Source organism: Lemur catta, chromosome 12 (assembly GCF_020740605.2).
Source record: "Lemur catta isolate mLemCat1 chromosome 12, mLemCat1.pri, whole genome shotgun sequence".
In the NCBI taxonomy this organism is placed as follows: domain Eukaryota; kingdom Metazoa; phylum Chordata; class Mammalia; order Primates; family Lemuridae; genus Lemur; species Lemur catta.
In genome coordinates, this window is record NC_059139.1 from 13,880,029 (window position 1) to 14,456,744 (window position 576,716).

The following is a 576,716-nucleotide window of genomic DNA, read 5'->3' on the forward strand; positions in this document are numbered from 1 at the left end:
ATCAAATGTATTACTTTAGGAATTCCTTACCCCATGGATATTTTGGTCCAGGGTAGAAAACTTAAATTATTGATTAGATTACCAGTAGGCTGCCATTGACAATAGTATCAACTACAGATAAACTACGGTGCTGCTGTGGGAGAGCTTCAAGTCTTATTTTTAATGCTATCAGAACAGAGTACGCCTAGGAACTTCACTACACTCAACCTCAAAGATTTATGAGCTTCCAACCCAAATACAGTATTGTACTTTGAGTATCATGGGGAATGAATCAGACGGTCAGCATCACTTATTTGGGCCGGCATTGGCATTATTCCACAGGTGAATAATTAGGAATCTCTAAGGTGAAGATTTAGTAAGGAACAATTTAAGTTTTAAAATATGAATATTAGTCTGACACCAGGGGGATAAAAGCAAGTTTTAAAAATTAAACAAACTTTCAATTTTTGCAATAAACAAATGTTTGTGGTCTGCTAATGCTTTTATAAAATCTATAAATCCATTCCATCCAAAGTGTAAATCTCCATTTTAAACTCATCACTTTGTTTTATTTGATCACATCTACATGAATATAATGAAGTTCTAATCACCTAAAGGCAAGTTGTCCACAATAAAAATACTGTTGAAGAAGCATAGTCAAGAGTAGGTTTCACACTCATATATCTTAGAATCTTATAATTATCTACTGAAGAAGAGATATAAATGAAGATACACATTCTGCTTGAAGTAGGTAAATTAAAAATAAAATTTTATTTCAGTACCTGATAAATTTCACATTTCATAGTTGCTGCAAAGATGTTTTTTATTCCCTGAGGTACTTGAAATGAGAAATAGAAACTAGAGTATAAAACAATTTGTTCCCTCTGACCTCTTTAATCCTGTAATTTAGTTTATAACTATTAAAATTTCTCAGTGGCCCTGAACACTGTTATTAGGGTAGTATAGTGCTATTCCCTTTCTGCCTTTTACTGTCAGAAAATCATTATAAATTGATAAAGTGATGATAGTTTCATGATTATATAGGAAAAAAAAGTAAGTGCTTAGCTCTTAGTGTCTATCTTGAGGGAAAAAAAACTCTAAGATAGCTTTAAAGCAGTAATTTTAGTCAATTATTGTATATCTTAGTAACTCTATCGAATTTTCTTTGAGGGGTGACAGATATTTTGGATTTGTTTTTGTTTTTAAATTCCAGACTTGGAAAAATCTCAAAAGATTTTTGGAATTCGTTCATGAATATATACAAATACAGTCATCTTATTCAGTCACATAGTGTGCATATTTATGATACATTTATAATGTCTTTATGATAGATACCATAAGTTAGAATATATGAAAAGCCCTAGCACTCTGGGAGGCTGAGGCGGGTGGATCATTTGAGCTCAGGAGTTCAAGCCCAGCCTGAGCCAAGAGCAAGACACCCTGTCTCTACTAAAAAATAGAAAGAAACTATCTCAAACTAAAAACATATAGAGAAAAAATTAGCCAGGTATGGTGGCACATGCCTGTAGTCCCAGCTACTCAGAGGCTGAGGCAGGAGGATTGCTTGAGCCCAGGAGTTTGAGGTTGTTGTGAGTGAGGCTGACGCCATGGCATTCTAACCTGGACAACAGAGTGAGACTCTATCTCAAAAAAAACATTAAAAAATTAATAAATGAAGTAAAATAAAAAATAAAAACAAAAATAGAATATATGAAAAGCTTTCAGAGTAGGGACTTATTTCAATATTAGAACAATGGAAAGATTTTTCTCACATATGTGTTAACACATCTAATATACTAATTAAGAAATAGAACAACAAATATATTTACTCTTTTGAATATTATACTTATTTTTTTGACAGTTGACGTCAGCATTGGAAATATCAGTTAACTTTTTATACATACTTTAAACATACTTCAAATCCACAAGTAGGTATAAATGGTGTCATTTTATTGCATTTACATTCCGTTGCTGTGTCAAACCTGCTTCTTGACAAGTGTGCCTCAATCTTCTGCAAACCATCCCTAACTGATTTCTGGGAATCTGCAGAGGATGTTTTGGATGCACTGAAAGACAATTTCTTTTGTGCTTGTTGCTCTGGTCTTGATCTTTGGCGTAGCTTCAGGTGTACTAGAAGTCAAGGGAGAACAGAGAAGCCTTGTCTCCCCAAAATAAATGGAAACAATGTTCAAATTTCCCATGCTAGATCATAGATTTCTACCTGGGAATCAAAGAGAACAGCTTGTCAAACTATGGAATGGGAGAGAGAATATTTTCAAACTATATATCTGATAAGGGGTTGATATCCAAAATACATAAGGAACCCACACAACACAATAGTAAAACCAAACCAAAACAAACCCAAACAAAGAACCCCAAATAACCCAAATTTAAAAAATGAACAAAGGACTAGAATAGACATTTTTTTCTAAAGGTACACAAATAGCCAATAAGTATATGTGAAGATAGCCAACATTATTAATCATAAGTGAAATGCAAATCAAAACCACAATGAAGTATTACCTCCTACCTGTTAGGATGCCTATTACCAAAGAAACAAAAGATAAAAACTATTAGGGTATAGACAAAAAAGGAAGCCTTGTACAATGTTGATGGGAATGTAAACTGGTACGGCCATTATAAAAAAGAATATGGAGGTTATGCAAAATATTAAAAATAGAATTACCATATAATCCAGCAATCCTACTTCTAGGTAGATATCCAAAGGAAATAAAATTAATGTCTCAAAGAGACATCTGTATCCCCATGTTCATTCATAGTACCATTCACAATAACCAAGAGATGGAAACAATCTTAATGTCCGTTGACAGATGAATGGATAAATATATATGTGTAAACATACACAGTGGAGTATTAGCCTCAAAATAAAGGAGATCCTGGCATTTGCAATAACATGGCTGAAACTGGAGGATACTAATGCTAAGTAAAATAAGCTAGTCACAGAAAGATAAATATTGCATAATTGTACATCTAGGTGAAATCTAGAATACTCAAACCCCTAGAAGCAGATAGTAGAACAGTGATTTCCAGGGGTTGGGGAATATAGGAAATAGAGATATTGGTCAAAAGGTACACACTTTCAGTTATAATATAAACAAATACTGAGGTTCTAATGTACAGCATGGGTTTTGATGAATGTGTTAATTAATTTGTGATAATCATTACATAATGTATATGTGTATCAAATCATCCAAGATCAAGGTGCTAGCTGGTTTGGTGTCTGGTGAGGGTCCTGATCTGTTTCTAAGATGGCACCTTGTTGCTGCATCCTCTGGAGGGGATGAACACTGTGTCCTCATGTGGCAGAAGACATGGAAGGGCAAAAAGGCCTACCTAGGTCCCTGCAACCCTTTTATTAGACAAAAATTCTACCCATGAGGGTGGAGCTCTCATGGCCTAATCACTTCCTAAAGTTTCCATCTTTTAACACTGTTGCATTGGGGATTTAAGTTTCAACATGAATTCTAGCAGAAAAAAAAAAATTCAAACCATAACATTCCTGCAACTGCTCCCTCTTCAAAGCACTGAGCTTATTCACAGACTCAAAAATATACTGGATACAACTTGAGTTGTTTCTACCTTTTGGTTATTATAAATAATGCTACTATTAACATTTTTATACAAGCTTTTATGTAGACATGTGTTTTCAATTCTCTTGGGTATATACCTAAGAGTGGAATTCCTGGAACATATAATTCTAGGCTCAACATCTTCATGGACTACCAAATGATTTCCAGAGCAGCTACACCATTTTACATTCCTACCAGGAATGTCTCAGGGTTTCTATTTATTCACATGCTCTTCAAAACTTTCTATTGTCTGTCTTTGTTAATACCTCCTTCTTAGTGTATGAGAAATGATACCTCAATGTGATTATTTACATTTTCTAATGAGTAATTATATCTATATATCTCCATATCTATATCTATATTTTTCCCTCAGTGGTTATCCTGGGAATTATCATTATCATCTTTATATATACCAGTCTAGTCTGGAGTGATGCTGATTTATTTTAAATAGTATACAGAAAATTTTCTCCATTCCCTCCTTCCATTTGATGCTGTTATTATCATACAAATTAATTCTTTATAGCTTATATATTTACCAACAGAAAGGTATAATTATTTATCTATGTAGATATATTTTAAATCATAGGGAAAAAAAGATTCATACAAAAATACATATATTCTGTCTTTTATATTTACCTATATACTTACTTCTTCCAGTGCTCCTTATTTCGTGTAGACTTGAGTTAATCTCTAATGTCCTTTCTATTCAGCGTAAAAGACTTCCTTTAATATTTTTATAGGGCAGGTCTGCTAGTGGTACATTCTTTCTGATTTGTTTATATTAGACTGTATTAAATGCTTCTTCATTTCTGGAGGTTAGTTTTGCTATACATAGAATTATTTGTTGATACTTTTATTTTTTGGCAATTCGAATGTCATACTGTCCCAGGGCTCCAGAGTTTTATATGAGAAATTACTTTTTAATCTTAGTGAGAATTTTGTGTAGGTAATGAATTGCTTCTCTCTGGCTGCTTTCAAGATGCTCTTTGTCTTTTAATAGTTTGATTATGAAGTTTCTATGTGTGGATTTCTTTGAGTTTATCCTGTTTAGAGTTCGTTGAGCTTCTTAAATGTATAGATTGTGTTTTAAAACATATCTTGCTCATGAATTGGTAGAATCAACATTTTTAAGATGTCCACACTACCCAAAGTGATTTTCAGATTCAAGGTAATCCCCATCAAAATACCAACATCATATTTCACAGATCTGGAAACAATAATTCTAGGCTTCGTTTGGAACCAGAAAAGAACCCAAATAGCCAAAGCAATTTTAAGCAAAAGGAACAAATCTGGAGGCCACATTACCAGACTTCAAACTATACTACAAGGCTATAGTAACAAAAACAGTATGATATTGGGACAAAAATAGAGACATAGACCAATGAAACAGAATAGAAAACTCATATATAAAACCATCCACACACAGCCAAACTGATCTTTGACAAAGCAGACTGGGGAAAAGAATTCCTATTCCATAAATGGTGCTGGGAAAATTGGATAGCCACATGTAGAAGAATGAAACATGATCCATATCTCTCCCCACACAAAAATTAATTAAAGATGGGAAACATTTTTATAAATTTATTGTAGCATAAGAAAGAAAAACATTTTTATAAATTTATTGTAGCCTAAGTATACAGTGTTTATAAAGTCCACAGCATACAGTCATGTACACTAGACCTTCACATTCACTCATCAACCACTGATTCACCCAGAGCAACTTCCAGCCCTGCAAACTACATTGATAAGTGCCCTACACAAATGTACCATTATTTATCTTTTATACTGTATTTAACTATAATTTTTATATGCTTAGATATATTTACACAAATATTTATCATTGTACTCTAATTACGTATAGTATTCAGTACAGTAACATGCTGTACATGTTTTTAGCTGATGAGCAATAGGCTATAACATATAACCTATGTGCATGGTAGGCCATACCATCTAGGTTTGTACAGGTACACTCAGTGATGTTCACACAACCACAAAACTGCCCTAAGGATGCATTTCTCAGAATGTATCTACTTCATTAAGCTACATCTTACTCGGTCGGGGAGACTTCATAGAATGTATTGACACAGACCTAGGTTACCTCAAGTCCAAACTTGAGAATATAATCTCAAACTCCTTGCTGTTTGTATTTTAATAAAATTCTTAGGATAACTAACATTCCTAAAATATTTTCTTAGAAACTATTTCTTAAAACCCCAATCAGTGTTTCTCAATGTATTGCCCTGGGTCATAAGCATTAAATTCATCTTCTTAGTTATTAAAAAGCCATATTTGTGGATTACACATCAAACTTACTAAGCAGAATTGTGGTTAGCGGTTATAGGAAAATAATCTGTACTTTAAAACTGTCAAAGTAACTCTAACTCACACTAAAACTTTAGAACTATTAGTAAAGATATTATAAATCTTATTGTTAAATCATGCTGACAACACAGCAGCACAAATAGCTACTTTCTCCATAGAACTGCTTCCTAGAAATACATTTTGTAGTTGTACAATTAAACTACTTGAAGAATGTGATAAATTATATATAGAAAACTTTATTGTGTATAGTATAAGAATGTTGAGTATGTCATATAAAATCACTAAGGATTTCTTTTATTAGGGAAGAATTCAAGATTCATTTTCTTAGGAGACGATAAAACAAAATTTTTACTTTTTTGAAAAGTATTAAGAACTGAGACATTTAATTTAGTTAAATGTACAAGAAAAATAAGTTATATATAAGAGGAATTAATCCCACATACACTGTCATCGAACAAAGGGAAAGGAAGATTTATAAATGAAAACAGAGTCAATAGAAAAGTAAAACGTGTAAGAACTTGTTTTGTTTTATTTTCCTCTTCCTTGGCAAACTGATTTGCTGAAAACTATCAAGAAGAGCAGTTTGCCCTGCAGCAAACTGACTCAGTTATAAGGAAAAGTAATTTCAGTTATTTATGGGCTTCCAGAGAAACCTTGTGAATTCAATACTGTCTTGTTTATCTCTGGGCAATGGTGTTGTTTTTCCTTCTGCTGGCATCTCCACCTTACCTAAGCCAGAATTGCACCATTTCCCTCTTTATGATTCCTCAGTGTATTGGTATATTAATTTTTTGAACGAGTTATGAATTTTGAAAAGTTCATAAAACTAACATACCAGTTATCAATTTTGAAAGTTGTAACTAAGCATAATTGTCTTTGTGCTTTGGCTGCCGGAAAGCTACAAGCTGATATTGCCATCCAAATTTAAAAACTGTACTGAATTTCACAGTATACATTTCTATGTTTAGGCTCTAACTGGTTTAATAGTATTCTGTTGTCTCTATCTTGATGATTCCTATGTTCCTATGGTATGTGTCTTTCTGTAATTTACCACAAATCCTTTTGGAAATATGGAAAATATTTAATTGGTTTGGTAACTCAATTTATCATTTTATTAATATTTCCCCTCTTGTGATTTTCCTTAACTATGGCCAATATCTCTTGGCCTTATGTGTTTGGAATTCTGAGTACCTGATAAACTATAGGTAAAGGTTTCCATAAATTCTTTTCTCCTTTTAAAAATTAAACCAATAAAAATATCACTGAAATAGAGAAGTACAGAAACTATTAAAATGTGTATCATTCCCATAGAGCAAACATTTTGAAATAAACAGAAAATAATATATCCACATAGTAACAATTTTGAAACTTTCATAATCTTTTTACTGCTATCCACTTAGTCCAATCCCAATCTCAAGCAAAAGCTTTGATTAAAATTCCTCTAACTTATTTTGAAATCCAATATGTAATCAAAATTCATCCCTGAGGCCCACAATTTGCTTTGGAGACTTAGAAGAGTATGCCAAAACATTTACATAATTCTTCTCATGCACTAGTTATGGATACTTCAATTCAAAGAATAGCACATCTATTCTTTCAGGATTTGGTACTGAAATATTTTCCTACATGTTTCAGCAATGATTTTGTTTGTTTTTCTCTTTCACAGTACACAAAGAAGAAAAAGTACATAGAAAGCATCCTTTTACTGACAGAATAAGATCATTTGTGATTTATATTTTTCTAGTCAAAAGACATGATTGTGTATTATGGTGGGAAAAAAATCATAGGAGTTAGTAGACTTCATTTTAAGGGCCACTTGGTTTTCTCATTAACAGAAGAAACTTAGGCAAGTAACTGTGTTCCTCAGTTTCCATACTGATAAAATTAACAATATCCTCTTTCAGTTTCCACATCTGCAAAATTTAATATCTACTCATGGGTCTAATCTCCACCTTAAAACTGTCTTCTAATATACAGACTTATATAGATATATGTTAAAATATATATTAATGTATTAAATGTAATATATATTTCTTATCCCATTATTTTCACCTTTCTTGGTGTTTAAAACTTTTTATTGATTTAAGCCATGCTATAGGGTTTTGTAAGAAAAGATTTCTTAAAAACCATGGCCAACTGGCCATATTTAACCAGAAACTCTACATATTCTTACTAAATACCCACAGCAAATCTGACCAGCAATCAATATTAATTTTTAAATTGGAGGATGTTCAATATTGCATGCAGAGAAAGAAAGATGAAAAGTAAATCCAAATCACCCTGAATAGCTTCTAAGAGAATAAAGACTTGGAGATACCAGTTGCAGAGGAAAAATCAGGATGACTATGTGCTTAGAAAATGGAAACGTGTCAAAGTCTGTGAACTGAACAGCTGTATTTTCATGAGAAAACTTTCACCCAAAGAAGCCACATGTTTATTCTTTGAATCCAGTGAAATTTTTTTTCAAATTGAGTATATGAGCTGTAGGAAAGGGAGGATGTCGGTCTGAGAGTTGAGAAGAAGAATATTAAGTAATATTTTGCAGGCTAAATGGTGGAAGCTTTGGCTTCCCCCAAATTACTGCAGTTTTCTGACAACCAAACCTAGGTCTTCCCATGTAGAAAATTGGTATAATTTTCTCTAGAAATCCTAAATACCCTTAGTAAAACAATTACTGATCTGGACATTTGGAGATTGCCTGAACTCTGAAGCACCATCTAGTTAGATTCAATCATTATAGAATGCAACCCAACAATTACTAAAATGCTTATTGAGACAAACACGTGTGCACACATGCAAATGCTTGTGAGCGTGCACACACATACACACACCAGCTTCCATTCAGCTTTTCAGTGCTTCAATCTTGAATATGATTTGGCAGCTTAAGCCTAACAGATATTTGAGGAAATTCTTCTACTTAGTTAAAAAAAAAAAAAAAAGAAATAAGATAGTTTAAAAAGCAGTAGCAAAATAACAGCATAAAAGAAACTTAAAATAATAAATACCTTGATGAAACAAAATATAATAAAAGAAATGTACAATACAAAAATACAATATCAGAGGACTGAAATGTCCTCCATGAAATTAGAATGTGATGGCTAAACAAAAACTTTAATAAAAGGTTAATGGAAAATCAGGAAAATCTCCCATAGAAAAGACAAAAAAGATGAAAATTGAGAAATACATAAACAATCTAGGAAGACTATCTTCCAACCAATGAGAATTCTGGGAATATCAGAAAATAGATATGAATACTACATATAATATGAGAAAATATCCCATAATTGAAGGATACAAGACCCTAGATTAAATGAGCCTATGAAGAGCCAGGAAAATGCGTACTACCACCACCGCCACCATGGCGTCATCCTCATCTCATCATAGGCCCACACCAAGGCACACAAGACAAACTATCGTCACATTTCAGTACAAAAAATAGAGAATTTTCTTAAAGCTCTGAAGAGGAAAATGTCACATAAAACAATAGAAATAAAATTGAAATTAGATTTTTCAATAGCGATACTTGATGTTACAAGACCACAGAACATTGCCATGTAAATTGAGAGTAGAAATTTATTTCAACTAGAATTGGATAAAGTTTATTGAATTAAAGGGATACATAAGACAATTCTAAAATAATTAAACCCAATATAAATATGACATGCACCTGTAAATAAGAAATCTCAGTGGAAGGGTAATTATTTAGTGGATGGAAAGAGGAAGAAAAAAGGAATACTTCACTTTTCCCCACACGTATAACTTGAACAATAATAATAGCATCAAACACTGCCGTTATTCTAGCCCAAATAAATACTGAATGTTTTTGAAGACCCCCAATAATCACCCATGTTATCATAAAGTTCAAAAAGGTCTCATGCAACTTCTTAGAATGTCCCTTTACCCTCCATTGAAACAGGTTGTGATTTCATATTAATAGAAGAGGTTTTTTTAGCCATTGGCCATGGGAAAAAAAAAAAGCTTCCGATTTCAAAACTCCTTTTTTGTATACTCTGTTAAGTAAATAGGACTACATTGACATTATTACCCTCCATTCTCTAGTCAGTCATGCCTTATAAATCCATAACTTCTTGGTTTATATTCAGCAATGTATATAGTCAACATATTTCACACTAAAAACATCTTATACATAAGGACTCCCAGTCTCTTTCTGATAGTAAATTACCATTAACATTTTTACAAGGATGTCTGGTTAGGATCATTCATTTGCTCATTCACTTCCTCTATCAAAATAGTAAATATTGAAAGAGTTACAGACCTGCTGTTAAAACTTTTCTTTCCACCAATGTTTCAGTTGTATTGAAGTCAATTCGTCAAATGTTTGTAGAGTCAGTTCAATGTGTTAGGAACCTTTGGCTTTCTCTCTCCCTATTCTAGAATGTCATGAAGTTGGAAAAGTATGTTAATGAAAATTAATGGTTCTAGCAGTTCATTTTATTAAACTTCAACTAGTCCCTTATTTCTATTGAGTGATGGATCCTATGCTGACACCTGATAATCATATCTAGAGGCCCAGTGACTTTCTAATCTACAAATAAAGTTTTTTTTCAGTTATTATTCTTTTCAACTTTGTCACTGAAAATATTGCTTCCCAGTTTACTGCATATTAATACACCCCATATGTATCCTAGGACTAATTCTGTCTCAGTGCCAAATTTCTACTTTTAGCATCTTCCCACTCTGTTTCCAGGAGGTCTACGTTTCTGTTCCCTATATGACCTCCCATCTCCATTCACCGTCGGCACACACTAGAAAAAAGAATTACAAGCTTTGGATCATGACAATATTCTTCCTTCTACATCATTATCATTGTTTTCCCTGCAGATACTTAAAACTCAAAAATATTTCTTCTCTTTCTTGACCTTATTTTCTAAAGCAGGTCCTTTCACTGACTTGGATATTTCAAATCACACAAAATTTGGTTCTTTTCAAATTCATTCTACAGTGACTTATAATGCAGTATAATAGAAGGAACACAGACTCTGAAGGTGAATTTTTCTCAGTTCATATTTTAGAGACCTTCCACTTACTCACTGAAAGACCTTGAACCCGCAGAAAATGAGGAACTCGTTAACTGTCATTTCCCATCCTTTCTGAAAACATTGCAGTTACTTGATCACTATCCTGTTCAATAGACCCCACTTTTTTCCCATTAAGCAATTCTGTATTCCTTAATCAGCCATTCATTACATGCCTGGAATATCTTTCTTCCCTCAAATTGCCTCCCTTCTTTATATATATCATAAACTTCAGTCACTTATTTTCATTCGCCATTACTGAAGCACTCCTCATTACAACCATTTAAGCTCTGCTTATGTTTGCTAATTTTCACAAAACAATTATATTAAGCTTTCCAAAAAATGATTTTGCTATTTCAGTTATTTCCACTAAGCAAACCACTTACAATGTAATAAATACAGCACTTTGACTATGCTAAATAAGGCAAATTTTTAATGAAGAAAAAATTTAGTAATAGATGCATTTAAGATAGGCAGAACAGATTGAAGTAAACATTTAAAACAAGGGTAATGACTTTAAGATTATTTTGTCTATCAACATTCACATTAACGTTTTTAGGAATGAAGACGATCCATTCCATCTTCCTCAAGTGTTTTCTAATACTTTCTAATAAGTCATTCTAATATCATAGGAATATACATTGAAAGATATACATATTGACCTTATATCATTCTACCTGAGTTTACTGCTTTTAAATAAATATTCAGGCTTTGTGAAAAGCAATCTAGGTTTTTTATGCTTACTCTGATTATTAAAGCTAAAACTTTAAGAATTTGGTGCTGTGAGTGGTAATAATAAAAATGTCATTCGGTTATCTATTTTCTCAATTTTTAGCTTTGAAACAATAGCTCATGAAATTAGAGAATTTCCTTCATTGTTCAATTCTGCTGACATTTGTAACTATTTCCCTAATTATAAAGTACAACAATTACGTTCTCTGATAGCAAAGAAAAAAATCAAAGCACATTAAGAGTTTGGACATGTTTGAAGCTCTGACTCGGGGTGGGGGGGCAAGGGCAATATACGTAACCTAAACTTTTGTACCCCCAAAATATGCTGAAATAAGAATTAAAAAAAAGTTTGTGAATAAACTTTTGAATTTTGAAAAGAAACTGAATGGCATTTACATTTGAAATGCATACCAAATGATGCTGGATACTTTTTGTGTCAGTAGTGTCAAATAGATTATGGTACATAAAAAAATTAGTGGGATTTATGTTGAGTTTTCTTATTGTTTATTTGGTATCTTTACCTATAACAAATTTTAAAAATGGTTTTAAATTGGCTTTACATAGAACTCTATATTTGTTGATTAAAAAAATGGAAGATTTGGAAACAAGTAAACATGATGTTCATGTTGAGGTTATTAACATACCAATACCTAAAAAATAAAAACCACCTAAAAAATAGTTAACTTCTAATTCAAATTCTGAGAAATGATGCCAAACAAATCTTAACATGAGCAATATACAAATTTATAGTAAGTCAGATAAAAGTATATATTGAGAATTATATAGGTAATTACATAGGTAATTTTATGAGATCTATATAGGTATATAGATCTCATAAAAATGTATTATATAAATTTGCCTGTGTATCATTTATATGGAGACTATATTATACATATATTTCATCATTTTTTAAAATTTACATAAATATATGAGCTTAAGTTAAATATTAGTCTGTTCCAAATATTATTTAGTTATTATTAATAATACATGTACTATCTTATTTATTTCTCATACTATAAGACAAACTAACTTTACCACCATTTTACAAAGGGTGAAATTGGGAGAAAAGTTAAATAACTGGAACAGTTTACCACAACAGCAACAACAACAAAAAAGTAAATCACCATTTTAAAGCTAGGCAATCTGGTTCCTAAACCTGTTATACACATAGGGAGATATAGATCATTCAATCCAAGATGAATAATATATAGAAAGATTGTGGGCAAAAAGTACTATAATCATATGTAATCTAGTCTTAACATTTCATTTTATAAATGAGATGCTGATTACATATTTTGGGCTGGATGATTAAATAAAAAAAATAAAAACAAGTAACTCAGCAGCTGGTTAATAGCAGTGATAGAATTAGAAACCACTTTTCCTTATTACTAGACCAGGGACAGACTTTTTAAAAGATGATTGCTACTTTACTATCACTTTTGGAGTAAACTTCAACTTAAGACAAGGAACTCTGTTTGCTCTATGGGAATGTTGAAAAGCTCTCTGGGTAATCCCAATATTCAGAGAAGATTAAGCACCCTTGCTTTGGGGTCTTCACTTTTATCCTTCACTTTTTGTCCTCCTCAAGTTTCTCCTTCTTTTTTATTAAGAAAAAAAAAAATCTCTCTACAACATTGGAAGATGAAGTAAATGGAAATCCAGAGACTTAAATTACACTAATGATTTTTTACCTCTTACCAGAGGTTGATTAAGGTCAGCATGCTTTCTTTAAAGATCAACAATTTCCACTTGGAATGTGGCTTCTCTGCATACACATTATACTACTGGAAGGTTTCTGTGACCTTAGTTTTGGCTTCCTTCATAGCCAGGCACTGTATCCAGAACCATGGTCCGAACCCTCTTTCTTTTACTCCACAAAGGCAAAATCTTTAATAACAGACTGAAAATGCTCAGAGGCAAAATGGGGATTCCCAAAGGCATCTTTTGTTTTCTTTTGTCATCATTTTATCTTATTTCAGAATATTATGGGAGTATAAACATTTTGGTTACATGAATTACTTTTGTACAGTTTGAGTCAAAGTTATAAGTATGTCCATCATCCAGATATAGTGTGTGTTGTACCGTTAGCTGTGAATTTATCCATCCTCTTGTCCCCTCCACCACCTGTTTGATTTCTGTTGAATTTTACTACCATATGTGCACATGAGTGTTGATCATTTAGTTCCAATTTAATAGCGAGTACATGTAGTGTTTGTTTTTTCATTCTTGTGATACTTCACTTAGGAGGATGGTCTCCAGTTCTATACACATTGTTACAAAAGGTATTAGTTCACCATTTTTTATGGCGAGTAGTGCTCCATGGTATACGTATACCACATTTTATCAATCCACTCATGTATTGACGGGCACTTGGGTTGTTTCCACATCTTTGTGATTGTGAACTGTGCTGCTATTTTGTTTTCTCTTCATCACCTCTAGTCCAATGGTCCCTCTGTACTGACTCTTCACTCCATCAGTCCGTCCCCTTCATTTCTACTCCCCTCCTCTTGATCCTAGTATTGATCTGTGCAGAATCATCAGTATCCTCAGCTTGTTCAACAGCCCTTAGCACATCCTGGGATACATTGCTGTATCCTCCCTGTCTTGCTTCTGCCTTATCTTTCACACGTGCCCTATTCTTCCGCTGCCATAATCTAATGCAGCCACTTCATTGCCATCAGCTACCACAACACTCGGTCCCAGTAACTCAGGACCTTCTCCAACAGGAGTTGAAGTGATACGTTGTGATGGCTGCTACAACAACAGCAGCTACAGTGATCGGGCCAAAGAAAGGCCAGCCAAGGAAGTGGCAGTCAAGGCTCTGGGCAGTGGTGGTGAAAATCAGTAAAAATATAAGAATCAATTAGGCTCGGATCTACATTACTATAACTATTTTAGATGTACATGAATATTTATGGAAAACTACAAAGTGTTCACTAGGTTATCAAGCTCTTTACAGCAAAGCTAGACTCTTACATAGACCTATGCATTCTCTTTGACTTTCTTGGACAATTTATCAAATAGGGAGAAAGAGTCAGTATGAATGGATTAGAGACAGATATGTTTTGAACCAATGTATCCCTGCAATGTGCTTGTTCTTGAATTAAAACCAACATTATTTAAAGAACAGTCCATTCTAAGGGCTCAAAAAACTTGCCAGGTAAATTATGATTTTGCTTCACCATGATTCTATGTATTTACATTATGAGTATACACCTCCACTTCAAAATTTACTGTATTTACTGGAATGTGGTGGTTGCATCATCCAGTGGAAAAATAAGAATTAAGAAGCACTTCATATATTAGTCTGATTCCAAGAATGACTTCATCTGTACAATAAGATATTAAAAACTGTTATGAATATTTTCATATAGTAGTTGTGAGGGATTAAAAGTTATCTAAAAGGGTTCTACAAATTTTAGTAATTATTTATAATAAACATTATCAGTATGCAGTTATCACACACAGTAGACTGGGCTGTGTTTAAAAAAAGGTTAATAAGTTTATAGCTATATGAAAGAGGAGAGAGAAGAACTAAATTTTGGTAAGCATAGTATTATTTTTCTATAGCTGTACTACAAATTACCACAAATTGAGTGGCTTGAAAGAATACCCATTTGCTATTTCACATTATTCAAAAGTCTGGGTGGGCCCCACTCGGTTCTATGTTAGAGTCACACAAACTGGAGGCTTTTGGGGAAGAATGCACTTGCAAGCTCATGCAGGTTGTTAGCTGAATTTTGTTCTTGTGGTTTTAGGATTAAGGTCCCCATTCCTTTTATGGCCACTGGCAGCTGAGAACCACTCTCTTCTTTTAGAAGCCACCTGACCTGCATTCCCAGTCCTGTGGCCCCACTGTCAAGGCTGTGAAGGTGCATCAAATTGCTCCTGTATTTTCAATCTCTGACTTTTTCTTTTGCTATCAGGTAGGGCAACTTTTATGTTCTTAAAGAAATTAGGTCAGACCCACCTGGATAATTTTCCTGTTTAAAAGTCCACTGACTTGGATCTTTAAATGCACCTGCAAAGTCCCTTTATAGCAGCACCTAGATTCATATTTGCTTCAGTAAAAAAAGGTCAAGAATCTTGGAGAGTGGGGTTCATCATTAGAACTCTAACTACCATAAACATTTACTATTTGGAAGCCTATCAAATTCATATTTCAACCCTTAAAAATAAGACAAAATCTTATTTTTAATAAAGAAATATTATTCCTTTTACTAGATGATAAAATTGAGAATTATTGAAGAATTTTTTCCCCTCAGATTATTCCATTTAACTGAATCTGAATTTAATCCCAGGTATGTCTGATTGTACAGTTCATAGCTTCCAGCCAAATCAAAGCACAGATATTGGCAAATAACTACATGAGTATTTAAGAGTAAGTAAAATGGAAAGATTTTTACTAATCTGCATGGAATATCTATGTTAAAAATGACAAATTCTAATATTTTTTTGTAGTAGAAAAGTACAGAAATTCGACAGCCTAAGGACATTTTTTTGCTTAGCTCTTACCATTGTCTGCCAGTTTTGTAACCTGATAGCTCTTGCTAAAATACTTAATCCTTGTTTCTAAATGTTTTACTTTCTCTCTTAATTGTGGTTCCTCTCCATGGGTTTTCTGTTATACAGGACTAGATTCAATTTGCTGGTTTGTGGCATTTTCAAATTTCAAGCACCCAGTCAGTTCTGAAAGATTAGAAATTTAAGCTTCTTAATGTGTTTCTTGAAAAAAGCTTTTCTTAGTGGAGGACTAGGAAACCTAATACAAACTGTGTTTTAAGTATATGACCTTTAGTTCCTTCTAGTGTATATCAGTGGATTTTTATTTCATTACCTAAAATTTTTAATACATGTACTTTAAAATGATTTTTAAATTTTTAAGTAAAGCAAAATGATCACTTTGATAGTTACTCTTCTACAGAAAGCTCAGTCTTAATATCCTATATCCAACGTAGAACTCAACTTCCAGTCTTGTTGGTACCATTATGGTGCTCGAAGAAGACAGTAACACAGAAGTCACCCTTGACTACTCTCAAATCTTGGTTATTCTGTCTTAGCAATACTTTTTTTAAGGTTAATCTGACTTCTTCATATCTGATGTCAGCACCACATTTTAAAAAACATATATAATAGGATAATCATTGGTAGAATTAATGGGTATTTCTCCCAGGATTGCACTCCCTTTCACCCTTTCACCTTGTAATCTACCCTCATTTGGGCTAACAGACATGAATCCCCATGTCTTAGAGCAAGGTTCTAAAAACTGGGACTCCTGTATCTAAATTATTGGCATCACTTAGAAATTTGTTAAAACCCTAGGCCTCACTCAAACTTGCAAAATCAGAAACTCTGGAATGGGGCCCAGAAACTCATGTTTGAATAGGCCCTCTAAGTGATTTTGTGGCTTGCTCCAGTTTGAGAATCACTGCTATATAAAAAACTTACCATGAAAAAACCACGAAAAAAATTCATTAAACTTCTGGATTTTAATATTTTAAATTCCAACTGCAAAAAATACCATTCCCTCAAAAGAGACTTCTCTTCCATTCTGGCTCTCTAGTTTAACTTCTCTTCCTCTTTCTCATCAGTAATATAGACTGTTGAGCATTTCAAGAGAAAAAGAACAATTTGAACGACCTCTTTCCCACACTACCTACTTCCTACTAGTTAGAATGTGAACATTCAGCTTTATAGCTCATCAGATTATGAAATATTTCTCTCAACTACAGTATCAAGTGTGATTTTTGTTTAACCTTTCAAGCCTAGTTATGTGTTGGGTACTTTTTTCCTAGAACATTGAACATAAATTTTCCAATCCGGAATCTCAGTGACTGCTTCCTGAATAGAATAGTCAGAAATGTGAAAACATGCAGAATCTTATTTACCCTGATCAGAGATTAAGAGTCCATGTGTAGGGGAAAAAATGACAAAAGAGGTAGTTTAATTAAATGTCCATTGAAAACTATGATTCTTAAAATTCATTTACAAATGTAAAAAAGAAAAAAGCAGAACATAATGTCATACAATGCTGCATCGTGTGAGTGACAATCAAAATAATCATGGTTTAAACAAGATGGAAGTTTCTCTGTCACATAGAGCAATCTGGAAGTAGATGAGCTAGGGAATTAGGGAGTGACATCTTGTTTTAAACCTTCAATTCTACGGAGAGCTTCCACTTGGAGTTCCAGGATAGTTTTTGAGCCTCAACCATTAAGTCCATGTTTCAGTTAAAAGGAAAAAATTAAGTTGTTCCTCTTCCTTTTGAGGACAGATTTTACTCACCACTTCTACTAAGATTTCCTTGGCCAGAACTTAACAACACGGTCATATATAAGTAGGTGAGAGTTTGGTAAATCTGGTCTCCCCCCTCCCAACATGCTGCCATTTTTCCAAAAAGTAATCGAGGATTCTATAATGAACAGTGAAGAAATGGATGTCAGAACATAAGTTTCTACAAGACCTGTGGTCTCTAAAATCTTTACTATTTTATATTTTCTCCTTTATTGCCATTTGATTTATTTTTTCACATAAGTTTACAATATGTAAAGACATCAAATCATTGAACATGCACTTTTATCTTTGCCTTATTTCTTTATTTAATTTTTAATTTAGGACAGCATTCTTATATTTCCTATTTTTAATATGTAATATAGATGTGGTTATTAAACTTCAACAAGAGTAAATTGGTTTCCACTTCAACCTATGTCACTAACTCGGTCAGATAAAATGTTTTAAAATACCAATTATGTCTTGAATGAAGTAGTTACTTCCCAGTGGTTCTAGTAAGTTATCTTCATAAAAATCAAGAAGGTTTGCATTCTTTGAATTAGAATTACTCCTTCAGCCTGTGTGCTCAAGAACTCCTAAGGCAATCATCTTCAAAGTCTTTTCTCTGCTGGGTGGTTGTCTGCACAGCATTTCGTAGAGCCTGTGCTCATTCATTCTACAGGGACCTAATGAAGTTTTTTCTGCAATTACCAGGCGGATAGCCTGAAGTCAGGCAGTGACTTTCTATTTTAAACCTACTAGAATTTAAATTTTCAACAACACATCACATAGCTGCAACTTAATTTGAAATCAACTATACTATAACCAAAAGAAGGAAAATAAATCACCTTCTAAAGTAATTAGAAGAACAAAGCTAATATTTCTAATACAATAGAAATAATCATAATATATCACTAAATGAAGCAATCATAGTAAAATTTAAACTTCTTTTGATTTTCTGGGCCTTTGTTGGAAGAATTTCTAATCTTTAACCGATTTCTTCTTAAAGCCATCTGCAGTGCTTCACTGTTAATAAAATGATTTTAATAAAATGCTATTTTAGGATGTTCTTAATACAAAACTATAAACGTAAAAAAATATATATTACATTTAAAATGAGTGATACAATTTTGATTCAATAAAGAATGTCCTTAACTTAAAAATACCTACCAAATTTAAAGTATACAAGTTCAATTTATTTATTAAAATGGCATGAATTCAAAGACTAGTCCTATGAACATCCTACGTAGTAAGTGATAAATGGTTGCTGAACAAAAAGCAAATTAATAAATAGCATATTAAAATTCATAATTTTTAAGACATTCTAAATTATGAATTTTAGTCTAAACACATCTTCATTGCCCTCTATAAATATAAATTAATTATAATCATTATAAATACTACTAACTTTGTTTAATTTCTATAATTTGTTTTGCACACACAGTACAGATTCATTAGGCATTCACAGATACTTTTTATTGTATTTTATTTTTGTTTTGGAGACATAGTCTCACTATGTTGCCTGGGTTCAAGTACAGTGGTGTCATCATAGCTCACTGCAACCTCAAACTCTGGGCATGAGCAATATCCCTGCCTTAGCCTCCAGAGTAGCTAGAACTACAGGCATGTGCCACCATGCCTGGCTAACTTTTTCTGGTTTTTTTTTTTTTTTTTTTTTTTTTTGAGATGGCCCAGACACTTTTGTTAATACATATGTTTCTAAATTATTTTCATATCACCTCAATTTTAGAAAATACAATTGAAGTGAAAAATGAATGTGACCGAAAAACATTTTGTCCTTCCAATCTTGCCTATTTGCCTTCTAGAACAGACAATATTAAATAATTAGATGGAGACTTGAGATATGGCCAATACAAATAAGACAAAGTTTTGCTTTTCATATGGGTTATTTTCTATGGAAAATCTGAAAGAAACAGAACTTCCTTCAGGGACCCACAGTATAGGAAGTTCTGATTTTCCCTATCCAGGATAGAGCTTGGGCATAGGGTTGTCAATGAGAAAGGCAGAACGGAAGGGTTTGGGGTGGAGAACAACAACCACAAAGGGAACCTAGAGGAACATGGGAGAAAAGAGTTGGAAAAAGAAAAAGAAAAAAAGAAAGAGGAGGCTGCCAGAAAGCCATCTGAGGTGAACTTTGTAGGACCTAATGGAAAAGAACAAATTTGCCTTCTTTTATGGACACTTCTTATGGTCAATCTCATATGAGGTCATTAAACATAAAATGCCCGATTTCGAATCGAAAGTGTAGTTTAATATATCTCAAACAGGAAGCAGAACAATTAATCAAAGTATGTGCCTAAACCATCAATACAACTTTGTCATCTTAACAGTAGCTTGTTTATGCCAGCAACAAAGAAGCTTGGAGAGCAAGTGGTGATGAAATCTCCAAAAGCGTTTTTCCACAGCTTGTTGAGAATTGAATATTTTTCCTTGCAAGAATTGCTCTAAAGCCTAGAAGAAATGGTAGTCAATTGGTGCAAAGTCTGGTGAACTTGGTGGGTTACAGTTTCCAAGTTCAGCCTCTGTAGATTGAGCAGTGTTGTTTGTGCAACATGTGGTCAAGCATTATCTCAAAAGAGAATTGCCCTGTCTCTGTTGACCAGTCTCAACTGCTGAATCACAAGTATCCTCATCATTTCATCCAATTGGTTGCAGTAGACACCCCCTATAATCGATTGACTAGGTTTCATGAAGCTATAGTGGATAATACCAGCACTAGACCACCAAACAGGCACCATTAGCTTTTTTTTTATGAATATTCAGTTTTAGACTGTGTTTCAGCACTTCATCTTTAATCCAACCTTTGTGGAAAACACTTTCAATTGTCAAAAAGAATCCATTTTTCATCACTCATAACAATATAGTGTACAAATGATTCCCCTTTATGTAGTGACAGCAAAGAAAGGCAAACTTCAAGACAATTTCTCTTCTGATGTTTAATTCATTTGGAACCCATCTATCCAGCTTCTTTATTTACCTTGCTGATATATTTCAAATGGTCCAATATTGTTGGAATAGTAATATCAAACCTTGCTGCTAATTCACACATAGGTTGAAATAGATTTGCTTCCACTATAGCTTTCAGCTCATCATTATCCACCTTGGTCTCAGGTTGCTCATGTGGCTCATGTTCAAGATTAAAATCACCAGAAAGAACTTCTCAAACCATTGATATACTATGCATTCATTAGCCATCATCCTTCCCAAACACTTTGTTGATATTTCAAGCTATCTGTGCTACATTGGTTCCACAATGGAAGTCTTGTTTGAAAATAACAAGAATTTTTGACTTATCCATGATTTTACAAACATTGCTCTAAAAAAATGTGAAAGATAATCACAAGCCAATATGTGTGTTTGAAAGACTGAGAATGTACCTTCACAATAAAAATAAAATTATAACTGTCAAAGTGAAATGTTAGAGATATCAACTGTCAAACTTAGCATGTAAGGAAATCAGATATTTCATACTTAACCTAATATAATGAGAGTTATAGCAATAACAATGCCTTAATATCCTCTTAAATATTATGACAGTATTAAAAACTTTTGGGAAAAGTATCTTGATATATGAGAATACTGAACTATAGCACTGTATCCAGTTGCATTAAAATTAAAGCCTTGGGGTTTCTCTAAGTCAGCTAACTCTGGAGAAAATGGTGCTAAGGATGTTAATTGGAGCCTTAGTATTTATGGTGCCAAGATTATTATTTTCTCAGAAGAAGGGTTTGTTGGAGACAGTTACAAACACTGCCCTGCAGCCAATAGAAGAAACATAAGTATCAGGAATCAATGATCCAACTAGAAAGTTGAAAATGGGCTTTTCTTTGTAATTTTATCATGCTGATCCCTACAAGAAACTTCTCATACAACATATTGTAGGAAGGAACCCATAGAGAGTAGTTTACATACCTGAATTGTCCAATACTGGATCAATGAATCAATCACGAAATTGTTTCTGGGAAGGAGCAGCCCCTAGCTTTGCCCAGGCTGCCCCAAGCACTGAGGATACCCAAAGTAGAGGGCCTGAATCCAGCAAATAGCTTTTATCTGTCTGTGTCTGGAGAGGTAGGTGACTTTTTTCCTCCTCATTGTCACTTTCAGACAATTGTCCCTACCTTCCCCCAACCCCATCTCCTTGATCTCCTTCTCCCCCTCTACCTCAGCCACTCACTTATATCATCTAGACTCAGTGGTTACCAGTAACAGCAATGGCAACACTATCTCAATTTAAAGTATCTCCTTCTTTTACACTCTCTTTCTGTAGAAAGTCTCCTAATGTGTATCTCTGTAGAAAGCATAGCAAATCTTGAAACAAAGCAAATCTTAACCTAAGAATGAAATCCAAAACGAGGACTTCTGGATCATGCGATATCCTTATCAATGATCTAGCTTCATATTTAGTGACAAGGTTCACATGGAAGTTTCTAATAAAATCAAATCATTAAAGATAAAATTCTATGCTAAAATATATCATCACCTATTGGTCTTATGTAATATAAGGATAGAATTTAACTTATCTAGTGACTAGAATGTGAAAATTTTTTCAGCAATTTTTTAAAAATTTGTTAGAATTTGTATTAACAGATAAAGTCCATGATGATTACACACTGGTAATCAGATGTTAAACAACGGTTTTATTATTATAGGTGCTGTTCATCCATTGTAAATATGCAGCATATTCTAAAGTAAAGCAATGAAGCACACTATTTCATCAGTTTTATTGAGATTTATTCTACACACTGTAAAATTTTTACTTGTTTTAAGTGCACTATTCAATAATTTATAGGCAATAGTATATTGTATTATGTATCATTAAACTTTTTGAGAATGTCTGGACATATATGATTATTAACATGAAGAGTGGATCAATAATTAAATGAAGATGTAAAATTTTCTTTCTCTTATCTGAAATAAACACTACAACCATTCTGATATATTTTATAACTTGGCACAATATGCTTATTACTTAAGAGAACTTAAGGAGAATTCCAAACTGTTTTCTCTATTAGTTAGTTGTGCAACAGTTTGATTTTACTCTCTGGTTGGGGGCCTGGTATGCTCTTGTGTATTCTGTGTTTAGTACAGAACTATCTATTTTAAACACCAGAAAAATAGATAGTATGGTTAAAGTTTTACCGTGAGAATATAAAAGCTAAAAAAGGACTCTTCTTGGATGGAAATTAACCTGCTGGAGAATGATGACAGAGCAGAGTTAGGGAATGTCCTTATTACATTACTCACTAAGAATTTATGTAAATAACAATTTCAAAATGAAATGTACGGTACATATTGTGAAGCAGGTTCACAGTTCATTGGTTTGAGTCTGGTGAGACAGAATATATTCATACACAAGTTACATGAAATGGATTTAATTTACAGATAAGGGAGCAAGGGACAACCAAAGCCTAGGATCTGTACTGTGATGGGCCCCTGTGTCTCAGAAAGCTGCCCAGGGCAGATGGAGTATCCATTGCATGTACTCCACTTGCTCCAAAGATGAGAAACCCTGAAAGACAGCCCACCTCGGATCATACACCTTAGGGTCACATGAGCAACTGGGCAAAAGCATTGATGGACATATTGTTTCTAGGGAGAAGTGGAACAGTCTTGGCTGTTTTGGCCAGCTCCCCCTTATATCAGGATATTACCTTCCTAGCACAGTCTGCAGTTATTCTTGAGAACTACAAGCAAGAACTAGATCAGTCCAAGGCCACCCAGGGAACTGTCCTCACATAGTGTAGTGAAATATCATACTAGCAAGGCTTATTTTATTGCCCTTTATTTTATTGTACTTTTCAGATATGGCTTTATTTTAAAATTGAAGATTTATTGCAACCCTGTGTTGAATAAGTCTAACAGCATCATTTTTCCAACAGCAGATACTCACTTCGTGTCTCTGTGTCACATTTTAGTAATTCTTGCAATATGTCACATTTTGTCATTATTATATCTCTTATGATGGCCTTTGCCCAGGAGTCTTTGATGTAAACATTGTAATTGTTTTGGGCCGCCATGAACTGTGCCCATATAAGATCGTGAACTTAATCGATAAATGCTGTGTGTGTTCTGACTGCTCCACCGATCAGCCATTTCCTCATCTTTCTCTCCCCTCCAGTCTCTCAATTCAATAAGACATATTAAAATAAGATCAATTAATAATTATGCAATGGCCTGTAAAGGTTAAAGTGAAAAGGAAGTGTCACATGTATCTCACTTTAAATCAAAAGCTAGAAATAATTGAGAGAAAGCCATGCTAAAAGACAAGATAGGCCAAAAGCTAGGGCTCTTGTGCCAGTTAGCCAAGTTGTGAATACAAAGGAAAAATTCTTGAAGGACATTAAAAGTGCTACTCCAGTGAACGCATGAATGATAAGAAAGTGAAACAACTGTATTGCAGCCAAGGGGAAAGTGTTAGTGGTCTGGACAGAAGATCAAACCAATCACAACATTCTCTCAGGACAAAGCCTAATCCAGAGCAGGGTCCTAACTGTCTTCAATTCTGTGAAGGCTAGGAGAGGTGAGAAAGCTGCAGAAGGAATCTTGCAAGCTAACAGAGGTTGATTCATGAGGTTAAAGAAAAGAAATCATCTCCGTAACATAAAAGGACAAAGTGAAGCAAATAGTGTTGATGTAGAAGCCGCAGCAAGTTATCCATAAGATCTAGCTAAGATCATTGATGAAGGTGGCTACACTAAACTATGTACTTTCAATGTAGATATAACAGCCTTATACTGGAAAAAAAGATGCTGTGTAGGATTTTTGTGGTAGAAAAAAGTCAATGCCTGGCTTCAGAGCTTTAAAGGACAGACTGACTCTATTATTAGGGGCTAATGAAGCTGGTGACTTGTAGTTGAAGCTAATGTTCATTTACCATTCCAAAAATCCTGAGACCCTTAAGAATTAGGCTAAATCTACGTTGCTTGTGCTCTATAAATGGAACAACAAAGCCTGAGTGACAGCACATCCGTTTATGGAATGGTTTATTGACTATTTTAAGCCCACTGTTGGTACATACTACTGAGACAAAAAAATTCCTTTCAAAATAGTACTGTTCATTGACTATGTAACTAGTCACTCAAGAGCTGTGATGTAGATTTGCAAAGTGATAAATGTTGTTTTCATGCCTGCTAACATAACATGCATTCTGCCTCTGATGGATCAAAGTGTAATTTTAACTTTCAAGTCCTGTTATTTAAGAAATACATTTCATAAGGCTATAGCTGCCATCAATAGTAATTCCTCTGATGGATCTGGGCAAAGTAAATTGAAAGACTGCTGGAAAAGATTCACCATTCTAGATGCTATTAAGAACATTGTGATTCATAAGAGCAGGTCAAATGTTTTGACCTCCTTCCATGAATATTAACAGAAGTTTGCAAGAATTAGCTACCAACCCTCATGGATGTGAGGGGTTCAAGATTCAGTGGAGGAAACAGCTGCAGATATGGTGAAAATAGCAAGAGAACTAGACTTACCAGTGCAGCCCGAAGATGTGATTGGATTGCTGCATTCTCATGATAAAATTTGAATGCATGAAATGTTTCTGCTTAAGGATGAGCAAGAAAAATGGTTTCTTGAGATGAAATATACTCCTAGTGAATATACAGTGAATATTGTCAAAATGACCAAAAAAAGTTTTGACTATTACATAAACTTAGTTGATAAAGAAACAATAGATTATTAGAGAATTGGCTTCAAGTTCTATTGTGGGTAAAGTGCTGTTAAGTAGCATCTCATGCTACAGAGAAATAGTTCATGAAATTAGAAGTCGGTCAATGTGGTGAATTTTATTGTCATCTTATTTTAAGTATTTGCTGTAGCCACCCCAACCTTTAGTAACCAACACCATGATGAGTCAGCAGCTGTAAACATTGAGGACAAATCCTCCACCAGCAAAAAGATTACAACTTGCTGAAGGCCCACATGCTCATTAGCATTTTTTAGCAATAAACTATTTTTAAATGATGGTATGTACTTTTCTTTAGATTTAATGCTATTGCAAATATAATAGACTCTAGTATGAAGATAATTTTATATACCATGGGAAACCAAAAAATTTGTGTGACTTACTTTGTTGTGATGTATGTTTTATTTTGTGCTTTGGAATTGAACCCACAGTATCTCTGAGGTATGGCTGTATTTACATTGGTTTGTGTGAGTGTGTTTGTGCGTGTATATCTCTCTTCTAAGAAAGGAAGAATAAATGAACTATTCCTCCATCGATGCTAAATGAGGATGTATAGTGGTAATATTTGGTTTATTCACTTTCTGTGAAATTTAAAAACAGATATATACATATATAATAGTATATATCAAAATTAATAGAAAGGCTAATATTTCTCTCTTTGGATCTCTGGAACTTATTCAAGTTCCAACTGCATCTAAGCTAAAGACAATTTTGCCTGGAATTTAGTATTGCACTTTTCCAAATCCCACAAAAGTGTGACTTAGTGAAAATAACACTGAGAAAAGAATCCAACAATCCATAATTATGTGTACCTTATAAATTTTCAAACTTTGCAGTATATAGCCATTTTTCTTAAGAATAATAGCACTGACATTCATAAGATTATGAAGCAATTTTTTTCAAATTAAATACTTTATAGGGTCATTTAGAATTTTTATACCCACAAATTATATGGATTATTATACTTCACTGTTTTGGTAATATAAGAAATTAATTTATTTTAGTTATTGTAGTGATATTATAACTTTTTATAAACACCTCCAAAACAAAGTAAATAATCTTGGGCTTTGATTTTAACTCTGAGGTTAGGTAGAAATACTTATATGTGTTCTCTTCTATATATTTGTTTCTCCAGAGTGATCCTGTCCATTGAAAATATTCTGTTCCATTTAACTGTAGTTTTTCATTAGGTTTTCAAATCCAATATTCTTTTTTTTAATGTTTAAGGCACTGCTGTCCAATGAAACATCTTTCAATAATTGTCTCTGCATTTTCCAATACTGCTAGGCATACATGGCTATTGAACACTTGAAATGTGACTAGTGTGATGAAAGAAAACTAAATTTTTAATTTTATTTATTTTTAAACATCAATTTCAATTCAAATAGCCTCATAAAGTTAGTAGCCACCATATGGACAGCACAGGTCTAAAGTAACAAGTATAGATATTCCCTTAACAGCCACTTTAATGTGGAATCTGTGGCAGATGCTAGCAGTGCCCAGCCATATGCCCTTGGCACTATATTGTTCCTGTGCTTTCTGAATGATCTTGGTCCACACAAAGGCCCTAAGTTCGGGGAAGTTAATTTCCCTGGGGAGCATCCCTCAATAAAGACAGAAGAGGACTGATGAAAAAAGACTCCATCATCCTCTCCTCTAGTGGGAAAATTCTGAGGCCAATTCTGCACCTGGTCCCTAAAGTCTGCAATGGGTTGAGCTCCAGCTGTGCACTATGACGATTTACTTATTAACACATCTTGTTGACTTTCTTCCTTTTCTTAACTACCCACTACTTTACCAATTGTTCCTGGTATCACTGCCCAAATAAATCCTTTTCTTTGGGCAGCTTCCTAACGTACCAAAGACTAGATTCCCTGATTCTCCTTGGTGTTTCTCTTTACCCATGATATTCCTTTCTTATCCCTCACTAATAGATTTGTGAACCATGTCAGTTTTTTTCTTTACCACTGCATCCTTACAGCTTGGTAGACTGCCTGACAAATCATATCAACCTATAAATATTTGATGAATGACTGGATGAGTAAATGAATAAATATATGCATGAATGATCAATAAAAAATAAGGCATAAAGTCAGTCCCAGAAAACACGATGATATTTATTCAAGTTCCCACTCCATCTAGGCTGAAGGCAATTTTGCCTAGTTCTTATGCTTATCTGTGAACTTGATTTTTATCTTATTTTCCTATCATTGGTCTTTATGTTTGTATTTTGTTTTCCAGTTTTTCACTCTCCCTCAAGGGCTTATGCACATATTTGCCTTGCTGGATTGTCCTACTTAGTTTTGCTAGGATATTTTCCTCCAATTTAACCTCAGAAACTACCCTCTGTATGTGGCCTTCTGATTGGTTCTTCACTGCAGACTTCCTAGTCGTCTGGGTACAGGGACGCTAAAGGCATCATGTATTAAATTACTTCACGCCACACCTCACACCTTTATCAGTGCAAGATTCTCAAAAAGTAGTTAAACTGGGAGTAGCATTTCTTTCACTGTGGATTCAGGACGTCAAGTAAAATAATACAATATTTTAATTGTGAAAACAAATCAGATACCCTTAATGTATCTAAGTCCCAGTAGGAGCAGGATAACACATTCTAATTTGAATAATATGTGAAAGATGTGTTTCCTGCTTATAAAATGTGTTGACTGCAGAAAAGCCTTAAGATTTCGTGCAGGAACCCAAACGTAGCACCAGTGGCTATCAATATCCCTAAGCATATAATATCAGGAGCAGGGAGAGATTAGAGAACCTGAAAAGACAGCTCTGTGGAGTCAGCTTCACTGACAGGAGCAGGGACCTGCCATTGAAGGAACCTGATTTTCCTGGAGGCACCTCAGAGAGTAAACCAGAGAAATAACTCTCTCTCTCTTCTTCTTTGGTTTCCTGCAGAGGCTCCTCACCTGCCAATCTCAGCAAGAGCCAAAGGACACAAGGCCTTATTAGTCTAGTCTCCATAGATCACTCTCCCAAGCAATGAGCAGGGCAAGCAGGAATGCAGGGAAAATCTGGAGTGGCAAATGGAAGACACCCCATAAATCCATAGACAGTAAAGAAGATCCACCACTGGTTCCTATTCAGGCAAAATCTGTACTTCCAGTTCCCCTGTAGCTAAGAAATGGAAGTGGTGTATTTTTATGTGACATCTGAATATTTGGAGAGTTAATATAATGTAAAAATATGGCACAAATACATTTCTATTGTAGTCTAATCACGTTTAAGGTATTACAGGGGAAACTCACAAAGGGAACCACTAATGTATTAATGGCATATTAATGATTTGAAAAAATACTGCCACTATGAATTTTTTTTTAAAGTTCAGAAGTAAAGCTGGATTAATAACTCTGGTAAACCCACTAATGAGAAAAGCATTTGTTAAATTATGAAGTATGCCAAAACTGAATTGTCTAGAAAACTTTAAAAACAATTGACATCATCACCACGTCAGAAAAAAAACAATTAAAATAAGGTATATAATCATAATCTTATTCTGAGCAATAACTAGCAGGTTGTACACAAAATGGTTCAACAAATGCTCAAATATAACTTCACATTTGCTTCACTGTTGTCATATAGAATGAAAATATTTTTCACATGATTCACTTAACTTTTAGAAACTCATGAATTTTTTTTCTATTGCAAACAGTAAAGAAAAAAAGAATGTTTGCGTATGTTTGAGTTATAATTAATGAGAACTAAAGAAACGGCCATTTGGATTCACTGGCAACACTCAGAATTACCTGTACCAGAAGACATGTATTGGGGCTCCAGTGGTGCAATCTGTTAGCGTGCGGTACTTATACAGAAAACATGTATTTCTTTTCTCAGACACAGCTGAGGATATAAAGCTTTGCCATAGTAAATCAGTAAATCACATAGCTTAATCTGCTGGTCATCTCTAATTCTGCTGTGATGCTGCAAGGCCAATTATAGTTGCTAGGTTCTTAGAAACATGCAACCTTTGGCAAATTTTACTAAAAATAAATCCTCTTGATAACTGTGCCAAAAATCTAACTGTTTGGCAAGAATCCCAGTAAGTTTCCTTTACAAGATCTGAAATCTCTGCTACCTGCTTCAAGAGGAAGTCATTAAATATGGGACATGGATTCATAACACACATTATCTTTTTTCCTGGAAATTCAGTCATCATAAAATTTGTTATGGGGAATCTGATAAATTAACTTTGCCACTGTTTCAAGTACACAAATTTTGCCTGCTGCTTCTACTATGAAGTTTCTGCAAATTAAATTTATTGAATAACATTTGCAGTTTCCCTATTGCCAGGATTCCATTCTCTATATTAGTTATGATAAAAATTTAGCTACTATTCAGGATATCAATGAATATTTGGATTTTTTCCTACCAACTGTGAATGCATTCATTTTTCCAGATACTGTGTTCTCAATTCTGGACAGAAAATTAGTCACAGTTTCCCTCCAGCTGAACTAAATATAAATAAAAATTGCATTGAAAACTGAAAAAGAGATAAATGTAAAAGGTTTGTAGCTGTTGAGGTGAAATTCAATTTCTTGCATTTAATTTAAATCTCTATCATTCTTCCTTCTTGTCATAATCCAAGGCATCATAGTCCTTCTCAAACTGACTGAAGGGTGTTATATTTGCCTTGGAAACTTTGCTCTGTCTTCCTTTTTAGCCCCTTCTCTTTGTAGTTTAGTACTTTCACCCAAAAAGCAAGTTAGAGTATGAGTGAATTAGCAATGTTGATAGTGATGGCAACAAAAAACATATATGTTTTCTCTCTTTGAGAAGAAAAAGTATAAATCAAAAATATGAGTATCCGTTTGAAGAAAGGATTAACTCATATACCTACATGATGAGTGCGTTGCGCACTGTCTGGGGAATGGACACTCTTGAATGTTCTGTCTCGGGGGGATGAGGGGTCGAGGGAGGGGATGGGGGTATAACTACATGATGAGTGCGATGCGCACTGTCTGGGGAATGGACATGCTTGAAGCTCTGACTCGGGGGGATGGGTGGGACATGGGCAATATATATAACCTGACCTTTTATACCCCCATAATAAGCTGAAATAAAATAAAAAAAGAAAAACTATTAATTAGTACTTTGTTAATTATGATTTAGTATTTATTAGTTTATTATAGAGTATATATTGATTAGATACTATGTTGTATGTATTGTATATTATACTATATATTATTATGTCAATTGTAGTAGATATTAATATAGTACATTGATAGAAATAGTACTGTGTTTCTTAGAATTTTATTATGGTCCTGTCTTATGTCTTTTCTATGTGCTGATAAGAAAACTAAAATATAAACACTTTTGACTAAACAAAGATTATGATTGGCCGTTTAATTAGACTGACATGAAACTTAGCCATCCTTTGCTATGTGTCATAACATATAATTTTGGTTAATTTTATTCTTTAATGTGAAGAGATATGAATGGCCTTGATATTAAATTGTCTCATTGTGAGATCTTGTCCCAACTGAAATTGGTTTCTATTTTAAATAAACATAAGTGTTGTAGAGCCGAATTACTCACAGTATTCTTAGGTGTGAGTGCGGAGCTCATTTATATCCTTCAGACCATCCAGGCTAAAATATACAAGTCCACATTTATTTGTCTACTTGGATCTGTAGAATTAGAACAAAGGTCACTTATCCATATTTTTGTGGGATTCTTGCTAAAACATCCTCAGAACCCATCTCACGGTACTAATGTAATATTTAACAGCAATAAGAGTAATGACATTTATCTCTATCTCTCCTGTAACTATATTTCAAATGATTAGGAGCTTTAATGAATAAAAATGTCATATTTATTTGCTTCCTCAAACACCACCATGAAAGTACTCTATGTTACACCATGAAAGCCCTGCTACGTTTCTTGTGATATACGCACACTGGCCTTTTCCAGCTGGATTCTAAGCTTTTTATGTGCCTTTCACATTGTCTTAGTCCCTTCGGGCTGCCATAACTAAGCACAATAAACTGGGTAGTCTATATAAGCAGAAATTCATTTCTCGTAGTCTGAGACTGGGAAGCCTTAGATCAAGTCCCTGGAAGGTTCAGTGTATGCTAAGGGCCCATTTTTTGTTTCACAGATTGTGACTTCTAGCTGTGTCCTCCCATGGGTAGAACACCTGTCCCTTTAGTCACTTATAAGGGCACTAATCCTTTCCATAAGGGCTTCATCCTCATGACTAAATCACCTCTGAAAGGACACACGTCTTCATACCATCACATTGGTGATTAGATTTCAACACACTAATGAGTTTTGAAGAGACACATTCAGACCACAGCATCCATTGTAGCTTCTCTAAATTCTTGAACAATGATCTATGAAAAGAAAACATTAGATCATCTATTCACATGCAGTTTTAATCTTAAGGCAAAAAAAGTGATTAAGTTCTAATATTTCATGATTAAATTAACTGCAATTCAAGTTTATAATTTACAAATTGTTGTCTACTATTTATTTTAAAAATGAACAAATAAAATTTTACTCTGTAACTTATAACTTTAAATCTTTGAAAGACACTGTTCTGGAATATAAGATACCTTGAGATTAAGTTATATTTATCTTTGAATCATGAATATCTAGGCAGGTGTATGACATAGTAGGTCCACAGTAAAAATCTATTGAATGAATTAAATTTATTGTGATGTCTTTCAAAAATATAAAGACATTTATTTTCAAATAAAATTATTTACTATCTTATTTTAATCACACAAGAAATATAGAGAATATTAAATAAAGTTTTAAAATAAGAAATAACTATAAAAACTAAGGAAAGCATTTGATTTCCATGTTTTCCCCTAGTTTCAGCATAAATACTTAAAACAGTTGTAAACAACTGTGCATATAAATTTGTGTTTGTGTAATCTTTATTTTCCATTTCGCAGCAGGTCTTTTTTGTTGCTATTATTTTCCTGCAGTTTACATCAATATAATATAATGCCACACTCTCTCCCCTGTGCATTTTTCTGCCTACTCCACTTATTGTCAAATACATCAAATTTTCTAAAATGTAAACAGCTTTGCATCAGTACCATTTATTCTATCCCATAATTAGCCCCCACAGCCACAATGTGTACTATTAAACACATAGTTTAGATGTTGAAGGTTGATCAAACCCTGGTACTTTGACTCTGGACATAATTCTACAACTCCATGGCTGACTCTTGCATTCATAAGGAACACTATCCATAGTTATCAATGTATAAATGTATATCTGAGGAGTCACAACTCCCAATGCCCTCAGGGTCTGAGCAGTAAAGTAGTAAAATATTCAGGCTAGAAAAGACTATACCCTATTCATAATCAGTATGTTAAAATAAATACATGAGTTTTGAGAACTGTAAGTCAGAATTCAGGCTTGAACTCAAGAAAGCATCTGCTATTTGGCTCCAGTTAATTTCTCACACATGGTCCTGGTGGCCCAGTGCAACCAGAGCTTCCGTATTTTTAATTTTTCAATGTTTTTCTTTAAGAGATGCAGAATTTTAAGTTCTTTGTTGCTTTTCCAAAGGTGACCAATGACTTATTAAAAGCCATCCATCCTAGACCAATTAAAATATGTCTAGTTTTTGAGAGCTCTGATATAGAGTAATAGTGTATTATTATAATAGAGCACATGTCTTTAATAACACGCTCATTTTAATACTAAAATTAGTAAAACATCAAAGTATATTATAGGTAATCTGGTCAGTTTTCCTTATTTTACATGTAAATATGGAAATCCAAAAACTTAGTTTATTTATCTCAAGGTCAAATCAACAGATACTGACAGCTGCCACTGAGAGGGAGCAGAGTCCCCAATTAGGGACCTGCTTGCCCGCCCCCCCCAACCCCCACACCCCCACACCCCCACACTCAAGCATGGAAATAAAGGAAAATTTTTGAGTCCCTTGAAGGGAAATTCTGGACATCTACATTTGAAAAGTAAACAGGCAACCTGAAGAGCCAGAAGATAGGAACAATAATCCTCCAAGCAAGCCAGAGTTACAGAGGGTTATATTTCCCTGTGGAAACTAAAAGATAACATCTTAATGTATATTCTTAAGTTATTTTCCAGAAATACCCACCAGATGGAAAATGCAGATAAAGGAAACTGAGGAATTGAACACTGATGACTGTTCTTTGTTCTAAATTTCTCCCTGAGGTCCCTGGAGAAAATCACACGCACTTAATATTCCTTTCAATTGTTAATGAAAGAATCTCTGAACATGCCTATGACCCATCAGCTGCTGCTTCAAGATATCCTACCTTTTTGGACCATACCAAAGTATAATGTCCATGTACTGATTTATTATTTTGCCTGCAACTTCTGCTTTCCTGAAATGTATCCCTACCTTTCAAAACCCTTGTTTGTAAGCCATTAGAGAGCTCAGAGTTAGCTGCCTGTTCTCCTTGCATGGCTCCATGCGATAAGTGCCTTTTTCTGCTGTTGCAACTCCCAGCTTCAGTGTTTGGCTTTGCTGCTCCAAGGGAGCAGACCCCAGTTTTATTCGGTAATATCATTAGAACCAAGAAAACTTCTCTCTCTTCCTCTCTCTCTGATTTGATTAAAATGTTAAAAATTATAAATAATCAAACACCCCATCCTTTCTGTAATAATTAGTGTTAGGCTTAAAGAATTCACCCTCCTCAAACTTGCATCCAAACCTCTTATAAAACCCACCGCTCTCCTCTTCCTAGGGGTGTATTAGGCACCTAGCCTTTGCCAGACCCTAGGGTAGATAAGGGAATGAAATGCAAAGGGGGAACTTCTTTTCCTTATCCCTCCTCATAAGGACTACTTATCCCTCCCATTGTTCCCTAGGGAGATAAAGGAATGGAATGCAGGAGGGGAACTTACGTTCCTTATCCTTCCTGGTTGTTCCAAAAGAACTTATTCACTCCTCCCAGAAAAACCCTTTATGAAACCCAAGGCTCTCCCCTTTTCTCTTGTGGATGCCTTTTTCAGCCTCCACCCATCTGCACCCAGATGCTCAAAATACACAGCATTTTGCTACACATGAGGCTTCCTGTGTCTCCCTCTTGGCTGGGGACCTATTAGTGACTGTAATATATTAAAATTAAATTCAGATTTTATGTAACCTTATTCCTAGTTAGATAGATTTTCAAACTAATCAATATTTTAGGAAAACAAGACAAAATAAAAAATACTGTAATGTTAGCTTTCAAAAAACAACTTTTTGATTGTAACAATAGTTTGCAATACAGCTGATAGAATTCTTTTCAATATTTACATATGTAACATCATATTTATATAATATATTAATGCAGCTATCACTAATAATTTGGAATCATGAACTGAAAGAGAGCTAAAGAAAAAGTTTGAACCTCTGTCTCTCATTGTTTGAAAGAGGACAAATCATTTAACATGGTTAATCCAAAATTTTCTCACCCACAGAAAAGATCTAAAAATACAATTCAAATACTTTTAAGCAAAGTGGTAAATTCTTAGGCTTTTAACAAACTAAGTAATTCAAAGATATGACATCAAGTCTCAGCCATGCTGTGTCAGCCTCTCTGCTTAGCTTTCCTCTTCCTTGGTTTTGTGTGTAGACAATATCTTGCTTCATTGTGACCATCTGGCTATCAGTTGCTTTTGAGTTTATACCACATAAACCAAAGAGTAAAATTTAAAAAAAATTAACAAGAGTCCTAGAATTTTTTTGGACATGGATTTAGTCTTGTTCTCACTCTTTAACCAATCTGCATGAAAATGTGACCTTACCAATTAGTCTGAGCTGGATGATATGGCCATTACTAGAATGCAATGTATGGTCAGCAACACATGCACTGGGGGCTAACAGTGTGCAAGTTATTATAGTTCACTATTTGCTGAAAAGAAGAAATGGGTTCTGGGCAGGAAACCCAACATATAATCCCTTCTAGCTTGGAAAATTTTTGTGAATAGTATATAAGTAATTTTTTGTGAGAATATGAAGAAAATAACCATTTTTCTTTAAACAGTAGGTGATTCTAGGTATGAGATTACCATGTAATCATCAACAGCAAGAGTAGATGTATGTATGTGTATTGTGGATATAGAAGCAAAAAAACAATATAAGGAAATAACAAAAAAGCATACAAGCAAATTAGTGGGCATTTGGTTAATATCAATTAAAAATAAAAATATTCTTGCCTTTTTTAAGCTAACACTTATGTTTAATCAATTTTGGTGGACAGAAAGAAGTCTGACAAGAAACAAATTTTTCTAACTCAATTTTATGTCAATTAAGTGAAAACAATGAAACTCTAATCATATATTTCCATCTTACATAATAAAGTGACATACTGAATAAAAATGTACACATACATTTCCTTTGTATTGTATATACTCATTTTAGTTCCATTTTAATTTAGATAATTATAATGGATGTTTAAATTGAGCTATTTTCTTATTTAAGAGCTGTGATATAACAAAAAATTACTTGGTCTCTGCCTTTAGTTCCTGGCACAGAGCTTCTGAAACCTTGTAATTTTTTGAGTGATATGGACAATAGGAGTTATCTTTTTGTTATAATATTTGATCTGAGTCCTTAGTTATCTATTCCTTACACAAGGACAACTAAGATCATTGGAATATTTGGAACGATGAGTGTCTTTTTGTACATTAGTAAAAGGACCAGTGGCTAAAATCCCTCAGATAACATCATGATAGAAGCTAGTTTTGAGAAGAACTAACCCTGTGATTAGAGGGTTGGAATTTCCAGTCTCTCCTCCCACCTCTGGGGTGAGGAAAGTGGCTGAAGGTTGAGTTCAATCACCAATGGCCAATGATTTAATCAATCATGTCTACACCATGAAACTTCCATAAAAATCCTAAACAATGTGGTACAGAGAGCTTCTGGGGTAGTGAATATGTCCACATGCTGGAAAGGTGGCCTACACCAACTGTACTATAGGGAAGAAGTTCCCACACTTGGGATCCTTTAGGCCTCACCCTATATACCTCTATATCTGGTTGTATCATTTGTATGCCTTATAGTAAACAGGTAAACATAAGTAAGTAAATATTCCCCTGAGTATTCTGAGCTGATATATTATCAAAATTCAAAAGAGGGTTGTAGGAAACCCTGATTTATATATACCCAGTTAGTTGCTGGAGAGTTGGACGATAGCTTGGTGTGGGGCAAAAAAAAAAAAAAAAAAGAAAAAGAAAAAACACACTTGCACTTTATGGCACAAGTCTCATGAGTATAGAGAAACAGAATTACCATTTATGAGCTTAAACAAAATTAAGAATTTTGATGAAAACTCAAAGTCCTTCATTATTACTTACAACTTCTATGCCATTTCTCCAAATCAGTAGAATATATTGGTCTTCAGCTAGACATTTTATTCTTGACTTGCCATTAAATAACTCTGTGGTAAATATCAAGAAAAATGAGTTATTTACAAATAACCAAAGTTAAAAGTGTGTGTTATATTAATGTAATTTATGATTTCTTTGTAAAGTGTTAAAATTTATATAATGCTATCAGCTAAATAATACATCAATACTTTAAAGAGATGAAAGTTGGTTAATCAGATTCTTTTGTGCAAAGACTACTTATAATTAGCACCAACTGCACTAATTAGCAATTGCATTATACAATATATATGTGCATATATATAGACACAAACATATATATATAAATACAAGTAATATATGTATTGGTGTCCAAACTCATACTTGTGTAAAAACATACTATTATAATTTTATGAAAATATAAATATATTTTATACAATGTGATTTTATAATTCTCAAGAATGATTTAATTGCAAATGTATGTTTGTAACATACAAAGTTATCTGTGAAATTTATCAATTCATGCATAAATTATGATTAAGTATAGTTTTTTCCTTAACTATCTTTATGTAGTAGTTGTACCCTTAACAATCATATCTATTTTATATATATGCACATCTAGCAATAATATTTCTTGAAAGAATAAGTGAATGAAAATGGAGACACCCAAGAGAATATAAACATTTTCATTGCTGAGAGTGACTAGAAGATCTTGATAACTTAATAATCAGCAAAAGAAAATAAAAAATAAATAAATCAGTTTGTAGAAAGAAAAAGCATTATAAAAATATAGTGAACTAAAATTATATTCTTTGGAACTTCATTCTTTAAAATCACTTCCAGATTTCAAATATTATACACTAGTGCAAGGTATTGGCACTCTTGAAAATTGTGCAAATACTCTCTCCGAGACAAGGGAAGAAGATTGAGAGAAAGGCAAAGAGAATTAATAGTTACTCTATGAAGTTGGAAGCTTGATTTTCTGAGAAGATATGAAGAAGGAGGAGTTGTATGTGGCAGTGATTGGAAATGAATCTAGCAGATAATTTTAAAACAACTTCTATACGGAATGGAAAATGAAATAGGGTAGAGATAAGTAAAAGATTATCCAGCTTAGGTATGTCAAGAGGAGACAGAAATGATATAGAAAGAGCTTAATCACTGAAGTCAGTCCAACAAATGTTCATATCAGGGTTCTGAAAATTATTAGCTTTGAGACCCAGGGAAATTATATAACTTCTCAGTGTCTCAATCTCACATTCGAAAAAAAAATTAAAGATTCAAATGTGATAACTAAGAAATTGATGAAAATGCATTTTTTCCTTTTGAGTGTACACCGTAAGGGTAAAACATGATGTGTGTTGCAATAAGGAAGAAGTTTACTTTTCTAATATGCTGATTTTCTTTAAGATTAGAATTCTTTTGACAGAATGGTTTACTTCAGAAGTCAGGCTTCTTTGAGACTGAAATGAACAGACATGAGAGCAGATAAATTTCTTTGCTTTCACGCAGAAACAGTTCTTTGTTGAGGTATCACATTGGGAGGTTTTGTGGCTATCATTGAATTTTGTTGCTACTATTTGTACTTGGTTTTACTTTTCTCTTCAGAACTGTCAGTTGACAGCGATGTGACAGTAGGTATGTTATTTACTCAGGCTGAGATTTTGGATTTGCATTATAAAATAAGGAGTAATAATTACATAGGGTTTTTATGTGAATGAAATGAAATATGAAAGCACATAGCTGTCTGTGACTGAAGCACATTATGTTATTGCTAAATGTTCATTCAAATTTTCTTTCAGTACTAAAACATTATATGCCTATATATTTCTTAAAGTAAGAATTGGTCTAACGTCTAAGTATATATATATTTTTTAATTTATGAATGGTGTTATTGTTTTTATGTAAGGTTTCCCTAAGTTTTATAAACTGATATTATTACTTGAATATTTTACAAGGTATGATTCTTAAGAGAGCAAATTCTCTCAGCCAAAATGTAACATCCTTGGGAGAACAAAAGGCATAAGCATAGCTATAATATGCCTTGTGAGTCTGACTTTATGTTATTTAGCCAGTTCAGCGTTGCCATGATAAACCTGGATTTTAAGGATAACTATTTCAGATTCCCCTCCATTTCTGTGTCTACTGCTTGGAAACATTCATATGCTGGGTACCTCATGTATTTTTATCATTTTATTTTGCATATGACCTTTTCAGTGTTTCAAGAATTTAAAGGATTTTATAATAAATGCTCATAATAAGCCATGATGAGGACAGGCTATGGTTTTCCTCTGCTCATTCTTTGTGTCCATCAGCTTAATGACTTGTTAAAAAAATGGCTTCTCTCACATTGCCTTCCCCAACAGCAACTTGATGCACTATATTGTTGTAATTGAACAAACATGTACATAACATTTATAAAACACTAAGTCCTACTGTCTTTTAATAATGTCTGTATTAAAGTGACAATAAGTCTATCATATTTACTATTTTGAGTGGCATTTATGTAAGTATACACACAAACACATAAGCAATCATATTTTAAAAATTATCTGAAAGGGGCCGGGCGCGGTGGCTCACGCCTATAATCCTAGCTCTGGGAGGCCGAGGCGGGTGGATCGCTCGAGGTCAGGAGTTCGAGACCAGCCTGAGCAAGAGTGAGACCCCGTCTCTACTAAAAATAGAAAGAAATTATCTGACCAACTAAAAATATATATACAAAAAAATTAGCCGGGCATGGTGGCTCATGCCTGTAGTCCCAGCTACTCGGGAGGCTGAGGCAGTAGGATCGCTTAAGCCCAGGAGTTTGAGGTTGCTGTGAGCTAGGCTGATGCCACGGCACTCACTCTAGCCCGGGTAACAAAGTGAGACTCTGTCTCAAAAAAAAAAAAAAAAAAAAAAAAAATTATCTGAAAGGAATGCTAAAATTGAATGTTTAGTAAATTTCTTTTTTTTCTTAGATTCTTCCATCATGTTTTTATTCTAGTAAATTTTAATGAAGTCAAAACTACATATTTTTGTAGAAGAAAACTATAGCAACAATATATGAGAGTATATATTAGCATCGAGTGGAATTTTTTTTATGCAACAAATTCAAAAAATAGTTTGAAGAACACTGAAGAGAGTTAGGGGCAGGATGACTTAACAAAGAAGAACTATACTACTGAATAAATACTTTTGAAGGTCATAGACTTTAGACAGTTTTAATAAAATGTTGAGATTTAATCAGAAGATTATAGAACTCTCCTCCTCTCCCACATCTTCCCAACACACAAAAGAGCTCTGTAGTATAATGTTCTAAATGTGCCAATTTAAAGTCAGAGATTATCATAATGCACTTTTTAAAAATACCATGATATTTTCTATATACATGAAAACTGCTTTAAATATAAAGACACTGATAGTTAAAAAGTAAAGGGATAGAGAAAGATATAGCATGTTAACAGTAATCAAAATAAAGCTATAGTAGCTGTATGAATTTTAAACAAAGCCAGCTTCAAAACAAAGATGATTATCAGGGATAAAGAGAAGCATTTATCAGACATGAAAGATCTAACTCTCCAGGAAGACCTACAATCTTAAATAAGTACCAAAGATAAAAATGATACAAATTAAAAGAGAAATAGAAAAATTCCACTACTTTTATAGGTGACTTTGACATCTCTTGGTCAGTAAATGATAGATCAAGCAGGCAGAATATCAGTAAAGATAAAGATGACCTGAACAGCACTATATCAATCTTACCTAATTGACATTTATAGAATATGACATCCAAAGACAGTAGAATGCACATTCTTTTCAAGATGACATTAAACAATCACCAAGATAAACCACATTCTGGGCTACAAAACACACCTTAGTAACTTTACAAAAATAAAAATCATTTTAAAAAGTTCTCAACTTGCAATGGAATTAAAATAGAAATCAGTAACAGAAAAATAGCTTGAAAATGTTTCAAATGTTTATAAATTAAACAACAGTTTTCTAAACAACACATGGTTTAAAAAGTTTCCTGAGAAATAGAAAATATATTTTGGACTAAATCAAAATGGAAATGAAACCTGCCAAAATTACAGGGATGTGGTGAAAATAATGCGTATAGGGAAGTGTATGGCAATAAACGCATATGTTAATAAAGAATAAAGATATAGAATAAATAACCTGTGGTTCCACCTTAAAGTACAATAGGAAATATAACCATTTAAACCTGAAGTCAGCAAGAAAAAAACAAAATTAGAACAGAAATCAACAACATTGAAAATAAGAAACACAGAAATCAATAAAAACAAAACTGGTTCATGGAAAATATATATAACATTGACAAAACTCTAACGAGCCTAACCAGAAAAAAAATGAAAAGACAAATTAACAATATCAAAAATATAAGTGGGAGGCTCATTACTATGGATCTAATAGACATTCAAGGGGTAGTAAATAAATACTGTGAAAAACTTTATGCCCACAATTTTGATAACTTGGATTCAATAGATTCAAATCCTTGAAAGACCCAAACTACAAAAAACTTACATAGGAGAAGTAAATAAATAACCTGGATAAGCCTGCACCTATTAAATTAACTTAATTCATAATTAATGAGCTTCTGACAAAAAACTAACAGGCCCAGATCATATCACTTGATAATTCTATCAAAATTTTAAGAAAGAAATACTAATAATTCTACACTCTTTTCCAGAATTCCCATGGAGAAGTAATACTAATTAATTCATTTTGTGAGGCTAACATTACTTTCAAGTCAAAACCAGAAATGACATTAAAATAAAGAAAAAGTACAGACCAATATCTCTCATGAATATAGATGCAAAATCCTCAACAAATGTTAGCATATTAAGTGCAATTTTCTTATACATAACATGAGCAAGTGAGATTCATTGCTGTTTCAATAAAGCAATAATTAATTGAGGTACGACCTGCCCTCCATATCTGCTGGTTCCACATCTGCAGATTCAACCAACTGCAGAACAAAAATATAAGGGAAAAAACAATAAAAAATAATATAACAATAAAAATACAGTATAACAATTATTTACATAGCATTTACATTGTAATGGCATTATAAGTAATCTAGAGATGATTTAATGTATATGAGAGGATGTGCATAGGTTATATGCAAATACTACAACATTTTATATAAGTTACTTGGACATCTGCTGATTTTGATATCCCCAGGGGGTCCTGGAACAAATTCCCCATGAATAATAAGGGGTGATTGTAAACTACCATATCAATAGGTTAACACAGAAGATAATTTAATCATACATTTAACAGAGGAAAAATGTTGACAAAATTCAATAGCCATTCATGATTTTAAAAATCTCAACAAACTAGAAGAAAAATGGATCATTCCCAATTTGATTTTAAAAAAAGTATAGCTAACGTTATACTTAATAAAAAGGGACTCTCCAACACCCCCAAGTTTAGGACTTGATAGCGATGACTACTATCATGACCGCTATTCAATATCAAAGTGAAATTATTAGTTCATACAATAAATGAAATAAAAGGAACATATGGATTACAAAGGAAGAAATAAAAATTTCTTTATATGAATATGACATCAATGTCTGTGTAAAATCCACATTCTCTACAAAAGCTCTCCTGAAATAATAAGCAAAGATAGCAGTATTTTAGAATGCAGGTCATTTAAAACAGAAGTCATTTGCTTTCACATATATCAGCAATAACAATAAGAATTTAAAATATTTAAAATTGAATTTTTAAAATGCACCAGAAAAGAAATATTTAAGTACAAATCTATTAAATTATGTGCAAAATCTTTATGTAGAAAACCATAAAAATTATGAAAGAAATCAAAGAAATTCTAAATAAATTCACATATGTGGATTAGAAGACTCAATATTGTTAAAATGTTCATTCTTCCCAACTTGATCTATAGATTCAATGCAATTCCTATCAAAATCCTAGCAAGCTACCTTATCGTTATGAAGAAATTGACTTTAAAGTTCATATGGAAAAGCAACAACCTAGAATAAGCAAAACATTGAAGAACAAAGTTGGAGTACTGACATTTTCTGATTTCAGGACTTATATAAAGTGACAATAATCAAGACAGTATTTTAAAAAAAAGAATAGACACAGAGATCAATGGAACTGAATAGTACCCAGAAATACACCCATACAAATATAGTAAAGTAATTTTTATAAAAGTGGAAAGAAAAATGAGGAATGGATAATTTGTTCAACAAAATGAGCTGGAATGATTAGATAGCCATATGCAGTAAACAGTGTACCTAGCACATAAAAAATAACTAAAAACAGATCTTAGACATGACATTAAAATGTACAAGAATAAAATTTATTGAAGAAAACATAGGAGGTTATTTAGGTGACCTTGGGCTTCTTGACGGCTTTGAGATAGCAAATATAAAAGCATAACCCATGGAAAAAAATTGATAAATTAGATTTGATGAAAATTAGAAGTATCTGCTCCGTGAAAGATAGTTTAAGAGAATTAAAGGATAAGCTACAGACTGGGAGAAGATATTTGCAAAATATATTTCTGATAAAGGATTTGTATCCAAAACACACAAAGAATTCTTAAAAGCCAACAATAAGAAAAGAAAAACATCCAATTAAAAAATATGAACAAAAGAGCCGAACAGGCACTTCAACAAAGAAGATATACAAATGACGTGGCATATAAGCATACAAAGACATACCAAATATCATTTGTCATTAGGAAATGAAAATGGAAAAACAATGAAATACCACTACATACCTATCAGAATGGCTGAAATCTAAAAAAACTAATGATATGGTGAGAATGAATAGCAAAGGAGCTTTCATTCATTATGGTGGAAATGAGAAATGGTAGAGCCACTTTGGAAGCCTGTGGCAGTTTCTTTCAAAGTTAAACATAGTCTTATTACATATAATCCAATAATTGGTCTTCTAGATATTTTCCTAAGTGATTTGAAATGTGCATTCACACAAAAACCCATTTATGAATATTTATAGAAACTTTATTCATAATCACCAAAAATTTGAAGTAACCAAGATGTCCTTCATTAGGTGAATGGATAAACTGTGGGAGATCCATACAATGGAACATAATTTCATCAAAATAAATGTGCTGTTACACCACATAAAGACATGGATGAATATTGAATTCATATTGCTAAACAAAAAAGCCGGCCTGAAAAGACTACCCACTATATTATTCCACTAATATGACAGTCTGGAAGTCAAAAACTATAAAGACAGTAAACAGATCAGTGGTTTCCAATAGTTCGGGGAGGGCACGATAGAGTATGTGAAGCACCAGGCATTGATTTTTTTAAAGCAGTGAAACTATTAGGTATAGGACTATAATGGTAGATAAGCAACACTATGTATTTTTCAGTTAGAGTTCTTTTACCTTCAGTCTTACAAAGTTACTATGGTCACAAACTTCACCTCATTCCCTTCAGGGAGGTGGTTTCATCCATTGCTAAACAATGAGATTTGTTGCAGTCTTCATTTTTATTAGGTTGATGCAAAAATAATTATGGTTTTAGCATTGTTGAAATTTGCCCTTTGATATTGGAATACATTCTTAAGTATGGCTATGTTATACATCATTTTAATGTGCATTTCTTGTTTTATTTTTTTGCTAATGACTTATTACTTGCTGTTTATTTCATGTCTATTTTATACTATGGAAATGATGTTAGACAAAAAGCAAATTTGAGTGATTTTCTTATTCAAGTTCAAAATGAGTCGTAAAGCAATGGAGACAACTCGTAACATCAACAACACATTTGGCCCAAGAACTGCTAAGAAATGGTACGAAAGGTGAAAAAGCTCCTTAAGTGGGTGCCTCACGACCTGATAAAAAATCAAAAAATCATTTTGAAGTGTTGTCTTCTCTTCTTATATGCAACAACAATGAACCATTTCTGGATCAGATTGTGACATGCTACAAAAAGTGGATTTTATATGACAACTGGAAATGACCAGCTCAGTGGTTGGACCAAGAAGAAGCTCCAAAGCCAACTTGAACCAAAAAAGGGTCATGGTCACTGGTGGTCTGCTGCCGGTCTGATCCACTATAGCTTTCTGAATCCTGGCAAAACCATTACATCTGAGAAGTATGCACGGCAAATCCATGAGATGCAGCAAAGCCTGCAGCTGGCATTGGTCAACAGAAAAGGGCCCACTTCTTTTCCACGACAATGCCGGACAGCATGTCACACAACCAACACTTCAAAAATTGAATGAATTGGGCTACCAATTTTGCCTCATCCACTGTATTCATCTGACCTCTTGTCAAATGACTACCACTTCTTCAAGCATCTTGACAACTTTTTGCAGGGAAAACACTTCCACAACCAGCAGGAGGCAGAAAATGTTTCCAAGAGTTCCTCAAATCCTAAATCCCAAAGCACAGATTTTTACACTACAGGAATAAATAAACTTATTTCTCCTTGGCAAATAGTGCCTATTTTGATTAATAAAGACGTGTTTGAGCCTAGTTGTAATGATTTAAAATGCAGAGTCTAAAACTGCAATTTTGCACCAACCTAAGTTTGCAGACATTAAGTTGTTTCACATGAGGGTATCAGTTAAAAGTTCTGAAATACTATACATATACAGTTGACTCTTAAACAACATAGTTTTGACCTGTGCAGATCCACTTATAATGTGGATTGTCTTCTGCCTCTGCCATCCCTGAGACAGCAAAACCAACTCCTCCTCTTCCTCCTCTTCCTCATCCTACTCAAAGTAAAAACAAGGATTAAGAACTTTATAATGATTCACTTCCACTTAATAAATAGTAAATATTTTCTCTTGTTTGCAATTTTCTTTTTTCTCTAGCTCATTTTATTGTGAGAATACAGTATATAATACATATACAAAATATGTGTTAATTATTCATGTTATTGGTCAGACTTCTGGTCAACAATTGGTTATTACTAGTGTGTTTTGGGGGAGTCAAAAGTTTTATGTGGATTTTTGATTGTGTGAAGTGTCAGTGTTCCTTACCCCTGTTGTTCAAGGGTCAACTATATGCTAGAATTGAACAATTAAGTAAATGAATGGCAGATGGGAGGTAGGTTTCTCAGTGTTAATGTGGGAAGGAATATAAGCAAGAGAGAAACTTATATTTACTAATCCATATGGTAACAGATTATAGTGGGATACATCAGTAGGAACTCATTTTTAGCTTAATGTAGACACAGATGGTTACACGTGGAACTATTTATAGATATAGATTATAAATGTATGGTTGGTAAGTACATAGATCTCCTTGTTCTATCATCTGAGAGGACCTAGAAACACAAATAGCTCAATAGCAAGAACCACACTTAGCTTCCAGATCTTGGCTTGTTATATAATTTTTCAACAAAAGGAAATAAGGCTTTTTTTGAGAAACGACTGATTTTAGGACTGGGATAGGAAATAAGCCTTGAGCTTGCAGTAGCAAATAGTGTAAGACAGTGCTCAATACTAACCGAACAAAACCAAAAACAAAGCAGTGATGTGAATATGTAAAGGGGTACAGGAACCAACTGAAATAGCTTTATAAAGTAGCTTTGGGTTAAAAACCAAAGTATCAGAGAAATATCTGTGAGTCTATGCTCATGTAATTAAATAGAGAATGGACGCATCTCCCATATAAGTGCAGTCCAAACATTTTGTGTACTCAGCCCTCAAGAGATGAGGCATAACTCTGTACTTCTTAAGTGTGGGCAACTTTCTTCCAAGGAGTAAAGTAAGGAGTTGGGGAAAAATGAATAATTTAAAATGAAGAATACTGACAAACTACTGGATGATTAAGGTTAACATCAATAGTGATAAGTCATTTGGACAGCATGTCCTTTTGATATGATGTGACAAGAGTGACACTTTGTCTGTGGTCTTCTTCCCAAAAATTTATGCCTTCAGTCATGAGAAGGAAACATTATATAAATGCCAATTGATAGACATTCTATCAAATACCGACCAGTAATCCTAAAGACTGTCAAGATCACTGAAAACAAGAAAAGTCTGCAAAATTGTTACGGCCATGAGAAACCTAAATGACTACATGCAATGCCATATTGTAGATGGGATCTTGGAAAACAAAGAAAGATAAACAAAAAAAAAGAGCACATTAGGTAAAAAAAATTTTTAAAAGACTGAGTAGTATGGACTGTAATTAAAAAGGTATCAATATTGGTTAATTAATCATGGTAAATGTACCATGACAATATAACATGTTATTGTAGGAAACTGGATGTGAGGTACTTAGGTATTTTCTGTACTATCTTAATTTTTAAAGTTTATTTTTTAAACTATTATTTTAATAGTAGAATAGCCTTGCAGTGAGAGAATTGACAACAGTTCTGGGAATGAAGATCATGAATATCCCAGCAGAAATAAAATTTGATATAACAAGAAAATGAAGAGGGGAAGAGAGAGGGTGAGGGGAGGATATGGGACTGGAGGGAAAGAGAGCAGAGAGGAAAGCAAGCTCAGGAGGATGGTTCAGACCCCAAGTAATAATAAAATACCAAACTCAGAAAAAGGAAGATGTATACTTGGATGTAAGGAATTTGAAACCAATGCATTAGATTGACCAGATGATGTTCAGAAGGTGTGCAAATAAAACGTCCCTCATCTTTTCTGAAAGGGAAAATACATAAATATAAATTTAAGGATTCTTTGAATATTATTTATGCAGAGATGAAAATTGCTATTATGACAAGAGATCTTCAAATATCAATGATACAAAAAAAAGACATAAGAATGGATGAGAGGACTCTGTGGCATCATTTATGTAGGCTGTGTAAGACGCATATGAAGCCTTAAAAGGGAAAGAAAAAAAAATGAACGAACAAAGAAGTGGAGGCAGAAGTTTGAAGACAAGAAATGAAGATGTGCTTAACTCTATGGAAATATCAGGAAAATGAAAGAAGGGATCTCTGAGGTTTTTCAGCCATGAAGTAGCTAGCAAACTTCAAAAGAGAGATTTCAGGTCGTTAAACAGTTACTTATAAGAGAAGTGACATGGAAGAGGGCAGTATACTGTTTCCCACGGGTAGAGGGCTGGAGTGTGCATGGGATAATTCTCGTAGTGTCCTGACTCTGCCACTTGCAAATTATGTCTGAATAGACATGTTACTTCACATGTCTAAGCCTAATTTCCTCATGAGCAAAATAAAAGTAATAATATGTCTGATCCAGTTACTGTAAGCATTAAATGCTTTATAGCATAATTTTTGGCATAGTATATGCTCAGTGATTAGTAGCTTTTTGTGTCATCACTTTCTTAAAAATGTTGAGAGAACAAAAGAGGAGAAAGGGAGAATTGCTGATTGTCTAATATAATTTTCAGTGACAAAATACTGGAATTTTCAATCATGGTAAACATCATATTCATTGAAGGGTGAATGGAGAGAGTAAATTGAATTCAGAAATTGGAGGTTTAAGGGATGATGAGAGTTAAAGTACAGCTGCATCAATGGGAAACCAAAAAGAAAGGAAATTGGATATAATTGGATTAAAAACTTCAAGAAAGTTCAGGCCAGAGTAGTATTTAGTTGATTAATGTAAATGTTTAAAAGAAGGTGAAAAGTAATATAGTTTCAACCACATTGATTCTTGGTAATATAAAGATGAATATTTTCAAATTGTATAATAATTTTACCTGTACCATGGAAAACTATTATGTCTTTCAATCTTGGTTTGTGAGCAAGATATTGACATCAGAACAAATCAGTTTATTTCTTCTTTATAAGGAAGTACAATAATATATTGTAGTATAGCCCAGAATTCCCAGAGGTTCTTGTTAATTTTGCTTGTTATTACAATGTAACAAATAACAATGTAGAAGTTGGAAAAAGTGAAAAGAGCCCCAGAATGAAAGTTGAGAATAAATTTAATTATTTATAATTAAAGGGATTTAGCCTCTGTAAGTTTATTTCTTGGTTTTGCACAAGTTATATGGGTACTCTTATTTTCAATTTTTTAATTTTAAAGGGGGACAATTAAAACAGTGTATGATTGAACTCCAAATAAATTTTAAGAAATTTTGGAAAAGTTAGTGAGTTAGACTTATTGTTGTGAAAATCCATACACTCAGAAATATAAATAATTTGAGTAAAGGATTAAGTGGCAGTCCACAATGCAAATTAGACTTATAAACATTTAAATATGTGTGTGTGTGTGTGTGTATACACAGACACTGGAATAAATCTCATTGTGTTATAGCAGTGGATATAAAACAAAATATCAGGTTTATTTTCCAGCATTTTTGTCATTATGACTGATTGCGTTTGTATCTGTATGTCCTTTCCATTCTGAGAAAAACTTAAACAATGTCAATGTAACTTAAAGATAAGGGAACATATATTTATAAAATCTTTCTATATTATATTCTATGTTATACTATCTATGATATTCTATATTATGCATTTGTACATTTATATATATTTGTATGTGTGTATATATATCCCCACAACAAAGAGAATGGCATAATGTTCATTAGCAGACAAATATTTTGGATAAATGATTGGAGGGATAATAGAACAGCGATGAATAAAGCTGGGCAGAAAATTTGGGACTAGAGAATCAGTGTTGCAGCTCTGTAGAGAACTTGTCTTCTCATCTCAATTCTGGAATCTGTCAGGATTTTGGACATATCACATATGGCAGAAAATGAAAATGGGAAATGAGGATGAAATAGAATAAATTAAAATGAAAGTCTATAGTTCCCTTTTCCCCATACTATGTTTGAAGCACATAATTCAGGGGAAAAAAAGCATTACAAAATTTTTTTAAAAACAGCTAAAATTAGCATCATTAGAGAGTCAGGAAGAGACTGATCTAAATATAAGAGCAGAATAACAGAAAAGAGACAGAGAACAGAACAACAAAATATTCCTGAAATTAAAAAAGAAAAAAACCTCTTATCCTGGATAGAGATTGATCTCATAGAAAACCCAAAAACCAGTTATTAAAAATCATTCAAAGAGAGAACAGAAAAACGCAGGGTAGGAAACCATGAAAGGATGACTATAAGGAAACCTCCCAGAACTGAAGGTTCTGAGGCTCCATATTGGAAAGAGATCCCAAATGTCTAGTCCTGAGAATGGCAAAAGACTCATCTTGACTCAGTAGTGTGAAATTTCTTAACACTGAGGATAAGAAAAAAATCTGAATATTATCATGCAAAAAAACATATATAAAGAAAAGAGTGACATGGTCATCTTTCTGTCTCATTACCTGAATTGGAAGTTAGATGCTCAAATATGATAGAAAAACCCTTTCAAAATATTGAGGAAAAAAATATTTCAAAATAGAATTGTGTAGCCAAACTACACCTTAGGGTGAGAAGGCAAAAACAAAAAATTCAAGAAAGGAGTGATTTACAAAATTATTCTTCACACGCAGATACACACACACACCTCATTTCTTAGGAAGCAAACTGAGGCTGTTTACTGACTTATCAATTTTGTTCATATTTAGTTTAGAGACCACTTCAAATAATGCCTGCATATTGACATATGCTTTTAGGAATTTCCATTGTTAATACAATAGGCACTGAAACTTTCCAAGGATTTCCATAGGGAATAGCACATCACTTTTAATCTTTTCTTCCTATCTTTTGTTTTTTCTCTTTGGCTCAAGACCTGGGCTCTAGTTATGTTGATGCTTTTTTCCTCTGTTTTCCTATGCACTCCCTTATCATTTGATCTTGCTGATGCATTTTGACATTGGTACTTAAGAAATAGTTACCTGGCTCTCTGGATGTGGTAGAAGTGGTGAGTTTTAATGTATGTTCAATCCAATCCATATTTCAAAGATTTCTATTATTTATATTATATTTTAAAGATCTCTATGAATCTCATAATTTTATGTAATCAATATACATAAATCATTTAATTAACTTCATGGGATTGTAATTAGAATATAAAAGTCAAGAAATTTCAAAGGAAATTTATCCAACACTAAGTGCAACAAATTAATTTTGCCAAAGCAGATAGAACACTGGGAGGCTAAGGAGCTTGCACTGTATTTCTAGCCAGAGATAGAATTTGGTACAAAGGCGATTTTATATTATTTCTAGTATATCACATTGGGTCACTCTTATGTTTTGATCTAATACTTCATTGAATACAATTAAGGTAGCATTTTTTAAAAATATATAACTAACACATATGTTATATATAATATGCACATATATACTTCTGTAAAGGTAAACATGCAAAGCAATAACGAAATTTTAGTTTAATTATTGTTAATAGCCAAAATTCCCCATGTAAATTCTGAACATTTTTAATATTGCTTGATGCTTGCATGAAGGCCAGTGACTGTGTTATTATAAATCAAAAAGTATCCCAAGATATTACAAGTATTGAAATATTATGCATAGTGCTTGTCATAGCATAAAATACATCCCATCATACTTTTAATTTATGAGCACCAAAAGATCTCTTTTCACTATATCACTCCCATTGTTTCCCATTGTACCTGAAATTATTTTTATTCAAGTTTTTATCTATGTATTTATTTGTCATAAATCAAACTATTTTTTGAAAAAAATGAATTCTGTTAACATTTTTGTGGCTATTATGGGCCAGATTGCATGTCCTCAAAATTCATATGTTGAAGTCCTAATACCCAATACCTTAGAATGTGACTATATTTGAAGATAGAGCCTTTAAAGAGGTAATTAAGTAAAAAGAGGCCATATGGATGGGCCCTAATTTGTTATGACTGGTGTCCTTATAAGAAAAGAAATTAGGACACAAACAAGCACAGAACTAATACGTGAAGACAGAGTGAACTTAGCCATCTACAGGCCAAGAAGAAAGGCCCTCATAGAAACCAACCCTGTGAGGACACCTTGATCTTGTATTTTTAGCCTCCAGAAAAGTAAAGAAATAAATTTCTGTTTAAGTCACTCAGTTATATTTTGTTATGGCAGCCCTAGAAAACTAATATAGTGGTGTTGCAAAAATAAAAGCTTGATGTACTGAAAAAGACTTTTTATTTTGGTGAAAATAAGGCCTACAATTTCATATTTTTCCTTAGCATCTTAATCATATAGATTGAAATGACCTGTCCCTCCCAAGTTTTCTTCATGCCACCATTGCTTCTGCTATATGACTGCATGCAGAGGCAGTCAGATTCCCTAGCAAAATGCAAAATGTAAACTGTAGTCATTCCTGACAAGAATCACTGTTTCAACCAGGAGTCTTGCGTATTAACCTTCTTCAGGCGCCATGCATCATTCCACAGCAAATCATGTTGCTAATGCAAACCCAAAAGTTGCTCTAATTTTTCTCTTCAGTCTGGTTCTGACACCATTAGTTTTTTTAAAGTAATAACATAAATATTTCCCGACATATTATACTGCAAACCGTTACACTACATGAATATTATAATGCAGTTCCTAGGAATGAGACAAAGGGAAAGACAGAATTGTGAATGGAGGAAAACTGGCACAGTAGCCATTCCTGGTAGAGAGAAAAAGGAGAGTATGCAACTGGAAGATACCAAAAAAAGGATGGGAAATTCAGATTCAAATGGTCCCATAGCCATAGCATAATTAGTAGTCAGATAATTTTAAAGTATGCATTTATAAATAGGTTTGAATGTAATTTTCCTATGTTATCCATAATTCTACCAGTTTTTCTCATGTGTGAATTTTTTGCTTCATAACCTTGCATATATTAAATAGATTCATTAATATTTTATAAAGATAGCTAGATATTGACCACATATCTTCAGGATGGACCTATAAACAACTTTGATTTTTTTTCTTATATGTAGTATCCATATTTAAGTAGTCACTTATATAGTTATACTATTGAGAAACTATATTACCTTATACTTCATTCACATCTGTTTTATGTGCATTTCTAGATAGCGTATGATCCATTGGAAAGTAATATATGTGAATATAGTTTGCTAACATGCTTATAAAATCTTATGTGAGTTAGAAATATGCATCAAATTAAAAAGTTCTTTACAGGGAAGTTGTAAGGGATCATGTATATTAGGATTACAGTAGGTCAGAGAGCAAACAGGTAACTCTGAGCTCCAATATAATAATGGTGTTCACAAAGTTGACATCCATGTTAGCAAACCAAATTAATCTGCTCCCTGAATTTGAATTTGTGTTCATTTTACAATTTAGTCACTGGTTTGAACTTTCTGAAATCCCTGATTTAATATTTTTAGATGTGTTATAAATCCATCCTGTATTATTTTGATATATATTTCATTTTCATTGCTAATTTAAGAATCACTAGATCATAAGAAACTGAGAATCTGTGTAATGAATTTCTTTTCCCATGTTTAAATGAATGAACTTTATTTTCCCCAGAAATTTTCATCAAAACACAATCTGAAATTTTATCTATGACTAAAAGCTTAAATGATCTGCTGACTTTTAAAACCAATTTTCCACACACCAGTACAATATTAAATAAAACCAATATTTATTTTAATATGGAATTTGAGCCCTGAGGCCTCTCTTTATAAAGAGGGAATTTTTTTTTCTATATTCTTTTTTTTAATTTTATTTTTTGGAAAAAAAGTAACATTTTAATGAACACCTTTAGTATGAACTAATGTTAAGATCAAACATTGCTTTTAGAATTTGGGACTTACATATTGAATTTGATATTGTCATTTTTATTTCAATTTTCTGAAAGGGTAGGAAGAACAAATATGTTTTGGCATACAGTATTAAAAAGAAAAAGAAAAACCTTTGAATTAGAAGAAGATGGAGTTCAGAAAGTATTCTTCTTTTTTTCTCAAAAGGAATGAGGAGAGTCAGCATGTTGCTATTGCTCCTTGACATAAAGACAGTGTCTTTGTTTTATGTCCTCTTTATCTGAATCCTGCAATGCCATCACAGCAGAGTGTACTGTACACCACTTTAAATGATAAGAGTTTCAATAGGCACTTTAGTGGAATTAAGAAAAATCTAACACTCTTCCACCGTGATGCCACATAGCTATCTTCGTTCTAGGTTGTCATGTCAGTAAATCGTATTTAATAGGCCTGAGCTTGTCTCAGTGTGATTCTGAAAACAAAACAAAACAAAGCAAGTACATATTATAGGATTTATCTTGTGTTGGCAGAATAAAACAAAACTGACAATATGATAAATATAGCAACTTGCCGGAAACCAGATAATCAAAGAAATCTTGTCCTATAAAGCCTGGGCCTGTGTGTGTGTGTGTGTGTGTGTGTGTGTGTGTGTGTGTGTGTGTGTGATTTGTATTTGTATTTCTTTTTCTTTTTTAAAAAATTTCTCCTCTTGGTTCTATTTGTGTTTCTTTTTCTTTTTTTAAAATTTCTTCTCTTGTGTTTTAGCCTTCACGGCTCCCCTAAGTGACTTTATCAGGGTTATAACTCTCTTCTTCGCCAAACATATCTGCCAAGACTTTAAAGCGGGGTCCCCAATCTGTCAGATAATCGTAGTCCTGGTCGCCTTCTGTGGTGACAGAGTCTATAGAGCTGAGGGACTCTGCCACGGATCCATTTCCTTCATAGGCATATGTGGCCAACGAATCATACGGTGGGGCGGTTGGGTCCACATCATTTTCCTGTAGCCTTTGATTAATGAAATCCCTTATGTCTGTGTTGTCTTCCACTGGGGGCCTCTCACGAGGTAAACAGAGAGAGTCTGGTTTTATATCCCTGCGAATTTTGTTCTCTTCAATCACTTTTGGGTTTCTCAGAGCCCCAATGTCGAAAGCCTGGGTGTCCTCCTCGCCACCTCCTTCATCATCATAATGGATGACGTTGTCTCTGATGTCTTCCTTAGAGGTCATCAGGGTGTCTTTCTTCTTCTGCCTTCGCAGGGCCACATACAGCACAACTATGGCTGAAACAGGACAGAAATTACAATTTCACAATAGAAAGCAGATATTTGGCTTTTATCTCTCAATAAAAAACAAAATGTGGTGCTTATTTTTCCATTCTTGGGATACTTCACTTAATAGAATGGGCTCCAGAATAGACAGATTTTTGAGCAGACCCTGTGGCAGGAGAAAGCACATCAATATCCACTGCTGTACACCAGCAAATTCACAAGGCCTAGCACGGTGCTGGTGCACTGTGGACACTCAGGAGTATCTGGATGAATGAGCGGCAGGTGGCAGTGATGATAATGAGGACCTGAGCAGACTACTTTCTACATTGTATGAGGCTAAAGAAGCCAAAGGGGAACACCCAGAACATGCGAAACCATGCTAGGTTGATATTGTCAACCTACATAAATAGAAAGAGTCTTTCTAAAAGAAAAGATATCTGTTTGGGAATAGAGCACTGCAATGGGAACATGAATGCCATAGTAAACTATGTGCGTATTCAGGGAGGTAAAGGAAGACAAAGGTTTTTAAGGGGGAAAAGATGAGGAGGATTGCATAATTGTTTTGAAATAATTATCCTTGGCTACAAAGATCAATAACAAGGGTGATGCTAGTCTGCGATTGGACAGGCGTTGCTGGGCAGATGTCTTTACAGATGTATTTTGTATAAGGTTGTTATAGCCTTTGCGCAAGACTGTGGTTTTGCAGTCTTTTTTTGTTATCAGGCACACAAGTGTAAGAACTCTTTTCATGGCCTTCCCTGGCTCTATTTTTCAAGGTTTTCCTGACATTCATGACATTCATGACTCCATTTTGTTCGTGACAACTTTTACAATGTAGAAATACCCTGAGATTCAGATATCTATAAGAGAATAGAGCACGTGAGAGAGAAACACTTGATTTGAAGGTAAACACCTGATTGATCATGCTAAATTTCAGATATGAAAAGGTTATTTTTGAATGTGCCCTTCTAAGGTCTATATTATTAGCACAAATAGATGCTAGGGATAATTTATTATAAATTGTAAGGGATAATTTATTATAAACTATAAGGATATTAAAAATACTTTATTCCATACACCAAAGTTACTCATATCGAATTAGTACCTATGCCATGCAAATTGGACTATAACTTCACTCTTCAAGCCAGCGTGTCACATTCAAGGAGTGTTCCCACTAAGTATTATGTAATGCCTTACTCCATGCTTTACATCCCAGTAATTTTTTAAAAATTTTGTCTTCTATCCTAGAGATAAAATCAGGTGTCCATATTTGTCATATTATCTTTGCTTAAATAATAAATACGTAAATATAAACTGATTCCACATAGCCCAATTGTATATATGTTGCAATTTGAACTTGAAAGAATGACTGGAAAAATAAAATCTCTCTCTACTTTGTGAATTAGTAAGTGGAATGGAGAAGCTGAACAGAGTTGATGGAAGAGGGAAACCCCTGAAGTAGGTTTATATTCACTCCCACAGAGACATTACAGAATACATTTACTACAATATTTTTCCTTTGCAGTGCTTCTAGATATTTCACTCTACTCTGTTCTGTTCTAGTGGGAATGGTTAGAATTTTGATGTGAGGAGATGCAAGAAAATAGAAGAAGAATTACTTCTGGCTGGCAGTTTAAACAGGAAAGAAATGTGAATTTGGGGATTCCCTTACATTCTAGTTCTTTCTGTCCTTTCTCTTTTTTTCCTTTCTTTACTAAACTGGAACTTGAGAGCTATTATTCATCTAGCATATTTTTTAAAGATTATATGATCTGTTATTAGACAGCAGAAATTGCTAAGTGATAAAATGAATCGAGAAGCCACTGTTATAAATGGATATGTAATATAGAGAATTTCATTGTCCCAAGAGTCACAAAATGTTATTACTTAAAAATCCCCTGAGACTTGAACATATTTTTTAGTTTTGGTGATATTGTTTATTTATTCCCAATAATATATTTCCATGAGGTATGAAGCATATAAATAACTTTAATAAATATTTAAGACAGATATATTATCTTCTATCCAGATGTGACATGTTAATGAGGAAAAACTGATTTACATGATAAATTGAATACCGATCTAGACCCGGGGGAGGAAAGAGAAAGAGAGAATGTGATTAATATTGAAACCAACCTAGGAGTATAATAATGCATAGTAGGATTGCAATCAACGCCCCAGTGCTAAGTCCTACAGGTAGAAAAATTGCTTCCACATTACACGACAGGATGGTGCCATCAGAGTCGCATCTACAAACTCGTATAGTCATTGTGTTTGTGCTGCTCTGCACAGGGTAACTGCTGTCTTCTATTACAACAGGGAGGAAATACAACTCTTGCTGCCTGCGGCTGTATCCATTTCTTCTGGTTTCAATTCCAGCTGTGTTGTCTACAAAACATGACATTTATGATAACATGGTTACTATGAGCTTCACTTCAAATCCCAAAGTTGGCATCTGTTAAATAGTAGACAGCTCTTCTTGTATCAGAAAAGTGCATCCTTATTTTAATTTTTTCTTTTATCATTATGAAAGCTGCCAAAATGTAATCAAACATAATCAGAGAAAGAAGAAACATTAATTTTTTCTGGTGTAAGAATTAAATTTTCTATTCAGAAAGATTATAGAATGATTTATAAGACAGTTAAGTGTGTTATATTGACTCATTTTTTTTCTGACATCAAAATCTCATTGCAAAAAAATACTTTTGTGGAAGTACTTGTACATAAAAGAAGAGCAAAGATTACAAAGTATGAATCTGTAAAATGCCTTACATAAGAACCTATTTAAAATACATTAAAAATCAATTGACTATTTCAGATTAAAACTTTTTTCTGTTGATATATTATATATATATATTTATATATGATATATAGATGTTTGTATGAATATAAATACTTTCACTTCTGCACATCAGCTAGTGTAAGACACATGGAAAGAAAAATAAATTGTATTAAAAACAAAGATTCATTAAAAATTTTAAAGACTGAATTATAACCATCACCAATTTAAAATAATTATAAATGTAATTCATTGTAATTCTGATTAAATCAACAATATTTACTTACAATAATCCAAGGCAATACAAATTTCTATTTTTATATAAATGCAATTAATATTTCTATTAAAAGTGAGGGTTGTTTGTTTAGACAGGATCTTGCTCTGTCACCCAGGCTGGAGTGAGTGGCATCATCACAGCTCCCTGCAATCTCAAACTCCTGCGTTCAAGCGATCCTCCCGCCTCAGCGTCCAGAGTAGCTGGGACTACAGGCACACACCACCACACCCCGCTAATTTTTGTACTTTTTGAGGAGATGTATTTCTATACAAAGAGCAGAAATTTTATTTTATTCACTATTTTGTTACAGTGAAATTTATAGTGCTATTTCTTTTTATGAGTGTCAATGAAAGTAACTCCTAGAAGCACTTTGCTATTTTTAGCAACATACTAATATGTAGTTTACGATAGCCATGTGTAATACACATCTGAGAATCAGGTAAAATAATTTTAGTATATTATTTATTATAATAAAGTCTGTCAGAAACATGTTACTCTTTCAATCATATTCCATTTTTCTATTTGTAGACTTCAAATTCAACAACTGAAGTTTAGGCAACTTCTCTATACACACGGCAACAGAAAACACCAAGATGAGAAAACTTTACGTGATATGATTAGGAATGGAAAAGAAGGACTAGTTGAAGCAATGTTGAAATTGTCAGTAATTGGTGGTTGAATACTTGAGGCTGGGGAAAAGAAATAAAGTTCATAACCTTGGTGAAAATAATTAATAGAAACAGAAAGTCTGGTGTGTCTGCACTTGGGGGTAGGTAGGTAGGTATTTGGTACTCTTGAACTCAATTTATGTCAAAAGGCATAATATATTAAGAACTGACCATATCAAATTTATTTTGCTACCCATAGTGGAAAGAAAAATACATATTAAATTTCATTTCCACTCTTAAAATTCTTTCTATCCACAAAAAAGAAAAAAGCTTATACTTGAAAATATAACTTAAAATGAAACAGGGAGCACTGGAAATGACATATGAAATTTTGCGGAAGGACGTATTTAGTCCGTGAGAACACACTCTGCTATGAGGCAAGATGAGCTGGTTCACATTATCATGATTAATGATCCTCCAGAAAAGATACCATGATGAAAATAGTCAATACTTACATTTAGTGAATGATGTGACCATCTACCTAGTGGCTCAAGCCTGTGATCTGGAAGTCTGATTTGTCTTTTTCTCCATTATATTCACTTATCAAATCTAAGTGATCTATCATTAAGCCCTATCAATTCTATCTCCATCCATTTGTCTCTATCCTCACAGCTATTACCTTAATCCAACACTCTCACCAGTTACTGCAAGCGCATCAGAACAAGTTTTATCTTCCTGTAATGCCTTTTCCATACTGCATCTAAGCTGATCTCCCCAAAATGCAAATCTGAGTATGTTCTATACTTGCTTAAACCTTTCAAAGACTACTAAAGTCATTGGATTTAAGTTATTGTCTCTTTAAATGGCTTACAGATAGGGTGACCACATGGACCAGTTCATCTTGGACTACTCTATTTGATGTGTGTTGCTTTAACTTAAAATTATTAATATTACCCACTTCCATCCTCAGAAGTGTTTCAGTTTTTATGATAAAATATGTGGTCCCCCTACTTATGAAGAACTTCAAGTTTGGATCACTATTTCATGTATGGTCATTTCTTAAATTATACCATTGTATTTGGCAAACCCTATTCAACTTCCTTCAGTGATAAAATGTGGGGACCCTGATTTTCTTCCCTTAATTATTTGCAGCTAAATTTTCTCAAAATATGCTTTGACTTCTATCAATCATCATTATTATAACTTCATCACAATTTATTCTATATGCATTAGATTTATTAAAAAGGTAACTTTTTAAACCTAATATTATTACACTTAAGTCTTACGATTTTTACTTTAAAGAATATGGAAACTTACAGGAGATAAAATACCCAAGGTCACAGAACTAATAAAGTCAGAGAAATTGGTACTCAATCTTAATATTTCTAATTCAGAATCCTTTATATTTTTGTAGTGGTTGTAATAACAGCAGATGTAATAGTATTAGTAGTAGTAGTAGTCATAGCAGTAACAATAGTAGTATTAATAGTAGTGTAAACATGATGGTGGAGGTGCTAGATAAAATTATCTTGACAGTAACTTGTTTTAGGCATTGTGTTAAAGCTTATGCATATATAATTATATTCAATGCAAATACTATGAGTTTGACATTATTTAGTATAATTTTATATAGTAAGAGTCTATCATTTCAGTAGTACGGAATGGGAATGCGAACTTATAATCATTCTAATTTACAATGCTTGCATTTTTAACCTGTGCTGTTTAGGAGGACAGTTACTAAATAGTTACCTATGTGTATATAATAATACAAGTAATGTGCATGGGGGGTGAAAATGATATATTTAAAACAGGGAAAGCATTCATTTTTCCATATAGTTTTTATTTCCTTGATTCATTGAGAGACTGTCCACATTTATAATGGAAGTAACCTGCCTTAGTAGACACTCTATTAATACACAGATTAAGTATTTAATTTTCTGCTAGCTGTAGAATTTTTCATTTGTCATATAAGGATATCCATGTTTTATGAAACTGAGTGCTTCTGTGAAAGGCATTGATTCCTCCCTTTGTGCGTGTTTACAAAGATTCATGATAAAAGGTAAATCTTTCTGTGGTTATACTTACTTCTGAAGTCACGAACTGTAAAATTTGGTTTGATGGCAGCCTCAGGTGATAATCTAAAGGAGAATTGCTGCCCAGCAGGTGAAAGATCTCGGTCTGCAGCGCTGACTATCTGAATTATCTGAAACAAAGTTGAGATTACAGTTGAAGTCAGTCATTAGTTTCAAAGGGAACTTTACACACCAGGCTAATAAGTTTATTTAATGAAGCATGCAAGTAAACAGAAATGACACTTTCTGAATCATTACCAGTGAACCAATTATTTACACATAATATTTATAAACAAATCTCTAACATTTACAGGCAATCATGACAGTTACAATTACAGGACAAGGGCTAATTCCAAATCAATATGTGTATAACCAAAAAGCTTACCAGCATTGAATATTCTCACTAATAAGCAAAATAAAATTAAAATGTGCTTGCTTGCATTTTAAATTAGATGAAATAAATGCTTTCTAGCCAAAATATGAGACTGCTTACTAGAAACAAAATCTCTGATTATCTAAAAGCCCTTGCAATAGCAAAATTTTAGTGCTATTATGTTTTGTAACAATGGGTTTATTTTCATAAATAAAATTATGAGAAAAGGAGATTAAAAAGATGTATATTTATTTTTGTTTTTATGTTTGCCTCATTGTGTAGGAATACAAATTGTGTTTTCAAAGAGTTTTTAAAAGATAAGCACTATTATCCCTGTTTCAAATTTTTTCTAACTTGCTCCCATAGGTTGTATATCTTGTAGTTAAAAGCCTGGTACTCTGATAAGATGTCCTTAAAATTTTGGAGAATAAAAATAACTTCTAAGAGTCCAACTGTGAAATTTTCAATTCACTACATAAAGGCATTTATTTATTAACATGTGCCACGACGGGCTTCACAGTATTTTAAGAAGTGTGTGGGGAAGAGGACAGGGCAGTGTGCTGGCCAGGTAGTCATGCTCTTAGAATAAATTTGAATTTGCCAGAAAAAGAATTTAGATTTCAAATACTGTATCCGGTCCCAGTGTGTAAAGCATGTATCCTGTGATCTTACGTTGATGCTATTAAAAATACGACTCAGTTAAAACCCCATTTTATGACTGTGATCTACTTTCCCACACACAAAGATGGATACATAGATACATGGATGGATAGATAGATAGATATCACTGGGACTTCAAGTATCCAGTGTAGTATTAGTAGTTTGTAATTTAATAAATCAATTGCTCCTCTAGTGTGAATTAATTGCACAGGATCTATTTACACTTTAAAATTGTCGTGGGTGGGACTTTCATTCTTCAACACCGAAGGCTAGATCATGGAAGGTGGCAATTTAGTCAAGAATCACCACTTAGACCCTATAAAACTTCAACTTTTCTTCACTTAGACCAATGTCCTCAGATCATTCTATTTCTTCCATAAAATTCCTGAATATTACTTAGGTACCAATACTTAGTTGTTGAATTTTGTTTTGTTTTGATTCTAACTATTATCAACTAGCACCATTTACTAAATTAAAGGTGTTTAACATCAAAACATATCAAGAAGATGACCTTAGAATAAAGTCCTTTAAAACAGGATACATATATGAAAATAACTTTGTTACAGACTAACACTTATCTTGACCTGTCACTTGGAAGTCACTGCTCCAAGGAAAACAACTCTCATATAAATCTTTACTGATTTACATATTATCATCTTTCTTCCTCTTCTCTTTTTTTCATATAGATGATAAATAGATACACAGATAGATATTCAAGCATAATCCAAAAGAGATAGTTCCTATGGATAGTTTTTATGTCAGGGCAAATGGCTGGGGTCAAAGGCAGAAAATGCTCATATACCATACTCTCTGAAAACTTAAGGGACATTTTAGGGTTATGTTTTGTGCATAAGTGTGACCCAATAGGACACAAAAGGCCCAACAGACATGTTTTAGAATAAGAACCTCCAAGGACCGAACAAATTTTTCACAGCTTTGTCCAGATACAAGAAAATCAGTTTGATCTTAAGTAACTGCCTATTTCCAACCTTTCAGATTCTTTAATTTGTTAGAAAGACATACAGCATTAAAGGGAGCTCTGTTCCCAAAGTTTTTAATTTGGAGCATTATAAGATTCTGATTGATCTGAAGCCATTAATGTCCCCAATAACATAAAAGATAAAGAATTGACTTTTGTGTGTGGCGGGGCGGGGCGGGGCGGGGGTGGGGGGCATCTGCAAAGTGAAAAATATCTAAGTTGTGAAATTTTGGCAAATCTTTTCTAGCTTCCCAGATAACCAAATCAGGTTATTTATCTTGGGCCCAGATATTTATGCAGCATACTATTTCCAAAACTGAAGTAAGCAGTGGGCTCATCACATGTAAATTGTGGATGCATTTAAGATGATACTGTTTAAGCGCATTTTTGTGCCTATTCAAAATTAAGGATGCAGATTTCTTACTTGAGAAAATATCACTAACTATGTGATGGTTTAAGAATATTAATTATTCCCCAAATTTTCAAATGAGAGATTAAAGCAGCACAATCCATTAGAAATTTCTATGCTAATGAAAATATTCTATATCTGCATTTAGCAAAATGATATCCATTCATCACCTGTGGTTACTGAGCACTTGAAATGCGGCTAGTATGAATGAGAATATTGGTTTCTAATTTTATTTAATGTTAGTTTTAATTTAATAGCTAAATAGCTAGTAGACATCACAGGTGTAGCAAGATGGGACAGTTTCTACTAAGCAGTGTAAATCATGCAAATTGAAAAAAATACTTCAGGTTAAAGAATGACCTTTGTAAACAAAAATATTGTTTCAAATATTAAGATTTATTACAAGTAAAAATTAAAACTTCTGCATTTTTCTTAAATTATCAGCTATACTGTTAAAGATGATCAAAATATACAACAAACCAAAGAATACCAATACATTTTCCCTGTGAAACATTAAGTGCACAGCATTAGATTAAGCATATTCTTGTTTCATGATGTAATCTTATCACATATATACTCATGCCTGATTCCCTTTATGTTATTCATTCATTCATTCATAATAGTGTAGGGGGAAAAAAATAAACTGGCTAATCGCTACCACCTTACATAAAACCTAGGACTTTGACAGTTATCTCTCATTAACTATGTGGTCTTTCCTCATAACTCTTTCCACCAGAACATCCCCCCAGAGGAATAGTGAATTAATAAGGAAAATATACTTCAGACATTTTGAATAACTCAGCTGTTTTCCTCAAAGTCATTAGAGAAAATTTTACATTTTCAAAAGCTTGCTGAAAGCTTTAACTTATGAAAGCATGTGAGCAAAGCAAGGAATACACTGGAAAAATGCATTCTAAAGTGATTTGCCTACAGAGTTTATAGTTACAAGTTCTTTAGAAATTGCACATTAAGAGAGTGAAAAAATAGCAGAATCCACAATTCTAGATCTTTAGTTATACAAATAACTTCCACTAGGCAAGCAACATTGTATCTTCTATGGTATTACTTCCACATTCATGCATCTACCATTAATTCACAAGAGTTAATATATCTATGGTTTCTTTTATGAAGCCATCTGATCCACAAAAATGAGTATATAAGTATATGTGTTTGTATTCATGTCTGGACTTATAACTTAAAAACACATGGATATAGTGCATCTTTCCATACTCTTAATGAACAATATTGCTATGATACCTGTCCTGGTTTGGCATTTTCACACACAGCTGTCTCATATGGCACAGATATTTCTGGAGGAAATTCATTGACATCTAGGACATTAATCAGTATGTTGACTTTGCTGGTTAATAAAGGGTTACCTGTTGAAAACAAAAAAAAGGCAAAAGATAATTACAAAATCTGGTACGTTGTTGTTTCTACAAGAAACAGTATTTGAACTTAAAAACAAATCAGCTTTCATATAGACTAAAAAGAACCTTTCCTCTTATGGGAAATTCTGAAGGTTCCAACTATAAGATAATAAAAGGATGAATAAATGAGATATTAATATTTAGCTGTCAGAGATCTAGCAGTGTACCCTGCCAGGGTTTAATCCCTGAAATTCATGACCAAAGTAAGGCCAACTATTTAGCTGATATTTTACTGTAAGCGTAGGGCCCTTCTATTAGAATGGCTTAGCCATCATACCAGGTTAATTCACAGAACCAGTTTTCACCAATAGTGATATTTTTTCACCATATATTTAATATAGTTTTCTATGTTGTGCCTCTATAATGAAAATTTTAGTGGTTGAACAATAATATGCATATAAATGACTCTCTCAAAATGATTCTTGCTCGAAGCTTTCCGCTGAAAAGGACAATAACAAGAATGAAGGAGAAAGGGCTTTTCACAAATGAATATTAGAAAAATAGATTTAAGGAAGCAGAAATACATAGATTTGTCTGCATGAATTGAAACTTTGACAACTAGTTCTTGACTTTATCTGAAGATTAAGATAATAACCAATGATATGTTAATTTTAAATATTTTTTGTCTGTAAATAGTGCTAATAAACATGTCATTCAAAAAAAAAAGAAGTAAGAGATGGATTATGGAAAATGAGGGTAAATCCTTACATTGCTTGCATTTGATAAGAAAGGAAAGAGACAACAAATGTTTGTTAAAAAATAACTTCTTTCTACAGTATCAAAAAGAATGTCAGTTTGACAAGATGTCTCTCTCTGCCAAAATCCCATCACAAGTTTTGTCCCCAGCCTACTCATTATTTATCCACAGCTTTGTCTTTTGTTGAAGATAACTAGAAATAATTAAGTAAATGAATAAAGCATAACATAATGCAAGTTTTAACTTATGCAATATAAAATTTTATCTTAAAAAGTGTTACAAGTAGATAAATTCTGAAATTGTTAAAACACCTTTCCCAGAGTCACAAAGCTCGAAGAATGGAGAGTTAAGATGTAAACCCAGGATTATAAAAATCCAAAGGTCATGTTTAATGCATCATACCTTCTCTGTTGATTGGTTTATGTGTTAAACTCTTCTGCAGTGTTATTGAATATTCATTTTTTTAGACCTCTATCTGGAATGCTTTGATGAATACACACAAAATCTTACCATATGACAATTCTAACAAGTCTACAATATCTTATTGACTTAAAGTTCATTAAAAATTAGATCAAAAGCATTCTAAAATGAAGCTTAAAAATTGTTCATATATTCACACATGAACATCCACACAGTAGAATTCATCATTGTGTACCAGTGCATATATTAACAGATAACATAAATTAATAATAAGTGAGTATATTTTGTAACAGTGGGTGTGTTTATGGAAGATATATTGTAATCTTGGGGAATGGTTCAGAAAATACATATTCTTCAAAAATTGCTGTTGGTCACAGGGCATTGTCTTATTTGATCGAAAAGATCTGGCTGAATTTTCACAAGTTATTTAACCTTTCTTCAATTCAGTTTCTTCATACAAAACACAGAGTATCAATAGGTCCTACTTCATAGGGTTCTATTAAATGATGTTTTACAAAATATTGAATAAATTTTGGTAAATTATCATTACTCATATTACCAACTATACTTTGTGGAGATTATCTATACTGCTTCTGTTACTGCTATTTGTTATTTATATAGCATAAAATATAAATAAAATTCAAAAAGTTGGTTAAACTACGTTCACTTTCCTGAAGAAACTGGAAATTATCAACAGTAGCAATAAAATTAATGCTTATGTTTACATTGTACTCATGTTCTAAAGCATCTTGCATACATTAACTCATTTAGGGTTCATAGCAACTATGACATAACTTTGAAGAAAAGAGAGGGATTCAACTTTTCCAAAAATCACACGCTGAACGTGGTGAGACTAAGTTTTGAATCCAGATGTTCTGGTTCCATAGCCCATTCTCTTAAACTCTATTTAAGAGTATTAGAAGAAGAAGAAAAACTTTGACAATTATGTAGCTCCTTAGAAAATAGACCATTAATTCACATTATAGGTTAGAATGTAGCAAATTAATGTGAATAACTTAACCTATTCAACATCTGGACAATTTAAAACTCAATCTCTATTTTCTATTTTACACAGTACATAAGGTAAAGTTCTGAGGCCACATAAATAGGAAAGTTTCTTTCTTATATTTTTTCAGGATTATAGTTATATTTTATTAAGCTAGTGTGAGGATGGATTGTTTTTCACAGTAAACAAGAGTTCTCCTTTAACTAAATTTATCATAGAGATTTGTTTGAGAATATCTAAAAAGTTTATTAAAATGAATTTAGACCTGATTTATCTATTAGAAATTCCTTTTTCCTAGTTTTAAATTATTTATCCTCCTGTAATATAGATTTTAGTCATTGTCCCAATGAGCAAATTACCACAAAATTATCATTACTATCGTTAGTTGTTATTATTAACAGTGTTTCTCAAAAGGGTGCTTTTAGCATTTTAGTTGAGACAAATCTTTATTGTGTGGGACTGTCCTGTGCACTGTAGGATATATAGATTTCCTGAAAATTAAATTTCACAAGGCATCACTGTGACAATTACAAAATAAATGTCCAAATAAAAATAGAGAAAAAACAAACAAAACAGAAACCTACTTATGTTGTTAAAAATGAGTAATGGGTTCATGGGTTTAATTATATTACTCTGACTTCTATTGTATATTTTTAAAACTTTTCATAAGTAAAGGTTAAAAAATTGTTACCTTATATTTTTCAGTGACAGGGAAGCTATAACATCTCAGTTTGAGAACTACTCAAATATGCATTGGAATTTTCACAAGCGAATATAATTTATAAGTATAATATAGCATTCTTTCATTTATTTTTATATTAATAATTTACTAAATTATGTTGAGAAAGTAATGACCTACTTTCTTTCTGACTCATCTGATGTATATTTGAGACAATGATGGTATTCACTTAACCTTGATTTAGCATCAGCATTATACAATTATTTGACAATAATACCATATCAAAACTAGTTACTATTGAATACTTATAAAACAAATTCATTTATGGACTTAGTAAATATTAAATAATCAAAATCCTGCACAATTAACTGTTAAGTTCCTAATAGTCAAACCACTTAAATTCCAATCATTATTGTTCCACATTGCTTATACTTAATAACAAGTTGCTTAATAATTTGAGGCTCATATACAATAATAAAGAAATAATTCTGTTTGAACCTCATGACCTCAAAAATGCTTTGTTAAATTTTCTCCTCAGTCAGCTCCCATAGTTTTCAGAGTCAATTTGAGTTAGAACTGTCTTATTATTAATATTTTAAAGTACATCTTAAACTAAGGGGAAAAAAGGAAAATGATAAATAATCAAAATCAAGAATGAAGGAGGAAACATTACTTCTTACTATAAATGAAATAAAAAATTATAAAAGAATATTTTAAACTTTTTATGCTAAAAAATAATCAACATAGATGAATTGGAAAAATTCCTACAAAGATACAAGTTACCAAAACTGACTGGAATATATAGAAAATTGTAACATAACATGGAAGATAATGACGTTTTAATGAAATATATTCCCACAAAGAAATCCTCATCCAGATGGTTTCACTGGAGAATTCTATCAAATATTTAAAGAACAAACATTATCTATTCTTTATAATCTTTTTCAGAAAATAAAGGAGGGAGCACTTACAACCTCATTCTATGTGCCTTGATACCACAACCAATTAAAAACATTACAGAAAAACAAAAGCATAGACAATTATCTGCATAAAACATAAGTGCAAAAATTCCTTAACAAAATAACAAATCAAATTCAGCAGCAAGTTATAAAGATAATTCATAATGACCAAATGGTGTTTTTCCTATAGATAGGAAAATGTTGGTTTAACATCTGAAAGCAATCACCATATTAACAGAAGGAAGAACAAAAAAGTCACATGTCTACCTCAATAGACTCAGAATTAGCATTTGACAAAATCCTATCTCAATTCACGATGAAAACTCTCAACAAACAATGAATAGAGACATCTTCAACCTGATAAAGTATATCTATCTATAGGAAACTGATAGCTAACTTCATAGTGAAAGACTGAATGTTTTCTCTGTAACATTGGACACAGCGCAAGAACATCTGCTCTTGACACTTACATTGTACTTGAGGGTTTAACCAGGATAATCAGACCCAGATAATTTTTCAAAGGCATCCAATTGGAAAGAAAGAAATAATACTATTTGCTTGGCAATGACATGACCTTGTAGATAGAAAATTCTAAAGACCCCACAAAGAAAGTAGCAGACATAATAAAGGAATATATAAAGGCATGGGATAAGAGATCCATATTTTGGCAATTGCATATGTAATATACTTGCAAGGAAACAATTTGCTAGTATATTAAGCTCCCTTCCAAAATAATGGAACGGAAGATAGACCTCATTTTTTGCCCAAAGAAATGTTAGCCTCATTGTCAGAAGAACATATGGTATGGGATAGATTGTTAGATCATTGGAATTTGGAATCAGAAATCTCTTTTAGAAATGGATTCACTAGTAACTACCAACTGTAATCTTTCATGAATCCTAGAAAATCTAAATTTTAAATCTAAAAGAGAAATTAGAATTTATATAAGCTTATAGTTCTCATGCTATTCTTTCTAGTGTTAATTGTTTTCACAGGGAGCAAAGAGAGGGCTTTAGCTTTATTCACAGTTCTCTTTATGTAGTATGATGGGATTCCATGTAAGATTTCATTTTGATCTATAAAATTTGAAAATTATAGATCTATCAATACTCATTTACAGATGAGAAAACTTTAGTACAATCTTTCCTTTGATTTCTCTTAAAGCAAAGACTGGAATCCAAATCCCCTTTCTATGCTTCTCACTGCCCTATGATAGCTTTTAACTAACTCAAAGAGGAAGAAGATGGGCTGCCTGAGCAATGGATATGCCCATGTAAGTGACAATAGCTTATCTTCAATGAGTTGCATTTATGATACACCTAGCCCAATATACTGTGATGGAGCCCAGTCTACATTTGGGGGTCAAAGTCGGGCTGTATAAAATTTTACACAATATATACTCAATAGGTACAGGCCAAATAATAGAATATGTCCAAGAACCAAATGAGAAGTGCAATTGAAAATGTTTTGAAGACTGTAAGTTACTAACAAACACAAGGTTCTTGTTATATTCAAATACACTGGAACTATTCCTTTTTCTTTATTTAAAAATGACATCTACTTTTGAATAATTGTAAGAAGTTAAAATTCAATTTTGTAACTGTGTACTAAATTACAACTACAATTACTTCAATAATGGAATCTTAGCCTTTTATGCCAAAAAACTGAATTATAATAGTGCTAACCATGTCAGATATAACAAATTAATAATATAGGTTAACAGAGGCTTTCTTTTCCTTTCTCTTTAAAAACCAGCTCACTTTTAAATTACAAGTTAATCCATGTTTAATAATAGCTCTGTTTTAGTGACAGTGTATGACCTAGATTGAGTAATTCATAAAATAATATAATTATTCAATACCTATGCTGAAGTTATATGTTATCTTCTGTGATGTTGGTGACAAAAATTGACCTCCAAAGAAAAGGAAAAAAATCTTTAAAAATACCTCTAATCAATATTTTTCCAGTGGAAATTGTAGGGAAAACATATCACTGATTTTAAATATTTATAATAACAAAGTTTGAGGCACTCTGAGTTCCTTGAGAACTAGAACTGTGTCACACTCATCTTTAAACCTCCAGAGTTTAAAGACATCTACACAATGTCTTATGCATGCTAGAAAATTGAATATATAACAATAGATATAATTTTAAAAATTGACTAAACTGAGAAGCTATGATGAGTTTAGATGCAGCTGATATAACATGAAACCTCTGTAGATCTTGAGCCAATGATACCATGATAGTCAACATATTTTCCTTGAATTCACTTATGGTCAGCAAGGCCTAACTCTAGTTGCCATTTCATTTTATGTTAAACTGTTTATAATTTTAAAATTTCTTCTCAAATGACCTTCTTTAACAAGTCATTTCTTTTATAAGCAACATAAAATAAGTATTTTGAAGGCATGTAAAACCCACTAATATCAATTTGATAAAGAGGTTATTTTATACTACAAGTAGTTAATAAGGGTCAGTCAGTAAACAATTAAATTTTTGAAATGCCTACCTATAAAAATAGAGTAAATTATTAATAGTTTATGATTCTACATTATTTTCTATTCATTATAATCAACTGACAGAAGCAATGAAAATATAATGTACAAAATACAAAGTTGTCTTTTGCCTTCTATCCTTTTCCTTACTTTCATCATAAAATTATTTAACCAAAATGTTGCTTATATTAATATCTGTTCACTTCTAACCGTCAGCATCTTGTTCTTCTTCTATCTGCTCGTCCTTTTGTCTGTCTCTTAAATAGCTGAGGTGCAGATCATTGACCCACTTCACTTCTCATCTTTCATACTCATACATGCATTATAATCTATAGGTTAGTGAATCCCAAATCTATTTATTAAAACTAAATCTCTTTGTGGACTTCATGACGAGGATACATGACTGATTGCATGACTATGAGCAGGAAGCATATCAAACTCAACTCGTTTGAAATTGAACTCATAACCCTTGCCCAATGCCACTGTTTCTATTTCTATGTTTTTTATCTCAGTTCATGGGACCAGCAGCCTCCTTGCTGCCTGTGGGGAAACCTGATCACTAATGTTGTTGCCTCATTCGCCTCATTCCCACATCCAATCAATGTCAATTCTCATCATTTTCACCGCTTGACTTTCTCTTAAATCTTTCCATGTTTTTGGTCCTCCCTGCCATTACTTTATAAGTCATCAAAGTTTCTTAGATTACTAAAAAATCTTTCTACTATTTTTATACCATTCTCTAGCCCTGCTTTCCTACGATCCTTTCATTATTCTGCAGCTAGCATAAATTTTCAAAAATACCAGTCAGATCATGTCTGTCTTTGATTATATCTCCTCAATGTTTACCTCTTTATTTTAGGATAAATTCAAAACATCTTAACAGGCTGAAAAGAAAAAGCCTTAATATATCTCATCCAGACTGACTTTATTATTACTGGGAGGTAGAAGTTATTGGGAGAGAGAGACAGAGCAGACAGAGAAATTTACCTTGAACTTACCCCCAATTTCTTTCTTTTTTTTATTTCCTCTACTGACTGAATTCCTTTATATTTTTCTAAGCATCTTATGCATTCTTCCACTTCTAGAGTTTGACATACGCCAGTTCTACCACCGAAAATACTTTTTAATTCTCTTTTCATTATTTTCCCCCTAATGTTTTAGTTTTCAGTTTAGGTATTGTATTATTGTGGATAGTTTCCCTGGTATTTTTTTGTTTGCCCTTATAACACCCTGCTTCTTTTCTTTTATTCGGTGTTAACATTTGAACGTGGTATTCGTATTGCCAGTTCACCACGTCTGCTGTTCATTAGACTGTAAGCCCAATGAGGAAGACATTTTTTTCATTATAAACCTTGCATCCTGAACAGTAAGGGACGGTGTTTTAAGATATACGAAGGAATAAATAAATGAATGAGCCATAAAATGTTGCTGTTATATTTATATTCATGATAAATATGTTCTTGAAATATTAATACATAAAAGTTATGATATAATGTTCACTTAAGACATAACATATAATGTTTCAAAAAGATATGAAGCTATTCACAATTTATTAATTATCTATGCATCTATATATTCCAAAAAGTATGATAGACTATAGATTTAAACATGTATAAGATAGTCTTTGATGCTAAGAAATTCATACTTAATTGAGAGGATCACTACACAAATAGATTAAATACAATATAGTACATGATGTCAATAAAATAACATTTCCACATAAAAATGTTTTCCATTTTTGAATTACATTTGGTATGAGATGTTAAATAAATTTTATGTACATGTCTAAATATATTTTCCTTCAAATTTTAACCTTAAGGTGAAAAGTTCATCATGTAGTTTTAATTTCCTGAGGAAATCAGATACTAATCAAGAAAAAATAAATCTGGCATTAATGTTGTATATGTGATTTTGATGGAGCAATTAGATTGATTTAAAGTACTCCTAAGCAGTTTGATTATAGTAGTGTACCCACAAGCAGTTGAAAGTTTAAGATGAACTATAATTTATCACAACATAAATTTGGATTCCATTATATTTACATAGCCTATAATAATGAGAAAAATGGTATTATTTCTAAATTAAGTTGATGATTATGGTGGTGTTAATGATTTTTATTTCCATGTATATGATACATTACAGTGCTTTATGAAATGGGATGAAAACTTTATAAGTGATTCTCTCTACAAAGTATTACTTTTACAAGTACTATTGAAATGTTGCAAATGCTAGTATAAATCAAAGCTATCTTTCTTTGAGACTACAGAATAGTTTTATATAATTACTTGGGAAAATGAAAGAAACTTAGAAAATGGTAGATAATCTACCCTAGACTCATCTATGTAAAGCAAGGCATCCATGAAAAGTAAGAGAAAGGCAATTATTTAAGCAATTAAAAGAAGAAAATAATAACATCAATGCAGAATTGAAACCAATGTTTAAATTAAGTCCTCAAAGATCAACTACACTCTTTAAGTAAGTACATCTATTCATGGTAACTGATTCCATTCTTTTATTTACTCAAATTTGTGTTCATCTTTAAAGCACTGAAGAATTTGGCAGAGTGGTTCCAAAATCAGTGTCCATTAGAATGACCTAGGAAGCTTGTTTAAAATGGAGATTTATTGGCAACACTCACAGAAATTCTGATTCAGCATGTCTGGAACTAGGTACAAGAATCTGCTCTTTGAAAAACACCCAAGGTGACTCTGATGCAGGTTACCATAATTGAGGCACTGAGGAAACTTCTAGAGAAGAAAAGTTCAACACCAGTATGCTTATTTTCATTAAAGTCAATAGGACTTTCATTAAAGTCCTCATTAAAGTCAATAGGACTATTCATATCTCTTTTGAGAAAGGAGGAGGGTGTTGTTGCTCAGACACTGCAGAGAATCTGCACTCCTCTTTGTCACTTGATCTTGGTGAGATCAACCACAGGTCACTCAGGTGAATACATTTTAAACCAGTCAGTGGGGCTAATAAGAATGTAGGTCCGACAACAGAACAACCTTCCAAACGCACCAGATGGGAAAAGTTGAAGAAGAGAAATGTTTCTTTGGACATACGTTAAGTTGGGGGCACACAGGAAGAGGAGATACAGGGGGAATGAGGATAGACTCATAATCCCACCTAAAAAAACTGCAAATTCTCAGTGAGGCTGTTAAGGCTCTGTTGGATGAGGACTCAGCTCACTTTCTGAATATATACAACCTTGACACCAAGGATACCACACTACTTGCAATGTATGAATTTGGCATGAACTTTGATACCTCTGCGACTTTGCTTAAGATGTTTCTTCAACCTAGAATCCCCTCCTTCCTTTGAGGACAATATCTTTCTTTTATTTTTTAAAGACTCAGCTCCAGTAATACTTTCTATGTGACACACTATGCCTCCAAAAAGAATTATTTTATTTTTTTTCTTTCCCAGAGTACTTTGTATTTTGATTATGCATTTAATGGATTTAGCCATATTGTTGCATCTCTCACAGTGTTTTCAGTTTCTAGAGGCCAGGCAATAAATTCTTCTTTTTTCAAGTAACTTGTCTAGTTGGCAAAAACCACATGTTACACAACCATCTAAACTGGCTCCCAGTAATCCCCACATCTTGATATTCACACCCTCATGCAACTCCCTTCCCTTCAGTGTGATCTGAATCTAGTGGCTTGCTTCTACTGAATAGGACGTGGCAAAAGTGAGATATCATTTCTGAGATTAGGTGATGAGTGACTGACGTTCATCTTGCTGGCTCTTTCTCTCTCTAGCTTACTCATTTTGATTATGCCAGCTGCTGTCGTGTGAACAGCCCTATGGAGAGGCTCATGTGGCAAGAATCTGAGGGGAGCTTCAGATAAATAGCTGGTGAGATTCTGAGACCCTGAATTTTGCCATCAACCATGAGTGAATTTAATTGCAGCCTTATGAGAGACGCCTTAGAGGACTGAACTTAACCATGAATGGATTACTAAACTTCAGGCACTGTGAGATCATAAACATTGTTTTAAACCACCAAATTTTGGTGCAATTTGTAATACAGCATAAATAGTACCTCATCCATAAGGAGTAGATCTCTCTTCTAAGTTCTTGCAGCCTTCCTCCCCAAGAACTGAAGTTCTGTTAATGAATAGCAGTGTTGTACCTATTTTTAAAATAATTGCTACTTCGTCTTCTGATTATGTGCTATTTCTCACCCAAACCATGATTAAGATTGCCTTAATCAAGGGCACCATGTTGAGGGTGCCATATGCTGCCTCTGTCATTGAATGTACTTGCCAGACAACTCTATTCCTTCCCCCACCCTACTCCTGATTTTGAAGGTCTACAGATAGGCATTGGTTCAAACATCTTGTGTGGCTATTCTCATCATTGACTCACCATAAGAAAGGACCTGTAATGACACCATGGACCAACAAGGTGAAAAACACAGAGAATGCATATTATAACTACAGAGTATATTTTTGTTCCTCAATTCCCAACTGAGGCAATGAGAAGTATTGATAATGATTATATTTTTTTAATATTTCAAAAAGTCTGACATGTTATATAGTTACATATCATTTAGCTATAAAGTTAATTAAAACATTATTTTTATAATTATATCAACTGAGTGTGATACTACATTGATCAAGTAGTTGTCACTCTGATTAATTAAAGATATTTAATAAATATTGCTTAATGAGAAGTGATGTCAGATAGACAAAAAATCTTTCAATATACAGGGAAATTATTAAAAATATCCTTCACAATGAAATTATTAGGAACTCTTACTATAGCTTGAGACTGATCCAGTAATTTGCACTTATTGATCATAGATAGAAATCTACCTAACTATTCCACTGTTGTACACATAATATTACATGTATATTTCGTTATTCTCATATTTTTAGTTCTTATCTTTTCATTTTAAAATACAAATTTACTATAGAATTCTCATAATTAAGAAGTATAATAAGCTTAAATATAAATAGATGATAGATATCAAGAATTTAACAATAATTTCAATTAAATTATATGTACATTGCAAGTGAAAATATTTATGCATTTTATACTTTATTATGCTTTACCCATGCAATAAAATTCACCTTGATAATTGTTACTGCTAAATTATTTTTAATTTCTTTTTAAATTTCCAGATAAAATGGTATGTTCTTACCATGTACAACATGTTGTTTTGAAGTATATATACATTGTAGAATGACTAGCTCTAGCCAGTTAACATATGCATTACTTCACATAGTTATCATTTTTATAGTGAGAACACTTTATATCCACTGTCTTAGCATTTTTCAAGAATACAATGCATTGTTAACTATAGTCACCATATTGTATAATAGATCTCTTGGATTTATTCTTCCTATTAACTGAAATTTTGTATTCTATAACCAACATCTCCCCAACTCCTCACTACTAACTTATTTAAAAGAAATGAATGAAGCATAGGCAAGTAACTATGTTTCCAGTAGAATTATTGGCACCCAAACCACAGGATGTGTTTTGAAGTGGGAGAACTCAGGGCTTCAATTTTAGCCTGGCCATCATTAGCTGTGTGACACTGAGCAACCAACAAACTATCTCTCCAAGTACATTTCCACCCTCCTGCAATGCGGAAAATAATACTAATTTTGTAGGATTATTGAAAGGATCAAATAAGTTAATGTAGTGAAAGCCATTAGAACAGGTTAGTAGTTAAATCTATTAGTTACATTATTCTAGAAAATTAGCTATTCATTTTTCATTTGGTCTCACAACATCATTTCATGGCTGACTATTTGGCATACAGGCAAAAAAAAAACTACTTCCAATAATTCTTCCACAAAATCTACTCTTTTTCTCTTTATATCTTTTATCATTTAATGACCACACCGTGATAAGTCTTAACATTTTGCAACCTCTCCCTGGAGTTTATATGACAGATCATTTAAATCTAAATTTTCTGAAATTCAGCATAATTTTCACAGTTATTACTTATTAAAATACACTAATCTGATAAATTTATAACTACCCCTAAATTGTAATATCCTTGAGAATAGACATCAGTCTTACTCAGTTTTCTAATAACCCACAACAAATAGTGCTTTACTCGTAAATAGATGGCGCTCTACACAGCTGATACAAACGAATACATGAATTTAAGCCTGAATTATAGATACCAATGTCAGAGTTTGATTTTCTTGTACATTTAAAGATAACACTCTATGTGAAATTTAAAAACTTATAGCTCTATATAGAGGATAATCTTAAAAATTAATTATCCAACAATTTAATCTAAAGTCATATACATTTGTATATAAAATTTTTTTCAAATATAGCATTTAGTAAGGCAATTCACTGACACATTATTTATTCCACAATAAATGGAACCAATTCATTGCCATTTGGATAATTAATATGACCAAGAATCTAGTATCATCTGTCTATTTTATAATTATATAAAATGTATTTTAGAAATCTAATGAAGTTATTTTTAATTATCTTTAACTAATGGCATTTGTTGTAGTAACACCAAAAAGTTGGGAACATTTGCCTGTTGAAACTTTCTGATAATTTTAATGAAGTAAAATTTGGAGCATCCGTCTCTTTAAAAATTCTCAAGGTTAATATCATAAAAACAGCAAAGCAGCAATGCATAAAAGCAGTATTAGGAGACTAATAAAATTATTTGGACCTCTAACTATAGCAACACTGACTAATGACTGCTTTTTAATTAATTGGAAGTTGTTCAATCATTATGCCATTTCATTTCACCTGAGATTTTTTATAAAAGGGTCATGGCCAAAACATATGCTAGTTCAATCTGCAATAAGGTATACTTACACAATTTTGTTCTTCTTGGCAGGGCAAGTGTGGGCTATTTATTTCTAATTCATTCACTATAATGATATCCCTGCTCAGTTGGCTAGTTTGATCAATGAAGACAGTCTTAGGCATTAGAATACGAATAAAGTTTACTTTCAAACTTACACATTCAAACAAAATAAAAACCCACAATTAGACAGTCTTATTACATAATCTTTAATTACCAAATTACATATGTTAAGCTTCTTTATTTTTCAAATAGATATAGTCTTTGTTCCACCAGACTTTCTTGATGGTTCTAAAATACATACAATGGTCTTTGAATATATGCTGGAATGGACTAAAGGTCCATTTTCAAAATATGTATTTGGCATCATCCTTAGATTGTGTGTGTGTGTGTATGTATATATATGGATTATGTGTTAAGTCTCAGTTCCACCTATGTCCCAGTGAAAGTTAACATAACTTCTTAGAATGCGTGCAGTAGGATTTCCTAATTTGCATTTAGGTAAAAACTATAGCCGACAGCCTGGAGTGGCAGAGCCAGCATGTGCACTAATCATGTTGATAACTCAATTAGGGTTCTATAACTTTAAGATATCTAAGCTTTCAAGAATCAATGACATTTGCTTCCACTGTGAGATTTCATACTTTCTTCTGTTCTCTAAATGGTTGAAACTCAAGGCTCTGAAAGGAGGCAGTGGACCTTGTTCTTATGAGTGAACTCATTCCATGATGATGATTTTGATAGCCCAGGGAGGCACTGGGGAGAAAAAGAACTTCCGTAGCTATAGTACACACAACCAATAAACTATCTGTATAATTCATCTGAAGTTAGGGTATGGGGGCCTACCACCCCTGTATCAACCAATGAAATACGCACGTGTTTTGTGTATGTGTTAATAGGAAGGTTTAGGTTAGATTAGATAGTTTTCTACTGAACAATCTTTTATTATGGACAATATGTCTATGATAAGAAGATACTGAAAGGACTCCTTCTGGGAAGTTGTCACTTATTATGTCCAGGCCATTGGAGTGAATGTAACATGGTTCGCAAAGATCTTACATTCCATAACTTAGATATTTTATTTTCACCATATTTATCAAACATCTTTGAAAATTAAAGTTTATTTTTAAATTATAATAGAGTTAAGCTGCCCCCAAAATCCTGTATGAATGAATGAAATGACAGCATGAAAGGAATGAGGAATAACCTACGTAACTGTAGCAGGATGCAGTATGGGAGCGGAGACGGACATCACATTGAAGGGAGACTTCAGGAAAACAACTTAAATAGCATGGGGGTGGCGAGTTCTCCAAGAGTGGGAGACTGGCATTCTCCCTATAATATGTCTGCTTAGGCAGCTAACTTGATCTTATCTCATCCCTGACCAAGGGGGGAAGATTTGAAAGGAGATGGCAAGGCAGAGAAAACACTCAACAGAGAAGCAGCCTGTTATGCACCGGTTTAACTTGGCAAGGATGTGTGAATTTCCTCAGGGTCAAGTGGCACAGCAGAAGGGAGCTGAAATTGAGATATCACACTATTAACTCACCCAAGAAGGCTGAGCAGGGGGTCCCTGGAACTAAGAAGCTGTGTGGCCTACCATTGGGTGCCCCTATCAGATTTTTATGGAGATGGGATGCCTGGAGCCCCCAACAACAAAGAATTCACAAAATCACACAAGAGACTTAATGTTTGGACAACTGCCTTTAGCACCAGTTCATTTTAACCCTGAAAGCAGTGGCAACCAATGGAATATTATACAGGCACTATGTGAAGAGAGATTTATGCATTTTTATTTCCCTCTCTTCTTTCTACTTCAATTGACTAGAGATTCTATCCCCCCATTCTGATGGAATTAAAGTTACAATTTATGCTGTCTTTGAGTTCTCCAGATATCTATTGCCAAGTAATGACAAACAGCTCCAAAATGTAGTTGCTTGAAATAATTATATGTTCATATTTCTTCACAATTTTGTGTGTAAGGATCTCAGCAGGGTTTAGCTAGGCTAAAATTCCATTTCACATAGCACTGATGGAGTTTACATGGTAGCATTTGGCTAGCAAGTGTACTGGACTAGAGGTTCCAAGATGGTATCACTCACACATCCATGGCAGGTATGTTTGGAAGCCAGAGCTGAGCAGGGTTTGTCACCACCACGTGACCTGTCCAGCTGGGCAGCCTCAGGGGACTGAGACTTCTTACGCAACAGGTCGGAACACTAAGAGTAAGAGTTCCAACAGACAGGGTAGAAGCTGCATGTCCTTCAATGTTAGACTTACTTTTAATAATTAGAATAGCCTAAGAGTAATAAGATTAGCTAAAGACATCACTGAGGAGTAGGAGAAGGTGTATGACTATCCATGTTTGGAAGCAGTTGTTAAAGATAAACAAAACTGTTTCATATTTACACCCCCACTGAGTTGAGACTGATCAAAAACCCTCAACAGAAATGTTCACAGCTCTTCCTTGCACTGAAAGGTGAAATTAGCTGCCAAAGTGTTATATATTTGCACCAGATGCACAAAATGAAATAAGAAGGAAACAAAATGAAAGAGACTCAAATGGGATTTTCCTGAACCTTTCAAGAGACCATAAGCAGAATGACTGGGAAGATGCACTTTTATTAAAAACAGCTATGTCAAGAGCCAAAGTCACCACTCCCACCCTAATCTATTACCTGAGAAAGTACTGATAATATCCCTGATTATTCAGTCAAACAAATAAAACCTATAATCGCTTTCAGTCTAGAGGAGTCTCTTCTGAACCAAGCAGAAACTAATACAAGGAACAATTCCTAATGATACTGTAGATTCTGAGCAACTCCTTGAAGAATTGCAATTAAAACTCCTATATTCCTATATTCCGCAGTGACATTCATTGAAATATAAATTCGAATGAAAGGAGAGAGAGGGAAGATGGATGATTTTTAAAATGCCCTCTTCAATTTCAGAAAATATTTCAGAACAGGCGATTTTTATATGATAATTATTTCCTCTTGCCTGGCTCTGTGAAACTCCCAACGATAAATACAAGAATCCTGTGTGGAAGAGAAGTTAAAACTCTGGTGGATTTCTGATGGTAAAGCGTAGAAAAGAATGAGGTCACACAGTGAAATGCACTACTAGATATTCCTGCAATCCTGCAAATAGGGCTCAGTGGCAGCTGTCACAATTGCTCTGGACTTATGCTATGAGGAAAAGGAGCAGGTTTCTGAGTTTCCCTGGGAGACCAGCTGTCAGTCCAAAAATGAAAAACACCTCAGCAGGGACTCATTTAAGAGTCTTAAATCCAAAGAACTGCAGTATAACATTGATTCTGTCCATGCCATACTTACTAACTTTACTCGCAATTATGGAGAAATTATACTGCGCAGTACTTTCTCTGTCTAGTAATTCATTAGTGGCGATGGTTCCTTCAGTTCCATCTATTGTAAAGTAGCTGTCCCCATCACTCTTCCAATCTATGAAGTACCTGTATATGAAAAGAGTAGATGCAAATGTGCAATGATTACACATTAATCATAATGGCAGTTAGGCTAACTTGACACAGTTCCTTATTTTTCTCCCTGTGGCTATTACCTACCTTGCAATAAAGAAGAGTGTAAATGACAGCTTCTTTATTACAAAGTCAGTATGCTCAAGGGGAAACTGGAAATAATGAAAGATTTAGTACTCCTGCTGTTCATATTATTTTAGGGTCTTGACACCTTGAAAGCTCAGCAGAGACTAAAATTCTAAAGCTGACCATGAGTTTCCTTAACCTGCTGAATATTAAAACTTTTTCAAGCAGTAAAAAAATTCTGTAATGATGGCTGTGGCTGTGGAAATGGTCAGGGTGGGGGAGGTATCTGAAAACAACTGCAAAGAACCCAGGTTAGAACAGAGGTAGGATCTTTGTGTTTCTGTGGACAGAAAAATAACACTATGGAAAATAAGTGGAAAATTTTTAACTGACAATTTAGTAATTGTGCAAAAATATTTCTCCTCAAACACATACATCTAAAAGGGTCATTGTTGTTTTGTTATAATATATAATCAGATCAACATTTTTTCAAAAAGCAGTGACCTTAAATAATGTTTCTTTGTCTTTTTTATTATCTGATGCATTTGATAATAATGAGTGTTGCCTTATGTAAAGCAACTGGACTAAAAAATCCAAGAAAATGTATAACAAAATAGAAATCGCATCTTTAAGTAATGGCAGACAGATGAAGGGATGTTATGTAAATTTGTTTTTCAAACATATTTAATTCACAATAACAATAGTTAACATTTTTAAATGTGACCATATTATAGACAGTCTCAATTATTACACATATTGATTTATTAAATCCCCATAAAATCTCTAAAAATTAGTATTATTAATCTCTCTATTTTACGTATGAGGAAACTGAAAACATAGAAAAATGAAGGAATTTGCCCACATTCACAGAGCTAGAAAGTTTTAGGATGATATTTGAACCAGATCATTAATGTTTCCCATATAATTATCATTATATAGTCTTACCAATTTTAAATAGAACATTTAATGGGAAGGGGCTTTTCTAATCCTAAAGAACAATACACAATATTTTTCTCAACATTATTCTGGCCTGGGAATAGGTCATTCCAAATACTGGCTGAAAGCAGATGGCATCATTATTAGTCCACTGAAATCCCCAAGCCAAAGAAAGTTATCTTGCTCATCATAAAAAGTAAGGTAATAATAGCAAGTTATTATTTTACATGCTGGTTATTTGAAACTGTAAATGTTTGCATGTCATTTCAGTACTAGGTCAAAACTAGCTTGCCTTCATGGATGAGATGTAGGAGTCTTAACTTGTCCATATTTTTAGTGCAAGTATGCATTATTTTATCATGCTTTCATTTATTGCACTTCACAGATATTGAGTTTTTTACAAACTGAGGATTGGTGGCAACCCTTTGTTGAGCAAATCTATATTGGAGCCATTTTTCCAACAGTATGTGCTTGCTTGCTTTGTATTAGTGTGTCAATTTCAGTAATTCTTGCAGTATGTAGTAAAACTTTTTTATTACCATTAATAGGTTGATCTATGAGCACTCATTTTTGGTGTTACTATTTTAATTGTTTTGGGGCACCACTAACTGCACCCACATAAAACAGTAAACTTAATCAATAAACGTAGTCTGTGTTCTGACTCTTCCACTGACTGACCATTTCCCTTCCTTCTCTTGCTCCTGAGGCCTCGCTATTCCTATTCCCTGAGACACAATGATATTGAAATTAGGCCAATTAATAATTCTCGAATGGCCTCTATGTGTTCAAGTGAAAGCAAGAGTCGTGCCTCTCACATTCAATTAAAAACTAGAAATGGTTATGTTTAGTGAGGAAGGTATAGCAAAAACCGAGATAGGCCTCTTGCACTGAACAGCTAGCTAAGTTGTGAATGCAAAGAAAAAGTTATTGAAGGAAATTAAGTATGGTACTCCAGTGAACACATGAATGATAAAAAAGCAAATCAGCCATATTGTTGATACAGAGAAAGTTTTAGTGGTCTGGATAAAAGATTAAACCAGCCATAACATTCCCTTAAGCCAAAGTCTAATACAGAGCAAGGCCCTGTCTTCAATGTCATGAAGGCAGAGAGGTGAGAAAGCTGCAGAAGAAAAGTTTGCAGTTAGCAGATGTTGGTTTATGAGGTTTAAGGAAAGAAGCCATCTCCATAACATAAAAGGGCAAAGTGAAGCAGCAAGTGTTAATGTGGAAGCTACAGCAAGTTATCCATAAGATCTAACTGGGAACACTGATCAAGGTGGCTACACTAAACAACAGATTTTTGATACAGATCAAACAGTCTTCTATTGGAAGAAGAGGCCATCAAGAACTTCATAGCAAGACAGAAGTCAATACCTGGTTTCAAAGCTTCAAAGGACAGGCTGACTCTGTCTAGGGACTAATGCAACTGGTGGCTTGAAGTCAAAACCATTGCTCATTTTTTCTTATTTCAGCAAATTACAGGTCAGCATATTACGAGGGTACAAATGTTTGGGTTACATATATTGCCTTTGCCCCACCTGAATCAGAGCTTCCAGCGTGTCCATCCTCCAGACAGTGTGCACCACACCCATTAGCTGTCAACCAATGCTCATTTACCATTTCAAAATCTTAGGGCCAGGGCCAGGTGTAGTGGCTCAAGCCTGTAATTCTAGAATTCTGGGAGGCCGAGGCAGGAGGATCACTTGAGCTCAGGAGTTTGAGACCAGCCTGAGCAAGAGTGAGACCCCGTCTCTACTAAAAATAGTAAAAATTAGCCAGGTGTGCTGGCATGTGTCTGTAGTCCCAGCTAATCAGGAGCAAGAGGATCTCTTGAGCCCCACAGTTTGAGGTTGCTGTGAGCTAGTCTGATGCCACAGTACTCTAGCCCAGGTGACAGAGTGAGACTTGATCTCAAAAAACAAAACAAAACAAAAAATCTTAGGTCCTTTATGAATTATGCTAAATCTTCTTTGCCTGTACTCTAGACATGGAATAACAAAGCCTTGATGACAGCACATCTGTTTATAGCATGGTTTTATTGAATATTTAGAGCCCACTCTTGAGATACATTCCTCAGAGAAAAGATTCCTTTCAAGATATTACTGTTCATTGACAATGCACTTAATTACCCAAGAGCTCTGATGGAGATATACAAGGTGATGAATGTTGTTTTCATGCCTGGTAACACAATATCTATTCTGCAGCCCATGGATCAAGAAGTGATTTTAACTTTCAATTCTTGTTATTTAAGAAATGCATTTTTGTAGGTCTATAGCTTCCGTAAATAGTGATTCCTCACATGGAGCTGGGTAAAGTAAATTGAAAGCTTTTGTGAAAGGATTCACCATTTGCAAAATATTAACACTAACAGGAGTTTGAAAGAAGTTGATTCCAACACCCATGGATGACTTCTGAGGGGTTTAAGATTCAATGGAGGAAGTCAGTGCAGATGTGGTAAAATAGCAAGAAAAGTAGAATTAGGAATGGAGCCTGAAGATGTAACTGAGTTGTCATAATCTCATGATCGAATTTGAACGGATGAGGAGTTGCTTCCTCTGGATGAGCAAAGAAAGTGGTTTTTGAGATGAAATCTACTCCCAGTGAAGATGCTGTGAACCTTGTTGAAATGACAACAAAGGATTTAGAATATTACATTAACTTAGTTCACAAAGTGGCAGCAGGTTTTGAGAGGATTAACTCCAATTTCAAAAGAAGTTCTACTTTGGGTAAAATGCTACCAAACAGTATTGCATGCTACACAGAAATCTTTCGTGAAAGGAAGTGTCAATCAATATGGCAAACTTTATTGTTGTCTTATTTTAGAAATTTCCAGAGCAACACCAACCTTTAGCAACCAGCCCCCTGATCAGGCATCAGCCATCAATAGCAATGCAATATTTTTAATTAAGGCATGTACTTTTTTAAGGGATAATGCTATTGCACACTTAATGTAAACATAACTTTTGTACGTACCAGGAAACCAGAAAATTTGCTTGACTTGCTTTATTGTGACAGTTACTTTATGTAGTGGTTTGGAATCAAACCCGCAATATATCTGAGTTATACCTGTAACTAATTTCTGAAATAGAAGATGCTAATTATTATCAAAAAGGGTATGATATGTTAATCTGATTTTGCTGTTTATTTGAGGGGTGAGAATGTACTGATGACTTCAGATTTCACTGTAGTTATCTTATATGAATGCTCTCAATTATAAATGAAGTTAAGGCACATTTCAAAGTTGGGGAACACAGGGATATAATAAGCCTAATTCTCTCTACTGCATATTCTTCTCTGAACAAGAAAGCATTTCTCACAACACTCCTTTTCAGCACCTCTATTTGACTTACTATATGCCTAATTTAAGAAGAACATTGCCACTGAAACTCCTCACAAATTACTATTTCTGAAAGAATTGTTGATGCAGACTAACTGTATTCAATTGTACAATTCATTAAATATTTTCTGAATGTCCACTCTACACTAGACACTGTATTAGAGGTGAGGAATATAAAATTAAGTAAAGCATGATGCCCACCATTGAAGAATCTAGTTGGTAAGACGTGTATAAACAATTTCAACACCTGGAAGAGGGATAGGGAAGACCGACCCTACAGGAGTGCCAAGAAAATGTGGCTAGTGTAAAAGCTAATGGTTCAGGCAAACCTTCCTGTACATGACCTCTAACTGACATTAGAAGGTTATGTAGAAATGATTCAGGAGAAGGCTGAGGCAGACAAAGTGAAGGGGGGAAAAGAAGGTATTTCTGGAAGCTACAACAGCAATAGCAAAACCATACAGGTAGTATGACAAACTGTAAGCTGTTAGGAATTATTATAGACAAATATCTGAGAGGCAAAACAACATGAAGAGAAATAAGTGATTTAGGTCAAAAGAGATCTTATACATTCATTATATTAAGGAGGTAGAATTTGATTCTGTGAATGATGAACACTATTAAAGGGGATCATTAGGGTATGAATTAAAAGACAATTGCTTTGAAAGTGTGTGGTGAAGGGATTTGGAGACAACAAGACTTTAAACATTTTTTGCACTGCAGAATCTTGCCAAGAGACAAAGAGAATAACCAGGGCTGTACAGAGATTTGATTCAATGAGATATGAGGAGTTGAAATCAAAGAAGAGAAGACACAAGAGCATGCTAGCTGCCTTTAACTTGGTAGTATTGCTCATGTGAAGAAGGTATTAGATTTGCTTATATTTCAGTGGAATAGAGATTGGATAGAGAATAGAATCTGTATAAATACAAATTTCAGATAGATATAACAAAAACTTTTGTGTCAGAGATGTAAAATGTTAGAATAGGTTTCCTCAGGAAACAGTAATCACCAGAGTTATTAAATACTGGCTGTCCAGCTACTTGGGGCAGATGTGGTAGAAGAAACGTAAGCACGGTTGGAGATTCTGAACATATCTTACAAAACTTAGATTCTATTACTATTTCCTGTATAGAGTGAAATTCATTTCTCTTACTCAGCTTTGAACACCATGCTTTCCAATCATTGTTTCCTACTATTGCTTTTGCTCTGACTGCAACAGAAATATGTAGGTATGTGCTATTATATATGATACATACATATGGTTACATGTATTGTTATATATATGACATCTATCTATGTAACAAGTCCATAAAACATTGCAATAATTATGACATTTTATAATTTTATGTAATCTGGGTATCTTTCCCCTCCTGGTAAAATCTTATTATATATCCCTTGATTGGTTGCCAAGGGGAGAGACCCTATCTCCTCAACCACACCTCCCAGATGAACATTTCTATCAAACTGAGCTGGGACATAGGAGTGGGAGGGAGGGAGAAGGTTCTGGGACAAGTAACATAGTCTTTTGCTATTCTTATCAAGTTTTAGTAGATTTTCTTGAATAAATGTTTCTTTATGTGGTTCATACCCTTATAAAATTTTCCAGAGACAAATAATTGGTTTTGATTTTTTAAAAAAACATAATTCTTGTCATTCATGCTTGTTTCACTGGGGAGCGTGTCTGCAGAACTCCTCATGCCTCCATTTGTTAAGTGGAAGCTCCATCAAATTTTGGGATTCTCTTCTTCTGTCATTCATTTCAGTTAATCTGCATGTTATTCTTGAGCTTTTCTTTATTTGCATCTTTGCAAATCTCTGCAATGAACAGATCCTTCTTTGATGCTACATAGTAGTGTCAATTATTATTATATAGTTGACAAACATAACACAGCTTGTATACATTTTGTGTATGTGATGAGATTGTTCTTCTAACCCAAAGCCTTTTAGATTGCTTGAGGCAGAGGCTCAAGTTCATCTATGTGTTGCCAAGGACCTAGAATGTTATTTTGCATATAGCATATATTACTTAAATATTGTATTGAATTCAATACACAGATCCTGTTCTTTATATCAACATAATAGTTACATATTTCTACTTCAAGGCAAAATATTTAGAGCTTTAAGAATAACTTATTTAGAACAATTAACTCTTTCTGGTGTGCTGAGGACTTTATACTGGTTATTATACTGAAAGTCTTGAGGCCCAGAAAATTCCTCAATGCCAGACAAAATGGGGAAAATTGATCACCTAACTTATAGTTAATACTTGTAGCATACATTATAATTTACCAAATTGATTCAAACAGAAGTACAGCTTTGTACAGTGAATCACTATGCACACAGGACATGTTTAATTATAATTTTAAGTTCTGAGAACATGTTTAAAATTCAAGAACTTATATAATATATATGTAAAATAATGTTGTGTCTATCTCTTTGTTTTGTTTCTATATATATATCAACCAGCACCCAATATCTATCAAGCTTGATAAGCAAATTTTATTTATTTAGTTCAGTCTAACACTGACATAGAATTTACAATACATAAGCTAACCACCACTGAGATGCAATGAAATATAGCAAGAAACCACTAATTTTTTCAGAGAACTAAGGTGACATACAATTTCTTTTACTTACCTTGTGCAATTAGGTTAGGAAACTTTCCCTCCAATATCTATTTTCCTTATAATTTATAAAATTTGAAAATAATACCTGCCTAAGAGTGTAACCATGAGTGTTGTTATAAAAATGAAATGAGATAAGGTATATGTTGCCTAGACATGGAATTATGCATATCTGTGTGTATATTCTTTTCCTTCTTTCTCTCTCTCTCTTTCTACGTTATTTTGTATTACTTTCCAGTTAAATATCCTTCCTTACAAACTTTCAAAAGTTCTGGTATCAAATCGTGGCAAACATAGCCTTCAACTTTAAAATATCTGAACTACAAGGCTCCCATACAAACCCCTAAAGCACGAACACTGAACACAGTTATTCAGGCACTATTTCAAAGAATGGTGCTTTTATCTGGCTCTCATTCTGTACTTTCTGGTATCCAGTTTTTAGCCCTGTCACTTTGTGAGATTTGGCAACCCCCTTTCTCTGGATGCTATCCTTGCAGAAAGCTTAATGCCTTCTGGAATACAAGTGAAACTTTTTTACTCAGCTAAACATCTTCAGCATCTTCCAATAGCTAATCAGTTCCAAAACTACAGGTCTAGTACCAGCCCCTGGCATCTTCCTGATGTGCTGCCTTTATGTGATTGAATGAACCCTGTGCCCGACTAAACCATAAATGTGAGACAACAAAGACCATTTTCTATGTGATATTTTACCAAATATAGCAATTGGGAGACATTTATAAGAAAAGACTATCGATGAAGTGACAATGAAATCACTTCTACATTTCCTGGACAATTAAAAAAAAAAAAAAAAAACATGACCCACATCTAAAATGTGCAGGTCATTTTTGGGAGATTCACCCTCCCCGAGTGAACCATCATAGGCTCTACTATGTGTTTGCAATAGTCCATTTCCAATCTAAGGGTAAAATAATATTTTAATTGCAACTAATCACAACAGGATAACATGAATTATCTAATTTGGCCTAACTCGCCAGTTTCAATGAGCAAAAGACTTAAGTGCCAAAAATGTTTGAGTCATCCCATGCTTATTTGGTGAGTAGATGAGATTTAAATGAAAAAATAGGTGTTTATGATCTATATGTAATGAAACAAATCCAGAGTTCATACAAGTATGCACAATGACTATTGCTAAAAAAATTTAAAAAAAAGTCTTAACAATTGAATAGAAATCAAAAATTAAAACATTAATCTGTGCAGGCCACTTGATATAGTACAATTTTATTACTTTTCCGTAAATGAGTTTTCAGAAATGCCTTAAAAAGTTTTATTCTCTTCATTAGGTAAGCATTCCCTCTAAAATTATTTCTTTTAATTTGCCTAATAACTTTCTCAGAGCTAATGGAAAAGCTAACTTTGACCCTGTCTCAATTCCCAAATACATTTTGTAAAAAGTATTTGATGGTACACAGTTACTCCAAAAGTGTTACATCTCATTCTGTAAGCAATAAAAATATAGGAATAATGATTCAGGTCAAGGTAGGAAATATTCTTTCATCCAAATAATAATAATAACAGATCAAAATCTTTTTACTCTTAACTCCTCTCAGTTGCTAATGTTTTGTCTTATTTTTTGTCTTATAGCAGACAGTTGAAAGTAAATTTAGTTGAATTTATTGTAACAAACATTTTAGGGAGCTCCAAAGCCACCTGCAACAACATTTAGCTTGTAATTGCCTCATCAACAATCACAATTAAACCTTTTTCTTAGGAATCCCAAATATGCCTCTCAAACTTTCTTAACTACTAGTTGCTGATTTCCTATTAGTTCCTTTTTTTGATGCTCAATGGGGGTAGCTTTGGCTGAGTTTGTGAGCAATGGCTACCCAAAGAGATTAAGGAGAGATTAAAGACATACAAATTATTAATAAGTCACTGATAAACTTTAAAATTCAGAACTAGTATGAAGAAATCTGAGGATGTAGTTTACCAAAACTCAACTTTTCTCAATGCTATTCTCTTCAACAAAAATAGTTTCTCATCTTCTGCTACATACACTTCATCCTAGACTTCTGCCCTCTTAGATATCAAAACAATATGTGTCTTTCATTGCTTATTCTAATTCATTTCTCTCCGTCTGTCTCCAAATATCGTCTTCATGTCTTTCCCATCCACTAAAACCACCATCCAGAATCCTGTCATGGCACTTACCATTTTTTTGTTTATTACATAAATATGTAAGTATTATACTTTTTAAACCACTACCCTCACAATGCACAAAATGAAAAGATACTTGAGAGTTAAGACTGTATTGAACAAGCTCTCATTTACCACACAAGAAATTAATTTATTTTAAAACATTTCTTGATGTAAAATATGTATCCCAATGTTTAATGAAATATATTAATGAAATGTAGTATGTATATGTGTAGGTGTGTATTTTTTTCAAATCTATCATAAGCTGATCTGTATCTAGATATATGAATATAATAAGGGTTTTTTAAGGGCTTGTACACTAGGGTGTTTATGATCTTTATGGGTCGTAAGCTCTATTTTCTTAGCAAATTTTAGTCAACTCAATTTTTATTTCCTTAGCAAAATAATTTTTCTTTACTTTTTTTTCTTTCTTTTTGACAAAATAATTTCTCAGTTCCTTAGCTTCTATAAATGGAGTTAATGGAAGCTAAATGCCATCAGCATATTTGCAAGTAGACTTCATGTAAAAACGGACTTTAAAAAAATAATTCTCTTGAGGGTCCTAAACACTAACTTTAGCAGAGTTGTGAAAAAGATGAATAGGAAAAATTCCCTGGAGATTAACACATTCAGCTACTACTGCAGTTTCTAAATTCCACATTCCCTTTTATCAGTTTGTGTTTCCCTGGGTTTCTTTGAGGTATTCTATATCTGCTTTTTCTTTTCATGTCTACCAATTTGTACACAATACTTCTATTTTTTCATTTATCATGTTTTGAATTGTTTCTGTATGTTTGTTTCCTGCCTAACTTCAAATAACATAAGAATTTATAATATCTTTTAGCAGTACTTTGTCATAGCTATTTTTTTTTTTTTTTTTTGAGACAGAGTCTCATTTTGTTGCCTGGGCTAGAGTGCTGTGGAGTCAGCCTAGTTCACAGCAACCTCAAACTTGTGGGCTCAAGCAATCCTCCTGCCTCAGCCTCACAAGCAGCTGGGACTACAGGCATGCACCACCATGCCCGGCTAATTTTTTCTATATATTTTTAGTTGTCCGGTTAATTTCTTTCTATTTTTTAGTAGAGATGTGGTCTCGAACTCCTGACCTTGAGTGATCCTCCTGCCTCGGCCTTCCAGAGTGCTAGGATTACAGATGTGAGCCACCATGCCCTGCCTGTCATAGCTATTGTTAAAAGCCAGTGGTTATCTCCATTTAGAATTAGTAAAGCAATCCATGAAGGATAGTTTCTGGTATAGAGACTAACACCACATTTTTTTTTTTCTTAATGTGAGCATTAAAACTGCTTCCTATTTCCTAGGCAGAGTACAAGTTCTGGGTTTGTACAATTTTATTCAGCTTTTCACCTTTTTCATTTTATTATTTAGCAGATAGAAAATTACTTTTATTTTTATGGCCTATTTTCTTAGAAAATGCTGAAGATTCATATAGCTATTGGAAAAAAATTGTATCCATAAGGCTATATAAAATATTCATTAAGATGATGAAATAGTTAATCCTTTTTGAGTACTGTTTATCTTATCTCTTTCCTTTAATATTCAAAATGTAAATTTTAATAAAATGTATATATTCTTAGGATCATCAAAGAGGCATGTAAGCAACAAATTCTGATTATGTGCAAAGCTACAGGGTCATAATCCAAACAAAAATAAATGTGTTTTTTATAGTATTTCCTATCAGTTAATTATTAGGGATAATCCTGAGGAAATATTTTGGAATCAGTCTAAGGGTTGAAACACTGAAGTTCTCACAGTTTCTAGGATCTTTTTCTAGATTTAGGAACAAAGTATGCAAATATGTTGACTTTTCTTCGTTTAGACAATAGTTACAAATGAATACTAGGCCGTTGTATTGTTTAGCTAAAATTAGTACTATACAGATCAAGTCATTCATTTAACAAATATTTACTGACTACTCTAACCTAAATCACTAATACTCAAAGCAAATACCATCTTTCAATGTAATTGAATAATCAACTGTTTTAAAATTTCATTTCTAAACTCAAGAGCCTGCTGTTATGAAAATCCCCCATCTCACTTATAGGGGTATGCTTATTCTACTCTCCTTTGACTGACTAGAAATCATTTCCATGAACTATATAATAACACAGTCTGCCTCTATACAACATTAGAGGCAGAAAATCAGTGCATCAAAAGGCAAACACTAAAAGAGTGAGGGAAAGAATAACTAGAAATTAAGGTAGGGCCAGGCAAAAGGGGAAGGAACCAGATATGGTATATTTGCCATACATTAAAACAAAGGGAACCTTTCTTCAAAGCTGACTCAGTTCTTGGTAACAGTATTTCTTTCTGGCTCTTTGTTGTGCTCAGTGACAATGATGATGATGATGATGATGATGATGATAAAATACCCAGTGGTAAGGAATGACAGTTCTAAATTAATACCTTACACAATAACCCTGTGAAAAGATAGTTAAGTGAAGGAAAAGAAAACAAACAGAGCGAACCTAAGCATGTCAAGTAATCTTACATTTTGTTGCTTAGTTTTCACAACATATTTTCACTGTCATTCTTAAGTGAGTAAACAGGTTTTCAGACCAGGGAATGATAACTCATGCCCCATGTTTCCTCAACTGACATAATTCACGTTAGTTATTTACTCCGAAGACATGGAGCAAAGACAAGTTTCATGTTGATTCAAAAACAGTGCTGTCTTTTGACAACCCCTCATGGGTATCAATTAGATCCATCTGTGTCTAGAAGTTTAGCACGGCAGACCACTATTCATTAGAAGTAAGACTAGAGAGACTATTTTATTGCACACAAAGTAGCACTTGTCAGATGCTAGCTCCTGTGACATAAAACATTAAAAAATTTAAACATTTATAGCAGAAGAATTTCTTTCATATATAACGTTCCTTTGTTCCACACACCAAAGTCTTCACTCCTAACAATTTTCTTGGGTTTGAAACTGTGTACCTTTACCTGATGATATTTTCTACTTAAGGACTTTTTGACTTTAGGGGGGGTTCCTTAATATTGTATTAAAATTATAGTTTTGTTAATATTTTGACCTCACCCTTCTTTGTCAGTCTTCAAAATAGAGTATACAGTAAATTCTTAAACAACTTAGTGTATTCTCCAGACATGGAGTTCTACTATGTACTTAAATTCTCATTTGTTGAGAGTTAGTTTCAATTAATATTTATTTATCTCTTTATTATTTTTGTTACAACCTTCAACATTTCTTCAATAACTGTTCATATTCTTGAAAACAACTGTATCTATTCTCCATGCATTTCCTACTTCCATAATTATCAACAGCACATGCAGGTGCTTCAGAAAAAAGACTGATGAATGATAACAGGTTAATATATAACAACCATCAATGGAGCAGATTCTTAAGAATGTCTCAGCAAATGCTGGAGATATATATATATAAATGTGTGTGTGTGTGTGTGTGTGTGTCAGAAGTGTGGAGCCCTCATGGGTGGAATTAGTGCCCTTATAAAAGGGACCCCTAGAGCTCTCTTTCTGCCATTTGTAAATACAAGATGACCTTCTTCTCAACAGGAAGCAGGCCCTCACCAGACATTGGATCTATTGGCACCTTGAGCATGGACTTCCCAGTGTCCAGAACTTAAAGACATAATGTTTTTTGCATAAGCCACCAAGTCTGGATGGTACTTTGTTACAGCAACCTGCACTGACCAAGAGAGAAATTGGTGCCCAGCAGTAGGGGTGCAGCTATAATTAATACCTAAAATTGAAAAAGAGGCTTTAGAACTGGGTAATGGTTAAAGGCTGAAAGAGTTTTGAGATGCTATAAATAATGAACATCCAGGGCTATAGTGATGAGGAATCAGAATCAAAAGAAGGGAACTATACAGAAAGATTCTGCTTTTTTAGAGAGTATCTATTCATAGATAATTACGAACAGATTGTTAGTGGAAATATGGATTGTAAAAGTCATTTTGAAGAAGTCTCAGAGAGAAATGAAGACTTGTTATGGGTAACTGGAGGAAAGGCAATTCTTGTTATAAATGCCAAAGAACTTGGGTGAATAATGTTCCTATTCTAGTATTTTGTGGAAGGTAGAACTTTTGAGGGATGAAATTGGATATTTAGCTGAGGAGATTTTTAAGTAAAGTGTTGTAGGAGTAGCTTGGTTTCTTCTGACTGTTTATAATAAAATGTGAGACAAGAGAAATTGAAGATGGAGTTTTTAAGAAAAAAGGAACCAGAACTCTAAGACTTGGAAATATCTCAGCCTGTCCACTGTATAGAAAATGAGAAAGTGTGTTTAGAAGAGAACACTAAGGGTTGGCCAACAGATTATTTGATGAGGAGATTAGTATGGGTATGAATTACAGACTTCATCCACTATGTCAACAACAGCCAGGAATATAGATGAGATCCTAACAGCAGAAACACTAAAGAAAACAGAAAAATTGCTGAAAATGAAGGGGACTGCCAGACTTCTTAAAAATTATAGCATCCGATGCTATAAATTTTGAGGGACTAGAAGTGGAATGTCATGGACTGAATTTCTGTGTTCCCCCAAGATTCATATCTTGAAATCTTAACCCGCAATGTAATGGTATTGAGAGGTGGAGCCTTTAGGAGGTAATTAAGTCAACAGGGTGGAGCCTTCATAACGGGATTAGTGCCCTTATAAAAGAGATGCTAGAGAGCTCTCTTTCTCTTTCTGCACTGTGTGGATACAAGGAGAAGATGACCATCTGCTAAACAGAAAGAAGGCCCTCACCACACTCCAGATCTGTTGGCACCTTGATCTTGGACTTTCTAGCCTCCAGAACTAGTACAGATAAACGTTTGTTGCTGAAATCACTCAGTATATGATCTGTTAATAGCAGCCAGGACTGACAGAGACGGTGTTCATGTAACTTTGAGTGAAGGAGTCAGATAAATCTTAATACAAACAGTCAGTTATACATGTTCTCAAGCTACTTCCTGAGATTTAACTATATGTGATCACTTGCATTAAGGTTACCACTGAATATTTGATCTATTTTATCACTACTTACCACATGGCATAAAATTTAGAAGATATTAGTTTGTTTCTCTCTATGTCAATAGAGTGTTTTTGCTTTAAAAACCTACTTAAGGTTTTCTTTAGTTCTTGCATACTAACCATTCAACCCTTTAGGGATGGAGTATTCACAGCAAATCTTATCTTTTTCTGTTCACTTTTTATTTTTTTGTTTCCCAACAGTTGTAGGCATGTGGCAGAAATTTAAGCACACAACAGATGAATGGGAATAAGCCTGAAAACAATATTGCAGGATTGATGTATAAGTGAGGAAAACAGAAATCCTGTTATGCCTTGATGGCGCTAGTGAAATTTATGCATTGAGAGAGAGAAAGAAAGAGAGAGAGGGCGATGAGCAAGAGGCAGCTCCTTGCAAAGTGTAGGCTTTGAGTAATAATTCATTTCACCCTAGGACTGACTCGAACTGTACTTCCACTCATTCCACCTCAAACCCAGCAGACACAATTGTCACAGTGAGAAAAATGACCTGTATATAGCAAATGACGAAATCAACTTTTTCAAACACTAATTTTGGGTTAGGGGAAAGAAATTTTGGAGTGATTGTAAAATTTATTAATGTCTATTATACTCTGCACATTGTGAAAGTATCTTAATATCATTAATCATGAGAATCCTTCCTTTGAAGTTATATATTGAAACGCTTTTATAGATAAGGCATTGTGATTTGTTGGCTTGCCTGCTGTGACCACCATCAGGCCACTAGGAAACACTGATGCAAGGATTGGTAGTGGACGCTTTTGTTGGATTCCTGTGGCATAGCATTTGTTCTTAGGTAAAGTCATTACCTTATCAAGCATCATATGCTATAATTAAGTCATCATGCAGGTTTTGTCAGAGAGTTGTGGTTTTTTTTAGTTTGTTTTTGTTTTGTTTCTGACACATAGAAAAGAAAATGTTTATTTTTCTCACCTAACGGCACTACTGCCCACGTCGAGGTCCTGGGCAGTGACAGCGCCAATGATGGTCCCGACTGGGGTGTCTTCGTACACCTCCATGGTGTAGAGCGGCTTGCTGAAAACCGGGGGCTCGTCCACGTCCAGCACGCTGACCTTCACCGTGGCTGTGTCTTTAAAAGGCCCCGCGGAGTGAAAGCGGTGGTCCAGGTGCAGGTTGGAGGCCTCTACTTTGAAAGTATATGCCTTCTTTGTTTCAAAATCTAACGGCTGTGGCGGGGACAAATAAAAAACGAAAGGGTGCATTTATATAAAATGTGGCAAAAATGGTGAACATTACTTCACAGCAACTTGCAAGTATTATATAACCAATTACACTGGTTTCAAATTTTCATTTGCCTTTATAATTGGTGGGTGAGGGAATTAAGTGCAAGGCAAACATTTTAAAAAAATAAGTTACCCACCTGTATAATTTTCTGAGTAACTTGTAAAGATAATCAGTTGCATACATTAAAATGAACCTAATAGACACGTGGATACGCGTGCTAGTTAGGGCTTATGCAGCTCATCTGAGCAAAGTTAAAACAAGAAAGCTGATGTGAAGCATTTGTCTGCCCTTATCCAATACTGACATCTAGTGGAGCTAAGTAATGATAAACAAAAAACGAAATTGGGTGATTGAACATATTCTTTAGATTCCAGCTGCAAATTTGATATAACAACACATGGGATTTTTATGGCACTACTTTTCTTATTTTAATATTGATGTCGTTTTCTATTAAATACTTTCGAATGTCTAGGTCTTTACATTAAAAACGGTCTGTATCAAGATTTAAATGCATACGCAGTGGTAGTTATGAAAAGGGTTTTGATTTTCTGTGTTCCCAGAACGGTATATACGTTTGTCGGCATTGAAATGCATCGCCGGTTTACATTACCAAGAATTATGGCTTTCAACGTATATGATCAAATCAAACAAGTCCAGGAAACATATAGGAAGTCATTTCCCACGAAGTCACTAATGCTCAATTTTAGCTTACCACTGCTTACATTCACCCTCGCTGTGAAATTAGTTTTATGTTCTCAATAACTGAAAATATTATATTACCAAAATATGGTGTTACTGTGGTGCTTGGTTTAAGTGTTAAGTTTAAGGTCAATGGCTCTGACTTCTAATTATGTAAGAAAGTCTAAGACAACATGAATTTAACATTAACATAATGATTTTCTGGTACCTTTAAAAGTTTGCTTTCTAAAGTAATTCCCTCCAATGTTACCCCAATTACTAGCTAATTGCTGTGTTAACACCTGTTCCTTTACTCAATACACCTGGGGGAAATAAAGGACGCATATTTTTCTCCTTTAAAGATAGGATTGCTGTTTTATGCATTTCCTCTGAAGAGAGGAAAAGAAAAGAAAAAAATTACTGTGAAATCTTCAAAACCTCTCACACCATGAAATTTATTATAGCAGAACAATAATACCACTTGGATAGGACATTCAGTCCCTTTCAGTATTTTCTTCATTCAGGAGAACCTATATTTATTTTACCTGTAATTATTCCCTTTATTTAATCTAAATCATCACATTTTTATTCATGTTTTTATCTGTTTTGTAGTCAATGCTGTCTTTAACTTTCTATATTTTTATTTACTCTCTTCATACCTGTTAACGTATAATACTGATTTCCTTTAATTTCTATCTCTTTCTTGTTATAGAAGTAATAAACCCATATGAGTAAAGAGTGTTATGCATGCTATGCCATGGTTACATGAATAGAAATGTACCGTTTAGAAAAAGAGAGGGGATAGTCCAATGATGCTCTTTTGATCAGCCTAACACTTGACTACTATGTTTTGTTAAAGGAATTAGACTTAAGAAAAGACAACCAATTGCCAGAATAGGATGGCAAAACATTATTCAAGCCAAAAATAAGAAAACACTAAAATTGAGAATGTCTAGCTTAGAATGAAGAAGACCAAGGCTAAATAAGAGATGTTTTCAATATCTGAATAGCCGTCATGTTGAATATTAGTTAGGCTCATCCTATAAGTCTCTCGGGAGTGAATCAACAATAAGTTATTAAAAAGAGTACCATTAGGTTAGAAAAAGAACATTGAATTTATTTTTTATACATTTTTGATACCTTATATGTTGGCAAAGCCTGGGAGACATCCTAGGAGTTTAGAAAGATGCAAAGACAAACACAGCTTTCTTTTTTGATCTATTCAGCAAATTAAAGAATAGTGGCATCTTGTTTAATAAATAAGTTTGGTGAAGTACCAAGTTCTCCATAACTGGATGTGTTTAACAGAAATCAAATATGTTAGGAGATGTCTGAGAGAGAATAATGTATAAGATAGAAAAGTGTACTAGCTAATTCAAATTAAAGAACACATAAAAATATGTTTTCTGCTTTTGTAAACTCTAAAGGCTCTATAAGTGTTAAACAATATAATTTTTCTATGACAATAATTCCTAACTTCTAGTATGAGACTATTCTTATTTTATCACCTTAGGGGTCCCTTTGTTTAGAAAGCAAATTAAGTTTCCCTGGCTCATACTAACTTTTTTTTAGCCCAGAATTAACTTCTATCTTAGAATGTAGGAGTTAGTACTCATTTCTCTCTATATTTTCTCCTAGATGTTGAAAAGGCCTCTGATTATCTATATGATAAGGCACGTTCTTTCCAGGGAAGATCTTTATTTTATTTCCCTACTTGATTATACACTGCAACTATCTGGATGAACTTGACTCCCTACTGGTAAGTCCATTTCAAGCCAGAGATGAAAGGAGAATTCTGAAATGTTTTCCTTTTTTTTTTTTTTTTTTAAGGAGATCAGATAGAGTTTATGTCTTCTTCTAAGAACTCCTGACCTATCAGAGCAGGCAAATATTTTGTGTCAGGGAGACAGTGAGATGAAAAAAGGTTTCTGTATGTACAGATTTTTTGCAACTGAAAACTTATATCCTGCTGTGATCAAAGAACTAGAGAAAATGCTACGATAATATCCTAGGTGGACTTACTTCTTCATGACCCTGACCCTGAGGCAATCCCACTTTACAAAGCAGGATGTAACTCAGAAAGAGCAAAGAAAATCAACGGTGATCTCTCTCTAGTTGACTTTACCCACCCATCTGACTGACTACCCTCCACTTTCTTGGGGAATAAACTTTTACTTTACAATCAATGAAAATTCTAGCATTTGAAATAGGTATAGAACAAACAGGATTTTTTTAAATCATTACAAAATGAATCATATTTTATAATTGAAATACATTATTATGAAGTTGAACAAATTTAGCTCTTACGTAATAAATAGAAAACTCTGTGGCATTGCTTGGGGCCCATTTAATTTCACAAACTTTTCCAGAAGGGTAAGAAGGTGTTTCTATAAAGGAAAATTAGTGAGACCAGAAATTTCATTTCTCTCACTGTAAAGAGTTGTGCAGTGAGGAACCACAACTATGAAGAAATGGAATAGGATATATTAATATTTAATTGTTCTCTGGAATATAAAGGGAAGAATTCAGGATATCACCTTTTTGCTCCATTATTTTTTTCTATTTTCTCTGTTCTTTACTGAAGTCCAGGTCATGAAAATCTACATAAAATGCTAAATGCCAAATGATTTTCTCATTTCAACGTGAGATACGCAATTTTTTAGTATAAAATAAAAAAGAATAACTCCTTTGGCTCTTCCAGGCCTCGTCATGCTTCTAGACAATGTTGGGTGGAAATAGGTAGCTACAGTTAAAGATATTTTGAGGACTCTGAAGCACAGCAGCTGTGACAGGCAGATGCCCCCACGACTCCTGCCCCCAGTGACCCCTGCCTTGTATGAAGGACTCTGCCCTGGAGTGTGTGAGGGGCCCGTGAACTGAATGGCGTATTACTCCCATGAACTTGTTAAGTTTTATGGAAAAATAAATGATGCAGTTATAATTGAGGTCCTTAATCACTTGACATTGAATCAATTAAGAGAGATTTTACTTCAGGGGTCTGCCCTAATCAGAAGAGGAAAGAGCTGATACAGATGATTTCCTCCTGGCCTTTAAAAAAGTAAACTTGTGAGCATAGAAGTATGTATGGCAAGTGCCTACGGGGTGCCTGTGGGGACTGAGGCCTGATCTTGGCCAAGGGGTAATAAAAAGAGGCGTAAAAAGCCACAAGAAACCAGCCACAAAGAACTGGTTCTGCCAGCATCCTTAAACTTGGGAAACGACTCTAAACCTCAGATTGTATTTCAGTCCCAATTTAGATTTCAGCCCCAAAGTTCTTGAGCAAAGGACTTAGTTATACCATATTCTGGCCCACTGAAGCTGTGGTTTCCATCCTCTTTACTTTTACTGTTCTATATTACTTCAATTTTCGTAATGACACATTACTTTCACTGACACAGTAAAGCCATCAATCTCAAAAAAAAAAAAATTCTTTAGTAGTAAGACACTGCTCTCTCAATCATCTTCATAGTCAATGGCAAGGAAAATTGTCAATGAACCCAGATGATCAAAGAATGCAGGTTTATCTGAAACAGACTAGATCCTTTTAAAGACAAGCAGTTAGAAAACAGATTTATACCAGGCTGAACCAGGATGAACGGACACTAGGAACAAGCTCTTATAAAGTAAGTTTATTACACCAGGCTGAACAATAAAGATAAGACATTCAGAACAAGCATCAGTTTAACAAAAAATCAAGTTTCCCCAAACTTAGTTTTGTGATGAATATAGTAGTAAATTCTTGTCTGGGCGGCTATGTGGGAGTTTGTGTACATCTCATCATCATTGAGGAAAGGATTCAACTCTATATGTTACTAAAAATATTCAGTTATTTGATGCATAAAAATTGTCACTATATGAGGAGAGAATGTTTCTATAACAAAGTGAAAAACAATGAGACATGGCCATTTTTAAAAAAATAGATTTTAGTGTGGACAAAATTTCAACAGTATTTGTTGTAAAATTTTTAGAAATATATAATAAGCTTAAAAGAAAAATGGAATTACCAGGCAAAAAGTATTTTTTCAAATAAAAACATTTAAATGAAGAAACAAATTTCATACATCTCTCAAAAAAATAGTAACAAAACTATTTATTAAAATAGAAATGAACTTAATTTTTCTGTGAACAAGTTACTACTATACTTGCTACAACATGAGAAAATTTTGCTTGTTTTAACAAATTAACTTAAGAATCATGGGCATTATTTTAAAGCCTGTATTTTAGTGACAACAATTTTTGGAACAAATTGAGTAACTAAGACAAAGAAATAAGCAAAAAAAAAGAAAACAGAACATAAACAGAATTGAAAGAAACTTTAGTTGTTTTAGTTACAGGTTTTCAGTGATATTTTCCCTAAAAAATAACAGAAGATTTCTTCAACTATTATAAATGCTCAAGTAAAATGTATGTCACATACACACATAGTATAAATCATGACCATCGGGGGAGGCCAATTATCTTTTCTAACACACATCATTCTTCACAATAGTTGAAAATATATGCTTTCCAAACATATAATTTACAGCAAGCTGTGTGATTTTGAAAAATATCCCTTTCTTCTCTGAGCTTGAGATTTCCTATTTGTAAAATGAGTAAAATATTTTTCTAAATACTTTGCAGTATATATCGAACTTTACATAGTATATGAGTAAAAAGAAAAATAATGCATCAGAAATGAAAACAGTAAACCAACATAAGATAGTTGTTCTTTAAGTGCCTGTAGGAGGTTAAAATATAGTAGGAGGAATTGGTTGTGTTTTAAACATAAGTGCCATATAATTATCATAGATGCTTTGACAGTAATGTGGACATTTTGATAAGAAAGTGAAGAATGATCAATTTTGCCTGAGGGACTCGAGGGAGCCTTTGGTGAGAGGCAAGGGAGACAAATGTTAAAGCACAAGAAAGAATTAATGAAGCTATTCATATGGGGCAGGGTCTTCTATAAAGCAGAAGGAGAAACCCACCTTTGGTAGACATTGCAATGAATTTGGTGTAGTTGGAATATAGCCTCTGCGTGCATGCGTGTGTGCATGTGTGTAGGTGTGTGTGCAGAGATGGGTATGCTGTTTGCGCTTTCTCATACTAGCAATGAGGGCCAGACAAGGATTTAAATAAGATGAACAGATTTAGGTTTCTACCATCTACTCATGGAGGAAAGGCTATGTTGGAGGAAGGTAAGGTGTGAGGCGGAAGAACAGCCATTGCAGTTGTGGAAAGGAGGAAGGAAGAGGGTTGTAAGACAATTCAGGAAGAGAAGGGGGAAATTTAAAGCAAGTTTGGGAGAAATCAGTGACCAGGCTTTGTGTCCTATTTAGCAAGGGGAGGTCAACGAGAATGGAAGTAACATAGGAAAAATCCTAGATTTCTGGTTCCTTAAGGAACTGGCAAGGAGAAAATATGAGCAGGTGTACTTTTGTTGGGAGCAGAGAAGGAATCCAGCTTTGGACACTTTGAGTTTGAAAAGACCATGGAATGTGTAGTTGGAAATGTCTACAAAGCAGTAGAAAAATCTGCACTAGTTAATTCAGAGCTGATGAGATTGTTTAGGGGAGTTAGGTGAGGTATGTGAAAAAGAAGGGGAAGACAAATAGAAAAACAGGAACATAGATGGTATTTATGGAAACAAATAAAGAACACTATGTATTTTTTCTTTGAAATTAGGTATGTCAGAGTGGCTGAAAACTTAATAAAATTAAAATGGTATCTTAAACTTAATAAATTGAGGCATATGTTTGGCTATACAAAATATTCCAAAGTTTATTTTCATTTTGTTCCTATGCATTATTTAAAAATTAGCCACATGATGGTGCTATGCTACTGAATCATATGATGTGGAATCCCTTCTTTGTTATTTAAGACTGAAAAAAGAGAATGAGTTTTACTGATTTACCTTGTAAATAGGAAACATAAATGCCCATGGAGTAAGTTGAGGAAGACCTTAACCTATTTGTTAAAGGGTCCTTGTGAAGAATAATATCATTTATCTCTCATGCTTTTAAGGAAAAAGAAAATTCTGCTATGGATTTAATGTGATAACAGTTATGTTAATTTGAAATGAACTAATATTGCCAAGTAACATAGAAATGGTGATTTTTTTTAATTTCAAAAACTTTTATAAAAATAGGAAATCATTTTATTATTCTTCATTTTAAGCAGTCCCTAATAGATATTTTTGTAGAAATTGTACAGAACTGTTTGAGAAACTATACAGGATAGTAAAATTGTGCTTTTGTATAACTTAAGTATTCACCCCACCATTTTAAGTACCAAAATTTCTTAAACAGTAACAAGAAAACCTACATGCTTCTATAAACATATTTGTATTTTCAGTCCTTGAAAGCTTTTAACTCATGTAATTTTATATATAGTAAGTGTATATTTTATTCTCATTTATCTAGTAGGAAAAAACTTTATCAACTGAAAACATTTTATTTAATTTTCACTAATAAAACTGTTTCATTTAAAGCATCTTATTCTCTCATTGCAATTGTAGCCTATCTAATTTTTAGAAGAGATTGGAATTTTAAGTTTTTTATTTTGATTTTGTTAGTACATTATTGCTATAATACTCAATAACATATAGGACAATTTGTTTTTAATACTTTGCTCAGTGAGGTAGGATGTGAGGATAGAGCAATAGTAGTTTTACTTTGCTTTATCTTGTATTATTTTTTACCAATATCTTGTGCCTTCGATAAATTTATAAAGTTTTGCGATGTTTCTCTGAATTCAGAGTGTCACAGTAAAATGGCATTCTGTCACAGTGCTCATAAAGTGGATCAAAGTTGAGGTTGAAAAAATGAATAAAAATGTCTTTCTTCATTCTTCTCAGTTTACGTAAACCTTACCATCATTTTTATCTACTTTCATCCTCCCTCCACACAGGAAGTAGAGAGAATGGAAAATAATAAAAGGGAAGCAAATAAAACATTTTGAAGATAAAAACAGTAATAATAATATTGTTTCAGAATATAAATGTATTTTTGCATTTAATATATTTTAAGTGACTTAAAAAAAGAAAAATTCTCTGAAAGCAAACAATATCATGCTTCATTTCTCTAATGCAGCTCGAAATCTGTTAGCCACAAAATTAAAATAATTTGTGTTCTTTAAAAGGTTACATATTCAAATGTAGAATACATATTTTTGAACTTTCTAAATACATTTATTATCCTCAAAAATGTAATTCCTTCATGAATTTGGTTTTACATCAAAAATTTTTGCATTGCAATTCTCTGCTGCAATACTGAAAGAGAACTTTCAAAAAATAACTTTAAGATCATTAGGGAACTGGAACACTACTGCTGATGTTTACATACGTATTATTGTGATGCTCCTAATTCTTCAAGAACTAATAAGTATAAGATAAAATTTTCTGAGAACTAAATAAATGTAAGTCCTAACATAGTCTTCACCCAAAAAGATTCTGTACTTAAAGAACTGCAGGCTTTTAAAAATATATTTTGAATTGTTATAGGCTTCATTCAAATGGATATTATCTTATTTTTATTTTTTATGGAATAATACTATCATGCTTAATCCAGTAATATATCTATGTGTTTGTGTATAGACACAAACACATTCACACAATGAAATATATATGATAGACAGTTTTTAAATTTTGTAACAAAAGTGTTGTCCTGAGATTTTGTTTTTAAAAGATTTAATAGATGTCATCTACAGGTTGCAATTTTCTTTTCCAATAGAACAATAGATTGGTAAGTAGGGATTGCCTCTGGTGGGTCCTTACTTAGAGATGAATGCAAATTACAACACTGAAAGCAAATCCATGTATTTTATTAAGTTCTCCAACTACTCAAGTGCTTGGTGTAATTTGCAAGATGATCAGAATATTTATAAAAATATGTTTTGGCTGTTCCTTTATGATTCAGCCAGAATCTCACCATTTCTCACAATCTCCTTTGCTATATCATCACGCTCCACATCTCCATCAGCGTTCTGGATTATTTCTATAAGCTTTTATTTATAACTGGGCTATTCTATCCATACTTCTCTTGATTCTCCTCAGAGCAGCTAGAGTAATTTGGCTTTAATAAAAGTGATTTAGATCTAAATTCACCATTGGCCGCTGTAATCTAAGTCAAAGGCCTGGCCTGGCCTGGCCTACAAGGTCGGCCCTTCTGCCACCTCTTTGGCCTCATCTCTGCCCCAGGCCCATTCATTCATCCATTGCACTTCAGCCCCACCAGCCTCCTTGTCAGTACACTCCCAATGCAGAGATTTCGCAACTGCTGCTCAATCTTTTCAGAACACACCCAGATACCACGTAGTTCATCTCTCGCTTCCTTCAGGTCTCAGTTTAAATTTTGCTTTAATAGAAAAGCTTTTTCTGATCAACTCACTAAAAGATACCCTCCACCCTTCGCATTCCTTTTATTCCTTTAACCCGTTTTATATCTTTCGAGCTTGAATTTATCACTGCTGAGAGTGATTTTTAGTTTATCATCTAACTTCCCCAATTGAATAGAAGTTATTTGAGTACCAGGAATGTATGTGCCTATTGAGTTCACTACTGAGTCTCCCAGTTCCAGAGTAGGGTCTGGGACACAGCGGCTGTGCCAAAAATGTCTGTTGAATGAAGGAGTAAAAGTTACTGACACTGAGCTGTATTTAGATAATAAGATTTATGCCAGCAAAATGGACAATAATTTATCTGCTATGGAAGGAAATTTTTTTTAAATTTGGAGATATACTGTACGTTCCAGATTATTTATATCATCTAAATCAATTTCAATAAAGGTTTCATAATTTTGCAAATCTCAATTAATAAATTAATCTAATCCAGTTAAGGAATACAAAAAAATTGTTACTTGTCATTTTCAAGTTTCATTTGTTTCCATTCTTTAATTATTATTAGGTAGTCAACAGTCCAAAAATTTGTCTGTGTACCTTTTTCAATTTGATGACTCCTTCTTGTGTATCCTCATCTGTGACAATGTCAAACAAGTTTCCCCCGTCTCCTGGAACAATATTGTATTCAATTTCTGCATTTTGTCCAAAATCAGGATCCACAGCTCTTATTCTTCCAATAGCTGAGCCAATAGGAGAAGATTCGGGAACTTTCAGATGGAAGATGCCTGATAAGACATATAATTTGCATTGACAGTGGAGTTAGTAATGCATATAGAAAGATTACCAGGCTTGAAAAATATAGTCTATGGAAAGTAAATCAAGTTTAAAACATTATAGTGCCAAATGGAAAGGCAATTTGCTGTCAAGTTAAGGATTATGATTAGGAATAATAACTTCACTTTTCACTTCAATATGTCCTGCTGTAGAATTTTAATTGGGCATTATAAACAGCAGAATGTGCTAAATTAAAATTACTGTGAAGAAATATTTTACATTCTAACAGCATCAAGGTGTACCAAATACCAAATGGGAGGGTGGGACTATTCATGAAATTAATTGGTATCAATACAACAGAATCCTTAATAAAAAACATAGATAAAAAGATATAGATGAATAGCTATTTAGACATTTATAAAAAATTAAGGTTATGTTTCCTAAAACTAATTACTTCCATGAGTATAAATTATTAATCTAAAAAATGACCTGTACAATGATAATCTGTAAAGTTAATCAAAATTCTAATCCATAAAGGAATTAAATATAGTATATTATAGATCAAAATCAGCTTATGTTTAGTAAATTTTAACTTGGAAACTTGCTAGATACTTTTACTCATGTTTAAAATCCAAACATAAAGCTCTATCTCCCAACTTTTTTTAAGCCTTAAAAAAGAGAAAAATGTAAAATGCTTATTTCTGCCACCAGGAGGAGCACTTATATTCCTATAAAGTTGACTCAGCAAAATCTAGAAAAATCCTTATCTATAAAAAACAACCTAGAATCATGAAAAATTGTAAAACCCCCAAAAATGAAAATGTAGACATAGTTTAGAAGTTTTGTAGAATTTTTTTAAAGTATGACATACAAGAAAAGATATAGTGTATATTATTTTACTGACATCTCATTAAAGGAGATGTTAATGAGTTAAACAACAGCGTATTCAAATTAAAATGAGGAAAGGAAGAGAATGGGAGGAACTAAAAATGCAGAAGCAAAACTCAACACAAAAATCTAAAGTTTCTATTTTGATATTGGAGTTTCAGTTTCAATTTCTATTAATGAATTTTGAATGACACTTTCCCAAGGGTAAAGCTACCATGGTGATTAATTTGTTTTGGAATTCTAGTTACATTTGTAGAAATCAACTTAAGAAGCTATTCAACATGTTTATTGCATGGTAAAGTTCATTCAACAAATCACCTTACGATATTAAAGTCATTTGTTTCAAGAAAGTATGAGAAAAAAAATAAATCACACCTTATGGAGGTTCTGGCAGATACTCTCTTTTTTATTCTGAATTATTTTTTGAATTCCTGCAGTTCTTTCACAATCAGTTTCAAAATTTAGTAACTTCATTAGCTCAATTAACAGATAAATCCTCCATCTGTACTGTACCCCCCAGAAAAAAGATATCTACCACTTGCTCTTATAAATTATGTGCAGATCACCTTTATTTGCATGTAATGGATGTTACCTCAATGGAACATATATTTGATTTGGTCTCAAAAGCACTAAATTTGCAACTAAAACTTGTTTATTTTATGTACAAGACAAAATGATGTTTTACAGTGGCCTAAAATACTTAGGTTTAAATAATTAGCTTAGTTAATTATCAATATATCTACCTTCAAAGGGGATATGAGGTATCTTTCTAAAATAATGCACCTAAAAATTTAAATAAATTAATAAGTAAACAAATAAATGAACATTACAGACCAAAAAAAAAAAAAATGCTCAAAAACTCCAAGTGGCAATGCTGGAGTGTTATATAGACATTATGAAGAAATCCTGGTTCAGGAAAGTCATATTAATTGATCAAACCAGCAACTTTTCATAGTCTAGGATTACTATGGTTCACTAGGTTTTATTCCCTAAACACTTAACACAGTGGCTATCATACAGAGATGCTTAATATTTACTGAACTTAGACCAGGGTCTGAACTTGAGGCAACCAGATCAAAGAGGAAAACCAAAATAGGTTACACTGTATTTCCATCGTTTACAGTAGGGTAAAGACAGCTATTCAAGGGGAATTGATTTCAAATAGAAATTACATAAACAGGACATAACGTGGCTTTTGTAACCTACTGTCAGTGTGTAAGTGGTTCATAATAGATAAACCGCTGATCCTAGTGAGGCACTCCTGAGAAAATAGCAAATAAGAGAATGCCTGAATTTCTGTTTAACGTGGCAAGAAAGCATGTGACACAGTTATTAAAGTTGTGTCAAACTTCTCAGGGACAAATTCCAAAGCAAAAGGACAAAGCACAGAACATGTGAGTGATTTTTCATTTCCTCTTTTTTTTTCTTTTTAAATGCCTGTTAAATGGAAATATGATCTATCAGAAACCACGTCTATATTCTTTGCCTCTTGTGTGATTGTAACACAGAACCTGAAGAAACACCAAAAGCCTTGAATCAATGGAATGAGTGGTCCTAGTCCATTCTCATGGTCCATCGATAAATGCTAGAAAAAGTTTCGAATTTTTCCTTATAAAACAAAGGAGTGGAGGTCTATGTTACATATTGTACTATAAATCCTCCTCTATCAGGATATGTGGTTAGAGAACCTACGACTAAAAATCATTAAGGAAATAGCTGGCAGGGATTTGAGAGACAGGGAGCTATAAAGTGTAGTGGATTTCAAACTTCAAATATGGCCAGCACATTTGATAGCAAGGGTGGACTAGTGGGGATGAGGGGAGGAGTTGCACGGGACCTTTAGGAAAACATGGAAATCTAACTTAAAGGGCTCTGGATAGTTCCGGTTTATGAGTTAACTTTCCATTGGTACAGTTAAAAGCAAAAATAAAAGTATTACACGTCAAGGGCAATAATATAGTCTGGAGTCATCTCTAAGGGATTATGATTAGTGAAGGTGAAGAGTTCAGCCAGGACTGAGATCCTCCACTGTGAGGGGAAAAAAAAATTTAGAACTCCCAGAGGTAATCCATAGGGAACCATTTAATGCAGACTATAGATGAAAGAGCCCCCTTTTCAAGACAATATGCTGAGATATGAATTTTATGTTTTATAAAAGAACATTTTATGGGGCCAATAACAATAAATGTGAAGACAGCTATTCTTTATAGTACTCTATCAATATAAGTTAAATAGCAGTTTAAAAAAATGTCAGCGTATAGTATACCTACAAATTCCGTTATCTACTAGCACTGGGAAACTTGTGATAAATTGAAATAGTAGTATTGTTCAAAAATGATTGACTTAGTAGCTTTCCTTCAACATGCACCTCTCAAAATTAATATGTAATAGAAGTAAAGCAATGATTCACTATTTGCAATTTTGTGCATGAAATTTTAGTGCACGTAAAACATGAATATACAGAGTAGTGGATTTTCTGTCCTATACATAGCAGACATACATTTTAGTAAGGTGGAAGACACTCACGTTCATTAAGACAAGTATTTCTCAATAAAATATTACAGCTGGTAATAAAGTCTACGGAATATGGAACAAGTCAGAGGAACTATGCATTAGTCATGTCAGATTGTTTAGGTTCTGTCGTTTTATTTCCAATGACTTGACATTTTATCATTTCCAGAATCTCAACAGCAATAAAACTGAGGTCATTCAGATTAATTCAAAACTGTGAAGTAATCTTCAGCTGTGCCAAAGTTGGATCTTTCGTGATGTGCTATGTAATTACACTGCCATCGTCTCCTAGGTACCCTACTTCTGACGCATATGAAACATCTTAATGGCACTACTTGTACAACACAGATTGAGAAATAAAACAGGTGACAAGAAATTGTCCACAGAGTCAATAAAATGTATGTTTACATATTCATCCAATATACACACTATGCTTAACAAAAATCTCCACGTTGCCATGGAAAAGGAGGAAATTGCACGCAGTGAGTTAATTTAGTGATCACACCGCATAACTTCTTAGATACAATGTTCCCTGCTAATTCCAAAAGTAAAAGAAAAAATAATATTTTGGATATAAGCTAAGTAGGCATCCTCTCAGAAACTATGTCATTTGAAAAATTACACTTATTATACTTTGATTTAATTAGGACTTACACTGTGTATGGGGAGGATGGAAACATCCATTGCTATCTAAGAGCAAAGAATATAAAATATATTTTTCTTCTTTTTTTTGTTGAGAAAATTTCCAAGTATTGACAAAAACCCCCAAAGAAATATATTTACTTAAAATACAAATTAATGTGTTTACTCAGAAGTAAACATTATAGGACTGAAGTGAATAAATGTATTAAGTGAATGAATGAATTATAAAATAGCATAACATTCAGCAATACAAATAACAAGTAAAAAAAACATGGGATAACCCATTACAGATTCACTTTTGAAATACATTTTATTTTATGTTTATAGTAATAAGTCTAAAGTTACTAAAAAAAAATTAAGAAGTCAATGTTCAACTTCCCATAAAACCTATCTATATACAAGTAGCTGATTAGTATTTAAAAATATTAAAAAACTAGAATGATTGGAAGACTGAAGAACAAATTATTTCAAATTGGTAAGAATATTAAACATGGTAAAGGACTCAAAAACATATATTTGAGACCAACTAAATAAATCACCATTTGAAGATTTACATTTAGTTTTAAACTTCAGAAAATAAATATATAAAGCCACAAACTGTTGATTCAGTGATTGAATTCAGACATTGAATTGTTCAAATAGTGATCCTGCATGTTTTTTTGTGTGTGATTTACCATCTACTGGCATAGAAATAAAATGCTGTTTTTTCAGTATTTTATTTTTTTAATTTCTTAAACAAATATAATTGTCACACAAATTTATTTCACCTTATCTAAAGAACATAAAAAAGAAATGAAAGCAAAGAACATATCCACTTGAATAAAAAAGAACTTTATAGAAATAATGTACCTGTAGATCGGTGACCTTGGGCAAAATATTTAATCTTTCTTTCCTGATCTGTAAAATAGTATAATAATATCTACCTTACAGATTTGTTTTTGAAAAGTCATTTATACAGTAGTACATGAAACTCTATAAGTATTATCTATTATACTACATAATTTTCAAATAATAATTTTGTAGATAATCTCTTTATACGTATTATAATTTTTCCCATCAGAATGGCAATAGGCAATAGGAAATTGCCTATAGCAGTGTGGAGATGAAAGAAAGAAGATGTTAAAAGAGTTCTGAAAAGTCATTTTAATTTTAACTGAAATATTTTTTCCCCATATCTTGAAAATTGAAGGATTCAGGAAGGAAAAATACTTTGGTGATTGAAGAACATTTTATGCCCTCTATTTCCTCAAAAGCCTAAAGCTATATTTTCAATAAGCCCAAATTGAAGTAATAGAAATATTGTCCACAAGGAAGAATGATCCTGCTAACAAAGTTGGATTGAAGCTGGATTTTAGTCAAGCATACTAAACATACCGTGAATGGAATCTCTTAGTAATGAAAAAGAAATCCACTCCTGCTCATTTTTAGGATGAGTCTAGGATGAACATATTTTTGGAAGTGTTAAATATTTGGCATCAAGTGTGCATAGAAAGAAGTAAAACTCAACGGAAATCAAGCAGGTGGGCAGGGGGGAAGACAAGATGAGCGAAAATCTACCTAATGGGTACAATGCACAGTATCTGAGATGGGCACACTTTTAACCCCGACTCAAGCATTATATAAGCCATTCATGTAACCAAAAACACTGTACCCCCATAATACTTTGAAATTTTAAAAAAGCTTTATTTTATTGGTTAAATTACTTTACCTTTAAAATATTATCATTACACATTCCAGATTTTAACTTACTACATACATAAATATGAATTGCCATGCATTCAATATCCAAGATATTAATGGTTTAAGTTTTATAAATTCTAAATAACAATAGCAATATTTTTTTTCTCCGAATAGTGAAAAGTGTATTCCTTTAAACTTTCTAGTTCTGAGCAGCTAAACACAACACAAAAATTTAGGGCTAGATATTGAATTGTTTTTTTTTAAATATCTTTGGATAGTAGATTAATTACTATGTATTCCGATATTTGATTCAACTACAATTTTCAGTAACCTCCTTCATGGAATGATAAGGAAAAATGAAAACATACAAACAAAAAGACTGTGTTTATCTTTTTTTTTTTTTAAGACTGTGTTTATCTTGACATTTATGGTCTAGTGGGAGAGGAAGATAGTAATTAAGCAGTCACATAAAGTAAAACAGCAAAGAAACATCAATGCTGTAAAGGAAAGTTATACAATTCTATTCTATGTTTATGACATTTAAGCTGAAAATCTGAGCTGAGCCAGCTTGATGTTGGGTCTATGAGGTACGCTAATAGAAAACATTCTAAACAGAAGTAACCGTATGACAAAAGCTGTTATAATCATAATTTCCTGCCTTACCAGTTTGTTTGTTCAATTACTTCCACTGTGACCTATCAACGCTAATAACAGAAGTAGCACTAGGATATTACTCTCTCCATATCCAGCAATCCATTATCTTGTCTCTGTCTCCGTTCCTCATCCAACCAAGACACATGGTTTATCATTTCAGTATCATATTAACCTATGCCCATATATCTTGCCCATGTCCTTTTGTTGCTGCAATCTCGGAAAACCTAACCATTAATAATGATGTTCATCTTCCTTCTCAAGGAGAAGGTGTGGTGGACTGAGGAAAACCAAAGAAAAGCAGATAGATATCACTGTAAATTATGATCACTAACCTCAAACGCACCTTCCACATTGCCTGCAAAGCATACAAATTTGCAAAGGTAACTGACTACCATTCTCTGTGACTTCAATATCAAATCGATATACTTTCCACAAATCTCTGCTTTAGTCACTTTACTACTTCCTTTCTCAGTTGGTGACCTTGTCTTGTAGTTCACAGAAAAAGTAAAATGATATCACATAGGAGATCACTCAGCTTCCCAGAGCTTCAAAGGATCCCACACTGGTGTGACTGTGTTTTTGAACAAGCACAACATGTAAGATATAATAAAAACATGATTTTTTTTCTGTCTCCCTTTGCTCCTCTAGACTTTCTTCTGTGAGTGTAAGCTTTGTCTTTGGATGAAAACCATGGTGAGCAAACATTTTTGTTTACCCTTGAGTAACACACAGTCTTATGTTCACTTCATTTCCCCAAATCTAGATTTGGAAATTAGAAATGTGCAGTATTTCATATTAATGAATGAATCAATCCTTATGAAAACTTAAGGCTTCTCCTCTTGACTCCTCCACCAGCAAGCCAACCAGGTCCAGCAACAGATGGGATAGTGATTTGGGATCTGAATGACCTGACAGCTTTTCCTCTAAGAGTTTTTTGTTGTTGTTGTTTGGTTGGTTGGTTTTTGTTTTTAAGTATCTCCTTGCCTAGGATGTTTTCACCTTACCATCAGATGCTGCAAATCTAGGAGATTGGGCAGTTCTTACTAGAAGGTGTGGTTTTTGCTTCTCTGGGGCTGTGCAGTGGCACTTTGGGGAATCTTTTGGAAGTTTCTCTTACTGCAGCCTCCATAGCAATGGCATGGCCTCTGCTTTAATGGAACATGCCCTGAGCCTCTAGATTTCCAGCGATCCAACCCACACACAGATTCTCACTCCAATGAAAATCTCTTTGGCAGGACTTCACATGACTCTGGGTTGATTTTCCCCTCTGCTTAAACATTTCTTAGCTTTTTTTGTTGTCATATAATTACTTCCCCAAACACAGCCTTGTTCTCCCTTTCTTTGCTTTTTTTTCAGGACACTAACTTTCTTAAGCATGAGGCAGGCATCAGTCCATGTATTTCCCCCATTTTCTTGGAAAATATATTGGATTTTATTATTGGTCCTTACTGAACACAAGGCTCCACTCACCAAACCTGAGAGGAGTGGGGGAACAACCCCATTAATTACTTTTACTAGGCAGGGACTGCACATCACTTTCTCCAAAGCAATCTCTGCAAGAAATTTCCCCTCCACTTCACAATCTATGAACAGCACTTAAAAGGACTACAAAAAAGCTTGCTCTGACTGAGGGCTCCAAGAGTCTTAAATGCATCCTGACACTTCCACTGTAAATTTTGAATTTTTATCTGGGACCATACTTTGCTATTAATATGTAGTATCCATTGTAAATTAGCTTCCTGGTACAAACATCAATATTAACCTCTTGTCATATCTGTAAGCTTTCTTTTCTCCTCCTCTCCTATTTCCATTGAGGTTTCCTTCATCTCCACTCCCTCTTATTAAACTCCACCAATTTATAAATATTGTGCTAATTTTTAAAGAGTCTGTTTTCTCTGTATTGAATACTTTCTTCTCAATTGAGATATTCCAGAGGAGAAACACAATGCTCATATTTGATCATCATACAAAATTTTTCCCTGTCCCAAATCTGATTCCAGCTACCTGCTTCATTTTATTTTTCCTTTCTGACATAACATTTCAAAGATAGGTGCTATTACCCATTCCTGCATAAAAACTACTCCACAAGCAGCCTTAACCTGCTTACCAAACCCACCACTCTAGTAAAGATTTCCCTGAGATTGCCAGTAACTTTCATGTCACTAGATCCAGAGACAGCTTCTCAGTAGCATTCAATACTCTTAGTCATTCCTTTTTTTCTGAAGTACATCTCTCCTTAGCATCTCTGACATTCTACAGTTGTGGTTTTTTCCCACCTCACAGCTTTCCCCTTCTCAGCTTTCTTTGTTGGAATTCTCAGAAAAGATCTAGATAAGTGATTCTCAAACTTGGCTGTATATTGGCCTCATAGGAAAAGTTAAAAAAAAAAAAATGCTGAAGCCCAGGGACCATCCAAAACTATTCAAATTTAATTGTTCTGAGTTAGACTTGAATGACAGGGTTTATTAAACTCACACCTGTTCTACTTTGCAATCACGATCAAGAACCATTGTCTCAGGCTACTTTTATCCAAGCTTTCCTCTTCCTAGGTAACGTAATTTCTCCCCTTGACTTCATTTACTGTCTTTATGCTAAATATTCTTTGTATTTTAACTCCAGCCTATATACAACCTTTGAGTTTCATACTACATGTGGTAAAACATTATGTTATGCCAGCACTTTATGTGAATATCTCCAAGGCATCTCAGTTTTGATATATTCAACACTGAGCTCACAGAATTGCGATGCCGCTAGAAGATCTCTCCTACTAGTCACTGTCTTAGCAAGTAGTATTACGATCTCTCCAGTTCCAAAATCCACCTCTCCATGGCAAACTCATTACTATTGATTTTTTACCTCCTAAAATCACGCAAATCTATTCACATATTACCATTTTCACAACTGCCATAGCCATCAGCATCATAGATGAAGTGACTCACACTTCTTGTCTGTGTTACTGCGGATGTCTGTTAAATGGCGTTCCCACTTTCCTCCTCCTGCACCCGAAACACAGTTTCCATCTGCACTGCAAAGGTAGAAGCAGTCATTTCTATCACTCCCAGGTAAAAAATCCGTTTGTTCTGTCATGATGCCAGGAAATGTATAAAACTTTTAGAAAATCCATGAGTGTCAATATGAAGGAAAGGAATAAATTTTTAAATAGAGATTAATCTTTATGTGAAACAGACAATAACAACCATCACTTGTATAGTGCTTTCTATACTCTGGGCACTTTTTAATTTTTTTTTATTTTTACTTATCATGGGTACATAATAGTTATATATATTTATAGGATACTCAAAAAAATTATAAATGCTTGAGGTGAGGTATACCCCAATGACCCTGATTTGATTAATACACATTGTATACCTGTATGAAAACATCACATGTACTCTATTTTCTGGGCACTTTTGTAAGCTCTTTCCCATTATTAACTAATTTTATTCTCACATTAAGACTATGGAATATCTACCCTAATTTCTAGCCATTTACATCCTAGTAAATGCTTAACAACCATATTGGGGAAGGGAGGGAGATTATGTATAAGCCCTGATTTTTAGTATTTGTGCATTCCTGTGGTATAAGAATGCCCAACATGGCTTATTTCAGCCTAATAATGTGACATCATTGAACACGGACTTGGGAAGAAATATGCACATTTGGTTCTGCTGATATGGTAGAGCCAGATACTAGTCTGCAAATGAGGAAATTAGGGGCTATAGACCATGAGAGGAATGAATCAAATAGCATCTCTAATATGTTTTTTTTATTTCAGCTTATTATGGGAGTACAAAAGTTCAGGTTATATATATTGCCCATGTCCCGCCCATCCCCCTGAGTCAGAACTTCAAGCATGTCCATTCCCCAGACAGTGCGCATTGCACTCATCATGTAGTTATACCCCCATCCCCACCCCCCACCCCGAGTCAGAACATTCAAGCGTGACCATTCCCCAGACAATGTGCAACGCACTCATCGTGGATACAGTTCCTCATTTGGTCTGCTGACTTCACTTCACTTGATTTTACTGTCTGAAAGCCAATCAAATAGACAATATTGGGTTGACAAACAAGCTCTTTTAAAATGCAAATAACTCAAAAGTCTTAACTTCAGCTACACTGACAGATGCAAATTCCAACTAAGTGTGGATTGAGTGGGTTGGGCACATTTGGGGTAAAATCTCTTTTCAGCACTTGGAGAGCAAAGTATGAAAACATCTAGAAGAGAGCATTAGCAGATGTGAGAGGGTTCTAGGGGATGGGAATCTAAAGATAAAATGATTCTATTTCTTGGTGTTTCTGCACCCAAGAAAGAAAGGAAAACTTATTGCATTTCATTCTTTTTAAAAATTTTATTTTAATTTCAAAATATTACGGGTGCACAAATGTTTTTGGTTACATGGATCGCTCTTGTAATGGTCGAGTCAGGGTCGAAAGTGTGTCCGTCACCCAGACAGTGTTCACTGTGCCCGTTAGGCAGGTCCTTGTCCATCTTCTCTTCTCTCCTCCCCCCTGCTTGATTTACATTGAGATTTACTTCCCTCTATGCACACGTGTGCTTATCAATTAGTTCCAATTTAATAGTGAGTACATGTGGTGTTTGTTTTTCCAGTTTTTCAGATACCTTACTTAGGGTAATGGTCTCCAGTTCCCTCCAGATTGTTGCAAAAGGCATTAAGTCATCCTTCTTCATGCCTGAGTAGTCTTCTCTGATATTTCTTTCTGTTCTTCCAATTCCCCTTTCCTAATTACCTAGCTCCCAGCACTGAAGTACAAATTATTATGTTTAGTACTATAGTCCCACTGATTTTTAGATTCAATAAAAACATACCTGTATTGCTCTGCAAAACTAATTATGCTTTACAGCATTATTTTTTCAAGAAATTGCATTGGAAATCCCAACCAACCCAATTCCAAATGAGCTATGGAATACAACCCACTTATATCACTTAATAATTGCCAGAATAAAAAATGAATATAATCAACAATAAATTAGGCCAGGAGTGGTGGCTCATGCCTGTAATCCTAGCACTCTGGGAGACCGAGGCGGGTGGATTGTTTGAGCTCAGGAGTTCGATACCAGCCTGAACAAGAGCAAGACCCCGTCTCTACTAAAAATAGAAAGAAATTATCAGGACAACTAAAAGTATATATAGAAAAAATTAGCCAGTCATGGTGGCACATGCCTGTAGTCCCTTCTACTGGGGAGGCTGAGGCAGAAGGATTGCTTGAGCCCAGGAGTTTGAGGTTGCTGTGAGCTAGGCTGATGCCACGGCACTCTAGCCTGGGCAACAGAGTGAGACTCTGTCTCAAAAAAAAAAAAAAATGTTGTTTTATTTACTGGTAAGAAATTTTCTTAGAACAAGTATTGATGTCCTATTTTCTACATTTAAATCTATTTACCATACAAACGGTTCTCTTATCTTGCATTATATTGAAATAGAAAATAAAAAAGAAGCAAGCACTCCCTTACATTTCCTATAAATGAAGACTTTCTTTTCATCCAATGTTGTATATGGAGTGTTTCATTTTCCTTAGTTTGTTTTCATCTTCATTACAAAATTATTACATACAAGAAAGAGTCCAGGTGGCAAAAGTATAAATATTTTTGCCAAATGTGAATTAACCAGCTCACTTAATTGATTTGATCTTACAGTATATAATTTAGATCAGCTTGTTAGGTGGTTTTGTCATTTAAAATTCACATGATGGAAACCATCAGCATTTTTCTGTAGCTTATTTTGACAGAGGGAGGTGCTCTACAGATATCTTTGACTGTTGTAGATAGAAGCTATATAACTCTACAGAAACATTTTGCAAGGAAAATCTTTTGTCTTTTTATACTATTTCAGTTAGATCTCTTTTAATATGCCATGTATTATTTCCATTTCTGAAGCAGTATTACTGCTTTTATTGGTGGACAGTTTTCTGGGTTATCTGTTGTGAACAGTTTTCCGGGTTATTTGTGATGACATAGGCACCAAAGGCAAATTATTGCTTAAGAGAAAGAGTGACAAAAATTTAGTGTTCTTGGACAAGTTACTTAATCTTTCTTAATAATATATACTTGCTCTTTTATTTCTAAAATTGAGAAAATAGTTACAAGAGTTACATGAGAATCCAAATAGTTGTAAGAGTTACATGAAAATCCAAATGCAAATCACCTTGCATAGTGTATGTCTGACACAAAGTAATTTATTAGTCAATGTCATGGTCACCATCATCATATTAAATTGGCAGGGAGTTCCAATATTTCCAGAACCATCTATTTTACAGCAACAATAAAATAACAAACTATTTATACGTGCATAATATAAATGCATATGCTACTCATTTTTTTCCATCTCAAATTTATAGAAGGGAATGGATGGAAATGAGTGCTAAGTAATGTCACACACACACAAAGCCAAATATTATGATTAGTAAACTCTAAGGAATCATTTTGTGTTGTTTGGCAATGAAAAAAAATCTCATAGAGTTCATCTGAAGAAAGTTTTTTTAGCAGAATTGCTTGATAGTCACAACAAATATTGCTAGTTTTGAGGAATTTTCTTTTAAGTTATTTACATAGAGAATATATGTTTTCTTGACTTCTGTATTCAAAGCGGTATTATCTCAGCTTGTAATTTTGTATCACATTTGCTATTTAATTTCTCTCTAAGGGATATATTCCTGAAAAAGAGCATTGGCTTCTAAAGAGATGGATTTTATGTTTATAAATGTGTTCTGTCTTTTCCTCTAAAGAATGTAATTCAAAATGACAGTATATTAAGAGGGTCTTGACACAAAGACTTAAAATTTTAGGGGGATTCATTTTTTATTGATTCAAAATGTGAAAACCTCTTCTTTCTTCTGATTCAAAAATATCTCCTACTATAGTCCAAATGTTCAAATAATAGAAGCAGAAAATAATTTGATGACAGTGATCTACTTAATGGATTTCTTCTGCTTTCTCATTTCTCTATTTATGGGTAGTGGCAATTCAACATAAACTGTGATTTTTTTTGCAGATATTCTCTAAGGTTTTAGAATGGCAGGTAAAAGAAAATATTAATAATACACTTTTATTTTAATATGCTATTAAATTAGACAGAATTTGAACTTCTGAGTTATAAAAAACTCTCAATTTTGTTGATCTTGGGCAACTTATTTATTCTCCATAAGCATCAGTTTTCTCAATGGTAAAATGTGGAAAATATTGATCTCAGAGAGTTGTTGTCAAAAGGAAATCAAGATAGTAATGATAAAGTTCCTGACACATGCGCAAATGCTTTAAAAGTTCCAATGCTCTTATCTGCTTCAAATGGATCTCATCTACTCTCCCGTAGACCTAGAGATTCAATCTTGAATAAATATGAAACAAGCCTACTACTTTATCCAGATTGTCTTTTCATTAGGTAAAATGTGCAAGTGATCTTCCTACCTGAGTGTGACCTAGGCACACCGTCTTGGTTTCCTATGCACACTCTTAACTTCTCCACCATGGAGCCGTTTTCACACCCCTGTCCCCCAGCCTGTTTGTTTGGGTCTCTGCCTCAACTTCCATTAATACAAATGAGATTTCACCCATACCCACCAGGATTATATTCTTCTTCTGGCTGTGGTTTTGTACCCCTGATCTGAAAAATCCTCACTATCATACATGTGAATGCAGATATTGACATTACCTAGGAATATATTTGCTATTTCCCATACTCTAGATTGAAAATATTTTGTATGCACAAAACCCAAAACAGAGCTTAAGTTCACAATGCCACTTTTTATATCTAAGCAAAGTAATCTCCCAATCTGTCCTTTTCAAGTAGCTATTACCACTTGTCATACTTATGTAGTTAAAAAAATAAAAGTTTAGTGCTTTTAAAGTTAGGAACATATTCTTTAATAATACAGTATGCTAGAAAAACAAATCCAATATTTGTTTCTTCTTTTAAATATTTATTTACATTCTTTCTGTTTTGCTTAATAGCAAAGAAAGGAAAAGTATTGCTCAATGACTCTCTAGATATTATACTATCATAGCATATTATATAGTAACCATTTATCACATGTATTCATATGCTAATATATGATGATTTATTTTCTCTTTAATTATTTTAATTTACAAACAGAAATCGTATATCTTTATCATGTACAACATGACATGTGAAATGTGTATACTTAGTGGAATGGCTCAATTGGGCTAGGTAACATAAGCATTAAGGTCTGATGGTCTCTATTAATAATTACCACCCTTAAAACATTGAGCCATTAAACTTTCAGATTACTAAGTAAAAAACAATTAGAAAGAAAATATAGGTTGATGACTTTAAGAAAAAATTGACAAAGTAGTAAAATATGGAAAAACATTTAAACAAAGGAATCAGATATTCATTTAGTTAAATATGCTCAATGTTATATATTTTAGTGGGTAAACTCATATGCTCCCTTTCTGATGTGCAAAGAAGAAAATTATTTTGTTTTTCTTTTTAAAACTATTCATGCAAATGAGTACCTAGTGATTTAATTAAGATCCTTATAAAACTGGTGATGGAAACATTCAGTTTCTGTATTGCAAGCTGTAGGGACACTAAAATAGTCCTTGAAAGTGCACCAGGAATCAAATAGGTACTGACTGGTGTTAAATGTAATACTGCAAAAGAAGACTAGATGTAACACAAAGTGAGAAGAATTCATTTTCAATAAGAAACACAGAGTTACAGAGAAGATACAGGTGTGAATCATTCTATTATCATAGAAACTATAGCAATTGTCACCTATTACAAAACTAAAATAACTGGTTGGAACCAAAGTGATGCAAATAGCATCAATATCTTCTGATACCTAGACAAAAATATTTGAAAATGGTTCAACACATTCAATTGCTAACGAAAAAGCACAGAATTCTAATACCAATTATATGATATGTAATTTGGTGGCATATATGTTATAAATTTGAGGTCTTAAATTACATCAGATTTTCCATGTTTATATTACTTTTTCAGTCAATAAGCTATTAGGGTAAGATATCAACCTATTGTGAATATTTTACTTCATTAAAAGTCAATACCATCAGACCAACTGTTCAACTATTGACTCATTATTTTCTATTAAAGTAACATTGGACATGATTCTCATCAAAAATTTAAATTCTGAAGACATGTAATTTTTAATCCATTAGCTTCTGCTTCCTAAAGACCAAAAGTTTTGGAAAAGTATTCCAATTCCTTTAGCATTGAATGATGCTGTAAAGAACAAAGAAAGCTATACTAATTTAGGCTTAACAGGAAAGATGACATACTTTTGGGGAATCTGGGTGGATTGTCATTGACATCGGTGAGGGTGATGTTGACTATTGTTGTTCCGGCTAATCCTCCCAGTTGTCCTCCCATATCCTTGGCTTGGATGAGTACTTGGTATTGTTCTTTGACTTCTCTGTCCATGTTTGGCAAAGCTGTTCTAATGACACCTTAAGGGGAAAAATAATAATATAAAATAAATATCACAAATACTGCAGTTTCCTAATTAAAATAGTCTGCAAAAACAACTACATGATTCTATCTAGATTCACTAGCAAAGACATGCTAGTTAAAATTATGTCTTTTAAAGGTGAAACACCCAAAATGTCCAAAGATTAGAATGTAATTTAGCATATTATCATAACAGCTACAAAATAAAATGCTATGCAGGCATGAGGAATATGGTTAAAAAACAATGTATCAGCTTTAAAAGATGGTCATCTTAATTAAGTCAGCCAAGATAGGATTTGTACATATGCTCCTATCTTTAAAAAAGGAAATTGTTAAACTTAGACATAAAAATATATATACTAAAAATTTTACATGATTAAACTGACTGTGCAATTCCCAATGATTACTATTTTCTACTTTCCTCTTATCTTTATATTTTTGGGTAACTATATTACTTTATATTCTAAAATACATAAAATACCTTCTTTACATACTATTTTATTTTGTCTTTCAAAATTCCCCTTAATTATTTGAGCAACCACGTTTCTCCGGTACCAAGGACATTGCCTGCTATTTAGAAGAAACTTAGTAAGGCTGTGTTCACCAATTAACTAAATGAATGACTGAAAGAATCATTGGAGGAATTTATAAATAATTAAACTTACAATCATGAATATTACAATGTATATGAATATTTACATATAATACTAATTTTCTTCCTTTTTGTCCAAGTGTAAAATGAATTTACATTTATATTTATTCATAGTGGAATAACTATATCCTTCTGGATTCTTTCAAGTAAAGTCATGAATAAATTTTATATCAAATTCCAATCTATAGCCAATGGTTTTAGGGAGAGATTGGAGAGCATTTGTCTTAATCCCATGTGGCTTTGATAGTGTTGTTTCTTAAATAAAGTAGAATATATGAATAACAAAGATAATATCAACCATCAATGAAAACATAAAGCATCCAAATCATAAACGCAATATATATCACCATTTTATCTGTATTTTCTACTATTTACTTACCACATATTTTTTATTGCTAATTCAGACTTAACTACAATCTAAGATTTCTTCTGATCCTTGGCAGGAAATTGTTGCCAAAAAGACAATCTTCATTTTTGCTACTGCTGCTTTATTGATGCATTGGTATTGACGCCTTTTTGATTCAGTCTGTTTGTCCTCTCTTCAACTTGGGCTCTTGATGCTCAGTTCTAGGTCTCTTAACTAAGGTTCTTCATCTTTACATCTCAGTGTTCTTGTCCTACATACCTTAAGCTGTGTGCTTTCCTGACTTATAATGCTTATATTTTTTAGCTAAATACCTGGGTTTGATTCATGTGCATGCTGTCTTACTCTGTTATTCACTAAGATCTATCTTAAATCAATTTCTTTCTAATATTAAAATTATACATAATTTTTATTTATGTAATTCATTTTCAGTATGAAACTATTCAATATGAAAATTATCTGTGTGTTTGTATTTGTGTGTGTATATATATATGTATATATATGGAGAGAGAAAGAGATATCTCTAACCTCTCTCTCTCATTCTCTCAGAAACAGAGAGATTCTTTCTGGGTATCTGCTAAACTATATAAAAAGCTATCTTCTGGGACCCAGTTAGATTAAAACATTAAGATGCAATTGAAAAAGAAAGGAAATAGATATCATCAGACTTATTTAAAAGTAGATATTTTTTGTCTGGTGATTTGTTAAAATTGTCAAGACACCACCCCCTCAAACACACTGCCTGCTCCCCTGCTGCATCCTGTGTCAGACTTGCCTACTACTTCCAGCCCTACTTTTTTTAGTGTAATGCTGCCTAACTGGAAAGTGGTATATTAGAATTTAGAGAGAGGACAGGGTTGTAAATGTTGTTTGAAAGGTAATCTCTAGTGATGACCACAACGTGCTTACCCTTCCCCAGCACCTCTTCCATTTAAGAACTACTGTTCCAGAGAAATAAAATGTAATATTTATACAATTTTTTTAGAGTTAAGATCTGGGTAACAAGCCAAACTAAAGATACTCCAATTACCATGATTTGATTTATTCACATTGTATGCTTGTATCAGAACATAACATGTACCCTATAAAGATATACAACTATTATGTACTCATATTAATTAGGAAATAAAAAATCTCAACAGGAGAAGAGAATCTTTAAACATTGTAATTTATTGAAAAAGCCTGGGAAGAAAGTCTCCTTTTCAAAAAGTTACTCTTTTTACAGCTACTGATTGTTTATTAACTGCCTAACAATTAACAACGAAAATGGATTCCAAGGTCTTAAGAAAGCAGGAACTTTCCAAAGGATGGGGCTAATGTACCTCCATATTAGAAGGTAACCAGCAGAACTAAATTGCCATGGTTTGAATGATCATGTCCCTCCAAAATTCATGTTGAAATGTAACCCGCATTATGGTGATATTAAAAGGTGGGGCCTTTAGGGGGAGTGAATAAGTCATGAATGGTCAACCCTTGTGAATTAATTAATGGCTTATAAAAGGAAGGGAGAGATATAGCCTGTCCTTTTTTGCCTTTCTGCCTTCTACCATGAGAAGATGCCACCTTGAGGAGATGCCTTGGATGGAATAGGCCCTCAACAGACTAAGATCAAGTGCCTTGATCTTAGACTTCTCAGCCCCCAGAAATACAAGAAGTAAATTTTCATGGTGTATAAATTAGCCAGTCTGCAGTATTTTGTTACATCAGCACAAACGGACTAAAGCAGAAATGCTACATTTTATTATTCCAGGTCTTAGGTTTAGGTTTATGTATCCATCTTTACTTATCTTTCAGTATTTGTATATAAAGATATAGTGACTGCCTTTTAGTATAATAGCAATGCCTAAAAAGAAAACAAACAAAAAAAAGAGCCCATGAATTTTATAGAACATCATAAACACTCTGCAATAGTGATACCACAAACTTTAATTGATTCCATGTAATTCTGAAATAAAACCTAATTATTGAAAAAAATTGAATCCTGGTATGATTTGGGTATCATGTATCTAATGAACTTTTCAGCATATATAATCAAGACAATTAGAGTAAAAGCAAGAATGAGAAAACTATTCAGCCAGGTATTTTTTCTGCCAGTGTGAATGAACATATATGGTTGAGAGACTTATAAATTTAAAATAAGGTATCAAAGGGTAGTAGTCCACCAGGGGATATAGTTTCCCTCTGCAATCACACTCGTGTTGTCGGCAAGCCCATCAATCTTGATGGGTGGCAACTTCTTTTGCAAAAGTAAGTTAAATACTCTGAAGACAACATTTTGAGATGAAAATCATGCAATGCTATATAGGAAACATCTTAAAATATTACATATGCTAATCCAAGATATGATTTTACATGAACTATTTCTTAAAATGAAGGATAAATTGCAATACTGAGAAAAGGGACAACAGACTCAGTCAGCACTTGTATCAAAATATACATTTTAGTCAGGCACTATTATTAGGATATAGTGCCTAATAATGTTCCCCTTCCGATTGACTTTATACACTTTTCTGGACTTTGCTGCCCATCCTCTGGTTGGCTTAGCCCAATTGGCAAAACACTGGTAGGTACAAAGGGATTGAGCTTAGGGTTTTTTCCCCATGGATCCCCCACATCCCACACTCTCTCCTGCCGGGACCCTCAGCAAACAGTGCCTGAGTCTCCAGCCCCCTCAGTCACTCAGTCCTAGTGTGGTAACGACATTCACTTGTTACTGCCTCTCCAAATACTGCCCTATCCCTTATGGTTTCCCTAGAGAAGGCTTGTACCTTAGTAAACAATCCTTTTATTAAACTAATCTCAAATTACCCCATGAGTTCCATCTGTTTCCATCTGGGATGATAACTGATACAGTCTCTATGCAAATTTCTTTCATGTAATGGGTGAGTCTTTATGGGAGTGGGCCATAGATCATAGAGAAGTACCCAAATAATTAAGCTAATTTCAGATGGTGAGGAATGTTAGGAGGAAAATGAAATCAAATGGCTCTGAAGTGTTATCAGAAAAATCCTCTCTGAGGAAAGGCTTTACAGCTGAACTCTCAGAGAAGTGGAGAAGGCAGACTTGGAAAGAACACAGGGCAGAGCCCTCGGGGACAGGAACCAGGAAAGGTGGTCAGCGGCCAATGTGTCTGCAGCCCAGCGGATGAGGGAAGGACGGTATGAAATGAGACCACCGAGGCGGAGAGCAGAGGTGAGGTAGTGGTTTTCAAAGATAAATAAGCCCTCTGCAGAAGCATCTCGAAAATTATGGGATCACTTTTGGCTACTAGAGAAATGAAGTCTTCTCTTGGCATGTATTTAGTGACAGGAAAGCAACTACCATCTGGAAACTGTCCTGTGTAATCCCAAACCCTTTTCAATATCCTGCTGGATCTTAATATAGGCTAATTATTATTATTATATTATCTGAGACTATTCAGAGAGAGAGAGAAAGTTTTGTTTTGTTTCATTTTTCAGGAATGTAGCTACTTCATGGATCCTGGGGAGACTTACTTACCTAAGGTGTGGATGACAGTGATAATGTTCAGGATTTATAAATTGACTGCTAGTCTAGAACCCATCATGCTGTTAAAAAAAAAAATCTATAGATCCATGGAGGAAGGAAATGAGAAGACTGTATTTTCAAGGGAGTCGTTTTTACATATATAATGAGCAAAGTTGAGGAAATCTATGAACATTCATGAGGATAGTCAGCCGCATGCACAGTACATAAACAGTAAACATTTATGTAACATTCCATATTCACTTTGGGGTGGGGTGTTAGCATTAAAATGAGGTGAAATTTGGCCCTTTAATTCAAAACATGAGCTATGGGGTACAAAGTTTGTGCACAGTCTTCATGAGCTGGCTGAAACTGGCTTAAGGTCTGTAGCTATTTATCAATAAAATATGTTTATAAGAGTGTCTTCTGTCTAATCTGAGTTCTAGCAGGACTGCAAGGTAGGGGAAAGGGAATGTCACTTGCCATCAGATGGTCTATCAGCAATGGTTGAGAAATTTTCCAGCTGTAGTTGTTTCAGCAATACATTTTAGGAGGTGGTCTCTGCTTAATTACAGGAAAGAAATCTTATACCAATTAATATTAATAACATCAGGATGTGTGGCTATTCCTTCATCCTGCTAACCATGAGATTCTGGTGATTTGTTTTTTTGTTATTGTCTGGTTTTGGGGGGGGAAAGGGTGGGGTTGGTGTTTCTCATTTTAGTTCTGGGAAATCCCATCTGTCTGTCTATTGGGGTGTATTTTAACAGTACCATTTCACATGGATAAATACATTTAAAGATGGTGTTGATTCAAAGAAAGGACAGGTTGGTACGGTATCATTTGCAATTCACAGAATTATATTACCTAGTTCCCACAAAGAGAATAAGAATTGAGAAACTCCAATAAGAAATGTCTTCACTGCAATCGTCCACCCCTCACAGTCACAGCTTTTGAGAAGGTGTCATTTGAAGTTCACATCTTACAGTGTTTAGCCTCCAGCTATTCCAGCCACTCCAGATTAACCAAACTCCTGTAATTTTCCAAACTTCTTATCCTTGCTCCTTGTTCCTCCATAAATACCTGTCCAATGCCCAGTTGGTGAACATCTTTCTAGTTTCCACTTTAGTCACTTTTTTTTTTGTCTGTGAAGCCATTTCTGACACACTGCACAGCTCCAGGAAGAGACGACTATAGTACCCTGCATAGGATTCAATCACAGCATGTAGAACATTTCATTGTATTTCTTTGCTTTTTTTGCCTGTCTACCTTCCTTCACCAGACTGAAAGGTACTAGAGGACAGAGAGAAGTTTTGTTTATTTATTTTTATTTTTTTTGTTCCTGGCATCTAGTCAATGTCTCGCCCAGGGTATGTCTGTGTTCCTGTTTTGTAACACAACTGCATGTTATTTTTTCACCTGCATGTACCAGAATTAAGGGGATATTTTGTTAATTTGGAGGGGCTTTATTTAGTTCATGTGATAGTCATTATCTCTTAACAACTCCTTCCTTCATTCACTGCAGTTTGTCTTCCCTCTGCTAGAAATGTTCTTCCAGAGGCTCATGAATAGCTCCTCCACTTCTTTCAAATCTTGTCTCAAAGTCATCTTCATAGGACTTTGTTAGTAGTTCCACCTAAAATTCCATGCTTAGTTTTATACTGTTTCTGTAACAATTACCACAAACCTAATGGCTTAAAACAACGCAAATTTATCATCTTACAATTCTGGAGGGCAGGAGTCCAGCATGGATCTTACAGGGCTACAATCAAGGTGTGAGCAGGGTTGTGCCTCTTTTCTAAGTGCTTTCCATCCTGCAGCAAGCAGTCCCCAAGCTTTTTGACACCAGGAACCAGTTTCATGGAAGACAATTTTCCAAGGATATGAGTTGGGGTAGGCAGAGCTCAGGTGGTGATGCCAGTGGTGGGGAGCAGCTGTAAGGCTGTAAATACAGATGAAGCTTCAAGCTCCCTTGCTGTTCACCTCCTGATGTGACCCCTCCCGCCCCCCTCAAGTTTCATGGAAGACAATTTTTCCATGGACTGGGGGAGGCAAAGGGGGGTGGATCTCTGCAGCCAGGCCCTCGACAAGCCATTGGATCCATACCAGTCCCCAGCCCTGGGGGTTGGGGACCGCAGCTCTAGAGGATGCCTGAACTCCCTGGGCCCTGATCTCCTCCCTCTTCTAAGGGAGCCGCAGTGTAGCATCTTCAAGTCTTTCTCTGTCTCTGACTCTTCTGCCTCCTTCTTCCACTTTATCAGGACTCTTGTAATTACACTAGGTCTACCTAGATAATACAGAATAATCTCCCCATCTCAACAACAGATAATTAACAATCATAAATCCATCTGCAACTTTAAGTCTCCTTTGCCATGTAGCATAACATAATCACAAGCCCTGAGGATTAGGACATGGACATTATTGGGGAGGTGGTCATTATTCTGTCTACCATGCCTACCCCTCCTCAACATTTCATATCCCTTTCTCTACTTTATCATTTTTTCCTTAGCCCCTATGCTATTAAAAACACTATGTATTTCCCTTATTTACTCTGTTTGTTCTTTGTTTCCCCAAATAGAAGGTTTGTTGCTCAAGGCAGGGGGTTTTGTCTTTATTTTTTCTTCTCTACAAAATACCTACATAAAGAAATGTCATACATAGAGCACTTGATAAATATTAGTAAAATTAATAAATTAACAAGAATAATAACTAAGGAAACACGTGGAAAATAAGCAAGTATCCTTCAAGAGAGACTATGACTTAACATATTTCTGGTAATCTTGGTCATTACTGATCAAAATACTCATATAATTTTGAATAAGATAGAGTTGTTGATATAGACCAACTGTATCCTAGCTATTGTATGATGAAAAAATTATTAAAGATTTATTTTTAGACCTGAAAATGATCTCTTTTAGTAGATCACTGTATCCATGTTTATCAAGGCATGATTAACCTTTTCACATAAGGATTTGAAGGAAGCATCAGAAAAGATATTGTAATGCACAAGTCTGTTAGGGATAGCTGATAGATTGCAGGGTGGAAACAATAATGATACTGAAAAACAGAACTTTAGCAGTGATTATATAATTTCCATTTTCAATTCCACACCTTGGTTATATTAAAGTTATAAGAGGCTTGATTTTGTAGCAACAAATACGAAAAGTTACTGAGTTTGATTTCATTTTCATTTTACATTAGCCTAAAATGTACAATGGATTTTTTAAAATGCTAGTACATTTTTAACCAATATCAATAAAAATGCTGTGTCCATCACTGCACAGATGAAGTATATGATTTTTTATTGTTTTTGTTTAAAATGTATGTGGAAGGCAAAAAGAGTTACATTCAGATTATCTTCAACATGAAAGGGAATTTAGATAGCACAGATCATACAGTCCAACTTCCCAACTATAACATGTCTTAACTGTTCTTTAGGACATAGGAGTCACTTCCCCCATAGAATTTTTTCCTCAGGAACTTTTCATCCCTCTAACAAGTTTATGTCTTGTGTCTCATGTTAGCATTATGTACCACAGAATTGTATCCTACAAAACTCTAATGCAATCTTCTGAGAATCTGATGAGCTCCCTCTAATAAATGGGAATCTACTTGAGGATCTACCTGATTCATCTCAGTATCCCAACAGCAAAGCACCTTGCAGCCATATGTTATAAATAAATGTGTGTCAAATGAATTAACAATCAAATACAGCACCATTAACTCATTTCTCATTATCTGCTTTAACATGTCCAGTAATGTGAAGCTCACAGTTGCCTGAGGCACTCCTTTATATAAGAACAAGTGTTACCATCTTTTTAATATGTATGTATATATATGAAGCTAAAATTCTTTCTTCCTGAAACTCATAGTATCCATTGTTATCCCTTTTCCTCTCAAATAGCACAGAATATAGATAGTTCCTCTTTTACATGACAGCTCTACAACCTCCTAAGGGTATGTATCACATCCCACTGGAGTATTTTCCTTTGAAAGCCAAACATTCTTAGTTCTTTTTGCTGATGTGTGCATCCCATGATTTTTAAAATAAGGCAACTGAAACTCACACAGAATCCTCTTGAAGTGTAAAAATGCAGAATAAAATGAAATCATTGTCTGTAGTGTATTTCTGGTCATATAATTTTACTACACATATGCACAGGATTGCAGAATATCTACCAACAAGTGTTGTTTTATCATAATAATTGTGTATTTCCTTGGCACGGTTTTCCTTCCTTATATTTATTAGCGTCTATTGATTTCCTTGCCTTTTCTATGTCCATAATCAATTCTTGCCTTAATGCTTCCTGGTAATTCATTCGTTGTGGCAAGAAAGTATTAAAGGAAAGTCTTCTTTGTATGGGAAAACTCTTTTATTTTGCTCTTGAGGAAGAAGATATTCTATATTTCTTTAACCAGCACCATCTGAGCCATCTGAGTTCTGTAAAATTTTATTCTGAATCAACATCAAAAGAATTTTCCATACCCATGTGACCCAGCAATTCCTCTTTGAATATATACCCAAAAGAAATGAAATTACCACCTCGTAAATATATCTGCACCCCCATATTTATTGCTATTTTGCAGAATTATTCACAATAGCCAAGATATGGAAACAACCTAGGTGTCTATCAATGGACAAATGGATTAAAAAAACTGCACAGAGTATGTGGGTGCATGTGTGTGTAAGAAAATACTATTCAGCCTTTAAAAAGGAGGAGATCCTGCCATTTGCCACAGCACGAATGCACCTAGGAGACATTGTTCTAAGTGAAATAAGCCAGACATAGGGAAAAAAAAGTATTACAGGATAAGCCAGACCCAGAAAAAAAATTGCATGATCTCCATTTATATGCAGAATCTGAAAAAAAAAGATAAAATATATAGAGATAAAGAGTAAAGTAGTGACTATCAGGGTTGGAGTAGGGGGAAGGAAATGGAGAGAAGTAGGTCAAAGGGTATAAAGTAACAAATATGTAGAATGGACAGTCAAAAGAGCTAATGAGAGGGGAGGTATGGGTAACTAAATGAGATGATGGACATGTTACCATTGTTCCACTATAGTAACCATTCTAATGTATCTATATATCCTATAGCATCATGTTGTATACCTTAAATATACACAATAAAATTTATTTTTAAAAAATTCAAGCCATAAAATATTATAAGTGTGTGTAACATTATAAAGTATTAGCTCAAAATATAAAATGTGGCCCTATAATCTATAAAGTTTATAGATTAACAAGAAAATATTGGGATAATATTATAATGTATTCTCAAGTACAGCTCACATCATTTAGAAGAGTATAACATTATTACCACATGATACACAATATAACAATATCTATTTACCTAAATAAGACTAGTTATTTAGAATCATTTAGGAAAAATTTAAATGCACTAAAAGAATTTTAACCATAAGTTAAGACATAGGAGTTAATCATTCATAATAATATTTGTTTTCTTAAGCAGAATAACTATTATTAAAGCTATGGAGATGTTTAGCATCCTGATTTTATGCACTGGATAAAAATTATAATATTCTTGCTCTTGTTTAATGTTTTATAAATTATGTGTCTTGCTGTTTTATAAACATTAACTATCATAATTTATATAATAAAATGATACAATATGTTAATATAATAAACATTTTAATGTTTCAAACAAGCATAATGAGCATTATTGTTTAATGTCTTATAGATATATCTATTAATACATTTTTGGGATTAAAATATTGCTTAATAATCATGAGGCATATATATGGATATATCTGGCTTTTAATTCAGAGTGAATTATTTCATAGTTAAGTCAAATAATTGTTAACTAAGGCAATTTTTAAGAGAACTATGATTTCTTGGTTTATTTCATAGAATACATCAATTTAAATTGTTTGGAAATAAACTTGCAATATCCACTTGGATGGAGATGCTAGAAATGTTTGTCACACAGCAATATCAATACAGAAATCTCTTTTTTAATTCTCTCATTTCAAATGAATAATAAATGGCTATATTTATCTCTTCATGAATATTTAGGTACCAGAAGTTTTGATGAGGCTCTTCCTTTAAGAATTGTTTTAAACTGTTTTCCACACTGAAATGTGGAACATTTCAGATAATATTAGTTTTTCATGCATTTTATTTAATAACAGCAAAAGGAATCATAAAGGGAAGCTATATGGCTGGAACAAATGGAGCCTATTTCTGAGAAATTGCAATTATCCTTGATTTTTGATTTACTCTTATGTACCACAAGGTGATAAATTTGACAAAAAGTCTTCTTAATGGCTTCTGTGCATGAAGAACTTGTTTTCATTCTATTAATGAAGTGCCTCATCATCCAGTCTTTTCCTGTCTAGTGGTCTGAGGCATTGTTAGTATCAAGACTCCTGTCTCCAGTGAAAATCAATGCTTCAAAAATCCATTGCATAGTTTATGCCAGAATTGTTTCATAGTTCTTAATAATCAACATTGTATAAAAATATAACTACAAAATTACAAAAGTCATATTATGTGTATACATCCTCTGTGGTAAAATAACACCCTTTAAAGCCATTAAAATCCATCTTAAGTTGATATTGACCAAGTAAAGTCAAGGGGAGATCATGTGTTTTGACTCACAAAGTTGTCATTGGTCTGGTATTAATTTGACTCTGCAATTATATTCTTAACCCATACTTTATGCTTAAATTCATCTTTGTTTGATTTTATCTTTTTTTTCAGTTAGCAACTGGTTTCATCTATAGTTATTTTATCAATATTAAATTCTTAATATTTCCTCTGTCACTCTTATTCTGAGTATATCAACTCACCTACTTTATAAAGTTCATCACTACAACCCAATAAGTGAACTCTAATACTGGCTGTCTTCCCCAATCTCTATAAACACTTTCTCTCTTTCTTCCATTCTTTAGGTCTCTGAGGAGTGTTCCTCAGAAGCTGCAGGGGTCTAAAAGACATGCATCGTCCATTCTTCCATTTCTGGTCAGATTGCCCATTATGGCAAATTTGGAAAAGACATGTAATTATATAAGAAAAATAACCCATAGTGATTCCATCTGATAAAAGAAAATATTTAAAATAATTTTCCTGTATTATTTTTTCTATATTTTCAGCCTATTATCCAAGCTTTCTTAATTCTTCTGGAGCTTTGTACCATCATAAACTTCACTGAACAACTTCTTCAATCTCTTTCCTCTCCATTTTTTTTCCTTTTTTCTACAAATATGTATGATTTTTCCCCACAGTTAAACAACCACCACAAAACTTTGTTAACAAAGATATTGCCAAACACCTTCTTATCTTCACTGCCATATTTCTTGAAAAATAACTCGTATCATAGATGTAATTTTCCCATGATGTATTCACTTTTAACATTTGGCAAACTGGCTTTTGGTGTCCAACATTCTGTCCAAACCAGAGGACCTTTCTGTCTTAACCATTCTGGATTCAATTCAGCACTGATACTCCCTTCTTAAAGAATTTCTTAAAGGACTGATGCTGTCCTTATTACACTAAATTCTATTTTTAGGTTTACATAAGGGAGCAATCCCCTGCCTTACTTTTTAATTTTTGATGACTCTGTCCCTCTATTGGCTTGATGAGGATGGTAAAAAGTGAAGAGAGAATGGCAAGTTGAGTTGGAAGAAAGTTTTGCAGATTCTGCACTTCCACTTTAGTTGAGAAATATCAGTAGACTATCTTTCTAGGCAACATTAATATATGATTAATTATTAATTAACCTCTATCTAATTGCTATATTAGATTTTAGCATATATCTCTTAGGAAGCATAAATTTTAAAATTTTTAGCCCATTGGAATACATAGTGTCTGAAATATATACTTTTCAAATTTATGTTGGTCTTTAAAGGTTAGTTTATAATTTTAAAAATTAACTAATTAATCCAGGATGTTAACAATTTCACATTACTTTCATCTCACATTATAAACAGTATTAATTCAATTTGCAATGTATCCTAGGAGTTGATGAAATAACCGTCATTTTGGAGTTTCTGCTTTAACTGTAACATGGAAGGCCTGCTTTGATCACTGCTATAAGTGGCTAAATCTTGGTAACAAAGTATTCAGCATTCCAAAACAGAGTGTCTAGAAACAGAGAGACCTCATTTTATTTCAAAGGGAAGACAAAATCATCCATGTGCATATCCCTCTGCCCTTTCTATGCTACTCATACTATATTGGGTCTTGAAAACTGCAATTTAACTTTTTTGTTTTCTATTTAGAAATGGGACTGATTTCAAAGATACAACAGAATCAATGATCTTGGCGTTTCCAGTTTATTGAGTCTCTACTTCCTTCCCTTAAGCATAAGTCTATGTTAATCTAAACCATCCATAATCATTATATAGATGCAAATAGAAGCTCCAAGATCTTACCATGTATTGATAAGGCCAAAAACTGAATATGATTGAACCCAACAAAGAAAACTGATATAAGAAGCTATGTTAGCCAGAAGAATTTAAAAAATGTATATGCTTCTGAAAATTTAAAATAAGACAAAGAAAGATTCGCTAACAAACAAATTTGGACTTTATAAATATATGTGAAAAGGTTTATATTTACAGGAAGTTCAGTTAAAGGAAAGTAGTTCTGCAGCAGCAAGGAAAGATCCTGTCTTCTCTGTGCAATGTGTGGGGCACTGAATCTTTACTGCTGTGTTAGAATATGCAACTCTCCATGCCAAGATTTAATTAAAGTTTAAATATTTGAAGGGGTGGTGATAACATTGTCTCTAATGAAAAATTTACCTGTCTTAGGATCAATAGAGAAATAAGGTTGTCCCTGAAGAATGCTGTAAACGACTCTGGCACTGTTTCCATAGGTTGGGTCATCTGCGTCCGTGGCCTTGACCTGGAGCACATAAGCACCTGGAAAATAAGACAATATGACTCTAGAATTTTTGTTTTATATAGTTCAAGGTCACGTCTGTTATCTGTTCAACTCCATTTTCCTTTGGAATTTGGCATGTCTCAGGAATGCTGTGAGTATATGAAGTCACTAAGGATAATTTAACCATTATAATGAGAATTTGGGGCAAGGGTATTCCTGTTAGTACAAATGACACATATTTTAAATGTCTATTCTAAAAGCTGTGTCCATTTCCAGTAGCTGCATTATTGAACTGAAAGTCATCATGATAGCTTATTGATTTGTACACCAAGGAAAACATGGATACCACCTACATTAGCTCATCTGCTTGCTATTGATGCTTCAATTTTATGATTACGATATCAATAGGGAAGCTAAAAGGTTTAGAGCTCACTGAACTTCTTCAGAGATTGTTAAGTAATTTACAATTGCAATTTAAAAATCAACAACTGCCGACTAACATTAGGAAGCCTTTAATTAGAAAAAGAATTTTTTGAGAAATTGAGGAACCACAAATAATTGCAAAAATAGCTACAGGTATATCTCTTTGCCTTGTGATTGAATTAACCTAAAGATTCAGTGACCTAAAGAAACAGTGTAGACAATCCAGATTATCTGTAAATTCTCTAATTTTTTTTGTCACAAGCATATTTTATGGGTTAAGAGAAGTTGAAGGGAGTTTTTTTCCTATATTTTTCCTATCTACTTTTAATCAGTTTCTAAGAACTTTTTAAGTGAGTATCCCTTCTTAATGTCCTGATCAAGGTTACTCTTTTGAGTTCAGAACAAATTAAAATCAGAAATACCAAAAATTGAACCAATTAGGATACATATATGGCTGATGGTTAGAAGGAAATCTCTACTGAGCATGACATGAGCAATGTATATCCAGCCGGAGTTATACAGTGAGCAGAACCCTCTTTATCTCTTGGAGGCATGCAGAGTAACTGCTCTATTTGGGGAAAGCATGATTGTCCCCTTCCATTCAAGTGTTCATTCCGCCTTTACTCTGAAGAGTACAAATTTGGAACAAATCAAGTCTTCACAGTTTACTATAAAAGCTAACAGAATGAATCATCCTTTTCCCTCTGCTTTTTTAAGTAAAATGTTATTGTTTTGGTAAGAGTAAGAAATGATAACTTCCTGTAGACATTCCATGCCAAATGTTTCAGTTTAAGATGGTTTAGTGACTTATAGCTATATTATTAATAACAGATGAAAAATATGTTACAACAGGCTTTCCCAGGAAAGGAAACTTCTAGAAGGAAAGTAGGCAACTATTACTAAGAAGCCAAGGTGAAGACTAATATGTTCTGTCATCATCATCATCATCAATACTTATCCTATCATTAATCATAATTGACAATTTTTTTTTCTCCAAAGTATTGTGTATCTGTTTTAAGAATTCATCAGAACTACCTTTCCCATAGAAATAAGCAGTTTATTAGGGGTAAATTCCCCTCTTCCCAGCAGTGATCTTTCTCCCAGAATCTTCATCTGGATCTTTGCTATCCGGTCACCAAACACATATTATACAGGCAAAGTCTACAAATATTAAATACTGTCCCCATTTTAGATATAAGTGATGCAGTTGAAAAGCTCTGAGTTGTTCTACACTCTGGATACATTTGAAGAAAAATTATTACATTTAGTAGCAAAGAGGAAATTAAAAATATTTAAGAATAATAAACTTGCTAAGCCTATGCCATACACAATGTACAGTGGGGAATACAAAGATGAATACAATTTGTCTCTCTTTTACATTTTTGTTTTTAATGTTAATACGAACCTCCATGAAGTATGCTGAACAAATATTTTCTTCCAAAAGTAGTATTAAATTATTTAAGTTAATCATTTTTAAAGCTCCAATATTTAAAGGAGTGAATTAGTGAATTGAGAAATACTTCATTCATGCATAGAAGTAGCAGATATTTGTCATACAATCCCACTTTGTGCAAAGCAAAAGGATAACTAGATAGCAAGAATAATTGCACTTGTAGCATATTTCTTCAATTCTATTCATAGTATTAAAATAATTATCCACCCAATTACAGTATATATTAATGCTTCTTTAGGGAAGAAAGATTCCAATGTAAGTTCTTCAAGAGTACTTAAAGCTTGCCTCTATAGATGTTTACAAGAATATAATTAAACACCATTATATCAGCTCCATGACTTTCACCAAACTAGTGCAAAAAGAGATTTCATACTCAGTTCCTAACACTATTAAACACTAAATGCCCAAGAGGTAGGAGCAGGAGGGTGAGGTTGGAGGCATGTTTAACATGCAACAAGGAAATAATATAATTATTTTATAGAATAACTATAGAAACCAAAGTAGTCTTGTATGCAGCAGTCAGCCTGAAATTTGTTCTCTTATCACTCAAATCCAGGAATGACAATATAAACACTCTAAATGGTGAAGTGCAGAGAGAATGTAGCTAACAGAGAAAACACTCCTTTATAAGTGGCTAGAGATAGAGTACACAATGTGCAAAGGAGAGTATTAAGTTATTTTAAGTTCCCATGTAACACTGATCTGATCAGTAACAAATTAATTAGTGTATTTTTTAGTATCAGTTAAAGCAAACACTAAAAGTTATTTTATAGTAACAGTTAAAAAAATAGTAAAAGTTATTTTATAGTAACAATTAAAGTAACAGTAATCTTAAACAGTCACTGAAAAGAGAATAAATATTTATAAAACTATGATAAAGCAAGGGACCGAGAAATCGATCATTGAGAATTATAGAACCGTGATGAAGAAAGAAGAGGCATCAGGAGAAGCCCATTTGATATAACCTGCAACTAAATAAGTGATCACTACAACAATCATTGACTATGAGTTAGAGTTCATGTGAAATCCAATTTGGATATTGTATTTGCTCAGGCTGGAATAACAAAATACCACAGATTGGGTGGCTTGAACAATAGAAATCTACATTCTCACAGTCCTGGAGGCAAGAAGTCCAATATCAAAGTGCAGAAAAATTTGGTTTCTTGTGAGATCTTTCTTCCTGCCTTCTCACTGTATCTTCACAAGGCCTTTCCTCTGTGCACATGTAGAGGGAGAGCTCTCTGGCGTTTCTTCTTCTTCTTATAAGGACACTAGTTCTATTCTATTAGGGCCCCATTCCTATGACTTTGTTTTATCTTAATTAGCTCCCTAAAAGTTCTATCTCCACATATAGTCACATTAGTGGTTCCACATATAGTCACATTAGTGGTTAGAGTTTCAACACATGAATTTGAGGGGGACACGGTTCAGTTTATAAAAGATATCATTTTTGTTATACAGATATGTATATGTGAAAATATATTAGAAGTTAACAATTTGTAAAACATTGTTTGTATCCGTGTTGCAAAATACAATCATAGTATGATGTGATCTCAATAATTTGCACCTTTACATTCATGTCATCATAAAATTCTGAAATAGACTTGTTAAAGAGGGATATGTTACCTAGATGAATTAACTTAGAGTCAATATCATTTTGTCCAATTTCTGTGTAAAGTATGAATAAAAAGAATGATATTTTGCTTTTTAATTCCAATTTTGAGAATTGACACATTCAGTATCTTATATGGAAAGGCAATACACAAAAACACACAAGGTGGTTTAATGGTTTCTAATGACTTCTCCCAAAGTAATGTTCATTTATTCATCCATTCAATCTGCTGCCAGACACCCCATGTCATGACTGTTCATACTCATTTACTGTTTATGATGAGGCTCTTTCATGCCTCTATACTCTTGCCCAGGTGATCCTGCTACCTGGAGGCCATTTTCTCCCCATTGGTATCCCAGCTCCATGTCATTTTAAGGAGCCCTTGCTTTTCTGCTCCTAAGCAGTGATAATTTGTTCACTCCTCTGTAGTCCCATCAGATTTATTATACTTTGATGTTTTTAAACTCAATACATCATGTTTCTTTCTTACTGTACCACAACATTTTTACATTAATAGCTAGATTATATTCATCTTTATACACCCAGCACCTAACAGAAGTCTGTCATGAATTAAGTCCTAAATAAATGATTATTGATTCTATATTTATAGTACTCACATGTACCTGTACATACAAAAGACAAACACAACATACACAGTCCTGTAAATGAGTGACATGGAAGATAGTTACAGTCTTCAGAGCCATTTTTAATCTAAATTGGGGGTTCAGCAGGTCTTGAATTTCTAATAAACCTCACTATTTTCAATTTAGAAAATAGAACCAAGAATAGGTGGCATTACATTTAAAAAATTACATAGGCAAGAAGATTTAGAAATAAGAGATAAGAATTTGTACATTTGTCAAACCTGCATGAAATAATCAGAGCCTTTAATATAGATGACATAAAAATCCCCCACAGTAGAAGTTATACTCCCTTGAACTGTACTTCTGGGATCAGAGCAGGCAATTTGTTTTTTCTCTGCCTGCCTCCCTGACCCTGATCAGCCTGGCCCCAGAGCAGCTCCAGCATACCTAACGCTATGACAGCAACTTATGATTTGGTATTCAGTCCAAGGAACCAAAGCACTCTAAGGTTATAAAACCTTCTTCCTAGATATGTCCTAAATATTTTAGACTATACATATTTACACCTTGTGATTCAAACTTACTTTGATGGATAAGTGAATCCATTTTTATGAGCACTTTATCTCTCAGTTGTGTGCCAAGAATTCTCTAGTACCACCGATATCAATACAAATGCTAATGCCTGTGCCCAGTAACACACACTGAACTTCAACTTATAGTGATGGCAACATCAACTTAAAGTGATGGTACAACGTTGCCTCCTTTATGCCTAATGTCATCTGGAAATTATTTTCACAGATGCTGTTGGGAAATTCCATAGAAATCATGATGAAATGCATGAGTTTGGAATATATTCACTCAGTGGCTCTCAGCTACAATTCAGTGAGCTTTGTATTTTTCTGTGTAGCATCATATTCTTAAAGGGTAAAGAAATCACTTTTGATTCAAATATACCTAGTTACAGAGTTATGAACCAGTTAATGAGACTAGAGTACATTTAATACCTGCCCTACATATATAACATTATTTTGATTTGATCAGAAGGTTCTGCCATGTTAAGGGTGAGACCTTTATTTCTATGAACTATGTATCTATCATCTATCTTCCTATTCATTTATCTATCTCTCTATACTATTTTAGTAAAAAGAGAAAAAATGTATCTATATGTATCATATATATGTATATATAGTGTGTATATATGTGTGTGTGTAAACCAGAAGTCAGAAGTACTAAATCCTAAAATATATGCTGCATTTAAATAGATATATGATCTTGTGCAAGTTATTTCAATTCTGTAATGATAATATAGTTTTAGTGGGCAGTATGGTAATCCCCCTCCAAATTAATCCTACCTAAATATTACAAACTGTCAAAATATATATTCACATATAACTATTTCCATCACACCTCCATGTGTGTTAGAAGTTGAATCCCCTGGAAGCAATTGGCTCAAGTCTAAACTATCAGACCCAAGCACCTGCCCCCTTCTTTTCTGGCTAATAATGCTTGTTTTAGAAGTACAAATGTAAAACATTTCCAGCTAATAAAAACAGAGGAGATGTGTTCTGGGAGTTTCTAGGAAATTCTCTCTTTCTTTCTCTCTGGACAGTGGTGTGCAGATATGTAGAATTGCTATAGAGATTTCAACACTTTGGGGGAAATTTGACTGGAGACTGTCACACAATAAAGGCCACAAACTGTAGAATCACAGGAAAAACAAATGAAGAATCTTGATTAAACTTCCCAAAACTCAATCTCCAAGCATTTTGATGATTTAAGACCACAAATACCCTTTTATATGCTGTTTTGTGCTTTGAGTTGGGTTAGGATTTTCTATTACTTTCAAATTAACAAGATTTTGGCAAGTCACTTAAACATTCTAAGCTTTTGTTACTGCAAATCCAAAATGGGAGTATAAATAGTCATAGTTGGGACCTCATGGAACTCATTTACACATTAATTTATGAGAAAATGCATGTAAATTGAATAGAATAAGAAATGAAATCCCTAATTCCATGGAGCTTTCCCTTCCAATATGGAAAATGCTCACATCTGGGGTCCACTGGGACCCTACTTTCTATTACTTATAGTCACAAGGAGTAGATGTTTGTGGATAAAGAAACATGAGGGTAAAAATGTAAAAAAAAATAAAGTAATGTATATAGAACAGCCCAGTGCTGCAATGACCCGCATTAAAAGACAAATCTCAGCTTAGTGCCCTAAAGTCACGGACTAGAAGGACGCCACAATTTCGGGCATGACTCCAGTGGAAGGAAACCAGCAGGTTCTACAGAAAAGACAACACCAATAGCAGTGATGTTGACTGAAGACTAAGATGGTTTGAAGGAAATATGACTTTGAGTCATAGGTACTCAGGAAGGTGGGATCCAGGGAATGGACCGAATTGCTATTCAAACTTCTGCCTGAATGTGGCTCCAGGTTCAGTGCTCTCAGACGTAAGAGAACTTGGATCTGAACCTCAGACTCAGCAAGCATTGAGGACTCTGGATTGCTAGGTGGACTTCTGGCCAGCTGCTAAATTAGTATGAGCAAGGACGTCAGAACCTTTCCTGAAATTGATCTTCTCACTGCTTCTTTGTAAAGACCAGTCACCCATAATTTATAATCGCACCAGGCAAAATTGCCCTTCACCAAGTTACCAGTCTACCTTTTAAATCAAATATGAATAGAATTCTTGACTTTAATATTCTGAATCCTCTTGTGCTCCCGGAGCATCATCTCTTGCTACTGGCCGCTTTTCATTGGATCTTTTTTTTTTCCTCTCTTTGTCTGAACTGTAAAATAAATTCATGGGTAACCCCATCTAGCTATAACTCACAATCCCTTAGACTTTTAATCTCTTTTTATCTTTTAATCTGCACTATATTTTATCATGACTCAGAATTCGAAAGCTTTAAAAAATACTATATATATAAAATTCCATATAATGATATAGTCACTAAAATATTGAAAATATTTTAATATAATGGGGGAAGATTCATGATAAATAATAGAATCATAAATTAAGTAAGAACCATAGCTTTCATTTAGAAATAGTGTCATAGTTAATTCTACTTTTCATCAAACACATACTTTAAAAGAGCATCAAAATGCATTTTAATGTCCTGAGTAACAAGAATGCCTCCCCGCTATCTGCATCTATTGTACCCTATTTGTCTTTACTGTATCATCAGTGCTTTCCACATACTCAATAAGATCGGTATTACTAAATCCTGTTTCTTAAGGGTTCTCCCATGGTCCTCCACTCACCTTGTTTCCTTCTATGCTTTACTGCCTGGGCACCTCGGTTCTCTCCTTGTCATGGGTAACTCTTTGTTGGGTTGGTTCTTTATTTTGAAGGAGGAGATCCTAAGATAACTTCAAACAGTATATTCCTGACATATACTGTATGCGTACTTCCTTGAATTTGTCCTTGGAGTATACTGATCATTTGATTGAAAATAAAATTCTTGATTAATAATCATCTTTCTTTTAACATAAAATTCATTGCTGCATTGACCCATTGACTTCAAGCAACTGTGCTTCCATATTGCTCTTGAGAAGTCTAATATCATTTTCAGTCTCCATTTAAAGTAACTTATTTTGTTTGTTTGTTAATCTTTTTTGTTCTGACTTTTTAAATGTTTTTCCCCCCTCTGAAATTTTTGAAAAGTCTTTTCATCTTTGGCATTCTCATAGCTAAAATGAAATATAGCTCTTTTTCTATTTGTTATTGTACATATTCACTGAGTGAAATTTTCAGTCTGTAGCTTATATGCTCAGATTTATGAGATTATGAACTTCATTCTTCTGACCACTTTTTCTGGGATTCTTATTCTCAGATTCTTTTAGTTCATGCTTTCTCTTATTATTTTTCTCACATTAAAATAAGCACTTTGATGTTTTGTTCTTTATTTTTTTTTTTGGAAAATGCCTCTTCTTTTTAAAAATGTGTCTTCAAATACATATAAGCACTTATTCTCTAATTATTTCATTTCTGTAATAGCTATTCTTTTATTATAGATGCAATTGTAACTTAAATTTCTATGGATGTTGCCGGAAGTGGTTGAAGTGTTATTGTTGATCAAATCTCATTCAAGATCATTATTTTATCTGTTTTATTTTGTCATTTTCCTCAACTATATGATGATTTTTGAGTTTTGGCTCTTCTTTCAAGATGGAACAATAAAGTCATTCCAAAGCCTCTTGTGTGTGGTCAGAGTTTGTTTATTTAGGGCACAGCCTTCTAACCAGTGTACTGCGGACCAATGGTGTGTTGTGAAGGTGTTTGGTAAGAGTTTGATTGTTTCTGCTCATGAAGGAATTGGTTATGCCTTGGGGACACCAGGGTCCTGGAGCCAGTAGTCTCCAGTGAGTTTCCTCCAGTGTGCTATGCAAATTTTCTTATTATCAACACGTTTTGATATGATAATATCAGTATTTTATTAACATCTGTAATTATGTGATAAAATGTGATGTAAAAAAAGGAAGAATTTATTTAGGATTTTCAGATGTGCACCGATATGAATTAATTAAATTTATTCTTTATTATTTCTGAGCTTGACAATATCTGAGAAGACTTTCCATTTGTGTTTCAGTTTTATCTTTATCTCTCCACTTTAGAATCTCTCTCTGGTGCTAATTCTTTGAAACTCCTTTATTTACCCATTCTTTCACTGAGACACAATTCTGACTTTTCTGACGCTATTTAGTATGGTCGATAAAAAATTTAAGCAAGATGTTTATGATTTACTTGGTAGATATGGAAAAAAATTTAAAATGCATAACCATATAGAAAAGTTTTAATAAATTTAATATTATAAGAAAGTGGCTGAAAGGAGAAATTAATTCTATCTCTGCATGAACATCGATAGTAACTTGAAACACTTCTGGTGGTTAGAAAAAAATCTTCCTCACATAGTTAAAATCTGGCCACCTGTGACTTTTTTTCACCCAGGTGTCCCCATTCTGCCCTCTGGGGACACAGGGGACCTACAGCTTACATGGTGACCTTCAAAAATTGGAAATCAGCTATTGTGTCACTCCTTAATCTTTTCCTCTTGCAATTGAACATACCCCACTTCTTCAACTTGTCCTCTTATAACATGATTTCTCACCATATTTCATTTCATTCATTTCTTGCCCACCTTCCCTTTGTCCTTTGTGTGCTACTAAATGTCCCTTTTGGCATCTAAATTCTTGAGTTCTAGAGGAATCACTACCAGGTTGTATGAGAATGCACTTTAGCATGAACTTAGAGCCTTTATTAACTCTTTTAGATAATTCATTATATTGTGGGGGCACAATAGCGAGGAATAAAAATACTTTCAAGCAGTGCAGGGAGTAGATGGCATAAGCAAGGACAGCCCCAGATCCTGTCTTTTTTTCTTTTTGCCCCAGGTCGTCTTTGAACTTCTTTCCATTAGCACTAATTAATGAGCCTGTTCATTGAGCACTTGATCTAAATAAAAAGTCTGAGAGTATAAGATAAAAAAAAAATAGATACATTAAGATGAGTCTGAAAAGAAGGCAGTGTTAGCCAGGTCTGGGGCAATATCTTGCAGGCAAAAGATTTTGTTGCAACATGCTGCAGCCAGAGGTTAAGTTCTACAGTAATGTTAACCGCCCTGTGTACAAAATCCAAGAACAAGAGAACATATGCTTTCTTCCCTTTTTTCCTCACAATTCTTAATATAAGTCCAGATTATTAAAAGATTAATTTCTTCATATGAAACTTAGAGATTTCTTAGTTTTCAGGCTTTAAGAAGACAATTAGTAGTTAATTGCAAACACCTCATCTGTTAGCTCATCGGTAGAGTACATCACTAACAACAGATAGACAGCACCTGCTTTTAATTTTCTTCAGTTTAGAAAACAATTTGCAATGTTTTCTCTAATTACAGAAGTAATATATCTTCATAGAAAGTTAAATTTACTCATAATCCCAACATCTAGTAACTATATGTGATTAAACTTTTTAAAGTTTTTATTGTCATTTCTACATAGATTTAAGTAAATTATGATCATGCTATTGACAATATACTGTAACATGTTTTGTAAAATTTAAAAATATATAGTGATAACAATAATAAATATTTTTATTGATGTACTTTTAATGAATACATGACCTTTCATGAAATAAATGATCACACTAGTTTTTAAAGTCAGTCAATTATTAATGGTCCTCTAGTTAATTTCAAGCTTCCACCATTATAAGTATGAGCACAATGTATATCCCTGTATGTACAAATAGATGTATATTAGAGAATTAATTCATTTGTAGACAAGTATCAAATATTTAAAGAGAATAGCATATCTGATTATATATTTATGATAGGAAAATTAATGTTTTAGGTGGTGCTCATATTTTAATTAGGAAAATATAAGATTAACATGCCTCACTGTACATAATGTATTTATCTTTTATCTCTTAAGCAGCTGTTCAATAAGGGAATGAGAAAAGTAATGCCAGCGTTTTCTAAAAAGTAGAATTTGAACATTGAAAGTATGCACTGTCTTAATTTCTAAACCAAAAAATGTGAGCCACTTTTCCTTTAAATATTATCATAATTTAGCAAAGCAAAGTGGGTAGAAGAGAGATGTGATTTCTGGCTCAAGGCAGGGGAACATTACAATTCAGATCAGGAGGCCCTCTAGTCTCCAAACACAATCCCTCACCTGTCACTGCCGGTTTTAGCAAAGCTGTAGTTTCCTGAGCCTGTAAGGAGAAAAGCAGACGTTGCCTTTCTGGGGCTTGCCTTTTGAAAGAAAAAATATTACCAATTAAATGTTCTAAAGCTAGACTCTTGAAGCTGCTGTTACAGAAATAATGTGAAACAAAATATTAATATTTTACCTAAAGAAGCCTCTTCCCAGTTTGTGTATGGACACGTGAGTGGCTTTGATAACACATGCTCCCTACACCATCAATATCTTGAATGCTGAACAAAATTGGTGTGGCATAGTCTCCAGCTCTTTTGCATGCTAGACATTCCAAAATTGTATGTTTTTTTCCCTTGTTCTCTTTTCCCTCTTCTGTAGGAAGTAATCATATCCATAAACACAGTACTGCTGTTTCTTAATATAGACGATGAAGAACAGATAGCTTTGCCTAAAACCATCTTTGTATTAGCATCAGAGACCAGAGCTGCTTTTCTTAATATATAAGTTATCCCACCTTGGCAATGTTTGACTTTTATGGCTCTCAGAATCAGGTAGCATCAGCTGTAGTCTAAGACGCTTCCTCTGAAACTATATTTGACCAACAAAATGTAATTATCAAAGCTTATTTTATGTTTCAGGAACTATGGGAAGAAAGTTAAAATGATTGACATTTAAATGAATCAACTCCAGAAAAAATATCATATTTTTCTCTTTGCAAAGTGTAGTAAACACTCACACTTGTGCATGTGTCTGTGTATGTATGTCCTACCTGTACTTCTTCCTTTTTCAAGATCTAAATGTCTACTTTACCTTAACTGTTAGGATTTATTTCCCTCACTCATCTCCCCATCCTTAGCACCTAGCACAGCATCTACTACAAACATTTAATCAATGGTTGCTTAAATGACTGAATATTTTATGAATGAAACTCTTGAATCTCTCATCTATGTTACACATGTGTAAAATTAATGATTTGGTATAACAGTGAATGAAAAATAGGAAGATTTAAAAAAATGCAGACTTAATTTCAGCTAATTATTCATTTAAGAAAGAATTTCAGTTGGTATATTTCTCATATGATTTCACTATTCTAATTTCTGCTGGGCTTCAAACTCAATGCAAGCGGATAAAATTAATTATGTGTTTTACAGCTGTTTTATTTGGATTTGTATATTAATAAATATGATCATGTCCCACACCCAATAAGGCAGAAATTTAGAGATAAAGTGACTCTACATATGTAGATTTTAGAGCAGAGATTTACATTAAGTACCAAAATGTTTGTAATTCCCTATATATCTGAAAAGTAGAATAACTCAATAAAGCTCATTTTATAAACCTGCACTAAAAATATGAGGGTATTGTCAAATTTAGATTATGCCAGTAAATGTAATTAGTACTTTTTAGAAAAAAGAAAAAATAAAAATGGAAAATTTAAAGAAACATTAAAATAAGAATGGAAGTTGAAAGGAAGAAAGATTGGATATTTTACGATTGGCATATCTATTGCTAATGTTATCCAAATTATATAAAAACTATTAGGTCTTCATAGAATACCAACTAGATTGCCAGAATTCTAATATGTGTTGATAACAAGTCCAAAAATCATAACTAGAACACCTTCTCAAATAATGTTCCACCAGTCCTATCCTGAACTGTTTACATATATTGTAATTGCAATTTATAATTTTATATTAAACATAAAATTCTATTTTATGTTTACAGTCAGCCTAACATTTGAGACAAAGAAGAATTAGAAAAAGATTAAGAGTGCAGGAAAAGGCATCCTTAGATTTGATATGACATTCCAGTCCCCTTTTTTACATGCAACAAAGTTAATTCATAAATGTAGAACCTTCAGATCTAGCCCTATTTTGGGAAAATTCAACAAAGAAGTATTAATATTGCATCCTTCATAGGCTCAGAATTTTTTAGCTAGAAGCTGCTTAGGATTAAATCTTTTTATGCTCCATTATAGAAATGAGGAATATAGCCAGAGAATGTTAAAAAAAATAAAATTAACATGGCTTATACTATCACAGTTGGGAGGAGAAATGAAATCCTTTTGTCCTCAATCCAATTACTCTTTTCCCTGACCAACATGAAAACTTCACTCCATCAACATTTCTTACATGGAGAAACCACGAGGGCTGTTAAAATGGATAATGAGGCCTACACAATAGTAATAATACAATTAATGGATTTTTGCTTCTTTTTCTGTGTTTTTTTAAATAATAAATAATACCCTACAGACTAAACAATGATCAGAGTCAATCTTTGGATTATTTGTTTTTGGATGTGGCCAAAGTAGCTGAATTTATGTGTATGTGAAACAATGTAAACTTTCTACAAGCAAATCAATATTCCATGGTTGTGGTTTTCAGTGGGTACTGTACTGCTATTGATAGTTTTTTTCTTATCTACTGACATATAGAAACAAAGAAACAAATATAACATTCAAAATTAATTATACCACCCTTCCCCACCCCTGGTTTTCAATCCCAGTAGAATTATAAAGCAATGAATTTGTAAGAGAAATATATCAACTGAAATGCTTCCTTAAGCAAATAGTTAGCTGCAAGAAAGATTTTTCCCTGTGTTTGTCATTAACTATAATCAAGGAATAAAGTTCTTTACAACCCTTTACATCATAACGTAGTGATTCATGAGTTTCTTACTTTAATTAATCGACTCAAGAAATCATTTTCCATATTTTTTGCTTGTAGTCGGTGCTATGTTAGGTGCTAGTCCATGCAAATGAGAGAAATAGATCCTAAGCAATTAAAGCATAATATGTGTTTAATAAGTGTAGAAACACACCTACATACATACCCCAATAAACATGCAGTTTAAAAGAAAAACACTCGATTTTTTACATTACTAAATTTATTTATGATTTCATTAAAGTCATATAAAGAGCATCACTCCTTTGTTGAATTTAGTTGCATTCAAGACCTCCAGAAGTTTTCTCTGACCTACATTTAAAACCAAGGCAGAGTTGACTCCGTTTTCATCTCTACACCCTTAGCAACATAAAAGAAACCCAACATTGTCATTTAGTTATTCCTAAATCTCTTTCTCTGGATAAACTGTGACAGTTCTTTGTTCCTCTAATATCTCCCATATTGATAGGAATGACCACACAGAGCACAAGTGGTTGGTAATATTTGCTCAAGTGAATTAAAATGTGAAAGAAAATGAATCTATATATTAATAGTAAATAAACTGAAAAGAAAACTGGTTTTCAAAGAACTAGTATTTTTAACCTGCTATTCTGTTCCTGATTAACTGACCCTTAAGGCTATTCAGCTGTACCTGCTATAAGCACAGAGCTGGAGAGAGGAGGTAAATACATGTGTGAGAAGCTTCCAAGTTGTTCTGAGACAAATGGAATGTATCTCCCCCCATCCGATCTACCCTCCCTCACCTTGTCCCTCACACACCCAAATCTTTAGAGATATTATTTGGGGTGAATATACGTGGTCCAAACCAAAAATGTAGCAAGGATGGGCATTTGAGATTCCACGTGGGCAAATAAAAACCAAAAGGAGTAGGCCAGCCCTGGCATTGAATAGAGAGAAGAAAGTGTGATTCTGTATCCATGTATCTTTTTAATGCAGGGAGGCTTCTTGACTAAGTGCATTACAAAGGGCTCCTGCCTCCCTCAAGAAACCTACTGTTCCAGCAACAGGCTTCAATCTATTAGAACAGCAGGGAATTTCTCCAGAGTTCCATACACAAAAATTTGGGAAACTGCATCACCTTGTTTGCCATGCTGCTTCCTTTTTTATTCCTCAGGGCCCAGCTCAGCTGCTGACATTAGACCACCTGTTGCCACAAGAAGTGTGTCAGAGCCCAGAGGGCCCTCTGCTCCCCATCCAGTGAGGCAATGCAGATAAATTCTACCATCCTAGAGAGGCTTTAGCCCTACCAAAGTGGTTAGGTGCAAACCTTCATCACTGAATGTAATGGTAGATAGTGAACAGGATTCCTTCAAATAATCGTGTGTGATGGTACAGATGGGAAGATCACCCTTGCCTGGGAGCAGAGCATGGGAGCCCACTCCAGCACTGGGCAAGACCCCTCAAACCTCACTTCTTTTCAGCAATGTGTGGCTTGTGGCTCTAGGCTGAACAATTCCTTCCCTTAGGAGCTAGCAGATGTGCAGAGGTGTCCTTTATAATATTAAATTGGATTGGAGCCCTGAGGGAAGGTGCATTGGCTTTTATACCTCTACTCAGCATAAGGTCTAAAAGCTGAACTCTGGACATAAATGAGACAAAATATCTGTTCTGCCAGCTGGAATGATAGCCAGCCCAATTCTACATAATTAATCTTCCCCAAATATTCAAGATTCGTCAATGGAGTGTGAGAAAAAGGATATATACATATACAATCTTGAAGATTTATAATACTTGAATCCTTCTTATAAACAGTTTTTTCCATAGATTATTATCTTCACAGCTTGGACAATTCAGAAGTGGCAAAAAAATAAAAAATTCCCTGCTCAAAAATCTAAGAGATGACATACTCTTTTCAGTAAACGTAGACCATTTCACAAGCTGTGGCTTGAATAAAATGCAAAATAGGTTATAACAATTCTTATCAGATTATGAGAACTCTACCTCTTTATCTTCTGTTTACCTATAAAATGCCAGGTTGTCATAACAGCCTTTAAAGGCTGAACTTTATAGAGACATTGGGTGTTATCCAATGCTAATTCAAAGAAATCTATAACTCAACTGATTTATAAACAAAGTTTAACTGTCATTTTGAAGTCAAAAAGTAGCAACTATTTAAGATGAAAACACCTGAAACAAAATAACTTTATCAAATGCTTGACAGATGGCTAAACTTGTTGACACTCTCTAATTCCCAGTTACTTCAGAAAAAATGACACTGTAGATTGATGAAGTATAAAACCAGTGGTAGTTTACCACTGTGGAGGTTTATTTGTTTATTTATTTTTTTCATATTTTTCTACAAGCACCAATAAAAAGTCTCAATGTTGTACGTTGCTACAGAAAAATCCAAAGTAGAACTTTTAGTTTTCTACTCTTTATTCAGAATTAGAAATACAAGACAACTCCCTAAAAATTAAACACTGCTTAAGACTAAATCTGAAAAATAAATTAGCTTGAAAAGATCAACATATAATTTGTGTTATTTCAGTAGAATTTACCAACAAATATAATCAACTGAAAGAAATGTTGTTCAATAAGGAGATAGAAAAAAAGTTTCTGAAATAGAACCAGAGCCAGCCATTGTCATATGCAATGACCCTGTAACTAACTCTAAGTTTGTTTTTCTTTCAAATATAGTTGAGGGAAATTTTCAGCATTAATCCAGGAACTGAGAATTTTTGGTCAAAACTATAGGCGGAATACGAATATGGACATCTAGAACCCTCTGGTATCCTCAGAGATGATGATTGTTGATCTTTTTTATATTTTGCTTACAAAAAAATCTCCGAAGTAATACCTTGATATTTTATGAAAAAAGATCTTACTGAAAAGAAATAAAGCACAGAATATCTGTTACATTGAATGAATGTAGTGACAAAGGTAATATAAAGTTTTTAGAGACAGTATCATTAGCCTGTTTCATATGCCTCAGAGTTTTCGAGTTACCCAAAAATGAAATGGACAGAGAGGATTGTGGAATACCATGGGAAATTTTGACTGTATTTAAGCCAGCTCTGAAAGAATCCTAGAAACATGAATATATTACATAGTTTGTATATATATGTTTATAATGCAACTTTTTATATTAAGTTTTCATAAATAGTCCTGGTATAATTTATAAAATGAAAACTCAGGATTACAAAACAACTTGTCAGAGCTATTTAAAAAATGACTGTAAAAAAGTTAAATGAAACATAAATTTCATCTTTTGCAATGTCTTGTAATGCTTCTTCATGTCTTCAGACACCAACCAAATATTTTCAGCAGATTGAAATTTTAAATGCCTATATACCGTAATTAAATGATAGAAAACAATGTCATTAAAATGTAAAGAAAGTTGAGTAGGTTATATGCCACTTAATAGTTCTGATATTTTTATTAAAGTCATCATAAAATTGACATGTTCCTTCTTAATGACAGGCATGACCTTATGTAGTAAAAGCACTTTTTTGAATATTCAACAACTGCTTAAATCATCAGCATAAATCAGCAAGTTGGCTTACTTTAGGAATAAATTATAGGATGAATCTGTACTTGGAGCCATTAAACATAAATTAAAATTTCTTAAAGAAACAATCTGAGAAGGAACAATTTCAATTTTATGAAAGAAAATTGAGATAGATGCACAAGAAAGTCAAGCTGAATGGAGAGAAGCAATCATGAAGAATGGAGAGGAAAATTGGTGACTATACAACTTGAATTTTATCATGAGAACTCAAAAGTGATTTGGTCTAAGAGATGAGGAGGAATTTATAGGGAAAAGGCAGTACCCCATGGTCTAAACCCTCTTTGCTTTCTCTCCCACAATGTGTCTTATCTTTCAGGAAAACGTAACTTCTCAGTTCTCTAATATGGTCTTTCTACATCTATGATTAAATTCATACTCTTCTACTACCTGGGGATTCTTCCCTCCTATCCTTTCTGTACTTGCTGTGAAATTTAAATTTAACTATCATAACCACCATGGATTTATCTGTGATCTTTCCAGCTGGAATTAATTTTCTTCTTTCGTATGCTTCCATACCACTTTCTTCTTATATTAAAGTATTTATTGCATGCTACCTGCATTACAAATCTTTATGTACCCAGTTTAATTCCTGGGTTGCAGATTTCTTGAAGGCAAGGAAAATCTCATTTACATAGCATATTGCCATTTTAGAAAGTAAATAGGTGATACAATTCAATGAAAACATGTCACAGACATGGTAAATCAAAACCCTAATTAAAGAGCTTGCTAGTGACTGGGTTAAAGTTACAAGCTTTCAAGTTTATTGTATTTGGAACAATCAAGGATATGTATGCCTTAGGAAAGAGGGAGCAATCTCAAAATGTAAACTCAAAAATTCAAAAGGTCTCCTATATTTGAGGTCTTCTAATGGCAAAGCATGCAGTTTTCAGAGACATTAGAGGCATGGCATTCCAATAGTCTAGGAAGACATATTTTTAAAGAAATGTATACAGGATGAATCTATAACAAATGAAAAAGTTATTTTAAAACTTAGTTAAAAAGAACAGCCTTGGCCGGGCGCGGTGGCTCACGCCTGTAATCCAAGCACTCTGGGAGGCCGAGGTGGGTAGATCGCTCGAGGTCAGGAGTTCTAGACCAGCCTGAGCAAAAGCGAGACCCCGTCTCTGCTAAAAATAGAAAGAAATTATCTGGCCAACTAAAAAAATATATATATATACATATATATATAAAAAATTAGCCGGGCATGGTGGCACATGCCTGTAGTCCCAGCTACTCGGGAGGCTGAGGCAGAAGGATCACTTCAGCCAAGGAGTTTGAGGTTGCTGTGAGCTAGGCTGACACCACGGCACTCATTCTAGCCTGGGCAACAGAGCGAGACTCTGTCTCAAAAAAAAAAAGAAAAAAAAAAGAACAGCCTTATTAACAATAATAATTATTATTAATACAATAATGATATTCTTCTAACATTTTTTAATATTAGCTATGAGATAGGAATCATTCTAAGTGGTATGTGTTTATTATATAATTTTTAATACTTATGATATTATCCATTTTTGTTTTCACAATAACCACTAGCATAATTTCCATTATAAATAGAGGAAATAAAGATTATAAAATTTTCCTGAAATTTTATAATACTCAAATCATTATTTAGTATTTTATTTGTGTAACTGTGTATTATATCTAGAAAGATAGATGGATAATTTTAGGTACTTAGAAATTATTTTTCCATACTTAACCAAAGTTAATTTGCAATGTTAATTGCATAATTTGGATCTCCAATATATGCTATTTATAATCGTCACTTTATTTGGTACCAGTTCTCTGAAATATATATTCATGAATCCCAGAGTATATATCCATGAATTTCAGTATCTATCCCAGATACATATGTGCTCCAATATCTATAGATATTGAAGAAAGGAGGGAGGTAATAAAGAAAGGAAGAAAGGAAGTAAAGACAAACAAACACTATTAAGTGGCTATTCAAGTAACCTTGATATGTTAGATATGATTTCTGATAGTAATTAACCAAAAAGTTATTAGTAAATAATAATACAATCTATATATGACAAGTTTCTTGTCTATTTAATAGCTATTCTAAATAATTAAAATAAGGGCTATTATCATATCATTTTATATCACATTATCTGTATCTATACAAATGTTATTACCCTTTATTACAGTAAAACCACATCAGTGCATTAAAAGCTGATAGTGACCTGGGAGCTATCACCAAATGTTGGACACTACACTGGAAATGTCATGGTATTTATGTTTCTTCACTGTGGGTGATCCATTTCTGATTTGGACTTTGAACAGAAAATAGATATTTCAAAAGCTGGTTTAAAATTACTCCCACCCGCATCCCCAAACAATGATCACCACAATTACAACATAAATCAAGAGAGTACGGAAGACCTTGCAGAGTTAGCACAGTGAGAAAAGCAAATTTCGTACTGAGCACTCAGAGAGGCAAAAGGCTGTAGAATCAAATAGTCACCTTTAAAGCCAATGCATACTTTTAGCTCTTTGAGGCATCCCCATATTACTTCCCGTAGAGATTTACTAATATGCAGTCCCACCAGCAGTGTATGAGTGTTCCTATCTCTCTGCATCCACGCCAACATTTGTTGTTTTGGGACTTTTCGACAAAAGCCACTCTCACTGGAGTTAAGTGAGTTAAGATATCTCTTTGTGGTTTTGATTTGCATTTCCTGAGTACTACTCAGCCACAAAAAACAACGGTGATCTAGCATCTCTTGTATTATCCTGGATAGAGCTGGAGCCCATTCTACTAAGTGAAGTATCACAAGAATGGAAAAACAAGGACCACATGTACCACCAACAAATTGATATTGACTGATCAACACTTATGTGCACATGCAGTAATAACATTCATCAGGTGTAGGGCAGGTGGGAGAGGGGAAGAGGAGGTGGGTATATTCACACGTAATGGGTGCGGTGCTCACCATCTGGGGGATGGACACGCTTTTAGCTCTGACTCAGGTGGGGCAAAGGCAATATATGTAACTTAAACATTTGTACCCCCGTAATATTCTGAAATTAAAAAAAAAGAAATGGAAAAACGATGCCTAAATGAAGATAAGAAATCCTTGAGAAAATAAGTGAGCATCATAGCCTGCATAACACATTTCATAGCAAACAAAAGTCCAGGCTCTTCTTTCTCACCATTGTTTCTGTCATAGGGTATCTCTGGCACAGAGCAGTTGCTCAGTAAATATTGTGGAGTAATATAAATAAATTTAAAAGCTTGTTTCAGACTCAGCCGGAGAAGACTTTGCTTATGTCTCAAGGTTTTCTGCAAACCCTTAGTGAGGTGGTATGCATTACAGTATATGTTGCACATTTTTCTTTGTATTAACAAAATGGAGGTTTGGTCATTTTCGAGAATTTTTGGGGGTTTTCTAAAGTCAATATATAAAGTCTAATATTGGGCCGGGTGCGGTGGCTCACGCCTGTAAGCCTAGCACTCTGGGAGGCCGAGGCGGGTGGATCGTTTGAGCTCAGGAGTTTGAGACCAGCCTGAGCAAGAGCGAGACCCTGTCTCTACTAAAAAAATAGAAAGAAATTAGCTGGACAACTAAAAATATATAGAAAAAATTAGCCAGGCATGGTGGCACATGCTTGTAGTCCCAGCTACCCACGAGGCTGAGGCAGGAGGATCGCTTCAGCCCAGGAGTCTGAGGTTGCTGTGAGCTAGGCTGATGCCACGGCACTCACTCTAGCCTGGGCAACAGAGCGAGACTCTGTCTCAAAAAAAAAAAGTCTAATATTGAAAAAAAAAAGTTTCTGGATAGTATGTAAGACACTTGGAACTAAAGAATAGTATTAATTATTAGACTTAAGATCCCAATTCTGAAAGTGGACAAAAGTGAGTAAAATGCTCCTTTATAGTTATGATCAGTTATGGCTTATTTCTAACGGATGTACATCCTTGTTACACATGATAAGAGCCTATATAAATCTTTAGCCATTCAAATCCAGATAAATAACTTTGGATTCATAATTCTCAAATATCCTTTATTTATTAGAAGTTGTTAGAACTGTTCTAATTCTATCACATAATTTCCCAACTGATTTTAAAAGTGATATTTCAATTCCGTTTGATTTATCCCTCTGAAACTACTGCTTCAATGCCTGCTGATTTCATACCTGCATGATAAAGTTCCTGCTTTTTTCTAAATCAAATTTTGGCAAACAGTGACCTCCACATCTCTCTGGATACTGGCTTTGTCAAGCCTCCAGCCTCATTTCAGCCAACCACTTCTTCATATGATTTTCCAGCGACTCTGAGTTTCCAAACAGCCAGGTGTTCTCTCTCATTCTGGAGTGTTTGCACTCAATCTAGTCTTAGCAAATAGCATCACAGTCCAGCAGTAGTTTATACCCATCATGAGGTTTTCCAAACGTCAGTCATTCAATTATTTCCTTAACGGTTTGTGCTCCGTCTGCATATCTCTTGCTCTGTTACCACTGTGACTGGGTGCAGTGCTTACAGTAATGCTTGCCATGTAGTGAGCACTCAAAAAACATGTTGAATAAGCAAGTGAACAGATGAAGCTGTGACTAGATAGACTCTCTCAAAGTTATGCATGTAAACAAAGAAATATTATTAAGTCCTCTCTCTATCCTGCTGCCTTCAGTTAGATCTGTCCTAGAGGTCTGCTACCTCTTGGTTATGAAGGAATATTTACAAGTAATGAACAAAGGCAAAAGCTTCCTAAACCAAATTAAGGTGCTCTCTCTCTCAGATCCTTGCTACTCTAAGCATTGTTCCAGCAGATCAAGCACCACGCAGGGAGTTTTTCAGAAGAGCAGAACATCAGGCTCTAGCTCAGGTTTATTAATGCAGAATCTATGGTTTAACAAGATGCCTAAGTGATTCATAGGCACATTTAACTCTGGGAGTTTCTGTTCTACATTTAGTCAGAAAAAGTTAAAGAGAATTGAAAAAAATATATATTCCTCACTATGTAACCCAAGATTACTTAATTCTAAATGATTGTTGACTGATAGAACTGTTTTGCAATGACAAAAAATGTTCTATATCTGCACTGACGAATACTCTAGTCATAAGCCAGGAGTGTCTATTTGTTGCCATAAAGGAGGATAGTATAAATACACTGATCTCTTCTGAATTTTCTTGTGGCCAAAAATAAATAAATAAACAAGTAAATAAATAAATAAACTGAATTTTAAATTTATTTTATTTGAGTTAGTTTAAATTCACTTTCAATTTGTCAGTGTAGCTAGTAGCTACTGTGTTGGAGAATATGAGCCTATTAAATCAGTGTAACATCATCTAAACTTTGGGGATAAAGCTAACATAATATGCTGATCTAAAGATGTTGCAGAAATAGTGAATTACATAGTAAGAATAAGAGTTACATCCATGAAAACCTTAGGGAAAAAAACCTGTGCATTCAAATTATTATACCATAAATTTTACAAATGAATCAATTAAGACACTAATGATAATATTTCAAAATAATAAAGGGTAAAGGTTGCCAGTTAGAATTAAGAAAATGAAAACAACCATTAGGTTTTGCTCTCTCCTTCAGATCCCATAAACTAATGATAAGAAGTAAATAAACTTCAATAAAGAAATAAAGATAAAAATGATACTTGAAAGAGGCCTAAACAAAAGCACTTGAAGAGTTAGAAAGTAGACAAATATGTGATAACTGACAGAGTGCACCCTGAATATTGAGTTCTGTGCAGTGACAGTGGGGACAGCCAAAAGTTCATGCAATTTGTGCTACAGATACCCTAAAAGAACCACGACTGGCAATGCCTAGCTCTCTTTGGAAATAGTGAAAAAGGAGAAGTTGCAACCAGGAAGTTTGAAAAATGTTCAAAAGAAGCGTGCAGACACTGACACTTCCTCCCCCATTCTACTAAGCTAAGGCACTGTTTCCAGCTCCCCTTCTGCTCCTGCCCATGACTGCCCATGGCCACGCCTTGGGAGAAGGCTGAAGGTTTATTCTTCGGAAAGTGGAAAAGAGAATCTTGGACACTAGCCACAGCTGAGGACAGGGGCCTATTTTGACAACAGAAGAATTAAGAGAAAATTTACTTCCTAAAATTTGGACCTACTCCAGTTCCCCCTACTCAGATCCTGGAACTCCAACAACTAGGTATACAGAGTAGAAGAGGCTTTTCTAAGTAGCTGAATCAGCCAAAATAAAACTACAAACACAATGTACAATAAAAGTCAAAATATATAGTTGATGAAATCCTTAAGACAGTGAAGTAGACAAATAGATGGAAAGTAGGAGACAAAAGATAAGAAAACTTGAAGAAAAGTATCTGAATAATAGGAGTGCCAGAAAGGAAACAGAAAATGGGACGTAGGAAAGCCACCAACAACGTGATTTCCAACTCATTTCCTAGAAGTAAAGATATAGATTTCCAAATTAAAATATCTCACTAAGAGTCATGCACGACAGATAAAAATAGACCCATGCCAAGACTCAAGATTGGGTATTTTCAGAACATCAGGAATCCACCTCTGTTGTCTCTTCAGGGAAGCCTTCCTTTAGTCAAACCTTAGTCCCCTTCTCTGTTGGACAATTGTAACTACTGCCACCTTTGGGGATTTCCTGCCCGAAACTCTACTAATAGATCTCATTTTACATTTTAGTGTAAAAATGTGTCTCTAGTGGTGTTTGTTTTCTTTTCTCTTGCATGACACAGGAACTCAAAAATTTTACCCACATGCATTCTGTTGCAGGAAGCCTTTAGGAGGATGTGCTCTACCAAATGGAAGAAGCAAACAAAAGCAGAAGATCACATTCTAGGAAAAAGGACAATGAATACAAGAAAGAAGTGGAAAGGATGAAAATTGGATGATTATGAAAACAAAGCCACTGGCTATTGGAATTCTAGAGTAATCAAACGAGATTGAAGTAGGTCAGAAAAGACTGAGGAAGACTTCAAACCTACAAAATTGAGAAAAATTGAGAAAATAGTTAACCCACTGAAATGTGATTTACCCCACTGAGGGTGAAATTGGGGATACATTAACAATAAGTAAATAGCAAACCCCCCCAAAATAACCATAAAGTTCATAAGTTTATTAAATTGAGGGAAACTGAGGAAATGTGCAGAAAAGGAAGTGTAATCTCATGGCTCAGCTCTAAAACTATTTGCATACCCATAATCATGTATACTTGGGATGTCGTTCACTACTGTCCTTTAGAAACAGAAAGTACATAGAAAAAAAATAATCAAAAATAGCTTTTAGTGGGTACCAGTGAGCACAGGAAAAGGGTGGGGTGAAGGAGAAAGACAGCAGACCTCTTTTGGGTAGGGATTGCTTTCTCTTATAGCCTTATAGAACTGCTGGACTCAAAGTATATGCCTTTAAAATTCAAACTACAAGCACATAGATGACAAAACAAGATAAAAACTAACTAAAAATTTAAAAATACAAAGAGATGGGAGAATAATTTCATATCAATTGCGAGGACACCCTAATTTTATTAGGGACTTTTGGTTGCAGGCATACTAGGCGGTCTCCAAGGCACTGGAAATACAGTAGCGAATAAAATAGACAAAAAATCTCCAACTTTGCAGAGTTCATCTTCTCTTCACAGATAGATTGGAAAATGTCGACTAAAGCTGCCCTATAATTTTCTAACTCTAGGTTTTGGAACTTTTTCAACAGGCTCTGGCCACCTCTCTCATCCCTTATCTTACACCCTCCCTTGGATTTCCTCCAACTCCAGTCGAAGATCTCTCCCTATAGTCTTTTCATTTTCTGTTTTCCTGAGCTAGAAGGTTCTTGCACAGATATCCAAACTGGCTCATTCATTCCAGTTGGGGGGCAAATGCCATCTCTTCAGAGAGACCTCCTAGATCACTGTGTCAAAGTTACCTTCCATTGCTCTTTCTCTCTCCCCTTTCACTGCTTATTTTTCCTGATGGCATTTATACCCACCTGATGCGACATCAGTTTATTTGTACATAAGTTTGTTTTCAGTGTTTCCCTCATAGAAGCTAAAACATATAAGATAACGAACTTTCTTCTGTTTGTTTCTAAATTCATATTGCCTATGAAGTAGTGCCTGGCGAGTAGTAGATGCTCGATACTTATATTTGGAAGAAGAGAAGGAAGAACATAAAGGAGAAAGTATAATAGATGGAAATAAAAGATTAAAATAAACTCAGAATATGTTACTATATGTACATATTTACATTTATAAAGTTATTTTACCTTCTACTCATTAATTAATGTTTACATTATTGTTAAAGACTGCTGTTTCAGATAGCTTTAAAGAGAATAATTAGTATTCAAAAATAGATAAGTAATTTCTTAAAGTAGAATATTTTCCAGATGTGAATATAATTACATGAAGCAGACAGGTCAGGGTTTTTCATGACTTCAGCCATTCCTTTTAGGGTTCTTGACATATTTATTTATTGACAGGCTTGTTTTTACATATTTGGTAAAAATTAAGTTTGCGATTCTCTATGTCCCACATAGTGCGGTTTTGACACATACTTTAAAATATAGCAACACCTTTTTAGCTACAGTATAACAAATCCATCCTGAAAGGAAAGACTAAGACAATTCTGAGATTCTTCTTGCCACGTTACTCTTAAGGGAAGGAAAAGGTGTTAAGAGGTGCTGAATAATAATCACAGATGAGTCACTTTCTGACACCGTTGTCTTACATGATTTACTAAGTATAACCTTTTAGGTGGTTTTTGCTTTTTTTTTAACTCCCAAAAGGAGATATTAATTTTTATTGTGGTTGTTGTCTTTTAAACATCAGAGTTCAGCCAACTTTATCAGAACCTTGGGGCCTGATACTATTTGTGAGTCTACAGGTACCTCCAGTGTTGTCCTTCCACACTGAGCTAGGGACAGCTCTCCTCTGACGCCCCACCCTCTCCAGCCGCCTTCTGCTTTTACTTGCAAATATGGAGTAAGAAATGATAGCTTTGTTCTGATAGAGCCCCACTCCTGGGGCAATCATCAGTGATTGTGATAAACTGGATATTACCAAAGGATAGCTTTAGTCTTAACAGAAATACAAGCTACTCTAATAGCATCATTTATTGGGGAGGTTGACCATATAAACTCCAGCAGCCTCCCAACGCGCACTAGAACACCCACAGTGCTGCAGATCTGCAGTGAAGCTGCCAGTTAGATGATGATAACAGGAAAAAGGAGTTACAGAAAATAGGCTTATATAGGGAAGAGTTAAACTGAAAGCCTTTCTTCCAAAGACCTCTTGTGTTTGTGTTGGGGGGTTGGGGTGGCCAGCACAAAGCCTGTGACCCAGTTAGGAAAGGAAAGGAGAATAGGGGATAATTTTCTCACTAATCTTAAAAGCACTGGGTGGGATTTAAGTGGGGACTATCTGTGAAACTGCAAAGCAAGCACAGAAAATATAATTTGCTCCTATGTTGGCGAAGGGAGGGGACTGCAGGTGGGCAGCGGGATAATCTGTATCATGCAATGTAAGCCTGATGGAAATAGTCGCAGACAAGCGTATGATTGCCGCAACCAATTTGAAGTTGAAAGTAAGACGTGATTACTCTGTATCTGGGAGTTCCTGCCCCAGCTCTATCCCAGGTGCTAATCAAAGAAAACCCACTTGCATACTTCCTTACGAAAATCCTACAACCACCCAAGGCCTCTAGGGCAGGATATTGGTACAAATAGGACTCAGGATAAAAGTTCTGCTGCTCTGCCTAACTTGGAATTTCATTTTCACATTTCAGTAGCAGTTTCCAGTGTCTCCTCCTTCCAGAAAAAGGAAGATTTATCTGCCCAGACGTATTCTACCCTGATACCTTGAATACCCAGAATGCTATTACCTCCTCACTAAACTTCAGTCTTCTCTGTTATAAAATGGTTATAATAATAGGGGTGTTCTGATTCAAGTAAGTTTATACATGTCTTAAGCTCAGAAGAGTGCCCAGTACACTGGAACTGATCCAGTTAAGTGAAAACTTATAACAGTTCCTTATTCCCTACCCTGACTTGTTGAGAAAGTGAACTATTTTATTGTGCTGCTCTGATAGTGGCCTTTGGAGTATTTGGGTTGAGGAAAGGAAGTGATACAAATCTGCAAAACTAAAAGAGTTTTCAGATATTTTACTTAACAAAGAAGCAGTTGTGTAACAGAGTGGAATCATATCATGATGCAATAGAGAAAGAAGGCAGATTAGTGCAAGTCCCAGAGCAACTGGGGATTTGGAGAGAGACAGAATTCAAAAGAAATTCTTTTTTTTTTTTTTTTTAATTTTTATTCTATTTTAGTTTTTGGTTTTTTTTTGTTTTTTTGTTTTGTTTTTGAGACAGAGTTTCACTCTGTTGCCCAGGCTAGAGTGAGTGCCGTGGTGTCAGCCTAGCTCACAGCAATCTCAAACTCCTGGGCTTAAGTGATCCTACTGCCTCAGCCTCCCGAGTAGCTGGGACTACAGGCATGCACCACCATGCCCAGCTAATTTTTTCTATATATATTTTTAGTTGTCCATATAATTTCTTTCTATTTTTAGTAGAGATGGGGGTCTTGCTCTTGCTAAGGCTGGTCTTGAACTCCTGAGCTCAAATGATCTTCCTGCCTTGGCCTCCCAGAGTGCTAGGATTACAGGTGTGAGCCACCACACCCGGCCAAAAGAAATTCTTAGGAAGTTCTGTGATAGCAATTGTGACTGCTATCGTCATGATGGTGCTGTGTAACAAATACCCCCAAACTCATTTGCAAACCACTATAAGCAATTTTTCTCCTGCCTGTGGCCCTGCAGACTTAAGCTGGATTGTTCTGAGAGGCTGTGTTTCACTCTGTGAGTCCAGCTGCGCTTGGCTGCCTCCTATGGATTGGGCTAACTTATCTATTTGTCTTCATTGTGAGGCTGAAGTTGACAATAAGTATCTTCATTATCTTGCAGAAGTTCCCTTAAAGGCATTTACAGAAGCATAGAAATAAAAACCCAACTGAACATACAAATTTCAAGCCTCTGTTTGTGTCATGTCTCTTAATATCTCTTGGCCAAAGGAAGTCAGTCACATCATTAAGCTCAAAATGAGGAAGCAGAGAAGCACCTTCTGTGTATAACAGGAGGACTGGCAAAATCATACAGCAAAGGGCATGAATCCAGGTAGGGGTACTAGTCTTCAATACAGTGATATTCTCTTTTCTTCCTCTATGATTGATAAACCCCCCAGAAAAGGCTTTTATTGTTCTTTATTGCGTTTTCAGTCAGATTTTGGTGTTGGCTGGTTGTTTGCCCACTTAATGTAACTGTTAGGAGATTTTCCCCAAGTTAGGAGCAGGATATACATGGGAGTGTCAGGAAAAAGGTTATTTATTTGGGTTTTTCCAGGATTTCTGTGATTTACTAGTTTTCTAGAGCTCAGTATTTCAGTGTCATCCTTCCTTTCTTGCTTGCATCTGTTATTTTCCTGTTCTCCTTTCATAATAAGCAGACCAAATAAGGACAGTAAAGAAAAGCTCCCCTTCCACTGTTTAATAATTTAGACTGCACCTGTCTGAACATCACCGCGGCCCAAGTTTCCAAAGAAGCCTTTATGCCATTACTCCAAGGTCCTCTATTCCTGTATCTGTCTACCGAATCTGAGATTTGTAGCATCTCAGTGGTAATTATTCACAATGTTGAAGCCCCCATTCATACCTCTGTGACTGTATCACACTTTTGTTGGTTTTTAACTCATTTATTTAATGCCACGTAGGATATGCACCATGCTAGGGGCTATGTCAAACCCCTGGCGGCAGCCAATGCTGAGAAGCATACAGGTAAACCTTAACTATCTTCAAAAAATAGAAAAGGAGAATTTTGTAGACTTTGTATTTAGCTCACAGTTTTGTATTGTTCAGTAGTGAGAAATACAGAGTTCTGAGATATTATGTAATACAATTAGAATTGCAAAGTGAACATTCAGGTACAATGAAACACTGGTTCTCACAACTATGAATTTCTCCAACATTTTCTTATTTTCATAACAATAATGATAACAAAAATACTAATAAAAAACAGTAATATGGTTGTCACTATTTTCTTTTCATGAATAAGGACATTTAACAAAACAAACACTATAAAAATTTACTACAATTATAGGTTTATCTCCTTAGAGAGACATGTGTGAAACCAAAAACTGGCAAGAGAAAATCTCAGAATAAAGGACAATTTAACTACTTGGAAAAAAATTATAGCTTTTTCCTGATAGTCTCACATTTTGTCACTAATCGATGATAATTTCATAATAGACTGGGACCTAGGAATCAATACCTTAAATATATTTATCTTTAACTCCTCCATATCAAGAGGTACTTGGTTGGTACCTCTAGAATTCCGAATGCTATGGAGGTCACAGGGAAATTTCCTTGGTCACAGAGGGAAAATAGCTGTTATTTGACACAGAACTAGATTGTTCCAATTGAGAAACACCTATGCTTCTCTGCTATTTTACCTTCTAAAGGAGTAGGCTTAGCAGTTATTCCCCATTTAACACCCAGGCTGCCACTTATCTAAATGAGTTGCCATGTGTAAAATGTGTATATATTTGCAGATAGAGCATCCTACATGTATTATTCAGAACACTTCCGGATATAAGTGATAGAAAATCAATTCAAATTATCTAAAAGGCAAAATGGACTTAATTATTGATTCACATAACTAAAAAGTTAAGAACAATCTGGCTTCAAGCACATCAAATCCAGAGGTTCCAGGAATGTCATCAGGACTCATGCTTTCTATCTCAGGGCTCTGTTTTTGTTTGTGGTGCCTCATTTCTTAGACAGTGACAACCCACCTGCTAGCAGGTGTGCATGTTTTCTCTCAGCCACTTTAGAAGTCAGAAAATGTCCTTTCTTGTGAAGATAGCTCCCACCTAAACCCAAGATTAGAAACTTATTGGCTAGGATTAGTTTAGCATGGATCACATGACATGTCTGATTTCACAGTGGATTGGCCAAATCTGCTTTACCTTAGGAGCTGATGCAAAGTGGGGAAAAATAAAAAATGAAGGATAGGTAGTTCCCAGGGGAAAGGCAGGATTGAATTTTTTTAAATCAAAAGAAGAGGATGCTGGGATGATGGGCAGACCAAAACACAGACCCCATTACTCCAAGAAACCTCATTACATAAACCCCTCAGGAAGGTTTATCCACAACAAAATCCATCCCCTCTTCTGTGCTAGGAAGACGTGATTGATAATCCTCACGTTTGTCCTTCCAGACTCCTCAGTAACTCACATCCCAAAGGGTAAGGGAGCTAGAAGACTCAACAATCCAAATCCAATTAGCAACTTCTGTCTCTGGAACCAAAATGCTCTCTGGGGATATTTTTTGAAGGCTTTAGCCTTGTTAAGTGAAACTGCCTAATGATAAGCCTTGTAGTGTTTCAAAGAAATTATTTTGCAAAGTTAATTTACAAGAAATAAAAATAACATATGTGCTGTCTTCCCCCTATGAAAGTACTAAATTTACTTTCTTAAAAAGGCCCCAGACAGAGATAGTGACTGTTTCTTTTCATTCATGGCCATTACATTATTTATCTTAGCTTACATAGTTCTTAGAGAAACCCTGAGCTTTTCATTAAATTCAGAACATAAATTGTAGTATGAAGACGAAGTAACAAATCCCAATACATCCTATAACAATAAAATCATTCTCAGCCTATAAATTAGAGGTCATACTCATTGGCTATTTTAAAGTACTTATTGGAATTCTTATCATTATCAATCACTAGTTGACTTTTACTTAAGGTTTAGTTATAATAGATTGCTAAAAGGTGAGAAACTACTATATGAAATGATAATACGATACTATAACTAACAGCTTTTATGTATTATGTTAAAGAAGCTCTTATACATAAAGTATATGTGAGAATACACAGAATTATTAAACATAGTTAAAGTCATCCAGAGCTTATACTCATGGAGAGTCTCCTTATGAAAATTAACAAAATGATTGACAAATATAAACTAGGGATGCACAACATTTTAACCTTGACATAATTTATCATGACTACATCAGAAGCATTCAGTTATGCTTGTGTTTCTTGGGGGGAAATGTGTATGTGCTTATCCTTTTGATTACAATCACTCCACAGCTTAAAAAATGAAAGTCAAATTATTTCATATAAAATGCTATATAATTTACCAAACATTAACCATCACATGTAGAACATTCATGTTTTATTTTCAAGCTTACTTCTACCTCAAAATTCCTTTTTTTTTTTTTTTTTTAGTTTTCACATGGAAAAGTTTGTAAGTTCTGTGATTGTATTAAATTGCTTGGAACAGGATGGTAACGTTATCTGAGTTGAAGTATTTTAACTACCCCAGTTGCAAAATCATGACAAACCATTGCCTAAGAAAACTCAGAGGCTTATAAGGAGGAATTAGTTTGGGGAGTTTTTGTGCAGTTCTCATCATAAAAGTCAGAGAAGAGCAAAGAAGAGACACTATTTCCAAAAAAATAGATAAACATTTGCTAGATATTCCAAAAGAAAATTAAGAATCAAATTGTGTGATTTTGAGATGGTCAGTTTTGACACTTTTCGATCCCGGTAAATAATAGGCGAGATGAATATGACATTTAAGACCAGGGATATGATGTGCTTTTTGAATGAAAACAAAATGAGACACAGAAAGGAAATGGACTGGAAAATTGTTAAGCAACCTCCTTGTGTTTTTCCAAGGCACTTACATAACTCTGAATCCTATCCATCAGCTCCATATCCACTCAGGTCACTTCACTAGGCCCTTACATCGAAGCATTTTAAATGGAACTACTTCTTTCTCAACGTTTAGACTGAAGTCCCGAGGCTGAAAATAAAAGGTGTCAAACTCCTCACACGTATAAAGATCTTCAACCACCCACAGGCAGCTTGCCCAGAGGGTGATCTAAAACCACTCTGCCACACAGGGCCCATCAGCCACCCCCAGGTTATCTAAAAATAAAGTATTCTTGGAGATGCTGGAGGAAGGGGTGACTTTAAAGCAGCAGATGCCAAACTTGACTATAGCCTAGAATTATTAATGATGCCCAGGCCATATCTGAAACATGACTTCCCAATCTCTGGGGGTGGAGCACAGGCATTGGCAATTTTTTAGGTTCCCAAGTGATTCCTGTGTGCAGCCAGATCAGAGACCACTGGTGCCACATGCTAGCTCTTCTCTTTCTCTTCCCCTGACTCTCATGACAAATGAAGGGCTTTGGAATTCTAGAGAAAGATGCCTGGTGTATCGGAGAGCTTGGAGTTCAGAGTGATCAGTATTTGAAGCACATCTGAAAAATTTTAAAGGAGGGAGGGCCAAAAAAGGGGGCCTAGTGTGAGAGGGAGAAGGGGGTAAGATCAGGAGGAGGCATCTCTATTTCCACTAATTTCAGGGTAAAGGCACTGACTGCATTCAGGTGTGGGTGTCCTTAAATGGAGCTATTCATCAGCTGTTTTGAAAGTGATTTCATTTCAAAAGTATGTCTACAGACCATCAAAAATCCACAGAGACAGACTGTGTGAGGGGAACCCATAAAAGCAAATGCTTAACAAAATAAAGCGTTGCCTGGGCCAGGGAATTGAGTCAATTCCTCCTGCAGAGTGTCTCCCAGCAGCCCACAGAAGTGCCCAAAGAAGAGAGGCATTTCTTGGACTCTGTGTTAGCTGCACCCAGAGAGAATCAAACAAGGTTACAATTATATGCTCTTGTAAAACTTTTCCTTTTTTCTTCAATCCACCCACCACCCAAAGCCCAGCTGAGTGCTGGGGGAGGCGGGGAGCGGAAACTACTGTCAGTTATCAGGGGAAGAGTAAGGGTGTTAGATGGGGTGAGGAAGAGGGAAGAAACTATATTCTTCCTACTTCCACAAAGCTGGCTTCCAATAAGCCCTAATCTTCAAGGAAGAGGAAGATTTGAATCAAATGAAAATAAGGTTTGGACAATGGGAATCTCTGGAATACCACAAACGGGATTCACTTGGTCTGTTGAAATTTTAATCCAAAGGCAAAAAGAATGTTTCAGTGAAGACAATGAGTAGAAACAGATAAAACTTTTCTATAATTTTGGCCTTCCTGAGTGCAACTAATTTAATAAATATGAAGCTGACCTTAAGTTCCTAATCACCAGACACTGTAATATTAACTGCTAAATTTATACAAGACAAAAGGTAATTTATATGGCTGTATGCCTTGTCTAGCAAGCAGCACTGTAGATTCCTTGTACGTAGAATACTTATATACTTATAAATACTGGGCCAGGGAATTATTGGCTTGTTGTTGTTGTAGTTATTTTTATCATTATTATTATTATTATTTGTTTTAAGGTCCAGTACCACTCATGCCTGGCACTCGGTAGATGTTCAAAAATATTTATTGAATAGATAGAAGAATAAGTAAATATGCAAGTATGAGTCAGATTCATTGGTGTTGTGGAGACAATCAATCACCTTTTTATTATCAAGTAGTAAAGCATACTCTGTAGTTTAAATTTATAAATTTTTGTGAATTGAAATTACTAAGTTCTTGGTTTCTACCCCCTTCTCCTGGGTCCTTTATTTTTGCTTTTTCTCTCCTAACCTATTTTGCCCACTTCTTTTAACACATAAACATACACACACATACACACACACACACACACACGTTACAAATAGAAGTAAAATTAAAATGTAAAAGAAAATTAAACAATTTATTGTGGAACACCATGGAATGACTCATACTGTGGTAAGACTGTCACATATCACAGGGGTGGGGGGTGGGTGAAATGTGTCTTTCTTCCTTTTGATGTTTCCTTTTGATGTTTTGAGCGTGACTTCCCACCATTCCTCTCTCCCTTACTCAGTCTCCCCACCCCAAGTAAGGAGTGTGAGTTTTCTGCTCCTCTACTGGTAAGCTTGGTGTCCTGGGGGAAGGAGGGATGACAGCAGAGGTTGTGACCAGCCCGTTACTTCTGATGGATAAATGTGGCTACACTTGGGATATCATATTCAGAATCCTCCCTATGGGCAGATATAATCAACACTCTCCAGTATCAAGTCTTATTAGAAGTGGATGTGGCATTTTGATCTCCAAATGCCTTGCTCTTGTGTGTAAACTGGCGCAAAAGACAGGTCATGAGAGGGGTTATTCATTGTGTTCCTTTAGAAAATCCCAATAATTATCTTTGCCTTCATTCATATTTAATGGGTCAGATCTTTGCAGTTTAATTCTTGCATTTTTTGGGTTTTTCCCCCTCCTACCACCTCCTTCTTCTCTCCATACTACTAATAATCATCAATTGTTATTCTGCCACAAATAATTTCTTGTGAAAATGTAAATATAACCTTTGGCCCCAATCCCTACTAATATCTAGTCTTTTGTTCAACCTATGCTATAAAATGATAAGATCAGATTAATCTTTCCAAAAGACAAATCTAATTATGCTACCTCTTGCTGAAAATCTCCCCTGGCTACTTGCTCTTAGGAAACACAATGACTTTTCAGGTCCTTCCCAGGCTGAATTAACCTGCCTTTTCAGTTTTATGTCCTTGTTCGTTCTCTCCACACTGGCCTAACCCATGCCAGTTCACTTTAAGTAAAGGAAATTTTCTTCAATAATGTGAGTGACCGCATCTAATCAATGAAGCTCATAAGAGCAAAAATGGAGGTTTCCTAAAGAGAAAGAAATTCTGCCTGAAAACTACAGAATCAACTCCTGTCTGAGTTTTCAGTTTCCTGATCTACCCTGTAGATTTCAGACTTGCCCAGCCCCATAATCACATAAGCCAGCTTCTTAAAATAATCTCTTCTCTCTCTCTCTCACTCTCTTTCTCTGGATATGTACACATCCATATATATAATGTAGGATATGTATGTCCTGCTACTGTGTTTCCGTGGAAACCTTGATAGATACAATGGTCTCTTCTCTGTGTTCCTGCAAATTGTTGCCTATTCGTCAATCCATCACCCATTATTCCTGCCTAAATTTGATTACTCTTGTGACTTTCAACCTTATGAGATATATAGACTATTTTGGTATCCTCTCACACTGCATTGTGTATCTAGAAGATAAACAATACATACTTCATTGAAAAGAGAAGCCAAAGGACTCAGGGATTCCCCCTCAGTTTTCTCATTTCAGAAGTCCACTTCCAGGTGGACTTTCTATAAAGGGGAATTGATGGTATCTATGTCATCTCAGAAGACTGAGAGTGAATAATGCCTTGGTGTGTGTTGAGGATTTTCCAATATCATGTATGACAAGTAATGTGTTGCTTTCTGACATGGAAGGACCCAACATAGCACTAAGAAACTATACTTTTGAAGTATGAAACAGTGTCACTTGACTTCTAATTAATACGTGTGAAATATTTTATGTATAAATGCAGTTTATGTTAAAAATACATGAATTGACTTCTAAAATAAGCCATTCTAACAAAAGCAGGACTTTGATTCTGAACAAAATTTATAAGAGTTGTTGAAGCAAAAATAGTGAATCAAGCCCCCAGACAGAATCTTGTTTGCTTTCACATACTATGTGATCTCCCTCCAATTTTTCTTGCCCAGAAAAGGCACATGTATCATTACTATGAAATTCCAAAGAGATAACAAGCAAAGAAAAGAAATTTGGTCAGTATTTATTTGTAAAAGGATAAAGATTTGATGATTAAAATGGTTTAAATGTATGCATTTCTTTTCATTTTTATAAAATCTTAGATGTTCTATAAATGTCACATTTTCATTTCTTCCTTAAGGCACAATTCTTTTCTTAGTCATCATGTAAGGATGAGAACCTATTCAAGTATGACACAGAGAGGATAATATCCTAAGCTTTCCCTTAATATCAAATTTCTGATTTTTCTGAGCTGGTCTTAGACTTTTGGAAAGAACCTTAAGGCTCATTATAATGTGGTTAGAAGCCACTAAAAGTAGTTTTTCTGAGTCACTATAAAATGAAAAATGAATTATTTAGATTTTTAATTCTTTCTTTTGTAAAAAGTAATTTATACATGCAAAACTCATTTGTTCCACTTGATGGAATTTTTCCCTTAAAGAAAGAGTTACATAATTTTTAGATAGTCTTAATATTGATATCATTAATAATAGAATTTCAAAAAGAAATTGGACTTGAAATAGTATTTAATAGAATAGTACTTAGTATTCCCTTATCATCACTTTCTAAACTTACCTCTAACATATTTTAAATATATGAATTTATTAGAATAAGAAAAAATGAAAGCAAATAAGTGAGTAAATATGAATATAGACCTGTGCCTTCAGGTCTATGTTTAAACTGAAGGCACAGGTCTATGTTTAGACATTTCTTGTGGAAATATAATGCTTGAAGGGCTTAAGAAAAAAGGTGATTGTGGTTTCAAAACGAAAGTAATGGTTTATATATAGTTTCTCATCCTACCCTTTTATTTTATTGCAGCTAAACATTCTCAGAGAAAACTCCTCATTCTTTCTCTATTATATCATACAGAATCTGCTTGATTAGCCATTCTAGTTAATTAGCCAAATCACCTGAGGTCAAGACAATTCATTCTGGAAAACTCTGAATTTATTCCTCCTCTCTTTTTTTTTTTTTTTGAGACACGGTCTTGCTCTGTTGCTCAAGCTGGAGTGCAGTGGTATTATCATAGCTCACTGTAACCTCAAACTCCTGGGCTCAAGTGATCCTCCTGCCTTAGCCCGCCTGCATATCTGGACTACAGGTGCATGCTATCATGTCTGGCTAATTTTTCTATTTTTTGTAGAGATGGGGTCTTGCTCTTGCTCAGGCTGGTCTTGAGCTCCTGGCCTCAAGTGGTGCTCCTGCCTCAGCCTCCCGAAGTGCCAGGATTACAGGTGTGAGGCACCACTTCCCGCTCCTCCTGTCTCTTCTTTGACAAAACACATAAGACCATTTAATATGTGGGCATAGCATTCAGCACCTATTCTAAATAGAAATATGCTATCAGGCTCAATGCTGCCTCCTCCCATGAGAAAAAACAAGCAGCCATTTATATTTGCCAAATAAGGTTATAGCAGCTCAGCTATTGTAACAAACTCTTGGCCTCATTTAGAGCATGCCAGAATCAAATACTAAATGAAAATTATATATCTTTTCATCTGAATTTTCTTTGAAAATTATTGGGGAATTTATTTGTGGAAGACCAGGATATGCTACCCTAACTAAAATATGAATAATTGTTTAGCTGATTAAAAATAGCTTTCTGTCCTGTCTCCATTTGGCTAAAAGCAAGACATGGATTTACAAAGACAAAATGTATTTTGCCCCATCTCTGCCAGGGAGAACAAATGTTAACACTGAAGACAATTTTAGACCCTTATTGGCCTGGCAAAGGCACCAGGGGAACGCAAATTAACAAACTTTACTAACTGGTCATCATCTGCCAGTTATTTGCCTTCCCCCAAGTCTCTGTCCAGAAAGACTCAAAGTCCTTTTCCTTTGTCTTGTCGCTTCTCTAAAAATTTACTATTTTTTGGTGAAGATGCTATATAAACTGGAATTCAGAGCTACCTCTTTGAGAACTATTCATTCTTTGCGTGTCTACCATGTATATACAAAATATACATGTTAATAAACCTCTGTATATTTTTCTCTTATTTATCTTTTGTAACAGGGATCCATTCCAACTAAGAACCTATGTGTGTTAGTATTTTTTTTCTACATATTCAATAAATATTTATTGAGTTCCTGCTATGCTCAATAGAAAGTTAAACTCTCTAGAAAGGAAACACATTTTTTTTTAATTTTTATTTTTTGGCATCTACTATTTAAAACCAGTATGTCAGTGTGTCAGTTAGCTTGAAAATATTATCTCATCTAATGAACTATTGTGAGGAAGTTATCTTATCCATATTTTACATATGAAGAAATTGAGTTGGGTGAGCTTACATAATTTTTTCAAGGTCATTGGACTAGCAAGAGCAAAAACAAGACTGAGATGCTGATTTGTGTAACTACAAAACCCACATGGACTTCCTTCCAACAATGCCAACCAAGCTGCCCTCAATGAGATTTCTCATGGGTTATGGAGAATATATAATACTGAGTGAAAAGTGGTGTTCTAAAAGAGACATAATGTAAGCATTATGGCAATTTAGGAGTGAGATTATTTCTAATTGAGAGGGCCAGATCCTAGCTTAGCTGTATTAGAGCACTTTATAGAACATACACATTCTCATCCTAAGAACTAAATTGTCTGTTCAGAGCATCTATCCCTTCCCAAAGTGGGAAAAATACAAACAAGCTAAGCATAATCTATAATCTGTGATAATTTACCAACAGGTTACATGCCAGAAGACTCAGTTCAGTTCTTGATTTGGCTCCAATATTTTAGAAATTCATTGACTGGAACAAATAAACCAAGAAAACAATGAATAAAACTTTCCAAAGCTATTATCAGTGTCAGCCTTCTCTTTCAACTGTAACGGAAAAAAGGAAAGGGCTTCTTGTTGTTCTACATAGTTTGTACCTGGAGATTAGTTTTAAAAGGAAAGGGGCAATTCTATTTCAAATGTTGGGATTTAATGAGAAAGAGATAGCTTATAAATATTTCTGTTTGATTTTTGATTTTACTATGCACTCTGCTGCAGGTGCTCATTGGTCAAAGCAGCATTTTTATTATTGTTATCAATGCAATAATCTTCACATTAGAAAAGTAGAGGACTGTTTTCTTTTTTCACTACCAAAGCAGGGAAATAAACAATAAACAATAAAAATCATTTGACTGAAGTTTTATTTGCAAGCTACCTGCAGCTCTGAAGTGGCCATTATGTAAAAATGACCACTTAAAATTATTTAATCTTTCTTTCACAATTTCAAGATGTTTCTGTTATATTATTAGATATTCATACTTTTTATGTGATAAAACTAAAAAGTATATTTTGTAAGAAAAAAATTATACTTTGGAATAGGCAAAATAGATTGCTAAATGGTCTTTCAGTGAAATGCTGGGGCCTTCCACACCCTATAAGGTATGAAATTATCTGGGCATGCTATTTTAAACTGTAGAAATAAAGGTTAATTTACAGAAAACTAATAATAATGCAAATATTTCTTGTCCATAGAAATGCAAATTTGTTACCGCTGGTGGAATGCAATTGATTATTTCCCTGTGGAAAGACCAGATTTTCAAATTCATTTTATTATAACTTTGCTGCATATAAATTTGCTTCTTTGCTTTCTCCTTTATACCAGTTGTAACATCTTACTGGTTACCTCTTCAAAAATGAGACAAATAAAATCTTTAGCACATGTTCCTTTTAGCTCTGTATGAAAATCATAATTTTACCTGTTTATTAGAAATGTTCCTTTAATATCTTTAAGATGCATTTTCATATATAGTTTGAGAATAAATATAATACTTATATACAATGTTATTTTTAAAAGATTTTCCAAATATTTCACTGTCCGTTAAAATATACTTATAAAATTACCATTTAAAAATGTTACTTAGATTTTAATCACCCATCATCACACACTGGAAAACTTGGCTTTATTTTAGTCTAGTTTCTTACATGCATTTAAGTGAATACTGGGATTAAAGTAATTTCAGTTTCTTAATAAGACAATTCCTATCTAGATATTACAGTTAGGTTATTCTATTTCAAAGCACGCTTGTGTCTAAAATCCGTTTTTTCCAACAAAGAATTGAAAATATTTTTGGTATAAATTATACCATAATATTGTCATTTATTGCAATTCAGATAAGAAGTACATAGTTATCCAAATTAAACATTTTTATAAGTTCAATTCTTATTTCCTCATTTATTATCAGTATATCTAACATATATTCTATATACTTCTCAGTTTTACAAAGTCATACAGACAGAAGTTCACCTAAATTAGATGTTTGAAAAATAAAATTTTCAGCTTATTGCCAACTAATAACGCAAATTTTACCTGATTTCTCCTTCTAAATTTCAAATCCCCCTAAAGTACCATAAAACTAGTATGTAACTGCTATAAATACAAATGGATTAATAACTGCAATTATATTAAAATCATATTTAATTGAAAAGTTATATTCCGTTGAAAAAAGAAGTCTCAAAGTATTTAAAACTAAAAAAAAAAAAATCAAGTTGCTTAGTCAAAGTTTATTTACTTTCAAATGTAGAGACGATTCTATGTTAAATGGTTTTCATTTACCAGATAACAATATTTCACACAGCAGCGCCATTTTCCTCATTCGCTTTGCTCTTGCTACTGCTTATACTAAAATATTTGATTACATTTACATAGGGGATTGATTGGCTTATAAAATACTATTTACCAAAACAAAGATTTGAATAGACAATATAGTTGTAAGCCTATTCTGTATTTTTTTTCCTTGCCTGCTTGACTATTTCAACTTTATTTTATTGCATATAAAAACAAACATGTTGTTAATGCTTCAGTTCTACTCAAGAAATGCCATTATTTCATAAACTGTTTACCCCCTGGTTTCATGCAAATTCTTCTTTGCTTCTCTTACCAAAATTGTCTGGTTTATACAATCTGCCCTCAAATTTTCATGGGTCCCCAATCTTTAGTCATTTGCAATATTTATTCTGACCACTAGATGTCACCACTCTCTTTGAAAGAGCAGCAAAATGGCTGATTCACAGAGAAACAGACTGATAAATACATAATTTATTAAATCTAAAAGTCAACACTATCTGTAGGCAATCATTTAGATGCAATAAAAATTTAATTAATATTGTATTTCTATTTCAAGATCATTAGAAGCTTGCCCCATGAGGACTAAGCATTGACAAACATTCTCATTGTCAGAGTTAGTCACAGTTTTAAAGTTAGGGCTTCTGAATGAATTCCTTCAAATATTTAAGGAAAGAAAAATTTCTATAGCTACCAGTGTGCTGATGCTCCAAGTGATGATATTAAGGTAAATATCCTCATAACTATTTGGTAAGAAGTAAATGTGAAAATACTGAACATAGTTCATTTTATTTTGTTTCTCATTTCCCTTTTAGTAATATTATGATATATTATTTTAAAACTATAATTATTGTTAGATATATTATACTTTGACTTCAAAAACTTTCAAATCATTGTGAAAGACATTCATTCATCCATCCATTTGCTCTTTCATTTATCTATTCCTATAAAAATTATTTTTTAAGACCAACAACATCCAGTACCGTTTTTACACAATTGAGACACATCTGTGAATAAAGCAGACAAGACTGATCATCAATCTAGGGGACATATAAAACATTTTATCAATTATAATAAATAGAAGGAGTCTGACAGAAAAAGAGTGGCTTGCTTTTAAGTCAGATATCTTGGCTCCATCAGAAGCTTTAGAGGAATTTGGGTTACCTTTAAAAGCTCTGAAATTTCCTATCAATAAGCCCCAAAGTCAATAAAGCCGTTTTGTGACTTGGTATAAGAAGCCATTCAGAGAAACCATGCGACATCTTAGATGCTGTTGTCACAAGTCTGAGCTTGTGCAGTGTATTCACTCCTACAATTTTACCTCATTTTTCTATTTTTATTTTATTTATTTATTTATTTATTTATTTATTTATTTATTTATTTATTTATTTATTTATTTATTTTGAGCCTTCAAAAATCCAAAAGCATTTAGGAAAGTAACTGGATAAAACAGGAATGAGGCAAAGAAAGAAGAATCACGAATGTTTAGATAGTCAAATTTGTTTCAGTAAAAGAAAACCTCCTCTGCAGCAGATGCTTGCAAACTAGGGATTTTTCCTAATTCTACATCTGCTGCTCACATTTTAGGAAGCAGTTACATACAGAAAAACCTTTTCCTCTAAAGCATTAAAATCGTCATCTCTTTTCTGTGTCTGTCCTTGAGAGCCATAAAGTTGATCAATGAGTTTGTTGAAGACTTTATTCTTAGGAAATGTGAGGAATAAAGAAAAGAAATGAAAAAGCCACAAGTCATGGTGCCCCACATTTCAGAAGAACAGAATTATATGTCTTTGAGTGACAGTATCCTAAATTTTTAAGCTTAAAATTATAAATTTTATATATATATATATATATGTATATATATATATATATGTGCTTAGCATTTGTCTATATATTTGACATAGTTTCAAGACATGTTTAGCAAGGATGGTCCTGCATCTCCTCCATCTGGTCCTGAAACTAATCTGTTTACTTTATCCCTGCATGGAAGTAAATTTGCTCTTTTTTTGAATTTAACTTAGTTCCTTCTTAAGGCAATTTTCCCTGTCTTCCATTATTTGCTACTCATGGGCTTTCTATTTTTACCAACCCAAACTGTATGAGGCCAGAATCCAGTGTCAGAGACCATTACCATCCCATCCGTGCGTGCAACTCCTTTCTGTATTAGTTAAAGCAGCCTCTGTGAGTCACAGCAAAGTTTAATGGGGTCAGTCCAATCACCAGATGAAAAAGAAAGACAGACCTTTCTGTTCTCTCATGCCATTTTCTCTTTTAGATATGATGGCAAATAATCTGCCACTATGAATTTTCCTCTGTGCAGTATGAGCTGAAGTTCTATTTGCACATTCTACTCTCTTTGAAATGAACAAAATCCATCTCTGAAAGCTGAGAACCATCAAGGAGAGACCTGGAAGGCCATTCAAAACTTTTAGCTGTGGAAAACTGCTAGCTTTTCCCTCCTTTGTCGTCTGCTAATTTTAATGATCCACTTCTCTGCCCTGCCTCAGACTACCTTACTCATCAGCAAAGTTTCAAATTATTTCTAAACAGAAAGGGAAATCCACAAATTGTTTCATGCCATAGGTACCTGCCTGCCTGGTTATACTAACAGTAACTTCTTGTACCCTGAGGGTACAATTGGTCAAACAGGACAGAAAAGTCTCTGTGATTTCCACTCCCTGAGTAACCACCGATTTGCTACATTCGATATCATTTGTCCATAGTTCTGAAATAGCTTACACAAGTCCTGGAGCAAATATTATCAGCAAACTAAAAACTCTTTAGAAGTGTTTATTTATATATTTCACCCTTTATTCACAAGAAAATATTCATAGAAGATTATCGTAGAATTTCAAAGTATAAGAGGCATCTAAGAATCAGTGAATCAGTTTATGCAACAGGATGACTTTCAGAAAAAATAAGAAATCTCATTTATAATAAGTTCAGGTGAACCTTGCTTCTAAAAGTCTAAAATTATTTCTCTTCTAGAAATGCTGAATTATGGGTCATCAAACCTACATCTGCTTGTCAAAAAGTATATTGAAGATGCAGATGAATAGGCTGGTCTCTAAACTCCATAATATATAATATGGAGTTAGGAGTTCCTGATAACACATGAAGTCAATTCTCTCTTGCAAGAAACTTGTCAGGTAAAAGTAGATGATAGGATGTTATTAGGCAACATAATTCTAATTGAATGATATCACCTACAAGGTTCATACAGACATGGAAATGTGAACAGAGATATTGGTTTGCCAGGAAAAAGTGTAAATGCTATGGCCATATTCTTTCTTCACATGCTGAAAAACTATCTGCACTCCACTCTCTCCCCTTGTCTTTCTTTTTTAAAATCCACTTATATGCTTCCAGAGACCATAAAGGAATGGAAAACGTTGCTTATATTCTTCTATCAAATTAATATCTTTTTCTCTACCAATACAAGTCTATTAATTAATTATCCCCTGCAATATCTTATCTATGTCAAATTTTTCCCTTTAACTTAAACAGGCTTATAATAAACAAAAGAATAAAAAGTATACATATAGAATATATATGTGTATATATAAAAATATATATATGAACACATACGTATACACACTACTCAAGAGGTCAGTTCAAACACATATTTAAGCAAAAATAATATTTTGTAATTTCAGCTTTGCCACTTTAAAATTTTTCTTATTGTTTTTAATGCAATATAGTTTTAACTTCTAATCCATACCATACAGATGTTAAAATCGAGGCCCAATTTTAAAACACCTAGAATAGAACCTTTATCACCTTGGAGTTCCAAAAACTTTACAATAGTGGTGAATAGTACAGATAAGTTATGAATAGCTATATACCTACCTATGAATTAGAAAATTTTGAGATCGGAAGGGACATTCCAAACAGTCTAAATCAAATTTCTACTCAATGTCAGAATTCATGAAGATTTTTGAGAAATAGTCTCTAACATTTGTATGAACACACAAACAAGTTAATCTCTTTCTTTTTCTCTCTCATTCATATATCTGTACACATATATGATCACAAATATATAATTAACTTTTATTGAAACCTTCTCAGTGTTAGATATTAATTACACTACATTGAGATCTTTCCCCAATACACAACCCCACCCCACTCACTCTCAGATAATAGCTTCCTCCAAGTTCTCCTAGTAGATCGTGCTTTGTCCCCACAAACAAAACTAAATAGTATAATCTTCCTTCCAACCCTTCAAATACCTTAAGACAGTTGTTATATTTCTGTGTGCTCCCTATGTCTTCTATTAGCAAGATTGTTTTGGGTTTCTGTTAATGATTCCATAGAGAAAATATAGCAGTCCTTCTAGCATATGCATGCCTATAAATCTTTTGTATGTTAACAATTCATAATTCTATTAATTTTTGATAAGCTTGGGGTGTGCTTTAGAGAGGGATATGCAAGGCATATAGATTTGGGTATATTTTTTAGCCATTACAATGCTTTTTGTTTTCTATGAAAGCATTTCTCACAGTCTTGGACTTTTTTTTAACCACCACGGAAGGGAGTCAATCAAAATTTCCCTTTTGCAATACTGAAGACTCATGGCTGATTATTGGAACATGCAGGTGTACTGCTAGCAATTATGACAAATTGGATGTATACTGTCTTCATAGTGGAGAAAGTTAAGAGCTGTGGATTGCCAGAGAAGAATTAGTGGACTGTCTCCTTCCTCTCTGTACTAATTTACTTTTCCCACTTAAAGCAATCAATGCTCAAACTGTAATAACTCTACTAATGTTACTGCTGATTCAAACATTGAAATAGGAAAATTAAAAGTTATAATTACAGCTACCATGTGCTTTCTTTTCATGAAATGTGGGAGAAACAGTAAGGTGGTGAGAATGAATGAAGTTGAAGATGATGCATTCAATTGCTCACTGTTCATTTACTACCTCCAACCCTAAATTCTAGTAAACTTCAAAATTTAAACTAGTAGGAACAGCTTTGTTCCCTTTGCCCCACTGTTGTTCTTAACCCTTATTCTATTTCTTATACGGTTATTTCAGAAACCTGGAAGACAGCTTCTTTTCTGTCATATTACTGTTGGACAATGTAAGGATTTAATAACTTTTTCTTATGTGGCTGAAGTTTGAGGTCAATGTGAAAATTATGCTTTGAACACTTATTATCCAGAATTATTCAAATGTAGCCACTTTTTATGTAGACTTTACTGAAGCTATCTACTCTCAGAGTTTTTCAGTGATACTAGAAATAACTATATCATTTGGAATTTAATATTAACCAAGTCATAGTTAAGTGAAAAAAAGCATTAAACTATGTTTTTTTCTGGCTGACATAACGTATTAGACCAATCACCTGTAATAGCATATGACAATGTATATCTTCCTGAGGAATACAGCATATTTAATTTGATAAAGAATTCTGTTATACTTTTCTCTACATGATAAAATGGAAAACAAAGCACAAATAACAAAAAAAGAGAGAAAATAAAAACAAACAGAAAAGAAAACAAAAACAGGTTACAGCATTATTACAGCAGCAAAGATTGGAAGATCAAATTCTGAATGCTCCTGAGGCCAGATCCACATTGCTTTAGTATATGTGGAGTCATCCTACAAATCACAATCCATTTTACAGCTTTCTCCCTTGTGAAAAAAAGACAATTTGAGAAAATCATGAATATATGCAACAGTGGCTCTAAAGGAAACTGCTTTTCAAGTCCTCTCTAAATCATTATATTTCTGAAACATTTGATTAAAAAGACCCACCATCACTTAAGTGAAAGAATAGAAAATGAGATAAGCCTCTAATTATGGTTGACAATAACATGCTGATGTACTGTGACTTGTGCCTATCCTATTGACTCAGTGACTCTTGTATCTAGGCTTTGAGCACTTTTTCATCAAGGCCCATGAAATTTTTTTGATAATGTGCTGCATAGGGTCAAAACTAAAAGATGTTTCATTTTAATTGAAGCTACTGCCCAGTCATGTAAAGTAACACTATCTGTTGTAAGAAATAATTCCACATATTTATTCATCGTAACTAATTTGGTTCTTTTTTACTTAGCCCTTTCTGTGAATAATTTTTACAGTCCCTCAACTAAGTTTAGGCATAAGAACTGTAATCATAAGTACTGTTACATATATGCATATACTGATACTTTTTATGTTACTGGATGTTGTTCCAAAATACTTAATATTTAATTAATAAGAGTGAGTATATGCACACAGTGTGCTTCACAACTGTGGCAAAAACAGGCCAGCAGGTGGGCACAGGTCACTTGAAAGCATACTGTTATATTCTACTTTCTATTTCATTTTCTTGGATATGAATTATGACTCCAATAATATTCTTTTGGTAAAAAAAAAAAAGATTTCTAGCATCTTGTGGGGGGAGGATCTGAAGAGGTTTTAAATTATATTTTGTCATGAAAATACACATCTTGTCATCTTTCTTTAGATGTTAGAATCTTTCATCTTACTTGAAAGTTCAGATTGATCTGTAACCTTTATTTGAAAAAAAAAATCATATGTCAGACACTTTGATGTGTTGTGCATATTTTTTCTGAGGAAGCTATAGGTTTTCTGGCAGACTATAACTGAGAAACGCAATTGAATTTCATGAGCTATCCACTGACCTTGGGACAGTGCTGGCGTGCCCTGGGAATCAGACTGTCCTACTTTGGGCTGCCCTGAGCAATTCAATGACATAATTAGTGACTTGGCTTAAATGCTATAGATGAGGTTTACACAAACAAGATGACCTTCTTCATCTTCTAGACATTGGTGGACATTTTCAGGAGTTACCTTGACTTGTTCACTAGAACCAAAGAATCTTAATTTGATTTCCAGAAAATGCCATTCTCTTCTCTTCTCTTTTTCTCTGTCTCTCCCTGTCTCTCTCTCTCCCTCCCTCTCCTTCCTTTCCTTAGATCATCTAGACAATACCTTTTCAACCACTAATTTCAATGGTACCTATGAATGTCCCAGACTTATGTCTTGGGAAATAGGTCAAATAAACTCTTGAGGAAAGGGCTATAAACAGAAAGCATTTTATCAATCCCTCAAATTAAGTAACCTCCTTATAGCAGTATTTGATATCCCTAGTTCCATAGGAGAGGGAAGAGGGAAGAAAGATCTTGTTTCAATGATGTCCTTGAACAAGTAAACATAAGTGGAAAATAATATGAGTCAAGGGTTTGGCTTGCACCTGCAGTAGCAGGAGTAAAGACAGTGTATGTCTACAGATGTGGGTACAGTGATAGAAGTGATGGGAAGATGTTCTCATCTGTTTGCTTTTATTTTCTCTATAAAAATGAAGTAGGACATCAGTTTATAGAAAGAGTAAGGGAGAAGCTGTTGGAGGTTTGAGGAAATAGTATAAGATACATAAAAGATACTCTAGGTTACTAACTGACTAAATGGATGAAGGAAATCTCAGGGGACAGATCAGCAGCATATGGAACACTTGCAGTTTGTGGTCATGGCAGACAAGTCAGCATGACTGTCTATTGCCTCCAGCTACATCGCACTGTCATGATGGTAGGTGTGGAGAAAGCTGAAAACTGGATTTAACCAGGGTTGGGGTATCATTTTGTGATTAAGGGGCAAAGAATTTAAAGTTGTATGAAAAGGAATGATAATAGCAATTGACTATAAAGTTTAAGATGTGTAAGAAAAGACATAAAGCAATGGATATGGAATATTGAAAGTGAAAAATGCCATAATAAATCAATAATAGTTCCTAGCATGTGTGTATGTGAGGGGGTAAATTATTAGGATAGGGTTACTGGAGGGAAAGAACTGAGAATATTTTGGATGCTTGAAATTGAGATTATGGAGTCCATCATTATTGGTAATAAGAATGATGATGAAAACTCTTGACTACAACTATGATCACGTATCAACTTTATGGATATTAAAAGAAGAAAGCATTATTATGGGCATTAATGGAGAGAGACTAAAAATGGGCTTCGGCATAGTGTTTCAAGTATTTTGAAGGGTTTTAGTGAGAAGAAAAATGATCCAGAATTGACAATAAAAACAATGAAACACATTTGTCCTCATCTCCAGGGTTTCTCATGCACAGACTGTGGGAGAATAATAAACCTTCACTTGACAAAAATTTGGAGGAAAGAAATGGTGTCAGGCAAGACTGCAATATTAGATAGAGCAAGAAGATGAAGAAAATAAAAGAAGAAATTGAAGAAATTCAGGATTTTGCTTATGATGGATTGCATGATCCAAAGAGCACTCTGAACAACGTCAGGAACTGAAGAATGGGAGATGCAAGCAGAAAATGCACAATGCTATATGAGGTTAAGAGCTTATTGGTCATTTGTAGCACTCTTCTTTAAAAATGTATGCTCATGTCTTTTTAAATTCTATCAAGAGGTTTTTTTTTTATTTCAGGACATTATGGGGGTACAAACATTTTGGTTACATGTTATGACTTTGCCACACCCCACCATGATTTGAGATATGCCCTCCCCCTCTACAATGCTCACCGCGACCATTAGTTGTGAGTTTACCCACCCCCAAACCCCCTACCCCCAAAGAATATTACTACTGCATCCAAATTATCAATTGAGCCTTACATATTTATACCTGGCATAGTTTATTTCCTTGCTAATCAACTTATTAATAATACTAGAATTGTATCTCTTCAATGTAATTTTACTAGTCTTTGTACTAATTGAGAAAATGGCAAACTCTATATTATTTTTTGCATTTTTGGGTGATGTGTGATATTTGTTATATAAATTATTTCCAATTTTAGCATTCTTTCTCTAAACGTAGAATACATATTCTTAGTTCTTTAATTATTCTTGGTTTTCATTCTTTGCTCATCCATAAATGATAGTATGGATGACACTGGATCAGCCATATTTCGTCCTCCCTGCAGTATTCAGGATGGAAGGGAGAAAAAGGAGATTTGTAGTAACGAGAGCATTCCTAGGGAATAAAGGGGAAATTGGAAGCCAGTGATGTATTCAAAATTGAGCTGTATGGAGGCATTCTATATTTTCACTTCCCAGTCAACATCAAACACATGAAATCAGGTAGGTGTCACTGTGGTCATGAAATGAAAGAAGGTTCTTTCAGTATGAAAAACTACAAAACAAAGTATAGTTTTAACTTGTAAAAATTGTTTCTCTTTCCTAGTTATAAGAGACTTTTCAGAGGCATGGAGATAAAATATTTTCCTTTCCAAGATGTAGTGATATAAGGTGTAGTGATATAGTAATTATATGCAAAATCTACGATTGGGAAGAATATGATACACTGCGATAAGTCTCTTTGCATTGCATGCATCCTATTCTCCAACTAGCCAAGGAACCACATGGAATGTTACTGAGAATTTTGAAGGGGGGAGGAGGCGGGGAGATTAGAGTTAACTAAGGACTCTAAACCATTACACCTTTTCTTTCTTTTACTCACTTTATCTCCTCTTATCTAGCTCCTAATTGATTCAGACTTAACTCTACTCTCTCCTTTCCTCCACTGCTCTTGCCCTGGGCTTATCTGGGGCAGCAAAGGATTTAGACTCATTATTTTTCTAGTGGTGGTAAGTAGGGAATATTGCAATACAAACATGTATTAGTCTTATAATCAGATTTTCACACTGATAAAGTGTATTTGAAAGACAAGAAAACTAAACAATTTCAGGTCATTAAGATTGGATACCTGGATATGTCTTTATGGGCAAAGATGACTGATAATACTGCCCTTACGTGGCCGTAAAATCCCACAGCCCCAAATGACTTCCTGAAATCCTACCCTGGATCATTCATTTTGAATACGGAATGGTTTTCTTAAGGGCAATATAATTCAATTCACTGATATTTTGGCGTTAGTTAATATGATCAGAAACTTCATTTTACCAGTTAGCTAGTAAATGTGGCCAATATTTATGATTTGGTAGAGACAGGGTCTCAAATCACTGATTTCGTAAGTGAAGGGTGGAGAAGGAGGACTGGCTTCAGCGAGCTGTGAAGGCGCTGAGTGCTTGTGCTGGGAGCAAGAAAATGGATCTTGAAAAAGATTAGTGCCGAGTGGAGAGGACGTTGCAACGTTTAAATGCTTGATTCACGCCAGATCAGCAGCACCACTGCTTGTTAGTCACTGTTTGCTGAGAAATGTTTCCTTAATTATTACCAAATCCAAATTTAAAATGTAGAGAGTGATTATATGTTTTTATACAAAATGGAATCATAGGGATGCAAAGACCAGGTTTGCCAGGGACAATCTTGGTTTACAACCATTCCCCATTATCCCTTCTAGTTAGTACTTGTCCTAGGTCAAAATATTCTGGCTTGCCTGATACACAATAGGGCTGCACTGAATATAACTTATTTACTGAGAATTTAGCATACTTTCTGACTCTTTGTAAATACTCAACAAATGTTGGTCTTTATTATTAAGATAATAACTTCCAGCTCTACTATGTTTCTTGTTGTCTGCTTCTGGGACATTGTATGACTTCTCCAAACCTTAGTTTCTTCATCTGTAGAATAAAAGTATAGCAAAGTGTAAAAATACGTATATAAAAAGGATACAAAATACAGTTGTTAGGATTAATGAAATAATGTGTAGATCGACAACTTTGTACACTACGAGGAACATGGGAAGTTCTTGACAATTATGGTTTCAATAGTTATTATTATCATTTTTTATAAAAATGTTTCAAATGAGCTATAGTTGGTAAGATAGGCCCAAATTAGTGGATTACTGAATCACATCCTATAACCATTGGCCTAAAAGGAGTTTTAGAAGGATTTGGGAAGATTGTGGAGAGCTAGAAAAAAATGGATATGTGCCAAAAGACCTTGAGCCTTAAGTGTATACAGTGGTCTTGGAGTTAATGTTAATACCTGAGCAGATTTTCTTATGAAATAGCTTTTGGCTGGGTCATTCAGAAGTCCAAATGGCCCATTACCTCCATAGACCCTGCATCTCTACTGCTGGAACAAGATATCTTATTAGTATTCCAGAGCATATGATCTAATGTTTTACAGTATTCAAAAGCCTGTGAAATTGTGAGAATATTGAAAGTTGTTATAGAGGAAAAAAAAGCTAAGAAAAGGGAAAAAAAAGTTGAACATTTCCTTCACACTTGTTCCCAGCTGGGATTACAGCTGCTTGATTCATACCATCTGGGGGTGTCTAATTAGAAACTACCTAGAATAGGCTTTTAAAGAAGCAATTTGAGAATAAACTTAACATCAGCCGCAGTTCAGATCCCAGAGGGCTGGAAGTTAAGGTTGCATGAACTAATGGATCAATGAACAAAAGAAATATTCACTAATCACAGTGCTTGAACAAAGTCATTCCTGAAAGAAGCAAAATGCCTCTTGTTTCTTCAATGCATAATAAATCTGCCAGAGACTGACTGACCTTTAAGTGAGCAAATAAAAATAAGAAAGAAAAAACGTATGCATATTAGATTGAGCACAGGCTCACTCCTATAATGTGGTTTAACTTGTTTTACAATTTCAATTCAATTTTTAAAATACAGTAATGTATTACTTATAAAACAACTGTGCTTTTGCCTACCAAACAATTTGGCCAATTATGAGATTTCTCACCCTCAACTGCTTCTTGGTTTTGTGTGCTAAGAATAGTCTTAAGAGAAAATAAAATGGTCTTTTTTCACCCTGTTCAACCTAATTAGTAAAGATTTTATTTACCAGTCAGATTTATTTAAATATAAAGATGTTATACGGAGATATTTTAAAATTAAAATCATGTTGTTGATAACATAAATGATTAAGACTTGAAATGTGGAACCTGGGGTTGATGACAAAAAAAAGGTGTTTTTTAACCTGTTAGTTTAGTAATCATTGAATTTTAACTACGTGTAATTGATGTTCATTTTGATTTTTACAAAATAACACTAGTGTAGTATACAAAAATGAAGCAAAAATAGTTTACTTTTAATCATAAGATAGTAATTTTAATTTAAAGAATTGAAATTAAGAACACCTTACATGGCCGGGCGCAGTGGCTCACGCCTGTAATCCTAGCACTCTGGGAGGCCGAGGCGGGTGGATCGCTCGAGGTCAGGATTTCAAGACCAGCCTGAGCGAGACCCCATCTCTACTAAAAATAGAAATAAAAATTATCTGGACAACTAAAAATATATATAGAAAAAAAATTAGCCAGGCATGGTGGCGCATGCCTGTAGTCCCAGCTACTGGGGAGGCTGAGGCAGGAGGATCACTTAAGCCCAGGAGTTTGAGGTTGCTGTGAGCTAGGCTGACGCCACGGCACTCACTCTAGCCTGGGCAACACAGCGAGACTCTGTCTCAAAAAAAAAAAAAAAAAAAAAACCTTACATCTTAAATATAACCTGTATCAGTAAAACTAAGCAAATAGGAACTCATTGTGTGGCATAATAAAAAAGACTAGGGTCTAATATTCATTTTTTTATTAATAGCCAAATTAGCCTGAAACCTCAATGTTTCACTGCCTCTATTTTCTTCTCTAAAAAGATAAAATAATAATTCCTCCTCTGGATAAAGAAACATCCTTAGGAGTGCAGGTAAGTATACAATTTTAAGATCATTGTGATTAAAATAAAAATTGTTCAATGAAATAATTAATTATTAAATTTTTGAATAAAAATATCCAGCTCTCTCTGTTAGAAGTACCCTGATGTAGTGAAGTTTATAACATCCAGAAGTTTGTTATGTCTAGTCACTTGTTTTCAGGGCCCTGTTTGTTATCAAAATATAATTCTATATTGTTCTAAAGAAATAATAAAAGGTAAAGACTATTAAATATTGCAATGCAGGACAAAGTCATACACAAGTTCTTATCAAACATGAACATTGTCTACCATCATTTCATTATTTCTGCTGTTTCTTTTCTGACTTCAGAGTAAAATACTCATGCAACAGAAATTTCAATTTCCTTATCATTATATCTAATGGAGATTACAGAGCTATTTCCAATTTTAGAAAAAAATATGAAACTGTCTATTCAACATTAGCAGACCATTATCAATATTCATTAGGTAGAGAAACTAATACATAAACAAGTGGAAAATGTTCTCTTAACACACATGAGAGTTTACTATTTAGATTACAATCATCAAAACAATTTAAAACTGAAGTAGATGAAGTTTTATGGTTTTTATCCCCAATTTATAATTACTTAATTTAATGCTATTTTATTTACACTCTTAGTAATTTCATCATTCTGAACATCAATTATCTCTATTTTTATATATTTGAATTAAATGTGAGGCTAACAGGCTGTATAAGCTAAGGAGACTCAAGTGTGACTAAAGTGAAGATTCCGTTGGGCCTCAAGGACAGTGTTCTAACAAGGAACGGGACAGAGAACCAGTAGAATTTTTTAGTATTCAAAATGCACATCAAGTAAATCAGGCTTATAACAAAACAGCACTTCTAAATAAGCAAAGATTAACTTAGGCATATTAGGAATCATTGCAAAGTGGGAGGAAGGTTTGTTTAAAAACAACTTTTGGTGGAATATGAGCCATATATTCTACAGCATATAATACTCCTCGGGGTGATCCTCTTTTGACTTAAGATTTATATTAACAAAACACAGGTAGAGGAGGAAATTTGTCAACTGAGAAATAGGAGGTTGTTCTAGACATAAATTAAACGGTAGAGAACACTGACATAAGAATAGGAGATGGTAATGGACCTGAACACAGACATGTAGGGGAGAAGTTTATATACGGCAACTGTTGAAAAGAGGAGGTGGAGGGGAAGCGGTAAGGCAGGGAGAATTCATTGCAATTTATTCATTGAACTCAAACATGGCAGTGTACTGCCATGTGAAACTTTTGTAATCAGATAGAAGATAAAACTAACAGAAAGCACGAAGCAGTCACTAAATCTTTTTACTATCTACAGACTCTAGGCACAACCATAAGATTTATTTGACAAAAGGATTGCTTGAAAACAGCAAATTGTGTCATTGGGTGTTTTTCTTTGGAAAACATATCACTTCAACGTTCTCAAGTTCAGTTTTTACAAACTTACAACTCCCTTAGAGTAACACATGCACACGCCTTTTACCAATATGGTATGCATTTCAAGTGGACAATATCATAAAAGTTACTTCATCCTATTAGCCACAAAATATTATTTTTTTCAGAAGTATTTTAATAATAAAAGCATACTCCTATCTGATGAAGATTACACATTTGGAGGAGAAAGAAATGGGACAAAAGTGATCTCCATAAATCAGCATTTATACTGGGGGAAAACATCTAACATACTTTTAGCAGTGACTAGTCAAATTAATAATAGATATATACATTATTATCTTAATATAGGAAACTACTGTAACAGAAATATAAAGTGATTAGCTGCCTGAGTGTAGATTTCTTCTTAAATTTTGTCTCATATTTAAGTACGATATTTGGGATGTGTTCTATATTAAGACAGAGTTTATGGGTTTGGTTGATCCATATGAAAATGTTTTTGTCAAATATCACCCAATATCAGTTTCTTTGACCAGCTAGTTGAGATACATCTAATCTACATGATTAAATTCATAAATTCCCAGGTAGGATAGCAAATAAAGAGTCTAGAGATACAAATTCTCCTCCTGTCTTTACCATTTAATCTCTTTTGGAACCTGAGGGCAATTGCTAAAATTTACTGAGTCTCAATGACCTCCTCTGTAAAATGGATGCAAACATTCAGTTATTCATTTGTTTGTTGAAAAACATTTCCAAGCATCTTTTCTGTGAAAGACTATACATGTCCCATTAATATATAACAACAGACTGATGTGAAAACCAAGTAAGATCATGTATAGGCCAGTTAATTTAAATTATAAAGTTCCAAGTAACTGTGATCTTCTTTTATTATAAACTGAAACTAACTTTAAATTTCTAATTTATTATGTAGAAGAACATAAGTGTTCATCAGCTGAATTACGGGATAGCCACCCAACGGACTATTCAGATTTCCAAAAAATAGAAAAAGTAGGTGCTAATATGGAAAGCTCTCTGAGATATCATTAATATTAATGCATAAAGAAGATATAAATTAAGCTTTCTGTTAAGAGAAAGTTCTTATAGATAACATAGTTGTGGGAAAAAAAAAGAATAAGACATGCATATATGTGTATGTACATATGCACATAAAAATACACAATGTGTCTATACATGTATGTATACATATGTATGATGTGCATTTGTGTGTGCCTTGTAAGATTATTCTAAGAAAGCACCAGAACCTCTGCAGTGGATTCTGTGGAAATGAGAGATACCGGAAGAGGAAAAGCAGCTTTCTTCTCCTCCCTCTCTTCCCCCTGCTCACCTTTCTCCTCCTTTTCCTCCACATTCTTCCTCTTCTCTTCCTCCTCCTCTTCTATCTACTCCAATCATGTCTGAATGGCCTTCTGTATATTGTGTTAAGTTTTAAAAATTACAAGAGTTTCTCAGTGATGATATCATGGGCTAATTTTGTATATTTGTTTTCATCTTCTGTAATTTTCTATATTAAAAATCTAATTTGTGTTATTAGAAATCCTTATTCATTTCAGTCATGGTCATGCAAACATTGACAAACTTTAGCATATGGAACCTTATAAATTTGAAAAGGTAGACCAGTGAAAAATGATTCTTGGCTAAACTAATGCATTTTTGGTAAAATTAAAATGTAACATTTCCCTCTTGACTTTTTTCCCCACACATTTCTGAATTAAATGAGGGAAAACGTTGAAACAATCATAAATTCCTCTAAAACTTAAGTCCTTTTATTCATTTGTTCTTTTTTTTCACCCTCATTTGTTCTTTTTTTAAATTGTTTACTTATTCATTTCATAGATCTGTATTAAGTATATACCTTATCTCAGACAATGTGAAATGTGACAGGCATACAAAGATGAACATAGCATAAAATTTATGTTTCTTAAGAAGCAGAGAGGATGAAGTCATTTAAACACTGATAAGCACTGTAACAGAGGTATGGATATTATAGAGAGATGGGATAGGAGAAAGTAAATATGTAAAATATGCTTCATGTTGTCAGGAAAATCTTAGCAAAAAGTACATATTAATACTTCAGTAGAATATTTAAGAAATTATAGTAATCAAATAGTATATGAATGTAAAGAATCATTTCAGCAAAGGAAATTAAAAGCATAACCATGTGACATTAACACAGCCTAGGGAGTTATGAGGACCATAAGGATGATGAAACAGGTGCATACCAGGACAATATGATAAAATAATACAAGAAGTCCTCAGGGTCAGATCATAAAGACCTTATATGATGTGAAAAGGAGATTTTACCCTAGGAATTGGGAAGTGTTTTAAGCAAGATAATAGTGTGATTATATTTGCTTTTTAGCTTGCAAAGAAATAGCCTGTAAATGAATGATAGCAAAGTCAAGGAGAAAGAACTTATGATAGTGTTACAATAGTCTGGGTTAAAGATGATTTGGATCCTGAGGGATGGAGAAAGCTGTAGGGTGAGAACGGAAAAGATGATAATAAAAGCAACTAAAATTTGATTGGATGAACTTTTCAGGGGGGAAAAAAACCAAAAAAAGATGTTTGAAACAATTCCTGAGCTTTTTCATTATGTTATTAGGGGTCATTAACCAAGAAAGAGAATACAGGCACATGCAGTGAGTAGAGTCCAGCTCCAAACTCAGCCCTATGTGTCATTTTTCAGGCCCACCCACAGACAATTACAAAGGCTTGACCTAGCAGGCCATAACGGGGATTGCTTCCCTCCCGCAAGGTGCACAGTCCTCTGAAAGGAGTTGCAGTTGGGGACTGCATGGCCATGTTCACACAGATCTGCATCCCTAACCATTTAGAGGGCTCTTTACTGGGGGCCTTCGGCAGAGCCTCCTCAGGCACGTTTGACTGAGACCTCCTTCAAGGGGAGGGAAGAGGAGGAATCTTAAAGACAATTTTTTTACTCTGATTCAGTACTCAGTGCTTTTCTGCTCCTAGTCCTTCCCTCCTTTCCATAAAATAGCAGGAACTTTTTGATCGGGCTCCTTTGGCAGTGAGACAACCGCACATCTGTACTGATCCACCTGCCCCTGGATAGAGCTGTTGATGCATGGAGGAAAATGGAACGGAGGGCAGTTGGAGCTTTTTCCAGTTTAGCCTCAAAGATTTGACTGTACTGTCATTTTAGCTTGACGTCTTTATCACTGCCTCCAACACCTGGCTCTCTCTCCAGCTTAAGCTCCTGATGGTTAAAGATAAATTTAATGAATACTGTTTTGTGGAAATTGAGGTAAATCTGATTAATGCACCTATAGGATGAATTTTGATCTCTATCAACCAGACCCCATCTGAAATATGGAGATCGTGAAGGTAAGGATGGTTTCTGCATTAAAGGAGGTTACTATCTGGTGAAAGTGATAGCTGGGTATGATCGCAATGAAACTATAGCTGTGCCTGTAATTTCTGTTATGGAGTTACACACAGTGCAATATGAAAAATATAGAAATGGCACCCAACCAATTCCAGGAGGTCAGGGCAAGCTTCCTGGGGGAAATTTCTATGCTTAAGCAAAGAAAGATAAAAATCTAGGCCTCCTCTGAAGCAGAGTGAAATATAACCCAGCCAGATAGATTAGCTTGCCCAAAGGGCCAGATGAGAAAGGATGTCCCATTTTAGAAAATGCTGAGGACCCTGTGGCCAACTTACGCAGTGTCTTTTCAAAACTCCTTTCTTCCTTGACTCACTGATCCTCCTCTGTCCTGGTTGTTCCCCCTCACAATTCCTATTTCTCACTCTATTTTGCACAGATTCTTGAAATGTTTGTATTTCCCCAAATTTGGTTTTTGTTTCTTGTAGTGGACATCTAGAGTCTATACTCATTTGTCTATCACTTTTTCTGGTAAGAGGATGTTTGTTTGTTTGTCTGTTTTTAAACAGTATCATTATTTTTCTTTTGTGCAACTTCCTCACTGCCAGTTCTCTTAACTCAAGAAAGGTTGACGTCATGAGCCCTGTGCCCCCAGGAGTGTATGTGACTTAAATTCATTAATAGACATTCAGTCCACAAGGCTTCCTTAGACTAAATCTCCAAAGAACAACCTACAAGGTGAAAAATGTATAGATTTAATTGCATTAAAATTGAGACTATTTCCCCATCAAAGAGCACTGAGGACAAATTTATTAGATAACAGTTTGTAAGAAGGAATTTATAATGACTAAAATTGACAGAGAGCACTAATATCTAGTAATATATATATATAATTCTTGAAATTCAGCAAGTAAATCAAGAGAAAATGACAAATGAAAGAAGCAGACCATACATAGACTAGATACTCAAATACATAAGGCACATGAAGAGATGCTCACACTGTCACTATTGAAAGAAATGCAAATTTGAACAAGAGAATGGTGTTACTTTGTACCCTATACCCTCCATGAGATAAGTATACAGGTTTTCTTTCAGTGGGAAGGACTGCAGTGATCTGGTGGAGCCTGAGTGTGTGAGTCCACCTAATTCTGGCAAGTATTATCAACATCGAGTACTTCAATCAGATTTTCCACTTCAACATTTTTCAGTAATATGTCTATTATTTTGAGGTCCATTGTGGATTCCCCTCCATCTCTTTTTGGACTTGGAGAGATGAGAGGAAGTGTTATTTCTTAGGGACTTTAAGGTTCGTATAGTCACCAACAAATGGAACAATAATCATGACTCCCCTAGGATCCGTTAAGGATTAGCTTGTACAGATAACAACAGAGCCTGGAACTTAGTGACAACTCAAATGTTCACTGCCACTACTTGTATTAACAATTGCCATCCAACAAGGAAATTTCTTTTTAAAAAACCTGTCAGACTGGCAAAGATTGATAATGTCCAATGTGTTTGAATTGCAGATGTAGAACAAACCTTTGTTTTGTTTTCATATTTTCAGTCATCCTTAATCGCCTTTGAATTAGAAGTATATGACTTGGGCATACAGTATTTCATAGTATTTCAATAGTGGCAAAGACAGTCTATCTCTTAACATGTCTAACTGCACATTCATCTATTATGTGAGGAAGGAAGTAACGGTTTAAAATTGGACATTGCTGTCACTGCAGTTACACGATTCCTCTAATTTAGTCACACATTTCCTTTTTCCATCTGACCCTTTTTCTATTTTTTCTCACAAGTCCCTTTTCAAGATTCCAGAAAGTAGCTCTTCTTTTCGTTCTTTTTTTTCCCTGTATTCTTCTTTTCTCTTTCTACCAGGTTTGAAAGGGGATCAGTCCCGTGGGTAAGAATCTTTTGGAAAATGCAGGGCTATTTTGAAATATCTACCCAGTTGAAAAAGTGTAGAAACTATATCTATAGTAAAGATCACAATATTTCAGGGCAAACTTCATTTGGACTTTGGACATCATCCTGGAAGGAGTGTGAGCACACTTTTGCTCAAAGTGTGTTAATTGTAGTTTCATTTATTTTTGAGCAAAAATAAAACCTTCACAATTTATATTCATTTGACATAAATGTGGCAATATAACTAATTTCCATGTGCAAAAAAATTCTTATAAAGTTTATTTCACCTAATTTGTGAAGTTCATAACTATTTCCAAAAATACTTGAGCTTCTTACAAACCTCACCATCATCCCACCACACACACACACACACACACACACACACACACGCTTGAGAACAATTAGGCTTTCAGAAACAAATTTATACCCAATTAAGTCTACTTTCCTTTGGAAAGTGATTTATGTAAATCTGATTATATACAGTTATTTCATGTAGTATAAAGTTAAACACATTACTAGAGAATCCAAATGTAATCATCACAGAAAATTTTATATGTGCATCTGGCCAATATCTCTCTCTCTCTTTTTCTCTCTCTCTACCTCTCTCTTTCTCTATCCTGCCTTTATACTTATTTTGAAAAATAATCATTCATCTGAGATTATAACATAATATCCAGAATTTGTCTGCAAATTATCTTTAAATTTATGATTTTGCTTGAAATCTATTATGCTTATAAGACAGTCATAGACTTCCAAGTTTTGAAAATTCTCTTCACTTCAAAAGGGACTAAAAATCTAAATGAACTTTAGTACACCTCTTTTAATATTCATTGGTGCCTGCAAGCTAGCTGCAGGTTATTTTAGTTACCAGAAGCAGCACTAATTTGCAATATCTTTCTATGACTATCTGTAGGTAAAAATTTGGAAGCAGCTGACTCCAGCCAAAGGCAAGCTTTAGGACAGCAATATAATCCCTAAAAGAAATGTGAGAAATAATCTAACTACACATAAAGAGGAAATACAACTTGCTTGACAATTTTTAGAACAATATAATGGTATAATGATTTCTAAGATTTTTCAATATTTATTAAAAGATAAAATTAAGATGAGTCATTTAATACCATACATACCTAAACCAATAAAATAATTTTTCATTTCTATGGAAATTTTCTTTTAACTTTTGAGCTCAGGTGTTTCAGATTATTAATAATTTGTCAATTTATGCATAAAATCACATTTGAAAAGTGTGACTGGTTAGTCCCATTAAGAAACTCAACTTAAAATCTATTCTACTGAATCAAGCTTAAATCAGTATTTGTGTACTTAGATGTAGTTGAACTCTTTGGACCAAAAATTTTAGACTACTTATACATTTGGCAACTGGATGGTGTTCTTTGACTTCAAAGTAAGAGAGACATATTAAGTGACAAATCATATGTGGAAAGAGAATTATATGGAAAGTCTCTCCATGTGGAATCAGAATGAAAGATATAACCATCCTTAAATTTCAATGGGGAGACTAGTGTGGCCAATTTCATTTCCTAATCTAGCTTTCTTGTTTGAAAAAGTATTTTATTAACAAATATGGAAACTGAAGAATGTCTATTCAAGGTCACTGTGTTAAACAGAATAATGGCTTACCAAAATGTCCACATCTTAATTTCTAGAACCTGTGAATATATCACCTAATATGGCAGAAAGGATGGAACATTCCAGAAGTAATCACTTAAGGATCTTGAGATGGAAAGATTAAGCTGAGTTAAATTGGTGGGCCCAATGTAATTGCAAGGAGCTTCTTGTAAGATTAAGAAGCAGCATTAGAATTAGACAAGAGATACGATATGGAAGTAGAGGCCAAAGTGATTAGATTTCAAGATGGAGAAAGGAGCCATAGAAAGGAATGCAGGTGGCCTCAAGCTGTTAGAAGCTCTTGATTTAACCCATACGTTCATTTTGGACTTTACTTGCGGAACTTGTAAGATAATAAATTTTTGTTGTTTTAATCCACTAAGTTTGTGGTAATGTGTTCCAGCCATTAAAAGAGACTAATTCATTTACATATGTATGTGTGTTTGTATATATATATGGTTATAACATATTTATATGGTTAGAAAAGTAGTAGATCTAATGACTCTTACGTAGGTTCTTACATTTTTAATGAAGTATACATATATATATATAGTGTTCTATTAGTTTTTTCCTATATTTTAATTTTTCTATTAAGAGAAATTTTGAGAAAACATATATCCATATATGTATATATTCATGCATGAATACATATATGCACATATATACAAACACACATTCAAAATTCTAAAACATTTTTGCACAGTAACATTAGCAATATAACTCTCATTTCTCTTTGTTTAATAATGTCTTTTCTTTGGAAATTTAAGTATGATACACTAGTGAATTGCTATACCAGCCTGGAAAAACACAAAAGTAGTGGCAACGTACAATCCCCACAAAATGATAAATCCCCAGATAACTCTCAGTGAGTTGTCATCAACTAGAGTGAGAAATATAGTGTGTGGTCTATACATTTCTATATTTAGTATACACTTTTTTCCTAGAGTTAACTTTAAAAAGTTTACAGTAAAAATTTAAGTATTAATAGTTGTTCATATAATATGCAATTTAAAATATTCTTAAAATTTTAGTGCAACCAATTACTGACATATGTTTTAAATCCAAAGTTGACTTTATTTTTTTCCACATTTGTTTATTTCTCCTGACTACTGGTTTAGTGCTCCTAAAGACCTGCCTGATTTATATCATTAGGAAATTAAACTTCCTACTTCTGCTCTAATTCACTGTTTGAAATAGTCTTTGAATAGAATGTTTCATACTGTGTTCAGCAGAATTAAGAATGCTGATGACATAAGAGAGATGAAGAATTATAAGGACTGAGTGAATTGGTGATTGTTACATAATTTTTTAAAAACTGTAAGTAGGGGAATTATGTAAGTTATTGTCTAAACTGTACTGGGACACTTTTAAGAATTAACAAGGGCACTGATAATTATGTTGAGACACCAGTGAGAACACTACTGTCTTGAGCACAACTGGATATATGTCACCCTCTTATAAGTGAAGCTAACAACTAAAGAAATTTAGCAATTTGCCTGGCACTGTTTTAAAAGTTTTACATGTATTAATTTCTTGATTTCTTACAACCTCACTGTGAGCTTTCAGCACTCTCAGTCTAAAGACAAGAATATTGAGACACGAACGGGTAGTTTTGGATCTACAGGTTTTGTGTATGAATATTTTAATATGAAACTGGGATTCAGACCCTGCCCCAGAGTCTACATATCTCTCATATTTTCCATAGTATAGGTTGGCATGAGTTATTTCAGCCATGAAAATAAATACTATAAAACTAAGAACTTGTAATAGGCTCTCTAATTATCAGCCCAGGATTTTTCACAGCTTCTCCCCATGTCCACCCCTTGGAAGCAGCAAAGCGGTGTGAGTCAGTTTCCACTTACCCACTCCCTGGTGTCAGGGGAGCACATTAGGAAACTGAGGCTACTCAGTTTGTTGCTGCTCATTTGGAGGCAACAAACATATGTGAGTCAGTGCCCCACTTTTACCATGAAGTTGTCAGTGAGTTGAGGGAGAAGCTGAACTTCCACCTCACCTATCTGCAATGAGGAAGTGTAAATCAGCACCCAACTTTTGATAAGGTAGTGTTAGTAAGTCCCAGCAAGAAGACAAACATGCACACCTACCCAGCCCTCATGCTACTCATCAATAAGGGAGCATCTGTTAACAACAACAAAAAAGACTAAGGAGAACACAGAGCCTCATAATGTAATATCAAAAATATCCAGGATACAATAAAAAATAAATGTACTTCTACTTATTAAAAAAATAAGGTGATATAAAACAATCTCAGATTTGTCCATCAGCAGGTATCCAGAAGGCATTGTTATCACAGGAGATGACAGATCCGTGTGTTATTGTCCCAGAAGACCTTCCAGTGGGACAAGATGTGGAGCTGGGAAACAGTAATATTGGTGATCTTGACCCTGTCTAGGTCTAGAGTAATGAGTGTATTTGTATCTTAGTTTTTAACAAAACCATTTAAAAAGTATAAATAAATAAATGAATAAATTTAAAAATAGAAAAAAGCTTATGGAATAAGCATTTAAAGAAATATTTGTACAGCTGTACAGTGTGTTTTAAGCTAAGTATTATTACAGAAGAGTCAAAAAGTTTATTAATATGAAAAATTACAGTAAGCTAAGATTAATTTATTATTAAAGAAAGAGTTTTTCTATATATAAATTTGTTGTAGCCTATATGTGCTGTATAGTATTCATAAAGCCTATAGTAGTCTCCGATAATATCCTAGGCCTTCACATTCGCTCACCACTCACTCACTCACTTATCCAAAACAACTTCTAGTCCTGCAAACTCCATTTATGGTTAGTGCCCTATTCAAGTGGTTGATTTTTTATAAATCTTTATTGTACCTTTTCTATGTTAAGACACACAAATACTTACCATTGTGTTTCAATTGCCTACATAATTGAGTATAACAACATGCCATACAGGTTTGCAGCCCCAGAGCAATAGGCTATTGTAACTTGCTCTATGAACCCCTATATGTTTTTTATAATCCTCTCCCTTAACTAACTACTTGACCCTTAGAGTTGCTTCCCAGAAATGATGGACTGAAACTCCTGGCCTCAAGTTACCCTCCCATCCAGGCTTCCCAAAGTCCTGGGATTATAGGCATGAGCCACCACACTGGCCCAAAAGGATGAATTTTCCACAAAACAAGTTGTTGAGATTCTGAAGGCCCCAGGTTAGACCTGGGATGCCAAGATTCACCATCCCCCACTACCTGCCCCCAATGCATGTAGCCCCTTTTCCCCTCTTTTAAAAACCTATGGTATCCCTTAGTTGGGGAGATGAATTTGAGGCAGCTTCTCCTGTTCTCCTGACAAGACATTTGTCTTATTAAAAATTTCTTTCTGTCTTCTTAATCCTGGTCGTTTCAATAATTGGATTTTTGTGAGATGAGCAACTGGATTTAGACAGAAAACCCCTTGTGGTTTCAACAACACTATACCACATATAGCCTTGGTATGCAGTAGGCTATACCACATAGGTTTGTGTGAGTACACTCTCTGATGTTTGCACAAGGATAAAATCACCTAAATAGGCATTTCTCACAATGTATTCCCATCATTGACATGTGACTGTACTTAAAACTGCTCTAAATAAATTGAAATGGAATGGAATCCTGATGTGTTCGTATAACCCTCAAGAAAGCAAAAGAAAGAGAAAGAGTGAGACAGGGAAACAGGAATGAATAATAAATTGGCAGGCTTAAACCATAAAATATCAGTAATTAAATGTAAAAGGCCTACAGAAACCAATTATAGAAAAAACAGAGGTTGGCAGAATAGTTTTAAAAAAATGGCCAAAAATATTCTGTCTACATAAAACTAACTTCAAATACAACATAGGTAAGATGAAAGTAAAAGCAGAGAGAAAGATACAACAGGCAAATACTAATTTAAAAATGCAGGCGAGGCTATATTAATATCATATTAGCAACACAAATAAAAAAAGTAAAAATGTCAAATTTTATTTCTAAATATTTTACATTGCATTGCCATTCACAAAAATAACATTGGTTCCAATATGATTAGAGAAGCATCGTTAGACATAGAAATACCCACAATTATTTCTTTTTAAAAAAGTTAATATTTATAAATTCTGTCTACTTTCTTTCTGAAATGATGTCATAATTTCCTTTTCTAATTCAACTCTGCCTGTTGAAACTGAATTAAATGCATTCATATGTAAAATAAAAATAAATAAAAACACATACTAGCCATTTCACTACGCTAAAAGAAAGTGCCTTTGGAGCAGATTTCTTTGATAATGAAAGAAAGCACTACACTTCACTGTCTTAGTTATGCAAATGAAAGTGCTTTTCAGCTCTTTCAAGGAGAGCAGGAAGAAATTATCTCTCACATCCAGGGAGTAGATAAATTTGCTTAAGGAACATAAAGACTTCAGTGAGGTAAAGTTCCTCAACACCAACCCCAAAGCCACCTTAATTAAAGTGTAAAAGACTTTTGGAGTGGATCCTTTTGTCCTCTTTGAGCTGAACTGGCAGGAAAAGACAAAGGAAAATCCACAGAAAAGAATGGCTAGACTGCAACACTCGGGCAGAATGTCTGGATTCCATTATCATTTCTCTGCTGCTCTGCATCTTCAGGCAGGTTATCTAAACCCACCGCCATTGAATTCTATCATGGGGAAGACGGGGATAATAGTTCAAGAGTATTTACATTAATGCCACTTTGATTAATTATCATCAAGTGTTTGTTCTGACAATTGTCCAAAGAATGATAAGATGTTGAGTGTCTTGTTTAGGCTTCACTCTGGGACCTCAAGTAAGGAAGACGAGAATTTTGAGTTGGAGTGTAAATTATCTAACCCTGAGGACCTGAATGTTGTTGGGCAGAAAGCTACTTTGGAATCTGTAAGTGGAACCAGCGTGGCAGGGTAAAGGGCAAGTGCACCAAGGTAGCCTAGTACTGAAGAACCAGTCTGCAGGAGTGATGATGAATGGAAGCCACTGAAGCAGGGATTTGCCACCTGGTCTTCTTTCACCCTGTGACTGATTGTTGAGGCCATGAATATGCACCTCACTTGACGTCTTTTAGAATGATGTTCCCAGAGTTCTTGGACCGTCAGAAAATACTAGGAGACCCGTTAGGTCTTAAGAATTCACTCTCCCCAGCTGGGCATGGTGGCTCACGCCTGTAATTCTAGTGCTCTGGGAGGTCGAGGAGGGAGGATCGCTTGAGCCCAAGAGTTTGAGGTTGCTGTGAGCTAGGCTGATGCCACGGCACTCTAGCCAGGGCAACAGAGCCAGACTCTGTCTCAAAAAAAAAAAAAAGAAAGAAAGAAAGAAAAAGAAAAAGGAATTCACCGTCCCCAAACTTACATCCAAACTTCCTATAGAACTCACCCCTCTCCCCTTCCTAGGGGTGTATTAGGCACATAATCTTTGCTAGACCCCTGGGAAGATACAGGAATGAAATGCAAAAGGGGAACTTACTTTCCTTATCCCTCCTGATAAGAACAAATGCTTATCCCTCCAGGTTGTTCCCTAAGGAGATAAAGGAATGGAATGCAAGAGGGGAACTTACTTTCCTTATCCATCATGGTTGTTTGAAAAGAATTTTTTGACATTAATGGAAAAGAATTCTAAGATATGAAGTAGGCTGTACTTCCATCCTGCTCTTAGCTGCATCATTTAATCAGACTCTATTGTTAATACTGCTGAGCACATAAATATTATTTTTATCAGTAAGTCATGATAATGATAACTATTTTCATTGCTGTAATTTTGGTTCAGGCATATTGATTGGCAACAAAATATCTATTTAACTACACAGGTTAGCTAATCCAAAATCTTTAGGATTTTTTTTTTTTTTTAGATTTTTGGGACGCCATCTCCTATCACTAAGATTAAAATTAGATGTTACATATTGCTTCTCTCTGTGTGTGAACAAGTTTGTTTTATTTCCCCATCTTCCAACCCCTCAGAGGTAGGATGTGTGTGTGTGTGTGTTTGTGTTTATGAGCGTCAAATATTTAAATGAATGTTGAATCATTATTCAGAAATAAAGACAACTAATCATGATCCCATCCTGCCTTATCACATTAGGGAGAAAAGTATGTGGCTTCCTCCAAGTTAGTGGAACTTTATTTATAATTTAAGTGATATTATTAAAAAATATACCCACAAGTTAAAATTCAAAAATGAGAATTCATTCTGAGACTCTGTGTGTGTGTTGCTTTTAGCTATCAGAACATCTGTCTGATTTTGTATTATAAAACAAGAGGGATTTTACTACTGGAGGAACAACTGATGTATCTCTGAAAGAGAGGGACCAGGTATTAATTGAATTCAGGGTTATAACATTTAATAACATTTATCCTCTAGGTACTATTTGATTATGATTGTGAGCAAAGAATTTATCTTCCACTAGATGTAAAACCAATAGGAGAATAGCAGAAATTTATAAGAGACAGAGGAAAATTGCATGAGTGACATGGTTTGATTTGGTTGGGAGAAGTACTTGCCCCAGAAGATGCACAACACAACTCACGTTATTGAGTTGAGCACTTACACAGTGTGTTCTCTTGTGAAGTTCATATCTAAGAACTTCAGTGGTACATAGGGAGGCTGAGAGAGCTAATTAGCGACTTCCTATTATTTTCAGGTACTGTGTTAGATCTTTATACATTAATTTCTTTAATCCACATATAGCACAGTTATATATTTCCATTTTACAAATGAAAAAATAGGCATTTGCAAATGTCAAATCACTTGCCTGTGGTCATTCAAGTAGAGATTTGTGGGTTAAAATGGTCTTATCAAATGTCAAGCTCTTTTCTTATAAAATGGAGGTTTAACAATGAGTTCTAAAATAAAATTAATTGGAAAAAGACAAATCACCCAATATATAAAATGTATTATATACATAATAGGCAAAGATTTAATTCTCCAGTAATTGTAGGATGGTGGGATAAGTTATTTAGACTATACTTCCCACTGAAAAAAACCTTAAAAATTGTAGCTATTATACATTTTAAAACTCCTTTTTAAAAGCATTGAGAGCTTATAAAATTGTATTGTGTGATCAAGCCAAATCTGAAGAGAAAAGAGGAACCCAGAGAGGTAAGGATATTACTTTACCCACTGAAAACTGCTTATATTAATATTAACTTTGACAGATGTTAATTACTTTGACTGTTTCAGGATGAAGGGAAAAGAAACCAAAACCCAAGATTAGCCTACGTTAAGCAGTCTTTTTAAAGAGCCCTCCCCCAAAAGACTGGGATCACTAAGTCCTATACCCTCAGAGTAAGACGAACCAGATATAAAGCAGTGCCAGCTTGGACTTGTGTTTGTGCGTCTGCAAGACCCAGGTAATCTCAAGACTTGACCTTTATTAAAGGTTGTCCTCATGTACTGTCCCAGGTGTTAGGGAGAAGTAAATTCAAATCCCTTATAAAGATATCTTGAATCTAAACCTTAAAATATTCTTAGAGAACTCAATAAAACAAGGCAAAGTAAGCTAAAATCAACAGAAGCAACATAAAACATAACTAAACGCACTATTTTCAAATAGTGGAAAATATCAGATGTAATAATTGCATCCAAAAACAGTGAAGATATTAGAGGATAGATGAAATAAATAGAACTTTAAAAATACAAATATGATTATTCAAATTTAAAAAATCAGAGATAATTTACTCAAAAGTTGGAGACAATTGAAGGGAGAATAAATATACTGAAATAAAAATTCAGGAGAAATTATTTACAATTCAGCATGGAGAGGTAAAAAGATAAGAAATAAAGGCAAGAAATAAGGCCAAAAAGAAATGAGTTATTTTGATCATAAATGCATTAAAATTAATAAACAGAAAATGTTGGCATCTTCAAAAGAATAAGCCTTGTCATCCAGGAAGATATATGTGTTAAGCAGTTGTTCTTATATTCAATAATTTAATTATGATTCTCCCTCAGGCAATTCAAATTCTGGGATAATCTTTTGATATCAGCTTTTTAAAAAAAAATATTATTAGCCTATTAACTACATTTTTATTCTTTCAATGGTGTTTTCAATTTCTGACATTCTGGAGTATTGCTTCTTAACTGGTAGTTTTCTTCAATTTTGTTTTATGGTTATGTTAGTGATTTATATTCCTCTGGGGACACTAATTAACACTGTGTTAATAAATACAGTAAAATAAAGGGTACATTATCTAAGAAAATGAAATAGACACCAAGGAAGAAGAATTAACGGAAGAAGCTAAATAAAATGTAAATAATCCTTAGTCTTAATGCCTGAGATATTCAGTAAAATCTGTCCCCTGTGGATAGTCAGTAACCTCAACATCTCCCTTTCCGGTGTTACTACAGGTATCTCATCCCCACAGAATCTGCTTTCAGCAGGGCTTGCAGAGCTTAAACCCGCTCATGCATAGAGTGGCTCTTGGTGAAATCCAGTGCTAAATCCTTAGTCTGACTTCTGCAGGGCTACCTTGTGCCTCTCCTTCCTTTCCCATGCAAATTCCAGCCACTTTAGCAGCTTTAAGTGTTAATTTCTACCTCTCAAATCACTATTCTTAGAGTCTACCTTCTGTGTCATGGGAGAAAAAGTGCTCCTAATAAGATAGTCTGGCTAAATGTGGTGCTTATTTCATGTCTTCCCATTTTCTAAAGAATGGGAAACATATGTATGACTTGTATACATAGAAACTGTTGCCTCATATATGTTTTTCAGTTTCATAATTGTTTATGGTGAAAAGGCAAGTCCAGTACCAGTAATTCCATTGTGGCCTGAAACAGGAGTCCCTCTGATATGATTTATGTCCTTCAGAAATTCCTTACTCTTTGGTCTGCCGGTAGAACTTTTCTCAACTTTTCACAGTTATTTTTACAAGTATAAAATTCTAATATTTCAATATTTTGGAACAAAGAAGAGATAAATATATTGGATTAGTTCATTTTCACAATTCAAACTGTAAGTCATTACTTTTCACATCCACCAGACATATTTCTGTACAGTAATTTCTCATTTATCTCTATAATATCCCTTTCCTATTTCCTAAATTTCAATTCAAATATTTTAGATAAGTAATACTCCTTAAAACATTGTGAATTCTTGGAAGGAGATGTTGCTAGAAATACCGTTGTTAGGTGATTTATTAGGAACAATTGTAAGAATGAAAATAGATAAGTAGTTGAAGATACTTCAAATCTAAAACCCCACAGGAGAAAAATGACTAGTAGTTATTTAAACTCTTCTAGGGTTTAGTTTTATTTTTTTTCCAAATGGCATCTCTTTCAATTATTGTAACAATACTTTTAGTGACAAATAGTACTTACTAGCTAAGCGTTACAAAAAGAAACAATTTACCAAACACTTCCCCATTCTTCATCAAAGTTTGAATCCAGATCTCTTGTATTCCAGGGATTATTTTGTTTTTCCTACAAATTTCTGCCTTTCTAGAATTAGCACAAATCATCCTCATCAGAAACAAATATGTGGGCCTATAAAATATTCTTTAGAAGTCCTCCTTCTCCTGCTATTAACCGAATAATAATTTTCTTACTGTAGAAAAGACATTCAAAACTATTTTACTCTAATAACTCTCCCACTAAGCTAAGCCCCCTTCTGTTATATTAGAAGTTAACATATGAAGACAAAGTTCTTGTGATTGGATATAGGGATCTGTTATGGTACATACCACAAGTAAACCATATTTTAAAAAATATAAAACAGAATTTCTATATATTATATTTAAGCAACCATGTATACAAAGCTGAAACCTATTAGAAGGTGAATTCTCCATAGCAACATTTATATTTCCAACATTTAGAATTATTTGTTAGCTTAGGTATATACCGGCTTATTTTTCTAAACAAACAAGAAAAAGAAATATAGGCAGTAAAATTTACATGACCTTGTAAAATTATAAAATATTTCTAACAGGCAGCAATGAGAACAGTAAATAAAAGAGACCTTGGTTTAAATACTAAGTGAATATATTTGATGGTAAAAATATAAACATACTCATATGAGTGAGTTTCTTCTAATTCTAGCCTTTAGCTAAATAGGCACTTAATGTTAGGAAAAATATTACTTATGTGAAGATGACAAGTTATTTTAGAAATTATTATTATACTTTCAAAGAGTTTGGTGAAAATGGAAGTGTGTTTTTTTAATCTTATAGTGAAGTTTCTACTAAATTCCTGTATCATCAATGTTTTCATTATGAATCATTTCACTGTCAAATAGCATATATACTTCTTGATTAAATACAGGCAAAAAGAGAAAGAAAAAAAGGTACGAAATAAAAACCTTTGGTTATTCAAGTAGCTACCAGTTGCTTTCTTATTTCATTTGAATTCTGCAGTAGCTAATCATATTTTGGCAACTTCAGGCCATCAAAGCATTTCATGAAATTATCGTATTACAATGTTTTTCTCAGAGGAAAAATTAACATGGTTGACAGTTTAATTGACATGTTTTCTTTTTCTTCTAGTGCCTATGTCAATTAAACAAATTGCACCGTATTTTTTGTTAATTATTTATACAATTGTAGCCTCTGATTTTTAATTTTCAAGTGTTCAGTTTCTTGGTCAGAAATGAAAACAGTGCCAACTTTGATACCTTCACTCTAATCTTATTTTCTGAGGAAGTTTTCTGTAATACTCATTTGGTAGTAAATATTAATATTTGGTGAGTTTTTAAATTGCTTTCAGCAATTTTCCATTTTTTTTCAACTTATATCTCAATGAGGCGACCAGTTATGAATCCTAAGAAAGGAAGATGGGAAAGGAACATTTCAATCCAATGTAGAGTTTATCCTCTTTCAACATTTTTACTTTTAGTTTTAATTTAAAAAGTAAAGTTACATAACTGTGAGAAGAATCATTTGTGCAGGGGAGTTGAAAAAAAATTAAAACAAAAAAATATTTTATCATGAATGCTTAATACTTAAAAATAGTGTTTAAGTGATTATAATAAAGCCAAATCAAAACTTTCAGCAGGGACTAAATGGGAACATCTGATTTTATGCTGCAACATATTAGTGTGGTACTTGCTTTCACTTTGTTTTATGTTTGGTCCTGCCATTTATTTTTTATTTTTATTTTTTCTTTTGGAGGAGGTATTAATATTTCCTAGGGGAGAAACATTCTTTTTCCTTATAGGTCTATATAAAATTTTGGCCTTAATCTCCCTCTCATACTCAATTCACTATATAATGAGTCAAATACATTTCTGTAAAGGACCAGATATTAAATATTTTAATTTTTGAGGGCCATATGGTCTCTGTTTCTAACTCTGCCATTCTGGTTTGAAAGCATCCATAGATAATACAGACATAAAAGAATGTAACTATTCCAATAAAAACGTGATATGTTGAATTTAGCCCACAGAATGTAGCCGGCTGGCCTACAGGAGACCTTTAGAATGAAAGCTTCATGAGAGCAGGAGTTTTTGTCTTTTTTGCTCACTGTTCTACACCAGTGCCTAAAATGTACCTATCACATAGTATCTGATTAGTATTAGAATCTGTTGAGCACCTAGAATAAAACATTTGGCAAGATACAATTACACAATTTGGAAAGCACTTGGATTCTGCTAGAAATCAAACTTACTGAGTAATTAATTATTAGGCTTGATGATGAATTACTGTGGGATGATAGAGTTGATTCATTTTGCAATTGACTCAGGTGATATATTTGGTTTCCGTCATGAACTTGGCTAAAATGAAGAGATTTCCTGGGTTAAGTCCTAGACAGACCTCTATATAGAGACATACTCTTCATTGTCTTTGAATTACATGTAGTTGCCACACTGGATGATTTCCAGACATAGAATTTCAAGTTCTTCATCAAGCTTGGGTTAAAGACCCCATTAATTTCCTAGTCCTGCCATTTTACTTTTCATGGAGTCTGTTTACTTCATGGAATATTTTTACCTAGATTGATCGGTAGAATCCATTAGCATCTGGTTACTTGAAGCTATTTTTTTTAATACTGATATTAGCCCATGCCCGTCTTTATACCTCAACACATTACACAATGAAAAACAAACAAAAATTATTTTGGAAGACAGAGCTGATGTCTATGTGGACTATCTAGTACCGGCAATGGAACCTCAGCAAGCTCCTGTGGCCAGCAGGGTTTATAGAGGTGCAACTGCTCTCCCATGATCGCTTGTCATAAAGCAAGAGACAATTGGGCCAAGGTAGCCTCTTGCCTGCTTTTGTGTACAAAATGTAAATAGAATAGAGCAAATAAGGAAAAATAGTCCCGCAGCTGGAAGGCAACTTTAAAGAAAAATGATGTTCATAGCTATCCTGCCAGTAGCTGGCAAAGCAGTTTTTATAAAACATATTTAATGTTTACAACCACTCGGTGGCTGGGGAAGGAGTAATACTTTGAAAATATGTTTAATGTTTTGAACCACTCCGTGGCCGAGAAGCAACTCCTGCTAAAATATATTTAGTGCTTAGAGTCATTTGGTGGTTTAGAAAAAAAAGGAACATCTTGTTAATTTTTAACATTTATGGCTGATCAGTGGCTGCTAAAGCAACTATCAATACAGCATGGTTTATGTTTAGGGACACTCTGTGCTGCCTCTAAAACAATTCATACTCTTCTCTCAAGGCCACACAAAAACTGTCAATAGCATTCCTTTGCAATTGCACCACTAATAAAAACACGGGAATCAAACAGATAAATGAAATGCTCCCTAAGCACACAGTCATAACAGCCTATGGCCCTGCAAATAGTTTTGCCATGCTGTCTGCTGCGGACACTTCACGACTGACACAGGAGGGATCCCCAGGCCTTGCTCAATTTCATCAAATGTGTGAAAGCGTCTCAGCAGATTGTGAAGCAAAGCGGAATCTGATAATTGGTGTTTCTTACAAATCAACAGCTTGTCTCCACACATTAAGGTAAAAGAGTCCTTGACACCAAAGAAAATGTAAGCTGGGATACAAGTCTATTAGGTTTTTTGAATAAACTTGGTTAGATTTGTAGAAAGGACAATGGAAAATATTGAGCTCCTGTGTCAAAGGGTGCGACTATATGAAAAAAGGAAAGAAGATAATGCTGGAACCTCCACCATTCAGGCTTTCTCTAGCTAGTGTCCCGAGAATGATTATCAAACTCTTACCAGGACCCTTTCCCCATTTATTGACTGCACTTCTCCAGGGATCGTGGCAAATGGCAAACATGCATTTTTTCCTTGCTACTTGCAATAACCCTGAGAATAAAGTATTATTATTCCTCACTTGCAGATAAGGAAATCAAAGCACAAGTAGGACAAATATCCTATATAAATACACACAGCTAGGAAATAGTATTTGGACTCTTTAACAAAGGGGTTTGAACTCTTAACAAGTTCCACACCCACATACTATTTTAAGTACAAGTGCTATTTCATGAAAAAGGAAGAATAGCTCAAAAAACCAAGGGCTTAGAGGGTGAAACTGAGAGTCACGGACAATTATTCACAGGCATTGAATCTAATCAAATGACTTTTAACATTTACCACCTGGATTGTAAAATTATGTTATATCAGTAACTCCTTTATGCTGAACTTTTCCCACTTTTCAACAGGAATGTCTGTACAAGTTATCTCATGTGAATCTCACCATTGTATTCTGAGTGTGAATGTGGTAAATAACAGGCCTCATTACTATCACAGTACCACAGGTCAAGGAGAACTAAATATAAGGCACCCCATCCCTATGTGAACTTGATTTATATGATGAGTTTCTGCACTTTGAGCTGATGCGATAGTGGGATGAGATTTAGGGATGCTAGGAAGGAGCTAAGAATATATTGCATCAGAGAGCAACATGATCACGGGGAACCAGAGAGTAAACTGTGGTAGGCAGATGGTACGAAGGCCCTCAATGATCCCAGCTTCCTTGTATTCATGCTTTTGTGTAATTTTATTCTGTGGATGTAGGCTGGACTTACTTCTAACAATTAGAATATGTCAGAAGTCATGAGACGTCACTTTTTAAATTAGGTTATAAATAGACTGTGGCTTTGATCAGAAGTGTTCTCCCTTTCCCTCTTCTCTAGATCTTTCTTGGATATCTCACCCTGGGGGAAACCAGTCACCATGTTATTTTGCAAGCCTGTAAAGTCCAGGTACAAGGGACTGAAGCTTATGGATAATCACTTATGGAAGTAGATTCTCCCTCCTATTAATTCAGCCTTTAGATAGGAACACAACCCCAAACAACATCTTGGCTGCAACCTCTTGAGAAACCTTGAGCCAGAGGTACCCATTAGAGGCACTCCTGATACTCATGCCCCCGCGAGAAAATAGACACTGCTGCTTTATACTGCTAAGGTTTTGCCCAATGTTTTATGCAGCTATGGAGAAGTCATACACAACTTTCATCAAGTAGTAAACATGAACATCAGTAATGAGACAAATCAAAACCATGGTCCACCAGACAGGATACAATGAGAGGAACACAGAATTGCTTCTGTTATATTCCTGACAAAAATGCATATCCTTAATTCATACATGAGGAGACGTCACACAAACTCAAAGTGAGAGGAACATTCTAAAAAAAATAACCTGCCAGAAATTTTCAGAAGTGTGAGGGAAGCCAAGAAAAGGGAAAGGAACTGTTCCAGATTGAAGAAAGCGAGAGACCTGACATTGTAATACAATGTGTGATTTTGAACTTGAACTTTTGTTGTATAAGACACTATTGAAGCAAGTGATGAAGCTAGAATGGGGTCTAGGGATAAGATTGTAATAATGCATTAATGCTAATTTCATGGTTTTGAAGATTGTATTTTGGTTATACAAACAATGTCTTTATGTGTAGAAACTAAATAGTCAGCATTCTGTCCCCAAGCTCCTGAAGAAAACTCTGCTTGTGAGTCATAGATTGAAACTGATGACAGTTCACCTATTTCTACCATACAATTTGATCTGCTCTCTGTTACCATGGCTGGCTCATGGGATAAGAGAATATATCTACTTTATTATTTCTTGGTTTGTCTGTGGAAACTCTGTGAAAATAAGGAAGTGTGGAGATTTGTATATGTTTCTAAATTACAATAATGATTTTAATAAATTAATATAAAGGATAGTCACAGTCTTGACTATTTCCTTCCTGGAGTTAGACTATCTAAATATGACCATGTAGAAAATATTCTCTTGTTAATAATTCTGTAAAAAACTCCACCAAAATTTCATCTTAGCATTTCTCTCCAAACTTCATGTAAAACAAAATAGAGTTCAGAGAAAAAAGACCACAGGGATACCTGTTAATTGTATTTATTAAGACTGTGGCTTAATTCCTTTTACGTCTTTCTTGTTTTATTTAAACTTCTACTAGACTTTTCTTCAAGATAGTGGATAGGACATACCTATTGCTCAGATTTTGTTTTAAGCAGGGACCTGCATCCTCAAATTATGTAATATAATATAATTAATATGATATAAGCATTCCAGATTCTTAACCAGGTCATCTGAGATTGAAAGCTAAACTTAAGTTTCCCAAAGTCTTAGCAGCCACCAGCACTAGTAAAGCAATATAAGTGATTGTGATCAACTTTGTTCTAAAGAGCCTGGGAGTCCATTCCTACTTTCTTATACATAGGAGTTAAGTTTTTGAATTAAAAAAAAAATCAAACAGTCAACAATAGTACTAAAGGTTATTGTAATGGTTAAATAAAATAGGGAATGCAAATCTCTAGTTAGATTGTCAGGCACCTGGCTATTGCTTAGGAAATGGTAAGTTCTTACTAGATAAATCATGATTTACAATTGGCATCTACTACAACGTAGTTATAAATAGTCCAACCAGCTGCCTCAAGATGCCTTAGCTCAGGCAAAGGACAGTAATACAAATGTGAATATGGATTTAAACACTCTAAACCTGTCAGCACTCTAGGAGAAGCAACTTAAACTGCATATTCTACTGATGCATAATTATCAGATATTAAGAAGGTACATTACTGTATTTCACTGTTACTCTAGTGATCTTAAAGAATTAAGACCACATTCATAAAGTCCAAATTTGTCTCCAAGGAGTAGCTTTGAGTTGGGGAATATCTGGATCATTAAGTAATTTCCATAGGTCAGAGGAAAAGTACTTTATCTCTGAATATTACTTTCATGGCATATTGGTTGTAGCAGAAGTTAGTAACAGAGTGACCTTTCTCTGAAACAATTTATAGAGTCACTAGAATTTTCTCCAACTTTAGGGAATCATATACGTATTCCATAGTGTTATAAGCTTGAAATCTTGACCCTCACCACAATTGACTCTTGGTACACTTATGTTCTCTGTAATTTTCACTTTAGTTAATTTTCATTGCAGGTTTATGTGTTCCTCATAGTTCCAGATGTATAATCTATTATTGTTAAAATGACATTTGCATAATACACTTTGTTTCAATTTTCCAATATGTCTTCATCTTCTGTTTTGTACTATAAATAACTTATTTCACTACATGTATTTTTAAATTGCTCGATTCTTCCCTTTTATTTAAAATGAAATAGTAATATTTTCACTTATTGGGAAAGAAATGTTATTTCCTAGAGAATACCTCAAATGTGGATGTCTACACCAACAGTGAGATTTGTTGCAACAATAGCTATGCTGTCAATACACCGTACAAAGTTCCTTCTGGTCTTGATTAAAGATTATTTTAATATTAAAAGGAAAATTATACAGAGGTAGGATTACCTAAACTGCACAGGAAAAAGGAAATACAGAAAATAATAAACTTTTAGATTATTAGAGGAGTGAACCATTTCCATCTGGTAAGAAGAGTGTACTTGAGAATGAAGTTCAAGTTCCCTAGGAACATAAATATAAGTTCTGGATGCACAGTAGTTGGTTAGGTTTAGGCTGGTCATGTAAAAGCAGAAAAAGTAGATACCACAAGACTAACTGGGTCTTTTGTATTTTAGGGGTTTATGTGCATAGATGGGATTGTGGGGAATGCTAAAAGTAATGCATGAAAGATACTTAATTATTAACATTTAATTTATAGTGTTTTATCTTCTTGTATCTATTTGAAAAGTGCATATTATGTAAATGTAGTCCAAGAATATCTGTGATATTCTGTAGTCCAACTATATCTGTGATACAGTTTTACATTCAAAAGAAATATTTTCCATTATTAAAAATAAAAAAAAAGAAGGTGGAGAGAAGGTGGTGCATTGAAAATCAATTTAAGTATTGACTGGAGGCTCTTAAATAACCAATGGGAAATTTCAGTGTTTTGCATATAGCAAAATATTTTAAAGAACCTATTTTTTTCACAGATCTTTCCAATATCTTATGGCAGCATAATAAATCATGTCCCACCGCAATACCTCAAAAACTGGAGCTACTTTGTTTTCCCACTTACCTATCTTCTGATTTCTCAGATATATTTCTTTCTTCAGATACTAGTTGCAAACCTCTATACAAGGACTTTGACGCTATAGCCCTACTCTTTCTTTTAACCAGCACAACAAAAGACCTAATTGTTTATCTAATAAAATAGAATTTTCTAATAATGTAGAAGGATATGTGTATTTGCTTTAAGAATGCTATTTTGGTAGTAAAGAGTCACTGAGGTCGCAAATTCATGTCAATACTCCCAATTTACATGAAGTAGGCACTAAGTTAAACTACTTATCTACTAAATAGCATGCCTTCTTAAAAGCCTTACTTTTTCTCAGAATGCTACCTTTTATTTCCCCCCCTAAAGTCAAGGTACAATTTTAAAATGGCCTCCACCATTTTCAGAGACGACTTTCTAACGAGACATGCTTCCTCCCAATTGTATTTCTAAATCTCTACCAATTATAACACTGTATAAAAGAGGCAAGTCAAGAATTGTAGCAAAAACTTAATAACAGATTTGCAGCCCTGGGTGTGCACATTAAAATTTGAAATCTAAGTGAACTACTTTGAGCTGATTTCTCAGTTCAAGGAGAGAATATGGTCTTTAAATGCCTGATAAGGTCACATACACAATTTCAAGTGCGTTTGTAGTAAATCCATGTGGCAGGTTCTACAGCCACTAACCTGCTTCTGCCCTCAGGGTAGCACGCACAGTGTTCATTGCATGTCCTGGATGCTTGTAGGGGCAGCGGAGGCCCTCGGAGACACGTCAGACTTACGAAATACTAGCAATGGCTCACACCAGAGAGTTTCAAGTCTTAACCCATACGTAATGAGTAGCTTTATCTTTCAAATGTGATAAAAACCAGAAATCACTTTGAAACAAATTGAGAGATTAGCAATGGTGACTGAGGAATAAAAATTATAATTTAAAATTATCATTAAAGCTGGAATCTTTAACTTACTGACCTTGTATAGTACATATTATAGGACTTTGGAAATTTAGGTTCATATTGAAATGTAAATTTATGTCAAATTTAACTTTTAAGAATGATGATGCTACTATATTCTAATTGCAAACTTATTTTAATAATAATTTCACAATATTATTTGCTCTTTGGCTTGTTGTCATGGCAACTATGGGTTAATTATACCCACAAAGGAAACAGTATCACCCTTGCAATGCACCCTTTTCTGGACCACTTCTAGGCCAGATGCAATGCAGGCTTTAGATATTAATAATTTGCTTTGAGCTAAAAATTACTATCTGGTATTAGTGATGTGTGGCAGTTATTTCCAGCACTGTGTAGGTATCTATAATTGTGATGACAGTTTCAATACAAAATGAATTTTGTACTTAAAGTGTAAATGGATTCTATGGGTTCAGGTAAATCCACAGGTTGGAAAATAGTAAAGAATGTTATATATTCTTGTGATTATCTTCATAATGCAACAGAAAGAAAAACAGAAAAAAAAAAGAATAAATGAAAATAATTGTTTCCTCTACTGTTGAAGAACCATCTTTTGGGTTACAAGTAAGATGTTTACATCAACCTGAAAAAAGTAAATGTTGAAGAGGTCTTGTAGCATCTGACAGAATTTTGTTTTGCCTACTCACCCACAGGAGACATTTCTGGGACACTGGCAACATAAGGTCCATCCAAAAACTTTGGCTCATTGTCATTAATATCCTGCACTTTGATGATGAATTCTGATTCAGGCTCCAGGGGCTTCCTGGTTTCTATGTCCACAGCCTGAGCACGAAGCGTGTAGAAAGGTTTTTCTTCTCTATCCAGGCTCCTTATTGCATGAATGTCCCCTGTGGTTTCATCAATAGTAAAAACGGTGCCAGCGCCGTCTCCTGAGAGGGTGTATTTAACAGTGCCCTCTCCCTTGTCTAAGTCGGAGTGGAGCTTTGGTGGGGCAGAGAGAGAAGAGAGAGAGAGAAAGAGAGAGAGAGAGAAAACTATTAAATGGGGTGTTGCTATATTAAAAAGTCATACTTTGCAATATAATTTATTTAGTCAGAAATGTTAAATGAGCGCTTATAGCTCTTCTTTCTTGTTTTTTATTCCTCCAACTTTCTGATTATAAAAATTTTAATTCCCAGAAAAGTTGAAAAAATGCGGTGAACACCGTATATACCTATATATCCCAGACATTCCACCATTTACCTTTTAATCTACTTGCCTTATCACATAGATAGATCACATATCCATTCTTTCACCCATCCCTCTCTCATTCCATCTTATTTTGATGCATTTTGGAGATCAGAACAAAAGCACTACCCAAATACATCAAAAGGTATAATTATAACTAATTTTGAACATTTGTATCTAGTTCTTTTGTATCCCTTTGGGAATAAAATTTTCATAAAGTGAAATGCACAAATCTTTTTTTTTTTTCTTTTTTTTTTGAGACAGAGTCTCCCTCTGTTGCCCGGGCTAGAGTGAGTGCCATGGCGTCAGCCTAGCTCACAGCAACCTCAAACTCCTGGGCTCAAGCAATCCTCCTGCCTCAGCCTCCCGAGTAGCTGGGACTACAGGCATGCGCCACCATGCCCAGCTAATTTTTTCTCTATATATTTTTAGCTGTCCAAATCATTTCTTTCTATTTTTTTTTTTTTTTTAGTAGAGACAGGGTCTCGCTCTTGCTCAGGCTGGTCTTGAACTCCTGAGCTCAAATGATCCGCCGGCCTCGGCCTCCCATAGTGCTGGGATTACAGGCATGAGCCACCATGCCCGGCCTGAAATGCACAAATCTTAAGTGTACTTCTTCCTTTATTTTAAATGATCATCATAAGAAAAATAAATTAGCTCATAAATACCAAAAAACAAAACAAAGCAAAACCCTCCAAATGTCCTGAAAATAGAAATCAGTGAGGTAATTCCAGCGGAAGATAAAGTAAACAAACTAAAAACAGTGCGCTTTTTTCGTTTGAAAAGGAAAGAGCGATCTGGTACACCAAGAAGTTTGCATTTACGTATGGTAGAGCATCTCATTTTAATAGACTGAGTTTGAATGAGCTAGCCAATATTAACTAGATGATTGATATAATCACTGATTATTCTTTCATATTCACAGACAAATTAATAGTTCTAATAATTCTACATATAGAATATTTTTACTATATAGAAAAACAAAATTCAGCTAATTTTTTTTTTAATTCAACATATGTATAGTTCACCATGTTATAGCAGGGAATACGATACATATCAGTAACCATAAGGGAGAGGGTCAGGAGAGGAAAATTATCATTGTGATACTCTAAGTTAGAGTTGCTGAAATTGGAGTCCAAGAATACATGGAAGATGAAAAGAGTCTTAGAGATCTATAAATTATTTTTGAATAAATAAATATGTACATAAAATGTTACATATAATTATCAAAGAATATACATTTTGATAAATATATATTATTCTAAGTAATATAAAGTATATTTATAAATATATACACAGTAATATGTATTCTTATAAATAATGTAATATACATTACTTTTTATTCAGATTCTTATCTAAATGTTTTAAACTATTCCTGCTCATTATGGTACAGTCATCAGATTTCAGCATCCAAGTTTTTTATTTAAAATCTCATTCCGGTCAACAGATCACCCAAAAGAAAAATGTTGAACACTTACAGTGCCTATAACTCTTTGGGTTGTGCCCTAAAATTTGAATACAAGCACTGCTGTCTTGCAAAAAAAAAAATGGGTAAGAATGAGTTCTGTTTTTCTTAGTGTTTCAGTACAAAAGAAGCTTTGAAAATATTTTAAATTATATAAATATCCTTTTGAAAATAAGATTTCTGTGTATTAGTATTAGTAATATAAAAGCACAAATATAGCCAGATTAAGTAGAAGCCCAACAGTGGTTACATCTTTCTTCTTAAACACAACATTCTGGTTTAGGTTCAGTAAAATAACATCATTGTTCAAATTAATGTTTTTAAAATAAATGTATTCATTTGTGAATTTGTATTTACTCTGAAAGTGTCCTTGTATAAGACTACAAGCATAAGGATTTATACCTGGTTAAGTGGCATAATGAAAAAAAATATGGCAACATTAAAAGGGTGCAACATTTTTATTTTCCTTTAGGAGTTTCTGTATATTTTACTTAAGTATAAGAAAAATTGCTATGAATGATAGGAAGAAGTATTTTTTTCTCCTAATTCTTTTACAAAGTGCTGTGAAGCTCAGAAAGTTTCAAGTGTAAAATCAAACTGTAGATAAATGTTCTTTGAACTTAGGAATTTCAAATTACAAATTTCAACTATACTATTAAAGATATTCAACACAGTGGGTATTGCTTTTGCTTTCTAATTTATCTAAATATATATGTCAGGAAAAAGCTCACTGCAAAAGAAATGACTTCATAAACTGGATCCATTTTGCCAACAGCTCAAAGGATATATGGTAATATTGTGGGAGCTGAGTGAAAATTCCAAGTAAATTTTCACTATGTGATCCAAGTAGATTACAAAATAAACAAACAGAAAACACAAGAAAACCCTCCATTTAGCTAAAATCAGAACTGTTTTCTTTGCAAATTGACATAAAAATTTAAATTCAGTTGTTGCTACTCCTCATTCTTCTACATTTTTCTCCTAATATAAAGATGAGTTTTGCAGAGATTAAAGCTTGAGAAGAAATATGTGAAAATGCGTTAAAATTTTGAACTGAAAATGAAGTTGATGAATGTAAAATACTTGAGAGGATTAGATATTTTAGGGGAATTTATCACATGATAATACCTTAAAGGAGATCACATTCAATATTCCGCATTCACAGGGCATGTATAAAATTAATTATTCAGTGCCAATTGATTCAGACAGATTCAAGTAAGAAGCATAAAGCATAGATGTTATTTCAATATCATTTTGACATTAAACAAATGATATTGGCATGATGTTGGATGTTATAATTTTTTATTTCAAATACAAAATAATTTCAATAGAAAATAAAGTAAAATGCGGGGGGAGGAAAAAAAAAGATAAAGTAAAAGGAAAATCCTCACCTTTTAACCTAGAGATAACTTCTTTTATTTTGTTTATGTATTTCAGTTATGTAGATATATAAATGTATATAACTGTAAGGGTAAATACATATATAAATATATATTTATTAGCATATATATTTATATAAAATTATCTGATTTTTATATACATCTATACACATACAATATATGAAACTGAGTTGCGAATGGGTATATTCACACTTGATGGGTGCGGTGGGCACCGTCTGGGGGATGGACACGCTTGAAGCTCTGACTTGGGTGGGGCAAAGGCAATATATGTAACCTAAACATTTGTACCCCTGTAATATGCTGAAATAAAAAATTGAAAAAAAATCAAATTAAAAAAAGAGTTAAAAAGAAACTGAGTTAACATTTTTCAATAACAAAATACCATAATCATTTTCAGTATCATTGGAAATGCTTCAAAATTAATTTTAAGAGTATCTGCATTATATTCATCCAATGAAGCTGAATGATCCAGTGGGCAATGCCGATCCTTTCATAAACAATGTGGTGAATGTGTGTGCGTGTGGGTGTGCATGCATATGTATGTTTTTGTGTGTTTTCCTCTATTTCCTTAAACTAAAAAGGCAACTATCGAGACAAATATTATGGTAATTTTTATGAATCTTGGACAACGTCAAATCTTGAATGATTCCAAAATTTTATCTCCATAGATGAAATTGCTTTCTCAAATCTTTCAGCTATGGAATTTAGGCTTAGCATACATTGGGAAACTAGTTCTTAGTTTTCTTTGCATAACGAAGTAAGGGAGGCTACAGAAGAATTCACATGCTTTGTCTCATTTTTGGGTTGTGTTAACCGTAAAAAAAATCACGTGATGCCATTTTACACAATCATTTTAAGCTACACACACAGCAAGCTACTTATTCTGCAAAATAAATTTATTTTTCTCTATAGAAATTTGAAAATAACAGCTAGAAATATTTCTTATTCTAATTATTAAAAATAACCTGTTTCTGAGTAGGTGCTGACTACATTTACTGATTGACACTGCTAACCCAAATAATATCATCTTTTGGTATCGACACTTAAAATAAAATTTCTCCCAGAAACAGAGTTCTATTATATAAATGATAAATGTAGAAGTAGATACTGTCCAGGTAGCTGTTTTGTGGAAATGGTGTTGTTATGTTCTGGTGTTTTCTAAGTTATCTCAGATGGTGCATGAAAATGAGATGCCAAGAGAGGCTTAAAGAGATACTGAGTACTAGCTTCAGAGCGTAAGCAAATCTTGAATTCCAGTGTTTAAAAGTTTTGAGAAAGCTAATTGAAAGTTAAATGTTTACTAGAATCTCTCTGATTATATTTCAGAAACTGCTGCACAAAAAAGGAATTTATTCTTATTTTCTCTGGGTTGAAAGTGCATGTAACATGGAAAATGCTTTTTATATCACTATAATTTTATTTTCATTTGCCATTTGCCAGGATAAGGGGTGTTTACCAGGAATGGATACAGCATGGGGTGCGTTGGGAGGATAAACTGCTGATTTTGAAAAGGTACTTTTTGTATGAAAACCAAAAATTATGTTCAACAAATACTATTACTAATCTCTATGTGGATATGTCTGTCTCCACATGAGTCCAAAATATACATACACTATATAGATGCCATCAACTTATCAGCTTGCTGCTAAATGTAACCATTTAACATAAAATATGCATCTTTATGTAGTCCCCTAATTCTTAGAATTAGGCATATTTCCTAGAGGGAAATGGAGAATAACCACCCTGGACAGTTACCACGTATGGTTTTTATGAGGCAATCAGGATGGCTGATATAAGAAGGTTAAAAAATAAAAAGTTATTACAAATCATTTCTCAAGAAATTTTGCAAAAAACGATTTTAATATATTTTTGCTTATGAAATATTTAAAACTATAGTTTCTCCTTTAAATGGATGCTGATTCATAAATTGCTCTTTGTGTTCCAAATTTTTTATATATTCCTGTCTTTACTTTCGTAACCATTCACTTTCCCTCTTTTCCTACTGACTTAGCCTGTGGGGTTGTAATGAATTTACTGTTTCTTTTTTGGTTTTGTCTTTTGTTCTCTGAGAATAAAGTATATGAGATGATAGAAAATCAGAAAACAGGAAAATTCAAAAGTCATCATAAATTCATTACCAATAAAATTTCTCATTTGGTGAATAGCTCTGCAAATTACTAAGTATTGTTTCATAGGTGCTATGGTACACTGCATGCGGTTTTGTAACCTGCTTTTTAGATAGATTATATTGTATATATTTTTCTGTATCAATAAATATGAATTTATTACATACTTAAATTGGTCACAAATATCTTAATCAAATTAATATGTGAAATTGCTAAATATCAAAGAGTATAGAAGAGTTTATAGTTCCCACTGTTTACAGTTCCCACCCTTGCCTTTCCCAGTCAGCTGGGGAAATCACATTTGGGTGTTTCTATTGCAGTTCTTATAAAAAATAGGCACATATGAACATTGTCTAAAAGATAACATGTTATACCAGTTCTTTAATTATCAATTTGAATGTTTTTGTTGACTTGCAAACTCCACACCACCTTTCTTATCCCAACAAAATTATAATACTATTTATTCTACATGTTGTCAATAAAACATTAGTCTAAGTAGTATGTATCTCTGGTTTTGAATTCAGTTCAGTCATAGAATATATTTCCAGTTCTCCATTTCCTAAGATCATAGTACTAATGCATCTCCTCCTGTTTCTCCCCCACAGATTCCATGGTCTATATTTTAAAGAATATGTCCTAAAGATTTGTGAAATCAGTCTCTTTTTATTTTTTATTATTTTTTAATTTATTTAAAAATATTTTTTTTCTTTCTTTCTTTCTTTTTTTGAGACTGCGTCTCGCTCTGTTGCCATGTTATCAGCCTAGCACCTCAAACTCCTGGGCTCAAGCAATCCTCCTGTCTCAGCCTCCTGAGTAGATGGGACTACAGAAGTACGCCACCACGCCCAGCTAATTTTTTTCTATTTTTAGTAGAGATGGGGGGTCTCACTCTTGCTCAGGCTGGTCTTGAACTCCTAAGCTCAAGCAATCCTCCTGCCTCAGTTTCCCAGAGTGCTAGGATTACAGGCGTGAGCCACTGTGCCTGGCCCAGTCTCTTTTTAAATGTAAGCCTGTTGTTTAATTTTATGTGTCAACTTGACTGGGCTATGAGTTACCCAGAGATTTGGCCAAGGATTATTCTGGATGTGTCTGTGACTGTGTTTCTGAATGAGATTAGTATTTGAAGCAGTAGACTGAGTAAAGTAGATAGCCCTCCCTAGTGCGGGTGGGCCACATCCAATCAGTTCAGGGCATGAAAAGAACAAAAAGGCTAACTGTTCTGTGAGCAAAGGCAAACACCTCCTGCCTGACTGCCTTCAAGCTTGGACATTTATTTAGATTTTTTTTTTTTCTTTTTTCTTTCTCTTGCCTTTGGACTTGAATTAAAACATTACCTCTTCCTGGGTCTTAAGCCTACCAGTCTTTGGACTGGAATGATATCATCAGTTCTCCTGGGGCCCCAGCTTGCCACGGGCATATCTTGGGACTAGTCAGCCTCGATAACTGTGTGAGCCAATTCCTCATAATAAATCTGTGTACATATCTATATCTATATTTATATCTATATCTATCAACATCCTATTGGCTGTTTTTCTCTGGAGAATTCTTACTAATACATAAGCCCTCCAAGCTTTGTCCATCAGTTGATGCTAAAACATAAAAAAAACAAAACAACTTATATTCTTTTTACAATAATTATAATAATGTAAATAGTTTGGTTCCATTGCCAAGTAATATAAAGTACCCATGTGATTACTATAGTTTTATTTTGCAGATGGAATTTTTTTGTAATATTTTTTTTGTCTGTGTTGTTTTTTTTCATATGCTTAAGATCATCCCACTTCTTACACTCAACATCTAATCTTTTTACTACTTACCTCTCTCTGGGAGGCCTCTGTCTTCCTAATCCAAACAAGAGCAGCTAAATAATTGTCTACATGGAATTTTTCTTTATTAATCTCTTTGTTTGGAAACACTGTTTCTTGGATCTTACATTTTCTTCTACTTTGGTTTGCTATTTTGTTTGCAGGTGCCAATATCATATAATTTCTTAAGAATGGGTCTGTGGCAGACATATTATTTGAGTCTTTGTACATCACACAATGCCTTTATTTTATCCTCACACATTATTAGTTATTGTCTAGTTTTATATCTTTCACCTACTTACCATGTTACAGAAATTTGCTATCTCTGGTGACCCCTATGTCATTCCTATCAGGATTATGGGTTGATAATTTTGTTCCTTTAATTACTGTTGGTTTCAGGAGAGAATTTAAAAGTATATGGGCAGTACACTATGTTCCTTTGCCAAAATTTCATTAAATAAAACTTCAAAGCAACAGAAAAATAGAAAGAATGATGCAATCACTATATAAATTAAATAATTATTAACATTTTGCCATATTTGCTTTAATTTTATATATGGAATATTTGAAAACAATTTGCAAACATAATAATAATTCCCTAATCAATATTTCAGCATCAATTTCTTGAAAATAACTTTTCCTACATAATCATAATGTCAATATTTCATTTAAGAACATTAATAAAATATGCCTTTTATCACTTAATAACCTGTCATATTCAATACTCCCCACTTGTCACTCCAAATAGCTCTTTTAGCTTTTTCTTTATTTTTTAATAAATTAACTAATTTACTTGTCATTATATTTTTCAGGGAAATAGGTCCCCATTCTGAATTTGTCTGATGGAACAAGAAACTTCCTGATATGTGTTCTATGTCTTTATTGCTATATCTGTTTTGTCTCCTCTTCCGTCTCAAAACATATATGGACAAAATTGGTCACACACAAGTCTGCCCTGCTTAATACGGAGATCCTTGTGACAGGAGTTACAGAATCTTCTGACAGCAAGCTCTATACACGCATTCAAATGTGAGAGAAATGTTCCTTTTACAGGACACTGTCAGTAAATTTTGATGTGATAATTACATTAAGTGGTAAAACTCATTGCCAGTTTTAAAATCTATGATAATAAAGAATGTAGAATGGTTTAGTAATACAGTTCAGCAGCTAGTGCTCCAGATTTGAAGTAATACTGTTAACTGTTTTATTTATTTACAGGATTCACTCAGATAAACTGGCCAAACTGAGTATAAGAAAATTTTACGTGAGTTTCTTTGGCTGAAATAATTTCATTATGTACAAAACAAACTACTTTTGCTAGATTCTTCTTGGTAAACTTATAAAATACTTAGCGTTTTCTTTTTTTGTAGTTGCTTAGTTTCATGTTTATACCTATTCAGCTGTTGGGAACATCATAGTGCCCATTATATTAAATACAAAGCCATTAAATTATGTTTAAGTTATTGTTTATAGATTAAAGGAGATCAGACCCAAAGATGACCCTGAGTAATGTTATAATGCAAATTTCTCTCTTTCCAAAGGCACTGAATGCCCAGGAATATTTGACATTCTATGCTACTCTACTCTCCTGAGGGGACTCATTTGTTCTTCCTAGCTTAATTGTTGCCATATGAGCAAGAGGAATACCACTTTACAAGGTTAGGAATTCCCTTGAACAGCCCAATGTGAGTTGAGAACTCCCCTGCCTGGCTAACAGACCCAAAGCTATTTATCATCTGGAAATATTTCACCTTCTATTTAAGAGAGTAGAAATCTATTTCAAAAAGGGCCACACCTCCCCACAGGGATGCCAAGGAAGAACAAAGAAGAACAAAGACTATTTGCAATGCTCGGGAGCAAAAAAGCTTATGTGCTAGATGTATTATACATCCTATTAAAGGAAAAAATAGACTATTCCCCCAATGTTCTCTTTCATCTTTTTTTTCTCCTTGAATATTGTATGCATGGTTACATGTGAGAGGCATCCTAACTATTAATATGTTCTCAGATTGTCATATTTTACAACATTAGCTCATCCAGATTATATCCTAACATTTGAGAGTGTTGTGTCACAATATATTAATAGGTACTTCTGTAACAGTTGGAGAGGTCACTGGCTTGGAATCAGAATTTAGAAGGAAAAATATGGGAGAAGAAGTTTAAAATAATTTCTTTCTTATATTTCTAAATCTGTAAAACATTATTCTCAAAGCTAGGTTTTGGATAACAAAACATTCCCAGACAATATGTTTATCCAATTGCCAGTAATGGAATCTTTATTTTGGATAAAAATGAATTTGATGTATCATTTCAGACAATGTAGTTATTTTTGAAAATACTAGATAAATGTATGTGATTTAGTGTAGGTTTAAAATACATGCCAATATTTAAAATACGTGCCAGTTATTAATAGTACCATATTATTATAGTTAGATATTTATTAATTTGTTATTACTACTCATTATTAATTTTATTATTTTTATTATTGGCCCTTGCTGAATATTATATACTATGATACACATCTTATGGGCTTTAATTTTCAAACCAACCAGTGATATGGTGGCATGATAAATATGATAATAAAATCATTTAAATTAAGTTCATATAGTTCAAAAAGCAAAATATAATTTTCAAAAGCTACATATCCTACAGTAATTTCTTTGCATTTGCATTTAATAAAGCTAAGAAAGCAGATGAACCCAAATCTTAACTCTAAAATTATGTCTAATCTAACTTTTTCTATTAGTCCTTATACTTACAGTCCTTTTTATTCATATTCGATTTCTTTCTCCATTGTATAAATTTTATTTTTCTATTTTAAATCTCTTTTTATTTGATAATATAAACTGTCTTGCTACATAAAATTTTTAAGAAATCATAAGGTAAATATAAGTTAGATTTAAAATAAAAAGCTAAATCTACATAAAAATCCAGCATACTTTTGGTACATCTAAAATACACATAATTTATTGATAAGTTAATGTAAATATCTAAGAGATGAAACTATTTTTAATATATTTGATATATTCATATTTCCTAACTGTGGTGTGGACCAACTGAAGTAGAAAATAAGCAATTTGGTCCATGATTTTTACTCTCTATTTGTTGCCAACTATCTCTTAGCGATATATCACAGAAACGCCTTCTTTCCCAAGGACAAATAAGAGAGATAATGAGGGTTCTAGAACCATTATCTAAAGAAGATAAAGGTATCAACAATTGGGACAATCTGGCTTTCCGTCCGTAACTGAGACTTTCAATAATCTTCCCTGCATCCCTAGGATTTTTTTTTAATCAGAACAGAAAACTAGAGTCTTAGTTTTCTTGCATTTTTTCTTAGTAATACTGATAAGGGAAGTGACTATCTGGTTGCTATGATTAAGCTCCTTGAGTTTTCTTAATGGGCCTATTTTATTTTATTTTATTTTATTTTATTTTTTTTTTTGAGACAGAGTCTCACTTTGTTGCCCAGGCTAGAGTGAGTGCCGTGGCGTCAGCCTAGCTCACAGCAACCTCACATTCCTGGGCTTAAGCGATCCTACTGCCTCAGCCTCCCGAGTAGCTGGGACTACAGGCATGCGCCACCATGCCCGGCTAATTTTTTTTGCTGTATATATTTTTAGTTGGCCAGATAATTTCTTTCTATTTTTAGTAGAGACGGGGTCTCACTCAGGCTGGTCTCGAACTCCTGACCTCGAGCGATCCACCCGCCTCAGCCTCCCAGAGTGCTAGGATTACAGGCGTGAGCCACCGCGCCCGGCCATTAATGGGCCTATTTTATATTGATCAGTGCAAAGTTATCTCAAATGTTTATACACTTAGGGAAAAGCATATGTAGTTTATGAACTCTTTTGGGTAATCAATATCCCTTTTGCATGTTGTTCATTCAAGGAGAGGGAATAGTAATACTTGAGAGATCAATATCCAATGCATTGGTTTTACCATCTCTTTTCCAAGTTGATCTAGTAATCAACAGAAAGTCAACAAAATTCCCTGCACAAAGCCCTTTGCAACAAACCTGTACAAACAACCATCTAAATAAAGACAGCTAGAGAAAAATATACCACAGAGCAGAACAAATCCAAAATTGATATATGCCTCACCCATTTCACCTATTATTTGTATCTGGAGAAGTAAATAAAACCCAGAAAATAGAATGCCTCAAAGAGAGAGCTATTTTTTCCCCTCATATAATACCACAACAGGATATTTTGGTTATCAGGACATGAACATAGCTATTCAATATCAGAAAATACCTAGAGTAGATTATGAATAAGGAAAAAAATGATGATTTCCTAATTTTCGGGATATAAGAAGAAATCTGAGATATCAATGAACATTCTGAGAAACATCAAACTTTTAAAAAAACAGAAAATCAGGAGTAGATGAAAGAAAGCCATGGGGAAAGCACTTGTAAGATACTTAGGCAAGCAATGACATGTCTGCTGGTATAAAGGTCGAACAACAAACTTTTAAGAAGAGGGAGACAACAATTACATTTTCAATGTTCTGAAAGACTGTATTTGATGAAATCTCCTCTCTAGAGGTGTGTTTCGTCAACACTTCACACACACAGCTTTTGGTTTTTTAATAAAAATATAAGGGTGGGGTTTCATATTTGTATTAATAGGAAGTGAATAGAAGAAAACAACTGCAGAAGTGACAGAGATATTCTATGAGTAGAAATTGGGAAAAATGTAAGAATCCCATAAATATCTGCATATTTGAAGAGGGTTTGGAGTTCACCATAGTTCACAGATTGTATGTGGTAGCCATTTTAATGTGCTTTTACTGTGACAGGGTGACTATAGAAGGCTTAAGAATTTTGATGAGGAAGGAAGTAAGGAGAGAAAGAAAGAGAAAATAGAATGGGGGATAGAGTGAAGGGGAAAAAGAGAGCAAAATTGAAAAAAGGAAAACAAGAAAAAACAAAAGTGTAACCCCAGTAAAAATTGTCAAAAATAAAGATTATTTAAGAATACGTAATATTTTTCTTCAAGATTTAAAACTAATTAGCACACATATTATGCCTAAATTAAGAAATAAAATAAATATGTAGTTTCTAATGGCATTTTTTTCAATTTATTGGTAAATACTTCTTATAAAGCAGTTTATCTAGTTATTGTGAAAGTGATTGAGATCTGTAGTGCCAAAAGATCTTTGTCTTTTAAACCAGTTAATAAGTTTCCATTAGGTAGATGCAATGATATCTTTTGACCAGACTTTTCTCTGTGCTTTCAGGTGTGATTCCTAATCAGGAGTAGAATAAATTTAACTCTTGACCGAAAATAGGTGGTATCTTTCCTGAACCATGAGTCCTCAAGTTATTATAGACACTGCCTTCTTTTATCACCCCCTTCCTCCATTGCCTCTTTTTGAGTTTAAAAAGGAAATGATTACCTTTCCTTTTTATATTTTATATCTCTCCCTTTAGTCAGAAGTAATAATTGTAACTATGTTAAAATTTAGAATATATTTATGACTTCCAAATTGCATTTTTTTTTTTTTTTTAGAACTTGCACCAAGATGCTATCTCCCTAAGGAACAGAGATGAAAATATACCTTTCTTTCCCCACTGAAATTTGTTCTGGATCCTACTAATCCTATGAGGGACTTTGCCTTCCCTTGAACGGGTGTTAACTTAGTCGAAAGATGTTTTCAGTTCAGAATATTTGATAATGGAGCAGTTATCTACTAATACTAAATCCCTTTGCTTAATCTGTATCTTTTTTTTTTTTCTATCTTCCCCCCCCCTCCACCCCTATGGCTTATCTCTGATGACCTTTGTTTAATCTTATTCTTCCTCTGGCTGACGCATGCTTCCTCCCCCATACCACTCAATTTTTTTTCTTTTTTTTTTTATATATTTGTTTCAGATTTATATCTGTGTTGGTCTAACTTTAGAGTTCAATGTTTTGTTTTCACAGGGATTAGGGATTAGACACAATTGGACTATAGTGATTTCTGTGTTTCCACCAGATCAAATACAGGGTGCGTTGTTCTTGCTCAGTAATGGTTTACTGGACCAATGAACTAATGAAGGAATGAATGCATGCATATACATATAGCAAGCAAATCTTTAAATTTTTTTTGTATTTTTTGTTTCTTTTCGCATATAGGGAGAACACCATATGAAATGAGCTGAACTCCATTCATGTGAGCACAAAATATTTGGGGGTTAGTATCTCAGCCCTATCACTTATTACTTATTATATGTGTTATTGTGTACATTACTAAATTTCTTTGGCCTCAGTCTTCATAAGTAAAATGTGGATTATAATATTTATATCATAAATTTGAGCGATAGTGAAGAGAAGTGGTCCCCAATCTTTTTGGCACAAAGGACTGGTTTCATGGAAGATAATTTTTCATGGACCAGGAGTCGGGGGATGGTTTCAGGATGATTCAAGCTCATTACATGTATTGTCCATTCAAACCTCTTGCTAATAATAATCTGTATTTGCAGCTGCTCCCCAGCGCTAGCATCACCGCCTCAGCTCCACCTCAGATCATCAGGCATCAGATTCTCATAAGGAGCGTGAAACCTAGATCCCTCACATGCACAGTTTCCAGTAGGGTTTCGTGCTCCTATGAGACTCTAATGCCACCTCTGATCTGACAGAGCAGAGCTTATATGGTGATGTGAGCAATGGGGAGTGGCTATAAATACAGATGAAGCTTCCTTTGCTCACCCGCCATTCACCTCCTGCTCTGTGGCCTGGTTCCTAACAGGCCGGGGACCAGTACTGGTACCGGTCCATGGCCCAGGGGTTGGGGACCACAGCTGTAGAGAATCTGGCTTTGTAATATTTGTTTCCCTTCATTTCTCTCCCTTTATATCCAGATAAGCCCAGTATAGCAATATTTGTTTTTGTATATATTAATTTATATAAATGTGTTTAAGAAAATGAGCTGGATTTAAAATAATGATACAAGACCATTGTCATTTTGTAGATACAGAAATCTAGGTACAAGTAGACTAACTTGGCTCAAGACATGCAAATAGAAAGATAAAGAGCTAAAATTCAAACCAGGTAGTTTAACCCCATGTGTCTTTGGGACCAGCAGTTAAGCCGAATCAGCTGGCTTTTAATTTGATAATACACTGCTTTTTTCTTTTTAACTTTTGAAACTGTCTTGAGAGAAAAAACAACAAACTAAATCTTTGGTCAGAGAACTGGATAAGCAACAGATGCTAACTACCTAAGATTTAGTTTGGTGACATCAGTTTATTTGAGCAAAAGTAGATTTATATTATTATTAAAGCATTAATAAAAATAATTTTATTCAAAAACACTTTGTGCATTAGTAATTGTACTGGGTACTAAAATAGGGAACAAAATATAGTATTTGCTCCCTAGGAGACAGGAATTCGATCTTTTCAATAAAAACATTTTTTCCTAAGGTTGTGCATGTTGTTTATGCTATAATTTGTTTTGAAAGATATAAAATCCATCACATTAAAAACATAATTGAGTAACTCCATTTATTCAGAGAAATAGTCATTAAAATGTCTAATTTTATTTCTCACAATGAGCTAATAACCACACAATTAGATATATGCATGTGTATGAAGATGTTTATATATGTTTTATGTGATAGGAAAAAAGAAGGGATGGGATACCATTTGTATTTTCTTGTGCTCACACAAGCACATTTTTGTAAAATGCATACAAAGCCAAGTAGATATACATAATATAAAACAATGCTCTTAAGAATGCAATCTGAAATTACAGAGTCTGCTTATTTTCAAGGGTGGTTTGAAGGTGACCTATTTTTTGTCCCATCCATTACTGTGAAGATTGCTTGGTGTGTTAAAGCACAAAGCCACCTCACTGGAGCCTTTTGTTTCCTTTCCTTATTCTATAGTAACCACTTAAGTGGATTTTGAAAGTGTAGTATCACAGATGCAGAAAAAATAAATGCAAGATCATAAACAGCTTGCTTTCTTAGGGTTGTGACTCAAGTTGTTTTTTGTTAAATTTACTGCTAAGAGTTCATATCTCTCAGTCTTATATCCTATAATAGTATCATAAATATTATGTTATTTCCATGACAATTTATATATTACATATTCATTTTCTTCCCAATAGTATGTAAATGAATGTGATCTGAATGCTAAATTTCAACGTGTTAATGATAAATAGTAACAGTAACTACTCTGTATAAGAAATGCAGTAAGTTACATCTTGTTTCTAAATACAGGTTAGCTAGAGATTTTTTTTTTTTTTTTTTAAGCTCTCATTATAAACACATTAAAGAAGGAATCATTCTCAGAGTTCACTTATTTCCCACCAGGGCTAATAGGATTCCCAAGAAACCTTCAAAGAGACAATAGTTCCACTTTGGCTTTAATTTAAAAGAAAAAAAGAATACAAGAGAACAAAAATGCAGGGGAAAAAAGCTGTCACAGATGCTAAACCTTAAAGTTTGACTGCTTTTAGCAAATATATACTATTAGATGCCTGACTAAAATAAATTGATTTCAGACTATTCCATTTTTAAAGGTCAGAGATTATTTTTCTTAAACCCGGTTTCTGGATTATGAAAGCAGATACTTAATTTGACATTGGTTGAGGCCTTAAATGATGAATAAATCTTTTAAAGTTTGGTTGCTTTTCAGAAGAGATTGAATTTCTTTCTTATTAATGTTCTCCTAAAAATTCATGGAATTCATGGAATTGTGTGTATATATGTGTTTTTAACACGTTTTCCTAAAACTGATGCATGAATGTTATTGATTGTAGAGTTCCATTGTTTCTAAGATTTAAACAAAATTTTGCTTACTGATCTTCCACTCTTTTGTACAATTTCTCTTTCTCCATGTATCATTGATTGCTGATTAGGATAAGTTATAGACAGAATTTCTGAGACTAACCGGAGTCCAATTATACTTCATTGTATTATTTTTAGACCATAAACTTGGGCAGACTCAATACAGAACTGAGTCTAAATCAAGCCTCAGTTCTCAACTATGATTGAACTACAACATATAGGGTGTCAGTATTCTACTATATCCCTAAGCTTTTTCTCTCTTTGATGTACATCCCTTGCAAAAATCCCAAGGAATATCAAGAGCATGGATTTTACTCTATGGTTACATTATGTTATATGGCACAGTTAACCTTAAATTAAGGTTATTATTTGGGTGGGCCTGACCTAATCACATGAGATGTTTCAAGCAGAAAGTTTTCTCTACGTCAGAGACACATGCTCCAGTCATTGATTTGGAAGAAAGCAAATCCCCGTGTTGTAAACTGCTAATGTAGAACTGCAACCTCTGGGAGTTAAGGACATACCCCAGCTCAAGGCTTGTAGTAAAAAGGGAGCCTGGATTCTAAAAGAGCAAAGAAATGTCTCTGTCAACAATACGAATGATCACAGAAGCTGGTTCTTCCTTAAGAGCCTCTAGAGAGAAACATAGCCCTGCTAACATCTTGGTTTTAATCTTGTGAGAGCCTAAGCAAAGAACTCAGTCTTGCTGTGCTAAACTTTTGCCTGCAGAACTGTGAGTTAATAAATGAGAGTTGGTTTAAGCTGCTAAGTTTGTGGGAATTTGCAATGCAGCAGGAGAATAGTAGTATATATGGGTAAATGCAGAAATTTGATATTAATATTATTTTATTTTCTAAAAAAATAAATCATGCCTTAGATTAAAAAGAAAATTTTGATTTCTTGGCTATATGCCACAATTTTCTGACACATTATTTAATTTGTTTGCTTGCTTAACTTTCTCTGCTAGCATCCTTCCTCCACTATTTTTAGTTAATAGCTCTGCCCTTCCATTTGTATCAGCACTCTGGTTCCAGTCCATCCTGTGAAGATAGTGATATTGCCAATTACTGTATTTTTTCCCTTTGGCCACAGGATGAGCAAGAGTCTTAAATCTGGCCAGTGATGGTACTCACATCATTTTGCACCCCAGAAAACATAATGGCGGTATCTCTGAAATCAGAAAAAATGGAGCTTATACACAAAGGGAAACTGAGATGAGAGAAATAAGGTAAAGAGAGAAGAAAGAAGTAGTCCGGATGACATCACGTCAATTCCAGAATACATCTTTGAATTTTCCACAAATTATGAACTCATAAATATCCTACTCAGGCCGGGTGTGGTGGCTCACGTCTGTAATCCTAGCACTCTGGGAGGCCCAGGTGGGCAGATTGTTTGAGCTCAGGAGTTCGAGACCAGCCTGAGTAAGAGCGAGACCACCATCTCTTCTAAAAATAGAAAGAAATTATATGGACAGCTAAAAAAAAAATATATATATATATAAAAATTAGCCGGTCATGGTGGCACATGCCTGTAGTCTCAGGTACTTGGGAGGCTGAGGCAGGAGGATCACTTGTGCCCAGGAGTTTGAGGTTGCTGTGAGCTAGGCTGATGCCACAGCACTCTAGCCCAGGCAACAGAGTGAGACTCCGTCTCAAAATAAATAAATAAATAAATATCCTACTCAGAATTTGGTTTTGTTAGTCTAAAGAACAAGATTCTATTAATTATCCATAAGCAAAAGAGAAAATCCTGCCTAAGTCACCCAAAAAACACGATTGCCCATTTTATTTTCCATGTAACCAGCATTTATGGAATACTCAGTGTATTCAAGTTACACAGATTTGGGGACAAGTCCACCAGCACATCCCCAAAGATCAACATATTGTTCTATATCAAAGTCAGTACAGCAGATTTTACTGTTTCTACTGCTTCATCCTTTATATAATTTGAAACAACTCTGTTTCTTCTATTTGGTCAAAATGAAATGTCTGCCAATCTTCACTTTTTAAAGAGGGAAACCTGGGCCATTGATCTTGTATGGAGTGTACTCAATATTGAGGGCAGAGCTTTCATCATCTAAATTGTTGTGCAAAGGCAAATGAAATGTGTTGTCTCCTATAGTGATACATGGGAGCATAGGTCTCTTTTTATGCCATTCAAATAATGACAGTTAATTAAACTTTAATCAAATGCATAGATTCATTAATTATATTGTGTGGCATACCAATATTCTCCAAGCCAGCCATTCTAAGTATTTTTTAAAAATGTGGAATTTCAGAAAATGAAAGCTTAGCAGCTACCTCATTATGCTGAATGTGCGTTGAATGATGCAGAGTCAGGGTTCCTAGTTTCTCCCCACTCCCTTTCCCCAATTCAGAATCATAGCCACACACTGGAAAGCTCAAAATCATTCACAGAACACTTTTAAATCTTCTGCTTGAGACTTTATGATAGCACAATTTAACTGCTGCCCAAGCCAAACTCTCCCACCATTTTTTAAAAAGGAAATACTTTATGCTAAAGATAATTTTTCTTTAATTACAAGTTTTGATTCTTCTCATATTAAAAACACAAATAATTTTGTATTTTAGTTTAAAACAGGCTTCATTCATTGCTTTATAAAATGTTGAGTACTTTTGCTTCTGTGATTTTTCTATGCTTTTAAGTACAACCAAGTTGCCATTCATTTTATATACTGAATCATTCTCGGAGTAGCTGGTATATCATTTATTGGCTCTGAGTACACACTGCCTGCTAATGAAGCTTGAAATTTATTGGCCTTATTCATAAAGAGACTAATAAGTTATTTGAGCAGTCAGCTCAGATACTTATCAGTTCACATATGAACTTTTTAAAAAAGTGCCTACTTGAGGTGTAGACTGTGTCTTTCTTGTACTAGACCTATTTCTTCAATGACTCTTGAGCTGGCCAGTCTAGACCATTGCGTCATTCCCTGACTGGAGAGACTGGCCATGCCAGCTGTCTCCCAATTGTATTGATCATAGGAAGCCATTAAAGCCATTAAAATTATACTTGGGATCAGATATTGCAAAAACATTGTCAGTGTAATTTCAATTGGCAAGACAGAGGTATAGACTTGGAAAGAAAAAAAATTGGTCTTCATGTATGGCTTCTGTCGTGGCATAAAATCAGGCCATTGGAACTAGAAATTTCCTCAGAGAACATTGTTTCAATTACTTCATTTCACAAATGAGGAAATTGAGAATCAGAAAGGCTAAGTGATTTCCCCAATATCATAGAGCTAGTTAATTACAGAAATCAGAATAGAAACTGGGTTATCCAACTCTCTGCCCAGAGTTCTTTCCATTACACCAAGTAAAATTACCTGCTGCTATTTAGGCTAGGTGGCTCACTGTTAACAGCAGCCTTTTAATGCTTCATAAATCAAAATATTATGTTCCTATAAAATTCAAAACATTTAAAACTAAAAGAAGTTTGGTTTTCTAATAGTCTCAGCCGAAATAAATTACATTAAATTGAATTCATAATGATTTCATATGTAAATGTGTTACAGCATTTATATGAGAAAAAAGTCAGTACCACTAAAGGCATCAGGGACTGAGAATAGATGGCTGTCAGGCTTAGAAGGGACAGCACCAGCTTCAAGCTCCATTACCAACACAAGAAAAATAACATGGGCTAAAATCAGTGGATACCAGCTTTATTACCAGACTTGGATATATGTGAAGAGAGAAATGTAAATCAAAAGAAATGGGATCATTTATTTATTAATACTTACATTAATATCTTCTATTTGATTAACTTATACAAATGTATGAATTATTTTACAAATATTATCTTCTTTGAATTTATTAATATTAAGAATCTTTTCCTCCTTAGTAATGAAGATGAGGAGGCTGAAGCTTGGGGTATTAAAATATTTGTCCAATATATTGCAGCATGCAAATTCAGAAGTCGGGAACAAAACTCAGGTGCCCTGACTTAGTCTAAATAACGCACTTCCTCTTTTATTTTATTTTAAATTTTACTGTAATCTAAAATATTAGAAGTTTTTCAGCAACAACAAAAAAGAGACCTTTTCTCCAACATTTATCCCGATTTAAAAGGCCCAAAACTTCTGGACATGAAGAGGCAGTAAATGGTGAATATTTTCTGCACTTCACATCTTTTATCACATGTTATATATTGTGAGGCATAAAATTTTATGAAATTATAGTTACATGCCTGAAATGGATTTTAAATCTCTTCATTTTCTATGTCACAAGTGAGAGTTGTAAACCTGAAAAATTAAAGCTGCAGTGTAATTTATCTTACCCATAAATAGTTTACTATACATTATACAGTTTGAAGTAAACAATAATAGACCAAGACTTTAAAAATGATATTTCTCCATGGAAAACTATGTGATAAATACTAGAGATGCCATAAATATAACCGAAATTATATCACTTGGATATAGAAAGAAGACTCTCCACTCCCTACTATCCCCATCTCTCTAATACTTAACGGATCTGAAAATGTCAAATAATATGTATATTTTTAGTAGTTGTTTCTGTTTGCACTGCAAATAGGTAGACCAAATAGATCTACAAATTAGCAAGATAATAGATGATCATATCTAAAGTAATTGACCTGGTTATTTAGGATTACTTATAAAATCTGCTGTGATTTTATACCTCACAATATTGCTTTTAATTTGGGTGTAGAAGCTTTAAAAGTTATTACATGATATGAAGTAATTTGAGGGAAGAAGTTATATTTCCTTAGCAGGAAAACTTGCTATAAAGAAGGAGTTTTCTAAAAAGACTGTTCTTGTTTTGAACTCTCTGAGTCAGGTGGATTGAGGTTACAACAAAAGTCCAAGACCTACATGTGAAGGAGACAGAAAGAAACATCAATGTTTGGGGTATAAATTGTCCTTTTTCCTTACTCACCTATATAACTGAATTTTCCCCCTTCCTGACCCTATCTATTTAATTATAAGTGTTACTTATAAGCGCAGCAAACAAAAAAAGTAATATTAACCACATTTAGCCATACATAGCAGAAACAACAGTCAATTAAAAAAAGGAGGGAACAAAACTAGAACATTCCTTCTTTATTAAATCTGAAGAAAGTCTAAGCTTTCAAAATTTTAAAAATATTTATACATACTTACACTCCAATGATAGCATAATTCTAGTCCCTCCTCCATAAATCATGTACAATTTTATCTGTTAGCACTAACATTAATTTTCTCTTGCAGCTCATATTCCAAGTTAATTTTATGTAGTACAGAGGACACAGTTTCCTGTTACAATGAGCCCTAATACTTTTGTGTCATTAATAGTTACAATATCAAGTAATACATTGAGGCCGGGCGCGGTGGCTCATGCTTGTAATCCTAGCACTCTGGGAGGCCAAAGCCAGAGGATCATTGGAGGTCAGGAGTTTGAGACCAGCCCGAGCAAGAGCGAGACCCCCATCTCTACTAAAAAAATAGAAAGAAATTAGCTGAACAACTAAAAATATATAGAAAAAATTAGCCGGGCATGGTGGTGCATGCCTGTAGTCCCAGCTACTGAGGAGGCTGAGGCAGAAGGATTGCTTGAGCCCAGGAGTTTGAGGTTGCTGTGAGCTAGGCTGACGCCACGGCACTCACTCTAGCCCAGGCAACAGAGTGAGACCGTCTCAAAAATAAATAAATTACAGAAAGATTAGAAGTGTTTGAGGTGAAAGCAGGCTGCAATTTAAAATGGTATTGACAAATGTACTTAATTTTGGTGCTATTTCACTCTGGAGGAGGTGAGAATTAGCCAAGTGGATATCTAGGAAACAGCACTCTAGGCAAGGGAACAGCCAGTGCAAGCTCCCTGAGGTGGCAGGGAGGTGTGCATGGAACAGAGTGAGTGAGCAAGTGGAGAATAATAGGAGATGAGGTTAACAAAACAGGGGGTGTGTAGAGACGGACTAGAAAGTGTAGAAACCTGAAGGGTATCGCAAATGTGCACCAGCCCCCTAATTTCTCCAGTACTATTCAGTTTGTGGATTATAAGCACTGAGGGTGGATTTCATAACTGGCTTTGACAATTGCTACAAAAAGACAGCGTTAGGGAAGAATTGTCTTTTGACAAGCATCTTATGAAAATGCAAGACCATATGTTTTCAGCTTGACAATGAACGGAGGGAAGAAAAGAACGGGTGGCTGTATTGAAAGAAAGGAGAGGTGAATGGACTGGAGATTTGATGAGGATGTTTTTATTTTCCTTCACTGATAAAAAGATAAATATATTGAGTCTGGATCTAAAATTTGAAGTTTTTTCAGCATCAGATTCTCCTGTTCTCTTTTGTCAAATCACTCCCATTCGTAAAACTAAATTACTGCTTGAAAGTGTTGCGACAGAGAGAAGACAAAAAAAATAATTTTGAACCAAAAATGTTTTAACACAGCATTATGTTTTAACTTCAAAAAGAAGCTTCTTAATATTATATTTCTGGAATTTGGCCTAAATCTAAATTTTCTTTTTGGTCCACTGGCCATTCATTCATTCATAAAACAAAACAAATAAAATAAGCATTTATTTACCAATTATGTAACTAAAATTAGGATGAGTTTTGGGGAAAGATTCCCTTTAAGAAGCCCACATTCCAGTGAATTTCTGCTCCACTTGCTCTCCATGATTAGTATTTTTCCTCATGTAAGCATATGTAAATTATCCACTTTGTGAGCAGCACTGGAACTATTCAGTGAAATTATTCTTTCCCATGGTATTCAGAAGGGTGACCCACTGTCAATGTAATTGAGGTCCTTTCAAAACTTAATTCCCATTAATAATGTTCATTCTGGCATTCTTTCCTTGGCTTTCCTCACATAATAGATGTATGATTGAATGAAATTGTTAGATTCTAGATTACCAGACCTATAAGTGTAATATTTACATTGTGTATTAATGAGTGTAATGGTTGGCTTTTAAGATAGTTTCAGTTGTTTTGATAATGAAACAGCAATGCAAGAAATTAACAGTGAGAGCTGACTGCATTAACTAATTCCTGTTAAATAAACCCATGATTCTCTGCCCAGCTCACATGTTTTTCACATAAATGCATGGAGAAAATGTGAAGATTACAGTTCTTTCTATACATATCTAATATGAATAAATCATATTGAAAATTTTATATATATTACCTAAGGCAAGGATTATTCATAAATTTATAGAAGCAAATTCTATTCCATGACTGGCAGTAAGATCCTGTAGCACTCATATAAATTTTCCACACAGGTATCATTAAAATGAAAAACATGTATTTTTAAGGCATATATGCACTAAATCAAAAGGCTATTTTTGTTTAAATATTTTTCTTCAGCTATATTATATCATTTTTGAAGTATAATTTATAATGTTCAAAATTGAATGTGTTCCAAAGTTTTTCTCAGAGTACTCAATAAGAACATACTCATATTTACATCCATAGTCTTCAGAGAATCATACTTTAATCAGGAAATCTGAGCTTATGAAAATGTTCATTATATTGATTTTTTTTTCCATATTGCTGTGCACAGTTGAGTCTTGTCTCAGCAGCCTAATGAAATACTTTATTTCATTATGTGTCTTCAAGCTAATGGAGATACCTGACATGTTATGGCCAAATTTTATCTGCTATTCCATATTAAAAGAATCACCCACATGTAGCTAAAAATTCCTTATATTTTTACTTTCATAAAAAATAAATTTTGCTCAAATACATTACCTACACATGCTCAAAGAGATAATTTAAAACCAGATAATTTAAGTGGTTTAATTGAATTATAATTACATTGTAGAAAAGCTATGGAGAAGAAATCCAATGAAGAAATGATTTTCATTTAAAAATATATCTCGTATTTTGTAAGAAAATATAATTAAACAATGAAAATGGTATTGAGACACAAGCTTTATTATAGTTTTACGCAAATTAGTATATAGTGGAATTATCTGATTTGTAGCAAAGATGGTAGTTCTGTGTTGTTGATACAGATCATTTCACTTTAAATGTTCTTATATTTTAAAGTGCTTTACAAAATGGTTGTTTCGTTATTTGAGAGTTCATAAATAAGTTTTCTTTGCATAAGGTCTTTATTTGATATTTAGACAAACATACAAAATAAAACGACTCAATCGAACATGTTTAGGATAATGTTTATGTTACATTTACCAATTGAGTATTTATAGAGCAAATTAAATTAGTTTAAGATTATTTTATGTATGATTTACATACATATGATTCTTATTATAAAGTCATAAATAATTTTTACACGTACAAATACTGCTGCATAAAGAAAAAATATCTACTAATTGCCTAAGTCAGAATTGGATTCAGCTGCATGGAACAGAAATGCAACTATAATCTCTTAAACAAAGAGGGATTTATTTTTCTCATGGAAAAGGAAGGCCAGATATAGGCATTCTGGGTCTGGAATAACAATTCCATGAAAAAGTCAAAAAAGGGACTTTTAATTTCCCAACCCATTATCTTAAGCATGTGACTTTCTTCTCTATGCTCATAAACCAGCTTTTATGTCTCTAGTCATTATTTCAGCGAGAAATCAAAAATTTGAAGGGGAAAAAATGGGAAAGTTGAACGAAAAGCAGGAAAATATACACATATGAATGAGTCTGTCCATTTAAAAAAGTTTTATTAAAAAGCACCCAAAAGTTTCTTCTATTTTTACCTCATTAGGCATAACGGAGTCACACGTTTACCCTGGGGTGGAAAGGTAAGATTTTAATTAGGAAAACTACTACCCAAAACACAGTCATTGATAATACATGCTATTAATATGGAAGGATGGATATTGGATAGGCCCCTGGCAGTGACTGTCATGCTCAGTATCAACTGTGCAATCAGATCCCTAAAGGCTAAGATATTGTTAAAGAGATTGCTTAAAACAGAGGTTTACTAGTTTCAGTGGAGTCAAAGATGGCATATCTCACTGTCTTTTATAATTTAATGTTCTGGAGTAATCATTTACTGAAAGTTGCAACAATTAAAAAATTTTAAATGTGGAGTCTGTTAAGTAGGATTGGGAAAGTTATTTAACATCTCTTGGCATTTCTTTTCTTATTTATACAAGGTGAGACATTTTAGGGTGAGAACATTACTTTGCATAAAACAGATACCCAATTATCTGATGACTCCCATTTTTCTCAAAATTAGTGTAAATCAATAATATTTGCAATAATTGAATAAAATATTCAGGAAAAGGAAAACTGAATATTGTTTAAATTTTCTTGATTATTTCTTTTTTCTGGTAAAGTAAATGAACAACAAATATAAGTCAAAAAATCTGTTGATTTTAAGAGTTATGGTAGGCTTTGCTGTAAGCTGAATAGGTATTTAATAAAGTGTAAATAACTTTTCATAGCTGGAGAATATTATAAAATGAATTGCTCATTGACTGTTTTCATGCATGGCAGGTAAAACATTTGTGTGTGATCCTGTCCATCATTTGAACATGGAATGTAATAGCCTTTGATTTTTCTACCTGGCAGAGATCTGAAGATTCTCCTGGTTGCTGCAACATTTTTAGCCAGGAACAACTCATACTTTATAACAGGAGACTGAATCTGTAATTATGTCATTTTACACCACAAAATGGTGTAAAACTGATTCTGGGTTGCTATAGCAAGAATTAAAAGGTTTAGTCTAGCCCCTTGCTTTTCCATTATGTTAATCGGGGACAAGTGTCCACCCGAATCCAGACCTCCTGCTCTCTCTGTGACTCACACCTATGGCTTGATCTGTTTGGTCTCCCAGATATCATTTGCTCTCAGGATGATGAGATCCAAGTCTCAGTGTTTCATGTGGCATTTATATAGCACACAAAGATGTTGGCTCAGCCTGTCAAATATGGGAAGGAAAGTACAGAAGAACATTAAGCATAATAAAAAGCAGACAGCAGGAGTCACACTCCACACTCCTTAATGGTGACTAAGCCTCAGTAATAACAGCAAATGAGCAGATTGGCTCCAACAGTAATGGAGAATAGAAACTAGACAAAAGTGATTGTAAGGAAATAAAAGGTAACGCTTAGTAATGCTTACTATTTGCACTGAAGTCTTAACTTTTATTATCCTATTTCATCTTTGCAACTGCCACAGTTATTCCCATTTTACCCATGAAAACATAACTATTTTGTCCAAGGTCACAGGGCCAAACCCAGGCAGTTTGCTTCTAAAATCTGTGCATTTAAATGATCTTCTACTATATATCTACCAAGAGATACCACAAGAGATATCAAATAAATTTTAATGAATAAACCTTAAACTACTGCTGAGTTTACTTCTTTGAGAAAAACCTTGATAGATTGACCCATCTACATTTACGGCTGGAAAATTCCATAGTGAGTGGGCACCTGTGGACTAGACTTGCAGTTCCAAAGAGATGCCTTAAACTGATATTGTTCACTAATACTAAGATTTATCACAGACATTATGGAAGACATTTAATGGCTACAGTACTCTTAGAGACATGTTCTGGGAATATATGTTTCAGGCTGCTGCAGTTCTTCTCAGATCAAATCATATTTCTTGTGATATAGTGTGGTGTTAACTGATGGAGCGTCAAAACTGGAAGGACAGTTCAATGGGTTTGTATTCTGAGTTGGAAAAAACCCGTCAATTTTTATTTGCTCTTAGACCCATGCTTTGAATCTGATAATAGTAGATGCAACGGAATGTTAGAAGAGATGGCCTCATGTTTGCCTTTTAAATTTTGATGCTTCATTTTTAAGGCCACGATAAAAGTACGTGACAAAAAAACATCCAGACATTACTGAACAATAATTTTCTCCTATAGAAATAATATGTCTACCTTTTGATACTTTAAGAAGAACTGATGAGTCTCAGCTAGGAAAGCACAGTAGATAAGTTAGTTTGTAAAAGGGAGAGAGAGAAAGGAAGGAAGGGAGGGAGGGAAAAGAAAAGAAAAGAGAAAAGAAAAGAAAGAGCCACAATTACTTTAATAAAGTCTATTTATTTATTTATTTATTTATTTATTTATAGACAGAGTCTCACTCTGTTGCCTGGGCTAGAGTGCCAAGGGGTCAGCCTAGCTCACAGCAACCTCAGACTCCTGGGTTCAAGGGATCCTATTGCCTCAGCCTCCAGAGTAGCTGGAACTACAGGTGCACCACGACGCCTGGCTAATTTTTCTATTTTTAGTAGAGACAGGGTCTCACTCTTGCTCAGGCTGGTCTCAAACTCCTGAGCTGAAGCAAGCCTCCCACGTTGGCCTCCCAGAGTGTTAGGATGACAGGCGTGAGCCACCGTGTCCGGCCTTTAATAAAGTTTAAATCTAAGCACTGTGAGTGGAACTGGAGGACTGTTAAGTCCACTCTTAAGATTAAATAACATACCTTTTTGTTAAGTATTTAATTTTCCATATGTGATATTTTAAAACAACTAAACATGCGTAAATTATAGTGAATATAAGATTATCCCTTCCTTGCCTTGTTTTGAAGGCAGAAATCTTTCAGTTTCCCATGACACGGAAAAGAACAAGGAAAGGCATAGCATATGGAATGTGCTAAACTGAAGGATGGAAGAGCTTCTTGGGTGGTCCATTCATTCAACTGATACAGAATAATAGATTGTCCCTCTATGTTTAAGTTTATTTTTTGTAAGAAAATATTTACCACTATTCCTTTTGAAACGCTAACCCTGGGAATATTTCATAAAGATCTAACATCAATAAAACTTTACCAAGCTAATTATAAGAAAGTAGGCTCGCCTCCCAGAGTGCTAGGATTACAGGCGTGAGCCACCGCACCCGGCCTGTAATTTATTCATTTTTAAAATAACACTGGTCACTTTCTAACTTATCCTGCAACTTTTTTTTTTAACCTGATGTTTATTGTTCCTTTGTCATTCTGCTAGATCATACTTTCCATGAGAACAGGGTATAGTGTCTGTTTTATACCCCAAATATATGCAAACCAGCTAGAACAGTGTCTTGCTTACTGGCATTATGCGAGAAATACTTTTCAAATTAATTAATAAATTTACTATCATTCCTTCAAATTTTTTTCCTAAATTACCTGAAATTGTAGATCTAGTGAGCTTATTCTCCTCTTACTCTCTGCAATGGGGATTTCAATTGCAAACTCATTCAACTTATTTAGGACTTCCAGTGCCATCCCTTTACATAGGCAGCTTAAAAGTCACCGAAGCGCTTAGTTTGACTGAATCCAATGGAAGAGTTTTCAGTCCTCTTTCTACCAGCCATTGATGCTGTCTACCACTTTCTTTCGGTAACACCCTTCTTTGGCTTCTGACATACTCCAAAGACCTGATTTTCCTTCTCCTCATCTGGCCGTCTTTATCAGTTTCCTTTGCAGGATTATATTCCTTTCCCCACTTATTGGGTAACTCTATGTCTGTATTTCAGGTCACCTCTCTTATTCAAAATACTTTCTTATTCATTTCACAGTTTTGATCCTTGGTAATACACCCAAATATCCCTCTCATCCAAATTTCTGCTTTTAAATTCCAGTTGGTTGTCTCATAATCTCTACGCAGATGCCTCATAAATCTTTACCTATAAATGTACAAATAAAAAGAATTTGATTTATTTGGAAGTTATATATTAGTGAATACTACTCATAATTTAAATGTGACGGCACCACAATTTTGAATTCTGTTGCTCGAGGTTTGTAGTAAGCTCACCTATAGATGTAATATTTACAAACTAATGAGTAAGAGCTTGTTTTCTATTTCATACTTGTTTATGGCCAATAAAATCTCAGACTCTAGGCTAAGTGGACAGGACGACCACGGAAGCGCACCACTGGGGTCTCACCAAGAGAACCTGATGCAAGGAGCTGAGTGGACTGATAGACTGTGCTCTTGCCCTCCGAATCCACCATCACCGAAACCACGCTCTTCCAAGCTGTTCCCAGCTAAAGCAGATTAAGCAAGACAGAAATGCCCTATAATATAATATGTAGGTCTTCCATTTACAAACACCAAACCTGCACCATACTCCATAGGCTTTCTCTGTCTCCTTTGGCACTTTCCCATTGATTCTTCACAGGCATTTCCCCCACAACATTGCTTGCACACGTAGTTACATCTTGGTGATTAGAACTGACAAGTAGCAAACATTGTTCCAGACAAGCATACTTCTCCAGAGCAACATTACTTCTCGATACTGTCCCCCAAGAATTTATCTTACATTAACATCAATTCAACAACTGTGCAGTTAAAAACCAAATAAATAATAAAAAAGATTTTATTTTTAACGCTAGGTGTTCTAGGAAGAAGGCTGGGGTTTCCCATCTTGCCAGAAATGAAAGTCAACACTCTTTTCCTTATCAATTTAAAACAATTGAGTAGGATCTTTGGCTAAAAACATAAAACATTTGTAAGAAATTTATATATAATAAATTCTGTTTTATCTTGAATATTTCTTTTGATATTTGTTAAACTATTACTTTGCCATAGTATGAGAGGATGTGTTAGTAATGGCCTAACATTTTTCAGAATTTTGATGATGCATGACTGTATCTTAAGCTAATGAAATTAAGTTTTCTTTTTCTTCCCCTTTTTCCATGCCAATTTTAAAATAAATATAAAGATCTTTTCCTCCTTTTTCTCTCATCATGAGAAAGCTGGCCTGGATATTCACGGTCATTAATCCTCCATTTAACCACCTATATTGCATGTGTCTCGGATTCAACCAAGGTCGACTTACTTAGAAAAGCTTTTATTCTGGGTGAGTTCCCTGCTTCACCCAAATCATGAATACTCTTTGCTTCATGGAACTCTATTGCTTTTGTTCCCAGAACCAATTATATCTTAGCTAATCTTTCCCCTTTAATTCTCCTTGATATTTTTCTGAATAAAATGTGCAATCAGTGAACGCATTATTACACCCACACTCTGGTTTATCCATTCATGGATAAGGATACAGAATTGTCTGTCTCCAGCTTATTATAAATTCATTCTTCTCAATTGTCCCCAATAACAAGATTTCCCTTGCCCTGGGTCAGCAATATTCTCAGTCATCTCTATTATTTAGCTGTAAATCTGTCTTCATGTACTTTCTAAAATTATTGGCATGCTTTTTTGTATATGTGCCCATACCGACCCCCTAGATGTATGTGTCCATCTCTCCATAGGCTTTAAATTTTGTGACTCTCTGCGTTAAAATTTTGGGTCCTCCTCCCCATTCATTCATGTCCTAACAGTCTTTGAAAGGATGTTTGCCCTAAAGTACTCCTTGAAGCTTCCTTCTGAGCGAAGGTGCAGAAGCTTTTGATTCATGCACATGTCCTTATCAGGCCCTGGTTTACCTGGCTTTCAAGTTTATGATTTGCAATTGACATGCAATAAAGACTTGTTGAACTTTAGTTCCTTTTCAAGAGAACTATAACCACAAACAGACTGCCACTCAGTACAGATGGAGAGGTTAGTGAAGACAAGCAGCATTTGTGAATGCATTCTGCAAGGACAATGGGCCAGTCATTTTCTCTGGATACTGGAAATTCTTCCTGAGATTAAGCCAGACCAGCATAGAGTATTAAATAATCCTCAACCACATAAAATTGACATCCTATAAAATTGCTTTTCCAAAATGCTTTTCAAAGACCTAGCACCTCTTATATTTTCCTGGATAGAGATGGAACCCATTCTAGCAAGTGAAGTATCCCAAGAATGGAAAAATAAGCACCACATGTACTCACCATCAAATTGGTTTCACTGAACAACGCCTAAGAGCACATTTAGGAATAACATTGATAGGGTGTCGGGCAGATGTGTGTTGGGGGAGGGGATGGGTGTAAACATACATAATGAGTGCGATGCGCACTGTCTAGGGGAAGGACACGTTTGAAGCTCTGACTTGGGGCTTGGGGATTTGGGGCAAGGGCAATATACATAACGTAAACTTTTGTACCTCCACAATATACTGAAATAAGAATAAAAGAAGAAGAAGAAGAAGAAGAAGCAGAAGAAGAAGAAGAAAAAAGACCTAAAGGAGGGATATTACAAAATTACACTCTAAAATTTCTCAGATTATTCACTGTAAGGATATTATTGATGGCCATTATATTCAGCACTGAGTGACTTCAAAAAGACTATTGGGGTTTTTTCATTACTATTGTCAGGCCAAAAGAAATAGTTTTACTTTTTGCTGAGAAATACAAATTGTGTGTATGTGTGCATTTTTTAAAATACTGTATGTCATTTATTGAAATAACATTCAATTATAATAATAGATGTTTTTACAAAGAAAGCATCCAAATCACAAAGCGAAGTGATTGCTTTTTTTGGTAAGTCAGATATAGTATGGAATTATTAGAATGCTTTTCTTAAATTTCAGATTATGGGGCTACACACATTTTGGTTACATAATTTGCTTTTCTACAGTTTGAGTCAAAGTTATAAGTGTGCCCTTCATCCAGATAGTGTGCATTGTATCCATTAGGTGTGAATTTACTCATCCCCTCCTCTCTTGTCCCACCTGCTTGATTTCCATCAAATTTTACTTCCATATGTGCACATAAGTGTTGATCGATTAGTTCCAATTTAGTATTGAATACATGCATTGTTTGTTTTTCCATTCTTGCAAAAATTCTAGAAGAAAATGTTGGAAAACTCTTACAGATATCAGCCTAGGCAACAAATTTATGAAGGAGACCCCAAAAGCAATCACAGCAACAAGGAAAATAAATAAATGGGACCTGCTCAAATTAAAAAGCTTCTGCACAGCGCAGGACACAATCAATAGAGCAAATAGACAACCTACAGAGTGGGAGAAAATATTTACATGCTATACATCCAATAAAGGGCTGATAACCAGAATCTACAAAGAACTCAAGCAAATCAGCGAGAAAAATCAAACAACCCTATTAAAAACTGTATGTGTGCATTTAACTTCTGGAAGATCTGAACATGTAAGTGTGTCTCTATTTTCTATTTGCAGATAGAAAGCTTAGAGCCACATGTGGAGCACCTTGCTACAAGCTAATTTTTTTTTGACAAGGACTTTGTGTACTAACTTAATCCCTGATTTCATAGAATTTTTCTTTGTTTTTCTCCCATTCTAATGTCCTCTCCCAAGTAATTTTATTTCATTCTGTTGAATTATATTTGTATATTATATTAAACAAGTTTTTTCAGAACCTGAAAAAGATATGCAATATACAAAAAGAACATGAAATAAGCATATATGCAAAAAGAGATTAATATTCCATGAACAGTTAATAACCCATTATTTCACATAACTACCTAAGTACACACTCTACCTGACATTTCATACATGCTTAGCATACATCTGTTTACCAAATGAAGAAAACTAGGATTTGGAAAATAAAGCTGTTTTTTTAATATGTTTTACTCATTTTAAAGTACTAATAAAGCTTGCAATCCTGGCTGACTTTTATCTCAATACAGTCAACTCTTTATTATTGAAGTACACATTAATGGTTTAATTATTAATTATATTTAAAATTTGGAGATATGTTTATATAGTTTTAATACATACTGTTTTTAAAAAGTTATTTTAATTATTAAAAACAAGTCTAAACATCCAGAGATATCAGAAAATGTCTATTTTTGGAATTTCTGATTAACCAGCAAATGTCATGCTAGGTCTACAATGTACAACAACATGCAAATTCCCTTTTTCATTGTTTGTATCATATTTTTAACTATCAAAAAAAGAAAGAAAGGTATTTAATATTTAACTGTAATATAAAGTTGTCAAATAATTGAAAAGTTGTTAGGCTTTTAAAAGTCTGCATTACAACAGTGAGAAGCAGAATAAGTTATTTGTGATATAAAAGAGAAAAATGATGAATTGCTTTATTTTTAATTCCAATTGGGTTCTTTATAAAATGAAAACATGCATCACTGCCTCTGCAATTTACAGATTATATCTCTTGTATTTTTAAAGGGGTCAAATTTTTGTGTCTTTCGGTTGGTAATGGGTTATAGGCAGAAAGCTTTTGCCCTGATGATTTACAGAACTGCTAAAATGTCCATGTGTTATTCCATAGAGAATTGTGATGGACTTCAGTAGTATACAAGTTTGAAAGATATTTCTTTACCTTTAATGTATGTACTTGGTTGGGTTAGGTAACATTCAAAAAGAGAGAATTTGGAGACTGAAAATGTTGATTTCAGTTAGGCTCCACAACTTACTGAATATGTCACCTCAGGCAAGTGATTTCATTTTACTCAAACTACATTTCCTCTTCTTAGACAAAAATAACAATATCTAACCTTCTTTTATATGACTTATTGTGAGATTAAAATGGACTAATATATGTGAATGTATAATTAGAATTTGGTTTTAAGTTATTTTAAAAGTATTTACTAAGTGAAACTTGCTCTTATATGAAAATTACAAATTCCATCCCTGAATACCAATGCAATGTGTTCATTATTTGATAAAGATAAATACACATGGAAATTCTACTATGATTTATACCAAGCTACCAGGGGCCAGGTGATTTGATCAAACTATGGATATGTCAAAGCACAGAGTGAAGGATCTAAATGCTTATTTTAAGAACACATATCAGATCCAGAGGATTATGCATACATCTTCATAGATGCAAAGAGTATAAATAAATAAACAAATAATGAGTGAGGTGTGAATTCTCCTGAATATCTGCGCAATGTTCACGATCCATGAGGTGCAGAAACAATAGCATTAAGAGTCTCTAATATTATGTTGGCTCATATTGGCTCACATTGACATAGAATTCACAAAAGGAAGGTATGTTAGGTTCCCATTGCCTAGCTATTCTCTTTTTTTTTTTTTTTTTTGAGACAGAGTCTAGCTCCATTGCCTGAGCTAGAGTTCAGTGGCATCATCATAACTCACTGCAATCTCAAATCCTAGACTCAAGTGATCCTCCTGTCTCAGCTTTTCTAGTAGCTGGGACTATAGGTGAACATCACCATGACCGGCTATTTTTTTTTTTTAATTTTTTTTTGTAGAGACAGGGTCTCACTATTGCCCAAGCCAGTCTCTTGTTACCTATTCTTAAGATAAAGCATTAAAAAAAAAAATCAAAAAACCTGGTTATAAGATCCTACTAGAAAAGCATTAAATGTATACACTTGATTTTGATTTTAATAAAATAACATTTTCTTTTCTTGTGGTCAAGGTACTTTTCATAAATCTCGTCTTCTTTAAGTGTCTTTTATTTTAATATACCTCTGTTTTTACCGTTGGCTTCTAGAAAGAATAATGAAGTAAGAAAAAAAAAAGAAGATATTCTATACCCTGAGAAAGGAACTACCTTACAAAAATGAGCAAATAAAATAAGGGAAGAGCTCTGGTCTCATAATTGCTTGGAATATTCCATAACAATACACTATTTATAATGAAAGTTCATTAAGTACATGTGCACTTACATATATGTATATTCCTGGATCTTCAGAAATATATATATTACCATATATATAAGTATATATGTGTATATATATAAATGTATACTCATACATATAGCTCAGATATATCCAAAGACTTTATGTATTATATCTAGAATGTATATTAGGTGAATATGTGTATTTATTCTATGTAATATGCAATGAAGATTGATAGACATAATCATCTCTTTATGGTATAGGTTAGGAATAATTGGATCATTTATGGTAGGGCAGATTATGTTTGTGCCAGATATGGACCAATGTATGTTAAATGACAGCGTGTAATAGAATCCTACTAATATGTAAACAGGAGCATAGATAGAAAAGAATTTATAATATGAAAAATGTTTAAATCACTAATAACATTATTCATCTGCTCCTCAAATTATCTGACCTATCTGCAACTACTTAATCTAAAAAATAACGGTGATTATGAGTGTTTTCACATTCACATTTTACAGCTCTAAAGGCATATACTTATTTGATAACTTTGAATTTCATCAGAAAAAAACAATATGTACAAAAGGCATGTACTTTAAAATATATTTATGTAGAATATTTCAAATTGTAAATATGGATATAAAAGATCCAGTTGATGTTACAAACATAAGTTCATTCAGGAATATCACAATAACCTTCCCTGTAAATCTAAGGAAGCAAAATAATGGGAAATTTTTCAAAGACTTAAAGCAGGAGATAAAACTGGAGGAGTGTTTGCTCAACCATAATTGTGAATCAATCTGTTTAATTTTCTCACTGTTGATTTTGTCTAATTAGGAGATGACATTCACTAACTTCACAGTTCTACTTCATTGCAAGGAGAGAAGAGGAAGTCTTTGACATGCTGTGTCTTTACCATTAAAGAAATATTTATTCAGTGATTGTTTAGTACATACTCAGTTCTATGTTTGTGTATTTTTTCCCTGAAAGCAATATTTTTAAATTTCAGAATACAATAGCTTATCACAAAATAGAGATATACATATTGTACCAATTCCTTTTAAAATTAGTGTTAACGTAGCATGAGGGAAATGTAATTCAACAGGAGAAATGAAAATTTAGGTTTTTATCTCTGAAACTGAACACTGATTCTCCAAAAGTCATTTTCATCAATAAAATCTGTCAAAATGTGTGCAATATATGCAGCATTTAGACAAATGTCGCCATTATTTCTTGCCCAGACATGGTATGAGGCCCATGTTCATCATGTCCTTTATTATATCATCCATGCATATTAAGACTGCAAATGACTTTCAACTATTTAAATACATAATCATGATATAATGTCCATGGCTTTATAGAGTCCCAGCATAATTTTGCATATATTCTTTTCAACTTACTTTGTTCTTTTACAGTGAAGTACTGTCACCAATAGTTATACCAGAGATTTCTGAAGCAAATAATCAGTATATATTCATCCAGCTTACAATATCATATTGAATGTTCATAGATAGTGAAAGAAAAAGGAAAGCAGATAAACCTAGTTAAAAAGTACACTTTATATCCTACCATAAGCATTGCCTGTCTATAATTAGCAATTATTTGTTAAAAGGCAAGTGGACTAAGAAATCTGCATAATATCTCCCTAGAAATCTATTATTATCTCATTATGTAGGAGAATGTCATAGCTATATAATATTTTCTTTAGAATTATATAAAGGTGATTTTCCTATTAAGAAGTGGGCATTAGTAGTAGATAGATGGAATTAGATTATTAATGTCATTGTTTTGAAACTGTTGTTCACTGCTTATTTGGGGATCACTGAATACATCAGAAAATGAGGACATCAAGATAGTTTCCTCACTGTAGCATGTGATCTTTCCAGGTGGTCAGTTCAATAAAAGGGTATAAGTTAATTAATAGAATCTTAAAAGTGTAAACAGAACATTTTTGTGATAATTGCTAATCTTAATTAGGGGCTGCAGTCAGATGTGTGTAAGCTTGTGAAAGCCATATATTTTGCAAGTTTTTCTGCTCCCATTTATAGAATCGTTTACATACGATTTTAAAAGTTCCCTATTTAAGACTTTACTCAGTATAAGAATATCTTACACAGCAACACTCGCATTTATCCAGTTCCACTTTAGTAAAATAACTCTGCCCCATCCAAAGGAAGACTCTAGCATCTCTGTCTCTTTCTACTCTATGACTCACCGCGACAAGTCGATTGGACCAAGGGTAGACTCCTTGAGCCAATGTTGGCCACAATATCAACTCAGACTCTAGAATACCTTGCTTTGATGTTTGCCTTATTGGTTTATTCTCTGTCTCCTCTCTCTTTCCCTGTCCTCTGCTCTTTGTTTCTACTCCTTTCTCCCTTGAACCTCAACTAAAAACAACCCTGAAATCTTACAAAAACAGCCCTAAAAAAATACTGTTCTGATAATTGTTGGCAAAGGATTGCAGCAATGATTCTGAGCATAAGACATCAAAAACTGGAAAAATTTAACTGTCTAAACCACAAGTTTAGTAGCAGTTTCAGATGAAGAGATCTGCAACCTGGGCTAGACTTAAGGCCTAAGGCCACATGCTCTTCTCTTCTCCTCATCCTGTGCAAACTCCAGTCCACCTGCTGAGGGCATTAACTTGTCTTCAGATGCTCCCTAATGTTAATCTACTGATTAAAGTCTTGAATCTCTATTTGAGTAGCACTTTTTCTTTAACACTCAAAATGATTCCATTTTATGTGAATTTTGGACAAAATCATAAAGAGACTAGTCTCAGGAAATTGCCCTTCTACTGCATGGAGAAGATGTAAACATGGGGGCAGAGAACACAGTGCACCTGGAGAAGCAGAGCAAGGGAGAGGGTTCAGGAGAGAGAAAGAATGAGAATGAATAGATGCAGAGACATCCAGGGGGCTGGTTCGATTTTTCTGGTAAGATCTCAGTTTGCCTTCACGCTTGCCATTATTTAGTCCAGGTTATCTGCTTTTCTTGGATGTTGAGAAACAATAGGATCATTCTGATAAATGTGTTTGCTTTCCTTGATTAAACTAGTTTTAAGTGCTTCAATTTTTAAAACCAAAAATAACAGAGTTTTAAAAAGACACTTTGTCTCCATCTTCCTTTTTGTGATAAAGGTTTATGAGTGCTTATCCTAAAAAAAGATTATGGGACCTTAAAAAAGAATACCATACACGTTTAGTAATTTATAATTTCACAATGCTTACTATTATTAAATTTTAACAAAGTCTGTAAGAAAGGTTATGTGATCTTTTTGGTATTGATGAGGATAACTGGGAAAACGTAATTCAAAAAACATGAGTTCCATGATGACAGTGACAGTCCCTATTGCATTCACTGTGCATTGGACACACAATACTGCTTGCTGAATAAATGAATGAATGAACAAATCCACAAGAACATACACAAATATTCTTGGGACTAGAAACTAGATCCTTTGAAGTGAGACTATGCTTCCAATTAGACCTTGGATAAAGGAGGCAGGGAATTTCATTTATGGTTGTTACATGAAAGCCAATGAAATATTGTTTTTAAATATCTTTCACAGTGAATATCATTGTTAGAATATCAATGAATCTGTGGCAACAATTATCAAAATGTGATCTACTAAAGACTAGGGCTATTGGTAGTTAACAGGTGTTCAGTGCAGAAATGTTTCATTGTTCTCCTTTAAATCATTTGGGATAATTATCTATCTATCTATCCATCTATCTATCTATCATCTACCTATCTCTCCATCCATCCATCTATCTATGGATTGCCCTGTCATGTGTCTTGTTCTGTATGTTTGAGAAAAAGCAACCAGTATAAATTTTTTGCCTTCATGTATCTTACATTTTGGTAGGAAATACAAAAATGAACAAATACATACTGTATACTCTACAGAATTTTTAAGCAGGATTTTTTTCTAAGAATATACTTTAGGAAATGCAAATCAGAAAACGAAGATCATAATATTGTCAGAAACATCATTTGGTCTGAATGTTTGTATCCTCCCAAAATGCATGTGTTGAAATCCTAACTCCTAATCTGACAGTATTAGGAGCTGGGAATTTGAAAGGTGATTAAATTTAGATGAAGTCATAAAGGCAGAGCCCCATGATGGGACAGTGTCCTTATATGAAGAGGAAGAGATTAGAGCTCTCTCTCTTTGTCATGTGATGACAAAGCAAGGAACGGGCATGCCAGATAGAGGGCCCTCACCAGGAACTGAATGCTGATGGCACCTGATCTTAGGACTTCCAGCCTCCATAACAGTGAGGAATAAATTTCTGTTGTTTAAGCCACCCAGTCTATGATATTTTGTTACAACACACAGGATGACCATGACAGACATCTTTCATAAAATAGGCTTGATGCTACGTTCTGTGGATGAAACCATTGATGATGAATGATGCCTTGAGGAGCTCACAGATGAGGGGAAATTTTGAAACTGATTGATAATACTTCAGTGTGTTCTGTGCCATAAAGACATATACAAGGGACTGAAGAAGAGTGGCAACAACTGTCAATATGTGAGAAATCAAGCAAATCTTCTTTTAAGAGGTGCTTGCATTGAGTTTCAAAGTGTGTGTCCTTAGTCAATAGCTTTGGTTCATTAGCACTGTACAACTTATGGAGCAGAGAAAAATGATGCATTTGTCTCTAGCATATGAGACAAAAAACTAAAAAGCATATACATAGGCACATAGGCTAGAAAGACTGAGAGACTCTTCTGCCGTGCCAAGTAGTTTGATTTGATTTGGTTTTCAGATACATTTCTAATGATGCTAATTATAATAACCCTGCAGAATAACCACTATATAACAGCATGTATTAGTGGGCTTGGGATGCCATAACAAAATACTGCAGACTAGATGGCTTAAACAACAGAAATTTATTTCTCATAGCTCTGGATGTTGAAAAGTCCAAGATCAAGGTTCAGGGCAGTTGGTTCCTGATGAAGGCTTTCTTTCCTGGCCCCTTATAACTTCACATAACACTATTTACCTCCTAAAGTCTTCATCTCCAAATACTGTTACATTGGGGTTTAGAGATTTATATCCAATAATATCCAAGTATATTAATATATTGTAGGACACAATTCAGTCTGTAGTACAAGGACTCTGGTAAGTTCCTTATATGAAATATTTCCTTTAAATAGTCTTAAAATTTCTAATTGGTGGGTGCTATTGTTATTCCTATTTAAAAGTGCTATTTTTTGTATTATACTGAACTAAGGAGATGATACAGATTATCTGAAATGCTTGGAACCAGAAATGTTTTGGACTTTGGAAATTTTCCAATTTGTAGATACATGCATATATATAATGAGATAATCTTGAGGATGGGACTCAAGTCTAAACACAAAATTTATTTATGTTTCATACACCGTTTATACACATAGCCTGAAGGTAATTTTCTACAAAGTTTTCAGTAATTTTGTGCATGAAACAAAGTTTGTTTTAAGTACTTATATGTGAAATTTTTCACATATGGAGTCAAATTAATGCTCAAGAAATTTCAAATTTTGAAGCATTTCAGATTTCAGACTTTCGTATTAGGGATGCCCAAACTTGTATTGTTCTTAGGGGAAAAAGAGAGAAAATGAAATCTGTCAGAGGAAGAAATATGAATAGAGCCGTCAAAAATGTGAACAAATCAGAATGACCTGGGAGAAGTACAGAGACATCAAGACAACTGCAAAGGCAGAAATGTACATATTGATATTATTAACACACAGTACAGATGGTTCCTGATTTAGGATGGTTTAAGTTATGATTTTTCAATTTCACTGTGCTCCAAAAGTGATATTATATTTTCAGTGGAAACCATACTTTGAGTACCCATATATCCATTCTGTTTTTCACTTTCAGTACAGTATTCAATAAATTTCATGTAATATTCAACATTTTATTATCAAATAAGCTTGTGTTAGATGATTTTATCAAACTACTGTACATGTTCTGAGCCCATTTAAGGTAGGCTAGGCTACATCATGATGTGAGGTAGGTTAGGTACATTAAATGCATTTTCAACTTAACAATATTTTCAACTCACGATGGGTTTGTCCAGATACAACCCTATCATAAGTCAAGGAGGATCGGTATATATTTTTTGAAAATGAATCTGTAACAAAGCTTTTTAAAAGAATTGTTTGCATAAATCTTTCCTTGATATATAGGTAGGAATAGAACCACCATGTATCAAGTACAGAGAAAGTGAGAGAAATTTGAAACATTATATATATATATATATATATATATATATATATATATATATATATATATATATATATAAGGATGTCCACTTTGTTCCCATTACCTTGTTAAAACTGCTGATACAGACCTCAGAAGCATGTTTGCCACACAAACCACTATGTAAAGCTGCTGAGCTAATGGCCCAGAGAACTGTGACTAAGGACTCCTCAGTGATCCTTCTCAAAACTTCATTTTATCAAGTGAGCAAATCACACCATGCCAAGGGAAAAATGTAAGTAAAAAGAGCAATGCACTGGAGGAAAAAAAACTAAAATGTCACTTGAATCAAATAGGGTGAGTTAATGGCCATAGGTGAGCAAAAAAAAAAAAAATATATATATATATGTATGTGTATATATATGTATGTATGTGTGTATATATAGAGAGAGATAGAAATATAGATATAGATATAGATTGTGTTGGCTTGCTCAATTCTAAATGCAGCTAGAAAATTTGATTCTGTCATTAGAGCAAGGAGTTAGAAAGAGCATTTGGCTATTTACTTTAGACATCATATTATGAATGCTGTATCAGCTTATTACATCATTAATGAAGCACAGTATTGGATTTGGTTATTTGACACTTTTAAATAATAATACCATAGGCCAAGTATCTAAATATTAAAACTAGATCTAAGTTATTTAAATATTAAAGCCTCTAGATCTGCTTTCATTCTGTGGTTTTCTTGGTCACCCTACATAATTTTGATTTAATGTAAAATCTCAATTCTAGAAGTCATTTTTTTTTTATTTTTCTCTTCTCCTGATACCCCAGATGATACCTATATATGCTGTTTGCTTTGCATCCAAATAATATATGGATTTTATCTGTTTGTTTTTAGTTCCATTCCCAGCATAAACAGACGCCATTGTCTCAGGTCTAAAGCACTGCAAGATAATCCCACTGGTCCCCTTCCTTCCATCCTAACCAATCTTCCAACAATTTCACAAAATAACTATAAAAACTTCAAAAAATAGTGATGAGATAATATTACCCCTCATTGTCTCTTTAATAACTCTCACCTATATTTACTACAGCATCCAAATTATTATGTCTGCAATGCCATACACTATCTACTCTTGACTTCTGTGATTCTGTCTCATTACACACTCTCCCAGGCTTACCGACCACAGTGAGCATTTATATCTTCTCACAATCAAGCTCGTCCATAACTCAGACCCTTGCCATTTGCTTTTCTTTGTATAACTTCTCCATCCCTCACACTAATGAACTTTCTAAAAGATGCATACCACCTGGATGTTATCCATTTCAATACACTGTTATTTCTTTTATTACTTGTACCAATCACAATTTGCTTAATAAATGGCACATTAGAAGTCCTCAAAAATCAGTTAAATAAATAAGCAAACATTTTGCTTGTTTTTGATACATATTCCAATGATTGGGACATGGTCTCTGACCTCATGAAACTTGCATTCTGTATGGTATATATAAAAAATTTCTGTAACAAGAGGTAGAATAAACTGAATACACTACACAAAAAAGTAGACTTCTATTGAGGTAGAGATAAAAAGTATTTTCAGGGGCATATTAAAATAGGCTTGGGTAACCTGTGCTAATAAATTAACCCATAAGTATCAGAGGTTTAATAAAACAAAACCTTAACTCACACTAAGTTGATTGGGTGAGGCTTTCTAGGAGAACATTTTTCCATGACAAGAACTCAAGATAGTGCCTAATTTGGCTCTACTCTCTCAACACATATCTTTTAGGTCACTGATACAGGGAAGGAAGCTGCAGAGGATCAAGTGACAGGTCTTAAATGTATCACTTCCACTCACAGCCAATTGGTAGTCACATGGTCCCTCCTAACTGCAAAGGGCCTGGGAATTGGGTAAGGACTCCTGGACCATCCATGATATGTAAATGTACCCCTACCCTAGGGAGGTGATGTGTGAAGATTGAGGATTTATTAACCAAATAGAGGGTAATTAATGATTGAGAATTTTGTGAATTGAAAATATGTCACTATATTTAAAACTACTCTATGCAGTAGCTATAAGTATGAAAGATAATTATATGTTTTCCTTGTGTAAAACAGTACAATGTTGTTTCCCATTTTCTTCCAGAATGCTTCACCTAATAGAGCACAATAATCCTATAGGGATGCAATATAAAACTGTATATGCCTCTTTGGGTCCACTCTAGATGAAAAATAGCAGACAATACTCTTCAATTTAAGAAATCATTTGCATTTTCTCACTTAAAGAGATACTGAATGTTTCTCAAAAAATCTAGTGAAATAAAACTACTAATTTTCAACAATATAAATAACTTGAAACATCATTATATATAAAAGCATATTCAAATTAGCACATAGAAAATCCAAATACATGGACTGCTTTTGGCCATAGTATAATTCAGATTTTTAAAAAAATCTTCATTTATATTTACATCAATTATTTTAGTTTTTCTTTATAAAAACATAGCTAAAAATGAAAAAGAACATGTGTATGATCAGTAAATACTTTTCAACAATTGTTCAGCTAACCACGTTGATTTCTGACCTGAAATCAAAAGAAACACTGACTTTGCTATAGAGACTGAGAATAAAACAAAAACAAAAACAAATTACCACCATTGGTTTAGAATTTAAAACTCTCTCAACATAGAATTAGATTCAGAATTAGAATCTGAATTAGAATTAGAATTCTCAGAATCTAGAATTTACAATATAACAGCATAAGGCTGGTCTTGGCTAAAACAAAATATGAATTTCTGAACCCAAGGAGTGTTCTTTCTTGACTCTTTATATTTATTAATCAATAAAATAAATAGAATGTTATATATATGTACAGAAACTGTGTGTGTGTGTGTGTGTGTGTGTGTGTACAGGCATACCTCATGGATATGGAAGTCGGGGTGGCTGTGGCAATTTCTTAAAATAACACAATGAAATTTGCTGCCTTGTTGGACTCTTCCATTCATGAAATATATCTATGTGACATGCAATGGTATTTGATAGCATTTTACCCACAGTAGAACTTTTTCAAATTTAAAGTCAATCTTCTCAAAATCTGCCACTGCTTTATCAACTAAGTTTATGTACTAAACACTTTGTTGTCATTTCATCAGTATTTACAGCTTCTTAACCAGGGGTAGTTTCCATCTCAAGAAACCACTTTCTTTACTTATTCATAAGAAGCAACTCTTCATCCATGCAAATTTTAACAAGAGGCTACAGCAATTCAGTCATACCTGCAGGCTCCACTTCTAATTCTATTAATAGCTCTCTTGCTATTTCCACCATATCTGTAGTTACTTCCTCCAGTGAAGTCTTGTACACCTCAAAGTTATCCTTGAGAGATGAGGGTTGGAATCAGCTTCCTCCAAATTCCTGTTAATATTGATAGTTTGGCATTTTCCCATTCATCAAAATGTTCTTAATGGTACCTAGAATGGTGAATCCTTTCTAGAAGGTTTTCCATTTATTTTGCCGAGATCCATCAGAGGAATCACTGTGGTACCTATAGCCTCACAAAATGTATTTCTTAAATAGTAAGACTTAAAAGTTGAAATTACTCCTTGATCCATGGGCTACAGAATAGATGATGTGTTACCAGGCATAAAAACAACATTGATCTCCATGTTCATCTCCATCAGAGCTCCTGGGTGACCATGTGCATTGTCAATGAACAGTAATATTCTGAAAGGAATCGTTTTGTCTGAGCAGTAGGTCTCAACAGGGGCCTTAAAATATTCAGTAAGCCATACTGTAAACAGATGTGCTGTCACCTAAGCTTAAGGGCCCTAGGATTGTTGGAATGGTAAATGAGCATAGGCTTGAACTTCAATGCACATTACAAGATACTTTATTCCCTAACAAGAGAGTCAGCCTGTCCTTTGATACTTTGAGGCCAGGCATTGACATCTCCTCTCTAGCTTTGAAAGCCTGAGATGCAATTTTCTTCCAACAGAAGGCTATTTTTTCTCCACTGAAATTCTGTTGCTTAGTGTAAGCACCTTCATAAATTATCTTCTGGATAACTTACTGCAGCTTCTATATCAGCACCTGTTTCACCTTGTCATTTTATCTCATGTAGACAGCTTCTTTCCGTAAATCTCATCAACCAACCTCTGATAGCTACAAACTTTGTTCTGCAGCATCGACACTTCTCTCTGCCTTCATAGAATTGAAGAGTTAGGGCCTCGTTCTGGATTAAGCTTTTGCTTAAGAGAGTGTTGTGGGTGGTGTGATTTTCTATCCAGACCACTAGAAGTTTCTCCCTATCAGCAATAACACTGTTTTGCTTTCTTATCACTCCTGTATTCACTGAAGTAACACTTTTCATTTCCTTTAAGAACTTTTCCTTTGGATTTACAATGTGGCTAACTGTTGGGCACGTGAGGCCTAGCTTTTAGCCTATCTCAGCTTTTGACATGTCTGCCTCACTAAGCTTCATCATTTCTAGCTTTTGATTTAAAGTGACCGATGTGAGACTCTTTCATTTGAAAACTTAGAGGCCATTGTAGGGTTATAAATTGGCCTAATTTCAATAGTACTGTGTCTTGAGGAATAGAGAATCCCAAGGAGAGGAAGTGAGATGGGGGGATGGCCAGTCAGTGGAACAGTCAGACCACACAAAACTTGTATTGATTAAGTTCACCATCCTGTATGGGTGCAGTTCATGGTGCCTCAAAACAATTACAGTGGTAACATCAAAGATCACTGAGCACGATCACCATAACAGATATAATAATAATAATGAAAAACTATGGAAATATTGTGAGAATTACCAAAATATGATGCAGAGACATAAGTGAGCACACGTTGTTGGAAAAATAGCACTTATAGATTTGCTTGGTGCAGGGTTGCCAAAGATCTTCTATTTTTAAAAATGTAATATCTACAAAACACAATAAATCAAAGTGTAATAAAATGAGATGTGTCTATATTACAGATAGAAAGATTATATAATATATATATTTCAACTATATATAAAAATTTTTATAAACATATTTATAAACATATATGTGAACTATATATAATATATATATCTATTTAAAAAGGAAACATTCTGAGAATTACTGATAATATGAAGCTTAGAAGAAATTTCTATAGCCTAAGGAAATAAAAGGATGGCATTATTACAACAAATACCTCTTGACTTTCTATTGTATGTTAAGTGTAGGGGATTTCTTTTTTCGAAAAGTTGGTCTGGTCTTGTTCCTTACTATCAAGAGCTTGCATTTTAAGGGGGCAATAACAATATATAAAGAGGAAGGACTCGCAATGCAGAATGCTGAGAGATGTCCAAGGTGCAGTGGGGCACACAGGAGGGGTGCCTAGTGTTGCCATGATGGGCCAGAGGAGAAAGGACATTAAGTAAGGAAAGTAAGGACATTTTCAAAGTTTTGTATTGCTAAAATATTCTTACCACAGCCAAGAAATTATATAAACATCTTGCTTCAAAAAAAAAATTAGGCCAGGCTTACTCTATTATTTTACATTTTTCTATAACAAAAGAGCTATAATTTTATAATGAGTATAAATGTGGAAATTTTAGAAGTGTGTTTTCTTGCCAAGTGTACTGAGATTCCTAAATTGTATGACTGAAAATGTAGCTGTAATTTATTCACTCCAGGAAATTTCTCATTTTCTTATATGGTCTCAGCATTGCAAGAACAAACCAAGCAAGGCTGGAAATCAAATCTATTGCCCAAGATTTGGTTTCTACACAATTCTTTAGACACATGTATAAATTTTTTCACAGCAATTACCTAGCCCAGGGTTTTCTATCATATCAATTTTGCCAAGATTAACAAGGACTTAAAATCTTCCAAAATGTTGCAGAACAGTGTTATTCATAGAGAAAAAGACATTGGTGTTTCAAATGAGTCAATTATATGAAATCTCATATTCCTGTGTCAGTTTTAGAGGACATCGTTTCTCTATATATACTAGCTTGAATCCACATTGGATGGAAATGTCTAATATGACTTTTGTGGTATTTGGAAAAGAGAAACTGCCTCGGCAAGAAATCTAATTAAATAATAATAATAATAATGAAAAATTATGGCTGTTCTTGTTTAGTCAAAAATAACAATGATGGATATTAAAGCCAGAGGATGAAGAAAGAAGGAAACCACTTGGAAAATGCTTGGATTCAGGCAACATAGTCTTTACATGTTGCTAATAAAGTGGCAAGAAACACTGTAAACTCACCCAGTATAACAGCCCAGTCATGCCCATGCTATGCTTTCTCATAGAGCCCTGGCCTTTCCCTTCATAGCACTTACCATTTTTGTTGTTATAAACATGTGTGATAGTTTTATTAACACCCTCCTCTCTAGCTAGAACATAAACTCCATAAGGAATGTGGATATTTTTTTCTCCCTGATTGGCACATTGTAAATCTTCAATACATATTTAAAGAAAGTTAATGAATGAAAGATTAGAAAATTATTTCATAAGTAATAGAATTTCGATTACTTCTCTAGAGTGTATCTGCCTTATATTTTGTTGTCTGTATTGTAAGGGAAAATCATGTGATTCATGGTGTACCTCCAGTGTCTGTGAAAAAAAAAAAAAATACCATCTTGGGAACTGTGGAGACACATGGCCTTACAGTGGAGACCCCACAACCAACTGAACATCCCTGCTCTTTCTGGTTTCATGCTACACTAAAGATGACAATTAATAAAGGATAATTTTCTTGTATCACCCTTTCACATAGAATAGGACATTATTCACAGACTGGCAAACACAAAGTAAATCTTATAAAAATATATCAAACATTCATAAGTTGAAAAACATTTGTGCTGTAATTTTTGAGGTTTCCAGGCCAAAAATAATTCAATTGTCAATTATTTAAATAATTAAGAAAAACATGTTATGAAGAATAAAAATAATTAAAGTTACACAAGGGTCTAGGATATACCTCTGATATAGGTAAATTCAATAAAATAAACTTTTCAGTGTTCTGAATATAGTAGGTCAGACACCATAAGTCCTCACTGTCATCAATAGGTTCTTGGAAACTACGACTTTAAGTAAAATGACACATGATGAAACCAACTTTTTTTCTCATCAAGGTTATAATGAAATTACATAAAAGGAAACAATGTTATTTGAGGACCTGGTGTACATTGTTTTGCTTGAAGTCAGTTTTCAAGAAGCTATCGGTGAACTTCAGAATGAACAAGGAAGTTCATGTAAACTTCCTGTATTTAGTCACGTGTACTTATTTGCTGATATTCCAGGCCTGGGTTAGACTGCATTCTGAGTGGTAAAAAAGTCAGGATTTATCCTCTGTGAGTTTTAGGTCTTTTGGAAAATTGGAATGACTTGGAGTTGCAGTGTGTTTCTCTTTGGCACACAAAGACCTAATAAAGTAGCAGGATAGAGTAGAAACCATATTATTAGTCATAAGTATACCAAGGGGAAAGTTTTAATTTGTATAAATTATTAGGTGCATTGACTTTGGGTAGGTAAGTTAATTTTTCTGGCCTTAATATATATGTTATAATATTAACTGTACTACCAACATCCAATGTTACAGAGAGCAGTAAAGAACACAAAGTATACAAACATGCTGTGAAAACTCTAAAGAGCTACATATATTTATTGTTTTATTATTAATACAATAAAAACTGCAAATGTACTAGGGCTAGAACATATCTGAAAACTCAATTACTGGCAGAAAATTTTTAAAAATTAGAGAATCAATCATCAGGTGTTCTAGAATTGACCTCAATTTAGAATTGAATATTAATGAAGAAAAAAGCTTTAATTTATAAAGGCGTTCACTTCTTTTTTTTAATCTCTAATGTGGGTGTGTGTGCGCGCTCACACACACACACACACACACACACACACACACACACACACACGCGCGCACACACACGCACACACACGCACACACACGCGCACACACACAACCCAAAAGACGTTTTCCAAAATATGGTCTTGATTTAACATTATGAGAAACTAATACCTTTCAAAAACCCTAAAAGGAAACTGGACCACTGTTTCAACTCTTCACTGTGTTTATGACATCCGTTAAGCTATACAAATGCCAGCTGCCAGAATTCATTAGGATTATATGAGTATTCCCTTTTGAACCCTCTGAAATTTATTGATTGATTCTGAGTATCTACCATTCCTATCAGTTAAGGTTAAACTAGAAGCAACTATTCACTGTTGGGTGGATGCAGCTGGCGTTGACATATAAGGGCCATTAACTGGCTTCTATTATGCATTTGTGAAAAAAAAGTACCTTAGATACTATGATTGGTACATTGAACTAATAATGAAAATGCTTTTTCCTCTGGCTTACTGTTTATCAACTGATGCATGTGCTCTTACAGGAGGAAAATATCAGTTATTTGAGCTTTGGCAGACTCCTCTGCACTGCATCTATTGCTTATGGTGATTGAATGCTAAGGACCATGTGAAATGCCAAAGAGGAAAATACCTTACTGGAGAATTACATGTTAGTAATTCTCATCCAGGGACTATAGGCAAAATTACTGAACAATAATAGAGCTAATTTACAATATGGTGTGATAATGACAACATGATGATCTAATCCAAGAAAGAACATTGTTAAAACTCGGAAATGGAGACCCTTTCAGAAAGACATAACAGGGAGAACAGTTTTTCTAATGGCTTTTCATGAAAGACAGAGAGATGGGGACCTATTACTGGGCTCAGTTTGGAGGGTTTTTTAAAATTTTCTTTTCTTTTGTTTTCTTTTTCTTTCTTTTTTGTTTTTTACTTTTTTTTTTTTTGCCAAGAGTTATTTTAGAATAATTACTGCATGCAGATTTTTAGAGCCACGACATTTTTAATGAGCCTTATGTATACAGGGCATCTTTCTTTGTCATCTGGAAATAAAAAATATTACTAGTCTTTAGGGGTATAAAATTTAATCAAGGTTTAATTGGTGTTTTTAAGACACTATAAAATTTTCATTAATCAAGATTCCATATGAAAATATTTTTAATAATAGATTTTCCTAAACTAGCATCTCCCAGCCAAAGACACCAAAGGACAGCTTTTAGATAATTCATTACCTTGATTTAATCCAGTTATTTTTCCTAATCTAAAATAATTTCATTTTTTGTTACTCAGGAAATGAATACTGATTTTAGGGAGTATGGAAGGAAAGTGAGCATTTATTTTTAACTTTTACCGGTAGTTTTTGTTAATCAACTCTAAAATTGAGAATGGAGAAAACTGTGAGTACAAAGAGAAAGAAATCAAAATAAAAACAGTTGGAAAAGCATAAATAAATCATTTATATTAACATAGACATAAAATAAGAAAATGCCTGGAAACCATAAGCTTCAAAAGCAAAACCTGGTATAGTTGGCAGAATAATGTCTCCTCCACCCTCCCACTTTAAATGCCCACATCCTACCCCTGGAATCTGTGAATATGTTAGTTTACATGACAATGGAGATTTTGCAGATGTGATTAAATTAAGGATTTTTGGATAAATGCGTTATCTTGGGTTATCAATGTGGGCCCAATATAATTACGAATCCCTTAAGAGAGTCAAAGAAGGAAATTAGATTATGAAAAGAGAGAACCAGAATGACATAGCCTGGGATAGACTCTGTAAGCCACGCATGGCTGGCTTTGAAGGTGGATGAACACCTCTGAAAACCAAGGAATTCTGCCAGCCCCGAAAAACTGGAAAAACCAGTAACCCACCCCCCTAGATATTCCAGATGTAGAGAGTGACATCAGCAAGATGGCTGACTAGAAGCACTTAGCACTCATTTCCCCCCAAAGATAGTCAAAACAACAAATAAACAAATAAGTGTTGATAAGCATAACTAAAGGAAAGCGCCAGAATATATTAAAGCAGTAACAGAAACCCTAGTGAGCACAGAAACCAAGGATAGACACCTAGAGAATGGGAAGAAACACCTGGCCTCCACCATCCCATTCCCTAGCCAAGATCCGCTCAGAATCAGGAGGAACTTTTCCTTGTAGGGAAAAAGTAAGCAAGAGGATTTTAGCATTTCCTATCAACACCTTGGACCCACAGTCCTTACAAGTAGGGATCCCTGCAGTCTTCACAGGCACTAAGCCCAGCTGAGGGAGCTTCCTAGAATCCACATAGCTGTGCTCCCCCCAGAGAAGGAGCCAAAACTCTGCCTCACCCCCCGAGGCACAGTGTGGCTACTGCACCACACCATCTTGGAAATGGAACTGCTGTTGGAATGTGTCCTGCTCTCAGGGCAAGTGGCCATGACACCCTTCCTTCCCTGAAGCACAGCCACAGCCAAACCACTCCTGCCTGGTGGCTCAACACCCCCTAGCTGAGCTGCAGTCAAGCTAATGTTACATCTTATAGGCCATGGGGGCACTCCACCTACCCCTCTCCGTTGCAGCAGGAGACTGAGCTGAAGTTGCTCACTGCCTCCTGGGGAAATGGTAGCTCGGTGGGGCTGCTACAATCACTTCTCCCAATTGCTGCTGCATCCTGCACCTCAGGGCCCAAGCTAATGCTTTGTAAACCCTCCCAAGGAAATGGTGCCTTGGTAGAGCCACACTATCTACCCTTCCTAGTCCCTGCTGTTCCCTGCCCCTAGGGCCTGTACTAAAGCTGTGCACTGCCTCCTGAGGAAATGGTTCTTTGGCAGAGTCATTCCATACACTTCTCTCCATCATTGCTGCACTTTGACCCCCATCCCAGAGCTGAATCAGTGCCCTGTGTCCTGGGTAAATGGTGCCTTGTTAACCTAGAGCAGTGAAGCCTCCTGCACCTGAGCTGAAGAGGAACACTGCCTCCTGGAAAAACAGCACCTTGACTTCCCAGAGTAGTCCTTGCCCTCTTCTCAGAATACCTAAATTGAAGTGGCATTCTGCCTCCCAGGAAACTTTGCCTTGGCCACCTAGAGCAGTTGTGCACCCCTATAGCAAAGCTGAAGCAGTGCCCTATATCCAGGGAAACGGTGCCAGGCCACTCAGAGCAGTCATGACCCCTGGGCCTGAGCTGAAGTGCCACATCACCTTCTGGAGACATAGTGCCTTGGCCAAGCTGAGCAGTCACACAACCCATGGATAAGCTAATATGATACCCCACATCCTGGGGAAACAGCAGTGGTTAAGCTGGGATGCCCTGACCTACAGGCCAAACAATGCTAGTACCCTGCTTCTCTGGAGCTGGAGCTGGACTAGCCTCCCAGAGTCTGAGATGCTGAGACATCTTCCTTCTCAGGGTGGGGAGTCATAGCTGTGTTGCTCCCTGCCCTACAGGGCCCAAGCAACAGATGTGCTTCACCATTCTGGTGACCTTCCTGCTGCTGCACCTGGGCTCACAGAGTCTGGGATGCTGCTAAATCCCACCACCCCAGGGTTCAGTCACCAACATATGATAGCTCATCCCCTGGGACCTGAGTTGACTCTTAGCTCTATGGGCTCTTGTTCCCAAATTGAAGCCATATGCTATTGCTTGGGTGTAAACTTCTTCATCCCTGGAGCTGGGCCAGTGCTGTGCCTGGACCCCTAGGGTCAGAGTCACAGCTACAACCTGTACCCCTGGGCCCAAGCTGCCAGGAGGTGTCTTGGAATCACAGATCCTGGCTCTGTGGGCAAGCTACTTCCAATTTTTCTGAAGAGAGTGAACTTGCATCCCAAAACCCAGATGCCATGATAGGTTTGCAAGACCCTGAATCCAAGACCCCAGCTCCACAGACACTCAGAGTACCTGTATCCTGGAACTCACTGCCACTGCAATTACTTGCAGGCTGTGTCAGACCCAACACTGAGAGTAATCCCCTTAACTAAATCTCCTCATTGTGGAGAAAATGTAGCTCATTTTCAAAAGAAATAATTATTAGTCCAGAATCATTCTTAATAAGTTTGTGCTTTTGGCACAATGAAATATTTTTGGATTTGTTCATTTATTTGGGATTTTGAGTTGTGTTCTGCACATTAGCCAGTAAAACGTGCCAGCAGTAGTGCACTGGGTGTGGTGGCTCACACCTGTAATCCCAGTGACCAGGGAGGCTGAGGTGGAAGGAAAGCTTATGGCCAGAAGTTTGAGACCATCCTGGGCAATGTAGCAAAACTTCATCTCTTAAAAAAATAAAAATAAAGAGACAGATATGATAGGGCATGCCTGTAGTACCAGCTACTCGGGAGGCTGAGACAGGAATATTGCTTGAGCCCAGGAGCTTGGGGCTGTGGTGAGCTGTGATCATGACACTGCACTCCAACCTGGGCAATAGAGCAAGATCTTGTCTCTTAAAAAAAAAAAAGCTACTAGTACATGTGAGTATTATAATGGTGCTCACAAACAGTAAATATGTTTTTTATTTTAAAAATCTAGTCATAATTGATTTTTTTTGTAAAGGATTGAGTTATTGTGACAGAGAAAAACACATTCAAAGGAAAACCTATTGCGTACCTAGGCAAAGGAGAAATAAAAGAATTGAGCAGAAGGAGGGAAGGAAGAGATAGAAGAAATATAAGAGTAGAATGAGATTGAGAAAGAAAAGAAGAGAACATACTATCACTGGTAAGATTTTGGTTATTATGGCAAACAGCTAGCTCAAATTATACAGAGCATAAATAAGAAACAAAAATTATTGATAAATATTTGCAGGCAGAATTAGTAATAACATTCTTCAAATAATGTTAATAATAAGGACCAGGAGAAAAGGAAATGACAGCCCAGTATAGAACTCTGTGGTACCAGTAGTATATGCAACAATGCAGATTTGCATATCTAGGAGAAAGGTGAATCCATTAATATTCTAAACATAAACTATATTTTTGTTATTATGAATTATACATTATAAAGTATATAATTTATAGTTTGTTGTTTATATTTATACTTATTATCTCTAGAGTTATTTGCATATAAGTTTCATTCCAGCATATGGAGTCAATCATTGTCAGCAGGTTCTTAGGTTGGCTTAGTGCAGTTATGAGTTAAAGATCCTTGGCTAGTGCTGACGCATACATATGCTGATGGTGATGTATACAGATGCTGGAAATAAGTGATCCATGTCTATCACTAACAAAATTCTGGTGCCCAGAATTTAGCAACTCTTACAAAATAATTTGTAAAAATTATATCTATTGATTGAGTTTTATGTTGGTTGTTGCACTACCATACACTAATTTATGTCAACCAATGATCCTGAGACTTCTCCCTTCTTCCTTGTCCAAGTTCAGCAGATTTTAATTAGAAAGTATGTCTCTAGTTTGTCCTTTTATCTCCATATTCACTGCTGCTGTTTTTGTTCAAGCCTTGATGTTTTTGCCAATGTCTTCATAGATTTCCCTCCTCAAGTTTATGCATATTCAATGTACTTCCATGTTGCCATCAAAGAGCTCTATCAAAGTGAAATTGTGATAATTCTCCTTTGCTTTAAACTCTCTAGAAAATGTACCCTATTTTCTACAGAACACAGACCAAGCCCCTTTCTATGCACAGAATTTTGCTCTTGAAGAGGCATATTTGAATCACTTTTACATCATTTCTTCCCTCTCCTGAATCATTTAATTGTGCTTCTTCAGGGGCTCTGAACATCTTAGAGTTTCCCCAAAGGTCCATATTGATTTGTGCACCCATTGAAGATGCAGCATCCTTTGTCATATGTCCACCGTTTTCTTTCCTTCAAAAGTTGATTTAAGTGCTGAGTTCTCATCATCAAAAGTTTATTGCCTGCTTCATAAAGACTCCCTGAGTTTTGTCCAGACTGTTCTTTCTCACCTACCTTCCTAACTCCCTAGACCTCTCAATGCTTTTGGATTTATATATTAATTTCTATAGTACATCTGTAACCTAGGTTTTCACAATAACATTCAACATGTTATATTGTGTTAATATAATTTCAGATATGTTTGATTATGAGCTCCTTATTATATTTCCAATATATAAAACACAACCTGACACACAGTAGGGGTTCACAAGATTTGCCTAATTTAATTAAACAAATTTATTAATCTACTGACTAACAGGATTGCAATATTCTAATAGAAAGAGACGCTTAGACTTGGTTATAATACATCTCAGCAGTTGAACATTTTAAAAAAACCATTGCATGCATTTTCTGGTTACTGTGTCAGTTCATCTGCTATCCAATTATCATTCTGTTAAGCTACACAAACCTGGAATTAATTTAGTCTTGGACTATTATGATAATTTCAAAGTCTTTTCTGAGATACATTACAAACAATTGAGGAAATTATAGTCTGTTCTCAATATTCGGTATTCCATGGAGAGTTTTCAAAAAAGCAGACAATTTGGAATCTAAGATCCTCTGGGGAGACTTCAACCACGAAATCAGCAAATATTATTTTAAAAAAAATCTATCTGCTTCATGTGCACCAATCTTAAAACTAACATGTATATTGCAATATTTCCACCAATCAGGGTTCTTGTTGAGCTGTGAGGCTATGTTTCTCAAAGTGTGATCATTGGAACATCTAAAGCTTATTCATGAGAGTTCCTGTTAAAAATTTGAATTCCCACAACCTACACAAGAGCTACTCATGCTCTGTCAGAAAGTAATCTGAAAGTCCATTTTACCTTTTTTTTAAAATAACAATTATTCCAGGTAATTGTGATGGATACCAACTCCTGCTTCAGGGAAAGTACAGTTATAATAGAATCTGAGCTGTCGTAGAGACACAGATGGCTGCTTCTGAAGTTGGAGCCACCTGGAGGTGGACCCCACTTCTGTCCCACTCGATATTGTTTAAACTTGCTAAGTCTGTGCCATTGGAGGCATTTACTAATTAAGAGCTATAGTTATTACTTTTTTTTATTATGGCAAAGTCAATTCTAGGAGAAACTCACCTAGATGTTTTTTTCTTAAGTCACCATTTTAAAGAAAATATGACATTTTATCATATAAATAATTTTTCAATGTCACTATATACAGTACAGTTGACTCTTGAACAATACAGGTTTAAGCTGTGTGAGTCTAATTACATGAAGATTTTCTCCTGCCTCTGCAACTCCTAAAACGGCAACAACAACTCTTCCTCTTCCTCCTCCTCCTCCTCAGTCTACCCAACGTGAAAACAATAAGGATAAGGTCATTATGATGATTCACTTCCACCTAATGAATAGTCAATATATTTTCTCTTCCTCATGATTTTCTCAATAACATTTGTTTTCTCTAGCTTACTTTATAGTGAGAATACTGTATAATACATACAATATACAAAATATTTGTTAATTGTTTATGCTAATGGTGAGGCTTCTGGTCAGCAGTGGGCTATTAGTAATTAAGTTTTGAGGGGAGTCAAAAGTTATATTCATATTTTGACTGCATAAGGTTCAGTGACCCTAAATCCCACATTGTTCAAGGGGCAACTGTATACTATTTGGTAAATATAGATGATTCTATGTAACCTGTTTTTTTTTTTCCTGGTTAGATAGAACAAATGGACACATGTCATTTCAAAGTTGCTGAGAGTTTAACACTGGCTACTCTACTCAAAGAGGAGTGACCTTGGCTACCCCATGTCATTTCTCTAAGTGTTGCATCTCTGAAATAATAATACACATGTGAGAAGATAAAAATTATCAAAGTGAAAGAGATTCTAGTCTTTTCTTTTTATTATCCTCTAAAACCAATTCTGGCTTAAATCACTATAATCATTTCTCCTCCCTTGATCTGTAAGTTTCACCTTAACTAGAAAGCCATTTCTTGGGCATTTGTGAAGACGAATTAGACTAAAAGGAGGTGGAAGAAAGCTGACAGACAAAAACAAGAACTGGAAAACACTTTTCAGATATAGGGAGGGGTGTAGTTTGGAAAGAGATGTTTTGGTAAGGCACATAGATTATAGGAGAGATAAAATAATAAGATTTTAAAGAACCATTACTTGGGCATTATGTGTTTCCTTCATCATTTCCAAGAACTGAAAGTAAACAATTTAACTACTTTGTAATTTCTCTTGTTACAGGGAATATTTTCTTTTAGCTGAATTGGTGCTCTGGGATTTGAACACGTGGGTCACAGTTTCATACATCTCACAACCCCTTGGTCAAAATCCGGTAAGGACCAAAGGAAGTGATGTGTGAAAAGCCTTCAGCACTTTGTCCTGCATGTACAAAGCACTAGTAAAAACCAACAATGCTATCTGTTAAATTTTATTTTTCTTGGATATTTTTCCTCTTTCATAATCTTGCCTGAAGTATATTTCTGCTACATTTTCCCCACATTTTCTCACAACAATAAAGAAATGGGAGTTTTGTTGCTGTGGTATTTTACAATTTATTGGTTTCACATGGATGAGCATAACTGGCAACCTAAAACTACCTGTGATTATCTTCTTCTTTCAGCCAGTGTTTGTGAATATTTTCTCGAGAACTGCTCACCTATGACATCTCACCCTGCCTCCCTCTAATCTCCCTTCTATTCATGATGCTGCTTAACCAGTTGTGTGGAGGCACAGACCTGAAATTTAATTTTTACTTTTATTTTTGGTGCACACACACTAAGGTGCTGTTTTTGCTAGTCTGTTTCACTCCTTTGCTTGCTAATAAGACAAGAAGTCAGCATATTTTACTCATTTGGTTTTGATTTGCAAGATTTGTCTTTGTTTTTGCTTAACAATTAATAAATTGCACTCAAAACTTCTTTTGACAAATGGTATATGCATTTGTTGTTTTCCACATAACTTTTCTTGTCAAGTGTTATGAAATCTTTTCTTTGGTAAAATAAAAATTTATTACATTTGTTAAATTTATCTTTAAGTTTGTTGGTGCACAGCAATTAGTTTTTAAACTCTTTATCATGAAAGTAAACAAAAAATAATAAAAAAAAAACTAACAGAACAGTTTCAACCAACAGACTTTTCAAAGCAGAGTTCAAAACCTCTTAGGAATATGCTATTGTATATTTTGACATCTAATATTTATGTGGCAAGAATGTTTTGGACATATAACATTTTAAAATAGATGCTAAAAGAAAGTTTTCTTCTCTCCAATACATTTGTTTATTGAATGATTATATCTTAAGGGTTTTTTTTTATTCCGTTTAAGAATACTGAGAATCTCTCTTGGTTTTCTTTTTCTTTTCCCTTCTTTAATCATCCCAGATAAGTGAAGAAGAATGTCTGAAGTGCCACTCTATGTTTCTGATTTGTTAAAAATATTTGGAGTGGTGCTTTATAAGTCTTGCTGTTTTGAAGCTCTTTATTTTCACCGAAACATAAACTCCCTCAGCTGTTCTTTATCCGGTAATTGAGTAATTGTGATGCCCTTCTTCGGGGACTGAATTAACATATGTCTCCAGTTATAACCCATTCAACATTATCGCTTTAGCTCCTTGAAAGTGACATCATGAGAATGAATAATGTGTGTGATGCTACGTGCCTTCCCGGAGCTTTCACCCACAGCCAGGTCTCATTTGGGAGCTTGCTTTACTTTCTGTTAACATGCTTTATGTGCCAGGAAGCATATTAGACACTGTCAAAATGTTATCATGGCTATGCAGGTACAGCTCTCTAGTATCACAGTGGCTGCTAACCTGGCTTTGTTGCCAGGAAGACTTGGTTTTGGACCCCAGCTCTCTGATTCCATGAGTGACCTGTGACAAATGACTGAACTTCCCTTATGCCTCCACTTTTTTTATCCTTAACATGCAAAAAACAATAGCACTACCCTCTTGGGGGTGCTGAGAGAATTAATAATACTTGAATACTCTCCACATAGAAATCACAAAATATTAAATGATAGGTGTGCTCTTTACTAATATCAGAGCTCACCTCTTACATTTACTCTCTCACACCACTTTTTACAGGTATTTTCAAATATATCCAATTCTTATTGTTCCTAAACTTTGTACCAAAGCCATAATTTTTATGCCTAAGTCTTTATTTCTTTAACACCAAAGAAACTGTTTTATAGTCCACAAGCATAATCTTCAATTGTTTTCAAAACTCGTCTTGTAGCATTTCTGAATGGCTGAAGTAGTTTCCAAGAGTATCAGGATAATCGAATAAGGCTAGAACTTAACAACCAGATTTATTTTTAAAACACTTGTCCTTTACTTGGGTGTGCTCACCCCTCCTATCATGATGTAGTTTTTGCTCTTCACTCTGGTCAAGGGCACTGTTCAGTGCTTTACCTCTGCACTATAATAGGTAAAGGCACTTTACCTTTAAGCTTGAGAAACACTGGAAATCCTACTCTTTTAAGAAATTTTTCTAGAAACACCACCTCCACTTCATCCTCTCCTCTTCCAGTTTTTTTATGTACTCGAATTTTATACAATTTGTAAATAATTTCTAGAGCTGGAAGAACCAGCAAGCTTATTGCTAAATTATTTCCCACCTTAATATTCATGGTTATCTGGTAGAGATTTGATTTTTATATTTTTGAAACTAGAAAAATTTTAACTGGAAAATTTCCATTTAGTTTCCACCTTCTAAGAAGAATAGGGTTTGTCATTGGACAAGATTTTTTCTTAGTTCTGGAAAAAACTAATAGAATGGCTTACTATAGTTACACAGATATATGGTAAAAAACCTTCCCACTCATTTGAGAGCAAAATTTTATAATTGGACATTTCGGCAAATATCTGCTCATGTTTTAGTTTATATTAAGTGTTGAAATTAGATTTCACGTTTCTTCTAAGTACTTGTTTCATCTAAACTCTATAGAAGAGCAGAATAACTTCTGACAGTAATGTGGAGGCTATCAATGTGATGATATATGCCCAAAGTATGTAGAGTCCCTGACTGAGGCCAAATGGTTAGAGGATAACAGGGACCCCTAAGAAAAAGGTCACCATAATGATAGGAAACAAATTCTGTGTTAAAACCAAGACTAGGCCATAGGAGACTGAGACTGTTTTAAGCCTAGAATGCAGTTAATTCCAGACCTCGACGGGCATGCCCTGGGAAAAACAGCTGCACGCATGTGTGTGATTTAATAGAGTTATAACAATATAGTCACAGCCTTTGGGGCCCAGGAAGTTTTCTAAATGATGTACACACTAAGGTGGCCATATAATTTATCATTTAATAGAACATTTTGAATGTAAAAATAGATGCTATTAATATATTCACCCTGATACCAGGTGTGTAACACTATACCCAACTGGATAATTACTGAGAAGAAAGCACCTCTTCCCTTGCTGCATGAAGAGCAACTCTAGCCTTGGGAAATAAGCAGAGACCTGCACAGCAAGGCCAGGTAGACCTTGGACAATGAAGAGTGGGTTGCTACAGTCAGCACTTCACTCCCTGTGGAGGCAGCTGCAAGGAAAACTTATTTATGACAGGTGCAAGCCACTTGGGAAAGCACTAGACATTCTGCTCAATTGGTATATAGGGACTGGAAAATAGCAAGTAGAAGTGACCTGATTTTGTAGATCTATACTACTGAAGCCTAGGACTTAAAGGGTGCATATTGAAACCTATATTTTCATTCCTGCTAACGTTCAATTCTTCCCTCCTATTTAAACTTATATTTTACTCTTATCTTAAAATTCTCAGTTTCTACTCTTTTCCATTTATCTAAATCTTATTTGTTATTCTGAACTCTCCCCCAGGAAGCTTAGCATATTCAGAGTACATAATATTTTTTGTAAGTAATTATTTTACTTAATTGAATTGGATTATTCCCCGACACAGTTATCTCATTATTAACTTAATGGTTGCTTTTTGTTTCTTTTTCTTCTTATTATTTTTCTTTATCTGCTAAACATCCTATAATGCACATAATGGCTGCTCTTGGTGATTGCTTGATTCAAAAATTTTACTTACTAACACCCATTCATTAATACAGTTCATTAATATATTCATTAATAAAAAATCATAAGGAAAGGCATAACCTTTAATATATGAATATAACTCCACTTCAAAACTGATCAAATGATAAAATTTACATAATAAGCTCTTAAATATATTTAATGCCCCATATAATAACTAAAATTTGGTATTTAATCAAAATTTTCATGTTATAAAACAATCTAATCAGTGGAGGCAAACAGTAAAAAAATGCTTGGCAAATTATTAGTGCATGTTTGCCAATATTGTTAAAGATATATAACTAACACTTCTAAACTTTGAATTTAAATATTGGCGTTCTAAAATATGAAATCATTTTTACATTTCTTCCATGAAATGTGAATTTTAAAAATTTACATATAATTGCGACATTCATTTGTACATTGTTTATTATAATGAATATAAGTGAGGCAGATATTATCAAAAAATAAATAAATGTTCAAAGCAACCAACAAAAGTAAGTAGGGTCTTTTAAATAAGTTTTTAGTTTTTTTCTCCACTATGCACATTACCACTTATTTAATCTTTTTTTGTGCTACAAGTCCCCCTGGTCCTGATATTATTTATTTGTTCACATGAATTTATTGAATATATTTGGTTTTGACCTGACTTCTCTAATACACTGTTAACTCTGCATACAAGTATTTCATCTGTGCTTTATAATAGGAATCATTGTAATCTCTACAAAATGAGATTAATGAATTCTAGTAATTTCTCCAGTTATTGTGACTACGTGTTCAAAATTATACTGTTGTTCCAAACATACAGATGGATACATTAAAGGGAAGGAAAGCTTGGAACATGGGCCTGCTTGGGAGGCTGGGAGGTTCTTGAGAAACTAAGAAATAATTGTGGAAATAAGAGTCTATGTTTGACTTTATAAAACATGACAGATTTCTCCTATATGATTTTGTTCAAAGAATGAAAAGTACATTTTGATGAATCTAGACACTTTTCTGTGAAGCCCAAATCCCCACATGCCATCCAGAAATATTACAATTTCTACACTGGACAAAAAATCGTGAAGGCAATATAGTAACATTAATGACACTTGGTTGAGAATCTATATACATCATCCCATCTGTGGATTCAGTAATCCCCATAATAACCTTACGATTTTCTTTTTGTATCATTTCTGGTTTACAGATAAGGATATTAAGGGGGTAAGTTTACTCAAAGAGATGCCAGTGACATTCAGCCATTAAACAAATAGAACTTCATCACTCCATGAAAACTTGTGCAAACACACTGTGTTTTCACTTAATTAAATAATTATAAATATCTGGTTCTTGTGAATACAAAAGAGCCCACAATTCTTCCATTGCACCTGCTGTTGTTGTTTTTTCTCACCCCACCCCACAGAAGACTCATTTCTGACAACCAGCCCCTGCCCTGGAGAACCCTGAATCACCAATACAGAGACAGTTCTGAGTGAGTTCTGCATGTCCACAAATGAAAACATTAAGTCTGTATAGTGTTCTTATTATGTCAAGATTTAGAAAAGGTTAGCACATTTTTTTTTCTGGAAAGGGCAAGGTAGTAAATATTTGAGGTTTTATGAACCATCCAGTTTCTGTCATAACTATTCAATTTTGTCATTGTAATATAAAGTAGCCATAGACAGTATGGAAACATATAAGCATGTCTGTGTTCCAATAAAACTTTATTTATAAAAACAGGCAGTAGGCTGGATTTAGTCTGAAGGCCATACTTTGCCAACCCCTGATCTAAATTTGTATTTGAAAAGCTTCTGTTAATGTTTAAGTTCTCCTTTATTGACCAAAATATTTACCTGGAACTCCTTGACCTGAAACAAAGAAGAGCATGAGCAGGGGCAGCCATTAAGCAGAGAAGCACATTCAAAGATGCTCAGGAACTTGTCACTTGTGGGGAAAAAATATGTGACTGAGATTCTTTAACTGAACTCAGTATCTGAACCCCTCTTCTTTCCCAGGGGAGAAAAAAAAGAATGGAATCAGGGAAGGGGGTGAACTCTGAGGAGCCGGTCTATTCAGACACAGAGAAATTGGTGGCACATAAGTGGATTTCTGCAGAAATACCTGGACAGTAAAAAAGGCTTTCCTCTATCCTCTTCTCCCTTCTAATACTCCCACCTACAAATCATGAGAAAAGGCTTCCTGTTTTAATATCCACAAGAACCAGATACTTATAATTTTTCAATAAAGTGGAAACGTGTGTTTGTAAAAGTTTTCGTGGAGTGATGAAGTTCTACTTATTTAATGGCATGTAGTGGCTGAATACGTTACTGGCATCTCTGTGCCCTCTAGGGAATCAAGTAGTATGCAAAAATTCACAATGAATGCCTATCCCTTGTAGTAATTTCTTCACATTTAAAAATATATTTAGAAATTTTGAAAGTATTTGATGATGCTGCCTAGAGAAAAATCTAGTATATTTTTAATATATATCTACTGTTTTTTAACCTCTTAGAATAGCCTCCTCTATTTTTCCCCTAAATTTTCCCTTCTTTCAGTCTCTTAAGCAGGTTTTTAATATACAAAGAAAGAGAGGAAAGAAGGAAAAGAAATATTTCACCTAATGTATCATCTTCTATCTCACTTTTATTTTCAGGTTTTAAATGGGTTCAGAAACTCGTATTCTTTAAGAAGAGAAAAAAGAGAACGCTTCTCCAATCATTTGAGAGAAATTAAACTATTGTTACTTTCCATGTGCTGCTGCTTTGGCGCTACATGAGTGCAGCTGTAGGCATAAGGAAAACATTCTGTTTATGCAAACAGCTATGAAGCAAATGGGAGTGTTTTTAGGAATTCTGTGATCATGATCATGTAATGGATAAGAAAGATATGTTTAAATATTCTCCTAGTTGATGCTCAAATTGTTACATTCGAAGGGAAAAATTACTTTTTCTTGTGTTTTATTTATTTATTTTTCAAAGCTGTAACACTGGTTCTTTAGGGATGGCTTCAAAACTTACAATTTGAAACGTATTTGCAAAAGTAGCTGATATAGTCAACACAGCTACAATTCTATATAGTTCCAATGCTATCAATGCGTGTCTCAGTTTGTAAGTCTACTCAACAGAGAATTGTTTTTATAGTCTTTAATATATTATGGGAAAATATCATTGCACTATTTTAATGCCCATAACTTTGAAAACAATATTTTGAATTACAGTCTCATATTCTTTATGGTAGATGCCGGAAAATATCATAAAATCATGTAACTCTTTCCAAATTGTCTCACATTATTTCAAAATTCAATAGCACTGAATACTTAGAAAAATAAGGAAAAATTTAATTTTATATAAAGCTTCCACTCTTTATTATACTAAATTACCATTTATGATAGAAAAAGTAATTCTTAACTATTAAAGAATGAGATTATCAGTTTAATTATGGAGAGGCTTATTCCAAACAATTATTCATATACAGTGGCTGAAAGATAAGTTAACTTCTATCATTTAGATGAGAAAAACATGTATGTACACTGTAAAGGTTGTACTTATTGAGAAGACAGTTAAGTTGTAGCGACCAGCATCACTGAGGGCCGAGAATAGACTTGGGACTTCATATATTCAGATTCATCACTTCTTTATATTTATAATTCTAAGTCCAAGATTCAGAATGGAAAAGGATATGAGCTCTAGGAGAATACGATTGTTTTGTTTGTTACTTAAAAAGAAAAACAACAAAAGAGAAAAAGAGAAGGAGCCCTCATTTAACTACTGACTAAGCAATTCATTTAGCTGACAGAGGAAGGTATTCAAATTGCTTCTGATTTTACTAAGTCACTACACTCTTCCGTGTTGCTTTAGTAAATCAACACACTATATAATGTCAGAAGACAATTCATCATAGGTCTCTCATGTTACTACAAGTTTTGTATAGAAAGCCTGGAATCTTCTTTTATCAAGACTATATTTTCAATGATGTTTATATAGCATACGACCTTGAAAAATTGAGGCTGTGTCTTCTCTCAAAGCAAAGGGCAGACACTATTTTTTACTGGATAGTAAAAGATAGTGTTTCTTTCCAAAATAAAGGACAGTAATTATCAGGGGTCTTCTCCTGTAATGCAACCCTCTGCATGCAATGGCATCCATCTGGACCTACCTACTTTGCCCCGATGTTACTTGGGGGAAATGGGAACTGACTTAATTATGCTGATGATTGTGCTGCTTGCTGTGCTGTGAGTGAAAAAGGTTCCTTTTCTCTGACCAAAGCATTTCATGTCTTTTTCTGGCATCCATGCAACTGTGGAAGACAGTTCTTGACAGTTGACATAAAACACCAAAAAGCAACAGCACTCTTTAATAATGAGTATGTACTAAAAGTCCCTTCTAAGGTGGTTACACTGATATATATCATATAGAAAATGTCCTTGTGTAATCTTTATGGGAAATTTTAGGAGTAGAAAAAATATGCTTTCCTATTAGTAATTTCATATATTAGCTATACAGTATATTGATGAAATATCAGTATCAATAAATTGTGTCGTGCCTCATGAACAATAAAACATATATAGATGATGCCTTCTATACCAGTGGTTTCACTTTTTTCAAAGTCAGGAAAGAAGAATGTTTCTCAAATATATGTACTATGTTTAAATTTTACCAAAAGGATATTTTCACATTTCAGGTACAGGTTTGAGTGGAATAACCATATGATACATATTCATGAGCTCAATGTTGTTAGAAGACGAGAACATTAAATTTGAAATCATTATCATTTAGCTCACTCCTTATACTCCCTATTTTTTTTCTTTTTTTTTTTTTTTTTTTTTTTGAGACAGAGTCTTGCTTTGTTGCCCGGGCTAGAGTGAGTGCCGTGGCATCAGCCTAGCTCACAGCAATCTCAAACTCCCAGGCTTAAGCGATCCTACTGCCTCAGCCTCCCGAGTAGCTGGGACTACAGGCATGCGCCACCATGCCTGGCTAATTTTTTTTTTTTTTTCTATATATATATTTTAGTTGGCCAGATAATTTCTTTCTATTTTTGGTAGAGATGGGGTCTCGCTCTTGCTCAGGCTGTTCTCGAACTCCTGAGCTCAAGCAATCCACCCGCCTCAGCCTCCCAGAGTGCTAGGATTACAGGCGTGAGCCACCGCGCCCGGCCTATTTTTCTCTCTTATATTTTTATACAAGTGGACTTTCCCAGGATTCTTCTCAAATCATTCTACTGGGGCTTATCTCTTATTACCTGGTATAATATACAAGTTGTAGAATTTCAACAATATTAGCCCACAGAGAACACTGTCTTCCAAAAAATCTGCCTAATATTTCAGAGAAAGGATTCCTGATGCATGCACACACAGATACACACATACATTAATTATACTATGTGGTTTGTGACAAATGCACTTAAAATATTTCTGGTGCCAATATAATTTGTGTATGTGATCCTCCACTATGTTAGTCACGTGGATGGACACACACATGCTTAAGTGCTTTCATTGGAAAATTATCATAAGGCCTGGAATTAGAATCAAAGCTTATCCTAGCTTAAGTAACTACAGTCAGGCAGACATCCATGAATAATACACAGATGTGTTTAATAGAAAAAGTAGCATTGACAGTTAATTAGACATAAGATGGAAGAAGAGCATGAAGAGAGGAGAAGAAAGAAGAAAGAAAAAAGAGAAAAAGAAAAACACAGTGCTCAAATCTTAAATGTTTTTCATGTTATTTTTGAGATACTGGCTTTAGTGATTCATATATTGATTTAAAGACAGCTGAATTCCACTCAAGGTCTTGCCAATTCAATTAAAATAAACACACTGAACCTTTATGGTATACCTATTAGGAAATAACAAGCATATTATGGAACAACTACAAGCAAGAAATAAATTGTAAAGGAGAGAGAACTAGCATACAATGGTTACCGAGTATTCAACAGGAACTTTAGTATATTGTGTCATTTCCTTGTTCAAATTCCATTTCAAGTAATTTTCCTCTTAACTGTATTGCTATCTAATCATAGCCAAAGATGATGATTTCAAAGATAACCTCATGTTTTGAGAGAGACTATAAAATTCAGTGATATGTCTAAGAATCAGGTGTGCATTTAAATATCAGGCTTACCTAAAAAGGCTGTAAAAAAGAGCTAAAATGGCTCCTTCCAGCATTTGCTAAAGAAAAAGTGGATGGCTAAAGATGCTTTGATGAGCAACAAGGTTAACCCATTTGGCAGCAGAATGAATTAGAGACAAAGCTTTGATTTAGGGCACTTGAATACACTGCAAAAGTTCTCAGATATGTAAGAGAGCCAGGAGTCAAGAAAATGCATGAGATTTGAAATAACCAAGCAATGTCAGGATTTCCTATTGTCTGCATTGTTAAAATAAGATGTGAGTTTTCCCATTTCTATCAACTCAGAAGGAGACTATTATATCTGAATGACAGTAGTGAAACACATTATACAGCGCTTGAGACATACTTCTGTGAAGATTGAGTTGGTGTTATGAGCCTTGAATCTCAAATGAACAGGAACCACTCTGATATTAAAAGCTTACACTTAAAGTAAATTGCACAATGAAAGCTACGTTATAGGCTTCTCAAAAACTACATGACTCAAGAACCAAATAAGTAAATAAGTAGATAAATATTATACCATGAGAACTGAACTATTAAAAATATTTAACTATGAAAGTATAATTTTGTTATACAATTTTCTTTTTCTTTTTTAGAGACAGGGTCTCACTCTGTTGCCCAGACTGCAGCCTCAAACTCCTGGCTTCAAGCAATCCTCCTTCCTCAGCCTCTCAAGTAGCTGGGACTATAGGCATGAGCCACCATGCCTAAATTTCTTCTTTTTTAGAGATGGGGGTCTCACTATATTGCACAGGCTGGTCATGACTCCTGGCCGCAAGCAATCTTCTCACCTCAGCCTTCCAAGGATTATAGACGTGAGCTACATAATTGGCTTTGCATTTTTCTTGGGTTTTAAAGGTTATACACATGGGTCAAAATGTCATCCTAATATTAAGTGTTAATACAGAAGAAATTTCAAATAGACAAGTTATTTTTGCAATGCAATTGTAGCTATCATGTTACTTCTATTTTTCTTTTTGGACCTTGACTCTGAATAGATGCTAATTTCAGAAGACTCAAATGATCACTAGATCCACCAGATAGCATACGGATTTATGGAGGCCAGGTAATCAATGGAGTTTATTAGCTCAGGTCTGTCTTACAGTGGGGCCAGTGGCTCTCCAACCCATTCTGTGGATATTTCCCCAGTTCGAGAATGTATAATTGAAATAGATATGCTTAGCAGGTGGCAGAATTCCCTTGCTGGTTCTCTGATGTGTGGAGTTAGGGCTATTATGGTGGGAAAGGCAAAGTAGAAGCCACCAAAACTCTCCTTTGGATACAACAATAATAAACCAAAGCAGTAACACATTCCTGGAGAGACTGCAGAGATTAGTGCCACCACCAAGGATGAAAGATGCAGGGGCGGTGGTTCCCACCTCACCCCCACTTAACTCTCGTATTTGGACTGTGAAGAAGACATGTGTACCTTGGGGAATAACAGTGGATTATCATAACCAGGTGGTGACTCCAACTGCAGCTGTTGTACCAGATGTGGTTTCATTGCTTGAGCAAATTAGCTCATCCCCTGGTACCTGGTATGTAGCTATTGATATGGAAAATAAATGTTCTCCATCTCTGTTGGTAAAGACCATCATTAGCAGTTTGCCTCTTGCTGGCAAGGTCAGCAGTACAACTTCATTGCCATATTAATTCTCCAGCTTTATATCATAATTAAGTACACAGGGATCTTAATCACCTTTTCCTTCACAAGATATTAGACAGATCCATTACAATGATAATATTATGCTAATTGGATCTAGTGAGCAAGAAGTAGCGACTACTCTAAACTTATTGATAAAACATTTACTTACAAAGGGGGAAGGAAATAAATCTGACAAAAATTCAAGAACCTTCTACCCCAGTAAAATTTCTAGGGGTCCAATAATGTGGGGCATGTTGAGATATCTTTGCTATGGGGAAGGATAAGTTTTTGCATGTGACCCCTCCTACAGCCTCCCCAAAGGCACGGCACCTCAGAGAGTTTTTATTTTATTTTATTTTGGAGGCAACATATTTCTCATTTCGGTGTGTTACTCTGGCCTATCGAGTGACCCAAAACACTGCTAAATTTGAGTGGGGCCCACAACAAAAGAAGGCTCTGAACTAGGTCCAAGCTGCTGTGCAAGCTGTTCTGCCACTTAGGCTATATGATCCAGATAATCCAATGGTGCTTGAAGTGTCAGTAGTAGATAGAGAAGTTGTTTGGAGTCTTTGCTTAGTTCAGTTTGGAGAACTGCAGCACAGGCCTGTAGGATTTGGAGGGAAAGCCCTGTCATCCTCTGTGGATATCTATTCTCCTTCTGAGAAACAGCTTATGGCCTGCTACTGGGCCTTAGTGAATACTGAACACTTAACCATAGTACACAAACTTATATGACCTGAGCTGGCCATCATGAACTGGGTGCTGTATGGCCCAGCAAGCCCCAGAGTTGAGCATGCATAGCACTACTCCATCATCAGGTAAAGGTGGTATATGCAAAGTCAGGTCTAAGCAGGCCCTGAAGGCACAAGTAAGTTATATGAAGAAGTGGCCAAATGCCCAGGGTCCCTAACTCCTGCTACACCGTGTTCTCTGTCTCAGCCTTCATCTATGGCCTCATGATGTATTTCCTGCATCAGCTGACAGACAAAAAGAAGACTTGGACCTGGCTTACATATAGTTCTTGGTAGACAGGTACCGCCAGAAATTGGTCAGCTGCAGTATAACAGCCTTTCTGGAACATCTTTGAAAGACAGTGGTGAAGAGAAATTTTCCCAGTTGGCAGAACTTTGAGCAGTACTCCTGGTTTGTCATATTGCTTAGAATTAGAATAGGCCAGACTTGTGATTATATATTGATTCAAGGGCTATGGCCAATGATTTGGCTGGATGCTCAGGGACTTGGAAGGAAATGATTGGAAAATTAGTGACAATAAAGTATAAGCAAGAGGTATATGGATAGACCTCTCCATGCAAAAAACACGAAGATAGATGAATGTTTACAAAAAAGTAACATGAGCAGAGGAGGATTTCAATAATGAAGTGAAGAGGTTGACTCATTCTGTGGATACCACTCAGCCTCTTTCACCAGTCACTCCTGCCATTATCCAATGGATTCATGGACAAAGTGGCAAATGGTGGCAGGGATGGGGTTATACAGAGGCTTAGTAACGTGGACTTCCACTCACCAAGGCTGATCTGGCTACAGCCATTGCTGAGGGGCTAATCTGCCAACACCAGAGACTTCATTTGACCTGTGGATTTTAACATCTTTTGTCATTCCTATTCTTAAAATTTTTCCTGGTTTATCTCCCATAACATTATCTAATGCTTGCCTTTTACTTCTTACTAATTATATCTATCTAATTCCTCATCAGCTTTGAAATTAAAAATCAGGGTTCTTTTGCCTTCTGTATAATTTTTCCTAGAGTGTATTATCCATTTATTTGATTTTAACTATCACCTGTATACCAATTACTCTGTTCTGAGTACCAGATTAATGTATCTAAATATCTATGATATAAGTTACTTGAGTACTTCTAAGTAACTAAGGATTGACCATCTTATTTCTTATTCTAGTCCCAAATCTATAAAGGATATTAATAAAACAGAAGTCAGAAATCTGTATCATTTTTACTTCTCTTTCTCTTTTACTCTTTATATGCCATTATCCACTAATTTCTGCAGATTTTTCCTTCACAATTTTTCTCTACTCTGTCTCATAGTTTATGTTCCCATGAGAAATGGATCTTGAATTCTTTTAATCTCTCTACCTTTCAAATATTCAACTCTACAGAACTCAGAAAAATCAGCAAGAAACAATCAAACAACCCCATTAAAGAGTGGGCAAAGGACATGAAGAGAAACTTTTCAAAAGAACATAGACTAATGGCCAACAAACATGAAAAAATGCTCAACATCTCTAATCATCACGGAAATGCAAATCAAAACCACAATGAGATATCACTTAACTCCAGTGAGAATGGCTTTCATCAAAAAGTCCCAAAACAATAAATGTTTGGCGTGGATGCAGAGAGATAGGAACACTCATGCACTACTGGTGGGACTGCAAACTAGTACAACTTCTATGGAAAGTAATGTGGAGATATCTTAAAGATCTAAAAGTATAACTACTATTTGATCCAACAATCCCACTACTGGGTATTTATCCAAAGGAAAAAAAACATTTTATAATAAAGATATCTGTACTTGAATGTTTATAGCAGCACAACTCAAACAATTGCAAAGATGTGGGAACAACCCAAGTGCCCATCAATACACAAGTGGATTAATAAAATATGGTATATATATATATATATATATATATATATATATATATATATATATATATATACTATGGAGGACTACTCAGACATAAAAAAAAATGGCAAAATACCTCTCGTATTATCCTGGATGGAACTGGAGCCCATTCTTCTAAGTGAAGTATCACAAAAATGGAAAAACAAACCGCCACATGTACTTAACATTAAATTGGTACTAATCAATCAACACATAGGCACATATGGAAGTAACATTTATCAGGTGTGGGGCAGGTGGGTGGGGGGAGGAGGGGATGGGCAAATTCATACCTAACAGGTGTAGATGCACTTTATGGGGGATGGGCATGCTTGTAGCTGGGACTCTGGTGGTGTGAAGACAATATATGTAACCAAAGCATTTGTACCCCTGTGATATTCTGAAATTAAAAAAAATCTTCAACTTTAATATCCCATTTCTTTCATTACATCCTATGCAAGCCCATTATAATCTTCTCCTACAAATGCTCTCCATCTCTATACCTGTTTCCCTGCCAATGCATCTTTTAATTGGTTGTCTGAGTGATAATTCTAGAAATGCAATTCCATTGATATTAAACCTCAAACAAGACAGTTTTCTGGGTCTTAACACCCTTAAGAACAAATACTACTCGTTTTGATATCAGAATTGAGCCTTCCCACACTTTTCTATTTTTGCCTACTCTAACCAGTTGGCTTTGAACTCTGACTATGCTGAAACATGATTACCTAGGCTCACCTTGACCTTTCAAGCTTCAGTGCTTATGAAAACTTTTCCAAAGACTAACTCTTCTGGAAAAATCAAATCATTCTTCAAGACTTAACTCAGGTGCTTCATCACCTGTGAAGGATTTTTTGGATTCCTCCATCTTCTGGACATAGTCATAGACCTTCTGGTGTTGTCAAAGCCTCTAATAGTATCTCCATTATAGTACTTTTGATAGATTATTGAAATTACTATTAGTACTTAAGAGCCTTAAAGGGTAATAAACTGTGATATTTTCTGGTGCAATGTAGCTAGGCTACCTGTCTTAACATGTTACTTCAGCATTCACTGGATATTGGGTCATGGGAAAGTTACTGTCATGTGCCTCAATTTTCTGATATGTAAATTAGGGCTACAGTAATATCCCTTATACTGCTGTTTTGAAGATTATGTCTGTAAAGCAATTAAAACAGTGCCCAAAGGAAGCTCTCAATAAAACTTATCTTTAATAATTGCAAGTCTAGAGACTTTCATACTTAACATTCATCCTCACCAGGCTCAATCTGTCTCAAGTCATAATGCATTCTTCAACAAAAATATGTTGAATAAATGGATGCCTCTGAAACTAGGGTTTATATATCTTTCAATTTTTAATCTTTTTTCCCTTTTAAACAAATTAGACTTAAGAATTAAATTTAAGAATTGCTGCTAACTACAATTTATCTGAAATGACAATTCAATTTCCTAAATTACTCTTTGAGGATAAAATAGGTAGCATTTTCTTGCTGCACAGCTTTGAGGCTATGACAAAATTTCATATTACACGGACATAGTCATACAATTATCTATGTTGGTCTAAGCATCCAACTTATTGAATGTATACACACTTATGCATTTTTATCTTAGTGTCTATGATAATACAGGTTTTTTGCTTTTGGTTACTTTGAGCCAATTGTTAACATCTGAATTAAAAATCTTTGCAGATCAAATGAATTTCTTTCTTGCTTTACAGGGTGGAAACTTATACTAATCCAGGTATTGTAGCAAATCCAAAATGTGTAATTGAGGAAAGCATTGGCTTTACCTCCAGATACCCTTGTGATTTCTTTGTATAGAAAGCAAAAAAAAAAAAAAAAAAAAAATAGGTTATTAAGTATGAAATGTCCAATTTCCTTAAGTGCTAAGTTTGACAGTTGATAATCTCTGACATTTCACTTTTTCACTTGTTTTACTTTTATTGTGAAGGTATATCCTCAGTCTTTCAAACACATGATTTGGCTTGTGATTACCTTTCAAAATTTTTTTTTAGAGTAATGGATATCTCAAAAATTTGTGTTATTTTTGAATATGAATTCCATTGTGGAACAAATGCAGCACAGACAGCTTGAAATATCAGTGATGTTAATTTTGAATATAAGTCACATAAGCAACCTGAGACCAAGGTGGATAACGAGCTGAAAGCTGTAGTGGAAGCAAACTTATCTTAACCTATGCGTGAATTAGCAGCAAGGTTTGACATTACTATTAAAACAATATTGGACCATTTGAAAGAAACCAGCAAGGTTAAGAAGCTGGATAGATGAGTAACCAATGAATTAAAAGTGTGTCAGAAGAGAAATCATCTCAAAGCTTACCTTTCTTTGCTGTCACGACATAAAGGCGAACCACTTCTACACCATATAGTTACACGTGATGAAAGATGGATTCTTTTTGACAATCACGAGCATTTGGCACAATAGTTGGATAATGATGAAGTGCAGAAACACAGTCCAAAACCGAATATTCATCCAAAAAACCTAATGGTGTTTGTTTGGTGCTCCAGTGCTGGTTTTATCCCCTACAGCTTCATGAAACCTGGTCAATTGACTACAGCAGATGTCTACTGCAACCAATTGAAATGATGAGGCTACTGGTAATTAAGCAGCTGAGACTGGTCAATAAAGACAGGCCAATCCTCTTTTAAGACAATGCTCAACCACATTTCACAAACAATGATGCTTAAACTAGAGAAGCTGGCCTTGGAAACGTTCTGTCGTCCACCACACTCACCAGACCTTGCACCAACTGATTACCACTACTTCCAGGCTTGGGATCACTTCTTGCAAGGAAAATTACTCAATTCTCAACAAGCTGTGGAAAACGCCTTTCATTATTTTATTGCCACTTGCTCTCTAGGCTTCTTTGCTGCTGGCATAAACCAGCTACCATTAAGGTACTTTGATTAATTGTACTGCTTCTTGTTTGAGATATAATAAACTACACTTTTGATTCGAAATTGGACATTTCATATTTAATGGCCTAATAATCATCATTATGAGCAATATCACAGTTTTGTCTTTTTAGAAAAGTTGTCAATATTAAAATCTGTTCCTTTAAATGTAATGATTGTTGAGGCTCCTGTCCACTAAGTAACTCAGGGTCCCCTCTATAAATTTCTATGAGGGCATTATTTTAGAGTTGAATGTAGAAAATTTAATTTTTCCCTAAAATAGTGGAGTTTTCAATAATGGCAACTATACAAATTAATTTTTTCCATATATGCTCTTTTTAAAAAAAGACAGAAAGTCAAATTTGAAGTTCAAGATAGTACAGCTGACCTTCAACAACAGAGGTTTGGACAGTGGGGGTCACTTATCCATAGATTTTTCTCACCTCTTCCACTCCTGAGACAGCAAGACTGTCCCTTGCCCTCCTCTTGCTCTTCCTCCTCAGATTACATGATGTGAAGATGACAAAGATGAAGACATTGGTGATGAGTCACTTCCACTTAATAAATAGTGAATATATTTTTTTCTCCTTATCATTTCCTTAACATATATTTTCTCCAGTTTACTCTATTGTAAGACTATGGTATATAATGCATATAACATACAAAATATGTGTTAATTCATAATTTATAGTATCAGTAAGTCTCTGGTCAATAGCAGGCTATTAGTAGTTAAGTTCTGTGGGGTCAAAAGTTATACATGGATTTTCAATCGTGCAAGTTTTCAACTGCAGTCAGTTGATTATTGTGCTAGGCTCTTTTGTATTTGTCTATTTCCTTAGCCTTGAATTCTATATTATTTACAGTAATTTACTTTTCTGTGAGCAGTCTAAAAGCCCTGCTAGAAAGAGCAGAAGTACCAATATACTTAATGTTTTTACATAGTCATATAATGGTTTGAATTGGTCCCCTTGTTATCATATTTCTATTCTCAAATCTAGAAGCATCAAGACAGAGTTAATTAAATTTTAATTAGTTTCCTTGTGGAAAAGAAATCTTGGCAACTGTTGTTTCATTTGCATTAGAAACATACATTGTTTAAGAACCATGGGTTTTCATTATTCATTACCAATGTGGAGCCATGTACCGGTGGAAATAATGCTGTTTTAAATGTGATAATAGGTTAGATGTTAGACGTACACCTTTTTAAAAAATTTTTAAATTTTTATTTTTAATTATCATGAGTACATAATAGTTGTATATATTTATAGGGTTCACGTGATGTATTGATACAGGCATACAATGTATATTAATCAAATCTGGATAATTGAAGTATCCATCACTTTTTAATCATATTTTTTATGCTTTACACATTAATTTCTTTATGTAAAACTCATATATATATAGAAAATGCTTTGTGCATGCTAGATGGATGTTTAAAAGCAGAGGAATATGAATCAACATTATTTATTTATTTATTTATTCATTCAGCTGGTATTAGTTAAATGTCAACTGTGCATCAGGCACTGTGCTAGTCTCAGGAACATTCTAATAGATAAGCCAGACTTACATCTGCCCTCATGGTACTTATCGTCTAATGGCAAAAATATTACAGTCTAATCATAACTATGAACCTATATGCCTCTTTATTCACCTGTTCTCCTTTTAAAGAAGGTTGAAACCAATTTCTCTTTTGTTTATCTCAGTACTTAGATTCTTGTCTGTTTCACTGTGGTGTATCCTCATCCTGACTGTCCTATAAGACAAACCATGGAGACATTCTATGTCCAGAGTTTCTGGATTTTTTTTCCTTATCTACCCTGCTAATCTCTAGTCCATGTTCTTAGTACAGCCTATACATTTTTTATTTGTTATTTTTTAAATACTCATTTGTATATTTTTTTATTTCAGAATATTATGGGGGTATAAACGTTTTGGTTACATGATTTGCTTTTGTGCAGTTTGAGTCAAAGTTACAAGCGTGTCCAATACCAAGATAGCGTGTATTGTACCCATTAAGTGTGAATTTACCCTGCTCTTCCACTCCCTTCCAATCTGCTTGATTTCCGTTGAGTTTTACTACTATATGTGCACATGGGTATTGATCAATTAGTTTCAATTTAATAGTGAGTACATGTGGTATTTTTTTTTCCATTCTTGTGATACTTCACTTAGAAGAATGGTCTCCAGTTCCATCCAGGTTGTTGCAAAAGGTATTAGCTCATTGTTTTTTGTTTGTTTGTTTGTTTGTTTGTTTGTTTTCTGGCTTGGTAGTACTTCACAGTATATATATATATATATCACATTTTATTAATCCACTCATATATTGAGGGGCACTTAGGTTGTTTCCACATCTTTGCAATTGTGAATTGTACTGCTATAAACATTTGAGTGCACGTGTCTTTTTATAAAACAATTTTTTTTCCCTTTGGGTAAATATCCAATAGTGGGATTGCTGGATCAAATGGTAGGTCTACTTTTAGTTCTTTAATGTATCTCCATACTATTTTCCATAGTGGTTGCACTAGTTTGCAGTCCCACCAACTGTGTATAAGTGTTCCCTTCTCTCCACATCCACGTCAGCATCTATTGTTTTGGGACTTTTTGATAAAAGCCATTCTCTCTGGAGTTAGGTAGTATCTTTTTAATCATATTTATAAATACTTTTAAATGAACTGGATGAATTCCATTCTTTCACAGTAATTACAAAGGTGGAATTTCAAAGTATTAGACAAGAACTTGCATAAGCAATCTCACAGATTGTTTTTTACTTATATCCACCGGGAGGTGAAGTATTACCCTATCTAGGGTCAAATAAGAGTAAGTTTCATTAATTTTTCAACTTAATGTCATCTTTATTACCTCCAAATCTAGAAACTAAATTCTATGGATCTGCTTAAATCAAAAACAAAGAATAGGCTGGGTTTAGTGGCTTACGCCTATAATCCCAGTACTTTGGGAAGCCAAGGCAGGAGGATCGCTTGATCCTAGGTGTTCGAGACCAGCTTGGGCAACATAGGAGACCCCTGTCTCTCAAAAACATAAAAAGAAATTATCTTGGTTTGGTGGTGCATGCCTGTAGTCTTAGGTACTCAGGAAGCTGAGGCAGGAGGATCATCTGAGCCCAAAAGTTTGAGGTTGCAATGAGCTATCATGATGCCACTGCACTCTAGCTGGGGCAACAGAGTGAGACCCTGTCTCAAACAAACAAATACAGAGAATATCTTCTCTTCAGGCATTTGCCAGGAACCTCAATAGGATATATAGCTTCTATAATAAATAGAATTGATTGAGATAACTAATATTAATATATATGAAGCAGAGTTTTAGAGCTATGCTGTCTTCCATTTATCTTGGATTTCAAACTCCATTCTTAAATTAAATCAAAAGAAACAAGTGTACCAGAAGTACATGAAATTATCTTACCTACAAATGTTTTAGTGATTATTATATTCCACGATCATATTGAGGAATTATATAAGCGGAAGCTTTGTGCAGGAATTTCAGAGGACTTTTATACTTTGCAGTGTCTTCCTCAATATTTTCCAAGACCCTTCTTGTGTCCTTGGCTATCTGTGAGCAGCCTGAGAATGGAATCCTAATCAGGGCTCCCTGGTCTGGGCTGGAAGTGTTTAGGCCCCGCCGTCCGTTTTTCCCATTTTGGGCTCACTTTGACACAACCTGTGGGTTCATGGATGCCCTGTGGAGCTCCAGGGATTGCAATGTGGGGTTGTACCAGGGCCACACGCCCACACCCTGATTCCCAGTAGGCACCATATGAAAGAGATAGGTCCTGCTTAAGGGCACAGTATTTTATTTTTTGTAAGATCCTGGAAATTGGACTGCCAAGATGGTACTCACAGATTGGTTTGGGGTGACTCAATTTTTATATGTAGATAATTGCCCTGCAAAATAATATTTGCCTGGGTCCCTGTATGCCCTAGTGGCAACCCTGGCTGTATGTTTGTTTTCAATGAAATTTCTATTGAAAGACCTTCTTCACTGTATCCTTCAACATCCTTTAAATACATTTCCACAAAGCAAATTAAAAAAAAATGTGGTACAAAGAATTTACATCTTGAATGAATATGCTTCCTTTGACTTAACATTGGAATCATAAGATCCATCATGTTTCTCTTTTTAGAAAGTGGATGGGATATAATGGTAAAGAATTGTAATCTTCTGTGTTCATTTCCAAATACTCTTCCTACTATGGTTTTCCATTTCTGCCTTTGGAATTAGTTTAAACTGTTCTCAAGCATATATGTTTTTAATAAAGCCCATGACAAAAATCTTTTAGAAAATTTAGAAACAAATCCACAATATCAAAATAAATTAAAAATTTTTTGGGGGAAAAAACTTTTTTGGTCTAATAGATAAGTTCTATCTATTCTAGACATAGGTGAAAATTCTTATGAGAGAAAAATAAGCAGGAAAACATAAGTGTTCTGAAACAATTGCCATCAACAATTTTGTATAAAAAATTCAATTTCTATAAACTTTCAATAAAGTTTAAAAATTGCGTGCTATGTTGAAGATTGCATACATATTTGGGTTCCAACATTTATTACTTTAGCCATAAATAGCTTTATAAATAGCTTGTGAAACATGTAATAAAGAAATTATTTATAAAGCATAAACAAGACAAATCAAATACTTCTGAACTGTAATAAAAATGGTACGTCATGTTTTAAGGGGAAAGGGGAAAGAATACATCCTGGTCCTTTAAGACTACCAATATCATGGTGGCGCACTTCTGTAGTCCTAGCCACTCGGGAGGCTGAGGCAGGAGGATCGCTTAAGCCCAGGAGTTTGAGGTTGCTGTGAGCTAGGCTGACGCCACGGCACTCTAGCCTGGGCAACAGAGTGAGACTCTGTCTCAAAAAATAAATAAATAAATAAATAAAATAACACTGCCAATATTAGTTTATACTATTTACGCCTGGTGATTTTTCTCTGTGTTTTTTGTTGGTAAACAATTCCAGTCTGGCTGTGAGCAATAATATTCTATAACTACCCTTATACTATGCTTATAATTATACTTAATGACATTTGCATATTTAACTTCATGTCTTCAGCAAAGAATGTCAAAGATAGAAACAAAAAATATACTTCTTTCATTAAAATAATCAGGGAGAATTGAAGCAAAGAGGGGATTAATGATATTCCAAAGCTTACCCGGGCCATCGAGTCAGGAAGATAAACCAGGTCGCTGGGATTTCAATGCCAGTGTTCTAGTCACTGGTTTGTTCAACTCCTGTGCAAAACATCCATACACAACACACAATGCATATTCCCCCTTCCTATCAAGTGGTTGTCAAAAGAAACACGCCATTACCTTTCCCACATACTGAGGCTCGGAGCCCATGTATTCTTCCAGCACAAAAAATTGATTCCATACCCAGCCACGTTTAACTCGTTGGAAATGTGACCGTCGCCCTGGAAGGTGGATAACATTTTCTCTTGGCTCTGTGGCTAAAGTCTGTTGTGGCTGAGGTTGAAGTGGTGTTAGGAGGCCTCCATCAAACAGGACCCAGAGAAGCAGGGATAAACAGTTCCTTGTAAGCATTGGCAAAGGCTTTCCTGCAGCAGAGTGATAAAAACTCCAGCACTTAATGTAGAATTGTGGAATCCAGGTTTGAAGTGTATGTGGCCTCCACCACTTAGCTTCCTGTTTTATTGCAGAAATGACAACACAGGCATTAATCCTTTTGATGAAAAGGCTTCTGCTGCATTATATTCCATCTAAAGGGACCTATAAAATAGATTAACAAAGATACATTTAATTAATAAAATTACATGATGGTATTCATCAAAACATTCATTATATCTGCCAACAGTTAAAGAAACAGAGGAAAGACTTTAAAAGAATGATACTGCTAAATGGTCGCTGCTATTCAACTTTTTGACTATAAGTTTTTTACAGACTTAAAAATAATTAGTTACAATGAAGCAAAACATGTATTGTAAACAAAAGCAAATTTCATATAACTTAGGAATCATTTTAAGGCAAGAACACAGATTACTATTTTAGGGTGAAATATTAAGTTAGAATAGGATTTTATAACATCAGCACTATGGACATCTTAGGGATCTGGGGAGTTATTTTGTACATTTTAGATTTTTAGCAGCACTCTTTTCTTCTACTTAATAAATGACAGTAACATACCCAGTATGTCCCACACCCAGTATGACAACAAAAAAATATCTCCAGACATTGTCAAATATTCCCTGCGGGGATCAAAATAGACCAGGATTAAGAACCATAAATGTGGAGAGTAAAGAAAAAAGAAAAATTTTAAAAAGCAAAAAAGTCCCTGAAGTTAAAGAATAGAAAGATGCAGACTACCCAGGAAACAACAAAATAAATATCTAAATGTAAAAGTAAATGATCTTACTAAAATATAAGTGATTGGTAAAATGTCAAATAACTATAACGCTATATAAGCTTAAAATTAAAAAAAAATGCTTCTCTAGCCTTGCTATGCTAGAAGCACTGGTTATATGAGAATGGCTTTGTAGATGCTGCACAGCTCAGAGAAATCTTGGATCCCCATCAGATGGACAACCTATACTCTGCATTTAGGTAAAATAAGCTTTCAACTTTTCCTTATAACAAGCAATTTTTAAGTTCTGTTATCTAATATTCATTGTCTATAATGTACTAGGTCCTTAATTATGCAGTAGATAAGAAAGAAGGCACAATATTTGTCTCTCTAAAATCAGAAAGAGAAAATAAACAGTCAAACAAATAAACAAGGGCAAATTATGCCACTGTGAAAAAAAGGAAACAGGAGCATCCTGACGGTAAAACTTAAGTTACCGAAAAACTCTTTTGTAAGTGACAATTACACTGAAAGCTAAAGGAATGGAACCATTCCTACAGTTTGTAAGCAGGCGCAGGGAAAATGTTGCTTGAGCCAGGGTGTTTACACATTTGGCAGTAAGGGCACAATGCTCAGAGCCTGTGAGGTTTCCTAGGGCCAAAAATGTTAGAAGCCAGAAAAATATATATAAAGCCTCCATAACAATAGAACTAAAACCCAAATCAATACGTGTTTAATTATATGTCCATAAAACATGGCACTTTTGTCAACCAGTCAGCTGTAATCCAGTTTAATGCTTATTCAGTTATGTTTAACATAATAAAAATGTATAATTCTTCACAAATATTCAAATTTAAACATTTAATGTGGGAGCAGTGCTCCATACCTGAGATAAGATGAGGGGTGTCCAAAAGTTATACTCGTATTCTATAAGGGCTCTTCTAAAAAAATAAATAAAACAGAGTACAAAAATTTTTCTACTGTCTGAAGGATTATAACTGTTAGATACTGACCAAAACATAAATAGTACATATTTTATTGTATCTTTTCATTCTTGTAAATTAATGGTCATATAAAGTTAACTTAGACCTACACTCTCCAATATGGAAACCACTAGTTATAAGAAACTATTTAAAATTTGACGATTTGTAATCATTATGTGGTCTACTTTTAAATTATATGCTGAATATTAAAGACTTAGTACAAAGAAAAAAATGTATATCTTAATTTTTATATTCATTACTTGCTGACATGATAATACTTTGCATACATTAGGCTAAATAAATATATATTATTCAAGATGGATAACAGACTTAAACCTAAGGCAGAAAACCTTAAGAATTCTAGAAGAAGATTTTGGGAAGACCCTTTCAGACATCAGCCTAGGCAAAGAATTTTTGAAGAAGACCCCCAAAGCAATCACAGCAGCAACAAAAATAAATAAATGGGATCTGATCAAATTAAAAAGCTTTTGCACAGCCAAAGAAACTATAATTAGAATGAATAGACAGCCTATAGAATGGAATAAAATATTTGCTCTCTACACATCTGATAAAGGGCTGATAACAAGAATCTATCTAGAACTTTAAAAAATCAACAAGAAAAAACCAAACAACCCCATCAATAAATGTACAAAGGAAATGAACAGAAACTTTTCAAAAGAAGACAGAATAATGGCCAGGAAACATATAAAAAAAGCTCAACATCTCTAATCATTAGAGAAATGCAAATCAAAACCATAAATGAGATATCACCTAACTCCAGTGAGATTGGCCTCTATCAAAAAATCCCAAAACAACAAATGCTGGCAAGGATGTGGAGAGACTTACACTGCTGGTGGGACTGCAAAGTAGTGCAAACTCTGTGGAAAAAAATTTGGAGATACATCAAAGGGCTAAAAATAGAAATACCATTATGTCCAGCAATAGCACTATTAGGCATCTACCCAAAAGAGCAAAAGACATTCTATAATAAAGACATCTGCATCTGAATGCTTATGGAAGCAAAATTCACTATTGCAAGGATGTGGAAACAACCCAATGCTCGTCAATTCATAAGCGGATTAATAAAATTTGGTTTATGTATACAATGGAATATTACTCAATTATAAGAAACAACAGTGATCTAGCATCTCTTTTATTTTCCTGGATAGAGCTTCAGCCCATCCTCCGAAGTGAGGTATCACAAGAACGGGAGAATAGGCTCCACATGTACTCACAATCAAATTGACACTAACTGATCAACACTATGGTGCTCACACGGTAGCAATATTCTCCAGGGATTAGGGGGTTAAAGGGGGTAAACTCACAACTAATGGATGCGGTGAGCATTGTAGAGGGTAACGGCAAAGTCATAAAATGTAACCAAAATGTATGTACCCTCATAATATCCTGAAATAAAATAAAAGATAATTTATTTATTTATTTTTACTTTTTTTAATGTGCTTACTAGAAAATTAAAATTCCATATGGAGCTCACATTGACAGCTTGCATTACTTTCTTTTAGACAGCACTGATTTAGACAATAGACTTTAAATCACAAAACTGTGATTTCTATTTAAGAAGTTTATTTTTAATGTTTAAAGTCAAATATCTAAGGTGAACTGTATCATGTTTGTGGTAACAATATATTAGGAGTTCAGAGAATATTTGCACCTATTATGTTTTCAATAAGCCTGTGTAAGCACAATGGGCATATTTACGTCTTCGGTTTTCAAGTTTAAACTGCTAACATTAACCTCCAAAGTGTTTAAATTTCTTGAACTTTTCATTTTTTCCATGTTTCTTCCCATACTCGTATTAATCTTAGTCAGGGCATGTACAGTTCCGATGGGGAGGTAAACATGAGGAAGAAAGGTCGGTGGCAGGCACGCTGACTCCCCGAACCTATTCTAGTGTGTAGCATTTGTATTTCTGCCTTCCTATTCTATGAAATTTTTCTTTTCTACTTTTTTGGGGAAGTGAGGTATCAAAACTCAGACTCTAGAGAGCATTGACATCTAAGGTTATTTCTGGAAACAAGTATCTTTTTATTGTATATTAAAGATTTTTTTATGTTGGATATCTGGCTATATTCATCATCACTGCCATCACTCTGGTTCAAGCTCTCCTTTCCCCTTAGAAGTCAAAAGTGTCTAAAATCTGAGTTGTGGTCCCCTACCAGGGTAATCTGGAAATTCTCATCCACCTGCTTCATCTGCCCTCTGTCTGTTATGCTGGAATGTGTGCATATAATGTGGGGAAATTAGCTTAAAAGTGGTTGGTAAGTGGAGGGGAATGTGAATGGAACATGGGAAGTACAGCGGTCCCCCTTACCCACAGAGAACATATCCCTTGACTCCCAGCGGATGCCTGAAACCCTGAGCAGTATCGAACCCGACTGCCACTAATCAGAAAACATTTCTGTTTATGTCTTCCCCCACAGATTTAATGCCTTTTCCATCTGAACTGAGCACTAGCACACACTGTGGCCATAACTTTTGCAGTTTGAGGTGAGACAGAAAAACTACCAGGAGTTTCTTTCACAATTTCACAGACAGAAGATTCATTCTTACCATAGCAACTTCAGCATATGATTTTTTTTCTGTTTTTCTTTATTAAGAGGAGAACTTTCATGTTTTCATTTAAAGGAAGCACTTATGGCTTCTCTTTGGCATATCCATAATGGCCAGCCTCACTGCTTTTGCACTTTGTGACCATTGTTAAGTAGAATAAGGGCTACTTGAACACAAGCGCTGCGATACTGCAACAGTGGACCTGTCACCAGGATGGCTGCTAAGTGACCAATGGGCGGGTGGTGTTTACAGGCCGGACAAAGGGATGATTCACCGCCTGGGTGGGACAGAGTGGGATTTTGTCACGCTACTCAGAACAGCACACAATTTGAAACTTATAAATGGTTTACTTCTGGAATTTTTCATTTAAATTTTTGAACTCCAGTTGACTGCAGGTAACTGAAACCTTGGAGAGCAAAACTATGGATAAGGGAGAACCACTGTATGTTGTTTCATAATCCAATTACTCAACGCGTAAATAATTTACACCAAACGGCAGCTAAATGCAAAATACGATAATAAGGCAGAGGTTAACAGAGGCCACAGAGGGATGCAATGTGGAATATGATACCCATTTCTTTCAGACCTACATTCTGTTCTTTCTTAGGCGCTTACTGACCACACATTCTATCATAATGTGCTGTGTTTCTTCCACACTTTTGTGCACCTCTCTCTTTCTCTTTCTCTGAATAGGCGGATCCTTGCTTATGTTCATGCTAACATATTATCTTCTTTTTTCTTAGAGTAGCATGTTATATTTATAGGGTTATTTATTAATCAGTAGTTTATTTTGTGAATATTTTCATTAAAAATGGATGCTTCCTAGTTTTGATCTTTTTGCATAGGTTTTGGGGATCTGCACTTTTTATTCCCATGAGTCATGCTATTTCAATACGAATTTTGCTGAATTCAAAAGTTTTTAAAACATCACTTATCACATTGTAGTAGAAATACCTATAGTTGAAAACATAAAAGCTTCTTATCGCACACATTAAAATCTAGCATTTTAATGACATTCATGAATTTAATAGGGCCTGCATAATCTACTTCTGCATGCTTGACCCTTGCCATTCTACTCCTTTTGTTTAGTTTTAATTAAAACTAATAGCAGTAATTATTGGAGATGGATTCATGTGATTATTTGTTTACTTTTTTCTGGGTGGAGTGGTGGGGTGAAGAGGGGCTGGAGAGTAGTGATGGTGTCTGTTTCATCAGCTGTTCTGTCCCTGGGATCTATAATATTACCTGGCATATGGGAGGCACCAAATACATAATTGTTAAGTTTGAATGAATTATTCATTGAATGATAGCAGCTAACTTTTACTGAAAACTTTTAATGTTCCACATAATGTTGTATATTCCGTGCCTGCACAACAGATCTGTGAAGGAGATGATATTATCATACCTACTTGACAGAAGAAATAGAGAAACAGAGAAGTTAAATGACCTGGCCATGGTCCAAAAAATTAGTTCATAGTAGACAGGCTTGAATCTGGGTAGTCTGACTCCAGAACTCATATTCTTGGATGCTATACCACATTGTCTCTCTGTTAATAAATGCCTAAATACAAAAAACCCTCAAGGGTTTCAAATTCTAGCAAAACAAGGAACGTGCACTTGGAGACCTGAGTTCCAAATTCTTTTTCTAAAACTAAGTAGCTGTTTCAATATTGGACAGCTTAAATTTTCTTAGACTCATTTAACTCTTCTGTAAAATGAAGAGATTGAAGCTGTCAGGTGAAATAATTCCTTTGAAGTCAGGAGATCCAGGACTCCTGGCTTCTACCCCTGCACACCCCCCACCCCAGGATGTGGAAAGAACATACAATTCTAGACAGAGGCAGAAAAAAATGCAACAAAGAACAGGGCCAGTGTGCTAATAGGATTGGATGGTGGCTGTGCTCCAACAACCCAGTTTAGCTACCCAGCAAGGCACTAAACAGGTCAACAGGTTGGGTAGCTGTTACGCACAGAAGAGGGCATGGTAGTTTCCAACTGTTTCAGGCAGTTCTTCACAGTGAACTTGAACTGTGCATGCAGGCCTGGGGCCAGTTAAATGAGTTGGCAGCCTGTTTGACCTACTTGACAACTCTGAATTTGAGGATCACTTCCAGCCTTGGTATTATTAAAATAAATAAATTAATTAACTAATAAAAAGATGACCTTTGGAATGAGACAGATCTGGAGTATCATTTTTTTTTAATTTCAGAATATTACGAGGGTACAAATATTTTGGTTACATGAATTGCTTTCATACAGTTTCAGTCAAAGTTATGAGTGTGTCCATCACCTATATTGTGTGTGTTGTCCTGTTAGGTGTGAATTTACTCATCCTCTCCTCCCTTCCCACCTGCTTGATTTCTGTTATTTTTACTACCATATATTTACATGAGTATTGATCTATAAGTTTCAATTTAGCAGTGAGTATATATGTTTTTGTTCTTTCATTTTTGTGATACTTCACTTAAAAGTATTGTCTCCAGTTCCATCCAGGTTGTTACAAAAGGTAATAGTTCATTTTGTTTATTTATTTTTTTATTTTTTTATTTCTGCATATTATGGGGGTACAAATGTTTAGGTTACGTATGTTGCCCTTGCCCTCCTCCCCCTCTGCCCCTGAGTCAGAGCTTCAAGCGTGTCCATTCCCCAGATGGTGCACATCACACTCATTATATATGTATATACCCATCCTCTCCTCCCCCCTCCCATCTGCCTGATGCCCAATAAATGCTATTCCTATATGTACACTTAGGTGTTGATCAGTGAAACCAATTTGATGGTGAGTACATGTGGTGCTTATTTTTCCATTCTTAGGATACTTCACTTAGTAGAATGGGCTCCAGCTCTATCCAGGAAAATACAAGAGGTGCTATATCACCATTGTTTCTTATGGCTGAATAGTACTCCATTGTATACATATATCACATTTTATTAATCCACTCATGTATTGATGGGCACTTGGGTTGTTTCCATATCTTTGCGATTGTGAATTGTGCTGCTATAAACATTCAAGTGCAGATGTCATTTTTATAGAATGTCTTTTGTTCTTTTGGATAGATGCTCAGTAATGGGATTGCTGGATCAAATGGTAGATCTACTTGTATCTCTTTAAGGTATCTCCATATTGCTTTCCACAGAGGTTGCACTAGTTTGCAGTCCCACCAGCAGTGTATGAGTGTTCCTATCTCTCTGCATCCCTGCCATCATTGTTTTGAGACTTTTTGATAAAGGCCATTCTCACTGGAGATAAGTGATACCTCATTGTGGTTTTGATTTGCATTTCCCTGATGATTAGAGATGTTGAACATTTTTTCATATGTTTTTTCTATTTATTTATTTTTTACAGTACAAATAGATTTATTTAAAACAGTTACAAAAAGCACAACAAAATAGAGATTATCCTTAGAATTACTAATGCTTTGTTAAAGATTAGGTAGGATTATGGGGTAAGAAATGGTGTGGGTTTGGGGAGCACCTGACTAGTTCATTTTAAATGAAGTCATAGCACAGTTTCTTTGCTAAGCAACTGTCCATTAAGTAGCATTTGAACTTGTGGGGACACATTCAACAAGGCTCTTCTATCTGCAGAGCTATATACAGGACTAAATAAATATTTTTTAACCTCATCACTCAATTAGAATGTGTATACAAGTATATTTCCTAACTCCTGTCATTGTTTTCTGATCCTAAAATTCATCCCAAGTGTCTATGACACTGAAGTCCTTTAGTGAACAGATGAATCAATATTATTTTTAGTACATGATGTTGCTCCCAGCAGATCCCAGCCTCTGGCCATGTTTGTCAGCCAGGGAGCTTTTAAAGCACTGTATCACAACTGAAATAATGCAAGGAGACTAAAGGATTCCAGTTCTTAAGTGAAAGGGAAACAACTCCCCTAAGCATGAAACATAGGCTAAATTACAAAGAAAACCTATATCGAGCCACCAACCTGGGTACACTTGCCCCACATTGTTATAAAAGCAAGAAGACCAGACTGATTCTGAGGTTTCAGCACCCTTTGAAAACATGTGAACCTTAAGGAAAACATATTTGTTAGAGGACATCACCAGAGGCTTGTTTTATTCCATATACGAGATTTTGGGCATGGTGTTTAAAAATTTATATTTGTCTATTCTTCCTGATCTTTTGTAGAACCAAAGTGGCTTTTCAAAGACTTCTCAACCCTGATGATGAGTCTCTGGAGCCAAATATTCCTTTTAGCAGGAGGAAAATTTTTTTAAAAAATGGTCATATATCAAAGCAGGAGATACTTAGTTGTGAAATATCCACTGACAGTAACGCTTTTCCTGTAAGTGTGTCTCCAAAGCATCGAGATATAGAAAGCCTGTGGTTTCCGTAGTTATTTACTTAATTTTGGGTGTGTTTGCTTTTAAGAATAATTCCTGAAAAGAGGCCTATATATTTAATATAAATTACATTTAAAGGCTTTTCTTTATCAGGGGACAACTTATTAAGCTGACAGATATGTTAATTATTAAAAAGGGTTCTCTATTATGGGTAACAGTCTAAGACTCCCTGCATATTGGATAACTCTTTAATGGTAACTATGCTTGTGGTCTACTTTAAATTAATATTCTATGGTGTAATTTTTCAAGTGAACATCTTAAAGTTGTTTTTTTAAAGAAGGATACAGTTTTCCCCCACCTCCTTTTGTGAATAAATGGTCTTTTAATTTGAAATAGTAAACAAAGGAAAAAAAAACAAACAATGGCAACATAATTTATGTAATTCTCAGTTATTAAAATGTCAACAATAAACGATATATTTACCTTGAAAACATAATTTTAAATGTGATTTAACTTGACAAATTAAATTTTCTGCTTCCTAGCACATTAAATGCATTATAATCAATACACATTTAAAGGTTCAAGGGAAATCTGATAGTTTAAGAATATGACTCCCACAAAAATTATTGGAAAGTTTTAATAGACATTATTACATAAATTTTTAACCTTTCTTCTAAAATGAATGTAGTTCTTGGAATGCCTTAGGAAAGAGTAAACATCCCTACCTACTAGAGCTTTTTTGGTCATGGTTAAACCCACATACCAAAAGGAAGCTTTGCTCTCTGCTGCAGGAAAACTTTAAAGCCCACTCTTCTATTTTATAAACTAGCCATTGAGAAGCAGAAACAGTAGACCAATCTCTGCTACCTCTTATGAATGAAGCAGAGATGCCTGTAGGTGATGATTATTCAGTGATCTTCATAAATCACTGAATTCTTTACTCTTTGCTCTCTGTTTTGTCTAGTTTCTGCTCTCTACTTTACAAATATTTTAGGAAGCCAAACTGCACCAACTATTTGAATTTTAACTGAAATGAAAATGGCTACTACTGGAATCTCCTATAAACCAAGAAAAAAACATTGTGAAAAAAAAGAAACTCAGCATGGAACATCTTTCCAGTACTAGATGGCAAAGGACAGAATCTCTCTCTTAAAAAGAAGAGAAATTCAATCACACATTTACTTTTGTGATGTGATTTTAATGGCATTGTTTGAAATCCTTGAAAATATGTTCTGAAAACGGTATTTTATCTCTGTGGTCTTCCTCACAAAAACCCATAAACTCAGTCTAATCACAAGAAAAACATTAGACAAATTTTACTTGAGGGATAGTCTATAAAATACTTAAGCAGTACTTCTTAAAATGAATGTCATGAAAAACCAGAAAAATATGAGAAACTGTCACAGGCAAGAGGAGCCTAAGGAGACATAACCACTAAATACAATTAATGGGATCCTTGAAAAGAAAAAGAATCTTAGGTAAGAACCAATGAAACCAGAAAAAAGTATGGACTTTGCAAAGAGAATTTCCAGCAAAGCAGTAGAGTAGAATTTTAGGAAGACACCTGTACTATAGGACCAGAGAACACCAGTTCAGATTGGAGAAGAAAGAATTCCAAGAGATATAACATTAAGGAGGGGAAATTAATGGATTAAAACTAATGAATTATATGGGGATTTTAAATGATAGGAAAATTTACTCACTGTTGGAGAATTTGTTGATTAATTAATAACTAATACATGAAAAACTAAGTAAACTAAAAGAGGCAATTATTCACTCCTTGGAAATATGAAAATTATAAAAAATGAAATTCAATCATATCATTACATTATGGTTATATTCAAGAATAAGAATATAATTTTTATAACATCAATAGATGAGATGTTTTCACAATATTTTCTGGTAAATGACTGAAATCTCATCATCAAGGAGGTTGGCCATGGCTAAAAAATGGTACAATCTATTTTCTTCCAGACACTGAGCAAATTTACAAGAAGTAATGTGACAAGAATGGGAGAAAAATAACTTGAATCCTATTGAGATATTGTTTTTGTAATGGATGGAAATCTTCAGTATTGAGAATAATTTGAGGGCTGAAAGCCACAGAATCTCCATTTGGATCACTACCTTACAATGCCTGAAAGAATTATACCTATGGTGGAAAATAGTTGGGACTATCGAATTGTATTCAAATTTTGTATCAACAAAATTAGGGAAAATGCTCCAGCAGAAATAGATTGAAGAAGCCAGCCACCAGGGATTGATAGGGTATGTTTGGAATAAATCCCAGTTGTAGCAATACCATCAAGATTGTTTGAAGGATCTTAAACATCATCATACCCATGAGTGGTCTTCCTGAATTCTCAATTTTATGTAGTTAATCAGGACTGAAGAAAAAGAAATGATAATAAATACATTCTGAGAGTAAAACCAAATGGTAGGTTGCAATACTTCAGAAGGGCAGAGTAAGGAGTTTAGATGATACTTTCCACAGCAAAGTAGCAAATTTATTGGGAAAATTGTTTAATAACAATAATTTAAATATCTAGAAATTATGTTAAATATATGTAGCAAATAGGGAAACATTCATTTAAGGAAATCTACTAAATCTTGGTAAGAGTCTGTGTCACTGAGACATGACCTGTTTTGTCCGTGTCAATAAAGCAAAGATATAACCCAGAAAAACTAGGGCTCCCTCTCCACTCAGCTCCTATCTGGAGCCATGATTTCACCCTAGGAAGTGTAGGTTGCCAGCTGTGTTTCTCACCCTCATTCCCAGTCCTGAGTTACAGAAACACTATTTCTAGCAGGTGTAGAGAAGAGGGCTAGCTAGACTCCTTTTATCCTTGGCCCCACTCATAAGGCAAAAGCTCTACTCCAGACCCAACAGTCAAGAATACTAGGACTTGATCACCTCGCCCCAGGTCTCTTGTGGAATAGAGTTTCCACTTTTGCAGGGGCAAACTCAGAAGAGTAGGGGCTTCTACTCCCACCACCACCACTACCAATGCCCCCTCATAGAGTGAAGGTGTCACAGGAAAAGTAGGTCCTGACTCCCAGTTTTTTTACACTGATGCAGGCATTTTTCCAAGGGGGACAAAGGCCAAAAGGACAAAGGGCTCCATAGCTTTGTCTGCAAGGACATCCTTTATTTGGAACATAATGAAAACTTTTTGCCTAATGTTACTGAAAATAATATCTAATATGGAGCAATTACAAGGAAGTTGGTAGCTCTGTAATACAAACAAAGCAATGATCAAGAGCTCTTGTGGGACCACAGTCAATTCAGAGGTTGGGATAGCAGTCCATCAATGCTAAAGTTTACAACTCACTAGCAATCACTTCAGGGCATGAGGCAGAAATGAAAGCATTCTCCAAGCTGCACCCAGACCCCTAGATATGGCAGGATCCTCACTTTCACAAGGAACTTAAATACAACATCCTACCAAATACTGACTCTGACCCAGATCCTAGGAAGCCATCCTTAAAAATTACACCCACTCCTTATAGCCTGGGAGAATTTATGCTTCCCTAAACCTGTTCCCTCTCAGGAGTGATCAGAGCTGGAACTTTCAAATACCAGGCCCTGGCTCAACTCTACTGATGATCACATTAGTAGCAGTCTTCAAGTCACACAGATAACCAATGGTAAAGGGTATAGCAAAGGGTAAAAATCTAACTGGCTAAGGGGGCTTAAGAACAGCCATTGGCCAGCAGGTGGTTTATGCTGACACATGGACAATGCCATATGTAGCCATGCTAAAAGATAGAAAATACAGAAAACAATCTGTACAGGGTTTTCAGAGGCTACAACTGTGGAGGTAAGAGACTTTGCCTAATGAGTTCCTCTAATTCACTAAACAAATAAATGACCAAGCAAATAACCACCACCACCCTGGGGAGGGTATTGGTGGGTCATTAAATAGAAATGTTAGACTATATTATTTATAAAGTTTGTTTTTAGCAATTACAGGACATGTAAAAAACAGGAAAATGGGATCCAAACACTGGGGCTGAGGGTCGGGATGGGAGTGGGTAACAATAGGTCAGAGAAACCAGCTTTTGAAGGAACCCAGATGGTGGACTTAGTAGGCAAAGCTTTCAAAGCAGCTATTATAAATATCTTGAGAGAACTAAATAAAATCATGCATAAGGAATTAAATGAAAGCATAATATGATGATAATATCCCATCAAATACAGAATATCATTAAAGAGATTATTTCTTTTTATGGAACCACAGAGCAATTATGGAGATGGAAAGTACAACAATAGAAATGAAAAATGTACTGGAGAAGGTCAACATTAGATTTGATCTGACAGAAGAAAGAATCAAGATTGAAATTTTACAATATATATTGTCTACCTGCAATGTAATTAAATTAGTAATACATTACAGAAGAAAATTTGGAAAAACTTGGGAACTACAGAGGGAAATTTGGATTTTTTCTTAATTTGGGAAATTAAAAAATGAAAAAATCAAACAATGCAGACCCAAATAACAAATTCTCTAAAGAAAACATTATAGAAAACAAGAATGTATTTTGAGATGAATTAAGAATAGAACATACCAAAACATATGATATATGATAAAGCAGTGCACAGAGGTAAATTTATAGCTATAAATGCCTACATCAGAAAAAAGAAGAGGCCAGGCACGGTGGCTCATGCCTGTAATTCTAGCACTCTGGGAGGCCAAGGCGGGAGGATCACTTGAGGTCAGGGGTTCAAGACCAGACTAAACAAGAGCAAGACCCTGTCTCTACTACAAATAGAAAAAATTAGCCAGGAATGATGGCACACACCTGTAGTCCCAGCTACTCAGGAAGCTGAGGCAGGAGGATCGCTTTAGCCCTGGAGTTTGAGGTTGCAGTGAGCTATGATGATACCACTGCACTCTAGCCTGGACGACAGAGAGATACACTGTCTAAAAAAAAAAAAAAAGAAAGAAAAAAAGAGACTCGCTCACTGATTTACTGCTGCTAATGCTTCAGGGTTTCACCATGACCAATTTGGCATCATATAAATCCTTTAAGGTTTTACAGAAACCATCTGGGCTGAAGTTAGCCTCACATTTGCTTTCTCTGTGCTGCAGAGGGATATTAAGAGGCAAATTGTCACACAGATGATTTTTTTTTTTTTTTTGACACACAAAGGCAGCATCTTCTTTAAACGTTCCTGGAGGCAGAGAACTTGGGTGAAAGAGAAGTCTGAAGGCATACCGTGGCTTATTTTCAAGACTAAGCCTTAGAAGCACCTTTACAGATACCTAACAGGAATCTGACTGACTGTGAGCAAGAAGAGCCCTTGGTTTGCAAAAACAGATACCATGCTGTTCTTCACAGCAAAACACAAAGATCTGAATAATGGAAATAATTAATGTACTGAGTAGTTTTATTCACCAGAATTCCTGATGGACTAAATCTAGGATGAAAATGAAGCTGAGTTCAGCACAAACTATCCCTCAAAGGAAGACAGACACACGGGGAGAAAGTAATGACAGAGACCATCAGGACAGTGAGCGGGTGGCAATGGTGTATGGGGAGGTGGGCATGTAGGGAGGGGGAGAAAGAGGAAAGGAGTTTTTGGAGTCAGATTTGAATTTGGAGTGTGTATCAGTGAGCATCGAGAGGCCTCAGGATGGCAGCTACATATCAGAATAGATTTCAGGACCACAAACAGTTGCATCTACAAAGCTATCAATTGGATTTCTAAAAACCAATACAGTATTTTGTCTTTCTCTGATCCCTGAAATCTGAAGATCCTTTGAATTATACCTTTAAAGAGGTACAGTGGAAATGTACCTTTACAAAGTCACTAATAATTGTATTTTCAGCTTCAGACTTCATGCATATTTAAGACCACTATGTTTATTTAATTTTCTTTATTTTTCAAATACATGAAGTGTTTTAAAATGAACTTTGGAAGCTACTGAGGTAGTAAGACATTATGATGTACATAGAGCTTTCTCCATCTTTAACTGGCAATTGCTTGTAACTGAGATATGAGCTTTTAAATTATGGCCCTTGATTGCTTTGAAAAGGCAGTGCTACGGTTTGAATATGCCTCCCAAAAAGCATGGGTTGAAAACTTAATCCTCAATGTAACAGTGCTGGGAGGTGGGGCCTAATGAAAGGTGATTAGGCCATGAGGACTCCATCCTCATGAATGGATTAATGCCATCATATGCAGAGTGGGTTAGCTATAAAGGGACGAGTTCAGCTACCTCTCTCTCCCCACTCCTTCCGTCTTCCACCTTCAGCCGTGGAATGGCCCTCATGAAATGCCATAAAATAGACTAAGACAGGTTAGATACCCTTCAACATACAGTAGGAAACACACCACATCTGAGAAAGGAATAGACACTAATCTGCACTGACCTACATCATTAGAGGCTCTGAAGTGTTGTCCCCAGTATGATTTGTGCACGTCCCCTGCTCTCATGATTAATGAATACAGTATTTCAGCAGATGCCTGCTCTGACTTTCAGCATTTAGAAACAGCAGATGGGTGACAAAAAGAAAAACAAAAGCCATACTTCCCTGACAGCTTCATAGTTTGGATCTTAGGTATCTGGTCTCATGGAAGCAGATCTAACAACCTTTGTATCTTCTTTAAAAAATTTATTATTCTTATTTTTTTTTCTTTCACTCTGATCCTTTCTTAGGAGTTGTAATGCTCTTAAAATAGTTGAAAAATACATTAGCATTGAACTCTAAGACTTGATGCAGGTAGCTTTCATTCTTACAGTGAACAATCCAAATGATAGAGGAAAAAATGGATCTTCGGCACCTACAGCTGCTCTTCAACACAGGTTTTATCAAATGATAAATAAACTGCCCTCTATTTGCTGGTGTGAACACGTAGACGAATATTGACTTGGACAGATGCTGAGCTTTTCTTTAATTTCATAAATTGCATTGTATTTCTTCTCCACTGCAAGCAGAGTCCTTATTGCTTCTTATGCAGCTAATCATTTATCACTTATTAAACAGCTAGTAAAATCCAGGAACAAGATTGCTTCACAGATTATTTCATCTCATAAGAAATCTGTGTAGGCTGGGCGCGGTGGCTCACGCCTGTAATCCTAGCACTCTGGGAGGCCGAGGTGGGCAGATCATTTGAGCTCAGGAGTTCGAAACCAGCCTGAGCAAGAGCGAGACCCCGTCTCTACTAAAAAATAGAAAGAAATTAGCTGGACAACTAAAAACATATAGAAAAAATTAGCCGGGCATGGTGGCGCATGCCTGTAGTCCCAGCTACTTGGGAAGCTGAGGCAGAGGATTGCTTGAGCCCAGGAGTTTGAGGTTGCTGTGAGCTAGGCTGATGCCACGGCACTCTAGCCAGGGTGACAGAGAGGGACTCTGCCTCAAAAAAAAAAAAGAAAGAAAGAAATCTGTGTAATTCTAGGGTTTCAAATTCACTCATTCTCAATTGAAGGTTATATACAAAAGAATAAAAAAAAATAGAACTTCCATTTCTCATTTAATCTCATAAACTTATATTTTCCATTTATTTCATATAGCATTATTATGTGGTGAATATTTATCCAAAGGTAACATCAGTGACATAGAGATATAGGAAATAATGTCACTATGTACATGAAGTAAGTCACACTTGCTTATCATGTTGGGTTTTTGGTAATAAACATAAATTTGTCAAGGTACTGTATTGCACTTTGTGTTATGGTTTGGAAGAAAAAAATCAATAATACATTTGTAAGGGTTGGATTCATTGAAACCAAAGAAAGAGTCCCTGGTAAGGCCACACTTTAGGGGAACTCACAATGGAATGTTATGAGAAAATGTAATGGCAAACCTACAGCTTTATAAATTGAGAAGACAATTAAACAGTTATAGAAACTTTGCAAGTAAACAGATATTGTACCTACATTATACTGGTTATATCATGCAAAATAAACATTTTTATGTAATATTTGTAATATAATAGAAAAATACTAAAAATTGACTATTAAATAACTACTGCCAGTTTCATTATGGATATTTGAGTTAAATTATGTAAAATTAGTACCATCTTAATGTTTTTAGACATAAGTTTGGTGTATGTCCATTTTTGACTGCTACCCAGTCTTTGTGAAGTATGTATTTGGAAAAGGAATTTGCTTCATTTTGAATCAGATTAAAAAAGAAAAGGAGGAAAAGAATAAAGAAATGAAGGAACTGAGAGAGAGAGGAAAAAAATAAAAATGACGTTTATTATTATCAAGACTACCCTGCAAGGAGAGTGTATCTTGAAAGTATTTATGTAGGATAGTATCCTATTAATAATAGGTTCAGGAATGTGTGCATTGGAAACATTGACTGATATTGCCAAATTGCCCTCCAAAGTGAACACGTTGATTTTTACTCCCACCAAAAGTATATGAGAGCCTATAGTCCTTTGTCCTCTAGAATCCTCTTTACTGCCAGACTTTTTGATCTCTGCCAAACTAATAATAGTTTTATCCAGTAGACATGCCAATTGTCCTAATATCTTTTATTAGTGAATACATGTAATAATGTTATATAACAATATTTATTGAATCGGACTATATTCTAAAATACAGGTACTCTTCTAAAAACTTTATATTACTAGTCATTTAATACTTAAAAAGAAATCCCTACATTGTTTTTATCAGCTGCATTTTACTGATGAGGGAACTGAGACAGAGAGAAGTTTTGCCTGCCCATCCCATGGGCTCCAAGCCTGCATTGACCCTAGTTTACAAAATGTCTAGGAGCTCCTTATGCCCCTGTACAGTTTGCACTAAAAATACTATGTATTAAAAGGTAATAACTTTTAAGTACTTTTATGTTTCTCTTTCCTACCCCATCCATGTGTTTTGCACAATGGCACCAATTGCACATAGTGTAGGAGGCATTACTATTGATGCTATGTGCATCTCAATAAATACAAAATTCTGAAATTAGAGGATGAAAGGTCTAATAGATGAGTCTTCTAGCATCGCTGAGATGATAGGAGGAACAACTAAGGAAGGTTTTTGGTTCATTTCCTAGGACTTGGCCCTGGCTTCTTCCCTTTCTCCCAGCTGCCCATTCTACTAAGGTACCAGCCTGCTGCAAGTCAAGTCCAAGTGCATGAAGGATGCCAAAACTAGCTTCTAGGGCATGTCATAATGCCACATTTCTACTCTTTATGATATAGATCTACTTGAGAGTTTTAGGAATTAGAGTAAATGGGTAGGCATTGTGTTATCTTCAAGGTAAAGAGCTTCAATCCCATGTGATAAAAGAAAGGAAAATAAATTATTTTGTAACAATGTGGAAAATTATTATATTAAGTTATATTAAATTGTATTAAAACAAAATTATAATAAAAACAATATATGAACAATAATTTATAATAAATTCTTAAGCAAATAAAAGAGAGATAAAGGGAGATGGTGATAATATAAAGCTTATTGGCATTCATTAATAAAAGTATATACACTATGAACTGTTTTTTTCTATGAGTAAATAAGGAAATACACAGGGAGATTTTTATCACTATGTTGTTTGTTGTAGCAAACAGAAGTAGTCACATAGCTGTGCATCACTGCAGCAGCAGAGATATAAAATGTGTTATAGGGATAATGTAAAATACTAAAGCAATCAGAAATAATGAACTAGATTTACATGTAGCAACATGGATGGATCTCAGAACTATAGTGTGTAAAAGCATGAAGCAGGAGAAATATTTTTAACAAAGATAATTTCTGCAATTAAAAATTATGCACAGTCATGGAAGAAGTTGTGAATGGAATGGGGAATTGCAAATATAAAGTTTCAGGGGTCTTCTAAAGTAACTGACAAAGTTCTATTTCTTCATTTGGGTGATAGTTACAAAGGCATTTGCCTTATAATAATTTATGTTATATATTTGGTTTATGCAATTGTTTATATCTGTTTTACTTTACAGTAAAGGTTTTTTAAGTAAAAAAAATATGCATAATCAAAATGACAAGATTTCTTATGATACTCATCTAAGGAAAAGTATGAAAAGTGAATTGGAAGGACAGGTATACTTTTGAATGACTATTTCTAGACAGGTGAAGGCATGGAGAAGAAGGATGAAGGGAAAATCGTGTAAAGAATGAGAAGTATGGCATTTTGCAATGATGCTAGTCAACCATGTCCTGAGGTATATGATCAACTCAGTTTTGTACACCTGGAGTCTGACAGAGAGAACAAAGTAGCTAGGAACTCATCATGTGGACAACTTAAAGACTAAATTCCAACACTTAGACATGGAGTGATTTTATTGCTGCAGAAATGCCATCCTGAGTGATAACACAGATGACAAATAATGACAAGCTGTAGAAGCCTTCTCTGTAATAATATGTCTTATGTCACATTAGGCTCATAATGAATTTAGAAGGGATCTAGAGCATTGATCAAAGTTTTTATCAGCAACTCCCATAAGAAAATGAAAGTCTTACACACTGGTAGTATATTAATTTTAAAAGTATAAACACATTACTGATTTGAGATGATTATTTTTAGATTTTCAAGTGTATAATTTGAGCAAAATTTATAAATTTTACCAAGCAATTATCAGAATATTTTGATTCAAATACTAAATAAAAAGCAGTATCATTATAATGTGTGGAAAAGTACTACCTACTTTGCAAGGAACTGATCATCATAACTCATACTGCTTTGTATAATATTTGAAATTTGAGGGAGACAATTCTCCATGCATCTGTGTTTCTGTACAGCTTACAAGTGAAGGACTGATTGCTCTTTCAGTTTGGATCATCTTTTTAAGGATGGAAGATAGAGATGAGGTGTTTCACTGGAGCAAAGGACAGGTCTGCTTACAGCCTTGGGAGACAGAGATAATATTCCCCTCCAAAGCAAAAGTCAGGCACGCTTACTGCCCATTATAAATGACTCAGATTTTCTAAGTTCAAAGGTCCTCTTCTGTAATGTAGCTTACTATGTGCACAGGTGTCCCTTGGTCCTTTTCACATCACCTTATGGGATTTGAGGCTCAGGGAACCGGCACTGAAAAATGCTGATATCTTGCCTACTGCTGTCACTGTGAATAATGGAGCACATTGTCTCTGACCCGTCGGTCTCATGCCTTCTACCAGCATCCATGAAACGAGCAGTGGGTAAAATCTTAAATAGTTTACAGTTCTTAATAATAATCAAGAGGAAAACCATTGGACACACTCTGAATTCTAATTTATTTTTTATTTTTTGCATTTGTATCTACATCACAAACAAGTATATTTTATTTATTGAAAACATCAGAAGAGATTCCTCAGATTATCAAAAGTGTATGGGAGACAAAACTCCACTTCCATCCTCTTAGAGTCCCAGCTTGGCAGAGAATTAAATTGACATAAGATAGACTCGCAGGAATAAAGTACACAGACTTATTTAATACAAGTTTTACGTGGCACAGAAATCCGCATGACGACATGAAGATGCAAAGAAGCAGTCAGAGTCAATCACTTACATATTGAATTGGACAAACAATAGTAAGTTATGAAATTGGACAAGCAAAGAGGCTTGGGCGAGGCTAGTTAATTGGGTAAAAAGGCGACTAGAAGACAAGGATTATTTTAAGAAGGTTTGTTTGTACAGATTTCCCTTGGCTTTAATTTCCCATCCTTAATGATAAGAATGCTGCTTTCTTTCTGGTATAGGGAGGACATCTTTCATATGCAAATTTTTCATAGAAGATCAGTATGATCTTCTTGTACCTGATGGTTTTTTTTTTAAGTGCTTTTAATTCAAAGTAGTCACATATTTTCAGTTGGCACATTCTTAACTCCTTCAGTGTGCTGCAAAGATAGTTTAAATAGATACTCAACTATATCACATGATTTGAGTAATTTATAATGTTCCCCAAGTCATTATATTCCTTTTATTTTCTTGAGTGGGTGCACAGTGGTTGCTATTCATTGCCCTTTCCTGTGATTCATGTTACTGTGGAGGTAACATTTATGTTACATCTGAATGTATACTCAATTGTCAAATTATTTTCTAAGATGACAGTGGTGATCTGACAAAATAAGAACACTGAAAAATGAGGTTAGAGAACAGAGAGATATCCCTCTAAAAGCTGTCATTTATTCTACAGTAAACAAAATATAAAAAGGTTAGGTAAGAGGAGTGTGGATCATATACAGCTGCTTCCCCATATTTCCTGAGACCAACCCCTCAGCTCTGAACATAAATCTAGGAACACTGTCTATACTTTGTTGAATAATTCAATTTGAGTTTTATTATGTATTTGGCACTTGGGTTACAAGTGAATTTTTCATTTACATAATCATATTCTGCCCCCTTGAATATTCCCTGCGCAGTTGCACTTTTATATATTATTATATACTTGTTCACCATCTGTCCTCAATTTTGGTCAAGAGACACTTCATATTTTCCAACACTTTGCATGGTAATTTTGCTACCCCAAAAGTCATTTTTGTTAATACACATCTTGCTTATGTGTAAGAGACACTTTAGGCTGAAAGATGGCCAACCTTTGGAAGCTTTATATCCACCTCTCTTGAACAAAAAGAAAGCTCCTACATAGCCAACAAGTATATTTGAAGTTTGAAATGCATGTATACACACACATACTATAATTGTTATGAAGAAACTGCTTGAAACAAATGACTTTGGATATGTAAACATACACAACTATCTAGATTACATATATTTGAATTCTAGAATTCATTCTAAAGTTATAACAATATGTAAAAAATACTATTTAAAAATCTTATTTGGGTCATTCCCTATGGCCTTATAAAATATTTATGTAATTAGAGACCATCTAGAGATTATTCAAAAATATCAGGTAGATTAAGCGTCTCTGCTATTTCTTTTTTTCTAGTGATGTGAAAGGACGAATAAATGTATAGGGTAAAATAAAAATATCTTGTTCTTTTTAAAGAAAAAAGACTTCAGCTCAACTTAATACTTTGCCTGGCTTTTCCTAAAAGACACTCTGATGTGAGAATTTTTGATATGCCTGGGAGGCTTTTTCCCCAGGAAAAGGCTCTAGTTTTCTACTTCAAAAAGAAAAAATAAATACATTTTTGTTGTTTGTTCTTTTCGAAGCATTTATATGTGTATGCACACACACATACACACATACACATTTCTTTCCACTAAATTTAGCAGTTTTGGTTACTCTTATAATTCACAAGCTATAGATTCAGCTATGTTTTCCAGCTAAATGATTACATAAACTACCAACCCACACATAAACTAATTTAAACTACAAGGTCAATAGAGTTATCTAAACTTTCCCTCACTCCTGCTGTAATTTTGTAATACAGATTAATTGTATGGTCCATCATGATCCTTTTATTCCTCAACTCTTAATTACATTTAAAAACTCTTCCTAACACTAAGATCTCCAAGCTCAGCAAAACTGAATCAAAATAGTTATCAAAATAATTAGCCAAGTTTTCTAACAATAGTGGAGGCATAGCAGTTTAATGGTCAAAGAAAAGTTTTGAAGTAAAAATCTGGATGCAATTACTCTGTAACTTCCTGGCTGTATGAATTTATGCAAGTCCTTCACTATTTCACAGCTAAATCTCTCTGAGCATCCATTTCTGTTAAAGGGACAGTTTAATCGAACTTTTCTACTCACAGTGTTGTGAGAGAATATACACAAAGACATTAGTTCAGCCATGGCACATAGTAGGTTTCAATAAAGCATAGTGGTGATTATTTTAACATTAAAATTAAATCATGACCAAAAAAACAATTATTCAAGTAGACATCAAAACTGAACAATTTCTTATTCTCTCTGCTTTTTCTCTTTATTGTAATTGGTGTAGGGGTCACTCATATGTTAATAATAATCTTCCATGACTTTCTTCTTTACTGTGGGCTTTTTGCCTGAGGGGAGGAGAAGATTCTGGTCTAAAAGAACAAATATCAGCCAACTTACTGCATTGCTGTTCTATTTTCAGCACTAGAATTCAGTAATCTCTCTTTGTTCAATATTTATCATATGTAGTGTTATATATGGCCTTTTAAGAGCATTTCAGTAAAACTGGGAATATATACACAAACATGTAAATATTGAACTTTAACATAATTATCATTTTGTTTATTTTCTATTTTTCTATTAAATGATTCCTGTTAATTTTTTCAAACTTTAGAAACATAGGAAAAAGAAGAACACATATATCTGTAAATCACTTTTATCCCACAATCCAGAGCAAACTAATGCTAACATTTTGTCGTATGTAACATTTCTACATTTTTTGATATTCTCATTTTATTTAATGTAATTTCCTATATATTTTAGCCTGGGTTTAACTTACGTATCATTCCTTAGGAAAAAATATTTTTGAGCATGGGAAAATTTTATAAAAACATATAATCATAGATTTTTGTGGATTTTAAAAATTAAAGAGAGAGTTTTCTTTCTGTGATAACATGCTCTTTTATAGTTGGGACAACTGAGTCACCAAGACATTATTCAATTCTATACATATAGAATAGACAGTCGTGAGGAAATAAAACGAACTAGAAGCTCTGAATCTTGATTTTAGTTTTCCTTCCACTGGTTAAGTTTGGGGGAGGGAAAGAAAGAGAGAGAGAAAGAATATTAGACTTAGAACAAGAATAAATAAAGCCTATCCTGTAAGGTTAAACAGTGTGCCAGAGTTTGGTTGTGGGCAATTTGGTAGAAGGTTCATTAGTTATGGATCTTTGGGTCTTTACACTGTTTGCCTTTAGATCCATTCCTGACTTATCTCTCCTTCTGTTCTGTTTGGGGCCACTATGGGCTGATTTGCAAGGTCCTTATTATTTAATAGTTGGGTTTCCCTCCCTGGCTTCAGGCAATCAGAGCCATTGATTTCCCTCCCACTTCAGCAGGAGGGAAAATCCTGGATATATGTTCCTTTCCAACACACATCAGGTGGCATCTCTAGAAGCTGGCTCAGAGTTTCCACAGAAGATGCCTACTTGGTTCCAGCTCCCACTAGGTAACGCAGCCCCAGTGCGTTAGAAATAGCACACCCCTTACCCTTTGTCCATCTGGACAACAGCAGTAGCAGCTTTTTGTTAGCTTGCTTTACTATGCCCAGTTGGCTTCTCAGCTATTCTTCCTCTGTTATCAATTTCCTGCATTGAATTCTCTGTTTCAAATGCTAAGATTGGTTTTTGTTTTCCTGGTTGAAGTGTGATTGATAATGTGTGCAATTAAAACCTTCCCTTACATGCTATTCCTGCATGATATAAAAACATATCATTTTCTATATGATGATTTTTGAAAGGTGTAAAATTATGTCTTTAGAATCTTTAATCAGGGCATACAGTATCTTGCCTTTCATTATTCCTTTAGAACTCTGGATTATTGATTATACCTGTAAAACGTGTCTAACTACCAAAAATAATAGCAAGGGATTAGATTCCTAAAGAAAAATACTGCAAAGGTGATCTTTTCAATTATTACGCAGTTTGCTTACTACATTGAAAATAAAAAGAAATACCATATAACAACTGTCGTCACCAGAACTGCTGTACATTTAATATTTGTTGTTTTTAAAAATAAAAGATTAGAGAGTTCTTTTTTTCTTTTGTTGTTGATCAGTTTTTGAGGAGAGTAGTGCTGTGGTTTCCACATACGGAATTAGTGTGTACATAAGCATGCCACTTGAAGGCAGATTATGTCAAATAGTTCCTTCTTTTACATTGATACACACAAGAGAAAATCTAGGATATTAATAAATTGTACACAATCTCTCTGTGAAAGGCAGAAATCAAGGAAAAGTGTGCAAATGGATCCTCATTTCAGCATAAGAAATAAAATAGATTCCCAGACAAAACAACACAGTGGATTTGAAAACAAAGAGGCAAGAATTTTGAAGCATTACGTGTCTGTTGCAACAACTGCAAATCTCAGGAGAACAATGTTGAGGCTAACAATCCAGGAACAAAGAGGCTTAAAGTTTACATCTTGGTTTCAGTCAATAAATCCCTTGGTAATCTATATTCTCTTTTAACCATCCAGATAAACACTCTTTTATTTACATAGACGCTATTTGATAGCATTCAAACACTATCAAATCTTAATGCTCTTGATAATATTGACAACATGACTTTCAGTTATCTCCTAGGACTGCCTTTTATACACAGACTTTGGAGTGCTATGCATTTTAACCACAAGATCACATCGTCTGTTTCCATAGCAGTTATGTTTATAGACTACAGCTTTGTTCCTTGGATGGTTTAATTTCATTTTAGAAATTGTAATTTATCCTTAATGTTTTTAGAGCATTCATATAGTTACAAACACATATATTTCTACTCAGCTTCAAAAATGAATATGATAGTAAGATCAGAACCTGCATTATAATATTAGTAGTTAAACAGACATTATAACATAGTGCCATCAACTGCTTCATGGCACCAATTTTTTTTATTGGTTGTATTTTTGTTTGAATCTACCTTTGATAAAATAGCCAGTTTAATTTATACACATTGGCTATAGTATTATGTGACACATATTTGCCTTTCATTGTTTGGCCAATTGAAAATGTAGTAAATTTTATATCAGGGCTGATACCATTTGCTTTTTATCAATATTGTAACCTTGAGTTGTAACTGGGATAAGATGAATTTTGGCTCTAATGATTTTTATCCCCCAGTGTCATACTCATAAACATGTAATTAATACATTATATGGCAAGAAATGATTTTGCAGGTGTAATTAAAGTTACTAATCAATTACTTTTAACATAGAAAGATTACCTTGGTTTATATGGGTGGGACCAATCCAATCCTTAAAACCAGTTCTTACCCCTTGTGGCAGAAAAGGTAGTGAGAGAGATTTGGCAGAGGGGGAACAGAGATTCAAAACATAAAGATACTGTAATACATGCCATTTTTGGCTTGAAGATGAAAGAGAACCATGTATCAAGGAAATGAAGACATCAGTCCTACAATAGCAATGACGTGAATTCTGACAACCACCAGTGAGTTTAGGAAATGAACCCAAGCCTAAGATGAGGAGTACAGCTCGGGCCAATAGGTCGATTTGAGCGCAGTGATACCGTAAGCGTAGAATCAGACACACCATGCCAGACGTCTGTTCTGCAGAACTGTGAGATAACAAATGGGTGTTTGTAAGCCACTGCATTTGTGGTATTTGTTAGAGCAGGAATAGGCAACTAATACATCGACTGATGCCATCTTCATTCAGCTATGCTACAGCATCTGCAACTCTCATTTTTTATGCCAGTTTATATTTTTGCTGGTCTACAAATAACTCCGTTGTTCTGAATTCTTTTATTTTTTCTTCTCTTTCTTTTTTTTTATTTTTTGGCAAGAAATAAATGAATGGAGAAGCACTGTGTTACGATGGAGTGAGAAATAGGGGTTGAAAGGTCTATTACTACTCCTGCCTCTTCTTTGCTTCAGTTTGTAAACTCCCTCAGGTCAGGTAGGCCTTTCTGGGCCACTGCTTCCTCTCTAGTAATCAGTGAAAGTCACTGTAATTTCCATGCCAGTGTTAAGGTACTGTGATTCTGTGAAATATTTATTGAGCTTCTTGTATATACTAAATTATTTTCTAGAGCTTTAAAGAAGAAGAAAGAAGTCTAAAGCAGAGAGTCAGTCTCTAAATAGATTATTTACGCTAAGCACAGTGGCTCATGCCTGTAATCCAAACACTTTGGGAGGCTGAGGCAGGAAGATTGCTTGAGGCCAGCAGTTCAAGACCATCCTGAGCACCATAGTAAGACCCCCATCTCAACAAAAAATAAAAAAAATTAGCCTCATTTGGTGGCACACACCTATACTCCCAGCTACTTGGGAGGCTGAGGCAGGAGGATTGCCTGCGCTCAGAAGTATGAGGTTACAGTGAACTATGATGATGCCACCACACTCTAGTCTAGACAACAGAGCAAGATTCTGTCTCAAAAAATAAAGTAAGATAAAAACAAATAAATGAATAAATAAATTGCTTATTTATTTTAAGTGACTTAAGCACAGAAAAATGCTTAATGAAAGATATAAAAGCATAAAATCAAGCTCTGGAATGTGTGTTTCAGAATCCAAGGACTTCCTAAAATATATATACCTATTACTGTCAAGGGACATTGGTCCTTGATTTAAAAAGCTGAATGTAACCTGGTTATGAAGTGATGAGTAGAAATGTTATTCATTTTAAATCTATAAATGTTAATGAGTGCTTAAGTGCTGGGCGCCACAAGAACAACAAAGATAAGTGAGACAAAATTCCTAATCTTGATGGGGTTGCATTGTTGGAGGTAGACACATACACACTAATGAGTATAATAGTAATAATAATATTAATATTTATAGTAACAATAACTTTCCTTTATGGAGTGCTTTTTCCTTTATTTGGAAATATATTTCCTATATTTACATAGAACACATCATTTAATTCTTACGATAATTCAATAAGTTTGAGTACCATCATTACTCCTATTTTGCAGATATCCAAATGGTGGCACCAGAAATCTAAATAATTTGTGCAAAATCTTATATGTAGAAAATGATGGAACGATGAGTCCTACCCAGAGACCCCAACTCTAGACCCATGCAGAATCAAGCCATTGTCCTATAGCTGCTTCTCTTCTTTTCTAAGAAACGTAAGTAAAGTATGTCCAAGTATTTATTCAACATACCTGCTGGGATACACAAAGTCACAACAAACATGATTTTTCCAGAGCAAAATGCATGTTTTATACCCAAACTTAGTCCTCCTTAAATGATTTCTATTCATGTGGATGGCACGTCTATCTAAGCCACCAGAAACCACCTAAATTAATCTTAGTGAATCATTTTTTCTACTCCCTCTCCCACAAAATGTAAATCCAATAAAATACCCAGTGTGTTGTTTCAGCCTTCTACATATCTCAAATTCATTCATTATCTTGGTCTCTACAACCACCGTCTCACTCCATGACACAATTCTCTCTTGTGACTCTGGCCTAGGCTACCATACACCTCTCCATGATCAAAGCATTGCAGTGGCTTCCTAATTCAAATGCATTTAAAAACTCAAAATAAATTTAAAATTTATTCAAGTCCTCAAATTAGGTACTTACTCTCTTTATTCATATACCTTTCAACAATGAAAGAGTACACAAAATTTCTTTTAAAATTTCTGCCTTTTCCTATTCTCTGGTCTCCTAAAATATCAAGGAGTTTCCACTGTTACACTTTCAAACAATATTGGAATACCCCTTTTTCTCTCTGTTATCCACAGACCTCAATCTACTTTGTATGAATCCTTTCCTTTTCTTTTCACCACCTTCCCCCACATCATACCTCTGAACACATCATATGCAGCCTCCTTAAGGAATGTAGTGTTCTTATCACTCTAATTGCTTTTCTCACTTGAATAAAAACAAAGGATGATTGGGGTGGGGGAAATTTGGAAGTGAAGCAGTTAAGTAGGCCACTTAGAAACCTTCTGTTCTGGGGAGTTATAAATGGAGTCATAAAGTGGAGTACTGACAGTGAAAATGGTGAGAAGCGGAACAGTTTGAGAATGAGAAGATATAATAGTAATAGGATCACCTTTTCAGTACTTCCTATGTGCATCTCTTGGTGTCTAATCAAGACAGTAAGCATTGAGAAAGTAAAAAAACGTGTGTTGGATACAGATTTAGTTGTCAGCAGGAAGGCAGATACTAACCCTGCTCAATTTAAATCTTCTCTCTTGTTAATATAAAGTTGTGAGCACTGAAATTCTTTTTGGCTTCAAGGTATCTAATATTGATAAAGAACAGTGTAATATTGGACACTACTAAATCTTCTATTTCTTAAGATGCATTGAAAAGAAGAGTTGACATTTCAATATATAAATCAGAGGTTCTTGTCAGAATACTTTATGCCTTCACAGCCAAAAGGACTACCAATCTCTACCACATATCTATGCTTTGATTATCTTTTTTATTCACTCACACAATGCAGAGCCATTATGCATGAGGAAAAATGGAAATGTGATATATGTCTAATTTTAAAATGGCTATAACTCCAAATACGTATCAGAGTTCTTGGGTTGCTTGTAGATTACTTATTTTCATTGTTAAACATTGGTATTATTCTCAAAATAAAAGGATACTAATAAAAATTCCATTAAAGAGGAAACAATTTGCATTCGAATAAGAAAATTCCATTGCACAAACAAAAAGGGTGGTTTTCTGAAGGCAAAGCAAAGTATAACAAACTTGCCTTGCTGCCTTTTATTGATTATTTTTGCACCCCTAGGAAATCAAGGGGAAAAATCTCAGATACTTTATTTCCTTCAGCTTTGTACAGAACTGAATCATCACTTTCTTTTCTAGTAGCAGAAACTCCCAGTTCTACTGTTTTCTTATAGATCAAAATTCTCAGAGGTTAAACGTCTTTTTATTGAGTATCATAGTTATGTTGGATGATGTAAACATAAAGTTAATTTTTATCTTGACAACAGGGTTGAAAACTAGAAGAAGTACCAGGAGTACCATGACAGAAAATGAAATATACCTATTCAGTGTAATTTATATTAGCTCTGGATCCTCCAATACATAGTCACATACCAAAACACCCCAAGAATAAAGGAGAAACATTATATATCAGTGGGTGAAGTATTATGCATATGAGAAAAATTGCACTTCAGGTTATGAAAGCAATTGGTTATTCAAGTTCACAGGCAAAAAAAAAAAAAAGCAAGAGGGAAATAAACCACTGTAATAAAATGATACGTTGACATATTTTTATGGAAGACACAAAAGGAAATTTGTATAGATTTTATATAATTTTTGACATAATGAATAACATATTTTATTAGTTCTTTAATATATGGAAATGTGAATAATTAGTGCAAAAAGGAATAAGGGATATGAAATCAGAAATAATATACTTTGTAGAAGTAACTTATAAAAGGTAATCTGACATAATCATGGTTTTGTTTACTATTGTTTCTTTTCCTTCATTGGATTGAGTGTAATGATTACAATTTGGACTGTGTAAAATGATCTGGAGTCCAGCTGGAAGGCAATATACTTTTTACTGCATTAGTCACTTCCTTTACTCAACTTATTATGTCACTTCTATATCTCAAATGTAAAGGGATTTTTAAAAATCAAATGTAATTATTTTATTGTCACAAGACTATTTTTCTGGACAATCCCAATAGAGATAACAGAAGTAAAAACCTTTAGTGAGGAAAAACTTTTTAAAAATATTTTGTTAATTAAATAAATATTTAGCAAAATAATTATATGCAATTACATTTTTTGAGGTGGGGCCTCCCATGAAGTTATAAGATTGTGAAAGCAAAACAATAGATTTACATATCACTTAATTCCAAACTTAAAATTCAGATTTATAGTATATGTATTATGGGCCAGAAAGAGCCCTTTTCCACTTGTGATTGCTGACAGACAATTCTTTTTGGGTCTCTAGTATTTCTATGCATCTTGGGAAAAGGAAAGGATGGCTTTTGTTTGGCTCTTATTTCAAGAATATTTGTAGTGCAAATGGCCTTGGAATATAGAGATAATATTTCCTCTCCCTTGACAAGGATTGGGCAGGTTTGCAAGCAGCCTCCTTATTAGACTGTGGATGTCCTAAGCTCAGGGTTCCTCAGCTGGCACATAAAGCCACTGTGCAGCCAGAAGCCACCTGGACTGCTTCTCATCACCCATTTGGCATTTAGAGGGCAAGAGGAACAAATAAAACATGAAGTTCATGCTGCCTATTACATCATGAGTGATAGATTTCTGTGTCTGGTCTAGGAGTCTCATGGTTCCACTTGCATCTATGAAACTTTCTCACTTGTAAGTAGGATAAAAGGTAAAATCTCAGATACTTCACAATTCTTGATAATTAAGTTTTTGTCTGTAATGCCCTCTATTATTGACAATAAAATTTAAATTGTATGTGAAGTCACATAAACCTTTGTGTGTATATACTTTTGTGTATTCTGTTATATATGAAGGATTGATAACTTTTTTTTTTTTATTTCAGCTCATCATGGGGGTACATAGGTTCAGGTCATATACATTGTCCATGTCCCGCCCATCCCCCTGAGTCAGAGTCCCAAGCGCGTCCATTCTCATTCTCCAGACAGTGCTCCTGGCACTCATCATGTAGTCATACCTCCATCCCCTCCCCCCTCCACCTCCCCGGGTCTGCACCTTCAAGCATGACCATTCCCCAGAGGGTGCGCAACGCACTCATCATGTAGGCATACACCCATCCCCTCCCCCATCCCCCATCCCAGTCTGATATCCAATTGGTATCCTTCCCCGATGTACATTTAGGTGATGATCAGGGAAACCAGTTTTCTGGTGAGTACATGTGTTGCTTGTTTTTCCATTCTTTGGATACTTCACTTAATATAATGGGTTCCAGCTCTCTCCAGGAGAACCAAAGAGATGTCGTATCATCGTTATTTCTTATAGCTGAGTAGTACTCCATGGTATACATATACCACAGTTTACTAATCCATTCGTGGATTGATGGGCACTTGGGTTGTTTCCACATCTTTGCAATTGTGAATTGTGCTGCCATAAACATTCGGGTACAGGTGTCTTTGTTATAGAATGACTGTTGTTCTTCTGGGTATATGCCCAATAATGGGATTACTGGATCAAATGGTAGGTCTACTTGAATCTGTTTAAGGTATCTCCATATTGCTTTCCATAGGGGTTGCACTAGTTTGCATTCCCACCAGCAGTGTATGAGTGTTCCTGTCTCTCCGCATCCACGCCAACATGTGTTGTTTTGGGATTTTTTTGATAAAGGCCATTCTCACCGGAGTTAAGTGGTATCTCATTGTGGTTTTGATTTGCATTTCCCTGATGATTAGGGATGTTGAGCATTTTTTTATGTGTTTTTTGGCCATTCTTATGTCTTCTTTTGAAAAATTTCTATTCATGTCATTTGCCCATTTTTTGATAGGATTGTTTGATTTTTTCTTGCTGATTTTCCTGAGTTCTAAATAGATTCTTGTTATCAGTCTTTTATCTGATGTGTAGTATGCGAAAATTTTTTCCCATTCTGTAGGCTGTCTGTTTATTTTCATGACTGTTTCTTTGGCTGTGCAGAAGCTTTTTAATTTAATCAGGTCCCTTGATAACTTTTATATCCATAAAGTTCCTCATGTCATGATTATACAGCTAGATGCATTTCACAAAATGGACACCCCAGTGCATATAGCACTGAGATCAAGACGTAGAATGTTACGAGTCCTCAGGAAAACCCCTTGTACTCACTTCTAGTTACAAATCCCCCACCAAGATAATGCCTATCTAAACATATAATAGCATAGATTAATTGTGCCCATCTTTTTACTACATTGCATACAGGTACAATTATTCAATAGGTTATCTTCAAAATAAGGTAACCACTGTGACCACCGCAGCTACCATGTGCCTTCATGCATCCCAGAATTGAATTCCCACGGCTGCCATATAAAAGAAACATATTAGTCATGGTAGTTCCCTGCTCAGAATCTTTCCATGGTTTTGTTAGCATTTTCAGACATATATTAGAACTCATTCTCCTGGCTGAATAGGCCCCACCGCATCTTCCAGATGACTCATCTCCTATTTCTCCTCTCCTCCCTACACAGTCGGCTTTATCACTTATTTTGCTTTATCTTTTCCTCATAGTACTTAGCATCCTCTGACAACTCTTTACAGAATTTTACTGGATTATAGTCCATTTATTTCACTGGAATGTAAGCACCATGACAGCTTATTCCCGATGTTTCTGTGAGGGTGTTTTTGGATGAGATCAACATTTGAATCAGCAGATGGAGTAGGCTGATTGCCTTCCCTTATGCGGGTGGCCATTCATTTGATCAGCTAAAGGCCTGAATAGAACAAAAATGCTGAGGAAGAAAGATTCTTTCTCTTTGCCTACCTGTCTATGAACTGGGATATTCAAATTTTTCCTGTCTTTGGACTCTAACTAAAACATTGATTAGCTTTTCCTGGGTCTCGAACTTACCAGGCTTTGCACTGGAACTACACCATCAGCTTTCCTGGATCTCAGGTCTTTGAATTTGGACTGGAGGTAAACCATTGGCTCTCTTGGGCCTCCAGCTTGCCAATTCGTGGTATTTCTCAGTCTCCATACTCATGTGAGCCAATGTGTTCCTTCAAAAATTTGTATGTTGATATCCTAACACCCAATGTGATGATATCAGGAGGTGAGGTCTTTAGTAGATGATTAGGTGGCCAGGGCAGAGACCTCATGAATGGGATTAGTGCCCATGTAACAGAGACCGGAGAGAGCTCCCTCGCCCCTTCTGCCACATGAACACCCAGTGAGAAGACAGTTATCCATGAACAAGGAAGGGAGAACTCATAGGACGCCAAATCTGCTGGTACCTTGATCTTAGACCTTTCAGCTTCTAGAACTGTGAGAAATAATTTCTGTTATTACTAAGCCACCCAGTCTATGACAGTTTGTTACAGCAGCCCCCAAAGACTAAGACTATACACATATATTATGTATCCTATTGGTTCTGTTTCTATGGAGGACTCTGACTTATTCAGGGAATAAAGATGACACCTCAAAGATTTAATATTAGCAACTGGATGGGTAGTGGTTCAATATTTTGAGGTCTAGAAAGCCATAGAAGAACGAATTGAAAAAGTTCCATTTGAGCTGTCTCAAGTTTGAGATATTTATTAGGCATACAAATGATTGATTTTTTCTTATTCTATTTGAACACTGAAAAGAAAAATGTACTGTCTTTGTTTTCTCCTCTGTGCTAAGTGATTTTCATGCAATAATGAAGTTAATTCTCATTGCAACCAGATAAATTTGGTTTTATTATCTTAATTTTAAAGATGAGAACATGTATATTTAGAGTGTTTCAGTAATCTGTACAAAGTCAACCACATAATAAATGGCAGAATTAGAATCTGAACCATGCTTTATTTTTTGCCAAATGTAGCATTTAAGAAATAAACTACATTATTCCTTTTTCTTGATTTCCTCAATGTTTTTAAAGTTTTGCAATAGTTTTGTTTTTGTTTTATATCATCAACTTACTCAGGTCTGTGCCTGCCCTTGCCATCTCATTCCACTTTTTTTCTCACCTTTGACTTCGCTTTTCATTCCATATTTTATTGAATATCACTGGGAGCAAACATGAACATATTATAATTGAATTTTCTTTTGCTTCCTGGTATGTGTTCTTTAGAAATAAGTTACTCAGCTTCTTTTTCACTAGTATGTTGCTTTCCTTCTTTTTCTTCCATTTATTGATTGAGTTGTTTGAGTTAATGTATGGAACCCATAGTCTATTAGTAATCTTTTTATACTCATCTTCCACTGGGGGTGATCTTCACATGGGTGTAGTTCTATGTGGGCCTGCTTTTTGAATGCATGGAGGCATTCTTTTGTATTTTCTTCCTTATCACTCTAGGCCCTGAATGACTATTCTTTTTAGCAAACATGCCTGGGATCTTTATACAGCTTTTCAGCTAAGAAGGTTACTAAGGTATGGCCCTGTGATGCCATCAGTTATACTTTTATTACTGCATTCTTTCTCTCTGGATTAAAAAAAAAATAGAAAAAGTAAACCAAAAAGAAAAGGATATTAAAATGTTCATTTAAGAGGATATCTATTCCTATGTAAGGTTATATATGTTTTTCACTTCAAGGTGAGTAGGTTACTCTTTTTTGTGAAGTTTTTATATTTTCAAGATTTGTACTTTGATAAAGCCATATTTTTAGTTTAACTTAGTTTCTTTAATGGGTTAGCCATCTCTTTGCTGGTTTTACTTAGTCCCAGCTGCGTCACTGGCTCATCTCAGACTTGACTTTGTTTCTACTACCAACCTCTGCAAGGAAACACTCTGCAGCATTCTGGTCTGGGCCTGAGACTACTGTGTATTCATGTTGAGGAGATGAAATTCCAAGTCTACCATCCCTAGTATTTCCCAGGCAGGCTCATACCCTGTCTCCATTCTCAGCTTAAGAACATCAGTGAGGGTTTTGAGATGTTCTTCTTGCTTTCTGTTAAAGTAAAACCCCTGCTGGAAGGAGAAACCCTGCATTAACTCCCTGACTCTTTGTTTACTTTATCCAAAATTTATGCTCTATCTAGATGACGCTTCTCAAAGTTTAAGGTGGGAAGATAGACCCTTTCCTCATTTCAGCTTTCATTGTATTTTTTTAAAAAACTATTTTTCATTTCATTCTTTTTTTGGGAAACATAGCCTATAAACTGTTTTAATGTTATCAATTGTTTTCTAATGTTCACATTATTTTTATAAAAAAGTACCAATGGTTTTAATAAAACTCATATAGAAGTAAGATATATATAGACCTGAGTATATAAAAGTACACACTTATTAATCTACATTAAAATAATGGATTTTATTCTGTAAAGACTCCAAATTGCTCCTTGGTGCTAAGTGAAGCACTTAGGGAAATGCATTCAGTCATTGAGGTCATTGGAACACTAGATTACATTAAAGGCAACCTGGAGTCAGGCCTCGGCTCTCTAAATGGCCTGTCTCTCTTGTAGAGATATAAAAACTAATGTGCTTTGCTATGAGGCTCACTTTCTGTTAGGTATTATGTGGCACTAAGAAAAAGCTATTGGCTGCATCGTATCTTTCTTTGGTTTAAGATAAAAAGAATGGCAGAAATACTATACATCCCATGAAGGGCACTGCTGTACACTTCTCAAAGGAGTGCAGATGGTGTTGAAATCATCAGTTTATCTTGCATATAAAACAGCTTGTATAGACTTTGAGTGAAATATAGAAAGCAGTAAAATCCAGAAAAGTTGGCTTCACTATACCAGTTTCATGTTCTTTGTTATTGAGTATTTGTTGTATATATTTGATATACTTCCAGAAAGTATTCTATTCACAAAGCAGGCAATTAGTCTATTAGTGAATACAGTTGCAGAGTCTCTCACTTCTTCAGCTTATACCTCCACCTCAGCCACTTGCAGAAGTAGCAGGTGTATCAAAAAGACTGATTACAGGCCTTGCAATCTCCAAACTGCTAATCATCAAGATCTTAAGAAAAATCACCATTTCCCTTTATTATCCCCAATGCCATATAAAAAGGCTGTTAAACAGGTTTCCTACACATTGATGCATTCCAGTATTAAAAGATGTCTCATGGGAAAAACAAAATTCATCAAAGAATGAACAAGGAAACGTGTTAAAGGAGGAACTTGTGTTTAATTTTACAAAGAAGGATAAAAATTCTCAAAATGTAGATGCGTGGGGGCTGCGGAGGTATTGCATATTCATAGCATGCCACAGAAATAATTTTAAACCTATCAAAAACAACAATATTGTGCTTTTTCAAATAAGCACATGTAAAGGGAAAGCTAAAAGAAGGGAGAAAGATGTTAAAAATAAGCAAAAGAGAAAAGTGGGTGAAAAGACATAATTAAAAGGAAAAAGAGCATGTCAAGAGAGATAGTCTCAAATATAACAATCCAAAGGATGACTTTACTGTATTTTGACCCATGGAACATTGACCAAAATCTTATTTTCATTCCACCCAGGACCTTGAAGTTGAGTAATATCTCTGTCCACTGCACTGCACGCTAAAGCTTCAAATCATTTCATATGCTTTCAGAATATATGATTATGCAAAAGAAGCTCAGAACTAATAAAGTTTAGGTTATTTGAAGTTGCTGTCATGTGTTTTGTGGGGTATGCCATCATCTTCCAGCAGTATAAAAGGCTGCAGTACTGTATGCCTCCCTGCAAATAGTTTTAAATGAGATACCATGAAGGTAATAGAAGATACAAGCAGTCATTACATGTACGAATATTGGTTTACTAGTAAAACTAGATGTGCAGGGACGTGTCTTACTCAGGAAATGTCTGAGAGAATGACCTGACAGTACCGTTTTGGATGTGTAATATGCTATCCCTACTGGGACATTTTATGAAAGCTATAGGTTGTGACCTACTGTTCATTACGCTAAGTTTCTGAGGTGCCAGAGATTGATGTGAGAGCCAGAGTGCATTATTGTTCTTCATTGGACCTTTGCATTTATTAGTCTGATGCTAATGGGATTCACTCTTTTGTTGGATTGATGTTCAAGGTTAGATGGGCAGATGAGCTCCTGATCTTGACCAGAAATGATTTGCCCACTGCCAATTAGAAGAGGAAAAGGGCAAGGCGGAGGTTGAACTTGGAGTTAATAGTAATAATAGATGCTGAGGGTGCATGACAAAACTCAATAAGATAATGCATTCTATTCTTAGATTGACAAATTTACATAGTGAAGAGACGTTTTATCATCCAAATAAAATGTAATCCTATGAGAAAAACTCCAGTCTCTTTCTCTTTGTTTCTTTCTCTCTCCCTCCCTCCCTTCCTTTCGCCCTCTCTCCCTCCTTCCCTCTCTCTCTCTTTCTTTCTTTTTCTTTTCTTTCTTTCCTTTCTTCTTTCCTTCCTTCCTTATTTCCTTTCTCATAGAACATAAACTTATCTCTGTTAGATATAGGTATAATTTCATACACTGAAGACTGACTTATACTTTACACAAATAATAAAAAAAGGTTATTCAATCATGTTGACACATGATCCCTCAGGATATATGCTCTCCTGTAAGTACAACTGATACAAATATGATGTAATATTATGATAAAAGAGAAATAACAGAAACGGAACAAAGCAGTAGTTTTTTGTTTAAAACTACATCTGTTCCTCCAAGACATTCTCACAATAAGAAATTTTTCCCACTTTTCCGTCTCTGTTACTGAGAAGTCACAAAACTCACTGGAGGTATTAGTATTTCCCAAGGAGAAATATTTTGAACAGAAGTAATCTGATGCTACTCTTCACTTTTTTCTCAAGCAAATTTTCTCAGTTGTGTACTAGTAATCCAGAAATACGCACATTTGAACACTATTTACCTTACAAATATTTGCTGACTATCTTCTCTTTGTAAAGGGTTACAGTTGGATGGATTTGAGATATATGATGCACAAATTTTTGTCTGCAAATTGTTAGCATCTTGTAGAGATAGCAGCTTGTGCATAAATAATTAGCACGTAAGTTGCCAAGTGACAGGTGGTAAAACAGTTTACCTTGTAAAATCTTCTTTTGGGGAAGATGAGGAATAAAAACTCTTAACTAGGAGGAGCAAGGATTTTCATGAACAAAGTTCTATGAAGGTTGAGTTGAAGCAGATGTATATATGGGAAAGCTGCAAAGGATAGCATAGCACAAGGCAGTGTAGTAACGGGAAAAGAGTAACGTTTTCTTAGGTGACAGACTGGCCTGATTTTGTTACTTGTGTGATCATAGATAGCAACATCTCTGAGTTTCCATATATTCATCTGTTAAATGGACATAATAAAATCCAATCTAATAGCATTGTTGTAAAGGTGAAATGCACTCATGTGTGCAAATTGCTAAGCAGAATGTCAGTCTACAATTAATTACACTATACAAATTACACTTAGAGTTTTTATGCTTATGCTTAATATTATCATCATGCCAGGAAGTAAGAAAAAAATCTCAGCAGAGGTACAAAATGGGCAAGCTCTGGGCAAAATTATCTCAGTGGGTTTATTTCAAAAGGTGCTTGAAAGTGATCTGTGGGAAATAAAATTGACAAAAAGTACAGGTTGAAATGGAAATTAGCAGGTCTTTGAATGTTAAGACAAGTATACTGGGAATGCTCTTTTATCTATGCCTGGCCCTTAGCACATGCCTCCTGCTTTTCAGTTTTCAAGAAATATTTGTTTAATTGTTTCTGTTTGATTCAAGTTAAATTTTCTGATAGATATTGAAAACTCGCAAATTGATAAAAGATATAATCTGAGCTGCGCTTTAGTGGTATTATTAGTTATTGCAATGTGTAAGACAAATTAGAGAAAGAAAGGGTTGGGCACAATTATAATAATTCAAACTAATTGTCAATGTAAATTCTTTGCCAGAACAATTGACAAGATATGGAGAGATGGTGGTCATGAGAGACACACACCCCCCAAAAAAAAATCTTGGCCGGGGGATGGGCGCGGTGGCTCACACCTGTAATCCTAGCACTCTGAGAGGCTGAGGTGGGAGGATCCCTCGAGGTCAGGAGTTCAAGACCAGCCTCAGCATGAGCGAGACCCTACCTCTACTAAAAATAGAAAGAAATTACCCAGACAACTAAAAATATATATAGAAAAAAAAAATTAGCCTGTAATGGTGGCACATGCCTGTAGTCCCAGATACTCGGGAGGCTGAAGCAGACGGATTGCTCTAGCCCAGGAGTCTGAGGTTGCTGTGAGCTAGGCTGATGCCATGGCACTCTAGCCCAGGCAACAGAGTGAGACCCTTCTCAAAAAAAAAAAAAAAAAAGTGAAGTTTTATTTTCATTTTCTTGATCAGAGAGGAAGTGTGGGCATGTTAAAAAACCTGAATATAAAAAAGGAAAGAGAAGAGAAATTGAAATTGACTTGAGTTCAAATCCCAGATCCTACTAGACACCTGTAAGGATTAGTCGTTTCATCTATAAATATATGATAAATGTCTATATATATGGTATTTTGGCTATACAAATTTGAAGTTAATGTATTTAATTTTTTAAAAATAAATTTTTGACATATAAATTATATATAATAAAATTTTTATTTAATTATACTGTTTAATGACTTTTGATAATTGTATAGCCTCTACTAATCATCTCCATAATTAAAGATATAGAAGATTTTCACCACCCAAAAAAAGTTCTCTCATGCCCAAACCCTAATTACAGGCAACCACTGACCTCAGTTCTGTCACTATGGACAAGTTATATCTTCTTTAAATTTTATGTAAATGGTATCATATGTGTGTATTATCTTATTTCTGGCTTCTTTATCTCAATATAATGTTTTTGAAATTTATCCTTATGATTGAAGGCATCAGTGGTTAGTTCCTTATTATTGTTGAATTAATTTCATTTTGGGAATAACATTCATTTAATTTATCCATACTATCCAATATATCCATTTAATTTTTGATGGACATTCGGGCTGTTTGCAATTTTTGGCAAATATTAACAAATCTGTTACGAACATCTATGTACAAGGCTCTGTATAGATATGTTCAATTGAGCTTCTACTTAAAATTCAAAAAAATCACTAACTCTTAGAAAACTGAGAAAGCAGGCATCTGGAATTCAGTATTGGCTACCATGTGTAGATGGAGTATTACTTCTACAATTCATTAGACACCACCACCATAGCTTAAAAAATGCTTCTTCACCAATTGGTTTTGTAGTTAGGCTCAGTAGACATATTAACTATTTATCTCTGACTGTAGTCCCAAAACACCTTGACTCAATAGTTACTGGGATAGGATAGACTGATTTTAGATGTTAGTGTAAGTATTCTACCTTATGAATGCCTGTCTAAAAATGATTATAGCTTAGAACACGAATGGTAAAATTCCTCTCCTGGGTGATCAAATGGCTACTATTCTAGGTCACCTGGTTCTTTGATGAGAGAGAGAGGAAGATCCCAGCCTAGCTCTTTTCTCGCATCCTTGCACACACTCTCAGTAGGCAAATCTCATTTGCAAATAACTCTTTGCAGGCAGAATGTGGAAGTGTTTGTTTCTCTGCTACAAGAAGCTGAAGAGAATCTCCTCAGATTTTCCAGATCTCAGGAAAGATATATTCAACTATTGACTCTTTTCAATTTACAGAAATGGATGGTGGGTGGGGAATCCTGCTTATCAATTTGATCTGGCCAAAAATAAAGAAATACTGAAATCTCAGATACTTTGCCAGTTCTCTATTAGCCAAGGGATCTGGGGTTAATTTGAAAAGCACTGTAATCCACCCCTTTTCCTTAAGCAGAAATGGGAATGATCAGGAGGCAAAAAACTATGGAAAGAAGAACGTAAGATATTCTTTACAAAAATGCAAAATGTGAGCCAGGTGTGTTGGCTACATGTGTAATCCCAGCACTCCGGGAGGCTGACGCAGGAGGAATGCCTGAGCCCAGAAGTTCAAGGCTACCGTGAGCGATGATTACACCAATAGCCAGGGTGACAGAGCAAGACCCTGACTGTAAAAACATAAATAAAAAATAATAAAATGTGTATGTCCATGGAGGGCCTGCAAAATCTTTATAGGCTATATTTCCTTCAGGAACTCCTTATCTTACAGTTTCAATCCCCCCGCCTCTTTTTTCTTGCTCTGTTTCTCTCTCATTATATATAGGTGTAGATATAGATATAGATACATATATACATATATATTGAAGGCTATGGCTGGAAGTGCTACAACTGCCCTTGGACTATTGATCTGAGGCCCCTGCTTGAGGAATGTGCCAGTCTGGCTGGGAAGAGGGAAGGAGGAGAGGAGGTCTTCTGGAGGGAGAAGAGGAAATCTTCCAAAGTAGATGAAAGAGCAAAGAGAAATTGGGGAACAGACTTGCAAACAGGGATCCATGCCTAGGAACTAGGGTATATCCATGAGGTGACTTTGCTGGTGCGTTTACATTATTTTTATTTTTCTATTAGATACTTGAAATAGTTATATTAAGCATCCACAAATTTAAGTTGTTGCTGTTTCAGGATTTTTAGTTTTATTTATCTTTAGAACACAGCAGCCTTGTGCAAGAGGTATTATGCATAATTAGGGGAGCAGCAAATAAACTCCTTAAGGACAGCAGGAGGAAGAAAACAGACAGTAGTTGTTTAGACAAATAATACTTAAATTTCAGGCTATTTCCAGGTCAAGAAAGGAAAATCTCAAGGTGGGGTTGATATTTACAGTCAGATGTAAGTTAAACAAAAAGCCAGGGCCTGATCCAGGCAAATGTCTTTTTCCTCAAATACTTTCAAAGAAGGAGACCTCTCAAGGAGGGGGAGAGCGGCAGGGATTAGGCTACACACAGTTTTCACACAAATTGGCTATATAGCTCAGGTCTAGGATTCCTTTCCAGTAGTAACTGAACCAAATTTCATGGAGTCACTGCCTCATACTGTCATGCTTCATGTTCTGCTCAGAGACTTCAGTTTTAATCTAACATGCTTTGTTTTTGATTATTGCACATTTCATTCTAAAAGCAAACACTATTTCCAGAAAATATTTTATTTTAGAAATTGATAAAGCTCTGAAATTATTTTATTCATTTGAGTACTTTGATGATCACCCCAAACACAAAAACTGAAATTTAACATAAAGAGTTAGAGACTGACAATACATAAAATAAGATTGTTTTGCAGATTCATTGAAATGTTCTTAATTTTCCTTCTGTAAGAAATGAGTAAAATGGATTGCATTATTTAGTATTTCTGGAGGTGCTCCTTTATTTTAACTAGTATCTCATAACTAGAAGGTATCTGTGTCTTCAAAAGAATTTTGACTGGGTACCTTTGATCATTTAACTTGGCAAGTTTCTCTTTGAGAATATATTTTAATCAGAAAGATGAGAGTGATTATTAGTGAATTTATATCCATCCATCCATTTCAAGTTGTACTTTGCCCTAAATCCAGTTCAGAAATCTGTGGGAAATTAAAGCACTTCTGACATTTTAGAAACTAGTTAAAAGGAATTGAAGCCTATGAGACAGTGGATATAATTTGTAATTCAATACAAGTTAAGGATTTTTAGTTACAATTTTTAATCTAGTTTTTTTAAATACCTCATGGAATTTTTACCTGTAGGTTCTAAATAAAATAATAATGTAAAAATGTAGTTGCCAGAACAACAGCAATTCATATATTATAAATTTACTTAAAAGTCATGCTGTATATGAAAGAGGGAATTTTATTTAGACAAGTAAAAGATTACATTTGTTTGTATTATATAAATTTATAAATAACTGTAAATGCATATACTTAACTAAACTTATACCCCTATTAATGGTGAAGTAAACAATTAAAATAAAGATACCAGTCTTCACATAATCAATCAGGTTATTTTAATTCAGCATAAAATATTGTTACAGTAATTTAACTAGAGAGTTAATTTCATTTTTGACGATTCTTATCTACAGGTAATGTTTTAAGATGGATTTGAAATGGGACAGTGGTTGAAGATGAGGAGTGATCATTTATTGAATAGCCATGCTAACGATGTGGCAGTTTGCATGGGGAAAATCAAGAGAGAATAAATAATAAGCAAATAGAAGAATAACTATAGAGAGTGAATATTATCCAAGATCCTTTACTTCAGATAATCCTTTGTCTCATTGTGAGAGTCCTCTTATTTTCCACCAGTTCACCAAGCTGGCATGACCATCTTAATGTTTCACCACCTGCAGATTCCATGAATGGAAAGATGTAGGATTCCATACATCACTCCTAATAGGTGGAGAAAACAAGTGTCCAGACATACTGCCTTGGAAGAAGAGCAAGGCTAAACACCATGAGAGTTCCGCTTGAGCTGTGAGCTATCAGCTTGCTGTAAACATGACTAATAGTCACTGGCATGGACTTCACTGGCCAGGACTCATTCAGAGAATCCACAGCTCTTCCTTTTCGTAATAAAATAATTCTAGGATTGGGGATGGAGGTGTAGTTAAGCGAATCCATCAGGAGAGCTGAGAAGAGGGGTGTGATAGGAACTTTTGTCACTGTTGGAAAGTGTGTGGGCGGTGACACTGAAATAGATTCACTCAGGGAGACGAGTTAGCTACCTCTTTGATCATTTTATAAGCAGCTGGGTAGAAAGAAATTAAGCAGCAGGAAAGGAGGGACAGGATACAAGAAAGTGTCTTTTCTTTCCCTTCATTCTTACAATGTCCTGATTCTTCAGCCCAGAGCTTTAAATATTTTTGTAACTGCCTTCTTGGGGAACTGTCATCTTACAGTAATTTTATATGTATTGAGCTCCTAAAGCTATAGATGCTTTGTAAAGCGACAATGTAAATTTATTTCTCTCCATCATCCCTGTCACTTTCCCTGTCTCCACATAAAAAACAAGAGATGTAACATTTCATTATTAATTACAGCAACAGCAAGCTGGCTGTCAGAGTCAAATCCAACACACTTCCCCCACCGAGCTGCTGAGCTTTCAGCCATTTACCCATTAAGCTTATGATGATGATGGAGTTTTTAAAACCTACTGCTTGTAATGGACAGTAGACCTTAAAAATCTGTCATAAATTGCTCAATTGAGGAAATCAAATGGCAGAGAGAGTGAACTAGCGTAAGAGCAAACAAATTGCACCATAAAAGAAAGTTGTGTCTTTAACTGAGCTTTTATTTTTACAAAGAACGTGAGGGCAACTCTGAGACTATAAGTGGATGCTGTGAGATTGTTTAACTGAGAGCAGTTATTCACATTAAAAGGGTCGAACACATAGGGGAAGAAAAATAAAAACCAAACCAAACAAAAACAAAGGAACAAAAGCACCCAGGAATGTTTTTTTTGTTTGTTTTTTAAGTAATATGCTACTGGTGAGTAAAGAGGACTGAATCCATTTTTAAAGTGCATATATACATATTTTTTCCTTAACATTTTAAAGCCAGACCACAAAAGATGAAAGCATATTTTGAGGTGAATACAAATCAAGTTAAGGATCTAAGCACAGGAAGGATTTTTCTCTCACATCTAGTAAAAGATTTTTGAAAATCCACATTGATTCTTATATTTTTTATTCATTTATTCAAGAAGTATTAGTGAATACCATCAAAATAAAAATACAAACTGAAAGGCAAATCTCTAAATTTGACATTTTGTTTAGGAAGAAAAAAATGAAATTCAGGGCATGCACACAGACTGGGTGGTCTTCAGTATGTCCAAAGAACAGAGAAAATTGGGAGTTTTATAAAAAAAAAGAAGTGTTATATATTTCTCTTTAAGAAAGTGCATTGGCACTAGTAAGATTTTGAGGAACTGTCTAGTTTTGATTGGTGAATGATAGCAAGGAATAAAATTAGTCTTAGAATTACAGCAGGGCATTCTAGCCACTTTTAGATAAAACTGGTTTCAGGTTATAGCAGGCAGTTTCAACAGCCAGCCTGGCAGAGAATTATATTTTTGGAGCAATGTTATATGTCCTGAGTGCTTTTCCCCCCAACCTCTCAACTTTGTTTTAGTTGAGTGTAACAAGAATGATCCAATTCGTATGATCAATTTTCATAGTACCTACAATGGTCTAGCTCTTTTTCTAAGCACTTTGGAATACAAGGATGAACTAAACAGAGAAAGTCCTGCCTTGAAGGAGGAAGTAGCAAATAACCAACAGGTATAATAATAAAATGGTAAGTTATATTACATATATGAAAGAGGTAAGTGATGAAAAAATGGGAAAAGAAGAGCAGGAAAAAGGGGATTGAGAAGGCAACTGTGGTGGTGAGAGAAGAGGAAGATGCAAGCTCAGTCAGAAGGTAAGAGGTGAGCAGATATGTTCAGGAAGAGAGGAACTGGCAACAGAGACAGCATGGACACCTCAAGGGAGAAACGCTTCCCAGGGGGATTAGTGGTCATCCTAAAGAATCGAATTTGCTGGGGTAAGCACGACTCCCATTTTTACTCCACAGAAGCTCTTACAAATGAGAGTAGAGGAGTCCCCGTGCAGTGTCCCCATTTGAAATAGTTCAGTCTAACATGGGTTGGGGTGCCTCAAAGACAAATCATGCCTCCCCACGGTAATGATATCCACCAAGCACCATTCCAAGGCCTGTATTTGGCACTAAAAATACCATTGGAAGGAATAACTTGTGTGCCTACTTGTACTCATGCTTCTGTCAATCCTCAATATATATAAAATAATCAACCATATATAAAAGGCCAATATGCCCATTTGTGCTAGGTGACTTCTATTTTACTCATATTAACAGAATCATTTTCCCTGCCATTGTAGTATCATATAAATGGATTGTTTAGCATTTGAAATCCTAGGGATCTATTCTACCTAGGTATGGTAGCTACAAAGTTGGAGAGGAAAAAAAAATTACTGATGGCATCATTGAAAAGACATAAACAAAATGGGAGAAAATCTGCTGTTGTGACATAGGCTGTATCATTTACGACCTGAAATCTTATACAAAAAAAAAAAAAAATGATTTTGGAATTGTACGTAAGGGAATATGAAATGATCAGTACCAAATCACCAAACGTGCAAGCACCATGAAAGAAAAAAAAATAGTGAATTTATGAATTATTCTAAAATCTAAGCATTTGTTAGTCTTAAATATGAATGTTACTACTAATATTTGAAACTCTCTTTAACCTGACCTTCCAATATATTTGCAGAACACAGTTTTTACCTCTAAGAGCCGCTTACAACTCAGAACCTACTTTACATGTTTCTTAGAAGCGGTCTTGACAGAAAATATATATTGTTTGAATCTTAGGTTTTGTTTTTTATAATTTATATATTAATTGCCATTCAAATTTTAGGAATAAATTCAACATGATCCCATATGTGACTGTGCACACAAGTTATAAATATAGGAACAGGCTTTCCCAGTGTTCTCTCATAGCTGTAATATGTAAAATTTTGACATCATTCTGCATCTTCATACAGGTTTTCTGAGTCTCTTGGGATTGATATTCTCTCTCACTGTCCCCGACTTTCTCTCTCCCCACCCCTGTGCTCTTTCAGAACATTTACTAAATATATTATACTACTGTGTATTTCTTAGTGATCAGCAAAGATTAGATCAAGTGGCTGTTCTCCTTTATTTTAAGTTCCCCTTTAACATTTCTGATTTTAATTGTGGAAAATAATCCCGTACATTCATGGATTTGTGTTCCTCTCAATTCATGCCATCAATTTCCCAAGAGCAATTGACATAATTTAAATCTACACCTAACTATTCCTTTTCAATTATAATTGGTGGCACCTATTTTTAAAGTAGTCTATTCTTGTACTGTTATGTTATTTTGGTAATGTATTGAGAACCCATTGCAAAAAACAGGCACATGGGTGCTATAAATAAAGCAATCCTGATAATTGCTTAAACAAAACTGGGCCCGATGGACCAGCAATGAACTCTCATTAAGGCTCAGCTAGAGAAGCATCTGCAATTTCTCTGGATAACCTCTTTTATTTCTCTGTGTACACTATTGTTCATTCCATAAAACGATAGTTTTGAAAGATACCAGCAATTTATTTAAGCAAAGAATAAAAGAAACATGGTCTTTGAGGTACAATTCAAGTTACATGTTTAAAAAAAAAACAGAAATGTATGTTGATAGAAAAAAATATTAATATGGAAGCAACGAGATTTGTACTGTAGAGCCAGAGATATTTTACATTGTAAAAGCTTTCTCCCTTTGTGGTAACTTTTATTTGCCATTTAAATTCAACTTAACCTTCCTTGTCCTCTAATACTAAAAATAATACTCATGATCTTTTATTATTTCCATGCACAATTCAAACAATATAATTTAGTGTTTTAGCTTGGCTCAGAAATTGTAAAGAGCTAGGTTCTAAAGGTTACTCATTTATAAAATGGCCTATGTACCTCATCTGCAATTTGAAAGTTTTAGAAATATGAAGAAAAGTATAACACGAAAAACTGATTATGTTTGATTTTATAATATAAAATGTAGGATGATTAAAAATTATACTTACAAACCAGTTCTGAGCAAATAGTAGACAGCATTTAAATGTTTATTTTTTCAATGTTAGTGAAATTTTCAGTTGCTTTTCTTTATTGAAATTTGCTTCTACAGTGGCTATATTATTGATGTTTTATAAACTTGGGAAAATAGAAACAAAATGAAAATAAATGTGTTTGTTTTATATTGAGCAAAAAGTTCTTTAAATTCATTGCCTTTGAATTCAGTGGAAGCATTTTTTAAATTAAGTTTAATTTTAACACATCAAATGCAGGCTTGAACATGAATAAGATCAGAGTAATATCTGCAAGATCTTAATTTTAACAATATACAGATAAAAACTGCAACTTAATGTTTTGTTTCACTGTCCTCTCTGATATTTGACATGACAAATCTCATTTTATTAATTTTCAATTATCATTTATGAATATGTAGGATGCATATTCATGTATGTATGTATGCTTATATGTATATGGAGAGCCCAGATATGAATGTAAATCCAGTCATTTGTCAAGTGTTGATCATGCTTAATATCAAACATAAACTAAAATATTATAGACAAAACAGAAAACCAGATCTTCTTTTACAACCTTTCTTCTAATCATCTGAAGTTTTGGCAAAATTTGGTGTCATATAATTTTTTGCCCCCAAATATCACTTCCCTCCATTAAAAATTAATAGTAATAATTCTGGAATGTTAATAACACTGTAGTTTATTAATTCAATCCCTATTACTTAATATAGTGATCCAAGTGGTCTTCATTCATATTAAAAATATGCTAGATATATTGCCAGTTATATTGACCATATGTATTACCAGTTAATATATATTCCTTTGCAAGTGTTTATTTACAGCAGAAAGCCACTGCTCCATTGGCAAATTAGCATCATTAGTTAAAAGAGCCCAAGTGTTTAAGCTGTAGGAGGTTTACAGGAAGCATGTGTGTTGGCAGAACGGTGTGATAAGGCATCTGCAATAACTGTCTGCATTATGCTTCCATTTAGCTGGTGTCATCACTCTGTCACTTTCATCCATCGCATAATTTGCACAAAAAGAAAGAGCACCACAACAACTCTTTAAATTCTGAAAATGTATGGTAAACTGGCAGTTTATCTTCTGTAAAGCTGTTTATCTCAGGATTTTACTTGGCATACAATTTCTCAATAGATGCATCCCCCCCTTCCCAAATGGGAAGGAAATCCCGCTGATCAATGGGGGCTGCAGTGGTTGTCAACATCACAAAGGAGACAGCTTCATTCCTTAGATTAGCGTTTGGCTCAAACCAGCAAATGTTTCCTGAGAAATTACTATTAATACATTTAAAAGTATCCAACTTCTCTATCTTCCTCCTCTCAGCTCCAAATATAAGCCAGGGCCATGTGGCTGCATCTTAATCACATTGGAGCTGGAGAGCCATCCGTTGAAAGCCTGTCTCAGTTCATAGATATGAGAAATTGTAATATTTTAACATTTCCCACTGCCAAGTTGCTAAGCAATAAAACTATCTTGGCACTTTCCTGCCAGTTCATCATGAAGAACTACTTTAGTTTTGCTTAGTCTCTTGATGAAACAAATGGAAGGCAGCTGCACCAAACGGCCTTTCAGAAACATGTTGCCAAACAAATCCCTGGAACTTTCACCCCTCTGCATAGCTAATTGAGGTGGCTTGAAAAAAGGAAATCCTATGCATCTATCAGCATAGAAAAGCAAGTCTTAAATATTAGTCATTAAATTACACAAATAATAGCGCATTTTAATTTTAGCATCACGTTCTTGTTCCATATTACCTTTCTCCAAGGTATGCCATAAGTATGATGCCTTCTCAGCTGAAGACACATTTTTCATACTAAAGTCAAAAATACTCATCAAACTCTATGCTAAATTAAATATGTATTTCTAGCTAATATTTACTTATCTTTTGAAAGTTTTGATTATACAAGTAATGCCGAAATGAATGCCAGATGGATAATTTCAAAGAAAGAAGTTCATAAAGTAAAAAGTATATAAAGTAAAAAGAGAAGTATCTAGAGTTTGCCTTTCATATACACCCAATTTTATCATTTTGTAAGTACTTTTTCAGACCTTTCTCTGTGAATGTTTGTATTTGTGGGTGCATGTGTATGTGCATATGTGGAAACTAAGAATTCTAGTCTACAAACCGACAGCAAAAATCAACACATTTCTTTATTACTGTTACTGTTTTTATTAAAATTGAAGCAGATCTTGAGTTCCCAACTTGCCATTATGTAAACTAAACTCTTCCCATTTCAGAGGACTCAGAATGTCCCACAAGTCTTGATTAGAACAGAATATTTGGGGGATCCCCCTTGGGTTTAAAACACACGATTCACCAAAGAAATGCCCTGTACGCAAACTACCACCATCACATGAACTGGCCAGCTACACCTTAGTCCTACACAGACTGTCCCTTTTCCTGCTTCAGAGAGTTGGCATGTGATGTTCCCTCAGCCTGCTTACCTCACATCCCAGCTCCTTCACTCAGCTAATTCCAGCTCACCTTTAATCTCGGCCTGAAAATACAAAGCTGCCTTCTTGGGGGCCTTCTCTATTAGATCAGATGAAGAAGAGCCTGTCCTCTTAGTGGGCAACAAGACTCTTTTGTATATCTTCATCACAGTACTTCTCACACTTGCTTTTGCTGACTCTCTGCTGCCTTACTAAACTATTGTCTCCATGAGAGCAGGACACAGTCCAGGACATTTATTTCATAACTGGGTGGATACATATTGAATATCTATTATGGTGAATACATGTGTTGGATGCTGAAGATAAATGAAAAATTTGAATGACATGATTCTTTCTTTTACTGTCCCTACCTCTGAGATAGAAATGAGCAAAAAGCTACACAGATAATTACTTAATTGGAATGGTAATAATGTCTATGAAGGGAATGTGTCATACCCATGTGAGTAGACGGAGCAAGTTATGCTGATGAGAGAGGTGGATGTTTGGGCAACTCCCCAGAAAAAATCCAAATTTAAGTTGAAACCTGAAAAATGAACAGGACTTAATCAAGAGAGGAGAGAGTCTTTAGCTCCTTAGTAGAACTAGAAGGTGTGTGAGGTAAAAAGCTTAGGAAAGAGTAATTGGTGGACACATATTCTGGAAGGAGAAGTAGTCTAAAGCCAGGCTGGTCAGCAAGGTTTTTATATTACTAAATATTTTGGTCTTTTTCCTAAGAATACTGGGAAAACATAAAACAGTATTAAGCAAGGCAGTGATGTGAGTAGATTTACAACTAGAAGATGATGGTAGATTTTGCCAAGGTAGTGAAAATAAAGAGAATAGAAATAAAAAATATTTGGAGTTAGAAATGGGAGAACTTAGTGAATATGGAGGGTCTGAGTCAAGGAAGATAATGATAAAAAATAATAAGAAAATCAGTATCTAACACTAATATAACCCTTGCTAGGTACTACCAATCATTTTAAGTTTCTCACAATTATAAGTTCATTTAATCTATACAATAAGTATACGAAGTGGGTACTATGATTACTCCAATATTATAGATAAGGAAAATGAAGCATGAAAATATTAAATAACTCAAAGTCACACAATCATGTAGCAGGGCAGGTATTCAAACTCTGTTGTTTTGGCTCCAGAATCTATCACTTATATGTTACCCCAAGGCTTTTGAAGAGAGAACCCAAGAAGAAGGTGTTGCCATAAACTGAAGCAGCAAACATTGAAGAAACAGTGAATCTATATTAAAGCATAAGAATTGATTTGTAAATATGTTGAACTTAAGGCGCCTCTGAGATGTGCAACTGGTGATGATAGGTCTGGCATTCTAAAGTTGAACTTGAGCAGAAGATATCATTTTGGTATTTGTCAAAGTAGAAGACGGTAACTGAAGTCATGGTATGAATGAGATCACCAAGACTCCAGTATAGGGTAGGAGAAAGGAAAGCCTGTGGTGAGAAGAGGAAGGGGTACTGATAATAGAACTCTAAGGAGGAATTGCTAGAACAGTAGGGGCAAAATAATGGAATTATACTGTCACTAGAACCAAATAAAGACCTTTGTCAAGGAGAGTGCAGTCAATAGGTACGTTGCAGGTTCTCAGAATGTTTATTGACTTACTGATTATTCATTAGATTACATCTAATATCTATATTCTTACCAGTGCTCTCAGACCGCTTCTACCCATGCAGAAATCTGTAATTGTGACCTGAGAAAGGCAATCTTTTTATCTACCTAGTAATTACCAATTTTAGAAAATAACAAATCATTTTTCCTAGAAACATCAAATATTTTTTCTTAATTTATCCACTAAGTGGTTTAGAAATATAATTAATTTCTAAGATTTGAAAAATAGTAAAGCCTGAAAATCGTATCTATTGGTTAAAGTTCAATATATTTCCAGGAAATAAGCAGATTTGAGTTAATGTTAATTTTATCCAGCTAATACTTGAAAGGATCATTGATTTACATTACTGCCAGCTTAAGGCATTTAAATTAATGTACTATTAATCATAACAGTATTAATTACAATACAATGAATATATACAGATATAAATTCTCTTGATTATTTTTGTCCTCATGGTCAATGCTTCATGGTCAAAATTTTAATTAAGAGTTTATACTAGAGGTAAAATAGAAAATTGGGATTGAAATGGGCAGTGTATTTCATTTTTTATGAAGAAGTATATTTCCTATATCCAATTTTTTTTTTTTTTTTTTTTTTGAGGCAGAGTCCCACTCTATCACCCTGGCTAGAGTGCCTTGGGGTCAGCCTAGCTCACAACAACCTCAAACTCCTGGGCTCAAGCAATCCTTCTGCCTCAGCCTCTCGAGTAGCTGGGACTACCGGCATGCGCCACCATGCCCAGCTAATTTTTTCTGTATATTTTTAGTTGTCCAGCTAATTTCTTTCTATTTTTTAGTAGAGACAGGGTCTCGCTCTTGCTCAGGCTGGTTTTGAACTCCTGAGCTCAAACGATCCGCCCGCCTCGGCCTCCCAGAGTGCTAGGATTACCTGCATGTATGCTCTGATGATCTCCAACCTCAATAGACTTTAAGTCAGTAATAAGTAAACAGAAAAACTTTGACTCATATATAAAATATTTCATGATGCTTGACTTAAAACTTTGGAGATACCTTTACTCTATACAGTATTTATATCTATATTACTCACATATGAATATTTTCTGTTTGTAAAATTTTGGTTTTACATTTTCTATTCTTTTGTGATGTTCTTAGTTTCCTTTTCTACTCTCACTTTTGAATCTGACAATGATCATCAATTATTCACAAAGTGAGTTAATGTTTACTACATATGTAATAGCTCATTTGTTTTACTATTTTACATGTATCAGTCCTGCCTTTTGAAAAGAATGCAAGCCCCTCAAAGTTGAATACATAGCATAATATCGTTATGGTTATGTTAGGTAGATAGCAAGGATCTTTAGCTCTTCTAGGGACAAGGGTCCCCTGCTTTGGTGCCTCCTTGAGCAATTGCTCCACCTAGGAAGAAGGACAAGGGCGGGCACTTGTTTTGGTGTGGGCCCCACCCTTAATCCTATCCCAAGCAACTGCTACACTTGGGCGAGGAGGGAATGCTTTACCAATCTGATAATTCCCCAGCCTAGGCATAATCGGATTTGGAAAGTAACCTAGAGTAATCTCAGGCTAATTATTATGTCATTATCTTAAATCTACATTGTGGTTCATGCCCCCTAGGTAGGGCTTTAAGAGAAGGAGCTCACATAACACAAATACAACCTTGAGAACACTTGTTAGTCATTTGGTAACATCGCTCACCTCCTGAAAGTCCTTCCCTGGAAGATGCCAATGAAAGGAAACAACTTGAGAATTCCCAGGGAGAGAGTCAGTTAGTTGGTAAGTCAGTCTGTCTCTCTCCACTCCAGGAGACAGACCTGTTTTGTTTTGTAATAAAAAGCTACTCCTGTGAAACTGCTTCCCGCTTGTGGTCGCTCCATGGCATCTGCACTGCTTGTGATTTTTTTTTTTTTCTAAGCAAGGAGTCAAAGAACTAGGATAACAGTCTGCCAGGAGGCTGGACCTGACACTTTGGTGTGTCTGGTCATTCATTGGCCAACAGGACATCAAGAATTGAGAGGAGATTGTCAACCTGACAGTTATTCAGCCTATTTTGCATTCAGTAATCAGTAACTGTAGGCATGCAGCGTAAAAACATAATTTAAATATACATATATATATATACACACACATAGACATAAGAATTTATGTATAGCTATGCTCAGCATCTATAATTATCTGAGAAAACTGTAGCGTTATAAGAACTTAAGTAAAGGAAAAAGATCTCTCCTAGATCTGAGTGGTTAAGAGAAACTGAATCAGATTTTTTGTTAATAAATAACAGAGCAAAATCTTAGCAGGTATATGTATTGTGACAGACAGAGCTGTGCTTGGCCTTAGTCGTTTAATAGGGTGTACCTTTACTAATGCCTTGGTTTAAAAGAAAAGGTGGAAAATCAGAAAAATAGACCAGCTTTTAGTAGGTTCAAGCCTAAGAACATGTGGCTTGGTGATGGCAGCAAAGATGGAATTTTGGCCTCTAAGGCTCCCTCCACAAGGTACGGTTGTGTACTACACATACTGCACAACCATATGGAGAGACCCGGGCTTTAGCTGAAAGGATAAAAAGACTTGTTTATGAGGAAATGAGAATTTAACAGTTTATATAAATCCTTAAGGTGTTTCATATACTTTTTGGTTGTCAGTGCTTTACATGAATTAATCCATTTAATACTTATAGGTGCCATATAAGTCTGTATGGACCTGTTTTACTCGTGTGGAAACCAAGGCACAGAGAGGTTAAATAACTTGCCCAAGGCCACACAGCCTTTAAGTGGTAGACCCAGGATTCAAATATATGCAGTTTTACACCCAAACTGTGCTCAGGAACACTTCACCTGCTGCTAAACTGATGAAGGAAATTAGAACAAATGTAAAATCCTGAAACTATTAAAAAAAGGATAATAAGCAGTAAGTAGGAGGCATTATTAAGTCAAGGAACTCACTTTGGGAAATACAGGCTTAGAACATCATAGGGTTATAATAGGATTTAGAAAAAAAAAGTATAAAGTTGAGAAACCATTCTGTGAATTGTGATAAAGATCTTATCAGTTTTTGAGCAGGCTAAAATCCTTTCTCCAGAGATTAAGTCACAGAAGGAGTTGGGCCTTTGTTTTGCCTGCAATTTTTCCACTGGCAATAATTTTGGTCTCTAAGTAGTGAAACAAGTAATTCCCAAATTAAGAGTATGTTAGGCCTGTAGGTTCTCATTTTCCTAATTGCAGAGAAAATTATTTTAAAAGTAATTTTCCCCTTAGAAGCAATTTCAAGAATGAAGATTAAATATGCAGAGAAGCTATGGTTTAGGTTTTTTTTTTCTTTTTTAAAAAAGGAAAAGTAGCTTTTTAAGGCAGTGCAACTGAAAACAGTTAAAATCAATATATTTAATTAGGATTTTATTGCATATCTTAGCTACCTAAAATGACTTTAAAAATAATGTTTCCAGTTAATATAGTAACTGATCTGATAGTTTCAACTTTTGAGAACTGATAGTTATGACACAAGAAGTTTTGGACACGCAAAGAGACTGTTCTTAGCTGTAGAGAAATGGCCTGCAATTGCACTTCATCAGTATGGTCTCATCCTCTGGGGAAAGGCAAGCATATGTAACAGAGGGAATGGCCTGGAAAAAAATGGCAAAAGTATTTTCTTTCTCTAAAGCCTGCATCCCTGCCGCGAGTCAGTGGTTGGGAGGGCAGGGTAAGTCTCTGGTTTATTTGTGCAGCGGGAGATGGGCTGGCCTGACTTGGTAAAGCGAGATCCTGGGAGGAGGTCATGAGATTGTCTTCAGCTGAGATGGCATGATCAGCATCATCAACTGCAATTGCCTGAAGCTGAGAACATCTCCTTTAAAAGCTCTGTATTTCTGTGAATGTTCAGGAAATTTGGGATTTTGAGATTAAAAGGTCTACCATTTTTCCTCCTTTTCCAGCAAAGTAAACTCTCTTTCCTTCCTCCTCAAACCACTTATCCTTGTTCTTCTTTGGCTTCATGGACAAGTGCTGAGCTTTTGATAACACATAGCTAATTCCCACTCGGATTTGCTATTCTACAATGACATTTAACTCACAGAGTTGTGGCACCGGCCAATCTTCTCTATCTCATTCTGGATTTCCTATTGTTAGGTAGAGGGACCTCTGGCTCTCTTAGGGACAAGAGCGGGAATCCACCTTGGCCCCTCAAACAATTGCCACACCTGGGGACGAAGGACAAGCAAGGGCACCTAGTCTTGTTGCTGCCCCACCTGGATCCTGCCCTGAGCAACTGCCACACCTAGGGGAAGGAGGAACTCTCTGCAATCTGCAAAAGAACTCAGGGAGTTCCCCAGCCCTGTGCCAGGCAGCCCAGGCACAACAGGATCTGGAAAGTGTCCTAGAGTAACCTAAGGCTAATTGTCATTCTATTAACTGTCCATCAAACTGGTTGCATTGGTGACATCTGATTCACGAGGAGGGCCCAATCTGGACAGTATAAAACAGGACCCCACACCATAGGACAGGGTGCCCATTTGTAACGTATCTTGCTCTTGCTCTTCCTCAATAAACCTCATTTCCTCAATAAGCATCGTATTCATGCTTACCTTGCTTTCAGTGTGTCTGGTCATTCTTCAGCCAAAGCACACCAAGAACCGGGAACAAGATTGCCGACCCAACACTATCTGACCTGCCATTACTACAGGAGACTGGATCCCCAAGGTACAAAATTGGTCTCCATGAAGCCACTGCTGGGTTTCAGAGAAAAGGATAAACTAAGAAGGTTCTAGCCCCCACTCTCCCTTGTTTACCTCCATTATTTAAAAAATAAAAAGAACTAAACTAAAACCAACTATTATTTATTAATTATTACATGGTAGACAATGTGGTAGATATGAGGGTATAATTAAATTCTTTAAAAAAATTTGGTGTAATAGTTTATCTGTTTTATGGAAGTGTGAAACTGTCAGGAAGATAGCATAACATATAGGTCATAGTGTTAAACAAGGAATTCATAGTCAGCTTTTTAAAATTCTTAGTGCAGTGATTAAATATATTCAATTTCTTTAAATTGACAGACAAAATTATATGTATTTACCATGTACAACAAGATGTTTTTAAATATATGTACATTCTGGAATGACAAAATCTAGCTAATTAACATATGTATTACCTCATGGTTATTTTTGTGGTGAGAATACAGCTACTCTCCTAGCATTTTTCGAGAATATATTATTAACTATAGTCACCATGTTGTACAATAGAAGCCTTGAACTTATGCTTCCAATGTAACTGAAATTTTGTATCTTTTGACAAACATCCCTACCCTACTTACTTCCCAATCATCCCAGTCCCTGGTAACTGCCATTTTCCTCTCTACCTTTGCCCTCAATAAAGTCCCCATTCATTCAGGAGACTAAATTCAAATTTCAGAAAACTAAACAGTAAGGTCAACCTTAATGACTTATTTGTTTAGGTCTTAATATTAGGAGAAGCCCAGTAACCAGGTAGGTATGCAGATTTGTCACTGGGGCCAGGAAGTGACTCTGTCACAAAGCCTAAAATTCTTCATAAATTGCAAATGTTGATTTGGAAGGTCTGCTGATATTGATGCATTTCTAAGAAGACCTCCCCTCCTACCCCAATGATGTTCTTATTTCATTCATAGGTTTCCCTTGGAATAGCTAGGGTCTTAATTGCTTGTTCTTCTATCAGAGAATAGCACCAGATCTCCTGCGCTCTGAGGATCTTTGAAACCCTGAATGGAGAGGTAAATATATGGACTCTACAATCAAACTAAGACAGGAGTCAGGTATTCTGCAAGCAGACAGGGCAGGGGTCAGAAGGAGAAGGCTAACAGAATAAGAAAGCCACAGGAGTGTGAATATGCTTAGCTAAGATAAATGTAGCCCATAGAGACCCTTTAGTTATTCTGTTTTGACTGTAACACCCTTCTCTGATGCTGATGGAGAATTCCTTTCATTGGAGCATGCACACAGTTGAGGAGACAGTGTCCGTAAATGAACTGTCTTCATTGGCATGATAAAAACACACATCCACCAGTGCCATGAAAGTTCCAGGAGAGACCCAATAAGGTCACAAAAGAGAATGGTTTCTGGTTCTAGGAACTCTCCACCCCTTTCCCAGAAGATCTATGAATATTCCACCCCTAGCTTAGCATATTATTAAGGATTAGCATAAAAGGACAGACTCTAAACCTGAGGTGGCACTGTTGCTTATTCCAACAGTCACGTTTTTGTGTTTCTGTTTTTTTTAAACAGTGTACGTTGCTTTCAATAAATCTATCTGCTTCTGCTTATACTTCACGTTTGAGTTCCTTGGTCTCACTCGTTACCCTGAGCTTGAATTCCTGTCTGCACAGAGGTCAAGATCCTTCTTCGCTGGTGCAGACCAGCGCCTGGTCTCAAAACTGCTAGATTTTTATATTTTGGATTTGAAACTTAGTAACCATTTTCACCTTGAGGAAAATTTCTTAAACTCTCTAAGCTTCGTTATCTGTCAAGTGGGAGTTAACAGTAGTATCATCTCATAGAGTATTTGTAAAAACCAAATGAGAAAATTCATGTAAAATGGGAACATAGTGCTTGGCACATAGTAAATGTTTGATATATATTAATGAATATTTTTACTTGAAAAATGTTAATTGCAGCATTATTCAGAGCAGGCAAGATACGAAATCAACCTAAGAGTCCATCAATGGATGAAAGGATAAAGAAAAGATAATATATATACACAATGAAATACTGTTTGGCCTTAAAAAAGAAGGAAATCCTGTCTGTGCCAACCTGGAGAACATTATGCTAAGGGAAATAAACCAGGTACAGAAAGACAAACACTGCATGATCTCACTTATATGTTGAATGTACAAAAGTCAAATTCATAGAGGCAGAGAGTAGAATGGTGGTTACCAGGGGTGGGGGGTGGGACAAATGGAGAGACATTGGTCAAGGGTAGAAAATTTCAGTTATTCAGGATAAATAATTTCTGGAGATCTAATGTAGAGCATGGTGACACTAGTTAATAGTACTGTATTATACACTTGAAATGTGTTTAGAGAGTAAATCCTAAATGCTCTTACCAAAAAAAAAAAAAAAGGATAATCATGTGAGGTAAAGGAGAGGCTACATGTTATATGTTAATTAGATTGATTGTGGTAATCATTTCACAATGTATGCATATATTAAAACATCACATTGTATACTGTAAACATATTCAGTTTTTGTCAATTATATAATACCTCAAATAAGCTAGGGAGAAATAAGTATCATTGGTAAAATTTAAAAAAAATTAAAAATAAGTAAAAAGTGGCTTAGAAATGTCAAGAAACAGAGCCCTCCACTGGACTTCCTTAACCCACATGGCACCATATTTTTTGTCTATTGCTGTGTAAAGCTTTACCACCCACACATTTAGCCGCTTAAAACAATGCAGATTTATTATTGCACCATTTCTGTTATTCAGTAGTCTGCCACATTTTAGCTGAATCCTCTCCTCAGGGTCTCATAAGGCTAAAGCCAAAGTGTTGGCCAAATGCATCTTCATCTGGAGACCTGACTACAGAAATATCTGCTTCCAAATCCCCTCAGACTGTTGGCAGCCTTCATTTTCTTGTGGTTGTGAGATTGAGGTTTCTGTAGCTTCGGTAGCAGTAGTCAGCTCCCCCAGGATGCTGGAAGGTTATGCCACATGGTCCCTCCAACTCAGCGATGAAGAACCTCCCTCACATTGAATCCCCACCTGAGCTCTCTCATTTCCCCTTTGCTGCTGACTGGAGAAAAATCTCTGTTTTTATAAAAGTCTCATGTGATTAAATTATGCCCTATTTTAAGGTCAACTGTGCCATATAATGTGATCAAATCATGGAAGTAAAATCTGTCCTAGTGATAGTCCCCAGAATTATTCAGGGTGGTTACCACAGCTGGAGGGAAATATTGGGAGCCAACTTAGATTATCAACTAACACATGCATAAGGAGGGCCAGTATATACTTAGAGAGCTGAAAACTGTCAACATCTCAAATAATTTTAATTTGGTTGAAAATATTAGAAAACATGTAGCTAAAAATTTAGTGTTATAAGCAGACATAAAGATCTTTTAATCGTGGTATCTTCTAATCATGGTAATTCTATAAAGAAAAACAAGGGTATTCTATATTTTAGAGAAACAATAATTTCTGTGGAATGATGTATTTTGTGTAGGCTTTGGGTTTTGTAATAGATCATTGAACATAATATGTTTTAAAGTACTTAAAAATCTCTTAGAAATAAAGTTAAACATTTTACAGAGGAGAAGAAATTGATATTGAATGAGACATATTGCATTAGCATTATTAATGTGTTTATGGAAATAAGCTCCTACACAAGAGAAGGAAATGAAGGCGACACTGATTTTGAAAAAGATTTACAGACATGAGCTGCATGCACTTGTTTCATGGACTAGAACAATTCTATGCGTTCTACAAGCAGAGAATATGCAAGACTCATTCTGCCTCATGGGCATTTCAGAGCTTTTAATCTAATAAAACCTGTATGTCAGCCGGCAGCATGTCAGGGTCTCATTACTCTGCTTCCTTAGTGCTTGATGTGGAAGGTTAAGTCCTTGCACAAATGTACCCCTTGGGGTTCCCTGAGGTGGAGCTGTGCAGGTTTGCATCTTTACTTACTGACATAAAAAAAGAAGATAACATTAAATATTCTATTCCTGTTTTCACTTAAGCATTCACTAAGAATGATGAAAGTGGAAACTATGTGGCATGGACTAAGAATTGTTCACAAGCATGCTCTTTATCTTGCATGTCTCATCAGAAGTCAGTTTCTAACCATCCTCAGTATACAAGCATATCACCTGAGCTTCCTCAGAGATTGCAGGCATACCAGCATTGCTTAAATGGCCCAACAAATGAAAGAAAGGTACATTTAAATTGCACCTTAATGAGAGGAAAAAATATATGTATGACAAAGAGAATTAACAGAACCTTTTCAAATACAACTTAGTAAACATGATATTTATTATTGAACAATATTTGCCTATGAAGTCTTATTCAATTTAATGAAAAAAATGCTAAGAAAAATGTTAGAGAGTCCTTGGTTTAATACTTTATTTTATGAAGTTGCATGTAAGTATGCTTAAGGAAGAAAAATAAATAATAGAGAATTTGCTGTCTTTAAATTATTGAGAAAAAAATTGAAAGATAACATGTATCATTTAACCTAGCTAAAGAATGAAGGTGATTGAAAAATACAGTTTTCATATAAGATACTAAGTAGCTGGCTGGGTTTTGCTAATGTTTCAAAAATTTGAAATCATAAAAAAAAGAACACTCCAATGAGCACTAGAGAACTGAGGAGTTTTAAAATAAAATTATAACTGCACTTAATCTCACATTGTCTCCTTAGCCTTTTTGACATTTTAATTGCTGTGCCATTTTTCACTGAGATGGCAAGCATTTTTTTTACATACGCATAATGTAGTCTGTGTTAATGTGTATTGATTAAAGTATAGAAAGTGATGCCAGGATGTTGGAATTTTCCCCACTGTGACCATACTGAATGTCTCTCTCTTCTCCTTTTCTTCATTTTATTTATTTTCTTTTTAAACAGATGAAAAAAAAAAAACATCTATTTTCCAGTATGTCTCTACGTTATACGAACTCCAGAATTAATAAGTGTAAAACGATGTGGTTTAACAAAAGAAAAACTAAAAAGCATCTACATCACAAACTTGTAAGTCTTTCATTTCTGCATGGGAGACACTATAGGAAAATCAATAACTTCCTTTGAGTCTAGTGATCTAGCTGCTTATAAGAAATTTACATCTCCCTGACAAGCAGTTTGTAAGGTCTGGTTCACCTGGGTCAGAGGAGTCCACATAATTTGCATCTTGAGCAATTTCTCTCTTTCCTTTTACCTGTTCCATGAGGAAGGAATATTGTACTTGGTCATAAAGAGGAGCTCATTATGTCTCAGCTGAGAAGAGTAATTTTGTAGGTGCTCCTAGAGTGCAAGAGTATCACATGATGATAATATTTTCTCATAGCTCTTCAGACCTATGCACAAACCAGGAAATGAAAGTAACATACACAGAGGCATATTCGAAGCTTTTGAGCTGTCATTCACCAAATGAAATTAAAGTGTCCCATCAAAGTCATTGGTGACATATGATCTCAAGATGGATATAGAGATCATTTGCCAACAAATATACAAGAGTGAAATATATTTAGTATACATCTCATAAAACCTGAAAAAATTATTCTCTTATATTTTATTCTGCCCTTCAAAATTTACAAGGTGTGAATGCCAAATAAATGTTTATATTATAATATGCTAATAATGCCTGGCATATATTTTCCTGGTTAGTGCAACAAGCTCAGTTAAAAAAGAATTAAAAACCAAGGAGACAATGCTGAAATATTTTTAAACCAAAAATAAACTGCAATACCATTAATTATAATTACATTTTTAGTATGCCTATTTGATTCTCACATACAGTTAAACATGGGTCTATTTGGAAATCCATCTAAACAAGTATTTTGCAGAGAGTCTACAATCTACTTTATTCCATTGCTTTTTCTCCAGGGTAAAGGTTATAATGAGATTCAAATGTGTTAATTTTCATCCTATGTTCATGAAAACCATTGTCTAGGTGTAAATGAAATGTATTATTAAAACTCACTATGTTGTATTCAAACCCAGTTTGGGGGGCCTGATATATAAAAGAGAGAGAGTGTACAATTTTAAAATGGGTTTTATATATCAATTTCATATTTTTCCTCTTTGCAATTTGGGATGAATCTCTTTAAAAAAATTATAAGTGTACCAACATTAACCTAGAAAACTCTACTTAGTACTATTGAACTTGAATACCAATAACCCTGGCCTAAGTTGTGGTTTCTGGAAGCAGCCCATCATATCTGGTAAAATGTCTGAAATAGTGTTGGTTATGGGCACCATTTGGAAAGGAAAAATGGCTTTCTCTATCTTTTTACATGCATGTTTCCCTCATTATTTTTGCATATAGTAAAAGATAATATTTACTGAGAACTTATCCAAGTCAGATGCCTTGTTAAGTGATGTACCAGTATTTTCTATTGGTCCCCAGAAAACCATTCTGAGGTTGGTACATTTTACTGAAGGATCCATTCATGAAGACCTTGTACTTATATAAGGAAAGACTAATTTCCCAAAGGAGCAATAAAAAGCTGAGTGAGTGTGTTCATTAGAAATATCATGGTGATAATTCAGCTTTATTTAGAGTGAATTTCTAAATTTAGTATCTGCTGCACTATATTTGGCACTTTGTTTTCCAACATTAGCCCTTGTACACCCTATTTTAATGTCATTAGAAAAGAATACATTTTTTGCATGATCATAATGCATGTTCAAATAAAAGCCCCCAAATTACTACAATCACTCACGAGTGTTCTGATACACTTCAACAACTGCCTAATTCATAATATGTTGACGAACTAGCATGAATACTTTTATTAACTAATGTACTATTGCTACATCAAAATAATAAAAATAAGATTTATAATGGTGTCCTTTCAGTTTTGAAATTTTGAGACTCTTAATAGCATTACTTGCATTATTTTAAAGTTTGCATATAAAATAGAGCTTCATTATTTAAAACCTTGAACACAGTTATATTGTTGGCTTTGGTTCCCCTAGGCTTTTGAATATGCAGTTTCCTTAAAAGGTCTGTAGTTTTACCAGAGTGTATTTTATAACAGTGGTGAATTTGAGGGAGAAAACAGAATGGGAAGGTCATGTGCAAAACAGTTTAAGACCTAGTAACAAATCAACTAAATGAGAAACTATCAATGCAGACCACTCAACAGCAAGGACGAAGTTCTCCTTTGGACAAGGACAAGATGGGATATATTGACAACTGTACATAAAGAAGGAAATATAAAGGAAATACTGCTTTTCAATGCCTGTTTGAAATAGTGACTTATTATCCAACTGTCCCATGTTGAAAATGACTAGTTTTCTCCAATCAAATTTCTTGAGATAATGAGGGCATGTCTATGAATACATGCATTTGTGCTAAGAAAACTTTGTTATTTTAATTAGAAAATGGTGAATGAGTGAAATTTTCTTGGAAATAATTTTTTAATATGGCAGCGTTATTTTCCTCCAGATACATTAATCAAAACCATATTACCTTTTTTCTGATCTGTATTAATGGCTTACATAGTACAGATAAATTTGCTGTCTAATAGCTCTCTGTTTAACTAATCACTGCTGATAAAAACTATTGATAATTTTTTATACCCCAAATAAAAATTTTCATCTTAATGCATTTTGTCTGGACTGTACATATTTAAATACTGAATAACTATCACAGCAAAAACTCACCTAGGTTTTAGTCTCGGAGACAAACGACTTATCTATTTAGCTCAAACACATAAACTTCATTACAGCATATCTACTTGGTGAGTAACAATATGATGAAATTGTGTTTAATTAAATAGTTTAGTTATTACTCCTTTCTGAAAAGGAGAGCTTGATATACACAGGCAAATCCAAAAGACAGTAGCAAAATGTGTGTGTTATGATTCTTTAAGATAAGGTTATAAACAACAGACAGTAATAGGTGTGATAAAAATAATATATATACCAGAACAATGAAAATTAGAAAATCATCACCTAACTGTTACAATATGTGCTGATCTTCTGTTCTAGCCCATTTAAATAGGAATGTGTTTCAGAGAGTTCTGCAACTCCTCAAAGATTCTTCATTTCAATACAGTATATCTATCATTTGGCACATACAGTTGAGATTGAAAGTGGATTCAATCTGAGACAAAATCTCCACAGGGGGCTTTTTTTTTTTTTTTTAACAGAAAAACAAGACATCTAAAAGAAATAAATTAACATTCTACTTTGGATATGTTAGATGTGTTTCCCAAGGGACACTATGGTATCTCCATGGCTGGATATTTTCAGAAAGTCTCAGTTTACGTTCTTTTTTTTTTTTTTTTAGATTTTTTTTTTAATTCTTATTTCAGCATATTGTGTGGGTACAAAAGTTTAGGTTACATATATTGCCCTTACCCTCCCACCCCCCTGAGTCAGAGCTTCAAACGTGTCCATCCCGTAGACGGTACACATTGTACTCATTATGTCTGTATACACCCATCCCCTCCCCCACCCACATCTGCCCGACACCCAATCAATGTTATTCCTAAATGTGCTCTTAGGTGATGATCAGTGAAACCAATTTGATGGTGAGTACATGTGGTGCTTATTTTTCCATTCTTGGTTCCCCTAGTCTTTGAACATGGAGTAGTCACATGCATGCTGCTTATTTAGCAAGAGGAGGTAAACCAAGTAAATCATTCTTTGGGACAAGGATAAGGGAACTGGCATGACCTCACACAAACCAACCAAAGTGAATGTTTGTCTTAGTCGGTTCAGGCTATAACAAAATACCATAATCTAGGTAGCTTATAAACAACAGAAATTTATTTCTAACAGTTTTGGAGGCTGGGATGTCTAAGATCAAGATTGGGCAGATTCAGTGTCTGAAAGGGCTGTTTCCTAGTTCATAGATGGTAACTTTTGGCTGTGTTCTGTGTTCCCACATAGTGGTAGAAACCCACGAGGTCAAATTCCCTTGGGTCTATTTTATAAGGGCACTAATCCTATTCACAAGGACTTTGCCCTCATGATCTAATTACCTCCTAAAAGTCCCCACATCCTAATACCATCACCTTGGGGTTAGGTTCAGCATACGAATTTTGCGGGGTGGGGAAACAAACATTCAGATTATGGCAATGTTATATGTCAGAAACAGAAAAAGATTAATGCTCGAGTGTCCTTGACAATTGTGTTTGGAAAAATTGTTCATGGTGCTGCATTGAGTCTCTGCCTGGCTCTAGTTTAACACCTGACCCTTCCAATGCACATGCTCTGTGACCTTGCTCAAATCTTGAAGTCTTCACTCCACAACTCAGGGAGAAAATACAAAGGTGCATAAAATCGAACTGTCATAGAAACTTCACTATATTCATGCTCCTTATTCTCATTTCTTTTTTCTCTGATTATGAACTTTTATCCACATGAATTCTTTGTTAGCACTGTATCCTAGAGTGCCCGTAAAGCTCCTTATTTTTATTTTACCCGTTTCTGTTCTCTGTTCTGAAAACTAAGGAGAAAAATTTTATATGACTTAAGAATGCTTACAAAAAGTGAGTCAGTTTTAAAAGTTTAAAATCTTAAAACACTTAAAAGAGAGTATGCATGTTGGAAGAATAATCAAAACCTACCCAAACAAAGAAATACAAGCACCTCAATTATATTAATTAATTGTAGTTGGGAATTAAATTTACATTTGAGCTTTCTGAAAGCTGAGATACTAGAGAAATATATATTTAAAAAAATCATGCATAGTATCTTAATTATTATGCCTGTTTAAAGAAAACACATATGTTCATCACAGAATGGGGGATTCACCTTCCACTTAACTGCTCTGGTTAAAGAGCACATCACTCAGTTCTCAACCACATTTGTGCAGTGATTTCTTGTAATTTTATGTTGCCTTGACATTCATTTTGAATACAAATTTAACTTTCTCACACCAGAAGCAGGGCTCAGTTCTATACCACACCTAATTGACTCAAACTGGTGGTCAAATACAAAAACTTAGAGCCATCTCTCCTGCCTAGCATACCGGGCTTCTCACTTTTCTGCCACTTCCTTTAAAGGGGCAATTCAGGCATTTTCCATGAATTTAGAATGCCCCACACTCTAATCTTTAAATATTAAATAAATTCCTAGTTACCACATGATTACCTGTCTTTGCCTGACTCTTCGTTCCGGCCTTGCATGACTCTGGGACAAAGGATGGCCCTCTGGACTCATCGTACCCTCCTTGCCCAGGATCTGCAAGTAAAAATCTTTGGACTTGTTCTTATTATGGTGGTGTATTAAATTTGTACCTTCAGTCTGAAGAACCAGGGGCTGCACCAGGCTGGGTTTTCCCTGCGACACCGGGGAGAAGACAAGGTGGGGCTCCCAGTGCCAGAGCGACTGCCAGGAAGGCATAAACTGGACATGGGTCAGACAGGAGCCACAAAGGCATCTGCCAGTATAAGTGAATTCTCGTGGGTGTGAAAGGCACACTGCAAACTCCCAGGTCCAGCTCCCCATAATTTCTCATTACGGCAGAGATGCTAGCTGCTCAGGTACTGGAATTCCAATTTAGCTGGGGGGTTCTCATAGCAATCTGACATCATGAAATACTCCCTTTTCCCTTACATGGCTTTCATTGCATCATAGTCTCCTCATCCTATCATGTGGGCTATTCCTTGATAGTCTCAGTCTTTCTTGGTTCTGTCTCTTTACTCTGACCTCTTAATCTTGTGTCTCAGGGCTCAGCCTATGGCCCTCTTATTTATTCTGTTTATACATAGTTGGTTGGTTTTCTCATCCAGTGTCAGGACTTTCAATATCCTCAGTATGATGCCAACTTTAAATCTTTAAATATTAATATATATCTCCATCCCAGACCTCCCTTCATTCCTGTATATTTTTTATACATAATAGTGAGAATCATGTAACACTAGCCTACTCAGCATGTCCCATTTACATATCTAATATGTGTCTCAAACTTGATATGTACAAAGCTTAACTGTACACCTCTATTTGCCATACACACGCACACACATGCACTAATTTATTTGCAGCCTTACCCATTTCAATTGATGGCCATACCATTCAGAACAAAAATCTTGAGGTTATTATTGAATCTTCTCTTTATTTTACACTCTACATCCATTCCATTGGTAGAATACCGTCCAAAATATTCATAATTTAAAAATTTTCATCACTTTTGTTGCTATTATCCTGATATGAGCCACTATTGTCTCTTGCCTGAATTATTGTCATCTGCAACTGCAGCCAGGATTAGACTCTCAAATGAGATTCCCAAGAATTAGAGATTCATTCCAGTATTGAGCTTTAAGTTCAAGGATACAAATAAATATTTAATACAGGTGAAAGAGGGAGAATTCCATGACACCCAGGGTGATTCCCTAGGTCATTTTTTTCATTTCATTAAATGTATCTGTTCCAACTAATAGATGAGATTTCTAATAAAGTATGTGATGGCCTCACTTTAAAAGAAGCAGCTATTTAGGTTATAGAACATTGCCATTTCACACTCACATAGCTATATAATTCACATTACACTATCCAGGGAGCTATGTCTCACAAACCCATAGATTCCAGGTTTATTTATCAAAAGCAATATAGAAGAAGTAGGTACATCCTACCAAAAATTTTCCATAGTTAAAGACTCTTCTCCCAGTACAAACCATTTAGTTTAATTGCCAGGAGGTCTGTCATTGTCATGTTTAATAGGAGATTAGACTCCTCACTGAATGTATTTCTTTCCCGGGAGCATTGCCTGCGTAAAGGGAATTAATTCATCAATTTATCGCAGACTTGCTGTATAAACATTTTCATGTCACTCTGTAACAATGTCTCTGCTTTCACTTTTGGCCCCCTACATTCTATTCTCAACACAGTGGCCAAAGGGACTGATTTAAATGTTGGTCTGATCACGTCATTCCTTTACTTCTAACCATGCAGTGACTCCCCATTTCATTCAGGGTAAGAGTCTAATTCCTGATAATGGCCCCCGGGACCCCACATGATCAGTACCTGTTATTTCTTTTAACTCCTCCTCTATTAATCTCTCCTTCACTTTCTCCATAACAGCCACACTAGCCTCCTGGATATTCCCCGGATTTGTTAGGTATGTTCCTGCTGCTGTTCTCATAGATACATACAAGGACAATCCCTTTACCTACTTTAACTCTTCACTGAACGCTCATTTTCTCAATGGGTGGATGCTTGATGACGCTATTTAAAATTGCAATCACCCACCCTGCCACAACACACACACACACACACACACACACACACAGGCACACAGACACTCCAAGAATTTGTGGTTTATACCCTTACTACTGTGTTTTTATTTTTTTTCTTATCAATTATCACTTTATTTTTGCATGCCTAATGGCTGGTTCCTATCTTACATGGCTAGAATGCAAGTTTCTGAAAAGCAAACATATTGACCTCTATTGTTAACTGATATATCCCAAACATCTAGAAGAGGACCCAGTATACAGTGGATTCTAAATATTTTTGAATGGATACATGACTGTACCAGGGATTATGTAGTTGCTAATTTATATAGAGTATCTGGTCACCCCTTGAATAAAGGCTAATGCTCATGTCCATATCATATTGCCATATGGTTTTTTTTAATTTTTTTATTTCAGCATATTATGAGAGTACAAATGTTTAGATTACATATATTGCCTGAGCCATGTTGTTAAGAGAATAACTTTGCCTAGAATACGTTTCACTTAAAAATTATTTTTTTATTTTAAATTACCAGTAGCCAAATTAAGATGTTTCAAATATTTTGCTAAAATTATTTAAAAATAAATCAGTATAAATCCAAAGAATAACCATTTTTATAATCATGCATTGCCAATTCCTTACATGACATAATGTTGTTAAATTTTGCAAAAATATATACGTATGATTTTAAAATATTTTAACAGAAAACTACATAGCAACATACTATGGTAAAATGATTACAAAGAAAAGCTCCATTTATTAGAAATGCTGCTGCTCTTATATATTAAATTTGAGATATGTATTTAATTCAGTGTTTTTATATTTGAAAAGTTTCTTACTTTTAGAAATTATTGTTCTTTGGAGAGAAAGAATAGATTTTATAATTTTTAAAAAGAAAAAAATATGACTGCAAAAGTCTGTTTGAATCAAACCTCAGAAAACATTTAACTGATAAGTAATACCATGAAAATATCTATTTCTTCAGTTTCAGAAGAAACTTGACTGGTTGACCCTCAGTTCTATGTTTTATATGGAAATATCTTGGAAAGAAAATAAATAATGTTCAGCTGAGCATAACAAACGAATCTCAAAATGATTATTCACCCTTTGTAGCAATATACCTTTAATGAGCCTGGGACGTACATATGGATGAGAAAGTAGAGACTTCAATTTGTTTAGATTAGACTAATTTCAATCAGCAAAAGAAAACACATATATATGGCTGTGGTCTGTGAAACAATGTGGTAGAATCTCTCTGTTTATATTACAAGGGTGAGGGCTAGTCACATGAATGATTTTAAGCGGCAGAATATATAAATGCCAATCAAGTCAATCACTCATGAGGAGCCAAAGCCTTGCGGAAAGAAAGATACCCCAAGGAATTGGAATGATCTTACACTGCCAAACCAAAGCGGATTGAAAAGTTTAATGCCATGGACAGATTTTGACAGTGGTAATGGTATTGGTGTCCTTGGTTTGTTCCTACTCTGGGGAGTTATAACTTTAAGAGCTTTAATTTTGTTTATCATGACAAGTTCTTCAAATATATAGCTCTTTGGCACCAATGGCTCTGCCATGCCCCATTTCTCTCCTGTAGGTCGAGAATCAACCATAAGAAAAGAAAGCATGGCAGTATATACATATTTTTAAAAGACAGACATAATTTAAAACTTTAATTCTACTTTGATACTTTAACATATAATAAATTTATAGTGCTATAAATAGGTAATAATATCATGATGAATATTAAATATTCTCATTTTACATAGGTTTCGCTATTTTCTTTTATGATGTATTCTGTCTATGACTCCTCTGGGTCTGGTTTCCTTAATGACATTAAAGTCAAGCTTTAAAAATCCATATTCCATATATTCCACTTCTAATAGCTTTCCTCTGGCACATGAATACACCTGAGCAAAAGGGTGACATCATCCTTTACTTTCTCAGTCATCTTGATTTTCCTCAACCGCTGCTCACACCACCACCATTGGAATAGATACATTTTCCTTTACTTGTATAAGGTTCTTTTTCCTCCCAATGCACATAACTACCACAAATAGCAGCTTAAGGAGGACAAGAGAATTTTTATGGCACCCAAAGTGAAACACTGAGGACTGACAGAGAAGAGTAGATGTTTGTCTTGGTTACGTGTGTCTACTATCTTTGTGGAATGATGTGCTGTATGTTCATATGCAAGAAGATAACATGTATGTTTGTAGGTATGTATTTATTTTAATGGATCACAAATTAAAGTTTTTTTTTCCTTCATGTTCTCATTATTATGCTACTGGTCCTCTATAAACCCACTGACATTGTCCATTTTTCTGAGTTCTATCCCACAGTTAGAGTTCAATTCTGTGCCTAATATCTTCTATTTATATAGTGATTGCTCATGTATTTTGCTGTCATCAAAATTCTTTAATGGGCTTTGCTGTCTTAAGCTACTTGAAGGAAAGAGTCACTTAATTTTAAAATAGTTTATTTATCATGCATTAAAGTCTAACAAAGATAAATGGATACACATATATGGTAATATTAATGCTTACTTCTCTCCTGTTTCCTTTTCATCACATTCAATTAGAGCAAATAAGCAAAATTTGGCTGTTGTTTGTGTGGTTTTTACCTTTCAACCTCTTTCCACCCTGACTCTCCTTGCAGCTTTCCCATATGGACACATATTATTTGTGTTGAACATGATTCAAGTACTGTTTTGAGTTATGTGGTACAATGTCTGATATATGTCATATATAAAAATAAAGGGTCTAATACATTCCTTCAAAGGATAATCAAGGTAAGTAATGTGCACACGGGGCACACGCTGCTCAAATAAATACCACAAAGAGACAGCTGTCTCTGCTGTGAGGCACACATCTTCCCTGGTGACCTACCCTTGACAATAACTGCACTCCACTAAGGAAGAAGAAGGATCCTTTTTTCTGTCAGATGAGAAAAAAGTACAACCACTTTAGATGCATTTATCTTTTCTTTTTCCATCTGTCCTTGTGCCTCTCTGTTCATCCAATCTCTATTCCTCTAGTCTAATTCACTCACTCAGACTTTGTCTGTTTTCCTCTCCTCATGATCATGTCTGTCTGTCTGTCTTCCTTGCTTTCTCCTGTTTTCCTGTGGTGTCTATCTCTGGCTCTCAGTTTCTCTTTACTTCTCTGTTTCTCTCTTTGTTTCTATCTGTGTTTGTGCAACACACATACACACATACTTCACTTTTCTTCTTTTTCACTTTATCCTCTTCGAGACATATATATATATATATATCGAGAGAGAGAGAGAGAGAGAGAGAGAGAGAGAGAGAGAGAGAGAGAGAGAAGGAGACAGAGAGAGACAGAGAGAGAAAGAGATACATAATTTACACTTCACAGGTTGAGCTCATTCCTGTTCTGCTCTCTTGCATAGTAAAATATCAATCACACTAACCCACTTACTGAGCCAAAGTTCTTCCTTACACTTGAGAAACCTCCTATGATTCTAAAAATGAACAGTCTTATCTATGACAATGACAGCAAGCATTTGATTTGCATGGTGCCTTTTCAGTCAAACTAGTATGCAGCCCAGTTAGACCTCTGACTTCAAGAATGCACACAGAATTGTTTAACACAGTGACCTTGATGAGCCTCACAGTGAAGTCTCATTAGGAGAAAACCACACTTGAATGAAACAATAATTTACGCCTAGCATGCTAAAGTCTAATTATACCCACTATAGGCCTATTTCTTAGGGATGAATCTATGGCTACATTACATGGTACAAGGGGAAAGATGGAGAAAAAAATGATTGTTTGTTGAATGCATATCATTGACTGAAGTATAATGCTAATTGCTTTATATATATATATATCTCATTTTATTCTCTGTATCACGTTTATCCCTCTGATTTATCTCTGTTTTGTACGTGAGGAAACTAGAGTTCTAAGAAAGTGAATTAACTTGCTATTAATGTCATAAATTTAGGAAGTGGTATGTTTGGGATTTAACCCCAGAGCATGGGGTATTGAAAATATATTTTTCTCTCCTTGTTAATACATTCTTCCATTATTGCATCCCAATGCTTCCAAATTCCTATAAGGGTTCCATTTCTTTGTTGTGTAACTTTACTGCTTATTAAAATATGCTTAGTTGAAATAATCCATTAAACTTTTATTTGCCATTATAGTCTTTGTAATATTACTTTTTTTCAAAATCTACACTTAGCAAATGCTGAAAGGGTGAGATGTATAGCTGAATAATAAGGGAAGAAACCTGTGTCACTAAAACTAGTAAAAATTGTTGGAATGGGTGGAGGAATGATAATGACCAGAACTGCGTTAATATATTTTCTTGAAAACATTAATATTCAAAAGTGAATAGTAATAATATGATTATAAACTTTAAGTTGTTCTGATGTTCTAGGCATATTAGTTTTGGGGGATTGGATATATTGAATAATTCAATTGACTTCTCATATTCCATCTACTAACATTTGCTGGATATCTAATGGCTGGATTCTGCTAGGAAATTTTACTTCTTTGACATTTTTTAAGCCTAATGACAACCTTAAATTGCAGATATAATTGACCACGGCTAAATAAATGATTCACTGGAGCTAGGAGGGTTTTGTTATATCTTCAAATGTAGAGAGATTGTAATTATAATGATGACTCAAATCATATATATATATTTTAAATATGTATATTTAAAATTTCAAATTCAGTACTTTCCCCCAATCATCATTCTTTCCAGTCCACATCTAAACCTATTTGTCTAGATTGAAGGAATATATCTAGGTTAATATTGCACAAGCCAACCTCTGGCAGCAGAACCACTAATTCACTGAATTGGAGAGTTGGTGGCATGTTCATTGTGATAATAATAGTAGGACTTTTTTCCTAACCTTCAATTAGATTGAACTTAAAATTAACATTTATCTTATTTTGCTCATCTTGTCTCTAGCTACTGTTAATTAAAATTTTAATTAAGCAGCAGTTGTTAGGAGTTAGTTCTAAGTTGTTAGAACTCATGATAATCTAAAACCAAATTGTTAGTAGATATATGTTTAAAAATAGCTCCTGTCAGAGGTTCATGAACACTTGTTTTTGCCAGTTTTAACAGTTAAAATTAGATATGCCTAAATGTTATTTGGAAAGAAACAATTTAAGATTATCTAGTCTAAGAACTAGCATGGTCCACTTACTGGCATCCTTGACGGAGAATAAGACCTGTGCTTCTATTCCTGGCAACATGCTGAAAAAGTCACTCGTATTTAGCAAGCAGATCACTGTTTTTGTATATCAGGATTGTTATCCCTAACACTGAGATAATAATGCTGACCTACCACACAGGGATCTGTAATGATTAATTGGGTAATGTTCGTTAAGTGCCTCTAGGGACTTAGAATAAATGTACTATATGGCTATTAAGCGTTGTTATTATAAGATGTTGCTTCGATGTAATATCAGTGACTGCTCCATAATTATGAGGGAAATTACTTCCTCTGATAATATGAGTGCAATATATATTGATTTAAAACATATATTCTTTGGAATACATTTAGATTTTCTGAATGAGCTAAGCACAGGGCAGCATTCTATATATTTTTTAGTTGCATATTTAATAGTGCACACTATCTGCCAGGCACTTTTATAAGCACTTCATCCTTGTAATAATAATGAATGTAGATGCTATTTCCTCACTTTTTATAGGAAGAACCTAGGGCAACTGGAACTTAAATGACTTGCCCAAAGGCACACAGCTAGTAAGTGGTAGAGCCAGAATATAACCCTTGGAAAACTGGCTTCAGACCATGCATGTTTAACCACTCCCTTAGACTGCACATGTTTTATGTTTACATTTATATTCTTTTTTACTCTTTGCTCAGGAAAGTGGAAGTTTTGGTTATACATCACCTGAAAAATGTATGATCTATCTCCTTGAAGACAAACTGTGCAAGGTTAGTCCAGGAAGATCCCCCATGGAAAATCAGGTAAGGAAGGATTGAGATATAAAGAAGGCAGGAATGGGAGTGAGAAGTGTAACCTGAGCCTCCTTAGTCATGTACAGGTGACACAACTTCCTATCCTTTGGGGAGGATATTTTAAGTTCAGTGTAATCTTGGATTTACGCACCACCAATTTTTTTTTTTAAATGCAGAAAACAAATTAAAGAAACGCTATGTGAGGTTACAGCATCTGGGACAAGAACAGATATTTTCTTCTCTAAGGTTTTATCAAGTAGGATGATATGGGTTGTAAATAAAATAAAACCTCAGTATAATAAATTCAAAGTGTAAAACAAATTATCATCTCTCGAAAGAAGAAATTCAGAGATAAACTGATGTTATCTAGTTTTGAATTCAGCACCTCAACATCTTCATCAAGAACCCAGAGTCCTCCCATCTTTCTTGATTGTACCCTCAGCTTGTGGTCTGACCTCCCTGAACATGACTGCAGCAGCCCCTTTCACCTGCTTCCACACATGAATATCTATCTACAAGAAGAACAAGAACTCACCCTTCCTTGTTTCTCCCTTAATTCCCTGCCAGAATCATGTCCCTCATGTCTCATTGGATAAAACTTGGTTTCCTGCTTGTTCCAAAAGCAAATAGCAGAAGGAAAAAAATTTTCATAGTTAGATAAGTCAATCAAGATTCATGCCTTTAGTCAGAGACTGGGGCTTTCCATCCTTGAATCCCACAACTTCATGAATAAATACAGTTTCCTGAACATAATTAGCATTCTCCTAACAAGGAAGAAGAAAGATATCTATTAAATAGATGATTGTATACTGTATAGAACCTATTATTCTTCTTATATTTTATTGAATGCACTTTCTTTTTTCCCCATCTTTGATAATTCCAAGATGAGAATGAATGTATTTAATAGATATTAATTGTAAACATTAAGGCAAATTTTACATTTTACATAAAATGAAAGAGCATTTTAGTCCATTGGATTCTGTGTCATTCTGTTGAACTGAGTTTTCTCCTAATTTTATAATTCTGAGATAAACCACAATCCATCTTTCTTCAAACTCAAATGCATATATTACCCAAGATTCATTAATCAGACCCTATAACATTTGTATATGATGTGCATTTTCTTTTATATGTCAAATAAGCACGTAGAGTTTAACATACCCACAAAACAAACTACCTAACTAGTCTGTCCATTTCTAGACTCTGTTCTCTCTAATGCATTATTTTGTTTATTGCTTTTTATTTAGCACTATAGTTTTAGTAGTGGTGGTGGTACATGTGTGTGTGTATACACAAAAATACACGTATTTTATATATATTTATTAATAATTATAAACACACACACACACTGAAATAGACTGTAGGGACCTCTAAGTCCAACCCTCTATATGTTATATTAAGTATTTTGAAGCACTACTTGATTTTCCAAATTCTGGTTAATTCTTCTTTTCTATGAAATGGCAAGATGTCACCTGCACTGCTTTTATTATACTGTGATTCTTCTGTGACCTGTAACTATTCATATAATTAAATTGTTACTCCTACTATATTATGGTAATAAAGGCACAACTAACATTTACATAATGTATAATTTCCTCAGTATTTTCCATGTTACAATAATTTTTTTGCAGTGCTAATAGGTATTTTATGACAAAAGACTTCAGTTAAATAAATTTAGCTAGTTTATAAATAAATTGTTGAGCCTATAAAAGCTTATATATCACATTGCAGTCCAAGTGGAATGGATATGGTATGCTACATTTCCTCAGCATGTTTGACCAGGAATCACTTTTTGTTGAACTCATAGCAGAACTTGTGTTCTGTGAAATGCATCAGGGAAATAGTATTATGATTTGTAATTCACAAAATATTTTCAAAATATATTTTATTTTATTTTACAAAACATTTGGGGTAAGTAGATCAAGAATTGATATTATCCTCATTCTACAAATGTGGAAGCTGATGTTAAAAATATGACGCATCACTTGCATTGCAAATTCAAAATAAAATGGCCTCAAATTTTGACTAAATTCTGTGCTTTCTTCATTACACTAATCTAAACACATGGCTATATATCTATTTTTCTTGTATTTCTTTCAGCACCTGGGACAGTGCGTGGTACCTTATAAATGCTTATAAGAAACCCTGTTGCTTCAAATTTCACTTAATTTGTTAGTAAATTGCTATTTAAGCAAAAAAGTATGTGAGAAGTATCACTATGTACATAATATTTTGTTAACACAAAATATTTTGTGAACAAAATTATTTTTATTTAATCAGTTCAAGATCCTATGGCATTTCTAAAAGCTTGTAAAAACTGTAAGTTCTGTCTACAAGGCTAGAATTTAGTGGGAAATCAGATGTGAATCATGAATTGGAAAATCTTTTCTGACATAGCTCTAGGTAAGAAATGGGATGATTAATCCAGACCATAATGAATACAAATGCATTTCTACCTGTTCTATTAAGTGAACCACAGAAATTAGTCAATACCATTTGTCTTGAAGACAAGTAAAGATTGAGCCAAAATACACTAAAAAGAGAGTATATTAATGTGTATTTGTAATTAACAAGAATCCCCTACACTCTGGTCATTAATAATGAAAAAAATTAAAAATATGCTTTATATATGCATAACCTAATGTATACCTGGTGTCAACTCCCTTTGCAAAGCTATAACTTTTAATCAACTATCTTTAAATTATATAAAGTTTGAAATAAATTTTGCTATTCCAAGAACATAAGACACTGGGAACCATCTCAGTGCCCTATTGGCTTTAGCATCTTTATTAGTCTTCTCCATAAATGTCACTGTTATAAATGTTCTATACCTACTTACCTAAAGATTTCAAATAAATATTAATTAATTAAAATTTATATTAAATGCCTAATCATTTAGTACATACAAAATAAGTATATTTTAGATTAAAAAAAAACCCAATGTCTTTACTGTGTGAATTATCTAGAAAATAAACTTAATTTTCTTTTTTAGTATCACTAGACTCTCTGACCATACCCGGTTAAACAGATTGTCAACATTTGCTACACATCACGTGTAATAGCAATAATTTGGAAAATTTAATATACAAATTTTCCTTCTTCACAAATAGTAAACAAGTTGTATACTTTAAGGTGCAGAGAAAAATATGTTTATAATATAAAGGAAAATGTGTTAGTTTCTCCTATATATATCTGGTTATTCTGTTAAATGCCAGAAGCATACAGAAGTTCAGGATCAAAGGGAAAATTGGTATAAAACTATTTGGAAAACTTGAGATTGGAAAAAAAATATGAGTATATTTCTTTATTTCTTAAGTTTGAGTTCTCCTAAGTACCAGAAGAAAAAGTAAATTTTTATGATTAAAATTAAAAGGAATATGGTATTAATTTATAAAAAGAAAAAAAAAGTGCAGCTAGGGATTTATAGGCAGAATGGGATACTCCTGAAAAAGGAATTTGTAAGGGTGGCATCTATGTAGGTCAACTTGCAATGAGAAGTGAAAATGCCAATGGCAGAATGAAGTCTAATCAGGCTAAGGAGAGAAATATCTCGATAACCCTAGTGGCTCATTTCCTCCACCCTTTCAGTGATTTAGCAAAATATTGGCTCAGCTTAATGGAACTAGCTAAAGAAAAGTATGATACCAGAACCTGAGATCAGGAGCTTTCTAGTTTTAACTTGTCTATTTCCTCATCCAGGAACCAATCATCATGTTTTCCTCTCCCTTTCCCTCCTAAAAATTTGTAGACCATTATGGGGCTGGGGTCTCTTTACTGTAACCCTTCCCGGAGGGAAACCAGTCCAGCTACACCTGCTCTTAGCATGTTTCTGGATTATTGAGAAACTGGGGATCATTTGTGCCATCCTAATTCTCAGCTTATATATAATTTTCCACGGACAAACTCTATTTCACATGTACACTTTATGCTACTTGTGTGAATGTCTATGATCCCTATAATATAGGACAAGATTTGTATATCTAAATGCAATGGCAAAATCTTGACTTTTTATATTAAATATAAGATTCAAAGCCATGTAAACATGTAAAATTCCTTCACTGTTTTTTCTTGCTTTTTATTTTCTTTTGAAAGTTCCTCGCTGTAAGCTTTTACTGATCATTATATAGTATCTTAAGCCAGGCGTTTTAGGAAACAGGCTTTCTGATACTTAAAATAGCTGTGCTCAGAAGGTCACATTTGCTACATGACTTTCTCTGTTCAATTATCTCAAATTTTGCTTTCTTCCTACCTTCCCCTCTCAAGAAAACCAGCAACTTAGATTCTCATACCAAACACTAGATATCGTCTTTTATTCCTTCCTTATTTACATTCCTTAATTACATTCCAACAGGAGGTCTGGTTTGTTCTACCCCACATGCCTTCTCAATATTTCTACTTGGTATCTTTTTACTATAAAAACTCTACTCCAAGATACCATCACTTTCTGCCTGGCTGCCGTGCTACTTTGTGTCTCTGTTTCCACCGTCCCTCCAGTCAAACCAGATCTCTTCCACAGGGGAATGAAACCAATCGTTTAATCAGACCATACCACTTCTCTCTCACTAGGAGATAAATCTAAACAAAGAGTCCATACAGGGTTTGGGCATTTTCCACCTCTTCTGCTTCCTCCTCTACCATCCTACACTTCCCTCGAGATTCCCAGCCCTCTTTACCTGCAATGGCCTTTCCCTAGATATCTTCATGCTTGGCCCCTTTACTTTGCTCATGTCTCAACTAAGCCATCTGATCAAACAAGCCTCCCTCACCCAACTCACACACAGGCACATGTTCATAATCACTACTCTCCTAACCCCGCCTTCTGTTTTCATTCTGTAGAAATTATGACAACCTGAGATAATATATATTTATTTGTTTATTGCTTCACTGACTGTAAGTTCTGTGAAGCAGGGAATTTGGCTTCCTAGTTTGTTACTGTACCCTCGTACTTAGCACATTGCAGGCTCTGAAGACATATTTATTAATGGAAGGGTTGATCAACCCTCCCGGTCATAATATGGCAGAATCAATAAATCACCAACCTTTTTTTCATACAGAAGTGGCTTTGCTTTTGTTCTTGTTAACTGTATTTATCTTTTGAATGAAATGAAAATACATGGGAGAAACAAGAGGAAATTTTCTGTAATTTGGGCATGGGACTCACCCTGTAAAACTTGATGCTTGAAAAGCTTGCTTCGAGGAGGAAGACATTATGAATCCCACGCTTAAGTAGGAATAGTATCAACCTAAAAAATTCCATAAATTCTTTGAAAGACCAACTATTCAAAAAAATCCATATTCAAGCACAGACTTTAATTTGGAGTTAGTTTTCTATTGGATCTGTATATAGCTGTGAAACTAATTAAAGCTGGCTCTACTTTCTGCATTTACAAATTAGTCACACCACCTGGATCACAGCCACTGGGGCTGCTATCCTAGAGCAACCTTACTCTATGAGACTACATAAAAAGTGACGAGAACCACCCACCTACCACACCACCAAACACTTACACAGACACACAACCTAGAGAGGGGTTGCGTCACATGTTATTTTTTCTAAAAGCATCAGCTAACTTTTTTCTCTCAGCTTTAACAACTCTGTGATAGCTTTGAAATATGACAAAGAAACTATTTTGACAGATAAAAATAGTAGCTAGAGTAACAAGCATAGCTCTACTAACTCTTAATTCCAGTAATAAAATAAACATTTTTCTACCCTTAAATTATGAAAAATAGATGATAATAAAATGTGGGTATCACTACTGATGGTGAAAGAAAGGAAGTGATGTCACTCCTGTACTCTTCTCCAGCTGCATCTTTCTGCACTGGTTTGCTTCCACATGATGCTTTAGAAACATGAGTTTCTGAATAGTCAAGGCTACTGCTCAGCCCTGTAAGCCTAATTGGCCATGCCTCTCTGGCTAACGGAATTTTAATGCCTCTCTTTTTTTCTGGCTAACTTCTATTTAGATTTCAGAATAGAGTCCAAAGTTAAAGTCCAGATGGCTACCTTCTCCCCACTAGTTTACTTTTATATACATATATATATATATATTTCAGAATATTATGGGTACATATATTTATGTTACATATATTGCCTTGCCCCACTTGAGTCAGAGCTACAAGTGTGTCCATCCCCCAGACATTAGGTGTGAATATCCCCATTAGTTTAAATGAGGGTGATATCTATAGTAGAATGGACTTTACTCAAAAACCATAGATATCATTGACTTCATTATTTTTGTGCTCATTAAAATCTTTGGGGGGTTAAGATAATACATTATTTTTATAGAGAACATTAATTATCCTCATAATTATAAAGAGCTGTGGCAAAAATAGTAAAAAATAGTAATATTTTATAGGAAATTTATTTGTCAATATTTACGTATTTCTAATGTTTAAAACCATTTTTCTACTATAAACAACAGACATCTGTTTATGCAACAGACATCTCATTCATCCATCTTTGTACATATTCTTGATTGTTTCTATTAATTAAATTCTTAGCAGCTGAAATTGCTTGATAAGAGGTGTTAATATTTAACACATATTGTCAAGTTGCCATTCTGAAAAGTTGTACTAATTCACACCCTTACCAAAGGTCTACAGCATATACTTTTCCCCATACACTGCGAACTCTGGGTATTATCAATCTTTCAATCTTTTTAACTTTGAAAAACTGAGAGATAAATAACCTATGTTGTTTTGTGGTTCTGTTACACAAAAAAAAGACAAGACATCAGCAAGAAATTCTTAGCATGATTGTGAGTTTGGGATTAAACGGACTTTCTCTTTCTAGTCTGGTCATATCTGCTTTCAAGTTTGATTAAATGACTATATTACACTGTAATAAAAACAAATGCACTAAAATTATTGGCATTTGAAAATCTATTTAATATTTTAACTCTGAAAAGACAGTATTGCACAATGGTTGAGATTACAATTTCAGAACCCGATTGGGCCTGAGTTCAAATTTGAGCATATGCACTTAAAACTCAGTTTTATCATCTGGAATGTGAGGGTGATAATAATACCTGCCCTCCTAGGGTTAAAATGATCTCATAAATGTTGAGGATTTAGAGAAGCATTGGCACATAATAGGCAGTTAATAAATGGTAACAACGGGGAGACCTATGATAAATATAACATCTCAGACTTACTCATTCTTCAAAACAAAACAGAATTCACCTTTCTATGTGCTTGGACATCTATTCCTCGCGATCTTTTCTTCCAAAGACAATGAATGTTAAGAAAACAAAATTAATTCGTGTGTGACTATTTGCTTTGTTATCAAAAATGAGTTTATGACACAGAGTACTCTTTGGAGCCAGGTTAATTGCTTTTGTCTGATAGAAGAGATTTAATACTATAAATAGAAAACACTTAAAGCTTTTTAGAATTTGTCTTAAAGGTAATCGAAATTAAGTGTAAGCTATGATACTTTGCTCATTATCTTAAAGTTGGATGATAAATTAAATGTTTCAGAAATTAATTATTTTAAAACAAATCTAAAATTCAAATCATTATGCTTCTAAAATGTAATAAATTAACTTAAAAGATTGTTACTCAGTTAAAAGTTTATTTTTAAAAATACTTGATAGTTTGTGGTACATAGATCCTGTGGGATACAATATTTTTTTAAAATATGTTTCTCAGTTTGATCACGTTATTATTCTCACTGATGAAAATTAACAGCATTACAGAGTTAAAACAACGGCTTCAGAAACAAATTCAAAATAAGCTCACCTAAATTACGTAGTCCACAAAGTTTTCCTTCCACCTATTAATTCAGCACCTATAAAGTCCTAAACTTTAGAGATTAGGAAGGCATTAAGAGTGGGGAACTTTTGTGAACTGCATCTTAGAAAAGGAGAAGCACTAGTTCACTGAGCAAATGGAATGGACAGGTATTACAAGCAGAGGAAGCAGTAAGTAACACGCCCAAACAGAAAGGGTAAATTTAAGGAGCCTTCAGAGTACCCGTGGTTGTTGAGTGGGAAGCCTGACATGAAAGATCATAAATCCCTGTCAGAAAGATAGTTAAGGATGGTTTATGGTAAGGAAATTGAATCTTGTTCACTTCCCTCATTTATGAAGGAATTTGGAAATTCTAAGAAAATTTTCTCTCTCCTGTAACATCTAGTGCAAACGTAGATGACATCATGAGTGACACAGGAAATAACCTCACTCATCAATTACGTGACTGCCTAATCTTGCTTTATTTTCTACCTCAGCCACCCTATAGTCACTCGCTTTCCTCGGTACTTCTAACTTTCAGCTCTGGTTTCAGGAGATGACTTTGTTAACTACTTAGTGTAGAAAACTGAATTTATTCATGAGGAACTACCTCATCTTTTCTTCCTCAAGTATATAAACTCACTAAGCATATAGCGGCCTATTTTCTTTTTAAATTTTCCTGTTACATTAGATGAATCATCTATTCACCTGTGTAAGACAGTCCTTCTACAAAAGTTTTCAATATTCAATAGAAAATCCCAGCTTTTGAGTTGCAGTGCCTTTACTGCATACGCTACGCTTACCCACAGAATCTGTGACTACTTAGTGCTTTCTAGCTAGCTGCCTTGCCTGAACAGGGTCACATTGTTTGTTAGACAACTATAGGCCCATAATTTTGGGCACCTTGAATTATGTTCTCTCATTTTCATATATTTGGCATTGATTTCTTGATTAAATCCTTCCTCTGGCTATATAAACCCTAAACCCATTCAAGTAGTTTGAAAAAATAAACAAATAGATCTTTTTTTGGACAGCACATTATCATCTCTTCTCCTTCACAATCAAAATGATCAAGAATCATTAGGTACATCTTAATCCCGATTCATTTTCTTTTCTCTCAGTAACATTCTCAACTTGCTCTAATTTAACTTCAGATTCCTATTACTTACAAAAGTTGTTGCCAAGGTCACCCATAGGGTTCCATGTGAACAAATCTAATAAACATCAGCAGGCTTTTTTGTACTCATATTCCTAGAAATATTTGATTGCTCCCTTCGCCTTAAAACTTCTCCGCTCTCACTTTTATCTCATGGAAAGCTCCTGTTTTCCTCTTAGCATTCTTTCCCATACACCTTTGCAATCTCCTTAGACTTATCATCTTCTACAGAGATATTAAGTGGGGACATTTATTTTTTTTAATTTCAGAATATTATAGGTGTACAAATGCTTGAAGACTCATCTTTGGCTTCCTTCTTTTTGGTATCTATATTCTCTCCCTATATAATCACATTTATGACTACAGTTCTATTTATCATTTGTGTGCCAATGTCCCCAATATTTATATTTCAATCTCAAGCTTATGTTTTTTATCTAAAGGATTTTTAATATAGTTTTATTCCCATTTGCTCAACAATTCCCATATACTCTTTGGCATCCTCAGGTTTTATGCCACCTAGGCATGCTGAATGCAACGTGCACAAAAGCAGATGTCCTCATCTGGCCCTGAGGTTTTCTCTCATCAACTTGTCTTATTTCTTGGTGCCTGATTTCAGCAAATGGTAAATGTATTTACCCATTTCTGCAAACTAGACATCTAGGAGTCATTTTTGATGTCTCCTTCTTTTTGATTCCTCTCTGCCCCCATTCAATCCATTAATGAGTATCTCAAAATTTTTAAGAACAAATTAAGAATCTAACCCTAAACTATCCTTAAGTCTTGCCACTTCTCTCTATGATCACTACAATCTTCATACCCCAAGCTGTCTTCACCTCTTGCTGGCAATACCTTCTAACCTGTCTCCCACATGCACCCTGACCTCTTTCAATCTGTTTTCTAACCATGCCACTCTCCTCTCCATCCTTAAGCCCTATTATTGGTTTCCTTTGACTTTATAATAAAGACCAGTCTTCCGGTTTTTACAGCCCTGATTAATTACTTACAATCTCCTATTTGTTCTCTGAGTTTAAATATACTGACCTTTGGTTTGCTAAATTTTCTGAGCCTCTTCTATTTAAGGGATTTTGTTCAATTTGTTTCCCTTGTTTGGAATTTTCTTTTTCTAAATTAGCTTTCATCACTCTTCACTTCTCAACTTAGTTTCCCTGTCTGACTTCCCAGTTTATGCCCTCAAGTTACTTCAGCATATGCTCTACTGCATTAGGGCTGTAATTTTACATTTGTTTGCTAGGTGATTTTATTTAGGTGCCTCTCATCTACCATAAGAGGAAAACTTCAGTGTCACCATTGTTTCTTGTACTTCACTTGGTAGATTATTGGATCTCCATAAGTGCTTACCTGAAAAAATACTTAATCTGTTGGTATAAAATGTATTGGAGATAGTCATGCAGGGTAGGAACATGATTAATTTTTGTTTTTAGAAATTTTGCACAGCAGAAAAACAAAAGGAAGAGAAGGAATAGGAGCATTTTAAAAATAGAGAAATTAATCGTCCAAGATTGTGCCTGGACTAAGATGTTGACTAAGGCAATAGCATTTGGGTTGAAAAGGAAAAGATGAAATTGAGAAATATTTATATTAATGCAGAGCTTACTTCTGACTGGCTGGCCTTGACCAAAGGAAAAGGGAAGCCACGTGAACAAATGGTTGTCATTATAAGTTGTAATCAGTAAGAGAGGAAGGAGGAGCTTGTGGTGAATTCTTAGTTACATTTTGTAAAGGCTGACTTTTAGTTGTTAGTATGGGGAAGTCTAGAAAAATACGGAGATAAGTACTTGGCTTGATGAGACAAATTTGGGAGTCACTGGCACAAGCAGCAGATAAAGTTATGGATGTGGCTAGGAACACACAGAGAGTGGCTTATGAGCAAACTTTAGGAATAATCACACTTTAGAAGGAGAATGGAGGACTTTGAGCCTAAGGAAATGAATAGGAAATGGCTACACAAGTAGAAAGAAAACAAGAAGAGAGTTGGGAATAAAAAACAAGAGAAATGAGAGATGTTCAAGAGGAGAATAGTGAATCAAGATGAGGACTAAGGAAGATATTGTTCGTATCTGGTGATTATAATTTCTTTCCATAATTATCAAGTGTGTCCCAATTGGGATTAGATAGGTAGATGTGAAGTCAATTGAGTTGAAAAGTGTTAATAAATAGGACAGAAAGCACCAGAAGTTGTAGTACAAACTACTTAAATATTTTGTTGTTGTTGTAAAGGGGAAAAGAGCAACATGGTGGTGGTTAGATTAGAAAGCAAATGAGATGGGTGTTTTCTTCTTGTGAAAGTTAATGAAACCAAAACATTTCACTCTCATACAGCTTTTACTGCATTTCATGCTAGCCACCAAGGACTCTTCCTGGCCCTGCCATGAGAGGGGAGGGGTTGCTGTTTGTGGTACTGTTGAGAATTAATGGTGAGACTCTCACTCACACCCATACGACAAGTTAAATCAGTCGATCTAAATCAAGTTGACTGAAAGTCAAGTGGAAAGCTAAAAGTCCAAAAAACCATACAGCATTCTGCAAAGTCATTAAACTGAAAGGATAAGGAGAGCATTTACATAAGCAGAATTCCCCCAAACCCAAAGCAAGTACTCAATAGTTAAGAACACTATGTATGTGACAATAACTGGAATAGAAAGAGCCATTAATGGCTTAGTTTTATGTTATGACCTGGTATGTGAAGAATTGCTACTTTGGAAAGGAAGTGTAAATATTAATATCCTAGTGATAAAAAAATAATCACAAAGTTTAGTATTAGAGGGACCTGAGCCTAACCTGCCAGTTCTGTGGCTCACTAAGGGTGTGATTTTAGACAAGGCATGAAAGTCTTTTAACTCAGTTTTTTTTTTAAAATTAAATGAACAACAATGACTTCTCTCAAGATTGCAGAAAGGACTAAATAAGACAATAAATCTAAAATGTTTTGCATGTAATACATGCCAAAGAGCTAATAAAATCATTCTTGTTCTTGATGGAGTCCTAAATTGGAAGGAAATAGTGAGGCAGGATCATAAATTTGACCCTCTGTTTTGGAAACTAAAAAATTTTTCACTTCCAAAAATATATATTGTTTAATTATCACTAATAAAATTTACAATGACTCTTTTCCACCGAGCTGAAGTTCAAGGCAAAATGCAATTTCAGAGCCAAAAATACCCCTTGCCAGGGCCTCCTTCTTTATCCATTCCTCCACAACTACAGCAAGACATTTTCTTTTTGTCTAAATTTTCATTCCTAGTAATGGTGCAACTAGCAGCCCGAAGCAAATGAAGAGTGACTGCTTTTGATATATGTATATGCACAACAATGAACACAGCAAATCCTAATGCTAAAAAGAATGAATTGGGCGAAATCAAAGTCTCAACTGGGCCAAAAAATAAAAGGTAAAAAACAAAACAATCAAGAAAGGATGAATTAGAAAAAATAAAATAAAATTCCTCCTGAATACTGCACATTTTCTTACTTAGAGCTCCTGTACTGGCTATGCAGAGCTAGATCAAAGTATTACAAGTCGGCCATGCTCCTCACTCCACTGTGAATATAACTCCCCCAAGCAGTAACCGCCCCCCCCATTTGTCATTACTCCATGTGGAAAATGTGGCTAATTCATGCAATATCGAGTTCATAGATATTTCAACATTTTTGTTGTCACTGTTTTGTTTTGTTATTTTATCATGACTCAGTTTATCTAAAGATATGTACTTACAAATCTTCTTCCTGCCTTCTACTCTTGGCAAATAAAATATTCTATATGCTCACCTATAGAAAAAAAAAGTCCTCCTTCTCTTTGATACACATATCAAGGCATATTACAAAACTGCTTCTGCAGCAAAGGCACACATGAGCTATTGGCATGCAGCCCGAATCCTAAATTGTTTGGAAGAAATAGAAATTGTGTGCTATAGAATCAAAGAGATTTTTACCTTGACATTCACAGTATGTCCCTTTTCATGTAACACAGATGACATTATTTACTATTCATTGTCTCAAGCATATTTAAGTGTGTAAGAGAGAGAAGCCTCGTGTTTATTGCTCATATGATAAGTGACAGTGCTTCATGGGAAAAAGAAATCTGACAGTGCAGCAAATTTTTTTTATTTTATATTGTAACAGAAATTTTACTGATAATATATCACTGAAATATGAAGTGAAGCAGGTGTTGGGGGATCAGTTCCATTTGCATTTATTCCACAAAAGAGATTTCTATGTATATGTAATTGTTTGTATTTTCTAAGGCTCACAAAAAGCAGAAAGTACTCTGTGATTTGTACTAAGAATAGTACAAAATAATGTTGAGGGAATTTATTGTAAGAAATAAAAGATTCTAGTCAAATTAAACACACTTGTGATTCCTAGAACATTCTGAAGAGACATACTTGAGTCGTTCATTGGGTTCTAAATACAACTGACAGAAATGCATTTGGGCATCTACTCAGGGGAATCTTTTCTCCCTAAGTGCCTGTGAGTAAGATCTCTCTGGCAGAGTTAACTACCTGACATTATTAGGAATCTTAATTTTGTACTTCTTTCTTGTACAGGCAGAATAAAATTTAGGCGGCAAAAGAAACGCTTTCAAAGTCAATTTAGAACACACATATATGAGGAAATGTTTAAAAGTCAGTAACTACTGCCATTCAGTAAAATCTTCAAATGAAATATAATAGTACCAAGTCCTTTGCCCACTTCATTTTGATTTAAATTTAAAGAGAAAAGTTTTGAAATAAATCTCTAAACATACTTCTTTCTTGTACAGGCAGAATAAAATTTAGGCGGCAAAAGAAACACTTTCAAAGTCAATTTAGAACACACATATATGAGGAAATGTTTAAAAGTCAGTAACTACTGCCATTCAGTAAAATCTTCAAATGAAATATAATAGTACCAAGTCCTTTGCCCACTTCATTTTGATTTAAATTTAAAGAGAAAAGTTTTGAAATAAATCTCTAAACATACAGTCAAGCTGTTCTGAATGTAGATAAACTAATGAAAATCTACTCACATGTATCTTTCTCAGTAGTGTGAGAGATATAGCAGCCATTCTGGGGATAAAATCTATAGCGTTTTATATACCTGCATAAGATACTTTGAAATAACAAATACATTTTTAATGATGCAGTTAATAGAAACTTGAATATTTATTCTTCTAAGTTGAAGTAAGATAGAAATAAAGATACGTTAGGAAAAGTATTTAATAATACAAGAAGTATTAATGAAAAATATCTAACTACATACATTTTCAAAGAAAATACTTTTAACTACAGTTTCGGGGGTTAAACCTAAACCCCAAGTTTAAATATTCCACAATATTTTAATTTAAAGTATAAATTTATAAAACAAAATAGATATTCATATGGGGAATTTCATAATAAATAAAACTCATATCCAAATTAATCATTTTTTCATTTTTAAAAAATTTTTATTAGGGGTACATATTTGTATACAAATTAATCATTAAAACAATATTACTTCTTCATTAATAAGTTGATTTCTTTATCATCTTGAAGTGTCATTTTTATAAATTACTGGTGCTGCTAATAAATGCATGTGGCATGCAATTGGTTACTCTTATGCAAACACACAAACACATGTGAAGTCCCCTAGGAGCGACAGAGCAGTGCCTGGCACCTTGGCAGATGGTGCTGATGTTGCTGGCAGGTGATGAAGTTGGGGAAAGACACTTGTCGTCTCAAATCCCAGAGACCAACACTTTCAACTTAGAAATGAAAATATCCCATTTATAAATCCCTGAAGTGGAAGAGATGGCAACAGGAAAATATTCTAAACCACACCTTTGTGCTATACCCCTGTCAAAAGGAAATAAAGAGGTTTCCTTTGTTTAACACGCAACTGAAAGTTTTCCTTTCATGCCTCTCATACTTCTTGGCATTCACCATAACAGTGGCCTTTTAATCAAGATTTCCTTTTAAACTGGAGAATGTTAGCTGAATATCTCAAGAGGGCTGACTTCCTTCCCTTTCAAGTTCATTTTGACCCCAAATGCATTAACCTGTGCTGCCTACATTTCTTCCTGTACTGTCACATAAGATATACTCCACATAAAATAAAGAACATCGACCTTGAAAGAGAAAAAAAAAATGAAGAAAAAACCACATTTAGCAACCCAGACTAGAATCTAGGCTCTGTCAAAGTGATTTCTTATTCCATTTTACTGAAGCAGTGCCAAGCTTTATCACTTCTGAGTTCATGTCTTACAGCTGAGGCGACCCACTTGAATTGGTAAGTTGCTTAGTTAAAGTATACATGTGCTGTTCACGTTGTCACCATGATTTAAAGTGAGAGAGGCGTTCTGCAGGTGAAACACAACTAAAATAGAGAGAGAAAGCAGGAACTAGAAACACTAAACCATGCATAATTAACAGTTCTGCTTCCTGCTGGTCCTCCGGTGGATGGTAGGCAGGTGCCCTATAGCTGGAAGGGCAGTGCTATGGTTCGGATACTGTTTGTTTGTCCCCACCAATGCTCATGCTGAAATTTGATTTCCAGTGCAGTAGTGCTGGGAGGCGGAGGCGAAGAGGCTTAGTGGGAGATGTTAGGGTTATGGGGGCAGATCCCTTCCTGCTGTGCTTCTGGTAGTGAATTCTCACTCTCACGAGACTGGATTGATTCTCATGGGAATTGATTAGCTCCTAGGAGAGTGGGTTGTTATAAAGCCAGGATGCCCCTCAGGTTTCCTGCTCTTCACACGGGTCCACTTCCCTTTTGACCTCCACTATGTGGTGATGCAGCACCAAAGCCCTTGCCAGAAGCCAAGGCCGTGGCCTTGAACTTCTCAGCCTGAATAACTGTGAGCTAAATAAACCTCTTTTCTTTATAAATTACCCGGTATCAGGTACTCTTTTAAAGTAACACAAAATGGACTAAGATAAGCAAGATACTTAGTGTTGAAGGTCCTGACTTTATTTTAATATCATCCTATCTCCTTCATTCAAGTCAGCATCAGAAATAGAAATGAAAATAGATCTGATCACTGAAGCTAAATTTGACAAATTGTCACCTACCTACACCATTACTATGCCATGTAATCTCTAAAAACTTCCACAAATGTCTTCTGCCTATCAGCATTTTAAAGGGCCTTGTGGCCATCACACTCTCATTTTGGAGCTGGGGATGTTTCATTATCCTCAATTAAAACTCTCTCAGAAGCGAGATTGGCAAGCACGTATTTATATATTTTCCTTAGAGGCAACATGGGAGGCATGGATTTTGTAAAGTAGGCAGGGTGCTGTTCTGGGCTGCATCAAGAGGCAATGCTGGTTTGGAATAATTCTCCTAATGTGAAGCTATCCCCGTTAAAACATAAACCATAATTGTGGAAAGCAATTTGCTCAGTAGCAGAGAACTAACAGGGTTTCTTATTGTGATTCAATAACAAGGGAGCACGGAGATGCAATGCTGAAAAAGCTCCCCAAACTCTTTTAATTTTGTCGAAATGTAATTTTCTTCTGTGAAACCAATGTGAAAAGTTGAAATCATTTCTATTACACTCAGAAGCAAGATGTATATACATTTCCTGTAAATTAACATTTTCCAACTTCAGTGAATTTAAACGCTCTTTCGTTTGTACATTTCAAACTGTGAATTAATAAAAACTTGAAACTGTGACTCTGCTGACAAACAGGGAAAGCAAGTCCACAGCTAGGTCAAAAGTTGATGTGCTTAAAGTTCTAATCAGTTTTGTCATACTTTATGCAGCTGCTCCCTTTCACTAACAATTGATTATGGTTCAATAAAGACTACATACTAACATGAAAGGTTGATAAATATTAATAATAAATATTTAAAAATCAATAACAGTATTAATAGAATCCTTCCTATATAATATGGTCAAAATCAATAGCAGTGTATAAATATATCAGATGATGAGATATTGCATACTATATGCTACTAAAGTCAAAATCAATAGTAACAATCAGGAGATCTATTATTTTATTACTTATAATAAGTAGATATCCCATCTGTGCAATTTTGTGTCTTTTATTAGGCATAACATGGATCAAGTAAATGATAGAAGCCATAAATGATTCTAATAAATTTATAAAAACATATTTATTTGTTTAGAATTTGTAGCTATCTCATTTATTTGTATAACATTATCTACTTGCAAAGGACAAAGAATAGAAAAGCAATAGAAATATCTTTTTTTTTTCCTGTTTCTGTTTTCAATGGTAGCACCCAGGAGTGAAACAAGCAATGACTTGTGATCTGCACTGCATCCAGGGATAACAAATGCCACAAGAGCATGAGCGCTCATCACCTGCTAAATTCCCCTGAGCTCTGCATGCTACATTTCAGTGCCAGCTCCTGTGTGCTTTTCTAAGGCTTTTCTAAGGCTTGCTTGCTTCGCAGCTGGGGAGTGGACACTGTCCATCACTTCACCTCTTGGCAACAGATGCCTCTCACAGCCGCACAGATGCTGAGTGTCCACCCATCCCTAACATGAGCCTCGTGTTCTGGACTAATTGGGCCAGCAGAGTCACAATTAAGAGTTGAATAATTAGATAACAGACATGATTACTTTTGTAATTAATCCTCACATTGAGTCATCATGATCTGGCTGGGGTGATGACCACTGGTCTACACTTAGTTCAAATGGAGGTAATGAGTATTAAAAGCAAAGCATTACCAAAAATAATCCTTCACTTCTCCCCAAGAAGGAATATTTTTTTTTAAACATGACACCATGTATGGACATGTAATCTCCATTTTTCAAGTAGAATTTATAGTGATCTGCAGGTGAGGAGTACTCATTTCAATTCAATTCATGCACACACACACACACACACACACACACACACACACATACATATATATATTTCCACTTTGGCTGCTTCATTGTTTTGGAACTGTGACCTACATTTTAAAAAGAGTGCTTTCTTTCTTTTTTTAAACAAAGTTTACAGTATAATAAAAATACACACATAAAAACAAATTGAAGGTGACCTCTTTTCTCTCTCGTCTGCAAAAAGCCACAAATGTTAGAATTTCTCATGGTTTGACAGTAAGTTCATTCTCTCATCTCTACTCCCTCCACATACTGTCCACATCTGTGACTTCCAAAATGCCATCTGATAGAACTCTGGGGCTCAAAGTCTCCTAAAACCTACAGTCCAGAGCAGATCTGCCAGATGTCTCCTCCCAGTGGCTCCCCCCAGAAGCCCATCCACTTTCATTCATCTCCTCAGTGAGAGATCTACCAGCTCCGTAAATCAGTCTTCAGACTCATCCCTCTCACCGGTCTCTCCTACAACCATCATGTTCCAATCCATTGCCAAATAACATTAATTATTTTTCTAAATATTTCTAATGTCCACCACCACATATTTCCCTCCATCACCACAATGTGGGGGAATCGTGATGTCTTCCAGAAGTAATGCAGTTGTTTTCCTCCCCCACTATGCCCCATTCCAAATCTCCTTCAACATTGTCACAGCCTTCTGCCATATAACTCTAGCTCTGTATATTAGCCACTCTGGCTTCTCTCAATCCTTTCAGTGTACCAACATCCTGCTTGCTATATGAACTATCCCATTAGCTTGGAACAGTCTTCCTACCTTTTTCATCTAGTCAACTGCACGTCCTTAGACTTCAGTTCATCAATTCTCTCAAGGAGGTATCTCTTGTTTCTCTGAACCAAGTTAGGACTTTGCTTTATACCCTTTCATAGCATCATTCACATTTGTTTCTCAGAACTTTCTTTACTTTGTAGTTATATGATTTTCTTTTGTTAATTATTTTAGCCTATAATTACACTGGATCTGACCCAATTTCTGACACATGAGGCAATTAACTATCAAATAAATGAATGATAAGATGGTATTATAAGATGGCACTATATTAAAAATGGGCCAAAATGTGTGATCAGCAACTAAGGATGAGAGGGGTCTTAAAAACCATTATTCAATGTTTACAATTTTTCCATACAGATCAATAGTCTTTAAAGAACAGATCCTTTCATGTATGTGTCCATGTATTACAAAATTAGTAAAGTATTTATATGTTACAGACACAGCACAGGTCACTGAGGATGAAAACATACTTAAAACGTAGTTAAGGTTTGCAAGGAGTTTATCATCTTGTAGGTAACACAACTCTCTAAAGACAAAATTAGGAAGTTCTGGCAAACAGAGTAAAATAGCAAGTTAATGAGGCTGGTGGCTGGAGATGGGGGGAGCTTCCTGGAGAAAGTGATGTCAGTTTTGAGTTTTGAAGAGAGAGTAGGAATTAGCCAGAAAGGTTATGGAGGAGTGGAAGGAGAAGGAGGAGAAGGGCAGACAAAGCACCAGGGGACCACAGAAACCATTAGGGATGTGTGTGTTGTGTGCATGTGTGTGTGTGTACATGTGCTTATGCATGTGACTGCAAATTATTCCCAGTGTCTAAAGAGAAAGAAATGATAAGAGATAAAGGAGGTGGGAGAAGTTGGTAGGGGTGTCATAGTAGGCCTATGTCTCACAATAGACCGGAGCTCATTTTGTAGAAAAAAGAGCCATTAGAGCTTTCATGTAGGAAAGTGGTAAGATTACATTTGTATTTGAGACAGATCATAGCTCGGGAGACGGCACGGAAGAGAAGAAACTAGAGGTCAGAATACTGAAAAGAAGGCTGAGTCCAGGAAAGAATTTGCTATTGTTGCCTGCATAGGCAAGGGTGAGGGCCTGCACTTAGAGAGAAACAGCAGGTATGCAGATGAAGTTACGTAGTAAAGGAATTAGGAGACAAAACTGAGACTTATGGTGTATGGAAGGAGTGTGGGGAAAAATATAATAATTTAGTAAGATACTCAGGTTTCAAACATGCATGCTGGGGAAAATTGCAGATTTAACAAATGTATTTTAGCTTCTCTAACTCATGAATTCCTGCCCTAAATATAAGCCTTTTTGTTTGTTTTTGTTTGCTTGTTTTTGAATACGAAATGCTTTTACCAATTTGTATGGATATAAAGTTTAATGTGAACTAAATATACTATAACTTCCCAAATTCAGGCTTAATGTTTCTAGGAGAAAACATGTTCAGAATTCTAACCGAGAGCATAAAGAAACATAATAGGGTAACTTGGTTGAAACTAGATTCCAATGCAGTGTTTTTTGAAGCTGTAAATGTTAGATGATAGGAAAACTCCCATTTCCTTTTCTGCTTTCAACAACATATATTTATTTATTCCTTCTTTTTGCTGCTCACTTTCCCAGGCATTGAGGATTACAGGCAGATTCACAAGTTACCTTTGTGGTAGGTTTTCACTTGGGCTGAACATCAACCTGTTTCTTGAATGTATGAAACTTAGAATAAGAAGCTAATTGTTTTGCTATTATTAGAGACTAGAGCTCATTTTTTTCTTTCTCCAGGCTACTCTCTCCTTTGAATTTATTTTCTTTGTATGTATACAAATTTCCAGCCAGATTTGTTAGACACATTCTTGGGGAGATCCATGTTTGTACAATTGCTCATGCAGTTGATTTATAGAAACAAAGACCCATGAGGAATGCTGAGTGGGTCAGAGGACTCCACTGTACCCTTTAGCTGCAGAAAAGAATGAACTAAGAACTTGGTTTGGCTCAGTATAACTTAATGGACTAATGATAGCTTACACAAGGTGTTATTTAAGACTTACTAATACAGATTAAATCTATGTAGGATTATTTTCCTTTAATGGTTCTCTTAGGAATAGCTTAGAGGTTAGAAGTGAGGAAGGGATTTTTTTTAAATTGAAATAAGTGGAGATTCCCGCAGTCAATATTTATAATACTTAGAATCTGGAAATGAAAATGAGAGTTCCATAATCAAAGCCTAGGATAGAGTCTAGGGTTGTGTCTCTGATGCCTCATTGGAGATGAGTCCTGGCCACTGTGCCAGAAGATGTGTTTGAATGTAGTCCTGGTGGGAAAAGAACGCTGCCCCCTTTGGCAATGGTAAGTGGGGGTTAACACAGATGAAACATCCAGGTACCAGGCCTGTGAGCTGGAGAGATGACATGTTGCCTAGCACTCGATGGTGTCTTCTGTGTCCCACATCCTTACCATTATTTCTCTACTTTATGAAAACAAACAAACAACACAAAACTTTCTGCTTGGTCTTCCCGTGCTATGTGGCCTTATTGAAAAGGCCAGGCTCAAGCTGTAAGTAAAAAGCAATAAAAGGAAAGACAGTAGTATTTCCCCATAGCTACAACTGTGTGAGAGCTTTGCCCAGAGGAGTTGTGATCCCCCAAGGGTCATCGGCAGCAGGGGTCTTGCCTGGCAGACGGCAGGAGGTCAGAGAGGGAGACACAAGAATCTTGTTTCCAAGAGTACGAGCGAGCACCTTGGGAGCTTTCACAAACAGCCAGGGGAGACGTCCAGTGACTCAGGTGCGGCAATCAAGGCAGGGGTCCTGAGCCATCATAAAGGTGGTATTTGATGAAAATAAGATCCAATTTTATTATCCCAGGCCTAGACATTTGGGTTGCCATAGGTCCTCAGTAAAAGTTATTTTTCTATTCTCTGGGTAGAGAGAGGCTTTCTTAGCTTGAAATTATTACAGACCTTTGAGGGCAAGGTTGTGGCTGGAGTCAGGGACAAGGAGAATGCTAGTGAAATATGGGACCCGGGCCATCCAGCTGATGTAATAATGATAGCATTCACAGCCACAGTGTGCCTGCTGTAAGCCAGACACTTTGCGAAGCACATTTATTATGGTATCTCATTATATGGCAACCTATAAGTTTATTATCTGTATTATGCTAGAAAAGAAAACCCAGTCATTAAAAAAGTAAATTGCCTAAAGCTACATAGGTAGTAAGCGGTAGGGTCAGATTGAAATGTCGACGTGTTGAACTGCAAGAGCCATTCTTTTAACTATTAAATCATTATGCCTTTCAGATTTCACTTTACAGTCTTGGACATGCTACCTGGTGACCCCATTAAGGTTGGGAAAAGCAACAGAAAAACAATTATTATTTTTTCCTGAGAAATTGTTATTCATCAGACACTATGATGGATGCTTTCTCATAATTTATCTCATTTAATTTACAAAAGAACCAATGAGGAAATATAAAAAATGTATATTTTAAACCTCTTAAACAAAAAGCAGCAAAGAACCCTCTAACCCCTTTATTGGCACCAAATTTGTTTCTTATGAAGATTTCTCTTCTATAATGCTCTGCAAAATAGAACATGTTTTACCAGTTTCTCTCCCTTACTTTCTTGTTCCTGAATTTAGCTCAACATAAGGGAACAAAAGCCTGGGGTAAAATACTCGCTCGTTTTTTCCTGTGTGGTATCTCTCTCATACAGACACATGCAGACACACACAATCACACACAATCACATTTTCTCAGTTTTTAACCTATTAATGATAAGATAAAAGGAGGTATGCATGCATGTTAATCACAGAATTTAACCCTAGATGTTTAGGTAGATTTGAATAAGAACATAAATAAGAATATTCTACATATATTACAGTAGTCCTTGTAGAAACAGTATGTGTATATATGGGTTATAGTGTGTGTGTGTGTGTGTGTGTGTGTGTGTGTGTATACTTTCATTCATTTTTGAGATATAATTAGAATTTTCTCTCCTGCTAGCTATCTGGAGCACTCCATTCCAGGTGACATGTCATATGTAAGCCACATACATAGAAAGTGCCTATACTGAATTGACCTCAAATAGATGGAAGACTTCACATAGCTTTCAAAATTCCCTCACTTGCTCTCATAAAAAAGAAAGGACATCAACAGAGGGAAGAGAGACATTTACTCTAATATGCAAATCAGACTTCATACAACTTCTGAAGCGTCCTCAGGCACTGGAGGGCTCTCTTGTTCCCTTTCTTCTTGCTGCCTCTGTTCTCTTCTCACCTGCAGCCTCAAGTTTGGGACAGCACTGTAGTTCCTCCTTGGGTCTTCTCCCCTTTAATTATGTTATGCCATAGACCTTACTCCTTTTCCTGAACACTTGCGGTTCAGAATAGGTCAGTCCCAATTTCTCCATCCTCAGCCAATCAGACAAAAGTAGATCATGATAAGATGTTGATTAGTAAGGTACTGTTGGTTGCCTTTCTTACACAAGGGTCTTCAATACTCCAATTTAAACGATGAAAATAATATTAGCAATGTAGATTTTGTCAGAAAGTGTCAAGGAGATGCTTTTGAAAAGAAGCAGTTTTCAGAAGCATTACTTCTATTCTGTTAAGGCAATTCTTCTGTTTTATTGTAAATTAGCTTTTATTGCTTTTTATGAAGATTGTGTACTGGTAGAGTCCTTATTGCATTTTCCTCATCTAAAAATATGATGTTATTATCACTTTTTTCTAAACTACATCTGTACAGTAAAATGTTTGGGGCAATTATGTCATTCCTGGCTCAGTCTTCCCCAAGATGATCTCCTCATACATAAAATCATTACCTTCAAAATTTATAAAGTCTCCCTATAAGTGTGGATTTTTCTGATTTAGAAGTTTGTATGCTTCTTGCAAAAAAGTTCTTACATGTTTCTTAACTTATTTTCTTATGTATCTGTGTGCAATAAGTTTGAAAGGTATAACAGACTTATAATTTGGTGAGACTACATTCATTATGATAAAAATAACTGAGTAAAATTATTATTTTCTTTATAATAAGTCTCAATCTTACTTGAAAAGAAAAGGAGAAGATGACTTATATTAGCAACAAATTTCTTAGCAAACTATGCAGAATAAACATTTTTTCCTCATTTAAAAAATCATATATATGTGTGTTTGTATGTATACACAGACACACAGACACACACACACACACACACACACACACATATCTCAATTTAATCACCACATATATCAAAGTATCCATTTCTAGCACCTCAGTAATCTCCCTTGCATACCCCTTTTCAGTCAGTCTCCCCAAAGGAAGAACTTATAATGTTATAACATTTTTATTCTTTTCATTGTACTTTTATTTTATATAATTTCTAACAATGTTGAAACTATGCTTCAAATTTTTCTTAAATGCCAAATAAGTATGTTGTGTAAACATGCTATATACATGATAGTTATGTTATTTGGCAGTATTAGAAGCAGGCATGTCTGACATTCTTTAATATTTTGATTTTTATGTAGGAATCATACTTAATACCTCAAGAACTTAATGCCTACTAAACTATCCCTGCTGTTTAAATTATATCTAGCAACTTGAATGCTAAACTTGCTCCATTACATGTTTTGTTATTCTTTTTTCAGATTTGGATGAGTAACTCCAGGATCTACGGAAATTCTACTTTCTATATCTACATCACTTCAACAATTCTGCTCCATCCAGCAAGTGATTTACGCACAAAACTCAAGGTTGGTTTCTGAAGACATCTTTTACATTCATTGGTAATGGCTTTATGTGAACATAAATGCTGTTAATTCTGAAATTTCCTCGTGGAATACAAAGCCTAAGAAACATTTCTAGGAATGTAACACTAACAGAGTCATTCTTCTTACCAATTCTCAAGATTTTAAAGTGTTTACCAACCCTGGCAAGGTTTAATGTTTTATAGACCAAGCAGATAGGAAAATAGGCTCTACTTTTTGTATTATATTTGATATGGGTTAACAGAAAGAGAGTAAAGGTCTTTCAATAACCTCAAACTGCAATGTGTCCAAAAGGGGACATTGGAGAGGTACATGAACCTAGATTCTGATTGTAGAGAACCACCAGAACACCTAGCCCTGTACTTGGGAGTAGAGGATTCTGTTCTCCTGAAAATGAGGAAAAGCTTACCCCAATGCCTCCAAAGATGAAATGAAACACTTTGAAAAGCAAAATATTTTAACTGTACTACTTCTGTTCAAACCAAAATAGCCAAACTTTCCAAGTAGGACACTACTACAACAAACACACAAATGAACACAAAGACAATAGAGAGGCTCTCTATGGACAGGGTGTGGCTACTTGGTTATGAGGGTTAGATATTAGTGACTTAAGAGTCTGTAGAAACTAGACTACAAAAGACCCAGAAGGGAATGAAGGTGGGAGATGGCTGGTAACTTCATAAGTTGATATGTTGTTCAAGACCAAGGATAATATAAACCATCATCACACAACAAGTTTTACTTTGTTAAAGGAATCAGTGTGGTACTTTCATTACTTCATCTGAAAGTTTTTGTGTTAACTGTTTACTGTCACTGCTGCCTAACTCTGGGCTGGGCTCCTCTTCCCATGCCTGCAGATCAGAGCATAAAAGACCTGCTCTTTTTCTCCAAAATATTTTAAAAAACAAAATGGCTTGGCACCCAGTAAGAGAAAAAAAACTCTTAAGGTTTAATTATACTTCTGAGTAGATATAGAATTGTTAGATATTAAACCTGTTTACTCTTCCTGTTTTTTCTGACAAGAGATATTTATGATTTTTACATTATGTTCCTCCTTAGACACTAGTCACAACATTTTTCTTTGTATTATTTTTCTCTCTGCCTTTCAGATGTTTGCCTTTGGGGACATCGATAAAAAACATTATATTTGGTGGATCCGCATTAAAAAATCACTTCTTTTCCTGACAAGCTATTTAAAATGTCATTTGTGCCTTGTGAAGGCTTTTAGAAAAATCCAGAGACCTGGACCCAGATGACCCAAACTGTGTTTCTGCAAGGACTGCAATTTCCTTTTGAGGATTATGGTTCCAGGGAAGATTGCGTCTAAATATCTGTGAGAGAAATACTTTCCAGAATTAATGCTATTGTTTACTCTATATTGATTTTTAGAGCATTTCAACTCACTCTATATAAAGGAAAAATGATAAAATATACTTAATTATGGTAATATTAAATATAACTGTAATTATTCCCTAAACATATGAGATTAAAGTGCATCTATTCAGGATGTGATTGTTGACTACTGATTATCAAGTACAGTATAGCCAATTTCTGTTTTTTGTTCTATCAATTGATCTTCTCTGAAGATCAAAAAGCCTGAGAAAAAGAATTAGTGTAGTTTCCCTGTACTAAATATCATGTAGTTATGAAATAAGAAGCTGTAAGTGGCACTTTTATAAAGAATAGACTGGTGAGTTAAAATATGCATGTTCATTGATCACAAATGGATGAGAAATGTCACCCAGTTATTACACAGAAAGAAGCTGACTGAAAATAGGTGACCTTTTTACCAAACGTGTGTGAAAAATTTCCGCTGTTCATTAAAGGCCAAGATATCTATGTAGTCCATAAGGTGGATATGATGTTTGAAATACATTAAACTGATTTCAGTGGTTATAGCCATGGAAAATGTTTTGAACTAATCTGTTACTATTTTTGTGTGTGTGTTTTTTGACATTTTGTGAAGGTGACATGGAGAAGTGAAATTCTTTTCGGAATGGCAGGAATTTAACTGCCCAAGTGGAAGGAAGAAGCATTGACTTATGAATAAATGACTGCTCTTTAATTCACAGAAAAACATTAACTATTATTTTTTTTTTTACAAAGTATTTGTTTATGTAAGTGCCTGTCACTGGGAATATAGTAGTGAATGAGACAGGCATAGAGCCTGCCATCAAAGAGTTTGGATTTGGTATTATTCAACGATGTGATGAGTTTTATAATTGTACTGTTAGGAGCATAGAATGTGTTATGGGAACAGATAAGAGAGACATTGGGACTGAACTGGTAGGAGCCAAAAACTACCTGTAAGAAATGACATATTGATTTCCAAAGGTCAAGAGGTCTAGCCAGACAAAAAATCAACTTAATGTGATAGACAGCAAACATGAAAGCTGAGAGACAATGAACTAAATGGCAGTAACTGCAGCTTGGTCATAGACTACTGGAGGTTAGTCATGAGTAGAGATGATGCCGCATCCAAGCCTCACATAGAAACGATGCTAAATGAGGGTTTTAATTATATCCGAGAAGAGATGGAAACTACAAGAGAAGCCTTTAACATGGCAGTAATGTGACAAGTTTGCATTTAAAGAGATCAATTTATAGAGACAATAAGCAGCATTATTTTGTGGAGAAAAGGAGTACAGTGAAGTGACCATAATGGGGACAGGTGACCGATGAGGGTGACATAAACTGTGGGGAGGCAAGAATGAAAACCCATGTGAATGAAGGTAGAAGGCAGGATTGAAAGGACCAGATGTTGGTTGGATCTGTGGGATGTGAGGAGTGGAAGGCAAAGATGATAGTTGAAATCCTAACTTGATGGATTTGAGTAGATTATAGTGCCATTCACTGAGATGATCGAAAAGAGGTAGAAAAGATTTTGGGGGCAAGATTGAAGAATGCATTGATCCTTCCCTTCCTCACTCTGTCTCTTTCTCCCTTCCTCAACTCCTTCTGTCTTTCTTTCCTTCCTTTAACAAATAGGTACTAGCTATGTGATATACACTGATCTAGGCGACGAGGCTGCAGAAATGAGTAAAGCAAGGTTTTTATTTTCACAGAGCATGTAGTCCCATTGGAAAATCCATCAACAGGCAACATAAATGGTAAACAAAGGATGAACAATAAGGAGAAAGAGATGGGGAGTAATATTTTAGGTAGAATGGTAAGAGAAAGCTTCACTGAAGAAGTGACATCATCTATTTGATTTCAGCTAAAATTAGCAACAAACTGTACAGAAGGAGAAGAGTTTTTTCCAAAGTTAAAACCTAGTATTTTACCTATGAAATGAAAGGCTCAAACCATTATCCACCTAAGAATATCAATGTCATTAAGTTTGAATAGATAACTTTGAGTTTGATTATCCAAAAAGAGTACAGGCAAAAGGTAGACTTTTCTGTTAGGTCACAAATAGGAGGTGGGAGAGTGTGAACACATCTCCATGTCAATTCTAGCAAATATATCCACCCATAGTCTGCCCTTTTCCTAAACTTTGAAACTGAAATAAATTCATCCATCTAATTAGGCAATACAAAACCTTGGAAAGTTACATACGGATACATACTTGGCAAAATTCATGCTCATTCAACCTTATTTGGTTCAAAGTCCTTTACCTGAATTTGTGTATATTCTTGGCACAACATTTTAAGTGTCTTATTCTTTCTCCCATCAACCTCACCAAAAACTTGTTTTCTCCTCCAGCATATATTTTTTGCTTGTTTTTAATTTTCATGTGTCTTTTTTCATTTTTTAAAATTTATTTTTATTGACACACAGCAATTATACATATTTATTGGGTGGTATATGATGTTTTAATACATGTATACAATGTATAATAATCAAATTAGGTTAATTAGCAAGTCCATAACCTCAGTAATTTATCACTTTTTCTGTTGAGAACATTCAAAATCCTCTCTTCTTACCTGTAGTAAAATATACAATACAGTGTGATTAGCTATAGTTGCCTTACTGTGCAATGGAACACCAGAGCTTATTCCTCCTATCTAACTATGACTTTGTACCCATTGACTAACCTTGTCCCTTCCCTTCTTCCCCTTCTCCTTCCCAGACTCTCATAACTACTATTCTTCTCTTTACTTCTATGAGATCAACTTTTGTAGATTCCACATATGAGTAAGATTATGTGGTATTTGTCTTTCTGTGCCTTGCCTTATTTCATTTAACATAATGCCTTCCTGTCTCATCAATGTGGCTGCAAATGACAGTATTTTATTCTTTTTTATGGACAAATAGTATTTCATTGGGTAAATATGCCACATTTTCATTATCCATTTAGCCATTGATGAACACTTAGGTTGATTCTCTATCTTGGTTATTGTGAATAGTGCTGTAATAAATATGGGAGTGTAGATATCTTTTTGATATACAGATTTTATTTCTTTGGATAAATACTCAAGAGTTGGATTTTTGGATCATATGGTAGTCCTATTTTTAATTTTTTGAGGAACCTCCATACTCTTATATACAATGGCTATGCTAATTTACATTCCCATCAACAGTGTATAAGAGTTCTCTTTCTCCATGTCCTTGCTAGTATTTGCTATTTTTTGCCTTTTTGATGGTAGCCGTGCTAACATAGATGAGGTGATATCCCATTGTGATTTTGATTTGCATTTTTCTGATGATTAGTGACATTGAGCATTTTTTCATAGACTTGTTGACCATTTGTATGTCTCCTTTTGAGAAATGTCCATTCAGATTTTTGAATAAGACCTCAAAAGCACAGGTAACAAAAACAAAAATAAACAAATGGTATTACAACACATAAAAAAGCTTCTGCACATCAAAGGAAATAATCAATAGAGTGAAAACACAACCTACAGAATGGAGGAAAATATTTATAAACTATGCATCTGACAAGGGGTTAATATCCAAAATATATAAGGAACTTAAACAACTCAAGAGCAAATAAACCATCTGATTCATGTGGTTTTTAAATAGCTGATATCATGGTTTTCTATTTGAAGTAGTGAAAAATAAAATGCAAGATTCAGAAGAAAGGACCAATAAATCTGTCTCTCCCATTCTCAAAATACTTTAACAAGTTCCCATTGTTCTTCTGCTAAAGTTCAAACCCCTCACACAAGCATATATGAAGTTGCTCCTTTTTACATACACATTACCCCATTGTCATGTTATACCCAACTAATGTGGTACTGGAAGGTGTCAGGAACTGTCATATCATATCTCTGTGCTTTTTCACACAGTATACATTTATTAGGGGCTACTGATTATTCTTCTGTCTGTCTAAATTCAAGCTATCCTTCAATTTATAGCTCAGGAATCTTCTCTTCTTGGAAACATCCCTTGATCCCTCTGAATTAAGCGAGGAGCTATTGCCTGTTCATTAACAACAATCTGTACACATCTGCTATGATTACATACCACAGGTATAGTAACTGTTTTTTCTCTTGTCCACTGCTCACCATCATCAGACCTAGTATTTTATGCATAGGAACTAGGTCTTGTCAACATGTATTCCTAGAACCTCGCACAGTGTCTGACACTTCTTAAGAGGTACCCGTAATTATTGAGTAAATAATATGGATGAATGTAAATGTGAAACATGCTTAAATCTTATACAGTCACATTTGACGTATTTTTTAATGAAAGGAAACCTATCATTATTTAGTACTTGACTCAATCCTAACACAGAGACTACATATTAATAAATTAGTCTGGAATATCCATTCATCCTTTGTTCAACATATATTTTCTGAGAATCAACTCTATGACAGGCATTAGGTACTGGGTTGTAGCTTTGAATAAAAGAAACAAAAACTCTGCCATCATGGAGGTTATATTCTAAAACCCAATGAGAAGTGAGGAGCCAAATATAATAATCAAACAAATTAAAAAGTGTATAGCTAATAAGATGTCAAACGCTTTAGAAGAAAGTAATAGGGGAGTCTGTGAGAGGCTTTTATAATTTAAAAAATCATGGTAATGTAAATTATCCAAACTTTGTGTCTATATTAATGAAATACATTTCTCTCCGTGGTTTGTAGATTTTAGCAATAATAAAGAAATGTGGCAGTTGAGATTAGCAAGAGAGAAAAGGTTAAATAAAGAAGAAAGCTAAAATCAATATCCTTGCAATTCAGTTTTAGGAAAGAAGAACAAAGTTGAACTGACAAATAGCACAGACTTACGACTGCATTCCTAGAAAGAAGAGAACTGAATGCCACCTGAGAAGTCAGCATTTCCTGATTAAGTTCTGAACTTTGGTATGGAGTTATCCTGAGTGGTGCTAAAGCCGAAACTTTCTACATATTAGAAGGGGGATTGGAGAAGCAATGAATACCCTGTCCCCTCCTAACTGCAAATAATTAAATAGGTTAGCAATGTTTATCTAAATATTTTACTTCTAAAACATCTAATTATTCTATGTCTAGAGAAGAATCAACAATGAATTATATATATAATTGTGTGTATCTGTGTATATATATATATAAATTGTGTTCCCGTGTGTGTGTGTATATATATCTATATCTACATATATATATATATATATATATATATATATATATATATATATATATATATATATATATATAAAGAGAGAAATCATTTTTTTTTTTGCTCAATTTTGACCTGGCTCAGAATTTCTTATCACCCATTCAAGATAGGAAGAGCTTCTTGGAAAGATTGATCACCCTTTGACCTAGGTGAGCTGGGCAGTAAGTCACATCCCGTGGTAGGTCCTTGAATAGAATTTGCCCACCTGTGGCAACCATGTGGTAAAGTAGGAGGAGGTGGTGGAGTGAGAGCAGCATTTCTCGTTACCAACAGTATCAACATCCCTGGGAGGTTGTTAGAAGTGCAGAACCTTGGACCACACTCCGAAACCACTAAAGGAGAGCTCCAGATAATTTGCATGTCCATTTTTAAAGTTTGGTAATTGCTGGACTATAGCAGCAGTCCTCAACCTTGGCTGCATAATAGAGTTACCTGGGAAATGTTAAAAATTCTGATGATTAGGCCACATTGTTATACATTCTGATTTTGTCAGAATTACCTGCGTATGTCTCAAAACTGTGATTCCTGGGTCATTTCCTAGACCTACTAAATCAGTAGTACTTCAGGAATCAGACCTTGGAATCTACTGCTTTAAGTCACATAGCAGTTGATTTCTATATATACCCAAATCTAAGAATGTGTGCCTTGGAGAATGGAAACCAATTAAATCCATTGCAAAAAAAATATGTTTTACTATGTTTATTACTTGAATCAATATACAAATCATGGAATGGAATACTTCATTGTGTGTGTGTGCCCATCTATATCTATCTATCTATATACTGGTAATTGGTACTTTTTCAAAATTTATAATTAGGCAATTTAAATAGAATAGTAAGAGGAAATGATAACTATAAATCTATTTGGAACTAGACATTTAGATAGTTACTGTCAAGATGTTTAAAAATATCCTACCAAATATTTATTCTGTTGATGATAAAAATCATGCAAGATGAATGTTTCTCTTCTAAACAAGGAGCCAGCAAACTTTTCTCTATAAAATACAAATGAAAATATATTTTTAGCATTGCAGGCTCTACAATCTCTTTGTACTCATCTATTCAACTATGGCTTTGTAATATGCAAGCACTCATTGACTATATGAAAACAAACAGCTGTAGAAGTACAAAATACAGTGGAAAGTTTTAACAACACACTAGATCAAGTACAAGAAAGAATTTCAGAACTTGAAGACAAGACTTTCGAACTAACTCAGTTGGTTAAAAATGAAGAAAAAAAGAATCAAGAAGAATGAACAAAGTCTTGGAGAATTATGGGATTATGTAAAATGACCAAATGTAAGTATTACAGGTATCTCAGAGAGAGAAGAAAAAACAAAAAGCATAGAAAACCTACTTGAGGAAATAATGGAGGAAAAGTTCCCTGGTCTTGCTAAAGATATTTAAACATCCAGATACCAGAAGGTCATTGAACTCCTGGAAGATTCATTGCAAACAGGACAAGGCACATAATCATCAGTCTGGCCAAAGTCAAAGTGAGGCAGAGACTCCTACAAGCTGTGAGACAAAAGCATCAAGTAATTTACAAAGGCAAATCCATCAGACTAACAGCAGACTTCTCATAGGAAACCTTACAAGTCAGAAGGGAATGGGGTCCTATCTTTAATCTCCTTAAACAGAATAACTGTCAGCCAAGAATTTTGTATCCTGAAAACCTAAGCTATATAAATGAAAGAGAAATAAAGTCTTCCCCAGACAAGCAAACACTAATGGAATTTGTCACCACTAGACCTGCCTTACAAGAAATTCTTAAAAGTGTTGTGTTCCAATAAAACTCTATTTACAGAAACAAATCATGAGCTATTTTTCTCACCCCAGTAAAGACAAGTTGGATTGTCAACTACCAGTAGTCAAACAGAACTAATTTTTCAAGACTTGTTTAATTCCTTTCAATATTTTTAAGAAAGAATCAAAATAAAGGATTCGATTGGTACTTTAGTCCTCTATCAAAACTAGGCAAGTTACTCTAAACTGACTCCTAAGTTACATTCTTTCAAGACATATCTACTCATCTGTGTAAATCCAATAAAACAACAATAAAAGCATGTTCCTGAGATCCGAATGTACTAATATACTAAATACAGTGGCAGGAAATGGTTCTAGGAGCTTCTGGCAATATCCAAGTGTTTACAGTTGCTAAGGAGAAAAAAAGTCTCTAATGTACTCTACTTGACAAGTCAGGTAAGGGACTAATAATAAAGTTTCTTGCTTGTAATAATAACTATCATTTTATTAGCACTTGTACAATTTTAAGTATTTTATATCAATTATCTCTATTTCTCAAAACACTGCTATGGGATAGGTACTATGATTAGTTCCATTATAAAGAACATAAAAACAAAGTTTAGACACCTTAACTGACTTGTCCAGGGGCACAGAGCTAGCAAGTACCCTCAGCTGTATTTGAATCCAGGTAGTTGAACTCCAAACGTGTACTTATAGCCACTGCACATTACTGCCTCTTCTACTGCCTACCAGAACTGTGAAGACATAAGATGTTGAATCAATTATAATCTTTCATTTGTAAGGAAAATAGTTGTGCTCAATTTGAATTGGTTAATGTGACTGAAACCACAGAGAAAAATGTGGAAAGGGGAAAAGGTCTTACCATTGCACGGTGTGTATGCAATAGACCCTCATCGCCCCTTCACAAGGGAGCAGTCCTTTCCTCTTGTGCTTAGCCATTAGGGTGAGTCAGAAAATGTGTCTCTTCTCATTGAATTAAGGCAATTAACCTTTTTTCTTTCCTTCCCACCAACCTCATGACTGCAGTTTATTCATGATATCCACAGACTACCATCTCTATATGTCTCAACTTCTGCTTCTGCTCACCAACTACTGGCGATCTACATGGTATTTCATATTTAAGGCCACCAAGTCAGATATTTGTTATCTAATACAGAGCATTCTTTATTGTTACATTTCTCCTGTAAGGCCATGTGGTGGTCTTTGGCCAATCTAGGGATGGCTATCTTAGACCTGGGCACATTCATGTCTGGTTAAATCTACTGTGGCCAGTGTTGACTAGACACATGGTCATATTTTCTTGGTAGCACCATCTATGCACTGTGGACTGGCAATATTATAAGCTCTTCTGTAATACTGCTCTTTACACACTATGTTCATTCCTTTGAAATGGTAAGAAGGGAGATAATGTGTATATATACTTTGTCTGTTATTCACATACACACGTAGGATAAGCCAACAGCTTGACAATAGGTAAGAAACAGAAAGTATGCCAGTTGTTAGTTGGAAATTGTATACATATATATTTCTTCATCATGTTTCTTATCATAGTATAATTTTTATTCACAGTATCTTGTACAATATTATCTTTTTGCAGATTTGTGAACCTGTTAGAGCACAATAAGTGATCATATTTTATAACCATGAAAACTAACTTCCAGGTAATCAGATAATCATATTAAATTTTTCATGTCAACTCAATCTTCTTGTCATGAGATTAGATCAAGTTTTAGTTGGAAAATATTGTCACAATATTAACATAATTACTTACAGCAAATATCTGTATACATAGGGAAAAGTTTATATAAAGTCGGTAGAGCAAATAGACTCCTGTACATTTAAATTTATTTTATTAAATTCACTTCCAACATTCAATTCCAACTGCTAGTTTCTCTATCTTTTCTAATATTGTGTGTCTTTCACCATTAACGTGAGTTCCCCTTAACTTCCTTTTTAATCTCATTTCAATACAAGTGGCAGTAGCATTAAATTTATATCTCAACATTTTACTTTATTTTATCCTGAGAATGTGTCAACTTCTCTTGGAATGATGTACATATTACAAACACTAAATTTCAGTAGTGATTATGCTTTGTATGTCAGTAATGATCAGAATCAGCTGGAAGCAAAGACTTGTGCACTAACCTTTATCAGAACCTACAAGAACAAACTGCATCCTGGTTTCAACTATTGGTGGCTATGGAATTTACAAAATCATTTATTTTCTGTAAGCCAAGAGTTAACCTATTCTGAAGGTTATATAATTACTCTGTACTACCTTAAAAATATTCTTAAAATATTCATGAGTACCATGTCAAACATTGCAACAGTCACCATCTATGAAAAAACAAAGTAGTGTAGTATAAAGAGTATTAGTTTTGCACACAGCCGGATCTGAGTTTGAATTATAGGTTCACTAATTACGATGTAGCCTTGATATGTATCCTCTCTCGGTCTCCGTCTCATTCTCAGGAAAGTGGGGGTAAAAACCACCTATGTGATTATTTTGACTTTATCATATAATCGTACATGCAATGTTTATAGCCTAGCTGTTTCGCATTTAGGAAGCATGCCAGATATGTTAAATATTACCTCTATCCATTGTCTTATATTGAACATATCACATATTGAAGAACAGATTATAGATCTTGAAGCAAATTTTTGTCTTTAAATTTTGAAACTTTTTACTCTGAAGTTATAATTTTATCCTATAAGATGTTTTATGATCTTACAGAAGGAATAAATTACCCTCAAATGAATGAAAATGAGATTTAATATAGAAACTAGAGGTATGGTGGCACCTGAAGATAATTTAATAAGTGAAAAAAATAGAAGGTCCTATTAAGGAGGCAGGTGCTACCTAAAATAAACAGCTACTAATTCTCAGTTGGACCCAAGACATTCTCCATTCTCTTATCAGCATGTATAATGCAAATTAAGACAACTACAACTACAGTAAGATAAAACTCCTTTAAAAACTTTTGCTATGTCCTTTCGAAAAAGAACTGCAACTGACTACATTTATAAACATAAATATTTCATTACACACTAAACACATCCTTTAATGGTCACACACTGGTCATACACTTCAATGGTGGGTACAATCAATAAGTTCATTGGGTTTGCTGCCACCATTAATTTTGAAGTTGGCACAAGGGATAGTCTATAATACAAGGATGTTTTCAGCAATGTATTAATACAAGTTTGTTAGTAGCAAATGTGTCCCTGTTTGATAACTGTTGCCTCTTCCTGTTTATCAAGTTTGCCTAACAGAAAAAAAGAAGCCAAAGACCCAGAAACAGTCACTGTGGTCAATACATTCTTCTCCCAGTTATCTTTGAATCAGTTGAGAAACCATCTCCCCAGAAAACAAAAAAAGATAGAAATCCCAGTGCAACAGAGGTAGATAAATGTCTTTAGACTTTGATTAAAACCATATCAACAACCAGCAAGTACACATCACTGCCTAGGGGGGCATCCTGAAAATATTTTATTCCTGTAAATAAGAAGCAGTAACATCAACATCAGCCTTAAAAGCTCTCCAGAGAATTTCAGAAGTATAGCCAATTAATATAATCAGCGTTCTGACATCTTTATGAAATGTCCCATCTCAAGATACCCATAGAAGGAAGGTGGAGTCAGCATTTCAGGAAATATGAGTGCTCACTCTAAAAAGTACATTCAAGACACAATTATAAATCTTTACACAAAAGCAGCTACATATTTACATTGTGCTATAACATTGTAGATTAATTATTGAAATTCAATTTGTGTAAGTATTATAAAAATGTGTGTATATTCTAAATAACACACATTTGTTACTGGAAAACCCTTTTATAGTATAAGTTCTACACAATAACGAGTAAATAATTGCTATTCTGTAGGTACTTAGAGTGCTAATTAACAGATTATATATAATTATAGTGATAGAAATATTTTATTATTCTTGATCACATAGAAATTTACCATAATATGGAATAAAACTATCAGACTATACTTGCATGTGCAAAGTGAATAGAAAAGAAAAAGTTCAGGTAATTAAATCTAACTTTGGAAAAAAGTTGCTTCTATTATCCTTCTAGATATTTTTAATAAACTTAAGAGCAAAATGAGTGTAAAAGAAATAATATGAATTGGTTTATCTAAATTACCTGGATAATTGCCCTAAACTATATGTAAAATGTAAGCTTAACCTCAATTCACTAGACTTCAATAATAAAAAGACCTCAAACATAAAAAAACTAAAAGATTTCAACAAACACATAACCTTAATGTGTTATTAAAGAAATATCCTTTCAAAAACAAGCATTTTATAAAGCAGTTGATTTTTTTCTTTCTTTTGCATTAATCTACCTCATAAAAGAAATTCATCTCTCTTGAATAAGAACTATAAATAATATCAATGGTATATTAAATCTTCTAGGTGCATTTTTCTTATTATTTGCATCAGAAACTGTAACATTTAAATTTTAAGTTTTAAATGGACACTATTAAAATATTCAGGGATTTAGTCCCAAATCCTTAAACTAAAAGGGAGCTCAGGAATGTTGCTAAATTAGAAAGCTGCCCAAAATCTCAACTCTCATTTGCAAGGATTTTCTTTCCATCTAATTTAACTTTGAAGCCTCCAGACTCAGAGATTTTACCATTTGACAACAAACCACTTCAATCAAAATCAATTTACCTTGGCACTGCACAGTCCTCTAAATAGATTATTAAAAAGGTAAATTGAGAAATTACCTCTCTTTTCATCCTCCCTTTTATTTCTGTGGATGCAAGGCAGAATGATTATATTTCAAAAGAAATTGCCCTGAAATGTCATTATCCCCAAATGCCATTTCCACTCTAGGACACTTGCTTATAAACTAAGATTTTCCTGACATAAACAGTCACTTGCTGCAGTGCAGAATGTCAGTTTAGTCAGTTAGAACTTTCAATGCAGAAATTCAGTGTGATGCAGTCGCCCAGATAAAGCAGCACTTACCTTAATTGAAATATTCTCTGTGAACGATGTGAGAAATCAGTCAAGTCAACCGTGAATGGGGTGGGGAGATGGAAGTTTTCAATCAACACCCTCCAAGTAGCTGCATACCGTGCTCCTTTTCCCTGTTTATGTTGCGCTCCTCACTGTCTAAGGAGAGAGAAAGATCAGCTGAAATCCTCAGAGGTTCCCAGTGAGTGAATGAGGGACTAAGCGATGTTTCTTAACGGGAGATTCTCCGTGAGCGTGCTCCGTTTGGAGGCTTTCCTAACTGCTGTGACAGACTCCTGTCATGTCCCCGGAGCCAGGCGACAATCATTGACCTGATTAGCAGGATCGCTCCCGGTGCGCAGACAACACACGCGGAGGGCTTGTGGGTCTCCGGGAAATTGGAAAAGGCACCAAGGCCACTTGAGAATCTTGTCTTTTCCAGCCTAATGGATGAACTACAACTATGACTATAATTTGCAAGGAGATTAGCTGCTGTGTTAGCCATCGGAGGACTTAAACAAATGTGCTTTCTCCTGCCGTTTTTCAGGGTGCATTCATGTTAGATATCAGGTACAGTGAAATAATTAATAGACTGATAGAGCTGATTTGTAAGACATGCTTAAAGCTGAAAAATGTCGAAAGCAATGTGATCAAAGAGATAGCTGCACTTGTCTTTGCCCCAGCCTGCTACTTACTCCAACCTTTGTCACAGTAAAATGAATTTAAAGGTTTATTACAGCCCTCCAGAGTGCAACTCTCTGAATTTATAAAAAGGAAGTATTCATACTAAATAAGCATATTTGGCAGTTGTCTACAGACACATGCACTCAAACCAAGGCATGGAGAACAGAGTATTGCTTGTGTAGTTTTTCAAATAGCATTTTAAATTAGCACCATGCTTACAAAAAATGTTCGCATTGTACTAATTAACCTGAGTAACATAGGGCAGTACAGCATTACATCTACGTGAATCATCTCTTCTATTATCTGTTGAAATACTGTTTTACTAAAACAAAACAAGCAAGAATATGAGAGGACCCAAAATGTCAAGCACCTTTGTAAATGTAGTCATGTATCATTAACAACCCACTGGTCCCCATCCATCATTCACTCTTTCTGCCACTGACCACCTCTCTTACTTCCAAAGGTACTAGTTCCCTGAAGAGATCTAATTCTTTAGAAAAGGTCATATAACTGAATGCCAGAGCCCCAAATGGTTAATTTTTGACAGCTCTCACTTTTGCAGGAGAAAATTATGCAAATAACATAAAAAGAACAGATGAAAAAAGTCATTTGCATGTCTTGAGGGTGAGAAAATTCTCATTGCCAGAGAGAAAACTGAAGACTGTCCTCTCACAATGATACTGTGATATGTTCAGCACTTCTGTTTTTCCAAGTAGGTCTCACTTGGGACATATGGCATTCCCTTGATTTGTGTGTGTGTGTGTGTGTGTGTGTGTGTGTGTGTGTGTGTGTGTGTGTGTGTGTGAGAGAGAGAGAGAGAGAGAGAGAGGAGAGAGAAGCTATATCTGTATTGTAATATATATCTCTGTGTGTGTGTATGTGTGTGAGTGTGTGTGTGTGTGTACATATATAATCTTAGAAAATCCCCAAATTTCAATAAGGGAATGCATCAAACATATATAACAGAGAATCCGTTTGCCTTATGCATTCCCAAGTAATTTTTTTTTAAGTATCTCATTAAAATACAAGCTCTTTGATGAAACTTTTTACAAAAATAAAACTTCAGGGTAACTGAGTTGCTGTAAATAGGACAGATACTCCTACTTGAGCTGAAAACAGAGATGCCCCTTGAGAAGCCCCAGGAGGAGGCGGGGCTGCAGCCTCCCATGCAGAAGTCTCTTGCTCCCTCAGCTGGTGGAGGATGAGACCTGAAGGTGAAGAAGCCCAGTCAATCCACTTCAGGAGCAGAACAACTTTTGCTGCTGTTAAGCAGGAAACCCTTTACCCAATTATAGACTAACATTAGAGTGTTCTAGCAGAAAAGAGGCTGCTTAAATCAAAATGGGTGCAACCCTGAGTATAAATTGTAAATAAAAAATATAGCTGCTAATTTCTTCTGGGAGGGTCCTGACTAGTGTTTAACACAGTAATTGTAAATAACAATGGAATGGATTCCACGGTTCTGATGTGGCATTGGTCATGCAATTAAAGCACTCTCTCTCATATTGATCTAAGCCCCATTCTAAAGGTCTGAACTTAGTGACCTCTTTTTAAACCTTTCTAAAACTTTAAGACAGGACTTATTTTCCTGAACTCTGTTAGCCAGCAATTATCGTTACCAACGAAAACAGGTGCACATGAAACTAACTTTATGCTATTGTAGATAGTTTCTACCTGGAAACCCTAATTGCATAACATCTGATGATACTTCTCAATAACCACTCTTTTCATTGTCATAAAATCCAAGAGTTTTTCAAAACTCTAAACAGTTTCTACAGAGAGTGTGAATGACTCTTAAGTAGATTTTTAAACTTATGTTGGACCACTAATTGATTTTACAAGGAAGTACACTCCTGAGTAACAAAGGAAAATAAGACTATTTTGTGGGGAGAGTGAGGGGAGACAGTAGTCATGTGATAATAATAGGTACTATCTATTAAATGCTTGTTGTGGGCCAGGTGTCTGGCATATACTTCAGCTGTAGCTATTATCGATGAAATCCTTACACCAATCCTGTTAAGCAGGCATTATTACACTCTTTAGCTTTTTATTAATTAAGTTAAGGCTCTGAGAATTTAAGTAAATTTACCAGTGCCACACAGCCTATACAGAGGAAACCCAGAATTACAGCTCAGGTCACTATAACTGTAAAATCTTAATAACTATTTAGAAATTCCTAAATGTTAAAATCAACAAAAATACTTCTACTATAAAAGAAAAATTGCCTAGTTTTAGGACTTACAAAATCATTTTTGTATCTTTAAAAACTTTGTTTTATAACTGATAAAATATTGAATTATGACTGTTCTGCTATAAAATGTATTGTGTATATTTTAGCAGAAAATGAAATTCACCAAAAGTAAACTTTAGCCTAGAAAATAAACTTCATCTAAAACTTCCAAATGATGTAATTTTATTAGCACAAATTGGTCAATTTTAAAAAGAGTCTCTTTTGTAATTCATTTATTTTCCCCCTCAAATGTCGTAATTATTGCTCTTTAAAGTAAGAAAATGATCCCACTCCAAATATCTGGCTATTTCAAGAACATTTACTAAAAATATATATTAGCCCAAAATTATGAAGATTTTTGGTATCCCAGTTCTCCAAGAGGCATAATGTAATAGAAAAGCTCAAACATACTATGTAGCTATAAGTTCATTTCTAGTTTGTTCAAGCTTTATCTACGAGTTTCTTAAACTTCACTTGAATTCTACAATTTCATATGGTCCTTTGAAATTGCCAGACACATCCATAACCCTACAGCGAAGCGTTGGGACAACACTTTTTCAAGGTGTCTAATAAAAATTCCATCTAAAAAGAAATGATGATAATGCAAATGAATGCAGTCTTTAAATTATGCCAAGAACTTTCCCACCGATTATCTCATTTAAGTCTTACGGGAATCTTGTAAAATATGTTACCATAAGTGTTTTTCTCATATTTTAACGATGAGGAAATCAGGAATAAAAAGAGCAAGTGATTGTCCTTTGGTCTTTGATACTAAATGGAAAACGTGATGTCCTCATTTTCACACAAGTCTTATTGTTCTCCACTATTGCTTACAAATGTTTATCTGAGTTATGTTGGATTCAAAAAGGAACCACTCTTTCCTCGTTTACTTAGGTTTGTTCCAAACAGTGTAAACTGTGATTGTGATTTATTGAAGAAAAAAATTACTCTGAGCTGACAGGGAATTTGTGATTTATATATACAGGAATATCTTCCCTTGCCTTTCTCATGGACTCTCATCTTGGCTATTATTATTTGAATCTGGGATATATTGAGGTAATTGTTCAAATGTTATCTTATGATTCTTAAACGAATTTAATCTTGCTTCTCTATACAACTTTAGATTCAAATATGACTTCTGTACAACTCTGTGTGATTTAATGATTAGGAGAGAAAAAAAAGAATCCCAGAACATTAGTGTTAATTTTTTTAAATATATGTATCTATAAAACAAGCTGCCTACCTAATAATAAATTGATCTTTCAGCAGCAGCATCAAGCTAATATTATTACACAGATGTTTGCTGAATGCTAATAGATACCCATATATTATATATATTTCTGCTTATGTCTAAATCATAGAGGCTCAATGACTAAATTTACCAGACTTTAAGAGAAACATCACATTTTTAATGCCAGGTCCACTCATGTACTCATGAGTTTGAGATGTGAAATTCTGGAAAAAGAGAGAGCTAGATTAGATATCAGAATACTTAAATTCTGGGGCTAACTAGCTTTATAATTTTGAGCCATTATAAAGTTTCTAGTTAATAATTTTATTGGACAATATGATGAAATTAAACTATATTATCTCTACAATTTCAGTCAGTTATAAAAATACGTTATCTATTTTGACTAGTGATGTGTGATAACTTTTTTACTTAATTCAGAAATAATTTAGCAATCAAAAGATTATATGCAAATACACATTTTCCCCTCTCTTATGCTTCCATGACACTATAATTTAATTATTATTTTATACTATAAATAACATAGCAAGAATATTTTTATTTCATAGTTCAAGTATTTAAGAATCAGCTAGAAGTTATTGATTTGAAATTGTACATGGGGTACGTGAGACAATTACTAAGGTCAGGAACATTCTTTTCATGTTTTTAAATAACTATAATACATTCCTTTAAAAGGACATAGTTTTATTGCACCTAGATTGGATGCTTAGCCTTTTTCTTTATTGTCTTGGCCAGTAAAAAAATGAAAGGTAATTTAATTAAAATGATTGAGAACTAACTTAAAACCAGGGAGCATATGTGAAGAATGGGCATATGATACTAATATATTTTGTGTTTTTAAAACCACATTTCCAATTTAGTAGGCAATTATTTTAAAATAACAAAAAGCATAGTGCATAATTAAAAGAAAAGAAATGGCTTTCAGCAGACATAATTGCTTGGCATTTTAGACCTTTTTAAAGCTCTGATTTATTCTGTCTCGCATCTTTCAGATATGACTATCAAGTTCAAGAAAAATGAAATAAACAATATGTAAAAGTTTAACAACATTAAATTTAATTTATATTAAATTCACTTACAGCCACCAAAAATTAGTGATGACTTGAATTGTACATATGAAATCTAAACATACACATTTTTAGCAATGATTTAAAAAATAAGTCACTAAATGCACATGTAAAATAATATTAATGAATAATGTTTAATAGAAAAAAGAGGGGCACGTTTATTTCCTTATTGAGTAGACATGTTTATTCTTTACGGAGAATCAGAAAGGCAGGGGTGGGGTAGAGTGGAATGTAGAAAGATCTGGATGCACTAATGTGAGAAACAATATCAAATGAATTTGTTACTCACTAAAAATTCCTAGGATTACAAAAAGCCCGATTTAGATGTTCCTATTAATTTGAAACTATAAAATTAAATATTCAATATTTAAAAAATCATTCCTACCACTATATACCTATTAGAATAGTTTAAAAAAAAACCCTAATAACACCAGTATTGGTGGGCAATAATGTGAAACAACTATAACTCTCATACACTGTACATGGGAATATAAAATGGTGAAACCACTATAAAAAACATTGTGATAGTTTTTTAAGAAGAAAAATACATGCCTATTGTATGATGTAGCCTCTCACTCTGAGGTATTAACTCCAAAGAAAAGCAAGTATATTTCCAACTAAAAACTCACACACAAATGATTGACTTTATTCCTAATTAGCCAAAAACTGGAAAAAAACAAAACAAAATTTCCATCAACAGGTGAGTGGGTAAACTGTAATACATTCATACAATGGAACAACTACTAGTACAGTCAATAACTGAATCACGAGATGGTTATGCTGACCTAAAAATCCCAGAAACAAATATGTAACTTGTATATAGTTACATTTATTTCAAATTCAAAAATATGAAAATTAATCTGCAATGATAGAAAACAGATAAGTGGTTGGTGGTGGATGGGGCTGGAATGAGGAAGGGCAAAGGTCACAAGGGACGCGTGGGATGATGAGAGTGTTCAGTACTTGATTATGGAAGTGGCTTCACAGGTATTAATATATATATCTGTCAAAACTCATCTAATTTGCACTTTAAATATGTACAGCTTATTGTATATAAATTATACCTCAGTAAAGTTGCAAAAAAAAATCCCCACATATTCCCCATTTATTCTTTAATAAAACATTACCATAATTAAACTGTTAATGGTATATTATATACATAACAATCTACATGCCTTTAAGAAAACCATATTGAAGATGGTATAAAACCACCTACTTTATATTTCTAACAGTTGCTTAAATTGTATAGAGCATTCTCCATTCAATCACATTTTAAGACAACTTTAAAGTTAATGTCCTAGTACCTATTCAGATAATAGTTCAGTAAAATTTTATATAGGGAAATAAAGCACCATTCCATTTCAAACAATGACTGCTGTGAAATGCTTAATTACTTTTTGACACACATATATCATTGTCCATTTGTTCCTAATTTCTCTGTAATGTGTATTGAAATATTACTCTAGCATAGCTTCAGCATCTATGCCACAGCAGGTGATACTATATAACAGAAAAAATAATTGGGCTTTCTCGAGCTTTAATGGTATTTGACAGGCATTAAGATGAAAATACTTTATGTAGAATCATAAAGTTGATATTGTTACATAGTGGCTCTAAAAGGATCTCCTTACTCTTCTTTACTTCTTTACTAAATTGAACTTTTTTCTTTGGGTTTCATGGCAACTCTATTAACTTCTGAATACGTTTCATTCTCTCAGTTACAATGACTGTAATACCCAGTTTCCTCCCATGTCAACTTGCTCTTTTTCAGTCTTGGCAAAATCCATTAATTTGATGCCCCGACATAAAGAATAGGTGACTTCTATTTGCTTTGCTGACTCAATTTGCCTTATTAAAATAATTTAAACTCTCCACACTAATGCAGGGTTTTAACATATCCCAGACTGTTGGTGAGCAGTCTGAGCTAACACTTTTACTACCTGCTGCACATCAAATATATGGATTTAAGTTTTCGTAATAATGGTAAAATAGTGATAAAAATAGGAGGGATTTTGGTAGTTCACTGCCTGGGATTGAAACAATTGTGAATCTTTGGGCTATTTGCTTAAAGCACATTTACCTCAGTTTCCTCTGATAAAAAGGGTGATAAAATAGTGTAAATGAGTTAATGCATATGGAGAAGTAAGATTAAGTGAGAGGATACACAGCACTAAAAAGGTGTCACAAATGAGAGCTCTATAAATATCATCCTTAATTATTAAAGTATGCAACATATATACTATGTGTACCCCCAAATAAAACTGTCTTAATTGTAATTATTATGTCCCATTGGATATAAGCTGACTATATGTCACAGTATTGTTTATATAATGAATCCTGGGGAAATTTTTCCCTTTAAAAATGTAAAAAAAAAAAAACGTGCTGTCCGTTTTTAGCAAGAATGTTATAAAACATAATAGCAAAGTGCTGCTGGACATACAAACTACTATATCTCAGGGGAATAACTTTGAAATTTGTAATAAAGTGGTGTGTGTTTGTGTGTGTGTGTGTGTATGTGTGCATGCATGCAGATAAATTGGGTGATTCCACAGATGTTATTGAGAAAATATTGTGCGATGCAGCATTGTTTGTAATAGTGAGAAAGTGAAAACACTAATGTATAATATCACTGATTATACATAAATAGGAAAGGTGTATAAGTGAATACATCCATTAACGTGTTTTAGAAGTATATTTTGACATGAAAAAGTTTGCATGTCATTTTTATAGAAAAAAACAGATTACAATACAAGCCTGTATATATATTTCTTATTTTTAAAATAGTACTTTCTTTTTAATTCTAGTTCAATTCCATAAATATATTAAGAACTTAGTTTCTGTACATCTCTATGGAAGGTTCTAGAATTCAACATTTAATAAATATTAATTGAGCATCATCCATATGCCAAACAGGCAAACTTGCGGACACTGTGGGTTTGGTGGTAGGCGAAATATACAGTCGTTATCCCCACAGTGCAGGGATCTGCAAGCTTTGGCCCATGGGTCGAAATCTGCCTGCCTCCTACTTATTTTTTGTTTGTTTGTTTGTTTGTTTTTCTTCTCCAATTAGATGCTTCTTCCTTTCTTCTTCTTTATTTCAAAATATTAATTAATGGGGTACAAGTGTTTTTGTTATATGGATACCTTTTATAATGCTTAAATCAGGGCTCTTGGTATATATATATTTTTTTTACAAAAAAAATTATGCATCATGAGAAACTAAAATGTTTTTCTTGATTGTCATTGGAGTTTTGGTAGGTTGATTCACCATTCCTTGTGTATAAGAAATATAAGCTTGAGAAAATGAATAATCTTTATTTTATTTCTTCCCTTTCTAGTGCTTTACTGCTTTCTGTGTATGCCCATATACACAAGGGAAGAGGAGGCTACAGTTTTGATAATTACATAAAATTCAGGTTTAAATATTTTAAATTAAAGAGGTACCTGGCTCCTTTTGGAGTATATATTGATTCTTTCACAGATAAGTTTTAAATGTCATTGGCAGTTATATCAACTGAGATAGTTCAGTACCAACTCCTTATGGTTGACAAGTGGTAGTAGCTGTATTCTCATTCTTATTCTATCCCTTTCCATCAAAGGTAGGTAAAAATCAAGAAAACTGGTTCCAATCCCACAGAAAAATAGATCAACTACTGTTTAGGGGTATGGATTCTAAGAAGGTGCCTTAGCTAGTAACAATGCACATATTACACTACAGGGCAAAATCTCTCCCATGGTTTTATATAACCTACTTTTCATTGTTGGTTGCCCTCTAGAAGGGTTTTGTTTGTATTGGCCAGATGGAATCTGACATTCATTTTGGGCTTTGGAGTAGAAATAGACAAAGGGACTATGTTCTTTTCTTTAGTTTTTAATCTTTCCAGTCCAGCTTTTCATTACAAAGTTTCAATCAAATACAAAAAGTAGAGAAAACTTTTATTAATAGACACCTGCATTCTTATCACTCATCTTCATCATTTAGCTATTTTTGGCCAATCTTGTTTTCTCTATGTTCTCTCATTTTGTCCACTCATCTTCCCTCAGATACTTTCAAAACAAATCCTAGATGTTATATTATTCTCTCTGTAAATGTTTCAGTGCTGTGTGAATGACAACGAGAAGGACTTCTTTTTCTTTTTAGAAACATATCCAAAGTATCATTATCACATTATCGCATGATATTTTCTTTCGCTTTGACTTTAAGTAACTAATACTAATGGGCCTAACTTGAGAATTTAGTATAGTAGAATCTACTAGATTTATGCTTTGGGGTTGCTTTTATGCTACCATTAGTAACATAAAGGGTTGATATTATTTTATTGCAGACCTCACAAAGAGGTTATCTGGCCAATAATACCTTAAGCTTGATTTCAGCAGCCACTACACCCATCTCTTAAAATGTCTTATTCTTAATGGTCAAGAACAGCAAGATATATTACTTTTTATAAAGCTTAAAAATTGGCATGTCACTCATTTGATAAAAAAATAAAAAACCTTCACTAGTCCCCAGCTGATTATTGGATATAATGTAAATTTCTTATATACAATTCAAAATTTGCCCTGATCTGCCTGTAAGGTAATTTTCTATAATTTAAAAGATGAAAGATGTGTTTTAATTGTTTTCAGAATATAATTTTCCAATCTCTTGGTTTTTATTCCTAAGCTCCAACATATGTGTTTGAGTAAAAAGAACTAAATTATTTGATGGTTCTCCCAGTGTTTAATGCAAGTACTGGATACAAAATAGACACTCAGTAAAAATTTGCTGAATGAATGGATTAATGACCTATTGAATAAAGAACTGTCTGTCTGTAAATGACAGATGTTTACCTGCTCTTTCACTTTACTATTCTGTTTAAAAGCAGTGCAAAAAAAAAAAGGTTGGGGGAATTAGATTTCTAGATGCTTCTGTTCTGCTTAGGAATATGAAAAGCTATCTCAATTTACCACACTAGAACTATTATATTTTCATTTAGTAAAGTTCCCTCAAAGGGGCTACAAAGCAAGGGCCATTTATCTTTATAACATAGAATTGGTTTTTTTAATCTAAAAACCAAAAATTAGGTTCTGGATTTCTAAAAGAGAAAATACTAGCTATTTTAAGGTGCCTTTCTATGTTAAGTCATGTTTTATAATGACAAGACAACTTTACAGTTTAATTCAATGTTTTTCAATCTCACTGGGTTTGTACTTCTTCACTTAAGGAATGAGTTACTTTTCATTTCATAAAATTGTCATTTTATATTTTTTTACTCATTTTAAACTCAGTGCTATGGATATGGAAATATCAGAATCATAAATTATTAATAATGTTTCTTGAGAAAATTAATATTTCATAATCCATATCTTCATTTATAATTAAAGCATACAATTTATTATATTAATGACAGAGGACAAACATACTTTCAGTTGGTTGTAGGATGATGGATTGTGATAAAACTAAGTTGCTATACTCTGCTTTTACTAGCTTTAATTAAGGAAAAAATCAGATAATTATGAAACTCACTCTCAAGCAAGATGAGTTAGCAATACTTTAAATGTACAAACATTCAAATAAGAACAATAAGAGTAACACTTTCATAACTTATTTGAAGTAATTCTATTTATTCCTGAATTATTATGATGCAAACTTTGTTTTCTCTCCAATCCTTATATTTAATAGGAATACTTTTTTTTTTTTATCTTTCTTGGGGTGAACTTTGTTTTTAAAGTGAGCAACTAGAAGAAAAAGTTCAGGCTTTTCTGAATTGCAGCTTGGCGTGTCACTAAATGGACATCTTAGCTAAGGATCTCCGTGGAGACTGCCCTCAGGATCACCTACTCTGTTCAGTCTATTTCAAAAGAGGGAAATAGGCTGGTTCAAGGTAACTAAAGTGCCAAAATTATGACGTTGGAGAGGTAAATCCTTGATGTTCAGCAGGTGTGCAGTTTGCCAGCAAGCATAGGTGACTCAGGGACACAGGTGAGTTCTGAAGCTGGCTGAAGTGAAGAGTGTCCCTTATGTTACCCTATAATGAGAGGTCACATAATCTCTTGGGGGTATAGAAAGTATCAAGAAAAAACAGGTTTCTAGTAGTCTAAGGCAAATATGTGTGTTTGATTTAGTCTAAAAAGGTCTGCCTTATGAGGGATTTTTGCTGGCATGGTTCCCAGATGAGGCAAGCCCGGGAGTGGGGCTATGGTGTTAAGTCTTGTGACCTGATAGACTACTTGGGAATGCTCGACAAAAAAGATCTTATACTTAGGTTTTACTTTAGATCTTCCCACTACTGCTATTATGCAGGAAAGTGAGGTTTACAACATGCACACAGGAAAAGGGAGATTCTTCTAATAGAAAATCTGTTCTAATCTATTTCATTAAGTGGAGGAAGATTGGCTCACCCAAGCACGGCATGCAATTGCTCCTCAGCATTCTGGGACTACTGGGGAGCAGATTAAGTCAGAAGAAAACAGCCCCTCTAGTTAGTGTTGGAGAAAGCTATGAAAAATTGGTGTACCTGAGAAAGCTGGCCCAAGAAACAATATCCTGACCCTAAGACCAGAGCAAGGTCAGGCTCTGGTATTTTTCCAACTACGTAACCACCATTGAAGAGTGTCAATCCCATAAGAAAGACACTGGACGAAGGAACCAGTCACTACCAGAAAATTTGTCACTGTCAGGGGGCAGTGGAGGTATATTTCAAGAATAGAGGCAGGTAAGAAATAATCAGGGACACAGGGACCCTGCCAACAGCTACTTCTTAGCAGGGCCTCAACTTTTGCAAAGGAAATGGTTACACAAAGTTAGCTAGGTACAGTCAGCTAGATTATCTTAGGGTAACCTTCCCCAAATCAGCAAGGCTAGGAAATGGCCTACCTGGGATTGCAACCCAGCAATTCCCAAAGTCAAGTCCTACGAGTATTCTGATTCCATAAAACATTCATTTTAGACTGTTATATACTTTTCAAAGATATTTTATACACATTATTTCCTTTGAGAATGGAGATAATATCCAAGGTGAGCAAAATCATATTATTATGTCCATTTTGCAGGTGAAGAAATTGAGGCTAACAAAAAGTATGTTATGAGCTAACCTAAATTCAGGTTATCCTGCCTGAGGTTACTTGGATAACAATTTTTAAAACAATAAACCACAAGTCAATTCTTCTAACACCCTGTTCTTCTACATTCTTTTGACAAACAGGTTAGCAGTCTTTCTTTCTTATAGCACTAGATAGTTAATGTTCTAGAATTTGAGGCAAAAAGAAAAAATTGAAAATATTATGTAGGTACTTATGTAATCATTTAAGATGGAACCATTTAAAAATGTAAGCTCTTTCTTTTCTGCGGGCCATACAAAAATAGGCACATGCCACGGTTCATCAACCCTGGACTATACCAAGGCTGACTTGAGTCTGTTATTTGTAATACCAATTTGATAGCGATGAGTTGAATATTGCATCTATTTTATTCAATTAAATTGTATTTTTTTGTAGAACAAACTTACAAGAATTTTCATTTACACATTAAAAATTATGAGATAACATAACTTACCAAATATTTCTAAAACTGCATTTCTATGTTTTATATACAGTAATATTTTTATTTCAGTTAAAAACCTGTCAAATGCAACTCCTTTCCAAAAGAACATTATCATGACTCACAGTAAATTGATTTATATTTAAATATTTTTCTCCATAGTTAAAATTCAAAATTGGATTGAAATAATGCCACAATATATCTCATAGCATTTCCAAAAATAGACCAAGGGCATTCAGATAGCTGAAACCTTTACTATAACAATATGGTTACACACTTTTTCTGTGATGTTGCCATACAATGATGACTTTATGACAATTTTAGTTATTATATTTGCTTAGAATGATGATATAGAAAGAAATCTAAGACCATAAATGTACAAAAGCATAGCTCATTAACATGGCTTTTCCTCAGAAAGAATTTGACCTGAGTATGTAACCTTTGGGAAAATATTTTTTCCTCCAGTATAACTAAATAGGAAACCAGTCCTTTTGTCTTCCCAGTTTTCCATGGGAAAACTTTAGGTTCTCCATGAATAAATGATGAATGTAGACAGTGATAGCAATTATTGGTAATATAACTGAAATGACATTAAAAATCACTAAAAAGATTATAGATTTGCCATAAGCTTTTAATATTTTTATCTTGAAAGTTTCAAGACAATGCCACTGTTTTTTAGAGAAAAGTTTATTGATGAAACATTTTTATAGATAAATGGATAACCTTTTTTTTTCCTCTTATTTGTATTCTTAGAAATTACCAAGGGAAAAGAAAGTGTCAATTTGTCATGTTATGGTATGATACATGTATTGCAGTAATCTTAGGGAAGGCTTGCAATCAGGGTCTAGATTAAAAAAAACAAAATACCAGATCCATTCAGAATCAGGCCAACTACAAAAGTTTGCCAAATTAATAAGCAATGTCTTTCTATATCATAGCACATTCAAGGTCTTTCTTCTGAATATATGCAAATACAGCAATGAGTAGAAAGAATATGCAAAAATATGGCATATTGTGTTTGACCTGAAACCATTTTACTATCCTGACTATGGACATCAGTGAACAGCTCTAGATGAAGTATGAGTTGACTTTGAACTTACTGCAATGTTAAAATCAGATTATAAAATGTATAGAGATAATATTACTTGTGCTATTGATGTCATTCTGAAAATATCATAATGGTTGCGTCATCCAGAGGCCACCGAGAACTTGCACTCCTTCTGGATGTTATCTGACAGCTTAACAATCCTAATCAATTAATGAAAAAAGGGAAGAGCTGGTTTTGACAGAGTGTGGTATATTGACATTTTGGAAAGAGAGAACTTTGTTTGTTTGTTTAAAACAACAGGTATTCCTGGTGGTGTTTATTTGTCAACTTGGCCAGGCTATGGTCCTCAGCTATGTAATCAAACATTAATCTAGGTGCTGATGTGAAAGTATTCTGTAGAAGTGATTAAAGTTCATAATGAGTTAACTTTAAGCAAAGGAGATTATCGTAGATACTTTGGGTGGGCTTGATTCAAAGGTTTGAAAGCCTTTGAGAGCATAGTTTAGGCTTCCTTGAAGAAAAATAAATTCTGCCCATGGACAGCAGATTCAGCCAGTGCCCTGTAGTTCCGGGCTTCCCTTTCTGATGGTCTGCTCCACAAAGGTTGGGCTTGCCTAGCCAGCTTCTACATTTCCTAGGCCATTCCTGGCAATAAATCACTTAATATATGTACCCAATGGGTCTTTTTCTCTGGTGTAACCCTAACTAAAACACCTACACACTCACTTAATTAAAGATTTATAAAACTTTCTGCAAAATTCCCAAACGGAAAATGACTCATTTATAATGTTAACACCAAATATGTAGTGATTGGCTACCAACAACAACAAAAACAACAGCAGCAGCAGCAGCGACAAAAACTAAACACCTGGGAATGGAAAATATAACATGAAATAGAATATGGAATAATAATATCAGACATAGACTATTAATCAGCTTCAGTTTAGAAAAGAGAATCTTGGTACCCCCTTTAACTACTTTTTCAGCATCTTCCCTTTCCTTTCTTTTTTTTTAAACATTTCTTTTTAAGTTTAAAAAGACATTTTTTAAAGTTTTCTTAAACATTTATTTTTAAGTTTACTGACTAGTACAACATCAAATTCAAGTGTAAAGATACATTCTGCAAAGGCCGATCTCCCTATTCTTTGTGTTCTACTCCTCTGTGTCTGTAGTAGGCAGAATGCTAAAATGATCTCAATGACCCTCAGCTTTGTATTATATAATCTCAAAGGAATTTTTGCAAATGTAATTAAGGTTACAGTTGGTCATAAATAGGGAGATTATCCTGGTGGATTTAATTTAACTTAATGCACTATTTAAAAGCAGAATGTCTTCTCCAGGTGGGGGCAGAAGACGAAGTCAAAGATTTGGAACAACATGGAGATGTCGCTGGCTTAAAGATGGAGGGGTCCCTGTGGAAAGGACCAGAGAGCAGCCTGTACTACTGAGAGAGACTCCCAGCTGACAGCAAGCAAGAAAATAGAGACCTCTATCCTTCACCTACGGAAACTTAATTCTGTCAACAAACTGAATGAGCTTTGAAGCTGATTCTTCTCTAGAGCTCTCAGAAAAAAGGCCAGCCTGGCTGAAACCTTGACTTCAACCTTCTGAGACCCTAATTAAAGAGCCCAGTCGAGCCTACCCAGATTACTCACACGGAAATGTGAGACACAAATGGATGTCTCTTTATGCCACAGGGTTTGAAGTAATTTTTCATACAGCATAAGAAAACTAACATAGTGTCCACTGCAAGGTATTTGAGCCTCTCCAGTACAGACCACACGTATTATTTTTTGTTGTATCACAAATGCTTAGCATAATATATGTTAAATATGTTAATTAGGTGAATGAAGGAAGTGCCAAAGAAGACCTTAATCATTGACCTGTAATGACTTAGAATGGCTTCTTTCCCCATTTTTTGGTTTATGTCACCTTCATATAACAGACATAGAACAAATAATAAGGTAGGGTACTTCCAGTTTGTTTTTTGTTTTTTTTTTTTGAGATAGGGTTTTGCTCTGTTGCCTGGACTAGAGTGCAGTGGCATCATCATAGCTTACTGCAAACTCAAAACTGGGCTGAAGTGATCCTCTCCTTCATCGTCCACAGTAGCTGGGACTACATGCGTGTGCCACTGTGCCTGGCTAATTTTTCTGTTTTTAGTAGAGACGAGATCTTGCCAAGTTGCTCAGGCTGGTCTTGAATCCTGGCCTCAAGGGATTTTTCTGCCTTGGTCTCCCAAAGTGCCAGGATTACAGGTGTAAGCTACCATGTCCAGTCTAGTTTTTAAAATAATATTCATAGATGAGATTTCAGTAATACCATGTGTATTCTTATTCTACCTTGATGTTTGGAGTGTGGCAAATTGTACAATGTAACATTTCTTGATTTATCAGGACTAAGGAAATTATGATAATATAGTAAGACCTCCCACTTGTCTTACACTGAATTACAGAGGAACTAGACAGATACGGAGGGGAGTTGTCTAGAAGTCTGGGCCTTCTCGAATTTGTATTAATCCCAATCTAGTAATTATTCTACTCCAACAGAGGAGACAAAGCATATATAACTTGGAGGAGAATGGGGGAGATCACTGGATACTCAGAGAGGTAGAGGTTAAAGAATCTGATGAATCATGTTATTGTAGATGAACAAGGTCACACATAAATTATCTTTTAAAATTAGAAATTACTGAATTTTGGATATTTGACAAATAATTCCACTAAGGAAATATTTTGTTTGATTTTTTTTTGAGGGCTTTCCTCAGTATTTGTTAAGGTTGATTAATTTGCAAATTACTCCTAGTGGCAGCTTTGAAGAACAGCTACACTTGAAACCTCAAACTGGTATAATTTAGATCCTTTGAGAACATTCTCTTGTGTAAGAAAACAGGGCGTCTCAGTGCAACAGACCTGTTATACAATTATTTATAATATATTCTCTTTCATATGTTCAAAACACTGAGAAACTTCAAAGATATTAAAACAAAACCTGTGGAAAGTTAGCAGTTCTCCAGTCCCCTGGTTGCCTGCATTCACTTCTCAACCTTAACACTTAAGTGGCTGTAATGGCCCCATCAGGCTGCGTATAAAGTAAGAACTCCATTGTCATTTGGCAACAGAGCAATTTTTTTGCAGGGACAAGCCACCCTTTATTATTTTTCCATAAATGATGTGAACCCTTCTGGATTGTCTTAGATCAAGATGGAATTCAAGTTCATCAAAATCCCACAGTTGTCCTCTTTTTGTAGGCAGTGCAGAATTGGACAGTACCAGAATTTGTTCAACTCTCAGCGGTGCTATTTAATAATAACTGCAAACTTGAGGTAAATGATTTAACTTTTTAAAACCTCAGTTTTAAAATTTGTAAAATGGGGATATGACAGTATCTATGTTTAGGATATTTTTAAAGACGAAATGAGCTAATTTCAGGAAAACATTCAGGAAAGTACCATTAACATTTATTTCTTAATAATGTTACCTGTTACTTACTATCATTATTAATAACATGGCTTTCATAATTTGTAATAGTTTTATGAAAAAATAGATGTAAATATAAAAGTATCTGAAAAAGACATTGGCCAAATGTAATTCTCAAGTAGCATAGACATGTTCATATCCCACCATCCCCCCAGTGTCAGACCCTGGTGGGGTATGAGTGTTACTTTTTTTCCTGTTATGTAATGAGAATATGGAAATTTTGTGGAATTTTAATGTTACTACGTTAACATTTAATAGTGGGTAAACTGAAGATTATCTCTGTGTGTAAATGTTTTTCTTTTCATTTCTGATACAAAGGAATAAAGAAGTAAATAAATAAAGGAAGACTGTAATAATTTACTTTCCTGATCTCTGATAGTAAAAAAAGGAACTCAAGAATATATTTTTATCATGAAACTGAGGAATTCTGTTCTGCTCCCATTAATGAAAACACAAGCATGATTCTAATTAGCCTGAATGTGCCCTGGAATTGCATAAATCCCTTAATCAGATGAGAGAGAGGAAGGCTGGTCATCTAAATGCCAAATTTATTATATTCTGAAAAAAACCCTATTCTTTCTTCTAATTAAAATTATAGCCTTAATAATGAGCAAACCATAATTAAAGATAAAATAAATTAATCAAAGAAACAATTTTTGCTCCATTATGTTAAAAACCTATTTTAATAGTTATATTAATAAAACTGTTCTTACATCTTCTTGGAAGGTGTTAAGTTGTTCATAATTACAGGGACTATAGTTCTTCAAATGAGTAGATATCCTCTCTTCAAGTGAGTAGATCTCCAATCAAAACCACTAGTATTTTGATGAATTTAACACTATCAAATTCATAGCAACAATTATATCAACACCCACCCCCAGCAACTTTGCAAATCCTTTTAGCATATTCTGCTGTGATTGTGAGGAACTTTCTCCTTTTTAGTAATGTGATTGCAACTTGTCCCCCAAACCATTTATATTATGATATCTTTTATTCTCATTCTTTGGAGTAGAAATGGATACTTATATCCATCTTCTACTTAATCATCTTGCTCTCACTTCTAAGATCAAGTACATATGAAATTTACTTTCACTTTCTTTTCTCTGCCTTTGCCAAAAAAAAAAATAACTATGCATTATACCTAATAGAAGATTTTGGCCTTGTTGGCATAATGTTGAAAAGTTACAAAAATAAAATAAAATTATAGAAATCACATGAATGCCTCAGGTGGAATGCCTATTATTCAGTTATTTGGTAAAATATTATGTTTTGTAATGATGTTTATCATGTCAGGAAAGTAACTCCTCCTTAACTTATAAACTTTTAGGTGTTTTTCCCCAAATTCTGGGCCATTATTTTTTGATTCTTTAGAAAGCTTTGTTTGATTTACCTTACATTTCAAGTCCACGTCTAAAATGTGTGTCCTTGTAGTGATTTTCCCTTCTCCATCTGCAGTTTATCCTGCACTCCAGATACTCTTTGTATTTAATCTGTCAGTGAAGTCAGCAATGCCAGACACTTAATGCCAGGTTAGTTGACCTTTTCTGCATCCCACACAAATAGAGTACATACTTATACATTAGTTTAAATAATAAAATGTGTATTTGTTCATTTTTAATTGTCCCAAATGACACTTTAAAGATCAAGAAGAAATCAGTGAAAAAGCAACGTCTATGGATAAATGAATGAGGGTGTGACTATGCTATACACATAAGGGTGTAAAGATACACTGATTTAAAAAAAATTGATTTGAGATAATTATTTGGAAATTCACAAGCATAAAATATATGGTTTAAAAACACAGATGTTTTAAATAAGAACTTCAATTTGTTAATGTGTATGCAGACAACCTTACATCACACACACACACATCCACAAAAAGAAAATTGAAAGGAGGTAAATGACTGCTAGTTTTTATTCTGTACGTTTCAAGGACAAAAGGCAAATGGCTGAATGGATAGTAAAGGAAGTTTATTTATGACTGCCTTTTTCTTACCATATAATACATAATAATATTATCATTATTTTTCTAATATCCTTAATCTTACATAAGAATTGGGCCGATTGTCATGCTCATAGTCACACTACTGCCATTCACAAGAAAATCACTTCATACAAAACTAGTCTCTGTTTTGTTTACAAACTATTGTCATAAAAATGAGATGCCATAATTCTTTAATATCCAGGATGATTCATGGAAGAAGACTGTACAAAGCATTTGCTATCTCCTTTACTTCCTTTACCCCATTGTAAGAAATGGGTATAATTCTTACTTATCACCCTTATTAGATTTATGAATGATGAAGTAATAACACGTAGTAAATCACATTGAAAAGTTCAGATTAGGGTGTTCTTTTATTGTTTTCAAATAACAATGCCATATTTTTGTGACTTAAATTGCAATGAACACAGAATATGGGGAAATACAAGTATATTTTCTTGATAATGATTCTGATGACACTGGGAAATTATACATATAAATGGAACCTATTTTATGACAGTAATGAAATTTTAATCTTTAGTTCCTCTCTACATTCCATTTGAATGTGTATTTTGTGTTGTATCAGTATGCAACAGTGTTATCTAAAAATTAACACTAAAGAAGAAAAGTCCCACTTTACAATGGTGAGTATAGTTTATAAATTAGACCAAGAATTTTGAATAAAACAACAATGATTGGCTCAAATTTGTTCCAACCTCTGTGGGGGTGAGATAAAATTAAACACAGATTATGGAGAATTTATAAAAAATAACTACAGTTTTCTTAATTATTTTAATGATTATTTCCTTCTTTTTAATTTAATGCATATTCAACAAACTGTTCATTAGGGGATTTTATTTTTAATACTAGTAATAAAATTAAATGAATAAGATATATGGTATCATTAAAGTAGCAAGTAAGAAAAATGCTAGTGGTAAAATAACTCTTTATTTAGTATGTACCTAGAGCTACATATGAAAATCATATTTTATGAGGTAACTCTTCTATTGAAAACTATTACACTATAAGGCATATTTATCCCTCCTCCCTATGGAGGTATAAACATAATGTTTTTTTAAATCATAAATTATACTCTTTATGGGATATTAAAAGTGGCTCCTAAATAAACAAAATAGAAAAATTACACAATTTGTAAAGCTTTACTATATACAAAAATACAAACAAAACTTTTGCTTCATCTGCTCAAATTGCAATGATAAAATCAACCGTCACATGAATCATCTCTATACCAATCATCTAAAATAATTACTGAAATAAATAAAATCAGGAGGATGAGAATTTACATTATATGTAAAGAAACAGGCACCTTTCTTAGAGAAGGAAGAGCATAAACAAGAATCCAACTTTTCAGAAGATATTTTATAGATTTCCATAAGGAACGTTTTTTTGGTAATAGCCCAGTAGCTGTTTAAACATAACCTGTAAGGATTAGTCATTTATATTCTTAAAGATTACAGAAATATGCTGTACATCATTGCATTTGATATATAAGATACTGCAAAATACTAAAAGAAAAAAACACTATTTTATTTGTTTTCTATTTGCTATTTGTGTGTTTAGTTTATAGCCAAAGAAACTGTCACAAGAGTAAATAGACAACCTACAGAATGGGAAAAAATTTTTGCATGCTACACATCCGATAAAGGACTGATAACTAGAATCTATTTAGAACTCAGGAAAATCAGCAAGAAAACATCAAACAACTTTATATTTGGTTTTAACAAATATGTAAATCGCTTTCTTAGATTTTAAAACAACAGAAAACCTCTTCTATTAATTTTAAATATTTTTCTAAGAGCAGTAACAATGATATTTTTAAAAAAGCTATGTTGAAATATTTCTGTGTCACCTTGAAAGCAATTTTGAGCAGTAAAATCATAGAATTGTATTATGTCTCCTAAAAATAATGACAAAATAAAAATTTAAAGAACTATAGATTAATCCACTCATGAATTGATGGTCACTTGGATTGATTTCATATCTTTGTGATTGTGAATTGTGCTGCAATAAACATTCGGATACAGACAAAATGACTTCTTTTCCTTTGTATAAATACTCATTAGTGGGATTGCTGCACTGAATGGGTAGGTCTACTGTTAGTTCTTTGAGGAATCTCCATACTGTTTTCCATAGAGGTTGATATAAAGTTTCAGTACATTTAATTTAAAGGTTTATATATCTTACTAATACCTGCAAAATTAACACATAACTATTGCATCTAGCAGTGATCTTTGGCAGGACATTGATGACGTCAAAACAATGATTATTAAAAAATATTACAAATTTTTAATGGCTGGTTATTCTGAGGGTTGAACTGAATATTTTTGTATTGAAATATTGTCCTAGAAAGTTATTTTCACTTCTAGAGGATTCTAATACATTGTAAGAAAGGAAATATTTTATCCTTATAGTTGAGAAGAAATCTTCTCTCTCTCTCTGGCTGTCTTTCTCTCTCTCTCAAACTCCTAGCAATTACATATTCAATTCAATATATATTTACTAAGTTTATACTATAGGAAATATCTAGCTCATTCCATATGTGGTTATTTTAGATGCGATTTAGGGACCAAAGGAGTATGGCTAAAAGGAAATCTTGCTCATGTACAAGCCCTTGAATGTTTCAAACAATCTCTAACTACTTAGCTTGCTACTGTGTCCAGTAAACTTGGAAGCATCATCTCAAGCCGACAGTTTACTAATAAAAATGTCGTCAGTAAGTCAACGTTACTGCTTTTTTACTGTTTGATATAAAAATAAAACAATATTAATGTGAGTGATCAAACGCCAAATGTCATTTTTTCAGAGTCTGAATGATATTTTATAGAGAGACTCTTTTAAGGTACAGTATTTTTTGAACAACAGAAACAGCAACATTTTATCAGTGTCATGGCTATATTTTTGATAGTGAATGATGTAAAGTTGTACAAGGGAAACTAGATAAGGCCTATAAATCCCAAGACAACAAACAGAAATGTGACTCGTATTTTACCAAAGTTTACTTGGAACCGATTTGGTTGACATTCTTCTGTCCTATAATCATATTAAGCACACTTTGACATGCAACCCAAGTGACAAGATTCCACCAATCGAAACAGCAGTCAATTCATAGTTCCAATAGAGCCATTATTATTAAATTTATATGATCAATTTGAATTATTTTATACAATACAAAGGGCTTATGTGTACATTTTAAAAATCTGCCATGGAAAATTTAATATTATGGAAGTAAAAATATTATGACAGTTATCAATTTCCCTCCTTTAAAAAAAGTAAATCTTGTAGATTTTCATGCTCATTTGTCTGCATAAATCATCTTAACCTATAACTTTTAGAATATTTAATTAACTTAATGCTTATTATATAGTGAACATAAAAATGAAACAACAAGAAATATATATACAGAGGGAGCTATATCTCTACTTCCTTTGAGCTATATCTACCTATTTACCAATATATCTATGTATCTATACTTATACATATTTATATGTGTATATGTATATAGGTATCTTTACATCTATCTACCCATCTGTTTATCTACATTTTGCTTTTCTAAGAAATGCATAAAATTCAAATGCCATAAACACATAGACAAATATGTCACTATAGAAAAGAAAATAATAAATTAAAAATATAAATTGAAAACTTAGAATATAATATTTTCAGCTTATTTAAAAAACAAAGCATTTTTTTTCCTATATAAATGTTCATACAAACCAACAAAATCCCACAATCCAATAAAAAACCTGATAAAAGACTTACACAGGTTTTGCATGGTGTGGAGAAGAAGGCACATTCAAAATGGCTTATAAGCATATGAAACAATGTTTGACCATCCTAAAGCAATAATATCTTATTGTTTATACAGACATGATTTTAGATCATCATCTTGTTTATGTGCTAAATAATTTGATTTAATCTGTCTGGTAAATCTTAAAACCTCACAAATAATAGAAGAAAAATAAATGTATGCATATAAACTAAGTCAAAATACATCAGTACAATATGGTATGCAATATGATAATTGGTACATATAGTAATCAGAAAAAGATCGATACCATCAGTTAAAAAAACTAATTATATAATGTTTCTTCTAATCAACTCCTCTTATAAACAATAATTTTGGTATTATCTATCTAATTTTAGCACCTTATATTAGACTGAATGATATTAGGTCTAAAGGTGTAATTTATGGAAATAGTGTAAGTTAAAAGAATAATAGAAAAAAGGGAAATAGTTTATAGTCATACCTTAGTTACACTGGGGATACATTCTGAGAAATTAATAATTAGGTGATTTCTTTGTTGGGTGAACATCATAGTGTGTAGTTACACAAGCCTAGAGATGGTGTAGCCTATTATATACCTATGGTATATGGTATAGCCTATTGTTCCTAGGCTGCACACCTGTACAGCATGTTTCAGTACTATACACCATAGGCAACTGGAACACAGCAGTATTTGTGTGTTTAAACATATATAAGCATAGAGAAGGTACAGTAAAAATACGTTATAAAAGATAAAAAATGGTACACCTATATAGGACACTTACTATGAATAGATCTTGGAGAACTGGAAGTTGCACGGAGTGAGTCAGTGAGTGAGCGGTGAGTGAAAGGGAAGTCCTAGAACATTACTGAACACTACTGTAGACTTTATGAACACTATACACTTAGGCTACACTAAGTTTATAAAAAATATTTTTCTTTCTTTAATAATAAATTAACTTTAGCTTACTGTAACTTTTTTACTTTATAATCTTTTAAATATTTTAACTTAATAACACTTAGCTTAAAACATAAACCAGTGTACAGCTGTACAAACATATGTTCTTTCCTTATATCCTTATTCTATAAGCTTTTCCCTATTTTTAATTTTTTTAACTTTTAAACTTTTTTATTAAAAACTGAAACACAAACACACACATTAGTTTAGGCCTAAACAAGGTCAAGATCAGCAATATCAATGCTTTCCACCTCCACATCTTGTCCCACTGGGAGATTTTCATGAGTAACTCCACACAGGGAACTGTCATCTCCTTTGACCACAAGCCTCTCTTCCATACGTCTTGAAGGTATTTAAGAGCTACCGTCAAGAGATTGTTTTACACATGGCTTTTTATTTAATAGGTAGAAGGATTACACTCTAAAATAACAATAAAAGGGTTAGTATAATAAATACATAAACCAGTAACATAGTAACATAATCCTTTATTATCCATACATAATAGTATGAGCTAGACTTTTACAGGACTGGTAGGTAGCACAGTAGGTTTGTTTACAACAGCATCACCACAAACACGTGAGTAACGCCTCTGCTACACTGGAAGAATGTTTCAGCTCCATTATAATCTTATGGGAGCAATGATGCACATGAAATCCATCACTGACTCAAGTGTTATGTGGTGCCTGGCTGTACTCTCTTTGAAGAAATTAAAAAAAAATCCCAGTGATACGATTTTTCATGTGATCTATATACATCTGAAAGTGTTTAGTTTGTGCTTTGGTCTAAATCTGAGGTCCCCAACTCCCAGGCGGCGGATCAGTGCGGGTCTGAGGGTCCGTGGTCTGTTTGGAGCTGGCTACTGGCCGCAGCCGGGAGAGCAAGGCTCCGTTTGTGTTTGGGGAACTCCCCATCACTTGCGTCACCGGGGGGGGGGGGGGGGGGGGGGGGGGGGGGGGGGCTCGGCCTCCCGTCAGATCAGCAGTGGTACTGGATTCTCATAGGAGCGGGAACCCTCCTGGGGACCGCGCATGGGAGGGACCTAGGGTTGCACGATTCTTGTGAGAGTCTGATGCCTGATGATCTGGGGTGAAGCTGGGCGGTGGTGCTGGTGCTGGGGAGCGGCTGCAGGTGCAGATTGCCATTGGCAGAGAGGTTTGACTGCGCAATGAATGCTGTGCGCTTGGGTCATGTCATCCCTGGACATCACTGTCCCCTCTCCCCTCCACACATGGAAGAATTGTCTTCCATGAAACCCATCCCTGGTGCTATAAAGGTTGGGGACCACTGCAACATGATAGCATTTACAGGTGGGGCCTTTGGGAGGTGATTAGGTCATGAGGGGATAAGTGTGATAAGGCTTCGGAGCACTGCTTTGCCATTCCACCCTGTGAGGACACAGCAAGTGTGCCCCTGTGAGAAATGGGCCCTTACCAGGCACCAAGTCTGCCTGAGCCCAGCCTCCAGAGCCACGAGAGGTCAACGCTTGTTGTTTATAAGTTAAACCAGTTTATGGCATTTTTGTTACAGCATCTTGAACTAAGAGAGTTTGTCTTGTGAAAAATTAAAAGGGAAACAATTATAAGACATTGTTTTGATGAGGTGTTTTAAATTTTAGAATTCGCTCTGAAACAGAAGATGGTGAAGGCAATATGCTGAGTATGCCCCTTTCGAGCCCCTGAAGGGAACACATGTCCCCTGTGAAGATATACAACTATTACATACCCATAATAACGAAAAATAAAAAATAAAAGAACTCCATGAAGGCTTGTTATTGTTCATAATTTTTGACTGCATTCTAATATATTGATATTTTCCTCTATATGATGGCAAATAACCTATCATATTGTTCTTCTAAATTCTTGTATTTGTAGTGTAGGGAGAGTAGACACAGCAAAAATTACTTCCAAGTTATGGCTAATACAGTTTCCAAGTGATTGACCTTCTCTTTTCTCTGGCATGTTTTGTATATTTGAATTTAATTGAACTAAACATAACAGAAAATTCAGGCATGGAGCCAGCATCCTTCTTGATTGACCCTGTTCTGAATGCCAACTCCTGAAGGAGCTTCAAGAACAGACCAACCTCTCCAGGCAGTGTTTAAAATAGATTCCGCTCCTAAGCAACACAACACAGCTATACACCTGCTACAACTGGGAAGAGCCTCTCCAAGACTTTACACGTGTTTAACACTAGGCAAACATTGTCATTTGTCACCCGTATGGCTTTTCCTGGTGAAGCCTGTGCAACACACTGAGTTTTCTTGGGGGAAGCAGCTGGAGTATTAGTCAAACAATCAGTCTTTTCTCAGGGCTTGATAATGATAAGAGTTCAAATGGATAATGAATAAGCTTTCACGCTTTGTGTACTGTTCTAACAATTCTCAGTGTAAACAAAGCCCACAACATCATATTTGAGCCCCCAAAGGAAGATGCAATTTAAAGCAGGTGAAGCTGTAGAAGACCACACTATGAGAGCAACTCTAAAAATAGGGCAGATTATGGGAAGGAAATAAAAATCATCTGGAAGATTTTTCCTCATCAGTGCTAATGTCAGGTAATCAAAAATTGTTTTATCTAATAGGTGTTAAAGAGGACTTTTGCAAATTTTAAAGTCACTTTGCCTATTAACAAGACCAATTTTGCCAAGAGGAATGTATGCATTTTAAATTGAATCCAAAATTTATGGAATACAATAATAAGGGCCCTATTGCATATATTTTCATTTAATTACATGTTTATGGTTCTTGTGTCCATTTTGAAGCAGGCAGCAGGGCCTTTGGGCAAGCTTCAAATGCTTAGTAGATTTAGATATCAAATAATGTTAAACCTTTTAGATATTAGGGAAGACCCTGAAAATATTTCTTCTCAAAATAACTACTTATTAAATCTAGATGTTGGGGAAAGAAACACATTATCCCCCTGAGCTCTCTTCTGGACATATTATCCAGTGAAATGTTAAAAGAAATATAGAAATTTCTAACAATAAATATGGTGATTTTGTATTGAATACACTGGTCATAAGGAAGATACACATTAATTACCAAAATTTATAAAAATACCACCTCTTCCTTGGGCTAATGACTACATTGTCCTGAGACGCATGCATATCCACAGAAAGAAAAGGAATGTCTTACTCCTGGCATTTACTCTCTGTCCTAGGAGCACTGACATTTCCTTGGAAAACTCCCCGTGGAATTCCCCCAAAATATTAATTGATCGGAATTGTTCTTTTCGTTCTTGAACCAATTACTCCCCAAGAAATAGGATTACTGTTAGACAAGTCAATTTGAGACATATATGCAGATAAGCACCCACTGTGGCACAGCCCCGTGGGGAAGAGAAGAGTGCTAAATAACATTGGGAGTCTAAGAAAGAAGGAAGGGAGGGGTCAGGCATGGTGGCTCATGCCTGTAATCCTAGCACTATGGGAGGCCGAGGCGGGAGGATTGTTTGAGCTCAGGAGTTCGAGACCAGCCTGAGCAAGAGCAAGACCCCATCTCTACTAAAAATAGAAAGAAATTATCTGGACAACTAAAAATATATATAGAAAAAATTAGCTGGGCGTGGTGGCGCATGCCTGTAGTCCCAGCTACTCAGGAGGCTGAGGCAAGAGGATTGCTTGAGCCCAGGAGTTTGAGGTTGCTGTGAGCGAGGTTAACGCCACGGCACTCTAGCCCAGGCAACAGAGTGAGACTCTGTCTCAAAAAAAAAAAAAAAAAAAAGAAGGAAGGAAATGATGCTAAGTAGACCCACTCACAGATCTGCTACACTAAGATTTAAATGTTAAAATGCATTAAAGTTAAAATTATGATTACACGATTCACTGCATCATAAGAGAAAAAACTTAGAGATGTAACATTAGATAGATGGTAGATAGATATTTTATGGCCCTTATGGTTACAGGGGATTGTAATTTAATGGTGGTGTAATTAAATTGTAAAATAAACAAAATATTTTGAGTGGCAATGCTGAATTGCCAGCATAATTATAATTCCAAGATAAACTGAATTTATTCTATTAGGAAGTAAACCAATCCATTATTAGAGAGTGATGAGCTAGCAGGTACTAGATACACAGAGTAACAGGGTGGGCCAATACATCTCTTTTTAATTTTTTAAATTTTTTATTTCCCTTTTACTTTAAAAGTTTAGGATTCATGTGAACTACTATGATACTATTTTCATATACAATATTTTCAGTAGCTTATCAGAATGTTTTTCCCAATGCTGCTTCTTACAATCACTATATTCTCTTGCTAAGTATAAAGTATTGTAGCATGTGCCTGTTTAAAATAATTCTTTAAAAATTACTTCCCCTCATTCTGTGCATAGCCATATGTACATTTCAAGATAATTCATTTTCTCAAAAAAATTCAAACATCAATCTAGGATCTCTTAACTCCAAGAACAACCTCATTTATTGTTTTTGGAATATTAAGATGCTTATAAAAACATTTTATAATGCTAAAAATTATATTTGTAAAAATAAGATATTGATACTCTACATTCTTCTGTTTAGACAACTGAATTATGACTGTTTTTGCCAATATTGCTTTTATAACACACAATGAACATTAAAAATAATTCAGTGTAATTAATTCCAATCCATTATGTTTTAATATAAGCACACAAATGATATACTAAAGGTCACCAGGCCATTGAGAAAGGAGAAGATAATTCTAAACCTTGAAAGCCATAAACAAGCAAACATACACACACAAAATTCTTCCTTCAAATCACTGAAGAATTTAAGCAGAGTTTGAATCAGTATCAGCAAGAAGATGGGCCAAGAACCCATTTTCAAAATAATTATTTTTAACATATTCCAAGAACAATTATTTTTCACACCATTAGTCATGATTAACATAGAATAAGAAAAAGCAGAAGGTGAAAGAAAGGAAGTCGTTGTTGAGGAGGAGGAGGAGGAATAAGGAGGAAGAGTACAAGCTGGAGAATGGGAAGAGAATAGAAGAAAAAGAACAGCTATTTCAGAAACATTTTGATCTTTTAAGGGTAAATACTGTATCAAGTATTTTTTTAATATACACAAAATAAAATGTAATTTTCTTTTTTTTTTTTTTTTCTTTTTGAAACAGGGTCTGGCTCTGTCACCTAGGCTGGAGTGCAGTGGTGCAATCCATGGGTCACTATAACCTCAAAAGCCTAGGCTCAAATGATCCTCCTGCCTCAGCCTCCTGAGTAGCTGGGACTACAGGCATGCACCACCATGCCCAGCTAATTTTTTCTATATTTTTTTAGTTGTCCAGATAATTTCTTTCTATTTTTTTGGTAGAGATGGGGTCTCACTCTTGCTCAGGCTGTACTTGAACTCCTGAACTCATAGGATCCGCCCGCCTTGGCCTCCCAGAGTGCTAGGATTACAGGCGTGAGCCACCGCTCCTGGCCTAAAATTTTTAATACGATTATTTCTAAGGTATAAGCTTTAAAATGTCAGCTTTAATGACTTAAGTTACACATGTCGGAAGGAAATGAGGACATATAGAAATGAAGACAATGTTACAAATGCAGTATAATTTCAGTCTTCTAGGTATTATAACAAAAATAAAATACTTAAGTCATTTTAGCTAAATCTTTAAAAAGAAGAGAACTGCTCAAGATTCAAAATTTAGTCTTTATTAAAACCAAATGTTACATTTTGGCTAAATACATAATTCCTTAGTAATTGATTATTAATTGTACTTCATAGAATACTTTTATAATATATTCTTTCAATAAGTTATGATGACAGATTTCTAGATGAAGTTATTTGAAATGAAGTTACTTTTATCTATTTGTTAGAGAGATTTTTTTTTTATTATAAAACTTTATTTGGGTCAATTTATCTATCTTTAAATATTTTCACATTCTTTTTTTTTTTTTTTAATAAAGAAGCCTGTGCTTTTCCTTGGATATTTTGACGTTCTTAAGAAGAATGAGTCAGTTTTTCATTTGACAAAGTTAAAATTGTGGTGAATAAATAAAAGGATAACATTCTATCATCCAAAGCTTAATAGAGTGATTAAGCTCTATGACTTCATTATATCAATTGTCTCACATAAGTAAAAATTTTGGACTAAAATTGTGTTTTAAGGTAAGCCTAGTATTACCTACACTTAAGTATGTAGGACTTATACATTTTAATCCTAAAAAACCTTAGCTATTAGTTCAGAACATCCTAGGGGAGGTGTTTACATGACATATTTAAGTACATTTACTGGTTAGCATCAGAAAATTACAGGCATCTACTAGGTTTAGCAAATATCCAGTTAACACATAGTTATCCCCTTCTCTTCCCATGTAATCATTAATTCAACATGACTCCAATGTCCACTAAGCCTGAATAAAGCTTCATAATGCTTCACATCAGAGTGGGCTGGGCTACCACCCCATTCGTGTGGGCCTAAAGAAACGTATTTGACAACTTTGAGCTAGAGCTTTTCTCCATATTCATAAATACTGTGACATAAAAAATTCCATAAATCTTTTAGGACCTAGTACACTATTTTATTACAGAAATGAATAGTTATAAGGAGTAAAAGTTACATGTAAACTTATCCAGTTCTAAGCAAATGTACAAAGGTATGCAGGCAGATATACGCTTAAAACTTAAAGGAGCAAATCTTCCATGTGTCCATGAAAAATTCAATATCTTTACACTTAGTAATCCACCTTTTGTAAGATAGGCCATTTTAATATTAAGAATATCTCATTTTCCCACTTCGGATTATTTTTAATTATTAATATTTCAAACCCTAAATACCAAGAGATTCTCAAGAGTATTTTCAGAATTCTTAAACTATTTCAGGGGATATTTCAAACCAAAGAGAAAATAATGTGTCTGCAACCTCTGTAGTCCTTTCTTGTCTTACATAAAGGGTATTTGTGCATAAATACATGCTGAACAGTCTATTTATACTTGATTGAGTGGACATGATCACTCTGGATACCACACTTTGGCTAACCTCAATGAATGAAATATAAAATGAAAATAGAAAAGAAATGTAAGATATAGGTCCAGAATATTTATTTTTGGAATCATACTTTTGTTATATTTTCTGAGAAATCTATCCAATAGTATTTTCAATATGTTCTTTCATAGTCTCCAGGTTTGATAGCTATATATTAACTGTGGCTAAATTTAAAATTATTGCACATCCAAGATTTGAAATTATGCTCTTTTGCTTGTCAGGAAAATAACTAAACATTAACCTAAAATACCATATTTTCTTTAATAATTTATATCTCAAATAAATGTAAGAACACTCTCAATGAAAATGTCATGTTATAGAGAAATCTAACCTCTCATTATGTACTTTACTCAAAAATTCATTTTTCCTTTTTTTTTCTAAAATCTGCCACTCTGAAAATACAGTATGAAATTAAAAGCCTGGATTTGTATGATGATAAATTTATAAGCTCTTTGCAATTTTTTTCTTTGCAATCATGATAAATTTATAAGCTCTTTGCAATTTTTTCTGTGAAAATCCAAAAATACTGTATTGCCATACAAATGTGATTACATACCAATATCTCTTTTACCAAGGAAAAATGACAAAAGTATCATTGAACTACAGTGTCAATTAATTTTAAATTCATAGAACAGCTGTGAATGTTAGAGCCATAGGGCTCTTCCCTGGACCCCTGTGAATTATCTGTCATGGTTAAAGGAAGCATAACAATTTCCTACAGGTACACCCAGAGGGCATGAACTTATAAGAGAGAGAAGAAAGAAAGTGGAATGGTCATGAAAGAGTGTGATTGGAGACAGCTGCATGGGGGGAGACAATAAGGTAGGAGAAGTGGAGTTCAGAAGAGAGATAATGAAAGCAATGACAGAAGAGACAGCTGTATAGAGATTAGCTTTACAAAGCAAGATCTGTATCCATAACTCAAATCCGCGAGAAGAACATTTCTACACATCAAAGAGGCTCAAGGAGATGCTTTGCTTTTAATAAAATCTGAAAGCAACAATAAATGCTGGTACAGTGCTGTAGCTACTTCCTAGGTGTCTAAAATGACACAATTACAATTCATGAGTGGAATCGTCAACCAACTATATTTCCCCGAAGGATAAGAAACACAAACACAACAGAGCTCACAATGCTTTGGTTGTTATTTTTATCTCATACCTAAGATACTGAAATTATTATTATTAATAGTTACTAAGGTTGACATTTTCTAGAAAGGTAACAGAAATTTATCTACATCATTTTTATGATCATAATTTGGTATATTGCATATTTTAATTTCAATTAAATTGAAATTTAATTTAATTTAATTTCATAACCTGAGCTATAACTACAGGTTATGAACTCATTTTTGTATTAACCCAATAAGTGTTATGTTTGATGTTAAGGTAAAAGAGAGAATGAAATTCTAATGTAAAGTGAGGGTCATGGGAACCACTTAGAAGAGGTGTCACGGCTTGAGCTTTAAGCATAGTCCCTCCTCCAAAAAAAGTGGGGTGGTTGGGGAGTATTCCATAAAGAACTGAACAGAATTTGCAAAAATCTTGGAATTTGAAATAAACATGGTGTCTATGAGAAACTGTAGATGGTGTAGTATAATTCGAGCTAAGTATGCACTAGAGAGTGGCAAATTAGGCTAAAGATTAAAAAAAGAATTTTTTTTCATTTATCTATTGCTGTGTAAAGCAAAACAAACAAACAAAAACCTGACAAAATTTAGTGGCTTAAAATAATAAGAACAATTATTTTTCAGGAATCCACAATTCTGACAGAGACAGAATTGTTGCCAAAGACAACTCATCTCTGTTCCATTCAGCACCAGCACTCAGAACCATCTGAAGGTTCCAGTATTTGTGCCGGGCAGTTGATGCTTGCTGTCAGCTGAGCCCTCAGCTGGGGGTATCATCAGAATCCCTACAGGTAAATGCTGGGTCCTAATGGTGCATACTATCTTTCATAACTCAGCCTTAGAAGTCATGCAGTGTTAATTTCATCACATGCTATTTGTTAAAAGTGCATTACTAAATCCAATCCACATTCTTGGAAGGGAGAGTAGACCTCATCTCTCAACATATACAAGCCAATGACATGTAAAAAAGCATATAGGAAGAGATATTTTGGCATAACCATCTAAGAAAAATAAAATCTCATACAATTGCTTTGGTTTTAAACTAAGAATGGCCAAATGTATTCCAATGGGTTTCAAACAGACATGAGGCATTATCAGACATGTGGCTAAGAGAATTTCTCCGGCAGCTTTGGGGAGAACTGATAAGAGAAGGCTTGTGTTTAATGGAAGGAAGACCAGTTAAAAAGCCATTGCTCAAAGTAGCAATGATACTGTAGATTACAGTAGTGAATGTGGTAAAAAAGGGCAGGTGACAATGTATTTTCAGAAAACACATGATCAGCAAAGGAAAATCCTACAGAGAGGTAGAGTAAAATATAGAGTGAAGGGTCTTAATGGAATTTGAAAACAATTTAACATAAGTGTCAAATACTGAAGGAGGAAGCCACACTGAAATAATTTCTAAGGCTAATGAAACATTGGAAGTTCAAGAATGCAAATACAGAAGATAGCGATTCAAGGGATGGGGAAGCTTGGATGATACATAAACTGAAGGAAGCAGATGAAAAACTAATAATACTTTGTTGTATTTATTTTTGTATTTTTTCTTTGTTTTAAAATGGGGTCAGGTTGAGATTTCATTGAATGAAGCCGAAATCACCTTGCTAGGGCAAGGCAGTGACGAATGCAGAGGAAGGGTCATCTTCTTCCACTGATGCTGATGGAAAGGTGGTAAGGCCGTGTGCAGAGGTTCCGACAAGGTGTGGGTGAGAGAGGGGCATGGTTTGCAGAAGTTGGAAATCTGCTAAGGAATATTGTGTAAATATCCAAGTTTGGAAAAAATATCAGTGCACACTGGAACTAACGTATATCTTGAGAAATAAGGCTCATGTACAGGAAATTTTCTTTATCTCTTACTAACACTGCTACTTAGGAGCTGCATGAAAATGACTTCATTCCTTAATGTCTCTGTGCCTCACTTCACTTATCTGTAAAACAAGGATGATAAAAATAAGGATGCTGTGTATTAAGATGACTTAATTCATGGAAAACATTAAGATTCATGCCTGACACACAGTACATCCATATAATCATTAGTCAATTTTATTAAATTGAAGAAAATAACTGTGTAAAACCCTAAGTGCCCTAATCATAGAAAAAGACAGGATTGGGTATTAGATCTCTCCTCTGAATTAAAATGATTAGAGTTGTGTTAACTCTACCCTTTGGGGAAATATTACTTATCAAAATATTTTGTAAAGAAGCTGAACATTGTCCAATTAACAGAAAAAATTCAGATCTATTTTCTTGTGACTAAAATATTTTAAAATATATTCCCAAGCATAACTTTTATAATAATGAACATATGGGTAGTTTTTAAACCTTTCCAAATGTAGTCATAGATTAAAATAACTAATTTTCTTTAACATTATAGACATACTACTATTAAACTGTATTCTTCAAAACAATATCTTAGACAAATTGAGCTGGTGATTTCTATGGTCAGCCCCTCTCTATTCAAATGAGTTGATGCAAAAATAATTTTCTTCATTCTCAATTGCCATGTTTTCTAAGATACATCACCAATTTAAGTGTAGCTTTTCAGGAACAACAACAAAAATAAAAAATAAAGAGAAGAAGAGAATACATACCACACAAAAAATTACTATCATAGTAATGTTGATCATATAGTGTTAGATGTACCACAACTTCAAAAATGTTAGAATGAAAAAAGCACAATGAAACACGAACAGTAAAAAAATTCAACAGCATTATTTTATCGATGTATGATCAGTGTAATTCTCTGTAGTGTTTGTGGCATCATTATGGATATCAGTCATGATTCCAAGTTAAAAAAAATAAAAACAGATAAATAAGAGATTAGAGGTTGGAGTCTAACACTTGCTTTGTTGAATAAAAATTTCTATTTAGATTTTTAGTTTTTTATTTGCCTCTTCTCAACTGGTTACTGTTATTCAAACATCCTTCTGTCACTGAATGGCATAGTCATCAATCCAAATAGTCAAGTGGAAGCCTAACAGTTATCTTCTGTATTACTTTCCCTCTTGCAGCCTATATCCAAATCATCACAGGCTTTAAAAGTCTTCACTTCCTAAATGTTCTCCAAAGCTGACCAGTTTTCTTTATCTTCCCCAGAACCACAGTACCCTTCCCAGATTACTGCAACAGCCTCCTGTGGCTAGGTTTGCACACATTGACCCCTTTCTCCTTCTTTCTCTCTATTTTAGATAGAATAATCCATATTTTTTTTCATATCTCAATCTCATGATATTATCTTCCTCTGCAAAACTTCCAGGACTGTCCCCTACTGGGAGACTGCCTACCTCATCTCCAGTCTCCTCAGGTCCACACATCTCCTGAGCCTCTTGACTGCAGCCACATGGGCTTCCATCCCTGATACACAGCATTATTCTTCCTCTCCAGGGACCATTATGTTTGTTATTCCCTCTCAGTGGAATATCTTTCTTGCCTTTCTTTTCCTTGGTAACTCTTCCTCATCTATGAAGCCTTACTTTAATTGTTTCTTTATGCAGAATTTTTTTCCTGACTTTCCTAACTGGTGTAACCCCTGTTATGTGCTCTCACTGAAACCACACATCCTTTTCTAGGAACATTTACCCAATGTATAATTTAATATTTATTTGTATCATCATTGATTAGTATCTACTTCCCACATCAGAATAAAATTTCACTAAGGGCAACTTCACGTGCTCTCTATTGTGGGTGTTAACATTGATATCAATATTTATGTCCAGAATCGTATCCAAAGCACCCAGCATGATGTTGTCCTTATTGCAAGCCCTTAATAATTATCTGTTGAATTAAATGAATAAATTGTATGACTCAGGGTAATGCAACAGCAATGTGACATATTAGCATGATATTATTTCATTTTTGTGTTAATAAAGTCAAATATTTAAAAAAATAAAATATATTTAGAATATTATATGATGTTTGGATTGTAATACAGGATAAAATAACTATTTTTCCTTCAGAAATGTCATTATTTAGCTGGAGTTTATGACGGATAAATAAAATTGTGCATCATTTACCTATTTAGGGGGCTTAAACTAAAATTAGGAAATTTTTAACAATGATATAAAAAATTAACTAAGGTGACAATGTGACACAGTTACCAATTTAATTGAAATAATTATGATTTGTCACAAAAGTACTTGACTGAATAATCTAAAAAATGACATATTTTAAATAATTTACCTATCTTCCTATTTCTTTTTAACTTTTTGCTTAAAGTCTTATTTTCATATTTTATTCATATAATCTCTATAAAAATAATTTATTTTACACTGATTTCCAAAGTATTGGCTCTCACTTCATGTCTTTCTCAACATTCTCTTTCAATCTAGTTCCAATTTTCAGAGATCCAAATACTCTCCTCCTCTTTCTCTTCCTCCTTTTCCTCCTTCCTCTCTTCCCCTCCATCCTTCCTCACCAACCTCATCTCCCTTTTTATTCTTCGTTCTCTTTCTCCTCTTCTTCTTTCTTTTGGATTCTTATACTATGCTTTCTTGCTGGAGGTAAATGGAAGAGGTGCTTAGTAAATAATGAGGCATAAAAATGTGAACAGAGTTATTTAAAAATAGTTAAGTGATCGTTGAATGGGGAGAGTATCCCCGAACATGCATATTATACATTTACAAACATTTCAGTGCCTTTCACAAATATGCATACATTAGAATCACAGACAGAAATCAGATGTTGGAGGTAACTGTCTTTGAAAGAAATTTGAGCAGGAAGATGAAGTGGAGAAGCAACTTGGCTTGTCTTTGCAATGGAGCTAAGTCACTGTTTTTAGTCCTGCTCCAGCATTTTCTCTCTTGTTCTTTAAAGTAACCCAACTGTGCCAAAACATTTAGGTAGTATGCTTGAATAAGTTTTAATAGGTTTAGATAACCCTGAAAGAAAACTACCATAATTCCAGGGATTGGATTAGATGAAGTCACAGAATAAAAATGTCTTTGAACTCCTGTTTTGAAGTTTGGTAACTGATTAAGGAGAGGGAAGAAATAGTAAGGACGATGACGAGGGTATGTTTCAAATAATATCACTACTCTGGACCACCAGTAAACATATTCATGAATATACTTTCTCATGAATTTTTAATTACTTAGAATAAAAGCATCAGCAGATGACAAGGAAGAATATCAACAGTTCCAGTAGGTTTGAGTTTCACATCCTCTTGTTTCTTTGTTACCTTATTTCAAAGTGTACTCTGATAGCATCAGTCCAAAATGCAATGAAATGTTTGCTACTTTTTGAAGGAAATCTGGTTCATTAGTTAGGCCAGGAGGGAAAGTTCAAAGTTACCTTGTTACCTGTGAAGAGAAATACTTTAACCTCTAAATAATTTTTTAATTTTTGAGTGATGGATGAATTTCTATTTTTTACCAGGAGACACAATGGAATTAAGATCATCTCATGACTAGTATTATTTTTTAGATGCAAATACTTATAAGTATTAATTATAAATAGCACTTTGACTTTTAAAAATATTTATGCTTAAAACATTCCTGTTATTTAGTACAGTACTATATATTGCCTATTTATTATTAGCAATGTGGCTCTTTTTGATAGCACTATTTATGGGTAGTATTAGGTATTAAGTAACAGCTATTATTCTAGTTATGTTTTACTTTTAAAAAGTACCTTATTATTCTGATAAAGTTTCCTTGATTTTAATCCATTAAGTAGAGATTATGGTCTATTATGTAAGTTGACTCCCATTTCCTAAACTGAAAACTTCTAATGAAAATGAAAACATAAATTATCACACAGTATTTAATCAATGATGTAATTATTATTTTGCAAATAAAAATTATATATAGATTGGAAGGCTATCCAACATAAAATAACAATTGATCAAATAACCTAAATAATACCAGAAAAACATTTACGTTTCAAAGTCAACATTTAAAGTTGTCACATATTTTTATTCACTTAAATATATTTTAAAATTAAATCCATAAGTAATGCATGATGCATTTAGTTTAAAAAGCAGCATTTTTGTTTGATTTTTTGTTAATTTTTTAATTATTATGAGTACATAATACATTTATAGGGTACAGTATACATTTATAGGGTATATGTGATATTTTGATACAATTGTACAATGTGTATTAATCAAATCAGGGTAATTGAGGTATCCATAACTTCAAGCACTTATAATTTCTTTGTGTTTGGAAGATTTCACTTCCACTCTTTTAGTTATTTTAAACTACATCATAACTTATTCTTGACTATAGTCACCTTATGCTATTAAGTATTGTTCATTCTAACTACATTTTTGTACCCATTAAACAGTATTTTTGCTCTCTTTATATTTAAATGCATATAATGAACACTAAAATAAGCACAAAGAAACAAGAACAAATCCAAATCCAAATATCAAATTTATCCTTTACTGTTAAATTGAGAACAAAGAAAAGGCTGATTATGCTAACATAATTGGAAGTCAATTTGCCATTGTTTATCTTTATAGAAAAAATAATGGGCAATTGGATTACTTATTGTATTTCATTAAAATAAATGAATTTAACCTTTATTCCACTTTACAATATGTCAAGAACTGTGTAAAGAGCTACAGATGCATTATATCACTTATTCTTTAGACAATTTTATATTATCACTACTATATTATTGCATCAATATCTATCTGAGAAAGCTGAGATGTATTCTTCTAAATAGTTTGCCAAAGTCTCACATTAAAATAGGAAAGCAATATTTGAAATGATATAAAATGTGTTTTCCATTAAATATAACTTTATTGTTTGGTTGAACTGAATTTCACTTAAACCATTGCAGAGTTTAAGACATTACTATAGCACAGTCCCGTGCCACATAACAACATCTCTGTCAATGATGGATCACATATACAATGATGATCCCATAGATTATAATGGAGATGAAAACTTCCCAACACCTAGTGATGCCGTAGCCATCTTTGCATCTTTTTTTTTTTTTTTTTTTTGAGGCATAGTCTCGTTCGGTTGCCCTGGCTAGAGTGCCGTGGCATCAGCCTAGCTCACAGCAACCTCAAACTCCTGGGTTCAAGCAATCCTTCTGCCTCAGCCTCCTGAGTAGCTGGGACTACAGGCATGTGCCACCATGCCTGGCTAATTTTTTTTCTATATATATTTTTAGTTGGCCAGATAATTTCTTTCTATTTTTAGTAGAGACGGGGTCTCGCTCTTGCTCAGGCTGGTCTCGAACTCCTGACCTTGAGCCATCTGCCGGCCTCAGCCTCCTAGAGTGCGAGGATTACAGGTGTGAGCCACCGCACTCGGCCTCATCTTTGCATCTTATCATTACTATTTGTTTGTGGTGTTGCTGGTGTAAAAAAACCTACTGCACTGTCAATCCTATAAAAGTATAGCACATACAGTTATGTACAGCACATAATGCTTGATAAGGATAACATACAACTGTGTTACTGGTTTAGATATTTACTAAGCCCACTGAAACTGTACTATTTTCATGGACTGAAATTAAGAATAATGAAATTACCAGTGCTTTTTTCATAAATATACATAAAGTACTTGTTTTATTTTTCTGTTTTCCTTTCATATTATCCCTTGACTTGCAGGTAATTTAAGATATGTAAAGAACTTTTTTTTTCCTAGCATTGATGCATTTTTAAAGATATTTGCTTTGGAGAACAAATTATTCAAGTGTAATTAATTCAGACTCTGCTGAGGTAAACTTTGAAGTTGACCGAATTGAGGTCAACTCTGATCAAAATTCTGGCAAATTAATAATAAAATGTACATGCAGATTAGAAGTAGAAGACCCTAAAGGTGAGTAGTGTTGTTCTTTAACAGATTGAAGAATCAGGGCAGTAGTACCATTAAAAATAAGTAGTTAGAAATATTACTTACAAAAGTCAGCATTGTTTGTAAAAAAAAAAAAAGTGTATCCATTTATATCCAGAAATGACACAGACACCATCTCTAGTGATGTAAGAAAATAAAAATGTATTATCCTTTACAATAGGGACATATAGGTTTTCTTTTTCTTTTTAATACTCAGAATACAGTATCTTATAATTTAGTGATTTTTTTTCATTTGTTCGAAATATACAGATTTTTAACAAATAGCATCTACTCTCTCTTTTTCTTAATTTTATTTTTTTTATTTCAAAGTATTATGGGGGTGCAAATATTTTTGGTTATGTGGATCATTTTTATAATGCTTGAGTCATGGTTATAAGTGTGCCCATAACCCAAATAGTGTCCATTGTACCCATTAAGTAGGTTATTGCCCATCCCCTCCTCCCCCTCCCCTTGCTTCATTTACATTGAGTTTTACTTCCCTCTGTGTATATGTGTGCTCATTTGGTAGTTACAATTTAATAGTGAGTACATGTGTTTGCTTTTCTATTCTTCAGATACTTCACTTAGGATGATATTCTCCAGTTCCATCCAAAGTGTTGCAAAAGGCATTAAGACATCCTTCTTCATGACTGAGTAGTATTCCACGGTACACATGTACTACATGTTGTTAATCCACTCATGAATTGATGGGCACTTGGATTGATTCCACATCTTTGAAAGTGTGACTTGTTGACTTGTTTTGCAATAAACATTCAAGTACAGGTGTCTTTTTGATAAAATGACTTCTTTTCCTTTGGGTAAATACCCAGTAGTGGGATTGCTGGATCAAATGGTAGGTCTATTTTTAGTTCTTTGAGGTATCATTATACTAATTTTCATAGAGGTTGTACTAGTTTGCAGTCCCACCAAAAGTGTAGAAGTGTTCCTTTCTGTCTGCATCTATACCAGCATCTATAATTATTGGACTTTTTAATAAAAGCCATTCTAACAGGAGTAAGGCAGTATCTCATTGTGGTTTTAATTTGCATTCCCCTGATGATTAGTGATGTTGGGCATTTTTTAGTAGGCTTATTGGCCATTTGTGTATCTTTTTTTCAAAACCTTCTGTTCATGTTTTTGCCCACTTTTTGATGAGGCTGTTTGAATTTTTTTTTCTTGCTGATTCACTTGAATTCTTTGTAGATTCTATTACTGCCCTTTATTAGAATTTTTATTTTATTTTTATTTTACTGTGAATATTTTCTCCCAATCTGTAGGTTGTATATTTACTCTATTGATTATTTATTTGGCTATGCAGAAGATTTTTTCACTAAGGAGAGAAATTAAAGGTGATACAAACAAATGGAAAAACATATCTTGCTCATGGATTGGTAGAATCAACATTGTTAAAATGTCCATGCTACCCAAAGTGATTTACAGATTCAATGCAATCCCCCCAAAGATACTAATGTCATATTTCACAGATCTAGAAAAAATAATTCTATGCTTCATTTGGGACCAGAAAAGAATCCAAATAGTCAAACTGTTCTTTAGCAAAAGGAACAAATCTGGAGGCATCACATTATCAAATTTCAAACTATACTACAAGGCTACAGTAACCCAAACTGCATGATATTGGCACAAAAATAGATACATGGGCCAATGGAACAGAACAGAGAACCCAGATATAAAACCACCCACATACAGCCAACTGATCTTTGACAAAGCACACAACAATATACACTGGGGAAAAGAATCCCTAATCAATAAATGGTAATGAGAAAATTGGATAGCTACATACAGAAGAATGAAATGGTAGCCATATCTTTCACCACTCACAAAAATTAATTCAAGGTGGGATAAAAGACTTAAATGTAAGGCATAAAACCGTAAGAACACTAGAAGAAAGTGTTGGGAAACTCTTCTAGATATCACCCTAGCCAAAGAATTCATGAAGAAGACCCCAATGGCAATCACAGCAACAACAAAAATAAATAAGGGGGCCTTGATTAAGTTACTCTCTCTTTTAAATTCTAGTAAGTGCATGTGTATGTGTGTGTGTGATCTTTAACATCAAGAATGCGGTTTGAGAAAATCAAAACACATTATTCAATATGGCTTTATTTATTATTTGAAATTGATACTTTTGAGTAATGTGGCTCCACCACATTCTCTTGCTGGTATGTATCCTACAGTCTTAATTAATGGATTAATGTCAGTGAACTTGATCAACAACAAACTGTTCAAGCTAAGATTTTCTTTTTATAATCCACATATATTTATCTTTCCCACATTTTAAATGATTTTTCTGGACGTTTCATTCTGGCAAGAGATACCCAAAAAATAAACAACAAAAACAAAAATCACGGTATATATATTTATCCTCTTCTCTTTAGTAGTGTTGGTGGAACTACTTTAAAAATGTAATTCTTACCAGCACAGAATTAGTTTTAAATTTTTGGAGATTAAATTGAAACAAGGCCAGTATTGGTTGCCAACTTCAAAGGAGACATTCTAACATCATCAATATTTTGTCACATGATCAATCAGATCACTGTGTTAACTCTTCAGACAAGATTTAGTGTTGGCTTTTAGATAATCTTTTTATTTTTTTATGCCAAATACTATTGTATTTCTGTGTTTATATTAAGGAATGCAGGTGCTCCTAAGATAAACACATTATGGGCATAAAATTATAATTGCATCCTTAATATTGTTTTCAGATGTTCACACATTAAACACCTGTGCTTAATTATAATATATTTAAAAACGTAATAGATGTTTCATTGTTCCAGGTAAACGCTTTTAGTTTTCTTGACAATTGAGTTAAATGTTTAATCAACCTTCTATACAATTTTTATTCAAATATTTAACCAATTTTTTGAGATTTTAAAGAGACTTATGGCATAAAAATTAATAATTAATAGATATTGATTAAAATCTAGGCAATGCCAACTTACAACTGTGTTTTTAATATGTATTATGAAGCTGCTCTGAATGTCAGTTTCTTATTTGTACATAGTTATACTGAGATTTAAATAAGATGACATTTAAACAGGTGCTCAGGAAATAATAGCTGTGACTAATTTAAAGAACATTTTTTCAACTTTAAATATAATGAAAAATACATTTTGGGGTAGAAATTCAAGTGGTAATAGTCTTTCTAAACACTGAAGTGTATGTATAAGCCTAGTATTTACTCAGATCCACTTACTCAGGTACCTGTGGCAATTAATACAGTATACCAATGTGATGAAGATATTATCAGATTTAATGATTAAATAATTGAGGATTTAAAAAGTAACTTTTGCTAGAAATGCCCAAATGCTAGAGAGTTATGAGAATAGTTTAAGATAAGAAAAAAATAAAACAATAAATTATAGACACTGAACTAGTTAGAGACTGGAGATACAAAGGTGTAATGAAAAACACATTAAATTGAAAATTTTGAAATATCCTTAAAATTTTGACATATTCTATATCATTTGGTAAAAATCAAATTATATTTTTATAAAGTGAGAATTATTATTTGAAAGCGATAATAGCTCTGACCCCTAGAACTTAATTCTAAAGTAGATAGCTAGCTTACTACTGCTCTGGTAATAACAGCACAATGAAAACAGAAAGCCCATCTCATTTAGGCATATCATCATAAATAAGGGCATGAACAATTAAATTTACATACTAGAAGAAAATATGTGCACATATATATACTACCTAAGTAAAATATGTGCACATAATTACTATCTAAGTTAAACCATATACAAGAAACATTATAACAAATACTTTAACTTACTGTGCTAATGTTTAAAGCCTGAGGACTTCAATGCACATTTGAAACAATCTGATGTGTCACATGCTACAGAAAATTTTTATCACAAACTATAAAATGACCATCTTTTAATATTGTACATAACTCCTTCAAAAATTTGGAGAATATAGTTCACTGATATGATTTGCCTTAAAAATAAATATAAAAAAGATTGGTTATTTATCTTCTGGGGTGTGTCATTTTTCTTATTCATTGATTTATTTCCTGTCACCTTTTTGCTTTTTTCAGCTTTTTCCCCCTTTTTTGACATTTTATGTTGAAGATGTGCTGGTTTTTAATAGGTAGCATACCTTTCCCTGTTCCTTAACAAAATTATAGCCAGATCATACATATTGCTACAGTTGAAGTAGTGTCAGCATTTTCATAATAAAAACTACTCTTCAGAGGTTTATAATTCAACTGTAAAAGCTCACACTGGGCTCATCTTGGCATATAAGGTCACAGCCTGAAGCAAATTTGTTTTACCAATTTTCAAGCAAATTAATTTAGCCACTGTTCTAAGTGGTGCAAATATAAATCAAAGACTGGAGAAATTTGTCCCCCTCAAAATGATCATCATCATTTGGCTTATACTTATTTTCAAGTTATTTAGTTCCTGCTAAATTTGCATGTGCTCCACACAGATGTTGAAAGAATAGTTCTAGGGTAGAGTGAATGCAAAAAAGAAAAAAAATGCTGATTTTTCTCCAAGCAACTAACACTAACATATGTGACCATAAAATAAATAGCCTTCATGGCAGGTGGCTTACCCTAAAACAACAAAACCAATCTCTTAGTGTTTTACATAGGCAACTATGAAAAATACGTGAGTTCTGTTTAGAGAAAGAAACTGTCATATCAACAGCTTTCTAAAACCATTTGAAAAACCCTATAAGAAATTACCAAAGACTAGCAATTTATGCAATATTATTGCATGATTTTATATTAGTGACAATAGAATACCCATTCTTTTTCTGTATATATGTCTCCAAATATAAAGACACAAACAGAAGTGAATTTGTATCATGATTGGATTTGGAATTAAGGCTTTGGGAAAGAAAAAGGTTGAACATTCCATCTCAGGATACTTCCTGCTAATATCATTCACAGAGTCTGTTGGCAACTATTTTGAAACCACACTAATGGTTTTGGTAAAGCAATAACAATGAAAGAAAGAAAGGGAGAAAGAAGAGAGAAAGAGAGAAAGGAAGGAAGGAAGAAAAGGAAGGGAAGGAGGGATGGAGGGAGAGAGTAAAGGAAAGGAAAAGAGTAGGAAATAGACACAGAAAAAGGATGCCATTGCAACAGTGTTACTGTCATTCTGGAGAATACTGGAGAAGCCATTCATATAGAAAAGCTATTATAAAGTATTTAAGATCAAGAGTTTATTAGTATATAAAAGACAAAATAATGCATACTAAAAGTCAAATAAAATCTTGTCACCCTAATAACATCCTGGCCTTTTTGTAATTCTATTCCATTTTTGGGGAGTATATGCATCCATATTTTTATTAGCAGTATGATGATACAATTTTTACTTTGATCTTACTACATTCTTGTTTTAAAACCTTATAGTGTTTACATAGCCACAATAATGATAAAAGTCACAGTCACAATAACTAAAACTTACAGAGCACTTACTATGTGCTTACAGTATCTTTATTTCATCTTCACAACAACTTTCAAGTTAAGTGTATTATTAGCTCCACTTCATACACAAGAGGAAACTTTGAGTTTATGACTTGCATAAGTTCTCATGATTATGGGATAGTAAACCTTGGATTCAAAACCAGACAATATACCTAGGATTCAATCCCAGACAATATACCTATATAATGTGTTCTTTGCTAGTATATTAGATATTTATCACTTTAATTTCTCATTTGCTATTTTTAACCTGTTTCTTTACTGTTAGAAAGAACAGTTGTTTCCTACCATTTCTTTTAACAAAGGACATTGCTTTGCTTTGAACCTCTTCATATATCTGTTTACTGTTTTTATATTATTTCCTTGAGATTGATGATAGGAAGTGATATTATTAAGACAAAAATGCATAAAATAATCAAACACACATACATCTAATTTAATATCTATAAAACGAGACCTCATTCATCTTTTAGTAATTTGTGGAGTTGAACATTTTTTTAAATGTTTAAATAAATTTGTTGTCTCACTTCACTCATAACATCTCTCTTTACTCTTTATTAATTCTATATTATCTTTAGTAAATTAATTTGCATTTGTAGTAAAACTTACTAGATTTAATAGCAACAAAATTATATTCTCAAACAGAGAGAGCAGGTATAGAAGTATAAAAATGTTCAATACATATAAATTGAAGTCAGAAATTTCATTTGTCCTGACTTTTATGAACTAAGCTGTGGGAGTAATTGTCAGAGGAGCTGTGTTAGGAGCTATGATTGGGAGTGATCATGACAGCAGGATCATGGAAGTCTTCATCATTCCCCCCCAGTTTTAAACCTTTGAGAGGCCTGATAAGGAATCATACCTTACTGACCCTAATAGAGATACAGTCACAGCCGAGATCTTGAATGGTGGATCTGGCTGCATTGAGGAAGAGAACTGGTTCTATATGAGATTCTGTTTTCTTTTTTCTTTTCCTTTTTTTCTTTTTTTGAGACAGAGTCTCATTCTGTTGCTGATGGCTAGAGTGCCGTGGCATCAGCCTAGCTCACAGCAACCTCAAACTCCTGGGCTTAAGCAGTCCTCCTGCCTCAGTCTCCTGAGTAGCTGGGACTAAAGGCATGTGCCACCATGCCTGGCTAATTTTTTCTAGATATATTTTTAGTTATCCAGCTAATTTTCTTTCTATTTTTAGTAGAGACGGGGTCTTACTCTTGCTCAGGGTGGTCTCGAACTCCTGAGCTGAAACGATCCACCCACCTCCGCCTCCCAGAGTGCTAGGATTATAGGCATGAGCCACCGCGCCTAGCCATGAGATTCTAAATGGGAAGCACTTATCCCCCATCCCATGGGTCCATGGATTACATTTGAGGGTTCATGAACTTGGCTATAAAACAAATATATCTTTGTTCTCATTAATGTCTAACTGAAATTTAGTGTTTCCTTCAATTAAATATTTAAGCAAGAAATCACAATAGGAGTGTCAATACTTGTGACTTTGTCGCTCATAAAAATCTCAGTTATATTTATTTTGCCTAAAATTGTTGCAAGTATCTAAAAATACTGTTTGTAGTCACTTACAGTAATTATTAGGCCCACTTCTAGGTCTTGATTTTTAAAATATATTAATAAATATGCATATATTACTCTACTACATTTTTAATATTGATAAACACATTTCAGATAAATCCAGTTTCTTTAAATCATAAGTATTTCATTTGATGAACTAAAAAAATATTGAGAAGGGGTCAGAAGCCCTGAAAGTTAAGAGCCCTTGGGGAAGAATGTGATTTAAAAGATGTTCAATCAATGAGGGACCAACCAGGATAGAGGTGGGTGGATGCTGAAGAGAACACATATTGTAACAGGGCACACAAGCTAATTCTCTCTCTCTACATCCAGTCAGCTCAGCGGAGAGACTATAGGCATTGGGGGGATTTATTCCTTTCAGAAGAGTAGGTCCTATCTAATTTCATGCCTAGCTCTCAAATTCCAGGACTATGATATCCAGCAATTCATACAAATAAAATGGCCATTTATGATATTATGGGTAGCAGAGAATGCCCTTCAAGACACATGATGGTTGATTTTGAGCTAAAATTTGATAGCAGTTTGAGATCATGTTTCATTTTCTTGGTTGCAATACAAGATTTTGTTTTCTTAATATAAGAAAGAAATTTCCTCTTCTCCAGTGGTAACTTTCCTGGTATTGCTTGTGTGAGGCAGGAAGTGTGAGCTGGCACCAGCCTGCCGAGAACCCAATCTGTATGTGCAGTGTGTTACAAGCCTGTCACCCCGAATCGTTTATGGAGAGTCATTCTTTGACTTATAGACATTTGTCAAGGTCATGCTGCTATAAATGACCCTCAGTTTGGGAACTGAGAACAATCTTTTCACAATAGCTTTTCTTTGAATAAGTTTCTGTTGGTCTGAAGTTTTCTTAGCTATGTGAGAAACTTGCCACCAAGCTTCAAGGACGACAAATTAAACCAGACATGAGCTCTGGCTAGAGAACAGCAGAGGCATGAAAATCAGTCTCTGACAAAATGCTATGCTGAAAATATAAACGGGGTATCCATTATGTAAAACATCCATCAGCAGAAGGTTAGAATGCTTAGGAGAAATATGTGAGGAAAAGGAAATTCGAAATAGGAGAAATATGGGCTACTTTTAAGCAGAAATCATAAAGACTGATTATAACACAAACACTTTATCTTGCCAATTATTGTAGATATCAGGATCTCTGGAAAATCTGGAACAATCAGTTAACATGCAACTTTGTTATATTTTGATAATCTAGCTATGATTTCCTCAACTTTAGGAATACTTAACTACTAGAATTATTATAATTCAGCTTTCTGTTTAAAGAGTAATCTGCCTCTCTCTCACATTTAGTTTTCTTATTTAGGAATAGAATTGATAGTGAGAATAGTCTGTTTTAAAGCCTATATTATTTTTACAATAATAAATTAATTCATTGTAAGCTATTCATTTTAAAGGCTATTAATTACAGATAAGAGGGCATGGTTTCTGTTTCCTAGGAACAGAACTTGCATTTTGTAATGAAAATTGGAAAAATAAATGTACTGAAATAGAAATTAACTCAGGCAGTCCCACTCTACTCCAGGCAATATCCTCCACTCAAAAGAAGTGTTTCCTATTCTCAAGGAGTTCTAAAATAGTATAGAAGGTAAGACATAAAAATGTAATAAAGAAAGATAATCAAGTATAAAGCAAAATAAAATACATCCAACCAAACAGTACAACTAACAATTGGAGAGGCCTAAAACAGGGCTACTCCAAAATCCTCTTAGTCATAATTTTGGAGATAAGTGATGCACTAAACATTACTATAATATTACATCTCACATTAAATATAATGTGTGATAGTTAGCTGCCATAACATTATGCTTTGTTGACTTTTACTTAAACATTCATCTCAAATTTCCAGTTTCACTTCTTTTTAAGACGTAAATTTTTTTTGATCAGGGTCTCACTCTGTCACACAGGCTAAAGTGCTATGGTGGGATCACAGCTCACTACAATCTCGAACTCTTGAGATCAAGTGATCCTCCCACCTCAGCCTCCCGAGTAGCTGGCCCTGCAGACCTGTACCACTCTGATTATCTAATTTTTAAGATTTTTTTTATAGAGACTGGGTTTCTCCCTATGGTACCCAGGCTGATCTCGAACTCCTGGCCTCAAGCCATCCTCTAGCTGCAGCTTCCCACTACGATGTCAATATTTTGTCTGCCCTTTGTGAAGCTAACAGGCCCTGTGTATGCTGTGCCCGGAGGATGTACACCCTGCTGAGAACAGGGAGGGCTGGGTGGCACTATTATGCAGTGCTTTTGAGCCCAAATTTGAGATTTTTGAGATTCCGTGTGTGGTTGCCAGTAGATGCAAGGATACTCGAGGTCAGGGAACTACCTTAAACAAAGCCTCATGGATGGCACATTGTATTGGTGGAGGGTTGAGTACTTTTTTTGTTTGCTTGTTTTTGAGACAGGGTCTCGATCTTTCACTCAAGCTAGAGTGCAGTGATAGAGTCATAGCTCATGCTCCTCCTGCTTCAGCCTCCCAAGTAGCTGGGACTACAGGCATGCAACACCATGCCTGACTAATTTTTTATTTTTTTGTAGAGACAAGGGTCTCACTATGTTGTCCAGGCTGGTCTCAAACTCCTGGCTTCAAGTGATCCTCTGGTCACTCGAGGAAAGTAAGCTCGGTGTGGTGGCTCACGCCTCCCAAAGTGCTAGGATTATAGGTATGAGCCACTGCACCTGGCCATGTTATGAATAGTTTGATGATTTTCTAATATTTGCCAAGGTAGGGAGTCTATAGATAATTGGGACAATGTTGAATATCTCAAGGCAAGAATATTTATGTAAAAATTGAGTCACTCATTAATTTTCAGACTAATTTTTAGTTAATTATAAAGTTTACAATGGTCCATATACATCTTTTTAAACTTTCTATTATTGTTAACAGCTATTTATTTGCAAAAAATTATCAGTAGTAGCTGGGCGTAAATAAATGTGGGGAATTAGTATTTCCCAAATATGATCCAATCTTATTTTTCTTATACATTAAAATTCATTTCAGGCTTTAAAACCACTGAAGAAAATATTTGAATTGGATTGTTTCTTTTTAGGATTATTTTCCATTTAATAAGTCACATGATGGTGATGTTAGTTGTAAAAAACGAGTTGTTCTTAATTGCATTAGCCCCTTTCTTCTTCCTTCCTCTTTTCCAGCCTTCTACATTTATTTTACATAACATGTATGTCCAATATCATGTTATAGGTGCTGCGGAAACAATAAATGTTAAATAGTTTGCACAGCTAGGGAGCTCATCTTCTAGTATTGGAGATAGACAGATAAAGTATTAATAACCAGATGTAGGTTTCAGAAACAGTTACATATGAAAATACAAAGTAGCTAAGGATGATTTCCATAATCTATTGTTTTTATCTGGGAGAGGGTATTCTTGAGAATATTTCATAGATTCAACTATAGATGACAGGCTATTGGAATGAGTGTCATTTTACTATATATTTAAATTCATTTCAATATGCATAAGCCTAATATCAATATTTTTTCTTGTATGTCACCACTATATACACTCATTTATAAGGTGGGGAATATGTAAAAGTCCTGATGATTCAGCTTTGCTATGGACAATTAAAGTGTACCTCTGTTTTATTTTAGAAGTTAGTAAACATTTGAATTAGAGAGCACAGATTTATCTGTACATAGAGACTTATTGTATATATTCTACTGATTAACAAATATTCTAAACAGCATAGTAAAACATTTAGATGTAACTTAGAAAAAAGTAAAAGCTTCTTTTATATAATAAATTGTTTCAATTCACTACATTTCCATTTTCTCTCTGAGAAAAAAAGGAAAGTCTTTTATTATCCGAAAGAACTACTATACTTTTTTTCAAACATAATTTGGATTTCTGTGAATCATATTTTAGAGTGCCTCTGATCCAAACAGAGTAAACCATCTCTATCACTGTCATGTATTTTCCTTTCTTTCTAAGCTATACAATTAAAAAACTTGGCAATTATGTGCAATTCTTCAGTTTTTCAACAAATTACCAGACACTTGTAGTTAGGAAATTTTAGTCAATTTAACTCCGTTCCCACCATGTTCCCTCGTGTATCCAAAGCTTCATCATTTCATGGTGTATCTTATGGCTATTACTGCATAATTATTATTATGTGTGTTTGTAGAGAAGGAAAGAAAAAGATTGGAAAAGCAATAGAAGGGAAAAAAATCCATGATTTTTGGAGAAACTGCTTGAATAATTCCATTCTGTTAACTTAGTGGTTATAAGTCCCTGTTTAATTCCTCCATATTCCAAAGCCCATATTGAACATAAGTCAATAAAGCATGTCTTCTAAAATCCAACACAACCAGATAAAAATATAAAAATTAATGCACTGAACATATGATGTACGTGATTACAAAATTGTAGTACTTTGTTCTAGACTGATATAGACAACCTTATTTTAAATCCCTTAATATAATTAAATAAAATCTCTTTGCAGACATTTTATGCTAACTACCAAATAGTCTTTTTTTTTTTTTAATTGCTGAGGGACCTCAGTTGTATTCAAAGGTATGTGCTTCTGGAAAGTCCATGCATTGATTCAGAGAAGAATGCATTGGTATCATGCTCCAGAGGAAAATTCTGATTGGTCTTGACCAATCCTAGTGGTCCCCGTAGCCAGTGAACATGGCAGATAGGCTCCCAAATGTCTTTGTGTAAAGTTTTCTTATATATTAGAAGGAGGCAGTGAGAGGCTGTTGCCTTCTCTGAATATTGCCAGCTCCACCTTCATGATAGTATCAAAATATGAAGGAGGACAAAAGAAAGAAAACTTCAGAAAATAGAGTTAGAGCCTGGAGGTGGATTTACTATAATCTTTTGCATGAGAAAAATATAAAATTTATGACTTTATTTTTAAGTTATATTTTCTGTTTCATTCAGTATGTTTTCAATCTTGTAACATTTCATTCTTGCCCCCATTATAATGCTCATTGTAGAAACTGGAAAAAAGAGGAATTTAACTGTAATTCTACCACTTCCCATTAGCTATCCCCACTTTCTCTCCACATCCCCACTACTCTTCCCAGCCTCTGGTAACCATCATTCTACTCTCTTTCCCTATGAGATCAACTCCTTTTAGTATTTAACTTTCATATAAGAGTGAAAACATGTAATAATTGCTTTCTTTATTTCACTTAACATAAAAATCTCCAGTTCCATCCATATTGTTGCAAATGGCAGGATTTCATTGTTTTTTATGGCTATATAATAATCCATTTTGTATATGTACACAATTTCTTTATCCATTCATCTGTTGATGGATAAATCAACTTAGGTTGATTCCACATCTTGGCTACTGTGAACAGTGGTGCAATAAATGTGAGTGTGCAGATATCTTTTGGATATACTGAATTCCCTTCTTTTTGGATATATACCTAGCACTGAGATTGCTGGGTCATATGGTAGTTCTATTTTCAGTTTTTTGAGGAACTCCCAGACTATTTTCCATAGTGGTTATACTAATTTACATTCCCACCAACAGTGTACAAGGATTCTCCTTTCTCCACATCCTCGGCAGCATTCCTTATTGCCTGTCTTTTTGACAAAAGCCCTTTTAACTAGAGTGAGATGATATCTCATTGCAGTTTTGATCTGCATTTTCTGATGACTAATAATATGGAGCATTTTTTCATACAACTATTGCCCATTTTTATGTCTTCTTCTGAGAAATGCCTATTCAGATCCTTTGCCCATTTTTCAATAAGATTATTTGATTTTTTCTTATTTAGTTGTTGGAGCTCCTTATATATTCTAGTTACTAATTCCTTGTCAAATGGGTAGTTTTGTAAACATTTTTTCCTATTCTGTGGGTTGGTTCTTCAGTTTGTTGATTGTGTTCTTTGCTGTGTAGAAGCTTTTTAGCTTGATGTGATCCCATTTGTCCAATTTTGCTTTGGTTGTTTGTGCTTTGGGGGTATTAGTCAAGAAATCCTTGCCCAGAACAATGCCTTGAAGTTTTTCCCCAATGTTTTTTTTTAAATAGTGGTTTTATAGTTTCAAGTCTTAGATTTAAGTCTTAAATCCATTTTGATTTGATTTTTGTATATATGATGAGACATACAGATCTAGTTTCATTCTTCTGGATATGGATATCCAATTTTCCCAGCACAATTTATTGAAGAGACTGTACTTTCCCCACTATATAATCTTGGGAAATTTGTCAAACATAAGTTCACTACAGATGTGTGGATTTATTTCTGAGTTCTCTATTCTGTTCCATTGATCTATGTGTCTGTTTATGCCAATACTACAGTGTTTTGTTTACTATGGCTCTGTAGTATAATTTGAAGCAAGGTTATGTGATTTCATCAGCTTTGTCCTTTTTGCTCAGAATGGCTTTGGGTATTCTGAGTCTTCTGTGATTCTATATAAATATTAGGATTATTTTTTTCTATTTCTGAGAATAATATCATTAGTATTTTGATGGAGATTGCATTGAATCTATAGATTGCTTTGGATAGTAGGGACATTTTAATGATATTGCTTCTGCCAATCCATGAGCATGGACTATTTTTCCATTTTTTATATCCTCTTCATTTCTTTTCATTTTAGAGATCTTTCATTTCTTTGGTTAAGTTTGTTCCTAGGTATTTTATTTTATTTGTAGCTATTGTAAATGGATTACAACTTTATTGGTTTCTTTTTCAGATTGTTTACTGTTAGCATATAGAAATACTACTGATTTTTATATTTTTATTTTGTATCCTGCAACTTTACTGAATTTATTTATCAGTTCTAATAGATTTTGTGGAATTTTGAAGTTTTTCTAGCTATAAAATCATGTCATCTGCAACAAGGATAATTTGACTTCTTCCTTTCCAATTTGGATACCCTTTATTTCTTTTTCTAGTCTGATTGCTCTAGCTAGAACTTCCAGTACTATGTTGAATAACAGTGGTTAATTGGCATCCTTGTCTTGTTCCAGGACTTACAGGAAAGGCTTTTGATTTCTCCCCATTCCGTATGACACTAGTTATGGGTCTGTTGTATATGGCCTTTATCATATTGAGGTAAGTTGCTTCTATGCTTAGTTTTTGGGAAGATATTTTTAAGCTTCCAACCCTTATACATAAACTTTCTGCTTACGTAAGATCAGTTCAGCATTTGATAAGACAATAAGGAAGTGGAATAGTCTTCAATCACTCCTTGGGCATAATTAAAGTATACCTGGTAGGTAGGGAATGAGGAGTGCATATGTGGTATCAGGGATACGTGAAGGAATGAATATGTGTTAAAATAATAAATAAATATTTCTTACCTCCATTAATGGTCATTCAGAATGAAGCTAATTATTACTATGAACAGAGGTTTCTCTCTTTCTCCTCTTCTTATTTTTTCTCTCTCACTCTCCCTCTTTATATATGTGTGTATGTTTTTATATATGTATATGTGTATATATATTTTTGTGAATGTACACATACCTCTTGGACAAATAGAGTATATTACATTTTAGAGAGTAAACACATCCTTCTGTGGAACAGGATGAAATATTGTACCCTAGAAATGTATGAAATAGCAATTTTAACTCTGGTTAATAAATGACAACCAAAGAAAAAAGAAGGAGAATGTCCAACTCTATTAAAAACAGAAATGTTATCTGAATAGTCAGAACATTTTTATAAATTAAGTCAAAATTATAAAGTGACATATTGTGTCTAAACCGATGAAACTTAACATATACTTCTGACTTTCATTTTATTTTATTTTATTTTATTTTATTTTATTTTATTTTATTTTATTTTATTTTATTTTATTTTATTTTATTTTATTTTATTTTGACAGAGTCTTGCTCTATCTCCCTGGCTAGAGTAGAGTGGTGTCATCATGGCTCACTGCAACCTCAAACTCAAGCAATCCTCCTGCCTCAGCCTCCCAAGTAGCTGGGACTACAGGTGTGCCCTACCATGCCTGGCTAATTTTTCTTTTTTTGTAGAGACAGGGTCCCATACTTGCTCAGGCTGGTCTCCAACTCCTGGACTCAAGAAATCCTCCTGATGTTGACCTCCCCCAGAGTGATAGGAATAGAGATATGAGCCACTATACCTGGCCTGATTTTATTTTTTGAAAAAAAAATTTATTTATTTTAAGACGTTAAGGTATAGACAATACCCATGTCAAACTAATTTTAATTATCCAAACTATACATTGTGTGTTGCTTTTATTTTTATAATTACTTATTATCTACAGAACATACAGGGTAGTATTATTTGGCAAGGAGAAACATCTGTCTTGTAAAATTAACTAGTTTATTTTTCAGGAAAAAAAGAGCTTTTAACAATTGAGTACTTCCTATGTAATATCTGCAGTGTTTTAAATTACTGAGCATCTCTTTGCACCATACTTAACATTATATTAGGTGTGATCTACTAGTAGACATTTTATAAGGAGTGAGTGCACGTACACACATACGTACTAGAAAGATTGGTTAGTATAGTGGTTGAGATCATCAGCCCTGAAACATCCTGATTAGACTTAGTTCTGGTTCTCCCATTAGAGGCTCTATGACTGTCAGCAGATTTCCTAATCTCCCTTTGCTTTGGCATCCTCATCTGTGAAACAGGGGTACTGGTAGTATCTCCCATGCAGACTTGCTGAGAGCATGGAAGAATTAATACATGTGCTTAGATATATCTTCGCAAACAATAAGTTCAATAGTACTATTATTTTACCTTATGTTTTAATTGGTATTACTTGGTTAAAAATAAAAGTGTTTTGTGAAAACAGAAAGTTCATACATGAAACTGTTCTGTTTATATAATTCAGTCTCTTCTACTCTGCAAATGTCTAGTGCATAATACATTGTTGACGTCAGCAGCCATATCACTGTTTTCATCCTCTCCCCATATCTTTATGCTATTTACTCTTATATTAAATTCATTTTTGTGTGTTATTTAATCTACTTAACCTGGTTAGTTATGCCCTAAATAAGCTTTCTCCCTAAACACATAGAATTTATTGCAGATAAGCATGTTAATTTTAACTTCTGTTTCATATAATCCTTTTCATATTAGCGATATGAGAGAAAATTAGGCCATGCTCAAACTAATGTAAAACTAGTCATGAAGAAAGGGATGGAATCATTAACTTAATGCCTTGGTCTTAGACTGGAACAATTAGGCCAGTTGGCTGATGACACAAGAAACTTCAGGTAAGAATCCCCATCCTTCACCTGAAATGACATTCTGGTTACATAATATTATGAGGTCCATTATACATCTATGTATGGCATGAATACTTTATATTTTTTATTAAGTCAAAAGTAAAAAGGTACCAATATGTTCCATGGAAATAGTTTAACAAGACAGAAGTTTATACCACATACATGTCTCACACAAGCTTTGGGCCAATTTTAATTTTCATTTGAAAAACAAATCACCATCATCAGAACAGAGGCATTTCCTGGAAGGATACTTCAAATTATAAAATTGTGATTGGTTCTACTTATTTCAGTATAGATAATTGCATACATATTCATATGTTTTAAAGTAGCACTTTTATTCTATGCCATCTGACTCACTATTTAAAAAAAAGATATCCTCTAAATTAAAGTCATCTTTGGAAACAGCTGAGAGTATGGAATTCTGCTTATTTTTTAAATGTCTTCCTATTTTTCTTCCTCTGTATCTTATTTAATTCATTAACAACCTGACATTCTCAAGGTGGAAATTATTGCATGAGTAATCTTGTTTTCATTGTAGTCAGATCTTTCTATTTCTGTTACTAAAATAAATGTTACAAATTGCCTTTTTAAGTGTATTTCATTCCTGATATTGTAGGTTTTGGAAATATTTTATTTTGTTTTGACTTTATTTTCTCTTTGATGTACAAACAGCACTTTCATTATATTTGGAACAATTTTTTCATCATATTTTTCCTTAATAAGTAGTATTTACCTTGGGATTTCTATATAGCATGTGCTATGGCTTGATAGCATTTATCCCACAGTAGAACTTTTTTCAAAACTAGAGTCATCCTCTCAAACCCTACTACATATTTGTCAATGGAGTTTATGTAATATTATAAACCCTCAGTTTTCATTTCAACAATGTTCATGGCATTTTTACCAGGAGTAGATTCCATCACAAGAAACCACTTTCTTTGTTCACCCATAAAAAGAAACTCCTCATTCCCTAAAGTTTTGTCATGAGACTGCAGCAATCCAGTCACATGTTCAGGCTCTACTTTGAATTCTTGTTTTCTTGCTATTTTCATCATACCTGCACTTACTTCCTCCACTGAAGTCTTGAACCCCTCAAAGTCATCCATGAGCACTGGAATCAACTTGTTCCAAATCCCTGTTAATGTTGATATTTTGACCTCCTCCCATGAATCATGAATATGTTTAATAGCATCAACAATGGTAAATCCTTTACAGAGGTTTTCAATTTCCTTTGCCAAGATCCATCAGAGGAATCACTATCTATGACAACTATAGCCTTATAAAATGTATTTCTTAAATAATAAGACTTGAAAGTTGAGATTATTTCTTGGTCCATGGGCTGTAGAATGGATGATGTGTTAGCAGACAAGAAAACAACGTTAATCTCTTTGTACATTTCCATCAGAACTCCTGGGTGACCACGTACATTGTCAATGAGCAGAAATATTTTGAACAAAATCTTTTCTTCTAAGAAATAGGTCTCAACAGCAGGCTTATAATGTTCAGTAAACCATGCTGTAAACAGATGTGCTGTCTCCTAGGGTTTGTTATTCTATTTATGGAGCACAGGAAGAGTAGATTTAATATAATTCTTAAGAGCCCTAGGATTTTCAAAATGGTAGATAAGCACTGGTTTCAATTTAAATTCAACAGCTGCATGAGTCTTCTCTTTGAAATTTTGAAACCAGGTATTGACTTTTCCTCCCTAGCTATGAAAACTGTAGATGGTATCTTCTTCTGATAAAAGGCTGTTTTGATTACATTGAAAATCTATTGTTTAGTGTAGCCACCTTCATCAGAGATCTTAGCTAGATCTCCTTGACAACTTGCTACCCCTTCTACATCAGCCCTTGCTGCTTCCTCTCGCATTTTTATGTTATGGAGATGCCTTCTTTTCTTAAACCTTCTGAATCACCCTCTGCTAGCTTCTGACTTTTCTTCTGTAGCTTGCTCACCTCTTTCAATTTGCAAGGAATTAAAAACAGTTAGGGCCTTGCACAGTATTAGGCTTTGATTTAAGGGAATGTTGTGGCTGCTTTAATCTTTTATCCAGACCACTACATCTTTTCTCTATATCAGCAGTAAGACTGTTTCAATTCCTTGTCATTTCTGTGTTCACGGCAGTAGCACTTTTAATTTCCTTCAAGAACTTTTCCTTTGCATTCACAACTTGGCTAAGCTGTGCAAGAGGCTGAGCTCTCAGGAGAAGGCCTAGCTTTCAGCCTATTTCAGCTTCTTTCCTCGCTAAGCTTAATCATTTCTAGCTTTTGATTCAAAGTGAGAGATGTATCATTCTTCCATTCACTTGAACACTTAAAGGCCATTGTAGGGTTATTAATTGGCCTATTTCAATATCATTGTGTCTCAGGGAATCGAGAGGCCTTTGGAGAGGGAGAGACAGGAAAATGTCTAGTCGGTGGAGCAGTCAGAAAACACACAATAATTATTTATTAAGTTTGCCATTTTATATGGGTGCAGTTTGTGGTGCCCCAAAACAATTACAATGGTAACATCAAAGACTACTGAACACAGATCACTATAATAGATATAATAATAATGAAAAAGTTCAAAGTATTATGAAAATTATCAAATTGTGACAGAGACATGAAGTGAGCACATGCTATTGGAAAAATGGCTCTGATAGATTTGATCCATGCAGAATTGCCATGAACCTTCAATTTGTAAATAATGCAGTATCTGTGAAACACAAAAACACAAAGTAACTCTGTAATACCATTTAACACTTTTGGAATGCTATGTGTGTAATCTCACTAATTAATTCTCATCATAACTGTGATATAGCTTGCATTATGTCCCCTTGATTGATGAGTACTCTTAGAAGAAAAAAATTGCGTTGATAGAATTAATATTTTACCTCCACTTCTCAGGTTACACCAGTAAAGCTGACAAAATATGTTGCTTTGCTTTGGTTTGTATGAGTGAGGTGGGAAGATTGCTCAGCTTGCTTTCTCTTCCTTACTGTTCCTGCTCATACCTCTTTCTTCCACTCAAGAGCAGAAATTAAAATGTGAGTAAATAGAAATGTATGGAGAGAAGCATTCTATCTTTCTTCCATTTGAGTTGGCAGAATTATTGCATTGAAGTTGTATAATCTAATCACAAATATTCATCAAGAAGAACTACCTTGGGCCTTCTGAAGTGTATGTGAATACTTCTGAATAGGTAGCCATTATGAGTATAGGGCTTCAATAAAGAAAAGATAATAGTACCTAATATTTATGGAGAATTTGTAACACTGCATTAACAATTTATACTTACATACCAATTAAACAATAATACCTAACAATTATTAAGCTATTTTAATGTTTAAAGTATTATGCTAAATGTAAGCTACATGTTGTCTATTTAAAGCAAATATTTTGGGATAAGGGCATGGGATTTTACAGGCAAAGTGTAAAAGTGAACTCATTTGAATATTTCTAAGGTAATTTAAAAAATACAAACTATCACAAAACAAATGTTACAGTTATTTCAATTTCACTGAATTTTTAACTAAATATGAATTTGTCACATATCCTCTGTTCTTTTTACTGTTTACAACTATCTCTAAAATTAATTTATAAGATGATTTGACAAAAACACTGACTGAAATCTTGGCATGATTCCATTTTTTAGACTTTAGATTTGAACTATTAGTTTTAAAAATAGATGTTAGTCAAACAATTATATTAATCATAAATATAAGTATATGTGCATCATTTTTACTATTTTGGGGTTACTATTTTCAGTAGCTCAGATACACACACATCCTTATTATCTGCATATTTGGATTGTATCATATTATATACTGATATATATGCAATAGGCACATAAAAATATATGAGAATCTTATGAAGAACTTTATGGAACATTCTAGTAAGAGTCTGTTAGTCTAGATACAAAATAATGTTATATTTCATCAACTTACCACCCAAAAGTGAATTTACTTTATAAATTGGTATAAAAACAGAAGAAATATTTTAAAAATTATATGCATTTGTGATTTTCATTTCTTGCGCTAAATTTTAGGTCCCTTTTAACAATAAGATTTAATAAAAACAAATAGCCAAACTTAGACTTTACAGTGCACTGTATGAGGTAGAATATGGAGGAATTCCTTAAGAATCGTTTCTTATTTTGACTGAGTTAAAAGTAAAATTTGAGATTATGAAAAGTATACCAACTTCTGTATTCTAATATCCTACAATGGTTTACAATAAAATTCATTCTTGAATAAAACCTACATTTTTAAACACTAAACCTAAGAACCAAATTTTATATATATATATTTTTAGTAAATGCAATCATATTATGGAAATTAAAAGAGTACTTTTCTTAGTTAAAAACAGTAAATCTGTACTTTACTTAGCTATAAAGAGAATAGGCATATTTAAAATTAGTTTTTAATCATGATAGTTGAATGTTGAGGTCTACATTAGAAGATATATAATCAAAGTTAGAATATTTGGAATCAGGATCTGAAAAATATTCCTAATATAAGCAGCTTAAATCAATTATTTTTATCCCTTCCTTTCAATAATTAAGATGTTAGCCCAAATTAATTCATGTTGTTAGGCTACTTAAAAATCATGATTAAAGTTATTTTTATTGTATGGCTTCCATCAAAGTTATAGAAGGAACTATACAGATCAGATTTCCTGGGGCTATAGATAAAGGTGAGAGAGTAAATAGAAGCTGTTTGAATATTTTGAAAGGAAAATTTGGATATAGAAAAAAATGTACAACTAATTTTTTGCCCATTGCACGATTTCACTGTAACAGAGAAATATCCTACACAGCAAATGTATTCAACACTTAACATTAACATGTCATGATAAAATATGGAGAACTATTAAAGGGTTATATTTTTTCAGATCTTTAATGTGACAACAACTATTGTTGGAATTGCATAAAGAGTTTGGATACAATCCATGCCTCTTATTCATTGTTTTAGTAATTTGGGTTGAGTTTGGAATGTATAATTCAATTATCTAGTTAATTGAGGCCATGGAGACATGTATTAACCAAGCTTTAAGTATTCTCAAATTGAATTATTTCAAAAAGCATTCATTGCACTTTATGACTGGCATTTAAATTATTCCCTTCAGCCTATAAGATATAGGAAGTATCCTTGGACAGAATGACATTAAAGAAAGGATTCTGGGGATAGATAATAACAAAAATCTCATAATCTATCATAAATGTGAATATGAATAAAAGCTCGAAGTATGGAAAAATAAAGATAATCAGTCAAAAAACAGCCATAAGATATGTTTTTCAAGCTCAATATGTCTTGTACTAATATTGCATGTTACAGGGTATCTGAGTTTCCATAAATTCATATCGGTGTCATAAGATGCAAGAACATGTCTCTTTGCTAAAACCCATGCCCTTGATGAAAGATTTATAATATAAAATGCACCATGTATGTGTGTACACTGAAAGAATTGTTCACTCATGGTGAGCAGAAATAATCATTCACTTTGCAAATGAATGTTGACACTAGAAGGATTGCTGTATTTCAATAAATAATAACAATAGCATTTATATTTACTTAGTCATTATGATGTACCAGGTACTATTTTAAGAACTTTATTTCAATAATTTACTTAAATCTTACAACAATCCTATGGGATAGGTTACAAACATTATGCCTATTTTATAGATGAGAAAATGGAGGCAAACAAAGATTAAGTCACTTGCCCAAGTGATTAAGTCACTAGGCTAACTTAACTGAGCTAAGTTATGTAGCCAAAATTTCAACTCCAGAAGTCAGTTGCCAGTGTTTGTAATCTTACTCAGGACTCCATGTTCCCTCCACCTTGACATCTGTACTGCCTCCTGAAGTAGCAGACTAGCCTCAATAACCACAAATTTGAAAATAAACTTTGAAACCTGCTTCCCAGCCATAGCTAACATGCCTTGCCAGATAGCTCCGCCAAAGCTGGTTCTGTTTCCCTGTAACAACTAATATTCTTCTGCCAAGAATACTCTCAATGACAAACAAACTAGCTCAAGCTGAACTAGTGTCTCGTCTGCCACCAAGCACACAGGTGGCAGGTCCAAGAACCTTCATCAACCTCTTTTCCTTGAGTAGAGGTGGGCCCTGAGGGTCCTGGCTTGTTTGGTAGAAATTTTGCATCAATAAACATATCCTGACCAGGTAGGGTGGCTAGGACAGGTCAGTCTGCCCAGAGATATGTTCTCTGAGACCCCTGGTGCTATTTTGTCGTGGCCAGTGCTTTTTATTAATATTACAGACATAAATTCTAACAAAATAGTCAGTTAAAGTTGCTGCAATATGGGAATCCCTCCCTTCCCCTGGCACCAGTGAGCAGCACAGCAGGATAGCTGGATATTAAAACTTACATGAAAGTTGTTGCAGAAAAAAAGACTGAACTTTCTTCTAATGGTTGGCATGTGGGAAACTGAATGCCATAATCTGGAGAGAGGGAGATTGCACTTATACATGAATGAGAAGAAAGGCTATTTGTTGACTTAATTATAGATAGCAAATTATCAAACGGTACAATATTACTTACTAAACGGATATATTTTATATGTTTTAGCTAAAAATAAAATAGTTTTCACAGAAATCAGTACTGCAAAAGCCAAGCTACTTCTTATTTAACTTAATAAAGCAAAGTAATAAGGCCATTGAAAATGCTGGTGTGACATTTAAGAATTGAGCTTTGTTGATTTTGCCAACATTTTACATTCTATTCAAGATTTGTTGGCTCTACCACCTGGCCTAACTACTGAACCTGTGTCAGCCAAAAGGATGGGAAAATGAATCAAATAAATGAGACAACGTAGACAGTGTTCAAATCAGTATCTAACTCTTCCTCCTTGTGAAATGCTGAGTTACACAAATGACAAGACACAAATCACCTGAATCTGCTGAAAGAGGACTAGTAGAGTGTAAGGTATTTTAGAAATCTTTCCAGACATAAGTATTTTTTAGTCAGATTTTGGCACTTGAAGGATAAATTCATGTGTTCTGAATATTCACTTATATAGAACATATAAGTGCTTTCTTAAACATGATATACATATTAATTATTATGTAGTTATACCTGAAGTCTTTCTAGCTTTGATCTTAATATAAACAATTCTGGATGGATTATGTAACATATATTCCACATTTTAGGTGTGTAATTTCCTGTCTTTCTTCTGAAGGATAAAAAACTTTGCTTTCTACAGAGCAGAGGGTAAGGTAGCTGTAAATGTTATTATTTAAAGAGATCAAAATAAACTCAAATGGCTACAAAATAAATCCACAAATTTCATTCAAATCTCTCTGGATGACTTTATGAGGTCTTTGAGTGTATCCCCAAGGATACAAAACAGCACAATTTACAGGAAATAATTTCCATTTCAATGTTCACATATCCTTGTTATTTAAAATACCTGGCAAAAAATACATATTAAGATGTGTTATATATAATATTCATAATTATAGCTACATATTTACACATTTACAATATATAAAATTACCTCTACTTAAAACATTAATATGTTTTCACCACACATAGAAATTTTGGCATCCCAATGAAAGCTTGAAAACACTTGAAAAGTAATATAAATCAAATAAAAAACATAAGTAGAGTTTAATATTTTAGGGTCCATGATTGTTATGATTAGTTTAACATATTACTTTTAGGAGACTTTACATACAAAGTTAGTAAAAATTATGCCCTGATAATATTATATGTGGTAATTTCTGATGTCATAAAAATTTAGTGAGAAACTTATTGTTATTTCTAGACTCTCCCATTAGTCTATGTTTCTGTTCTTGTGCCAGTACCATGCTGTTTTGGTTACTACAGCTCTACAGTATAATTTGAAGTCAGGTAATGTGATTCCTTCAGTTTTGTTCTTTTTGCTCAGGATGGCATTGACTATTTTGGGTCTTCTGTGGTTCCATATAAATTTTATGTTTGCTACTTCTGTAACAATGCCATTGGTATTTTGATGGTGATTCCATTGAATCTATAGATTGCTTTGGGTAGTATGGACATTTTAACAATATTGATTCTTCCAATTCATGAGCGTGAAATATCTTTCCATTTTTTTATATCCTCTTTAATTTCTTTCATCAATGTTTTATAGTTTTCACTATAGAGATATTTTCACTTCTTTGGTTAAGTTTATTCCTAAGTATTTTATTTTATTTGTAGCTATTGTAAATGGGATTACTTTCTTGATTTCTTTTTCAGATTTTTAATGTTAGCATATAGAAGTGCTACTAATTTTTGTATTTTGATTTTGTATCCTGAAACTTTACTGAATTTATTTATCAGTTCTAATATCTTTTTGTGGAACCTTTAAGTTTCTCTAGATACAAGACCATATCATCTGCAATCAAGGATCATTTGACTTCTTCCTTTCCAATTTAGATGCAAGAAAACACAGGGGGAAAAGGACAGTCTCTTCAATAAATGATTCTGGGAAAATTGGGTATTCATTTGCAGAAGAATGAAACTAGAACCTTATTTCTCACCATATACAAAATAAATTAAAATGGATTTAAGAGTTAAGCCTAAGACATGCAACTATGAAACTACTAAAAGAAAACATTGGAAGAAATGCTTCAGGACATTGGTCTGGGCAAGGATTTCTTAACTGTTACCCCAAAGTACAGGCAACCAAAGCAAAATTGGACAAATGGGATCACATCAAGTTAAAAAGCTTTTTCACAGCGAAAGAAACAATCAACAAAGGGAAGAGACAACCCACAGAATAGGAAAAATATTGGCAAACTACCCATCTGACAAGTGATTAATAACTAGAATATATAATAAGCTCCAACAACTCAATAGTTGTTGGAGAATTTTTTAATGTGAATAAAAAATGGGCAAAGGGTCCAAATAGACATTACTTAAAAGAAGACATACAAATGGCCAAAATATATATGCAAAAATACTCAACATCATTAGTCATCAGAGAAATGCAAATGAATAGTACAATGAGATATCATCCCCTTCCAGTTAAGATGGCTTTTATCAAAAAGACAGGAAATAAGGAATGCTGCCAAGGATGTGGAAAAAGGGGGAACCCTCGTACACTGTTGGTGGGAATGTAAATTAGTGCAACCACTATGAAGAATGGTATGAATGTTTCTCAAAAAACTGAAAATAGAACTACCATATGACCCAGCAATCCCACTGCGTATATATCCAAAGGAGGAGAAATCAATACATTAAAAAGATTTCTGTACTCCTATGTTTATTGCAGCACTATTCATAATAGCCAAGATTTGGAATCAACCTAAGTATCCACTGATGGATGAATGGATAAAGAAATTGTTGTGTATATATACACAATGGAATATGATATAGCCACAAGAAAGAATGAAATCCTGCAATTTGCTACAATATGGATGGAACCGGAGAACTTCACGCTAAGTGACATAAGCCAAGCACAGAAAGACAAATCTCACATGTTTTCACTCATTTGTGGGAGCTAAATATTAAAAACAATTAATTTCATGGGGACTAAGAGTAGGATTATGGCTACCAGAGGCTGGGAAGGGGAGCAGAGATGGAAAGGTAAAGTGGAGATAATTAATGAGTACAAAAATATCATCAGATAGTTAGATAGAGTGAACAATATTTGATAGCACAACAAAGCAATTGTGATTGACAATAAGTTAGGGTATACTTTAAAATAATTAAAAGAGTGGAACTCAAACGTTCCTAACACAGAGAAATGTTAAATGTCTGAGGTGATGGATACCCCAGTTACCCTGATGTGATTGATTCACATCGTATGCCTCTGTTGAAACACCACATGTACTGTATAAATATATACAACTATTGTATACCATAATAATTAAAAATAAAATAAATTAAAAATATTTTAATAGTTTTTTTCTATGAATGTTCTATAAACAAATGAAGAGTCAAGTTAATTTGGATGGTAAATTACCATAATGTATTTCATTAAATTTAGGTGATGAACATTCTTCTATAGATTGTTCAGAGAGTACGTAAGATCTACTCTAAATCTAAAAAGAAAAGAAAAAAATAAGCTGATTACATCTCATTAATTCTTAAAAGACATAATTTGATTATAAATTTTGACATGAAACAGTGAAGTAATACATTGTATCCTGTTGCATATGCAAGATATAATTTTAAATGCAAATCCATGAAAAGTGATAAAAAAAAAGATTGTAGAAAGGTAAGTTACAGCTTAAAAAATTGGAAGCAATGAGCTTTCAGCAACTAAATAGTATTAAATGGTTTGTGGAACAATATAATGTTAAAAAATACGGGTGCAGGACCTAGATAACTCAAGTTCAATTCTTGGCTATACCACTAATTACTGACTGGTGTGCATCTTTTCTAAGATTCTTTATTGTAAAGTAGGTATAATAAGAGATCATAAACTATCTCTTGTGTGACTGGGGAAATCTCAGTTTATGCCTGTTCTGTGGTGTCGTCTCTGGTTTAACATATTTATGCCAGATTTTTAAACAAAGATTATTATTAATAGTTGCAATACAGCCATCTAGAATGGGGTTATGGACTGAATGTCTGTCCCCTGCCCCCCAAATTCATATGCTGAAACACTTACCACCAATGTGACATTAGCACTTTTAGGAGATAAGTAGAGTTAAATGAGGTCATTAGGGTGGAGCCCCCATGACAGGATTAGTGTTCTTGTACAAAGAGCAAGAGACTAGAGCTAGCACTTCCTCTGCCATGTGAGGATGCAGCAAGACATCCAACCAAGAACCCAATTGGCTGGCACCCATATTGTGGGATTTCCCAGCCTCCAGAACTGTGAAAAATACATTTCTGTTATTTAGTCTACTCAGTCTATGGCACTTTGTTACAGCAGCTTGAGCTGACTAAGGCAGACGGTAGGGGAGACATCTCCTTTATGTGAGCAGATTCTGCATGGGCTCATCTAGTGGTCAATGAAGCACAGGTAACAAGAACAGTTCTCACCTTAACACATGGCTAAATGTGATGGTGACCAATGACAACCTATGTCTGTTTTCCCAACTCTTTCTAAATGCACTTTGCTTTAAAAGACACCATAGAGAATATATGCTGATCAAACAAGGGATACTAGGATAGGTACTTGCTCTGGTCTCCAACAATGGTGGGCAGGTATTTGCTGCTCCTGCAGACAATTATCCTGAAACCTATGCAGCAAACATCTATCACATCAAGTAGCCAGGTTGCCTGTGGGAGTGGTCAGTGGGAAAGTGTAAAATTATAGATTAATCAAAATAGCTGAAGGAAATAAAGGCTGAATTTCAAAGTGGAGACACCTGAAAACTAACCTAATTTGAATGGGAAAACAGGTAAGGTTCACATGATATGTTCTTTCTATATAGTTTTTGTCATTTCTGGTATGATATAATCTTTACTTGTTTTATTGTTTGATTACATTTTAAGATATTACAATAAATCATTTGGCATTGACAAGGTAAATATGTACTTGTGTAATAAAAAATTAAGTACTATATATTTATGTGTTAAGAAAGGTAGCGATGAATGTAAAACTTGCACACAATATTTATCCATATTGTGTCATGAGTTTAATAATAACGTACCATGGAAAATGGAAAACAAAATTCCTGGAGGAGGAGTTGACATCTACATAAATGTTATCAATTGCTTTTAAGACTATGTCCAAAGACTACATTTAATGCATGGAGCCACAGAAGATGTATTTCTACATTACTTTGTGAATAAGACTTTATTTTACCAAATAAATACTTTTCCTAAATTAAAATCACTTTTTAAAATTTCATGATTTCCGATACTTGTACAAAAGATGAAGCAACAGTAGTTAATTATTGACTCCATACCTAGAAAAAGACCTTTCCAGTTAAATGGGCAAATGCAGAGTTTGCATTTGCATGACAATGAGAGTAAATATCTTCTTAGGTATTATGTACCAATTCTCTCACTTGCCTCACCCTACTCCCATTCCTGGTTGTTATATGCTTCAAACAGGAATTTAATTCTAATAAAAGTTCAACATTTTATGTAGTCAGCAGTATAAAAAAATTCAAAAATTGAATCTGTCTTGGGTAGAATATGTGATATTTAGTATTGTGAATTCAGTTTATAAGTTCAACACTGAAGATAAAATTATTTGTTTCTACAATAATAATACAAATACAAATTTTGGAGAGCTAAAATAGTGAGCAAAAGCAATGTTTTGACTGAAGTAAGAATGTAATTTGATATATAAACAGAAGTGAGATTGCTGGATCATGTAGTAAGCTCTATTTTTAATTTTTTTGAGGGAACTTCATAATGTTTTTTATATTGGTTATGCTAATTTACATTCCCACCAACAGTGTGTAAGGGTTCCTTTTTTCCACATCCTTAGCAACAGTTGTTATCTTTTATCTTTTTGCTAATAGCCACTCTGACAGGTGTGAGATGATATCTCATTGTGGTTTTAATTTGCATTTCCCTGATGATTAGTGATGTGCATTTTTTCATCTAACCATTGGCCATTTGTATTAATATGTCTCCTTATTGAAAATATCTGTTCATGAGTCTTTTGCCCATTTTTAAATTGAGTTATTTGTTTTCTTGATATTGAGTTCCTTATATATTTTGGATATTAACCTCTTATCAGATGTATGGCCTGCAAATATTCTCTCCAATTCTGTTGTCATCTCTTCATTCTATTGATTGGTTCTTTCACTGTGCAAAAGCTTTTTAGCTTGATGAAATCCCATTTGTCTCTTTCATCAACTAAATAGTATTCAATAGTTTGTGGAACAATATAATGTTAAAAAATGTGGGTGCAGGACCTACATAACCTAAGTTCCATTCTTGGCTCTGCCACTAATTATCTGACTGGTGTGCATCTTTTCTAAGATTCTTTATTGTAAAGTAGGTATAATAAGAGATCATAAACTATCTCTTGTGTGACTGAAGAAATCTCAGTTTACACTTGTTGTGTGGTGTCCTCTCTGGTTTAACATATTTATGCCAGGTTTTTAAACAAAGATTATTATTAATAGTTGCAATACAATAATCATTTGCCTCTTGTTTTGCTTTTGCTGTCCATGCTAAAAGGATATGGAATCAGTATGTTGCAAGAGAAATCTACATTCCCAGGTTCATTGCAACATTTTTCACAATAGCCAAGATGTGGTATCAACCTAAGTGTTCCTTGACAGATGAGTGTATAAAATACACACACACATACATACATACACACACACAAATTAATAATATTCAGATTGAACAAATGAGGAAATATTGTCATTTGCAACAACATGGATGAACCTGGAGGACATATGCTAAGTGAAATAACCTAGGCACAAAAAAACAAATGCTATATGATCTTAGTTATATGTGGAATCTAAAGCTATATGTATGTATTTGCTACTTACTACTGGATAAAATATTATAATACCACAAAACTTAGGATATCAAAACAATGCACATTTATTAGCTCATAGTTTCCTTAGGTCAGGAGTCTAGGCACAGAGTAGCTGGGTCATCTGACAAGGCTACAATTAAGGTGTTATCCAGGTCTGTGGTTTCATTTGAAGACTGAGAGTGGATCTACTTCTAGGGTCACATGTTTTTGGGGCAATTCAGCTTCTCAAGAGCTATTGGCGCAAGGGCTCCAATTTCTACCTGCTGTTAGCTGAAGGCCACCATCAATTCTTTGCCATGTGGGCCCCTATAACATGACCGCTTAGTTTATCAAAGCACGAAAGCCAAATAACCAAGAGAGTCTATTAGCAAGTGTAACAATCTTATGTAACCCAATCATGGAAATAGTATTCCAAAACTTTTGCCTTATGCTATTGGTTAAAATTCAGTGTCTAGTCCATCCCATGCTCTCAAAAAGAGGTGTTAACATATTTCTGAGTATCAGAAAATGGGAAGCAGTGAGAGACAACTTACAGTCTGCCTGCCACAACTTACCCTGTATTTAAGGATTTGCTTAAATAATGAGAAAAAGAAAAGAAAGAATGAAGGAATTAAAAAATGAAAAAAGGCCAGGAAAAGTGAAAGAAGGGAAGAATAGGAAAAGAACATAGAAAGAACAAAAGCAAAAAAAAAAGAAGAAAGAATGAGAAAAATAAGGTAAATGGAAGGAAGTACAATTAAAGACATGGAAAGAAAAAAATAAACGATTAAATTTTCAATATCTTCTATTGAGGCAGTAATAGTATGCATTGAGAAAAAGGATGTTTATCTTACAAAGTTAAGGAATAAAGCCATCAAAAAAGCAATTAGTCCTCACTCAAAATGGAAGAGGGAGTGAAGAACATTTTTAAGTGGATAAAGATTTTAATACTTGAATACTAATGGAGAAAGAGGTGCACATTTTATGCCCCTCCATTCATTGTTTTAAAAATTTGAAAACACATTGTTTTTCCTGAAAAAAAAATTGGATCAAGGTTAAATGTGTAATGACTTTCTTTAAGATATAAAAATAAGTGAAAATTTGTGAACCGAGTAGACCTGTTGTTTGTTCCTAGCGCAATCTCAAAATTTCATGCATACAGGTGTCTATACTTAGGAAGTCTAGATATGCAGTTTTCCATATTTTAACTACATGGTTTTCTATAAATAATTAATTTATTCATCATTACTTTGGAAAAGATATGCTGAGCCTCACTTCCTTACATAAAAGTGTGAAAGATCAATAATTATTTTACAGCATTATAAGAATTAAAAATAAACCTGATTGGCACCTTGCTGAACACTTAGGTGCTGCCTACTATATAGCTGCTGAATAAATGAATTAGCATTATGTGGCATTCAATAAACCCTATAACAAAGTGAATAACAGGGAAAAATCTGGTTTTTAAAATTTTAATCCTCGTGTCTAAGTCAACTTTCATTTCTGGAAAACATCATGTTCTAATTTGTTGCTTTTTCCTTTATTGCATACTAGAAACTTTGGGAAGGTTATTAAAATATTGTTAGGGCCTTAATTCATTCAACAAGTATTTACCAAGAGACCCTGGCTGTCAGGTACTCTTCTTAGCTCTGAGGATGAAGCAGAGAAGAAAGTGAAACTGCTGCCTTAGAGATGGCATTTCTGTACATCTGAGGGCATGTGTAGGATAAATGCATATATGCTCTATTGGAATTATCTTTATTAATTTATTTTTATCTTTTAAATTATCTTTATTAATTATTCTACAAAATTCATAAGTGGCCTTAAACCATATTTGCAATTTATATATTTACATTCTTAGTTTGAGTTATATTTTGAAAGTTATTTATTTTTGCCCCAGATTTCTTAGTGCATTTTAACTCATATATTATTTCTCAATTTCTGCAGAAACACAGTGTCTTATATACAGTATTCTGGCCAAAACAATGCATATGGAAATTGAATAAAAAAATATAATTCTCACAAAGGCAAGTCATGCAAAGCAGAGAGAGAATAAATGGCACGCTAGCAATTCTTGCAATAATTTTCTCTCTTCAATTAATCAGACACTCAATTGGCTTGAAAAAATATATATCATCTAAGACAAGCCATCCATCTTGGCTGGCACCTAAAGTAGATGGACCATCCTTTACCTTGTAGCACTTCAACTACATAAACCCAAAAGATAAAATGAAATTCTAGACACACAAGGTTAACGGACAGCAGAGTCAGGTTTTATCTTCTGCAACAATGTTAAATGGTCAAGGTGAAAAACAAAAGTAATATCCATATTTTGTGAAATACAAGACAAATGGAACCAGCATGTCAAAATGATGAATATAACAAAAAGTCTCTCATATAGAAAGAGGTTTAACTGTATAGCAACAGGATTTTCAACAAATAAATCACACTTTCTTTTTTTTTCTTCACTTAGATCAAGCAGTGAGTCAGTAAGATGCAGTCAGTGTTAACTCAAACATTTAGACTGACACAACCACTTATTTGACTGTGGTCAATTTTTTAAATAAAGATATTTTGTATCACTTCTAGCAAAATCATTGTTTACATATGATTTGAATTTGGTTGTACTGAGACATGTATGAGGTAATATAGTTCATACTGGATGCTTTCCCTCTCTGTCTCTGTGAGTTATTTCATAGAAAGTCCCTATATGTATCATTAGACATTAAAGAAAAGACATAGTCCAATATGTTTTATAACCAGGTTGGATATCCAGGGAGAATCAGAAAGTTGAACAAGTGCCACAGTGGAAGAGGCCCTAAACTGGGCCCTGAGATTATCATTCAACTGACTACTCAGATCACAGAAACAAACAAAGCTGGTTGACAATGAAAAATAAAGTAGAAGTCAGATAGCAGAGCATATGAGAAACAAAGAGCATGGATTTGCTTCTAATACTTTGCAATAATATTTTCCTTTTGCCATTTACATCTGGTTGTTTTGGTTTCTTTTACCTACAGCCAAAAGAATGCTAAATAATAATTAGGTTTTATTAAATTCCACTAGGTGATCTGTTATTATTTTTGTTAAGGTAACTCAGAAAGCAGTTTACATTTGATCCTACAAATGTCAAATTATATTACCAAATATAAATTTTATAATATAAATAAAAATGTAAAATTAATTGCAGCAAATTTATAACAATATTTTATATAAAATATACAATAAAACATAAAAATAAAAATAATTTAGGCATAATATAAATTCGGTTTTAAGATTTCTTTTAATGGAATATTCTCAAAAAAACTATTATCAAGATGATGATTATTAATAGGTTTCTACAAATGCATACCCAGTTCCTTTTCTAAGGTATGGCTATTTCCTATGTGCAAGCTCTGTAGTTTAGCACATATTTAGAATGTTTATGGAACATTCGGCCCTATCAAACAAATAAATCCTGAATAGTGCAGAGAGGGTTATACGTAAGTTCTATTTAATTATGTCCCTCTGGTGCCCTTAAATATAATTCCACATTTTAAAATGTACAATGAGAACACCTCCATGGATACCATGATTAAAATATATGATTATTAGGTCAAAGCCAGATCCATTCTCTGCCTCGTTCAGAACACATGTAAATATGCCTTCTATGTCTCCTATCTGAAGCTATTTATGTTGACTTGAAGACAGTGAGCATTAGCAAAAATCTGTGCTTATTAAAGAAGTAAAAAAATATCTGGGGTAAATATGACCAATTTATTTAAATTATACATGAATATAAATATATAGTTATAACATTAATATTAATGGGATATATATTATATATACACATATTTATATGTATTTTATATATATATATAGTTTGCCAGATGCCTCTTCAAAATAATATCAGCAACATACTTTGGGGAAAATAATATTTATATAGTTTATCTATATGTGTGTGTGTATGTGTGAATGTGTATATTTGTATATCTTTTCTATTCTATGTACAATTATTAAAGTGAGGAATGACAGTTCTGTTTTTTGGGGGAAAAGAGAAGTAGAATAAGTTTGTGACAGATATAAGTAAGCTGCCTATTAGTCCAGAATTGTGACTTTGAGTAAGTTGCTGAGATTTACAGGCAAAGGGATATTAGAGAAAGCCAAGGCATTTTGCTATTTTCTGTCATGCTTGGCTTGAAATTGTCATTGGTTAAACTATGACTATAATTTATTACAATGCTGAGTACTGGAAATACCCATGTCTTGCTATGCTAAGTAGTTCAAAAACTATTACATACCCATTTATAGCACTAACAGAATCAGTATTTCAAAAATTTGACTCCTCTATTTGCTTCACTCTGAAAAAGAGTTTCCAACTTAGTCAAGAGAAATCCTCTCAAACCTATTTAAGGAAATATTTCCAACATTAAAATAACAATTTGCATTCTAGAAAGCAAAGGAATGAGGTAGGATGTTGGTTTCTCCATTTTCTGCTATTGGTGGGAAGGAATATAGAAGCATATGTAAATGTGCAGATGCCTCAAGATTCTCTAGGGAAGCATTTGCTCTCCCTGGGACCAGATAAAGACTTAAACCAGAAGCAGAGAGCAAGATTTTCTTGCAGGCATAAAAAGGAATTTCATGCTTTCTGAGCATAGTTGGGTTACAAATATGAGTTTGTCCACCTGTGAAATGGCTATCAGTTATACCTGGGACTCTGGCATAACTGCGTCCTCCTGCTGACCCTGTACACCTGGCTGGGAGCTACATTGGTGGGACAAATTATCTACTTTGCTAGTGCTTAAGAGGTGGCCACTATTTTTAAATGCGAGAAATGGACCATATATTTAAACACAATGTCTAGTATTTTTGAATTTAAAATTTTTATGACTAAATGAAAACATAGATAATCACCTCTAAAATCTGAATTCAGGGTCTGCAGAGTCCATGGGGAGAAATAGCTCTTTATATTGAATAACAATAAAAAGGAATAAAAAAGGAATAGGGAAAAGCTAAGGTACTTGTTACATAAAACAAACGAAACAGGAAAGGGTAGATAAAAGCGTCCAGAAAGAGAAAGGAATGAAGGAAAGGAAAAACAAACAAGAGAAGCATTTTCCCTGAGCCTTGATATTTAAAAATGCTTACCAAGTCCCTGACAGGATTACAGAAAAATGATACACAATTCATAATACCATGATACAAATCTTCAATTCAAAACAGGGAGAACATCTTATAATCTTCAGGATAGGAAAAAAAAAAATGTTTCACAGAAAAGAAGAGAAAATCTGCCAACCCTGGGATTTCTCATCTACAAACTGGAAATTAAAGGGCACTGGAACAAAATCAGTGGGCTATGGGGAAAAGTCATCTGTTCTTCAAGAGTGACATATATAACCAATTGTTAAAATTTCATTTTTTAACATAACAAAGATAGTATTAAATGTGAAAAGTCAGAGCTTGTGCTTTTCATGTATCTTGGGAGAATATTAGAGAAAGTGATTTAATTTAATAGCTATAGAATCCAGACAGAGTTATTAAAACATTGAAAATAAAGATAAGAAATTTTAGCAAATAATGAATTTATAATATAAGCATACATGTTAGTCAATAATAGAATTAGAATTTGTAATGTGTTACTTAAACCTCATTGAGCTAGAGTGTTTATATTCTTAGAAAATATTTAAAAGCCTAGACCTAAAAATTGATCAGAGGAGAAAGGGCTGGAACAAGATGACAGGGTAAGACTCTTCAGTAATAGTCTTCCCACAGAAACATTGATTTGAACCACTATCCACATGCAAGAATACTCTCACAATAGCTAAGGAAGCCAGGTTAGAGATCACAGTACCTGGCTGTAGCACAATACACAGAAAAGACACACTGAAGAGGGTAGGAAGAATAGTTTTACATTACCTGTATCACCTCTCCCCAACCCCAGGAAACACAGCACAGAGAGTGATACTCTTTGCTTGGGGAAAAGAGAGGGAAGTGAGTGTAAGACTTTACCTTGGAACCCAACATGGCCTGCCACAGTAAAACCCACCACTGAGCAGACCACCATGGCTCCATGGTTTAAGCCAGTACACACAGACTGAAACTCTAGACATGCCCTGGCATCAGGTAGGACCATATTGCACCAGGCTTCACTGTTTTTTTAAGGTACTGGGAAATAAGAGAAAAACAGAAAAGTCAAGTAATAATTGTGTCTTATTAATAAAAATTTGTACCATTTCTAGAGTTACAGTAAGCACATACATTTTGTTATTTTAAAATATCACAAAACATTTTTAATGAAAATTCAATTATTCTGGAATTGACTAATTCTGTAGGAACACATTTAATGAACCTAAGTTTATGATACCTGTAGGAGAAAAAGAATGCATACAGGGAGAAAAAAAAACAGAGATATATCTTTGTAAAAATGTGCTGGGAAAATTTTAACATCTTTGTTGTTCAGTAACACAAGCCAACTAACAAATGAAGTGTTGATTATAGTGATAGCAAAATGTCAAACTAATGACTTATAAGACTACAAGGCACATGAACTAGTTTGCTAATCTATCTTAGATGATCTGTCATAGAGGAAATATAGAAACTAGAAACCTATTCTAAAATATATCCCTTAATATATGTCTCCAGTTATTAAAGAGGGAAGTGAGTATATCACTTGGGATGGTATTTTGTTATAACTTTCTCTGTAAGTCATGAATATTAAAGTAAATATTTTTAGATGTAATGATTTTCAATTTGTGATGAGTACTCACCAGATTAGAGAGAAGTTTTATTTTGTAATTTACCATTACCTTACATAACTAATTAAGCTCCAAAGAAGAAAAACAGTAATGAGATTCTAAAGATGACATATTTCTAAACAAACAGTTGGGTGGACATTAGTTTGTCCTAATTAATTTGCTTTCCATGGTTTCAAATACACATGCTATTTATATTAGAGAAATTGAATTTTTGTTAATAGAGGAAATAAAATGGTGCTAATCTGCTTGAAGAGTGAAGTTGGTTTTGGCTTAAGAGCTTATAAATGATTTCAGTAAACCTTTCTAAGAAATAAAGTTTTGCTGCATTGTTCAAAAGACAATTAAATATTGAAGACAATGCAGTAGAGACCTTCGCTCCTGTGTATGGTGCCATTAAAGCTTGAACACAGAGGAAACAAGCAGCTTTATGAAACCATACGAAATCACAGGGCTCCTTTTTGAAAGGAAATAGTTATTATACGTATTTCTATTTTAGTTTTAAAGTGAGTATACGTATGTGTGTGTGTATTGCTAAATGAGTTGAATTACTGTATAACCATTAATTATGCAAAGGCTTTATAAGAAGATATGTATTTATGCTAATATCTGATTAGAGTACAATCACAATTCATTGCAGGCATTCCTGCTACACTCCTAGATTTGATCTAAGTTAATTAATAACATATATGGCAAAAAGTACTTTCCTACTATCTTTAAGCTACTTCTAAACCTGATTTAAGACACACAAATAATATTTGCATTCATAATTTATCTTCAAGTACATTAAATGGAATTAAAATATTTTCTAAACATCATTTTAGATTGCTGGATTGACACTGAAGAAGAGGAAAGATTTTAGAGTGGATATAACAGACTGTTGATTTTAAGTCAAATCATTTAATGTCTGTGCAATTCCTGTTGTTTATTTTCAAATTTTGAAATATTTATTTTATCCAAAATCAATGGGAGGTGCTGATTTATACATTTTTAGAAATCTTATTATAAATTTATATCATTAATGAATGAGAATTAGTACCTTGAAATTGTACTTTCAGTGACTTCTTTTAGATAGTAATTTAATTTAATTTTTATAAGATTTATGGTTATGAATGCTAGTTATTGCATTTAATAGCATTTAGTTTTTGTCAATAGAAAATTCAGATAAATTTAACTCTTCTCTCCAGTCCTTATGTACCCCATTTTGTGGTGATATATATATCTTCTGGTAAATATATACATATATATAGTAAAATATATATATATGAAATATATAGGAAAATATATATATGAAATATATATGTATTGCTCACTTTTTATTCAGTAGTGTGTTTACATACATATGTATACATATACACATAAATATATACATATACACATATGTGTGTATATATATTATGTTCTTTCTTACCTTTTGAATAAATACTATTTGATTTTTATCCATGTTCTATGTACACATCTAAGGGAAACTCTAATATGCTGTTCCATACTATTTTATAATACTCCATAAATTATGGCTACCACATTTTGTCTGTCTACTGTCTTCCAATGATGAATTCTGTATCTGGAAACTGAATAAATTTTGAAACTATTTCGATCCTCAAATATTAACCTAAATTCCATAGAGAATACAAAGCTTTTTTTAAAATATACATAAAACTAGTATTCTCTCAAGAATACAACTTCCTTTAAGTGTTCACTGTTCTCATCCATGCCACTTGTGGGCTCTACTAGGGATGACAGAGAGATTTAAATACCTTTTAGCTACCAAGATATTGACTAAAGGAGATAGGAATGCTATGAGATGGAATGAAACAGGAAGCAATTTATTTAGTAAAAGTAATTATTGGTAAGGTTTTTGATATTCTGAGATTTCATTCATGTTTCTCCAATAGATCAATGCATAATCTTTGGCAGATAAACAAAGAGGTATTTGTTTCACACTTCTGTTAACCCTCTATAATTTACATTTTATTTATTGGAAATACAAATTAATAATTTTTTACTCAATCATCTATGAATTCAGCAACAGCAGGTGTGATGGTCTACTATGATCTAGACACTATTTCTGAAGATAGGGATATAGCAATGAATAAAATATAAACTTTAAATCGTGTGGTCAGGAAAAGATTCATTTTAAAATGTGAGATTTAGGCCGGGCGCAGTGGCTCATGCCTGTAATCCTAGCACTTGGGAGGCCGAGGCGGGCGGATAGTTTGAGCTCAGGAGTTCGAGACCAGCCTGAGCAAGAGTGAGAACCCCGTCTCTACTAAAAATAGAAAGAAATTATCTGGCCAACTAAAAATATATAGAAAAAAATAGCTGGGCATGGTGGCACATGCCTGTAGTCCCAGCTACTCGGGAGGCTGAGGCAGTAGGATTACTTGAGCCCAGGAGTTTGAGTTGCTGTGAGCTAGGCTGACACTAGGACACTCTAGCCTGGGCAACAGAGTGAGACTCTGTCTCAAAAAAAAAAAGTGAGATTTAAACTTCCAGCCTGCAGAACTGAGAAAAATACATTTCTGTTGTTCAAACCATCCAGTCTGTGGTATTATGCTATGGCAGCCCTAGCAAACAATAAAACTTGTTGAGTTTGAAAGGTTAAAAAAAAAAGTATGAGGTTTTTTTTTTTTTTTTTTTTTTGAGACAGAGTCTCGCTTTGTTGCCCGGGCTAGAGTGAGTGCCGTGGCATCAGCCTAGCTCACAGCAACCTCAAACTCCTGGGCTCAAGCGATCCTCCTGCCTCAGCCTCCCGAGTAGCTGGGACTATAGGCATGTGCCACCATGCCCGGCTAATTTTTTCTATATGTATTTTTTAGTTGGCCAGATAATTTCTTTGTATTTTTTATTTTTTTAGTAGAGACGGGGTCTCGCTGTTGCTCAGGCTGGTCTCGAACTCCTGACCTCACCTCCCAGAGTGCTAGGACTACAGGCGTGAGCCACCATGCCTGGCAGAAAGTTTTAAATAAAAACCTAAAGGAGGTGAACAATTGAACCATACCTGCAACTAACTGAGAGAAGAACGTTTAAGAAAATAAAGAGGAAGTGCAAACTCCAGGAGAGGGAACATGACTGAGATGCTTGCTGAAAAATAAAGAAGCCAATGCAGTTGGAGAAAGTTGGTAAGGAGGGGAGAAACAGGAGATGGGGTTAGAGAGAGCAGAGGTGAAATGGTTCACCTAGGGCCATGTAGTCTACTGGAAAGACCTCGGCTTTATCTCTGAGTAAGATGTGGAGCCAATGAATGGTGTGTTGCAAAGAAGAGGTAAGATCTGATAATAAGAATTTTTTTGAGTACTCAGGTTACTTGTGGACAAATGTGTAAAAATTATGAAATTCTGCTGCAAAAGAATTAGAATATTATTGTTTAAATCATTATGTAAAAAGTAGCATCATGTAATGCAAAGAACTTCTTTTAAAAAGCTTGAAAATGGGAGATTTTTGCCAAGTCTGACATTAATTGACCCTGTGAATTAGAATAAGTCAAAAAAATCTCTTTAACTTCAGCTTTCTATTGGCTGAGAGAGATTGCCAGGTGTGATTTCTAATGTTTCTTCCAGGTCTAAATTTCTATGACTTTGTGCTCTGGGTCACCCCCTTATACCTTATTCCATTTGTTGGTCAGATAAATTGCTGGTTGTATTTTACTTACTTAGTAATTGTCTTCTGTTGTTTGGGAGAAAAGTATTTTTCTTTCATTCTTTTTTTGACACTGGATTAAAAATGAGGTTTAGTGATATGAGATGGTATAGTATTTTTAGAAGTTCCTTTTATTTCTTCATCCTCTTCCTTTGCAGAGTCATACACTTTTCAGAAAATTAAATCCCAAGCAAATTAACTAAAGCTTATAGCAGACTTTCACTGAAGTGCATAGATACTAAGGATGGTAATAGAGTGAGAGGTTATAATCCCACATTTTAAAATGCATATATATTCATTTAAGCTAAGGTAGATGAAATTCCTCCTTTTATAAGTTATAACAGTAGTGGGAGTGAATAAAGAACTGGAGGAAATGACATTTTGATGAAAATGAAGTTACTACACACAAAAATAGCATGTCTGAAAGGCACATCTATTTGCATTAAAGATGTGGACAGCCAGAAGCCACAAAGTAAAAGTGTGGGTGCCACTGGGTCTGTGGTATGCACTTTTGCTACCTAAAAGCTACAGCTATGACAACAACATTTATTAAGATCCCACAATATGTATGCACTGGTTCCTCTCCTCTTGGTAAAATGTACAGCTGGTTCCTCTTGCTTTTTTTAAATGACTGTCTAATATTAGACTGGAAAAGTAGAGGTTTCTTCCATCCATGGTCCCAAATTATATTTCCCTTCAAATCCATACCTTCCTAAGTTCAAAATTATGAACTGCTTTGAGAATTCGCTACCAGTTTATTATAGCTGTCACTTTGAAAGAACTGATTACCAGCCCTACCTTATTCCAGTTATCAGCTGAAAAACGTGAATGACAACAATTTTGAAGGTATACATTTTTAACTTTCTGCACCAAAGCTCAATTCTCAGTATAACATATTTCATTATAATACTATGAAGTGTTATGAAACATTTTTCAAATGCAGGAATGCTGCCATCAGGAAACTGATTTTTAGATTTAGTATGCATAATGCTGTTTCCATACAGAATCCATAATGGTCATGAACAAAATCCATTCATCTCTTACAAATTTGGTTTGTCTTGATGTACAGTAGAAAACCAATAGCTTTCTTAACTTTATCAATTTTCCCTCAAAAGTTAAAAGTATTTTCCCAGAATATACAATTTAGATTAGAATATGAATACCTTCAATTAAACAATATTTATATAGTGCCTTTTATATGTACCAAGCATAAAATAGATTAATATTTTGCATAGGAAGAGGGTATTTTTTATATTGTTTTGGTCATAAAATGATACAGTTCATTTCATCTACAATAGCAGATAGACAAATTTAAACATTTTTTGGATTTTATAAAACTTTCCTTTTATTTCAGAGACTAAGTTCAACAATATATCTTTATTGAACAAGATTTTCTATCAAGGAGTATTTAAATTCTACTCAAGCTTAATGAAAACCTATTAGGCAGATGCTAGAATAGTGTGACTATTATGACATGTAAAATTATTTCCTTGTCCTCAAGTGATTTTCTATCAGAAGAAAAAAAATAATCATTAATCCATTCATATACCAAATAGTTTCCAAGAGAACATTATGTACCTGGAACAGGTAATGATGCCATGTCCAAAACTGTTGTAGCTTTCAGAAATGACAAGGATACTAAGAAACATTTAATGACATCAAGTATGTAGTATGAATTTATAAACAAAAATGACTAAAGCACAGGTGAAGAATGTGTCATTTTTGATCACCAGATGATAAAAAATCTTGCATTTTACAAAATAGTGAAATAAAATATACTGCAAAATTTCCAGTGAAACATAAAGATTTGGATCACAGCACCAATTTTATAATAATGGTATTTAATAACTACTTAATTAAACATGGTTCATTCACTTTTTAAAGGCATGTAGGTGAAAAATAATTCATTCTCAAATATTTGAATACCTAAAATAAAAAAAAGTTCAGCTTTAGATGTTACACATAAAGATTATGATTAAACTTCTAAAAAGGAAAGGAAATTTAGACAGAGTCAAGGAAATAAAAATGGATAGAGGGAAGATTTAAAATAAGTAAGAAAGAAATGAACCAAATACTATATAGAATGAATGCACTCACACACACATACACACACGTACACACACATATTCATGGACATAGGCAAATTAGTACATGTGTAAAGAAATTAAAAAAATAATTCACATCAGTGATTGTGTAAATAGAATTTATATAAGTTGGTAATCAAAGATATGCAGGGTGTGAGAAGGTGTCATCAAAAACTATTCCAGGAGAGTAATCCTGGGATTCTGTGAGAATGTATAGTTGGTGAAAATTCAGTAGACACTTTTTCTAGTAAGAGGGTATTGAATTTTATACTGGATGTGTTGAATTTAAACTGCTTGCAGGGACTCCAGATGGAGATGTCAAGAAAGCAGTTGGGAATACAATTCCTAATTTTAGGAGAGTCTAAAAAGTTTGAAATTATCAATATAGACATTCAATTCATTGGAACATATAAAATTCTAAAAAGAATGAGGATAGTTTATGAAAGAATAACAATGTTAACACAGGTTTCTCAACAATATGTCTATTCAGAGAAAAAGTCAATCTGGAAATTAGAATAAAGTGACCATTTGTTTTACTAATATATAAAAGAAGAAGTTTTTAAAAATAAGAAATTATCATCAATGTTAAGTGCTTTAGGAATGTGAAATCACTTAAAGACCATATAAACACATATAAAAAGATTTCTCAGTTAAGAGACTGTTGACAATCTTCAGAGAATCATTTTAATTATTAGAGTGAGAGCTAACCCAGATCATAAATGTTGAAATCTGAATGTGGTTGAGGAATCGAAGACAGGAAGTGTATACTGGTTTGGTCAATATTTGTCTAAGAAGGGAAGAGAGGCAAGGAAGAGAACTAGAAGAAAAAAAAATGGTTACAAATATCTTAAGGAAAGATATTTTAAATTACAAACATGAAGATAGTATGTTTGATTTAAATGTCAAATTGTTATGATAGTAAGACATGTCACTGAGAAAGGAACACTTTAAATGTGTGAAAAAATATTTTACAAAAAGACTCCTCAAAGTGATTTAAAAAGGAAAAAGTATGTTTGGCTTTATCCATACAATAAAACATCTATGATTGTTTTAGTATAAAAAGTCAATTCACTGAAAACATGTCACATTATTAATAGTTTATTGGTTATGTTTAAATTAAATAACTATTTTATTCATATTATTTTGATAATATCACAAAGCTATAGCCCCAGAACACATGAGTGTATTTATAATGTCAACATAACATTTTATTTTAAAATCTTAAAAATTATAATACACAAGCTGACTGGAAATAGGGCATACTTCTATCTGAGAAGTGATGGCTGTAGAATTAGTGGAAGAAATGTGATTAGAAATATAATATAAAGATAAGTTTTTGCTTACTGATATCTCAGTTTCTGTACTTTAAAGTCATTAGTTAACAAAAACAAAGGCCAGCATTAGTTCACAAAAGCAATCAAATATTATCATCATTAACATCCTCATCATCAAATACTCTTAGAACTATGGATATTTTGAAGGGATTTCTGCCACTGAAGTCAATTCATGACTGATTATCTCATAAACTTATAATATTTGAAGATAGACAATATTTCATCTATGTTAAACCATATTACATGAAAACCCAAATGTGAGAGAAGTCTGCTACCTTATCAAAAAGCCTTAGAGAAAATTAGCAACATTGCTGAGTCTCCTGCATCAGATCAGGAATCATTCTAACACACCACATTGATGACATAAGATATATGAACTAATATATGTTAGGACTGTACTACTCCTTAAATAAATTTCATACTTTTCCAAAATGAATCACACTGAACATTTTATAACAACCCCCAAAATATTCAAACCACTAATTCTTTCCAGTAGTAAAGGTCTGAATCACAGATTAGAATCATTTAATAAACGTTCTATGTCAGGTCAAGTTACCCAGCATATTAACAAGCTAAATTCTTAAATAATTTACAAGTATGCTAGGTAAGATGGCCATGTGATTTAATATGCAAACCAGGACAGGCTGAAGAATTAGAGGGATATTAGCAATAATTGTGTGGGAACAATAGGCATGAACCAGTGCTGTCCTTGGCAACTGCGACACACGGTTACCTTGGCTATAGGTTACATTCATTTGATTATATTTGTCTGTTTTAGTACACATAACAGAGCATAGAACTCTTTATGTTAATTCTTTCCATCAAACGTTTAACTACCCAGTGTTCTTTAGAGGAACAATCTTTCACAATCCCTATTTATGAGAGAAAAGGGGCATGTGTGTGTGTGTGTGTGTGTGTGTGTGTGTGTGTGTGTGTGTGTGAGTGTTTGTGTGTGCAGACAATCACACTGGCTTTTTCATTTTATTATTAGTAGGAGATATCTTTCTTGTTATGCACTCTCAAGTCCAACTTCAAAGTCATACATGTATATATTATTTACTTGGCACAAATCCACTGCTATTAACTAATGAAACGTGAAATGAAGAAAGGCACAAAAGGGGTAAATTGGAAGCAGCAAATTCTGGTGATGGAATTCAGCATTCAAATGCATATGTAGGAGATATGAAGGTGAAGAAATAAACTTTCTTGTATATTTTCCTGTGTTTATAAATGATAGGATGTGAATAATCACTAACTGATCTCATTCAAATGTACAAGTTACCCTTGGGCATCAATTATAACCTAACTGAGGATGTAAGCAATGGCTAAAAGCTGACAAATGTGTGTGTAGAAAGTCTATTAAAACATAATCGCTTTCCCATCAAAGAAGGAGCAAGGATACCATAACCAGGCAATTGGGACACCTTGTCAGTTATGAATAAATTGGGCAATAAAGAAAATAGCTTGACATAAGGGATGCCACATCCTGAAAGAGCTGCTAAGGGAATGGAATCTTGATTTCAATTTGGACTTGTAGAAGACCCCAAGGTGCACAGCAGAGTCAATTTATAAATATTCAAATCACTGAACAAGAAAAAGATTGCTAAAAATCTGCTCATCCTGTAAACAAAATCATTGCTTTTTAGCTTTAATCAGAATCTTAAAAAATATTCTTTGAAATATATCTACAACATGTGCAAAACATAAAAGGTATTTTGGATTTCTTATTTTTAAAAGTCCTGAAATATAAATTTCCACTCATTCTTTGTTCCTGAGCTGTAGTTCCAAATATCTTCCTGTCAGTAGGAGATCTTGGTCTTGTTCATCCACTCTTCCCTCCAATGTCCTATTCTAAAACTGAATGTGTTAGTTTTCACGACTTTCCCTGTCACTGTTTCCTATTTTGATAACGAAGCCTCCATTTAGATACTTAGGCATTATTATCATAGGTTGGGCTCTCTGAAAGCAGATGCTTAACATGGTGTTTGGAGTGCCAATTTTTTTTTTTTAAAGCATTGTCTTCTGTCAAAGGAAGGGAAAGAAGCAGGATTGGGCAGGGGGAGCAGCTGAAGTGCTTTGCTGGCTGGATGAAGCCTCAGATGAGGCTCTGGAGCTAGAATGTTCCATCAAACGAGCCATGGTGGCCTTGAAATGTCTGGGCCTTTGTATCCCCTCTTCGATCAGGCACTGGTTTCAGGCCACTCGGGGCAAGGGCATAACCTTGGGAGAGGTGCAGGCAGTCTGCTGGCCACCCGGCTGTCTCCGCAGAAGAGCCGCAAGCCCTCTGGGGAGGCGTGGTCACATTCAAGTCCTCGCTCCCTAGGTCCCATTAAAGCTGATTCTAAATTTTGTCTGTATGCTACCTCCTTCATAGCTTTGCTGTGACTGCCTTAATTCAGGTTCTCTTTTCTTCTTTCCCAGTATTTGTGCTCACTTCCTTGCCCACTTTCATGCTAGAGCAGCCCGAATGGACCTCTTTCATGCACTGTTTAAATTACATAGCAACTTCCCCCTGCCTTCTACATAAAGGTCACGCTGGCTTTGACCAACCTCTTCAAACACCTGTTCATCGGCACTCTGACCAACTGAACTGCTATAATTCTCTTGGCCTGCCATACTCTTTAATGTCTTTATACTTCGGTTCAGGCTCTTTCTTCTGGTACAAATGCTTGCTTTTGACCTCCTCATGTCAGCATGGTAAGTATTCACACTCCTATAAGAACCTTTCTGTCCACCAGCCACAGTTTATAATATCCTTTGAATCAACACCACAGAAAAGCAAAAAAAAAAAACTTCAACACATGTCAGTTTGTATCTTTATTTGTCTTAGTGTAACAAGGAAATGCACAATTCCTAGCGAAATGCCTGGTACACACAGACACTGAGAATATGCTTAGCCTCTGGTCTAAGGGAAAAAAATGAGAGAGAGAGAGAGAGAGGGAGGGGGGAGGAGAGGAGATGGATAAACAAAGAATCAGCTGGTTAAAAATAAGTTCTTTTAGTCACATAGGGATTTGTAAATAATCTACTTGCTATAAAGAAATCTGTGTAACATCAAGGAAGTTACTTTACTTCTCTGAGCTTTTTTTAAACCTAATATGCAAAATGTAGTTAATGATACATCATTGAAATTAAATAGGGATTCAAATACTGAAGTTTCTGGCACACATGTGCTCAATAAATTATTAATATAATTATTACAACTCTGGGTTCTGGGGTCAGATGAATGAGATTTCTGTCTTTGTTATCTATAAGCACAGTAAGTAACCTGTTTTTAAAGTTATGAGAAAGGTTGGTGTGAAAATCAAGTACCTGCTTAAAACACTGGGCTAAATATTAGGAATAAAATGGTGAGAAAAAAAATAAATGTACAATGCCTCTGCACTAAAGATCTTACAGTTTTAAAATATTAGCCACTTTTAAAAAATTATATGGGGAAACATCATTCTTCAATGTAGAGTTTCCCTGTGTGTTTTAAGATGCTCTTTTCATCCAAACATATAATTTAGTTATATGCTGATATGAAAATTATTTCTGAGTAAAACTAAGTTGCTTTATAGAGCACGTGTGGAATCCTTGATGACAGCTCTATGGCGTAAAGCCGATTCAAAACAATTTTCTGGAGAGAAATTTGAATCCTGAATGTGGATACTGTCACAGGTCAGCTCAGAGGACTTTAATGAGATTTTCAGCCTCTATAAAAGGATTATAACCCTACCCCCTACCTTGACTATTCCCAAGGACCATGCTTTGAATTCCAATGGCTGCAGAGAATAGCTACATTCCAAGCATTTTCCAGGTAGTAAAATCTCCAATCAGTGTCAGCCAAAATTTATTAAACGAATTGCAATACTAAATGATTCTCAAGGACACAGTACATCCTATGTTTAAAATTGGTATTACTAAGTTGTGATTTTGGAGTAGTGCCCCCAGCCTTACATAACTCACTGCTTAGTCTCTTTACAGTACATCAGAGTAGGAGATACAAAGTGTTTGGGTGCTTTGAGAGGAAGTTTTTTTTTTATTATTATTTTCAGGATATTATGGGGGTACAAACATTTTGGTTACATGTTATGACTCTGCCGCACCCAAACCATGATTTGAGGTGTACCCTTTCCCCCATACAATGCTCACTGTGTCCATTAGTTGTGAGTATACCTACCCCCAAACCCTTAACCCTCCAAAAATATTACTACTATGTGAGCACCTTAGTGTTGATCACTCAGGGCTAGTTTGATGGGGAGTACACGGGGTGCCTATTCTTCCATTCTTGTGATACCTCACTTCAGAGGATCAGTTCAAGCTCTTCTCTGATGCTTCCCAAGCTCCTAATATCATATCTGACCCATAGTAAGTTGAACATATATTTGTTAGATGAATGATTTCCTTTATTATAGTGTCCACATTAGAAGACCATTTGGCATAAATAACTCTAATTATTAAACCAAGCAGCATTATATTTTCTCTAAATAATTAGTTGATTTATATATGGAAGTCATAAAAAATTGTGATGAAAAAGAGTCTTTTTTCATATTAATTTTAAAAATCTTGGTGACAAACTTCTGTTTCAACGCTAGTAACTAATGTCAGCTCTAATGTCAGCTTCATTCACAGATGTATTTTGTAATAACATTTTAATTTCTATATATTTTCCTTGCTTTTATTTTAGATTCTTTTAAAATCATCTGAGATTTTATTTGGAATAAATAAGCAGAAAGATAGAGTTGTTGTCTAAATTTCTATGCTAAGATAAACAGGGTTTATTATTATTTTAATGGGTGTTTTCCATGGAAGAGTGTGACTGGAAATTATACAGGAACACAGACATTTTTCTGAGGGTCTTTAACCCATCCATTGCTATTCCTACTGCTATCCTCCTCCACTTCTAAAAAAAGGATGGCTAAATTATTTTGACAAAGTAGGAATGCTGCCATGTATGTTATGTAGCAGTTGTGTTGTTTTTTTTTTAAAGATATCCTTAAAAATGGGCATGAGATACTTTGGATGGTAATAGAATGTTTCTAAAATTAAACTAGAGTGATGGTTTTACAACTCTGTAAATATACTAAAAAAATTTAATTTCACGCTTAAATGTAAAATGTGTGCAAATTATTTAATATATTTTAAACTCCTCCTTGAGCTCAACCAGATAATACAGGATAATCTCCCTATTTTGAGATCCTTAACTTGATCCTATTTGTAAGTTCCTTTTTTCATATAAGATAACATCCACAGGTTCCAGGAATTAGGACATGCACATCTTGGAGAGGCTATTATTAAGCCCACAACAATGCCGTTAAGTGCAAATATTCACACACACACACACACACACACACATCATTTCCTAAATGAGAGAAAGCAGATACAGAGAAAGGTGTACTCAATCATGCAATATGATAGGAACATATTCAGTAATAGGGGAGATGCAAGCCATTTAAGCAACAAGGTATGTAGTACTGCACCATAATTCACATATAAATACAAAGGTCAGATAAGCTAATCTATTGAGGCTAGCGTAAAATATAGAATCCAAAAATCACTTCCAGTTCTCTAAAGTTGTGTAAGCATATCCGGTTAGCAAAGAACACAAGAATATACATGTTTCTAAATGTGAAAAAAATTTAGAGGATTAACAGAACAATAACAAGAAATTATATGTGTTTAAAAATCACAAATCCACATAGAAAGAGAGTGAAAAGAGAATAAAATAGGAAAAATAGTGGAAGAAAAGTTTGGATAACTTTGAATATTAAAAATGCAAATGTGAGTGAGCTATCAGATTACTCACAATATAATTATAATAAATTATAATTATAAAAAATTATAGCTTCATACTATAATTTTTATTATATAAATTTACAGTGTAGAACATGATGTTTTGATATACACACATAGGGAAGAGATTACTACAGTAAAATAAACATACTCATCATTACACATAGCTATTTTTCTGTGTGTTTATGTGTGTGTGTCTGTGTGGTAAGAGCACTTAAAATCTCTATGAGAAAATTTTCAGTGTATCATACAATATCATTAACTATAATCCTCATGCTATACATTAGATATCTTAACTTATTCATCCTACCTATAATGTTGAACTTACTGTGTTTTAAGGTTAGAGTACATCATCAGGGAATTTTCATTTCAAATTAGTTTCCTGAGGACCAACAAGTACCTTGATAGATATTTCTGCCTGTCAAAATTCTCCCAAAAATAAACTCTTCAACAAGCTTTCTCATTTGGGGAGAAAGAACTAAAGGAAAATTCTATCTTAAATCCTCTCATTACCAAAACCTCTCATTAATAAAGAAACAAACATGATGATATTTTTTAAAAATAAAATAACACAGGCAAAGCTGTAATAAATCATGATATAGGGGCTCATTTCACCAAGACTTTTATATCTCATTTGATAGCACCCCAATTTCACGTTTTGCCTTTTGGCATTTGAAATTTTCTTTTATTTCAAATAAGTCTGCCCGATAGCATCCATCTAATAGGGAAAAAAAAATTGATCTTGTTATCCATATGACTACCTTGAGGGCACACTGCAGCTTGCAGAGCACATGGTGACACTTATAGCGCCAATAACAATGTCTAAATAACACAAGTTTTAATCGTAGTCATCTTTTATCCTCATGGATGCTCCCTGGGCCCTTTTTAATTTGATCATATTGTAATGTGCTGTCCTGATTTTTATGAATTAGGGCAAAGTCACCCTTTACTCACCATCTGAAGTCTCAGATGTTCTTTCCCACCCAGTAATAAAAACGAAAATTATTTTCCTTGGCAACTCAGACAGTATTACAGTTAATTATGTAGATGTAATTCTCAGATTATTTGCATATTTTATAGCTGAAACATCCCTCTACTTTATTGCTAGCTCTTTTTAAAACTTTCTTAAAATATTATTTTATGTTTATTTTCTGTTACCTTGTCACACTTTAAAAACTTATTAAATTCACCTGAAATTCTTTCTGATACAAGGCAGGTTCTATATACATTTAAAAAAAATTCCCATTTTTATTAACTTTACAGTATTTATAAGTGGTGACTATATATCCAAATATGATGTGTCCACAAAACTGGTAGGACCAGATTATATGAAGTAAACTAGAAACAATAAATACAGAAATAATTGGGTTAGTTATATTTTGAAATGTCTCTAGGATGGCTCCCAAATACACACTGGATTTAAAAGTAGATATATAACACTTCCCCTCAAAAAAGGCCTCATTCAGAAAGAGATTATTGGCAAAAAGATTATATATTATGGTTAACAAAAATAAATTATATGTTTGGAAATTATGAACTAAAATGAATTCTTTTGAGTAGACATGTTGATAAATTGAATACAAACATGTTAACTACATGTTTTGCAAGATGCTATCATTACCAGAAACTGAAGAAAACCTCTACAGAATTTGCTGTTAATTCTGAGAACTAAATGTGAATCTATAATTACCACAAAATAAAAACATGATTTAAAAAGTTAGTAACTTGAGGAAATGAGAATGTAAAAATGAATGTAACATTTTTTTTGTTTTCTTTTAAATAAATTTCCTATGTATTCATTGATGCATTTACTCATTATTCATTCATTCATTTGTTCTTATGTATTTTTTTATTTCTTTTCCCTCTACTTTTAAGTGTATGGATTTAAAATGAGTGTTTTGTGATATTATTCACCTGGATTATTTTATTCACTGTGCTTTATTTGCTGTAGGCATCCCAAACCGGATCATAATGGTGACCTTATATCCAGTCTTTGGTTAAGTTAGAAGAAAAAACACATTTGTTTCTTTGTAAACCAGTTTCTTTCTGCTCTCCACCAAACACTAATACATCATTTTTTTCCAGCCGGGCGAGGTGGCCCACACCTGTAATCCTAGCACTCTGGGAGGCCGAGGCAGGAGGATCGCTCAAGGTCAGGAGTTCAAGACCAGCCTGAGCAAGAGTGAGACCCTGTCTCTACTAAAAAATAGAAAGAAATTACCGGACAACTAAAAATATATAGAAAAAATTAGCCGGGCATGGTGGTGCATGCCTGTAGTCTCAGCTACTCGGGAGGCTGAGGCAGTAGGATTGCTTGAGCCCAAGAGTTTGAGGATGCTGTGAGTTAGGCTGACGCCAAGGCACTCTAGCCTGGGCAACAGAGTGAGACTCTGTCTCAAAAAAAAAATAATAATAATAATTTTTTCCCATTCATATATTTCACAAATATTTATTAGGCACCTATTCTGTAGCATTTGTTGCTCCAACTACTAAGAATTCTGGTGAAAATATAGTCTTTCCCCTCACATTCAGTTGTAGGGGTATGAGGTGGGTAGATCAATACATAAATAAACAAAATGTTAGAAGAATATCTTGTTAGGTGCTTAAAAGATGCATTCTACTTTCCACTTAAAACTTTTTCCCTTTGTATATTCCATCTCTTAAGACAATGGTTTTCGGTACTCTTGTGTGCTGGAAAGTTCTCTGTTTTGGGGAGTTGTACTGTGTGTTATCAGCAACCCAGGGTACTACATCCTACCCACTGCATGCCAGTAGCATCCACTTCTCAGGTTGTGAAAACCAAAGTTTCCAGACACTGCCAAATGTCCCCTGAAGGGGAGAAGGCGTGGTAAGTTGTGGTTGCATATCACTGCTTCAGATATTTTTGAAAGTCTTGCCCCAGGGAACTCACAATGGGTATTACACATTTTTATCAAGACTATAAGTTCTGAAGCTAGACTTTGTGGAGAAAGAAAGTACTATGCTTTTCCAAATTTCTTGACTGAAGCCAAATGAGGAAGAAAAAGGCAGAACATAAAGTCAGAAAGGGGATATGGAACTTTAAAAATGGTTCTGACTGTGACTCTGGTGAGATGAATGCCCTCTGGAGCTTTTTTGGGCAGAAGAATAACATTATATGAATTTAAGGTAAACAACTTGTTCTGGTTTGCCTGAGACTTTCTCAATTTTTGCCCTGAAAGCCTCATTTCCTATGAAAACCCTTAGCCTCTGGCAAATCATGGTTATTGATCATACCATATTCTTTTATATAAGAGAAAAGATCATTTATCCCTTTATGACAGTAGAAAAAACAGAGTATCTGCAGATAGCTTAGTAGTATCTACCAAGATAGCTTAGTAGATTTTGTGCTGTGTTGGTGAAGTTGTTTCTGTATCAAGGTGTCTATTAATATAATTAAATGAGAAATAAGAGGAAGGAGGTGCTTGGAGCTTATGGAGATAAGATATGAGGAGAAATGATATCTCTGAGAACGGGAAAGTGAATTTATTAAGAAAACATAACAGAATGGGAAGTCTTGATTGTGCTCATGAAATAGTTAATCATAAAATTCAGGTGACACTAACCAGAAAGGATAAGGTTTAGAAAGGGCACATGTGTGAAAGTGAAGGATTAGAAACATAAACTGTGGCTTGTATCCCGGAGTTTTAAGGCAAATTTGGGGCTATGAGTTTTGGGCCTTTGAGGGACAACTTGGAGATATATTTTGGAGTGATTGTGAGTTGGAAGAGGAACAGAAAAGGAAGTAATAAAAGATGGCTTTTAGGTTTTATGCTTAAGGAACTGGTGACTGAATTGCTAAAGACCTTTCACAAATCCGATGAATGAGGTTTTGAAATAGAAATGAAGAATTCCATTTCTTTCAGATGCTGTTGTGGACTGATAGTACTGCTCTTATCCCAAAATATTAGGGTTTAGCTAGGCATAAGATCACCCAGCTAAAGTGAACATTTCTTAGCCTCTCTTCTAACCAGGAGTGAAAAAGTGACAAAGTCTTGACAAGAGAATATGACACCTGACACCTTTAAGCACCTTATACTGAAAGAATTGGGTTCTTCTGACTGGTAGGTAAATATCTACAGGTGCATCAGCCAGAAATGAATGACATGAATTGAAGATATCAAAACTATTAAACTATATCTAATATTAAAGATTTTAAGAAAATACTAAGAATTTTTAAATTTTTGTATTATATTATTAAATAGATCATGAACTCATTGGTAAAACCCTTAGATACAAAAAACCAGTCCATTTCCAATTAGCCCATGTAAGTACACACATACACACACATGCACACCACAAAATATTTGTGAAAGGGTTTAAAGGCAAAAAATTTGTAAAAGGGTTTCTTTGCATTTTTGTATAAAAATTCTTTATACATATTTAAAAATATCTACTTTGTAGCTGCAAGTAAAACTCAAAGCATAGTGCATTTTAGCAATACATACTTTTTGTTCATGCCATAAATGACACTGATAATAGACTTTATAATAAAAATTAATGATGTAATAATTTGTCTGGAGGCAAAGTAGCATGCACTTTTAGATTTTGTTTCTATACCCAAAGCAAAGGGGGGTACTTAAGGCAACTGTGAAGTGAAGTGGCACCAATGTGTTGACACACAGCAAAATTCACTTTTAATTAATGTGTTTGGGCTAGAACTGCATTTCAGTGTTTACATAAGGTGTCTCATAATCACCCTGGCAGTTAAGGCAAACGATACATTTTCTGAAACTGTCCTTACAAGTTTTTCTTTCTTCCATCTTAATTTATAAACTCCAGAACACTTAATAGGGAAGAATCGTTTCAGTTGCTTTGAGGAAATTAAAGGACTGAAATAGCCTTCATTTTGAAAACAATCAGTGGAGTAACTTCTATGTGCCAAGTGAAGTGTCACATAAAATCACTTTAGAAAGCAGTTCTCATGTGTTTGGATCTCATTAGCCAGTGGGAACAAATGAATTCTTGTTATCATCTGCAGCTTTGTTGCTGGTATTTCAGTCTACAAGAGACAACACACAGCACCAATGAACCTGGCTGATTTGCCTTTTCCAGGCTACCTCTGATAGCACCAACTCCTGACTTTTTGCCTCCTGCAAAGTTTAGCACATTGCCTTGTTGACATATTATTCAGCAACATATGTGCACTGTTGCAATCAAACCATTAGGTTGGAATCAAAGTTCATTACCCTCATGTGAAATGTGTAGGTGGAGGCTCCCTTATCCCTATATGAGTATCATTTATCAAAATTCCATTTGAATATGGCATGGTTTCCAAAGTATTATCTTTTTGTTCCCTCAAGAATGCTCACAAAGATTTCATGTATCTGGATTGAGGCAATCCAAGTAACAGACATCAAGCTGTACCTGAAGCCACTTCCCTCTCGGCCCTCAGGCCATCGGTGGCCGTTCCAGATCTGATTAAGGGTACATTTTCTCTAGGGGCCATGCAGTGTTAATCTTGCCTTTTGCTTTTAAAAGGAATCCTTTTTCAGTTTGCCCTCTCTGTCCAAACATACATGCTTGTATAAGTACCTGTGTGTGTGTGTGTGTGTGTGCATATTTCTTAAATGCTGAGACTATTTTAATTATTTTTATATGATGATCCTCAGGCTTGTGTAAACCAGTCATTAAAAATACCATTTCCAGTAGGGAAAAAGTTGTAAATGGCTTTACACACCTAATATATATGCGAGTGTTTCTGTTTTGGGGAACAAAATCTTAAATCTTTAAGGGCCTAGAAAAGAGTATATGATCATTTAGGACAATCTCATGTAGTATGACTTCACCCAGCCTCTCTGTTCTAGGCCAAATGAAAATGTATCACAGCCAATCTGTGTTATTTAGCAACGACATAGAAACGTAAGAGCTACTTGGACTTTTAGATTAAAACAAATCAGGAAATATTTTAGAGATGCTAATTCAGCACTGTGAGTTAAAGAAAGGATAAGTATGTGGATGGGTGCTCCAATTATATGAATTAGAACAGAAATAGAATTATTGTTGGTATTCTAGAAACAGAGAAGGTGGGTGGAGTAGAAGCAAAGGGTTAACTCTGACACTTGGCTGTCAACCTCTTATTCCTTTTTATATTATAGAAAGGCAACTACAAAGCTCACCAAGTCCATCAAAATCAATGTCCTGTGTGTGGAAAAAAAAGAAATAAAAGGCAACAGATTTTACACAGATGTTAGCAGTACAATATGGAAATTTAGGGGCTTTTCTATTTGGAACAGCAAACTTCTTAGCTTATAAGAATCTAGTTGCTGTCAAAGGCGTCTATTTCTCAGCACTGTGACAACTGACAGTATGATGGCAAATAGGAAGAACTAAATAAAATCGTGTGCTTAATTATGCAAATGAAAATAGAAATATTATATATTGATAAAGCTAATGCAATTTTTCAAACATAAGTGCAAACTATATAAATGCTACAGCTGAATTTTACTTTCATAATTACAATAAAGTGTATATGAAATAGATTAATAAAATATCACCATTTCCATGGGGATCATTTTAGGGTTCCTTTAGAGAGAGAGAGATGAAAGGTGGGGAGAGAGAAGGGGAGAGAGAGAAGGGAGAAGAAAAGGAGGAGGAAGAGGAGAGGAAGAAAGAGGAGGAGGGAGGAAGAAGATGAAGGAAAAAGGAAGAGAAAGAGAAAGGAGGAGGAGGAGGAAGATTGGAAGGAGGGAGAGGAGGAGAAGGGAGATGGAGGATAACTGACACATCTAATGAGCAGAAGGGGCCCTTTGGCAGACCACATTCTCAAGCCTTTAGCCTTAAATTAATGAAACTCTTCCAAAACTGAGGATAATATTTGAGATTTGTTCCGCATCATCAGTTTCTGTCTGACACGTGGCCTGAGAAAGTAGAAAAATGAGAAAAATACAAGTATAACAAACAGAATCATCCAATGCTTAAGAAGAAACCAGAAAGCATAAAATGTTAAAAATGAAGAAATTAACTATAGGTGACTTTATGTTTTCCATATGGGAGAGTTTAACATCAATACATGTTACTAAAAATAATTAAGAGTTATTGTCACATCAAAGTCACTCTATGTAATTACCTTGGGTGACAAAATTACAAAGGAGTTTCTAATTTATACAGATTTGTTTTGAGATATAAATTCATTATTTTAAAAATTGAATGGCTTTTCTCCTTTTAAAATAATGTCAATTGTGTATTTTATAAAGTATCCATACCAAGTTTTTATTATAGGTTAGAAAGACCATATACTGGGTATTTTTAAAGCAGAGCATAGCTGTGTGGAATACAAACAAACAAGTGAACAAGTAAAACCCCAGGAATCAGACCCATGACAGTTATTGACTGACTATACATGTATTTAGTATTTAACTCCCCATCAGAAAAAGACTTAAATTTAAAAATTTTATAAGAGCTCTTTGACTTTTCTCTTAGCATTATTTAGTTTGGGCTAAATCATACAGTGATGACTATGGACCTCAATACTCTCTGAGGCTTTTAAAAACCAAGGTTTATTTCTTGCTTATAGAACCTGTTCATCATTAGTCACTCCACTCTGGGTTTCAGGCTTGTGGAAGGGGAGTCCCTCTCTAAGTTCCCAGTGGTCTATAATTCTTGAAGGGAGGGTCAGAACATATTTTGAATAGTAATAATACAACGTATTATAGCCCGACTGTATCATAAGAGAACAAGGCAATTATTGTAAATATTTTGGTGCCACCCCATGATAATTTGCACAAAATAAATAGTAAATACACATTTCTTGACTAAAGGTTAATATTAAAATAATCCTCATTCTATGAAACTTTATTTTTGGTAAAAGGGCCACACAACTGATAAGGGACAAGAAGTAAATTATTTTCTCTCAAAATGAGAAATTCAAAACTAAAGGCATCACTACATTCTTTGTATTTTTACATTTCAGCAGCATTTTTTTTGGTCTATAGGCTGCCAAAATTTTTATTTTTTTGTATTTGTCTTGTAGTAGCTCAGCGCAGACCTTTTATTCACACATGCCTTCGGCTACAGAATACTGAGCAGCAAACTATCATTAAAGCAACCACTGGTGAAGTCCAGAATTATAAATTCCTTATTATTATGATTAGAAGAGAAGGAAATAAAGAGAGCAAAATCTCAGATCAAAAGTTTTGTCTCCACAATCTTGACAGAACAATCAGTCTTTGACTTTTATACAATAAGCAAATTCGATATGCATTTCATAAATAGCGAATAAATGGACAACCTCAAAATATCACTTTAATGAGTGTGACTTTCCTGACTGTAACCGCACATTCGGTATTCACTGAAGCTTCCTGTGCAGGATGAGAGTCAGTAAAACTTAAAAAGCACTTAAAAACCATAGCAGACAATGGAAAGTAAAAAGGCCATTTAGGATTGCTCAAAGACAAGCATAACAATATTCCTTCAAAAGATTCTCAAAGGTATCAGCTTAGAATTCCTCTCATGGAGTTAAGGCCAAGCATTAAAAGGCAAATATATCAGAAGCAGCAGAAAAATCATCCTTTTAAAAAATATACTGAAAGCTTCATAAATACATTTTAGTTAGTTTTTTTTTTTTTTTAAGCATGGTAATCTGCTTTGATTTAATGTTATTTATGAGAGAATGAAAAAATACTCTCGTGAAGGTTAGGACTCCAGAAATATTTTATATCATCATTTTCTCTGCTCAGTTCGCTTCAGTGCCAAATACCCACTGGGAACTCAATAAATATAAATCGATGACAATGATGATAACTACATACACATATACAAGTTGAAAAATCAGTTATTAAGTTCATGTGCATTTTAACTTTGAATTTGTCTTTCTAAAGAACTTGAAATCAGATTTATTTCTGTTTTGTCTCTGGTCTATTTTGATGAGAAGTGAAGAAACTGCAGACACAGACTTTATATTGACGATGCAGGATTTATTTATTAGGCTTATTCACTGGGCAGGTTAGTGAGCTATCTTTTCTGATGTCGCCCACTGCATTCTGGGGCAATGAGCCCTTGTAAAACTACAAACTCAATTATAGCCTGAATTAATATTTTATACATTAAATTTCATAAGTTATACTTGGCTGAACAGAGTAACTGAATTAAAATATGATTTATAATTAAATCCTTATCAATCACCCTAAGAGTGCAGCCAATCTGTACATTTGGTCCTCAGTTCTCATTTAAAATTGTGAAATGACTTGTCAGGTAATAAGAGTAATCAGTTTTAGGCAAAAGACAATTGCTTGCTGCAATACAGTCCCATTTGCAATTGATCAGCAATGGCATGATGATTTATCATTCATGAGAAATGTGCCACATCAGAAGGCTTAACTTATACAGTGGAGCATTCAGCCTCAAATTTAAAAACATTTTACAACTGGGATGGGTCTATACTCCATAAAGTATGTTTCATAATTCTTCTTAAAAAAAAAGAAATTAAACTAGATTGACTTCCTATTACCATATAATTGTTAGTACTACAATTAAGAATTATATCAGATACAAACTATTTATGCAGGTCTATTGTTACTCTTATAAAAATATTTTGAAACTATTCATGATGCAAAAAAAATGTCACCCTAGGCTATATCAGGGAAGGATTACTTATTTATACTGACTTTTTAATTAAAAGAAAAAACCCAGTAAATTTCATCTATTTGTCTTTATTTGACTGTGAAATACTTATCAATGATAAGAAATTCAAACAGATGATAATAAATTTTATGTTTATTGGCACAAATTGCTTAATATCAAGCACAGAAAATAATGATGTAAAGATTCAAATTAAAATGTGATGCTATATGAAGAATCAAGCAACGTATCCCCATATGTTTTGTGGTCTATAAGTACAAGGCCTATGGGAGGCAGAAAATGAAGGAATAACAAAACAGCATTAAAATAAGGAAACATGGAGTTGTATAATATCACAATAAATACAAGACTGAGCATTGTTATGTTTGGGGTTTGTTTGCTTTGCTTTAAATTAAAAAGAGGAGAGGGAGAAAGAATATATTCTACATTAGAGTCTAGAGTCTATATCCTAGAGCACTGCTTTAAATTTAGTTAAATTACTTGTCCTCCTGAATCCTTCATTTCTTCATCTGTAAATTTCAATAATCATAGTTTGCTTTTCCCAAAGAGTTGTGAGGCTCATCAAAATAATAAATGTGAAAGAAAGTACCTTAACCATTTAGTTCAATTAAAACATGATATTATTGTAACTTTTCATCAATAGATTAAGTGTTGTTTTCATCTATTATCAGGTTTTGCATAGGCATACAATGAATTTACCTCTTCAGTACAATGCACAAAATTCATGGTGATTGGCAGACAATATCAATGACAAGAATACTGTCAATGATAATACTTTCATTGACATTATAAAGAATCAGTGGTAACATAATTTACAATTCCCTAATGAAATATGATGTTGAACATCTTTTCATATGCTTACTTGCCATCTATATATCCTCTTTGGTGAGGTGTCTGTTCAGGTCTTTTGCGCATTTTTTAATCAGGTTGTTTTCTTATTGTCAAGTTTTAAGAGTTCTTTGTATGTTTTGGATGAGTTATTTATCAGATGTGTCATTTGCAAATATTTTCTCCCAGTCTGTGGCTTGTCTTTTCATTCTCTTGAAGTTGTCTTTCACAGAGCAGAAGTTTTTAATTTTAATGAAGCCAACCATGCCCACTGCACCAGCAAGGGTGGAGAACGTTAGGACTTCTGTTACCACTACTTAGCTATTAGATGGTCAAAATCCAAAACACTAACATCAAATGCTGGCGAGGATGTGGAGCAACAAGAACTCTCATTCATTACTAATGGGAATGCAAAATGGTACAGCCATTTTGTAGGATAGTTTGGCAGTTTCTTATGAAACTAAACATACTCTTACCATATGATCCAGCAATCATGGTTATTTACCTAAAATGAATTGAAAACTTATGTCCACATAAAAACCTGCACAGAGATGTTTACAGCAGCTTTATTCATAATTGCCAAAACATAGAAGCAACCAAGATGTCCTTTAGTAAATGAATGGATAACTAAACTGTGGTATATCCAGACAATGAAATATTCAGTGCTAAAAAGAAATGAGTTATTAAGCCATAAAAAGACATAGAGGAAACTTCAATGCATATTAATAAGTGAAAGAAGCCAATCTCAAAGGGCTACCTACTGTATGAAAAATGTATGACATTCTGGAGAAGGAAAAACTATGGAGACAATAAAAGATCAACAGTTGTCAGGGGTTAGCAGGAAGGGAAAGATGAGTAGGCAGAGCACAGAGGATCTGGGGGGCAGTGAAGCTATTCTGCACAAAACAACAATGGTGGATATATGTCATTATACATTTGTCAAAACTCATAGAATGTATAACAAGAGCGAACCTGAGTATAAACTATGAACTCTGGGTAATAATGACCTATCAATGTAAGTTCATTGATAGTAACAAATGTGCCACTCTGTTGTGGAATGTTGATAGTGGGGAAGATTGTGATGTGGGGGGACAGGGGGTATAGTATAGGTACTGTGTACTTTCTGCTCAGTTTTATTGTGAACCTAAAGCTGTTCTAAAAAATAAAGTTTATTAATTAAAAAGGAAAAAAATTCTAAAGAATCACTGATGCAAATTTTACTACAAAATTGTTAGTAAATAGGAAGTTAGGAACTATTTCTGTTAATTCCATCGCTGTATTTAAGATTATGGTATTTATTTCTTATTGGTAAATTGACACTTTTTTATAAATCACAACTATTTTTTATTCATAGGAAAGAGTTAACCTAGGTTTATATATCCATATGCAATATTTAAAAGAGCCTTGGTTTATGCTACCTTATTTAGTGGGTGACAGTTTAATTCTCTTAAATTGGAATGCATCATGTGGAATTGTGTAAAACAGATTTTGAAAATTATCAAGACCATAGATTACCTTTACTGAGTATATCCCAAGCTCTAATCTAATAAAAAAGAATGCCTATGAGAAAACATCAAACTTCATATTGTAATAAATAACCAAACAGTATTATTCCATAAACTATATTTATATATTTTATCTGACCACTTAACTTTCAAAAGTAGAAAAACATTTATATTTATTATTATTTTCAGTTTAATAAGGCTTCAAAAATAAATGAAGGAATTTATACCCAATCACAATCATGGCAATGCCCTTTTTTGTCTGCTATGCTCCTTAATAACAAGCACAGCAAGTCTCTTTACACTAAATCTGAAAATGAGGTTTTCATCACTCTGATTTGTAATCAAATATAATAGTAATAAGAAAATTAGAGGTCAGTTTACATTAAGCAGCATAAACTCAAGCTGGCTAACTTAATAAAGCATGGTGGGAAGACCATTATCTAAGCAGGAGGCAGACTTAATATACCCTGTACCTGAAAAATGCCATTCATAAAAAATAGACTCAAGATTTATAACTGTAGAAAATAATTCAATGTCAGTGAAAACCAGGGCACATGCCTCAGCAGCAGAAATTAACCCACAAGAAAATAGTCATGTTATATTGCTGAGTGGGAGACTTCTCCCTGATAATGACCTATGAAAAATGACTTAGCATTTGGCAAAATCCAAAAATTGTTCTACTGTTTATATGCAAATGATAAAATATAAATCATAGCAAAAAAATAGTCTTCTTTTGATAGGCATCTTTTGATTGCATTCAAACCTGTATTTATTTTTATATTATGTAGTAAAGAAAAGTTATAATACTAAACAACAAAGCAGAAAACTAGACAGTGTATTGAAAAGTCCACTTTTAGGGGGAGAGAAAGTCCATTCAGATAATATTTAGAAATATGAATGTTGAGGGCTTTACCATGTTGATTTCATATAACACCATTATGAAAAAATGTTGTGTCCTGAAAGCAATCTAAATTTATATTTGGGTTGTATCATATTAACTACACAAAACAAACTGAAAGATCTAAATTCACAGTATCACAGGCCACACTTTAGAAGGTAGAACTTGACTCTCCAGTATAATTGAATCATTTCATTTGTATAACTCATTCAAAAATAATCACAAGCAATAGAGCTCAACAAGATAAATAAATTGGATTAATGAGGGAGAAATTCATACTAGATATGATCCTAAAAGAGAATGGACATACATAAATCTAATTGTCAGTGGTTAATATCACATATGTCACTGCGAAATATTGTATTATTCAAGACATTATATGCAGTTAAGAAATGCTTTCTTTCTTTTTCCCTCCTAATGTCAATATCTGGAAACAAAGCAAAACAAAATTCATGTTCTTAATCAAGGATTTATCTGTTTCAGCAGGACTCTAATTTCCCGGTTGGCTTTACATCTCATGAAACTACAAAGAATAACCATGTTAACATTCCAGGCAACTAACAGCACATCACGACAAATATATGCTCAGAAGTGTCTTAGATAGACAGGATTGTAGAACAAGAAATAGACATAAGGAAGAAATGTTTCCTTTACAATTGTGAAAAATTGTACCTGTAAAATCCTGTCATGTTCTGTGTCTGCATTTGACAATGAAAATATACTGTATACCAAGTCATTTTTTAGCTCTCTCACTGATAATGATCATATGAACATGGCAAAGTTTAATACTTCAAAATATCCAAGAGACACTGTAATATATACTGCATTTCTCTTATTCCAGCTATATATACGTTGTATCAAATCCTGATTGTGAAAATATTTTTTATGTATGCTAGGTAGCAAAAGCATTGAGGCAAATCATATTGCCTAAGAAATATTGCAATCTTGTTCTTTCTAATTAGTAAAGAAAAAAATAATAAACGTTGGGGGGGCTTTTTTATCAAGTGGCCATTTCATTTCACAGTGCTTATTTCTCATTTTGTTAGGAAGGACATCATTCTTTTAAAGGGCACAGAAAAGTAGAGAAAAATATATTTTCTGGTTGACATGAGACATTTAATACAATAGAAATGTCTAATTGGTGTCACACAAGGTCAGATGGCTTGTCCCCACTCAGGGCCTCCTGGGAAATGAAAGGTCAGCATGTAATGTCCCCAAACCTACCAAGGAAAAATTATATTTTTCCCAAAACACATAAAGAAGGCTTTTTTTATTATAAAAATAAACAAAAATGTGGCACCCATTAAAATGATAATGTTTTTCACAAACTGTCAATATTTCATTATTTTGCATTAAAATGGCAGTTTACCCAGAGGGTTTCTGACAAGGAGATAAAATTTATACTGCTGTGTGTGTGTGTGTGTGTGCATGTGGACACGTAAAGTTAAAATGTGTTTTATATTAAAATATTTAATTCCATTTTGAAGGCAATTTACATAAAATAGACTGACACCTTTTGCATATCTTAAGCATCATCCATGTACAATGAGTTATTCCTTTGGAGGGTCAGAGAGGGCTGGTCCTAAGCAAAAATAAAGGAATAGAAATTTCTAATTTTACATCTTATTACTCCATCACCTCCCATGTTTTGAAAACCTGTAGCTCTCTATTCTGTCTTAGTATTCTATCTTGAGTCATCTCCTGCTAAAATACCTTGAACCACTGCCCTCTCTCTAGGCTATATGACATGCTCTGAATTTTTAAGTCTTCTTTCCTTAAACAAAATGACCTTGTCCTATGATCTGTCCTTGACAGGTCTTACTAGTAAGTTCTAATTTGATAAAAGATTCCAAAAATGTACTTATGTAATAAATGCAAATGTGTTATAATGGTTTATTATGTTAGCTGGCTGTATGTTAATTTGAAAATAGATTATGACACAAATGGCATAAAACAACTGGTTTTGGTGTCCATAAAGATGTAAGAAAGAGAGAAATGGAAAAATTGAGGAAGACTTTGAATAGCTACATCTGGCTATAAAAACAGGTGAAAGAATGTTACAAGAGAGGAGTAGGTTGTGGTGAGGGAAACAGAAGATAATAGAACTAGACTCGGGATCTGATCTATCATGGGCATTTAAGAAACCTGGATTTAGGGCTTGAGTTTTAGGAATTTTGCACATATGGAATCTCCCAAGGAAGTAGGAAGAGGAAGAAGCCACACTGATATTTAAATTCCACACCAGTATGCTGGTAACAAACAAAATAAAACAAAACTAAGAAGGAATCTTAAAAATGCAAATAAAGAGAAGAGAAGAGAAGAGAGAATTTAAAGAAAGAAGGATTTTCAAATAACACTAAGTAGTTAATATATTCCAGGCTCAATGAATTAATATTCAATCTAGAACAATAAAATTGACCTTGCTTAACAGTGCTACAGCATGGTGAAATGATATCACAAAAATTAATGCTGAAAGATGATTAAATAGAATGCAAGTTAAAAGCAAAACAAACTAAAACAAAACATGTACTTAACTGAAAGCAGATGTCAGACTTACATAGGATGAAACTCATAGGAAGTTGAAAAAGTTTCAGACTGCACATAGAAAGCCCTCTTTTAATAAGCTGGACTGAGAAGGAAACAAGAAAGCATGAAGTTTTGGAAGGAAAGAGAGGTCTGTCTGGCAGGCCAAATTCTACCATGCTTCCTGAGTCACTCTCTCATACAATCTCCCCACCTTGAGTTCCCGTGCTTGTTTCTAGCCAATAGAATATGGCAAAGATGATGAGGTGTCACATAAGACTCTGGTCGTAGCAGACTAAAGAGGGAACTTCTCTTGTTGGCTTTGGAGAAGTAAGCTTTAGTGTTGTGAGATGGCTTGAGGAAGACCATGTGGAAGGGAACTAATGGAACCTCCAGGAGCTGAGGGTGACCCCCACTGAAAAGCCAGCAAGAAAGCAACAGCCTTAGTCCTACAACTCAAGGAACTGAAGTCTGCCAACCACCACATGAGCTTGGAAGAAGACCTAGAATTATAGAAAGGAGCAAAGCCCAACGACACCTTCATTGCAATACTGTGATTCTTGAGCAGAAGAACCAACCAAGCAGTGCCCATACTCCTGACCCATGGAAAATATGACAAAATAAATGTTTGTTGTTTTAAGCCACTGTGGTAAAATTTTCCCTGTAGTAGGAAAAACTGTCTGGAAAGTAATCTTGTCTGAATTTTTGCCTTGGAAACTACAGAGCTGAGTGACTAAACTGTCAAGCCATGCCCCTGAGCCAGGATTCTAGCTCTGACAATTTTTGGTGTTGTATTACCCAAGTTCTCTGTATCTCAATCACATTATTGGCCAAAGAAGGTAATTATATATTTATCTCATAGGGTTGCTGTGGAGGTTAAGTTAATTCAGGTTAAATGCTTTAAAGCAGAGTAAATGTTAATTATGTTTTACAGGTTTGGTTTTGAGGGGTTTTGTTTGTTTTATTTTGCTTGAAAGAAAAATAATTGAGCTAATTTGTAGACTGAGGAAAAGGGATGGATGAAGCTAATGATTCATGAAAAAGAAATTGTTAGAGAACAAAACCCTAAAGGAAATTGGATCCTGGAAACAATCAGAGTAAAGAATGAGGTAAATAAATGCAAACAACAAAAAGCATAATCTAGCTTTAACTCATTTAATTCATTTTAACTAGCTTTTTGAAAAGTTAAAATCTAATTCAACTGATTTCAGTGAACATACTTCATAAGCCTCCAGCAGATCCTTAAAAAACAGATGAAAAGGAGCGGATGGCCAATATTGGGACATTATAAGCGTTTATTTTTCATATAAAATAAAGAGCAGAAGAGTAAAAGATAACATAAAAATATTTTTACATAATGTGTTTGGATTCTTTAAAGTTTAAATTTATATAATAATTATGTATTGCTTATATTCTCCATTAAATGCATGTATGCATATGTGTTTGGGTGTACATATATATTTACATTTGTTCAAGTATCTTATTTTAAATACTTAGGAGGAGAAACATTAAATTGAATTTACTGAAGATAATTTTTATACTTACAAAGAGTCTTTCAAACAAATTGGGGCTATTTGAATATTGTTTGTATACTAAGCATTAGCACACTTAAGAAAAATTCTCTTTCCCTCAAGTCTTCATTAAATTATGAAACTTAGGTCTTTAGCCCCATGGGGTGGTATCTTTAATTATATTTTCTTAAAATACCATTTTCTAAACATTAGTGATTTTCATAATTAGAAAATGCCACTAAAGTATCTTCATTTATTTGGAATTACTCATTTAAATATTCATTAATTAATGCACTAATATATACGGAATGCCTACCCTTCCAAGCCCTTTTGAGAAGTCAAATATTCTATAAATAATAATTCTATTTTATCTTAGCTTTGTACACTTAGCTTGGTACACTTTTTGAGATTCAGCTAATGTAACTTATTCTACCTTAAGAACTGTTTAATTTCTCAATAATGACAAATCATAATGTGTGTGTCTCTCTCTCTGTGAAAACAAATAGCTAATCTTTCGATATACAAAATGGTCTGACTTAAAATATAGGCCATGTGGGATTCGAATAATTTTTGAAAGGTAAACTGGCATCTTTTAGAGCTACCAAAGCAAAATATAAGGAATGCCATTTGGAATTCTGGTGAAAAGGGTTATGTTGGACATATTAAAATTGTGAAAAAAAAGACAAGAAAAAACATGGTTTTGATTATGAGCCCAAAATAAAAAGCTGTAATCAACTTTTCTGAGAGTAGGTCTTGGCTGATGATTTTAACATTCACCACTTTTGCACCTCTCTGCACATAAGGCTGAGCTGCGCTGGAGGGGTAGTTACCGAATAGATGTGATGAAGATCCCCAGCAACTTCAAGAAGGCTGTTTCAGAGACAAGTCGTTTTAGTCATGCAGCTTTTCCCTTTCATTATATAAAAAACTATTTGAATAAATATTTTCACGGTTAGGCAATTCGTCCATGCGGAACAAAGAACACAAAACAACTTCTTCATATAATCTTAGTTCTTTCATTCTCAGAACTTTTTATTCTACAGAGACAAAGACAAAGGAACTATTGGTGAATTTCCCAGTAGGATTTTGGGAGAACGTCTTAGTCAATTTGGGATGCCAGGGATGCTATAACGAAATAACATAGCTGGGTGGCTTAAACAGTGAACATTTATTTCTCATGGTTCTAGAGGCTGAAAATCCAAGCTCAGGGTGCCGGCACGGTTCCAGTCTTGGTGAGGGCCCTCTTCCTGGTTACGTCCTCTCATGGCCTTTTTTTGGTGCTTGCATTAAGAGAGAGAGGTTTCAGGTTTCTTTCTCTTTTTATAAGGGCATTAATCCCTACTATGGGGACATCATCCCTAACCCTTATTATCTCCCAAAGGTCCCACCTCCAAATACCATCACACTGGGGATTAGGGTTTCAACATGTGAATTTGGGGAGCACAGCAATATTCAATCCTTAGCAGAGAGGCATAAGGAGAGTTGTTCTCAATATTGTACCAAAAGTTTATCTGAACTGCTATATAACTTTCAGAAACCACAGACTATGTCTCAGAGATTTGAGGAATACTATGAATTAATAAATTATTTATCTTTCAATCTTGTAGTGTCATAAGGGCATGAACAAATTCCACAGCATTCAGCAGCATTTATACCATTTATCCTCACTGAGCAAGGCTGTTTCTGAAATTTAGCATTTGTTTACACCTCCTGGTAATGTCAAGGTAGTACATAAACTAACATGCGAGGTTTCCATATACTTTCAATCATCTTCCAATCCAAAATTTTAAAAAAGTTTAACTCAAACAAAAAATAAATCTCAGAAACTAGTTTAAAAAACAAAACACACACAGTGCACAAACTGGAAGGTGTTGAAAGGAGAAAAGAAGCCTCATCTTCTCTCTTTGTAGAGATTTTCACAGTCATTTGAGAATCTAACTCTACATATATAAATCTCACAGCTTTTTTAAGCACATCATGGACATATTTGACAATAATGTCCAGTTTTTCAAAAATATCCAGCAATAGCAATCTCTCTTAACACAAAAATCTGTTAATTACTCAATTTTCCATGGCATATGTTGTAGATTAATTTCTCTTTAATATACTGTGTTTTTATTTTATTTAAGATGTTAACAAACTGAAACTCTTCATACTTACTAAATACTCAAAGCAATGTTACTTTGGGATAGGCCAAATATAAGAAATCACCTGAGAAACACCCTGAATAGCTAGAAAAATGGATTATGGTTTTCTGCTTAAAGGAAATAAAGTTCTACTATATTATTATGGGTAAAAATGTCTAGTGGAAGCCATAAAAAACTAATTGCCTTGTCATAGGCAAATATTGGGCTTCAGGTCCTTGATGTCAAAGATAGCTGACTCACAGATACAGCCACCATATATATTTTCAATTTTTTATGGACCTTCAAGAAATCCTGTTTGTTTCCCTTTTGTACTACACGTAATAATCACTTTAAGTCCCTGTTTGATGATCATATTTTAAACACTGTAGAAAAAAGATAGAAGACTGATAATTGTTTTTGTTTTCTAACACAAAGTTGAACATTCATATATAAGGGCTTATTTGTATGTCGATCAATAATAAAGTAATAATAATATCAATGAGCTGATTAATCTGAAAATCAATAATGAAATTAATTTTGGCCACTTAACCTATAATAAAATTAAAAACTGTTTCAATTCATTATGAGATTTTAAGTTAACATGGGACTCAGAATTCATCCATGGAAATAACCAGCATCATTACAAATAAGATCATTACAGATCCTCAGCTTACTAGATATGTGGCACAAGCAAATAGATTAACTTCTCTGATTTTAAAGCTTTCATTTTAAGAAAGCCCAAAATGCAATGTTATTGACTTATGTAGATATTTCTGGTGACAACCAGCTCCCAAAGTAATGTGCTATCTCATGCCTGAAGAGAAAATGTATCTGTTTATGTGTGTGTATCTCCCCAATTTAAAATTCTCTTTATTTTCTCCTCACTAAGGTAGTCAAAGAGTCATTTAGATAAGTTATCAAAACGCTTTTAATATGATCTTTCCCATGACGAGCCATTTCTCTAATTGGCATGCATTTCAAGATTGCCAGCGTCCTTACTAATTTTGATTTTGAAATTGGCCAATTTCAAAAGAAAACATGATGTCTTACACTGAACAGTGCCCTCCAGCACTGATGTGATGAGGACGGGGTAAAAAGGCCCGTGGCATTCCTATTCTGACAATTATTCTTTTATTAATGCAGCTCAAATGACTTTAGATTTTTTTTTTTTTTTTGGCAATTCATATCATGCTATGGCTCACACTGAGATTGCAGTCAATTATAGCATGGTACCCGCAGTACTTTTTCAGAGGAAACACTATTAAAATAGTCTTTTTCCTGTCCTGTGATTGTCAAGTTGATCCTTTTGAAGTCTAAAGTGGAAAGTTCTCTTTTTTTTCTTTTGAAATGTATACCTTGTTAAATTGTTTACATCATTCCAAACTGGAGAAATTTTCTGAATCAGAATTCTAAAGTCCAAGGAACCAGATTTGTGTTGGCCATAGATTCTTTAGCTTGTACTGAAGCCTTTATGTTAGTTTCTAATATAAATGCTAAATATATTATTTAATACTAAAAAGATGAATATATTAAAGGCATTTTATTTATTAACCTTAGATTGATGTTTGCAGTTTCAATAACTAGTTCTATTTGAGTATGTTTGCTCAACCAATTAAAATCACCTAATTGTATTATCATAAGTTCACATTTCTCCATTTTCAGAAGAGAACATTAAGGAAAAAAACTTCATCAAAGTGTTACTTAGATCAAGATACACTACATAAAGCCATAGCAATTTCAAGTTTGTCTAGTCTACTGATTATATCAAAAAGGAGAATGGAACTAGTTGTTATGATGTTCTCCTGAAATCAAGACTGGCTTCAGTGATTACTGCATTGTGTCTTAAATTCTTACACATAAAAAAAAATGCCATTCTAGAAGTTTGCTTTGTGTTAGCACCAATTTTAACTGTCTTTAGTTCATGCAATCCCTTTTTATCCCACTTTTAAAAGCATATCATTCACATCTTTGGCATTATTTACATAAATCCTAATGCATAATTTGTTTAAATAATCCTTTATATCATTTCTAAGATTATTTCTCCCCAGATTACTGTCAATTCTACTTCCCTAATTGGTTCATTGTCATTTAAATTTAAAGCAAACAAGTTCTATCCTTGGCTCCACATACTTTGAGAGAAAACATTACCTAAGTGACTATTTAAAATGTTATAAGTATACAACTTCCCACAAAAAATATATGAATGCAATCACTAGATTATATAATGGATTTTAGATTTTAGTAATATGAAAATAATACTTCAAAATTTATTGAAAATATATTGCACAATAAATTTCAACCTGAGAATTGGCACATCACATGTAAATTGAACATGAAACATGGTACTCACTACAGAGGCTCTTAACATTGCTTGATGGCTGAAAGTTGTTCAGAGGTTGATTGTCCACTATGAGATCTTTTTTTTTTTGAGACAAAGTCTCGCTTTGTTGCCTAGGCTAGAGTGAGTGCTGTGGCGTCAGCCTAGCTCACAGCAACCTCAAACTCCTGGGCTTAAGCGATCCTACTGCCTCAGCCTCCCGAGTAGCTGGGACTACAGGCATGCGCCACCATGCCCGGCTAATTTTTTCTATATATATTTTAGTTGGCCAGATAATTTCTTTCTATTTTTAGTAGAGACGGGGTCTTGCTCTTGCTCAGGCTGGTCTCAAACTCCCGAGCTCAAACGATCGGCCCACCTCGGCCTCCCAGCGTGCTACGATTACAGGCCTGAGCCACCACGCCCAGCCCACTATGAGATCTTTTTAAAGAAATCTATTCATGTATTGTACAACCTGCTGGAAAAGGTCAGTGGAAAAGTCAAAACCCTTAAAACTGGGGAGTTTTACATCTTAATGGTGCTTTGAAATGTTATTCACTACAAAATGGGGTGTGTATAGTGCAGATCACCTACAGGATTGTTTTTTCTGGAAAAGAACCAAATAAATAAATAAATAAATAGAAGTATTGAAGTGAAGAGAGCTGGACTTGAGCTCCCCATCTCTATTTACTAGGCATCTTATAAACATTTTGAGTAATACAGGAAACCAGTTTCAGATGGAATTGCCTCATATATAAAGTGAGCTTAATACCTACCTTGGATACACTTCTAATAAAAGATAGAAGAGACTATGGCTATAAAAGCCATGGTCAGTACTACATAAGTATGTATTGCTATTATTGCTATTTATACCCCCAAAGTAGTTGAGGCCTATGGTGGTGATTATTATTATTTGTAGCATTAGTAGTATTACCACTAGTATTAGTATTGGTTGTAGTACTAGTGGTATTACTAATATTAGATCATAAATACTTTGAAACATCCAGTATGATGTCGTCTGAATTGGAATCCGTCTACCCCATGCAGATTTCAGTATTTTGCAGTTAGCTTTAAAGATCAGGGACTTGGCTTCAGCTGTTGACTGTATTAACAAGAGGCTCAGGGGTTAAGCATTCTGCCTGTGGGGCTGTTTGGCTCTCCTTTAGGATGTTTCACCTTCCAACAACCAGAATTAAAGCTCATGCCCAGAAAACCTCATTGTGAGGGGCAAAATATGAAAGTTGTTCTTATGGAAAAGGTCGTCTGTGTAGCGTAGTCCAGTCTGGCACTAAGATTACAGGCAGCAGAAACCACCAAGCCCTAATAGAGTAAGGATCTGCACAATCTCATCGGCTGCCCCTAGTACAGGCTCCTGACATTTGGCTGAGATAACTATTACAGCTTTCTTTAAGCCTGAGAGCTTTTGAAGCAGAAGGAATAAAATGACGATGCCCACTCTGGACCCTTAGTGATGGCAAAGAGGTTATTGTCAGTTTCCTGAAACTGTGTATTCTAAGCTTCATTTATTTTGGATGTAGGAAGTTGTCTGGTCTGCTGAACCAAGGTAGTGCAACACTAATTTGATTAGAGTAAAAAGAGCTTTATTTTTTACTTGAGTTCTGTTCACTATTTAAAGCTTCAACTCAGAAATGTATTTTTTAAGAAAACTGTGTAGTGTTGCAAACATACTGGACAAATTAAATGATTGTTGATGTATATATATACATATAGACACAAATTCACATTTATATAAAACCATGAGGAGACAGATCTTATATTTGGAAGAGCGAGTATTAATATATTTGAGTCAAATCATTACTCTGGGACTTGCTGGCTCTATTGAGTGATCAGCTTTAGTTTTCTCATCTATAAACTGGTATTAAAGGTATCAGTTTAGTAGGATAATATAATGGATCATTTCATATTTAAAAGATATTGATGGGATAGCCATAATGCTAAGCACTCATCAGTGATATAGAATTCATCAGTAACCAGACAATGTCCAGGCTCTTACCTTCCAATGATAGCAAAGCAGGGAGTGTAGTTAGCACAGAGCCTGGTACACAGCAGACACTCAATAAATGACAGTGCTATAGCCTGAATGTTTGTGTCCACCAAAATTCATATGATAAAATCCTCACCTCCAAGGTGACGGTGCTGAGATGACATGGGGAGGTGATTAGATCACGAGAGTGGAGCCCTCATGAATGGGATAAGTGCCCTATGAAAGAGGCCCAGAGATCTGCCTTGTTCCTTCCACCCTGTGAGGATACACCACACAAGGGCACAGGGAATGTGCCATGCATGAGAAAGTGGAGCCGCACCAGACACCAAATCTGCCATTGCCTTAGTCTGGATATCTTGGCTTCCAGCACGGTGAGAAATAATTTCTATTGTTTAAAAGCACCCCAGTCCATGGTGTTCTGTGATAGCAATGTGAAGGAAGTAAGACTGTCAGTTTCCCTCCTCTGAACTGAAGCATTGTATGGAGGCACTTCCAGGTTAAAAGAATGATAATCTCTTGATAATTATATAAAGCCTATTATGCCTGAATTTCTATCAATCTAAAATTATGGTTTATTTTTCTTTATTCACATATGTCTTATTCACATTTCTAATCCTGTCTATAGGACTTACTCCTTGGATTTCAAATTTTTAATTTCTGTTTTACCCAGTGTCTATGATTCTTACACATAATTTTAATCCCCCCTCTCTCAATTTAAAATGACATCAATATAATTTCTTGGACTAGCATTCAAGGCATTCACCAACAACCCTTTACTCTTTATCTCTCACTCTCAACCAATCAATCAATCAGTCTTCAGATTGATTGCTCATCCCTAAATATGTTTCTTGCTTTGCTTTGTATTTCCACATGCATGTGATTGTTCTGAATCTCTGTGTCACTATCGATCTACTCTAGCTAATCTTTAAAAAATTTGTAAACTACTAGCTAATTAAAAGATTAAATAAGTGAACGAATAAATCAGTGTTCACACAGTTTGAGACTGCAAATTTCATGAGAGCAAGGGTGGGCCTATTATTTTTTGTATCATATAACAATCATACATATTCACTTACATATTACAACTTCTCAACTGATTTCATTGAAATAAATGGAGCCACTTACATAAGTTAACTCAGTTTAAATTCATAATTTTGGTAATGGGTAAAAATGTTTAGACAATAGTAAACTATGATTCCAGACACTTGATTAACAAAGATGCTAAATTTTTATTCAATAAATCAGGTAAATCATAGGTATCACAATAAAAGACTTAGTCATTAATAAATGAAAGTACTTACTGATAAATATTGTTCTTAAAGACTATAGAAGATACAAGAGTTTTTTTTAAGTTTGACTGTTGTGTTACTGTGTCCATGCATATTCATTATTTTTATGGATGTCAGACTAGAACTGCGGTCAGAATAGATTGCCAAATATACTAGGAAGTAAACTCATGAGGAAAAATTGAAGGAAAACAGAAAGTATTTGCTTTTTTCCTTTATGTTTTTATTAATTTGGATGTTATGAGACAATCCCATGGTACTTTTAAAATTCAATATCCAAGTATCCTTATATAGTTTGTTCAATGTATAACTGAATATTATATAACATGACCTTATTTACTAAAGAAAGTTGGAGAAAGATTTATCTTCATTTTTATCTGCAAAATATTGCTTGGTAAATATTACCCCACCTTTGCAGATACAATTAATGACAATCTTTTTAGAATTACAATTTGAAAATCAAAATGCAGACAGATGGAAAAGTGGCTAGGTAAGCAGTCAAGGTACTTAGACAATGCACACCGCACCCATTAGGTGTGACTATACCCATCCCTTCCTTCCCCCTCCCACCTGCCCAACACCTGATGAATGTTACTACTACATGTGCATATAAGGGTTGATCAGCTCCGTAAAATGCTGAAATAAAAAAAATGAATAAATAAAAATAGACAACACATGGATTAACGTTAATCTAATTTAAATCTAATTTATTTTTATTGAATAAGCAACCTAAGTTGCTTTAGGTTTTACATTTTTTTTGGCAAAGGTAAAGGAGATTGGGATTTCACAGAGGAGACAGAGTTTAGCAGAGAGGCATTGAGTTTTCATAAATAGAGTGTATGCTATGGAGACTAATGGCTATAGTCTCAAAAGAAGCTTTAAGTTACATGTCAAACAAGTTTTTAATACAAAGCTCAAGATCATGGGGTTCAGGCAAAGAGTCTGGCTTTATAGAGTAATGCCTTTAGCTTCAAGCATCATCATCCACTAATACAATGATACATTATATCTATAGAGCTCTAAAATCTCAGTGGAAGTAAAACTGTACAGACATATTACTAAGTATCCTATAATACAAAATCTTCCCAAGATTGTATTGAGATTACATTGAATGAAGGAAAACACAAAATAATAAAGATTGAAATAAGTAAGGACAAGTTTTTAGGTACTTCAGATTGACAGACAATGGAAGCATAGAAAAAGGAGTAAAGTGGCTGGGCTGAAGTCGTGCTTTGAGCAGTGATGGATAGGGACAGCTTAACCAAAAATGATGACCCTGTCAAGCCAGCAAACTCAATGGGACTGGCTAAGCATGTGGTGTTTACTCAAATAGCAAGCAAAAAAAAAATTAAAATTGGTGTTTTATTACAATGCCTCAGGCCTATTGGTCCTTATTTGAGGATGAGGGGACTAGGGTCAAAAACTACAGTGTTTCAAAATGATATATCATTTGCTATTTTGAAATTAATTAATGATATAATAAGATGCCATCATAATTTCTGAAATGCAGCTCTTCAAGGTTGCATAATCGTGTCTTGCAAATTTATATTCATTGCAAAAAATCATAGTTGTAGCATTCATAATGAAAATCAGTATTTTACAGTGGCTTTTAAAAATATGCACATCAAATATCATTTTTTACTATTTCTCCTACAGAATTCCACTGTGGTCATTTAGTGACCTATGCCCCAGGAGGCAAGAATATTTCCTTGTTGAGTTATTTAATGTGTGTAAATTATGAAAGGTTGTAAATTATTTTGACAAGGAGCATTTTTCCTTACTACCAGCTTCAATGTCCTACATAGGACTAATTGAAGAAAAAAATAATTCAGTGAACATTTCACTTCAAAAAGGAAAGCAGTTAATTCTCTGATGAAACAGAATATATTTTATTTCACTATCATATCAAATTTAATTTTTGGTGTCATTACCTTCCAATTTATCACTTAATAACATATTTTAAAAATCAAACCATTTGTAGACTTTTTTGTTTGTTTGGAATCAAACAGATTTTTTATTCTCCATTATCTTGCTCTTCTTTAAGTTTTCAGAAAGTTGAATTATTTTATATGTGATATTTCTTGGCAATAAAACTGAATCCATTCTTGTAGACTAGTCTTTTTTTTTTTTTAACTCAGTAGTTTGTGTTAGTAGCTGCTTCTCCTCTTTTCATATTACTGACTTTTTTTCTTCTTATATGTTGTCTGGTGTTAGGAGACACCGTGAGGATAAGAATTATAAATAAATAAATGAAAGGAAAGGGGGAAAACATTACAACATAGAAGTTGTTTTCTGGCAGCAAAAGGATTACAGAGAAAAGAAAAAGTTGAAATGTGACAGGATTAGCCTGTTGACTTGCTGGGTTTATGATCCCTGGAAAGAATACCAATGAGAGAAGAAATAGGAGATAGAAGACGATGTTATAAATTTTGCCCACAGACTTCTTCACTGAGTGTTGGGAAATAAAATCAAGTTCTGGATACCATTAATGGTTAGTGTGTCACATAAGAGAGCCAGTTTTCCATCTGCTTCTCTGTTCAAGATAAATAGAAACACTGGAGGTGGAATTCTCTGTGAAACAGTTAAGTGATCTATGCAGAACAATGTGAAACCCTCTGACATCTGGGCATTATACTGAATGCAACTGGAACTGGCATATTCATTTAAAAGCTGTTGAGTTAGTCTATGTAGTATAAGAACCAGTAACAATGTACTGAGAATCAAAATAAAAATACTAGGACTAGATCAAGGTATATTATGATTATAATAAGTTAACATAAGGTGAAAGCTTAAAATGAGTTTAGCAAACCACAGAATTCATTTTATGTAGAGGCATTGCCAATATGGGATACCAAACAGGTCCTCATTTATGCCAGTTAGAGGAATGGGATGTGTGATATGATTTTGGAATACAATGACACTATTTGGAAACAAAACAAAACCTATTCCAGTCATCAAAAGCCTTATACCATCATGTTCTCTCTAATAATGTTTATGAATTTAGTATATCAATTCAATACCCACTCTAGAAATATAAAGCCACATGCCTGATTTTAAAAATCTCTGAAAATCTGATGGAATATGGAATGCTTCTTAGGAATAAATTAACTTATGCACAGACACAAAGATTTTCCACATAATTCAGGGAGTGAATGGAGCCACTGGAATCTGCTTAAGGACCCTACTTTATTCCTAGGGCTTACTTGTATTGTTCAATGTTTTTCTGTATTTAACAATTATAATATACAAGAACAAATACACAATCTTATAAAAGCAAAATACAGTGTAACTAGGCCCACATTAAAGTATTATGATATATTCAAACAGTGCAACTTATTCTTTCAAACTGACATTTTTTATTCAATAGATTAATTTTTTAAATACATAGATCACATACCTACCTCCACATATATGTATCGTCACCAAGACAAGTTTCAAAATTGCAGATACTATTATATTCCATTATTATTATAAAAAATACACACATATGCAAAAAGAAAGTCTCAGAAAAGTATACTCCAAAGCTTGATAGTTATTTCCTATATTTGTTTTATCTTTTTTCCTCATCTGAACTTTCTAAGTACTTACTTACTGGTAAGTAAAAATAGATCATCCTGTCTTAGTGACATGCATTTAAACTACAGATATTTCTGAGAAGCATAGTACATCAAGTATCTACAACCCTGGGGATATTGATTGTATAAGGAATGCTTGAAAGGATACAGAAATAATTTAGAATAAACATAAATATAAACGGTGGAAAAGTTGCAGATGCTGAAACCTTTATCCCATGAACAACTACCAAAAAAAACGTCCTTTGGGAAATGATGAAATTAACATCCCAGTCCTGGAAAGCACTGTCCTCTGACGAGAATCTCATCTGAGAGTGGCCCATGTTCCTGGATTCAGAACACTTGCTATTGGATTATCAAAGGCAAAAATGAATCACATTATGGGGATTTCCAAGAAAGTAGGTGAGGAATAATGCAAATGAGTTTGACAAAAAAGGCAAGAAACAATTTTTCAGTAGTAAGCACCAGAGACCCAGGCAGCTGGGTATTCTCAAAGGACTGAAGGAATCTTTGCTGAAATGGAGCAACTGTCCTCTGACACCAAAACAGCTCCCTGACCCCCCACTGATCACCACCATCACCACCAGTGGTGGGAAAATAAAATTTAGAGTATGTTTGGGAAATTGCCATTTGCTACATCTAGCCATATGAACACCCAAATAGAAGGCAGCAGACTATTTCAGAAAGCACATATAAATTAGAAATGAACTCCTAACAGCAGGACAGATTGTCTGCTATTGGTCCTGTCACTGAGCAAAGCTGTCTGAGATTCCTGGGTGTCAACATCAAAGCTGGATAAGGATATGTAGGTCATGTCAGAGGATTGACCAGTGAGGAGGGAATAGTGCAAGAATTGAGTAGTATGGTTCCATATTCCATAGTGCTGAAGAGAGCCAGTTCCAAAGGCAGCACTTTCAGAAGAATTACACAGGGTGGGGGGGGGAATATATTTTAAGAGATAGAGAGAGATGCCTATAGATGCTTGTTAAAGGTTTATGTGCACTTTCTCCCATTCTTTAGGTTGACTATTTATTCTGTTATTTCCTTTGCTGTGCAGAAACTGTTTAGTTTAATTCTCATTTATTTTTGTTGCTGTATTTGCTTTTGGGATCTTAGTCATAAATTCTTTGTCTAGCCCGATGTCCAGAAGAATTTTTCCTATGTTTTTGTCTAGAATTTTTATGGTCTCAGGTCTTACATTTAAGTTTTTAAACCATCTTGAATTAATTTTTATGTATGGTGAGAGATAGGGATCCAGTTTCATTCTTCTGGATGTGTCTATCCAAGTTTCCCAGAAATACATATTGAATAGGGCATCCTATCCCCAGTGTATGCTTTTGTCTGCTTTGTCAAAAAATAACTTGTTTGTAGCTACATGGCTTTATTTCTGGGTTCTCTACTTTGTTACATTGGCCGACATGTCTACTTTATATCAGTACTGTACTGCTTCGGTTGCAAACTATACATCCAACAAAGGATTAATATCCAGAATCCACAAAGAACTCAAACAAATTAACAAGAAAAAAATAACCACATCAAAAAGTGGGCAAAAGACAGGAACAGAGTTTTTTTTCAAAAGAAGATAGACAAATGGCCAAGAAACATAAAAAAAATGTTCAACATCACTGATCATCAGGGAACTGACAATTAAAACCACAATGAGATACCACCTCACCCTTGTCATGGCCATTATTAAAAAGTCAAAAAACAATAGATGTTGGCATGAATGCAGTGAAAAGGGAACACTTACTTATACCTTGTTGGTGGGAATGTAAACTAGTATAATTTCTAGAAAACAGTATGGAGAGTCTTCAAAGAACTAAAAGAAGACCTACCATTCAATCTAGCAATCTCACTATTGGTTATCCAGCCGAAAGAAAAGAATTAATTTTTTAAAAAAGACACCTGCACACAAATGTTGATCTCAGCACAATTCACAGTTGCAAAGATACAAAATCAACCTAAGTGCCCATCAGTTGAATAAAGAAAATGTGATATATACACATACACACATATATACATATATATACATACACACACATATATATATATACACATACCATGGAATACTACTCAGCCATAAAAAGGAATGGAATAATGTCTTTTGCAGCAACTTGGATTGGAACTGGAGACCATAATCCTAAGTGAAGTATCTCAGGAATGGGAAAACAAATGCCACATGCTTCCACTTATAAGTGGGAGCTATATGAGGGGTATATATGGTTATAAAGTGGTGTAATGGACATTAGAAACTAAGAAGGAGGGAGGATAGGAGGGGGTATGGGACCAAAATCTGCCTATCAGGTACAATGTACACCATTCTGGTGACAGGTACACGAAAAGCCCTGAAGTCAGCATTACATAATTCATCCATATAACAAAAAATACTTATACTCCCTAAATGTATTGAAATAAAAAATGATGCCTATTAAAGGTATTTCTAAACCCTTCTGTATTCCCATTATACTTTAAAGTTCTAAGTAAAACAAAGAAATATTATGTGTATAATGGTTTATAATTTTCAAATGGTTGACACTTGTATTATTTCTTTTGATCTCAATCACTAGATTTAATAATATCACCATTTTATAAAGAGGGAGGCTAAAGCACTAGAAATTTAACAGAATTGATTGAGGCCTTCTGCATTTCAACAAAGCTGGGACTCACACCTTAGCCTTCTCAGTCCAATTGCCCATATTTAATCCATGGGCAAAGAGATGATTCTTAGCGGGACATTCATTTTGACTACGATTAATTTTATTTTTTAAATGATTTTAGATGAATTCCCCATTTGCAAATCATAGTGACTGTCATTACTGAGTAAATTTGCTGTTTGAAGTAAAAATTACGTGGGTGATATTTTCCTTTTGTGAATAATTTACTGCCAGAGAGGATTCCCTCATTATATAGTAATAAGGTTCTTAAATCAATGTGCTCTAGCAACACTGGGAATCAGAATACAGTTTGCCTTTCATGAACTGAAATTGTCACCTAGGAACAGTGCTGATGCTCTGAAGTGTTAATAAAAGCAATTAAAGTACAATAAACATTAGTTAAGTTGTTGGGTGCTTTTTAAATAAAAGTTCAAATACAGTTATTCACTCAGCCTATTTCTTTTAAAAGACACTTTTAAAAACTATATTTTAGTATCTTTTCCACAGAGGCTTCACCATCTAACACTCCCATGAGCAATGAACAGGATTCCAATTTCTATTCAGCTGTAAGACGGAGTGAAGTTCCGATACATGCCACAACATGGATAAACCTCGAAAACATGCAAAGTGAAATAAGCCAGACACAAAAGGTCAAATATTGTATGATTCCACTTATATGAAATATCTTGAATAGACAAAATTAATAGAAACAGAATGTAGATTATAGCTGGGGTGTAGGGGGTAAGGGAGAATGAGGAGTTCTTCCTTCCTGGTTAAAGAGTTTCTTTTTGGGGTGATAATGTTTTGGAAATATATAGTGGTGATGTTTTCACAACATTGTGCATGTAATTAATGCCACCAAATTGTACCCTTAAAAGTGGTTAAAATGGTAAATTTTATGTTATATATACTTTACCATTATTAAAAAGTTAAAAAAATAAAAAAAAACATCTTTTAGTACCTTTTAAGATAAAAATGTATAGTAGTAACATTCATCGGGTGTTGGGCAGGTGGGAGGGGGAAGTAGGGATGGGCATATTCACACCTAATGGGTGTCGTGTGCACCATTTAGGGGATGGACATGCTTGAAGCTCTGACTCGGGTGGGGCAAGGGCAATATACGTAACCTAAACATTTGTACCCCTGTAAAATGCTGAAATTAAAAAAAAAAATTTTAAAGATAAAAATGTAGCAATATTTTTTAAGTGAACCTGGCTTTCCTATGTAAATGAACACTGGGAGTTAAAAATCTGTAATAAGGAAGAGAAACTTGGTTCCAGACTTTATGCAGATCATCATTCAGTGTCCAAACTTCCACAATCTTGGCATTTTTGTCACATCACTGGGACCTTTAGGGTGATGTTCATGGGTTTGGATGTTAAGCAAGCAAAAAATTCCTATAGCAATACATACATATATATGTAAACATCCACATGCACAAATTTGTAGGAAAAAGTATTATAATTCTTTATGACTAAACAATAGAGACGGGCAAATATCTTTATATAAAGGCACAAGAATAATCTTTGGAATGAGTTGTCCCATCAGTTAAACTGATGGTCAATTCATATATGCCACAACTGGCATTCTGAGAATGCTCTAATTAAGCAAACCATCAGTCATTCTTTTAATATTAACCTAACCAAATATAAAATAAAAACAATTAGAATGGTGAGACAGACTTTTTCAGCATGGTCAAATGCAAAAACCTTCCTGCAAAAAGCATAAACAAGATCCATTTTCAAAAATGTATTCATTCAAGTTCAGAAAAATCTAAACCTATTTGCAGAATTTATGTAAATTTGGAAAGATAATATTAATATTTTCTAAATAAGAAAACCTCTACTAACAACCTGTGACACCATACAGGTTTGAAAATTTTATTTACATGCCATTACAAAATAGACTAAGATAACTCATATCACATTCAGACTAACAAGCATTTCATTATGTGGCTTATCTGAATTCAAAGCCAAATAAGTCATTTTTAAATATATTTATGATTCCACTTACAATGATTATATAGCCTGAATAAAAGCTATTCACACTGTTCTTGGGATTTAAATAGAATTTGCTTAGTCCTCGTATCCTATGTTCTGTGGTAGTTCAGGTGGGCCTCTGCAATTTGTTTACTAATCCTCAAACTGATTAATGTTTATGGTACATCAAGATTTTGAATTCCTGCAGTAAAAATATATATATATATATATATTTATACATATATACATATATGTATGACTGATTCTTAAAGAATTTACATGTATTAGTATATTGGTTCAGGTCATCTTGCTAATTGGTGCTGAACCATATAATTAATTCCAAGTATATCTTGGTACACAATCCATACTCTTAACAATTTCTATACTCTTTTGATTAAGAGCTATAGTGTCAGACCTCAAGGTCCAAATTATTCCCTTGGTGAAATGAACTGTGTACACAAATAACTAAAAACAAGATTGCATATAAGTTTCTATTGATGGTTTGGGGAAAAAATAAAGATAGTTTTCAGTGGAGAAAAATATTATCAATAGTAAAAAGTAAAATAATTTTTTAAAAAGACAACTTCAGTGGAGTTATTTTCTAATCAATTTCTGATCAACTGTAAAACTTTAGCCTTTTCTAAATATATATCTATGTGTAGATAGATAGAGATTGATCAATAGATAGAGACAGACAGATAAAGACACAATTTGTATTTTTTCTGCCATTAAAAAGAAGACAAACTGATAGTATAAATAGTTATATCTGACAAGCCAAAAGTGAGCATGGTCAAAATAGAAAAAATCAGCAGAATTACAAAACTGTCTAGGTTGGGGATTCCCATGAGAAATGCGCGCATTATTTATTCTTGCAGCTCCTGTCAATTATTTCTGATTTTGGATGTTTACTTATACCTGTGTTTCTATCTAGGTAGACAGTTGACAACTATTTTAAAACTGACATATTGAAAGAGATTATATAGGTTTCAAAGTTGTCTGCTCACAGAAGATCCTTATCAAATATTAATTTGGTACTTCAAATAAAAGATAACTAATCCACAAAATAATAATTGTCATCATAATTTATTAAAAAAAGAATTCCAATTAGCATAAAAATGTCCTCTATTGATGAAAGAATGGGGGAAATGACTGTCAATGTATAATATTATTCTCTTATTGTATTTTGCAATTAAAAAAAGTGATGACTGTCACATTAATTCAAGTAAAAATCACTGGATTGATATAAGAAAATAATCTATTCCGAGGGGGATATATATGTCAGTAAGCAACTAATAAATTTATGTTTATTATTAACAGGTGAAAGTTGATCAATTTAACGCTTAGATGTAGAACAAATGCAAAGGCCCACTTTACTTGCATTTCAATATGGGATACATAGAATAGATAAAGTAGTAAGAATGGGTAGAAGACACAGCAGAGTTACAAAAGCAGGCTTTGTCCTATTTAAAAATGCATGTTTTCTTGCCAAAAATTTCCAATATTATAAAAACTCAGGAGTATTCCTGTTTGGTACATGGCCAGTGACTAATTTTCTAAGGGTATAGATATCATAATTTTGAGGGTGTGACTCTTGCTTTTTCTTTTTTTTTCTTTATATTTATTTCCAGTAATTGCATTATTGCTTTTCCTTTTTAATGGCTGATAACTTGAAAAAATAATGCATCTCAGGTTCTGAGCTATTTTTCAAATATCTACAGGAATTTTGAGTGTAGCTAGTAAATGCTTCTGTTCTAGTGAAATCTTATCTTTAATTTTTTAATGATACATTTGGTTTGTAATATTGAGAAAAGAATTCTGTCAGTGAGAGATACTCATTCAATGGTATTATTAAATAAATTCCAGATGTCCAGCTTCTGGCTTACACAAGATAAATCAGATATCTATGTCATTTTTAAAGAGCTTATAGCCCTTAAAGAGATAAAGTGTGTACATAAAGAAGCATAAGATAAATAGATACTAATAAATGTCACAGTTTGAGCAAAATTAAGTGAGGTTCTATGAATGCTTCAAGCAGAGAAATTTATCTGGCTAAATTAATTAAGTCTCCATGGACAAAACTTTTCTTCTTAAAGAAATCTTCCATAACTTTGATTTCAAAATTAACTGATGCATAAAAACTCAACTTCCCTGTAACTATTATTTTTAACCACTTTACTCACCAAGTAAACTGCTTCAACGTCATTATCTCACAAGTTAATTTTAATTTGATGGAGCCAAATGAAAAACAAACAAACAAACAAAAAATTGCCTAAACTATTATATTGATTAGCCGGAAAAAAATAAAGAGGCAGATGGGCATGAACATTTTTCATTCAACAAAAACCCAACGATTACTTTTAATTGAAGTAGCTTGAAAAATAAAACTTCATAACAGTCCATTTATCTAAAAAAAATTTCTTTTTGTTTTGTTCATCATATGAGCGAATTCCCCAAATAAATCCCCTCTGATATATCTGTATATCTCCTTATATCTAGTTATCTAGATATATGTAGATAGATATTTAGATAAATATCCTGTTGGTTCTGTTTTTCTAGAAAACCCTGAGTAATACAACATCTTTATCCTTATCCCACTGCCATCCTTGGAAGGTCCTTCTGGAGAGAAACTCTAAAAGAGAAAATTTATTCTTATAGAATTTCACCCAGTAGTGAATTTCTTTTGCTTATATTAATGTCTCACTTTGAGACTTCAGGAAATGAATCAGATCTCACTTTTGTCTACACTTCTTTATATGTTGACAGACACATAAGAGTTTCCATTACTTGATTGTAGGACGGATGGGTGAGAGGATGGAAAATGGGTGAATACATCAAATCCAAATAAATGCTAATCTTATCTCCATGCTACAACTAGCTTCGTAGTTTAGATAGAGTATATTTATTTAAGAGAAATTTACATTTTTACTAATATAAGCATTATTTTAATAAAATTTAATAGAATATTAAGAAGCCCTGTATTGAGTAAGACCTAAGTTCTAGTTATATTCTCGCCATTTACTGGAGCTGTATCACTTTGTGAAAGCTGCTTGTTTTTTTTTTTTTTTAATCTCATAACTGAGAAGAACAATGCCTGTTATATAGGACTGTGCGCTTTTAAAATATGTTTTCTTTCGTTTTTGTTTTGTTTTACTCAGCAAATATTCATTCAGAAAATATTTATGAATGAACTAATTCTAGGAAATACATTAAAGGAAACTATTATGTTCTTTTTTGCTTGTATGTTTGTTTTGTTTTTAACTTTTAGATAGCTGAAATCTTATTTTATTCTTCCAATGGCTTCTCCTCCTTTCTGCACCATCTTTGTTCCAGGCTCCTAGTGATCTGTGGTCCCCAAGCCCCGCCTGTGGCCTGTTAGGGACCACTGCAGAGCTCCGCTGCCGGCACCCCAACTCCATGGAAAAATTGTCTTCCAAGAAACTTAAGGTGGGGTGTGCAGCAATGAGCAAGGGAAGCTACTTCTGTATTTACAGCCACTCCCCAGCTCCCCATCCCCCCTGAACTCTGCCCACCTCCTCCACGGAAAAATTATCTTCCATGAAACCCATCTCTGGTGCCAAAATGTTGGGAACCACTGAATTGATCTAATTCTGCGGGGTAGGGAACCTGTGGCTTTCTGATTTCAAGACTGTTCTTTTTTAAGCACCAAAGGAGGCACGAAAACAGCTTCGTCTTTCTCTGCTGCACCCCTTTTAATAAAAGGATTTGTTCCGTAAAATTTGGATTCAGTCAAAAGGCCACACTTAAGGACCAGGAAGGTCACATTTTGCCTTAAGGCGGCAGGTTCCCCACTCCTGCTCTGCTGAGGAAACTAGCAACGGGAGGCCGGTAAGAGATGCTGCGGGGCAGGGATAGCTGCCTGGAATACTTTATAATGTTTGCCGTCTAGAGTATTACATCTTCCCTCGTCGTGTATTCCCACAAGTATTTTATAAAGCATATCTTAGTTGGTTATAGTGTCAGAATTGGATTTGTGCTGTTTGAAATGAAAGGTACCACTAAGTCCTGAGTCTGATCTGATGACAGATACTTTGCGGTAGCAGAGAATGGCCCAAGGACCCTCAGTCATATTTTAGGTCACAGATATTTCTGTAATTAGTGTAAAATCAGAGGTTTCCTTAGCCTTCTACTTCTTCTTGGCTTATGATGTACATTTATGATTTATATGTTCATGTTCATATGAGGCAAATATAGAAGTCACCTCCTCTCTAATAGTAGAGATAACACCTTTGTCCATTTTCTTTACGTACTTGAAGCTTAACAAACACTTGCAAACTTAGTATTTTCATTTATGTACATTGATTTAACAAAAGAAAAATGTTAAATATTATAGATTCCTTTTGGATTTGTATCCACCACATTTTCATATAACATACTCTGTAAAAAGAAATATTTCTATAAATGTGACAGATTAACATATTATTTTTCCCTGCAAATACATGAACTATATACACTGAGGTCAACTTCTTACTTCTCTGTGCATTGTCATCAGAAATATGAAGTTACTTATAATTATCAAGCATTTATATAAATAATATATTAATAAAAAGTGAAATATGACTTCTTCAGTCTTCCATTTCTATAGAAATATATTAAGTCAAATGGTTTTAGATTTGTGAAATTAAAACTAAATATATATATATTGTTAATCAGCAGTTACTATTTAGACATTTGAACCTAAACTTTATATTTTTAAATTTTAAATTTCTGTCAGATATTTATGTAATATACAGAGTTGAAGTTCTAAAATAGTTCCTCGAGGTATTTTTATTACTTTCTAAAAATATTTTTTGTAACGGTATCCTTTAAATCTGTGGTAACAAAGGTCTAGGGGCAAAACACTGTCTTTTTATTCACATACTATAAGCTGACAAGAAGAAAATATTTTTGCTTAACTTTCTTTTAGGAAATATTACAATGTTATACTGTAGAATATGTAAACAGGATTTAATTAAAATTTCTTTCAATAACTCAAAAGAAAAATTAGTCTCTCTTTACAGATACTTAAAACACATTTTCCCATCATATCTTTTTTTCCTAGAAAACAAACATAAAAGTGTCATCATGGAAAGAATCATATTTAATTCCTCACATAATAGGGTTCTTAAAAATGTATAAAAAAATGGAAAAAAAATCAACTCATGCTTTTAATATTTCAGATTTTAAATAAGCAGCTTTGTCTTCATAAACGTACTTTAAAGTTCACGTAATCAATTTTGCTGCATGAAATGAGAGCATCAATATCTTTGAAAGATTGAGATGCCACCATTTTACTATAATCTCATAGGGCTAATGGTATCTTTTTAAGATCTTCAAACATGAAATTTCAAGCAGTCAATCTGCTAAATTTGATCATTAAAATTTAAAGGGAAATAAGAAAAATTAAGCCCAATATTTTGTTCCTTTGTGCTATTTTCAAACACTCAGAATCATTCATAGTGACTGTCAGAGTATGTGAAATGCCTGTCTTAGAAAGTAAAATAGTGAATAATTTAACTGAAAATTTATGATCAATTACATTTTTCTACAAAACAAGGTGTCAGTTTAAATATCTTCAGATACAATAACAGAAAAATTCCCTCCAAAATTATTTTGGCAATATGAATTTTTTATGTACTTAGGACATTTTCTCAGGTATATTGTTTCTGGATTGATTAATTAGAGATTTGGTCATATCATCAGAAGCTTTTCTTTCCACTCTGCCAAACTCAATGTTTTTACTTTGGCCACCTCGAAGGACCAAAATGCTGCATCACAATCAATGGCAATATTATGGGCTGAAATAAGGAAGTGCCCTTATCTTATGTACGTTTTCAAGAGGAACAAATTATTTCTAGATACCCTTCTTCCCCTAAAAGACTTTATTAACTTTCTTTTGTTTAAAAGTGTGTTTCAATGTACTATATTCCCATTTTTCAGCCAATTGCTGTCAAAAAATGAATCATTATAATTGGCTTAGACTATTTAACTTTGACCTCTGGGTTGCATGGACTCCTTGATAACCGTGGACAAAGAAGCGATGTGCATACTGGAGTGATGGCTACAGAGTAGACAAACAGTGGAGTCTGTCAATTAAATACATTTGTGAATAGTTTTCTGTACAGATAAATTTTTCAAGCCATTCATATCTTCCTTGGACAGAATTTATAATGCATAGGTATCTTTTAGAAAAGTTATTATTTTATGGAATCCTCAAACATTTTCCTTGAATTCTTTGGATAAAATCTTTACTTGAGTATCTCAGGAAAATACTCTGTATTCATAAATGGAAACACTAAAAATCTGGCCACCTATTATATGCCCAAATTTGTGTTAGTCAAGATGATAGAATCAACAGAGAGATAAAATAGGGACAAGTTCAATAGGGGACGTTGGAATATTTGAGGAAACAGGTTAAAAACATAAAGGGGCCATAAACTGGTAAATCATGTGTACAGGAATAACTTGAACAGGGGCTAGATAACCTGACTTGCCTTGTCATCAACATCAAGGAATTCATCTGAAAAGAAAACACCTGGGAAAGGTCTAGGAGTAGATGCAGCTATTATTAGCAAGCGGCCTCAGGACTACCAAAGAGCTGTCTCATGCTGGGAAGCAATAGGAGCAAAGATACACAAATAAATTAGACTTCTGTTTAGAGGCCATAGTAAAGAATCTCTCTCAAGAGGAGAGCTATAAAAAGAATAGTAGGATGTAATATCACAATTATCAAATAACTGGAGGTAAAACATGATTACATAGATCAGAGTATAATTAATAATAAGGAAGAAAATTCTTTGCTGGTTGAAATTTTCTCTAAAGGTTTTATTTTAATTGTTGGAAAATTTAACAGGCGTAATTTTTTAGGTGACAATTTAAGAATAGAATTGAAATATCTGATGGTTTCTTGAACTTAGAAATATTATGAAAATAATTCTGATTTAAAGTAGAAAATGTCTCAAATAAATGTTACCCACATATTTATATGCTTGTGCACATAAGTATTAAAAGCCAAAGCAAAGCAAAATTATATTGATTTTAACACAATATTTCTCTAATACATAATTTAATCCTTCATAGGTGAAATAAGCAGTGAAATAGAAAGAATTCTGTTTTTCAACTGTAAAATAAGATGATTTCACTTCTCTATCAGTAGAGTACTGCCATTTGAGATGTTATTTTCAAACAAGAAAATGAGTTTCCACTGGGTCTTTCATGTGTTCCCATATAATTATTATCATCATTATTATTATTTTAGCAACCACTCTTAAATATAGTTGACTAGGACTTTGAACAGAGCTTTTTATCAATATATTAGTTAATTTATGTAAACATTTATTTTTTAAATGAGCATCTATGTGTTCTATGTATGACAGGGTCTTCAAAAACTTCATGGAAAATGTACATTATGAAAGAACTGCACATACATCTCAATTTTTTGTTGCACCAAAATAAACTCATACTAACTTGTATAGAGCAGCACTATTCACAATAGCAAAGATAAGGAATCAACCAAGTGTCCATCAACAGATGATTGGATAAAGAGAATGTAGTCTATATATACAAAGTATACTATTAATCCATAAAAAAAAACAAGGACATCATGTCTCTTGCAGCAACATCGGTAGAACTGGAGGCCATTTTCTTAAGTGAGACAACTAAAACACAGAAAGGTAAATACCGCATGTCCTCACTTATAACAGAGAGCTAAATAATACACACACATGGATATTGAGTATGGGATGATGGGGAGTGGGAGTTAGATAAATGATGAGAAATTACTTAATGAGTACAATGTCTGTTATTCCAGTGATAGGTATACTAAATGCCCTGACATAACCACTAGCAATATACTCATGTAACAAAACACTTGTACTCCATAAATTTAGAAAAATAAAATTGAAAACAAAGTCTGAACAGGATCTAGTTTGAGGCACTAAGAAAAATAAGATACCAGTTTGAAAAGTGCCCCTGTCAGAGCAACGTGAATTGTACAAAATTTGATTTGAAGCAAGAACAAACATCAAACTTATAGTGAAGCCTGGGTGGAAGAATGGTGAAATCACTTGTGCTTTACAAAAAGTTTATGGGGATGATGCCCCAAAGAAGTCACCAGTTTGCAAATGGATAAATCTGTTTTAAGGACAGATGAGATGACGCTGAAGATGAAGCCTGCAGCATCAGACCATTCACGTCAATTTGCAAGGAAATAATTCATCTCGTCTATGCCCTAATTGAAGAGAACTGACAGACAATTAATAGCAGAAACAATAGTCAGCACCATAGATACCTCATTGGTTCAGCACACACAGTTCTGACTGAAAAATTTAAGTTGAGCAAACTTTCCACGGGACAGGTACCAAAACCATTGTGCCCAAATCAGCGCAGACAAGAGCAGAGCTTTCAATGAAAATTTTATACAAGTGAGATCAAGATCCTGAAGCATTTTTTCAAAGAATTGTAACAGGAGGTAAAACATGGCTTTACCAGTATGATCCTGAAGACAAAGTACAATCAAAGCAATAGCTACCAGCAGGTGGGCATGGTCCAGTCAAAGCAAAAATGGGCTGGTCAAGAGCAAAGGTCATAGCAACAGTTTTGGGGGATGTTCAAGACATTTTACTTGGTTTTCTGGAGGGCCAGAGAATGATAACATCTGCTTATTACAAGAGTGTTTTGAGAAAGTTAGCCAAAGCTTTAGCAGAAAATCATCTGGGAAAGCTTCACCAGAGAGTCCTACTCCACCATAACAATACTCCTGCTCCCTTCTCTCATCAAACAAGGCCCACTTTGTGAGAATTTTGATGGAAAATCATTTAGACATCTACCTTACAGTTCTGATTTTTTGCTCCTTTTTACTTCTTTTTGTTTCCAAACCTTAAAAAAATTGCAGAGAGCACCCATTTATCTTCAGATAATGATGTAAAAAAGACTGCACTGACATGGTTAAACTCCTATTAACTTATTTCTTTAGAGATGAGCTAAATGACTGATATCATCACTTATAAAAATGTCTTGAACTTGATGGAGATTATGTTGAGAAATAAAGTTTATATTTTTATTTTTATAATTTAATTCCATTTTTATATGAACTTTTTGAAGTCCCCTCAATTTAAGGTAAATTAACTGGCTCTTAAAAGCAATTATACTTATAGTAAACATATAAAATATTATGTACTGAGTACCTATTGCAAGAGAAATCACGGTGCCCTCAAGGAATTGAATAAAAGGAAGATTTTTGGCTAGAGCATGGAAAATGAAGGAAGAATATATGAAAATGAGTTCCAGTATGTGGTCCATTAGAGAACCTTGTAGGAGATAATAAAGGCTTTTGTCCTTTATCCTCAAAGATTTAGAAAACCTTTGGGGCATTGTAAGTTAAGGAAAGACATGATGATATTGATATTCTTAACATAGAGTTAGGATTCAGTTTGAAGAATTAATTGTAGGACAAATTTAGAACTTGTGAACAAGAGAGGCTAATATAAGTTTAGTCCAGAGGTAATGCTAGCTTAGGTCGGGGTGGTTGGCATACTAATGGAAAAAAAAATATATATATATCTATATATATATCGGTTAAGATGGCTGGATTGCAGGTAAACAGAAATTCAAATTTGATTTGGCTGAATCATTGAAGACAATGTATTAGTTTATAAATTGCCACCAGTGGTATTATGAGACCTAACTGAAGGGAACAAGTAGATCTCAAGGTACAAGTTCCAAGATTTTTCCTTTTAGTTTCCTTAATGCTGTATCCTAAGTATGTATTATATATGGTGTGCTCCCAGAGTGAATATGTGGGTTTCCGTTTTGGCTCATTCAGCAATTCAATAATATCAAGGACACAGATTCTTCAGATTCTTTCAAGTCTGAAGTTCTTCTGCCTGCAATTTTAGATGCATAATAAACTGGCTTCCCTTGTGTAGAAAAACTTACATATTAAAGTCTATTTACTGGTTCAAAAAAATAGAATATCCAACGATAGGGAAAGAGTTTATAAATGTTTGGTGGATTTGGTAGCTCAACAAGGTCACCGATGACACAGTTTCTCTGTACGCTGTCATGAACAGTGCCAGGTTTATTCTAAAATGAGCTTTCCTGGTGGAATAGGACGGCTTCTAGCACAGTGAGGGCCAACTGTTTTCTCATTTGCATGCAGCTTGAGAGAGAGAGAGAGTGGGGACAACCACAGACAAGTTGTCATGAGCATTATTTTTATCGAATTAGTTGAACTGAAGGTCTCACGACTGAGTAGCAAAGATCTGATTCCCCCTCCACCTTACTTTCCCTCCTGGGCATCTTGATTCTGAGAGTCTATTCCTTTCAACAACTCACTTTCTATGGCAACTTTCCAACATAATCCTTTCAGTTTTGAGTAATACTTACTAAAGGAATATTTGGTTTTCCATTTTACTAGTGACACGTCATATCTCTTAAAGTAGGAGGGGGTAGGGTGAATGGCATCCTAAACTCCTAACAATAAGAGCTCACTAAGCTTCATTTAATTTAGTGGGCATGATAATATAAATACCAAAAGTGTTTTATTGTACCTGAAAATTATGCTATACTACATTGCTAACCTATTAAAATTTGCTGGGAATTTTGTGAAAGTTAATTTATAAAGCTAATATTATTTCACTCACTAATGGAGAAAAATAGCTTTGAGGATATAACTTTTTTTAAGGTTAGATAACTGATTATGATTAATAACACTTGGTTCTGTCTCCTACCAGTTATAGTGCAAAAGCATTCTTTAATTTTACATTTTAATATCTTTAGTTTTGGTCCTGAACTTTATCATACCACGATGCAGTTGTTGTAATACATACGGGTAAATCTACTGTGTATAAATACAGAATCAGTTACTATTCCAGAAGATATTGAAATTCAAGACAAATGCATTAATGTATTAGAATGGAATAAACTGAAGGACTTTTTCTTTATTCTAAAAATTCATATTTTTTCTCTGATAAATATAGATCACATATATTACTGCAGCCTGCCAGAAACCATTTCATTGCAAATATTTATGCAGTATTTTTTGGTTTGGTTAATGATGAATGGTTTGGAATGCTACCATTAACTGAAGAAGCAATGTCATAACTCAGCCACAGTTGACATATATAGCAAAAGTAGTTGTTATAAGTAAAATCATATAGTTTATAGAGTTAGATGAAATATAAGCTTTTGAGTCAGATAGATATAAATAAAAATTATGAATTAGGATTTAAATCATTGAAAATGACCACTAATATAATTTCTAAAAACAAAAGGAGGATCATTTCACAAATGATTACTCTTAAAACTTTTCCTGCATTTGCTATAATGCCACTGAGTTGTGTCTCCTCATATGAGCCACTAATCTTTCCTAAACTTAAGAATAAAATCAATAGCAATATAATTTTGAAAGTTTTATTATGCTTTTGGAGAATTATACAATCTTTGATATGAAATCACCTAGTGTTGAGTTACTACTTTAAGCTAAGAAAATTTTCTTTAGATATGGTATGCATTTATCTAGGTCATAAACTGTAGTAATTCATATATACCTACCTTTATTACTTGATGAGTAGTTTTTACCTGAAGTAACTTGTAAAACTGGTCAAATAAAATGGAATGGATGTTGATTGCTTGTTTTTCATCCAATAGATTCATCATAGATTTGCTTGTTTATTTAGTATTATTTTGAAACCAAAACAACATAAAACTACTTAATATTATAAAAGTAAATACCATAAAGAACCTGAGAAACACAAATAAGTTGTCCAGACACTAGCAAAAATAAGTCTTGGAGGGTTACAAAATTGTAGTAAAAAACTGAATACAATCCTAGGAAAACATAAAAACTACTTTGCTTCCTTTTAAGAAAAAAATACTGCCAAGATGTGGCCAATGTATGACTGATAGAAAAATAAGATGCTTTAAGATGTTTTTGGGGTAAAATTAAGGTTCAGTAACTCCATTTATTGGGAAGGAGAGAAGGAATAATATGGTCAGTAGATGCAGAACTAGCATCTTAGCTATTTCTGCTAGGAAAATAAATGACAGTGTCCAAAATTTCCATATTGCAAATGTTCAAGTTACTCTGGATCCTCAAGTCATGTTCCAAGTCTGGATAATGTACTAAACAAGAAATAAACAGATCTCTGACATGTTTCAATGACTCATTATCCTGGGGTATTAAAAATAATGACACTTGTGAAATAAGAGAAGTTTTATTGAAATCAATATTAACAGACATGTGTTTAAAGTCTTTGGTCTTCCATTTACCTGATGTGCAATTCTGTCTTCTGGTCCTCTTTTATTTTCTTAACAATGAATTATGAATAATAACACAGCTTCCCAGGGATTATTGTGAGAATCTAGTGGCAGAATATGCTTGGTTTGTACGGTAAATTCCGAAGCTCCCTTCAAACTTTAGAAATTCTCATTTTAACTCTCATTTGAATGCTACAGCAATATTAGAATGGAGAGGAGGCATACAGCTGAGAAAAGGAGAGGAAGGGTAAACTCATTGGGGAGCTGAGGCACAAGACTTTTGTGTTAATAGATTTAGAAAATGGCAAAATCATTACTCCTTAAGCAACATTAAAAAAATTAATTAACCCCCACTGGGATTTCTCAGTATATCTCACACTAATTATTTCTTCTGAAAGCCTTAACATAGGCAAATTTCTTTGCCCCTTTTAAATTTTTTATTCTCAAGGCTCTTTTATTACATCTCTCTCAGAGAAATACCCAAAAAGAATGGATTCAACAAAAAAATGCCTTTTCTAAAATATCTATATTTGTAATACAATTTTATGTAATATAGGAATTTCAACATTTGCTTGCCACAGTATTTTGTACTTATTATTATTTTATGTAATAATAATATAATATAAACATGGCAAAATAGAAGCTACTATTTGTTTTCATAATGAAATTAATTATTGCCAGGTAGGCATATATATTAAGAACTAAATGTATTCTTAAAACTAATAGTTTATCATAATTTCTAAGCCTAAGATGTCCATTTTTATGATATATGAATAGTGATGTAGTTGCATCATGTTAAATTAGTCATCTCTTACCATTGTAGCAATTCTGTAATTGCTCTGTGATTTTGAAATGTTTATAAGAATGCACAAATAACATAAAACTCATTTTTATGTAAACTGAGTAATTAATACAGAAATCTCAAACTCTCTTAACTGTCAAAATCAATATGCTTATAACTTAGAAATATCCTGGCTTACTGCCTTGAACAACTTAGAAAACATTAGGTAATTGGCTTTCAGCACAATAAATATATTCATACAGCATGTAAATGAGATTCAACAAAGTATTAAAAATGCTGGAGGATAACATACTGAGTTGCCTTTTTTTCCTCTATGATAATAAAGAAGACAAATTATGACAATCTTTGTTTGAATAGGGAAAAAAGGCAATTGATCTTAGTATAAGAGAATAAAAATTCATGTAATTGATCACAATTGCAATCTATTCTATCTTTCTCATGGGGGAAAGTGTCATTCTTATATATGCTTATCAAAGTTTAATTGGAATAAAAGTATACTTATTGACTCTCCTCCCTTAGAATATTTGAAAATATTATGCACATCTCCATATACTGAGCTGTAGTCAATTAAAAATTATGCTTTTGATCTATAAACTTTTTACTTTCAATATTTCAAAAGTGTCAATATTACTATATTTAGAAAATCTTTTTTTTCTTGTACATACACTTTTATTTTTTATTTCAGAATATTACATGGGTAAAAACACTTTGGTTACACATATTGCCTTTGCACTGCCCAAATCAGAACTACAAGCATGCCCATCCCCCAGAAAGTGCGCACCACACATATTAGGTGCGAATTTACCCACCCTTCCTCCCCTCTCCCACCTGCCCAACACCCGATGAATGTTACTTCCATAGATGCAGATAAGTGTTTTTAAATACTAAAAATAGGTAGTGTCTGTTAATGAAAAAAGCACAAGTTTACCTTTCATTTTATTCTATTTTCAACCTTTGAGTTGGTCATTGAATGGCCTCTTTCAATACGAAAAGTCATGTTTTCTGAGACATCTCATTTATTTCTTTTTGTCTAATTTTTTTTTATTCCTTTAAACATTTCTGAACAGTTTCTTTATTTTCTACTACTGGATCTCTTCCTATTCAGATGTTAGGTGTCCTGATCAATTGTCCATTTTTTTTTTCTTTTCTGGGTAAAGATTGGTTAAAATATTAAGAAAAATCTCTTCTATGAGAGCTATACTACTCCCTATCATAGTTCTTAGTTTTGGATAAATAATAAATTTGAAGGACTCAACTTCAAAAGTATGCATTTTTACTTTATTCTCTTTTCATTTTGAGCACTTAGTCCTCAAATCAATTTGTAACTCACAGACACCCAAGAGAGTCCTCAAAAAAATAAACTTCAATCTTTAGTCTAGACTAGGGAAGGACATTCAAATGAAATCATAAAGTCAAAAAGATTGAGGAATCTAATAGAGCATATACATATACGGATTTTCAACTAATTCTTTTATTGTAAGAGCACTGTCACTTTCCTAGCAGAGGCACTCAATGATACCAATCACAGAGTGGTGACAAAGTCCTATAGGGTTGCATCATGAATGTTGCATCATGAGCCTTCTTGGCTTTTTCCCTGCCATTTCAAGACTTAGAGTTTTCAGGTCCACTGCAGGGTATGTTATACTTGGGTCCATCTGCTTTTCACCTTTAAAATTTTATTATTTATGTCTATTCTATAAAATCCTTGCTAGTTGGTTTATAACATTAATAAAACATTTTAGTGGTTACTTAGGAAGCAGTGAGGGCTAGTGTGTGTACATGCAACCTACCATCTTTAACCAGAAGCTTCCTTTTAGGTGTGAAATCAGAATTTAGTATTAATGTTACATTTTTTAAAAAGAAAAATATCACTTTTAAGTGTTGAGAATGAATCAACCCTGGGCTAAATTCAGTATTAAAATTTCATAATTAAATCAATATAATTGCAAAATCGTATTGGCACCACTGCAGAGATGAAAATGAATGAGAGACTTCCTGCTCTCACAGGACTAACATTATAATTGAGGAGATTTAATAACTACTAGAAAGTGACTAGAATGTTAAGGAAAAATGAGGAAAGTATCGTTACAAATGAGCAAATTCAAACCCAATGGGATATATAGAACAAGATACACACTTAAAAAATCCAAAATGACTTAGGAAAGAAGTGTCAATCAAGATGAATTTGTGACTATTAGTGCATTTATCTCCTTGTCTCTGTGAAAAAGTAGGAGGCTAACACTCATAACCACCAATTACAAACACAGATAGCCTAATCACATTAACCAACCTCCCCCTTAACTTCCTCCAGTACTTTTCTACTAGGTCATCTTGGTGTTTAAAAACTCTCCCACATTTTGTTTTAGTGGCGTTGAGTTCAATAAATCTTCCTGTTTCAATAGTTTTAAATAAAGTCTTCCCCATCTATTTAATTCTATCCAGGGCAATTTTACTTTGATACCTTAAAAAATAAACTGATATAAAATATGTGTTCATGAAAAGAATAAAGACTAAACCATTCTTGATTTCCTGCTATCTAGATTTCTTTTATATCTGAAAAAAATGTTTATTACTTTATTTAAATGTGATAATTCATATATATATCTTTACAGAGAAATTGAAATATGAGTAGAAGTTAAATATTTTGTCTATTCAGTAAGATGAAAAATCAATGATATAATACATACATTGTATTGTTTAATCTGGTGATAGATTAATTTTAAGGCTAAAATTAAAAGTTTAATTATATTATTTGCATACTTATATATCTGTATTTTTAAACATAGAAATATTTAAATGTTAAACTTAATTCAGAAGTTTATTAATAGATAAGAAAAGGCAAATTTGAGACATACTATACTTTTAAAAATCTGGAGAAATATGATTTATTTTACTTAAGTTTATCATACATACATACTATTTTTAAAATTAATGAATTATATTAACTTGTGTTGACAAAGCCATGTAAATGTTAACATTTGTATGGTATATGATTAAGTCTTGACTACAAATTACGACTTGGATGTTTTATGGAAACTAAAATTAGAACTTGGGCTTCTTTTTTATAAACTGTCCAAGTTATCCTGAGTCTATAATACAGAGATTCCTTTTTTATCACCAAAATATACATTAAGTCTTTGGAATTTTGACTTATTCCTAAGTTATTTTGACTAAAAATGGCTTTAAAAATTACATTTCTAAAAATCATAATTTGTTATCAATATTTGTTTTAAATGTCTGTAACTATGTCTTCTCTTTGGTTGTTATGGCCTGTTGCCTATGAAACCCCTTCTTAATTATGTTTTACTAAAATTCACTCCAGCTGTCTTTAGACAAACTATTTCTGAGTTTGCTGGCATGGCTTTGACTGAAAACAGATCATGGGGGGGCGCCCTACAGACTGGCATTGACTTTGTGGCACAAAAGCCTATTGGCTGCTATCTACAAATTGGATGGGAGTCAGTTATCTCGGTAAAGTGATGCCTGCCTCAGGGTAGACTTGAATAAAACCCAAATTTATTTTGGCCCCTCTTAGAAGAGAAAAAGAGGAAGGGGAATGGGGAGACATAGGGAGCTCTTTAGATACTATAATTTTCAAAAGGACAAAAACAGCCTCTATTTGAGTTCACAAACTTGAACCACTAAAGGAAAATTTTGCACTATTTCTGCTTCCAAAGCTCTTTTTTCATGTTTATAATAGGCACGGAAGTAAGCAAACTACATCATATTATAGTTTAGAGAATGTATAAACTAGATCGGGTCACTAAGACTGTCAAGTTCGTCATCAGAAAAGTTTATGAAATTGGACAAGCAGTGTTTCAAATAGAGCTATTGTAGAAATAATACTGCCCACTTGAGTTACAATGTATACTGCCTTAGGAGGAAACTATTGCATTTACATTCTATGGACCTGTCTGTTATGTTGAATATTACTAAACAACTTAGAAAACAAAAATATCATGAAATTAGATAATTTGCTTAATACTCCCAAATTGTATTTTGTGGGTTCTTTGGATTGATGCGTGGGATATATTACTGTTCCGTGATTTAAACAATCTTGGCTTTTGCCTTGCAAGTGAACTATAAATTCTGGTTATAATCCTTTCTGGTATGCATATGTTTCAGTGCTCAAATGAGTGATTTCAAGAGAATTCAATATTTCTGTGCAATTGCTAGCCTATCAAATGATCCAGCAAAAAAAGAATAGAAAACTCTGGTACAGATACTGTAACAACTACCTTCAGAGCTCATCATATGACCACTATAAACACTATGCAGTGGTGAAGATCAACTCTTGACCATGTCTAATTACCATAATGTGGTATCTTTGAGCTCAGGATAAGAGTTAATGAAAGGAGAGTGTGACTAATATTAATAACTGACACCAAAATAATTCTTTGTCCCTGTGTTAAACAATCTTGAGAGCAAAAATTAAAAAAAAAATCTAGTTGCTTTGCTTGAAACACCTCTGGCTCCTATAGTATATGACATGAACCAATTACATAATTTACAAGAATAACTACTTGTTCTACAACATTCACTTCAAAAACCTAACCTCATCTCTTGCCCACAAATCCAAAGCTATTATGTGGTAAACTCTACTAATTGCTAGCCTTGCCATATCAGTGTTAAAATCCTATAAATACCCTTCCCTGATTTCCCCATTTGGAGAAGGATGTAAGACTGTTCAAGGCAGTATTCTTCTTTAGAGCAGTAATCCCAGTAAACTTAGGTTTCACTAGTTAACAGTTCATTAGCACAGGATTAGCTAAGAGCTATACACATAAAAAGGAGTTATAGTCACGGCTATAGGGATTTTAGGAAATTGATAGTACTGTGGGATCAGGCTCCGCGAATATATAGTAAGTTCAAATTTGGTTTGAAAATGAGTATTCCCTGTCCATACAAGTTTTACTCCATATTTTAAACCAGTGGTCCTCAACCTTTTTGGCACCAGGGACTGCTTTCATGAAAGACAACTTTTCCATGAACCAGGGGTGGGGAATGATTTCAGGATGATTCAAATGCATTACATTTACTATGCAGTCAAACCTCTCTGCTAATGATAATCTGTATTTGCAGCTGCTCCCCAGTGCTAGCATCACCCCTTCAGCTCCACCTCAGATCATCAGGCATTAGATTCCCATAAGGAACATGCAACCTAGATCCCTCACATGTGCAGTTTACAGCAGGATTCGTGCTCCTATAAGCATCTAATGCTGCTGCTCATCTGACAAGAGGTGGAGCTTATGCGGTGATGCGAGTGATGGGGAGCCACTGTAAATACAGAAGAAACTTGGCTCCCCACCTGCTGCTCACCTCTTGCTGTGCAGCAGGTTCCTAACAGGCCACGAACCAGTACTGTAATAGTACCTGTCCCTGGCCCAGGGGTTGGGGACCACAGTTCTATAGTATCAAAATATGTACAATGTGTAAGCAAAATATGTACAAAATATGTACAAATGTATAAAGCAAATATAGGTAAGGGGGACAGAAAACTAAATTCTATTAATTTATAATAAGATATTTTATTAAAGAATAAAAACATGTTGTTTTAAGAAGGAATAAATAGAGATCATATAAAAATCATTTTAGGATAAAAATAACTAAAAGCCAACAACTTAACCTTACTGCCTGAGATTATAAAGATTAAGAAAAAATATTTCATATTAAGATCTAATAAGGACATTTATCACGATTACAAATTTCAAGACAAGAAAAAAGATATTTTAATGTCTTCATTATTTTTTATAAAAGCTCTTTTTTTAATAGACCTCAATTTGAAGCATCTCCAAATATACAATTTTATGTCACATTATGTATAGTAGTCATGTTGTTTACTAAGTGTTAATTTGAAAAATCATTAAAATTACAGCATCTTTAATTCTACATAGTATATCACCATGTAAATGTGAAATGCTTTCGGGACGGGATCTAATTGTTAACTTAAATCCCTTAAATATAACTTCTTCTGATAACTTTTAAATGCAATTTGATCAATATTTCAGATTATGAAAGGACCATTGAATTACTATGAAAATTTATAGCTAGAAAGCTTTTTTGGGGGGTTTTGTAATTCTTCCAAGAAAAGGAAACAATGCGAGCAAAGTGCCACAGCTGGAGTTTAAACAAATGACCATCCATTAACGTTTTTCAAAGCATGTTAAACATCTTTTCTTATGGTTCTTGACAGCTGAGGGCAAACAAGGTTCTTTGTCAATTTATGACTAAGCCAATACCTATAAAGATCCTCTGAGATTACTGTAAGCTCCAAGTAATGTCCATTTTCTTTATGCTACATTTGGGCATTCAAGAGTGATGTCTTCCTAGGTGGCTATCAGTCTCCCAGACTCACTTACCTGAATACATAAAATGAAAAGTGATGAGCTTTTGGGGTGGACTTAATATTTGGCACATTAAAAGCTAATTTATTATAGATTAATCTGACCTTAACAATACCACCTTTTATTCATTTCATTTTACCTTTCAAGTAAGAATAAAAATACCTTATGGGATAAGGACAAATTGACTTAAAATAGATTACATATTGGCAAGTTTCATATATGTGGACAATACACATATGTAGAATATATATACATGCACACACACATACTCCTTAGAAAGCTGAAATTCATGTATGATCTAACTTCTCAATCATACTGAGTATCTAACTTTGGTTTGAAAAGTAAGTAGTCTTTATTATTTTACTTAAGTAAAAGAATAAACAATATTTTTTACTCAAGTAAAAATGAATTTTGCTTGAAATCCCAAGACAAGAATATAAATGCACTCTTTGACGTGTAAATATAATTTATGGGAGGAGAACACAGACAAATTTTATTTCTTAATGAAAAAAAATTATTTTTTTTAAATCCATAAAATCATATTTAATAGATTTGATAAAATTTAGTTAGAATAGGTAGATAGATGACAGATAGGAAGATAGGTAGATAGAAGTATTGCTGAAGATTCACAGATATTCTAGCATCCTTGGAGACATACATCACTTATATCTTTTCTGCATATACATGAAAATGGGCTGACCTTGAAGACGCTGAAACACTATGGAAAACTATTACTCTCTGAGGAAGTTTATATTATGGAAGTAGACTCAGGATTCATTTGCTAAGAACCTAGTCTTTAGTATTTTTGAACTTACAAAATGGAATGACCCAAATTAAAGCCTGTGCTGACACTTTTTTTTTTTTTTTTGAGTCAGAGTCTCACTTTGTTGCCCGGGCTAGAGTGAGTGCCGTGGCGTCAGCCGAGCTCACAGCAACCTCAAACTCCTGGGCTTAAGCGATCCTCCTGCCTCAGCCTCCCGAGTAGCTGGGACTACAGGCATGTGCCACCATGCCCAGCTAATTTTTTCTATATATATTTTTAGTTGGCCAGATAATTTCTTTCTATTTTTAGTAGAGATGGGGTCTCGCTCAGGCTGGTCTCGAACTCCTGACCTTGAGCGATCCACCCGCCTCGGCCTCCCAGAGTGCTAGGATTACAGGCGTGAGCCACCACGCCCGGCCTCTGTGCTGACACTTTTTTATTTAATAACAAGTCACTATAAAACTATGCCTGGGGGCCGGAGCAAATGGCTGAATAGAAACTTCCAATGATCATCCCTCTGCACAAAAAACAAGTTCCACAACTGGCCAAGCACGCAACACTTCAGAAGAACCAAAAGTCAGGTGAGCTGTCATAGTACCTGGTTTTAATATTACATCAAGGAAAAAGGCACTGAAGAGGGCAGAAAAGACACTCTTGCATTGCCTATGCCACCCACACGACGGCATCCCCCGGCCATACTGTGCCAGGACAACCTGTGAAGAGAGAAGCTGTGCACCTGTGGGAGGGAGAGTGAAGTGATTGTGGGACTTTGCATTGAAACCCAGGGCCACCCTGGCACAGGGGAACATAGCACGGGGCAGACTACTGCCAGTGCCCACAGAGGAAGCACTTAGACCAGCTCAGCCAGAGAGAAATCCTCCAGACTGAAACCAAATTCTGGCTATCCCCACCACCAGTTGATAAAAACCAGCCTGGGGCCTGGACTGAATTTGTAAGGCAGTCAGGCCAGAAAGGCTGCAGTCCTGGGACAATTCCTGTGGCTATGCTGGCTCATCGCCAGTGGAGTTGGGGGTGCATATGACCCAGTGAGACACCAGATGTGGCAGCCAAGCCAGTGCCTCTGTCAGCTTTCCCCACCACTATAGGCAGCGTGGCTCAGGGAGTTTTCTTCCACTTGGGAAAAGAAAAGTTCAGAGGACTTTGTTTTACAACTTGGGTACCAGCTCAGCTACTATAAAATAAAGGACCAAGCAGATTCCTAAGGCCCCTGAGTCTAGGCCTTAGTTCCTGGATGGCATTTCTTGACACCTCCCCCCCCCGCCCCGCAATGGGCCAGAAGAAAATGTGCTGCCCTAAAGGGAAGGACCTAGTCCTGGCAGGATTCACTGCCTGCTTACTAAAAAGCCCTTGGGCTTTGAATAAATACCAGAGGTAGCCAGGCAAAAGTCGCCATGGACTTTGGATAAAATTAGGCTGGCTTCAGGGGTTGACCAGGTGCTGGTGCCCACGAGGGAGTATCCACGTCACTCTTCAAAATCCAGCAGCCAAGCACAGAGAGTGAAGGAAAAGAGTGAGAGTCTTTGCTTGGCAATCCAGGGAATTGTCCCTTAATTTACTCAAGTCCACCAAGGTGGTACTACCAGGCATCTTCAAGAGTCATACTGGGCTTGGGGGATCCTTAGGACTATTACAGCTGCATTCATCAGAGACTTAGATCACAACACTCAATTTCCTTTGAATACCTGGAAAGCATTCTGAAGAAGAATGAGTTCAAACAAGCCCAAATTGTGAAAATTAAAATAAATACCTAACCCTTCAATGTCCAGACACTGATGAATATCCACAAGCATCAAGAAATCCAGGAAAACATGAACTCACCAAACAAACTAAATAAGGTACCAGTGACTGATCCTGGAGTGATGGAGATAAGTGACCTTTCAGACAAGGAATTAAAAGTAGCTGTCCTGACGAAGCTCAATGAACTTTAAGAAAACACAGAGAAGGAATTCAGAAGCCTATCAGATATATGTAACAAAGAAATTGAAATAATTTAAAAAATCAGGCAGATATTCTGGAGCTTAAGAATTCAATTGACAAGCTGAGAAATGCATCAGCGTCTCTCAAAAGCAGAACTGACCAAGCAGAAGAAAGAATTAGTGAGCTTGAAGACAGCCTGTTTGAAAACACAGAGTTGGAAGAGAAAAAAGAAGAAATAATAAAAAAAATGAAGCACACTTACAAGATTTAGAAATAGGCTCAAAAGGGCAAATCAAAGAGTTACTGGACTTAAAGAGGAGGTAGAGAGATTGGAATAGAAAGTTTATTTACAGAAATAACAAAAGAGAACTTTCCAAACCTGGAAAAAGATATCAATATTCAAGTATAAGAAGGTCCTAGAACACCAAGTAGATTTAACCCAAATAACATTACCTCAAGGCATTTAATAATCAAGCTCCCAAAATCACTGATTAAAAAAAGGTCCTAAGGGAAGCAAGAAAGAAGAAAAAAATAACATATAAAGGAGCTCTGATACATCTAGCAGCAGACTTCTCAGTGGAAATCTTACAAGCCAGGAGAGAATGGCACAACATATTCAAAGTGCTGAAGGAAAAAAACCCTTAACCTTAAAATAATATATCCTGCAAAAATATCCTTCAAACATGAAGGAGAAATAAAGACTTTCCCAGACAAACAAAAGCTGAGGGATTTTATTAATATCAGACATGTCCTATAAAAAATGCTATAAGGAGTTCTTCAATTGGAAAGAAAAGGACATTAAATGAACAATAAAAAATCACCCAAAGGTATAGAAATAATGGATAACAGCAAGCACACAAATAGAGAATACTCTGTAATTAGAGTGCATAAACCACTTATATCTTAAGTAGGAAGCCTAAAAGACAAACCTATCAAAAATAACTACAACGACTTTTTGAAAGATAGTATAAAAAAGATATGGATGGAAACAACAAAAATTTAAAAAGCAGGGAAGGGGAGGAAGTTAAAGTGTAGAATTTCTGTTAGATTTATCTTTGTTCCTTTATTCATTTGTTATTTGTAAGCAGAATTGTCATGTGCTTAACATAATTGGTTATAAAAATTTTTTACAAGCCTCATGGTAACCTCAAATCAAAAAGTCTGCAGCAGATACACAAAAATAAAAAGCCAAAATTAAAGCATACTATCAGAGAAAATCATTTTTAACAAAAGAAGATAATATGGAAGTAAGAAAGAAAGAGAGGACCACAAAAAAACCAGAAATCAGATAATACCATGGCTGGAGTCAATCCTTATCTATCAATAATAATACTGAATGTGAATGGGCTAAACTTTCCAATGATATACAGTGGCTGAATGGATAAGAAAACAAGAGCCAACCATATGTTGTCTGCAAGAGACATACTTCATCTATAAAGACACATAGACTGACAATAAAGGAATGGAAAAAGCTATTCCATCCAAATGGAAACCAAAAGAGAGCAGGAGTAGCTATGTTTTATATGAGATAAAACAGACTTCAAGACAAAAACTATAAAAAGAGACGAAGAAGGTCATCATATAATGATACAGGGCCAATTCAGCAAGAGGATATAACAAATCTGAATATATATGCACCCAACACTGGAGCACCCAGTTATATAAAGCAAATATTATCAGAGCTAAAGAGGGAGAAAGACTCCAATACAATAATAGCTGCAGACCTCAACATTCCAGTTTCAGCACTGGACAGATTATTCAGACAGAAAACCAACAAAGAAACATTGTTATTAATTTGTACTATAGACCAAATGGACTTAATAGATATTTACAGAAAGTTTCATCCAACAGCTGCAGAATACACGTTTTCCTCAGCTCATGGATCATTACCAAGGATACACCATATGTTAGGTCACAGAACAAGTATTAAAAATTAAAAAAAAATTGAAATTACACCAAGTATATTCACTTATCACAATGGAATAAAATCTGTATCAAAACATCACATGTGGCCGGGCGCGGTGGCTCACGCCTGTAATCCTAGCACTCTGGGAGGCCGAGGTGGGCGGATCGTTTGAGCTCAGGAGTTCGAGACCAGCCTGAGCAAGAGCGAGACCCCATCTCTACTAAAAATAGAAAGAAATTATCTGGCCAACTAAAAATATATATAGAAAAAATTAGTCGGGCATGGTGGCGCATGCCTGTAGTCCCAGCTACTGGGGAGGCTGAGGCAGTAGGATCTCTTAAGCCCAGGAGTTTGAGGTTGCTGTGAGCTAGGCTGATGCTACGGCACTCACTCTAGCTGGGCAACAGAGCGAGACTCTGTCTCAAAAAAAAAAAAAAAATCACATGTACCTTCTAAAAATATACAAGTATTATGTACCCATAATAGACAATTTTTTTAAAAAAACACTATGCCTAAAATAGTAATGAAACTTGCCCCAAATAATTTTTCTCTATGAAAATGTACCAAAATCTCTGAAGCTTCTTTCATAGAAATTTAAATAATTAAAGTAAAATTGGTTTTTTATATATACATATAATTCTTCATATACTTTAAGCATCACACATCTAAAGAAAATCTTTGCACATATAATATTATTTTCAATTTCCAAAATCCCTGATATACATATTTTATATATATAAATATTTGAAATATATTTTAAAACTGGCTTTAAAAATGACATATCTAGGTTTAGAAAAGCAGCTGGTTTGACAGTTGCTGTATTTACAGTGGGAAAGACAGAATTGTGGTCAAGAACAAAAGAGCAAAACTTACTCATGAAAAGCATTACATGACAGGAGTGCAAAAGGCTTACTTTTAAAAAAAAAGCTTTACATGAGACTGTACATAAATCATTCTAGCACAGCACTTTTGAATCCACAATCTTAAATATGTATGTCCAGAGCCTATGTGAACTTAGAAATAGCAGCCTTAATATGTTGAAAGTGAACCTCCAATGTTAATGTGAAAAACAATCTGTCTAGTTACTGAAAAGACAGAGTTGCATTAGACTCCGTTTGGTTAAAATGATGCTACATTCTATAACAGAGCTAACTATAGAGGGTTGTAGCTCTGTGGTGGTGCTAGAAACAGAGGGATGCCCCTGTGTGGTGGCAGTAGGAACAGAAGATGTCCCTCTCTGGTGGTGCTAGGAATAGAGTGCTGTGTCTTTCTCTACGATACACTTATGTGCCACAGAATGTTGTGGATGAGAGGGTGTTGCTGAGGAGGTTTTCCAAATGAGGTGACATTCCAGATGAGATCTGAAAGGATAAATAAAGAACTCTGGAAAGGCATTCTAACTATTGGGAACTAATTGCTCAAAAGCCAATGGCAAGATAAAATAAAAAAAAAAAATTAAGTAACTCCAAGTAACTTATTATCATTTGTTAGTAATTCATTAATTTATTCATTCAACAAATATGTTTTGAACACCAGCCATTTAAGTGCAGATATAGCTTTTAGAAAATTAATCAACATTTGGGTTCACTAGTTTCATTTGAATTATGTTTAGGTTTATGTGAAACAAACTTCTTTGACACTTACTCTTCCTCTTACCTCACATCAAAGGAGGATTTTTCTTTTTTGTTGATTCATTTTTTATTCCCATAGGTCGATGATTTTATAAATATATGTTAAAATAGCAAATATACTACAAATGGAATCAGTGTCCCACCTAAATAATATTTTTTATTCCCACTTTATTATTTTTAAACGTCCTAAGGTTTTCCTGTGCAGTTCAGAGCTGAGAATAAGAAATCATATGAAGATTCATCTACTCTATTAATATCATGGTCAATATAAACCACTCAAAACTAATAGTATCAGGAAAACTAAGAAAGCAGGAGTGTTTATATTATATAGAATTTAAAATTGAAAAGAGAGTCACGTTTTTATTAATTAGCAAGTTCTTATAAAAATAATACTATGATCACTAAAAGTTTAAGGAATTAAATCACAGAACTTGGAGATTAAGAAAGAGACAGCAATGAAAGGCGCCAAACAGATAAGGGATTAAACAAGCTTGGGGACAGTGTCAGGTGAAAAAACTTATTCTTCTCTTCTCAGGTTTCCATATGGAGGAATGTTTATTCTAGCAACACTTCAGCCCTCCTGTCGTATCCTTTCATTCAGTGTGATCCAGGAGAGTAAGGGAGACCTACTGAGTAGTGATTTGGGGAGAAATGGGGATATAAATGACTGAGCCTTCTCAGGCTTCCCTTCTCTTCTAATCAGTCTGCCTGATAGAGAGTGCCTTCTAATCTGTTGAGAAGTTTGATGTTATGATGGTTAATTTAACTCTAAAGTGAATATTAAAAAAGTACATATTACACTTATACCCCATCCTCCAACCTCTCATCAGTCATTAATAAAGCTGACATTCAACCTCCATCTGTTTGAGTCCTGCATCTGCCAACTGCATTTATACCAGTACTAGCTTTATGACCTTGGACAAGACGCCAACACTCTGCCTCAACTTATTCATCAGTTAATTAAGATAATTTGGGGGATTAGTTTTACTAATATTTTAAGTGCTTAGCCATGTTTGGCATATAGTAAACACTATTTATTTCTATTGAATAAATAAACATTATTTATTAGTCCTCTTACAACTCCAAAATTGAGGCCAGAGAGGTATCCATGGTTCATCTCATTCAGGTCTTTGTTGACTAAAGAAAGACATTTGGAATTTGTTCAAAGCACAACAAAGAGTATGGTGTGTAGCCTGGATTATAGAGAAGTAGGAAGAAGAGTAACGATGGCTGTTGCAGCGGTCTAGACAAGGTATGATGCTGATATGAACTAGAACAGTAATTTTACAAAGATAGAGTATGGCAGAGAAATTGCTTTGGAAAACTTCTTACACTGTGCTGTAGTTTATAAACTTCTCAACCCCTCTCCATCATTAGGGAGAGATTTTCACTGTGTTCAGACTACTCTCTCAGTCATCTCTAGGCAGCCTCTCTGTTTTCTCTCACATAGATATATCTTACCTGTCTTGGGTTGAATGGTGACCCCTAATTATGATATCTCATGTCCTATTCCATGGAACCTGGCAGTGTTATCTCTAAGGTAAAAAATCTTAGCAGATTAAACAAAGTTAAAAATCTTGAAATAAGGAGATCATACTGGATAATCTGAGTGAGTCCAAAATCCAACGACACCTAAGAGAAAGGAAGAGAGAAATTTGTGACAGAAGAGCAGAAGACACAAGCAGAAAAGGTGGCGATTTTACCAAAATTGCCAGACTTGGGAGGTTGTAAGCCTGTCCAAATCATAAGATACTATAATAAAATTAGCAAATTCACTATTGTAAAGTGCTCTGAAGAGAGGGACAAAGGTGTGGCTGGACAACTTTATGCTGAAAGTTTGTGAATTACGGGTCCATTCAAAGATCTTACCATAAGCCAAGAATAGAAATGGGATTAATCAGAAAAGATCTGTGGAATACTCTTATTTATGGTCTGGATCACTGTCATTCACCTAGAACTACTAGGTTTTTGAGAATATTATATCAATAGACATCCCGCCAGCTTGGACGGAAAGAAACAGAACATGAGGATATGATAGAAAGCTGTAAGGTTACCACATTCTACAAGTAAGAAACAGGCATACAGAGCTACTCAGCTACAAATGTGTGTGATCCTTCAAGAAAAAGGAAGAATGACTCAAAGCCAGAGGCTGGTGGAGCAGTGGGCACAGAGGCCAAGGAAGATGGATCCTTAGGCTCAGAGAAGTGAGCCCCAGGCCAAGATAGTGGACCTGTGAGTTACACAAGATTACTCCAAAGCCTTGAAACCAAAAGGAATTTGTCTTGCTAGATTTAACTTCCTTGGGGATGGTGACCTTTTCATTACTTATAATGTCTGCCTTTTGGAATAGCAAAGTCTCACCATTATATTTTAGAAGCAGATAATTTGTTTTATAGTTTTATAGGTCCACAAATAGAAATTTTGCTTCAAGGTGAATCATGCCCAGAGTCTCACTTATATCTAATTTAAATGAATTAAATTATGAGATTTTTGACTTTAGAGCTGATGATATATAGAGGAGATTATAAATTTAGAGCTTATGCTGTAATGAGTTGAGACTTCTGGAGATGTTGGGATGGGTTAAATATATTTTGCACATGGTGGGGGTCAAGGGAAGACTGTGGTAGGGTTGAATGGTGACTACCATAAAGATATTTTTACATCTTAAGCCCCAGAATCTGTGAATGTTAACTTATTTTGGGGGAAAAAAAAAATCTCTGTAAATGTAATTAAAGTAAAGATTTTCAGATTAAGATACTATCCTGGATTATCTGAGTGGGACCTAAATCCAGTGGAAGAGTCATTGTATGGGAAAAGCAGAGGAAGCATATGGATGAGGAGAAAACAGATAAGGGGAGGATGCAATGTGACCACAGAGGCAGAGACCACGCGTGATGTGACCACAATCCAAGGAAGCCCAGGAATGTCAGTGGCCACCAGAATCCAGAACCGACAAGGGCTGGAATTTCCCCTACAGTCTCTGGAAGCAGTAAGTCCCTGCCAACACCTTGATTTTGGCCTTCTGCCTTCCATAATTGTTAGAATACATTGCTTTTGTTTTAAAGCACTAAGTCTGTAATAATTTGTTTTGGCAGCCACAGGCAACTAAAACACCCTAAAAAAATCCTTTCACATTTCATACCATGTTAGTTTCTGTTTCTCTGAGGGCTTGGAATACCACAACTGAGAAAGAAGTGTTTCGTTATAGAAAGTTGGGAATTGATTTTCTTTTTTCTTCTGGACATATTAAATATGAGACAACTCTAACATATTTAAGTGGAAATGTCATGTAGGCATTTTGATATGTGGGTCTAAAGATCAGTGGAAATGCCAACCCTGAAGAAATAAATGTGGGGAACATTGACACATGGATGGCATTTAGAGACATGGAGCTGTTTGAAGTATCCCACTGAAAAGGTTGTAAATAAAGAAGAGATGGTTAAACCTTGCCTTGGAGGACTTCAGGATTTCATAGACTATCTGAGGAGGGTGCTCTAGAAAATAAGCCTAAGAAGGGAGAGCCTGTGAGGTTATCTGGTTTGTCCACCAGATAGTACCTAACTCCATCACCATAGTTACCCTCATCCCTCACCTTTTATATTGGCCCTATTCCATGCTGTCCTCTCCCTCCTCTTAGATTCAATGTCACAGAAGTTAAGATTTATGATGACAGACTCCTTGGTTTGCACTGATGATGACTGAGGTACACATTTTATATGATTTAGTAAAGCTGAAAATTTTATTGCTTTTAAAAATTGTTTTGAAATATTACCCAAAGACCTGTGTTGAAATATAACTGAAACCAAAGGAACCACATTAATATTGTCCAAAATATGCCATTTTCCTGTTCAGTGTTTCCGGTATACAAAGGGAAATGAGAAGCTAAGAGATGTACTGGAGACGTCAGCAGCAGAAGGCAATGAGGACCATGGAAATCTGGCTGAATCAAAATTTCCCCAGTTACTCACACTGCCTGCAATACCTCCTAAACTATCCCCAGTAGCATCTGTCTTCTTAGATGACTTCAGATCATCTTCTTTAATTATCTTGAATTTATCTGGATCAGTATGGCATTAAAATACTCATTGTTTTTCTCTCTTCTTTCTTATGTATGTGGACTTGGGTATATCAGAGTCTGCTGGTTGCTTTCTGAAACTCAATATGTATCCTCCTTTTCTTTAGCTGGAATTTGGCTACCAAGAAGAATTTGCCGCCCTTGTGGGTAGATGTGTCTCTGTTACTAAGATATAGCTTATGGAATACAAGTAGAATTATCATGTGGTGGATTCCACAAATAATTTCTGAATGAATAATGCCAAAGTCCGTTTCTCTTTCATTCTTTCTCAATGGCTGGAATGCAGACATAATGTCAACCTTAGAAAGACAGCCATGAGATTAAAAAAAAATGATATTTTTCCCCCCGAACACACTAAGTCAGTTTATAAGGCTTGTAACACCTACTTAAGAACATTTAAGTGAGAAGTGTATATCTTATAGCACTTTTAATTGGACATCATCACCATTCACATTTGAAACTAACCTCAATTGATACAGAACTTTTTTTTTTAATTTGGAACTGGGTCTCATCATTTAACAGAACATGTGTCATTGGCTTAATGGAAGTTATCCAACAGCAGATGGCAAGGATTGACATCACAGATAGGAATTTTGTGACCTTATAAGGCAATAGCAAAATAGAGCAAATCTTTCTTCTCTTTTCTCTCATAAGGCAGTTAAGGTCCTGGTGAATTTGTATAATAAAGAGTAGTTATAACTAGTTTAATTGTGTTTCTCCAAAATCATATGCTGAAGTCCTAATACCAGTACCTTAGACTATGACTATATTTTGAGATAAGGTCCTTAAAAAAGGTAACTAAGTTAAAATGAGGCCATTATGCTGGTCCCTAATCCAATATGAGTGTTGTTCTTTTAAGTCAGGAGGGAACTGGGACATATATCACACACAGAGAAAAGACCATATGAAGACACAGATGGCCATTTACAAGCCAAGGAGAGAAATCTCAGAAGAAATCAACCCTGTTGACACATTGATCTTGGAATTGTACACTACAGAATTTTAATAAAATAAAAATATAACACATTTACTATTCTTGCCACTCTAAGGACAGTTTTATAAGGAAGATACTAATTTAACATGTAGATAACCACCTGCCGAGAGAGAGATGAAGAGGAGTACAATTAGGTTAAGGAAGGCCTTTGAAGGAAGCACACACTTACTCATTAACAGCAGTCCACTAATATGGCAAATTGCTTGGTTGAAAAGCCACTGCTGCTGTAACTCACAGGGAAGCAGCTCTAAGCACTTAGCAGGAGGTGAGGCTGCACCTCAGGTCTTTTTCAGAATCTGTCATTCTGTGTTCTTAGCCAAACAATGGACCTACCCGAGGTAAATGTAAACACAATTTGAATTGCTATTTCACAGGAACTTCTCCTTTTCAATTTATTTCTAGTTAGGAATAACATAATTAGGAGAGACAGGGGTATGAATGAAATCTAAACCATACAAATCTTCATACTTAACAATTACATCCAATAAGATGATTGGTGGTGGTGTCAGGCAATCCTCCCTGGATTTCTTGGTATTTCTGCTTGGCCTGGACCCCCTAAGCAAAATAAATCAACATAGTGTAATGGTAGAGAATGTCTTCCTTTCTTTTTCTCCAGAATTTATCTGCTCTTTGGATTCTAAGGGTGGTAGATGTGGAGTCTTTCGTCTCCTTTTCACCAGAGACGTCTGTTTCTGTTCAAAGGATAATCAGCCTTTCTTTCATCCTCATCATCCAATGTTTACATTCCTGGTTATAGAATTTCTTCTCTTCTCCCAAGAGAAGATGTGTTTACATTCTGGAATAAAAGATAAGCTTCTTCTTTTAACTCTAGATGGGTAGATGTTCAGGCTCCTACATAAGTTTCAAGATTCATAATTTTGGAATTTCTCTACTATGATGTAGGCCACTCTGCATTTGGCTCTCATGAGAGATTGAGGCATAGGGAAATAGTGTTCTGTGAGTAAATAAAAAGGTCGTTGCTGCTTTTGTTCTTGATCATATCTGTTGTTTCTGCTAGTGTATTTGTGTGTGTGTGTATGTGCATGTGTTTGTGTATGTATATACATGTAATGATCTATACCTCTACCTTTTATCTATCCAATCTATATCTATGTACCTATCTCTTTATCTATCTATGTATTAATAACTATCTACTGAGCAAGTAAGATAACATTTCAAACTGTTTACGGTTTCAGATTTCACACACACACACACACACACACACACACACACTCTCTCTCTTATATATATGCATGCCAGAGAGGATATTACAAAAAAAATTGTAACATCCTCAATTTGTAAGAATTATATGTAAGAATTATACTAAAGCATATGAATGTGTTTTGTAATACAACATTTTACAATGTTGAATACTAAAAAAAAAGAATTATACTATGGTGGTTCTTTTGGGAATTGCATTTTAAAAAATGAAACACAAAAAAACAAAAAATAAACAGATAAAAATATTTCAAGCCTAGCTCGCTACCCCTCAAAACAATCCCTAGGCCAACAAACCTACATCTATATAAGTGTCATTTTAAACCACTTCAGCCTCTTGAAAGGACATCTGTTTCATTGCCCACTTCACATGTGGACAAAGCACATAATGGACAAAAATAAACCTTCCAGAAAGAAGGATCCAGAGGCCATAGAGGACAATGAAAAAGGTAACTCCTGCCAGAGAGCAAATCCAGCCACTAACAGATGGTCTAACAGGAATTAACTACACTGTCAGTGCAAAAAGCCTTCAATTTCTTTCTGTACTAATGATAGCCTTGTGTTTCCCATTCTTCCTTTTTCTAAATGCAGGTTTTTAAATGGGTTACTTATTACCTTGATAAAATTGTATATTGAATGTCTAAGGGTCATATAACCTGAATTTTAATTTATACATGTAAAGTTAATGTTTCTACTTAGAATAGTACTTGTATAGGAGATATTAAAATTGTTTTATCACAACCATTATAACCAACAAAACCTATTAAAAATATAGTGGTCTTTGAGTGATCCCATTGTACCAGAATGCCACTGGCCTGACCAATGAACAATGACTCTTAACTGTTTGTGTGTAGACTCCAGGGCTCATTTCTTCCTAATCAGAGAGCTCCTCTCAATCTTCATTAGCATAACTAAGAAGCAATAAGGTATACTTTCCACCCTTTCTAGCTGTTAGGTACCCCTGATGTGCCTCCTCAACGAACCATTCGGTGATTCCCCCCCAGTCCCCCGCCCCCAACACTGTGCTAACTGGGGCTTTGGGCTGTTTTTTCCCCTAAGAGTAAGGTTGAATGAGTGCAACAGAAAAAATGAATGGTGTGCTGGGTATGTAAGTTTCTAAACAGATTTGGGTAGAAACCTAATATATTTTCTTCACATTTGATATCATTGGATTATGAGATCCTTTGCTGCCAATGAAATATTTTTTAGCCTCCTTTGTTAGGTAGAGCTATGCAAAAATGTTCTGACCACTGGGAAGTAAGTGGAGGTATATGCAGCTGCCAGGAACATTCTGTAAATGTTAGCTGGCATGCCACTTTTATCCTTTCTTCTTAGTTCTGCTCCTTTCTGATGAAAGGAATGAAAATTGGATGGCTGTGTTGGATTGCCCAGCCTGGAAGTGAGCTGACCTTAGTAATGGAGGCTATGTAATGTGGGACAAGACAAAAGTAATGAATGTTGTGCTTTGTGGATCAGAGCACCACACTGCACTCAATTTCTACATTACTGAATAGCTCCATGAAAGAAAGTTTTGTCCAGCCATTGTTGTCTGTAATCTTTGTTATTTCTAGCCAAACCTAATCATAAGTAGGAGGTTTGCCAATATAACCTATTAAATAGACAACTTCCCTGACAACTGTTTTGATCTTTTCTCATTCTTCTGAATACCACTGGAACTAATTTTTTTTGTTCATAAAATGTATTCAATAGCACAGCCATAATTTAAAATTTATGATCACATCTATAATTGCCACCAAAGATCCAAGACTTAGAGCTCTCCACCTAAATCACAACATCCTTCACCATTGTTTAAAGCCTACTGAACTTACATTTTACTTCTTTAAGGGTCTCCACTTACCAAAAAATAGTCCTCTATCACTGATGTCTTTTTTCTCTAAATTCTTTTAACATTTAAGTTTTGCACCATGCATTTTGTTACTTCATACAAGTAAATTATCTCGTATAGTATTTTCATAATATTTTATTATATTCTTTTGACAGTTACTGTAGGAATATGATAGCACTAAATTGAATGAATAATAAATACCAATTATAAATACTGTTTTATTGAGGTATATTGCATGCTAAATACTGTATCTTTTTTTTTTTTTTTTTTTGAGACAGAGTCTCACTTTGTTGCCCAGGCTAGAGTGAGTGCTGTGGCTCACAGCAACCTCAAACTCCTGGGCTTAAGCGATCCTACTGCCTCAGCCTCCCAGGTAGCTGGGACTACAGGCATGCGCCACCATGCCCGGCTAATTTTTTCTATATATATTTTAGTTGGTCAGATAATTTCTTTCTATTTTTAGTAGAGACGGGGTCTCGCTCTTGCTCAGGCTGGTCTTGAACTTCCTGAGCTCAAACGATCCGCCCACCTCGGCCTCCCAGAGTGCTAGGATTACAGGCGTGAGCCACCGCAGTCGGCCCCCCACAATATATTTTCAAATTCTATCTCCCAAAACACATGAGGGCGACATTATTTGAAACAAGAATCTTTGCAGATCTAATTAAAGTAAAAATCTTCAGATGAGATTTTCCTGGACTAGGATAGGCCCTATATCCAATGAGAATATCCTTATAAGATACAGAACATAGAGGCATGGAACAGATTCTCATTTAGAGCTTCCAAAAGGAACCAATTCTGCTAACACTTGATTTTGGACTTCTGGCCTCCAGAACTTTGAGAGAATAAATTTCTGTTGTTTTAAAATACCCAATTTGTGGAAATTTGTTTTGGAAGCCCCAGGAAAATAACACAAATTTTGCTACCAGGAAATAACATACTACTGTAACCAATACCTATAAATGCAAAAGGTGATTTGGATTTGGTAATAGAAGCCAGTAGAATTTGGGGACACAAGATAGAAAAAGCCTAGATATTTTGAAGAGATGATGGGTAGAAACATAGATGTTAAAGATTATTGTGATGAAGCTAAGAAAGAAATGAAAAACACAGTAGAGAAAACTTCTATCATCTTAAAAAACACATAATTTTATAAACAAATGCTGGTATAAACATGACCATTAAAGGTACTGCTAGTGAGATCTCAGAAGAAAATGAAAAACATGTTATTGTAAATGGGAGGGAAGGCGATCCTTGTTATAAAAAGGAAGAAATCATGGCTACCATTGGGTGGAAAGCAGGACTTGTAAGTGATATATTTAAATATTCAGCTGAGAAATTTCCAAGCAAAGTTCTGAAGTGCAGCTTTGTTTTTCATTGTTGTCTGTAATAAAATGTAAAAGGAATGAGATAAATTGAAGATGGAACTGCTTTATAAGAAAGAACCAGCACTTGATATGGGAGATTTTTAGTCTACCTAGATTCCAAAGGATGGTAAAATTAGGAAATTCTCTGTTGAAAGAGCGTGATGGAGAGAAAGGATCAAGGGTTTGGCTGAACAAACTTGTTGAACAGGTTAGGTGTGTGATTCATAGATCCCATCCATCATCTTAGTAGAAGCCAGGCATAGAGATGGAGTTATTTAGGAAATGCACTACCCTTTCTTTAATGGTGTGGACCTCCTCATACACAGGAGATTCACAAAGTGTTTGAAAATGTTATATTATGTGAAATAATGCCAGCTTGAATTGAAATGAAAAAAGATGTAATAGAAAGAAAAAAAAAGTTGACAAAATTCTGGGATTCCAAGGGCAGGAAATGTTCTGATAAAATAACTCAGCTAAAAACATGTGACAACCTTCAGATAAAAGAGAAGTAACTACAAGAGTGTTGAAGGCAGTGGGCCACTGCCAAGTTTGCAGAGAGAGGCATGGAACAATTCTCCCTCAGAGCCTCTCCAAAAAACTAACCCTGATATATGTAGATTTCATACTTATAGCCTCTGAAACTGGGAGAGAATGATTTTTTGTTGCTTTAATCCACCAAGTTTGTTGCAATTTGCTATGGCAACCTAGGAAACTGATATATAGGGTATTCACTTTACATGTGGGTGCAAGAAGCCTTGAGAAGTTTAAATAACATCATCATGGTCACACAACTATTAGGCAAGTATTTTTACACCCAAAGAGTCTATTCTAGAGAACTACTTAATTAGCATAATCCCTCATGGGACACTTTTTTGGAACTTCAACGTATAATTATAGACTAAAGATAATCCAATAGATTCATTTAGTTTGAGTCATTCCATTGTTCCCCAGATACAGATTTTTCAGGCAACCACAATCTCCACAGGAGCTACAACATGTATGTGACCAGGGTACAAACCATAATATTTATGACCAGAACCAAAATATCCCCAATGAAAGACTTCAGAACAATCTCAATCATAAATGGCACTATTTTAATAAAATTAACATGCACACAGCCATGCAAAGCCAAGAGGCAGGAGACCACGAGTCTGTTGCAATCAGCATGAATAGATTGTTATTGCTAGTATAAAATAAGAAACTGAGAAGTATTAGTAAGTAGTAAGATATTATGATTGAGACTTAGGCATCTGTCATTGAACTTGTTCTGACCGAGCCAGTCACTGGTGGACTACTCTATGTGTATTAATTACCTCACCAAGCCTCAAATTTTTTTAAATGACCATCATTACACAATTAAATTATACAAGTAACTAAAATACAGTAAGATGTGATATTTGACTACATTATTTTACTATATCATACTTATATAGGAATAATACCCTCTCGATGTGTTGCTTTCAATTCCTTTTGGTAGGTGAATGCAAAGATTGAAAAAGAACAATTATATTTTTTAAAAACAATACTCATAGAAGTAATTTTTATCAGATATATTTGTATGTAATGTGCAATCTATGCTGGAAAACATTATGAAATTCTAAGTCAATAGTCTTAAAAATAATATATTTTATAATTATATGTGTATATATATATATATATATATATATATATATATATAGACATTTTTTTAATTGAATAGCTTTTGAGGTCTGGCAATCAAAAGTCCTCATTTTTAATTGAGGAAATTCAGTGCAGTGGCATACACAACCACAAGGTCACTTGCCTAGATTAGGGTAGAATTTTGACTAAAATAAAAATTCCTGATTCTCTTTTCAGCTCTTCTTTCCAATATACTCTATAATCTTTATATGTTTCATATCCTGCAAGTTTCTGCATCCACTTTAGTGATACAAAAAATACAAACTTGGCTTTGTAATTAAAAGTTTATTTTATCCTTCTCATCAAGCAGCCTGCCTTTTTTGTTTTTCTTGTTTTGTTTTATTAGGTAAACTACATAGAAGCAGCATGACAGAAGGACATTAATGTGTAGAAAAAATGTTCTTACATATCTGCCTAAATTATGTATTTGATTAAAACTGCTATAACAGCTATGCCTTTCTAACCAGTAAAATGAATCTCATGCATCAAAGTAATGACTAGACCTTTAACATGATATATTGTAAGTTACCATACCTGTAGAAATGAGTAAGGAAAGAATAATTACAAAAGAAGTATGTGCTTGAGAAGACAACTTTTGCAATTAGAGGCATGCATCTAAGGAATGCCACTATCTCTATGTTGGCCCTGTGTATTCTTGGCAACCGGCATGATGTTGTAACAACTATTAGACATTATAAACTATTAAGTGTGAAAATGAGGGTTTACCGAAGAGAGATATTTTAAATTTAACTACCTTTCATCACTTTAGATCTGTATGTCAAAAACATAACAATCAATTTGCTTATGAGCTAGTAGCAATTTATTTCCTAAGACCAGCTTATGTATTTTACTAGTGGCATTGTTCTTACCTCCTCAGTAATTTACCACTTACTATACTGTATGGAAGTTGCCTATTCCCTTCTATCTCAATCAGACTGCAAGTTTTTGGATAATATCTAGTAAGTTTTTGATGATCATCACATTCTCAAAATCTTCCTATTTCAGTCAATTTATTTTTAGTTGTCATAAACTCATTAGTTATTGACATCAATAGTCATATGGACTAGGTAGAACAATGTCTTTAACAATTAAGTACAGGTAAGGAAAACTCATAGCAAAGTGATATGTTTTCCACTTTTATCTCTGTTTAGAAAAGCTGCAATTAAACAAGCTAAATCTTTAAAGTGAAGAAACTATACATACTTATAGTTTCAGAGACAATTTCTTTTGAGGGTTGTAGTTATTGAAATCAATGTCTCCAACAGTATAATGAACACTTTTATTAATCCAATACATAAGGATCCTAAATGAATGTCCTTGTTCCTTGTGCTTATTTTTCAGAATAGTTGAACCCAATGTAGGTCAACTATGCAATGTGCAAGTTTATATATGTCAAATTCATTTGCAAGACATTCTTCAAATTATCTGACAATCTTATGACTGGGAGCCACAGAAGCAATTTGGAAACTTCAACTCATTGCCAAGTAGCATAATATGATTCAAATTGTATAATGTATGCTTATTATATATGCACAAATACTATATTAGTATATATTAATATTACATGTAATATGTGTATTATTTGCAATTATAAATTATGTATTACATATATCAAATATATATTATATGCATTATCTATAAATATATTAGTAGCATACAAATTATGTGTACATGTGTAAATGTATGTGAATGTAATGCACCCCACATTACTAAATTGGACTCAACATTACTTAAATCAAAATATCTAGAAGAAGTAGATTTTATCACATTCTGAAGAACCTCTAAAATGATGATAAATTCCACTGGTAAAATGATTCTTCTATCTTCATTTTATTTTCCCCAAGAATGGTATAATATTTTGTTTCTACTAAATAATGTAGTGAAGTTTTTATTAATTAATAAATGCTTTCTGAATATTTCTTATCAGTACCCTACAATAAGCTATACTGACTTACCTATAACGATAAGTATTAAACCATATGCTGTAGGCTAGAATATTCATTAGTATCCTAATGAAAATTTTCAGAAAACTACCTACACATGTACTACCCAAAATACATCTCTAGGCATCCCCTGCAAATATTTAAAGGTTTATTTTATTTATTTATTATTAATGAATGAATGAATGAATGGATGGATGAGACAGAGTCTCACTCTGCTGCCCGGGCTAGAGTCCTGTGGTGTCAGCCTAGCTCACAGCAACCTCAAACTCCTGGGCTCAAGCAATCCTTCTGCCTCAGCCTCCGGAGTAGCTGGGACTACAGGCATATGCCACCATGCCCAGATAATTTTGTTTTCTATATATTTTTAGTTGTCCAGCTAATTTCCTTCTATTTTTAGTAGAGACAGGGTCTCACTGTTGCTCAGGCTGGTCTCGAACTCCTGAGCTCACATGATCCACCCGCCTTGGCCTCCCATAAAGGCATTTTTTTTATGAAGAAAACAAGAAGAAAGTAAAAGTCTCTTTTGTAAACTTTTAAAGGGAGTACACTCTTGGAACTCTCTTCTCAATATTAAAGTCAGGTGCTCATAGCACCTGAGCCTCTTTGACACCTAGAAAATTTTTTTTTTCTTCTTCTCTTAGAGAAAACTCTTATATGTGGTTTCATCTGTATTTTTAAGTCTGCTTATCTAAGCCATAGGCTTGTCATACAGCATACTTTGAGTGACTGGGTGCATATTCAAAAAGTATTTATAAATTTTAAAACATAAAATAAATAAAGAGAGAAATATACTCCATGCTTTATTTCTAGTTTTTATTTCCCCAATTCCAAAGTGATTGAAAACTAACCTACTTTTCAAAGCTAAGGATGACACTTGTTATTGGGTTTGGAATTCCATGATATATTGATTTTGAAAAAAAAAATGCAGCATAACATGAGAGTCTTGTCTCTTCTATCTTTTTTTGTGACAAAAATCCATGTGAACAGCCAAATGTGAGCGTCTTCTGCTTTAATATTGGTCTATATTTTTTCTGTATCATAATTGAAGACTAAGCTATTGATTCTACAAAATTAATATAATTTCAGTGGTGTGATGAGACACTGAAATAGAGAAAAGAGATAATATTTTTGGAGAAGAGGATATGCTAAAGGCTTCATACCACTCCACACTGTTGCAAGCAATCACCTGGAGCATGGGATTATTGAAGATTTTGAGGCTGAGATATGGTAGTTCTGAGGAAGGGTGTTTGAGTCAATTAGGGTTATTTTTCACAACTGAAACGTAAATGCTTAGATTAATTACATGGTACATAGTTAGCATTATAAAAGTGGGGACTATGATTACTACATTATAAACATGATGGTAATATAAATCAGTTGAACTAAACCATATTTAAATTGGATTAAAAATTATAAAAATGACAGTATTTTTACAAAAATGATATATCAAAAAGACTATATCATTCTAGTAAAGAAGATAATCCTGGATTTGAAGATGATGATAATTTTTTAAGAACACATTTGGGATACAGAAGAGACTGTGTATGTTTGATTTTACACAACCAAATTCAAAGATAGAAGACAAAGACATTCTAAAAGAAGAGAAATAGCACTTGAACAAAAGAAGGCTGGGAGAAGGAGTAGCACAATTGGTACTAGACCTTGAATAAGCCACACAAACTTGTCTTTTCAGTTGGCCAAGGTTATGAGAAAATTGGAATAGATAAAAAATAGAAAGAAAAGTGAATCTAGCTTATGAGAAACATGGAATTTAGAGGACAAAGAACATCATTTTGGGGATAATGCACTGTAAAATGAAATGTGAAGTATCTGTATGTAAACTGGTCAGGTATACACAAAAATACATAATAGAAATATAAGTAAAATGCATAACAGAAAGAAGATACAAAAGGAGAAAACAAAATAGTGAATTATTTTTATTTATAAAAATATATTTATAATTTAAAAATATATGAATTATATAGTGTAAAATTTTCCATATTAATAGATTATAACAATTGACAACCCATAATCTAGTGACTATTATAGTGTTGTTAGTATCATAACACATCAAGAAGGTAGGAATCATTGTCTTAATTTTATGGCTGAGAAACTGAAGTTTATTGATGTCATTTGCTTAAATCATGTAATTAATAAATGGTAAGAGAGAGACTTTACACTTTAATCTTTCTGACAGACCATGAGATCTGCAAATCCTCTTGGTAAACTTCACCATGTATTTAAGCTATAAATAAACCTTCCTAAGGGTATGTTGGTCAGCACATTTTAAGCTCAAAAGATTAGTCTATGTCACTACATTTCAACATTATATTCCCCCAGAGGACAATTTAAAACATATATATAAGCTGTAGTGTTCAACCCAATGTATTTGATTGACTTATGTTATGGAAGAATGTATTTATTTTTTAACTTAAATATATTTGTCCTAACATTTTTGTTGCTATATTTTAGAAATCTAGACAAGACAGCTTCAACTGATGTTACACTTTAATATAATAGCCCTGGTTCTTATATAGCTTCCTGGAAAAATAATAATTTTAGAGGATAGGTTTATGTGAATTTTCATGAAAACTTCAGGGATCACCTCATCAATTTATCTGTTGAGGTGATGAATGGGTTAGACTAATTGGATAATGGTTTAATACTGTTTTCTCAATTTCAATGTTTTGGTTTTATACAAGGTATCAAACATTTGTAACTTCTCGATATTTTGAAATAAAACAATAGGAGAAAAAAGGAAAATTAGGACAGAGCACTAGGAAGAATACTGAGACATCAGAGTAACAAGAGAAAAGTATGGTCAAAGTCTAAAATGCCACACAAAGGGTAAGTGAGATTGACTATACAAACACGAAGGTCATGAATGACCTTGTTGACAGAGGAATCTGCGGAAGGGTGAGAGTTGAAATAAGATTATATTGCTTTGAAGAGTGAATAAATGGGCAGTGAGGATGCAGACACAATAGTTTCATGTTTCTATTTAAACAAATCTGGCTGTGATGCAAAGTTGCAGAAAAATAGCTATGGCATATGGGCTTAAGGCAAAGTTGTGTTTTACAATAATAACATTTCTTTACATTAGCATAGTATACATTAATACACAAACACACAGAAAGAGTATATTTACAGTACTTTATCACATTTCCAGTGTTTTATTTAGCTTTCCCTTCTTTATTTTTCAGTTTGTTAATTTTCCTCAGAATTTTTTGATATGTTAATGTCACTATTTTGGAAAAATAATTTCAATTGAATCTAATTTTTCTGTTCTTTTTAGCAAATGTTGAATACTCTCTCTCTCTCTCCCCGCTTCTATACATCGCTAATATTTTATACTTTTTACTCTTCAAAACCTCTGGTTATTAATTATATTTAGTCCCAAAATTCAAACAAAATAATTTATATTCAGATCATTTATGTATATAATTTGTATGTATTTAACTGAACATGAACCTATTTCACATTTATAATTATATGGTTTGTTTCAAACTGAAAATATTTGAGTTAATTACAGTCAATAGGTAGGCAAGAACACCTAGAATTAAAACCAATTAAGGTCTGCAAATATAAGTCTAAATAATCAACACAGGTACTTAATGTAATGAATATATATAAAAACAATCTGGTCAGTCAGTTCTGTACATATTTGGTTATCAGAAAGGTACAAACTGATTTTAGACACATATTATTAACCTTTAATCAATTACTGTTTTAATGGCAGAAGACCTCACTGATTCAAAACTCTTGCAATATTGTGACATTGTTGTTTGAATAAAGATTAATAAGTTCAACATGTCAAAGTTAAATTCTTTTTTCCAATAAATACTTTGCATTGTTTGTGCCATATTTCTACATCATGATAGTCAATACCAGAATCTTCAAGAGCACAGAGGTTTTGGTAACTTAAAATCATAGTGGGGTATGGTTGAAATGTAAGGTTTTTAAGTTTTCATAGAAATTAATTTTTCCTTATACTCATGAAATATTTCTAATAGATATCATTAGGTAATTCATATATTTAGAATGAAAATATCATGCTCTTTTCATCAAATCATGGAATCAATAAACAAAAAGCACATTGCATATTAACAATTATAACATTAAAGTTTCAACCGTAATTATTACATTTCAATTGATTTAAAAAATCAAACAGAATGCAGTTTATCTGAATTTACCTTTTTAATAATAAAAGTTTTAACAGAAATAAAAAGTGAAAAAAGTTAAAAGACTTTTAAAATATGTTCTGAATTAATTAAAATGTTTAATAAAATTAATAACATTACTTAGGGCCATGTAATCAAAATGAAGCCTGGTTATTTAGTAACCACTACATCATTTTAGTAGACAAAACTTATATTTATCAGCTCATATACAGGACAGATAAAAATGTCCATTGTAAACATAGTCCTTTAGACTATGCAAATTATTATGAAAGCAATAAAAAAGGGCCAAATTTTAAAAATAGTTAGGCTTTTCACTCATTCTCTAAGTAGTTCAGATAGGATTTTTGAAATGCATGAAAATAAACAATAAATAAAAAATATAAGTTGACACAATTCTTTTTTTTTAAATTGACAAGCATATAGGAAGTAATGCCAGTCACAGTTTTAGAAAGAGCAGGCTGTCCACAATATTAGAGAATGGTGGGAATAAATTCAAAATCAATGTTGTTTTATGATAGATTACCAAAATGTCTGCAAATTCTTTCCCTTTTTGTGTCCATATCCCCCTCTGTGAAACTTTGCTTTCAATTATGACTATGGATCCAATCATGTAACTTGCTTTGTTCAACGAGATGTCAACAACACTGAGTGTAACAAAGGCTTGATGGTGGGATTTGTCCTCTTTCTTACTGTTTTGAGATTCCTGCAAATACCATTCAATGATGAAGCCCAGGCTTGCCTGCTGGAGGATGAAAGACAAATGGCCCAAATACTTCCATTAGAAACACGGCTGCCCTGCCGAGAGGCAGCCGACCACAAACAAGTGAGTGAATTCATCTGAGACAGGCTGAGTGAAATCAAACTACCAACTCAAAGATTTAAAAGACACACAAATGTTACAGTGTGCAGTAAAAGCTTACTTATGTAGAAATTGGTTCTGCTATAACAAAAGCCTAAAACATTCGGTATTGGCTTTGGGATTAGGCTTTGGTTGGCCACGCAAAAAGCCAAACGAATTGTTAGTAGAGACTCGAAAATGCCCAAAACAAAATACAACAAAACAACAATGCAAAACAAACAAATCAAACAATTGAGTTATAAAAGCAGGGAGTAAACTGTAATAGCATATTTGAAAAATGGTGACCCATGTTTATAGTTGTGAAACACATGATGAAACTGTTCCCTGTGAGTGTGTGGTGGTGAGGAATACTCCTAGTGCAGTTTGGTGTCACCATTATGATTTGTGTGAATGTCCCAGAAATTTTACTCACCATCAGCTTTGCACCATCTGTGCAAATGTGAACACAGTTAAAAAAATAATAATAATGATTCGTTAGTGTCCTTTTGAAAATAGCTTTTGTTTGGGTTCTAACGTACCCCAGATATGCAAGTATCACTTTTGAGAATCTGAGAACCATTTCTAGGAAGTGTAGCAAATAAGAATCTTGGAGCTACTCTGAAGTAGAACTGAGATCTAGTCGTAGAAAAATTCATGCTCCAGAGCAGTTAATCCTGGCAATATTTGACCCAGGGGATTTCAGAATAACTACGGAACAGTGACTTGTCTGTGTTTCCCACTGTCCTGCCACTTTTTCAATAGACCTATGTCTATTGCAGGTAAGGTATCCTTGTCTCAGGATTGTATACTTAGTGTCTTATGTGTGTACGGAGAGAGAGATAGATACACTGTCTTTTATAAGTCACTTAATCAAGAAGAACAGAATCTAAAAAGCCATGTCCAAATATTGCAGAGATTATGAGATTCCACACTTTCAGCCCGATGTTGTCATTGGATGACACTTTTGGTGGTACTAAAAGAGATGACTATGTCATGCTCATGGGGTAGGGGTAGTCCATGAAAAGGTTCTGTCCAGAGGCCCAAATGTGATAGACTGTAAAAATGACCACAAATTCTTCCTCTCCTTGTATCCATACCCTCCTGCCATGTATCTGAGAACAGGGTCTTGTTCTGACTCTGGACTTGAGCCCATGACTTGCTTTGGTCAAAGCGTAGATAAGAAGTAGGATAACAGCACATGACTTAAAAGCGCTTGCAGAGTAAGCTTTTACTTTCTTGTTGCCTTTAAGAACATTGTGAATGACATGATGGGAACAACCCTAGACTAACATATTAGAGGATGAGAGTTATTAATATATGCTCCAGTCATCCCTGCGGATCCAACTCAAAGTCAGCCAACCCCAAATGAATATCAATTGACCACAGAAAAATGAATGACACCAGAAGACACCAGAAGAACTACCTGAGTCCAGTGAAACCCTCAGAATCAGGAATTAAATAAAAGTTTGTTGTTTTCAGCCATTAAATTATGCAGAGATCAGTTACTAGACCAAAGCTAATTGATACATACAGTCCCACACTGTATGTTCCATCTACACGAGTATTCAGTGTTCTTTACAAATAATTATATTATTCTTTGCTTCTGAGATTTCTTGTTTTTGGATTGTTCTATGCCTTGCTCGACCTTATATAGTCTGACTCATTCAGTCCCCTACACTGTTCTTTTATCTCTGCTCCTTCTATCCTACTTAGTGGAAAATCTATATTAATTGATTTGTTTATAATCATAACTATAAATAATGTAATCTTAAGTAAAGGAATGAATAAGACTTAATCAGATACAAGGCATAAAAATGAACTATTTAAAACTCATTTTAAATATAAAATATGAAATATGCCAGACACATAAACATACAATAATACCAAGAAAATGAAATTAAAAATAAGAATCTCTTCCATACATCATATGTCATTAATATGTGAAGGATTGCATAATATCTGCAAATTGCTTTTTCTATTGATGATAAAGGCTGGAGAATTTTGCACATTAACATAGCTATATTCACTTCTTTCCTTTTCAAGAAATGCATAGGATCCCATTATCTTTATCTCATAAGTTATTTTTACTAACAATATCTAGGCTATTTCTAGATTTGTTATTGTTATGGTTTTGTGAACATTGTAATTTAGTTTTGTTTTATTTCATTTTGTTTATTTTATTTGATTTGGTCTTGCCTTTATGAATAGTGTGTCAATAAGTGTACTTGTAAATATATCTCGGTTATTTCTGGAATAACCTCTAGTATTGGAGTTGTTTCAATGAAGATTGCTTATTTTCTCATAGAACTGTATTTGTTTGTTTGTTTGTTTGTTTATTTATTATCCTATTATATTGCAATGCATGACTGAGAGATCTAGAAATTTCTTCAGGGTAGTGTCATTATATTAAGTAGGTGCTCCTCAAATACTTTGAACAATTTTGTTTTCAAATGTAAAATATATTTATAATATGAAATAAGATATAGCAACCGATGACAATATAGTTCTTCAGTTTTTTTGAACAAATATATTTGTTTCAATGCATTATATAGCTACCAAATCTAAAATGTACAGTATAGTTAGTCAAGATTGTACATTGTAGTTTTTTATATGGAGAATAATTTTTGATTTCTTAATATGTATTACTTATATATGAAAATAACAATGAAAATAACATACCATTTTCATAAGTTTGTTTAAAGGTAATATTCTCATTTAGCAATCACATAAAATGAAATTACATGGGGGAACATACAGGCACACACACACACACACGCACACACACACCACCTAAGTATGTTATATAGATTCAGCCATATGTTCATGTGATCCTGGATCATCAACACAGAGTTTCTGAAAAATTTCATTTTTAAATTTGTAATCTCATCTCCACACATTTGTGCACAGTGCCATGCAAAGCTACTGTTTAGGATACACAGGAGCCACTGTCTTTTTCACTTGTCTTATTTAATTTGGCCTTGCCACTATTTTAAATCCATTTTCTTTTTCATATTATATGTTATCAAAGAATAAAATGAATTTCTATAAATTATGCACATAAATACAATATTGAATCATATCGTACAATTAAATTTAGGTTTATTTTGATGAACCTAAATGGTATGATTCAATATTGTATTTGTTTACAGTTCTTTTCTATTTATATATTGCACTATTTAAAGTTCTTTTCTATTTAGAACTACCTTAATTGACTTCGTATGAGGGAGAGTTGCCTGAAGTAAATAAAACATAAAATGATAAGACAATATCCCTCCAAATAGTCTAGTTGCCTTAAAACATGTAAATCAAAAATTTAACTCAATAGTTATTGAAATATTTAGTTTATGAATAAACTGGAGTTATTCAATATAGCTCTTACGGGCACACAGATGGATTTCTTTAATGCGCTGGCAATACAAATGAACCTAAATTTAATTGTACAATATCAACCTATTTGAACAATTGTCTCCCATCATTAAAAGTGGATAATTTTTTTCACAATTCAGTTAGTCATATTACTACAGCCATCCTTATATTGTATTATATTATTATACAAAATAGAGAAAAATGGGAATTTTAGGCAAAACCACATGAAAGGGCAAGATGTATCTCCTGCCTAAACAAACTCATCCTGACATTTCATAGAATGAAGCTTTTTCTTTCCTCCCCCTTCAATTATCCCACCCCCACCTCAACCTCTCCCACTTTCCAATCCTTTCTCCTTCCTTCTCTTATGTCTTCCTTGATTCCACCTCCTCTCTTCCCTGTGGTACTGCTTTCCTCTTCTTTTCCCATTTACAGATGAATATCTGGATAGGTATGTGAAGATTCAAGCACTATCAATTATTCACAGAAAGATTGTACCTTTCAGGGCATAAATGGAATAATTTCTATGTGAACTAGATCATTTAGCTATAGAACTAAAACCATTTAACACAGAGCTTGTGCTCTATTTGTTCTTTTTTTTTAATTTTTGTCTTTGTTTGTATTTCCATATTAAGTACTTGCAAGACATTCAATAGATAAATTGACATTGATTTGGTAAATTGAATTTAAAGGACCTCAAGACACTGCTTCTTTCTAGGAAGGCTTCTAGTTATTTTAGAGTCAGAAAATCAGTATTCTTGTGTGTAAACCGAAAATATAATGCCCACCTGGAAAGACAGTAATGCATCCTATATATTATAGTATGAATATACATAATCTGATATGTAAAACACATCCAAAATAATAACTGACACGTATAATGTACTTGTAGCTTTCAGGTTTATATTTAACTCTGAGAAATGTATACCCTTAAACTAAGTATAAGACAAAACTTATTTGTCTCTCATGTAAATGTGTAGATAGATATATGTTACCCAGGAAGGTGCAGTAGCTCTGCTCCAAAAAGCCCTCAGAGATAAAGACATCTCCAGTTCATGGTCTGTCATCCCTAGGGCGTGACCCTTGTCTATGTGGTGCAGTATAGCAACTAGATGTCAGTTCATTACACCCACCTTACAAGAAACAGGATGGAGCAGAGGAAAAGAAGAAAACAAGCAAATGTTGTATCATCTCTATTTTAATGGTAGCTCCAAAGCTGTATAGCATATTTCTGCTTTCTTTCCATCGTCTAAAACTAGACAAATTGCCACTCCTAACTTCATAAAAATACTGAAAATATTTATGGGAAAGAACATGCAGAGCTAAAAGTTGAGGATTTTATGGCTATACAAGAAAGTGAGAGCACATAATGAAGGACTACTGGTAGGTTTTGTTAAAGGGTTTACTAAATAGTACTAACTGTTATTATTTATTTTCTAGCCTGAGAATGATTTCAGGAGTTAACACTGCAGAGAAATTTCCAAGTAGTATAGCTTTCTTCTAGTTTAATTCTGAAACAAGTTGTTCTATAATATTCTGTAAGGATAGATAAATAGATTTTTCTACTGTGGAAATTCAATCTCCACTAAAACTCTATAGTTAATAGATTCTTTTACATAGAGTATGAATGCTATATTGGAATGTACAAATGATAAATGATTCATTGTATAATATCTAAAGTTTTATACAGAAATAGATAGACAGAGAGAGACCGAGACAGAGTTATTTGAAAAGACATCAAATTATGTCATGTGTATAATATAAAAATTATTTATAGCCAACTGAATGATATGAGTGTGAATAGATGTGATATAGGTAGATTAATAGATAATTACAGGCTTTCTATTATAATTTTTTGACAATTACTATGTG

General features: G+C 34.2%; 1 protein-coding gene across 2 annotated transcripts; it reads right to left on the reverse strand.

Annotated features, from left to right (window-relative positions):
- Nucleotides 1-54,220: 54,220 nt before the first annotated feature.
- On the reverse strand, nt 54,221-406,161 carry CDH12 (cadherin 12). 2 transcript variants are annotated; one of them, XM_045566578.1, is made up of 12 exons: nt 405,894-406,161; nt 294,144-294,560; nt 215,102-215,396; nt 135,177-135,296; nt 121,742-121,909; nt 105,914-106,101; nt 96,011-96,264; nt 80,768-80,904; nt 64,202-64,323; nt 60,537-60,654; nt 56,924-57,175; nt 54,221-54,799 (listed from the first exon to the last, which is right to left on the reverse strand). In XM_045566578.1, exons 2-12 carry the CDS (start codon nt 294,372-294,374, stop codon nt 54,300-54,302), a joined length of 2,385 nt encoding a protein of 794 aa, XP_045422534.1. In that variant the 5' UTR covers nt 294,375-294,560; nt 405,894-406,161; the 3' UTR covers nt 54,221-54,299. The 2 variants fall into 2 exon arrangements, with proteins under 2 accessions (XP_045422534.1, XP_045422535.1); XM_045566579.1 differs by lacking the exons at nt 135,177-135,296; nt 405,894-406,161 and having other exon boundaries at nt 294,144-294,374.
- Nucleotides 406,162-576,716: the final 170,555 nt, after the last annotated feature.

Bases quoted from the DNA above. Each gene is read 5' to 3' on its own strand.
- CDH12 (XM_045566578.1), bottom strand. From the start codon at position 294,374: ATGCTTACAAGGAACTGTTTATCCCTGCTTCTCTGGGTCCTGTTTGAT. The intron at 96,265-105,913 runs GTACACAGACAA...TCCCCGCCACAG, and splicing joins GAGTCATCAAATTGAAAAAG to CCGTTAGATTTTGAAACAAA. The intron at 80,905-96,010 runs GTGAGAAAAATA...TTTCATATACAG, and splicing joins GTGGGCAGTAGTGCCGTTAG to GTACTTCATAGATTGGAAGA.